Genomic DNA, 564,461 nt, shown 5'->3' on the forward strand with positions numbered 1-564,461 from the left:
CAGGACACATTCGAAACACTTAGTTTTTGATTACATTCATCATTTTTTGAATTCTTGAAAAAAATGCTTTAAAAAGAATAAATAAATAATGTTTAAATTATAACTTATTTATTTAAGCCCAAAAATCAGCCATATCTCCTTCTGCTAAAAGTTTTCACTTTGGCTTCACCACAGGTCAGTGCCACCCCTGGCCTCCCTTGTGCCCCCATCCCAAGATAATGAGGGTCGTCCTGAAGGTGGCGCTACAGCAAACATGTGTCAGAAATAGAATCAGCAGCATCTGATTATCAAGAAGCTTTATTGTCGTTATCAGAGTGAACATTATCTTCAACATCATCATCATCATCAGTCCTGTTTCTATGGGCCTGTGTGCTGATCTGCAGGAGGCTGGTAACATGCAGCAGAGCCGAGCCGACAGACAGGTAGACAGGAAGACAGGTAGGTGAAAAGACAGACAGACAGATCAGAGGTAGGTCAAACAGGTCGGGAGACAGACTGAGATAGGTGAGACAGACAAGTGGGCAGAGAGGTAGACAGGTGGACAAGTAGTGAGGTAGGGGGCAGATAGATGGGTAGAGGGACAGAGAGACAGGTGGGGGGACAGGTAGCTATTGTCTTATTTACATTCAGGTAGGCAGATGCATTAAAAAGCTTATTGGCTGTCTTCCAGAGGCTCCCCCAGCTTTTCTTCTGTCTCGACCAATCCCCTGTGAGGAGGGGCTGGCTCTGCAGGCTGAGGGGAGGAGTGAGACGAGGAAGAGGAGGAGGAAGAGGAGGAGGAGGACAGGGCAAGGGGGAGGTCAGGGGTTTGTTCAGTCTGTAGCCTCGCTCCCCCTTCTGCCTCAGCTCCCATCATTCCTTCCTCTGCGTGCCCTCCACCTCCTCCTCCCCCACGAGAACTGGCAAACTGCAGATGAGGGAGGTGCACCTCCTTCTCCCTCTCTCTCTCCCCCGCTGCCTCCCTTTCACGTCGGTCGCTGTACAACGGAGCATCTAGGCCGAGGTAGGAGGCGCTGAGCTGCCGCAGGTCCAGCTCGAAGGGGCTGCCGCTGGGCTGTACCGCTGCCTCTCCTCCTTGACCTCCTCCTCCGGTTCCTCCTCCTCCTCCCCTCTTGGCTTTACGAGGGTGTGAGGAGCCAGAGGGGGGCAGGCCGTCAGGGAGGAGTGACTGGATCTTTGGGAGCCATCGTTTCCGGACTCTGCGAGCGTTGGTGCACATGTCAGCGGCTATGACATTCATCTCGCTCTCCTTAAAGTTTGGAGCAAAGTTCTGACAGTAGACTGCGGGTGAGGGGGGAGAAAGTCAGATTTTGTGTTCAGGTTGGCCTGTGTTTGAGTTCAGTACCATCATTGTGAGCACAGTTCTGACTCCTCAAATGTCCTTACAACAGTGGTACTGAACTAAAACACACACAATCATATGTACATATATATAAATCCAACACATCCACTGTCTGTAATAGTTCCACATGTGTGTGTGTTTGTCTTACGTTTGACGGTGTTTAACACTCGGTTGTCCAGGGGTTTCCGGCTTGGATCATTGGTGGAGGAGCGGATCCCCGTCCCACAACTATTGGCCAGTGTGTTTCTATGGAAACCATAACAGTCCAATCAGCACATATACAGTGCTTTAGGTTGCCTCACCCCCCCCCCCCCCCCCCCCATCATCTTTCTGAGACAATGTGACAGAGCAGTTATGTAATGCAGCAGCTGGATCCTGCAGGAGGCTGCGGCTAACTGTCAAAATTTTCTGGAACATTTGACAATGTCATGATGTCACACCAAGTCTGATGATGTCACACATTATCAACTGATGATGTCAGAGCATGCAGGCATAGCATATGGTTGACATTATACAGTACGCCTCTTTTTCACTAACTTTGAAATTGTTTTGATTGGAACAACATCTCAACTTCCGATTTCATCTGCAGCTACAGATTTTTTCAGTGTGCTGATTATTGTCTGGATTTGTCTGCGTGAACTCCAGGTGTTACTTAGAATGAAAAACTAATCTGTGCACACAAAGTGCACATGGATTCTTTTCTCTGTGCCCTCGGTTTAATCATTCACGCTCTCCCTTAAGCATGACCTCATGTCATTTGCTTGCCTTGTCTTGGGAGGTTTGTACAGTGTTGCCATGCTAAAGAAAATTTGTGAATTGTCTTATTTTAAAACCTGGAGCAATTAAATAATTTGCACTTTCACTGTAAAATGACATGAACAATGAGTTGATCATAAAACCAGAAATGTATTTGATTCTGATTGAATAGCCGAAAAAATCTATATATTATTGCAGCTTAATGTTGAGTCATTGTCTACACTGTTACAATACACAGTTACATAAATACCTCCAATGCCAAAACAGCATTGTCTGCATCAACTAAATAAATGTATTCATTTTTGCAGCATACAAAAGTGGTCATCCTAATGCAACCCCAAGGGGACACAAGCCAGTGTCTTCTTGGGCCAGTCCAAAGTCTGGATAAATGCAGAGGGTTGTCTCAGGAAGGGTGTAAAACACATGCCAAATTAAAAATGCGAATCATGACTTTCACACCAAAAATGACTTCCATACTGGATCGGTCGGGGCCTGGGTTAGCAACGACCACCACCGGTGCTGGTGACCTAAGGGGTACCAGTGAATATTTGGCTACTGTTGGTCGAAGAAGGACAGGAGGAAGGTGTATTTGTAGGCAGAGAGAACAGAGGAAAGCCAAGCATGTAGGACTGACAGTAGGGACTTTGAATGTTGGGACACTGACAGGGAAGGATAGAGAGTTGGTTGACATGATGCAGAGAAGGAAGGTGGCTATACTGTGTGTCCAGGAGACCAGGGGGAAAGGTAGCAAGGCTAGAAGCTTAGGAGCAGGGTTTAAGTTGTTCTACCATGGGTTAGATAGGAAGAGAAATGGAGTAGGAATTATCCTGAAAGAGGAGTTTAAAAGGAATGTTCTAGAGGTGAAAGAGTATCAGACAGGTTGATGAGTCTGAAGCTGGAAATTGAAGGCGTGATGGTCAATGTTGTTAGTGATTATGAACCACAGGTAGGATGTCAGTTAGAAGAGAAGTAGAAATTCTGGAGTGAGTTAGACGAATTGATGCAGAGCATCCCCAGAGGTGAGAGAGTGGTGATTGGTGCAGATTTCAATGGACATGTAGGTGAAGGGAACAGAGGTGATGAGAATGTGATGGGCAAGTTTGGTCTTCAGGACAGGAACGCAGGAGGACAGATGGTGGAAGACTTTGCAAGCCAGACAACACAGGATGGTGGTGTGTAAAATGATGAGGAAGATGAAGAGGACAAAGGCAGAGCAGTGGACGAAGTGGTGGAAATTGAAAAAGGTGATTCCAGATGACAGGACAACTACAAGTGATGTGATCAGGGAGAAAGGTAGCAGGGCACTCAGTGTGTCATCGGGAAAGAGGAAAGTGGACAAGGAGACTTGGTGGTAGAACGAGGAAGTTCAGGAGTGGATACAGGGAAAGAGGTTAGCTAAGAAGAAGTGGGACACTGAGAGGACTGAAGAGAGTAGACAGGAGTACAGGGAGATGCAGGTGAAGGTAGAGGTGGCAAACGTCAAACAAAGAGCATATGAGGACTTGTATACTAGGTTGGACACTAAAGAGGGAGAGGTGGATTTGTACAGGTTGGCCAGACAAAGAGATAGAGATGGGAAGGATGTGCAGCAGGTTAGTGTGATTAAAGATAAGGATGGAAATGTATTGACAGGTGCAGGGGGCATGATGGGAAGATGGAAGGAGAAGAGGTTACTGGTGTGGAGCAGGAAGTAGCAAAGATTAGTAAGAGTGAAGTGAGGAGGATGTTGAAGAGGATGAAGAGTGGAAAGGCAGTTAGTCCTGATGACAAACCTATGGAGGTATGGAAGTGCCTGGGAGAGGTGTCATTAGAGTTTCCTTATAGTTTGTTTAACAAGATCTTGGAAAGTGAGAAGATGCCCGAGGAATGGAGGAGAAGTGTACTGGTGCCCATTTTTAAGAACAAGGAAGATGTGCAGAGCTGTGGCAACTACAGAGGAATAAAGCTGATGAGTCACACAATGAAGTTGTGGGAAAGAGTAGTGGAAGCTCGGCTAAGGGCAGAGGTGAACATTTGTGAGCAGCAATATGGTTTCATGCCTAGAGAGTCCAACAAATGCAGTTTTTTCTCTGAGGATGCTGATGGAGAAGTACAGAGAAGGTCGGAGAGAGTTGCATTGTGTCTTTGTAGATTTAGAGAAAGCGTAAGACAGGGTGCAGAGAGAGGAGCTGTGGTATTGTATGAAGACGTCTGGAGTAGCAGAGAAGTATGTTAGAGTGGTGCAGGACATGTATGAGAGCTGTAAGACCTTCGTGAGGTGGTGTAGGTGAGACAGATGAGTTCAAGGTGGAGGTGGGTCTGCATCAAGTATCGGCTCTGAGCCCCTTCTTGTTTGCTCTGGTGATGAACAGGCTGACAGATGAGGTTAGACAGGAATCTCCATGGACTATGATGTTTGTGGATGACATTGTGATTTGGAGTGAGAGCAAAGAGCAGGTGGAGGAAAATCTAGAGAGGTGGAGGTCTGCTCTGGAAAACAGAGGAATGAAGCTTAGCCGCAGTAAGACAGAATACATGTGTGTCAATGAGAGGGACCCAGGTGAAACGGTGAGGTTACAGGGAGCAGAGGTGAAGAAGGTGCAGGACTTTAAATACTTAGGGTCAACGGTTCAGAGCAATGAAAAGAGTGTGGAAAAGAGGTGAAGAGGCGAGTGCAGGCAGGTTGGAACGGGTGGAGAAAAGTGTCAGGTGTGTTGTGGGATAAAAGAGTATCAGCTACAATGAAAGGAAAGATGTTCAAGACGGTGGTGAGACCAGAGATGTTGTTCGGCTTAGAGACAGTGGCACTGAAGAAAAGACAGGAGGCAGAGCTGGAGGTAGCAGAGCTTAAGATGTTGAGGTTCTCTTTGGAGTGATGAGGATGGACAGGATCAGGATTGAGGACATCAGAGGGACAGTTCATGTTAGATGTGTTGGAGATAAAGTCAGAGAGGCCAGATTGAGGTGGTTTGGACATGTTCAGCGGAGAAACTGTGAATATATCAGTAGAAGGATGTTGAGGTTGGAGCTGCCAGACAGGAGGTCTAGAGGAAGACCAAAGAGGAGATTTATGGATGTAGTGAGAGAGGACATGAAGTTAGTTGGTGAGAGAGAAGAGGACGCAGAGGACAGGAATAGATGGAGGCACATGATTCACTGTGGTGAAAGGGAACAGCCGAAAGGAAAGAAGAAGATAAAAGTGTACATCCTGTAAATGTGTTTTGGAGGCTCACAAAAAATGCAGTATGCATGTATCAGACCTTTACAAAAACAGATTAGAAAAATTAGCATCTATTTCCATTTCCATGGCTGCACTGTGGTGGAGTGGTTAGCACTGCCACCTCACACATAGAAGGCAACCTAGTAGGTTTGTTTGTTCTCCTTGCGCTTGTGTGGGTGTCCTCCAGTTTCCTCCCAAAGTCCAAACACATGCAGATGTGAATGGGGTTGTCAGTCCGTGTATGTCTCTGTGTTGGCCCTGAGACTGACTAGAGGGTGTCCAGGGTGGACCCCTCCTCTCGCCCAATGACAGCTGGAATATGATTCAACCCCCTGTGACCCTGAATAGGATAAATAATTTCAAATGATGGATGAATATCCATTTCCCAGGCATATATGTTTATTCAAAATTACACAAAAGTTTCCACTTGTTTTGAAATGCCAAAAAAAGAGTAAACAAAACATCTATTACATAAACAATATATTTAATGCACATTCAGCTTGAACAAATGCTCCTTCATTTAAAATGATTAAAGTTAATTTTTAACTAATTTATCAAGGTTGATGCACACTTTTGGACCAGTATATTTTTGTTATGTCACTATAACTTTCTTTTTATACACTCAAGCATTTGTGTTACTTTTGATGATAAAGGAACATTTGTACCAGGCGAATGTGCATTTAATATTATTTTGATGAAAAAAATGTTTTGTTTGCCTTTTCACTTTTTATTTTATATGGAGAACATGGATGAATTTCTTTTTCAAACGTGTTATAAATCAGTTTCAGAAATAATCAATAATAAAATATACAAATTGAAATAAATCATTTTAGGACGTACTAAAATTCCAAAAATTCACATGTATCTGTTTAGTTTATACGGTATATCTATACACTATTTATACATTAAGATGCATACTAAAAATTAGATAAGTGTACATTGGTTGTGGATTTAGGCAAAAATAGATGTATATTGTTTTCATATGTATTTAAAACTGAGTGCACTATATTGGTTTCTGATATTACAGTTTTAGGGCCTCACATAATCATGACTCTTATATCTATTTAACAGAGACCATTACTAAATACAGACTCATGTAAGATAAGTAGAAGGTTATCAAGACTTGCCTCTGATCTTTATGCTAAGCTAGACTAACCACCTCCTGAATGTGTCCGTGTGTAACGACTCACCTGTCGAAGAAGGTCGCCAGCAGTCTCCTGAGGAGCACCTTGTGTTTGACTCCAGCACACAGGTGACAGTTCATCAGCTGACCTCGTGTCATAAACACACCTGAACCTAAACACCAAAACATCAGGACATATTGTGACCTCCCTAACAATCCTTTTGCTGACAGAAAGACAGAAGCTGTGTAATTTCACTCTGCTTTAATTTTTAGTGTAATGTTTAGGTCTTGAGTCCAGAACTGGTTTTCCCGACCTACCTGTAATCAGCTCCACCTTCTCCCCGGGGTCACCCTCAGTGTAGAGTGACGGGTGGCAGCGGTACCCGATCTGACTGATCAGACTGGCAGGTAGTGCCATGTTGTCTCGACCAACCAGAACACAGGGCCGGCGCTCATTAGCCAGTGGGAGGGTCAGCATCTCCATCTTCTCTTGAACTGGACCAATGAGCCATAATGACAAAGATATAAAACAAAGTTTGGTAAACCTGTGTCTTAAATGTCTTAAGCTTCAGTTCCTCTAAAGTCCATAAAAACAGACTAAGGATGTGACTGGGACATCTCAGAAAGAGGACTTGTTTTAAAGGAACACTGATGTTTTAAATTGAAATGGTTAGAGTGGAGGTCTTTGAGGTTCTAAGTTTTGAGGAACAGAGGTCTCATCTAAAACATGGTTGCAATTAAAAAAGTTTTTCTGGGACTATATTCACAGCTATTAAAAATTTTCTTTAATTAATTACTAAGGTCATCCAGGTGAAACAAATTTGAGGCTGAGTCATATCGACTGCGCTTCTTTCTTGTTGGTTTAAAACATTTCAGAACTTGTCCAAGTAGCAATTTTAAAATGTATCCTCTAGGATCGTTGCATTTCTCATTTTATCTCAGAATAGTCCAAGGTTGGAACAAGACTAACTAACCAGACTGAAACCAATGTGTATAATCTTAAACAACTAATTGTTTAAGATCTTAAACAACTAATCTTAAACAACTAATTGTTTAAGATTATACAAACTGGTTTCAGGGGTTTCGCTGGAACATTTTGGATCAAAAATTCTGGACCTGTGAAGACCTCTAGTCCAGAGTACCCTGATCATGGGAACCAATAAACCCAGATGAGGGTATTAGACTTGATGTCCTTTCCCAGGCAGCTTAACAGCAGTTCACGTGTTGACTCATATGACCCTCATGACAACATGATGACCAGGTGGAACTAAAACTAAATGCACCTCAACAAACCTCAGGATGGCAATTAATGATGCTCAGAGGTATTAAGTCCAGGATTACACACAGGTTACTTAAAACTGAAGAAGTCTACGCTTTGCTAAGCGCAGAGATGAGCAGCAATATGGTTTCATGGCTAGAAAGAGTCCAACAGATGCAGTATTTGCTTTGAGGATGCTGAGTACAGAGAAGATCATAGGAAGTTGCTTTGTGTCTTCGTAGATTTAGAGAAAGCGTATGACAGGGTGCAGAGAGAGGAGCTTTGGTATTGTATGAGGACGTCTGGAGTGGCAGAGAAGTATGTTAGAGTGGTGCAGGACATGTATGAGAGCTATAAGACAGTGGTGAGGTGTGCTGTAGGTGTGGCAGAGGGGGAGGTGGGTCTGCATCAAGGATCAGCTCTGAGCCCCTTCTTGTTTGCTCTGGTGATGAACAGGCTGACAGATGAGGTTAGACAGGAATCTCTGTGGACTATGATGTTTGCAGATGACATTGTGATCTGTAGTGAGAGCAGGGAGCAGGTGGAGGAAAATCTAGAGAGGTGGAGGTCTGCTCTGGAAAACAGAGGAATTAAGCTTAGATGCAGTAAGACAGAATACATGCGTGTGAATGAGAGGGACCCAGGTGGAACGGTGAGGTTACAGAGAGCAGAGGTGTGTTGTGGGATAAAAGAGTATCAGCTACAATGAAAGGAAAGGTGTTCAAGACGGTGGTGAGACCAGAGATGTTGTTCGGCTTAGAGACAGTGTCACTGAAGAAAAGACAGGAGACAGAGCTGGAGGTAGCAGAGCTTAAGATGTTGAGGTTCTCTTTGGGAGTGAAAAGGATGGACAGGATCAGGAATGAGGACATCAGAGGGACAGTTCATGTTAGATGTGTTGGAGATAAAGTCAGAGAGGCCAGATTGAGGTGGTTTGGACATGTTCAGAGGAGAAACTGTGAATATATCGGTAGAAGGATGCTGAGGTTGGAGCTGCCGGGCAGGAGGTCTAGAGAAAGAGTAAAGAGGAGATTTATGGATGTAGTGAGAGAGGACATGAAGTTAGTTGGTGTGAGAAAAGAGGCTGCAGAGGACAGGAATAGAAACGGAAAGAAAGAAGTTTGTCTAGTTTGTGCACTACCTGTACACAGTGTTTGCTCATTGGTGTTGCCTTGCACTTTTATGCTAGTGACCGGACACACCGCAAACAAGATGTCCCTGTGGAGGACATGTTGGAGATGTGTGGGGGCACATAGAAGGTGTAAGAAACCTGGAGAAAGACCTGTCACAATAATCATGTAAGTGACTTATTGTATGATATATGGACATGACTTTGAGAGCTTTTTGTGACAAGGAAATTGTTTTTGTGCTGTGTGACAGCACAAGCAGACAGCTAGACAGCTAAGCAGCAAGCTCATCAAACAACTGACCGAATGTTTCTCTGTACAGTAAACTCAGCATGATTTTTGGTATGGAAATGTCCTTTCTTCTTGTTGTAACTGGACTGTAACTGGATCATGTCCCTTTGTGTCTGGGGTTTACGTTAAAGAAACATTAAGCATCTGCTGCTGCCAAAACTGCAGTTTGCAGGTGAGGTGCATACAAAGCATAAGTCATCTGTGTTTTGTCAGAAACCGTTCTTCAGGCAGTTCAAGGACAGTGTATAGAGGAAGATTATGATAAAAATGTTTGCATTTGTGGTAAACAGGACAGTTCTGCATCTCAGCAATTTGTGTTCTAAGATGTCATCTCCATGCAAGTTTTTCTTGAAGCTATGAACAATTTGTGAAATTGAGACACCACCTAAGGCCTAAATTTACTTCCTCTAGGTTCATAGACTAAAAATATCCTTGCCCTGAAAGTAGGATTTTCCTTTTTTATTACTCACCGTTATTAGTGAGTTTAGCAGTAAATGTGAAAACACTATTTATTTCCAAGTTCATTTTCTAAGTTTACTTTATTTGATTTCTTGGTTCCTGGAACTGTTTGTTCAAAAAATAATGCCAAATAAGTATTGGGTTTTATGATGCTTCTTTGTTTGTCTAAAGTGAATGTGGAGCTGCTCAAAGGTCTCTGAACTATCTAGGAGTCTGTGAGACAGTCCAGAATGAAATCTAGTCTTCTTCATTAATGGAATTCCGCACCGGATCGAACATACCATGATGTAACTTACTGTAGGGGTTTCCAGGATGTCCATAGATGTGTTGGTAGAGTCCAGGGTGGACAGCATTGCTGTAGTAATCCTCCTCCAGCTCCTCCTCCGTTGGGGGGTGAGAGGGAGGGGAGTCTGTGGGGGGACTAGATCCTCCTGGACTGGAGCGTCCCCCGCTTGCCAGCAGGTAGGACTGCAGCCCGGGTACCAAACTTCCACCTGCACCCAGGTAACACAGAGCAGTACTCCTGGAGGTCTGAAGGTCAATGTCCACTCTGATGACAGACAGACAACATGCTGTTTTAGAAATGAAAAGATTTATAAGAAGAGAGATAACAGTTGTCTGCTGAAGCATTTTGATTGAATGAACAAAGCTCTAAGATAATGAATGTCTGGAACGAAAACAGTCCTGAGCCTTGACACCAGAGTTTACAGCGCTGAAAAAAGTACCACAGCAGCTATTTGTTACCCTGTGACAATGATGACAAAGTAACAACATTAATACTCCCTTCAAGTTACAAAAGAATCCCCCTTCAATGACAGTCTGCTATGTGCAAACTGTCATTTGACCAGTGACTGCAGCACATTGGCAGATAAAATTTTATGCTTAAAATACAGAACCAGAGCCACAGGTTGACAGGAAACCAGATACAACTGCTTTGTGTCCACTAAGCAGAAACAAACTACTAATTTCATGCACAATCAACGCAGGGTTTTAGACTTGAACTGGAGTCCTGGAGGACTGGACTCCTCAGTGTCAGGTCAGTTTCAAACTGGTCTCTGAAGTTCACTTTTAGACTTTTGGATTGGGTTGAAACTTATTATTACTCAGGGAACCTGTTGAACCGGTGATGCTAACATTACTATGGAAGTGGATGAAAATGGTTTTAAGCAGCAGCAAATGTTAAGTTTGTACCTCTGGCAGAAGTACAAGCAAACAGTACAGCAGCAGTAAAACAACAGGAAATGCAGTAGCCAGTGGTAAATGTAGATGTAAAAATACATCTATGAGTGAAGTAGTACACTAAAGGAATTGTTAAAGTAAATAACAAGTTGACATTTTTTAAGGGGTCCCACAGTGAAAACGTTGGGCTCTGCAGATCTCCTGTCTGTCCTCACCTGGCCTCCTCTCCTGTTCCTGCTGCTCCTCCTCGCTGCTCCTGGGCAGGTGGAGTGTCAGCTCTCTCCTGTTTGATTCTGCTGACAGCTAGCAGTAGCTCCTGGGGACTCAGAGTTGGCTGGTCTGAACTGGCCTCCTGAAGCTGCGGGGGCTGCAGCTGCTGCTGGACCACCTGGGTGTCGAAGCCCCCAAGCTCGTCTGTGGAGGTCGTCTGTAATAAAGATTAAAACAGATGCTAATATAATTAGATACATTTACATAATAATTTGCTCTGATCATGAGCTCTTCTATTGTAAAGTTGAGGCCTTAAAGAATATACACATTTATGAAAGCTGAGGGAAAACGTGTTGAACAAAGTTCAAAGTTGCTAAACTGCAGGTCCTTTAATAGAGATGCTGCTGGAATTTCCATTAAAATCTGACTGCATTTCAGTGAACACGAAAACTTCTTCCACTAGTTCAGCTCAGATTTAAACACTCTACACATTTGCTTTCCAAACCTTAAACTTCTGGTACTTTGAGCATAGATTTGATTTTCATATGAATAAATAAAAAGGGTAAAATTAGCAAATGTGAAAAAAGTGTTGACGTAGCTACAGAAAAGAGTTTAAACAAAAAGTTTACTTTTCCCATTAAGGATTTTTAGGACGTTCTTCCTGAGGGCAGAATTTTGCATTATGTATTGTTAATGCACTTTAAGAAAATTTGGGGGTTTTCGGTTTTAAATACATGCTTAACTTTTGGTTGCACAAAATGTATATATTTGGATCTACCAGGAATATTTTATTCTATAGACTATAGACTCAGTGAGAATACTGCTCCGTGGGTGTGGTTAGACCCACCTGTGAGTCACAGCAGAGAGGCGAGGAAGAGGAGGAGGTCTTCATCATCATCAGCTCCATGCCTCGCTCCACAATGTTTTGAATCTGCAGGTACCCGGCGGTGTACATGAGCACCAGCTGCTCACTGGGGGCCATGCTGAGACGTCCAGTGTAGCAGAACGACAGAATCTGCTGGAAACATGTTGGTGTTACAGATGACGGCAGCTCAAATACCGCCTGGGAGGAGGAGGAGGAGGAAGAAGAGGATGATGATGAGGAGTCACTTGCAGAGCTAAACAGGTCTCTGAAGTATAGGGAGGAAGCAGCTAGGACGGCCCGGTGCGCCTTAAAGGCCTGACCCTGGACCAGGATGGAGACGTCGCAGTAGTGACCCAGCAGCCGCTGTTCGTTCAGGCTGCCCAGCACGCTGCTGCCAAAGTCTGGGATTTCCACCTGCAGCAGCCCATCTGACATGGTGGAGGCTGGAGGTCCAGAGGTGGACAGGACAAAAAGTGACTAAGGATTTGGACTAGCCAGCGGCTAGATTGAGACAGTTCTTATCAGCCAGAGCGAGAGGAGGGGGTTCTGATTGTTTAGGTGTCAGGAATTCTGCAGATATCTCCTCCAAGATGTTTCAAATCCATACTGTTGTTTTGGAGGAAATGGTGTGAAGACAGATCATCTGTTGCTGTGGGGGGTGTTGTAGATCACCAGGAGGAAGTTCAGTTCAGCATGGGGAAACAGCTAGAACAGGGAGAGGGAGGACATGTCACAACTTCTGGTTTACATGGAGAACAAAGTGAGACCACGCCTACAGTATGTACTGGACTGTATTAAGACAAATGTCCACCCCAGGGGCTTCAGCTGGTTTCTGCAGGTACCTCAATCCACATAAATCCCCCAAAGTTATGCTCCTCCTCCTGAGGACAAAAAAATATATGGGTTCATTAATTAATCCGCTTCAGTGTGTATGTAGCCTGAAAAAACACATCTGAGACCCTGACACCTCTCAGTCGGTCTCTCCTATTATCCGTTCATTAATTTTGTTCATTTATTCAAATATATAAATACAACTATATTTTAAGTGAGTAGAGTTTGTTCTACCTGATCTAAGTTACTCTAGATTAGTTCCTCCAAGAATAATTAGATGTTTAAACTTGTAGCTTCATTACAATTACCTCAGTAAACGAGGTACAAAAACACTTTAGTGATTTTTTTTACTGAAGTTATTAGCTTGTGTAGCTGTCACCTTAATATTTCGTTAAACAGTGAAACGTAAAGTTTAATTTCTGTTCAGGACTTTTCAATCTGCACATTGAGGAGTCAGTTTCTATGCAGATGATACCATTCTTAACAAAACAGCTCTATCACAACCCAGTCACATTTTCTCCACAGTAATGACTTTATTTGATGAACTCCTCTTTTACTAGTATTGTGAACTTAATACCAAATATTTATACTTCACAAAGGTACAGAGCTTTGACATATTTACTGTGATGCATGGTGGTAATGGATACAGCACATATTTGGTTCTTATTAGACAGCAGATAGATTTACAAACTCACACTAACCATCTAACTCACAGGACCAAATCAATCTAAAAAAGGAAACGGGATCATTTTGAAATTTATTTTTTCTAGGTTATGTTTTGGCACTAGATAATGCTCTGATTTATTATCATTATTATTATTATTATTATTATCCATATTATTGTACTAGATCACCGTTTGATTCTCTGTCATACACATGTCTTCACTACCCCTCTTCTATGGTCAAGTCTGTGTTAGGATAAAATCAACTCTTTACATTGTTTAATTTCCTTTCTTTAAATGTATTTTTCTTTTCTTCTTTTAATGAAGAAAAGAAGCTAAACAATTTAAACACTATTTAGCTCAGCACAGAGATTAAATGAAAAAACCCTGTTAGAGGTTCTAAACCCTGGACCTCTAATACCCCTACCTGCCCTGCACACACTCACTCACTCCATCAGGTGCTGACCTGACCCACCGGGAGAAACTTGGGGTTCAGTGTCTTACCAAGAGCTACAGCTGCCCCTGTTAGAGGGTAAATTTGATATAGTCTACATATAATGTGACAGCTCAGAAGAAATACCGTTTGTAAGTCTAAGCATGCTTTTGTTGTAAGCTGTTTGAAAATAATTTTCTACATGGTGACTCGCTACCTTTGATATTTGGAGGTTTCACTGCAGTCCAACACACAAAACTGAGTGACTCACTGCTGGCTACAAAGGATCTAAGCGTGTGAGGAATATGTTAAATCTTCATGAGGGATCCCTGAATGACTAGCAGCAAGCCTTACAATGTGGATCATCACAGGAGGCAGCTACCACATGTAATTTTCTCTCTGTGTTGACAGAACATTTTTACCACAGCATTTGAGTAACCATCCAGTCTTACTCTGGTACACCCTGAGGTTCTCACTGTCAGCCCTCTCAGACCTGAACCTGCTTCTGTTTGGACATGTTTCTACCTTGATTCTGCTTCTACCTGAAACAAATTCTTACCTGAAACTGTTTGAACCTACTTAAATCTGGTTCTACCTGGACTTGTGTCTACCCATCAGGCTTATCCAGCTCTTTGAACCAGGAATCACTCCACAACCAGAGAGTTGCAGATTTAAACTCTGTTGAGGGAGGCACTCACAAAGTCCAGCTCCTGACAAATAAACTGCTCATGAACTGATCCGGAAACCAAGGATACACTAAAGAAGAATCCAGCAGTGATGTTCAGTACAGTGGGTTCCAGTGGTGGCCCAGAGTCCACGAGCATCTTATGTAAAGCGTGGTCTGTCAGGGTTCATGGCAGTGGTGTCCAGTCTAGTCAAGTCGAGCAGAGTTTAGTTTAGTACAGTACCACAGAGTTCATTACATTCTAGGAAAGTGCGGTCTGATCTAGTTAGTCCAACTGAGTTCAGCTGAGTCCAATACAAAGCTGCAGATAGAGGTATAGTAGAGCAGAGCTCAGTCCACTATAGTAGTTAAGCACAGATTAGTACAGTCAAGAGTAGAGACTACAGTCTAGTCCAGACTCTGACAACCCACTTTAGTTCAGAAGAGTCCAGTACAGTCCAGCACAGACCAATGTGGTCTTGTAGTAAATCGTTTTTATGATTTAAAAAAACTTTTTAGCCAAACCAAAGAGCAGGCTCAGGTAAACAGAGCACATGGATTACAACATAGCCACCACATCCCCCAACAGTTCACACAGCGTGACGTAACTTCATATACAGTACAGTGTAGTAGAGACCAGTAGAGTCTACTACCGTTCAATGTAGACAACTGTTGTCATACAGCATCCAGTTCAACACAGTAGAGTCCAGTACTGTCAGTCCAGCAAAGTAAGGAGGACTCCAGAGTCTATAGTCTAGTCCACTAGGATACAGTCTAGTCTAATTCAGTCCAGCAGAGTCTAGTGATGTCAAGTCTAGTCTCTCGACAGTCTACCTGGGTTCAGTGGAGGCCAGTAGAGACAAAAAGAACCCAGTCCCACACAGCCTAGCACAGATATCAGAAGAGTCCAGTCCAATGCAGCAATAAATCTGTTACAATAAATTAGAGATGGTCTGCTACAATCCAGTCCAGTAGAGTCCAGTAGAGTCCAGGTGAGTTCAGTGTGTTTCAGAGTTCAGTGCAGTTCAGTGTGATTGTTGTTTAGAGTGCAGCTGCAGTGAGAGAGCCAGACAGAGACAGACAGACAGGTAGACAGACAGGTTAAAAGAGACAGACAGAAACAAAACAGTTTCAGAGTAGAGAGAGAGACAGAGAGACAGACATAAAGACAGACAGGCAGCTCCTCACCTCCTCTCTGCTCCTCTTCCTCCTCTGCTTCTCCATGCAGCAGGCAGGACGGCTGGCTGGGAGAGGTTTTCTTCTTCTCCTCCGCTCAGTCAACGCATCGTCTGGTGTGTCACAGGAGGGGGGGCAGATGAGGAGGGGGGATGGGGGAGGAGAGGTGAGTGAGGAGGGGGGGTGGAGACACAGCAGACAGCCGAGAAGGAGGAGGAGGAAGGGAAGGGGGAGGAGGAGGGGGAGTCATCTAAGGACAGTGAGGGAGCTAATGCGGCTAACTGCCCTGCAGAGGATGAGAGAGAGAGGGCGAGTGAGCATGCAGCTATAAAGAAGAACACACTGCAAGGTTGAATAATAAAGAGGAAAATATACATGTATACATGCTTAATATATATATGTGTAAAATGACAACAATGCACACACACACAGTGTATGTGTGTGTGTGTGTGTGTATGTCTGTGTGTGTGTGTGGCATGACTTGGGAAAATGCACAGCGCTGCATTGCAGTGCTGAGGCTGAGTTGGCATGCTGAGTACATAACGTGCATACTGCGACTGCCAGGCTGACACACACACGAAGCTCTTTCTATAGCTGTGAGGACACTCACTCACATAAGCCCCCCCCCCACCCTGTCCTCTATCATCACCACTGCATGTCGGACCCTAACCCTAAACCTGACCTAAACTGGACTCCAACCTGGCCCCTAAAACCAGGTCTAAACACTCAAAGAGACAGCTGGTGGAGTGAGGAATTGACAGTGTGTCCTCACAGTGATGGTAACACAGTAAAATGTGTCCTCCCCACCACGAGCCGCAGCTTTCTGCAGCCTCAGCTTCATGTATACTTTTAACATGTCCGCCTGACTCTGTGTCTAGAAAGACAGACAAACAGTTTAAACTTCTCCATACAGTATTAAAGAGGAGAGTTGGTGGGTGGATGCTGGATGGGTGAGGGAGAGGGGAGGAGGGTGCTGAGGCTAAATAAGGACATGTACAGTATGTGAGCAGCCAGCTGTGAGTGTGTGTGTTCGTGTCTTACTGTGGTTGTGTGGACAAATTTTAATGCAATCATATCACAGTGAAGACATGTTCCCTGTCCATCTCTCCATGTGTGAGGGTCCAGACAGGATCAGGTTTAGATTAGGTTCAGGGTGGGGGCTTTGTTTTTCTTTGACTTTTTTGCCCCCAATTGTCAAGCAGCTCAAATCATTAATAAAGCAGGAAGGACACAATATTCACTTTCACAATTAAAGCAGTTGTGAAAAGTGCACGTGACCCCTTCCCAACTTTTTGGAAACATGTTGCTTTAAATTCAAACTGATCAAATATTTAAAAAAATCTAATTTCTCAGTTTAAACAATGTGTTTGTTCTATATACAAATAGGTCTAAATTTGATTCTGCATTCTCTCTTAGGTGAAAGAAGCTGCAGTCAGGTCAGTTTAATACCTGAACTCTTTTACTACTGAGCCACGCTGTTTTAAAACCCGCAGAATGTGGTTTGACATCGTGTTGCTGAAACAAACAAGACGTCGTCTGGATGGCAGCAGATGTGTGTAGGATTCATTGAGCATTAAAGGAGCCTACAGAGATGTGTAAGTTGTCCAAGTTTTGAGCATTAAAGTTCCCCTCCCACCGCATCGCAGATGCTTTTAAACTGTGCACTGGGAACAAGTCAGATGGTCCCTCTACACTTTAATATGGAGGACACAGCCTCCAGTTCAGTTTTTGACTTGTCAGACCACAGGACAGTTTTCCGAATGAGCTTGGGCTAACAAAAGGATATTGATCATATAAATTTCTCAAGTTGGTGAACACAGGTTTTTTTCACAGGGATGAACCTCGACCCATCCTGACTTCTGACAGACTCAGTTTCTCTAGGACCTTTTTATTCTATCAGAGAAAACCCTTTTCTCAGCGCCACAACATTTTTGTAACAGGGTTGTACAACATACCTTTGCAGTGGTGCTATTTTTTTAGTAAAAATAAATGTGATCATTTTCATTTTCATGTTCTCAGATTTAATTCAACAAATACTTGTTTAAAATGTAAAACTTTACAATTATACCACATTTACATTTATTAAAAGCACAAACAGACAGCAGTCAGCACAAAGACACTTGAATGCTGATCACATCTGATCAATAACATGATCGATCAATCAGTGTGTTTGTGAGTAGAGATCAGGTCCACGATTCACAGAAAAGACAGTTACAGGTTTTTTCGTCTTTGTGCCAACGTAGGCTCCACCCAGCAGAACCAGTCTGATCCAGGTCAATGCCAGTGAGCTACAGGTCTCTCATAGTGTCCCTGACAATTAAACTTGAGAGGGTCCTGTCCACTTCAGTCTAGTCCAGGTGTGACACAAAGATCTGAACACACACGTAGTCCCAGGATCCAGTATGTGTTTTAAATGTAAAAATAAATTAATAAGGACCTGAGGCTTTCAATAAAACATATAAAGATCAGACCAGGTGCCACATATGAGCCACTAAAATCCACAACTAGTTCATTACAGTCTGGTTTAAGGCTGGGTACCAGTGGCAGAATTCCATGGTACTTTAGTTCCAGAGGCTTTTATCACAACCTGCTGCAGAATCTGATGCCAAAACACAAAACCTGCACAAAATAATTAAACTTACATTTAAATCAGGAAATACTAAGGGTACAGTCAGACCAGAATCTGCCTATTTCCCCTCAACAATCTGCTTTCCCAGTCTCCTTTATAGTGTTTCTGCAGAGTTTGACTCTACAGGAAAAGTTTTCATTCCATGACTTGAAGATGTGCATGGACAAGACGACTCGAGACTTTGAAATCACTGGGGCTGAACTATAAAAAGGTTAAGGACCAGTGTCTTAGAGTTTAAAGTACATAAAATGTCTCGTTTGTTTGTTTCTACACAAGGTATAGTTGATCACAATCAGAACTGTCATTTGGATGGTAGAAATACTGCATAATTACCAAATATTCCAATTGCCAAGTTCGTAAACATTGGTACTTGAAACGATGTTTGGTTTTTAAACTTTTCGGTAACTGAAAGAAAATAATTTACTTGGCCAAAAAATCATATAACCAAAAACATCGGATAACTTTTTATGGATAACTGGATAACTTTTTAATGTTACGTTGTCAAAGCCAACGTAACATTAAAAAGAAATACAGTGCCTTGCGAAAGTATTCAGCCCCCTTGAACTTTGCGACCTTTTGCCACATTTCAGGCTTCAAACATAAAGATATGAAACTGTAATTTTTTGTGAAGAATTAACAACAAGTGGGACACAATCATGAAGTGGAATGGAATTTATTGGATATTTCAAACTTTTTTAACAAATACAAAACTGAAAAATTGGGCGTGCAAAATTATTCAGCCCCTTTACTTTCAGTGCAGCAAACTCTCTCCAGAAGTTCAGTTAGGATCTCTGAATGATCCAATGTTGACCTAAATGACTAATGATGATAAATAGAATCCACCTGTGTGTAATCAAGTCTCCGTATAAATGCACCTGCACTGTGATAGTCTCAGAGGTCCGTTTAAAGCGCAGAGAGCATCATGAAGAACAAGGAACACATCAGGCCGAGATACTGTTGTGGAGAAGTTTAAAGCCGGATTTGGATACAAAAAGATTTCCCAAGCTTTAAACATCCAAAGGAGCACTGTGCAAGCGATAATATTGAAATGGAAGGAGTATCAGACCACTGCAAATCTACCAACACCTGGCCGTCCCTCTAAACTTTCAACTAAAACAAGGAGAAGACTGATCAGATATGCAGCCTAGAGGCCCATGATTACTCTGGATGAACTGCAGAGATCTACAGCTGAGCTGTCCATAGGACAACAATCAGTTGTATACTGCACAAATCTGGCCTTTATGGAAGAGTGACAAGACGAAAGCCATTTCTTAAAGATATCCATAAAAAGTGTCTGTTAAAGTTTCCCACAAGCCACCTGGGAGACACACCAAACATGTGGAAGAAGGTGCTCTGGTCAGATGGAACCAAAATCGAACTTTTTGGCAACAATGCAAAACGTTATGTTTGGCGTAAAAGCAACACAGCTCATCACCCTGAACACACCATCCCCACTGTCAGACATGGTGGTGGCAGCATCATGGTTTGGGCCTGCTGGTGGTTAAAATGATGGGAAGATGGATGGAGCCAAACACAGGACCATTCTGGAAGAAAACCTGATGGAGTCTGCAAAAGACCTGAGACTGGGATGGAGATTTGTCTTCCAACAATGGAATGGTTCTAACATATCCAGGTGTTAGAATGGCCAAGTCAAAGTCCAGACCTGAATCCAATCAAGAATCTGTGGAAAGAACCGAAAATTGCTGTTCACAAATGCTCTCCATTCAACCTCACTGAGCTCAAGCTGTTTTGCCAGGAGGAATGGGCAAAAATTTCGGTCTCTCGATGTGCAAAACTGATAGAGATATACCCCAAGCGACTGTAATCGCAGCAAAAGGTGGCGCTACAAAGTATTGTAGTATAGTATGTAGTATTGCCTTAAGGGGGCTGAATAATTTTGCATGCCCAAGTTTTCAGTTTTTTATTTGTTAAAAAAAGTTTGAAATATCCAATAAATTTCGTTCCACTACATGATTGTGTCCCACTTGTTGTTGATTCTTCACAAAAAATTACAGTTTTATATCCATGTTTGAAGCCTGAAATTAGGCAAAAGGTCGCAAAGTTCAAGGGGGCCGAATACTTTCGCAAGGCACTGTATGTTCCTGAAATCAACTGAATTTGATGAAACCACAGGTGGACCCAAAATTAACAGGAAATCAATTGTCAAAATAAGTTACACTGGCACTTTTTTGCTTCCATACTCAGCCCTGACCCTGTCCTGACTCAAAGCAGTTCAGATCCAGGTCAGACGTGGAGGCGGGAGTGTCGCAATTTCCACCTCCTGGATCTGACTTTGAAAAAGAAGAAGAGGAGCATGAGGAAGAGGCAGGAGCAGACGTACAGGACCACACACAGACTCATGTCCACACTGTTAAAACCCAAACCCAGGATCCACACACTTCCTGCTGCACCTTCTCCCCTCCCATGCCCCGGCACCTCCCCTCTCTCCTTCCCCCTGTGAGCCTGGTGTCCAATCTGAGGGGCTGGATGCTCCTCAGCTTTCTTCTCCGGCTCCTTCCTCTCTCCCCCTCCTCGGTTCTCGTCCTGAGGCTGGCTGGTCTGTACAGCACCAGGATTGGGGTCTGGAGGAGGTGCAGGGAGATGTGGAGGAGTCAGAGCGTATTGGGGGGACAAATTGGAGGCTCCATAGTGATGCCGCAGGAAGCTAAGGATACTGTCTTGGTTCCAGACATGAATGCCATTTTCTTCCTCGTGGCAGGAGGCACAGAGGGATGGACTGGGCCACGGAGCTTTAGGGAAGAGGTGGTCATCACTCAGAGAGCCTGGGGAAGGAGGAGAACGGGAGAAAGACAGAGAGAGAGGAGGATGATTCATCTTTTAAATGTTATGACATCACTGTGTGACATCATTTGACAGCAGCCTGTGTCAGCCAAACAAATACATTCACACTCACACAGGTGATGTCAGTTAAGTGATGTATGGAGGCCCAAAGGTGACATAGGAAATAAAAAAAATAAGTTACTTTAAACAAATATAATTTCACTGAAAAACAAACAAACTGAAAATTGAATATTACAGCATGTGAAGGGAGGTGGCTGTGGCTGGTAAAGGCAGTCGTCTACGGACCACAGGGTCAGTGGTTCGATCCCTGAACCACTATATGTTATGGCTATATGTCAAAGAGTCCCTGGGCAAGACACTGAACCCCCAACAGCCCATTCCCAGCTGAGCAGTACCAGCCCAAGCCTGGTAGAAACCGGGGAGGGTTGTGGTAGGAAGGGCATCCGGCATAAAAACTGTGCCAAATAAACATGCAGACAATGATCCACTGTGGCGGCCCTGAACTCATGGGATAACCCAAAACAACAACAACAAAAAAAACCGATATAAAAACAAATTAATAATAATATTATTATAGCCTGTGAGACTGTGCTGGACTCTTTCATGTTTCTGCTGGTTTTTGTGATTCAGACGTTGAGGTTTCATCTGATATAGCTCTTTACCACAGCTGAGCAGTGTTACTGTGCTGTTTGTCTTAGGGGGAGTAAAGGTGTTTGTGTTTCCAGTTATATTTCCACACTTTGTGTCAACTTCATTTTGAACAAGCAACTGCTAAAGCTTTTAACTCCTTCAGGAGTTCAGGAGGGTTTACTGAGAACAACCATATATTCTTCATACTCATTCATTGTTATTGTCAAATGTTCTTGTCTCCATCCTCTGGTTTTCGATAAGCTTTTCACAGAGTTCAGTGGAGTGTTTTTCTCTTCATGGTGTAGATTTTGTCCAGGATACTGATTCCAGATACAGGTGCATTTATACTATTATAGTGAAGTTATTTTCACTTCTTAAAAAGCTGCTTCAGAGATTTTGAGTCTCATGCTACCACTAGTTTAAGTTGTTTTTTTATTTACATAAATAAATGCAGAAAAAATGTGGGAATGAGACAATTATTGATTTATTAAATAAATGTATTTATTAATTCAATTAATTTTAATTCATTCATTCCTGTATCACTTCTAGGCCCCGATTTTGTTAACACTGTTCTGTTTCTGATAAGAAAAGAACAATATAAAGGTAAGTATGAGTTTCTGTTAGAACTGCATGATACTGGAAAAAATGTAGATAAATAAAGACAACTAAAAATGTGTGTCTACCAGCCAGTCTGTTGTTGACCATGTTGTGCTGGTTCCACAGCCATAGTATCTGCTGCTCCCGGTTCTGGACTCGGTCCATACTGGCTGCTGCTGCCTGTTCAAAGTGTCGGCCGCACTCTTCACAGCCAAAGAACGTCCTGATGTAGCGACGCATCACCTGGAGGACCGGAGCTGCCTCACCATCCAAACCTGTGGCATATAACACCCCTTTGTCCATGTTGAAGGAAACAGCTGAGCCCAGCTTGCTGCAGTTTACAGCAGTAAGCATAAAATGATAATGATCCTTACACTGAACTGAACCGCAGTGTTTTGATCTGTGTCTCTAATTGTCTTCACAAATACAAAAAGACACAGGGTTGTGTTACCTGTGTTTTCCAGTGCGGTGGGCATAGCATCGTGTCGGACCGTCAAGACATGAAACAGAGTCCAGAGCGAACATGGGTAACCTCGCAGCCCCGGCCTGCTACCCTGACAACCAACCCAGCGAATCTCTGCCCCCAGGAACACACCTGAGATCTGAACAGTAAAACAGAAAGTCACCTACGTGTACGTGTGTGTGTGTGTGTGTGTGTGTGTGTGTGTGTGTGTGTGTGTATATGTTTTCACTTAGTATCTCACCCTCATCTTGTTGTCCACCAGGTCCAGGATGGCCTGGTAGGGGATTTGCTGCAGTGGGAGACTGAGCAGCCAATCAGAGAGCGTCTCCATTAGCTTCACCACTGAACCTCCAACTGGATACAGCTGCACAAGTGGAGAGAGTTCAGAGAGGGTTCACCTGTGCTCTGAGCAATAACTACATTAAAGTACCTAATCTCAATAACCAGGTAACTAACTTCAGATAACAGTAACTAATCTGACAGTTAAGTTTAGAAAAGGCGAGAAGCCTTATTTAAATAGAAAGGTCCCAATCAGACACACAGACACACATTAAATTGAGGTCCTGACCCCTATTAAAAAACCACTAGTTAGCCAAACATCTTTGAACATTTTTCCAGTTATTTATCATCTCTCTAAACATCAGTACAGTGGACTGGTGGAGATAACTGTTCTGGCTCTGGTTAAGAGTGAGAGGCTGCTCTCAACTAGGCTGGACACAGAAACTGATCCATGTGGGTACATGACACAGAAAAAGGGACAGACCACAGTGTGTAGGCCAGCTTGTCCAGGAGACTGGCCTGGGTCATGGCCGCTTTATGGCTTACTGACCGCTTGGTAATCTGTTGTCAATCATTGGGCCTCTCAATTCATCTGATCGGACAATAAAAAAAACAAAGTTCTGGGCACTGATTTAAAAATGTGTTTTTTTTAACTACTGGCACTCAAATGCTTTACACTGCTTCTCATTCCCCCCCACACACGCATGCATGCATGCATGCGTGCACGCACGGGGGAGCTGCTGTGTAGCTGGACAGCAATTACAGGGACCAACTAAGTTGGGATTCAGTGTCTTGCTCAAGGACACTTCGACATGTGACCAGAACCAATCGAACCAATAACTACAGGATCAGTGGACGACCGCTCTACCTTCCTGCAAGTCGCACTTAACTGTTATTTAAAACAATCAGAGGAAAGTTGCCCAGGCTGGTACCATCTGATTGATTGCTTCACTAACCTCAGTAATCTGGTAACAGTCGACTATAACCAGAAGTTAGGGAGTAAACAATTTAATGTTCGTCCCACACTATGATAACAGCCTGTAACTCTACGCCAGTTCTCACAGTTTTAAACCAGGTGGTTTTGGTGAACACTGAACTAGGGCTGCATGAAACTGGAAAGGTTTGCATAACATTGTAGAACATATATAGAACATACAGGAATTTAACAAACTAACAATGAAATAACAATGAAGGAGTATGAAACTAACACAGCTTAATTTGAATAAACTGATCTTTCTAGAATGACTGAGGGTATGTCTGTAGTTTACACACAACTGACCTACACTCAGCACCGTCCCTTTAAGGAAGTAGGATGAGGGGAGCTGTCCCTGAAAGAGGGCAAAGGGACACACACCGAGTATACACTGCTCTCGTTCATCGTGTGTGTTAACGACACATTTTCACTAGTTGCAAACAGAGACGTTCAGTTGATCGCTCACTGAAAAAGATGTGTTTCCATGTGAAACACTAGAGCACCAAACACATAAGCAGGTGAGTGCTGTCACTGCTCTTCTGAAGGGAGAATTAAAGCAGTTTTATACTTAGTTAACTCACCGTAACAATACGTCATCCTTTGTGATTCAGAAATAATTACATGTAGCTTCATTGATTTTGCCCCACCTGATCTCACATGTCCTGCAATGTGAATATTACACAATGACAATACTGGGACATTTTGTTTGTTTACCTGCACTTATTAACCTAAAACCTGTATCATGAGGGCAGGTTAGCGACTTATGCCTTCATCTCTATCTATGGTTCAGGGTTTCAGGCATCGCTAACCTGGACATCTCTTAACTGGGGAAGATCATCACTGAAACTGATTATGCTCCAGAGCAGGTAACTTCAGAGGATAAGATCAGCCCAAACATGGACCAATCAGATCACTGAATATCAGCGTCATCCGATTCTGACTGGGACAAAAGTAATAATGTGCTAAATAATGAACAGCAATGGATCCTCAATGTTGTTTAGCTGTTTCAGGCTTCAGGGGTCATTCTGTGTTTCAAACAAATTTATTTCTGACACTTTTTCTGCTATTACACTCTGCATCTTATTTCATCACTTCAGCTCAGATGAGCAGACTCTGTGATAACGGGTCTTTTATTAGAAAAACCATCCATACTGTTATGTGCAGGCTTTTTCCTGAGCTTCTAAATTAACACAGGAGGACCTGTGACTGTAGGAGTAACTGCTCTGGCAGCACAAACAATCAGATATTTTTGTGCATCACATTTTCAGAATACTTTCTTAATTATCAAACCTTTGATTTCATCAACCACTACCTCTGTCTTCAGACTTTTGTCCTGATGATTTAACAAGCTGATTATAATCCTGGTTACATGTAAGCACGCCAGAGAAATCCGTGACTATTTTATGGAAACTTCTCCACAGCTTTAAGACGAGTTGAGTTTCTGTGAGAGGCCGCGAAAGACTTAGGTTTGAAACAATAGTTTTCAGCCGATGCTGTTCTCACCTTTGCCACCAAAGTGACCAGGTCTTTGAAGACCCTGAGTTCGTCTCCCTCCAGTGAAGCGTGTGCAGCCAGTTCAACTCTCAGCAGGTAGTGGAGAGCAGATTCCAGATCAGCTGTGTACACCTTCGACCTGCAGACACACAAACAGGTTTACAGTCCGTCCATGGAGTCTGAACCACTCTGAGCTGAGCTGGATCTCTAACCTGTCAAAGTTTCTCCATGGGTCTGAACTCTGCCCATGTGGCAGCGCCCCCTTCTGACCCACATTGGAACTGTTGCTGTCTGACTTGGGTCTGCGCTGAACTCCAGGCAACATCCTCAACAGGGATGAAAAGAAGAAACGCAGACGCTTCTCACTGCAACACAACACAGGTACACGAGGTAAATTCACACACACATGCTATAATTTATTGATGTGATGAGCGTTTCCCGTGAAGCCGATTGTGATCACATTAAATCCTAAAATGTGATTAATAGAAACTACATAAAGTTTGGTCCTCGCTCCTCCCATGTCTGAGTCTTAAAGGATCCGATTAGGATTTTGATGCATCCATATTTATGTGACAACCGACCCATAACACAAACAGTTCTACTCATCTAAAGCTTTTTGACTGTAAAAGACATGGTGGACAACATGGACAGTCATCAATTCTCCAATTGATTTCAAACTGAACTCTCAGCTTTAGAAACTGTGTTTGTTACCATGGTGACCGTTGTAAGACACAACCTAGTCGAGTAAGGACATTTCAGGTAAATAAAGACAGACACATCACATCAGAAAAGCCACTCTGCTCAAATATGATCCAAATAAGGAGTCAGAAGAAGCTTTAACAAGTTCTGTTGCTGAATCCCAAACAGAAAAAATCCTCCAGATATGGAATTACAAATTCACTTCCATCTGATCTCCAGTCCCCTTGAGAAATACAAGCCTGTAAACAAAGCCTTACAACATCTATTTCAACAAGAAGAAGGAAATGTGTCTGAAATACACTGGAACAATGGACCTGACTGAGACAGCAGTATTTTAGCATTAAATTGTCCTTTTCTTTAAGGTGAATTTCTTATCAACACTGAATTCTACAAATCCAGTAAAACACGGTTTCTGGAGTCTCTGTCCTTCAGCATCAGTTCGAACTAATGTAAATGTTACGTAAATATTACATTATTACATGTCAAACACTATTAACAACAACTCTGAGTCTGAATCTTGTCATAAATTCTGTTTCCCCTTCAGTTTGTGGGGACTGATGTGGAACAGTTGTGCTAGCAGCAAAGAGAGAGTGTGTGTGTGTCTGTGTTTCCACTCACACGTGCAGGTGTGTGTGTGTCCCGTTGGGGTGCAGCAGGTAGACAGAGGGGAACGTGGTGATCTTCAGAGTGTCCAGCAGGTGGCGGTCTGAGCTCAGAGCTCGCTTCACCGCCACACCTGAGAACTGCAGCAGATCCAGGATCACCTGAGAGAGAGAGAGAGAGAGAGAGAGAGAGAGAGAGAGAGAGAGAGAGAGAGTCAGAGAGAGAGAGAGTCAGAGAGAGAGTGAGTGAGTGAGTGAGTGAGAAAGACACACACAGTCACACAAACAGAGAACAGGAGGATAAATGACCTTCTCAGTGATCTCTGAACAACGGAAAGCAAAGAATAAAACAGACTCATGTAATTAAAACTGAGTACAATACTGAACTAAGGCCAGGATTCAGTTCTGGGTTGGACAGGATCTGTACACAGTGTCTCACCTCTCGTCCTACGTAGGACTCGGGTTCCTCGACGATGATGGCCGTGTAGTGATCTGACCTCTGACCCAGCAAAGGCAGCAGCTCCACTGAGCTACAAAGAGACATGGAGAGACAGGTCAAATGTACCTTTTCATCTGTCTGTGTCCAACCTGAAGCATGAGCATTCAGACCAAGGGGTCTGAAGGAGGTTCACTTTGAGAATCTACTGCAGGCCACTGAGCTCCACTCTATGAGGTTCTGGTACCTGACCGGTTCTAACGAGGGACAGTGATCAGGGCGGTCCACCTGGGTGTGGTTCTGAAGGATATCCACCATCAGCTGTCTCATGAACTGGATTGTTCTGTCTCCACCTGTGCATGCGCGCACACACACATGCACACACACGCACACATTCACTATCAGCCTGTTGCTGAAGGAAGTACTCATACAACAAAGGGCAAATACTTTTTGTGCTCTGACTCTTTCACTGTGAAATTGAACAGTGCAGTAAAGTCTCAGTGTGGTGACATTCCATTTGTGTAGGAACAAAGGTAAGTGGATACTGCCTGCGTGTTTCTTGTTTCAATACTGAGTTCATAACCGAGCTTGTGGCTCGGAGGCTGAGCAACAATCAGTCAGACAGGGGTGAGGTGGTGGGATACTTGTAGAATCGGAAGGGTAAACACCGGGAAACTAAGGAGTCTGAGGACCAACAAACCCTAACCAGTAACCAGTTATATTTTTTTTGTAAAACATCAGTGATGTGTCCCATTACGTGTGACAAATGTGCAGCAATTTCATTGTTTATTTCTGATGTCTCTGTGAAATGTGAATGTGTCTTACCTCTGCAGGTTGTCCCTTTGTCTGTTGATAGACTATGAGCCCGAAAATACTGCAAACAAAACCATCAAAGCTGTTACTAATCATTGTAACTGTGTTACATACTACTGATACTGTAAACTACTAATACTTCACAATACTACTCAGATTTACATACTTTGAATGTTGGGTAGAACTTAATTCCATAATCTTTACACGCGTCAAAGTTTTCCTCCTGGGCACAGTCCAACACGGAGACAACGATGGCCTGCTGCCAGTCTGATAGAGACAGGGAGACAGAGACAGAGAAAGACAGTTTATAAGATTAAACTTCAGGTTTGAGTGTCATAAAAAATGTCTCAGAAGTCTGACATCTTTCTAAAACTGTGAGGACATTTCTCGTGTTTGGTTTGAGTACCATGTCACTGAGGGTCCTCACAGCTATAGTAAGACCAACACGTGTGTGTTCTGCCACCCAGCTGCCCTTCTGTCTCAGGGTTTGGGGGGGTAGTGGTGAGGTCTTTGTCTCAGATGTCCTCTGACCCCAGCAGCAGGTCCACATAAAGAAAGACACTGTGTGTTGATGGCAGCTGGTCTCTGGTTGTTTTTCCTCAGAGACACACGCTTGGACAGATGGAAACTAAAGAAAGGAGACATTCCCACAGAGGTTTGGACACAGAAACGTCGTAAATGAAAGTCCAGGTCAGTGGAGTTTTATCAGTAAATTATTTGTTTTCTATGGGAAAAGAGGAAATGTTGCAGCTGCTTCACAAACTGCTGCTGTTCAGTTTCCACCAGAGAGAAGACTCCTGTCTGACAGAATAAAACAAGACTTTTTTTCACTTTAATGCTTTAAAAGAGCCATTAAAAATGAATAACTTAATTTTAATGATGCCCCTATTTAGAAACAGCAGTGGTCTGTGTCCTTGTTGATAGATAGCACCTTGTTACATATGAGCAGCTTCAACATGAAGTAGGTTTTAATTGCTAACCACTGCTGTTTTCGTCTCTCTGAGACACTGATGCTCATTTAGACTGTTTACTGAACATTATATACCTCGATGCAGTAAAATTAAATATTTGTGGAGGTGAATAAAGGCAAAGTCAGTGTTACTATGGAAACTTTGTGGGGAACAAAAACAGCCACAAGTAAAGGTGGAGCAGATTTTAACCACTTAACAGAAACGTCATGTATAATAATTTATTACTATTTACTTACTTTTCACCACTGATTACATGACATTTACCTCAAGTAAACCTATAGCTCGAGGGGACATTTATGTGTATGTGAAACACACTGATAACTAAACTAACTGGCCCCGCTGAATCTATTATTTGATGTGTAAACTGTTCCAGTCTCCTTCAGTTTTGACTGCCCGGACAGGTGTTCTGAAAGGTCACCTGTCTGCTCACCTGTATGCTGCCTGGAAACGAGCTCATGCTCTCAGTGAGCAGAAACTCGACCTGTTAGCCATCAAGCTAACTGGTGCTAAAATGTTAAAACCAACCATTCACACATTATGTGCATTTTATTTTAATTCAGATAATTATCAGATAATTAAACAAAACGGTTTCTTCATTAAGACACTGTTAACTGCTTTAACCTCTGAACCATACTTAAAAGGAAGCACCTCCTCACTCAGAACATCAATAAAACATTTCCTACTTTTTAGCTGCTTCACACACCGGCGATTGTGAGTCACAAGATGCAGAGTTAAGTGCTTACTATAATAAACTCTTTAATCTGTGTTCTATTAACGCCGAACTAAAGCGGGATATAATAGAAAGAGAAAACACACCTAAAGATGTTTAAAGACTTGGCAAAGTTTTCCCGATTTACAGGGCAGTTAATAAATATGGATATTTTGAAAGGAGTCTGGTGTTAAGATCACAAAAGGGAACAGCACCGACTAGAGCGGACGGGGAGCAAAACCTAGGGCGCTAGCCGCTGTACCTTTGACGTCCTGGGCCATGGTCTTCCATGTGCTGGAGTACTGGATGCAGTGTCCGCACCAGGAGGAGTAAAACTGAACCAGCCAGGCCGAAGATGAGTTAGTTACGGTGGGCGTCAGGCTGCTGCTGCTCAGTATCACCAGCGGGTCCTCCTCTGTGTACAGGCGGGCCGCGGGGCCCAGGCACTCGTGGACAAGCCAGAGCACGACCGCCGCTTTGAACCAGAACCGGAGCATCTCTGCAGACCGCGGGGAGACAAAGCCAGGGGCAAGTCGTCAGAGAGCTGGAGAGTTTTTGACGACAACAAACAGAGAAAACCGAGGAGACATGAGAGCGGAGGCTCGCTAACGGGGACCTGTGTTTACAGAGCAGCAGGAACAACAGACGTCTCACTCCGAACGGCTTCTGTTAAAACAGACAACCAAAACGGCTTGAACACAACAGCGTGAAAAACGAAGTAACACATGTAAAGTATGATATAAGCACAGTGGGTGACCGCTGTTTATACAACATACACAAAAGAATCGAATCGCGAGAAAATGTCATTTGTTCGGCATAGACTATGGCTATAGCTGTGATAGCGGCTCAACACCGGTGCTCCTGTTGAACGGGCTTTATGGTTTTCCAGTTGAGTGGATCGTGTTTTCAATTGACAATCTTTGTAGAACTGCGGGTACCGTAAGGACTGACGTAAAGGCCGTGGTGCATTCACGTTCCTTAGATGTTCCTTAAAACGTATGTTCGAGTTAACACGTAGTCACATGACATTTCAGGACAGACAAAGAAGAAGAAAGAGAGAAGTGGGTTTATAAGGCAACTAGTAATAAAAATGAGAGAGGCTACAACTAAAGTAACTAAAGTATAAAATCACATGAAATATCTTTCTCTATTTCCCACATCCTAAATGCCTTCTGATTTCAAATGCCTTACAAATAAAAGGATATATAAAGAGAAAATATATTATACACACCACATTTAATCGACTAATACAAGTTTCACTTTATTAAAGCTTACTTTAAACATTTTGAAAATCTTGCTTGATTATTGTAGTTTTCCAAATTTTCCTCACAGTCACTGAATGGAGCGGTGCTCGCCACCTCCATCTGCAGGTAAACAAACGTCATCACACGCCTCCAAAGACACGTTAGGTTGTTCCGTTTTGACAAAGGACACTGCAATAAATTATGTTTGAGAAATAATCAATAATAAAATGATTTCTACAACTAGTAAAACTTGATTGCTTACACTGGATAATGTCCATGAAGAAGGACTAGAGAAGGATTTAGAGCTTTTACAGGAAACATTCTGGATGATGTTGAACAGTTTATTACTGAGCAAAGGATTCATCTGCAGGACGAAGAAATTCTCCTTTGTTTAGAAAACTGTGCAGTGAGCAAAGATTTATATATCTGGTTCTAACAATGGGACGATTTCTCATAAATATTGAATGAGATAAGACAGAAGGTGACTGTGTCAAATGAGGTTCAATGCAGGAACCGAGGACCACTGTAAGTTTGTGGGTTTGAGGAGTTTCTTCCTCCGGTTGTTGTGTTGGGTTGCAGCCACGCCCATTATGACGACGTCACTAAGGTATAAATGGATGTTGACTGACAGGTGATGTTGTGGATTTAGATTTTAGAATAAATAACGTTTCTCATTTCCCATTCAAAAGACAAAATCTGTTCTCCTGTCATGTGAAGGAAGTGACGTACTTCGTTTCATTTCCTGTTTTAGTTTAGCGTCTGGTTTCTATAGCAACGGAGAAGCTCAGGACGGGAGGACAAAGGAAACTCACGCAGGAGAACGTATATGGTAAATTACTAAGGAAGCTACGTGTTTACAAGCTGTAATGTAAGTACTACAGGAAGTATAAGCACTATTACTGCAGCAGGGCTGAAAGATATCTGTAGTACAAGTTTTTATCAATTGCTTTTGGCTTGTCCCTTCAGGGGAAGCCACAGCAGAGTGTGTTCGGCATGAAAAAAATGGGAGGTTGCGACAGGAAGGGCATCCGTTAAAAAAACCTTATGGACAATCAACATGAGGAACATGTTCCACTGTGGTGACCCCTGAACTGACAAGCTGAAAGCCGTTGATCACTTTTGAAGTATCTGTCATAACATACAGTGTTCAAATAAGCTCCACCTTTAACTATCTTTGTCCTTTAAAACCAGTTACTTTAAAGAAAGTAATTTATCAGAAAATTTATTATATATTTTCTTTTTGAGTTGTCACAAATCACAATATTTTTTCTCCAATATCAGAAAATATTGGACAAAACTGAGCTAAAAAAATTCAAAATATTATTAAACCATGTTATCTGCAGTAAGGAGAATAGCTTAAGCTTAAACATTTTTTTTTTGTAAAGACAGAGTTAAAGTGGACCAAGCACAGGACCCTGGGGTACTCCGTTAACAACAAAAAGCCAGCCTGTTTAGCCAAAGCTATTTCTAAATAATCTTTCTCAACTTCCCAAGTTTAATAAACATTCAGTACTCAGTGGTTTTAAATTACAAAAGAAAGTACATCCTTCACCTCTGACAGCAGCAACTGAAAATTAATGATGGCTCTATTAACCACAGAAAACTGTGTTAGGAATATTTACTTGGCTCTGCATCATCAGCCTTCATCATCATCATCAGAGAGAAAACATGTCATCGCAGAGGCTGGGCGTGATCAGGGACTCCATGCTGACCAATCCACTGCACATCAAGGTGAAGCTCATCATCAACACACAGATTCAGATTTTTGTTTAGACTGATTTAGGGGGTCTTTTAGTGTGAAGTTGATGAAAGGCTTTTGTTTAGAAAGTTCTTAAGCCCATTTATTGAGACAGGGCTGGAGAGCATTTGTGAAGAAAGCGGCGTGCTTTTATTGTAAAGGAGCACGAGGGCTTTTAGTGATAAAGGGCCAAGAACATTTACTGTAAAAAGATGTGGACGGCTTTTACCGTGAAGAGGCTAAACTGTCTGAAGGTTCTCAGTCCTCCAGGGATGGGTATCTAAAGGTGTAGTCGTGGACTTCTTTCTTCTTGGAGAAGAGGTTAAACTGTTTTTTTTTATTTTGTTGTAAAGTAACTCAGTAGCTTTTATTCTGAACGATCTTTTGATGAAGCTGGAGTACTTTAAATGTGAAGAAACTATGGGGTTTTTCAAAAGCTTAGTGTCAGTTAATCAGAAAGGGATTTTATTCAGTGAATTTAAATTTATTATAATTACGTTTTTTTAAAAGCTGGAAATGAATAAATTAACAAACATGTCTCGTTACTATAACCAAACACTGATCAGGATGAACTATAAATAGTTATCGGGGAATAAAAGCTGGTGATGGCCAGTGGAGGGCAGCACTGACTCAGACCTGTCAACCCTACATCTGATATGAGTTACATTACTTTGACAAATCCTTACAGTTTACAAGTTTGTTAAAAAGTTTTTATTTCTATTAACTCTTGAAGTCTCCAGGTGTAATTCACATGAGAATTGAGCAGCAATGTAGTAATGTATCATCAGTTTTTAGACTGAATTTAGGAAGTTTCTGCAGAGACATGATCCATGTTGTTGGTGCAGCGAGACGTTTGTCCAAACGCTCAGAAACAAGAGAAGCTCAGGACTTTTAGTTCTCAGCAGTGATGAGGGTTTGAAAATGTCTCGGTCACAGCTGGGTTCTTGGACTGAGGCAAAAGGAGAGACAAGAGTGTTTTTACTTAGAAGCTACTTATCTCCAACCAATCATCAAAAAAAAAAAAAATCACTATCATCAGTGATGTAGTCGGGGAGGCGTCACACCTGGCCCAGGTGAGTCTCAATGAGGAAAGTAAAAACAGGAAACAAAGAGAAGGAACATCTCTGCAGTCAATGTTCATGGACCGGATAAAAACTGATGTCCAAGAAATTAACCAGTGAATAATTAACGATGTTGAAGAAAATGTCGAAGATATTGTCGTCCTATGTGCAGGCGCCTCTGGGTCAGACCCGGTCCAGAGGTCTGTCAGTTCCTGGTCCAGATTTTACCTACGGGATCAGCAACAGCTCGCTCAGAGACGGAGGCGTGGCAGAAGGTAAAGCACCCCTCCTTCCCTTTACCTGGATATGCTAATGTGTTTAGCATGATGCCAACACTATGTATTTTTACTTTCGTTCTTTAAGTAAAAGGGAGACGATCTTCTTAGTACTTTTACTGGAAAAAAGATTGGAAATGTAGGGCAATACTTTTGCCTGAGCTTGTGTACTTGTACTGCTTTAGTACAGTGTACCACATGTTGCTGTGTAGCTGTAGACTGATCTTGGTGGACATGGTGACCCGGATCCTCCATCACTGTATCAACACCATCAGTCTCAATGTTGTGGTTGAAGAACACAGTAAAAAGAAATACATTTACTGCAACAATGTTTGTTTTTCTTCCTTGATAGAAAAAGTACATTATTATTGTAGCATCTGGAACCCAACTCCCGAACACTAAATCATTTACAAAACCAGATTTACAATCAGCATGTTTATTTTTATTTTAAATACAAAGCAATTGAAAACCTAATCTGTGTTCCATGCAGTTTATCATATATTCCCCAATAACCCTCCGGTCTGCCGACAAAATACACACGAGTGATGATTTAGACAAACCACTACACACCAAAGTCACGCACAACACTTCAATCCACTCGTGAATACAACAAATTACCCGGAACGGGCAAATAACAAGACGATCAATTCACAAAAAGCAAAAGGAAACTTTTAGTCCGTCACAGGACGCGCTCCCAGATGTATTCGTCTATCGGCCAAACAAGGCCGGACGGACTAACTTTACCAAAACTCAACACAGCAGGAAACAGTGATGCGACCCCTCCGCACAATCACTACTACATCCACAGATACCCCCCTATAGACAGTAGACCGCATAAAATGCTGTGTGGCCACACGAAAACTGACGTCTCACTCGACACAGCGAGCTGGCGTTACCTCCGGCCTCCAACCAAAAAAGAATCGACTCCCCGCCAACGCACCTGGCTCCTTTATCTGCTCCCCTCCTAATCAATGGGAGGACAGCAGGGGGATCAGCAGGTGAAACCGATTACATTATGAATCTTTAGATTTTTTCACAGACATTTTACTCCTGTGCAGCAAAGCCCGTTGGGAGTCGTAGTTTCTGAGCGTGTCCCTCTCTCAGTTCTGTCCAGTTGGAGGGTTCAGTCCAGACGTGCAGACTCTGCTCCTCATCAGCTGTTCACTCCGGACTTTGTGTCTCTGAACCGGGATGCGGTGAAGTCCGGTCTAGTGACTTCCAAAGAGTTGAGCCAGTACCGTGTCCAGAGGGCCAAGGCCCAGAGTCGAGCCCCCAGGCGGCAGGAGCCTTCACGTCAACCGGCGGTGCCTGACATCACATTTGGAGTCACTAGCAGGTCAGCAAATCAAAGAGTCAGTATTGGTGAGTATTGATTATTGATCATTGATCCTGACTGATGGGCTGTCTGTCAGGGCGCCGTCTCCACTGAAGGACCTCCTCTCTCATCAGTACGCCCAGCGCTGGTTTGAAGACCAGCGCAGCCGCGGTCAGACCGGCACCAACAGGCAGCTGCAGCGGGTTGGTTTCTACACAGTCTGCGACAGTCGGACCCGTTCTTTGTCTGCGTCTGATTCAAATGCGTGTGTGTGTATGTGCAGATAAGACCCGGTTGTATTCCTGACACCAGGACCAGTCTGCTGAGGAGGAGCAGACCGCTGCCCGTCACACAGACTCTGTTCAAACTGCCCCGGTTCTCACAGGTAACACGGAGTCTCCTGTAGCGTCGAACATTGATGATTTTTCACAGTAACTGGTCAGAAATCAGGTTTGTGTAAATCTTTACGTGAATTAAACTTAAGTCCCGAACGTTTCAGATTTCATTTATGAGGCACCAGTGTAACAAAGCTGGACTTGGACATGCTATGTTATCTAACTGGCTATATTACTGCAGTACTGATACTGTTTTTAGTACTTCAACACGAGTCAGGAATTTAAAGTGGTGCTAGTTCTTGTAATACATATGGAGTTTCTGGAGTTTCTGTCCTCAGCTCGTTGTCCTCAGTGTCCTCCTCCTTCTCTTCAGGTTCCTGCTGCTCTCGACACCTTCAGGGGCCAGGAATCCAGGTTCCGAGCGTTAAGGGCCCATCAGGCAGATTTAGTGTCCAGGAGAGGACTTCAGGGTCTGGGCGCACACAGTCTGGACTGAACCTGTCTCACAACATCCGAACACGAATGCAAATAAAATTAAAACTTATCCTAAAACCGTGTCATTGTCTGGGTCAGTCTGAACACACAATGACTGGATCAGAGGGAGAAGGAGTCCCCCAGGACCAGGACAGGTTCCTGAGCTACAGTCAGAGCCTCTGTTCGAAGAGTTCTGAATGTCTGAAAGTTTAAACTTTACACAGAAATAACTGAATTATTTTTAATTATTGGTGAAAATGTTGTTGAATAAATCGCAGTTTGTGTAAATGATGTGAGGATGTTTCTGACACATTACAAAAGTAACTGCTGCTGATAATTAACACTGGTGCTGATCCAGGTCACAGTGGAGGCACAGGACGTCCTGCTGGACCCAAACTAAGAGCACTATAGAGTCATTTGGGGCCAATATAAGAGTGTGAGACGTCCCCACACAGCCTTTGAACAGTGGGGGATAGTTCGTTTTTAAAGATAGTAACTAGTTACTTTTTCATTACTCTTCCGCATTTACTAAAATTTTGAGCATTACTACATTAAAGCGACTGTTACCTGCATTAATTTACAGATTACAAACACCATCACAGGTTTGTCTCAGAGGCTTTAAATGTCTACACGCATGCAAGCCGGGACCTCCTGAGGGACGAGGATCCCGGGATGTGGACATGACAAAAGCACAGTCGATCTGGAGGAGGAGCAGAGCTTCAGGTATCTTTACATCAGATTACCTCACATGAACACCCCCCCCCACCCCCCCTTCGTGGTGGAGGATCCAGCTGCTGATCATTGATTCAGTTTTATCTGGATCAATAATAAGTATCCAGCTGTTTTACAGCACGAGGACAAACTTTCACTAAAACTCCCGCTTCTGCTCCGATGTCTACACTCCGCAAACTCACCTGAGTCCGAATGGATCTTTCTGTCTCTGGCTGCTCCACGTTCCGCATAGACTCCCTGCTCTCCGTTAGCCCGCCCGGCGCGCTCCTGTCCCGCCCGGACCCTCCGGAGCTCACCTCGGGAGGCAGCCGCGGCTGCTCGGCGCCTTCGTCCCCGCGGACAGAGCCCGTTCCCCGGCCGGAGTCTCCGCTGCAGCCCCGCTCCTTCCTGATCCGGGACATCTTAGCGGACTCTCGGTCCTGCGCTGATCCAAGACAATCTGAACTGGAAGCCGAGCCGCTCCACCCCGAACCACATGAAGACTGTCAGACTAAAAGTCCCCGCAGCTCCTGTTTCGACAGAGGTAGGAGACAAAGACACAATGAGCACAAAATCCAGGTTTGTTTTAATCAAAAAAACACCTTTAAAACGTTTATATTAAAGGAGTCCCGCAAATTTCAAAGCACTAATTAATTTATAATTAGCACAAATTAGAGTTCAGGATTTATTTCATTTAATATCTGTCAATTCACAACATTTGTGAAAAATCACGTTTTTATTGGGAGTTTTCTGATAAATAAAATATTTCTGGTAAAGTTTCTGGTAAAATGATCATAATAAATAAAATCAGTAGAATTTGTTCAAACACATTTATTGAAAATGTTTGTTAGTAAAGAAGCTGCTCATTAATTATTAATGAGAAAATATTTTTGCACTGTTGTCTGTTTTGTAAAGGCTGATTGTCACAAATTAATTCATGATGAAGTTTTTCTTCAAGTGATGAGTTAATGTTTTACTGCTGGTTTGAGGCTGAGCTGAACTCAGCAGCAGTTCGGATGAAATAAAATGTTCGGTGTCTGCATCAAAGCGACCTTTTTGCTCCACACTCATCCTTGAATCATTATGGAGCAAGTTTCTCGTTTTCCGATGTTTATTTTCTCACAGAGAAACAAAGAAAAACGTTTCAGGTTAAATGTGAATGTGTGAGTTTGAACACCAGTTTAATTTAACTCATCTAAATCCACCAACATGTGATTTCTGTACATTCTGTGCTTCCCGTCTCACCTGGTAACCTCAGGTGGCGGGTTCATCTCAGTCTGACGAGAGCAGTTGGTTCCTCAATCCTGAAACGATAAACTTTAAACATTAGTGTTTTTTTAATTTTTTTTTTCCTGTTTGAGGCTTTGACAGAAACTTTTTCAGACGCTGAATTAAGAAACAAATGGATTTTGCAGGACCAGATAATTAACTCCAGGCTGATGAAGTAATTGTTCACTGGCCAATCAGCTGACGGGACTTATGTGATGTCATATGTACCTGTCAGGTCAGGGCGGGAGCTTGGACCCTGCGGCTGCCCGGCTGAAGAAGCCTCGTAAAGCCCGGACGGCGTTCAGCGACCAGCAGCTGTCCAGGCTAGAGAGAAGCTTCCAGAAGCAGAAGTACCTGAGTGTCCAGGACCGCATGGAGCTGGCAGCGTCCCTGGAGCTCAGCGACACCCAGGTCAAAACCTGGTACCAGAACCGGAGGTAAAACACTCAACAAGTATCTTTGAACTAATGAGAGGACGGGTTGGATGCCAACAGCCCTAGTTATATTGTTTATGTGTCTTTAGTGTCTCTGTGAGGTGTCCCTGCTTCAGTCAAGTATAGAAATATAAGAAACAGAAATACAGGTGAAGAGTTACTGTAAAAACGGGCGAAATACAGATCTTTCCTGTTCTAACATTATTTCAGTGTCACTGCAGAGACATTTACTGATCAATAATAAACACTGCGATCAATTATTCAGTGTGTCTGTAATTAATAATCAATAATTAATGCAGAAACAAATCTGGAGCTTTTAACAGTCAGGCAGCAGAAAGAGGCTCTGATTTTTTATTTAGTGACTTATTTTTACTGTTACACCACCACAGAGGATCCTGAGCTGTGATTGGTCGAAATCATCCATTGGAAACAAAAAGGTTTTTAATGTATCTTTATATTTTTGTAAATTAAGTTTTAACTGCACATCAGTTAATAAAAAAAGAAAGAAATTAATTAGTGGCGTCGGGATGAACAGACACAAAACAACCACGTGTTCTAATGAATGCAAATAAATTAATGTGTGCGCAAAACAAACTTGTAGACACAATACAATAAGGTGTAAAAATATTTTTACTGACATGAAAACAATTTAATCTTGTGCAAACACAAACTACAGCCCAGTTTTTATTTGACTGTAAATGAAAATCTGTCTCCTCCTCAGGACCAAGTGGAAGCGTCAGTCCGCTGTCGGCATGGAGCTCCTGGCCGAAGCCGGCAGGATGTTCCTGCCCACACACTACCTGCTCCCACCTGCCCTGCCCACACTGGACTTGTACTGGCATCGAGACCACGCCCACCACAACCAGCTGGCCCCGCCCCCGTTGTCCCGCATCCTCACCAACACTGAACCCCCGCCCCACTGGTTTCTACATGACAACAGATAGAACCAAACAGCAGCTAGTTAATGTTGCAACATCAAACTTTTCAATAGCAAAAGAAGAAAAATTAGTTTCCTCTGCCCCTTTTCCACTACAGGAACTTAGTGAAACAGTTTCCACTGGTTCTGGTTCACAGTTCTGTGCCTGAATGAATATGGTGCAGTTACTTTTACTGTTGATGACTGGGGGGTTCTTCAGGAAAGAGGTGTAACAGAGCCAACATATTCAGAGACACTGATCAGAGTCAGTTCAGTTCAGGGTTTGTTTTAAATCACTGTTTTGTATCTGTCCTTCAAGCTGCCTCTTGGTCATTAATGTAAATAAGAATTGATTCTCAATTAACTCACTGAATAAACACATACATTTAAAAAATAAATAAAAAGCTTCATTGACGGAGCTTAGAAACTACGATTCACCACGGCAACAGTAAACACAGAGCTGGTCCATCTTACTGTAAATACTGGGACATAAGTGCAAATTTGTGTTTACAGAAGCAACAGAGGTGAAAAGTAAAGAAGAGAGGAAATGAGCACTTTCCTGTTTCTTCAGTGTTTAAATCAAAGCTCTAATTACTCGCCTTTAAACTGACGGGGAAAATAAAATCATTCAGGTAATCAATCATTCAGCCTTTACAGAGCTGTGACGTTTCAGTCTGAGACACTAAATATGTGAACATGGTGGCACAGTCTTCATGAAAATGTATCTGTTAAATATATTTATTGAATACAGTTCGATGCAAAGGCCAGCAAGTGCTTTAAAATGAGTTCAGACTATCTCCAGCATTTCATAAAAAATAAAGTCCAATTTAGTTTTTCTAGTCTCTGCAGCTGTAAAGGATAACCTGTTACTACGACAACGAACTGTCAGTGGTGTTAAATACAACAGCAGAAATTAGTCTTCAGGTATCCGTATGGAATGTCTCTACAGTTGGACAAGGAATGTTTCAGGTCAACCTGACAGGGTCACAGATTTATAAAGACAGTGGACAGTTTTCCTGTGAGACATTGTCTCCTACTGATGGACAGATCAGAGAAGTGGGAACAGACACATCCACAGTAACAAACATAAAATCCTGAAAGCAAATGCACTACGATCGGAGCTTTGAATGAGAAAATGAAATTGTCTTCTCCCTTCTGAGGGTCTGAAGACACGAGACAAACTCTGGGTTAGTTGAAGAAAACCTGCAGCAGCAGTTTGTGTTACCACGGAAACAGGTATCGAGATGAAGGTCTCTGTTTCTGAAACTGAAAACCCAGTTTCCTTAAAACCAGGGTGAAAAAAATGTGAGTTTTCTCTGAGCCCATTATCTGAATCTTCACCGACAGCAAAGGTGATGTTAAAGGACAAAGTGGACAGAAACTGCAAGAAGAGATTCAGCAAACAGAAACCAGAAAGTGGACCAGGAGTTTTCTCAGCAAGACAAAAAACAGCTGCAAAACAAAGGTTTATCCATCACTTCTGTGAGTGTCCTCAGAGAAGGGGTCATTTCGGCAGTCAGTCAGACCTCTAGGTGGACCTGAGGTGCCTGAAGCATTGACCCCTCTGAACATGTCTGTCAATTTTGTAAATTTTCAATAAACATATAAATATGTTTCATGTTTTTTCTTGTGTCCTGCAGGAAATGGTCACTTAAACCAAGTGTATTAATTAGTGGATCTTGAACTGGTCCTTGTTTACTAGTGTGCAGGTCACATATGGTGCTGGAGAGCCAGAGTCTGGACTCAAAAAGGTTTTATGGACTCGAGGGTTTATAGGTGAACTGACTCGCTCTGTAGGTATGTGGACTCATCGTGGTCTTGCCAGTGTTGGAAGACCATGACTTTTGACAGACTTGTACCGGACTCTGTGGTTTGTTCTTGTCTCAGTGCTGTGGGAGTGTTTGCTTGGATCGGGACTGCTCTCGGTCTCTGGTCCTCTCAGTTCACCAGTTTACAAAGATGTAAAATGGAGAAAGGCATAAAACAGGGTAGGGATCGGAGGTTTTCAGTTCTCGTCCTCAGTTGTTTGTCCCACAGAGGACCCAGCAGACTGAAATGAAACAATGCAACTACAGAAAACGTGTGAGAGGGACATTAGGAGTCCGATCACTGGAGGACAGGAGGGGACTAGTCCTGATGAATCGGATATTTCCAGAGCGATGATGTGATGAAATATTAAGCAGAGGGTGAAATATTGATGCAGTTAAGAGGCTGTGGTGCCACTTCAGGACCAAAGAACTGAAGACCTGCTGAGTGCTGCAGCCACTTTAATAGACACACTGAAGAGAGGCTTTTACTTCTGCTCAGTCTGGTGAGTGGACAACCTCACAGGGACTTTACCGTCCTCACCTGGAACTGAGCAGACTGGACTCAAATCTACCCCAGTCAGAGGAAACAGACAAAATACCTAAAGCACTGGGACACAAGTGAAAGTCCTGTACACTTACTGCTGTACTGTTACTTAAGTAAAAGTACAAGACTAAGTAAATATAGCAGCAGGTCATGTTAAATAGACAATGTGAAGAAGTATGCAGTCAGTGCCTCCTGTCCAGTCAGTCCACCAGGACACTCATACTCATCTTCACTTCGTCCAATGTTTGTTCATTGTCTCACGTTTGCGTCCCTGTTACTGATTGGAGTCAAACCTTTTCATTTAGATTCAGACTAAGCAGAGATTAAAACCAAATCCATCCTTTAAAAACACACTTTATTATCGGATTTTTGTTTTTGTAACAAATGTGACAGAAACATTGTTTAAATAAAGTTTAAAGAACTCTGTAACTTTGTGAAGCAGTTTCATAAAAACCTGAATTCTTTTTGTCTGACAGTCCCTTTTCCAGGACTTCTCCAGGACTTTTTTTAGGCAAGTGTTCTTAGAGTTCAGACAATGAACACTTCACATTTACTGTGGAAACCAAACTTCTGATGAGTGGTCGATGGCTGTGGGCAGGCGGTCAATCCAGCTGCTGCATCTCCTCCTCCCGTCCTGACAACGTCTTCTTTTTCTTCTTCTTGGCTCCTGCACCCTCCAAGCCACTGGAGAACTCTGAGCAAAACAGCCTGACCTCCCTCTGACCAGGACCAAAGCTGAGGAGGAGAAACCAAAGGAGACAGAGTGAAATCACCTTGACATCAGTAAATTACTCTGGACTCAGTGTGTAGTGTCATCACTCTGTCTTAAAACCAAAAATGAGACGATGCTGGAAACAGAAACGTTTTAATGAGAAACCTTCACGTTAAATGTGTTTTTTGTCATTGAACTGTCTCAGGTGTCCCTAATAAAGCGACAACTCAGTGTAGCTTCATGGCACCCAAATCTATCAGTACAACTGTGGGAAATAGAGGGACACACACCTGTAATTATGTCTCAGCTGACCACTCTGTGTGTGTGTGTGTGTGTGTGTGTGTGTGTGTTCATGTCCAGACAGGCCCGCTGTGAGGAGCAGCTGTTAACAACAACAACACACAAACACACTGAGCTGTGACTGCAGGGAGCTCTGCTTTAATGATGTGTGTCAGTCGTTCAGCAGGTTGTGTGTTAACGAGACAGACGTGTCAGTCAGACACACAAATACACACAGTGAGTCAAGTGTAAAATTGACCTAAAACGTGGACATTTTACTCTTGTGACATTTCATTTTTTAGTGAAGCTGAATTTTGATCCGTGGTCTATGTGAGCGGAAACAAGATGTAATACTGTAAAGGATACATACAAAGAATGCAAACTATAAAGGTGCAAAATACTCTAGAACTACAAGTCCTCCATCCAAAATCCTATTGAAGTAAAATTACAGAAACTGAGACAATGTCCACAACAGACAGTCTTCATATTGTCTAAAAATCAAGCAAATGATTCCATCACAAGCTTCCATCAATTATCGACAGTGGTGAGGGGGTGGACATGTCATTAGACTGTGGACAGAGAAGAAAGGACCCAGGAGCCACTCGGGAAGAGAACTGTTTTTCTGCATCTCCACTCGGCCGCTTCATATTTAAACCGGTCTAATCACAGAGTTAAAAACTATTTTTAATATCGGGTTTTATTGATTAGTTCTGAACCACAGAACCAAATCTGAGCGGCTCAGTGCTGACGCAGCTGATTCTGTCAGATCTCACCTCTTCCCTCCTGCAGTCTTGCTGGTCAGCTTCTTCTTCTGCTCCTTGACTGGACTCCTGATCCGGCTCCGGTTCTTGTTGTGGGCTCCGATGGCTGTGCTCAGGCCCTGCGGGGCATCTCTGAGGCCGAAGCTCTTGGCTGTGTGGCCCAGGTGGAGGGAGCGAATGTGGAAGATGTGCTTGAGTTGAGTGGGGTAGGCGGTGTACGCCCGCAGGAAGGACTGCAGTGCTGATGACATCACAGGGACATTATAGGTCAACAAACAGACATCAATTAGCGTAAAGACGACACAATCAACTGTACTCAATTCCCTCAAATCATTGTGGACCAAAACGAAGGTTGACATCACCGATTCAAACCAGTCAAATGTCATGCAAACAATGGCCACATCCAGCAAATTAAGCTGCAGATTCTCATGTCCAGTATACTGAACATTTACCCAAATGTAAAAATTTTGTTTTTTCCTGTTTAACTAATAAATGACAAGAACTTCCAGCAAAGAACCTTTGATTTCCCACCTTTTGTCCATTTCTTTCTGTGGTTTAACATGTTCTCATCCTCACATTTTCCCCAACATACACTATATTGCCAAAAGGATTTGCTCACCCATCCACATAAATGAATTCAGGTGCACAAAGCAAGGTCCATAAAGTCATGGGTGAGTGAGTTTGGTGTGGAAGAACTTGAATGGCCTGCACAGAGTGCTGACCTCAACCTGATTGGAATGATAGAAACCTTTGGGATGAATTAGAGTGAAGACTGCGAGCACTGTGTATTATGTATTTCATAAACACACTCCTAAACTTCGTGGAAAGACTTCCCAGAAGAGTTGAAGCTGTTATAGCTGCAAAAGGTGGGCCGACGTCATATTAAACCCTATGGATTAAGAATGGGATTTCACTAAAGTTCATATGGATCTAAAGGCAGGTGAGCGAATACTTTTGGCAATCTAGTGTACGTTGCTGTGATGACCCTCAGACTGACCTACAAACAAACAGGCACCGTACCTTTCTTGGCGTTCTGCACCGACTGAGCATCTAAGTGAACAACATTCTCAAACTCGGTCTGAAGAACCGTCGATCGCTCTCTGATCTCCTGCTCCAGAGCTTTGGATGAACTCTAACACAGACAGACAAGGAGGTCCATTCGTTAACAGATTAAACACCTAAACTGAATCAAGTCTACAGACAGAACCTGATCATTACTGGGTCACACTTTTCACAGTGTTCAAGTGGAACAGACAAACCAGAGACAGCAGTTCTTATAGTCAAAGACACCAACTTCAGGACTAAACCACCAGGTCTGTACCTGCTGCAGGGCCTGAGCCGTTCACAGTGTTTTGTTCTCTGCTGCAGTCTGGACTCGACTGACAGTTCACACTCATGGAGTCCAGGTTTATGACGACTGCCCCGGCTCACGGAGCCCTGAAGTGGATACACTCAGAGACCCACAGAACCCCAGTCTATCCCACTCTATCAAAACCCTTTGAAAGACATGTGAAGGACACCTGCAGCTCTGAATCCAGATCTGGAGCTGGTCCGAGAAGTGGGTGTGAGTATGAGGGTTTCTTACCTTACTGTGGTATTTGCCACGTCCCTTATAGGTGTCGTCTATCATCAGACTGGACAGGATGTCCAGCAACTTCATCTCTGATAAACTGAAACACATGTCCCACCCCCACATACTACACTCAATTTACTGCAGTCCAGGAGTAATACTGTTGTTTTTACTGTCAGTCAACATACCTAATGTTGTGATTGGCCAGCTCGCTGATGAAGGCGGTCTCAGCAGGAGTGAGGAAGAGAAGGCTGCTTCCTGTTCCTCCGATACGAGCCGTCCGACCGACACGGTGAACGTACTCTGCTGCTGCGCTCGGTGGAGTGTACTGCAGACACACAGGAGGGGTTATTACTAAGTATAAGTAGAGTGAGAATAGTAGGTCAACAGACTGTTTAGTTCACATTTACCTGAACAATCCAGGTGACCTGAGGAAGGTCCAGACCTCTGGCTGCTACATCCTGAAACACACACACAACTCGTCTTTACAACACAAACATCAGAAACACAGAGTACATGAAACTGATGTACTGACCGTACAGAGCAGGACTCCAGAGCGAGATGATGAAAACTGCTGAAAGACCTCAGAGCGCTCCTGGTGGACAAAACAAACACACCCTCTGATACACTCTGGACACTGAAGAGACCGCTGGCCACTGAAGGGCATGTGGACACCTTACCTCCTGCTTCATGTTGCCATGGAGACGCAGAAACTCGAGCGGAGGCTTGTGATTGGCCGAGAGGACGGAGGTGAACAGAGAGTGAAGGAACTCGACGGCCTCGCAACTTGAGACAAACACGATGAGTTTGTTGTTCTGAGAAAACTATAGAAAAAACAGTTTGGCAGATTTGTACAATAATAAGAATATGTTTGGACTATTAAAAGGCAGCAGTACGACCAGAGTAAATGTTCCCAATAAAGAGGTCCATGTTTCTACGGTTACCTGACATTTGTCCAGTATGAAAGCAGCCAGACAGACCAGTCTGATCTTACTGGGAACCACCACCACAAACTGCTTCAAAGCCTCAGGTACAGCGAAGCTCTGTGATTGGCTGACTGAACCGGGTTCACAGGTCACAGCAGGCGTTGTGGTGGGGGGGTCAGACACTCTGATGCTGACGGGCTCCTTTAAACACACGTCTGCTAACCGGGTCACACCTGAAACACAGTGGTTGATGGTTAGTGTAAAACAGAACACAACAGATAACAGGACATTGACAGAGACATGTCCTTTTTGTCCAGTAATACACTCTAAGCATTAGAGAAAGAGTTTCACAGTAAAATGCATTTTTATAACATATTCACTGAATGAACAGCAGGTTCATGTGTTACTGAACAAACTGCTCATTGCAGCTCTGAACCTCATTTCCTGTTTAATAAAAATCACTCTGACAAACCAGGAGATCGTGACGCACAGGTCGGCTCTGTTACTGCTCCTAAGACAGACATGAAACATGTGGAAACCAACTCTACCTGAGGACGTCAACATCTCCAGAATTAACCACTGCACGTCTAATGGGGTTTTAACAACAATAACAGTCAGGAGTTTAGGAGGCCTCAGAACCAGAGGTTTGTAAATTGTGGAACAAGGTCACAGAGAGAAAGAAATAAAAAGAGTGAGCGCAAGTTTTTACCATGCGTCAGTGTAGCAGAGAGTAGGACGTTCTGTCTGCCCGGTCCCGTAGAGTTCAGACTGTTTAATATGATGGTCAAATCCTTTTCAAAGCCCAGGTCCAACGTCCTGAACACACACAAAACAAATCAATTGTCACGATGGAATCAATAGACGATAAATACAAATAAAGTATAAAGTCCCAGATTAAAGTTTCCCTGCATCAAAGCAGACAACACGGAGTTCCTCAGGGCCCATTTCTTGGTCCTATGCAGTTCATTCCAACAAAATGTCTTTCCACATTTATACACGCCACGAGGGGGTGGACAAGAGACAGAGGCAAAGAAAGGATGTGGGAAAAGAAAAACAGCGAAGGAGAAAGGAAGGATGGAGAAAGGAAAAAGCAAGAAAATAGAAGCGTTATGATGTAGGAAAGGATTTATTTGTCACTGAGCACATATACATGTAACAAATACATGTTACAATGAACTTCTTTCTCTGCAATTAACCCATTCCCCTGGGGGAGCAGGGGGCAATGGTCAGGAGGGAGGGTGAAGGTGAAGGACACAGGGAAGGAAAAAAATGGGATTCTGAAAGAGATAAAGAGACTATAAACGAGGGGGAGGAGATATGAAAGGACGAGTGGAAGGAAAACAGGAAGTAAGAGAAAGAGGAAGTGGGGTAAAAAGAGAAAAGAAAAACAGGAGGCGCAGACGTGTGAGACGGAACGTGTTACGTATCAGGAAGTTACCGATCAGCCTCGTCCAGGACCAGCCAGCGGACGGCGCTGAAGGCGATGCTCAGGGTGTGTTTGATATGATCCACCAGACGTCCAGGAGTTGAAATCAAGATGTTGATTCCTTTACGGAGCCTGAAGAGAGAGAAAGCAATGTTTACATCCTCCTCAAGGACTGCTGGGGCCTGTTTGGGAACCACTAGAACTTATCAGGGGACCTACAGACAGTCTGAAGTGCAAATAGTGGAGGACTGGACATTCCTTGATGAATAATTATTAGCTTTATTCTGACTAAAATATCAAGCTGGAGGCAGCAGCCTGGGGGGGTGAAGAGTATTCTGCCCATTAACAGAAGGATATAAATTCAATCAAATTCATGTTTGACATGTTGTTCGAGTCTTAAGTCCTTAGAACTGCACTGGATGGAGGCTGGAAACTCTGTTAGTGCACTTCTCTCCTGGATGTGGAGGCTTCTTTATTGATTACACTCGAGGTGTAATCAACTCGAGTAATTGTCGAATTTTGCCACGACAGTACCTGGCCTTCTCTGATTTCCTCTTCTCTCCTCCCATCAAAACACCTGGGACGATCCAGGTAAACGGCTGCACAGAGAGAGAGAGAGAGAGAGAGAGAGAGAGAGAGAGAGAGAGAGAGAGAGAGAGAGAGAGAGAGAGAGAGAGAGAGAGAGAGAGAGAGAGAGAGAGAGAGAGAGAGAGAGAGAGAGAGAGAGAGAGAGAGAGAGAGAGAGAGAGAGAGAGAGAGATGACACTTCCTGCAGCTGCTTCACAATATAAGTCTTGGGCTCATTTCTACATTTAATGTTTCTTCTACTGATCATCAGTCACTGTAAACTAAGGGTCGTACATAGGTGAAGCTGATATGTTAGTGTTACCTTGAGAAGTTTCTGGAAGGTCTGGAAGGTCTGCAGGGCAAGCTGGTGGACAGATAGACAATGCATCAGTTAACAAACAGCTGCTGACAAAGACATCAGGACTGATGCTCCTCTTTAATCTGTCTCCAAATCTAAAACATTATTTAAATACAGACAAATATCAATGTAAAGTGTCAAACTAGTGATTTACAAACCATGAGCGAACTCAAGCTTCAGAAACAATGATCTAATAAAATGCTTTAATATTTGTTATTTCTGATCTTAATTTAACATTTTCTGGTCGCAATGGACTAAGTTACCTGTGAGAAAATGGGGCCCCGGGCACAAACCAGTAAAGGCCCCCATCTGTGCGAGAGTATATACACCAGGAACCCCCCCCCCCCCCGACTGTTTTGACTCTCTTTGTCCTTTTTTGGAACTCGTGTCTTAAATTTTTAAAATCTCTGTTTTGCATCTTCTTGTATTTGTTGTGTCTCTTTATATCATTTTATGTCCCGTCTCTGAGCTGTAAACTAAAACAGTCATGTCAAACAGAGGTCAGAGGCCAGAGGTCAGAGGCCAGAGGTCATCTGCGCCTGTTCAGATATTGGCAAGTGATTGTAAACCCTGTCAGTCCAGTTAACTTCAACATGTCTACAGTACTGTGTGTCTCTCATTTTCGTCACAACAGATCTCTGCGGGTCTCTTCAGGTCTCCAGCACTGACTAGCAGGCTAACTTCACACTCTTCCTGTGTCTGTCTTCAATAACATAATTTGACTAGAAAAAAGCTGTAAATACTGAACTAAGCACAAACCTCTCTGGTGGGGACGATGACAACAGCTAGAGGACCGTCTGACCGGCTGACCTTTGGCTGCACCGACTGAAGACTCTGGACCAGTGGGACAGCGTAGGACAGAGTCTTACCTGCAGACAGGCATCCAACCATCACTGACTGGTTTTATTACATCAACATACACCGTGTTACCGAACATCATCTTACTCAAAGTCTCACCTGATCCAGTCTGAGATCGAACTACAGCGTCTCGTCCGGACAGAAGGGCCGGGATCGTTAGTTTCTGAACGCTGAACACAAATACACAACGTGATCAGAAGAGGAGTCATAAACAAACTGTCACAATGACTGAAAGATCACACGTTCTAGACCCAAAGGGAAACAGAGCAGCAGGCAGAAACTGTAGCTGCTATTAACTGACCTGGTCAGCGTGGAAACATTCAGGACTTTGTTCAGTGTCGCCACCTGGTGGGAAAAAACTGTCAATAACAACCAATTAAAGTCTCAGAGGCTTGGTCCAGTTCACAGAGTTCACCTTAGTTTCAGAACCAGATTCACATTAGTAACAGTACTCGTTCGGTTCCGTCTCCATATTTAGTTCATTAAGAAGCTCTGTATCAGTGTGTGGGTGTAGGTGTGTTACCAGGTGAGGGTGAAGGTGAAGATCTGAGAACGAATCCGAGGTGAAGATCTTCTCCTTCACCTGAGAAACAAGTGGTCTAAAGGACAGAGGGAGGAAACAAAGGGAAAGGAATGAAAAGAAGGAATATGAGGTGAGAAGGGGGAGAAATAAAAGGAAGGAGTGAAGACAACGACGAATTAAGGAAGTGGAGACAGAAAGACAATATTGAATAAAGGGAGGAATGAAGGAAAAGGAAGCAATAAATGAATCAAGTGACAAGATAAAAACCAATAAAAGAATGGAGGGGGATTAAAAGAGGGCAGAAGGAACAGATGAATGAAAAAATAAAGGAAATATTGAAGAAAACGGTATTAAGGAAATTAAAAAAGATGGAAAGTAGGAAATGAAGAAAATAAAGAAGGAAGGAACAAGAACATGAAAGAAATAACAAAAGGAAGAATGGGCAAAGGCGGGTGAGAAAGAAAGAGTGAAGAATGCGGAAACAAACGAATAAAGGAAGAAGGGGACAGAAGGAGGATCCACCAATAACCAATGGAGCTGACAATAAACAGTGACATCAGCAGCATCAATCAATGACAGGAGGAGCTGCGTACCTGTGGATATCAGGTATGTCTGGGTTGTGTTTAAACAGAGAGGACGTCTTAATGCTGCTCCTCCCGGTTTCCTTCACGCCGTCCTTCTCCTTCTTCTTTTTCTCTGGTTTCCCGTTGGTTTCGTCAGCAGGTGGAGCCTGAAGCAGACACAGCTGATCATTATTGGAACAAGTAATTGAGTCACAATCTGATGCTGCTTTCACTTTATGTCGTTTAAAATGACACTGATGAACTGCTAAATGAAAGACACAACCTCCCACCACCTTCCTGTCCTCTACATCACACTGTGAAGGACAGTTTGATGTATGTATTTATGCATTTATGCTGATGACACTCAGCTCTTCCCGTCTAATGTTATCCACCAATGAAAGCTCAGGTGTTTTTTACCTGTGGATTGACGACAGCAGGAGGAGGAGCTGCAGTCTGTCCCTGCACTTCCTCCTCCTTAGCTACGTCATGGTGCTGCAGCCTCCTCTGTTTGAACACATGTCTCCTGTCCTCCTCTGAGGAGCTGAACCTCCTCTTCTCTGCTGTCTGCTTCTTCTGGAAATTACACAAACTTATTGTTAAAATCCTGTTTAATGAATTGAACCAGGGTTAGAGTCCTCCAAATGTCCTCAGAGGAAATCTTTCCTGTTCAGAATTTGGATCTCACTAAGGTTGTCACAGCAGTCACACTTATTACAAACTCACTTTGACCCATTTCTGCTGAGTGGTCTGACGTTTCCACCTAGACGATGCAGAGGATGATGATGATGACAAAGTGTTGCAGATGTTCAGACACAGCTGGTCCTCTGCTGATGACATCATCAACGCACCTGGTCCACACACACACAAATGCTGTCACAGCAGGTCTTTAAATAATGGCACGACTGTCTCAGGCCAAAAAGTGATTATCAAAGGTAGAGACAGTACTTTGCGTGGGATTCAGAATTCAGGGTCAGGCTGAGATTATGAGCTGCGCGTCTGTGTGTTAATATATCACACGAACACTAATATACCAACGACAGAAACGACGTACATGATGATGAAGAATTTAAAAAACCAAAGCTGTTTAGTGTGTTTTATTTTATCCGAATTGAAGATCGACTCCTGCTGACGAATTAAAGTGAAATAGTTTTTTACCCATTTTACTGGGCATAGTGAGAAAGAAATAAACCATAAACAGACATGTTTGTAAACGCAGTCCGGCCTAAAGCGCAAGAGGTTAAGTCTGTTTGTAGCTCGGCAGCTAACGTCAACCTCATGCTAACACGCACAGATCAGCTATTTTCGGTCAACGTGCGTTTGTTCGTTGATGGTAATAAGAAAAACAGAAGAATAAAAACTCACCGTGAGACGAGGTGAACGTATCGACACCACGCGTGAGGAAACACTTCCTTCTACGTCACCGAAGTCCCGCCTTACGGACAGCTGATTTTGTGGACATGCGCAGTAGCCTCACTTCATTTGTTTTGTATAATATTTAAGATGAAGAGAAAGGTATGAAGAATAATATCAGGTCTTCTGCCAGAGAAGACCTGGAGAGAGGACAGACTACACAAACACATAACACGTGGGCAGGGAACACACACAGGAGGAGAGAGAGGAAGAGGCTGAGACTCCTGTAGGATGAAGATCAGACCCAAAACATCTGGAGGAAGCCAGGAAAGAGAGAGGGATCCCAGCAGGGATGGTGGTCCTGCACAAAGAGACAGAGAGGAAGTAGAGAATTGTTTATTCATTGCACGCAGCCGCCTGTTGTGGTGCCCTGCAGTTTGGACCAACAGAGCTCTGTCTGCAGAACCTCCTGAGGGAAGGAGCTGGATGAGTTTGAGTCCTGGTTGTGAAAGGTGAGCAGAGCAGTTCTGATCGTCCCCTATGGTCTCTTTATGTCCTGTTTATGGACTGTGATGAGTCCTAGGACAGATGAGCACTGACAGCGGAGACCAACTGGATCTTTATGAGACAGGTGCTGTTACTTTATGAATTAAGACAAAATATGAAACCGAGCTGAGAGGGGAACACATTGTACTCAGGACTGTCTCACAACAGAAAAGTGCTTCGGCTGTGAGCTGAGATCCAAAAAAAGACAAATATAAAAATGGAGTTGTGTTAAAGATGGTCCCACTGGAAAACTGTATGGAGCAGGACTGGATGAGGGACATATGATACTAAAAAGTATATTAAGAAGTACGTTTACAACCTCACGGTTGTTACTTGCATGACTGTCCAGACTCACATATTTTCATTAAAAACATAGTTCAGTAAAAGATTTTAAGTGTATTTTGTGAATGATTGCAATAAATATTTATTGTCATTAAAATCAGCTGATGAAGTAGTTGTAGATTCATATATTAGTTCAAATCATCTACTATCATGTACATGTAGTATTTCCGTCTTTTTTCTTTAAACCACAGTGATGTCCCTCTTTTCTGAGAAAATGATACAGTACAAACAACCAGCCAAAGCAGTAAAACACTGCTCACACCCTGATTATACAGAGATACTTTTACTAAGGTAACATTTGAGCGCACTCTGTCACTGGTAATCCAGTAGATCCACAGTAAAGTATTAGTACCTTTACTTCAGTAAAGGATGAGAGAGCCTCAGGAGCAGGTTAAAGCAGAGAGTCGCTGCCTTGCTCAGAGTCAGTGGACAAAATGTCCATCATCACATGTCATTTCCTTCCCGCTCCGCTTCCTGTTGTCGACAAGAAAACTTAAAATAGAAGCTGTCAATCAAACCCAGGGCCTGGCGCCACTGGGACTCAAACCGGCGCTTGGGAGGATTAATTATAGTCATTTACCAAAATCGTGACTTTGAAAGGTGGTGTGATTGAACGAGCTGTGGAAGTGAGGGAGTTTTGAAGTAAAGGAGATATTTTAACTTGAAGGTTTGAAGTAAAACTGTGATAACTGCTTTTAGATCAGAAGAGGAAGCTGACAGAGAAACATCAGCTGCTGTCACTCAGAACACACACATACGCACAACTCATTAATAATCATCATATTATTATTAATAAATAGCAGTAAAACACTCGTCCTCTGCTTGTGTGTGGATTTGGACGATACAGAAGCAGGAGCCCTCACCGTCTATATGAGCCTGGATCCACAGAAAGAGTTCACACATCATTCAGTAAATAAATAAAAAAGAAATAAAATAAACATCTTAAGTTGCACTTCCTGTTGCTTTATGTGTAAGTGATGTGTTCAGCCCTTTTCCCTGTTGCTGTGAAACATGTCAAAGTGTCTCATGGTCGGACGTTAAAACCCAGACATGTTCAGACTGAAACTGACGTCTGTCACAAACGTTTCTGGATCATTTCTGAAAGAAATTTTCAGGTGAGAAAAGGCTGAAAGCAGCTGAACTCTGAGACATTAACAGGTTTAATAGATGATGTTTGCCTGAGGCGACAGACGGGCACACACACACACACACACACACACACACACACACATGCTCTGATTCAAAGATGTCTTTAAAGTGTTTGAGGGTCAGAGGTCACATTTAGGGAAAACAAAGGAGATAAACACAGACACTGGGAAAACAACACACACACACATACACACTGCTGCAAAAAGTGAACAGCACCAAGGTTCTGGTCTTGCTGATCCTGGACCTGATATTTGATGACACATCTTCAAAAAATCACAGCAGTGTCTCCATGTCCTGCATCGACACTCTCTGCATCGTCCTGAAAAGAGGTGGTGCTAGAGGTGAAGGTGGAGGATGGGATTCATCTTCTTCAGTCGATTCAGGACGTGGAGAGAATCCTGTGTCTTTTCTAAAGACATGTCGTGTCAGGTCCAGGAGGTCTTCTGTGAACTAAAGGAGGGTTTACTGCAGGACCGTTGGATTACACTGACTCAGTGGACTTAATAAATAAACGTCAGTGTGTATAAAATACATCCTGATCTATCCTCATCCAAAAGTATTGGGACAGCAAAGGCAATTCAACAGTTGTTGCCGTTTACAGATATATGGGTTTCAGATCAAAAGATGGATATGAAGTTCAGCTTTTCTCTGATGGTATTTCTACCTCAGTATTTTAAAGAAAAAACACAGCACATTTTGTATCAGATTACATTATTATTGGAGCAGTTTTTGTCCAATACTACCAATCTCACTTTAAGTAAGTAAAACTTATTAAAACTTGTTGTAGAGCCTGGATTCCTTCTCTACACTTCTCATCTGTCCATAAAACGCTGTTCCTTAACTTTTGTGGATTGTCTCTGGACTTCTTTGCCTTCCTGATTCTTCCATCTTGTGGTTCGGCCTCTGTATTTCTGCTTGTGAATACTGTGATCCCTTCTGCTCTGCTCTGTGGAGGTTGTTGTTCTTATGATTCTGTTAATGTTCTGTGGTTCTGCTCAGTTCACCATTGGTTTCCTTTCTGTTTCAGGACATTCACAGTTTGTTCTACTGGCTATGACCAATGTTTGTACAATGCCTGAGATTATTTTCCCTATTCTCTCAGATTCAAAACAGCTGGTTGTCTAGTTTTCATGTTTATTTATTCTGTTTTAACAATCTTAGAGAATCATAAAATCCAAGGCTAAAACCAGGACGAGTCATTTGGAGCAATTTATTGTTACCCAGGACACTTGTCAGTCACATGTTCCAATCCTTTTGTTTACCTACAATTTCCTCCTTTGATCTTAAACCTAATTGTCTTGTGTAGAGTAAAATCTAGTGAATTGTCCTCATCACAAAACTTTTGGAGGGATGATGGTGGATAAGTAGGAGGGTTTTAACACAGAAGAATGTGTGCGTTAAGGAAGATGATTTTTGACTGTGTTATCGCAGTAAGATGATATGTGTGTTTAGACATATTTAAGGAGATGAAGAGTAAAACAAAAAAACAACAACAGTGGTTCTCAATCCTTGTCCTCATGGACCCCTCCTCTCGTTGTCTAACTAACACAATATCAAACAGTGGTGACACCCACTGCACACAGTCTGCCTGCTTCCATGTTCGTAGCATCAACTGTCTCCGACCTTCAGTCACTGCCCACAATGCAGCCACTCTAATCCATGATTTAGTTACATCCTGTTTATTCTAATTCTCTTATTTGGTTTATTACAAAATCCCTCCATAAAGTCGTATTCTTTTAGCCCATCTTCAGATAAATTTAATGGATCCTGGTGAATCTCCACATTAAGATTTTACTCCTCATATCCAAAGCCCTCCATGGGGGGCCTGGTGGGTTAATGGTAGAGCCTTGGGTTGGGATACAGAAGGTCGCGGGTTCGAATCTCACCACACCGGGTGTGGCCCTGTCCAGCCACCAAGGGCAACCCTGGTGTCGGTCCTGAGCTGGGATAAAATGGGTGGGTTGCGGCCAGAAAGGCATCTGGTGTAAAAACTCACCTTTTCCGTCTTATCTATTCCACCTAAAATAAATAATCAAAAACATCTTCTGTTTTCAAACTGTTTATTTTATGGCTTTTGTTGTTGTTTCTATAATGTGACCTTTAGTGTTGTGAAAGGCACGTATTAATAACATTTATTATTATTATTATTATTATTGTTACTGCTGATTGCCAGGTGAGTTCAGTCACTGGGAGGCTGGAAGACACCATCTTAGTTGAAGCAGTGGGCTGTGCAGGGTTAGTTGGAAAACAAGCAGAGCAGGGGTCCTTGAGAACCAGGACTGAGAACCCCTGATTTAGAGGATATGTAGAGGAGTCTTTGCTTTCTCTCTGTCTCCACAGCGTGAGTCTTGTCATTCTGTAGATAACCTGCTCTCTATAGCCTCAAACACAGAATGAGGATCTTGATCAGCATTGACGTGAAAAGCATCTGGATACACAGACTGTAAAAACACAGGGGACATGGATGTTATCCAGGGACACAGTATATACATTATATAATATTTTTATATTGTAAACGTTTGTGAGTTTCTACTTTGAACCACAAGTATTAGAGGGTGTCCTGTCTGTCCTGACAGTGGACAAGTTAATAAACTGACAAACACGTGCTCTACGTTCGGGACATGTGACATGTAGCAGGTGACTGGATTAGAATCAGGGTTTAATAGAACTGTAACATTTTTATCCAAAGTGACTCACAAGTGAGTGACACACAAAAGTTTGTACTTCTCTCCTTGTTAGGACTTCCACAGACATAATGCATTCTCTTGTCCCTAACCCAAACCAGTTCTTACCTTCAAACCAGATCTTAGCTCTCAAACAGGCCTTCACACTTGTTAGGACTAGTTCTCATTTCACTAGGTACCAAATACAAATAGACACAAGCAACTTGCAGATCAGTGTCTCGCTCAAGGACACTTCAGCATGTGAAGCTGGGGGAGGTGTGGTTCCCCCCTGAGCCACATCAGCCCCATAACTGCGCACCTGGATGGCAGCAGATTGCATCCTGTACTGGTTCAGAGCATGTGTTACAGCATCTGTGCTGTCCTCTGGTCGGGTCTTCAGTCTGTTTTGGACCTGAGAGCTTGGAGCTGGTCGAGTCACAGCATGGAACCTGCAGAAAGACACCAGGCTGTTTAGTCAAAGGAAATAAAACTCACTGGCCACTTCATTAGGTACACCTGTACAATGTAATGCTAGAAATCCTCATTCTTTTTAAATAGGATGTCCAAACCATTAGAACCACCACTCTAGTAGCATTCCACAACTCCATATTGCCAAAATAATACCTTCCTGACAGTTTCAACTTAAAAACTGGGAAATTATAACATTGAAAAAGTAGAATTTGTGACTGAGATGCTGTAATAGACTGTACAGGTGAACCTGGTGAAGAAGCCACTGATTGTATAATGAAAAATATTTGTTGATCTATTTTTTTACAAAGAGAATGAAATGAAAAATATAAATGAACATTTAAAAACCAGAATGTTCTGTTTTTATGGAGTTTACTGGTTGAAATGGTAGAGCTGACCTCTCTCCACTGACTGGATCAGTAGCTCTTAGAGTGATTCTCTCCAGACAAACATCATCTGTCAGCTCCAGGAGAAAAACTCTTTCAGGAGGAAAAACAGAGCAAATCTGAGAAGGACATCAATTTACATGTTGATGCAATGAGCCTCTCCCCTCCCCCTGTATAACATTAACTTTCTGTCTCCTTTCTCCCATAGTTGTCTGTCTCCCTCTCTGTGTCCTTCTCTGTCTCCCTCTCCGTCCCTTTCTGCAGGTGTCCCCGGCTTTGGAGATGAGTGTTTTCCAGTGTGCAGCTACTGGTCCTACCAACCTGCCCGATGTCTTGTTGTTGCTTTTGTTGGTTTTTTCTTTTCTCTCTTCACTTTCCACTCACCTCAACCGGTCAAGGCAGATGGTCGTCCACCCTGAGCCTGGTTCTGCTGGAGGTTTCTTCCATTAAATAAAGATTTTCTTTCCACCATCGCCTAGTACTGCTTAACGGGCATTTGTTGGGTTTTCTCTATATATCTGAAAAGTCTTGACTTGACTTTATTATGATCGGGTGCTATATAAATATAACTAAAATAAAAAAAAAAACTGAAAATGTTGAACAGTTTCACACACTCAGCATCCTAAATATGTTCATATTTGCATTTAAAGCGGGAGCAGAGCATTAACTATTCATCAGCACCCCAAGCACTGCAGCACCACCCTCTACGTCTGTGGTGAGGGCTGGTAACATAACAGCCAAGCTGGAAGAATAAACTTTAATATGCTCAGACATCAGTGATGTCAGTGATGTGTCATCCTGTTCAACTGTATTCATAGTTATCGACAGGCTGCAGCAGCTGCAGAAAAACCACATGAAGAGACAGTTTGTCAAAATAACACAAAACCTCACATTCAGTGATGAGACCATACTGATGTAGCTTCACACTCTCCTCTCCACCTGCGTAATCTGAATCTGGATCAAACCTTTGTTAATGCAGAGGTTAACTACAGACTGACCACAACATGTCAGATGATCAGTGATCAGAGCACAAAACATCTCAAAAGGCATAAAGGACTTAGTATGTAGCGTGAGCACATTTTAAAGAAACTATCCAACACGTTCTTGTTCAGGGTACAAGAGTTTATGCTACAACATGCGCACTGACCAAAGACCAGTCATAGACCTCAACAAAGCAGCTGTGGTTCCACCATCACTACTTAGAGGACAATCAGACGTTCTTGTCCTGAGAGATCAGAGTCGAGATTAACTCAAACTGATGTCCACAGCCGCATTGATTGATCATGTTGACTGGGTCCTGAACCTGCTCAGTAAACCTGAAACATCTTTCTAAGAACTAAAACATCAGGTTCCTTGTGAGTGATCTGCTGGAGCAGTGTCCACTGTCCAGCTCTTACAGGAGGGGCTTTACACCCCAGTCCTCAGACTCTGTCTTAGGATGTCAAGTATTTTTACCAAGACTGACCAAAAATATCGAAAATCCACATCATCTCTTATCTCTCATGTCGACCAGAGCTTTCTAACGAGGCAACAATTCCCAAATTAATCTGCCTTTCAACATGGTGTGTCTTCAGAACACTCCAAACTGTCTTACTGTCTTCATCGTATGTGTTTTAGAGACGTACGTCTATAGATCTGACGTTATAAAAAACGTCTTTATTTTGAAGGTGTTCTCTTCACTTCTGTACAATAGAAATCTAATGACTGAACATCAAAGTCCATGCTCCTCATGAGCAATGCAGTCCAGTGGGAGAGCTCCTCAGACAGTCTCCAGACCAGACTGGGTCCAGCAGTCACCAGGGACTCAGTTGTAACCCTGACATAGATGTGGTCCCTCTTCAACAAAAATCAAAGCTTTTCCCGGCCTAGTCCGTCACCTGGGATCAGTTTAGCTCAAGGGTCTAAAGCAGGAGATACTGCTCCTGATAAGAAAGTTCACAGGGGAACAACCCTCTGGGCCCAGTCTGTTAAAGCTGAGTTGTCATTGAAACACAATCACACCTGGACTCATGGGTTCATGGCAAAGCTGTAGCAGTAATAGAGTCTCGTACCTGTTGGGCTGGTGCTGGGACTCTTGCAGGCTCTTGGCTTGCAGCAGGTCACAGGGGAAGCCGTGCAGGATCCAGCCTCTGCAAACACAGTCCATTTGGCTCAGACGTTGCTCCAGAACTTGCAGCACCAGGGTGTCTGGAACTGGACCGACAAGTTAACCAATAACCATTAATCAGCAGCTTCTGTTGAGTCACTTAAACTATGCAGTTACAAACCCGAAGGAAATAGTTGTGAGGGCCTGACAGCCTCTGCAGAGTGGACTGTAACTTTTACCGATTGTTTATTTGCACTTAAACATGAAGATTTGTTATGACATTCTGTTTGTGGAACCTGATTCCCAACACTTTAAAACTAAATTTACAGGCTGACTTGAGTCTGTTCGATCTCAGTTGTGTAAATACGAGAATGAGAAAGTTTAGCCTGAAATAGTTTTTAAAGGACATAGACAGGGCAGCATTGTGGTGGAATGGTTAGGTCCCCAGTTCAAATCCCCCCTCTGCTTGTGTGGGTTTCCCCCAGGTTCCTCCCACAGTCCAGAAACATGCATGTTAGGTTTATTGGTGACTCTAAATTGTCTGTAGGTGTGAATGTGAGTGTGAATGGTTGTCTGTCTGTATATGTGTCTCTGTGTTGGCCCTGAGACAGACTGGAGACCTGTCCAGGGTGGACACCACCTCTCGCCCATTGACAGCTAGGATAGGCTTCAGCCCCCCACGACCCTGAATGAGATAAGCAGTTACAGATAATGGATGGGCAGATGGAAATATGTAATGGTTTTGGATGCATTTTTGAATAAAAGAAGTTGAAGTTAATCTTTTGTCTTTTGAATTCATTATATCAGAGATGGACAGAATTTTAATACAAATATTTTGTAATATGAATATTGACTAGACAGCAACATTACAGTGGGACAAATGCTGATAAATTAGAGCATAATACAGATCTATGGACACTAGGAGTTTTAGAAAATTTCATATGAATCTTGAGAGACTTATTATTATTTTCACATTTTCCAAATGTGAAAATAATCCCTACATACTAATTTGTCATTTTTAGAGGGGCTGAAGGATTGCTGCTGATTATTCAACGTAGCTGCTGTGATCAGTTATCATTTTCATTTGTCACATGATTTGGTGGAAATATTTGCACAACAAAAAGACAGAGGAGAAATGTGTGTGTTTTCAGTGTATGAATGTAAAACTCCCAGGGCTGCTAGGACACAGACAGGAATCAAACAGTCATATTAAAATAATACGTCTGCTGCTCTGGATCTACACACATAATAAATGTGTGTAGGCGTGTGTGTGCATGTGTTGTTACCTGGTCGTCCTTCTTCTAGGTACAACTGAATCTTTTGTCCCAGAACAGAACCGTCGGCAGCTACAGATCTCAAGAGCTGACCACAACACACTGACAGACACAAACAGGAGAAGATGTTCTGTAAATGTACATGACCAGTGCCTTTGGCCTCTTCACTTTTTACACACAGGTTGTGAGCATACATGGTTTAAAAATGTAATTCTTTACATACACCTTGAGTGAGCTGCTATGGCATTGATGGAGCTCGTTTACTTCCACTATTTAATCTGAGTTAGTGTTTAAACACACTGAAGACAGTGACAGTGTTACAGAGCCCCTGTACCTACCATCCACCAGCTTGTATTTCTCTGATAGCAGTCTGGCCTGGTGGCTCTTCCCTGATCCTGATGGACCCAACAGGAGAATTCTGGGAGTTCTGGAACGACGACGGGTCTGGACATATGCCAGCACTGAGATGGACACACATTTTTTGTGACATTTTAAATACACAGAATTCATCGAAGTGAATAAACATCAGTGTAACACGTGTAAAGAAAAACATTTCCTGCCTCACACAGTCAGAAAAACCAAGCCAAAACAGTCCTACAGCAAATCCTCTTTCATGACAGTGATGATTTGTAGCACAATGTAATTTTCTTTTTGTTAAAATGGATTTTATGAAATTTGCCAAAAAAAACCCTATTGTTCAGTAGCCGGTATTGGTACTGATATTAAAATGTTGTAACCCTACCCAGCCCTATGTTTTACAGGAAATCCCCCACAACATATGATAGTGAAGTCTCAAAATTATATGAGACAATGTCACTGAATTCTCCAGATTTTACATTATTATTGAACGTTAACTAAATTTGATATATATAGATTGGTGAAACATCTGCATTTTGGAGGACATCTCCAAACTTGTGGCCCCTATGGAAAGCTGAGAAAACCAGTGTACATTACTAATTTAAACTGTTTCTGAGAGCCTGTACCTTGTTGATAGATGTCTTCATGTGGCTGGTCACTGTTGATGGTCTTCAGAATGTGCTGATAGGCTAAACCCAGACCTGTGGACTCACAGCGGAACTGTTTCAGATTAGCCAATAGCTGCTCCTCTGACAGGCCTCGTCCCTTCTCCAGACGCTCAGCAATGCAGTTATCACTTGGCCAGATGAAGGTCTGATGGTACACATCTGCAGACCAAAGATTTCATAAGTCATCACTGTAGTCCTCACTCAAGGCATTGTATAGCACTAAATGTTCTAAAGCTTCAGTCTCTGCTCTTTGTGGTATTGTTCTTCTATCTGTTTTCTGTCTTATTATTTTCTCCCCTTTCACCACTGTAAGTTGCCACTTACCTGTCAACCATGCACCTGATTTCACTCTGTCCAGTGAGCCTGGTCTTTCTTAGCCCTCTCAGCTGTTTGTAGTTTACTAATAACCAACACTATTGTATATACTGTCACTAGATTTTCTGCTGATCCTATACAACATTGTTCCAGTTAAACAGTGGGAGCTGCATTTTTTCTAATCTTCTATTGTCCAACATAGACAAATCAGAACCAGGGGGACTTGCCTCCAGTTAGGGGATCAATCAGTTTTCCCCGTCTCCTTTCCAACAACACATCATCAGGAGCCTCCAACATCACTGATAACATACACAAGCACATGACATGTCTGACTTCACAAATGCAGTATAAGCAACACCAAACATAACCTGGGAGTGGATCATATCGCTTTGCTCTCACCAACATGTTCAGGGAGGACTCCGGCCTGCTGTAGACTCAGAGCCTGCAGACGAGTTTGAGGGATTCCCTCCAGCACCCAGCCCTATACACAGAAAAGTCCGTAGATATTTCAGCTTTGAGCAGCTCTCCATGTTTTTCAATGCACACAGAACTCTACCAAGAACCTTTAAAGAGGGATCACCAACTCTGAACCAAATGTAGGCTGTGATCAGAAAAAAAGAGAAGAAGACCTGGTGTAGATCTCAGCATTTAGGGCCCGAACATGTTTGCTGTAAAGGATCACAGGTTAGGTCCTCAGTGGGTAAGTGCACACTGTCCACAGCACGAGCTTATACCTTGTTTGTGAATTATTTTTACCTTTATTTATTTAGGGTAGAGCGAGAGACATTATTTTACAACTCAAAGCACTGTAATGCAAACTTGTATGCTCTCGTCAAGATCAGCTCAAGACGTCTCTTTTTCCTACTGTACTGTATTTTTGTGTTAACTACTGGCTGTGTGAGCCTGACACTTCTGATCATTAAACTCCATCTTGTCTGTTATTCAGCTCATTATAACATCTGTGTCGGCTGACAGCGGGTGTATTCTGTCTGACAGTCACAGAAAATCTAAATAAAATCAGTCTGTTTAATGCAGCAGCCTGAAGAGAGCTGCACCACCTCAGTCCGTCTCCCAACTGAGTGTGACTCCCTCAGTGCTGCCTGCCAGGCCAAATAAAGACGACTGACAGCAGCACTGATACTCTCATACATATGACAGGTCTCTTGTTTGTGTGTTTTATATTGTGTTTAGCCTCAGTGGCTGTTGAGATTCCTCTGACATTAGGGTAGTAATATACTGTATATTGTAAATTTCTTACATACAGTTTTTTTCTGCATTTAAAATACCATTTAACCCCAGATAGAATACAATTTAATACATTTTTCCACATTCACACATGTCAAAGAATGACAGAAAACCAAGGCTTAAGATTTTGTACTAAGTGCATAAATATACTGACCAACCTGTATGTAACAATAATTCATAGTAATACGATAAACTGAGGCCCAAATTATGTGGAAGAAAAAATGAGCTCCAAACTACTGTTGTTCATAATAGTAATAATAATAATAATAATAATAATGTAAAGACAATTAAAAGTCGACTAAAAAACAAGGCAACCTAAAATTGACCACTGCAGAATCTCACCTTTACATTATAAATGTATAACCTGGCAGCCACAAACACAAATTCATAGGAGAGAGACTTTGAAACCCTAAAAGTGAACTGAATATAAAGGCATAGATATCCTATAAACAGGAGGGATACAGGACTTAGGTAAATATACATATATCATCATGTTCTTCACATGTTCACTAGAACAGTTTATGGCCTCACAACAGTCTGACTGCAAAAAAGTTTGTTTGTTAGACAGAAAGACAGACAGACAGGAGAGGGTGTGAGACAGGTGAGATAATTAATATGACAAGAGAAGGGGGGGGGGTCCTGATGGGAGGTGTCAATCATCCACCCCTCCCCCATTCACTCTGACACACAGAAGATAAAGAGACACACACAGCGAGTCCCTGGAGTGTGTGTGATGAGTTTAGCCTGCGGCCAAAAACAGCCATTATCAGATGAAAGGAGCTGCTAATCACACACACACTAAACACTGAAGCTAAATGCTAAACACTGAAGCTAAATGCTGAAGGCTGGAGGCTGAAAGAAGCAGCTGTTTGTAGAGTTTAGAGGAAGAGACGAAATCTGAACACTGATTTATTGCTGATCACTGAGAGACTGCTCCCTTCGCTACACACACACACACACACACACACACACACACACACACACACACACACACACACACACACACACACACACACACAAACAGAGAACCTGCACTCGCTAAATGAAGATGCATTACTAAAAAAAGAAAGAAGAGAAAGAGATTACATAAATTTTTTCTTGCTGAAACCAACTAAACTTTCCCACAGGTTAGACTGGTATAAATCTCTGGGCAGGCAGACTGTCAGGCTGCTCACCTCCACAATCGGACGTACTGTCGTCTTTAGCCCCGAACCATGTCGTAAGCATCGTAAAGGCCCTATGTAACTTTATCACAGACTTCCTTCCCAACCCTTTACACTCCCAAATGACCTCGACAACATCTTCAATGATTACCATAAATTATTAAACAAATTTAAAAACAACATAAGGGAAAATAAATCTTAAAGGGACCATAAGAAACACATGGAGAACCTGAAACCTTCTCAGTAACCACAGAAATAACTTAAAGGACATCTAGACCCTCCTCAGTAATGAAAAAGAAAAAACCTAAAAACCACTAAAAATGTGTAAAGAAGCTCTAGAGCCACCTAAAAGACATCAACAACCTGTTTAACCCTAAGGAGTCGACGCCCGCACCGGTGCGGGTTAGGGTTAGGATTAAGTTAGGGTTAACCCTAACCCTCAGACCACTAAGGGTTAAGGAACACTATACGACTCCAAGAAAGTCCCCAAAAGAACCTGCTGAACTGAAGGTCCACGCAATCTTCAATAGTAAAACCTCATAAAGAAGCTCTAAAATCTTAAAGGATCCACAAAACCACCTACATTAGCCTTAGATCCACCTAACGAAGCCGTACAGCCTCTCTGATGAACACTGAAACCGATTGTTTCCACGATGTACAGATGTGTTTTCCAGGTTTTACCTTTAGTTATTATGCATTTTATTGTCTAACAGACTGCACTCAGTGAGTGTGAATAAGTGTGAACACAGGGCAGACATTCAATCACTTGGATAAGTGCAGTTTGCATTGTTGTTGCTGTGTGAGTGTTTGTGACAGCAGCTTCTTCTGCTTTCATTTTCTTAAACTGATCAGAAAGCAGCTCCCAGTGTCCTGATGAACGCTGACAGGAAACAGGACGTGATGCTAATGAGGAGCAGCACTGAGGACGAGCCCGAGTGAAAATAACACGCGTGATGTGACAGCAGCTCCTCTGTTTGATCAGCTGGTCTCTGGGGAAAAGCGGCGACACGCTGCTCGGCCTGCTGGGAATCGTAGTACGACATAGCAGCGACCAGAGCGCTAATTATTATCATCACAGCAGCACATCAGAGAAGGACAGTGCCAGACAGGCTGGCAGACAGATGACTGGGTAATGATTCTTTTAAAGAGAAAACAGCCCCATCGAGTCTGAGTTACACACTTTTTAAAGCAGACACATTACACAGACAATTGGGGATTGTGTTCCAGTAGCACCACCCCATGGATCTTTGTGTCAGATCCACAGCGGTGGGGTGGTGCTACTTAGCAGCCTCAGATATGGTCTGCTAACCTTCCTTTTTTGCTGTCTTTGTTTTGTGCACCGTTGTGTATGTGCTGTTGAAAGTGTCCAGAAAAGCCTCTGCCTTCAACTCTGTGGATTCACAGCACTGCTCCTACTTTACACATCTGAGGTGTGTGGATGGGGAAAAGCAAACAAAAAGGTCATGGCTGCAGCAACAATTGCATTATGTCGAATAACATTAATGTTACACCAAGCAGCATCTTGGTTTGTGGCTTTGATACATTAAGCTCTGTGTCCTTTCATAGCGAACACTGGTCTGGTCTGACATGTCAGGGGTTCCCAAACTTTTTTTATGCCCACAGTGCCACACAGTGGCCAGGGCAGCTTTTTATGACATGCTTTAAAAACTAATAGACAATAGGTAAACGGTAACTGGTCTACACTCATACAGAGCTTTTCTACCTCAGGTTCAGACAAAGGTAAACAGTCACAGTTATGTGACACCTAATTAGAAAGTTGGGCACGGCAAATATGTTTTTAATGTCATATATGTTATTTGAAATTACATTTAATAATAAAAATATTAATTACATTAGATTTTTTTATTTATTGGAGAGTTGTTCCCCATATTTCTCCGTGTCTGAGGCCCCCAAGGCGTTTGCAGCCAACACTGTGGGTTCTAAGAACAGACTCACCCTATTGAAGCAGTCAATCTCATTCAGCCTCTTCTTTACCAGTCTGACCAGCAGGTCTACGGGAAACTCCTAAACACACACACACACACTTTTCACTAATCCAGAAACACTGGTGTCAATCACCTGTTCCAATAAACATCATATAGCTTGTATTTAATCAGATAACCTTAATGAATGCAGCAGAGACACAGAACACACAGCGTAAGGAACTAACACCCATCTCTGATGAACATTCATAGTGTGTGTGTGTGTGTGTGTGTGTTTACCTGCCCTGTGAGTGTGTACTGTCGTGCCTGCATGCCCAGCTCTGACTGGTCGTGCAGTAAGCTGTCTCTGCTAACATTAACAACTCTCAGCTCAGCACTCAGCTTTTTGGCCTGAGAACAAGCATTGGAGAAAAACTGATGAAACAAACTGTGTTCAGTTCCTGTTCATTGTCTGAGCACTTTACATTGAGTAATAAACTCAGAATTCAGACATGACTCTTACACATCTGTACCATGTGGGATCACAACTCAGACACCCACCCAACCTTAAAATTAAAATAGGAAAAGACTGCGAAGCTGTGGATTGCGGAAATTAATAATACCATATGGCCATAGCAATTACAAACATGACAGGCTCTTACTGATTGTAAGACTGTTCCTATATTTGACTGTCTATGTGTAAATCTGTATTTATTATACTGTTGATCATGTTACAACAGAAGTTATTTTATTTTCAATCTTGTGCTGTTCATTTCCTCTCACTTCGTTTTTCAAATTTGTTGTTCCTAACAGCGTTACATGGAAAAACTGTAAAAATATCTTTAAGTGAATGTCTTTTAGAACTTACCACAGTGTGTTTCCCAACAGAAGGAGGACCAAGCAGCATGACTCTGGGAACTGACAAAGAGTGATTTCGTGGTCAGTATTGAAAAAATGGGTCAGGATAAAATTAGAACCATGGATGATGTTTGACACAGAACATGAATGAAATGTATTAACTGTAACATGTTTCAGGAGCAGCAGCAGTATTCAGGCTGCTCTTTGAGCTGTGGAGGCACAGCTCCATCTAGTGGTCAAACCGAAACGGACTTTTAGCATTTGAAGGGACATTTCATGCTGTTCCATATCTATTTGGACAGTGATGCAGTTCTTATCACAACTTCTCCACTGGAATAGAAGGAAGGGAAATCAGCTGCAGTAAAAGTCCTGAAAGAGCAGCAGCATGGAAGAAACCAGCATCTGTCTCCAGACTTCAGGCAAGAGTTATAGTGTTAAAATTAGCAATTTAATTTATTATGATACTGGTATTTTTGAGCCCCTAAAAGTGGGAGTGTATGTATAAAAATGGTTCTTATTCCCACACAGTTATGTTTAAACAAACCTGAAGCTGGCAGTTGGCATTTAAAACACATCTCAGTGGTTTGATAATCAGATCCAATGTGGAACCACAGAGCCGCAATGGTAAAAACTGTGTCACACTTTAAATATTATTGGATCAATTTCTATATTTGATTTTCCATTTTTCTTTGTCATCTGGGTGAAAGTGAACAGATTTAAAAATGGATTTGGACTTATCAAGTTGGTTCCGATTTGGTAAAATGCTACTGAACCAGATCCCTACCTGAAACAAATTGTGTGTAAAACCTTTAAAACCAGATTCATGGGGTGGGTTCCCTTACTGTCCATGCTGCTCCTCTGCAGCAAACTGATCAGGTAGGAGATAGGATCGTCAGGTTGAGCAATAATCAAATGGGTCACCATGCTCTGAAACACACACAGCTTCAATGTCATACATTGTATGTTGTACACTGTGACTTGTATAGAGAATATCAAGTTATGTCAAACATTATTATTTGTTAGGGGATGAGGGCGCCATCTTGCTGGTCATGCACTCAGTCTTGCCTGCAATGGTGGATACAAGGGGGCACCTGCATGTAAGTCATTTAAAAGCTTTAGATTTGGGCCAAAGGTCAGCACTAAGGTGTGGGGGTCCTTACAACAGGGTATGAAATTAACTCCACTTCCTGTCTAAACAGGTCCAAGCTGCAGATTTCTCCTTTACCTGCACCAGGTGGAAGATGTTGTGATTGTCGGCATAACACGGTATTTGAGGAGGAATCCTCAGAGGTTTCACTGTTTCATCCATCAGGAGAAGGAGGAGGGAGATAAAGTCTCACACACACAGGAGATTTTAATCTGAGGACCAAGAACACATGGTAGAAAAACACCGGATGTTGACTTCAATTTCTCCAATGAAAGAAACCTGAAAATCAACACTGGATTGAACTTAAAAAAAAAACCTACATTACATGAGATGCTCTCTGTTGTCATAGTTGAATTTTAAAAAGCAAAATAAAAAACACAACAGAAACACAGACAAATAACATTACACATAATACATTTTTAGGGTTCTTGTACTTTTATATGAGTATTTCCATTTTAGTTAGTTTCCTGCACTAACTAATGAAACTACTGAACGCTGCTAACATTAGCTAACGTTAGCAAACATTAGCCTCAGCTAGCAGCTACTTCACTCTCGTTGATTTTCTGTTGGTTTTGTCCGAGAGGAAACACAAATGAACGCAAACGTTTCGGACCAATATTTTACAGAAACACGTGTCAAGCAAACCTCCGAAACTGTTTTAAATGAGACTGAAACCTGCTCACCGGCGGGGCAATACGCGGTTGCTAGGAAGCCTGGCCTTGTTGTTAGGGAAGGACATCATCAGCACGAGCGTGGGGCGGAACCTTGAACGTCGCCTAGCAACGAGAAAGTCTGGGTCGTAAAATACACAAAGCCAAATTTAGGCAAATTCATTGATTTAGAAATGTGGATGCTTATTTATCACCGGTAGGTTCTGGGGCAGCTCGGGTCACTTTGGTGAAGCTGTAATTAAAACCCTGGAACAGACTTTTATACATGAGTCACGATGAAAATAATAAAAAATAAAACATAGTTGTTTGTCTTTTACCATCACGTCCTTAGATTAACACGGATCTAACGGGGAATCTGGGGCGTCCAATCAGCGACAGATCTCCTGCAGCGTGACGTTCAGGTAACACACCTGGATACATCTGCGCTCACTCGCTCATGTCTCACTGAATTGTCTCACTAAACTGAAACATCTTGTCTGATTAAAAATTTATTAAGATGATTTTTTTATTTAGTGTATGTCCACGTCAGACTGTGTGTGGACGCAGAGAGTTTCTGTGCAGCAGATGATCCATTTTCTGCACAGAGGGATTCAGGTTAATAGTCCAAGTCCACCACAGAGCTCCAATTTCCACATGCGTGAAATACCCAGCGCTCACTTTGGAGACAAACATGGATCCTCCTGCGTGAGGACCCCAGATACAGTCAAAGAACAGCAGCTACAGTCCACTGAACATTAGTTTGGACAGGGGGACACAGCGATAACATTAGTTTCCAGTACTTTTACATCGATACCTAAAGATAGAAAGATCACATGATCAGACAGTCTTCATTAATAACTTTTCTCCAAAGGCAATATGAAGTATGAATAAGACTCATTAATATAAATACCTGACAGAAATGCTTATAAAATGAAGATAAAATAGATCAATGAGTAAATTAATTACAAATAAGATGAAAATTAATCCTTTTAAAATTCTAATGAAATAAGTAGACCACAATTTACTACAAAACTGCTTCTTAAATTGAAAGCTCAACATAGTGCTTAAGAACCGGATTTAAACCAGTAAAACATAACAGCATCATCATCACCAACAAAATGTCAGTCTGAGCAGGGGAGGACTGAGGCAGTGCTTGACTGCGGTGGCGCAGTGAGCCATCGGCTCAACATCACAAAGTTCTTGGTGTCCCCCTGTATGGAGCGGTTTGTGTGGGTTTCCTCCCAGTTTATGTTCTCAATTTGGAAAAAGATTGAAAAATAAAAAAGTAGTAAAGAATCAAAAGCTGCTGTGTAGCAACAGTGTTAGTGAGGAGACATTTTATGTGGATGTCCAACAGTTTCCTGTGGCAATCCTCTGCTTCTCCTCTGTCCCGTCCTTAATAAGCTTTGATACAGAGACAATGGTGTCCAGGAGGACTGCAGAATGAACCAACATTTGTTAATAACTTTTCCTGGAACGTATTTTCCCCTGTAATTATCTCACACACATTAAAGTCTGAATGAACAGAATGAACCAATTATTGGCACAAAAACAAAGATCAAACATTTTTTCAATAAAATGTAACACACAGTCTTTCATCCCTCATTAACCCTTTTATGATCCTGTTTGTCTTTTCTCCAAACTAGCAAACAAAACAAGTCATTTTCCTGCTGTAATAGTCGAGCTGTTGTTTACAGCTTTAATTTGATTTTTTAGTAAAAGGTTTAAATTCTCCTTTAAACCAGTTTGTTTTCCAGTCACACTTTGACACAGCATGTTAAAGATTTATTACAGACAAAATCATGTTACATAAATTTCCCTTCTGTGCACAAGCTCTGACACAAAGGCCTTTAGGCCCAGACAGTGACACACAAGAGAGACACAAAACGTCCACAGATTAGACTGTCCTTTCATGTCATTTTGCTTTGTCAACTGTTAATTAACATACAGCCATTTTAACGTATGCAGAGTTGCCATGGTTACGAGATTAGATTAAGTCCAGCCTGAGAGAAAAAGTTAACATCTGTAAAAAAGTGCTGTCTCTCAGTAGCCTGTAGTGGTCAGGAATCAGGGTTCTGAATTATGTCCCCAAAATTCTTTCTCCTTCATACAGTACAGTACAAGTACATTGATTACATATCTGCACATCACTTAAGTAAATGTAACTTTGTCTTTTACTACATTTGTAATAAAAGCTGTGTTACACATTTCATAATTTACCACTTTTTCACTAGTGAGACAGGAATCTGAGACCTGGAACAGAGCTGGTCTCTGCTGTTTCACACATTCATGTGACTGATGGACTGAGGACATGTTTCGTCCTTTCCTTCTGAAGGAAGCAGCCACATGTACTAATGACCACCCACTGTTTACTTGGCTTAAATCAGGTGCAGAGAGCTTCACACTCATGTTTCCTCCTTGATAAGGGATTTATTTCTGTGGCTTTTTAATTTTGTGCGTCTTCACCTTTTGTCCAGCTCTGTGGACATTTTCGCAGTGGTTGTATCAGTATTTTATTGTTAAAATGACAGAGCTGTTAGTGAGATTGTTACTGTCACTTTGTGATGGTTGTGGGGCTTATTGAAGAGGTCACAGAGGACAAGAAGTCACAGGGCGTGTCGTGTTTAGAGGACTGCTGAAGATCACAGGAGGCACTTTGTTGTTACAAGGCCCAAAGCAATGTAGTAGATAGTGGGTCCTGGGGTCACAAGATCTACGAGAAGGTGCAATAAAAGGGTTTTATTGCTTCTTAACCGACATCTTCAGATAACCTAGAAAGGGACAAGAATGATGACTGTCAACTGCGTGCAACTGGTTTCTTCATTCATGTTTTGTGATGTTGGTTCCTTTCTTGGGTTTGAGTATAAATAGAAGGGGTTTGAGACATACAAGTCAGAAGAAACCAACGTCCATGTGTTCTTCTCCATGCCAGCATGTATTAAACTGAAATGGTTCATCACGCTGAGTTCTGTCAACAATTCTTCCAAGAAGGAAAATTTCTATCACATGGTCCAACATGACGAGTTTAGAAAGAAAAGTGAAAAGGCTTCAGAACATAAAACAGCTTCAACCATCATTTATGTCCATTACCATTCATTAGTTAATGCCCCCCCAAAAATAAACGAGCAACGGTCCAGAGACAAGGGGAGGACTTGATCTTTGTTTGTGTATTTGTACTTTTACTCAAGTACATCTTTTGAGTTCTTTATCCATCACTGCCAATAACTTAGTCAATTCTTAATAGAGTGAGCAGTTTGTTTGAGTGCAGCTCAATGAAAAAACGGTTTTTGATCCCCCCCTTCCCCTAACTCAGTCCTAACAGTCAAATCTGAACACACACACACACAGACACAAGTATGTTTTAAAAAATGTGCTTAGGCCTCAAAATAGCTGCTAAGTTACTGCTGGTTGATGGATTCCCCACATGTTGGTCCAGTTTCCTCTGAACACAGACAGACGCACAGAGATGGACGGTTTTCATTGCTTCCTGTGGTCTAAATCTGGTCCAGTCAGGAGGGTTTTTTGAAAGTCCAGCTCTCTGAGCCGCTCAGGCTTCGTCTTGGCTCTGGACCAGCAAAGATTTAATGCTACTGTGGAACCAGATTTCTTCTTTTGCTGGCTCTGAACCAGCCCTGGAAATTGCCCTATGTCTTACAGGTCCAAAATCATTTTACATCACACCTGATGCAGAATGTGCTGTGGTGTGTGTGCTGACTCTGGATTGTTTGATCTAAACTCCAGTTTGGTTTCAGTGAGTCTTAATCTTAATCTTATAGACTTGCTGGTTCTGGACTTTTGGACCTCTGACTTTGAATATGTTGGGCTTCACTCACTTGTTGATCTTAATTTGATATATGAAACAGAGCAGGAGATCTTTCTCAATAAGAGTGAAAATATCAAAACATATGTAACTTTGTTTAGGGCTTTTAAAAGATAAATCTATTTTCTTGCCAAAATGATGTAGCAGCAGAGACAAAGTTAATTTTTATTAATAATATAAAGTTTTTGTTTCACATTGACAGAGCAGACAGGGAACTTAGGCTCAAACCTGCAACATGTTCAACACACTGATCCCCTACGTCACAAACTCTGCGTGATGGTCAGAGGAATGCTAGGATACAGAGAATTACACCATCCATATTGTACTATTTATTAGTATTATATTTAGTGAAGGAGATGCGACCTCTCTCCCCCTGTTCAGTCCATCCCCTCAGAGCGATGCTGATGCTGCGTTCACTGCCTTTGCAGCGATGGCAGCTGCACAGGTGGCCTGACGTAACACCTCACGTGCATCAGTAGAAGTCCAGGTCGTAGTCTGTGCTGTGCGTCAGCTGATCTGTCTCAGACACTCTGTTGGCCAAGTAGGATGACAGCTCCTCTGTAAGACACAACAAAACACTGCGTGTTCCTCACAAACGTTTCCCTCTGATGCATGAAAAAAACTAATCTCTGTGTGGTTTATTTTGAAGGGGGCACAAATCCCTGCAATGAAATAACTGAAGCCAGTCAGTGGACGTGGGCTGTCCCTCTCAGATGGGGACCAAAATGTACCCGATAAACGTATGTAACGACCAAGAAAAGATAAAAGTGAGTAGATACACAAGTTGTAAATGTTTTAACACAAATTGAGGTTCAATCACCTCCCCGACACAAACTAGTTTCTTTTGGACTGGACTGAGAACACATCCAATGGAGATGTGGAACCTAGTGAAGGGTTTAGTCCGAATCGGTGTATAACAACAAATGTACGTTTTGTGCTTAGACTGTGGAAAAGTTAGTGAGAGTTTCCAGGTGCCCGACCTGATAACAAAACAAGGCTTTAGGCCCCTGGTCACCATGTTAGTTTCCTACTTTCTAAACTTTCTGAACAGTTGGACTTAACTTCTGTCTAATAACCCAACTGTTTTCAGTGTTTTCATGAAGCAAAGTGGAGCAGCAGGTGAGAGTCAGAACAAGATGGCGGCAATAAAATTAGCTGTGGAAAAGGACTCTCGATAATTATTTTAATTATCACGTGTGTGAGCGAGACCAAGATGCTTCGGCACAGGAAACAGCTGTGTAGCTTTAGGAGGGATTAGCTGAAACAGGTGTGATCAGTCTCCGACAGCTGAATTGTTTGCTACTCACCTGTTCTCAGTACTCCCAGCACAGCAGAGGCAGAGACAGATCCCAGGTTGTTCCGAGCTATGCAGCGATAGGTCCCCGAGTCCTCAGGCCCAGCTCCCTCAATCTGCAGCCAGCTGGACAGCTCGAATTTCAGAGGCCCACCCCGGGACTGAGAGACGGGAGACAGAGAGGAAATCATGACAGACATGCAGCTAAGAGGATAACAGTTGCCCCCTGGCTCCAGTCTGGGCGCTTTACCTGAACAGAGATGTGGGGGTCGTCCCCGGGAAGGATCACGTCTCGTCCCTCCTTCCTCCACTCCACCAGAGCCATTGGAAAAGCAAAGACCTCACAGAGAAAGACCAGACTGCTGCCCGTCCCATTCACTTGGCTGTGAGGAGGAACCTTAATAATGGGGACTGACAGATGGGGGACACGTTAAGATGCAGGGATGTCCACTTGAAGTTTTTACCACAGGACACATCTGCATCACAGCCCTTTCAGCTCAGCTCTGATGTTTTTCTGTTGATTTCTGGCTCCATGTTGATGAGAAATTTCAGATTAAAACTACAGAGAATTTATTATTTCAGCCGTTAATAATCTGATCACACTGAAGGACATTCACCGTGTTCCTGTTTCGTGGCTCTGCCTTTGAACTGTGAAACCTGACTCAAACACATGGGGGAAACCTTTCACAAGCTTCATTACTGAAACCGAGACATGTCTGTGCAGAAACCAACTTTTTCACTCCAGCCACTTGTTTCCTACTGAATTTACGCCTCATTTTGCACCAAAATATATTCATACATTCACCTCTAGGAGTCAGGACACATTTCGGTCTGGTCCTGAGGTCTTGAAGATGAATGTTTTCATCTTCAAGTTTTCTGACTGACTTTTTAATTTTTTTTTTTAAAGGTCTTAAGTGAACCTGTATGTAAACAGGAGAACATGTTTTGGAAATGACGGAATGTTTGAATGAATCAAAACCTCAGTCTAGACAATAGAGAACCAGATTTATCCTGAGTTACAGAGTCAGTGTGAACAGGAAAAGTGGAGCAAAATGGGCGAGAGACACTATAATCATATGGGGGAGAGAGAGAAGGAACGAGGGCGGAGAGAGGGTATAAACCACAGTACATGCTGGAGAGAGAGGGTGGAGGTTTGAGTTAAATTACAGAGTAAAGCTGTCTCGGCTCTGCCCTCAGTTTATTTCTCCGTCAAACCTGAGGAATGTGCAGGAAGGAGTTTTACATTTAAAGATTATGTGGCTCTAAATGCCCTCGGTGTATCATATTATCTGAGTAATTACCAAGAAATAAGACGCCTCAACTCACACAGAGAAAAACAGTCCGGAGGCTGTGATGGAAAAGTGAAGGAGTCAAGAAAAATACTTCTGACAAGAAGTATTTTAAATCTAAAAACAAAGCTGTGATCCTGTGGAAACAGACAGTTTCTAGATTAACTGCAGTGCAGCAGCTTCTAAAAAAAACCTGAAAAACATGTTTTTTCCTCCAAGCGTCCATCTTCTCTCTGATTCGCTCTCGCTTTTTTTTTTTTTTTTTTTTTTTTTAAACATCCAATCAGGATCCTGACCCACTGACAATTAACCTCATTAGCGGGCAAATGCACCAGCTGCTTCATTTCTTTTGTTGCCTCTGTCCCAACTTTTTGGAAAATGTTGCCAACATCAAAAACAAAATGGAAATACACCTAAAAAAAAAAAAATTACCTTAGTTTCAACATATGATTAGTGTCTTTGTTCCATTTAGAATCAAAAATTAGTTTTAGATTCCAACTTCTCTTGAAACTGGAGCCATGGCAGCTACGTTGATGATGATCACATTGGATTTTGTTTGTAAAAATGCGAAGAACAAGAAAACTGGTGAAAGCAACGAACCACCTTCAATCTGTCGCTTGTCCACTTCAGGACGAATCTGTTCATAGGACGCTGTTTGCATGAGGGTCTGTGTTTTAAGACAAAACTGCCAGAACCTACAGACGCTTCCAGCTGCAAACCTGACAATAATAACTCTGTCCGAGTGATTGTGATGACTCCGATCACTGTTCCATGACATGATAAAAATGCTGCATTGTTTCAATTATGTGCACGTGGGTGTGAGATTTAACAGAAAAATTGCTTTAATCAAATAACATGAAAAAAAACAACCTTCACTCTTAATCATTGACATTTCACATGCGAAAGCTCCAACCACGGAGGCCCTGAGAGCTCAGCTGTGGACACGTGGTTTTTAGACCCTTAACTTGTGAAAACACAACTTTCACATGTGCTTTTTTTTCCCTGTCACATGTGTGTTCAACAGGTTTCCCTTTGCAACTCGCCCTGCTGAGCTTCCTGCAGACAGATGAATTTGAATTAGACCCAGACAGCAGAGGGGATGTGTGCTCAGAGGAAGAAAGAGGCATTTCCTTGGCAGCAGCAGAGAATAGGAATGTTTGTTACAGCTGGCGGGAAAAGCGGCAGAGAAACTACATTTCTGCCATCTGTCATCTGTTTGTCTGTTTCTCCACAGACAATTGTTTCCTGAAGCTCAGTCTTCAAACGTCTCTGATCTGTTTTCCCTTAAAATGGATCATATATTTCCTCGGTACTTAAAAAGGTTGTCTGTGTTTTTTGTAATGTTTTGAAGGATTTAAAGGTTTTTACTACCTGCTGCTACTGTGGGCTGTAGGAAATGAGTTACAAAGACAATGACCAGTGATCATATCAAGTTTTCCACCTACAGTCGGATTCAGTTTGTAACACACACACACACACACACACACACACACACACACACACGTCTTTTCAGTCAAGGGAAACTTTAAGGATTGTTTTCTTTAACTCAAAACACATTAACCTCTGCAGGAAAAACACCAACATTTTAATAAATTGTTATCTAGTTAATTGAAGTTAACTGGTGACTCCCCTCCCCATCACAGCTGAGGAGGTCACACACAGTTTTACAGGTGTGCTCAGGTGAATTCAGGCGTGCCCTACCTGTCTTGCAGGGCCCCCTCCCCCGGGTCTTGAGTTGGGGTTTGGAGAAAGCGGCTTCTCGGAACTGACACATGTTCATGTAGGTCGTTCCATCGCTGCCACACACCGGCTCCTGGTCCTCACACACACACACCTCCTCTTCTTCTTCTTCTTCTTCTTCTTCTTCCTCGTCTACTCCTCCTCCTCCTGCGGGCCGCGGGTCCGCCCGGCAACGCATCCCGGTCCCGCAAAGCCCGTAGTAAACACTCCGGTCCCCCGGGTCGCAGGCTTGGCCCTCCAGGTTCGCACACTCCATGCAGCAGCCGCAGGCGTCCATCACCAGACCGGCCCGGCAGCCACGGGTCTCCGGGCACAGCTCCGGCTCACACGGCCAGCACCCCACCGCTCCGTGGGTCCCGTTCCCGCTGCGTCCGGCGCCGCCCCCCATCTCCTCATCCAGCCGGTCGTATTCCAGCAGCGGGTCGGTGAGAGAGGGGGAAGCGGGACGCTCGGTGCTGAGGTCGGGCAGCAGGTTGGGGAAGCTCCGGCACATATGGATGTTCAGACAGAGACCGAGCAGAACCAGTCCGCCCACGCCCAGCATCTTCAGCAAACAGCGTCACCGGACCGGACAGGTGAGCCGGGTTGGGCCAGTTCTCTGTCACAGACACAGAAGAGCCCAGAAGCAAAGCCGAGAATCAGCCTCAGTCCACCAGCCCCGCTCACATTCCGCCGCAAGCAAAACACGGAGAAATCACGTGAAAACGGAGGCAAAGTCAACCAAACATTAAAACGCCGTTTTTCGTTCTCTGACACAGAACCGGAAAACGGGAAAAAACGGAAAAATGAAAAGTTCGAACAGCTGAGACGCAAGCGCTGCTTCGCTGAACAGGCACGAGACCTCAATCAAGTCTGCCAAAATAAATCAGGCAACATCCGGTCCAAGCCTTGAAAATAAAACCAGGGGACAGTTCGAGCGGTTCTCAGGGTTTGTTAGCTGGTTTTCAAGAGATTCCACAGCAAACAGTTACATAACAGTAACGTTACACAGAATAACAGACACATAACAGAAGTTACTACAATAAAGAAAAAATTAAAAACACAAATGCACAGGTAAAAATGCCACAGGCAATGAGAACATTATTGGTCTTAGATAAAAGACTACATCACGGTAAAACGTTAAATAACAGAACATATTTAAGTAAAAATCCAATTGTCCTCTAATCATAAAATCCTTTGGAATCCTAAATGTGCCACATAGCTGCAGTATCCTGAGTTTAAGTCTTTGCTGCACAGCTTTTCCATGTATCTCATGCCTCCAGTTTCTCCCTCAGTGTACTTGTATATCGTGACAATAATAATATATCAGTAAATTCACATCACTATTGAAGTACAGTAAATGCAGGCTTCTTGTAGGTTGAGAAAATGTTTGACATCTACGTAATTTTAGCTTTTAGTTCGAAGGCGCAACGCTATTGTTTCCGGTGTGGTCGAGTCTCACCTGACAGAGCAGGTAGAGGCTCTCGGCTGTATGATTGAAGGCTCCCACTTCCCTCCCCCCAACACCTGGCAGCTGTTAAACTCATCATCAGACGGAAACGGGGTTCCAAGTGTAGAAAGGCTCCCAGGGCCCTCCAGGAGGTTCCAGGACTCCTACAGGGAGTCTGCTATGTGGGTTTCTGAAGAGTATTTTAAGACTGGAGGGTCAACAAGGCTCCCCAAATCGAGTGCTTTTACACGGGGAATGTGGAATACCTTTAAGGCTGTTCCACAGGCGGTTCTTAGGGTCTGTGTTAGGGTCTTCAAGGGGATCTCCTTAAAGGGGGATCAATTAGAATGAACACTTTAATGAGCTCTTTGTGGAATCTTTGCGGTCCAAAGGTCCTGTTGTGGTCTAGGGGATTTTTCCAAGGGTCCAGGAGAGCATTAAGTGCACTTTAAGTGGCTAACTGGTTTCTCTTACACTTCGTGGAAGCATTAGAGGTTGATGATGGTTCTCCAGACATCTGTCCAAGGTCCCTGTGATGATTAAAATCATATTATGATGCTTTAGGATCATTTTCCAGTGCTCCTTGGAGGCTTTGTTGGAGTTTCCAAAAATGGGTTTTCATGGGTTTTCATTAAAGAGTCTGAGGTTCCTTAAAATGTTCTTTTTCTCCATAAAGGTTTTCGATATCCTTGCATTTTTAAAGTATTTAAGATCAGTTTAGTGTTCTTCGAAGAAGAGCTGAATATTTTTGACCAGGTTCTCGGAAACTAGTTATCACAATTTTTAAAGGGTACAAGGATTTTTTCTGTCAAAGGGTTCTTGAAGTGATTCATTCAAGATCTTGAGAATGACTGAGTTTAAGGAAGCAGTTCTTGGCGCCTCCTGGTCCTTGAAATGATATCTCTAGGTTCTGTTAGAAAGGTCTGGGGTTCTCTAAGTGACTCCCTCACTTCCTGCCCAGACTCTGAATTTTAAACAGTCTCTGCTTGGTCCATTTATAGCTTCACAGTCAGAGTGAGAATAAACTGAAGGAGGCCGAGCTTCAGTCAGACAGAAATAGAGCCGTAATGGAGGGTTTGTGCTGCTCTCAGACCTCTTTTCCCTGACTGCTCTAACAACAGTCTGCTGAGAGACACAGTTATTGCTGAGTTTTTCTGAGGAGTCTCAACCTGGTCTTTACCTATGGAGGTTAACAGAAGCTCTTTATTACCGCCTGAGCCCCACAGCAGGTGTTTATCTGCATATTCTGCAGGACTTTCACAGGACACAAGCTCAGATAAAGGTACGTGTTAAGTACTTCACTACAAGTAGAGGGATCAGCTGAACAGGTAAATGTGCAGAGAACCTGATGAGGAATGAGCTGGTAGGTGAGGCGGGGGTGGGGGGTGTTGATTGGAAATTGGTAGCACTGCAGTTCACAGCATTTTTTTCACACAAAGTTCACAGTATTTCACTGTTGTTGTCACAGGTGGTAGAAGTACACAAAGTAAATACTCAAGTTATGGTGTGCAAGTCTCCTTGTTTTGCTTTCGGCTTTTCCCTTTCAGGGGTCACCACAGCGAATCTTCTGCCTCCATCTAACCCTGTCAAGTAACTGCCTAAAAAACAACCCAACTAAAAGTAGAAATAATAATTACTTGCTCCATACTGATAAAAACAAAATATTTTAAACACAAACTTGCAGGAAGGATGGTGGTGAAGTGGTTAGAGCTGCTGAATCCACCTGCTGTACTCTGGTTAAGGTGATACAGATGATGGATGGACTTGATGCTGCTGATAACATGAATGTACTCGTCTGGTCCAGATTTCACAGAGATCTGGACCAAACGTTTCCACATGTCCCTCAGAAATAAAGTTTTTGCAGAAATTTAAAATGTTTGGGTCTTAAGTTTAATTCAACTTCACAAGGCCGATTTTTGATTATTTACTGTGAAAAATTTCTTCTGTTCATTAACAGACTTCAGTTTGTAACAATAAAAAAATAAAGTTGGAGAAAACACAGCAGAGAATGAATCTTTTAGAAGGAAAAAATCCCTTCACAAACATTTGTGAAGTTAATAAAAACAGCTGAATCTTCACCATCAGATGCCCCTGACACATGAAATGGAAATACTTAAAATATCTAAAACTTTTGTAAATGTACTCACAAATGTACTTTCATGACTTTTTCAGATTTCAGAAGTTTTTTTTTTATTCTGATGTAAAATCTTTTAAAATCTAAATGAACTCAGTCAGAACCAGTTCCACCAGTTTCACGTGGTTTTGAGGTGAGGGTCACCAACTCCACCTGGGGGCGACGTCATCCTCCTCCCCCTCCTCCTGCGGGGGAGAGCAGGAGCGGGAGATGAACAGACAGTGGTAGTTCCACAGCAGCAGCAGCAGCATCAGCAGCAACAGACTGCAGACCAGCAGGGCCACCAGGAGGGGGCGACGACGAGGCTCTGGGGGAGAGGGGGGGGTGTCACGGCTGACCGGGAGAGGGAGGAGAGTGCGAGGGGGAGGGGGAGAGGGGCACTGATGGAGCCACCAACACAAATGTTTGAGTGCAGATGGTTTGAGGTCAGACATGGTCCTGGAAACACCTGGAGGTCCAAGGGTCCTTCAGCTGTACCCTGGAAAAAGAGAAAGGCACTGAAATTCAGACCAGAGCCTCTAAAGTCACTGCTTATTGTCCCTGTGTTATAAAACACAAAATGAGCACAAAGAAACGCACAACGGGTAAAGGATCTGTGACCTGAAAAACAGAAGCGCAGAAAAATGGAGGGAGAGCCATGATCCATCCACGCTCAAAGAGTATCAGTACACTGTGATACTGCTGTTTTTGTGTACTGCATGTACAGTTTAACACTGGTTAAACTCTGGTTAAACAGGCGTTTTCCAAACCAAACTCTGTGTCTGATTTTTACTGGAGAAATGTAATGTGGGGTATTAACAGAAATCCACCCAGAATGAGCCACGTTATGCAGCTTCTTGTCAGCAGGTGTCACTGGTTGTCTGCTGGAAAACAGGGCCTGAGTTAGTCACCGGGGTTGAGTTGGGTTGGGGGTGTGCTAAGTTGTTCCGGCTGTTCCGGGGGTGGAGGGGTGTGCTAAGTTGTTCCGGCTTTAAACAGACCAGTCCTCACTTCTGTGAACCTGTTCTGTGTTTTAATGCCACAGACCAGTTTGAAAGGTCTCTGTGAACCTGGACCCAGATGGGGTTGTTGGGGGGGGTGGACTGGAAATTGATAGTACTGCAGGGCAGGATGGAAGCTGGGACTGGCTGCAGTACAATCAGTTGCTGAAAAGTACAATATGTAGTATCACTCATAAAGTTCAAAGTATTTTACTGTTGGAGCCACAGGTGGTAGAAGTACACAAAGCAAATACTCAAGTTAAAGTGTAAAAGTACCTGCCTAAAAGCAACCTGGTTAAACTACTGTTCACATCTTGTTCAGTTCATTTTAGTGGTGTGGACCAGAACCAGCAGCAGGTGAAGATGGACCTGTTTTAAACCACTTCATGTTTTGGTACTTCATCATCATCATTTTTCTGTAAAGTTACTAAAGCTTCTGATACATGCAGCGGAGGAAAAATGTTCAAGCAAAGTACAAGTACTTTGTTACTTAGCCTCCATGCAAGTTCACCAGCTTCTCAAAGGACAGGAGTCTATAAGTCCTGAAACAGGTTTTTCTTGGAGTAATTCTTTCCTTAGTTCACACTGACATGTGAAACATTCCTGAAGTACTTTGTGAGCACACCTTGGGGGACAGAGTAACAGAGACACTGTAAAGTCTGGTCCTTCACGCCCCCAGGTCCAGCCTCTGCAGCTCAGCGCTGAAACACAGAAAATCACTGCAGAGGCTTCGTACTGACTCAGAGACACTTTAAAGACACAGTCATGCATCTGCATTTCACTCAAACTGAGCGACACTTTGTTGACTAGAAAGTAAATCAGAGGCTGTGGACTGAGCTCAGGATTCTCAAGAGTCTTCCCTGTGCACTGGGACAACCCTTCAAGACCCCAATACCATCATCACAGTGGTCTGAGGTCACATTTCCTGGTACTAAAAACTGATTTCCTTATGGACAGATCTGTCTCTAAATGGCCTTCGTCCTCCTGTTCAGTTTGTCCTTCAGGAAGAAGCTGAAGCTTCGTGAACTCTGAAGTGAAGAGAAACATCCCAGTGTGAACATTAACATGGAAACGGCTGCTGCAGCTCAACATGTTTAAACTGTCGCCACCAACCGATTAATGATGAACTGCTGAGACAACAGGAGAGACAACAGCAGCTCAATGCTTCCTCACTCTTCACAGCTTCATCAGCAGCTAAAAAATACAGTGTGGTTACCACAGCAACAGAATGAGGGGCTTCAGCGTTACTGTGACAAGCCTCAAGAGCAGGAAACTGCAGCAGGTCTGTTGCTGTCATTATCTGTAGAACTGTTTAGTAACAGTACTGCAGTAAAACACACAGTACTTCTCTGCTAAATTTTAAAAAACACAGAAGGGTTTCAGATGTTTTCATGATGAAACTTTCTGTGCATTTCTCTGTTTTCATAAGAATAAATTCTGGGAGTCATTCGCTCTTTAACGTGAGAAAATTACCAGTGTCTTTTGGCATTTTAGGTGAAACTGATAACTTATAGAAGAGAAAAGTTTGTCCAAACTGTCTCTGTTATTAGTCAACAAGAAGATGAGGTATTTTAGGACACAATAAGCTGCATGTTTCAGTGTCTGACTCACCTCTCTGATGTTCTCTGCTGCTTCGTCTCCCCTCTCCTCTTCTTCTATGGTGGACGACAAACACCTGTCACCTCAGCCAATCACAGCAGCTGATCATCAAAATGATAATCAGCAATGAATCAGTGAGCAGCTCCTTAGTGTCTTCTCCACACTCCACTGGTCCCACAAATGAGAGACAGAAGCTCAGACTGGTCTGACTGGTTTATTTTGGTCAGCTGGTTAATGATGTGTTGAGCAGCACTGCAGGCGTCCTGTGTTCTGTCAGGTGAGGGAAGCGTTTGGGTGAGAGGGGGGAGGAGGTGGAGCTGCAGTGACCTTCAGACTGAGAGTCAACATCAGGGTTCGGATACTGAAACACAGTGAAATGTACAGAAAGTAAACTAAAATGTAGCCGAAATACTTCAAAATACACTAAAACTCACATGCTGTGGGGGGCCCACAACCTCCACAAATATCTCCGTACTCCCTCTCAAAGGTCTCCTAATAACCCAAGAAGCTCCCTACACTACGCCCCCCCCCCCCCCCCCCCCCAAACCCAGCCCTACAACAAAGTCTCTAAATGTTGTAGTGTGTCCAAATGTCTCTAAAAGTATAAGCAGGTTTGTCTCAGAATACGTCCAACACAGCGTAACCAGTTACAGGAATCTGTTGAGCGAATTCCTGGAAAATTACAGAGCTTCAAAATAAAGACTTACCTGAGTTCATTGTTGGCCACTCTCCTGATGGACTAAAGTACCCAGAATCCACTGCTGTGGCTCCAGTGCAGAGAAAGGGTTAAGATGGAGCCAAAACCTGAATCCAGACTTTAGCCCTCAGGATTGTGAAATAATAAATCCAACAGAGGCAACCTTCAAAAACCTGCTTTATCACAGGCCAGTGTAGTACACATGAGTACTTGTGTTACCGAGTCATAAAAGTGATGGTGGAAAAAACAGCAGTTAAAAATACAGAAATATTATCAGCTTCAGTTTGGACCTAAAACCGGGTCAGAAGACAATGGAAACATCTAAACAGATGAAAAAGTGAAATCATAATAATTTGAACAGATCAGTTTAAAGTTGTTAAATATACCTTTATTACTGGAAACGTGATTCTCTTTACATGTTGATTTTCATAATGCTGTACACAAAAAGGTGGTTACACTAAACATTTATTGGATTTGATTAATTGCTTTGATTGAGCATCGATTCATCATGATAAACCAGAATAAACCAGATTTACAAGAACTGCACGGCGACATCTCAGTTCATCTCGAGGAAATGATGTGACCTGGAAAATGAGGTGTTCGTGCTTTGTATGAAATAATGGTGATAAGATCAAAACCAAAGCTATTGTCTGTGTGTCTGAGTCGAGCGGCTACACGAGAGAAAAACCCTCAGACCTTCAAACACAAACTGAAGGATTCTCACAGAGGTCAGAGGTCAAAGGTGGGGGGCTCTACAGTTTCAGTGTTTACAAGTGGAAATAAAAAAGAACGTTCACAGTTTAAAAATATGACGTCACGTGTTGACCTCAGATCAGTTTCAATACAAACATCATCATCTGTACAGCAGGAAGAAAACTCAGTGCTCTACATCAACATCAAACCAGAGAAATCATCAGAAAACAGAAAATACTAAGAGCTGCATCCAGCAGGATTCACTGTCTTACTGCTACTGATTTCACAAAAAAACATTAAAATGGTTGAAAATCCTTTGGAAACTTCAGAATCTCATTACAATCACTTCATGTAAAAACCCCAGAAATGAATTAAAATGACTCCATCACTGCCACATTTATCTTTTTATACAGACACTGTTCATAAACTTCCTTTGTCTCCTTCACTGAATGTGTCTAAAGTGCAATGTGTGAACAAAAACACAAACTGAATAAAAGCCCTAAAATACATGTGAACTCCTTCACACTAAATGTTAAACAGAAAAACCGACCCAGCCAATGCTGGGACGGTTTTACGCCTGTACTATATGAAATGATCGCACTACTGCTGATGGAAAACACAGAAGAGTGAGTTTAAATCGTTGGTGTCAACTGGTACCTGCTCAAGTCCCAGGTGTTGTTCCAGTGTTTACATGTCGGACCTGTCAGGAGCAGTTCAGCTGTATATAACCCTGAGACATGGCGTTGTGGATCAGTGGTTTCTGTTCTGCTAATGTGCAGCACACACTCAGGTGTCTGTTTATGAGGTTCAGTGAGCCCAAACTAAACCATCAGTCCTGCAGTAAATCCTCTGTTATGAAGGCGGTGAACTGGACATGGAGGATTTACTGCAGGACTGAAGGTCAGACTCAGTGTCAGGCCAATGTACCTAATAAACTGACAACTGAGCTTGTGTTTAAAAGTAAAAACACCAGAACACCAACCCTGGGACCTGATTTGAAATCTGAAGTATCACCATCATGGCATCTGTGTCAGAGTAACGCCAAACGGTAAAAAGAAGAAAAAGTGAATCCAGGCTGATGCAGCATCAGAACCAACATTGTGTCTGAAAACGCTCAAGTGACACTGAGAAAACCAAAAGGAAAAACTACACAGTACCACCTTGTACTTTTATCTGACAGACTTAGATACTTCGTCAAGTTGATTTAACACGACACCTCAGTACAAATTAAACTCAACAATGTTCAGTTTAACATCTGATCAATAAACTTATGAGCAAAACGTGAAGCTACTTTTCTTCAGTGAAGTATTCATGACAAAATCACATTTTTGACAAACCAGTGGATGAATCCAGGAAATAATCAGGAGATTAATCAACAATGTAAATAATGATGAAATACACGTGACCTACTACTCAATACTACATTAGTTCATCAGTAATGGTCACACAGCAGAACTCTGCATGGAGTACTTTTTCTTCAGTACTTTAAGTACACGTTCCTGATTATACTGACACACAGTGCTGAAGGTATACAGATCATTCAGTTCTTCAAAGTACTAATACCACACCGAAAATACTCCATTATGAGTTAATATGGTGCGTTTGAAATTGTACTTAAGCAGAGTTAAGTATGTTTCTGGAAAAGTAACTGAAGCTGTCAGATAAAGGTAATGGAGTAGAAATATAAAGTGGCATAACAGTAAACACTCTACCAAAGTACAGATACGTCAGTAAGTACAGTACTTGAGTAAATGTACTTAGTTACATTCCACTTCTGCATACAACAATTACAGTGCAGGACTTTTATGTGTATTTTTACAGTGGTGTAAAAGTCCTCGTTAAATAACACGTTGAACCACAGAAAGTGATATTTGTTTTTCAGCGGGACGTCAGCTCACTTCAGTTCACACACACATAACGGAGCTGTACACTGCGAATAAATGTGGATCCAGTGAGAATCAGCCTGCACTAATGTGATGATGTTGAACAAACAGAAAACACAACTGGTCTCTGGAGACTTGATCTTATCTTAGCAGCAGTTACACAATCAGAGTCGGATTCATAGGAGTCACCTGATTAAATCAAAGAAAGTAAACAAAATCTCTTTGAGTCATTCATCACTTCAAAATAAAAGTCGTCTGGATTTGGCTCATTTCCCCCAGCATCAAGTGTATAAGTTCTTTTACTGTATAATTAACTTCTACTGTACTAATGAAACACAACATCCACCAAACGTTTCTACGTCGTTATATTTCTGCTGTGAATGATGTACGGAGGCTAAACTGTGCCAATTCAAATATTACTGGAACTGGGCAAACTTTTTATAATTACTGTAATTGTATTTGTATATGTGTGTAACATTCTTTGGGATCATTTTCTATTGTTTCTTTTAAGGTGAAAACATAACAGTCTGGGTTAAAAGCCTGTTTTTACTATGGCAGTAATAACGAAATAAAAAAAGAAAACTCCCAGTATTGTCTGTATGTTGTGTATTTTAAAGGCTTCAGAAACCAACACTGTTAAATAATCTCGTGCTACAGATTGTATTAGTTCATGCTACTGTATTTTACTGTCAAAGAAAATAAAATACAATTGGACAAAACAAGTAACAGAAACTGTATGATGGAGTGTCTGCAGGCTGATTTTCATAGGAATCATCTCAAACCAATAAATGTATATGTAATGACAAAAATGTAAGATTAAAATTGTTGTGATTGTTTTTTAATTTTAATGTCTGTGTTGTGATGAAACTTGTGAGGATCTCAGAAAAAGCAGTTACTACCTTGGTACTGGCAAAAAAAAAAGCATTCCTGTGGTTCTTCACAATCAGATTTAGTGTTTTTGGGGTCTGAAGTTTTCTTGTTCTTTGTGAGGTTCTCTGATGTTTGTGTCTTTCACAGAACATGTATTACTGTGTACTGTGAACATGGATACTTGTACTGGCAGAGTACATGAGCTTCAGAAACGGCAGCTACATTGCTTTGCTTATGGAGAGAGCACGAAAAGCTCCAGAGTCCAGCAGCTCTACAGGGACTCAGGAGCTTTTCCCAGGACATCATTGTCTGTTATTGGCAGGTTGCAGTTTTTGTGGCGTTAGACAGAGACTGACATCATCAGCAGAGACACAGTGGAGGTGGATCAGGGACTACGGCTCCCAGCAGACCGTGGGACAGTCCGGGGGTGGGGGCTGGAGCCTCTGAGTCTGATTCGGAATAATAATCTTTACATGTTCTTAGGCCCAACAGTTCAGCCAGGGATTACCAGCCCCGTCCTCAGAGACCTCTGTCCTGCTTGTTCTCCAACTAACACTGCACTACCCACTGCATATTACCTGGACCAGGAGCTGGAAGACACCATCATTGATTAGGGTGGGGGGACACAAAGCAAACTTTTAGCTTCCAACTTCTGATTAATTGAACTCACCTGATCAAGGTAATACACAGTGGGTGGGGCACCAGCTGGTCAAGGGGTCCCTGAGTCCAGCTAAAAGTAAAATGAAATATTTTTTCCATATTTCTATTCAAAAAAGACATCACTTAGAGAAAATGTAAATTAGCACCGGAATTAATAAGAATAATGTGAGCATTGATCTAATCCACAGACAAACTCCTTTGGCCTCAGTTTTTATAAACATTTGCTGCCCCCCGGTGGACAAATCTCCAAACATAATTCATATCATAAAAGAATTCTTCCTGCTCCTGCCTAAACAAATGCCCCTGCAGACATTTAAACCAAAAAATTAAATACAATAAAGAAATATTTGTTTTCCTTTATCTCCAATATTTAAAGAATGATTTGTGAGATCATTTATTTTAAATTGCTAATGATGAATATTATTAACAATTAGGCTTTGGACCGTAATGAACACACCTCGTAATGATGCCAACAACATTTTCACTACTTTCATATCAACATAGTTGGTCAGATTTTTCCACACAGTTTTTAACACAAAATGTGCATTTTAATTTGTAACCATAAAGTTGTATGTGTAGAAGCCTTTCTTTAAATAATAATCTTTTTTCAGGACCCTGTAAATCTTTAAGTCTTTAACAACACGTTTGAATAAATACAACATTACTTTTTAAAATTATTTTAAACTTTTCTTTTCTTGAACAAAGCTTAAAACACAACATTGTCTAAGATGTAAAAGGACGGTTATACACATAATATAGAATTTTTGTTTTTCTTGTACTTATTTTACTGCTGCTGTGTTTATTAAATCTGTAAATTCTGAAATAGCTCTGGCCTCCAATACTACTGCAAAGGAACCTTAGAGTTGTTTTGATCAGGATTTGTCCTTTAACTCACATATAAAACAAATCTCTAGAACAGCCTTCTTCCACCTACGGAACATTGCCAAAATTAGGAGCATCCTGTCTCAAAGTGATGCCGAAAAACTGGTCCATGCATTTGTTACCTCTAGGTTGGACTACTGTAATTCCCTACTTTCAGGATGCCCCAGTAACTAAAGAGCCTGCAATTAATCCAAAACTAGCAAGAGAGATCATGTTTCACCTTCACTAGCTTCTCTCCATTGGCTTCCCATTAAATGTAGAATAGAATTTAAAACCCTGCTTCTTACATATAAAGCTCTGAACGGTCTGACTCCTGCCAACCTGGCATGTTGCTCTTTTTCTTTTCTCTCTTCACTTTCCACTCACCCCAACTGGTCAAGGCAGATGGTCGTCCACCCTGAGCCTGGTTCTGCTGGAGGTTGCTTCGGTTAAAGGGAGTTTTTCTTCTCCACTGTTGTCTAGGGCTTGTTCAAGGAGGATTTGTTGGGTTCTCTCTATACATCTTTATAGTGTTTACTTTATTCTGTAAAGTGCCTTGAGATGACTTTGTTGTGAATTGGCGCTATATAAATAAAGTTGAATTGGATTGAATTGAATTATTCAAATATGTAAAAAGATCTTTTTAAATATAAAAATTCTAAATGGGGGGGAGAGGGTTGAACAAGTTAAACGAAACCCACATTTCTGTGATTTTGTAGAATGGCTCTAAAAATTACATAACCCATGAGCATCAGGGCTGGAAACCCATGACAAAGCCTCACAGTCTGGCTCACTGATCCCGAAAAACTGTGGTTCTGACTTTAAGAACAACTTCTTGTCTCAGAGGCTCAGCCCACCAACCACGCTCACGTCAGTGATCGGCTCCTGATCAACAGGTCTCAGCTGACCAGTTGACAGGATCCACGTCAATGGGCTCCTGATTGACAGGGTTCCATTTGATGGGTTCCTAACGGGGAGGTCCTGATCTAAACACATGTTCCTTATAAACACGTTTCTGCTTGGAGGAACCATCTGTGTTGGTTTGGTTTCAGTCCAAAACGAAGCCGTTTCTGGCAGATGAAACAGTTGTGAGACTGTTCAGGACTTTTGACGTGATGGTGTGACAGGCAGGAAACAGATCCAAGTGTGTGAGATCACAGACATCTACCAAAATAAAACCAACCTGAAACAGTCCTTTCAAAATAAAAGACCTTCTGGGTGGAGAATGCTAACAGCTAAAAGCGGAGCAAGGCCAGTGTGTGTTTGTGTGTTTGCAGTGGGTGGAGGGGTTTGGAATGACAGATGGTGTGTGCGTGTGTATGCGTTGGCACAGTGTGATGCCATCATTTCTCCTTCCTGTTTCAGGGGAAGCTCAGCCTGTCCATCTGTGTGTTTACATAATGTGTGTGTGCGCATGTTTGTGTGTGCAATGTGCGATGGTGTGTGTGTTGCAGTGTGTGGCTCAGCAGCAGCAGTGAAGCTCGTTCTCTCACACTCAGACCACGGTGCTGACAGAGGGATCTGATAGGTTGAGCTGTCCGGTGATGTCAGTCGGGTACGGCTACAAGCAGAGGCACAAGAGGAGAAAAAGAGCAGAAGAAACACATTAATTCAGAACACAAACACCTGTTTCACCTCGACACGCACAGAGTGAAACCGCCTTAGAGCCAAGATGGTGGATTCTGCCTGATCTTACACTATACACTGTCGTTCTATGAGTTCTGACTTTTATTGTTATGTTGACGCTATTCTGACTCATTCTGCTGCATCATTATCTACTTGAATAACCAGTACAGCAGTGGAAGCAACAGAAAAACAGTCCAAATTATTTTTGTATTAGAGCTGGGACTGAAAATAATAAATGCTCCAGGACATCACAAAGAGCAATGGGCTCGATCTGGATAAGGTGCTACCGTGTGTTACACACTTTAACACATTAATCAGGTTTTGTGTGTTCTATCTTTTCCTCCAGCCACCAGATGTCCCCACTGTCTTTCTTTCTCATCACTAGCATCACTTTTCCCTAGAAACCCAATTTAACTGCCACCTTCTCCCAGTCAGCGATCAGATAATTTAACCTGATTTTGCTTGACTCTGTCTGACCTCTTGTAATGTACAGGGCTTCAAACCTTGTCTGAGCTTTCGATGTTTGTCTCCCTGATTTCCTTTACTTGGAAACAGAATATTTTGTTTTGATGTTTATTTGTGTAGATACCCTTTTACAGTTTATCCAGTGTTTGATGAATTCACCACTGTCCGTGTTGTCTGTAACAATCTGAACTATCATTTTGTACAAGGATAAAATACTTGCAGCCACTTTGTCTGAAGGTAAGCTAATAAATGTTTTATTGGACAGATTAACACCACTGGGCTTCTTGCATTTCCCCTTGTTTCATATACATTTGAGTTTGGAAAACAAGTTCAATACTCTCTTATATCTTAACTGCTCATCACTTATCCCGTTCAGGGTCATGGGGGTGGAGTCGGTCCCAGCTGTCATTGGGTGAGAGGAGGGTTCTACTCTGGACAGGTCTCCAGTCTGTCTCAGGGCCAACACAGAGAGACATACACAGACAGACAACCATTCCCACTCACATCTACAGGCATTTTAGAGTCACCACTGAACCTAATATGCCTGATTTTGGAGTGTGGGAGGAAACCGGAGTAGCCAAAGGAAACCGTCTCCACCCTGCTGGAGATGTTAGATCTCCATACGGACCTGTTCTGAACTGACAGGTCCTGATGGATGACACCCAAAATAACAGGTTTCATAATTTAACTATCATGATTAGCTGCTTTCTCATTAGGGATTGTTGATAAAGACAAGCATCTCTGTAATGTTGGCTTTGTGTTCCATAGCACTTCGCCTATGTTTGTTTGCGTTTTAGTGTTTGTCGTATTGAATGTGGAGTGTGATTCTCTTAATTTTGTGCTTCCGCTGTTTTATTTTATCCTTAGAAGATCTGTGTAGGAATCTACTATGTCTCCTGTACATTAATGAAGAGGGTTTGAAGAAACAGTTACTGTTATACTCTGATATCGCAGACTAAATACAGGTTTTAAGTATGGCTTCACATGATCATAGGTGCAAACACAAACTATTTAGATATTAACAAATATCAAACCTTAGTTTAATATTGTAATGTGTGTAACGTCTATGCTGCTAGAACTGTAGACATTACAAAGTATGTCTACAGCAGTAAAGCTAACAACATATTTGTTTCCAAACACACAGATGCTAAAGATTCTGACTGCACATCTATGATGTTTTTTTTTTTTTTGGTCTTCAACTAAAATTCTTTACTTGATCAGTGGTGTAATGTGAATCTGGTTGTTACCTGTTTGTAGTGTTTTTGTTCATCAGCCTCTCTGTGAAGGTTTCAGTCTGCTGCTGCTGAATTAAACATGCTCTTCTATCATGTAATCTGAGCTCAGATCAGTCCTGCCAGAGGGAGCATTAAACTTTCATCTGTCAGCAGCAGCAGAGCAAGGCACCAGCACCACCACAACGAGGCTATCGCTCATAGTCTGACATGTTTGTGCAAACCATCAGCTGAGGTAGTTTAAATATCATTTTCTAAATGTGTGTTTACTGCAGTTACTGAGGTGTTCCGACGATACCCTGTCGGTTGCCGCGTTTTGTGAATGCACCCATTCTCTGGTGAGCTGGTTACCATAGAAACAGATGTGGTAATAATGTGGCTGTGCATTGTGTTTGAGCCTGTGGAAACCACGCATGGTTTAAGAATTTGTGCTACAGAGATTTTGTGTCTGCCGGCAGTCTGGGGTTTTCTTTCACCATCCTGAGCCTGAGTTTGTGTCCGCTCTGATTTCTGTTCCCAAACCTGGACACATCCTGTCCCGTTAGGCGCAGGACTCTGGTCCAGATTCACCTCTGATGTTCTAACCACAGACTGCACAGGAAAGTTCAGGAATTTCTGGGAATAACTGGCTTTTACCTTCTTAGAAGAGTTTTGATCACAGAGACCATTTTACATGTTTTCATCTCCTGATGAAATGTCTTTAGAATGTCTGACTTCTCACGGGTTTTAAAAGAGACTGTAACACATTACTGGGGATGTTTAACGTTCTTTATGGCCTCTGTCCCTGTTATGTCATGAATGACTGTTTTATAGCTTTAGAGAAATGTAACACTCACTTCTCGCACGTTTATTAAACTTTTAATAAAACTGCCATCTTTGTCTAACTTTCAAGTGATCCAAGTGTTTGAGTTGTCTAAAACACAGACTAGACTCTGGGGACAAACAACTCCCTTACAACTCCCTCTGTTTAAAAATCCAAAGAAACTCAGAAATAAGATGCATTAGAACAGAATCCATTCAGTTTCTTACAAAAAGATAACTGCATTTCTAGTGTAGTTGCATTAGGACCCAGAGAAGCCTAGATGAGTATCCTGAATCACAGCACATGAGAAAACTCTGTTGATTTCGTTTGTATTTTTCTGGAGACATTTTGTGAGATTTTCCTAGTGAATCAAAGAGTTTGGGGGATTTCACTTGTTGTTCTAACTGGTTTAGGTTTGTATCGTTTTTCAGATGATTTGAGACCAACTGTCGATGTGAATATCAGTGGAGCTGTGAGTTATTGGGTTGGTTTAATTGAATATAGACATTATATTAGGTCTAAACCTGAATATTTGTTTTTTCCTTTCAGCTTATCCTGTGAATTCAGTGTCACCACAGTGGATCATTGTCCGCATGTTGATTTGACACAGTTTTTACGCCGGATGCCCTTCCTGACGCAACCCTCCCCAATTTCTACCGGGCTTAGATCGGCACTGCACAGCTGGGGAGGGAAAGTGCTGTTGGGGGTTCAGAGTCTTGCCCATGGACACTTGGACTGGGGTCTCAATCTGAATATATCTACTGTAAATAAAAAAAAAAAAACATGTCCCAGGTGTTTTCATCAGACAACACAACCTGATTCTATTTTATTCTGGTCATTTATTCACTACATTCATTATTATATATTACATACTATTCATTTAATAATTAGACTTTCAATAATTATAGTATTAAAAAAACATAATTTGACTTTAAAAGTAAGATTATACTGGTAGTTTGTTTTCAACGGTCATATTAGTACTGGTTGTGCTCTTTAACAATGGCTGTACTTAGAACAACTCACTAATACTAAGACGAAAGGAATTAAAAATGTTATTACCGAGTAACTATTGATTAACACTGTCTGTACTCACTGACACAAATTAATTCTAATCGCTGACACTCTAATACTCACCAATGGCATTAAGTCTCCCTAATATTAACTAACTAATAGTCATTGACACATTTTGATATTCAGCTGTACTCAAATATTAAGCTATACTCAGTAATACTGATAGTTGGATTTAATTACTAATATTTGCTGTGATAACAAATATTAATTCATAGTCAATAATACTCACCTATACTCGTTGATAACTTTACGCACTAATGCTCATTCATACTTCAATAACAACAGCTGTGTTCACCAATACTAGGCTGTAGTCATGAGTACTTAGTTATAGTACTTATCTGCAGACAGTCACCATTTTTAAAATGCACACAGTCTATTAGACCTTTTTATATAACTTTATACTTCACAGACTGATTAAAACATGAAAACCAGTAGAAACTATTTGACCTACAAATATTTGTGACTCCACATTATTCTCAGTACTCTGCAGCAGTAAATAACAATGACTCTTTTTTGTGACCTCTTTAAAGTGATCTGGACAAGGAGCAGAAAATGGACGGATAGATAAATTACCCAGGTCAAAAGAATGAATGCATTTAAGAAGAGCAGCAGACCCTGTGTTACTGTCTAATGCAGGGGAAAAAAACACCTCAGGTCATTTAGGTGGACATGAATTCAGTGCTTGTTGGGACTTTTGAGACCCACAGACTCGTTTCTCTGCATCCTGAAGCCAAACAATGTGAACCTGAAGTGGTGGTGATCCTGAGTGTTGCTGTGTTTTTTGTCTACATGTCAGTCGTGCTTGCAGAGGAGGACAGAGGCAGTGTGTGTGTATTACAGCATGTGGAGTCTGGACACCATTCAAATCCACTGAGAAAGAGAACACACTCATATAGAAAATAAAGAGAGATGATCACAAAGAGAAATGACTTAGAATTGATCTTCATCTTTTAGAAATCTGACCTTGATCAGTCACTGCTCCTTCTGCCTGTGACTGGGCATTTAAACATCTTTAAGGGGATTTCTCATTAAAGTGTCAAGTAACAGACAGTGTGAAAGATCCCTGAGAGTCTTTGGGGGTTTTGCAACATTTTGACTCCCTTTATACTGAATGCACAGGATACATGACGGGAGAAGGGATGCAAAATACCAAACTATGGACAAAGAAGCATAAAACTTCTTTACAGGAGACATGGCACAATTCAGATCTCCAGAAGAGGAGGAGAGCATCTTCTTCAATGCTGCAGCAGACTTTAAAAAACATTAAAACAAGACTTCACTGTGGGGAAAACAAATGCTTTCCGATGTTTGATGTTGTAGGAAACAGCTCAAAACTCATGCATTTCTTCTAAATTGCAGCTGAAACGGACATAGAGAATAAGGTGGCGACACAGACTGGTCAAGCATAAAGCATCAAAAATGATGAAAGAAATAATCAAAAATTATAGTTTTAATGCAGTCGAGTCCTGTGGGAGGAACAGAGCTGTAATAACAGTCATTTATTAGCTGAGGGTGAATCATTTAGGCCATGAAACATCATCATGTCTGACAGCTCCTAAACTGAGACGCTAGAAATTTAAATTGTTAGAAGAGACAAACATCTGTGGCAGTCGACCTGCAAAACAAAACATCAGAACAAAAGACAACTAAAAGCTAAAAAGATACGTGGCACATTACCAGTGAGATGAAAGGACAGAGATGACAGGAGAGGACAGGGAGGAGGAAGAAAAAAACAGAGACAGACAGGACGAGGACAAACAACAGGACACAAACAGAGAGGACGGATGAGAGGACAAAAAGTCCACAGGAGAAAAGAGACCACACAGTCTGACCCTCTTCCCTTCTCCTTTGCAAGAGGACAACGTTAACAGTGTGAAAGATAAAAGCTCCCCCCCAAAACCCTCAGTGTGTCTGCAACAACACCTGACTGGACGGACTGAACCAGTTCCTGTCTTCAGTCTGTTTCCTTTCGCCTGTCTGACTGTCTGTCTTTAGTGGGACTGATGAGCTAATGGAGGCAGGAAGATGGCTGACTGACAGACGGGTGGCCGTGATGAGTCAGCAAGGAGATGATCCAGCTGGGGATGAGATAAGGAGAGGAGAGGACGAATGACGAATGGAAAAACTGGTATGGATGGAAGAAAACAATGTGTGGCCAAGATGGATTAGGCTGAGAAAGAGAGGAGAGGAGGAAGGAACAAAAAATACAGCTAAAACATGGGGAGTGAAGATAGAAATAGAATGTATAAAAAAGGTGGAGCAGAAGGAGGACAGGAGGAGGAGGAGAAGGGTGTTCTTCATCTCCTTACCGTGGCGTCCCCGGAGGCCCTACGGCGTTTGAGGTCGGAGGTCGAAGTGATGGACCTAAAAGAGGTTTTCAGTTTGGGCTCGGGCTCTGCTCTACCACTTTTCCTATCCTAAAATAAATCATACGATAGGTGCACACACACATTAACACCAGCAGACACGGAAACTCACAGACACTCACCGATACTCACTGATACTTACTGATACTCACCGATACTTACTAATACTCACTGATACTCACTGATACTTCCTGATACTCACCGATACTTACTGATACTCACTGATACTCACTGATACTTACTGATACTCACTGATACTCACTGATACTCACTGATACTTAGTGATACTCACTGAAAATCACTGATACTCACTGATACTCACTGATACTTAGTGATACTCACTGAAACTCACTGATACTTACTGATACTCACTGATATTGATGCTTGCTAAAACTCACTAATACTTAGCTGTGTTCCCTGATAGTCTCGGATTCTGACTGACACTTACTTATATTCACTAATATTCAGCTGTACTCACTGATACTTGGCTGTGCTCACTTATATTTACTCACTGATACTACCACAGTGATACCTATGTCTACTCACTTACAAATACTCATTAATACTCAGTTGTACGCCGTAATAATCCCTAATACTCACCAGTGCTCATTAAACTTTAGCTCAACTGACCAAAACGTGACAGTACTTACTAATACTCAGTTGTGCACACACATCCTCTGCTGTATTCATAAGCACTACAGCTAATACTACATTCATACAGCTAATTGTTGCTATAGATACACCTCCATGTGTATAATGTAGTATAATGCAATGTACTGTACTTTGTGTTCAGTTCATGAAAACTACATACAGTTAAGCTTTTCTACTATAGACTTACATAACAGTGCAGCAGAGTAAAGTGTGGCAGAGTCTAATTTAAATGTAGTCTGGTATAATGTAGTATAGTAAAGTAACAGTATGATATATAAAATAGTGTAGTGTTGTATACTAATAGCGGGATATAAAGCACATATACTATAGTAAAGCATTTTACAATATAGCATAATATAGTAATGGTATATTAAAGTAATACAAATAAATTACATTGTATATTAGGATTGTATAGTAATATTATACAATACAATAGTGTGATAATCATGGTATAGTTTAGAATTATTTTAGAATAGTGCAGTAGAGAATTGTATAGTAATTTAATAGTACAGTGACAGTATAACCCTAGTATAGCAGTAGTATATTATACACAGTAAGATAATGTAACAATACATAATAATGTTATATTATCTAGTTAGTTCAACAGAAAACAGTACAGTGTAAACCATACTGCAGCTTCTCATTGTGGGGAAGACAGTTACATAAATTAGTATGGCACCATAGAGTATAATGTAGTACACTTGACTATAGTAATACTAGAGCATAGTACAGTTGTCCCCTCGCGTTTGTGTTTGTGTTACTGTCAACTCTGCCATCTGCTCCATACAGCAGCAGATTATATAATAACTTTCTGCTCCAGTGATCACACAGCAACAGGCTGAGTGTGTGCAATGTGTTGATGTGTGAGTCGATATGATGTGTTGATGTGTGTTAATACAATGTGTTGATGTTTGACTCGTGTCCTGTTTTAGATGACGTGATGTTTCAGTAAAACAGCTTCAGTCCGTTTTACTGCCCACAGCCACAAACACACAGCAGCAGCAGGTTAATCCACTACACACAAACACAGCACAAAATTAATTAAACTCAGCAAAATAAATAAAATATATCCTGGGGGAGTAAAGGGGAGGGAGGGGGAGGAGGGGTAACAAAGATGGCGGATGAGGCTTGAGTGATGATGATCAACATGAACGCATCGGATCATTATACCAACACTCTGCTGCTATAATGTCCACTGTCCTGTGTCTGTGTCTGTGTGGGAGGGGCAGCAGCACATGGATGATGGTCACACGGCGTTTGACCTCTAACATAATTTAAAGACATCATCAGTTTGACCTTTGACCCATCACATTGAACAGAATAGAGCTGGGTATCAGAGCTGCAACAGGTTTTCAGATGCAGTTGTTGAACATTCCAGTTTTGCATCAGTGTTAATTTTCATACTTCGCCACAAATCCCACGTGCAGATTTAAAGCAAGCAGGCTACATGTATGTTACAGCAGCCACACGAACATCTCCCATTTGTGTAAAATCCAGCTGGTCTGTGGACCTGGTGCATGCCATTTCTAACATAAACCCTATTCAAAATGAATGAGGTGGCCAAAACAGGTGTACCTAATAAAGTGGCCAGTGAGCGTATATAACAAGAGCAGAAAAGCTCATAGATGTACTCTGGGGTTATGAGCCTTGACTCACAGGGAGATTGTTGCTGGACCTTCTTTCATGTACATACTTTTTTGTAGTCTTTGTTACTCACTTTGTTACTTATATTATTGTACAGTGGTTCATAGCACATTTTATCCTAATTTTCTCAAGAAGTCATCCAACCTAAATGCCCCTATAAATATTTGTCCCTATCGTCTCATACAACCAAGACAAGCTTCTTTTGAAAGAGTGCTCCTATGCCAGCAGGTGTCTGGTTAATTGAAATTCCAAAATGGCGTCATGGTCCCTTACAGCGGCACCAACAGTGAGTGCAATGCTCTATTTTTCTTCCTAAATGCACAGAAATGCTGGATGACAACTCTGCAAACTGAATCTTCAAAACTCTGCTGTTGTTTGTTCAATCACCATTTTTTGTCCTGTTGACTTCAGCATCTTCTGAATAAAAAAAACAAACAAACAAACCAAAAAACACCCATAGCCACATGTTTAGCGTTTAGCGACTCTTTTCATTCATAATGTGCCTTTCCCTGCATGTCATGGTGACAGTGACATCGCTGATGGCTTAATACTATATAATACTTCATTTGCAGTGGAGGATGAAGCAAAGCAAGTAGAGTAAAGTCGAGTTGAGCTGGTACTTCACTGAAAGAGTGCAAACTGGGAGGTGAGTATGTAGAGGTGTGTGTGTAGCCCGTAACATGTCTGGCATAGATACTGGAATAATATATCAGGCTTTGGATACACATGCAGTACTTAATTAATTTGGTTTGAGTCTGCATATGGGATTTGATGGCGAGAGATAAACTGGAGCATAAGCAGAGTTGAAACTGTCCAGCATTACCCAGCTCTATTTTGAATTCTCGAAAACTGTCAACACATTCATTTTGAAATGAAAAACAAACTCAGTAAAACACATTGGTCATGAATTAAGAGCATACACCGATCAGCCACAACATTAATACCACCTGGTGGTTTTAATATAAAAATATGATGAACTAATGAATGCTGATGTATTATTATATTTTAACCACCTGTCAGCACATTAAATGGTTAAATTCAGTTCCACCCTGGCCAACACTGACCTTTGACGCTTAGTTTGTATTAATTACTGTATATGTTTACCATAGTTACCATTATTGTTATTGTTTAAATACATTGTTTTCTTAGTGGAGCACTTTTACTTTGGTACTGTGAGCACCATGTAGATAATCTGCTTAGTATTTGTACTTCTGTAAATGATTTGAAGTGGTACATGTAGGAATTTTTTAGGTCAATACTTGAACTTTTACTGAGTTTGCCATGCTGACTCTGGTCCTCCACAGCAGAATTAAGACCCCTGGTATTAATGTTGTGGCTGATCAGTGTAGCTTCAGCCTGAGATTCACACTGGGCCTCAGACTGATAAAACTGGGTCCCAGATGGTAAAAGGGTCCACAAACCTACTTTAGGGTCCACCTGGGTTCCTTGTTGTTCTGTTTCAAGCATTTCTATTTCATTCAAACATCAGCAGTGAGAGTTGAGTGGAAGACTTTGATCAGAACATCAGTCAGTAACAGTATAACATGGAAAAAACAAACAAACTTCAGCATCACTGGCCTGCAGCACCAGACACGCGACAAAGAAAAACTCATCCTGTTCTTCTCTGAACCTCAAACCAACACTAATAATCAGAATAAAGAACAGATCTAGAGCCGATTAGCATCACTTCACTGCTGTTTAACTGCTATTTAAAGCTGTTGAGTTTCAATAAATTGTGGATTTCCTCTACTCTACTCAATTCTGTTGCAGCAGCACTTACTGCTAACTGCTAATAAGCCATTATTGATGGGATTAGCTTGTTAAGGTAACAGTGTAACAAATTTTAGATGATGTACATTTTGTTCTGGTGATTTCCATTCAGTTTTCATTCTGACCTTTCACTAAAAAAACCTGTCAGGGTTTGTTTGTCCAATGTGGTGCAGCAGAAGGCTGCAGAAAGACAGGTCGTGAATGTGACGGATCAGACCCCACTGACTCGGTCTAATCCATTTTGGGTCGCTCAGTGCTTAAAGTCCTCAGATAAAACAGAAACAATACAGGCTTCCTGACAGTGTAGTTGTCCATTTGGTGGTTGCTCTCTTCTATTTTCCATGCTGCTCTTTTATCCATCCCCAGAAAGTTCAAGACCACTGCACACATCCACCAGAAAGGTCACAAGGGTGATGGGGGACTGACTGAGTCGTAATTGTTAGACCCCAACAACTCATCCCCTCTCTCTCCCTTTTTATTATCCACCTAACACCTATTCGGGTTACTGATAAACAAAGAAGGATAAATCCACAATGAAGGATAAATCTAGGGCCTGTGGCCAACCTCCCTTAGACTGAAGAAGCTACTTAGATCAATATTGAAATGTTCAAGCTAACAAAAAGAAGCCAAGTTAAACTTGCAACGCTTTAATAAAGTGGACCACAAATTGACATTGTTTCTGGAATCATTGCTCAGTTTCTGTGTCAACTGGACACTTTCACAAGAAATTTTCCTGACGAGATCTCAATTGTGTTATCTTTGTCTGCATCTGTTGATCTGCAAAGTGTGATTTAGTTTAAAAATACTTTGGTTTCAGCTCATTTTCTCACAGTTCTCCGAGCGTTGGTAGTGTTTTACATGCTAATCCCGTGCCACTAACCCCTCGCCTGAAGACACAGCTTTTTGATGTGCTAATCATGCTCTGCAAGCTGCTAGCCCGTTAGCGGCTAGTGTTTGAAGTGCTAATCCAGGCAGAGAAGTGATGGTTATTAATGTGAATCCAGCTGCTGATGATGGGAAAACATCATCAACAAAGACTTCACACCAAAAAGGAGCTTTTATTTCATAGAAGCTTTGTGTGTCTGTGTGAACTCTAGGTTTATGTTGTTTTAGATCATAATCTGTCTGATACGATGCAGGATAAACTCCAATGGTCCCTCTATGGATCAGCTATGAAAATATTTTAAAGTTCCTCATTTCATTTGTGATTTGTTTGAAAACCACCCCACCTATGCATATAACAGCTGGGTTACATAAATACCCAGATGTATGAGTTGATTTTATTAAAGCTCCTCCATTTCTCTTTCTGAATAATAAGATCAGTGTCTTGTTATGAGAAAAAAAGGTGATGATCATTGTCTAAGGAGAAGGAGCCACAAGCATACAACACGATTTAATTTCACTTTAAATTTTGTCTGAATATTATTAATATAATTTTAAATTATTAATAATAAAAAAAATCTCTTTCTTTCAGATGTGATTTAAAGATTTGCTTTGAGAGTTTCATAATGACTTCTCTCCTTCACAGAAACAGTGTTTCTGTGGTCTGTCTGCTGTGTCAAGGCTGTTCACGCTGATTTTTTATTTAAAACAATCACAACTGTCACAGGGGCAGTTTACTATTGGGAAACATTTACACTTGGGTTGAACTGATATGTTCACAAAAGAGAGGAGAAGGAGAGAACGCTGACACGTGTTCGTTGCTACTTCTCCCTCCAATAAACTCTGTTGAGCTCTGCCATTCTTGCTGCCCTTTTGCCGGGTTCTACTGGTTTCCTGGTGCTGCCTGGGTTCTCCATTTTTTTTCAGCCTGGACATTGCCTCTTGGTCACCAGCTAGTCTGCCTCAGTTAGAAGCACCTAGAATCTGGCATTAGCTTCTATGGTCATACAGCTCTCCTGACTGATTCTTTCCGCCATCCGTACCTTACCAGGATTCAACACTATCCAACAATCCTCGCAACCTGCTTCTCCTGGTGTCTACATGCTGTGGACTCTGGTTGGACTTGTGGGTCTGCAGCTCTATGTCTCCAGCCTGCAGCTGACAGTTAGCTCCAGCCTAACACTGTCCACGACTGGGATGATGTTAACTTACTCCGCTTAGCAACTGCTAAAATACAACAACTTCTGCACTGTAGGCTGCGCCTCAACCATAAAACCACTGGGAATCCTGTGGATGAATTGATTTCATGTGCCCCACTGAATCCTGGCCACAGCTAGAGGTTTACTCTGCTATAAATGAAGCCTTTCCTCCTAGTTATAGCTACCTGCAGAAAGTACGCAGTACTGGTCGTGGTGGTAATACACCGTAATGCAAATGAAACCTCCTTTGCTTCTACCTGAACACTCCTCAGTTGAATACCTGGCCAAATGCAAACCTCCATTTCCAATGACAACATTACTCGTCTACCCCCCACTAAACCAAACTCATTCTTCATTTCAGAGATGCATGATCTATTCTCAACACTTTGTTCTACATCTGCCAACAATATTATACTTAATACTTAGATTTAAACATCCATACTGACACACCTCTTCCCACTGAATTCTTGCGACTACTGCACTGTCTAAACCTCACACAGCATGTTGATCTCCCCACACACACCAGACTCCACACAGATCTTGTCATCACTGACTCTGCCCCCATCAGCAACCTGCTGGTATATGACCTTGGTTTCTCTGATCATAAGGTAATTTCCCTAAAACTGCCATCTTCGTCTCTCCATTCTAAGCTAAAATGACAAATTCAGTTTCAGAATCCCAAACCCAGACAACTTGGCCTCATATCTCCAACTTCTCACCTCTGTAAACCTCTCATCAGTCAGTGAATCAGTGCATTATTACAACAGATCTCACCACAGCCTTCTATGGTCGCCCCCCCAATAAAATTAGAACAGTGACATTCTCCCGCTCAGCCCCTTGGTACACATGTGAGATGTGGCAAATGAAGGCAGCTGGCTGTGCCCTTGAGCAGAGTTTTAAAACATCTATGCTCTCTGACTTGCTTACCAGAAGCACCAAAAAGCCTACGAAAATTTACTCAACGATACACGATCACAATACTATTCTAAAATCATCAACAGCTCTGAAAACTCAATCGTCTCCTTAAACACAGAAAACAGTGGACAGTGCAACAGTTTTCTTTACTTTTTCAAAGGCAAGATTGACACCGTCCACTCCCCTTTCTCTGGCTCTCCGGCTCCACCTGCCCTGTTTGCCAGCCCGTGGCCTGGGCTCTCTCACAGTGTGAAGCTAAGGCCATCATTAAAACCATGAAATCATCTACCTGTGCCCTGGATCCTTTCCCCACAACCCTGATTAAATCAAACCTTGCTGCCTTGAACCCCCTTATCACAAAAATATTAAACCTTTAGTCTGGCTTTGTTCCATACAAACTTAAAACTACTGTGGTCAAGCGGCTTCTGAAAAAAAAACTCCCTGGACCCAGACATCCTTGCCAACTATAGACCCATCTGTAACATCCCCTTTCTTTCTAAAGTGCTGGAAAAAGCTGTCGCCATTCAGCTTCAGGACCATCTGTAACTACACAATCTGCGAAAAATTTCAGTCAGGCTACAGCATAGTAACAACTCTGGTCAGGGTCAGTGGATGCTGGCTAACGCTCTCTACTCAGTCTTGTTGACCTATCTTCACCTTTTAAAATAGAGGATCACCACATCCTCCTCAGTCGACTCCACTATGACATTGGACTGCCTAGTACTGCCTTGGACTGGTTCATCTCCTATCTTTCTCTGAGGACAAAATATGTCATCCTGGGTAATGCTAAGTCCCGGATGATTCCTGTCACCTATGGTGTCCCTCAAGGGTCTGTTCTCAGACGGATTCTTTTTATTCTATATATGCTGCCCCTCAGTCATCAGCCGGCGTGGAATCTCTTTCTATTGCTATTCTGTTGACACAAAGTTTAACATCAAGACTGACTCAACCCCCTCTGGTGCCCCGCCATCTTCATCATCACCGCTGACCACCCTGATCACTTGCCTGGAGGAGATAAAGGCATGGATGTGCCAAAACTTCCTCCAATTAAACTGTTCAAAAACTGAAGCTATACTGGTCGGCACCCCGAAACTATTCCAGTCATCTTTTATAAACAGCTTTATCTTTTTCGAACAGGACATCCACCCGGCCAAACTCCGTCCAAGTCTCACCATATCTGATGCAGAAAAGCTCGTCCATGGCTTTGTATCCTCCAGGCTTAAATACTGCAACACACTCCTCATGGGGATCCCTGGCAAGAGTCTTCAAAAGCTCCAGCATATACAAAACAGCGCTGCCAGTTTCTTGATGTGAGTGTATATACATGAGCATGTCCTATCCCCAGGTCCCTTCACTGGCTCCCGGTCTACTCCAGAATTCAATATGAAATTGTGTTACTAACATATCAGTGCACCCATGACAACACCCCAGCCTACCTCAAGGAGCTTACCACTCAGCGAATTTCATCCCTCAATCTAGCTGCTATTAAAAAGGACCTGAAGACTTACGTCTTTAAGAAAGCTTTTAAATAACTGCTCCTTGTTTGTTTAGTATTAATGTTTATATGTTTTATGGTCCCTTTTCTTGTAGCACTTTGAGATTTGTTTTTAAATGAAAAGTGCATTCTAAATTATATGTATTATTATTATTACACCTCTCCTGATAAAATAAGATTCAAATTTACATTTTTGATGGATGAATATTTGCTCTTTGTACTTTAGGACTCTGTACTTCCCCCTTTCCTGTGCATAGCTTACATTTCGTCTTCTTTTCCTTTGGGCTGTTCCCATTCAGGGGTCTCCAAAGCGAATCATGTGCCTCCATCTAACCCTGTCCTCTGCACCCTCTTCTCTCAAACCAACTAACGTCATGTCCTCTCTCACTACATCCATAAATCTCCTCTTTGGTCTTCCTCTAGACCTCCTGCCTGACAACTCCAACCTCAGCATCCTTCTACTGATATATTCACAGTTTCTCCTCTGACATGCCAAACAATTACATGTCCAAACCACCTCAAACTGGCCTCTCTGACTTTATCTCCAACACATCTAACATGAGCTGTCCCTCTGATGTCCTCATTCCTGATCCTGTCCATCCTCGTCACTCCCAAAGAGAACCTCAACATCTTAACCTCTGCTACCTCCAGCTCTGCCTCCTGTCTTTTCTTCAGTGCCACTGTCTCTAAGACAAACAACATCTCTGGTCTCACCACCGCGTTGAACATCTTTCCTTTCATTGTCGCTGATTCTCTTTTATCACACAACACACCTGACACTTATCTCCACCCGTTCCAACCTGCCTGCACTCGCCTCTTCACCTCTTTTCCACACTCTTTTCATTGCTCTGAACCGTTGACCCTAAGTATTTAAAGTCCTGCACCTTCTTCACCTCTGCTCCCTGTAACCTCACCGTTTCACCTGGGTCCCTCTCATTGACACAGATGTATTCTGTCTTACTGCGGCTAAGCTTCATTCCTCTGTTTTCCAGAGCAGACCTCCACCTCTCTAGATTTTCCTCCACCTGCTCTTTGCTCTCACTCCAAATCACAATGTCATCCACAAACATCATAGTCCATGGAGATTCCTGTCTAACCTCATCTGTCAGCCTGTTCATCACCAGAGCAAACAAGAAGGGGCTCAGAGCTGATCCTTGATGCAGACCCGCCTCCACCTTGAACTCCTCTGTCACACCTACAGCACCTCACTAAGGTCTTACAGCTCTCATACATGTCCTGCACCACTCTAACATACTTCTCTCTTTCCAGACGTCCTCATACAATACCACAGCTCCTCTCTCTGCACCCTGTCTTACGCTTTCTCTAAATCTACAGACACAATGCAATTCTCTATGACTTTCTCTGAACTTCTCCATCACCATCTTCAAAGCAAATAATGCATCTGTTGGACTCTTTCTAGGCATGAAACCATATTGCTGCTCACAAATGCTAACCTCTCTCTCTCTCTCTCTATATATATATATATATATATATATATATATATACACTTTTTCTGTTTTGCTGCATTATTTTATAGTAATTTATGCTTTTAAAAAGTAATTTTGTACTTAATGTAAAGAACATCTAGTTTCCTTAAAGACATGCCAAACAATTAAAAAATGCCTCATGTTGTTTATAACACTTGCAAATAACATTTAGGCTGTGTCATTCTTTTTGCATGCTGATTTTATTTTATTTTATCTTGTGACTTTTGTCTCTTTTCACCATGAAACTCTATAAAAAGTGATTTTTAATGAAGTCCAATTTGCAAAGACAGTCTAAGATTTACACCTGCCAACGTTTCTTCATCTCATTTTATAAATTTGAAATAAATCCTTGTAAATACATAAAATTCCAAGGCTTGTTTTGTCCCCTGCCTTTGTTGTGTTTCCATGAGGCTGAAATAAGAAGCCTCCCGCTGAAGGAAAAATAAGGTTAAATGGGTTAATGGCTAGAATAACCCCAGTAATGACACTAAGATGTGAAAGGAGCAGCCTCTCATCAGTAAACTGATTAATTACAGATTATCCATAAACCTCTCCGAGCCCTTTATATTAAATGTGCCAGGTCAGAAGCTCCTTGGCCTCATTAGTGAAACCAGCTGACTGAACTGGGTGAGCAGGGGGTTTGTAGAGGAGACGACAGACAGAGAAACCCCCATGGACACCAACAGTCCTCTAACTCTGCAGAAAAGACCAGCGGGCTGGAAAAACGCCTCATGTTCGTTTACCCATCATGCTTCAGTAAGCCATTCTGTTTTGTACACTGAGGGATCTGGATCGTCCTGACATCTCTGGACCACTGTCCACATTAAAACTTGTACTCAACAGGAAACAGCATTAATATTTCTGTGTCTGAGGTTCTGTAAAAAACAAACAGATCTGAGAAACCCATCACTACTCAGACAATAAAAAAAGAACTGAGGCAACAGAAGAGTATTCTGCACCAATTATATGTGTTTGGAAATTTGTTTCCATAAGTATTGTTTTTAAAAGTGGTCACTGTTGAGCTGAAAGTGTTAAGAATGGTATAAATATATTATATTGTCTGTTATAAATACCGATGACTTCAATGTAACGTAATCAATATAACGGCGGACGTGTTTAGAGAGGCATTCATTGGTTGGAAGTAGAATCAATGGTCTGTTCCTCAGACTCACATGTCAGTCCAATGGGCTACACACACTCCAGACAGATCAACAGATTGACTTATGAAAGAGCCGTTGTTATTTTCAGCTATTTTCTTTTTCCTGCTAAGATTTTCTGTGTTCTACTCAATAACAACAAAGACTCACTTTCTTTGTCTTTTTTAGTTGGGCCTTGTTGACAAAAATATGATTAAAAGCACTGAACAAAAATCTCATCCATAAAGCTAAATTTAAACAGCATAAACTCCCTCAGTGCACAATTAATTTACCTAAGTCCTTAAACTCAACAAGAGCAGCAGCAGTGTTAAGTATGAGCAGCAATGAAACAATGTTCACTCCCTGAAAAGTAAACTAAGAAAATCAAACAACATTCATGTAGACCCTTCCTCCAGTGATACAAAGCAAATAATTTTAAATGCGTAATTAAAACATTTGTCCTAGAAAATAATATAAAATTGAGCAGAACATAATTTTCAAATAGCAGCACGTAACAAAAGCAAAAAGAATAGCAGAGGAGGTTATAATCATTATACACACAAGATTACAGCAGAATAAAGTGACGTACCTGCAGGTTCTTCCTCCACACATTCACAGCAGCGAAGGCAAGCTGCATCTGTTTCCTTCGAGCATCCTTGTGACGTTTGTAAGCAATCTCGATAAATATGAGAAAGATCCCAGCAACGATGCCACCAGCAACCAGCATGAACACGCCTGAGGAGGAATGATGATGTCAGACCTCACCACCATCATCAGCCATACTGAATTCCAAACCAGTTTGTTTCCTACCAGCCATGTTCTCGAAGGTGAGGGTAGCAGGGGCGTTACTTCTGGAGTCACACTCCTGGTATCGAACCCATGTCTTGTCCAGATCCTCCATGAAGCCATTCTCATGTGAACTGAGGAGACACAAAATTACTCGTCAGAGATTAAATGGGAAGCAGTGAGCTCCGATCATGAGTCCAACAGGAGCAAGAAGTCAGCAAGGCATCAGTAGGGTAACAAAATATCCACGGGGTATCAGCTGGGTATCACTCTGTAGGGGTATGGGAAAGGGAATGTGTCACGGCGTATGAGAAGCTCGTAGCCACAGGGAATGTGACTGAGTTTATAATAGCAAAAGTTGGGTTAAATACAAAGAAGTGCCAATGATCCAGATATGGATTCAAGAAGCAGGATCTGAACAGGGTACCAGTACAATATCAACTGTGCAAGTGTAATGAGGGAAACAGTGAGGTAGGAGGTTATCAGTATGGTGTTTAAATGGCAAATAATTAGACCCAGTATGGATGGATCAGCAACGTATGAGCTTTTAAAAAGAAGCTGTATCACACAAGAAAAAGTGGGACATCAGTAGATGATTAAAAGGGTGCAGCTGGGGAAAGAGAAAGTTATTAGTAGATTGTCAAAAAAGTCTCAGTAACTGGTCAGGTATTAGACACATATCCATAAAGCTTCAGAGGTCTGTTAGCATGGTATCGTGAGGGTAGCAGGTGGATGAGTATCACCAGCAAAGCATTGTTAAGGTTCCTGTAGGTCAGCATTAGGGGTTTTACCTGAGAATAGCCAGTGAAACGTTCTGTTTCCAGGGACTGTCTTTTCTCATTCCAATCCCGAAACCAGAGCGGAAGAAAAGCTCTCCTGTCGTCACCAGATCGCACTTCTGTGATGCTTCGAACTCCAACACAGCGCTGTCCCAGATGAAGGCATGAAGCTTACTATGGGCGTGAGGCAGAAATATCAGGTATGTATGAGGGGCCAGTGGAAAAAGGTAGACTAGAAGAAATAAGAATCAGTCCATTATCAAGTAACATTTGTGGGGTAGGTACACTGAGCCTACTTGTCTCGAACAGCTTGGATGGCCTCAGCAGCGCTCTCGTAGTTGTGTTTCTCCATGTGCCTGTACATGGTACTCAGCTCCACCTGCCGTCTGAAGTAAATATCCACCGAGCTCTGCTTCACTGTGGCGTAGATGAATTTATCTGATGGGTTACGCAGCTAAAACAACAAGAAACAACCAAAGAGGAATGGCCCATGTTTTAGCATTTCTCATATTATATTTTTAGGAAAATATTCATTGCAGCAAATGCATAGTAATACCGTTGGCCACTATCATTTGTCTATCAAACCTAACATTCAGGTCATTTGGTCAAAACAACAACAGCAACAAAAATGATTAGCTGGTATAATTTAGTTCTTGGCCGTTTTGGTCTCACCCTGGGGTCATTGATGCCAGTGATGCGCTCCTCAGGCCGGTCCAGCACCAGGAAGGCTGCCAGGTTGGCAGTATATGATGCTACGATGATCATAGCGAATCCTGCCCACACCATACCCAGAATTCTCGCTGAGAAACTCCTGGGAGCTCCTGCACAGAGTCGGCCACAGAGAGATATTGTTGATATTTTGATTACAGCATTACAGTAGAAGCGAGTTTATTATTTCACACAGGCACCTTCTCCTATCCCAGAGTTCAGCAGTACTCCCCATGAAAACCACATAGCAGAGGAGAGGGTGAGGGCATCTTCTTCTTCTTCTTCACTGTTCACTTTAAACCTTCCAAACGGGCTGCAAATAATCATACAGGTACATTACATAAAAGAACCTGTATCCTGTATTATTTTATGTGTTGTGTTTTGTGTTGAGGTTATTATATTGCATGATGTTGTATTTTATTGAGCTCTATAAGTATTGTTTCAGATAGCATTGTGTCGTTGAATAGAGTTTTCCTATTTTCTGTACTGTGCTGTATTTTGCTTTGTGTTGTATCATACTGGTTTTCTGATATGTTGTCATTATACTGTATTGTAACCTTTAATGTTTTGTTCTGTTCGACAGGTTTCCAACAGAATGTCCTCACTGAGATAAGAAACACAAAGATGGCCAAAAAGGTTTCAGCACTTGTGACAACATGCAAAGTAAAGTTTTGTTTGCCTGAATTGGCCCAACTTAATCGAGTGGTTATTGAGTGTTATCTCACTGAGCTGGAGTTTCTGACACTGCCAGAGTAAGGTCAGAGAGATCACACTGTAGGTTTAAAGCTGTTTATTGAACATTTTTGTTTAACTGTGCGCAGTATTTTAGTGTGGGAGTCAGTGAAAACTGATAGAGAAGCAGACTGTAAACTTTTTTTGTGTGTCAGATCAATAAACTGATTAAATCCTGCATTGACACAGCTTGTGTTTATGTTTCAATGCACCATTGTTCTGCCGGTGAAACCGCACATCAGGCAGATAGAAATATAAAAACCAATAGCAACAAGATGAGCTTTTTATGCTAATGATGCGAGAGGACAATGTTAGCCGATTGTTTCTATACATACAGATTTTTTCTAACATGTTGTGCATTGCTGTGTTGGATGCTGACTGAGGAGGTGTTATGTCATTTAAAACGTACACTATTTACACACACTTTACCATTAAACACTGAAGCAGCTGCTTTGTTTCTACAAATTATAAATGTCCAAATAAAATATCACGAGATTATAGGGACACATTTACTGACAAAAAACATCGGCAGTGAACTGGAAACTCCTGAATTCTATTATTTTTTCTCTTATCATATAGTATTGTAGTGCATTGAATTAATGACACTTTAATATGTTACTACAGTATTATAATACTGTAGTAAGATGTAATACTTTAATGTGATATGTAGAATTGACCTGTATTGTTTTGTAATTTGCTATCTTCCATTGTCCTGTTCAAATAGGTAAATCGTCTGTATTGCACTGCATGGTGATGTATTGTCATGTTGTATTGTACTATATTATATCATAATGTGTGGTTACCTGAACCGGTCTAATAGGTAAAGCATCACTGCCACCACATGGACCGACAGACCGACTAACAGCCACAGTGTGCTCTGGAATGGCTGCATGAATGAATCCAGAGTGCTGCGAGGGATTTCCTGAACACACAAACACCACAGTGTTACCACAAACAGTAACAATTCATTTACACTTATCAACTGGTTCTGGCCCAGTAAGTAGTTTACTATAAAAGCATTACATGCAATCTGTTAAACGGACTTCAAACCACAAAGTGATGTTCACCTCCCCACCTCCCCAAGTTTCATACACCTTCTCCTTAGGTTACAGTCCATTTAAAATAATGTTAAAATATCAAGATCCTGCTGCAGTTTCCCATGAGCAAGGCACTGGGGCAGTGCTGGACTCAGAATCTGAACACTGGCTGATATAGTCCTCTCATGTTTGACCCAGAATATTTGTAGCCCTATAAAAAACAGCATGAAACCCTGATCAGGGGAGGCTCCAGAGTCTGGATCTGATGTGTTGGTGCTGCTTGAGGTGGAAACTGTCGACCTGGTTCCTGCCACTGTGGAGCCAATTATTGGCTGTAAACTGGGTCAGTCTGACCTAAAATATCCCAAAATATTCTTCAGATCAGCCCGAACACTGCCACATCAGGTCCGTCACTCTGAGAACATTGGACCCATACTGGGCAGTGTACAAAGTTAACCTGAAATTAGGATCTGCATTTTTTACAAATCTCAGTGTTTCAGACATACAGCACAGCACTGTGCAAATGCAATTAACACCGACATCTGATTGTTGTGAGTTCATTCTGGAGTCCACCAAAAAGCTAAAACACACTGCCAGAGTCCTTCTGTACAAAGGGTTTACCAAAAACAAATCATTACCTACAAATCTCTTCATCATTTCACGACGTCTTGTGTTTCTAAATTTCGAAACTTTCTGATTATTGCACTCTATTGACTGTAGAGTGCATACCCTCCCTTCTACTAGGTTTCAGTAATACTGCACCTTCTTGACGAGGATGGTGAGCCCCTGGTATTTGAAGGGTTTGGAGAACTCGATGTACTGAGCGCGCTCATTGTTGATGGTGAGGGGGGCAACAATCATATCAGCCAGACCTCCCAACAGCTCCCCCATCATCCCATTCCACTCCTTCTTATTACTGTTGTTCACCTGGAGTGGGCGGAAGCAAAGGTCACTGTCTCTAATACAGTCTTTAGTGTTGTTAATGTTGGAAAACGTAACAAAACAGCTCTTCTGGAGCATTCAGCAGTATCACATGATCTTCCTGACAGGGGGAAAATCTGAAATTCTAACATGGTTGAGACAATCTAAAAACAGAAATTACAATATGTGCAATAACACAGGAAATGCCTGTTTTTGGTTAATCCGGCAAATAAAATGCCTAAAAAAGCACCTAGTCGCAGTAAAACATTACCATTAGTCTCATAAATTAACATAAACAATGGTTCTCACACTTGTTGACATAGTTTATTCTGTAAAATACTCTGTTCTCAACAAGTCCAATTAATTTTATAATATTAACTGTCGACCGTTCAAGCTACACATGTGTTTTCTTACTGTAACGTGCCTTGAGATGACTTTTATTGTGAAATGGCGCTACTGTAAATAAAGTTGCATTGAATTGAATTGGCTGTACTGTGTAACTGTGTACAATGTGTAATCCTGCTCTCTTGGCCAGGTGCCTGTTCAAAAACACCTTACGACCTCAGTAGGATCTATCTGGTTAAATAAAGGTAAAATACATCTGGAAATAAAATTAGTCCTGCTTTATTACCCTGGTGTCACTGTAAGGATAGGGAGATGATCTTCAGTGGAGGATCCAGATTTAAAACATTTATGTGACACAAAAGGAGGTTTATTTATTCAGAGTGTAGAGAGAAGAAAGGAGTGATGTAAGAGAGAAAAAGGACCAAGATGAGGAGGGAGGGCAGACATACTAGGGAGATTAATAAAAGAGGAGGTGAGAGGAGATGGTGATGTCATTTAGAGCAGATAACAGAGAGGGGGAGAGAGATGTCTCTCAGCCACAACAAGGTCAGAATCAGGGACAGAGCTGTGGTCTCCATGGCAACAAGCCTCAGTGATGTACTGAAGCTGAATCAGTAAACAGGTCAGAGACAGAGTTAGAATGAAATCACAAAGATTTTATGCTAAATGTTGATGCTTCCATCAATCAGACACTGAATGGTGTATAAAGATGGACACAGCAAGGACTGGAGCCAGCGTCAAACCGTGAGTCAGCGCCATCTTTGGATGGACTACTGAACGGGCCTACCAGGCACAGAACCTGAAGCCTGAGAGATTGGTGAACCTGAGCCTAGAAAAGTGACATCAGTCCTGATTTACAGTGACACAGAAAAATACGTACTCGCTCCTGTGTGCCAAATTTCCCATCAGCCACCAGGTGAACCTCGTAGGTGAAGTTCATGCTCATCGCCAGCTTGATGAGCAGGTCGATGCAGAAACCATAGCAACACTGAGGGACAATAGGCTGACCTAGAAATACACAAACAAACCATTCGGAGCACATGTGCACTGGGGCATGTGTGGGGGTTTCAGTTGTAAACCATCATGCATAACGATGATAATGATTCCTGCATTGTGCTGTGTCTGTACCTGGTATTGTCCCATTGGGTCCAGTACAAATCACCTTCTTAATTAAAACTCCGTTAACAGTGTACTCTTCTTTACAGGTCCCATCGCTTTTTGTTGGCTTGACGTACACAAACGGTTCCTGATGGATCGTCACAATCTGAAGACACACACAGTTTAAACAGGACAAGTAGCAGTACAGACGTGGTTTTAATGGGACAAGCACTAGCAGCTGTAGTTATTTTATTGGTAGCAGCAGGCTCAATAATTGCGTAGTAACAATAATAGGTCAAGAAGTAGCAGCACTAATAGTAGCAGAGTAACTATGATATTTTTATTATTAACAGCAGTAGTAACAGTTCTAGTTTCAATAATAACAGTGGCCCTAATTCTAGCAGAAGTAGCATTAGTAGTAGCAAATGTAGAAGTAGTTTTAGTAGTGGAGTAGCAGTAGTAGTTTAAATACGGGTAGTAGTAGTTTTAGTAGTAACAACTGTAGTTACAGTACTAGCAGTATTAGTAAATGTTTCAGTAGCTGTAAAAGTAGTCATTTTAGCAGTAGCAGTTGTTTTAGTGATGAGAGTAATTGTTTTGGTAGTAGAAGTAAGTAATAACCATACTACTTTAAGAAGTAGTAGTGACCATAGTAGTTTTAAAAGAAGCAAAGGTAGAAGTAATTTTAATAGTAGTAGCAATAGTACAAGCAGTAGTAAATTAGTAAAAGCAGTAGTACCTTTAGTTTAGTAGACATCTGGTATCCCACTGGTTTTTCAGTCTCTCCTCCAGGCCAGATGATCTTCCTCTGAGGATTCATCACAACCTGAAGCACACACCCCCCCACACACACAGAACGGTTTACGTTTTGTCCCAGACAGGTCTCACTGTGACAGGATGACTAAATGACAGCATCAATACTTCATTAGTACATACATATTCAAACAGGCAGGAGACCAACACACACACAAGATATGTTCTGCTGCTACTCTGTGTGACACTGAGTGGAGATACTGAGTACACGCACTACTTCTCTCTATACTTCAGCAGTAGTCAAACTCCAATGTCTGCTATCACTGTGTAACAGTAATCTTTACAAAGTGATGCATTAGTACCTGCAAACAGCTCAATTTTTCCCAGAACATTTTATTCTACAAGGACATGCCAATGTTTAGATGTGTTTTAAGGTGGTATTTTCTTTACATGGTTTATGGTTTGTGGGTTTAATGGGCAAACTGATGTAAGATTTAAAATTCAAAAGAATAAAAATAAATGCACATAAAGCCATGTGTATAACCAGATTTGTAGGTGACGAACCAGGTGAAGATCCAGGTGTTACAGGTACACTGTACCTGTGATCCATTGAAGACTCCGACCTGGATGAGGCGACCTGGTTTTTGCTGGTAGTTCAGGATACTGTAGGTGGCAAAGCGTCGGTCGCCGTCATCATTAAACTCGATCCGTCCCGTCAAACCATCAGGGTACTTTGATGACATCAGCACCCTGGGGATCCAATCAGAGAATAGTCAGGATGTGCTCAGTGGCGAGGTGAATTTTTGGTGTTTGGTTCTTCTTCGTGATATCAGGAAGTTTAATTTTTAATTTTAAACACAGGTAAATGACTTTGAGGTCAGGTAGAGCTGCTGCTGTGTTACTGCAGAGACACTGTGACTGCGTGATACTGGACAACATAACATTTATTTAACTTGACTTGATGGTCTATATAGGTCACACAGAGATGAGAAGCAGGGGTGCCAGAGAGGTTTATTATCCCATTTGTGTCACTCTGACTTGAAGCTGAATCCAGATCAGATCAGTGAAGCATCTCAGATTCTCAGTGTTTATCTCCAGCTGACTGTAAACTGACTCCACTCTGAGGATTAGAAATGGTCTCAGAATCTCAAACCCGGATAAACTTTTGAATGCACAGCAGGCAATGTTCAGATCTTCAGAACTACTTCTCTCTCTCCTCCTCCCATGTCCAACCATGTGCCCCTGGATTCTACTGTCATACTGTCAAATCTGAGTCAGGATTGTATTTAAAGGGAGCTGCATTGAAATATTACCCCTGTACATATTTAGAGTACTGACCCAGTGAGACCTGTAGGGTGTGCGTGTTTGGACTGACCGTTTAAAGAGTGGTCCGGTTCTCCAGATGTTGGTGTTTCCCACGCAGCCCCGTGGAGGCTCTGTTATGTTCTCTTTCTCAAACAGCTCCTGCAAAGACTGAGCTACCACTGCCACAGCGTCTGCGATGTGAGCCGACTCATTCTTACCGTTAATTAGCTGGAGGCCCAGTAGGCCTGCACCACACACACACACACACACACACACACACACACACACACACACACACACACACACACACACGCACACACAGCAGGGAGTTAAACAGGCTGCAGAATGAGACCTGCCCTCATTCATATAGACACATTAATTAAAAACTCTCACTCTAACACACATACACACACTTTAATTTGACAGATGTAACTAAAACTGTTTAAACACACATTCACACACACTCAGGGCTTCAGGCATCAGACATTGTTCAGTACTACCAACTGCATGCTGGGTTGTCAGAGAATTACAGCTGTTTGTCTCTGGACAGACAAAGCCTAACTGAGATGTTATGAACTGTATCTGGTGAAACTCGTCACACTGCAAAGAAAAGCATCTACATCTGTCTTCCAGCTGACTGACAGCCGCCAGCTAACACCGTTAGCATGCTGCACTGAAACTACTGCACCAAGCTCGCTAAAACTGTTAGCATTTCACAATGAAACTCCTGGAAATAGCTGGCTAACAGTTAATCACCATTTTCAAGGACATTGTTAACCACTAAAATTGCTAAGCTCACCAACACCAAAGCTCTAAACCTTGAGTAAAGCACCACTAATTATCAATCTCCAGGAGTTTTTCATTCGATGGACCTTACATCTTAGCAACATGTCACCATGGTGCACCAAGCTAACATTTCTCTAACTTTCCTCCCTGAAAGCTACTGCTGAGCCTGCACCTTTTAGCCAAAACAAATGAGCTCGCACTTTCCCGATTTAAATAGTGACATAGGCTTAATCACAACAATTATCAAACCTTCCAAAATGAAACTAATGGGCAGAGCCTGATGGTTATGGCCCAGCAACTTTCCTAATTAAATGAATCCACTGGAGCAGAGCTTAATATTTCCACTGAGGGGTGCTAACAGTGCTAGAAGACTGCTGCTTAGTGAGCTGAAGCACCAAATGCAGAAACTTTTTCCCTGCAATGTGACAAGAGTCTGGTGAAAAAACAACAACATGAAAATTCAGAATGTCACAGTACGGCTTCATAGGTTTCTTTTTGGAGAACTGTTTCAGAAACCACCTTTACACAGTCAGACAGCGCAGATACAGAGGTTGGACACAATAACAAGTCATGGTTCCAATACAATGCTGTTGAAGGACCAACAGCCTCTTTTCAGTTTCCAGCAACACAAACTGGGGTGACTGTGTGTTGTCACACTTTACTTGATGATGATGATTGGACACATGGTCATTGTGTTTACAGGAAAACACACACCCTGTTCCAGTCCTTCACCTTTCTTTGTTGGTCTTTGTCATCAGTCATGAATGTTCTACAGATTTATTTAAAAGCCTGCTTGGTTTGGTACAAATGTCACACACATGTGGACGTGTGGGACACAAAAACAACTCAAGGTCAACCTCTTCAGTTTCTCAAGGGATGTTCAGTCATGTCTTATAACCCTAACCTGCCTTTTACAGGGTTTGGCTGAAAGTGCCATAAGAAAAGAAGTAAGTGGACAGTTAAAAATCAATTGACACAGGATTTCCAAAATCCACAATATATCTTTCTTATTCAACCTTATCCGTACTAGTAATACTTATTTATCCACAAGCTTAAATAAGTTTGTTGGTGCTAGAGAAAGGACCATGTAAATCTGATGGGTTCATCCTCTGAAGTGCAATAAGAAAATCAGGATTTTTACAGAAAAATATAAAATATTGCCCCATTTCAGAAATTCTTTTATGGCACTGCAAAACTGAACCATTATCTCCCCTCTGTCTGACACCATGTCTCCAATTAGGAGATAAAGAACAAATATTTATGAATGTTGAGACCTTGTGGGTAAATGTCACATTAAAAGGTTTCAATCTGAAAAAGTTCTCTGAAAAAGAGACCTCTCACCTCCCCAGCAGAGACAAACCAGCTGAGGATTATGTCAGAGTGCGGTCTTGCTACACCTTTAAGAAAATGGGTCATTTCTGAACAAATCTGGAGTTGTGTGGAGACGGGGATGTGTTCAGAAATAACAGTTCATGTTAAAGAGGTGTAGAGGTGAGGACGTTTTCTGAATAAAGACGCCCCAGCAACACAGCACGAAGCTGATTACCCAGCAGCCAGAGATAATTTAACTGGAATCTTGAATCTGTTGAATCTTGAATCTCAGCTTTACTGAGATCTGTGGGCAGACTCAGATCACAGTGGAGAGATTATATATGTCACCTGGCCTGAGAAAACTGCTGAATTCCACACAAAGACCTGGAAAACATTAGGAATACCAAGGAGGAGTACTCTGATTAACCTGCTGTCACTGTAACCTAACTCTGGATGAGTGGCAAAAAATGTTTGAATTGTTTTGGAAAATTGTTGCTTGGAAAATGGTATAATTATAATATTGTTATTTACTGTTTGAACACCTCTTTGAAAACAAGATGATGTATCTCACGTAGTTCATCCTGTAATTAGCTGGGGTGTCCACACACTGTTGGTCATGTAGTAAACTTTTCTTATCATTATGTTATCACCTGGCTGGCTGGGTATTCAGATGAGACTCTATGTTGCAGTGGGTGGGGCCTCTATTAACCAATAGCAAAAGGCATCAAGCAGGTAACAGGAAGCAGCGGCGGCATCTTACCAGTGTTCGTTCAGACACAAGTCACAGTAACTGCAGCAACACTAGCTGTTTATCAGCCCCCTACCAACCCCACTGATTCTGAACGCAGCTCACCAACCCCCCCACCATTAAGCAGCACATGTTATTGGCTTGTCTACTGTGAGAACGGGTAGACGGGCAGGCGGACGACACACACTATAGAAAATGAAACAAACAAAAGATGTTAGAGACATTTAAAGCCACACAGTTAGCCAGAGGAAGAAAAGAGTGGTTAGGAACCTTTAAACATGTGTTTTTTATGTTTAAACGTTCAACCAGCAGTCAGAAGAAGAAACCAGAGAGAGAAAAACACCGGGATGCTGTGATGAGGATTAGCTTCCTTCATCAGAAACCTACAGCACTGACAGAGAGATAAAGAGAGAGAACGGAAGAGAGAGAGAGCAGCTGTGTTTCCATCTAGGGGTTCCAAAGCTCATGATTAGGATAAACTGTCAACACCCCAGTGGTGATCTATAAAAAAGCTACAACCAGCCTAAAGCTGCTTGTCACTGACATGTGCCAGCTATGTGTAAACACTAGTGAAACATGACCCACATGTAAACAACAACACGTTAGTGTCACAGTTAGATCAGACTCCTCAGAAGCTGCTGGGTTGTGATGCATTCCAGTTTGTCCTGAACAGAAGCCTCTCTACAAATGAATAAATAAATAATAAAATCCCTGCATTGAACCCATTTTTGTCACAGTCTGCTAGTGAATGATGGTGAGAGCCCATTAGTGCAGACAAGTGACCAAAAGAAAATCTGAGTCGGGTTATTTCAGCTGGAATGTGAAAACAGGCAAAAGCCACATAACTGTTCGCAAACAACAAAAACGCAAAATTCTCTGATCAGCTCCTGTTTGCAGCGTATCCATAGATGAAGAGACAACTATCACTGGATTACTGTGATACTGAGGGAACTTTTTTAAAAAAATGACGGTTCTCAGGCATGTTCAGCACGTACAAGGGAAAACTTTCTCTGCTGAAGCCAAATGAAAATCAAACTGAAATGATAAGCTTAAACAGGAGCCTCCCTAACTTCAACGCCCCAAACACCAAACCAACAACTTAGTAAGAAAATATCACAGCAACTACATAATAAAATGTAGTGTGTTGCCCCAGGACATCACTGAGCTACTGCCGCTCTTTTCTAGCTGCAAAGGGACATTGTTTACTGTGAAATACTTACTACAAGTCTAAACCTAATTTGGAATGTGCAATAGAAATTATATTAAACTGATGCTTGACTGGAGTACAGAGTGAAAATATCAAACGTGTCAGTACAAACAGAAACAAAGAAAATAGGGGTTCGAGTGCCTACTGACTCTGAACTATTTTTCTCTGCAGAGAAAATGTTTGTGGTTCAGTGTCCATCTTCATGTGTTTTACTGTGTTTCTACACAAGCTTAAAAAAAGTAATTATTTTTGTTATATTGTAGTTTTTTAATTTGTAGTTTGAGATTTGGATGGAAGCAGAGCTGCCAGACAAAGACAGAAAGAAAACTGTAAGGAAGAACAGTGAGGAAGATTAGTGAGGAAGCTAGGAAAAGGAAAAGGAGGCAGGGCTGAACATACCGTCAGGAGCTTCACTCAGAGCTTTGCCGGTCATCTCCCTCTCTCCAACCAACCAAACATAACCAGAGCCGGTCATGTTGAGTTGACGAGCTGCTTTATAAACGGCTGCAGCTTCATCCTCACTGCAAACACACACACAGAAGATCATCAAGCTTCTACAGATGTTTACATTTATCACGTCATCAGTCTGTAGAGTTCTGGTAGGTGGTGTCACAAGATAAAAACCTGCCATTTTGGTGAGAACAGAATGATAATGACATGTCACTTGTGCTGTAAACTGCAACTAAAGGAAGGTAGATGATAGTTGTGGATGTCTGACCACTGATATAGCAGCTTGGATTAGCTACTGTATATTTATACCTGACACTGCTAACACTAAATACAATCAAAAAGATGTATCTGGAAGTTGAAACGTTGGCAACTGGACTTCTTTCATGTTAGTTTAAAAATTTTCACTGCTCATCCAAATAGCTCCTTGGTTGTAAGGAAAGTTTGTTTGGGCTGTGACACACCAAGCCAATGTCCAAGAACTAGCACAAACAAAGACCAATTCTTGCATTAGCTCACACCAGCTTCCTCTGGGCCAACGAGTGTAAAGACGGAAGCCAACGAGGATGTAGCGCTGCATATTCACTGACAGGGGTCCAACTAGCACAAACAGTGGGGAAAGCTGGCGAGGGCGACGGATGATCCATGATAGCCTCATGGTGACCGATAGCTGTCTGCTGGATTGGTGTCTCATAGCCCTTAGGGACCCAGATTTATACTCACACTAGGGGTAATAATATCTGCATGTTTTGTAGGATTCTGTCGATCATAATAAGTAGGTGATACTGGCATATCATGACTTTAAGGATTTAGATTTGCACTGTAATTAATGATTTTATGTCATCTAGCACGAGAGTGACAAACAGGTATAAAACACTCTCCAAAAGCCTGGAAACCACTTAGTAAGCAAACCTGGCAGAGAGGATGATGACTCGAGCCTCCAGGTCTTTGGCCTCTAGCAGCAGAGCCGTCAGGTTGGTGTCCTGGCTGAACAGAAGCACCTTCTCTGCCTGGAGGACCCGGGCACAGGGTGACAGGTGCCATCGTAGGACATTGAGAAACACAGCAGAACAAAACACCACAGGACACATCATAGGACAGGCATCATTAGCTCTGAACCGGCAGGTTCCCCTCCCAACCCCACCCAAGAATCAGCCATGCTCCCTCTCACCCACGCTGCCACAGGAGGAGGGCGCAGAGCCGAAAAAATGGAGACAAAAAGTGTTGAAGATCTGCTGAACTGAAAAAAAACTGAAAGTCAAAGCTTGAATACAAAGGAGGGGCAAAAAATTGTGTGTGGCGTGTGGCACATGCAAACTGAGGCGCTGTCAAGACTTCAACCAACCAACCAATTAGGAACGTGCATGTTAGAGAGCACTGATGCAACCGCAAATTAAAGATAAGATTCGAGTGAAGAGAAAGAAGAGGGGGAGGAGGGAGGCGGGGGGACAGGAGCAGCAGGAGGAAGAGGTCGGGAGGAGAAAGAGGTTCATTTCCCAAAAGAAAAACAAAAGGTTTGATGTTGCAGAAGAGTGAGAGGATCCTAGGGGGCGGTGTTCCTCAGATCTGCAGATGGAGCCAAGCTTCAGCCTGGCTGCATGCAACCCTTCACATGGGGAAAAGAGGGGGAGAAGGAGAGGGGGTGTGGAAGAGGAAGGGCGTCTCTCCTGCGAGTGTGAACCCATTCCTGGTGCAGGACTCATGAAAAATCAAAAGAAAGAAAAGAGATGGTGGAGAAAAGACGTGCCACCAGGATAAGAGTCTATCTCTGGAGCTGGGTTGGATTCTGGGCGGGTGGGGGTGGGGTGGCTGACTGGTGTTTGGCTACTACCGGGCGAGCTCAGAGATTGGTTGGGCGGCGTGCATCATTTGACCATGCAAAGTTTATACCTTGGGTGTTCTCCTGAAGTCAAAGTTCTGTTGGTCGAGGTTGTCATAGTTCCTGTTTTTAGTCTGATGGTAATGTGCACAGAGAAAATACGCAGACACAGAAGAAGGTTATAGACAGTCAGAGCATCCAACACATGATTTCTGCTGCAAACCAGGGGATGAGGGAGGAAGGAGCACACAGACACATCTCTCCACCTGTCTGACTGTCCACCTGTCTCCTGTGTTATGTGAGGTTATCACAAAACCTTTGCTTTGAAAACTCCACTATTTTTACACTGTGCTGTTGTTTTAATCCCAAGTTCTGTTGTTAACTTTCATCTAAACTAATTATTTGAAAAGTTAAAATCCTTAAACTACAAAGTGGGGAGTTTATTTTAATTTGGATCCCTTTATCTAATTTTAGGACTTGTAACTAAGGGACCATTTTTAGATCATACATTCATGCAGAGAAAACAAAAGGGTTCACAAACTTTTAAACACCACCTTAATATGCGGACATAAGCTAAGAGAAATTACTTTAGGATCTATAAGAAAATGTAATTAGGTTATCAAAGATGAGCCTATAATCCACTACAACTCATTGTCCTCAGTTATATTTAGTTTTAGACCTTTGTGCTGCTGTGAACAGAGCTGGGTTTTATATTTAGAGCAACAGGGAACAAAGGAAACTCTGATTGTTCTCACAGCTTCACATCTGCATTGTCAATGACAGAGCTGCAATCAGCTCACAGTTATTTTAGATCAAACTCATATGAACCTGACAGTCTGGGGTTTTAAAGCCATCTAAGTAGATGTGTGGCAGCTGGTGTTTTTAGTTTAAACCCAAAAAGGGAGTGAAGTGTAAGAAATGGAATAACAGTGCATTTATCTATTTAAAGTCTAAGCTGCTAATGTTAGCATGTCACTGCTAACAGAAGAGATTTGTTAATGTTAAACTGCCAAGAATTAGCATTAGCATTAGATATCGGCATTTAGCATTTAGACCCTAGTTTAAGACCTTTACGCAAACTAATCCACGTTTTTACATTTTCAGAGTTAGCAGCCACAAAAAAAAGAGCTTCATGTAATAGGTCAAACTGCATGTTTATCTGTGCTAATTTAAGCTGCTAATGTTAGTATGTTCGAATAACTAGTTAATGACTTACAGGAGTGACCTGTGGCTGAATAATGTTATTTTCAACAGACCAAACATTTGCTTAGCATTATCTTACAAGTTACATCCAATATGACACTCAGTCAGTCCGACTCAATCCTCAAAGACTAAAATAACAATGTACAATGTTTTATTTCTTTTTCAAAGTCTTATGTTACTTTAAAACAAAAACAAAATGTCAGAGAGATTTTTTGTAAAAATGTCCAGATACGTAGCTCACTAGACAAAGAAAAGCATATTTACAGAATCAGCATTTAGGGTAATGTCCGCTTATGTTTACCTAAAAAATGTTTTAAAGGTTCCTCATCCTCCAAGTTTTCTTTTGTAAAACAAATCTCCTGTCTGTGTAGTTTTCTGGACTCAGTAGGCTGAGTTTGAAACAAAATATTGGGTCGTTTGGGGCCGAAATCTTGATCTCTCATACATCCTTGACGTTTTTGTCCAGGTAACCTGTCTGTCACTGTCCCACGGTCACAAACTTGCCTGAGCTACAGTAAAGTCAGAACAGAGGGTGAACTCAGCTCTGATTCTCCTCTAGAAACTTCCTCTGATGTTAAGCTGGTGTGGCGGCCAAGCGTCCCATTAGTCCTCGACTCAATCCGCTCCAAATGTTAATCTCATTAAATTTACATCCAGCATCCTTAAACAGACACACACACACACACACACACACACACACACACACACACACACACACACAGAAACATCTCCTTGTCTGTCTAAGTCGTAAAAAGATCTTTATACATTTATGCAGTGACAGCGTAAATGTTAAGTTTGTTAAAAAGGACAAGATAACATCTGTCTTTTTGTCTCTTAGTCACAAGACGAAATTAACATTGATTTTTGTAAAGAGGAAGCTGTGCTGCTGTCATATACTTTGTATTTAAACCTTCTTTCTTCCTGTCAAGTACAAAGACCTAAAATCAACCTACAGTAAAAATGCTGTAGCTGTGCTGTATTTTATGAAAACCAAATTGTGGACCAGACTTGATAAGAAAACAAAAGTTGTCCTGTTGACTTGTTAAACATGTAGCGACATGCGGTGTCAGCATCAACACTTCTCTTCACTATTGTCACTGAAAACACAGCTTCAGTCTGTGCATGTGTGTGTGCTGTAGTCTATGACAAACAGAGAAAACTGTCCACCCCTTGGACACAGTGTCAGACAGAGTCAGGAGTTGGTGAGACAGTAGCAGTAGCAGGAAATGTGTTTTCCAAATTTGTCTGGGACCAACAGCAGAACCGATGATGTCAGGACTCATCGATCCTATGGGCTTTAATAACGAGCCCCAGGCATTGTTAAATACCCCTGTGCAAAACCATGTTGAACTTATTTTAGGGCACATTCTTGTGAGGATCCCCTGCTTTTCTGATGGTGACTTGTAGCATGTGTTGGGACTTTGTCACAGTTAGTCATGAGCTACTAGGACCTTTGCCTTGACAACATATTAGATGTTGAAGCTGAGAAATTCTAAACATTTCATGGAAAATATTAGCTCGTTTTGATGGCGGCAACACGTCTCAAAAAAGTTGGAAGAGGGTGAGGTTAAGCATTGTGTAGCATCCCCTCTTTTTTTAACAGGTGTCTGTAAATATTTGGGAAGTGAGGAGACAAGTTTCTGGAGTTTTAGCAGAGGAATGTTGTCCCTTTCTTGTCTGATGCAGGATTCTAGCAGATGTTTCATTTTATGATGAGCGAAAAGGTTTTCTGGTGGTGTTCTGTTGTGATGGCTGCAGTATGTGGTTTAGCATTGTCTTGCTGAAATGTGCAAAACCTTCCGATTTGCCCAATTTTCATGTTTTCTCAAATTTTGGAATCATGAACCCATGGTACAAACCTGACTCAAACCTGAACCCGAGTTCTACATTTGTGTCTGAACCCAGCCCAAACCCTCAGATACTGATGGGTCTCAGGTACTCAGGCCTCTATCAATGTCAGCAAAGTGCAGTGTTTCGGTTCTCACTAATCATCAAACTCTAGTCACAAACAGTTCACAGTTTCAGGTTCTAAAATTAGATCTCACAATGTTTAAAGTCTCAGCCACAGAGTTTCAGCTGCCAGGACAAAGCTGCTGCTTAACACACAGTAGCCAACTATCACCTGTACTTCGTTTCTTAGTGAGTTAATTAGATATTTTTAAAGACTTGCTGTAAAGAAAAAAGGTTCAGTATCAGAGAGAAGCCTGTATTTAAACACTCAGCTGAGAAACTGAACAGGAGTCATGTTGGACTCAAAGTGGGTTTTCTGTGTTTTTTGTACCAAGCATTTATTTATTTTATGGGAGAGTTTATGATGCAACCTTCACAGTTAGTTAGCCACTGCTCTCTGCTGCTTTTCATCATTATCATTACATTTGGAACCAGATGTTTAATTCAGCTCTGTTCACCTTCTTTAACTCCTCTGCTGTAAAATTCATGTCTGCTCGCTCTTTAAAAAGTCTCTCCTCTAATATTCATGAAGCTCTTTGACTCAAACTGTGAGACACAAAGTCACTAAACAGGAACTTGTTAATTTTCCTCCAGTACTTTATTATAAAATCCTGCATGCTGTGGTTCTTCAGGACATTTTTACACTCTTCTCTAGAGACTTTACTTGGATATTTAGCTCATTTCATGTCGATGCCCTAAACCTCACCACTTTTTTAAACTCAAAGAGAAAAATGTTAGGATACATTTTTACTGCTTTCTTTCATTTCTATCCTGCCTTCTTTTGTTTCCTTTCTTCCCTTTTATTCTTTTTTTTTCTTACCCCCTTCTGTCTTTTAGCTTTGCTTCAGCTAGTTTTTCCCCTTTTACTTTTTTACATCCTTTTTGTTTTATCCCCTGTTTGTTTCATGCTTTATTTTACTTTTGCTTCCTTCCTTCATTGTTCCCCTGATATCTTTTTGTTATAACATTCCTTATTTTCTGCATCCTTTTTTTGTTTCACTTTGTTTCATTTCATATCTTCCTTCCGCCTTTCTTTCCCTTTATCTATCCTTCCCTCTTTCTCAATTTCCTTTATCCTTTTGTATTTCCTTCTTTGGTTTGTTTATTACCTTTCCTCTTCCTCATTTCTGTCCTCTCTTTCATCCTTATTGCTAATTTTTGGTTTTCTCCATCCCTCTGTGGTTACTTCCTTCATTCCTTCCCTTCTTCTTTATTTTCTTGTTCTTCTAATATTTGTCTTCCCTCCTGTCTTTCAATTTTATCCTGTTGCTTGTTTTGCTCCACTTGGACACTTTTTAGTTGATGTTACCTTTACTATGGAAAATGTTTGTGTTCATCATGACTCGTTAGTTTCTTCATTGATTAAAATGTTTTTGTTTTCATCATTGAACCTGTTCTTCCTTCAGCCTTATTTAGTTTTCTTTTCACTCTGAAGCTCGCTTCAAAGTGAGATGAAAGCTTATGTGTGTCTGCTGATGTGTGGACAGTCAGGCAGACGGCTGGTTTCACACTGAGACAGGCCGACAGCTGTGACAGAAGCAGCCGAGATGTGTTTGCATGACTCCGACTCTCCATCAGTGTCGAGGTGATGAGAAACCAGACAACAGACTCAGGTGAAGAACTGAAAAATGATATGGACGGACAGAGTGAGACAGTACTGAAGAGAGAAAGCAGAGAGGGCTATAGGAACAATGCTGGTTTTGAACAAAGGAAAGCAAACTGAAAAATAACTTAAAAGAGCCTAATAAAAAGCAAAGAAGAACGTAAAAAGCTCAAACCTCCACCAAGACTAAAAATCACTGTGAAAATAAGAACAGTTAGAAACATGTGATCTGTCAAAATACAGTAATGGAAAATCATGGGACACATGACAGAGTCTTTCCTTCTGAGCGTTGACATGATCTGCCTCTTGCATCGCTGTCTGCAGGCATCGACTGGTCTTTAATATACATCAGGAGATGTTAAAAGTCTGCTGTAAACAGTAACATGACGTCTCATGTTTGTGTGTGTGGCAGCAGCTCAGCAGACTAACTGTGGGATACTTCACAGTTACCCGAACAGGTGAGGATCAACTGGTTAGGTCGGTTACCGTAGTGTTTAATCTCTTTGACATGTTTGCACTAGAAGTGGTCACTCTACAGAGTGGTGGACTCAACAGCATCTTCCTAGCTGAACTCCCTCATCCAGGTCCACAATCCCTCCCTGAGCTTCAAACTCTGCACACTCAGCAGCCTCATGGCCAATATTTAAAAACCAGATTTTTCATCTGTTTTTTTAAATATTGACCATCAGGCTGCTGAGCGTGAAAAAAAAAATACTATTGCACAACTTCTTCTGGACTTAATAATAAAGCAAAACACAACAATTCTCTGTTCTCTCCTATCTGGCACATACTGTAGGTCTGAAGTATTTGTTTTTACGGCTCTTTGCTTCAGTGTCGTCTGTCTGGCTGATTTGTTGCCATTTTGTACCTCACTGAAATTCACTTTGTATAAAAGCAAATGTCTAAATGTGAATTTTTGTTGAAAGTGCAGGGCATATGGGTCATTACAGAGGGACAAGGATCTGTACGGGCCTTTGTACAGTGTATATTTGTATGAAGTTGCAAGACAGACCTGAGGTGAAACTTACTGGGACAGTAGTACATCAGTGTCACGTGGATTAATTAATAAACAGCCACTGTTTGATATTTGCACACAAGCAGCAACAAACACTAAGACCAGCCAACATCTAATAAAAGCTTGTGTTCTCACAAATAATCAATATGAAACAACTTACAAATGATGTTTTCATCCAGCAGCAGTTTGATCGCAGGAAGAAAAACCTATGTCCAAAATCCAAAATGTTTAATGTCAAACTGGATACACCCCAAACTTTGTTTTACTGGATGTAGCACCACCTTCCTCTCCTTCATCCTCATCAGCCTTTCAACCACCTTGTTCCTATGATTGTAAGGTGAGATTTGAGAGTGTGGCTTCCTTCTGTTGGCAGAAGTTTAATTAACATCATGTGGCTGAAACTTCACTCCACATTTCCACAAAATATGGATGTTGGGAAATTCCCTTTGCATATGGTTGCAAATAACAAATGGCAGAACATGGCTATGCTGAGAAGAAGCTTGTGTGTCTTCCTCTGCTCTTACTGCTTTGGATTGCCTGACATGAAGCTACATTCCCAGATTTTAGCCAACACAGACAGAACAGCTGGTTTACACAGTAAAAGTCAAAGAGACAACAAACATCCAGCTGCACTTTAAATTCAGAGCTCACGATACATCAAATGATGCACGTTATGCGCGAATACAAAGCGAGAGAGATTGACGGTGAGTCACCTCTGCATTATAATGGACTTTGTTTTAAGGTTTATTAAAACGCGAGAGAAACAGATTTACAGCAGACAGCAGTTAAAGTACCAGCAGCCAGAGGGGTCTGAGCATCAGCACTGTATTCAGGGGAAATCAGCAACAGTACGAACAGGACAGAGCCCTTCATCACTGCTGTTTGCTGCATAAAGAGAAGAGCTCGGCAGCAGTCGACACTCAGCTCTATCTCAATCACGTTTATTGGAAACATCCAACTAAACAAGAAAAAATGCACAAAGTCAGACAGACTGGGCCTGGAGTGGGTCTGGGTTTCAGTGTGTAACCATTAATGTGGAGCTGATTTAGAGGTTTTTCATCCTTAGGCCTGACCAATGGACAAAACAAGCTCCATCAGGTACAACCAGATGTGACAGACTGAAAGGCAAAGCTGCACTGAAATAAGATGCAGAATAGAATAGAATAGAATAAAAGGTTAAAAAAATGGCAGGTTTTTTGGGGGGGTAATAATGACTTTAAAACTACACAGGATCGAAATATTCTTGGTGGAGATTAACAACTTAAAGAGAAAGAAAAAAGAAAAAAAAGAAAAATCAGCGACGAAAGAGAAGCTGAAGCTGATGGCAGGAAGAACACCAACGGCAGGAGGATGGTGGAGGAGGTCACAGAAACACACATACTGACTGTGCGTGTGGTGTGTGTTTGTTTGTGTCGGAGCTGACCTTGGTCTCTCTCTCCTCCAACAGGGTCTCTAGCCTCTTCTGGGCGGCTCGGCCCTCATGGTCATCGCTCACGATCAGGATGATGTGGTTCCACCTGAACTCTCTCATCAGGTCAAACCAAACGTGAGCCTGATGGGAGTACGGAGGCACCGTCCTCAGGAACGACAGGTGGATGCTCTGAGGACGACAGCGTTAGTCTAAACTGGGGCAGGACACTACGGTGAAATTGTTTGCTACTTGTCTGTGTTTCCATATTAAAAACCTGCTGCACACCGTATCATCCAACAGCTGCCTGCTTCAGATAGGCTGCTGAAGGTCCTGATCGACAGCCCAACACATGCACAGTAATGACAGTGTTGGTGATGTTGAAGCCCACTTTAACCACTATATGCTTACTATATGCTACATGTTTAGGTGGTTAACACATGATGAAACATGAGCACTCGTTAGTAAGGCTGGGTGTTACCGGTACCTATGCTTCGACTTTGATACCAGTTCGGTTATTCTGTATAAAATCCATTTTAAGAAAAAGAAAATTTCATTAGGTTACAAGTCATCATTTTATTTTTTAGAATTTTTCCACTAAAAGAAGTATTCCAGTGCCTGCACGAGGAGTTGAGATGAATATTTAGAAAGGTGGTATCTGAAGATACTATGTTGATGCTGATGTTTTATATTGAAGTTCTATACTGAAACTTCTGTCTTGGAGAGTTTGAGTTGAAGAGCTCTTTCTCTCACCCAAACATCTCTGATTGGATCAATTAGAGAGAGAGGCAGAAATACATGATGTGTGTCACCTGCATAGCAGGGATAGGAAAAGCCATGTCAGTGGGTGATACAACCCAGGGATTTACTATAGATGGAAAAAAGAAGAAGACCAAGAACTGAGCCCTGTGGCACTGGTAGAGAGGCTGTGGGAACTGGAAACATGTCAAGTAAGACCAAAGCCAGGCTAGAGCTGATCCAAAGATGCCCAAGAGAGTGTGGAGGAGAATCTGATGGTTCACATTGTTAAAGGCTGCAGATAAATCAAGTAGGTTTAGGAAAGACTGAGCTAAAGCTTTTGAAGCATTCAAGGGTTCCACAGCTGTCAGGAGTGCTGTGTCTATGGACTGTCCACTATTAAAGCCAGAGTGGTTGATATCAGTGAGGTTGTTCTGAGAAGAAAAATCTGAGAGTTGATGGCTAAGAGTTGGGCATTAAAATGTTCAACTCATCCCCCTTCTGTAAAAAGCAGGGATCAATAAAGTTGTTTGAATCTTGAACCTTGAAGAGTGCTCGTTCAAGATCAGAAATGGAAGAAGAAATGTCTGTGATTCTCAACAAGAGAAGGCTTCTTAAGCAGAGTGGTAATTTGGTCCTGCTGAAATGGGGTGGAAAAGGTTTGGTCTGTTGAGCGAGATCTGTTGTTGTTGTGTAGCTGCATGAAGGAAGTGGAGGGTATGGGATCCAGAGAACAGGTGCTGGTCCCCTGTACAATGTAATGTAATGAATCAAAAGAAACCTTTCAGAGGAGAGGTGCAATGTTTAGTCCACTTGCCACCCAGTAGCCCGACACACAACCACAGCATCCCGGGTTTAGTTCAGCTTGGGACCTTTGCTGCATGTTATACCACAGGGTCAGTGGGTTGACTCCCGTTCCTCCTGACTACATGTCAAAGTGCCCCTGGGCAAGACACTGAACCCCAAAAGTTGTCCCTAGTGTCCACTACTTACTTGTAAGTCACTTTGGACAAAGATGTCTGATAAATTACAAAGTATAATTTTGATTACTATCAGTGAAAACAAGCAACTGTAATTTTCAAGTAAGCACAACTGGATGTCACGTTCACCAGTGGAGGAAGAGTCTACTCTGACATTCATGATGTTCAGAGGAAATATTAAAATAAGGACCCAAGGTGTAGCCTTGAGGAACACCACCACCATGTTATTCATGTTACCTTGTCAGAGTAGATGGACATTCGGGTTGTCAGCCCAACCACAGGGATTCTGTAGAAACCAGCAGTGTAGGAAACAGGTGTGGGAGTCAGGTGGTCATTGGACTGAGGAGGGTGACTGACCAGGATCGCATAAACCTACAGAACAAGAGAAAATCATGGATTTACTAAACTCTACAGACTGGCGCCTTCATTATGACACTGATGCTACAGTACAGTCAGATCACATGTACTCAGTTGAGTTTTCTGCATTTATTCATACTTTTATTTCTAATTAGTATTCCTGCATTCACCTATTTTGAGTTTTTCTGTGTGCTGTATTACATTTGTTGATGTTATATATATAAATGTAATTACCTTTGTCTTCTGTATATGTTGCATTTCGAATATTTGCTTTTTTTTTCTGCATTTATCAGTATTTTACGTAATTGTTGGTATTTTAGTTTTTGTCTATGTTTCCACATCTATTCATTTTGTCCTTAACCGGCTGTTTGTTGGATGTTCTGGGAACTCTGTGTGTCGAACTCTCTAACTGTTTTATACGTTTGCTTGTGTTTGTTGTTTGCATGTTTTTTTACTCGGCAGTGTGCTGATCTCTCAGGGCCACCGTAGCTGTGCCCTGTGCCCTGAAGGTTTTTCCTCTTATTTCAACAAAATATAACAAAGACAACATCAACATACCAGCAGCAGCAGCAGCACAGAGACCCGCAATTAAACAGTTTATGGTGGTGAGAAATCAGCTCTACAGCAAACACATCATATATGTCTGTGTGTGTGTGTGTGTGTGTGTGTGTGTGTGTTACTGTGTGTTTAATCCCTCCATCGCTCTACAGGGAGGATGGACAGATTATAGCACTGTTTCTGCAGAGGATGTTAATCTGACGTCCATCTCTCTCTAACACAAAGCATCAGTCGAACACGTTGATGCCATGTTGGCCTCATTTCCTGCACAACGGAAACGTGTTACTGAGCAATGCTCGGTGTGAAAATGTCTCCTTGTCTCTGCTCCTCTTTGCTGCTCATTTAGACGACATAAATATTTCAACTGTAACATCCTCAGTTTGTCCTGAACACTTATTGATTAATGTGACAACAAACTGAAGCGGCTGGAAGTAGAACAACTGTGTATGCTCTGTTTGACTTCAGACTCCTGGTGCCACTGATTGATTCACAATTGGTTTTCACTTGAAAACAATTAAACATATGAACACTACAGTTTGTCTCCTACTAAGCTGTTATCTGTGACAAAGCGTTTCCTCCTGAACTCATGTCTTACGAGCTCCAAACGAATCATCACTAACTGTTTCAATTTTCTGATCATTGACAAACTGAACAGAAGCAGAAAAATGTGAATGTGCAGCTTTTCAACGTCCTTCAAAATTGTCAGAAGCCAAATCTGAGGGGTCATCACAAATAGAATAAAAATGTATGATTTACAAAAAAAAAAAAACAACAACTACTAGAATGTCGATCATTCTAGTTGTTTTTATTTTGGTTGTACTTAAAATGAAAGACTGCTTCAGCAAGAGATTTGTCTTTTGTCAACTGTAAAAATGACAATTAACACACACACAATATTTCCCATCTGCTTGTTCACTGTGCTGATCGTGTACTCTTCACATCTTTTTACTACCCAGAGGGGTCCTCTACACACATTAATCTATTTCTAGTTTTTGAGCGTGTTGCTATTGAAATACTAAAATGGAACTAAAGAGAAGACATAAAAAGACTCGAGCAGACATTGCATTTTGTAAAGGCTTCTTTACTCTGTTGTTTAAGCTTCCCATCTAACTCACTGCTGTTGACTCTGTACACGAGCCAGACAAGGCAGCTGGGCAGCGGTGGACTGTTAATCCATTGTGCTTTGTATGCGTAGTTCAGATCTTGTTCTCACTGTTCTTTATGCTTCTGTAATCTAGCATTTAAACTGGGTGGAAGACCTCAATATAACAAAGGGTCACTCGATCTAAAAGTTCCAATCCTCACAGGTAGCAGCCTCTGCTAGGTCCATCACAATCTGTATTGCACTGAAACTGTGATCCCCAGCTCTATATGCAGATGTGTCTTTGCACATCTATTTTCAGACAACATCAAAAGCTGTGTTACCTGAGACAATGAATAAAACTGTGGTTTATTGTGCAGTGGACAACGAGGAAACACTGTCTGGAAGTGGCTTCGAGGGCACAGTGATACATGAGAACGTGGCTCCATTCTGTCTGACGCCATGGATGTGGATCAGAGTCGAGTTTCGTCTTAATTAAACAAACTTCACCTGGTTGACACTGAGATCTCATTCACTGTCACTGTCCCACTGAGTATACAGATCAGTTCTCATTATTTTCTTACAATTCATAATTAAACGTCAACCAGTCTCCTTTGATATGTGCTTTTCTCTCCTTCCTCTTTTTTCTGTCTCCATTCACTCACTCAGCTTTACGTGAATGATGATGGTGGTACAAAGGCGTTTACCAAAACAAAAAAAAACCTAAACATTCTGAGCATAAATTTGTAGAATAATATTAAGTGTAGAAGACCAGATGGAAAAAAACTGAATTCAGCAAAGAACAGATCAGGGGCGCGGCTGTAGCTCAGCTGGTAAGGCAGACGTCCAGGGAAAGCATCACTGATCCAAAAAGCATGCAACACTGTTCTGTTTTACTTTAATATTCTTTAATATAAGGTTCCCCCTTCAAATCCTATGTGGATTCTCCTCCTCCACAGTTTTTGCTCATTGTTTTTTTTTCAATTGTTCTGTTCCTGGTCTCTTTGATACTTAGCAGGCTCATGATTTTGAGGCTGTGGACTGTTATGTGTTAATTATTATAGATTGTTATTGTAAAAACAGTCCCATCTTTAGTTCCTGTTCCTGACTGCTCTTTTTTGCTATATCACAATTTGTCCTTAAGGCAGGTGACAGCGTCAAAGACAAATTATTTTCCTACACACTGATTCTCAGAGGGTGGTAACCAAAAAGTTCTGATCCTGGATGTCTGGATGAGTCCGAGCGCCCTCACCTGGTTTGAGATGAGGTCCTCACAGACAGACAGGGCCATCTGGATGGCGTTTGGTTTGTGTGTGACAGAAATGGCGTTCATCTTGAACTTGTCTTTGCCGTACAGAGTGTTGGCCTGGGTCACTGCCTCCTTAAACACCTGCTCGTAGCGTTTCTGACTAAGCACGGCTCCGATGTTCACCAGCCGAGGTTCACAACCACCACGAGCCACTGAGCAGCATTGCAGCACGGTGAGGAGAAGCACTCCACGGAGCTCCACTGTGGAGGAGAAGCACAAAGAGGAGGTTAGAGAGAAGCGAGGAGCTTAAAGTGCATTGAAGAGGAGATTAGAGAACAGACAGAAGGAGGATAATGAGTGGGGAGAAGGTTAGAAAGCAGGGACGTGGAGGTCAGAAAGTTTTAGGGTAACTTCAGGACAAAACAATCTCAGTGGACCCCACCTCTCGCCCTATGACAGCTGGGATAGACTCCAGCCCCTCTGCAACCCTACACAGGATAAAAGTTACAGATGATAGATGGATGAATATTTCTCAAGAATAATTAAAAATGTTTAATATTTGTGACTGACATAAGCAACAACAAGGGTTATATACAGTAACTAGAACATTACCTGAAGTTCTCTTCGTTTTCCCAACATATTTTACCTTCATATTTTTTGCCGTGGAGACTCTACACTCCATGTTGGCCATGCTTCTCCTTCCAGGATCTCAGCCTAAATCTGTGCTTTGTTCGTCTTTTTCTTTTATTTACATGGCCAAATGGATCAAATTCTGATAATAACAAGTCAGTTTGGTAGGTGGCTGTGATGCCCAAACATTTATCACTTTAACTGTTGCTCCTTTTGCTATAATCCTCAATGGACCCAGCTCTTTGGGCCGTTGTTTGATGACCACAGATGTTGGTTTCTGTTCCCTCCCCCATCTTGCCACTGAGATTGGACTAAAAAAGCTGGGAATTGTAAAAATTCACTTCTTCGTGTTTGTGTGTGTTACTCCATGATCTGCTCTGCTTCCAGACAACTGATTTCAACCACTAAGGGTTTGAAGCAGCTGGCAAACATTTTGTGAGTGACAGCAGCAGCGTCCAGTAAGTGGTTTCAATCCAGTGGTGGGCGGGACAAAGTTTACAGTAAAGGTTGTAATTCAGATTTAAAAGATACTGTTATCACCCACTGCTGCTGTACACATGCACACACACACACACACACACACACACACACACACACTGCTTAGTAGAGGAGGACAGCCTCTGGGTTGTGTCCTTTACACCCTGTTAACACCGAATAATACTGTGAAAAAACAACATCACAACACTAATTTAAAAAAATGTGATTTTGATGTAGGATAAAGCATTATGTGAACAAAAGTCTGAAAAATGGGAAAACCTTATGATAATGTTCATCACAGGAGCATGATGTTTGTTGTTTTCTTATCTAAGGAAACGCTGGATGAAATCTACCCGTTTGGTCAATACAGGTTAGTCCAAATTTCAACTGAATGTTATTACAAAACTTTTATTTTTTTGTAAATAAAATAATAAAAGGTGACGAAGAAGAGGTGGAAAGGAGGAAGAGGAATTTTTGACTTGTAAGTGTCTGACAAAAAAAATCCAAGTGATGAAGAGGAATTTTATTTTTGCTTATTTTTGTTTGTTTATTTTTACGAAATAATAAAAAAATAACCACTATTAAACCTGTGTGCTTAGTTTGAAGGGAAGCTTCAAATTTTGGGGATTTAAGATCTTTGACTCCATTTAAACATTCAGAATCCAGCCATGAAATATTATTATTATTATTATTATTATTATTATTATTATGAATCGCATTATTTTTAATAATGTACTTTGTCACTGTTGTCAGAATAAATGAGCAAGCCCCAAACCATGATGCTGTGAGGGAGGGGCAGACCTTAACCCCCCACATACAATTATTTCAGACAAACAGATCAAACGTTAGTGGATAAGAAAATGTGACTTACTGTTTCCAGCTGCGGCAGATTTTCAAATTAATCCGTCTCGGCTCTGAATTCCGTCACGTCGTCGGTCTCCTGTTGATTTCACCGTCTGGGATTTTTCTAAATCACGGTGCAGCCTTCAAGTGTCCCCAACGTGCCGCTCCTGCTCCGATTAGAGGCCGTGTCTTCATAGAGCTTCGGGGACGTGACGTCTTGTTGATTCCCGCTTCTTTCGGTGGACGCTCGTGATGCCCGCGGACTTCCAGATGACCTGATGCTCGCGAGCCCGCGGTCTGTCCTTGGCTCCTGCGCGCTCACCGACGGAGGAGAGGAGGCGCGCGCGCACTGAATTACCGGCGCGTTCCCGCTTCACATGTATTTGACGATTGAGTCATAAACAGCTCCGATTGATTTCCTGTTTGTGTTTGGAACATGGGGGGGGGGACATGGGGGGACAAGTCTTAACAACATTAAGACCACCTGCTTCCTCTTGTGTAGCTTTGTTAGAGACAGAACTAAATGACACAAACTGATGAAGAAGGGCCATAACATTAGAACCAAGAGACACACAACTGTAGAAGCTAAAGTTCTAACGGGAGGAACGCATGAGCACCGTGGTTCTGGTCCACAGTCGGACCAGTGAGTAGGAGCCATTTTCAATTGTTTCTCTCTTTGTGTTGTTTTGTAGTGAAGCAGCAGTTTTCTTTCATTGTTATTGTTCTAATACGCTAAAAATATTAATATAGTTATTTAGGCAAATCCCTCTGTTTCCACTCAACAAAGTAAACCCCAGTCCTCCAACCATAATGAACCTCTCACTTCCTGTTTGACAGTATGGACAGGTGACCTGTTGGTGAAATGGACACAGTGGAGCACACACAAACATCTGGTAGGATCCGAAGTGTAACATATTGGATCTGGATTAAGGTGCAACAGTTGTGTAAATATGTCAAAAAGTGTAAATGATTGTACTGAGTTCTAATATTCAGCTTGCATACTGAAATACAGCGTTAGTTAGCTTAGCATGCTAAAACCCACATGCTCCATAGTCCAGACATGCTAATACAACTTAGCCACAAAGCTAATGGAAGTTGGAACAGTAACAGATTAACCTTCATCCTCCTCCTCCCTACAGGACACGGGCCTCTGATTCCAGCCTCTTGTCGGAGCCTTCCGTGGTGAACTGGGCGTAGCATGGCAACTCTGACTGGACTACCCTTCACTCCTCTCCTGCATCACTGAAAATTGGGTGCCCATTATCCTTGGACCACTGATGGTAGGTACTGACCACTGCAGACCAGGAACACCCCACAGTTCTGATCCAGTCATGTGACTATTACAGTCAAAGTCACCCACGCTGCCCATTTTTCACCCTTTGCTACCAGGTACCAAAATGGAACCTGCCATTTCTGACAATGGCCCCAAAATGGCAGTTGGCACAGCACAGTTTTCTGTCCTATGCACTGGATTCTAACTGGACTCTGTTTGGTTTAGCGACAGACACAACAGTTAAGTGTGAGCACAAATCATTCATGGTTAGGTTTAGTAGCATGTAATGGTGTAACTTTGTGCATATGAACATCTCATATGTAATGTCCTCCTCCAACCTAAGTAGTTTAACACTGGAATCAAACTTCATCTGTCTGCTTTATATACAGGACACATGACATATAGTCAGATGATGGGTGGTGCGTGTATATGTATGTGGAAACAATAGGCAGCTCCTCACATGTTGGAGCGTTAGGATCTGGTTTATGGATCACTTTAGACTCAGTTACATGTCGAGCGGCTGAAGTGATAAAAATAAATGCGAGTGTGAAAGAGCAACAGAAGAAGAAACCAACCATTCACACTTGGCTTGTCTTCTTCTGTGGTTGTTTCTTTTTTAAGGCACCACCTCTGCCAGCATGCATGGTAACTACGGCAATGGGGATGCAGCTCCAGATCCTTTTTGCAGTTACCACGGAAACAAGCATCTCCTACCCCCAATCCCATGTCCCCCCCCAAGCCCCCAATTCTGCTCTGCTTATTCAGATGTAACATGTAATTAACACACAGTCGTGTCTGTTTCAACATGCAGAGCTTAACCCAAAACATGTGTGTTTACATCAGTCCAGGATCCAGATATGATCAGGTCTGATTATATTTGTCCTTTTACTGCCACAGTCATTTTCTTCTACCTGGATTTTCATTATTCATCTCACCTTTACTTCAGTAATATGTCTATGATAGGTTTTTAGAAGAGCAGATAGCTCCTCATCCCTGGACCTACAAGTCCTGCAACTAGATTAAGATAACCTTATTAAACAATATTTTTTTGTTTAAAAACATCCAATTTTGTGAATGAGAGACCTTCTTATACCGATGATACCTACTGTAGAGTTTACTTGTACAGCTCATTTTTACTTATTCTTCAATTTCCCCATTACCCTGGGGTTTCTGTGCCCTCTTGGACTCTTGCTGTGATCTCAGTGGGTCAAGCTATTCAGAAATATTCATTGTTGGAGCCATCTACAAACCTGTGTCATCAAGATCAGACTGTAATACTGAAGACCCACATTTGTCCTCTTTGAGGCAGGAACCTCCCAGACTTACAGCTGACTCCTTCAGGTAAACTGATAATCCTAGAGTTTCATAAACGTTTGCCAGACACAAATGTAGTTTTAGGGGATAGAGTTATGCATAAGTAGAGACAATTCTAAAGGGGTCCCCAAATGGGTTCAAGCTCTACTGTAATTAACAGACGGAGGAGGAACATGTTGCTGAGCTCCTGTCTCTTAGCACGTCTCCCAAAAAGTGTCATGGGTGTGTTGATTTCAGTCGAACTGAGCTCAGCTGTGAACAGGAAGTAGGACACTGTGACCTCACTGCTTCATTTCTCTGGTGTTCAGGATCATGAGGAGATGCTTTCCTTCAGCTTCCAGGCCACTGAGTCCACACACACACACACACACACACACACAGTCTTATTGTACCTGTGAGGACATCTTTCTTTTTTCCCATTCTAACCAAATCAGCATTTCTACCCTAAACCAGAAACCACATCTAAACCCTCAGACAGACCAGTGAAGCAGTGAGGACAGACAAATGTCCTCACAATGATGGCATCAGGCTTAAATTGGCCACACAATGACACACATAAACATTGATGTTGTGAGTGTGTTGTGAGAGAGATGCATGCCGGGACGCCTTTGTAGCCCGCTGTGTCCCCGGGTGGTGGTGGGGCTCAGTGTGTGGGTGTGTGTGTGTGTGTGTGTAGCTGGTTGTACAGTCAGTGGTGTCAGACAGTATCAGTCATGCAGCAGCCTGCAGCAGAGCAGCCATGGTCACATGTTCACACACACAATTTCTATATTTACACTGTTTGAATTTAACACTTGTCTCTTTGTCAGACGTGGATTTCGCTAAGAAAGACGTCTGCTCTGTTCCAGCCACTTCTCCAGCTTTTCTCAAGCTGCTACACATACCTCAGTGGTAAAACTGATGGCAAAATGACTTGACAGGCGGTGCCTCACAGTGTCCAAGCTGACTCTTGTCCTCCACTAAACCACGTCCAGTCGCTGCGGGAGAATTAGAACTGGACCATGGGCCAGTGGAAGAAGGTGGCCACATCTGATGGGTTTTCTCTTGTGCCACTTCTGCTAGCCAGCAGCCAAAATGCTACTGTGCCACCAAAGCTTTTCATAATAACATACACAATCCACCAGCACACAGTCTCATGATAAGCCCAGCACTTGTCTTAGACCCACTCTGGTCTCTTATACCAAACAAGCTCCACTGGGTAGACCGCTGCATTTAGCTCGCAGGCCAGCTGCTGATTCTGATCACATCACAACATGTGCTGTGCTTCAGTTTTACCTATCTTCCAATCACCTCAGAGCTGGTTTCCCTAGTCTCTCCCAGGCTCCAGCTCCCTCCACTTCCCTCCAGCTAGGTTCCTTCTTTTCTGCACCGGCTCTGCTGGGGTCTTGGACATCTAACAGCCTCCTCTTGCCTCTGGGCCCTTATCCAGATAGCGGCTGTGGCTTTGTGGCTCCTAGTTTGCCTTGATGGACTCAGACCTCTCTTTGAATTTCAATTAAATATAGAAAAAAGTACCAAAAGACACACAAACAGCCACAAAGACACGGGAAATGACAGAAAAGGCTACAAAACGATCCAAGGGAGAAAGCAACTAAACATAAAGACAGAAAAGGCTCGGAGAGCCTGTTTTAACAAGGCCCATGTCCCCCTGTTGTTTCTGTCACAGTAATTACTAATGATGATGTGGGGGGGTGAACAAACACTGTTGAGGCTTTAGATCAATTTCATCTGTGCACAGTCAGTCAGAGGATGGATCATCACACAATAAATGATTTTGACTCGGTCAACGAGCTCAGACCTGCTGTTCGTGTTTTATTGGTTTCAAGTATGTTAGTTGGTGTCTTTTGATTAGTCGATTCATGATGTCTCCTGCATCAATAATGAACCCTGCAGCATCTCTGAAATATGACACATACACACAGAGCTGTTTAATTATGTCAGTGTGTGGTGTTATCAAGTTCAGCAGGAAGCAAACAACACTCCGCTGGTTGACATGTTTCTTTATTCTGAAGCACTTGGTATATAGATATTGTTAAGTAATGTTTTACGAAGTAGGCCAGGGATCTGCACATCTTCATGATCTAGTGAAATTATGGAGTTTCAGAGCATCTGGAGAAATCATTTTAAAAATGGTCAGGGAATAGAGACAATTCACTGTCGGTTTTGATTTAGGAAACTAATTTTTGAATAGTTTTCTGACATGTTTATTAATTTTTAGCCAAAAAACACCATCTTTCTCTAAAACTTGAGTTTCCTAAACTTAACCCCACACAAACTTCGTGAGGTGACAGGTCTCCTCATAACTCACTGTCCATTAGTTAATATTAGTTTATTCATTCATTCAAAACAAAAGTTGCATCAGAACAAAATTATCCACTGATTACCAATACATATTCATGTTTTCACAGGAAGACAGCGTTGGACAATACATGTCTGTTTCTGATCATGTTCATTCTGTTAAACTTTTACACAGACTGAACCAGATTACATTCAGTTCTAGTTCCATTCACGTAACACACTTCCTTCAGTGCTCTGTCCATGGAGATTCTCTGATCAGCAGGTAACGTTTATTAACTCTACACCATCTTTACCATCACGTTGTTGTATGGTGAATCCCGACGCTGCTGCTGCTCCACCTGCTGCTCCTGCAGTTCCTGCTGCTCACCATCATTATTGTCATCATCATCATCATCATCATTACCTTCTCCTTCAGTGGTGATCTGTTGGACAGGAAACGCTCTCTGGGGCCTTTTGGGCACAGCGTAGTCATCCACTCTAGGGTTGTATGGATACTCGTGACCTTTAGGGTCTGCAGCTGTACCCATGATCCTCCAGGCTTCTACTCTCATCTCGTCGGGGTCGTCGTACAGTGAGAGGGAAGCTTTCTGTGCGGGGGGGATGGCGCATCCTTCTGGTTCGTCATATATGTGTTCCACCTTTCCATCTGACTGCCTGAAGCTGTCGACTTTGCATGGGAAGACATTTCTGATCTTCAGCTCGTCGATGCTGTCGTAAACTGGGTCAGCAGTGGATTCTGAGACACGACCCCGACGCGAGTTGCGAACGTTTGACATGGGGTTCTTGGCAATGGTGTCGAAGGGCAGGGAGTACTCTGGGTCGGGGGTGATTACAGGGGGGGTGCAGGGGGAAGCAACGCTGCCTCCCCTGTCCCCTCTTTTCTCCCTCTTGGTGCCTCGCTCGATAGCGACCGGCATCGTGATCTGGGAGTACATGTCCCCCGGGGTTGGAGTGGAGCTCAGGTTAGGGCTGAGGCGGGCGTTGGGGGTAGCGATGGAGACGGGGCCGGTGGCTGGGTTTGGGCCGGCCTCTGCATTGGGCAGCGGACAGCTGGAGATCATCTTTACCTGGTTCTTACGGGGGACAGGGAGGCCCCGAGTATCCAGAGTCAGACTCTTCACCCCGGTCAGCACTTTGTCCACTGGAGGCTCCAGACGGGACTGAAATCAAGAGGAGACAGTGGACAGAACTTTCATATCAATCAGGTTTATTTGAGTTGTTTTATACTGTCCCAGTTTTAATCAGTAATTGTACCTGAACCTGTCCAGCAGGTGGAGCAGTTTAACACCTAAACACTCCACGTTTATTTAAGTTACCATGAATAATCCAGGGCCTCATTCTTAATAGTTGTTCTCCAAACCATAATGTTGATGAGCTGACATCAGTCTGGGTTTAAATGGTTTTTTTTTTAAGCTAGTTTAAAATGAAACTGGAGCTGTTGTCATTGCAATGAGGCTCTAAACCCAGATGCTACTCAGTGGCAACTGGTCTTCATAGTAAAAAATAAAACAAAAGATTCCTACTTCATCCTAACTGATGCGGCCAGTTCTGAAGGCAAAATAACAGTCCAAACTAATACTAACAAGATGTCTCAAATAAAGTGGCAGGGAAGTGTTTATTGTGTCTCTGAGTCATAGTAAAGCTCTTTGTATATTTTGCAGAAAGTCTCCTACCAGCTGGGGGCGCTGTTGCTGCTGCTGTTGTGAAGAGGTGGAACTCTCTTCCATTGGAACTTTTGGAGGCTCAGTCACCATGCTGTACACCTCGTCAGCTGCCTGCAGACAGAAAACATTCACACATTTGGTAACCTACAAGACAAAACAGTCATTTATTAATACATTTTAAAATGCTAAAACATTTTTAGGACTTTATTTTAAAAAAGTATTTTCTAAGTCGTGATTTTATTCTGAAATTTTTAACTAAACCTGTAACTCCTGACTGTAGAGCTCTGGGAGATGATGTCACACAATCCCAGAATTCATCAGTCAAATGACAACACCGCAATGTTGGTAATGACACTTAATCTGTAATACAAAATGTTATGACACTGCTGTGATACCTTCAACCAAAGGAAGGTGGATCCTGGTTAAAGGCATCGTTTCCTGTATGAGGTGGTGCCTTTTAAAAGTAATTTCTACAGGGCTCCCACATCTAAATCATAATCAAATAAGTTTTATCCTTACTGTAGTTATATACAGCTGGTTAGTGCACCAGTTACATACACTCCCTGTTCCTCACGCTCATATTAATGAAAGGCTTTCGTGCCGTTGTTGAGCACATATAGATGTTGCACATATTGTTTCTCTGCATTTGACCCACCCCCTTGGGAGCAGCAGTTGACAGCCACAGGTGGTGTTTGTGCTGGGATTTAAACCTGTAGACTTCGGCATCACTGCCTGATATTCTACCCAATAAAACACCAGGTCGCTGCAGTTGACTAATATGTCATATGACTAAATGACATTTGACATAAATGTCTGGAAACGGCAGGTCCATAGCCCCAGTTTGTGCCTCTCATGTTACTGAAACTCCTCTAGTTTTTAAAGTTTTTCCTTAGGCAGTGACACCTCTGACATCGTCTGGTTTGTTTAAAAAAGTCATCAGTTCACAGTTGAAGGCTGTTGGTAAAGCCTATGTGAAATTTCAGCATCTGTTTTGAAGGAAAAATTAACGTGATGTTAACATTAGCTGCTTAGCTTTGGGTCTGTGTCCGTTTAAATCCAGGTGATCTAACTCAACTTGTGACTTTTTCTTTAAAATTCAGATTTTAATCTTGAATTTATTCAGAAAATATAAAACGAAGCAATGAATTTATTTATTTTATTCTGAAAGTGTTAACTTTATTTTGAAAACACTACAATCCTGACTTCACTGAGGAACATGCTGACTTAATTGACATATCATATGAATTTATTTATTTATTTACTATGCAAGATCTATTTTTGCTTCCATCCTCAAAGACCCCTTCCACCCCCAGCACGGACTGTTCACACTTCTACCCTCAAGACGGAGGTACAGAAGTGTGAAATGCAGGACTCCGGACTGAAGAACTCTTTCTTCCCCTCTGCCATCAGACTCCTAAACAGCTGACAGGAGTTTCCAATCATGGACATAACTGTTCACATTGCTTTACATTTTTGCTTTTGCACATTCATTACTTATCAGAACTGCACTACCTCCCTTTTTATTGCCTTTATTACTCTTATTTATTTATTTATTTATTTTATTTTACTTTACTATACGGCATTTATTTTTGACGGCAAAGTAAGAATTTCATTGTGCAGGGAAACATGGTTTCTGTCTGTGCATATGACAATAAACACTTTAAATCCTTTGAATCCTTTTGTTTGTATTTTTTGCAAATTCTGACTTTAAGAATTTCTTCATTCTGACTTGTTTATAAAATCCTGAGATTATTCTTAAAATCCTCACATTAGTCTGAAAATACTGGACTTAATTTGACTTCTTTTAACATTACTTTTAAAAAAATCTGACTTAATTTGTGAATTTATTCTGAAGACCCTGGTTGTGTTGTTTTTATTTTGAAACCACATTCAGATGAGCTGTAATATTATCTGACCTGGGGAGCAGGAGCTTGTGCGATGTGGCTGCGGGGCTGTGGTGGTGGTGGTGTCCTGCTCTGCCCTGGTTGGGTGTTGTGAGGTGTGGTGGGCAGGGTGAGGTTCTGAGGGGTCTCTACACTCCCCTGGCCCCCGGCAGAGACCTGTCTGTGAGGGAGGGAGATCCTCTGCATGTTGATAGCTGCCTCTACAACCTGAAACAGGACGTTTCCTTGTTTTGTGTCGAACTCGAAACCCCCCTCCCCCGATTCACACCTCCGCCCAGCCTCAAAGGAGAAGGTGGTCTGAGGAGAGAAAACAATGTCAGAGTCAAAGGTGCATTAATACTGACTTTAGAACAAGCTGCGGACGTGATGGTCTCAGGAGGTGGACACTTCCACATCAGGAGGACATGTTGTCTGGGCCTTAAAGATTTTAGTTTTAGGGCTCAGACCTTTAAAGTTCAGCTTCAAGCTGGATTTGTGTGTGTGTGTGTGTGTGTGTCACCTTGTCTCGCCCGAAGCGGCGCAGGTATCTGTACGGCCAGGTGTAGACCACGTCTCCTGTCTTATCCAGCAGGTGAAGAGCATCCACATCTGCTCGCAGGATGCCGTCTCCTTTCAGTCTACAGCGATCAGATGCGTCTGTCCTCCGTATACACACTCTGAAGTCTCGCACTGAAACTGCAAAATGCATAAACACACACACTCACAGTGTTAGTATGTGATGTTGTTGATAAGTACACATCTGGTCTAGATTTGTCCCACATTTGCCTCATTAATAAGTTTTCTTAAAAAAGCTGAAATGTTCAGGACTTGAGTTTAATTCATGGACAGATTCATGGAAAAAACTCTCCGCAAACCTGATTTCTGACCAATTACTGTTAAAAAACATTCATTACTATTCACCAATCCTTTAGTTAGTGGTTGCATTTAGTTGCATTTTAACATCGTAATTCTTCACCTCTAAGTCAGTAAATCTGCACAGGTATAAATGATGGGAGACACTGAGTCTACCCACAGATCACTGCTGCCCTCTAGCAGCGAGACACAGCCTGTTCTCCCATCGCTTCCTGCAGGAGCTGATGATAAATTATGAGGAACTGTTGAGTTGTGTCTGCAGCAGTTCACCATGATATAGGAAACCACATACACACATGGAGAGTCACTCACACAGGTGTGTGTGCTGCAGGTGTCTGAGGATGTGGGGAAACAGTAGCAGCATCAACAGCGGCATGACCTCAATTATGTTTCTTTTGTTGTACTGCAAGGCCGTCTGTAGTACTATATATAGTACCACTGTATATAAAACAACTACCTGCTTTTATTTCTTCTCTATTTTCCACATTTTACTCATTTCCTCAGCCTGTTTTTACTTTTAACATTCTTGTTTTATCTAAAGCACTTACACCATATGTACTGTGCTCTGTGTATGTAAAGTATAAAGGCCCATTTCTGTGAGATACTTGTTTCATTGACGGGTTTTAATTGTAACTGCGGGTCCCTAAATGCCTCACACACAGAAAGAATGGGTAGAGCTGTTCATCAGATAAGTAAACCAGATAAAAAACGCAGTTCTCCAGTCCGTCTGTTTTCCTGCATTTTATTTTACGCTTTTGTTTGCCATGATTTCTGCTCCTCAGGCACCAGATGCTACATTTCCTTCAGCATAACAGAACCACCACATGCTTCACTAAAACGTCACTATGGCTTCTTTCTAAACCCTGTTGCATGCTGCAGGACCTGTGCACACAGGTATTTATTACAACTTTATTTAGCTTCTTACATTGAAATCTACACTTTCATTGACAGCACATTTAACCGGTTAATTTTGAATCACAAATTGGGCACAAATCTGTGATAGTGACGCTACAGACGGATGCAGCCGTTTGTAACATTCATTTGTCATGGAATCTCCCAGACACATCACAGTCAGTAAATCTTCCTCAATCTTCTTCCTTATATGTAACATTCTGCAAACTGGCGTTCAAGCTGTTTATATTATCATTCATGGTGAAGTGTGGCAGTGGAAATAAGGTTCATTAACATGACAACAGTATTAGAAAAAAGAAGCAGGAAGATGTTTGTCTTTATTAGTCTGCAAAAAGATGATGTACAGTAAAAATCTATTTCTGTCTGAGGATACACAGTTTTAGTCATGAGTCTACGGTTTCACAGACCTCAGTTCGACTTCAGCGTTTGGTGTTTGTGGTTAGGCTAAGAAAGCACTTTGGTCAGAATTAGGGTAAGATGCTGTCTTTGTTTCAAAGTGACGGAACATGTTGTTTTTTTTAGCTGCAGATCTTTCAACAACCCAAACCAGCTGCTGTGAGGGTCTCAACTGGATGTTGTACTGCAGGATCAGATACTGTGGTGTACAAAAAGAGATGGCAGCTGAAATTTGTTCTGTGTCCACAGGAAACTGGTTAAACACGTGTGTTAGGTGGAGATCATTTCCCTTAACTTAAAAAAGAGAGGGTCTGAAGCATTTTTGGTTTGATGGATAATCTGCATCTCATCAATAAAAATCAGCTCCCAGTGCATTTTGACATTTTTAGGGTTAGACTGACTTTTAGACTGAAGAGCTGCTTTTAGCACTATACTGTCGTGTGAATCACTCCAACCAAAAATTGACACTGTTTTTTCAGGCCACTTCAAAGCTACTTTTACCCTTGTGGTGTCATGAGACTGGACTGAGACGAGGACCAAGACAGGAACAAAACATTCTTGACTCTGATCAGATGTTTGTTTAGATTTGCTGTTTTGTTTCTGTAAATTGATGTGTGAAATTTCCACTCACACACACTCCAGTCTGTACAGGCACTGAAATGACAGTGACTAATTCTAATTATTGAAAGTTACAGTGACTCAATGAGTTTCCTTTTTGGTAGAAATATGCTCAATAACCTCAATAACTGAACCTTCAGTTCAGATTATGTCATCTCATCGCTTACAGTATGGAGTTTGTAACCGTAGTCAATCTGCTTTTCCAGAGCTCCTCCAGATGTCATCATCTGAACTGCTAATGAAGAAAAACTCCTCTGGGTGAGGTCATCTGGAGGATTTTATTTTTTCAGCTATATGCTGCTCAAATTTGCAACAGACTATAAATTCCTATCCCTGGTGTTGCAGCCATTCCACAGGATCCCACAGACGTTAGGTTTGTCCTGCACATATTGTACTACATTCTGCTGGTGCAGTATTGTGCAGGTGTTGCATTGCATTCTGTGAGTGTAGCAGGGCAACAATCAGGGGACCGTCTGATAACTTTCAGAGAGATTAGATCAGACATGTCGTGAAGTGATTTACACTCAGTGATGATCTGATTTATTGTTACCAAGATTACGATCCAAAGGGAAGCTTCACAAAACTTCAAAAAATGCCAGAAATCAATTTAAAAAGGACCAAAATATTCTGCATCTTCCTTGAGCTCAGCTAAATGCAATATTTCTTATAGACTGATTACTTGTAATGAAGTACTTTTTACATAGTTGGATGAGTCTTTGACTTGTGTACAGGATGTGATACTTGTGCAGCCTTCTGTTGAGAAACAGGAAGTGTGTCCTGTGAAGATAAAAGCTGAGGTCGTCCTGCTGCCACTGGCCACTGCCGCACTGCAACACCCAGCGACAGGCTGCACCAAAGCGCATGCACGCAACCGCAGCCGGATCTCTCACACACACACACAAGTTTCCACTAACAAGTACAAATACACATGTTTGATAGCAGTAATGCTATCAGAGTGGTACATCATCTTTACACATTGCAGTTTTTCAAACTTATTGTCCCATTTTTTTTTTTTTTGAGTTCCTGAAAAGACTAACCACAAACTAAAAGAACTTTGTGTCTTTTAGACCCATTGGAAACTGCAAACAGACTTGATGCAGTAAAAAAGTTGATGTTTGCAGCTTCTTGGTTTCTGCAGAGCTTTAGCAAATTTCAGTTGAAAAGGGGAAACCTTCGAAAACCCACTGCAGCAACCTGCCTCTGCTGCAGTTTCCTCTCTGCACTAGGAGTTTTGGGATCCAGTTCTGGCTGGGTTCCTGAACGGGCCTCATCACAAAAAGTCAGACACCAAACCACAGCAAAGCGCTCTTTGGCTTTCAAACAGGAAACATTAACAATCACCTTTGGACAATGTCATTAACTTATCCAAAACGCCACATGTGTAAGATGAGGAGTTTTCACTGAGATGATCTGAACAAAGCCTAAAGGGAGAGAACACCACACAAACCTGAGGAGCCCTGACACTTCAGAGACTCTAATGAAACAGGTCAAAAACTGGTTCCAATCAGACCGAGTGTCACTAACTCCCAGGTGGAGATGAGCTTTGCTTAAATACACTACAACGATGAACGCAGTGATTGTTCAAGAGCCTGTTACTTCATCTGCATTTCTACAGCTGTTTGACGTCCAAAACAAAGAGTGTGTCAACATTTCACCAGCTCAACCAGCTACAGACTGATTGGTTACTACACAGCTTGAATTCTCCGTACGTGTGACATTCTATACCGAGTGCGGAGACGGCTGTTTCCCTGTGTGTTAGCTAGTTTAACTTGTATTTGTGGAAACACATCTCTGACCTATACAATCAAATACCAGTCACTAGAGATGTTGTTAACATCCTGGATTCCTCCTGGAGGCCTTCATTAAGCACTGACACAGTCACACATCCTGTTTTCAGCTGTCTGTATAGTTTTGGTCACTGTAAACTAACTGTAAATAACCAGGACCCAAAAGAATACTACGAATACTTAAACTCACACATAAACTGTGTGAGTCTGTGTTGCAGCAGAAGAAGCTGTTCTTTTGGCCACAGGCTGCTAAATTTAGCAGTGATGGGAAAAGTGCGACTCAGGAAGGAAGTGAGGTTTAGTTCAAGGTGTGACAGAGGAAGTTCTGACTGAATCTGCTGCACAACTACACGGCCTGAGGCAAAAAGGTTTTTCCATGTTCACAAACGCACATTGAACTGTGTGTATATAATCTTTTTGTCACATCGCCGTGACTGGACGTAGAAACACCTTAAACACACATGTGCCCAGTCCAGCTCGAAAAGGAAGACGTACTGATTGTGGGGCATCTGAAACATTTTATGACCATTACCAGTGATGTGTCACATGTCCCAGTGAACCAGCACCATTTAGATCTTGCTTAACCTGCTATAGTGAAAGTCTGAAATATAATTATTGATTATGTGCGAGTGTTTCGAGACTTTACAAAGTGTGCACTTCGCAGTTTACATCAATTTGATAAGAATGTGATGTAAAGTAGAAAACTGGAGAAAAAGGAGCCTGGGAAAGCAGCAGGACAACAGGTTGACACGCTTTCGGAATAACTGGTCGGACTGTTTCGCTCTTGGTGGAGGTCAGAGAAGAACGTCGCTCTGGTTTGAGACGGACTTACTTAGTTTACTGCACTTGGATGAAAAATCATCACCTTCCTCAGTTTTAACTGTTTATTTTATGAATGTGTTCAACAACACAGAGACAACTGTCAGTAACTGGTACCACACTGGGACAACATGTGGACTCTGAAGACAGTCCGTGATAATAACACTGGCAGTGTGGTTTCCTGTGAACACGAAGCAGCTTGTGTTTGTCACCACAAAGGGAGCTTTTCCTTCAGCTGTGGTTTCTCAGAAAAGAAGCTGAGCATCTAAAACTAACACTTCTGCCTGATTGGACTCCTTTGACAGAAGGTTTGCTGAAGGTTTTTGAGTTTGCCTTTGACCTGTGAGATTCATCCTGTCGGAACGAGATCGACGTGCAAAGAGATGGTCAAAACTGGGCGTGGGTGATGCTGACAGGATGTGTGACGTCAAACACTGAAGTCACTTTCTAACTAACCTACCAGAGGTTGGACAGGTGAAAACATGTACCTGTCTCTCTGCCGCTGTACAGCGAGTTGTCCTCCATCCCAGCGTCTTCTTCCACCCTGTTTCCTCTGTGCAGACTGCCTCGCTTCACGCTGTGCTCCATCCAGCTCATCTGCACACAGCAACGCAAACTGTTAGAGCTGCATCTTTTACACTGAAATGTCCACAACAGGGACTACGTTTGTCCAAAACCTGCTGGCTTTACTGGGACACTGTGTGAAAAGAGATTCTTTAAGAGCAGCTGATTGATTTCATGTAGGTTCTTGTCGAAATGTACAGTTGATGTGTTTATTTTCCAACAGATTAAACCCTCACTCAGCACTGAATGAGTGAGATTAGATTGCAGTAAATCTAAAGAGGACGAAGCAAAAGTAAAAACCAGAAATGATTCAGCACATGTTAATTATGCTGAAATAGCTGAAGTGTGAACTTATGATGCTGCTTCTGCTTTGAATCAAACATTTTTATACATTTTGCATTCAAATTCTGACAAAAACAAAACTCCTGGAACATCTTCGAGAACCCGGAACCAGGAAGGCCATTTTCTGATTTCTGAGCTAAAACGTTCACTGGCGTGTCTGAACTTTTCTTTATAAGAGTAACAGTATAACAGTATAAAACCTGTGCAAGCTGCAGGTTTTATGTTAGATTTGCATCTGACCCATCCCAAGCAGACGGCATGTTTTACATTACCTTAATAGACACGTTGGAATTAGACATCATCAATCTATGTTTAGAAAAAGGCTATGAACCACAGGCCTATAAGGCAGCTGTAATTAAAGCACTACTGAAAAAAACAGGTGTTTAACACAATTACAGACCAACCTCTGCTTGATTTCTAAAATGCTTGAAAAAGTAGATGCAAAGCAATTATGTGACCACCTGTACAGGAAGCTCTTAATGGTTGCGCTCCATCATATATAACAGACCTCATAGTACCATATCCTCCCAGTAGACCACTTCAGTGCAGGCCTATATGCTGTTCCTAGACTTTCCAAAAGTAGAATGAAAGGACTTTGGATGTTGGATCTTTGCAAACATTTGAACATTTTTAACATATAGCCTGAGTTTGCAAGCATCAGTGAATCTTCATAATACAAATGTGTGGTGTTTAACCTGGCACCTTGGTGGAAAGTTTGTGATTGGGGTCAGAGTTAGTACCAGACTACATATCTGATATGGCAGCAAAGACAACGTGTTTATTTCCTGTCACAGAGAGAGAAGAGGAAGGACTTAGCTGTCTGTCATTATCGTGCTATTTATACCCCAGAGGAAGCCATGTGATGTGCCTGCTCAGTCCTGTGAGCCTGTTTGTGCTTTTATTTTGGAGGTGCTGTGTGAAGTCAGACGTGCACAGTTGATGACCAACAGTATTTAACCTAGAAACAGACAGTTTGTTTCCTAAAACTTCTAGTAAGACATGTTTCTGTCTTGATTAAATTTTCACACTTTGCTTCCTCAAAGCAGAACTTAGTTTACACTGTTTAGTTGCTGTTGACACATTTAACATTTGCTAACTCACGTTCCTCAAACAGCCGCCTTCGCCACAGATGTTGGCCCGGCAGCAAATATCGGAGACATGTTTCCACGTCACAGACACAACACGACTAAGTCTGACATATGCGCCCGTATAAAACACTTGCGGCAGGTGAGGAGGGGCTGGCACGCAGCACGCCGTCATCACCGCTTGGTGTGTGATTTTCCGTCTGATGCTGGCGTGTTTCACATTACAGCTCAACTTCTGCTCTGTCACATGTGTCACTTCACACAGACTTGTTCCTTTGGAAAGTTGACTGAGGTGTAATCTGCACACACAGCTGCTACCATCACACACACGCACACACACCTCCTGTTATTTAACCCTGGTCCACTATTTTCTAATTTAAGTGTTTTACCTCAACACAACAGCAGAGTCTTTAATAAAGTTTGAACCGACTGGAATCGATACAGCTGCAGCATTTAGGTGACAGATTCATGAATTCATCAGTAATTATAATCGAATAATTCCATATTTCCCTGACCCCCGGCCTCTTGTGTAACCCCCACATCTGCTCACATCTGCACAGTGTTGTCAGGAACGGCTCATATCTGCAGCTCAACTTCACCCGCTGTACTGCAGTGACTTGAACCTTTCTGTGGAACAGTAACAGCAAAAACCTCAGTATTTAAAACCAGGAGAAACACTTGTTTTCAGCTTCTCGAACATTTGTTTAGTCAAGTTTCATTCTGAACTGGGTTCAAGCATGCGTGTCAGTGCAAAAGTTAGTGTTCGCTGACTGTCCACATCTCAACTGAAAAACCTGTTGGATACGATTTAACAAATTTTGCACAAAGTAGAAAGTGACTATGGATGCAGCTAAAATCCTTTGCTACAGGTGGAGAGTTTAGTTTAGTTTAGTTAGTTCAGCTTGGCTCTGAGAAAATGTCCCGTAGAGACTTTTTGGACCCTTTTCTTCTCTGCCTTGGACAGTTGGACAGTACAACTGAGGGGGAAAGATCCAGATGACATGAAGACATGCATTTCTAACCAGAGACTGGGACAAAGGGCCTGTGGATGAAAATGAGCTTTATGCTAACAGTTATGTTTACTGTTACACATGGACCCTCACAAATAGAATGCAGCTAAAAGCAGCTTTTAAATAAACGGAAATGAGAAAGGACCAAATAACCCAGAAGAGCCATAAATAAGAGCAGATTAACCGTTTCTGAAAAAAAAGTGAAGATCAGTAAAAAAGAAGAAGCTGTCAAACAGCTACAGTTCATAGTTGGTGGAACACAACAAGACATTAAGACATTAGCTGGACAACCTCTATTCCACTGTTGACAAAGGACAAAGTAGGATAAAAGCAGAACCATAAATAAGCTCCTTTACAGTTTCTCCAATTTCTGTTTCAGCCTGAACGTTCAGACAAAGTCAGTTTCATACAGTAACTGGACAAACCTGTTCTCATGACTCATGTTTGAATAAACTTTATCAGCATTGAAAAGTCTTTGGACGACAAACATACTTTCACCTGCTGTGAGACAAGTTTAATCGTCAACGAAACAACAGACTCCCACCACAGTCTTAACACAACGATCGGGTTTGAAATGGAATGAAAACAAATTTCACATGTGCAACTACAGAAGATTCACACAAGCTTTGACTGTCACATTCACAGTGTTCACCAGACGGCACAGAAAACACACGTCTGAACCAGCATCACCTGGTGATAGAAGTCAAAGCTGAAGCGTCCACCATCGAAAAAGTTTATGTTCCTCAAAGACAGAGAATGTGCTCACAGGTGGGAAAACATCCGCCTCCAACAAAGTTAGGGAATTTAAACCAGTTTAAACTGGACACCAGGAGCAGAGAGCCACTCATCTCCACAAATCTGTATCACAACCATCATCATCCACCTCCGATAATATCATTCACAAACTGTTACTATAGTCATTCCAATTTTTTATACTTATACTGCAAATATTACAATCATAAAACCCCAAACTATTATTAATATTATTATTCATATTACGAATAGAAGCACCACCACACCTCATTTTAATCCCCCTGTAATTGTCTTGATACTTCAGACTGTGCACCTGTGGCCCAGCTGCTGTCACCTGACGGATTTCAGTTCGTGTGTGTACCTACAGGGAAGGCGATCTCACACAGTTTGTGAGTCCAGTCATCCAGCTGGTTCCTGTCTGCAGCAAACACGTAGATCTTCTCCGTCGTCTCCACATGGAAGGGTCCCGTGTCTCTGGGACACCCGTCCATCTCCACCTCTGACACCCGGATACAGTCTGCCAGACGGATCACCTAGGAGACACACACAAGCTGTTACCACCTAGATAACGATGTTCATTATCACTATAGCAACAGGACTGATGACAGACTGATGAGTTGTGTATAATACAGAAGAAAATAACAGGAAAGTAGAACAAAGTACTCAGAGTACAGTTAGGGACCACACAATGCAGTACTATTCAGTACAGACCAGACAATGTGCAGTCGCAGTGTGAGCTGTACCTTCTTGTTGTCCTGCTGTTTGCGCAGATTCTTGTCGCTTTTCTCTGTGGTTCCTCCATCTTTACAATCAAAGAACTCTAGTCTGGAGATGGAACAGGAGCTTTCTCTGTACAGGACGCACCACACACGCTTCCACTTCTGCAGTGGGACACACACACACACAGGTAACCATCTGTCAGTCAGCAACAAAGAGCAACAGGTGGAGTGTTTCACAGCCACAGACAGACACATCGCAGACCATTGACCACGTCCTTCAGAGGACGCGGCCCCCAAACTGTGACCCAGGTACAGTAACCATAGTTGCTGCGCTCCCTCACCGAATTGCAGTTAACCTCAATCAATTGTGAATCTCTCTTTCACACTGTGGACAAGTTTCAGAGCCATTGAACTACTGTATGTAGCTGCAGAAACCTCTGTAAAATTAGTTTAATAGTCTGTGATAATTACTCTCAACTCACAACCTGAAACCCACTTCTAGAAATGAGGCAGTTACTAAGAGCTCGGGAAGTAGTTGGAAGTGACTTTAGAGAACCCTTAAGATCTCTGCAGGAAACCAGAGGACACATCAGGTTTCTTTCATCTGTTCCTCTAAAGATGGACGTGCAGTTGATCATCTAGTTAATTTCTGCTTTGATGTAATTTCACTAAAGTGACTGAATGGAAACTAAATAGCACCATTATTTGTCTAGGAAGTGAAATTATCCAAACAACTGTAAACTTTGCAGGAATCTGTAGATGCACCTGTTGCAGGGCAAATGTTGTAAGGCAAATTTAAAATTCCTGGTCTGTTGCTTTTGCATTGTACTGCTCACATTAGGGAAGATTCTTTACAACATGTCCGTAAAAGGTCTCACAGGTTGAAACAGCTGTTGCGTGTGGCGGCAATGGTGCTCAGATGGTGACGAATCAGAGCAGTGGAAATAAAGACCGGCAGGCTGATAAAACACCAGCGTGGTAACACTACCTTTAACTCTTACCTTTCCAAACCTCTGCTGCTGGAGGTAGAGCATCCCCTGTTTCCTGATGTCCTCCTCCATGGCGATGCTGTGGGTCGTCCTCCTGTCCTCCTCCTCCTCACCTCAGTTTTCTGCTGACACTTCGCTCCACTTTTCTTAGTGTTTCTGTCTCCTTGGACGTCTCTTTGCTTCCCTCACCTTGTTCTCTGACTTTCTGTTTGCTCTCGTTTGTCCACCACAGCTCGTCCTCTTTCCTCCTCTTCCTCTTTGTCCTCTCTCCTTGTGATGGCTTCACTCCTCTTCCTCTTTTTTATCTTTGAGTCTTCGTTGCACTTTTTTGATCTACTTAAAGGACTTCGTTCCTTACGCTCAGCCTCTCCCCCTTTCTCCCCTCCTGTCTCTTCTCTTCAGTATTTTAATGGACTGTTTCCAGAGACGGCGTCCTCTGTGTCTTGCATGCTTTGTCTTACTTCCCTCCCTCCGTCTGTGGTATCAGTGTGATGCAGAGAGACGTTGAGTGTGTCGTCGCTGTTTCCTGCTTCACACTCTGTTGCAACTTCTAATGCAGAACTAAGTGCTCGTGTGAAACTCCCCTCAGTGACACTTTGTCTTCCTCCATGTCCAACTCAAACTATGCAGTCTTTTTCTGCACCAACTTTGTTTATCACATGCATGGGATGCATGTGATTTAGTCCATGCACCACATCTCACATCATATCTACCCAAAGATATTGTGTTCTGTTAACCAGCCCCTGACCTCAGGGCCTGTGGGGGGACTCTGACCATGGTTTGGGAACCACCTCCTGTTGTTACCAGAATCACTTTGTATCAGTGGAGAAATAAAAAGCACAGAGAGCAGGTTTCAGCTTGGTTTATTACACAGAGAGTTTCATCTACTGTGGATTAAACAGCTTTGTTTCTCATTTTAAACCCCACTCTGCTTTATTTCTGCTGTGGCTTTGTGATTTTTTAAATGTAACATTATTTTCAGTAATTATAAGACAGTCATTGACAAAGTCAAACTCTGCTGTTTGACAGCTGGATCACTTTTCTTCTTCACTGCTCTTTATCGACGGCAGCCTGCTGTAGGTTGTGCTCCAGTAGGTGACATACTCTGATCTCAGGTCGTAGCTGCAGAGACGAGACCACAGGAAAAGATTAAAGACCTCAGAGTGATGTCATCTACTACATTTACCTAAATCTATTGTGCTGCTCTGTAATGTACAAAACAATAGACGTGTTACAACACAGGAGGTAACACGTCATTACAGTATATATGCCATGGAAACTCAGCAAAACTCGTTGCAGTACCTGACAGAATATTTGTTGATCTTATGGTTGATGGTCAAATAGGGTCGGTGGTTTTTGGTGAACTTGGGCCAGCGAACTGGGACTTTATTCTCGCCTGTACTGGGATCACTGGACAAAAGAAGGGGAGATATAAAAGTGGCACCTGGTTGAAACCAGTGTTAAAGACTGGTTTACACCATTTCAGACCTGTTTACATTAGTCCTCATACAGTTTGGCTATAGCCATTCAAACCAGTTCAAACCATTTAACGTCAGTTCAGCTCACTTTAAAGCAGTTCACACGTTCAGACCATTTAAGATCCAGTGTAACTGTGTACCTGAAAATCATATAAAATGTTATCATGTGCCTATTTAACAGTGTTTTATTGCATATAACTAACGAATACTGCCAAAATGTGATTTGACTTTTTTACTGTTTATCTGTTCAGTAGAACTACAAGTAAGACTTTATGATCGTCTTTGACTTCAACCTCAGCTTTGACATCCACACTGTCAAACCCTTTGTAATCTGATTGTGACTCATTTAAATTCTTTGCAAATTACATCAGTTTCAGTCAGTTGATCTGAGGTTTAAGACAGCACACGCTTGGACAGAAATGTGGGGTTAGAATGTCAAAATAAAAATGCATTGTAAAAATTATATCTAAACAAATTTAAAGTTTTTGATCTTTGACATTAGATTGCTGATTATTTGACTGATCGTTGAGATCCATGGATCGTTACACCCCTACCTCAAAACAGTTCAGAGCCATGTCACTCCAGAATACTTCAGACCATTTCAGGCTTCCTAAATGTTCTTCCTTGTTGCTTTCTGCTTTCTGCTTGCGTAGCACTTTGAGATTTGCCCACAAATGTAAAGTGCTTTATAAATAAAAAGTAATTATAATTGTTGTTATTATTAGTAAAAGATTGACCCGTATGTGGAGTGCATGTTTACCCGGTCCTGGCAAAGTTAGTCCAGTACGCAATCATGTACTTGGACAAGTCTCTGTGCCGGGGGAAGTAGAGAAGCGACATGGAGAAGGGTTCACCAAACAGGTACTGCAGATCTTCGAAGTGCTCTGCCTCCACCCAGTGAGGGAGTAGAGGGATGCGAGTCTTCATGTTGAAAAGGTAGGAGTAGGTGTTACTTCCACTGAGGAAGGAACCACATGATATGTAAATTCTGGAGACTTCAAATCTTAAATGAAGAAACAACATAAACAATATTTGTGGGCTACAACCTGTGCCCTGTTTTTCCCATATCTGTTTTCTAACTCTTAAGTAAAACCCTTTAGGAGTATTCAGCTTCTGTTTGGAGTGTATCATGGATGTACAGACAACTAGGACAAACCTGGACCTTGGACCAGTCTCACCTGGAGTTGCTGGCATGGAGTTGGAGAGCAGTCTGAGTTGGGACCAAGAACAGGAAGTCTGTCTCAATGTCAGCAACCGTCTTCTTCACAATATCCTGCTCTGGAGCCTGACCCCAATGGGACGTGTAAACGCTGTAGGCAGACTCGATGGCAGCGTTCCCCTTCTCTTTAGTCAGACCAGCCACCAGACCTTTCACCTGCTTTCTGAGGAGCACACAGGAGGACAAACACTGATTAACCATCATTTATGACAAGTTCATTGTATCTCAGTCTTGAGAAAAATCTGAATCGGATCCTTTTTTGGCTGAACTCTGACATCTTCTGTCTCAACCTGCAGGTGATGCAGCTGCTCTGCATCACAGCAGGACTCTACAGAGCAGCTTTTTGCTGCAGAGCAGAGGGAACAATGTGTCAATGTAAAAAATGTTTTGGACACACCAGGACGCTGCATTCACGTGGGCATCGACATCTATATAAAATTGTAAGTCATCTGCATAGCGATGAAATTTATTGTTGTGTGTGCGACTCCCATAGATGTTACACTTTGAATAAGCTGGTGCAGAGCCTCGTACGATGCCAAATCTGTTTGTTTACATTTGAAATTTGAAGATTGCATGGGTTTCCTCTGGGTACTCTGGTCTCCTGCCAGTCCAAAGACATCATCCATGTTAGGTTAATTGGTGACTCTAAATTGCCTATAGATGGTCAATGGGAGTATGAATTGTCTCTCTGTGTTGGCCCTGAGACATACTGGAGACCTGTCTAGGGTGGACCCTGCTTCTCGCCCTATAGGATAGGTTCCAGCTGCCCACTACCCTACAAAGCATAATAATGAATGGATTCTCTATTTGTTAGTCTTTCATGCAGTGAAATTGAACATCTCAGTTAAAATTTGGACGTCCACCATCTCCTCATTATCTACGTTTCTGAATGTTGTAAATATTTAACAGTGAGGTTGTGGTCGTGTGGTATTTGAACACTCACACAGTGGTAGTATTTTTCATGTTAATATTAGGAACATCGACTCCAGCAAAGATGTGTCCGTCCATGCTGTTCACTCCAGCCATGTAATCAAACTGAGCAGCGTTGTGGAACAGTTTACTGGGATGAGCAGGAATAAAATCGCCATCAATTACAGGAGCCAGTTCAAGCAGATCCATGACCACACCTGCAGGTAAGACAAGCAGAAACAGAGTGTGACTCAGGCCCAAACTGTTCATTTGTACACCTGATTTTGATTTAATTTTAGTGTTTTGATGTTAATCTTTGCTAATTTACTAAAATTGTGGAAATATAGTCAGAAAAATTAGGAATTTTGCATGTTATTTGTAACTGAACATTATCTGTGATGGCTCACTTCAATCATAGTTTTTACTGAGTCCAGTGTCTGCTCGTTCAGACTCTGGCTGACAAGTATAAATGGATCGAGGACAAGCCCAGTGTAATCACAATCTAAGAGAGCCACGTCATAAACTATAAACTGTAGAGTTTCTTATTCCACTCTGTAGCTTCCACGAGTCAAAAACAGCAGTGAATATCAGACTGACATTGACAGATGAATATCCTGGATGCAGAAGAAACAGCAGAAAGGTTTTGGGTACCAGAAGGTGATTTTGCATCTAGATTCTGCCTTTACTGGTCAGAATCTGGTTAAGAGCACTGTCATTAGAACAATGACAGTGGAAACAAGTTGTATTTCAGCTGTTCTAACCTTTTCCGAGAATAAGCAGCACATCGATTTTTCCAGCCATGGTGAGTCCAACTGGGTCACTCAACTTCAGACACGTCACCATCTCGTCCACATTGGTCCTAGAACAGCCGACCTTACGAGCAATCTGCAGAATTAAAAGGCTTCACTACTACAATGTTAAATATTCTATATAAGTACAAGTCAAGCTTCAAGCTTTTCTTATATAAAAGTATTATAAGCATCACATTTACATCCTGTCCTGTGGTAACTATGTACCAGGATATTAATCATTGTTGGTAATTTAATCTGTGATGCAGAAGTGCAGCCAAGTGTCTGTGGACCTTCTTGGTGAGAGCCATGGGGTTCTTCTGCAGGGCCCAGGGACTGAGGGCCACACCCCCCTGAGTGATGGCTCTGCGAAACAACCCTTTACTGTAGGGAGACAGCATCTGTGGAGACAGGCAAATGAAAAGACAGTCCGTTGTGTTCTAGTCTGCGGAGAATACAAAGCACCTTAAAGATCGTAATGGGGATATTTTTATTATCTCTCATATTACATAACATTTTTTCACATTAAGTTTTACGTTTTATCCTACTGACTTTCACAGGCAATTGCACATTAACTTTCATCAGGTTTAGGTTCCTTCACATTACCTTTGAATATCTTATCTTTCTTTACAGATTTATTAGAAGTCACACCAGCACAAATAATGTGTCATTAATGTGAACATATGTTACCCTCTGACCTGGAAGCTAACGCTGGCAGCTCCAGCTGATTGGCCGAAGATGGTGATGTTATAGGGGTTTCCTCCAAAGGCCTCAATGTTCCTGCGGATCCATGAGATGGCAGCATGCTGATCCCACAGACCGTAGTTACCTGACAGGTGAAAGAAGTGACTTGGTCAGAGCTTTCTCTCACAGACTGAGGCGAAATTGCCATCACGTTCACAAAGTGTTGATTGCCTGCAGCAGTCAGACTGACAGACTCTCCTGGAATTTAATTATTCACTCAGACACTCTGATGCTTTTGTTTTTACAACAAGAGAGTTTAGGATCAAACATTTTGCTGTTCTTCATACCTTCTGTTTCAGATGAATGTTCCACAAGCTCTGATATGTCCTGCTTCTCACAGGTAGACAGGTAAGCCTGAACCACCTCCTACCTGATACCGAGCACCGCCCGCCCAAAAGAGCCCCACATCCAAAGAGACGTCTGCGGTTTCTTTGTGTCGTTTAACTTTAGCTTCCCAAAAGGAAAAGTTACTAACAGAGGATCCCGAGGGCCCCAAGGCACTGAACCGTCCCTACTGATGGCTTAGCTACACCTGTTCTCCTGACTCTGTCAAACATTACTCAGTGTAGATGCTGAAACAGACTCACACAACCCGAGGGGCCATCAGCAGCTGAGCTAACACACTGATAAGGCCACACTCACACACACACATACACACACACACACACACACACAAACACAGGAGGTCACACACATGCTGAGAATTCACCAGCAGCCACCAGTTCAGTCCACGTCTGACCATCAAATACTGGAGGCTGGATCCATATTAACCCAAACCATGTTGCAGTTTTTAAAAAATTATTTGCTGCACTAGATGTTGAAACTTTTGTTTCGATACGTCTGTCCTGGATCAGTAAATCAATCAAATATGATTTGTAAATAATAAAGTGCTAGACAGTAGAAATGATTAGTGTTGGTGTCTCAGACCTGGCAGTCGAGCATCTCCGGTGCTGAGGAAACCCATGGTACCGACTCTGTAGTTCACCGTGACGACGATGACGTTGCCTCTTTCGGCCAGCTGCTTCCCGTCATACAGAGTGTTTCCTAAGAGCTCCACGCCATTAGATGCCCCCAACAGGAAGGAACCGCCAAACAGGTAAACCATCACCGGGAGGTTTGTTGACACTGAGAGACAGAAGCAGTTCTTTATAAACCACCACAGAGTGGAAATGGTGGCTGGGAAATCTTTGGGTGCTAGAGGACTGGACTGAACTTTACAGGAGCGGGTTTGTCTTTGTCTGGTAGTAAAAACAAATGTTCATTCTATACACATGATGATGAACAGTTCCAGTGTATTCGTAAATAAGTCTCCAGCTTACACCTCAAAAGTAGAACCACATTAGGAGAAAAATATGAGAAGATAGTTGTTTGCTCTGAAAAATTCAGAATGATAGAGGTGTAACTTATGGAAGGCTAACAGGTGTGTGTTACCTACATTTGTTTCCCTGTGGAACAAAGACATTCAGGTAGAGACAGTCTTCACTGCCCTGGGTTTTTGTCTGCAGCAGCGTCACCTGTAGGCAGCGGTCCCTGTAAGTATTGGCCTGGAGGATTCCTGTAAACAACAAACACATGATGTTAGTTATCATTTAAACAATACTTTATTAATACTATTGGGTAAATGTGGAAGACACACACACACTGATGGTGCGGCCTTCAATCCGTGTGAATCAGCAAGAAGATTGTGTTAATGTACAAATAGGTTACAAAGAACGTGTGATGTAGTGAGACTTAGTGAGAGCTGGGTGTGGCTCACCGAGTTGGTTAATTAGGTCATGTGAATTCACATGTTCATGAGACTTAATGAGTTAGAGTTAGTTAGTAGGAGTTAGTTTGGGTTAATGAGTCAGTGAAAGTTACTGAGTTGGTGAGTTTGAATTTTTTGCAAGTTAACAAGTTAGTAAGCGTTAGTGAAAGTTAATGAGTTACTGGAAGTTATTAAGTTAGTTTGAACTACTGAGTTGGTGTAAGTTAATGAGTTAGTGAGTTAATGAATTTGTGCGAGTTTATGAATGAGTGAAAGTTGATGTGAGTTAAAATGTTAATGAGAGTTAATGGGTTAGTGAGAGTGGATGGGTCATGATGGTGTGAGCTAATGTTGGTCATGTATTAGTTGAGTTACCACTCCATCCAGGATGAGGTTTGGGTTTCTCCCACTTTCCAGGGACGTCAGCAAAGGGGATTCCTTTAAACACGTCAACAGACCTGAAGAGTCCCATCTTGTGGTTCTTCCCCTCCACCTTCCCCCCCTCTGTTTGCACCACACCCAGCTACACACATATATGAACACAGTACACACACACACACACACACACACACACACACACACACACACACAAACTGTGTGTAATATCACAACAGGTATCACTTTTCATTCATCATATTCATCATATATTATTTGTTTCTTTAAAGTACAAAGTATACATATTGTTTTACTCAAATTAAATCTAAAAGCAGTAGTTTTTGTAGCTGAGTGCTTTTGTGATCCTGGTTTCTTTCATCTAGTAAAGAATCTTACAGATATAAGTAAGGCCAAGTTCCTGACCTGTTGGATTCAGCGTGAAAATTACTATTTATTTCTCAACATCAGGTCAACACAGACGGCTCCCATGAACAGTCTTTTGACTTTTTTTTTTTGTCCTTTCCACTTATCCTGTGAGTTCAGGGTCGCCACAGCGGATCATTGTCCACAAGTTGATGTGGCACAGTTTTTAAGCCGGATGCCCTTCCTGACGCAACCCTCCCCTATTTCTACCGGGCTTGGACCAGAACTGCACAGCTGGGGATGGAAATGGGCTTTTAGGGGTTCAGTGTCTTGCCCAGAGACACTTTGACATATGGCTGGGACCGAAGATTGAAACACTGACCCTGTGGTCTGTAGACGACTGCCTTACCAACTGAGCTACGAACAGTCTTTTGACTAATAGGATAATAAATGGCTTCTCTTATGCTGTCAGCACGAATATTAAATATCATACTTCTCATTTCAATCCACAAGATTTTATCAGACCTGAGGAAATCTGGAACAGATGTCACTGGGCTCATGTTTAAGGAGCAGAACTGATGTGAACTAGTTCCATACAGATGCAGCTCAGTCTGCTCTGTGAAAGCAGAATCTCTTAAGCTTTAAAGGATTGTATATAAGAACAATCTTTAAAATCCCTCTAAAGCCTCACAGAGAACCCTGAGAATTTTTTAACAGGAACCATGAATATTGACTCTAGTCCTTTTTTTGCCTGGAGCTTTGTACATGTGCATCCTCCAGTTGTACTGAAGCAGCCATAACTTAGTTTTGTTAACAGAAATGTCACTATTGAGTTTAATGATGTTTTTACTCACCTTTGCGGCTGATGCTGAGCTCAGCCACACACCAAACAGAACCACCGGCAGCAGCATCATCACCTCTTCACTTGTTCACCTGTCTGGGTCTGACACACAACACCTGCTGCTGTTTATACTTGGTTGGAAACTTCTTATCTCCACAGATAAGCTGTTAGCTACTTTCAGAGCTGGATTCATTTGTTACAGTGAAACAGTTTTCGTTGGTCGACATACACTCAGATCCTTCAGTACATGTACTAATACCACACCCTAAATGATTTCATTGCATATGAAAGTGCTGCATTGAAAATGTTGCTCCGGTGTTGGTGCCAGTAAACATAATCAGGAAAATATACTTAAAGCTTTAAAAATAAAAGTACTTAAAGCAGAAAAAATGTCCCTTTGACTGTTGTACTACATGTATAATACTGCATATCGTGACTGTACTATTAATTCTGCAGAACTGGAGCATTTTTATAAAATGCCTGTTTGGACAGAGCTCAATTTAACTGTTTCATATAAGTCTGGACCAAATTTTTATCAATTAATTTAAAATTTTGATTCATCTGATGATTAGTTTTTAAGAATCTGAAACTTTCCAATATTCAGCATTTTTGTTCATGAAACAAAAAATGTAAATTGTGACTCTTGAGTTACAGTAGTATTATACTCTTTATGCTCCATTAGGTTTTATGTGGAAAACTTTGTGATGAATTTGTGATCTGTATCTGTCATAGAAACACAGAACTGAAACACAGTAGAGTTAAAAATAATCTAGCATGAATGGAAATACTGCAGTACCTAATATTAGTAAGTAGTTGAGGAACTGTATTCCCCTACTGATTCGCTTTATTTTCAAAAAGAGGTGCTGAGCTCATGAGGATTATCCGCTGATGCACAGAGGAAGGCTGTCCCTGCTGGACAACTCAGTAATAACACCAACGAAGAAAACGTCTGCAGCTCTGTTGTTTGTTTTTTTCTGCCTCTATTTGCTCTGTCATTCTCTATTTGCTGTTCAGGTCATGTTCCCTGCAGCACACAAGCTTTTCTTCAGTAACATAAGATGTGCAGATGATGTGATAGTCTGTCTGGGCATTAAACTGAACTGCTGCTTTGTTCTAGGCCAATTTAATTCTGTCTTGAATTAAAGTGAGTTCATCTTGACGGGGAAAGTTGCTGCAGAGTTTTTATCATCAGCAGAACTTGAGAAAACCAGCAGCTGCTGCTCATACCTTGACTCTTCTTCCTCCACCACGATCATGACTTAAATCTTCAATAGATTGAATATACCAGCATTTTGTTGTTTTTGGTTTTTGTCCCGTCGGCTTATCACCTGAGTTCAGGGTCACCACAGCGGATCATTGTCCGCATGTTGATTTGGCACAGTATTTACACCGGATGCCCTTCCTGACGCAACCCTCCCCAATTTCTACCGGGCTTCGACTCACCAAATAACTGCTGGTTTAGATTCAGTGTAAAAGATCAGAAACAGATCATAAATTATTACTGCTAATCACCAGTTTTTTAAATGATTATTGTAAAAATCCCTGACCCTTTAAGTGTCAGTGATCAAATCTCCAGGTCCTTCTATTAAAGTGTCCTTGAGATATGGAATCCCAATTTTGTCCTCTTGGGTCAGGCCAGAGTCTTCCATGGTGTGTGAATGAATGAATGAGAGGAAGAATTCTAAACCCCTTTAGAAGAAGAGAGCATGGTGAGTGTAGTAAAGGAAAAAGATTATTGGGTCTGACTAAAATTCAGGCTTTAAAACATTTATGTGTCATTTACTGCCTTTGTGCTTATACACGAATATTTGTAGTAAAAGTTGTGAATAACTAAAATATTTGAAGTGTTTTTTAGAGAGACGTTTAAAGACTGTGTGTGTTTATGTTGCATTGAGGGTCTGTGAGACCGTACTCACTTGGTGGTAAAGTCCATGTCGAGTTGCAAGTCACTTATGATTTTATTAAATCTAAAGTCATCTAATTAATGAGTCTGACTTAGTCACGTGACCTCGCTCAAACGACCTATATAACGAATAGATTAATCGAAACTTTAAACAAAAGTTACAATAGTCAACAAGAGTCACAGTGATTCTCACCACTTTATGGGACGTTAAATAACCAAACTCGGTCGACGGTCGTTTTTCCAATTGTCCCTGAACGCCCCTTGACTGTGATTGACAGCTGAAGGTGTCTGGTTACAGCGGTGGGCGGGACTCTTATTCAACATGGCTGCGCCCTGCTCGGATCAACAGTTCTGAGGTAACACAGCGTTCGTCAAGTTCACCGTTTTCTGTCAGCGTGGTTTGTCTTCGTCACCGAGCCGAGTCCGCCGGTTTCCGAGCCCAGTTAGTGACGTAGCAGCCGCAGGACAGGAAGTTCCCGCTGTCAGCTCCGTTAACTCCTCTGCTAAACTGCGGAGCACACTGACAGCTGTTAGCATGTTAGCTTAGCATTATGTTAGCGGTGAGCTAGCTGCTTTAAAGAATGAGCAGACAGCTGTGACGTGGTAATATAACTAACTACGGGCTTCAAACTCTACGGTCAGTTTCTTTGAAATGGTGACTCTGACGTCATTGGGAGATTACGTAAGACACAGGACTCCGTAGCTGTACTGGATCTCATGAAGTATTGCTTTTTATTTACGTTAAATCCCCCCTCCCCCCCAGGAAAAACTAAAGTTAAAAGTAATCGTCTTAGAGTAAATTACCAACTGTTTTATCGCATGTTTGTTAGGTTATGTTTCTGTTGGAAACAGCTGTAGTTGTTTGACAGCACTAAAATACAGAAAACAAGTGAAAGAGTTCAGTGTCATTCAAAGACAGTAAGAAGAGAAAACAGCTAAAGAGCCCACTGCCAAACGGTCGGTTTGAATATGAAATCAGAATAAATCTCTGAGTGGTCATGGTCATAATCTGACACACTAATCTGCCTCAACAGCTCAGACTCAGAGTTTGACCTAAAACATGACCAGGTTTTTACACAGATTCCAGATAGTCCTAACTAGAAAGAGAACCCAATTTAAATAGAGAGGCAATAAACTAATTTATTTATTGTGGGAAATTATCCAGTCTTTGTGTGTGGACATCAGCATTAACTTCAACTAAACATGACCAGAACGTGTGAATCAGGCCTGCAAATCAGTTTTCTTTCCTCACCACTGAAACACTGGAGCTCAGGGATGTTGGGTAGTTTTCTGCAGGAACTTTACAGCTTTTGTGTGAGATTCAGGTCAAAGCTTGAACTGTTTCTTCTGCCTTAACTGTTTTTGGAAGAACTAATTGTGTTTAAGGTTGTTGTCTTGGTGCTTCTTGGTGCATGGTCCACTTTGTGGTGACACTTTGTCTTTTTCCTTGTTGGGACACAGGTATTCAATTTTTGGTCATTTTCCCCAATTGTAATGCTTTAGTTTCATATGTTTAATCTCTTTTTTTTTCGGTTTATCCCGTGAGTCTCACCACAGCGAATCATTGTCTGCATGTTGATTTGGCACAGTTTTTACGCTGGATGCCCTTCCTGACACAACCCTCCCCAATTTCTACCGGGCTTGGACCGGGACTGCACAGCTGGGGAGGGAAATGGGCTGTTAGGGGTTCAGTGTCTTGCCCAGAGACACTTTGACATATAGCCGGGACCGGGGATCGACCACTGACCCTGTGGTCCATGCGTTCCCTTTATCTAGTTTTAGAGTTTGTGTGAAAGTCTGATCAAGTTACATTCTGTGAATTAGTCTGAAGAAACTGGGTGAAGAACTGTCATGAGAGTTTATCAGGTGTTTGAGGACACAGGTCTCTTAGGGACATGGTCTGGAGTGGTTCCTGAGAGACAAACATTTACCTGAGAACAAGGTGCTGAATAACCGTAATGTGTGTATGTGCAGGTGTTCGTCATGTCCAGGGAGCAGGTGAGTCTCAGTGAGCTCCTTCTCTCATTGGACAGTTCGGAGCTGCAGGAGGCGGAGCAAGTCAGAGCAGCAGTGAATCAGCAGCTCAGCACAGGTGAGTCCACCTGAAGGGAGATCAAGTAGAGTGTCCCCCTGTCTCCATCTCTCTCTGCTAGAGCTGCACGATATTGTAAATACTTAGACATGCATGGGATGTTTTTCTTTCTTTGATATATATTGTAATACAAAAGATTTTTCACTAAACTTCAACAACTTAATTTGAACTGACTGATCTAGAATGAATAGGCAGATATTTGTAGTTGAAACACAAATGAACTACACTCGGCACAGTCATTAAAGGCCCCACTAAGGAAATAGCATGAGGGAGAGCTGGTGGCTGACTAGAGAGTGTAGACACACATCACCTAATCCAAGCTCATGTTCACCGTGTGGGGAAATGCACAAACAGTGCTTGTTTTGGAGTTGTGTTTGCGTTTAACGACACTGTGTGTGTGTGTGTGTGTGTGTGTGTCTCAGCTGTTCTGTAACCTGCACCATAAACATCACAAAGTTAACATCTGTTAATTTGACTCTGAGAATCAGTCAGTTTTCTTACTCAGTCACTCGTGCTGTCGAGCACTGAACAGGTGAGGAAACAAGTTGTTATCACAGAACTTGTTTAACCAACAGTAGTAGTGACGAAGAAGGAATTTGCAGCAATGCATTGTTAAACGTGGACAGCCCTAGTCTCCACCTGTCTCTAGCTGTCAGTGTGACATGCAGTTTTTCTTGCAGACAGAGGAGGTGCTGTCCTCTCCTCTCTGGTGGAGTATTACCTGGACACCTGGTCCTCTCAGGCGGTGGTCGTGCTGTCCTCCATCAGAGAGCCTCATCACAAGGTCAGCGCCATGTCTGTTTTACTCTCCTACTGGTTATTGCAGTATTTCTCACCGTAAACGTGTCTGAACCTTTGTCAGCTGCTGTTGGAGAAGCTGAATGAGTCTCTGAACAGACCTGAGACCCGACTGGCAGGTCTCAGCCTGTTGGGTCACTTGATCCGCAAACAGCCTCCCTGGATCCATCACGTCAGCCACTCTGCCCTGCTGCCCTCCCTGCTGCGCTGCCTCAAGGTACTGAGACTGGGTAGTACTAATACACATTCAATACACACTCAGTAAATACGAATACACACATAAATACACACAACTTACAGTGAGTGTGTTTCCTCAGACCGACACAGATGTGATAGTCCTGATCACCGGAGTCCTGGTCCTCATCACTCTGCTCCCCATGATCCCACAGGCTGGGAAACAACGCATCTACGAATTCTTTGATGTGTTTGGACGCCTCGCATCATGGAGCTACAAAAACCCTGGTAAAACACAGCGTTTTTGAGTATATACAGTACTCGTTAATAGTTTGCAGTATTCAAATTTCTGGGGAAGTTTAAGAGTCCACTATAACCTTTATAGGTGAACTTAGTTTTAGCTCTAAACCTTTGAATGTACGTGTCTGACTGTTCAATGTTTCAGTATTTATTGCATAACGTGTTGTTCTCCAACAAGATGATTAACTTCAACAATCACAGAAATGGTCCATGAATCAGCCCCTAAATGTTCTGGTTCAATGACAGTTTGTATTAAAACCGTCCTCTTCTTTATGCTGTTCACATTTTGACATCATGAGACCAAGAGGACACGAACAACAATTGACAAGTTATTGAGACGTTCATTGTTTTTGTTGTGGTAACTACCACAGTTAGTTTTTGACTTAATAAATAGTTTGAGATGAAGAAATTGCAGGTTTTTTACTTAAATGCTCTACTTTCATGATATAATATGTGTATTGTTATGTGTATTGATTGAGCTGGTGACCTTTGGTGTTGGACATGCTCTGTGCTGACACTTGGAATAAACGTTCTGTCAGGTCTCACTTTGTAAAGTGACCTTGATGAGATTTGTTAATAGAGATAAAATGCTGTTGGAAACATTAACACATCTGCTGTGTTTTCTCCTGCAGGTCATGTACCTGTGGTTTACCTGGTCCACCTCCATGCAGTTGTGTACTCTCTGTTTCACCGTCTGTACGGGATGTTCCCCTGTAACTTCGTCTCCTACCTGAGGCTGCACTACAGCATGAAGGAGAACCTGGACACCTTTCACGAGGTCGTAAAGGTCAGCGCAGCTCATTATTATCAACCTCAAATGTAATCTGAGTGTCGGGGGTATTTTTCTCTAAAATGTAAACCTAAAAGTTTGCCCGGTGGCCACATGGTTCTGGCCAACCACAGCCTCCGAGGTTTGAAGTCCAGCTGGGGGGTTCCCCCCTCCTCTTCTGAACCCCTTTTTGCATAGAAACTGTGGAACTTTGCTTTGTAAATGTCAGAGAATCAGGTCAATGCACAGCGAGAGGTTGTCTCAGTCGGAAGTGTCCTCACATGGAAACATTGTCAACACACCCGTTCGGTTGCTTCAAATCTTCCTGTTCAGGGCTGAGCAGCGTCCTCTATCCACAGGCAGGCTCACTCACATTAGCCTGCCAGCCCCCTAGGACGAAGTCCGGGTAAAGTCCGGGTAATGTCTGGGCCTTCTCACTTGGACACTTGAATTCTCACATGCTGCTCCTCCAGAGAAGTTCAGGTTCCAGCATGTGTGAAAGCGGCTAAAGTTTCCTGTCCACTCTTCACTGAAAACTATCAAATAATTAAGGAAAACAGCATAAAAATACGGTAGTTGTATTTGTCAAGTGTGACTTTAATGACGTGTGGGGACTGTAGCAGCTGCTGTACTGGATTCTCTTACACACAAATAGCTGCTGTAAATATCAGCTGCTGCTGTTCTCAGATAACAGATTCAGAATGTCACCTGTCCATTTATCAGGCTCTCTACAAACTCTGCTCTGTGTCTTTGTCCCTCAGCCCATGCTGGAACATGTCAGGGTTCATCCTGAGTTGGTCACAGGGACTCAGGACTATGAACTGGACCCATCCAGGTCAGTACTCAGTAAAACACTCAGATTTGATTCAGTGCAGGTGGAACCAAGTTTTTGATGTTTTCTAATGCAAGAAAAAAACTATCAGGGTCTTTAAATGAAATCTGTAAATGGTTACACGTCACATGTTCTGATCATCATGAGAAGAAACAGGTTGCTTCTCAACCACAGAGACAGTCAGCCTGATGCAAACAGCAGTCAAATAGATTTGTGGCTCCACATGAGAGGATAAGAGAATTTACAACGGCAGTTTCTGGAAAAGTTGGGACACAGTGTAAATGTAAATAGCAAACACTGACACAGAGAAATGTGATTGCGTTTTGAAAAACATTTGCTCAATTTTAATTGGATGTCAGCAATGTGTTTCAAAAAAGTTGCGACAGAAAACTGACATGTTGTGTGAGGCTAAAAAGAAGCTGCTAGAACATCTCATGTGGACCATTTCATAATTGGGCATAAAAAAATCATCCTGGTGCAGCTAAGTCTCATCACTCAGTGTTTGTGGATTTCATAAATCTACACTTACAAATATTAAAAGATGCGGAGAATCCACAGACGTCTCTTTAAGAAGGAACATGACCAAAAGCCCAAAACTGAAAGGTCACGAAAACTAAAAGAGTTGGTTCACAAACAGAGTCCTGTAAAGAAGACATGATGCAACACAGTGGGAAACATGTCCCAGTCAAGACAGGGTTTTCTTCTACTATGTGGTATTAGTACTCTTACCGCAGTAAAGTTGTTGAGTAGCTGCAGAACCCAGTGATGTGGTATGTGTGTCTCTGTCTCAGGTGGAGGTGTTATGAAGTCCATGACATTGTGATCGAGTGTTCCAGATTCTCTCTGGACCCTCTGGAGTCTTCCTGTGAGGACGACATTTACTCCTCCACCTCATCCTCACCTAGACCTCCCACACTGTCCTCCCCCCTCCCTCACCTGGACCTCAGTCCCAGTCCTTACGCAGACAGTGTCAGCAGCTCAGATGCAGGTCAGCACTCTGTTTGTCTCTCAAACACATGTCCAACTTCAGCAAGATGCTGCAGCTTTTGTTACAGACTGTACAGAGTTGAATTAATAATTTATGGAGTGTTTAATTATGTGTGTTCAGGAAGTTCAGTGTGTCCCTCAGGGTCTGGACGTCCTCTGACGCTCCACAGCTCCTACATACAGGTAACACTGCCTGTGTCTTTGTTAATAACCTCAACAGTCTGCTGCTGCTCAGTGAACAGTTCACATTCTGAGACTGATCAGAACCGCGTCCACACTTAACGTCTGAACTGTGACGGTCACTGAGCCTTGTGCAGGAAGCAGCAACACATCATTGACATTTCACACCACCTGTGGTATTTGCCTCTAATTATGAGGTGTGAACAAAGTGTACAGGTTGGATCAACAACATGACGTGTTGCAGACATGTTAGTGTTTATTCCCTGGATGGTTCATTAATCAGTGATCAGCTGGTGGATGTGGATCCACAGTAAACACTGACCGTTTGTGTGTGTTCAGACTGGTGATCTCACCTGGAGCCACTCCTCTCACTGCGGTTTGTCCACACCCCCACCTGAACCTGCTGCTATAGGCCCTGCCCATCAACTGAGCAGAACCCCCTCCATCTCAGGTCACACACACACACACGCTCGATTAAACATACAGTGCCTTGCGAAAGTATTCATACCCCATTACATTTTCCAAGCTTTGCCACATTACACACATAAATGTAATTTAATGGGGTTTTATGTGATAACCAACACAAATTGGTACATAATTGTGAAATGAAAGGAAAATGATGAATAGTTTTCAAAAGTTTTTACAAATAAATATGTGAAATGTGTGGGTTGCATTTGTGTTCAGCCACACACACACACAGAGTCAATACTTTTTAAAACCACCTTATATGCATCTAGAGAATGAAACTTTTGCACATTCTTCTTTGCAAAATAACTCAAGCTCAGTCAGGTTGGATGGAGAGCGTCCGTGAACAGCAGTTAAAGTCTTGCCACAGATTCTTAAATGGCTTTAGGTCTGGACTTTGACTGGGTCATACTAACACGTGAACATGCTTTGATCTAAACCATTCCACTGTTTAGGGTCATTGCTGGAAGGTGAAAATCTGCCCCAGTCTCAACCGGTTTTCCTGTTGCCCTGTATTTGGTTCCATGCATCTTCCCATCAACTCTGACCAGCTTCAATGTCCCTGCTGAAGAAAATCATCCCCACAACATGATGCTGCCACCACCATGTTTCACAGTGGGGATGGTGTGTTCAGGGTGATGTGCAATGTTAGGTTTCCACCACACAGCGTTTTGCATTTAGGCCAAAAATTTTAATCTGATGTGACCAGAGGACCTTCTTCCACATGTTTGCTGTGTCCCCCACACGGCTTGTGGGGACTCTCTGCAGCTCCTCCAGAGTTACCATGGGCCTCTTGGCTGCTTCTCTGATTAACGCTCTCTTTGCCCGGCCTGTCAGTGTAGGTGGACGGCCATGTCTTGGTAGGTTTGCAGTTGTGCCACACTCTGTTTTAAGATGATAGATTGTTCAGTGCCCTGTGAGATTTAAGAGCTTGGGATGTTTTTTATAGCCTAACCCTACTTTAAACTACTCCACAACTTTATCCCTGGTCTGTTCTTTGGACTTCATGAGGCTTTTTGTTCACTAATGTTCTCTAACAAACCTCTGAGGGTTTTGCAGAACAGCTGTAATTATGCTGAGATTGAACTACACACAGCTGGACTCTACATACTAATTAGGCGACTTCTGAAGACAATTGGTTTCACTGGATTTTAGTAAGTGGTATCAGAGTAAAGGGGCCGAATACAAATGCATGTTACACTTTTCAGATATTTGTTTTTAAAACATTTTCCTTTCACTTCACAATTATGTGCCACTCTTTATTGATCTGTCACATAAAATCCCAATAAATACAGTTATGTTTGTGGTTGTAACGTGACAAAATGTGGGAAAGTTCAAGGGATGATAATACTTTTGCAAGGCACTGCAGTTGCTTGCTTTGTTTGTTTTTACTCTGATTCCAACTAAAGACAAACTTCTGTACTTCTGTCGTGTCTCCAGGGACAAAATGTGTCTCAGCAGCCTCTGTACCTGTCACACCGCAGACTGAGGATAACCCAGGTGTCGTCGCTCCACCTCCTGATGACCACAACCAGGTGAGATCAGAACCACGGACAGATGTTAAGATCTGTTCTCCTCAGCGGGAGGCTTTTATTTTGAAGGACACTGTCTTCACAGGTGAAGTTGCAGCCCACTACAGAGCGTGAGAGGACATCTTTTCATCTAATCACAGAGGACGAGGAGAGAGACCAGAGTGACTTCATCAACAGCGGCAGTGAAGGTGAGCTAATCACCTGATCGACCTCTGCAGACACCTGGATGTTTTGTTTCACACGTGTCGCTCTTTGTGTTAAAGGGAACATGAACCTGAACCTCTTTTTCTGTCCCCAGAGATCATTTCAGGTGACCCCCACCTGCCTGTCGTCCTCACCTCCACCCCCAGCCGTGATTGTCCATCATCAGCTTCATCTGTCCCACCTCCTCCCTCCTCCCTCTGCTTCACCCCCCCTCACCCATCCTCCACCTCCTCTCACAGATTAGAGGACCAACGACCCGCCCCCCCATATGAACCCCTGTTTGAGCTCGCTCTGCCCCAAGCTGCCACGCTCTTCATCAGGAGGAAGACTCAGGTAAAATCAACTAGACTGAACTGGATCAGGAACGAAAGAAGCATGAAAGGAGAGGATAGGGAGAAAGGAAGGATGAGAGAATAGAAGGATGAAGTGGAAAAGAAAAGGATGAAAGGATTGAAAATTAAAAACACTCATTAAAGTAAAATAAAAGTTAAAGTAATTTTGATTGATGCGTCTTGTTCCTGTTTTGTCCTGTAGGAGGCACTGGAGAAAGCAGCAGGGCAGCAGGAGAAGAGAGGAGAGGGGGAGGAAAGGGACACGGATCACACCTCTGTCTCTCCTCTGGAGGCTTTGGACCAGATGATTGTCCACGGACACGACGCCCACGAACGCCTCAGCATGAGGTGACACTGTTGGCACCAAACAGTTTCCCATTAAATCCCTCGGTGTGATTATGTTTTCCTAACCAATCATAGTTTGAGGCTTCAGTTCAGGAATTCTTCCAGAAAAGAAAGCAAAGTCAGTCGACCTAATCAGTCAGTTAAACCTAATCAGCTTTTCTGAGCTCTGACGCAGCTCTGAACCCAAAGACTAATGCACATCACTACAATCTCGAATGTAAAATAATAAAAAAACTGAGCTGGTTTTAGGTTTGGGTTAGTGACACCTTGTAGTCTAGGTCAGGGTAGGGTGGTGGGGGGGTCCTCACAGCTGTGGAGGGATCATTGTGCGTTTGTGTTGCAGGTTGTCGGCAGTGAATAAGCCGCTGGATCGGAGCCATTTTGGAGGTAAACAGCAGAGCATTAAAAGCAAAGGTACCTGAAGCTAACACGAACAACACTCGCACTCACCTCATTAATACGTCATTAACCTGATGGTGTCTGGGAGTGAACCTCATCTGCGAGGTGAAAACACCCCCACACATTCAGACAAAGTCACTGGCAGGACATGGACACTGGTCGCTTTCAGTTTCCAACCCAGTTAATGTTCTGGTTCAGTCGATTTGACCCGAAGTGCTGCTTCTGATGCAGCTGAAACAGTCACGACTGAAGTGACAAACCGTGCTCTGAAGGTACAGATCAAAAGCTGCGGTTCCCCTTTGGTGCAGCACATTGAGGCAGAAAGAAACAGACATAATCAGTGATTTAAAAATATTCCGAATTTTAGCATGTGATTTTTTTATACTCTTATTGAAATAAAACACAAACTGACCTGTGTAGTTCTAACAGAAGGCTGGAGTTTGGACCCATGTGCACATCTAGTTTGTACATTTCTGTTTTAAATCACTCCTTCCTGTGCGAGTTATGTATTAAAACTAACGTGAATAATGGTGTAACTGACTAACTGACCACTAACTCCTCACTAACTGGACTGACCAAAGTCCTCTGACCTGCTTCTTTTGAAGAAACTCTGGACACGAACAGAACCATTAGCAATTGTCACAGTCTCTATAGGAAACTTGCTGCTCTCAGTGACATTCGTCTTTAACTTTTTAATGTTTCTTTTTTGACCGTTAGTTGTCGTCTGCACATGCTGTGATAGTAGTTCCTAGTTAGTTTCTGCACCTTTTTCCGTGTTAACCATTCAGCGTGTAGTTTGGACATAATGTCAATATTTCATTTTTTTACATCACCGTTCTCATCAACGTGGATATTCACACACAAACCTTCAGCCAATAAAAAAGTCTCGCCAATCTTTCATTGGACGCCTTTATCTTAGCTTACAGCACACATTTACTTCAGTGAGCTTATGCAACGTCGGAACATTTTCATCCAGAGGCGCATTAATTATTATCCAAGATCATGAACTGATTAAGAGTGAAATTTCTCCAGCACATCCCAGAGATTCTCAGTGGGGTTAAGGTAGAAGATCCATGTGTAAAATAATGTCTCATTCCCTCTGAACGCTCTTATAATTTGAGCCTGATGAATCCCGGCTTTGTCATCTTGAAATATGCCTCTGATATGAGAGAAGAAAAACCTGGTCAGTATGTACAGGTCAGCTGACCTCATCTTTTTAGCGCACAACACTGCTAAACACAAACCCGACCAACTGCAGGTTTGTACATGTACATAAGTTCATCAGCCTCTCTTCTTACCCTTCAAACCTGTACCCATCAGCCCAGCACAGTCCAGCAGGATGACACCTTTTCCCCCGTTAGCCCCACTGTTCTCTGCGGTCACACTGCACCTGAAACTCTGAAGTCTTCCTGCAGGGCTTTAAACGCACCACTTTCAGACTGGAATGGGAACAAACAGATACATTTCCACACGTGATGCTGACACATCTTTCTGTCCGTTGTCTTTCTGTCGTCTTGGTGCCTCAGGTCCGGCCCCGGCCGACGAGCTTCAGTTTCTGAGGAGTCAGCTTTTGCTGGTCCACGGTCAGCTTCAGTACGAACGCTTCAAACGGCAGCAGCACGCCATCAGAAACCGCCGTCTGCTGCGGAGAGTCATCAATACCACAGCGCTGGAGGAGCAAAGTGTTGCCATGGTAACACATGAATTAACAGTGTTTCAGTCCAGTGTTTTAAAGATGCTGTTTGTGCAGGTATTTCATGGTTCTAACCTGCTTAAACGTTTACTTTTAGTTTCCTTTTAGTTTTGTTCTTAGTTTCAGTTTTCAGTCTTCTTCCTTCTCTCCATCTTCTTTGCTGTTTTTGTTTTTGTTCTTCAGATCCTTCTTTCTTTAGTTTCTCCTTAAGTCTTCCGTCATTGTTGAGTTCTTCCAATATTTATTCATCTGAAAATCAGATGTGTGATGTTGTGTGAGGTCATGTGATTAGAAAAATCTCAGCACACAAACAATCCATCTTTAATACAGAGACAAACAGCTCAGTCCGGGTGATCTCTGACCTTTCTTCAGATGACAGACTTTAAGTTTAACTGTAATCACGCATGTTGCAGTGACCCTGTTTTACCAGCTTCCTGTTTGTGTGTTGTGTGCTGCAGAAGGCCCAGCTGGCCGTTCAGGACGAGGAGATCCGGTCTCTGAAGCGGAGTCTGGAGGAAGAACATAGACGATACATACAGCTGCAGCAGGACACACACAAACACACCAAGCAGCTGCAGACACACATCCAACAGCTGCTGCTGCGACAACAAGAGGAGCAGAGAGAAAACCAGAGACTGCAGGTAAACATACCTGTACAACTGAACACAATTCAGCATCATCAGAGAGCTTCCTAATAATCCGAGCCCTCGTATGTGTAAATATCTGAATATGAGGTCGTCCAGCACGACTCCAAGATCTCAATAATGAACTCAGAAATTGAGAAATACTGATTGTATCTGTACCATCTGTGCTGTGATTGACTGTTTCAGAGTGAGCTTCAGGAGTGTCAGAGCAGGCTGAGGGACCTGGAGGCGGAGCTTCAGAGAGCCAATAACAAAGCCTATAATGCAGAACACCAGCTGACCCAGCTGTCACTCAAGGTGAGGAGATGACCCGTTGGCTTGTCGCATTCTAAGGTTTCAACTCTCAGCATCTGTTGAAGAGAAACTACACAGTCAATGATTTGTTTGTGCTGTTCACATCATCAGGTGATTTGTGCGTCTAGTTTCTGTTGGTTTGGACACAAACCCTGATTCTTTCGCTTGATTCTAGCGGCCGACTTCCTCTGTGTAACAGCCCACATTCCCAAACCCACCCTGCCCAGCAGAGGGTCACATGGCACTCAAAGATTTATTTCTATATTATTCAAACTGTCTGGGTTATCTTAATGTGGATATATTTAACATGAAACCATTTGAGTTGGTCACTGAACTGTGTTGCAGAGATGATTCTACACTCTTATCAGACGTTGTACAAATATATTTTTGAAATATACATCGATTCTAATGTGGTTCTGAATTCAAATCATTGCAATTTTGTTTTCAGTTTTAATCAAATGTTAAGTTAGCAAATTTGTTACTAAATTTTATTATGCATTGAAAGTTGACCACAGGCCTCCCTGCTATTGGTTCCTTGCACAGTAACTTGATATTGAACACAAATGTGAAAGTTCTGCTGCAGTGTGACTGATTATTGGACATATACTACAAAACCGATATGTGCTGTGTGTGTCTCTGCAGCTGTGCAGCAGTGAGCAGCTGCAGCAGCAGATCTTCCTGCTGAACCAGCAGCTTGTCCTGCTCAGAGAAACCAACCGAGCTCTGACAGAACGACTAGAGGCCGGAGACACCGACCGCTGCACGGTAACAGCGACTCCTGACAACACGGAAAAACACAGCACTGCTCTCTGTTCCCTTTTTAATACTGCTGACAAGCTGCTTTTAGATTTTACTGGAAACTTGGAGAAAAATATTGGGACCCTTTGCTGCAGTTGAGCTGTTTTCTGTAGCCCGTAGCTTCCAGTTCCACCAGTGCAGATCTGTAGCGTTGCACGTGACGCTGTTTTGGTCTGTTCTGTTCTCTGCATCAGGAGCTTTTCAGAACCCGAGCTTCTTCTTGTGGTGCCGACCTTTCCTTGTTTTTTTCCCCCACAGCTTTCAATTGTGTTCATGTTCCAACCTTCATAGTGCTGTAGCTGATGGAAAAAGTCATACAGATATGAACAATATGGATCTGATTTGTATTTCTAAACATTTATTAATCATCATAATGATTCCACACAGTGTTATTACTGGCAGAAGGATAAAAGGATTAAAGTGCTACCTGATGTGTGGGTTAAGCTGTTTTCAGTGTGTTTGAGAAGCAGCTTCTGTCATAAATAGACAAAGGGCAGAGAGGATTCTGAGATGAGCCCTGGTGCAACTGGTGGAACCACGAGCACCGACTAGACTTGACCATCACATGGAATTGCAGGGTTAATGACACTTGTTCATTTCTCTACTCTTCTGGAACTGAACCCTTTCAGTCATGTCTCTGTTGCAGGAGGCCTCCATGCTGCAGTGCAGTGTGGGTAAGGAGTACCAGCGTCTGAAGGAAAGCGAGGTCCTGCACAGGCAGAAACTAGAAGCGGCCAATCACAGGATCACTGAGCTGGAGAATTTGCTGGCCAAGAAAGACCAGCTGATTCTGGATCAGAAGAAACTCCTGGAGGACACCAAGACCCAGAGCAGGTCAGACACTGCTGAGGTTTTAAGTGTCAGCGTTTAAATAATGTGGGAACTTGTGTTTAAAGCTAAAAACAAACAAAAAAATCCATAAAATGTTATTTTTGGATTTCTATCAACGCATCACGACACCAATCTGCAGAAACAGCTTTTACTAACCTGCAGTTAGTTTTAGTTATTGTTCAGTGTCTCGATCCAGAAGAAACTGCTTCAGTTACCATTGTGAAAACCTGAGTTTACACCTGTAATGACAGCTGCTGTGTGTCTCTGTCAGAGCGGAGCTGTCGGCCTGCGACAGTCGCTGTGTCGCCCTGAGGAGGGTCACCCAGACGCTGCAGACGGAGATGCTTCACCTGTACAGTCAGGTGCAGCTGGATGTCAGCAGCAGGTAAAGAGTCATTTACCTTTAATGAACATGTGATTTATAAGGAACAAACATTTCCCTTCCACTATCGTATCTACAGAAGAAGTGAAAATATCATCTGTTTAACACTGTGGGTACATGGCTGGTTGGTTGAGCACTGACAGCTGAAAAAAAAACTGGTTAGTTTAGACTGTTAAATCTGAAATTAAAAAGAATATGAATTCAGCAATCAGTTGTTGGTACATGTGAGGTCATGTGATGTCATCTCTCCGTCAGGCCAAACAGCAGCGTCGTGTTTCCCGCCGCTCAGAGCAGCCACGACTTCTGTCTCCAATCTTCTTCTGTTGTAATAAATGGAGGTGTTGAAGCCCTCTCCACCTCCCCGCTGCACCTCCCATCCTGCTCCTCCTCCCCCACATCCCTCTCCCCCATCGACTCCCCCCTGGTCATCGGCTCCTACCTAGAACAGCAAGCACGGCAGCTGTTCAGACCGACCACTCACGGCCAAGAGGAGGAGGAAGAAGGGGAGGTGCAGGAAGACAACAAGGAGCCTGTGGAGGCCCAGCCAGAGAGCCCTCCGCTGGGTCAGGAGGTGGAGGAGGCCACAATCCTGGCAGCCATCCCTGAGACGGAGCCTCTGAGCCAGGCTGCAGCTCCCAGGCTCCCTGGTTCTGACCCCCCAGCCCCCCGTGCAGACCTGAGCCTCGCTGTCCGACAGACGAGATATGAACTGAGCATCATGGACTACGACGAGACTCTGCCGGAGTACTGACGGAGGGCCGGAGACCATCTGTGGAGACAGGGAGGTTAGATGGAGGTGGATAAGGAGAGAGAGATGTTTAGTGTGTAGATGTCTAATGTTTGTTGTGTGTCATTCTTATTTTTACATCATCTGAGTGTGAACGTCATGATGAGGAGACTGGGACCTCGTCCTCTGAGAATCAGTTCCACTGTTTATTTCCATCCAGTCAGATCATAGACACAATAGAAGCAAACCAGACGTCCCTCATTTGGTTAAAATGTTATCTACCCAACTTCTCTTCATTGTTTCAGGCCCATAATCACAAATTATAAACTATGTATTTATATTCTGCAGGGTTTTTTAAAAACAAAGCACAGAATATTTATAAGATTATAAGTGATTTACAAAGACACACAGTATTGTTCAAAATAATAGCAGTACAATGTGACTAAGCAGAATAATTCGGGTTTTTAGTATATTTTTTATTGCTACGTGTCAAACAAGTTACCAGCAGGTGCAGTAGATTCTCAGAAAACAAACAAGACCCAACATTCATGATATTCACACTCTTAAGACTGTGCAACTGGGCAATTAGTTAAAAGGGGTGTGTTCAAAAAAATAGCAGTTTGGTATTCAACCACTGAGGTCATCAATTTAGTGAAAAAACAGGTGTGAATCAGGTGGCTCCTATTTGAGGATGAAGCCAGCACTTGTTGAACATGCATTTGAAATCCTGAGGAAAATGTTCTGATGAGCAGAATACTTTGATTAAAAAGTTGATTGGAGAGGGGAAAACCTATAAAGAGGTGCAAAAATTATAGGCTGTTCAGCTAAAATGATCTCCAATGCCTTAAAATGGAGCAAACCCAGAGAGACGTGGAAGAAAACGGAGGACAACCATCAAAATGGATGGAAGAATAAGCAGAATGGCAAAGGCTCAGCTGGAGTTACCTGTAAGTACTGTGACAGTTAGAAGGTGTCTGTGTGAAGCTAATCTATTTTCAACAATCCCCCACAAAGACCCTCTGTTAAAAAAAGCCATGTGCAGAAGAGGTTACAATCTGCCAAAGAACACATCAACTGGCCTAAAGAGAAATGGAGGAACATTTTGTGGACTGATGAGTAAAATGGTTCTTTATGGGTCCAAGGGCCACAAACAGTTTGTGAGATGACCCAAAAACTCTGAATTCAAGCCACAGTACACAGTGAAGACAGTGAAACCTGGTGGTGGAGGCATGTGGGTGTGTTTCTCCTATTTATCACATACCAGGGATCATGGATCAGTTTGCATATGTCAAAATACTTGAAGAAGTCATGTTGCCTTATGCTGAAGAGGACATGTCCTTGAAATGGTTGTTTCAACAAGACAGTGACCCCAAACACACTGGTAAACGAGCAAAGTCTTGGTTCTAAACCAACAAAATGAATGTTATGGAGTGACCAGCACAATGCCTGGACCTTAATCCAATCGAGAACTTGTGGGCTGATATCAAAAATGCTGTTTCTGAAGCAAAACCAAGAAATGTACATGAATTGTGGAATGTTGTTAAAGAATCATGGGGTGAAATAACAGCTGAGAGGTTGACTCCATGCCACACGGATGTGAAGCAGTTTTAAAAAACTGTGGTCATACAACTAAATATTCACAGGATGCTAAATCCTAGAAACAACAACGTTTGTACTAAATAGTTGTAGTAGATTTTGTACAGTCAACAGCAGACACTGCTATTTATTTGAACACAGCCCTTTTAACTAACTGCCCAGTTGCACAGCTTTAAGAGCTGCATATCATGAATGCTGGGTCTTGTTTGTTTTATGAGAATCTACTGCACCTGCTGGGAACCTGTTTCCCACATAGCAATAAAAAAATATAGTAAAAACCTGGATTATTCTGCTTAGTCCTGTTGTACTGCTGTTATTTGGAACAATACTGCTCTCAACTCAGGCAAAGCTCACTTACTAAAAACTGAGAAGTGTCCCAGTGTTACCTTGCAGAGGCCAACAACTTATTAAAGCCAAAAATATGGAACGTCATCAGGAAATCATTATGATTTTGAAACAATCCAAAAGCAGCTGTACTAATGTGCTGTGAAACGTCCCTGTTGTTTCATGTACTGAAATTAGACCCTTCTTTGTCTTGAAACTTATCACATGGTGCTGCAGCAGTGTAGAAACACTAAACTCAAACAGTATCTATGCACCTGCCCTGAGTGATTGTTATTAAAGCTGCACTATATTCAGGTTCTGGGGGACACAGCAGTCTGTGGTTTCCTATTTCCTAACAGCAGCAGAGTTTGTGGGGTTCCACAGGGTTCTAGACGTGCTCCTAGAGTTTGCTATAAGAACAACCTTTATTGTCATTGAGCACATATACATGTTACAATGGAATTCTTTCTCTGCATTTAACCCCTCCCCCTGGGGGGAGCAGTGGGGCACCCTCAGGGGGGCACCGGAGGAGCTAGCGCCGACTGTCTCGCTAAGGGACACACCTGGTGGGTAGCCTGGGATTTTGATCCTGCTGATTTACCCATTGAGCTAACAGGCAGCTAAACCATCAGACAGTTTCTCCCCAGTGTGTCTACAGGTTTTTCTGGAGTATAAACCCCACATACAACCCCTCACCCATGAGTAAGTGAGCATCAGTGACCACAGACATCAGTCAGAACCCCCTCATCTGAACACAGACATCAGACTGACGCTCAGCTAAGTGTTGCTCTTTTAAGTATCCAAACCCTGATAAGCTCCAGTACAACTGCACTTTACTGACAGACAAACCAAAGACCTCCTCCAGTCCTCTGTAGAACTGAGTCCACTTTAAACCCGAATTGTCTTACTCGTCAGGAGTGTGTTCACCTCAGAAACATGTAAATCTGTGCTTTTTGCTTTTGTGTTTCACCAGCTTAATGAGAACAAATCAACTGTGAACACTACAAATAAAGGTTTAAACAATCTGGGCTTTGCTCCTTTATTAGTCCTGGTTTAGGGAAGAGATTCATGTCCCACTAGTGATAAAGCGCTTGATTATGAAATGTTTAAAGTAACATGATTATAACTTGTAACACAGCTGTGATTAGAAATGGAGTAAAAAGTACAGATATTTGCTCTAAGATGTTGTGGAGTAAAAGTTAAATCTACTTAAGTAAAGTACAGATGTGTGAACAATGTACGTACTTACAGTAAGGAAGTACTTTTACTTCCATTGCTGAGGACAATGACTGATGAGGGGATACTACCCTGCTGGAAACTCTATGAAGGTTTTACCTGGTCAGTCAGTTGATCTGAACCTCATCGAGCTTGTTTGGGCAGAATTTGTAAACACTGCCCAACCAGCACAGCAGGTTTTACAGAGGAAATTGCAGCTGAATATCTGCAAAAAATGATCAGATGCATCAGGTTTATTTTATGTAACAATTGGGACCTTTTGGGAATTAAGTAACAATTATAAAGAAAATCTGCTTTGACAATTATTCTGTCATTTTTCATTTTGTGTTTTTGATCCATTTATAACTATTTGATTAAATAAAATCAACAGGGTAAAATACATAATCATGTAAGTGTTTTATCTGCTAGTCTGTGTATATACTGTATTAAATTGTACTAAACTGTTTTACACCTAAATTGGATGTTGTTTGAAAACTCACGGTATTATGAAGAGCTCCACAAAGAATCCGGTTTGACACTGTGGCTTTAGACCAGAATAACCTGGGTGGGTATGGAGACAGGTTAGACAGTAATGGAGGCCACAGCCCCGAGGTCACGGTCGGAATCCTCACAGGTCAAGGTGCTGCTTTAAAACCCAGTATGGCTCCTGATGCTGCTTTTACGGAGCACAGCAAACAAGACTCACCTGCACAGGTAAGGGGGCAGTTTGACAGTTTTTAACTTATATTTTAGGTTTTTAACTGATATTTAGCTGAAATATCTCAAGGCTAAACTGCTACAGTGATGAGACTAATTCACTAAAGCATCTGATGACGGTTTTGTGGACAAAATGTTTGTACTTTTTCCTGATTGGTTTGCTTTAAAATTCTCTAGGAGCAAGCAGTTTTCACCTGGGATACGTTTGGCTGTAAAACAATTCCCTGCTCTTTAAGATGAACAACAATGATTTGTCATCTACAAACATGTTCACCTGTAGAAAGTTTAGTTTTATGCAGATTTGTTGTCTACATAACATTTTTTATAAGAACTAGCTAAAGCTGCTGCCATCACTCTTTAAAATAAAGCCTGAAAGAGTCAATTTCTACTGATGACAGAAGAAAATCTGCATCCAACTTCAGCAGACATTAAATTTTTTCCCTTATCAATTACATGAAATAAAGTTTATTAAAATTAATTTAGACTATAGTTGAAACTAAAGAACCTTTAGGTTTTCTTCCGTTGGTATGTTTTGTATGGTAATAACTGAGTGTCAGCTGATTAGAAATGTCCAGAGAGGAAAGGTCTGCCATTTTTTCCCCCCGTACTTTACTTTAAATTAACTTTTGAAAAATGTCTGAAGCTTTGAGACTTGGAAAGGTCACAAGATTCAGATGAGGGACAGTTGACCTGGTTGGACGACTGCAACTGTCACAGCCATCAAACAACTGTCAGTCCTTCAAAAATGAGCATAGAAGAATAAAAGTAGTAAAACCAGTTTCTATGTCGTCTCACGGGGAAACCCATGCTGCAACATTCCACACATTACACTACGACTAAATTACATGATCACGTCATGTTATTTCAAATGACTTTAGAAAAATGACACCATCATTTAAGGGGGTTTCAACAGAAAACAATGAAAATAATACGAAAAAAAAGTTTCCTTTCAGACATGGACGTCCAAGTCTCCATTCTTGTTATTGACAACGGCTCCAGCATTAGCAAAGCTGGTTTTGCTGGAGACGAAGGCCCCCGTGCTGTCTTCCTATCCATTGTTGGACATAACCAGGTACAACATGGAGACGATGGGCGTATCAGGAGCTACAAATGCAGAATAAGCCTATAAAAACAGTTTTCTGACTGAAGCTGCCTTTGTGCCACATTGTATCACATTGTAATTTGAACAATTACAATGTAAGAAGTGATCAGGAAATGTGCAAACATAAGGATGTTAACAGGAAGCAAAACCCCCAGTTGCAGAAAAGTTGGGACTTTTTAAAAATCTGTTAAGCACTAAAATTTGTTTCTGAGAGTTTGTTCATTCGCCTTCACCTCTGCCAAAAGTTAGAAAGACAACATTTATGTTTCTGTTTTTTTTTTTTCATGAAACAACTTTTGCAGTTGCTCAGTTTAATTTTGAAAATATGAAAATATTTGTTTTACACTCAAAAACAGTGTTCTGGAGCATTTTAAAATGAGCAGGTTAAGAGGGGAGGAGATCATGACTGGGTATAAGTGAAGCATTCACCAAACGTTCTGCCTCTGCAAACAAACAGGTTGTGGTTTGTGGGAGAATCTTCCGTCATTTCAGCAGCTCTCATCTTCACTGTCAAACCAACATCCTGTCCTGCAGATCTGGCACCACCAACCAATGGTTTAGATGACTAACTTTGGAGCAGGAGATGATGCTCCCACCACGTCTAAGTTAGCCTTGTTTTCTGTGCTCAGAATATTTGTGCAACACCAACATTAAAACTCTGAACTCCAGCTGATCACAAGATCATGGGTGACATCAAGGAGAAGCTCTGCTTCGTGGGTCTGCACTTTGAGCCAGAGATGCACAAAGCAGCTTCCTCCTCAGCCCTGGAGAAGAGCTACAAGCTTCCTGATTTACAGGTCATCACCATTGGCAACGAGAGGTTCCGCTCCCCCGAGGTGCTCGTCCAGCCCTCATTTCTTGGTTTGTTAGCTGCATCAACACTGACTGAATCACTAAAGTAAAACTAACACGATGCAGAGAAAACCTCACCACAAATCTTTTAATTGTTAAATGCTTTATGGCCTTTAAGAAGCCAGTGTGGATGTGGCTGGTTCAGGTCTTCATCTCTCACGTTTTCTCCAATTCTTTGGTTAACAGTGTAGCTTTTCGAAACGGGGCTGGTTTGTGTCCAGACATCCGCCATAAAAACGGTGCCAAATCAACATGCAGACAAATGATCCACTGTTGCGACGCTGAAATTACAGGATAAGCAAAAGCAAAAAATAAGTGACTAAAGAAAATTCTGAAGCTTCTAAAAATCCATGATGTGACAGTTTCTTTAGCAGTTCTTCCTAAAGTTGGTTAAGTTTTAATTGTACTGGAATCTTTTAGATAATGTTGTAAATATTATGTGAGGACTGGAGTCGGCTGGTGTCGACAGTATTCTGAAGTGTGATGCGAGCGTAATGAGCTGTACGCCAACATCCAGCTGGGGGCGGGGGGACACCTTGTTCCATGGCTCAGAAGGAGTTGGTGGCCTTGGCCCCAACATCAAAGAAAGTCATGCAGTTAGAGGACGACTGCATTAATTTGGCTACAACAGACCTGTGGAAAACACCATTTGATTTAACCAATGTGGTTCTGCTGCCTCAAAGTAAAATCGCATGTTTAACTTCTCAAAAACTTTAAACGATAAGTTTCTTCATTCAATCAGGTATTAAATGAACCTGTTGTCTCTCTTTAGCTGCAGATCATCATTCTCCCAGATGGGAAAAACAGGCTCCATCATGGCCTCATTGGCTTCTTTCCAGGAGATGTGGAAGTTTTTTTAGGGGCTATTTCCTTGATTACAAGTTGATTTCTACCAGGTTTCTGTAAATGGTCCAAGAACCTTTTGTACCACCGATCTAACCACAACAATAAGGCAACATTATCAATCAGCGGACGACAATCTTTAGTTGTAGCCTCAGCTAGATGATACCATCAGGTTCATTTCTGCCAAACAATAACACAAAATGAGGGAGGGGATGGATATCACACACACACACACAAATAAAGGAGGGTTATGGATAAGTCATCTTTTACCTTTGGATTCTGCAGATTCTGTTGATCTTTAAACAAAACAGACGTTTGATGATGTAAGTATAAAGGTCTTAGTTTTATTCATCAGTTCCCAAACATTTAACTCTTTGACTTCTTATTGTCTAATATTACACGTTTTGGTTCATCAGTTTGGTTTTAATTTGACATGTATTGAATTGTTTCTTCTCTAACAGAATATAAACAATTGTTACAGAAAAAAGAAGAAAAAAAAAACTTCTTACTTAATTCCAAATCAATCCAAAGGTAGAACAAGCTAAACCTCAAATAAGAGACTGTAACCATGGATACAGAAAGTTCCATGTCCTGAACCTGGTTTCTATTAAAACAAGTCATAAAAATTAAAAGAAAGAAATAATCCATATAGACATATGTTTCAGTTGAGCTGCTTGTCGTCCATGAAGCTCTCAGAAATGTTTCGATGCAAACATCAAAGTGAGTTCTTAGGACTTGTGCCGACAGGAATTTAGTGAAAACAAGGAATAAGGGAATCATCTGTCCACTGTGCAGATATTAAACAAATGCTAAAATGACGAATGGTCACTCTAAAAAAAAAAAAAAAAAAAAAAACAACAGGTGGTGGAAAAATACTGGTGGGTTTTCTTTTGGGGGGGTGGGGGCAGGGTGAAATGCAGGGTGGAGTTCTTTTTTTTCCCCCCTTCCCCTCTCAAGGTATAAAATCTGGGTTGATCACCCTCATTTTTAACCTTATTCAGAGTCACTCACAGTGTTTCCAAACACAAAAAACAAAACCAATGTCTCTCTGTGGATTCTCCTCCATTTTCTATCATCACCATCATCATCATCATCATCAGGTTGTAGGTTCAGAGTCCGGTCCAGTTCTGGATCACAAGTTCAGTGTCAAGTTAATGAGGACTTTACACCAGACGACCTCAGTTCAGCTCCACTAACTCTGCTAAAGAGCAGATCAGCTCTGACCTCTGACCTTTCAGTACCATGTTTCTCCACAGACAGAAGAGCGGGGACATTAAACTGGAGCTTGTGAGTCAAATTCACACGGGACACAACAGCCCTGAAGCCTCACGTTTCAAACGTGCACATGAAGCCAAGCTGTAGAACTAGGTTTAATCAATGTTGCAGAAAACCTCAGACGTTCAGGGGATAAAGTAACAGGCCATTCACAAATTACACACATCACTTTTCACAAGTCAAAAGCAGAGAATTACTGGGTTTTCTGCAGTAAATTAGAAACGTCTGCTCTAATGAGCACTAGGCCACAGCAACTGAAAAATGTTAAAGTTAATCATTAATGTCTGAGCTTACGGATGTCTTCATCTGAATGGAACGTTTCTCTGTTGTCACGTAACAGGCAAAGCTTGTATTTAATGTATCTAATAACTGCTGAAAGGATGCAGGACTGATACTGCAAAGCTCAATAACTCAGATGGTGACGGAGAAGTTTCTCCCATCTCTGAAAATCTGCACGTTCGGTTGTAGTGAAGCTTAAAAGCAGCAAACAAACAAAAAGCTGAACTTTCCCATGTGATCGTGACCTGGAGTGGCAAGTCCATCTCTGATGACAGTATAGTGCAGCACAGGTGACAGGTGAGCAGCATCCCTACCTGTGCGACTGCAGGGACTTAGTTTTGCTTTTTTCAGTTTTGATTCTCAAAGGAAGTTAAAGTATTTGAGCCAGGGTCGCAGTCTATGTAGCATGGAACCAAACCTGAATCATTAAAAGTGGAAGGTAAACTGTGCAGCACTGCATATGAAGCAATTTGGGCAGAAGATTGATTATTAATATCATCGGTCAAGTCACGACACTTTAGCTGCATCATTCTACACGGAGCTGAACCACAAACTTAGCTGCCATGAAAGTTGCAGCTAAACATTTGTGAATTGAGTTAAATACCACAGATGCTAAACAACCTCCTGCTGTTGCTCAGCGTTCGGCTGACAGCACTGTCTGCAGCTCAGTGGAACTTCTGATTCATGACGCGATTGTATAATAAAACTTCAGATGTTTTTCACATGACAGTCAAAACACGGGTCCTGCAGGTAAAACACGGCTCGTGTCGGCTGCTCTGCAAAGAAGTGAATCGTTTACTCCTCTGTTGATGTGTAGAAGTGTACTGAGGAAAAAAGCACTAATAATGTTGAGTGTTTATGAAAATGAAACATATAGTATGAACCAGTGATCACTGAACCCAAAAAAAATAATGATGCATCAGTCCGACGAGTCGACCTGGAGGTGACGTGTTGTGTTCATAATGAACAGAAATGATAAAAACGTTCCATTCACCCAGTTTTTGATCCACTGATCTGCACCAAGATCTTTGCTGCAGTTCAACAGATGTGACTTCTCACCTTCTGCTCCGTCTGTTAAAATGACTGCACAGAACTTTGATTGTGAGGTGTGACGACTGCTCTACTTCTGGTTTGGTGATCCGGTGGCCACGTGTGTGCAAACTATAACAGTGCGTGTATCGGGAGGAAGCCAGCGGGTCACCGTCTCTGTTGGCTGTAGACAGGGAAGGCCAGCGTAACATTGAGCGAGTCATTGTGTTGGACCAGCGAGGTGTGCTGGTAGTGCAGCACCAGCTCCTTCAGGGAGCCGTACAGGTTGTAGGGTTCCGCAAAACCATAACCGGTGCTCGTCTTGTTGATGACGCAGTGTTTCACCTCCCCGTCCACACTGAGAGAGGAAGAGAGGGAGACAGAGACACGAAGATGAAATTACACAGACAGGAAAGGAGTGAACAGGAATGAAAATGGACAGAAAAATATAAAAATGCAGATTCTCTTCTGCAGCCTCACTCACAACATTCCAATAAAACCTGGTGAAGATCTGATTAAGATCAAAGAAACAACCTGCCAACATCAATAAACCTTTCGAGCTCCTGAGATGAAACTGTGCGAATATGTCCTCAGAGTCAGGGGAAGCTCAAAAACAGCACGAGCTGTTGAGACGCCCGGCTGGACAGGTAACAGACAACACGTGAAGACTTACACCACAGAGCAGGCGTAGCAACCTGGTTTGCTGCTGTCTCGGACCAGGAAGGTGCCGTCTCTCTTCCCTCTGAGCAGAGCCTCGGCCTGACTGCGGTTGATGTTTCCCAGACGCCACAGGCGCTCGTCATGGTGAGGAAGGTCCTCCTCATCCTCGACCATGCTGTATTCGCTGTGGCAAAAACCAAACACACACACAGAGCACGTGTTAGAGAGTGACACACTGTAGGGATGTCAGCAATATTCTATACATCAGACTTACTCCTCTGTGGTTTCGTTCTTCAGACCGAGCCACTCGTTCAGTTTCCTCTGACGTACTCCTTTCTGGGTCAACCACCTGAAACACACACAAACCCCAAGTGTCAGTATAACATGTTGGACCACACAGCTTTGATTTGGTCTGTGTGTGTGTCTCAATGGGGCGTACAAGAGATACTGGTCCCTGGTCTTGCGGAGTTGGATCAGGTCTGGTTTGATGCTGTTCATCTTCTTGTCAATCTCTCTGTAGTCAGCAGCCTGCTTCTTCAGATCCACCTCCAGGTGAAGCTTGCTGTCCACAATCTCGCTAATCCGAGACTTCAGCTTGTCATAGTTGTCCATGATTCTGAGACACAGATGGTTTTAGAAACACTTAAATTTCGTGACCCAACTCAAGTTCACAAGCTCCAAATTTAGATGTGCCAGAACCCAGAAAACATTTTTTTCGCTAAACTTTCTGCTTCTAACCAAATTTTCCAGCAAGCGGTTCTTTCCTGCGTGCTCTGTTGCTGTAGCAACAAGGCCACCCTTATGTGTGTGTGCGTGCACTTTAAAGATTTAATCACAGTTGCCGTGGCAACACCCTACCTCTGAATCTCCTTTTCGTTGCCCTCTCGACGAAACTTCTCGATGTACTCTTTGCTGAAGCGCTCCTGAGTCTGACACTGCTCCTCAAAGATCTTTATGGTCTCATTAAAGGCCTCGATGGCCGTCCGTTTCATCTGGATCTCCTGAGGGACGAAAGAAAAGAGGACAGAGGAGTTAGAGACACATGTTGGTAACTCCTCAGAGTAGCAGAGTACTGTACTCCGGTGTACCTGTGATGTTCTGGTGTACTCCTCGTACAGCCTGTCATATTCTCTGTTCTTCTCCTGGTACTGCAGGTGATACTCATGCAGCTTCTTCCCCACAGCTTCGATACTGTCCTCCTTCACCACCTGGTCCTAAACACCACCACAACATCAGACAACCAGTCTTCTGTACTGAAAAGCTAAATCAGCTGATCATCAGCCTGTGTCACAGACCTGCTGGTGTTTGGAGACTGGGTAGAGCAGCTTCACATCCAGTTTGGGGTTGTACTGGGCCAGAGACTCATGGCGGTAATGGTTAATAAGCTCCACCACTGAACTGAAGGTCAAAGGGTCAGAGAAGCCATATTTTCCCTCCCGGTGGAAAATCTTTATCAGCTTGTTGTTGCCTCCTTTCCTGCAGGTGAATATTCACAGATTAAACCAAAGCAGTGACCAACATCAATGTTAATCTGATCTAAACTGGTTTCCAGCAATCTGCACTTTTATCTAAAAGGGACGAGGAGTCTGCAGATTAAATCAGCACTGTACTACAACCATCTCTGAAAATGCTTCACCTTGCAGATAAAACTGTGGTTTGATGACCAGCAAATTCTTTTACTTTCTTCTACCAAGATGATAGAGGTGATAAAACACAGGCTGTAAGGGTAAAGTGTTTGACCTCTTCTGTTAAATGTGCTCAGAGTGTTGAATAACCCGGAGCTACCAAGCACTTTGCCTGATGCCATAAAGACTGGGAGTGCAGTAGTCAAGTTTCATGTACAGTCAGATGCAGCAGGAAAAAAAAGCATTGGGAGGGTCAGTTATGATGCAAAACAGTCATTTTGGTGATGGAGATTTGTGTAGGAGTCAAAGAGAAGTCACTGTCGAAAATACCAAAGAGGTTTTAAATGTGCGGCGAGAAGGAGAAAGACTTTTGTGTTGCTTTAATGAGGGAGCATTCAGAATGTAATCTCAATAATGCAGGGGGGGTGAAGCTGGAGGGAACTGTTGATTTAATGTCGATGTACAGCTGAATGTCGTCATGGTGATCATTTAATGAATTAGGCTCCTCTTATTTTAAAAAACATAAGTAACCTGAAGAAAGCAGCGTTTGACAGCAGCGGAACAAATGATGATTAGCTGATTATAGGATCCTACTGAGTGATTGCTGAAACTGAATTAGACATTAAATAAGCATTTTATTTCACTATAATCAGAGACCATTGCAGTCTTCAGATTTACTTGACCTTTTGGTTCATCCTGCTCTCGCAGATTCAGTGTTTTTTGAATCAACTTGACTATAATCACCTGCCCTTTTTTACTGCACATGTGTAATTATGTGTAATTTGTGTGTGATTAATGTGTTTGAGTCAGGTCACCTCAGAGTCAGAGTGTAATCTCCGTGCATCTTGGTGGAGGCGTCTCGGACCAGAAACGTACCATCAGCTGTGTCTCTCAGCTTCTCGTTCACCTCCTCCCTACAAACACATACACAGACCAAAATTAATACATCACTCTCTGAATACCATTCATCTCATTTAGCATCTGTAGCCATTTTGTGGAGCCTCGTTACCTGGAAGGTGTGAAACTAAACTGTTTTTTTCTTTGTTCTTTGTATTGAAAGCTAATCCTGTTCATAAAATGCTGGTCTCTGCTATATTTGTTTTGGCAGACACGTAAGTGTCTGTTGTAAAATAATTTGTGGGTTTGTCTACCTCACAACTCCAGTCGTCAGGTGTTTGCTTCTTCTAGACTGTCAGAAACTACAAATCTGTGACAATTGGTGGAAACAGCTTTAAAGTGTAAACTGTCCAGTTTTTTAAATTCTTAGTCTCTGCGTGTGTCCCCACAACTATTTTGACCAGCAGTGTCTGCCAGCGTCCACTTCACTCACTGTTTTACATGTAGGAAGAGAACCAGCCACTCAATACATACAGACATTGACAACTTGAGCAGTATGATTTGTATGTTGCTGTCCTCAAACACACCATTCAATTACGCCCTCCGGCCCTGCTCAGTGAGGAGGAGAGCAGCAGTGAATGAAGAGAGGAAGCTGCGTCACCGTGGAGAAATGAGTAACCCGGGATTAAAATGTCATTTTCTGATTGGTTCACAGTGTTTACATTCTAAAACACAGTCACACAAGCCTGCAAGGTGTGAGTGTCTGTGTGGCCTGTGGTCAGAGACACACAAGACAAGAAACTACATGCACGTTTACAATGCAGAGCAGTGACATTAGCTCTGGCAATACAAGTAATTTTGTGTCCACATTCAATGCATTTTATTAGAAATGTAGGTTTGCTGCTGAAAATCCCATTCACATAGAAAAAATGCACATTAAGAAAGCTTTGGGGTGGATGTGTGGGTCTTTGGGGGTTACCTGGAAATATCTCCCCAGTACCACTCGGCATCCTGCAGAGCTATGCTGTTGTTGAAGCTACTGGAAGCTGCAGGAGTTGAGGACCTCACCGGTTTAGGGGGTAAAGCTGAAATAAAGAGAGAGGAAAGGAAATTTAAAATGTGATTCAGGCTAATGAGCACTAGGCCACAGCAACTGAAAAATGTTAGTGTTAAAGTTAATCATTAATGTCTGAGCTTACGGATGTCTTCATCTGAATGGAACGTTTCTCTGTTCTCACGTAACAGGCAAAGCTTGTATTTAATGTATCTAATAACTGCCAATGCCAATTTTTAGGTTTGATCATGTTTTGATGACCTCCACCTTGCTAAGCCACAGTAATAAGATTTATCCCTCATCTTAATAATTGCCTAAAGACAAAATGCTGACAGTACACTGTCCACTGTGAAGATGGAGATTCCAACTTGATACAAGGGACTCAGACTGCAGAGGCCTTGTCTCATCCCTAGCTTGCTCTTTCAGTGCAGGCATGTTAGGAAAGGATCCCCTCCGTCTGTATGAACAGGTGGACTGAAAACACTGAGTGTACACATGGTTAAACGTATTACAAGCTCTGCTTCTTTTCTAAGTTGAAATTAGATAATTCAGATAAGTGTTTTTTTTATCTAAAGTTCACAATACAGCAACTAACCATTGTTTCCATTCTTATTGTCAAACTAATATTTAAGTGTGTCAAACATCATAATGTTGTGAACAGTTTTCAGAGCTGAAAATGTGGATAAATTCTTATTTTATCTAAAGCAACAATACAAAACCAATAAATATTTCAAATCCTTAGATTTGAAAAATTGACTTCATAAGAAAGAAAGAAAATTATTCTCAGTTTGTAACATTGATTTCCTCTACACTGTGTGTGCTGGAAATTGAAGTGATGGCTGTTGATGGCTGATGCTATGACTGTTTATTGGCGCAGATTGTTGCACATCACTGTCTGAATATTGGCTCAACTGTTCAAACTGGAATTTTTATTTGACAAACGATCCAGACTAAATATATTTGTCAACAATTAAGAGACACCAAAGTGTGTTTTCTGAATCACTGGGGTCTTACGGCGTCAATCTCTACATTAGTAAAACACATTTTGATTTACATGACAGAAAGACATAACGGGCAGCGATTTTCAGTCTGAAAAATGAATGTAGGTCAATTCTGATGCTTAAAGGATTCACACCAAAATTTCAGAAAAAAAATATATCTTGAGTGAGCTAAACGACCCAACTGGTTTGTGTGACGCATATGTTTGGTTTGGGGAGGAGTGAGCGTTGGTCTTTTGGTTATAACGTGATTCTCTGTGTAGTTTCGTAAAGACATTCACAAGCCTCTTGGACAAGCACAAGTCCAGCTTAAGGCACATTAATTTACACATATGTGAAGGTTTAATAAAATGTCTATTAACTGTACAAAACCATGACAGAATATAGAGCTGATCAAAACATCATTTTACACACAACAGCTCAGTGTCTCAGGACAACAAGCATCTTTTCAGTACTGAGCAAACTGCCTCCAGGTGTTGCTCTCCTAACAGGATCAGGTCTGAGCTCCTACCTGGGCTCTGCATGTTAATGTAGCAGAGAATCTTCTCCCGTCCTCTCACCATATCTACCTCGGCCCTGCCTCCCTCCTCTCGCTCCATGTCAGCGTCTAAGCCTTCACACACATCCAGAGAGCTTCAGAGGTGAAATAGAACAAGGATCCATTTTTTTCCTGGATCCCATCATCACCTGCCCTCAGCAAAGTGATCCAATCCGGCCTCGAAAAAATTGACGTCATCTCAAAAAGCAAACAAGTCTGTGCTACGTTCCCATCTGGGCTCTAATGTTGGGTCTTGGACTATCCCCTCATTTCTAATATTAACTTGTCTGCACTGAAGTGAAAGCTGCAGAATTTTCTATTTTACATTTTTCTCTTTGAACCTGCAGGCAGCTCTCTCACATTTTCACCTCTGCTGATACTCCTCCACATAGAGGGAAAAAAAAAAAAGTCCCTTTGCATTAATCCGATATCTGCATTGTCTTCATGTTCTGCACATTTTAAACAACGCAACTTCATCTCTGCCCGTCTCCCCTCGGTCTTTCAGCCTCAGTTCAAAGCTCAGGAGAGCAGCTTGGAGATGTGTGACATCACCGCTGCCCCCAGCCAATCCCGTGATGGCAGCGATATCACCGAGGCAACACACCCCTCTCCTCCTCCCTCTCTTCCTCTGCTGCATTCTTTACTCTGTGGATGGATGATGTCATCTTTTTAGCTGCTGCACAGCCTGACGGATCAATACACAACCTGATCGACACACAGACTCTTTAACAGACCAACTAACTCGTCAATCCATTTACTGATATACACCGTAACTAACCAGCTGACAGATCAACATGTTGACCTACCGACTGACAGTGACTGAACACACCAAACAACTGACTGATCAATACACTGACTGACCAAACTACAATATTAAGTTAGGGATATTTGACTTTTGGGAGAAATTTATGGAAAACAAAGTAGGTTTTCATTCTACAGTGATATTATATCGTGAAAATAGGGCATTTAATTAGAAGCATGCAATGATAATTTCTTTATCTCAAACTATTTATTAAAACACAAGCTAACAACAGTGGTTGTTATTACACAACAAAAAATGTCAATGCCTCAATAACTTGTCAAATGTTAGGAGTCGTCTTGGTCATGATGTCAAAATGTGAACAGCATGAAGAAGAGGACTGTTTCCTTCGACTATTGCTCTTAAAAGTTTAGAGAAGGTCAAATTAAGTTCACCTGTAAAGGTTATAATGCATCCTCAAATTTTAGCAGAAGGCTGAATATCCCTAACGTTTTTGTGTGTAATGTACAACTGACAAAGTGAGTGACTGATCATCACAGTGACCAATACACCAACTGAAAGACTGAGCAATACACTGACCACAGGAGTCTGTATTGGTTAAGTTATATGTACATCTTGGTGGTGTGGGTACAGCTTCCTAGGCAGTAGGAGTTTTATTGAAAAGCAGAGCAGCTCATGTTTTCTTCAATAATTGAAGCTTTTTCACCACTTTAATAAAGATAAACCACAGTACTTAACCACCTTTCCTAATATAAAGCAGCCATGGCTTGAAGATCTGTGACTGCCAGGATTCAACACCTTTTAGACAGATGTCTGAAGAAATCCAAAATGTGTTAATCCATATTTCCACATCTGTCTGTAGCACAAACAGCACAGGGTAATACATATGTGAGTAAGGGAGGTAAGGACATGCATGACCTAAAATCATAAGCTCACAAGCCTGTGAGAAATCAACATGGGGACTAATGATCCGCTGTGGCGACCCCACGCTGAACTTACGCGATGGCCAACAGGACAAAACAAACAACATTACTTCATAAATAAGTAAATTCCTGCAGCTATGAAAGCAAACAGAACAGACACATACCGAGTCAACTGATGTGGCTTGTCTGTATGGTGAAAGCAGACAAATCTATGCCAACAATTTAAAACAGTTGGGGATATTTGAACCAAACCTTTCCCCTTCTGGCATTTTTTCTAATATTCTGAAGTGTGATTCAACAGAGTTGCGAGATTTTAACTTTGCATATTTGTGATACATACACATGGGAAACTTCAGAATGTCAGGACAAATGGTGATGAATCCAAAGACTGATCAGTTGACAGTGACACAGATGTGTTTGCTTGACAGACAGGTGAAATCTACACTGGTGATATTTGGCTGTATTTGATTGGCATGTACACAACTTTCTGAAACAATCCCACAATCCAATGCTCCCTAATGCTGCATGTTGTGTGACAAACAGTGCTGAAGCAACGTGACAATGGTCAGCAATTGTCCAAAATGTCAACTGACTGCTCACTAGTGTACTTTATTCTGTAAAGTGCCTTGAGATTACTGCAGTTAATTGGCGCAATATAAATAAAGTTAAATTGAATTATTGAGTGAACATTATATATGGAGTAGGGAAATGAGCTAACAGGGTGTGATTTGATTCTTAATACATGCAGTGAAAAGACACAGACAGAACACTTATGAGAGACACTCTCATCCCGATCTGCCTTTCCCAGCTCCAATAATAATAAACTAAATAATAAACCCCAACATGTTGTGCTCAGTCTGACAGTCATAGTTATCCAATTAAAATAAATGAGAAGCTTAACTTGAAACAGATATCGTTGCTCTTCCCTGACTGCTCACTAGGAGCCTCACTGGAAAAACATGTTTGCTGTCTGTTCTCCAGATTCAGATGTGTTGGAGAACATTTCTATTTAGAAAAAAAAAATGTGGAAAAATGTTGTACAATTAATTCCACAACTACATGACCACTAACATCATTTGAACACTAAAACCGGGTACTATTTGTATATCAACAACAATACTGTGTGTACTGGACATATGTACTAGACATGTTGATCTATTAAACTTCTCAAAACCACCTATCTTAATGTACAGTCTAAAAACGGACAGTTGAGCAGTGTTAAATAAATCAAAAACTATACGGCTAAAAAAATTAACTACATTATCAATCGGGGCAGGCGATATTGAAATACAAATACATTTCATTTTTGTATTTATATATATTTTCTGTTTTGTTCTTGTCTCTCTCCATAAACTCATCTTAGGAAAGATGTGACGAACATCTGACATTTCATCACACTCAGCAACAGCTGGGACATGTGACAGTGACATACATACTGCGTGATGCTGCTGTGATGCTATTAGAGGAAGTGAAACCCATCATTGAGGAGTAGCTGTAGATGAAGTCACATCCAGCTGATCAACACACAACCTGCTGTCTTATGAAAAGTCTCAAGCTTTCTTTCAATCTTGTTCTTTTTAATAAAATAGTGCTATAAACTAACACATTCAGATGAAACTGCCTGTTAAAGCAGGTGAATCTGTCTTCACCACCATGTGGAGAGTCATAAGTGTGTGTTACCTGGTGCAGCCTGGTTCATGTTGAGCTCACTGCTTATCAAAACCTCCAGGACCTGAACCAGAGGATCCAGACTGCAGTCAGACCTGCACAGAAATGGAGCCCTATTCATCAACATTACACATACACAGACATTAAAGGGCAATGACAACTATTCCTCACACAGGGACCTGGTTATTCTGTCAGTTTTGTTTTCAGTGTCTTAGAAAAATGTATGAAGTCACTGACTGAAAATAAATCACCCTAGAAAAACATTCATCAGACCAAAAACTATTCGAGGCTTGAAGAATCTGCAGAATGCAAAAAGGTTTGTACAAGAAAATGGTCAAAAGCTACAATTTTAGTTTTTTTGTTTCCATCCTGCTTAAAACTTTGACCATATGTACATTAAGAATAATCTACCAGGGACATTTAAACAGAACCTTATTTTGCATTTCAAAAAAATAAATAATAAATTGTTTTCTAATGGGAACCACTTTGCTCTCAAGCTCTACAGTTCCACACTTATTTCACAAGCACAAATTCTGACGTAGTTTGAGTCTTTTATTTTGTGATTTAAAGGTTTCTTGCACATTTCAGCTATATGAAGAATAAGATAAGCCATCTTTACCATTTAGGCCAAAATGAGTGAGAGAAGACTTTGTTTCTCTGTGGCCAATAAATATCATTGTGAATTGTTTGACCTCATGTTCACCTGTTTCAATGAGGGTCTTTGCAATTGTATGATGTTGCTCTTGGATTACGTGTTCAGAAAAATAAAACCCGATTACACAAAATAAGGAGATCATTTCAGATTTGACCAAACAAAGTAAACGTTGTACAGTGCATCCAGAAATATTCACACATTTTGTTATGTTACAGCCTTATTTCAAAATGAATTCACTTAATTTTCCTCGAAGTTCTACAAACAATCCCCTATGATGACAACATGAAAGAAGTTTTTTGGAAATCTTTGCAAATTTATTGAAAAAATAAATATAAATTAAAAAAAAAAATCACACGTACATAAGTATTCACCTCCTTTGTTTAATACTTTGTTGAAGCACCTTTAGCACCAATTACAGCCTCAAGTCTTTTGGAGTATGATGCTACAAGCTTGGAACAATGATTGATGGGTAGTTTCTTCCATTCTTCTTTGCAGTACCTCTCCAAGCTCCATCAGGTTTGATGGGGAGCATCGATGCACAGCCATTTTCAGATCTCTCCATAGATGTTCAATCGGGTTCCAGTCTTGGCACTGGGCCACTCAAAGACATTCACAGAGATGTCCCGTAGCCACTCCTTTGTTATCTGGGCTGTGTGCTTAGGGTCGTTATCCTGTTGAAAGATGGCCAGTTCCTGCCACTGAAAAACATCCCCACAGCATGATGCTGCCACAACCGTGCTTTACTGTAGGGATGGTATTGGCCAGGTGGGGAGCAGCGCCTGGTTTCCTCCACACATGACACTTGGCATTCAGGTCAAAGAGTTCAATCTCTGTTTCATAAGACCAGAGAATTTTGTTTGTCATGGTCTGAAAGTCTTTAAGGTGGGCTGTCATGTGCCTTTTTACTGAGGAGTGGTTTCCGTATGCCCACTCTACTATAAAGGACTGACTGGTGGATTGCTGCAGAGATAGTTCTTCTGGAAAGTTCTTCTCTCTCCACAGAAATGCAGGAGCTCTTTCAGAGTGACCTTCTCTCTTGATCGCTCATTTTGGCCCCTTTAGGAAGAGTCCTTCTGGTTCCAAACTTCTTCCATTTACAAATGATGGAGGCCACTGTGCTTATTGGGACCTTCAATGCTGGTACAGAAAAGTTTCTGCACCGCACTTGTTTCTGAGGTCTACAGACAATTCCTTGGACTTCATCTCTTGGTTTGTGCTTGACATGCACTGTTAACTGTGGGATCTTATACAGACAGGTGTATGCTTTTTCAAATTATGTTCAATCAACCGAATTTCCCACTGACGGGCTACAGTCAAGTTGTAGAAACAAAGGATGATCAGTGGATACAGGATGCACCAGAGCTCAATTTCGAATGACAAAGGCTGTGAATACTTAGGTACATGAGAATATTTCATTTCTACTTTCATATTGTCATCACAGGGTATTGTTTTTAGAATTGTGAGGAATCTCAGAATTTTAATTTGATCCATTTTGGAATAAGGCTGTAACATCAAATGTAGAAAATGTTAAGCCGTAATTTCTGGATGCACTCTATGTCTTTCTACTGATGTGTCTTTTACTGCACAAAGGTGAAATTGTCACCATTTTACAGAAAAGCCACAGAAATGGGTTTGTTTCTAACAATTCATCATTAGCTCCAAGAAGAGAGAGTTACATTATATCACCTTATATGGTTCAGCATAACAGCTGCTGCCATTAGCTGTATGTGTATGTTAGCTACTGACCCTGCAGTCTGTCTGAACAGCAATGGACTGAAGCTCTCAGCCAAGTTTCGGGGGTTCAGATAGTTCCTGGGGCAGTGCAGACAGAGCCGGGCCAAGTGTCGGACCACGCTGAGCAGGGTAAGGCCATACTGGGCAGGGCAGGCCGTTGAGCTCGCCACTCCCCGCAGCACCTGGGCACATTCCTCCAGGTCTCGAACCTCTACAGATAGAAATAGGAGGACAGAACTGTGAGCAAACATTAAGTTGACTATGAAAAAATCTAAATTATTTTAGAAACATTGGGAAAAGATGAGTCTTGGGGTCTAGTTTCTGCTGACCTTGCACTGCGTGGATCATGTCACCCTGCAGCACAGTGGGGAGGACAGGACCGGGGAGATCCTGGAGGAAGCGGACCACCCCATCACACAGGGTTAAAACATCCAGTTGCTCAAGGTCTGAAAACAAACATTTCAGCTTATTATGGGTTCATCACTTATATTCACTGTTGCTCTCTAAAAACCTACATGGACTGTTCTGCTACAGTCCATCTTGTGTTTAGTGATCTACAAACAATATGAGTCCAACATGTCTGACATTAGAGGGCAACTCCTCACCCGCATCGGCCACCTGCCGGGTGTCCAAACCTCCTCCACTCATACTGCGATACACACTGGGGCTTTCCATACCTGCAAACCAGACACGAGTAACACATGCACATAAACAAATGCCAACACTGCCAGAAAATAATAGAAGCTGTGTATTTAATCACATTCTACAGTTCAGGCGTTAAGTGTTTTAATACCCATTTAGTTGCACAGAATCTAAGAATCAAAGTTGAAAGAAGGTTGAAACTGTTGCCGTATGGGCTGGTCGAAGGTCTTTGCAGAGGAAAGATTCACCTGTAGCTTTTTTGACTTGTGTTTTTGTCATTTAGGTGTGATACTGCAAGTTTGTACCATTTGTGAATTAATTACTAAAGAACGTAGCAAGAAGGTTCAATTAAAAAACATTTCTGAAAACTTGTGAAATGTACAGTAAGTCCATCCATCTTAGTAAAATCAGAACAGTATCTTGAATTAAATCATCTGAAAATAAAGATATAGAAAAACAGGACTATTACTGTGACCAAGCATCAAATTTCAACTTTCATCAGAGAGTGTCTGCTGTTGTGCTACTGAAGAAGTAGTTCAGAAGATCTAACACTAGAAGTGCTTGAAATATTAACGCGTGAACAAAAGCAGGTACACTGCATAGGATTGTAAATGATTAAAAGCTGGTCATTGAGCTTATTTACACAGATTTTCAACCAGCTGATGTGTTTAACTAACCAGATGAAAGGTGTCCACGGGAAAGACTGAACTGCCCAGGAGACAAGTTCCACTTTTTGTGTTCCTCTCACACAGTTCAGGAAAAGCAGAACCTGCCACACATCATCATGTATGTACTGTTTATGTTTAGATCTTTGGTACCTTTGGTTTCTATGGCTTCCATCAGTCTACTCAGAAGGGGAGGGGCCGTGTCTGGGGGTCCAAACTGCTCTGGCAGGTCTGGCAACAAAAAGCCTAAACACAACAACAAAAATAAGACCATCTAAAAAAAAATCTTTTGAAGCTCCACATGTGCAGAGGATGAATAAAGAAGAGGGAAAAACAAAACCGGAAACCTTGTTATAAATAGTTCACCACAATGTTTTAGCATCTTGACTGCAGTGTGAGCATGCACAGTATTTTACACTGCCTGACCTGTAAACAGGAGGCAAGTTTTGCCCCCCTCATTGATTTTAAACAGGGTGGACCAAACATTAGAACCACCACTTAAAATAATGCACTGCAGTACTAACTGTCATTTCTCAGTTTTTAACATTGCAATAGTTGGCAGGGCTCCTGTGTTGGACTACATTAGATTGTACAGGTGTAACTCAAAGTGGCCAGTGAGTGGATATTTCTTCTGGACTGGACAATTTTTGAGAATGAGAAAAAGATCACACATTGGTCTAAACTGAAATTGCACAAAACAAAAACAACCATCAGAATGTGCAACAGAGAGTGACGTTACAACTGCCATCAGAACAACATGGACATGAAAAGGGGTTTATGTAAGACAGAACTCATTAGAATAAAACAAAATGTTTACATTTTTACACAAAAAGTTTACAGCAAGTAAAACAGGTTCAGGAAGCAACAGCCTCACCAGCTGCTCCGCTTGGTAAAAGCAGCAGGAAGGAGCAGCTCAGTAAAACAGAAAGGTAACAAAGACAACAACAACCAGGGCACCAGCTTTTTCAACACAGTGTAAATCACACACACATCCTGTGTTGGTAGCAGCTGAGTTCTGTTTAGTCAGCAACCACAGCCTGATTAAACAGCAGCTCCGTATGTGTGTGTGTGTGTGTGTGTGTGTGTGTGTGTGTGTGTGTGTGTGTGTGTGTGTGTGTGTTCCCCAAGCTTTAAACATACACAGTCTGAGCTTTTCTAAAATGTGTTTTCCATCCTCATGGTTCAAGTTCAGAGTGTCCATAAAGGACGTGTGTCTGATGTGGTTGCATGTGTTTTTGTACAGAAAGCTTCTGGTGAGGAAGCAGCTAAAGGAAACCGAACAGCGTGAGTCAGAGTGACACATTTTCAGGCTGAAAACAGAGACTAAGCGAAAGAAAAAATATGGACACAATGAATCGCAACAACTTAGAAAAACTAGAAATGTGTAGTAGCTGTGAGAGGCTGTAGAGAGACACCATCTCTCACACACACACACACACACACACACACACACTAGGTTTAAATCAATGTTGATTAAATGAGTTTGTGGCTTGTGGGCTCAGCTGATGATAGATGTAAAATTAATCTGAGTTACTGTATTGACCACAGTAACGGTTTTATTTACTCTGTGATATGAGCTACTTTGGAAAGGTTCCCCTTGTTTTATTACTGAAAATTCTGGTCAGCTGCTTTGTTTACGTGGTTTTATTCATTGTTAGAGAAGGTAATGTTGTTTGCTGCGTGATGTGCCTTATTGAAAATGACACCAAAGAACAAGTGCATTTTTTTAGTTGCTACAACTCGAGCTGTACAGTTTGAGGGGAGTTTCCAGATGTTTCAACAGTTACAGTCCCCTAAAATATTTAAAAACTAAAAAAAACTGTAGATCAAAGTATATGAAAATAAAAATTACAAGATTGTATTTACACTTTTTGAAGACAAAAATTAACCAGGACAACCAAGTTTTCAAACCTAGAAATATTCAATTTATCATTTTAAAATTATGTCAATCAATGTCTTCCGGTTCAGCCCTTCAGGGTTCTGCACGTTGATTTGCCATAAGTCTTTATGCCGGATACCTTTCCTGCTGCCACCCTGCCATTTCTATTTTTATTTATTTATTTATTTTTGGCACCCACTATTTTAAAATTATATAATATGAATTAACAGTAGACAAAAACTAAGTATGCAAAATAATAATAATAATGAAAGCAATTAACCTGCACTTTCAATCAATTGAATCTTTAATTCCAGGTCACGTTTGATGGAATTCAGAATAATAGCTTTAAATTTCTTATACTGGGTGCAGTGCACAGACCTTCCTAACAAATTTGTAAGAAAAAAATGAATCTCAGATTTCAACCTATAAAATGTGATTAAACCAAGTAAAATTAACACTTGTTAAAACACGGGGTGAGTGGTTAGTTGCATGTTCTGCCCGTGTTTGCGTAGGTGTCCTCCGGGTGCTCCGGTTTCCCCAGCCATTACACAAAAACATTTGTCAGGGAAAAGTTCTGGTTGACCCAAAGTGGTGGCAGTTGCAGTGGCTCAGGACTAACCCTTCATCTGAAGCAATTTCAATGTACATCTTGTATGTGTAATGATAAAATAAAGCACTTTACTTTACAAATGAAAATGAATATGATGCAAGCCCATCAGTAAACAGTGGTGGCCTCAGGCTGTCTGAGGGGTTTAAAAAAATTTAAGGGCATTAGCAGAGACCAATGGCACATGACCAGTTAAATCTTACATCATTTTAGCGTATTTGCTCTACTGTAGAGGCACATAAAGAGATTTTTACTGCAGTGGAGCTGGGTACTCACCCTCTGACTCTGAGTCGGCCCTTGCAGATGCTGCAGATGGAGGTCTGGGTGGGCGAGGCTTTGGTGTAGGGGGGGACATCCTCTTTCTGCCAACAAACTCTACGTACGTCCCCGGAAAGTCACCTTTCTCCTGTTGGCCACAGAGGGAAAAGTTCAGACTTCTTGCTGCTTTTTGGTAGCTTAGCTCAACAGGTTAGGTTTCATAATGTTCTCATGGTCTCAACCTTACCTAATCCTAACCAGTTACCTCTGTCTACTCAGTGACTGAAAATTAGAGTGTGCTGTGTAAAATTATACCCATCTGCAACCATAATCACTTCAAGTCTTAACTCAAAAACCTTTGAAATAGCTTATGGAGTTCCCCATGGATCAATCCTAGGACCACTACTTTATACCTCTAGGTGGTGTTGCCTGAAGGGAGATTCCACATCTCCTTAGTTATGCTCACACTCAGTTTTATGTGCCTGTTTCTCCTGATGACACTGGACCATCTGCTGCCCTTTTAAAATGTACTTTAGACCTTGGTGCCTGGGTGTCATAGAAGTTCATGCAACTCAGCCACAACAAACCAGAGATTTTAGTTATTGGATCAAAGGCTCAGTGAGAGAAATTGGCAACAAAATTTACTTCTTAGACCATCCACAAGCCAAGAAAACTTGGTGTCAATTCAGAACGGAACTTTACAAACTCATGTGGGCTCTGTCATCAAATCTGCTTTTTAATACCTTCAAGAATATTGCTAAAGTACAGTTGTTTTAATTTCTGAGTGACACAGAGACTGGACTATTTTAATGCTCTTCTCTCGTCGACCCAAATCCTTAATACTCCAGTTACAGTTGTTTCAGAACTTTGCTGCCTGAGTTCTGACAAGAACCAGAAGGAGAGAACACATTAAACTGTATTGATTTTAAAGTTCTTTTACTTTTTTAAAGCACCCTTATGGTTCTTGCACCAGTCTACTTGTCTGACATGCTTCCAGTGTATGAACCAGTCCGTGCTCTCACATCCTCTGATACACAAACAAAAATCTTTGGTGAGTTTAGTGTTTATTCAGAGCAGTTTGAACAGCCTCAGGATCTCACTACAACAGAAATTGTTGAGGTTTTTAAACACAAACTTTTAGCTCATCTTTTTAGCCTGACTTTTTATATTTTAAATGCAATACTCATTTATTAAAGACAGTGAGTGAACTGAAAATACAAAACTGAAAATACTGATCTAAACTGTCAATCATCCTGCCAACTGGACTTGCCAAGCAGCATTTCAAATAAAGAATACACAGGGTGAAGCAGAAAGCAGAATGTGCATGTGTGGCAAACTGTGGAGGACTTTATTCTTTGCCGGTTAAGAGAAGAGTGTCAAAGATGATATCAGTTCCCATGTGTAATATTTTTAGTGCACAACTGAAGGAACTTGTGAAATGATAAGATCAGTGCTGAGAGTCAACACAAACTGCCTTAGATACAGCCATAATATAAAACCTTCAGAATCATTTTGAGAGAAGGGTGCGGGCTCAGTTGTTCCACTGACCAAACAGGTGAATTTCCTGCATTATGCACATTCCAGCCAGTTATTCTGTCAAAAACAATTATGGCATCAACTGCGGAGGGATGTTGAAAAGAAGAAAAATAAATTAAGAAAAACATGGACAAAGCACAGATTTATGGTGAGAAATGTGGACAGCATGTCTACACAGGAATACGAAGGTAAAATAAGTTTAGAAAACAAAAGAACTTTAGGTAACGTTCTAGTTAATAAATATAACCCTCGTAGGTCAGTGACAAATATTAAACGTGGTAAAAATATTCTTCAGAAGCATTAGTTTGACTGATTAAAACTTTAGCACAGCAGCATATAGACTGTTTAAATTCCCACTAAGACACAAAGAGAGCACATAGCTCTTCATTGAGGTAACTTCTTTATTTTGCTCTAAATGTGCACCTGACATGCATTTAACTTCATATGTAAAGAATTACATCAATTACCCCACCCACCCCCACACCCACACAGTTTGTTCAACTTCTAACACTTCACATCTGGAAGGCAGAGATAAAATTTCAACAAACATAAAAAGAGCTCGGGGCCCATATTTACTACTAATACTCGTAACTGCACAAACATTCTCAGAATGATGCAATTTTGGACTTATTTTTATTTTTTTTGGAGTAAGAGCAATTTATAAACATTCTTAACTTTGGAAAACATTCCCATCTCCACCTCAACTCAGGGGAGCTCCAGAGCCTTAGTAACCAGTGAGACAGACGTGCAGATTCTCTAGGAGAGATGTTGGTAATATTCAATAACATGAAGCTCATTAAAAAAGGTATTGTTTGGACTATTTATTGACACCTCTTCTAGGAAGTGCACTTGCTCTGTAAAAAAAAAAAAAAGAACATGTACACGTTCTTTTTGTTTGTTTGAACAATGCTGTGAACACTCTGTACCACAGAAACAGTTGTAAAAGGGATGATGTAGCTGATTTGTGTATGTCACAACAGACACCGTCTGCCATAGAAGTGAATGTGCTCCCATAGCTGCACACAAAATGAGCAGATTGATTGTCTTCTCCACTACGCATTAACCTAATACATATTAAAAAGAAAAACAAGACCCTTAACTGCCATTGTTGGGGTCACTGACTACAATGCCTATTAATATATACAACAAGCGCCAAAGAGAAAATTATGTATTATGTAATTATGATATATCTTTATATATCTTTATAATCTTGACTTTATTCTGTAAAGTGCCCTGAGATGACTTTGTTGTGAATTGGCGCTATATAAATAAAGTTGAATTGAATTGAATTGAATTGAATTGACAGCTTTTCATGGGACTTCGGAGGCAAACTACACAATTCAGATGCAATCACACTATGTGGATCATAGTGAGAGTGAACTTCATAGATAACTTATGTACTAACATGAGTTACAGATTAACTTTCAGCACAATTCCCAGGGGTGATCCTGAGAGTTTTTATTAAATATTTGCCCAGATCAGCATGTAAACAAAATAACAGTTTACACATCGCAAACAACTTATAAGTAAACACTGCATTTAAGAAACATTTGGAAAACAAAGCTATTAATGCAAAGATCAATATGAAAAACAAAACAATATTGACTCTCTAATATTGACTCTATTTTTGCAGTATTTTTACATAACTTGTGATAACTGTCTCAATGTTATGCACTTTTACAGTAAATAAATCTAAACACTAAACTTAAAATAAACAGTGTGGCCTCCTACCTGTGTGGTCTCATTGAAGCCCGGCAGCCAACCGATCTCTGACGGTCGCTCTTCGGCTCCATTGGCACAACCAAGAGCCAGCAATGCTCCTTTACTGACAAGCAGAATATCTCCAACGTGCAGATCGATATCCTCCTCCCGCTCCTTCTTGTAGTCGTACAGCGCTCGGTACTGAAAACCCTCTGAGCTCATCCTGACGTGTGCTGCTGTCAGCTGAGTATGGCTTTACAATAACTAACAAAAACAGCTCTGAAGAATATATATTTTTTTTAAAAAATGTATAAAAATAAGATTTACTTATTTCCTGAGAAGGATCTGATGTGGAGACTCTATGTAAATATGGCGTTTTCATCTGCCTCCCCCGTCTCCATCTCTACTAATGTCCTGTCATCCCTCCAGGCCGAGCCAAAGCCGCTCACTCAAAGCATCCTCGCCGTTCATGAACAGGAGTCTCAGCAAAGGTGGAGGCCACATCTGGGGAGTCAACAGATCAACCTTGGGGATGAGAGGAGGTTAAAGTTTAATGCCAAGAAGCAGGAGGAAATGGGTTTCTGCAGCAGCAGCAGCAGCCTAAACGTTTTCAATTTTAGACTTGAACCTTTGACCAAGATACAAACAAGTATTAAACATCAGCCATGAAGATGTTAGAAAATGAGGCCTAAAGAACAAAACTGAATATCTACATGAAATAAATAAATCCATTTAGAAAACAGGACAATTTAAAATCAATATTTTCTGATTAACTGTTAAATGGACCATCATGTAATTTACTAGAGATATTCAATGTTCCAAGAGCATAAAATCATGCTGAAGCTGACGATCCTACAGTTCTATCGAACTTCATGTCAGCCACACAACTGAACAGCATGAATTCTTATGCTTTCTTATAATTGCCTTTGCAAAATCCAATATTCAATTTACTCAGAGTCATGAGTGTGAACGGATTAACAAATCACTAACAAAGATGTATAAATTTAAGTTGAGCAACAAAAATTGGTTGTTTTACAAATTCATGTTTATTAAAAAAATTATGTTATGCTAATATCTAATAACTACTGTTATCCTTCTCCTTTAAAAACACAAGAATCTGTCTTATTAAATAAAGTAATTTTTTTTATAGTCCATCACACTAGTATGATTTTCTTTTACTTGGTGAATTTAGTATGCAGTAACAGAAAATTAATTTAAATCAAACCATTTTTGAAATTTGTCTTAGTAAATCTGCAAATCTGGTTTAAATAATAAATCAGTAATGTTGATCTGACCCAACATTTGATGTCCTCTTTTATGATACGATCACGTTCAGTGTGGTACAGCAGACACTGAGCCATAGATAAATGCTAAAAACAGAGGTTTCCTGTCTCTTAACAGTTAGGTTCATGTCAAAAACACTGGGTTTCCCCCAGGAAGTTGTTCAGATGGTACACAGTGAAAATCATGGGGTCGAATGCATCTGATGTGACATTTAGTTTGTAGATTAGACTTAAATTTTGTTTTGATTTCAAGTTTTAAACGTTTCTTCATGTCTAACATTAGCAGCGAGCTGTGTTCCTTTCTGCTGAATCAGCCTTTCTTTGATCAAACCAGCAAGAAAACATTGTCTTATTTGAAACACAAGATCTACAACTAAACACCGTTTCCTAGAAGTGGACAATTGATTAAATATTGTAATTTGAAGGTCTTTGGAGCTAATCTGCATCTCACTGTTGTGGTTTTGCATGTCATCGACGTGGATTTGCGTCTATCCGCAGTAGTTTTGAGTCCCTTTTGCGGCTTTTCATCGCTTCACACTCGTGAGTGTGTGTGGAATATCTTTATGGCAGACATATGCTAATAAATCAGCCCAGATCACATTAATCGATGAGTAATATTACTGGTAGTTACCGTATACAGTGGAAATCACTGACATTTGAACGTTTTTCCTCTACCAGTTAACAAAAGCAGCATGACTGAAAATCTGCCGAATTACTTGATGTGCTAAAATATAATAAACATTGAAAGAAGATTATTTACTGTTACACTCGATGAACACAAAAGTTAATCACAGAACGACGGCGTGTATTAACAGATGTTACTAACCTGATCAAGATTCCAGCTCACAGCCTCAAACTACACTGACATATGTTAGTCCCAGTCTACAACTGCTAAAGTGTATATTTAATCTTATATCTAATCTTATATTTAATCTATATTTAAGCACACAAACACACACAATGTACAGAACGATATCACAAAAGGAAGAGACATGAAGCAGACGGAATCGCTCCAGGAAACGACAATGAACATCGTTACCAGCTTAGCTAGCTAGCATGTCTCAGTCGCCCCTAGCGCTCACCTTTTGATTTTCACCAACAAAATCCGTCGGCAGAGCAAACAGCGAGCGCCATGATGGACCAGTGAACACACACGACGCGCAGATATTGTACTAAACCGAAATAACCCGTTAATGTATCAATTAGTTCCAAGATAAGGGCAGTCGTGGTTGATCCGTCTGAATTTTAGCAATGAGTCTAGCGTCAAGTTCCCGTTGATCCAACAAAGTTCCGGTATGGGCTGTCAAAATAAAGGACTTTTTTCGCATAAAAAATTCATTACAATTAATAAATGAACAATTCTGATCAAAATTAAACGCAACTCGCTAGTTAAGATAAGTATACAACTTGTACTAGTTATGTAATTCAAAGGCAGTTAAAATTTGAAGTGCATTATCAGTATCAAGACATCTGATTGACAAGTTCCGATTAATGTCAAAATAAAAGAACTAGCGAACATGTATTGAGAATTGAATGCGTTTTTTTCACCACCATTTATTAAGTTTTGTTATTAAAATTGATATTAAACTCATACTTTTCTACAATTTGTTGTTCATTCCGTGTATTCTCAGCGCCGATTGGCCCCCAAAAGATTCCAGCTGGGAAAGCAGGCATGGCAGTGATGTCATATCCGGCTTCCTAGATTTTAATGCGGTGTGCAGTTGTGTCAAAACATGGGAACCTGGCACCAAAAGGAGATAAGATGGACGTCGTGACTGTTACTGTTATCCTTATTTATTCGGGTCTCATAGAAGCATCACAGTGTTTATCACAGTGTGACACACCAGAGTAACTGCATCATATGACTGCTGTTCTGGAACAATCTGTACATGCACAACTTGAAATCCATCCATCACTATAGACACTTCAAATAAAAGTAACAGCAAGTATTTATTGACAGAGAACAATTTCACAATCAGTATAAAAATATAATAAAAAAATATTTTTTCACAGGAAAATATATATATATATATATATATATATATATATATACATATATATATATATATATATATATATATATATACACACACACACACACACACACACACACACCAGTCTGGATTTCATTGAGTTCATTAATAAAGTAAATTCTTATAAATATATTAATGGAGTTCTGCACTTAAATTGTTAAGAGGAAAAGCTAAATGCAAATAGTATTAGTCATTTAGAACGTAGTTTTGTATGTTTTTAAGAAACTGAATAAATACAGTGTGTTCGTCCGATTGCTAATATGTTTTTAAAACATTATTTTTTTTTAAATCTTCACAAGCCAAGTTCCACACTTAATGTTTGTACTAGCACACACGTATCCTGGCTATAAGGAGTATCCGGAGGGGGGATATGAACACTCAAAGACCAAAAGAAAGGAAGGCTGGGTCTACAGCCCCAGCTCCTTCCCCCTTTGCATTAGCATTCTTTTGGGTCATAGAACTAATCCTTTGTCTCTCACAAAGTTTGTTACATGTCTGAAATGACTAAAATCCCAAGATACTAATGTGCAAGTTTACACATTTATTTTCATCCTTACGTTTGAGTCTTAAAAGAAGACTGGATGCTGTGGGAAAGTATAAGTATTAACCTGTAATTGTGTTTATACACCTACAAGCTGAGAATGTTTCCCAGTCTGTGAATAGACAGGCTGATTCTCCCTGAGAGATGCAGCTCATCCTTCAGAAAACGCCCCACTTGCTCAGAGTAAAGAACATCGCAGAACACCCAGATCTCCGCCCGCTCTCTCTGGATGTTGGCATTGCATGTCGGCAGCCTGGTTCTCTGAACAGATCGGCTGAGAGTCTGCCACACCTGCAGGGAGGAAGACGAAGACAGATAGGTGACGTGGGGAAGATGATGAAAAAGAACAGTGTGTCCTTATATGTAAAAGTAAATAGAACATTTTGGACAAAAAAAATCTATGTGGAGACTTGGCACTAAGACAATCTTTACAGATCAGTTTTGGGTAAATAACTGTTCAGACAGAACCGCCAAGATTGTCATCCAATAGGCCATCGGTAACAGAGACCAATCAGTGCTTAAGAGGAGACAACAGTATTTACCACACCATTACAACTTCTTCTATTGTTGTGACATATCCTCAATTAAAAGTTATAAACTGTGATGAGCTAGAGTGGCTTGAAAAGAGTAAGATAACCTTGCTTTTTTCCAAGTTGCATATCCATAGTCCCTTATCTTCCTCTTTCTCTTGCTCTAACACAAGCACAAAACGTGCAGCACTACATGCTCATTGGCTCAGGTCTTTGCATTGTGTTTTAGTGCCACGTGTTGACCTAAACGACGCGACATGACCAGTTGCAGCAGTTTGTCTTTGTCAAAGTTAGTTTTTTTGACCTTGGTTTGGTGTGTCCTGGCCCTAAAGGTTAGGTAGCATACCAGTGAGTCATACCTTTGTTGCACATTATACCTGTATCCTCCTGTGTCCACTGTCTCTCTACTGCGTGTCAAATAAAGGACAACTACCAGGTGCCAATATTATTATTATTATTATTATTATTATTATTATTGGCTCAAATAATTTAGCTCCAAACACATCAGAGATGTTTGGATAACTGTAGGCTCTTTATGAATTCATGAACTGACCTGTTCAATGTCCCTGGCTCCCTCACAGTTGTCCTCACTTATCACCCACTTGGCCCTTTGGCGGAGGTGGAGCCTGTGGGTAAACACCATGTGGCGGAACTGTTTGGACAGTGACTGGGAGTTCTGCAGCAAAACTCCTCTATGTGTAAAGATGCTCCAGGATCGTTTGATTGGACAGTCTTTTTGTTGCTGTTTGCCACAGGACAGCCCAGTGACCCTTCTCTCTGGTTTGTTACGGGGTGATGCTGGGAGGAGATGGTTTGAGGTTTCTGAAATGCAGACAGCATCTTTGCTTTTTTGTCTTTTTTCAGGTGAAGTTCTGGTGTCTGAACCAGGATTATCGTGATGCTTGTAAGTAACATTGGCACCCACTTTAGGTTCCTGCCATTTATTAGTCTCTGTTGCAGTTCTAGGAGTTTGCGGCCTGTTGTCGGAGAAGAATAAGTCACCCGAGTAGGTAACGACAGGGGCTGGTTTGGCAGGTCTGATGGGCAGCCGACAGTCTATAGTGGTGGTGGGGAACCAGGGGGTGAAGACCGGAGGAGTCCGATAGGGAAAAGGCTCCAGCAGCTTCTCCGTCCTCTCTATCAGAGAACTAAGCCCAGCAGCAGATCCAGGCTGATAGTGCAGAACCACATCCTCCATACAGACAGATGGCGATCATAAGACAGACTACACCACTCTCCTCATTTTCATCTTACTCCTCATGGAATCAATTTCGTCTTGAGAAGGGGAAGCTGCAAAGTTCACAGTCTATGACTCAAGAGGAAAAAAGATTTATGTAACTGTATATTTATTATCTAACAGTTACAGCATGGTTACTTTAGTGTAGCTCTGGATTCTGCCTCCCAGGTATTTCCATTACCTATTCAGTGACAGAACTGGATCTGAAACCAATTGCATCAGTTTGTCTTGGAGCTTCCAAGCCACTCTACTTATACTTAAACCACTTCTTCCATACAATTTACAGTTTGTGTTTTAGACTTCTGAGCAGACAATATAGAGCAAAGCATTTTGATTGTTCCACCGTATTTACGGAGATTGTAAAACTGCACATGTAATTTATGATGAGAAAATCTAAATGAACAGTATGAAACCTGTATAAAAATGCTTGAGTGCTGCCACCGTGAGCCAAAGGCGAAGAAGTACTTTTTAAGAAGCACATACGTTTGAAAAGTGAGGTACCATTAATATGCAAGTATTTATAGCAAAAAACGAAATAAACAAGGTATTTCAGGTCCCATTTTACCTTAAACCGGTCACGTTAGCTAATGTTTTGTTGTTACCGCCGTTAGTTAGCGAACGACGGATAGCTGTCATTAACTAGCTAAATGCTAATAGCAGTTCAACGTGAAGCTAAAACAGTATAATGAGGCAAAAATAAATATTAAAATAAAGTACCAACCTCTAACCCAGCTGACTGGAGTTCTACTAAAACACTCATCAAGTCCACTTCCTTAGCAGCTAGCAAAACGACAACTGTGCGATTCGCTGAAACTCTCGCGATAGTTGAAGTTAAAGCTGAACCTGAGACCATCCAGGGTTTTTGTCATCTTTTATCTCTTTAAAAAAGATTTTACTACTATCAAAATCATTTTAGACAAAACATTTCCGGTGACCAAGGGGGGTGTTATTATGTAGGCATATAAAGCATTTGGATTTTATGGACTGCACATGCAAACCATTATTTTCGCTATGGATTCAACAAATTATTTACTTGACACATGGCTTACACTTTTAAAAGTTCTGATAAGAAATTCTGTTAGTTACTCAGACCCTAAAGGAAAAACCTACCTTCATAATGTTTGTCTTCTTATCTTCTGTCTTATTAAACTCATCACACAAGATGGAGTCAAGGAGTTTTGAAACGAAAATTACATCAATCTGATGACTAATTATTTCAGCATCTGTATTTAAACAGAAATCAGTAGAAAATAAAGCCATGCAAATAAAGTCAACTGCATATCTCTCTAAAAACCAGTGGAGTATAATATTGCACAAAATAGTACAAAACTAGAATCTACTCTCCTTTCGGCTTATCCCGTGAGTTCAGGGTCGCCACAGCGGATCATTGTCCGCATTTACTAAATTGTTTATTAGTTTACATATAACAAATAAAATTTGAATAATTTCTTCAATGTGGCCATCAGATGGTCGTACTACTGGCATAAGTCATTTTGTTACATTTATAAACTCTAGCTTAGTTATATCCCTTTTTTGATGTGGCTACTTTCAGCTTTATAAAGCATAATTTTCTAAAGCCAAACCATGTGTGCCTCCGTTTATTCAACCCCCCCCCCCCCACAATGTAACAGGTGAACTAAGGAAGCCAGCTAAAGAAATGACACCAAAGAAAGCCACTAGTTTGTCAATACGACATTTTATTTCATAGGTCTGTTGTCTTTATTCAAATTACAGTAATATACTTGCTGAGATGACCACCGGCTGCAGCTTAGACAGCTAAAACTGACAGCTGTACTACTTGAAGCAAACTTTTTCCTTTTTTTTTGGAATTTTCTTTTTAAATAACTTTGCAACAGAAAAAGAGCACATACTGTATGCCATGAGATGTTTGTGGTGGTGGTGACATCATGGAGGTCTGGTTATGGTGCTGGTCTAAACAAAACAAAAACAAACAACCCAAAGAAAAACCTTGCGCGTTGTACATGTTGTAAAAGGATCAGAATATGGCACATTTGGTCCACATTGGTAGTTTTATTCTCATTTTTAAACATGTAGTAAACAAAAAACAAAAACAAAACCAAAAAAAAAAAAGAAAAAAAAAAAAGGGTCATCATAAATGTATGTGTTTTTCCCCAGAAGCACAGCATTAATGACAGCATATTGAAAACACAACTGTAGAGGGGGCTGCTCTTAAAGTTTCTCTTTTAGTTAAAATCTTATTTCATCAGCCAATTGTTTCTATTCTCCCTGGTACAGTAGCTTCATTATCGTCATTATCATCTTTATTATTAACATCTTTCCATCCACAATGAGAGGGTGGGGGTGAGGGGGGGTGCCTGGCAGGTGGATCTTCATGGATGACTGCCGGGGGATGGTATCGACATTCACAGGAAATAGTCAGGAGTGCGTCTGGTCACATGAGGCTCACCACGGCGAGGAGCAGGGTCAAACTGAAGGCTGAAGACACAAACTTTGTTAGCCATCGTGCTGTTAAGCTCTACAGCTTAAATATTAAATTCTGTTCCTCTTTTCAGTTACATTGAAAAGAGAAACAAAAAGGGAATTCTGCACTATAAAAGCTGCCAATTTGTAAGGTCTCCACTTTTTGTGAATAATTTGGAAGATTAAAGTCTCATCTTCAGTTAACTTTGCAGAGCTGAAGTATGTGGACATTGTTCCACATCACTGACAAATAAAGGAATCCTAAGTGACCTCTTGAAAACCTGTATTAAACTGATTGAGAGCTCAACTGGGTACCTGACTTATCCTTTAAGTTCTTCAGGGGAGACTAAGAAAAATAGTTAAATGTTTGGTACATACAAAATGAAAACAGGAACTTTTGTGAAGCCTTTTAATGTTGGCATCTCGACTGAGTTGCTCCAGCTATTTCAAATAAAGTTTCTGTAATAAATCTTTCTAAATAATTTTAGTAGATACCCTAAACTGTAAATAAATACCAGGTGGAGCCAGAATAAAGAATTGATTGTGTTGACTTTGCCCACCTACCTTGGATTGAACAATAGCTCTTTAAAAACACAGACTACACTTTCTTCCTGCATCCTAGAGATGTACAAAATGGTTTGTTACAAGCTCTCAAACGATTTCATCTCTTTACTAAATGTTAAGACATAAAGTTGTATGCTGTATGTTAAATTTTAACTTTGTCTGATTGACAAACACTAAAGATATCACATGTGCATGTGACACAAAATTAATTGTGCAGCTAGCAGGTGAGCTGTACAATGCGGAGGTGGAACTAATGACCAAGGTATCACAATCAACAATTAACCTACACAGTGATTGAAAGACAATGCTAAGGGTCTTATCAGTGCTACTCCTTAACCACAGACCGTAGGACTGAGAGGTCTAATACATAAACAGAAGCAGTGAAGATTAATGTGGCTGGGTTACTGTAAACCACCACCCAAAAACAAAGCTGGAAGACCGTTGGAACCAGGTCACTTATTTTGTTTAGACAGAAAACAGATAATTCTGTGACTTTGAGGACAGACAAGTTCCTAACTTCAGCCCTGTGATTTTAGTTGCCTAACTTATCCAATAAAAGCCTTAGAGGTTTCAGAGCTTTAGAGTTCTGAACTAACCTGCTCTATGGTGACCTTTAAACCAGTTCACACAACACACCAAGACAGGCGGTTACAGACGTGCTTTCAAGATTCCCAATTTTACCGTGTTACTGCAAAAGAACAGAATCAAACCAAACCAAGGTATAATCTAAATGAACCTGGCTCCAGAAAACATGGACAATTTATCTTTGCAGGATAAAACATATGCGGCTGCAACACTGAGCTTTGACTTCAGGCTGCTGGCAAACTGCTGATAACCATTCAAAACCCACTTCAGACCTGCATGTGCATTCAGAAAGCACAGAATACCACCCCACACTGTGGTGGTCATTGTTAAGCAGATTAAAAAGTAAAAAGCAGCTTATCCCACACAAGTATTGAGAGCCTTCAAATAGGCATTTGGTACTTAGAAAAGCAGAAGCTATTTCCCAGCTGACTGGTGGAAACAGAGTGAAAAAAGTAGAATTCGAACACTTAACTCCCGTGGCTTCACCTTTTGTAAACTCTTGTGGGTGTAGCAACTATTAAACTCACAGTTTAAAGCAAATTTATGATTAAAGACAGCAGATGCAGCCAGATCTTTCTGCTGCTTGACATTTACACAATTAAACACAAATACCCTAATTAGGTAAATACATTTAGTGCCTCTAAATGTGAGCTCTAAATGAAACTGAACTGGGTACCTGACTTATCCTTTCATTCTACTTACAAAGAGTATTTCAGAGTGTCGTCCAGTTCCATGATGGCTGCCTGGTTTCCACAGCGGTAGCAGTAGTTTGGAGCACTAAAGATGGTCACCACGTTCTTGTCATGGCCCCAGTTGTAGCCCTGAACAACACATCACATTGATTTACAAATAAGATGATAATGGGGTCATTTCTCGGGCATTTGTTGTTATTTAATGGCTAGGAAATGAAAAAAATAATTAAGAGGCTCTGGCTGCCCCATCGTAGCTGATCAGGGTTTGCCCTCGGTCCTTTCAAATCTCACTGGATTTTTTTTATGTTAACAGAACAATATTTAGATCTGGAAAAAAGATACATGTATAGCTCCTCTTTTCTTCTTACAGCTGTGGCCTGAATCCCATTTGAATACCAATTGTGTGACACTCAAACTGAAGTACAGTGGGAGTGAAACTGGTGCAGCAACGCAGATGTAGAATCCCTGCGCACTTTAACGTCAGTGTAGCATGTTGCCATGGAAATTTGGGGATCTTTCAATCCACCTGTCTGAGAGTTGACAGAATGTAGAACCAAAGCTTCAAATCTTAGCTAGTGGGTTTCCAACTAACTTATTAGTCAATAAACATTTTGGTTGTTTTATACACTTTAAAATAAACGCTCATATCAACTATGTGATGCTGAGTTTAAAGACAGTTATTGAGTTTATCTGCATACTGCAAAATATCGACAAGTCAGAGCATCAGAAAATACTTGAAAATAACTTTTGCAACTTTTCATGAATGAGAGCATCTTTACATGTTTCCATTCATGTGCAATCCTGCAGGTGTTATTCTTAATGTGGTTCATAGCTTATAGTAACACTGCGAGACCAGCGAGAGTGAGTGAGTGTGTGATACCTCCATGACCAGCTGATGGGCGCGGGAAACCAGGGTGAGGCCATTGGCGTGGTTAAAGGTTTCAGAGATATCCTGTCCAAAGGTGTAGCCGGCACCTCGAGGAGAGATACCCCACCCACCACGATCATCGGGGTCTGACCACAGGAGGTCACACATTGGGCCCTGTTTCACAGTGCAGGACATTTATTTTGTCATTTTGCAAAGAACATGTTTTATTTAGAGCCTCAAAACATCTGTAAATTATGTTTTAATGTGTGTATGTGTTAATATTTGCACCTCATGTGGAACTTCCTGCAGACGGTCCAGAGCTCGTATGTGATCCAGAGTGTCTATGGAGGGAGACAAACCTCCGTGGAGACAGAAGATCTAAAACAAAACAACAAGAAACCCAGAGTTATTCTTCAAGATGCATCAAAATATAAACATCAAAGACACCTTCAACCCAAGTTATTAATTATTCAATTTAAAAATAAAAAAACTGACTAAATAGGTCTGTTATTTATGGGCAAAGTTTAATGTTTAAAACATTTCGAATTCACAATGGGCAAACATTTCAGTTACTAAATAATGTTATGTTACTGAAATTAAACTTTTCTGTTTAAAAAGTTTCCCCAACTGTTGGTAGCTGATAAATTTTAAAAAGAGTATAGAAAAAAATTCATTATTCATTGAACGGGATGACAAAACGTCAAGGGAAACACAAGGCTGTTTCCGTGGCGGCTCATACCTGTCCATCAACCAGTGCAGTGAGCGGCAGGTAGTCAAACAGGTCTGTAAAGTACTTCCAGACATTGGCATTGCCGTACTTCCTCAGGCACTCGTCGTAGAATCCGTAGACCTGTGTGATCTGCCGCGACTCGTGGTTCCCTCGCAGGATGGTGATTCTCTCCGGGAAACGAACCTGAAACAAGGATCAAAAATGAGAAAATAGAAGATGCAGTAGCTGTTGTAGTAGTTCTATTGGTTAATTATATTATATTTATACCATATAATTATATGGTTAGTTACTCAGATGAACAGTTTACTGTCAAATTCAAAATCTTTAGACTTTTTCTTTGTCACTTGAACATCTGGCAACATCACCGTGGACTATTTTCTGACATGCAAAACCCATCACTGTCAATTAATCTGGCCATTATTCCCTTGTTTAATGTTGACAGTTCCTCAACTGTTCTGTCTGAATATATATGAGAAATGATGTAGAGAACAACACAGCCCAATAAGACATCCAAACACTTATTTTGCTTAAACTCACCTACAGTCCAAAAAGCTTTACTGTCATAAGATGAAGAGTTCTATTATCATTTAACGGTAAGCATGTAATTATCAAAGTAAAATTTCTGTCCAACTAATCAATTAGGTCAACTAATTTTGGCTGCCTTTGTTTTCACAAAATGTAGAATTTGACAATTTTAGCCACTGTAAAATCTGAATTGATTTGTATTTAACCTACAATTCAATTCAACTCAGTTAAATACTTTTACTTTTTCTGTTTTAAAACCTGGAATGTTATTGGTGAATATAAGAGGAATTTTTCTCTTTTTCTTAAAAAAAGTTTCAGATTTAGGCAGGAAATCAAACTCAAACAAGTTACCGTACACAATTCCTTGCTCAGCTAGTAAAAAATAAATATTCAAATAATATTAAGAATTAAAAATAGAACTACACATATAAAGATGAAGGGACATTTATTTCCAACTACTTATACTATGGAACCTATTACTAGTGTCAAAATATCACGCACTTATTTCAGTTGCTTTTGCACCTTATCAAGTCACTGCATGCAACCACACACATAGATTGTTAGAAACCTGCTTTTAAACAAGAGAACTCTGATCACATGTCAATTACATTCCAGTCCCGCTTCATGGTAATAGCAGTTTGAGAGACGTGGGGGTGATGTTTTTAAAGCCTGTTGAAGTTAACAAACATGGTTCCTTTCCCCATAAAGTGTTAAGTCTCAAGACGTACGCAACCCTGTCCAGGCACAAAGCATGACTGTCCACTAAAAATAATTTTCTGCTCTAATTGTATCAACAATTTGTACATTTGCCCGTCAGCTAAAACATCTCTGCAACATGTTTTTATTAACACATTCATGATGCATTAAAACTCAAGACACAACTTCCCAATTTTGAAATCACACTATTTGCAAGAGAAACCTCACAGTCTGAAGCTGATGTTCCCTTTTGATTGGGCTCAATAATATTACAAGAACTTACTATAGCAAGTGAAGAAACAGGTTGAGTCTCCTCCTTACCAGCTTTGTCAAAACAAACTAAATGTCACCAAGTAAACCTTTAGGCCCAGAAGCCCAGAGTTAATTCACTGAGAGACGTGGTTTGATCAAGACATGACCCAACTAAGCACAACTGAAACTGGATGCTCTTCTTCCCTAGTCAACTCTTCTATAAACCTTATTCAAAAGATATTTAACATGTGCAACTGTGTTCTCATTCTCTGACAATCACTTTTAAGTCACAGCAGTAGCTGAGTTAGTAGCAAGTGTGTGTGTGTGTGGATAAACGTGAAGCAATATTCAAAAGCGCTATGTAAGCTGACAATTTGCCATTAGGTAATGTTCACGTTTTTTGTGTAGCTGAGAGCAGGAGCATCAGACTTGTGAGCATGATTCATTCTGAAAGAACTACAGCACCATTACAGCCTCAATTATTTAAAATATAAAACCTTCACCAAAACTACCCAAAACTGTAAAAATGTACATGAAAATGTAGTTGGGCCACAAGCTACAGCTGTTAAACAACACACAGCTCAGGTGTAAGCACACAGTGGCTAATCAATATGTTCCAACACGTTACCTCAGCCAGTCACATTTCACATGTTCTGAGATGTTCTTTGGAGAACATCACTGCTGCATTTTTTTGCAGCTTGTCTATACAGGAAATGTTTTAGCAACAGTTTCATCAGTCTCACTCAAACATTTAAATCATCGTACATGTTTCAGAAATAATTACCTATAGTTTAATTCATTTGCCTGGCACTTCCTGTCATATGAATATTGCCCATTTACACATAGCAATGTCAATGCTCAAACAACTGCCCTGGATCCTGAGTGCTTACAAAACACAAATGACCTACACTAAACACTATCCATGAACACATCTCTTGTGACACACAGGAAATTGAAGCAGCAGCTTTGTTAGCATTTACCACTGTGGGGTGACAAAATGCAGAAATTATTTTCCACCAGTCAGTTGTTTGGTATTAAATTACTTAGTGAGATTTGGAGTGAATGGTTTGTCATTAGCTGAGCTTTCTACTGTCTCACTAGTTGATGTGGAAAAAGTAAATTTCCATGTGATGAACAGCAGCAACTCATAGGGAGAAAAACTTTCCTTTTATCTTTTGCTCATCTCTTCAGGGGGTCGACACACCAGAACGTGTTTGGCATGTGTTTTTATGCCGGATGCCCTTCCTGTCGCAACCCTCCCATTTTTATCCAGCCCTTGGTGGCTGGACGGGGGGAAAGAAGGATATATAAAGGACACACACACACACGTGTGTGTATAGAGCTAGGTCTCTCTCTCTCTCTCTCTACGAAGCTGCAACAGCAGTTCCTGTAAAATATCTTTGACTGGTATTTTATATATTGGTTGTGATGTTTGAATCTTACATAAATACCTATGTAGGTCAAGGCTGCAAGGCAAACATATTTTTTCAATCAAATCAGGCTTTACAGTTGCAATTGCCATTAATCTAACAGTACCCATTAGTTAAGGAACCCCGAGGCTAAATATGCTTGGTCTCACATTAGGACAGTTGTATGCATATGAAAAGATGATACGTGGCAATGAATGGATTACATACATTGGGAACCATTTCAGTACCTGCAGATACCCTAAAACACTTTCAGCTGGATGGCATGTGCCACAAAGGAAGAGACAGGCACCAATGACTTTTACCTTTAATGTGACGAGCAGCGTGACCGTCTCCACCGAGTAGTAGCCTCTGTCGACATAGTCTCCCATGAACAAGTAGTTTGTGTCGGGAGACTTGCCTCCAATCTTAAACAGTTCCATGAGATCATGGAACTGGCCGTGGACGTCACCACACACTGTAACCGGGCATCGCACCTGAGGGGAAAGTTAATAGTGTGTCACAGGGTCATCTCACCAAAACTGACTTAACCTGCTGCTTGATTGCAAGATTACACTGATTTTTTTAAATTTGGGACAGAACAGCTTGTCCCCACCCACAGACTCACACAAAATCCTGACTCTGTGCTTTTTCCATCACATCTGAACAACTTCTTTAGCAAAACAAAATGTATGGAGATGAGCACAATAGCAGGCAAAGGTAAACAGACCACAAAGATCACAATGTGGCACCTGCTTCACACCTCCAACCTCCAGTAAATAAACAGTGATCATGCTCAAAAGTATAAAACTGATGCTTGACTCTAAAAAATTTTGTTTTATTATTTTAGAAGATTATAGGATTTTACAAGTCAGTTGGAGTTTGGAAACGGCTTCAGAAAGACTGACATTTATATAAACTGTGAGTCTGCAGTTTAGCAGAGACAGTTTGCAGTGTAAATAAGGTGTGATAGTGTTAAAAATGTGGAGGCTGTGTCATGTTCGGTTCCAAACACAACTGAGACAACTAATCCGAAAACCACATAACATCAAATTTAAAAAAAAAAATAAGTAAGTAAACATAATACTATATTATAGATAGATGTGTTTAGTTTCAGCTGTAGCATTCATTGGTTTATCAGATGTGAATCTCATTGAGGAAAAACTGGTTATTTGTGCTCAAGGTAATTTGGTTAATTACTTCTACATTTTAAAGATATTGCATATATTTTAATTTAATTTCCTTTTTGATATTGTGTGAAAAACAACTAGCAGCTGATCTTTCACCGTTAAAACCTGAAGAGTCAGTTCTACTCTGACTGCTTGTTTTCTTGATTATGAGCGGATAAAACTCACTTAATCATTACCTGCATAATGCCTAAATAATGTCCTTATATTCAGACAGTTTGTGTCTTTTCACTATTAAACTAACCCTAACCAGCCAAACAAATAAAATAATAAGTCTATATATGCAGGTTTTCTGTAACGGTGTCACTAAAATTAACACTGGATGTTATTCATTTTTAATAAAAGTGTGATATCTGAATTACAATGTGTCATTAAACAGACTTGTCATATACGTCTTTGACCTATGTGGGAAACCACACAGAAAATACCAACATATATTGTGTATTGCCATTGAGCCTAAAAATTCAAAGATATAAATCTGTCGATATCGCCTAGCCCCACTTATGTGTCAAACAATCTGCATTTCAGCCAACTGTTCCAGCAAACACCAAATCTGTTGTTATGTAGGGTCCCTATTCCCCCCGTCTAGCTCCTTCAAATGGCAGTTTAAAGTGCTATAATGGGAAGTCTGTCCACCCTGAGGCCTACATAGACCCTACAGCCATGTTTTACTGAAAATCAATTGATGCGTTAGATTTTTCTGTGATGACGTTTTTAGAACAGGCTCAAACATTGTGAGTATCTCTCACCTCCTGAACGTTGGACTCCTTGGTTAGAATCTCCTTGGCCTGGAGGAGAGGACACAAATACAGATGTTAGACAGTCACCTTTTTAAATGTCCTGTCATAAACCACATCTCAGACACTTAAGTGTCCATTTCATATATGTAAATATACATAAACAACTACATCTTACACATCTACATTTAGCATCCATATAAGACCAGTGGGTTTTTTGAGAAGTTGGCCTGTATGTGTTGGAAAGCATGGTGAAAACTAATTTGCCTAAATTGGGCAATTTTTCCTGCCTTTATTAGATAGAGGCATGTGAAATGAGCAGACAATGACATGCAGCAAGTTCCCCCTCAGACTCAAACCTGGGACGTTGTGGTTGTTTTGGTGTCAAGATACTTTTGGTTAGTGTATTTTTCAAAGATCCTCAGTTCATAAGTCTCAATTCTGACTGTTCTGTGAGCTCTGAAATGTTTTGATCAATTTTTTTATAATAACTTTCGAAGGATTCTAAGAAATAACATCCCATTACAGAATAAAGCAAAAATAAAAACATTAAATGAAATAAATTTGACAGTTTAATATTAGCATGTAAACATTAAGTTAAACAAGAATTATTCTGTAACATTCTCAAGCTAACATTTAATGTCAACTATTACAACGTGACAATTATTGATACTCCGGGATAGACACATTTTGGCCAGGATTAAAAATCCCAAAATACTAAGGTCTTGTTACGACACAATCTTGCTCAAAGGCAGAAAAATAAAAGGAAGCCTTGTCCTTGTCATATTTTTATTCTCCAAACTTTTTAACACAAGAAAGATCATTTGTTGCTCAGCTGCAGAACAGCCATATTTTCTCTTAAACATTTCAACAACTAGGATTTGATTTGGGACTTTAAGACTGAAATAATTACTTAATACAGCACCTAGGTCTACGTCCACATCATCATAGCAGTTTAAAGTTAATATTTTGTGCTTTTGTTTCAAACAGGGATTGTTATCAACTACTGGACATGGTATTAGTTAATTAAAGCTGAAACAATCTTATGTAAAAAAAAAAAAAAGTATCAATTTAAAAACAAGTTTTACAACGAGTTTTAGCACAAGTCAAAAATTAAAATTAAATAATCACAACTTTTCACATTTGAACTTGAAAAATTTTCAAATTTTCAAAGACATATCAAGCAATCTGATGACTTTAGATGTTGCCAATAAATAGATCAAAGGTTTTAATCCAGAAAACGTGCATCAAATGAAAAAAAGAAATAAGCACAAGATACAGCTAATGTCAATTTGTAAGGTCTTCTACATTGAAAACTGTTCTTTTCAGATCTGTAAAGCACAATCTGCTTCTATGAAATGAACATTTCCCCTCCAACATTATTATTAGATATTTAATATTTCAGGGTTTCCTCAACAAACCAAGGATCCGAGGCACTTATTTCATTCGCTGCACTCAGGATTCTTTACATTTCAAAGCCTACAGCTTCTCACTAACATGGTTAAAGCCAGCTGCTTTTAAAAGTGAAAGAAATTTAAGCTTGATAACGCACAAAATGTTCTCATCGAGTTAAATGGTGCAACACACCTGAGGTGACGTCTGAATACTGTAAGAGGGTTGGCAGGTTCATACCAACACAAAATGATCGATAAAAATAGGGCGCGGTGGCAGCATTAACTCTCCAAAATACGATGAAAATGAAAAGTATACCGTTGTAGAATTTAACATTAGCACAGTTGTGGTCCGTGGGGAAAATACAGCCGTTCATAAACTGGCAGTAAAACGGGCTCCGTCTACGTGCTGGTAAAGTCGTAAAAGCTGAGAATTGTCGGCCTTTCAGTCGTAAGACTATAGTTGCTCTACACAGACATCGGCAACAACTCGATTTGGAAGAGTTTACCAAAATATACATTTCAAACTGTTAGAAGCAATTGATTTGGCGGCTGCAATGCTGTGGAACATTGGCAATCTCATGATGACTGGTCGAAATTGAGAAGGAAATAATCGAATTGTTCGTACTTCGGCTCAGGAATTAGACGGAACCGCTTTCGCAATGAAGGCCACACAGAAAGGGAGGCCAACTCAGTTAGAAACAAAAGATACTTGTAAACCACTTACCTTCTCACAGAGTGTCCTGACTTGGTTTTCTGTAAGCTGCTTACACTCGTTTAGCTGTTCGATCCATTGGTCTAATTCTTTAGTGAAAGATTTGTCTTCCATGACAGCCGCGGTAGCTTGCTAAGCTAAGTTAGCTACCAGAAAAAAACAAACTAGCCTGTGTCGCTGCGCTAGCTGCTTAGCCTTTAGCTCGTCGTATTGTTAACCCGATCTAGTCCCGCCAAACCGGTTGGAAAATCAATCATTAAACCTAAAGCTAACGAGCTGTTCAGTCAAGTTATATCATTATAAATTACCAATGTTAAGTTACCGATGTTAAAAATGAGTTTACATGAACCAGGGGAGTCAAAAATGTCGAAATTCCCCAATGCGGCAGTTGTCTGCGGCGTCGCAGCGGCTAGCCGATTTGCTAAAAGAGCTAGCTTCAATAACATCCGGGCATTTCAGCAGTGCGCAGACTCAGCGCGCCAGCGACACCAAGTGGACAGAGCCTGACATACTTTAAATTGTACTATTACACAGAATAATTACACAAGCATTTCGGAAGTACATGTTGTATTTTTACTCCCTTAATGATCTTACAGCTAGTCATTGGTTACTTTAAAGTACAATTATAGAATACGTTTTTATGTACATTTTATATTATTTTATTTTATGGCTGTATCTTCTTTCTTCCTCTTTTTTTTCAGGGGTCCCCTCAGCGAATCATGTGCCTCCATCTAAACCTTGTCCCGTGCATCCTCTTCTCTCACTACATCCAGAAATCTCCTCTTTGGTCTCTAGTATACACTCCCCAAGCAAATGATAATATTATTAAATGAGAAATCTCAAATTAAAATGCCTGTTCCTCAAACCTCATTTGAAGATTAGCTTAAGGAGTAGCATAATCTTGCTGTTTAAAACATAAGTACACGCCGCATATGTAAAACACGTCTTTGATTAGTTTGATGTTACATTCCGTTCGCCCCAATTGGGCGGCGCTCCAGTTTCTGTCAATAAATACAAATAAGGTGCTTCGCCTTCGCGTCCTCCCCCGCTCGGTGACTTAATCGAGTGCTCCATCTGGTCGACAACAGTCCACGAAGTCGGCCGTATGGCTCCGTGGTTTACACACAGATTCTTTAAAAAAAGCTTTACATAATTTCAGTGCACAAATCAAATTTTGTCGTTAGTCTCTGTATCCAGTTCACATTTAGCCCCAACAATGGCTCATTTAACGACAAACCCCGCTGACAAGGAGAGGTGAGTTAATCTAGAAGCTAGCATGTTAGCCTAGCCTAGCTAAAAGTACTTAGCCCTTAGCTGAAGCTTTGTAAAACTCCTTTCCAAAATACATTGAATTTGAGGATAACTTAGGAATCTGGAAGCGTATCTTTATCATAAATTCATCATCTAGTCAACGTGTCGTTTCTTTGAAAGCCCACTATTCAATGTCATCATATATTTCATTTGTTTTGTTTTAGTTTTTTCAGTTGATTAAAATTCAGGATTCTAACTTGTGCTTCACGACAATCATCGATGGTGTAGAGCTCGTAGCGTCAGACTAACGTTATCTGTTATTGTCAGGCAAAGGAGACGTTGTGGGAGTAGCTACTGTCGAGTAAACCTTGGCAGTTTTATTACACCTTAGAATCACTTTTCATGCATACATTGAATCAAAGCCACGTTTGTTCCTCCAGAAATCATGGGGAATCTAAAAAGGGCTCCGTTTTTGTATGAGGTTTGGCCTGGCGGTCGGAGGGTCACCGTGGCCCTTTAGCATGACGTGTAAAAGAGCCGCAGATGTGATTACTGGCCAAGTTAATTGTATTTCATGGAAAGACACGATGGGAGACGAGCTGTGTATGAAGTAAGTTCGTTAGAGGGGACTTACTGTGAGATGGACGAACGTTTTCACTTATGAAGTTACCAAGAACATCTTCTTGCATACATGGTTAATTAGTCATTCAAGTAGTCATTTTCCAACGTGTGACCCCAGTTTAGAGCGAAATACCGGATGTTTTGTCAGCTAACGCGCTGCTTTACATCACAGGTTTGGGCCAAAAAGTGTAAAAAGGTTTAACAAGTGAACGGTGACAGTGTCTGAATAAACCTGTACACAGCTGCTCACACACAGCTGAGTGTAAAATACAGCCTGAAACTGATGATAATTATTCAATACTAATTGATGATTTTTGCGCTGATTTGTCAGCTACTTTTAAACTATAAAATGCTTGTGATCATTTCCTGTAGCCCAGCGTTAAACCAAATTATGTCACATTGCTGGTTTTGTTTGACCAGCACCTCAGAACCCAAAGGTTGCTAATTTATCACCTGGGACATACTTTATAAACTAAACACTTCATTGATTAATCAGGAAAGTCATTGGTTTAACTTCCAATTTAAAAATATCTGCAAATAACAGCCAATGAATCCATTAGGCAGTTGACAGAAATGTCACCTGTGGGTAATCGTCTGTTTCTGTCAAACGTTTTCTCAGCTTCTCAGATATAATTATTTGCTGCATTTTCCCATTGATTGCAAATTAAGTATTTTTGGGGGTTGTGCACTGTTGGTCACAACAGTTTAAAGGACAACTTTACCTATTTACAACACTTTTTTTTTTCTGTGGCTTTTAGGGTGGAAATGTATATTAGTGCTTTTAAAGTGCTTTCCCTCTGAATTTCCTATATCAAAATATTTCTCCTATTCTATAGAGATTCAGATGACATCACCCACGATTTTCATTCATTTTCAGCAAATTGAAAATTGTTAAAGTGGACCTTTTTTTTTAAATATTTTTATTTTTTTGGTTGACCATCTTTATAAACCTATACAATTACACATAGTGTGAACAACAAGATAACATAATCTGAAATGAAGGTTTCTCCAAATGATGTTATATGGAGGCATTTTTCTTCTAAACGTTGAGAGATTTTAAAATGGGGAATTCAATGGGAAGTGTAATGGCAGGTAAAAAGCTTTCTGTAGCAGCATGTGTGTTGTTGTTGGGTTGTTCTTCCTGTTGATATTTTTCGTAGGTTTTTTGTTTTTGGTTTCCAGCTGCAAACTGAGTCTGTGTTCATCGTATGTTTCAGATTCATCTGTGTTTACCCAGTTTACATCAACAGTAAAAAGACGCTGGCAGAAGGACGAAGGATCCCCGCAGAGAAGGTTTCTAATTTCTACTGAATACTATTTAAACTTGTTCAATCCAACAATGTTTTATTCTATCTATGTTTACTAAATGTTTTAACATCTTGACTATCATGACTTTCAATGGAGCTGGATAAAAATCTGAATCATTAAAGTGGTTATAATTCACCTTGAGGAGAATGTGATTGTAGAGTCAGATTGTAGAGTCCAGTCAAACAAAAGTTGAACAAATAGTGACTGATTTTTCTTACCGATGTAGAGAAATGGCTCTAAGTGTTTCAGTGTGTATGGAGCAGCTGATGATGTTCTCTCTGCAGGCTGTGGAGAATCCATCCTGTGCTGAGATCAGAGACGTGCTGACGGCTGCTGGGGTGAACGTCTACGTGGAGGTAAATCTGAAAACACACACTTTATCTGTTAAAACACGTCATATGATGACATGGTTCTGTGTAGGGGTGGGAATCACTGTGTGTGTGTTTCTGTTTGTGTTAGAACAAAATGCACCCAAGGGAGTGGAACCGGGACGTCCAGTTCAGAGGTCGTGTCAGAGTTCAGCTAAAGCTTGAAGATGGCAGCCTCTGTCAGGAGAAGTTTACATCTCGTAAGTCCTGCACACACTCTGGTCTCTGTACCTAAAGCTCTCTAAGGTGTATACAGTATCAGTATAGTACAGTACAGTATCAGAAGAGGAGACATCACAAAGTGAAGCCCCAGGTCTGAACTGGTCTCTGCAGAACAACAAGCAGCTAAAGAGCAGAGGTCACCACAGACTCATCATACTATATTAAACACACAGGGGAAATGTCTTATGGGTGTCTGTGGTCATAGAGAAGGTTGGTAAAATCATCAGAAGTCCTCCACTAGCCATAAACCCAGACATTGAGAAGTCTCACATGTCAACTAAATGTGTATTCTACTTCCTCAGGTAAAGACGTGATGTTTTACGTAGCAGAGATGATCCCTAAACTAAAAACTCGGACCCAAAAGAGTGGAGGAGGAGACGCCAACTCTCAGCAGGGGGAGGGAGGGAAGAAGAGCAAGAAGAAGAAGAAATAGGCACACAGACATTTTTAAGCCTTTTTTTTTTTTTTTTTTACATTTGAGTTCATTGATTACTCATCGGCATCAGGTGGCATTAAACCCTGGACGTTCAGGATAGTCTCCACCACTAAAACCCGTCTGTGACCTTAGACAAGTTCATTGCAGCTCAAACAGAAACATTATAAAGTAGAAAGATGTGAGGCCCCTCCCTCCACACTTTGTTTATCCCGTTCATTTAAGTCCAGGTGAATAAATAGTTCATTTTGTCACCTTTTGTTGGTTTTTCTTCCTCTTGATAACTGAGGACAACATGTTGGGTTTTTTGACAATAAATTCTACTTTTATTTTGTTGTAAAAAAATCAACTTGGTGTTTTAGCCCCTTCAAACTTGTCAGGGCTGTTGCTCTGTCACATATCTGATCAGATTATCATTTATTACCTAACAGATGTTTGATGCAGTCATTCAGTTGTCAGTTTATTAGGAACACCAAGCTAAACTAAGTCAGTCTGATCCCACAGTTTGGCAGTAAACTGTCCAGCGTGAAGGTGATGATTCTACTGTTATTTGAGCTGCTGATGAGCTGCGTCACACGAAGCAGCTGTGGTTTGAGAGGCAGAGCAGCTTCTTTGATCTTTTTCATATGTCCAAATGTCCTGGGGCCCCATTACCTTTTAAATGTCAGCTACACACTCATTTAACATTGGTCAACAGTGGTGGACATGGCAGAGCTGCTTCTGTCCACAAAGAACACTGCTGTCTGTCTATTGTTTGTTCAAGACCACGTGGATAAAACAAGATGTTTGGAAGAACATTCTGCGGACAGTCGAAACTATAGTAGAACTTTGTGTCTTGGTTGAGAAGTGTTTGCAAGGCTCTGAATTCATTGACTCATACAAGCTGCCGTTTCATCAGTTTCCTCATTCCTCATTTATGCAGTGAACTGTGCAGTAGGTTCAGTAAATGAGACATTGTCCAGTGCAGCCTCAGCCATTATCCTCCTAAAATCTACAAATGCTTCAGTCTTCCTGGTTCAACCTGGGATGAGGCTCTTGTGAAATTAGCTTTAGCCAGAGCTCAGCAATTAGAAGAATGTGATGTTATTTCTGTAGCGTAGTGGCTTCAGGATTCAGATGGAGAGTTTCAGACCTTTTTCTATTTAGTTTGTGCACAAGTTTGCATTTAGTCATTTTGCAGATGCTTTTATCCAAAGTGATTTACGAATGATTATCAAATCAGCAAAGCCTCGGTCAGGGACAAAACAGTGCCATGAGACATAAGACAGAGATTCAGAGTGCTTTTAATCTACAACACAATCACTAGTGATTTAGTTCTTGATTTTATTAATTATGGTAACACATGTTCAGTGATGGTGGAAGTATTCAGATGCTTAATAAACAGTGAAAATACTACAACACAAGTAAAAGTCCTGCATCTAAAATCTCACCTGTAAGTGTGAAAATATAATCGGGAAAAAATGTATCAAGTAAAAATTAATTTTTTTACTGTTGAATTTTTAAATGTGGCTTTTTCATAGTCGTGCATTAATGTGAAGGTGTTGGTGGAAGACTTTCTGAATTCATTTGATGGTGATGAAATAGAATCAGTTTGAAACAAACATGTCGTTTATAATTGATTCTATCTAAAGAAAAAACGTGACCTGACATGTCCCAGAAATCAGGCTGCAGCACAGAAAATCAAACATCTGAGTCATTGTAAATGTCATTTTGATAGCTTCTTTATCTTTCCTTTACAACAAACAGTGATCATGTGGCGTAGAAGTCACGCTGGATAAAGCAGAAGACCGTTTGGCAATGAGGCTAGACGTGGTTGAGGGGACAGTCTTTGGTGTGAGTCTGCTGTTCACTTCTCAGCACAACTCCTCCATCACACAACAGGTTTACGAAGATTTGCATGTAAATGTAACTGTTGTCTCCTATTTGTACTTTCAGCCAAGACAGAGGGAACCACTTTCTGAATGCTTTCATTGCAGGTCTTTTGTTTTAAACTCGTGTTATAATTAATAATGAATTACCTTATCCCAGCTCCCAACTGGCTCCTGTACATAAAAGCAAAGTTCTCTCCCGTCCTACTCTGTAAACTACATTCAGGGAGATTCAGACTGAGACAGAGGTTGTGGGAGTTGAAGATAAACTGAAGCTGACGTGGTCATAATACTCCTGGAATTTGTCTGTGGCCTCCTCCAGTGCTGACCATCCTCCACACACAGTGTCCATCTTTACAGACAGACGACAAGTCTTAGATGTTCAGTTGAGGTGATGACCAGCCTTATTTATACTGAAGAAAGTGGATCAAACGCTCGACACTTCTTTTGGAGCCACATCCTTCACATTGTTGGTGTTTATCTGATGAATCACTGCACAGATTCTCTGACTAAATTTTTTGTTTTAGATTCTGATTGTTGTTTTAAAGTCATCAATACTTTAATATTAACAATAATACACATGCCAAACTCGCATAAAGTAATTGTTTGTGTGACATTCTTTTGGATTTCACACAAAACTGTGTCTTTCATTTCCATGAACACACAGACACCATCCAATTCAATTCAATTCAACTTTATTTATATAGCGCCAATTTACAACAAAGTCATCTCAAGGCACTTTACAGAATAAAGTCCAGACTACACAAGTATGTAGAAGTAACCCAACAAATCCCCCTTGAGCAAGCCCTAGGCAACAGTGGAGAGGAAAAACTCCCTTTAATGGGAGAAACCTCCAGCAGAACCAGGCTCAGGGTGGGTGGCCATCTGCCTTGACCGGTTGGGGTGAGTGGAAAGTGGAGAAAGAAAAGAAAAGAAAAGAGCAACAACAAAACAACAACAAAAAGCAACAAAAAAGCATTGTAAAGGTTGTAGGACACAGAATTAATGGCATACAGTGGTGACAAATAAATGTATAGAGAAAAGCTAGTTAGGGTTGAGTGAGGATTATTAACTATAAGCTTTATCAAAAAGGAAAGTTTTAAGCCTAGTCTTAAAAGTAGAGAGGGTGTCTGCTCCCCGAATTTGGATTGGAAGCTGGTTCCACAGGAGAGGAGCTTGATAGCTAAAGCCTCTGCCTCCCATTCTACTTTTGCAAACTCTGGGAACCACAAGTAGGCCAGTATTTTGGGATCGAAGTGGTCTAATCGGGCGATACAGGACTATGAGATCTTTTAAATATGATGGAGCTTGACCATTAAGAGCTTTGTATGTAAGAAGCAGGGTTTTGAACTCTATTCTAAATTTTATGGGAAGCCACTGAAGAGAAGCTAGTGAAGGTGAAATATGATCTCTCTTTCCTAATCCAGTCAGCACTCCTGCTGCAGCATTTTGGATTAATCGAAGGCTTTTTAGGGAGTTATTAGGACACCCCAGAAGTAGGGAATTACAGTAGTCCAACCTAGAAGTAACAAACGCATGGACCAGTTTTTCGGCATCACTTTGAGACAGGATGCTTCTAATTTTAGCAATGTTCCGTAGGTGGAAGAAGGCTGTTCTAGAGATTTGTCTTACATGTGACGTAAACGCCAAATCTTGGTCAAAGATAACTCCAAGGTTCCTCACCGTAGTACTAGAGGCCAAAGTTATGTCATCTAAAGTAACTATATTGTTAGACAGCATATTTCTCATGTTTTTAGGCCCAAAGAGGATGATTTCAGTTTTGTCTGAATTTAGAAGTAGGAAATTGTAGGACATCCAGGTCTTTATGTCTTTTAGACTTGCTTCAAGTTTGACTAATTGGTTAGTATCTTCTGGTTTCACAGATAAATAGAGCTGGGTATCATCTGCATAGCAGTGGAAGTTTGTGGAATGTTTCCTAATAATTTTGCCTAAAGGTGACATGTACAGATTAAAAAGTATTGGTCCTAACACAGAGCCCTGTGGAACTCCATAGCTGACTTTGGTGCATAAAGAAGAGTCATCATTAACATGAACAAGTTGGAATCTGTCTGAGAGATAAGATTTAAACCAATGTAATGTGGTTCCTTTAATCCCAAATCCATGTTCTAGTCTCTGTAATAAAATGTTGTGGTCAATGGTGTCAAATGCGGCACTAAGGTCTAGTAAGACGAGTACAGACACAAGTCCATTATCTGAAGCCAGGAGAAGATCATTGGAGACTTTTACCAGTGCTGTTTCTGTACTGTGATGAGCTCTATATCCTGACTGAAAGTCTTCATACAAATTATTCCTGTAAAGGTGATCACATAATTGTTTTGCAACTACTTTTTCAAGGATTTTAGAAATAAACGGGAGATTTGATATTGGTCTATAGTTGGCTAAATCACCTGGATCAAGACAAGGTTTTTTAAGTAATGGTTTGATTACAGCAACTTTATAGGCCTTTGGTACATAGCCAGTTTCTAAAGATAGGTTAATCAAATCTAATATGAAAGTGTCTATTAAAGGTAGAACATCTTTAAGCAATTTGGTTGGAACAGGGTCTAAAAGACATGTTGTTAGTTTTTAGGAGGCGATAGTTGAACTTAGCTCAGTGAGATCTATGAGTGTAAAGCAGTTTAAGATGGATTGGGTCTTATTGAGGATTCTATAGATGTTGTACATGAAGATTTAGCCGTAATATTTGTAGGGAGGATCTGGTGAATCTTTTCCCTAATGGCTACAATTTTACTAGTAAAGAAAGTCATAAAGTCATTGCTGCTCAGAGTTAAGGGAATACTAGGCTCAGCAGAACTATGGCTCTTAGTCATCCTGGCTACAGTGCTGAACAGAAACCGGGGGTTGTTCTTGTTTTCCTCTATTAATGCGGAATAATATGCTGTTCTGGCATCACGGAGAGCTTTTTTGTATGTTTTTAAACTGTTTTTCCAGGCTAACCGGGATTCTTCTAAATTAGTGGAACGCCACTTCCTCTCTAACTTTCGTGTTGCCTGTTTTAAGCTGTGCATTTGTGAATTGTACCATGGAGGTCGGCTCCTCTGATTCACTGCCTTCTTTTTTAGAGGGGCAACTGTATCTAGTATCCTACGCAGTGAGGCGGCGGAATCGTCAACTAAATAATCAATTTGCACAGGAGTAAGATGGCTACTCACCATAGTATTGACACATGGTGGTGAAAAAGATGAAGAAATAATTTCTTTAAATGTATTCACAGCATTTTCAGATAAACATCTGCTGTTGTGGAATTTTTTCCTAACTGCTGTATAGTCGGTTATTGTAAATTCAAATGTTATTAGAAAATGGTCAGACAGAAGAGAATTATGAGGAAATACTATTAAACACTGGTAAATCCACTGGTTTAAAGATAAGCCGTAGGCTGCTGGGAGATGTGGTTTGCCTTCAAAGACATTCAAATTATTGCCAAAAAACATTACTTGGAAAAAATACATTTGGAGTGTGTTTTGATACCTAGTCTTTTAGAAATATCAGGAAAAAAGTCATTGACAGTATTTTATGAACTTTTCAGACAGTTATAGTAACTGTACTGCTGGACCCTCTACAGGGACCATAAGGTTTAAAGTTAAACATCTATAGTTTTAATATGGAACAGTCTGTTTAGGAGCAGGGCTGCAGGTTCCACTTTTGTCCTTAGTGTCCTACAGTCAATGTGTCAGGTCTTTGTTAATATTTCTTCCTCTTATTATTTTTCCTTCTTCAACCACATGTGAGCTTTTACTACTGTGTTTATGTACAGCAGAACTCTGGTGCTTTGGGACAGTCCACATTTTCTGTCTCTCTTTTTTATAATGTCCACTAGGTGGAGGTTAGGACCCTCTGTCCTCATGCAGTGACTTCCAGTGAACACCTGAATCCTGTTTGTCAACACTTCACTGTCCTCCCTCACGTCATCTCCAACCGACTGAAGCATCTTTAACACATGCTTCAGCCCATTTGTTTCTGGAGACAAGAAGGCACCAGACTTTCTAAAGCTCTCGTCCCTTTGTTGACTGTCTTTAATAAAGGTATCAGAAAGAGGCATTTAGGGAGGTTCACACCTTGCCCCCATTTTGTTCAAATCATTATGGCATTATCATTATTAGATGTTAGTTTTAGGCTTTTTCTCAGCTTAGTTGAGCAAAATGAAAACTGTCTTATAAGAAATCAGAGAAACACATGTTCAGGTTTGTGACAACAAATTCACATTTTCTTTTGGAATTTTCAAAGATCAAAAATCCCATAATAGAGGTGTTTCCATCCCTGATGCAGCTACTGTTTGCTCTGTTAACACTGTCCTTGTGGCAACTCCAGCTTTAGAAAATTACTGGATGGACTGAGTTAAATGCAATTTGTTTGTTTTTAGAGATGAGACTTTATTCACTGGATCGTTATTAGAAGTCCCCCCTATTCTTCTTCTTTCTTCTTTTCCTTTCGGCTGCTCCCTTTCAGGGGTCGCCACAGCGAATCATGTGCCTCCATCTAACTCTATCCTCTGCATCCTCTTCACTCACACCAACTAACTTCATGTCCTCCCTCACTACATCCATAAATCTCCTCTTTGTTCTTCCTCTAGACCTCCTGCCTGGCAGCTCCAACCTCAGCATCCTTCTACCGATATATTCACAGTTTCTCCTCTGAACATGTCCAAACCACCTCAATCTGGCCTCTCTGACTTTATCTCCAAAACATCTAACATGATCTGTCCCTCTGATGTCCTCATTCCTGATCCTGTCCATCCTCGTCACTCCCAAAGAGAACCTCAACATCTTAAGCTCTGCTACCACCAGCTCTGCCTCCTGTCTTTTCTTCAGTGCCACTGTCTCTAAGCCGAACAACATTGCTGGTCTCACCACCGTCTTGAACACCTTTCCTTTCATTCTCGCTGATACTCTTTTATCACACAACACACCTGAGACTTTTCTCCACCCGTTCCAACCTGCCTGCACTCGCCTCTTCACCTCTTTTCCACACTCACCGTTGCTCTGAACCGTTGACCCTAAGTACTTAAAGTCCTGCACCTTCTTCACCTCTGCTCCCTGTAACCTCACCATTCCACCTGGGTCCCTCTCATTGACACACATGTATTCTGTCTTGCTGCGGCTAAGCTTCATTCCTCTTTTTTCCAGAGCAGACCTCCACCTCTCTAGATTTTCCTCCACCTGCTCCCTGCTCTCACTACAAATAACAATGTCATCTGCAAACATCATAGTCCATGGAGATTCCTGTCTAACCTCATCTGTCAGTCTGTCCATCACCAGAAGGGGCTCAAAGCCGATCCTTGATGCAGACCCACCTCCAAGAAGTCCCCCCTATTGCCTCCCACAAACACCAAAAACCCCCTTGAGTTCTGTCTGTTGCTTGTGTGTTTCTGTAATCTCAGAGTCTCTCAGAGTCAAGTCTTGTGAAAGTACATAAAAGTACATCGAGGCTAAAAAGAAATAGAGAAATACAGTATCTTTTAAGTCATTTCATGACAGTGAACATCACAGAAAAGCCACCTGTCCTACAGGCGATGAACGCAGCGCTGTTGCCCGGGTGCTAATGTTTACAGGCGGTTACTAAGCAACAGCTGCTAATTGAGCAGCGAGCCCGTTAGCTCCTGACTACGCAGGTCTTAAAGCAGCTAGAATCATTCGCTCCGTCCCCCATGGCCCGTCCTGTGATGGACCCGAGCCGGGCCCCGGTGGCCTTCGGGCAGCGGGCGGTTCCGCAGCTGTTCGAGCAGCTGCAGCAGCCGCAGAGCGACACGAGGCAGCGGGTTCTGACTTCGCTCTGCGACCTGATACACGAGCCGGAGCGGCTCTATCAGACCGTGAACGGGGGTGAGTCCAGCCAGACCACACGGTGGGAGACTGACTGTCCTGTGCTGGAGTAAGAGCTGGGACCAGTTTGTCCTCATCCCACTTCCAGTACTATGCTACAAGCCCGACTACTAAAGTACTGCATGGACGTGTGGTCTGTTGTTATTATCATAAATACCTTATTTATATCCGAAATGTGGAGGTAAACAAGTATATGTAGTATGAAAAGACGGAAGTACTGACTGGATGCCGACATACTCTGGTCTTGTACTTGAGTAAATGTTACATATGGCAGTTTGTAACTGTTGCTCAAGCTACAACTGGTGGAAAGAAACATTTAACAAATTCTGTAGAACATTTGTACTTGTACTCTACTGGAGTTTTTCTCTTGTCTACTTCTACTGCACCACAATAACAGTCAGTCAACCACAACCGCATTTGCTGATACACAAACTACTACACAAAGCTGAGAGTACTTGTGTACTTACATAACGTACTTCCATTACTTGACATACTTTTGTTTGCAGGTTTTCTGGGGCAGTTGAAGGATTTGTTAATGGATGAAGATCCATCTGTCCGAGCAAAAACCTGTGAGCTGCTGCACCTGCTCACCGCCCACAGCACCGGCAGGTGAACGTTTACTTACTAATGTTTTATGACGTCACACGACATTTCCTCCCATAACCTGCTCAGGTGTTACAGATATTTTAAATCGATTTTTTAAATTTTAATTCCCAAACAAAACAGAGAAGAGATAAAAAGGACAAAATAAGTCAAAGAACAGATTTACTTTAAAATAACAAGACAGAAACAATATTTGTGGATTTAAAATCTACATTTCTGTAATATTTTACAATGTTAAAAAGGGGCCACAAAAAAGTCAAGAAACAAACAGATACATTTTAGAGTCGTTCTCATCAGTGAACTGTGGATGTTGCAAAGCGAACGGGCTCGTTTGAGTTTTTTTTACCATGTCTGCAGATTAATTTAGGAGAAAGAGGTCTGATTAACCTAGAGTGTGTGTTCATGGACCGATATAGAACAGGAATCAGTCCAGATCAAAGATGATACATGAGGACAGATGTAAAATGATCTGAAAAGATGCAAATGTCACCACTGGGTGGCGCGCTAACACAATATCACAGCCAGGTGAACCTGCTGTCACCTCTGCAGGTGAGTAGTGCAGGAATCCTCGTTCACATTGGCCCAAAACTTGCGTTTGAGTCCTGCAGTTAGGTTCCTGATCTCAGATTTAAGCCAGTGTGAAACAGAAGTCCATGTTCGTGCAGATGTGCTCGAATAATAATTCAGGTTTGTGACGGCTGAGTCAAAAACTAATGTGCTGATCCAAAATTGTGACGCAGTCCACAGCTGTGTGTAAGTGGACTGAACTGGTTTCTGTGCATTCACTAATGAGTCAGGTTTGATTTTGTCCAGCATGAAATCAATCAACGGAAAACGAGAAAACACTATCTCTGTGTTGTGTCCTCCTGCAGACAGGCTCTGCTCTCCTCCTCCCTGCTGCCTCCTCTGTCTCAGCTGCTGGACGACTCCTCGATTTCCTGCAGGAGAAACGTCCACCGAGTGCTGAACCGCCTCTCGCTGCTCCCTGCAGGTACAGTCAGTGTGGTCTGATTCATTTCTCTGCTTCAAGTCAGACATGAAAATGTTTCTCACTTGGTAGAATTTTGTTTGGAACCATATGATTTATGAAATAAATGCGCAATAATTTGAAACAATCTTTATTCTAATAACAGAAGACTCACAGACGGCACGAACAGGTTTGAAACATCAGTAAAAATCACACAGTGTCTGATATTTCACTACATACAAACTAAGTTTTGACTAAAACATAAACTATACATTTTGACTAAGTTATCTGTTTTAGGACAATTTAAGATCATCTCCCAGTTTCATATGTCTGATTTCTAAAATCTGAAATGAAAGATTTAAAGAAGACAAGATTTATTAATTTAAAAAAAAGGTTACAAAAAACACCAGTAAAAAAATGTACTTCAACCTGCTCAAAACCAAAAACATTATAACAAAATGAAACAAACAAATAAAGAAGAGATTTTTTTTGTAGATTAAAAAATGATTTGTGACATTTGCCTGGTTCCTGTAATTCACTCACAGGAAGAGTTGAGTTTGTAGTAACAGACAATTACAGCAGGAATTACCATCTCTACTAGATGATCTGCAGTAACAGTTTAAAAATGTCAGTCGTATCTTAAAGATTATTTCTGAAGCTAAGAAAAGACAGAAATCATCTCTTTTACGAGTTAAATCAGCACGTATTCATGAATGCATCCCCACAATGGATCGTTCCACTGAACAAAGTTATATTTAGGATCTGTGAAGAAGAAGAAAACACGAACAGTCAGAACATCAAAGTGTTGCTGTAATTCTGCAGGTGCAGAGGCTCTCCTCACCCTTGTTCCTAAACTTTTGCTGAAGCTCAGTGAAGAGGAGGAGGATGACGAGGAGGTGCAGGTGCTGCTCCTCTCCACCCTAAGCCGGTGCTCCAGGCTGGACACGCTCCCCGCTCTGGCCTCCGATGGAGTCTCCCTGCTGGGGCAAAAACTGTCCCACCGCTCCCCGAACATCCGCAGAGAGGCGGCTGCAGTGTTGATGGCGCTCAGGTAAAACGCCACCGTCTGATTTGTACTGTAGGGAAACCTGCAGGCTTTCTGTGTCTGTGCTGTGACTGCTCTCTGCTCGTCCCAGTGTTCCTGAGGAGGGGAAGCTGCAGGTGTGTGACGAGGCCCTGCTTCCTGTCCTGATTGGTCTCCTGCAGGACAAAGACGTCGAGGTTCAGGCCAACGCTGCAGGAGTCATCATGTACACTGTGATCATCACTAGAGGTACAGACGCAGCCCAAAGTAAACACTGCAATACCCATAATCCTCGGCTGCTGTTGCTATGGAGAAGAAGCCAAGGGAAAAAAAAAATAAATCACGTTTCTACAAACTAAACCCTGTAGCTGCAACAACAGACTGAAGCTCTGTGATTGGCTGGCTGAAATGAACCCTGGGAGTTTGAGTCTTTATTATCTTCTGTCCACAGGTTTATTATAATTCAGTTATTTTAAGTCTCTTTTCAGTATATTTTAAATTTTTGACATCCACATTCAGTTGTTTTCTGTCTCTTGTGGTAGTTTTGTATCATTTTTCTAAATGTGGTTGTTCATTCTTGTTTTGGATCTATTTTAATTGATTTTATTGTATTGGTCTTTAGTCAATGTGTCTCTTTTGCTCACTTCGTGTCCAAATCTAGTCTTTTTGTGTCTCCACGTGAATTATTCTTGCTCTTGTTTAGCATGTGAGATTGTTGGACAGGTCTTTGTCGTCACTGTGTGTGCATTCGTACTGCGATTGTGTTTCTTTGTTGTTGATCTGGAGCTGTAGGGGTTTGGTTGACTTGGTGATAGGAAGCATTAGCACTCTATAGAGAGACACTGGTCTCCATGACCAGTGTCCACTTCTGACCTCCCCCTACCCTTCAGGAGACGCTGAAAGTTACCTGTGAATCTCCACCTGCAGGGAAGCAGCAGTGTCTGGACCTGGACGTCATCCCCATCCTCCTTCACATGGTGACTAAGAATGAAGAGGAGGAAGATGCCAAGGAGAGGAAGGCTCTCATCATGTACTCTCTGCAGGCTCTGACGTCCCTGGCTGAAGTTCCAAAAGGCCGCTCCCTCCTTCTGCCACGGCTCCCCCTGCTGACAAGGAGGAGCGAGGCAGCAGAGGAGGACGGGGACATCCGGAAAGCAGCTCAGACTGCGGTCAGGGTCATCACCTGGACCCCCTGAGACGTTGAGGACCTCCAGAACAAACCTGATGTTTTGGTCTCAGTTGATAAGATAATAAATAAAACAATAGGAATTATGAATTATTTTTATTATTATTGTTAACCTGTTATACAGTAAATTGTTGTAATATTTGAAGTATATTGAACATATATTAACCCATAAATATTGTACTTGAGTTATTCCGGTCATAGTCAATGACGTCCTCAGATCCTTTAAAAGTACTCAGAGCAGGATTAGGATCCTGGTTTGTTTGAAGTGATCACACTGAAACACACTCACATTAGTCCAATGACATCAGACTTTACATCTAGTCTGTTAGTGAAACTCTCTAGTTACCTGGATCCCGTTTGTTGACGCCACCTGTGTAAAGCAACAAATGTGATGATGTCATCATGTGGGACAGTTGTGGTGGTGGCTTTGTGCAGTATTTGTCATGATTCCGGTCCTGGACTTGATCTCTAAACAGTTTACACACATGCACACTCGTTCCCCAGCTGCAGTATTCAGTGACATCGTGCAGGGCCCCGCTTCGCATATTTGTATTCCAAATTCTGAATAATTCGTTTTGTTATATTACCTAATTTTTTTACACATCTTGACCATTTTTGTTACTTATGATGAAGCTGAATAGACTTCAAACTTAATTTAAAAAAATTTAATTATTTCAAAATAAAAGGCTGCAAACTTCTGCACACAACATCTGAAGTAAACGGAGCAAATACTAATAAGAGAGGAAATAACGCAGTTTTTATTCTAATAGAATATTCTATTCTATTTATTCTAGTATTTTTACTCTGTGCTACTGTAATAAGTTACCTCTCACCTTCACTACGTGCACTGCAGTTTAACCCCGCCCACTGCTGCAAATGGACTGGTCCAGAGAGAGAGAGTGACACACACGCACGCACACTCGTGCACGCAGTCTGACTGCACGCGGAGCTGTGCGCACTGTGGATCAGTTGGTGTCGGAGCTGCTGGATGTTTGGGACAAACACGGGGACAGCGAACAGGTAGGACCCTGCTGAATTCACCGTGTGTCTCCGTGTGTGCACCCACATGTCCCCGGGATGTCCCCTGGGACAGACACAGGCTGCATCGCCACATAAAACTGCGATTTCAGTCCTTAGAAATATTACAGGAATATTCTAGAAATGCAGTTCCAGGTCGTGTTAATCTTCAATCTGTAAACTGAACTTAAACCAGCAGAAGTCCCGCTAAAACCGATGATGAGTCAAATATGCGAACCGCTCTTCCTCCACCTGGTCCTGAGGGCTGCGGAGCTCCGCAGCGGGACACACAAGCTCCTACGCCCCCCCCCCCCTTTCCCCCGCTTCGCAGGTGTCCGTCACTTCATCCGCGATTCCTCTAAAATATAAACCGCACAGTTCCAGTGATCCTGATCCAGAGGTTTGTATGGTTGAGGTTCGGTTTGATGGGTTTGTGTGGAAATTATGTAAGAGAGGAAGAAGGATTAATGAGGAGAGGATGGGTTTATGTAACGCCCTCAAACCTCCCCCATCCTCATCCAGCATCACAACATCTGCCCATCGGTCTGTGAAATCCTTCTCCCCGTGATGGTCACGTCTCTGCAGTGGACAGTGATCTGACTATATCTAATCATCACTGAGCTGCACAGACACTTGCTGTTGGACTCTGGTCCCTGGTCCAGTTACAGCTTCTCATCTGCAGTCACTCATGGAAGCTGAAATCCCAAGTTCCACAGATGTTGGTGACAGCTGGTGACCAGCTGCGGGACTGTGGTTGTTTTAGGCTGGAAGCAGACGAACTGTGATCAAATGTGGTTCAGGACGGCTTCACCATACAGTGAGCAGTGTGGTCCAGACCAGCTGTTAGAATCTGTAAATGCTCGATGTTAAATGTAACCTGACTGTTTGCTTTGGAAACAGATCTAAGATCCTCGGCTTCGACCTCTGAAAGTCTGTCATGTTTCCTATAAATCATATTTATATCCAGCTACTTAGTGACAGATTGTTCACAGACAACATCTCAATGCCCAACATCCACATGTAGCGACTTAAATAAGTCCCTCACCTGAGTATTAACTATTGACCTGAGGAGTATAAATCATTGTTTTACTGTACTTCATTTATTCCTTCTTTAGGTGCTTTCTTAATATCCAAAGATCAGATTAATCCATTTAAACACAGACATTGATGCAATGTTTATCCATTAAACCACCCACTTGTGCACATGTGTGTAGCTCAACAAAACAATTAATATAATTATAATAATAATAATAACAATAATATTTATTGCTATATAACGACGGGGGAATTTTCTGCAAACATTATTTGTTAAGTTCTAAACTTTATGTTTTCCCAGTTGGTAAATGGATGTGCAGTAGTTGTACCTAAAGTCTGGAGGATCAGATTGTTTAACCTACTGAGCAGCAGTGAGCAGCTGCTGTTGCAGACAGACGATCTGGATGTGGTACTTTATTTATTGATTTGATTTGATCACAGACGAACTGTGATCAAATGTGGTTCAGGACGGCTTCACCATACAGTGAGCAGTGTGGTCCAGACCAGCTGTTAGAATCTGTAAATGCACATGATCATGCTGGTCAGCCACGGTGAAGGGAAACAGAGGAGCTCAGCTGTTGTCTCACAGCTCACTCATTAACATTTGTGTTGAAATTTATTTCCTATTCTATATAGATCCTATTTGACTATCAAATGTTGGGTAATGTCTTGCTCAGTTCCTAAACATGTTTGTCTTTCACTAAATTAACTGAAGGCAGGTCACGAATAGGGGCCTAAGGCTAAGTTTTGCCCTCAGGTGGTCTTAGTGGGTCCTGGCTTTTTGCAAATTGATTTCGGGGCCCAGCAGGATGTAATGTATTAATATTTCTTGGTCAGCTGACTGATACTGCAGGCAGAAACTTCAGTCTTTTAGGACTGTGAAGCTGCAACTATGGCCCTGGGCCTGTTTTCTCATTACTGTCCATTGCTGCAGCTTGGTCTGTCTGATGTTACAGGAAATACAGTACTATCATTTATATTTCTTATTACAAAGAATCATTCAGTCACAAAAAGCAGGAAACATGAACAAAGGATTGAATTGTTTTTTTAATTTATCATAGCTTTTTAAAAGAAATGTTCCTGTTTTTACTGAACGTCTAACAACAGCCGTAACTGATTTGTACTTCAGTTAACGTCTGGATGATTGGACCTTTATGGGACCAGATGTGGATGAATGCTGGTAAAAAAAAAATACTCTGAGACTCAAATCACAGTTCTTATCTGGTGATGGATGAAGTGACAGTGAGTGGTTCAGTAAAACCTGATTCTGGTTTCACGACATGCAGAGTTCTTTGTTTGTGATTTCCTGTACTCGTGCGGTCCCCAAATGTCTCAGCACGCTGCATGGACGCTCTCCTCTATTTCTGGACACATGAGTCATCTTCCCTCATGTTATACAATAAAAACTTTGGTCCACTGAGACTATTGCAGCAGAAATAGAAAACAGGAATAGATCTGCAGGCACATGTATAATTATCCGTGTTATTTTCAGGTTGATAGTGTACATTTATCAGTGTTTCAGCTGGAGCAAGTTAACATAGGACTGGACCCCCCTCCTGATGGTCTTTGACAGGCATTAAGATTCAAGAAGAAAAAGAGTTTAGAGTTGATTGTTTTTTTAATCAAAGTTAATGTCATACAGTGGTGACAATTGCGGGTGAGAGGAGAGGAGAGAGGGTCAAGAGGAGGAAAGGAGCTCAGGGCATTGGGGGGTGTGTCCCCCAGCAGTCTAAGCCTATAGCAGCATGACTATAACTAACTATAAGCTTTATCAAAGAGGAAGGTTTTAAGCCTAGACTTAAAAGTAGAGAGGGTGTCTGCTTCCTGAATCTGAACTGGGAGCTGGTTCCATAGGAGAGGAGCTTGACAGCTAAAGGCTCTACCTCCCATTCTACCATTGGAAATTCTGGGAACCATAAGTAGGCCTGTATTCTGAGATCGAAGTAGCCTAATTGGATTGAAACAGGACTACAAGGTTTTCCATTCCTGTCCTCTGCAACACTTTAATCTCCAGGCTCTAAAAAAGCCGAATGTTCCTTTAATGATGTTGTGGGTTGGATACAGCAGCAGACGGAGGCCTCAGTCCTTATCTCTGGCTACAGAAGGGGTCGGGGGGGCCTGAGGGGGGGTTGTTGATGCTGCAGGAATGAGGCCATGCTGGTGGGGCACGAGCTGGTGGGGCACGTGGTGATGGTGGGGGGGTGGGGGGGGGGGGGGGGGGGGGTTGCAGGTTCCCCATCAGCTCCATCACTGCAGGAATTTTAAGTTGAGCAGCTCAGTGTTCATGCTGATACGGCAGATGGACAAGCTTTACTCAGGACAACACGTCCTCTCTGAGCTGAGATGTGTCCCCACAGTCAGCTCTGCTTATAGTAAAAGACTGGGAGGAAAAGGACAAAGGAAGGGACCAAAGGAGATGTGGAACAATGTATTTCTAATAAAAGAAAAGGATGAAGGGGAAAGCTTAGAAAGGAAGCAAGGAGGAAAGGACAAAGGCAAGGAAAGAAGGGAGTAAGAAGATAATGTTGGGAAGATTTCTGAAATTAGGGAAAAAGTTATAAATAGACAAGGAAAAAGACAAGGAAAGGAGGAAGTAGGAAAAATGAAGTTAGGAAGAAGGAAGGAGAGCAGGAATAATAAGGAAAAAACGAGTCATACAAGCAAATAAAGTAAGAAAATCAGAAGGCGAAGAAGTGAGGACAAGGAGAGGACGTGCTAGGGAAATGCAAAAGGGAAGGAGACACAAGGAAGGAAAGAAGGTGTTAAGGAACAAAATAAGGGAGCATTAAAGTGCTTTATTTGTCATACATACAAGGCGCACAATGAAATTACATCAGATGGAGATGGAGAAGAAGGGGAAACCTACAAAAGCATGGGGAGAAAAATCCCCAAACCTGTCTGGTCTGGGGATTGAACCCAGGTCCTTCTTGCTGTGAGACAAGAGGGCTATTCCCTCTTCCACTGTGCTGCCGAACAAGGTAAACAAATCACAACTTCACCACAAACAAGTTAAAGCGGCTGTGATGTCGTCTGCATCAGCCAATGGGAGCAGTCGTTACCTCAGCAGGTCAGACTGGGTGTGGTCATGTCTGTGTGAGCCCAGATAAGAAGCTGCCAGCACACACACAGCTGCGAGTGTTGCACCTTGTGATTTCCTGTCAGACTGAAACTCAGTGGCTTCGTTCATGTTTACTGTCTGCAATACTGCAGGAAGTACTTCAGAGCTGTACGCAGCTTAAAGTACCACAGTACTTTGAAGGTTCTCAGCAGGCTGGTTATTAGTGTCTCAGTGTCTCTTCATATGATCCAGTCTGACTCCATGATGCTGAGGTCTCAGCTCTGTGGGGGCCACGCTGTCTGCTGCAGGACTCCCTGTCCCTCCGTGCAGACAGCTGACATCATTGTGGACGTACGTTTGGGCTCGTTGTCCAGCTGCAGATTGACTTTGGGCCTGATAAGAACACTCTAGATTCTAGTGCGTCTAAAACCTGCATTTACATCTAATCATTAATATGAATAACTGCAGACTAGGTGGGTTATTGTGAGCCTGTTTATTAACATGGACATGTGGCTTTATGACATATGGAGAAACCATATGGATTATTGAGACCCTTCTATTATCCTTTTATTCTCATTCCTATTGCCTTTTGGAATAGTCCCCATGTCTTAAAGGATCTTAATGAAGGGACAGAGACCTAAATGTCTCTGCCTTTTCCCCACTGATGCAGTTTGTTAATCACCTCATCATGGTCTCTGTGGACTCAAACGGTAAATGAAGAAGGAGACTGTGGTATAAGAAGCTGCAGAGCAAGCTGAGTGGTGAAAAAGCAGTTTTCTGTTTCTGACCCCGTTACAGCTTCAGGCATCAGTTTTACATTTTACTGCATCACGACTCCGAACCCTGAGACAGACGAAGACAGCAGCATGATGTGTGTGTTATGTAACATCCTGACACATAGACACACAAACTTTGTGTAGTTTATGTGAAACAATGACCCACAAACTGCTCTGTTGTCTAAGTTTTAGTGAATTCAGCGACTGTTGACACAGTCAGTCATAAATCTGGGTGAACTGTAAGGTCTGCACGTTCTCAGGACCTTGACTTGTGGTTCCTGCTTTATAAAGATGCAGTGACCGGCACTAACAACCTCCTCTGTGACATTAATGAGATCGTTTACTGTTCCTCCTCATCCAGACACACAAAAACAGACAGAGAGACAGGTGGACACCCACTGGAAAGTCTGTGAACTCATCTCCCTCTCCACTGCATCTCAAGTCCAGTTTCAATCCACATTTTTTTAACCCAACTTCCAGAAAACAGTCCAAAGAAAAAGAGGTGGAGCCTTGTGTTTGACTCAGTGACCAAACAGTGAGCGTGGTCCAGTCCAGCTGTTAGATATCAGCACGTTAGCCTTCAGCTCAAACTCCACTGTGTGGCATGTGAGTCCTAGTCCCCAAACATGGTTGGGGAGTAAGTTGTGACTGTGTGACCATAAGCTGATTGGTTGATGGAGACTGGCAGCGGGTGGAGACAATTGTCCCTTCACTGCAGGAGCAGAAATGAGCTCCATGCTCATGTGTTTATGTAAGGAAATCTCTCACCTCTTTCATAGAGTGTCTGTCAGTGTCTTGGAGACTGACTGTCTTTGGTCTATTTTATGTTGTTTGTTTCGGAGCGTTTGCATCTATTCTGGGTAATTTTGTGTCTCTTTTGACCATTTGGTGTATGTTTGGTTGTTGTCTGTCTCTTTTGGTTCACATGCTTCAGTCTTTAACCATCTTGTGACTGTTATACATCATTCAGTTCTCTTTTTTGGAAGACCCAGTTACCAGGCCCCTCTTATCCCTCAGACCCTGAGCCTGGCAGCCCAACACACATTTGTTAGTTTGTTCTACATTTTCTCTGGACATCCTCTTTATGTCCACATGTCATGATCCATCCTGAGCCTTCTTTGGTGTTAACAGGGTAAACAGGTACAGACCAAACCTGAACCAAAGCTCCCAGGATTTTAGAACCGTCCTGTCCACAATGACTGTGCCTGTTTAAATCTTTTCTGAGCTTTTATTCTGAAAAAAACAGTCACTTCCTGGTTCTTGATTTCTGGCTCCATTTTGTTAAAACCCAATCAAACGGCTTCTCACTCTCCTACACACAAACTCAGCAGCTGAAAGCAACCGGACGCCTTCAATCTGGCTCGTTGAAATCAATCATGGTAAATGTAGGAAGTAGCTGAGTGCAGGTGAAGGCTGGACATTAAACATGTCCTCACTAAAGTCAGAGTGCAGTAACTACAGAAACAGTTACGTGATGGAAAGTAGCTTGTATTCTCCTCAACTATAATTTGAAGTACTGTATTTAAGTATTTTTAGTCTTTATACTACTACTGCACTGCAATTAAGAGGGAAATACTGGAGTTTTCCCACCCCACCACCAATCACGTTCACATTCTGCTCTTAAGTATTTGGATGTGTGGCTGTAGTAACTGAATAGGAGGTTAAGTTTCACTCTCATGCTGGCACCTGGGTGTATGTGTGTGTGTGTGTGTGTGTGTGTGTGTGTGTGTCTCAGGGTGGTAAGATGGTGAGAGGTCTGTTTCAGTGCAGCATCTTCCTCATTTGTCTCTGCCACATTTCTGCCAGCTGATTGGACGGCTGGGTGTGGTAACCTAGCAACCTTCAGATATATCCCAGCTTTCCTCTGAGTTATCTGCTGTCCCTGCAGAAATGCCAAAATTCTGCCAATGTTTCTGCAACAGTATGTTGACAGAAAGTGAAAGGTTGACAACCTGTTGGCAAATGAGATGTTAAAGGACGGTGTCTCTGTCCTAAATCAAGGACTTGTTCTCTGCCAATACGTATTAAAATATATGTCAGTTAATATGAGGCAGTGTGATTCCAAACTATATAAACTTTATAGTTCAAATTGTTTTTCCCAGTTTAGTTACAGTGAAAGAAAATGGACAAAAGATGTGCTGCACTAAAAGAGACCAAACGTTGGGATATGTCCTCTTAATGTGGAAACATTTAAAAGCTAAAGCCATAACAATTTCCAGATGAACTTGAAGTACACGTCTGCAGATGGGGTTTCATGCTCCATCACGTGGATTCATGTTATCAAAGAACCTGTGAAACCTGTTTTAGAATTCACAGCAGCACCAAATTGTTTCTTCCCACTCTCACTAAAACCTCTGATTATTTGAGACTCTCCATACTCGGTTAAGGACAGGTGGTGGTTTGGCTCCATAGAGAAAAACAGTATGAGGACTTAATGATCCTCATTGGTTCTAGAAAAAGTCCAGCCAATAATTCAACATCTTCTGCACAGGACCTCAGGTTTTAGGGGACATGAAGGGAGGATGCACAGGCCAGAGGCTGTTGACTGCTTCCTGTTCTCAGTTATCAGTGGATGTTATCTGACAACAAATGAAGGTGCTTTTTATTATTTGGGAAATAATTGTCACTTGGTGTCTCATTCTGTAAACCTGACAACAGTTTCTTCGTGTTGGTCCAACAGAATGTCTCTCATACTCACATTGCGTTTTCAGTCATTTATGAGCTGATTTTATTTTCAGATGAATCTCCTGCAGTCTGTTTCCTGCCAACACCATTGCTTAGCAACAGCATCAACTAACTGGGAATAAAAGCTGCATCTGAAAATAGATACAGAGCTTCAGTGTGGGATGTCAAACACAGAGAAAACAGGACAACTCCATCTGTGTCCAACAGTCCATTTAGAAGCCATTGAATCTAACTTATCAGGAATCAGGAAATATCAGGTCTGCATGACTCTCTGCCATCAGCTCTGCTTCTATTTTCAGCTCAGCTCATCCTCTGTACAGCAGCTTCACCTGCACTGAGATCAGCTCACCTGTGGGTTTTATACATAAACCTGAGGAGAGGAGCCTCTTTGTTTTCCATTGTCTCACAGCTTCTCTGTATGGGGCCAAAAGTCACAAAAGCAGCAACACAAATATTATGTAATATAATCATTAGAATTTTTGCCACATAACTTTATAATTTCCACATTTTTCCTCATCCCACAGTTATGTGTGACTATAATCATTTGTACATAAATGTAACAATATGTTTTATTTTATCCACCCAAATTGTATATGAATAATAAAAGCAGAAAGTGCAATAAGTGTGGAGAAAAATACCTTTTAAAATATGGCCAGTTTAAACATTTCTACATTTATTTAATGTTGCATAAATAAATACATTTTATTATTTACATTTATTTATTTACATAAATCAATTCGTAAAGACATTATATTTACTTTCGGGCCCCCATATGTTTCTTCACCTCCCTGTCAGAAATAGGAAAATGAACCCAAATCTGTCTGATCTGATTTCTCCTTTTCTTCTCTATTAAATTTAGACTGAGAGCAGAATAATCTGAAAACAAACCGACCGTGAACATGTAAGTCGACAGCTCTGCACTCACCACCTTTTCTAAAGCAGTTTTCACGTTTTCTATAAAAAATTAAATGCAGAATCTTTATCCATGACTTTCCTCTCTGCTCAGTCTGTTATTATGGGCTGCTGATACCTGAGTCCTGCAACTTATTGATCACCTGGTCATCATCAGATTGTAACTGATCTCCCTCCAGAGACTGACAGGGACCTCGATATAGTGATGATTTTCCCAGAATTCACCCAAACACATTTTGCATTTCTGCTGGAATTAACTGTAAATTGTGTTCAGCAGATGTTTGTGCTGCACAGTGATGGAAGAAAACTTTTACTTTACTTTAATAAATAGAAAACTACAATTGCTACTACTCCTGCTTTAAATCGTGCTTTTCTAAAAGCATATAAAGTACTTATATGTACAGACATTATTAGATTGCATCAGTTTTGTAGCTGCTCACAGTGGAGCTCATATTAACTCGTCTCTCTACAGTTAACTGGAGTAGTCCAGTGTTTCCCAAGCCAGAACACAGGTCCTCCACATGGGTTTCAAGTTTTACTGTGAACAGTGGTACTGATGTGAGCACTGTTTGACTAAAAGTGAGAGCACCTCAACAAAGGTGGGATTCAAACTAACCAGCGCAGAGCACAATAATTGTACATCACCTTTACCACTCATCCACCATGTCTGTTTTTAGGAGAGTTTTACAGCGAAATGTGGACAGACAAAGCTGCAGGACGTCCAGGTCAGCTGGCAGGTTTTTTAAGTAGGTCTGGGAGATCTGTCCTGCACACACACGTACACAGGGGAACTGGGGAATTGGTAAAGTGCTCAGTTAGCATGTAAGAGGACGCGGGATCGATGTCCACATTCTCCACAGGACTTGAGTTTCGTCTGTCCCTGTGACATCATCACAGATGGGGACATCAGAAATTCCCAGTCTGTCTCCTCCTGGGGGCCACACATGAACAGGGGAATTATTCAGAGACATCAGACACCAGCAGAGATCAATACAGGTTGGAGGCTGGAGCCACACAGGGCTCTGGGACATGTCCATGTTTGGACTGTGGTGCTGGTCTACAAGGAAGTCAGGGACTCGCTGGGTCAGAGACTATGTGTTAAAATGCCAACACAAAATGAACCCAAAGAACAAAAAAGACCAAACGAGAAGATTTTGCAGAATATGCAATATAAATATATGCTATATAATAAAGTTGAATTGAATTTACCCAAAAAAGAAAAGAAATTACCAAAAAAGAAAGCACAAAATGGCCACAAACAGGTAAATAATGACCAAAAAAGAGACATGAGACATTACCCATAATGTTAACAGAAAGACAAAGAAGAACTAAAATGAGAAAATCACAACCACCAACTGAACAGAAACCAGAAGGAGGCTAAAAAGCTGTTACTAGTTCAGTTTGTTTAGTTTCTTTGTTTCTTTGGGTAAATGCGTAGTTTTTTTAGTGGACAACAACCTGATCACAACCTGAAACTTGATGCTTTGTTTTCAGGTGTGTGTCTTTGTGTGTTTTCAGGTACTAATCAGGCTGCAGAGCCTCAGAAACAAACAGACACAGACATGATCCCTTATTCTCGCTGAGGTAACACACACACACACACATACACACACACACACACACACACACACACACACAGAGGCTGTATTTTCGGGTCTTTTCCCGTCACTGACTGCATATAACCCACAGCTCCATGTGTGTCTCTGTTTGCTGGACAAAGCTGTGGACTCTGGAAGAGTCTCTTTGTGTCTATCACTCACATCAAACAGAAGCTGAGCTGCAGCAGAGCCTCACGTGTTGGGAGTTGTGTTTACTGCCTCTCGTTTATCTGACACAGTTGTCCTGCTGTCTGTCTCCTTTGAGTCAATTACAGATAAAATATGTATAAACATATAAAGCAGCTGGAGACAATCAGCACAACCATCATTATTTAGACTAAACCTGGATTTCTTCATCTTTAATCCAACACGTTCTCATCCCACAGAGAGTCACATTATGATGCTTCCTAAGGCGGCAAATTGTGTTGCATTTTTACGTCCTTTACTGTCATATTGATGCCAGAGGTACCGTCACTACTGGACGCTCCAGTAGCGCCACTATTTGACACCATGGAAAAGGCTACAGTATATACAGTGCTGCATTAGTTTTAGGCACAAAAACTTAAAGTTTAGTAGATAAATTAGTAGATTAGTAGATAAACATTGACAACATCACACATACTTTAACCACGTGTCAAACCCTGGTCTCTTATGGAAAGGTCGTGTGTCTTTATGTACCCTCCACCACCGCCTTATGAGAATTATTCTCTTCATATTTCTCTCATATCTTCATTTCTACGTCATTGCTTTAGGTGTCAGTGTTTCCATTGAACTGCATTTAAATCTCAGAGTATCGATGATACAAACAGGTGATTATTCCGCCTCTTATGACACAAAGTTGACTTCAGGTCAGCCGGTGTAACTGTGGCTGCAGCTGACTGAACCCTGGTGTATATACGGCTCTGGTTCCTGTCAAAGAAAGCCTCTGCAGCAGATTTCTGTTCATCAGCTGACTCACACACACACACTGTTACTGAGTCAGCTGATGTCTGACTCACGTTCTGTCCCCACTCAGCAGAGACTGTCACATATATCTAACATAACACCATGTTGGCTCTGTGTCTCCCCCAGGAAGTCACCAATCAGCAGCCAGGATGATGCCTAAGGTAAACATCCTATTTATTTCACTGTGTGTCCTGTTCTCCTCTTCTCTCTGTTGTCAGTTGCTCAGCTTTCGGTCAGAAGATATTAACGGCCAGCAGAGGCTCAGGCCCACTGACCCTCTGACCAGAGTTCGGCCCATTTAGAACCAGTCTATGTGTTTTATACCATGTGTTAATCCACTGATGATATGAACATGATGAGAGCAGGTTCATATCAGTATGTGGTTGACCTCTGACCTCTGTGTGTGTGTGTGTGTGTGTGTGTGTGTGTGTGTGTGTGTGAGAGCAGCAGCTGGCCCAGACGTCACCAGGGAGCGTGTTGTCACTGAGAGGCTCCAGCGTCCCAGGATCCCCTGCTGCCGCCATCGTGGTGAGACACACACAGATCAAGTTCTGTTATCCTTCAGATTAATCTTGAGGCATTAATCTGTAATCTCTGGCTACCCCCCCCCACCTCAGGTCCGATTGGAGGATGGAGTTATCGGCTATAAGGACTTGGCGGCGTTACCCAGAGACAAAGCTATCCTGGACATAGAGAGACCAGACCTGATGATCTACGAGCCGCACTACAGCTACAGCCCCCTGGAGGTGATTGTTAAACTGTGGTGTTTTCCTTCATGTTAACAAACCATATGTTTTGTGAGTGAATCCAAAACCTCAAACAACTCAGTCCTCAGGTTTTCACACCCAGCTCCACATAGGTCCTGGGGTCCAACAAGGGGGGGCAATGGACCAAAGACAGTTTGAAATGTAAACAGAGCAAAGCGTTTAGAAGGAGACAAAAAAGAGACACTAAAGGATAAAGAGTGACTGGGTTTAACCTCAAAGGACTGAATTTAGGAACAAATGATGCAAAAGATGCAAAAAATAAAACTGACAGAAAACCGTGAATTTGATACAACAAAATTAAAAAATGTGGACAGAAACACCTAGAAGCCAAAAATAATTGAAACACGTTTTCCCCTGAGCTCGACTTTTTTCAGGCAGCTGCAGCTTCTGTCAAACGCTGTTTCTGCTTTGTTCTGATTCTGTTTGTATGTTTGAATCTATTTTTGTTTCTTTCCTGCAGAGGTCTTTGTCTCCTCGCTCCATCTCTCCTCCTCCCTCCCCAGAGGTAAGACCCCCCCCCTGTCTGTTTCTACTACCATGTTAGTAATGTGACCAAAGCTGCAGGTTAAAGCTGCAGTCTCACTCCTGCTTTCTGTGTTTGCAGAACATGTCCAAGGAGTGGCTGGAGACCCGTTCTCCAGGAGGATCCTCTCCTGGTTCCACCATCCAGACCAGCAGCAGAACACACAGCACACACACGCCATCAACACCACACACACCGAATGCCCCGAACACACCCAGCACACAGGTCTCTGGGTCCAGGAGCAGCATGCAGCACTTCCACAGGCCTGGTAGGAACTTCTCCCCAGTTCCTTTGTCCTCGTCTCTTTTCTCCTCCTCTGTGGAAGTCAGTAACATTTCACCATGAAAATAAACAAGTATTCAGGTGTTGCACTGAAGAAAACATATTCAGAGCCCCAGTCCTGCATCAGAAAAGTACAACAGTATTATTATCTAACTTACTCTAAGGTTAAATTACTTTTAGAATGATCTATTTGATATTATTGGGTTAGAACTACTGATGGATCACACAGTTTGATGTTGCAGCTGGTAATAAAAGGTAAATACAGAGATAAACAATATTTGAGTAAATGTACTTAGTTACTTTCCACCATTAGTTTGTTTAGATTTTAGACTCCAATGTAACGAATTCAGACCAGGAAATATAAAGAAGTGGATATGTTAATAAATAAATAAAATAACTACTCAGAGTTTTTACCTTAAGTTTAGTCCTGACATCATGTTGTAAAACATGTTGGGGTCAGACGTTCTTACTTCCTGTTCTGATTTCTTTCTTCTAGAAAATGGCAGCAACATCTATAAGAAGCGTCCCATCTACAAACAAGGTGCAGACTGTTTAGTTCTCTCGCTTTTTTTCTCAGACGCTCCATAAATACAACTGTTGTTGTTCCTAATAAACTGGCTGCCGAGACTAAATCCAGCACAGAAAATATGTCAGATTATTTTGGTTGTTGTACCGCATTTAGTCACTGTTGACGTGTGTGTGTGCACGTGCGTGTGCGCGTGCGTACAGATGTGTCGTCCTCTTCGGTCCCTCAGGACAAACACATCGAGGATCTGATCATCGAGTCGTCCAAGTTTCCAGCAGCTCGGCCTCCGGACCCCAATCAGCCCTCCATGATAGAGACTGAGTACTGGCCCTGCCCCCCCTCTCGTGCTGTGATTGGTAAGAGCCACACGCAAACACCCACACACACATCCATCATGCTGCGTCATAAAAAATGGGATTTTCAACCTTCTTCTACTCTTTTCCTTCATCTTCTCGTTTCCTTTTCTCTCTCATTTTGTTTCCTTTCCTCTCCTCTGTCCTTCCTTATTTGCTCTCCTATGTTAACTCCTTCCTAACACCTTTTTTTCCTCTTTCTCCTTTTTTCTTCTTGATTTCACCTCCTCACACTTTGTCTTTTTCTTTCATTTCTCTCCTCTCGTCTCCTCCCTCGCTTTCTGTCCTTGCTTTCTGCCTCCTCTCCTCTCTTTAGAGAAGGAGTGGAGGAGGAAAGGACAGAAGGATACAGATGAGGAGGAGGACGGGGAGCTGGATGATGAAGTGTGGGGACTCAGAGCTCTTCAGAAACAAGAACTCAACAAGGTGATACACTCGGACTGAGTAGAACAGTACTACAGTACGTGTTTTAGATGATGTTTGTACTGCACTGTATGTTGGTGAGTGCTGACTGAGCTGGTGTCCTGTGGTTCTCTGTCTTCAGATTCAGTCTAATCTGGGGAAAATAATCCTGCAGGAGGAGCTGGGGAAATCTGCACCTCCTCTGAGGAGGAAAACCCGCTCTCTACCAGACCGCAGCCACAGCTCTGGTAAAACCACACAAACAACCCTGTGCTGCATTAACATGAGATGTCAGGGTTGGAGCGTCTCGGTCCTGTGAGCAGTAGCAGACAAACACACTGGTCAAATACTCAGACACAAACATCTGGACTCATTTGCCCAACATGTCCTGTGTTAATCAGTCCTATACTGAGTGTCACAACATTCCAACCTCAGAGCTTTAGAGACATCATCCACCACACTGACATGTCATAGCTGAGATGCAGGACAAGGTGTGTGCTGGTGGATGGGGGGGAGGGGGAAGGACTCTAAGGACATCTTGTGGCTGGTAGAGGAATGTCAGGAGACAGGAAAACAGGCTAAATGAAACTCATGATGAATGAGACCATGATTCATGATGTTATCTGGGGGAAGAAACTGTGGACCTCTCGTGTTCACACTCACACTATTTGTTCTCCTCACTCCAGGGTCCACACCCTCCACGTCTGTGTGTTTCCCAACGTCCTCTAAGACGGGCCTGTCCAGGGTGAGTACAGTCGAACACACATTTCCTGTAGCAGTTCAGTGATGACGGCGGTGAACATGACAAACGTGTTTGTTTCTGTTTTCAGCTGCAGTCGGCAGAGTTCAGCTCTTCTGGGAAAACTCCTGCAGGTACAGTCACTCTGCTCCTTCTTCTCCTTTTCGGTCACACAGTGCTTGTTCTTCAGTCTACATGTGGATTTAGGTTTTATTTGCATTGAACCAACAGTCTATGTGGACTGTTGGTGTGATGGACATGCTGATGAAACTTTTCCTGCATTCCTACATTATTATTTTTATATTGTCTTGTTCCAGTTCATGTTGATAAATAACTAAAATGGAGTTTTCTTTTCTTTCTGTGTCTGCAGGTCTTCAGGTAAAGTATGACAGTTTTCAAACTCTGCACAGATGAAGCAAACATTAATGAGTGTCCCTGTTACTGAACGTGTGTGTGTGTGTGTGTGTTAGAACGGAGACTCCAGGATGGACCGAGGAAACTCTCTGCCCACCATGTTGGAACATAAGGTGACAGCTGTGTGTTTGCTTCACTGAAATTTACCTGAGTTGCCTGTGCTGGAGACACATTTAGTTTGACATGTCCACGTTTTGACAACACATGTGGAATAATCCTCACTCCTGTCTGCAGATTTACCCGTATGAGATGCTGGTGCTGTCTCACAGAGGACAGAGCAAACTGCCTCCTGGTGTGGACAGAACCAAGCTGGAGGTAAAAGCTCCAGACTTTGCTCAGTATTAGATGTGATGTTGTTCATCACCCTGACCCCTCTGTCTCTGTCTCTGTGTGTGTCTCTCGCCCTGCAGAGACACCTGTCTCAGGAGGAGTTCTTCAGCATTTTCAGGATGTCCATCGAGGAGTTCGACCGCCTCTCTCTCTGGAAGAAGAACAACCTGAAGAAGAAGGTGTGCCTCTTCTGACTCCCCCCACCCCGAGCTCATACTGGATCCTGAGACTACAGACTCTGAACAAGCATCATAATCAGCAGCAGGAACTCTACCATTACCACCACCATCACAGCAGCGGCTCACTGAGAGGAAACACAGCTTGGATTTAGATTCGTGCTGCATGTGACAACAAGTTTCACTCTCACCAAAGTCTATTAAGACACTGAGTGAGCACAAATCAAAAGCTGGAGACACTGGGGACAGGAGTTAAGACAGAGATCGATGTTTGGATCCACCACAGAAGAAGAGGCGCAGGTTTTTTAATCCTGACCATCAGTCTGCAGCTGCACCTCAGAGTTTGTCTGCTCCTTGTTGTTGTAGTGGTGTATTCTGGGAAATGAATTTATTCACATGGTTAAACATCTGCTTTCAGTTTTCCACAGAGCAGAAAAACCTGGTGCAGGCTCAGATGTGCTGACACAGTATTTATGATGAGGTGTTTCACACAAATATATTTTCAGATTTTACGAAGTGAATATTTTACTATGGAGCTGCAGCATCGAAGCTACATTCCTGCAGAATCTGAGTCAGGGAATAAACCTAGTAATAATCTAATAAAGGGACTGTTCCCATTGGCTTAGCCGCCTATGATGTCACAGGAAAACAAGGAGACCGTTTGATCACAGTCACATCCAGCGAATGGTCCTCGGTTGTGTTTACGATGCTGATGTTTTCAGGGATAGTTTTACAGCTCTACATTTTAACACAGCCCCATTTTTCACTAGAATGACTTTGTCATCAAAAAGCTTGGAAAACATTTATTCTGGTCTGATGGTTCTTCTTTTCCTTTGGGCTGTTCCCTTTCAGGGGTCTCCACAGCGAATCATGTGCCTCCATCTAACTCTGTCCTCTGCATCCTCTTCTCTCACACCAACTAACTTCATGTCCTCTCTCACTACATCCATAAATCTCCTCTTTGCTCTTCCTCTAGACCTCCTGCCCGGCAGCTCCAACCTCAGCATCCTTCTACCGATATATTCACAATGTCTTCTCTGAACATGTCCAAACCACCTCAATCTGGCCTCTCTGACTTTATCTCCAGAACATCTAACATGAACTGTCCCTCTGATGTCCTCATTCCTGATCCTGTCCATCCTTGTCACTCCCAAAGAGAACCTCAACATCTTGAGCTCTGCTACCTCCAGCTCTGACTCCTGTCTTTTCTTCAGTGCCACTGTCTCTAAGGCAAACAACATCTCTGGTCTCACCACCGTCTTGAACACCTTTCGTTTTATTCTCGCTGACTCTTTTCTCCACCTGTTCCAACCTGCCTGCACTCGCCTCTTCACCTCTTTTCCACACTCTCCGTTGCTCTGAACCGTTGACCCTAAGTACGTAAAGTCCTGCACCTTCTTCACCTCTGCTCCCTGTAACCTCACCGTTCCATCTGGGTCCCTCTCATTGACACACATTTATTCTGTCTTACTGCGGCTAAGCTTCAATGAAGTTTTCTGTTCTAAATCTGTTCTGATGGCAAACAATATTTTTTCTTTTCATTTGAATGTGGAGGTTTTTGTGTATATTAAGTAAAGATCAAATTGAAGCTTTTTAGCTGACACAATTAGCAGATAAAAAGGACCACAAAATAAATTTAATTAAATTGAAGTTTGGATCAAGACAGAATGAATAATTGTGGCTCAGCTCTGCCTCATAGATACAGGTGCAGAGTGTGGACGTTCAGAGACAGTTTGGACACAACGGCTGTTCTTTTACATTTAATTCAATTTAATCCAATTCAACTTTATTTATTTGGCGCCAATTCACAACAAAGTCATAAAGGCACTTTACAGAATAAATTCAAGACTATAAAGATGTATAGAGAGAACAACAATTCCCCCTGGAGCAAGCCCTGAGCCACAGTGGAGGAAAAAAATCCCTTTAATGGAACAAACCTCAAGCAGAACCATTCTTAGGGTGGGTGACCACCTTCTTCTATATATGATGGAGTCTGACTGATTAGAGCTTTATATGTAAGAAGCAGGGTTTTAAATTCTATTCTAGATTTAATGGGAAGCCAATGGAGAGAAGCTAGTGAAGGAGAAATATGATCTCTCTTGCTAGTTCCAGTCAGCACTCTTGCTGCAGCATTTTGGATTAATTACAGGCTCTTTAGTTACTGGGGCATCCTGAAAGTAGGGAATTACAGTAGTCCAACCTAGAGGTAACAAATGCATGGACCAGTTTTTCGGCATCACTTTGAGACAGGATGCTCCTAATTTTGGCAATGTTCTGTAGGTGGAAGAAGGCTGTTCTAGAGATTTGTCTTATATGTGAGGTAAAGGACAAATCCTGGTCAAAAATAACTCCAAGGTTCCTTGCAGTAGTACTGGAGGCCAGACTTATGCCATCTAGGGTAACAATATGGTTGGATATCACATTTCTGAGATTTCTAATAGGAACGTATCTATTAAGGGTAAAGCTTCCTGGAGCAGCTTAGTTGGAATAGGGTCTAGCAGACAGGTTGTTGTCAAAACGAGTCATCGTCACCTGCTGTCAGTGGTTTCCCAAGCAATTCCTGGCATCAGTACTGTGACCTGACTCTGCATAAGCAGCAGAAGAATGGATGGAGCTTCTCACAGCAAATAATAATTTAAGATAAGCTTAGAGAAAGAGGAAAGGGGAACACTCAGCTCCACTGACTGTGATCAAACGATCTGCTCCTTGTTTGTTCTTGCTTGTTTAGCAGAATCCACTGCCCTGTTCTATCTATTGCACACACACACACACACACACACACACACACACACACAGTCTTGAGAGATTAGTGCAGTGTAGAACAACAATAATAACCTTAACTCAGCCTGCTGTTTAGCCTCAGCTGGTGTTGCCTAGTGACCAAATGATGTGCAGCTATTTTTTAACCTACGTAGAGAAGTGGCATGTTTGTTACTAACATGTGAAAGTGAATTATATCAACACATGAATGTGGACAAAAGACGGGTGGAGAAGGACACAAAAGTTTCTGAACCAAAAGATGACACAGGAATGATGGGAACTCACCTGAGTTTAATCAGTGAGCTGAACTGATGAACGTCTTCATCACATACTCATCCTCAGCTCCCAGTGTTATTTCACGCCTTATCTGATCCCCACACACGGACGGGTTCAACCTAAATCTGCAATAAAACGCCTTAGAATAACATTTAGGGGAGTTTAATGACTGTAAACCAGTGAGATGAGTGTTGGCCTGTGTCTCACACTTCAGACAACAAATCATCGAGTTTTAATTCCACCATGTGCATTCTACACTATGGACTTCTGATACTTTAAGGTTCACTTCACTTTTTGCACTGCTAACATCATCACACACAGTCCCTGTGTGCACAGCACTGTCAGCTGCAGAGTCCAGTCTGAGGATTTAGCAACATCATCACCTGGTTGATGGTAGAGGATGGTTGGGGTTTGTTTTTTTTTCTGTTCATTTTTCTGTTTATCAAACCATAATCTCTGTCTAACCATGACTGAGTGCTGAGTGCAGTTCTGCATTAATGCAGATTCCTGAAAAACATTTTTGCTTTTGTACTGTTGGCTGAAGAAATCGGAATCCGATGTGGAAACGTAATATTCAGGAGACGAGCTGCAGGTGAGAAAACCTGATAAAAGCTTATAAATAATGTTGAAAACACACCTGTGATAAAGAGCCAGCTGCCACACAGGTCCACATGGTGACACACACTCACACAAATGTTGTTCAGGTGATGCTCAAAGCTCTGGCTCTGAGGGGTTTCTCTTCATGGGACCTGATGGTTCGTTGGGTGAAGTGGATTTTAGAGGCCAACATTTCTTGCTCGTGTTTGCAGTCATCATTTTTGTATGAATGATTTATGTGGGGGTGGATCAGCAGCTCAAAGCTGTGTGAGGCGTAAACACAGCTCTGTAGAGACATTAATTCACAGCGTCACATCCTGCATCGCACGCTTCCTGTCTCTGTGCAACAATTAAAACAAAAAAACACTGGATGAAGAGCGAGCGTTGGTCACTTTACATTGAGAGGACTTCGCTTTTTCTTAGTTTTTCACCTGGTGAGGAAGGATTGTGTTTGGTGATGCTGAGCTTCTGATTGGTCGGTTTGCTGTGACTAACACATGACGACACAAAGATTGTTTCATCTTTAACGTTTTCTTTCTGTACATTTTGAAGTGTTTTATTTTGATTTTATTATTATAACACGCGGGGCGACTTGGTGGAGGAGTGTTGCTGTCAACACATCTGGTAGGCTGATGTAAATACTGCCTGCATGATGTCATAATCCTGATGATGTCATCGTTTTATTTAAACTTTATTTAAATTGGTAAACATACAGGAGCAACACTGGCACTTACAAATTCCTGGCTTTAGATGAAAGACAGGTGTTACTCTGGTTGCTGGGGGTCAAAGCTCAAACTAGAGTTCCGACTAAGGTCAAAGGTCAGATTGACTGAGGATGACTCCCCTGTGAAGCCGCCCTGCTGCTGTACATACTGAACCACTGAATGATGACACAATGATTTATCTTGTAGTTGTTTTCTGGATGCAGGTGATGTAACAGATGAATGGTGACGTGAATGATTAACCAGGAGTTACAATAAAGAGCATTTCTAGGCTGCTACACTGTTTCATAGGAGATGATTTTCTGTGTGAGTTCGCATGTTCTCCCCGCAGGTTTCCCCCAGGTTCCTCCCACAGTCCACAGACACGCATGTTAGGTTAATTGGTGAATCTAAATCAACTGTGGGTTTCAATGTGAATGCTTGTCTGTCTGTGTATGTCTCTGTTGCCATGAGACTGTGGGAGGAAACCCACAGATCCACGAGGAGAACATGCAAATGACATCTTTTAGTAAAAACAAAAGTCACATGATAAAGTTGTTGTTTGTACTGTTGGGTTTTTTGGTCCATACAGACTTGCTCTGTGTCAGCAGGCAACTGCTGGGGCCCCAGGAGAGTCAGGGGACCCTGAGAGTCTAACTGATGGAAGTTAAACTCTGTACAGCACCGGAAGTCGCAGAGCTCACTAAGAGGAGGCCGACTCAGTGATTCAGGGAAAACAAACAGGCCTAAAGAAACAATGAAAATAAAGAGGAGAAAAAAAGAGAAGAAACAAGCTGAGGAGAGAAAAGTAAGATAGTGGGAAGTGGAGCGGTGGAGGTATTACCGATTAAATATAATAAACTAAACAGCGATAGCTAAATGCTGCTAGTGCAGCTGTAATTGAGGTGAAGATACAGTGAACAGATCTTCCACTAGTGTCACATAGTTTCTTTTGTTTAATTTGACATTTAACATGAGCTAACTTAGCTAACTAAGTTAGCAGAGCAGCCTTTGCTTGAGTCCACTTGTTAGCTTAGCTAGCAGGCTGCTAATAATCAGCTAACTCAAACAATACTTTTTCTGTTGTAAACTGATGAACGCTGTGTCTGACTAAGCTTCAGATGAGTAGAAATTTGGACATGATTAACAAAAAGGTTATCTTTTTATTAAAGCGGATGTGAGTGGTTTCCTGTAAAAACTGTTTACAGCTGGTGCTGTCAGCTGGACCTGCTTCTGCATCCTACACACTGTAAAAATACACAGTAAGGACGATGACACCTCAGACCTGGTGAGCAAATAGACACCACGTCACCTGTGATGTGTGTTTACTGAAGAAGTGCTGCTGTGAGGTGAGTCACTGTACAGAGGATGTGGTGAGTATTGTTATACTGAGGAAAACAAATTAGGATTTTTTTCAATAATATTTTCTATGGTATAAGTGTATTTGTGGTGTAGTGATGTGAGACCAAAAACACGTTTTTTGTCAGGTCAAATTTGGCTGAGGTGGGACTGAGAAGAACATGCTTTTGTAGAAATTCCTTCAGTGGTTGAAGAGAAGTACAGTCACAGTATGTGATTTAGTTGAATCACCACAACTGACAACAAACATGTAAAACTGTTTTAATATCATTTTACAGATCACTGTTTAGTCAAAGTGTGGAAAAATATTCTCAGGTGCACAAACTCCAGTAAATATAATAGTGATCAGGAAATACTGTGCCGATAGGAACATGGTGAAAGGAGATAGAAAACAATAAATTCAGTTCCACACAGACACGTGTGGGATTCCACAAAAATCCAACAAATTTTACCATTGTAAATAACATTTTACGCTCCGCGATCAGTGCTCACTGTCTGTTTGGTGGGAGATTCAGTGAAGTTTGTGTGTTATCAGAATGATTTTGTCCTTTAAAGACACACAGACATGTATCTGCAGACAGGAGCTGCTCCATCACATCATAATCACATAATCGGTCATGTGGTTCAGTTGTGATCACGTTTTTTTTATCTTGAACTTTAAACACAACTAAAGTCCGACTGGGGGATCTTTCATGTTGTGTTGGTTTTTCTGTTGCAGGCATTTCATAGCGCAGCATTTTTACTGCTGTTTGTCGTCGTCTGAATAAATGTGTTTGTGTGTCCAGTCGTCTTCGATCACTAGAGTCAAATGCATATGAACAATCACCTGTGTCTGTTACTGGCTGCTCTGCAGTTTATAGCTACTGTTAGATCCCGAGGCTCTGGAGTAGAGGGGTGCGAAGTGCTTCTCCTCACCCCTGATCTGAACCAGCATTAACCAGTTACCTCTGACTGCTCCTGCTCTAAAGTTTCTAAAATTAGAACACAAGAGGACCATGAAATGTGCAGCTGACATTTCACAAAGACGTGAAAAGTGAGCAGCATCACAGTAAATGATTTCTGTGAACTGTTTACAGTAAAAACCAACACTCAAACTTTTTACGAGACTCAGAAATACAAAGTACTCTCTGAAGAGACGGGTAGGTTAGATGAAGTTTGACAGAGCGACATTTCAGATGGTATCTGTGGATTTTGTGGGTTTTTGATGCTGCGTTCCTACACATTGGATGGACTGAATGAATCCCATAATATTCACTTTGGTCCAGTTACACACTGTCAGAAACACTTCACAGATGATGCAGTGCAGCTTCTGAGAGGTCCTACATGACGCAGTACAGCTACAATGTGTCTGAGTATTGTGACTGACAGCTGCTTGGATTAACAACAAAACAGCCAGTGTGATGTTAATCTCCATCAGTCGGTTTCAGGCTGCAGCTTTGGTTTCCCATTCCTGTGAAAACAGTAGTTTAAGGTCAGAAACTAAACAACACACATCAGATAAAATGTTCCACCAAGCTTAAAGAAAAACATTCTTTCATGTGGGAAATGATCCAGTCTTAAAAATTTTCTTGGCTAAAATTGATGTCCACCTGTATTTCCTGTTTCCAGCTTTTATTTTGTGCTCCCTCAGTCTCACTTCCTGTTCCATAGTCATTTCTGTCAACTTACCACACTCCATCAGCCCTGATCACCTTCACTTGTGCCTCCCTCACTTCATGTTGATTCCCTCCATGTTTGTCCTATAGAGACTCTCCAGCCTGTCCTGATGATATGGACCCTGTCCTGTCTGTTGTCCCCTGTCTTCGCTGTCTGAGCCCCTGGTCCTGTGAGTTTAACCCTCACAGCAGAATCATCTGATTCTCTGAAACCTGGACTATATTAGAAACACTGGACTCTGTATTACTCTGGTATGATTGAAAATGTATTTTGACTCTGTGTGACTAACATACTTGGACTGTTATTCTGGCCTCTCTCTGCGTTATGGGGTTGGACTTGACCTTGTAAAATACTTTGGTTTCTGACTCGTTCTGTGGGACTGCGTTTGTGAAACTACTGACAAAAGGACTTTTTCCCCCCCATCAGAGACAAAGCCCTGAAACCTCTGTTTTTTTTATGACTATCTCAGTCTCCCCCTGCTGTCATTGGCTGCCCATCAGTCAGACACCTGACCTTTTTGGGACTGGATCAGTTCTCACAGTAAAGAACTGTAACGAGTGTGTGTGTCCCACCTTCCTCCTCTGGAAAACCTTTCCGTGTTCGATGAACAGGGCTGAAGGAGCTCGTCTCAGAGAGTTTTTGGCTGAGGCCGTGCGTCGCAGCAGAGGGTTCAGGAAACTGGCCTGGAGGTTACAAGTATTCAACAGTACACGGTGTAAAAGTATGAGGTGACTGTGAGACCGTTAACAGCTCAAATCAAGTACTAATCATTCAGCTGTCCCACCTGAGCTCGCTCACTGCAGACGGCCAGAGACTGTCTAAAAGAGGAGCGTTTGTTTTGCTTCCCAGCAGACGCCAGGTTGATCTCTGAGCCTGCTCTCAGCTGCACAGTCTTCTTCCCGGTCAGCTCCAGCTTCTGGATGCCACGCTCCACTTCACCCACCTTCCTGTCTGAAAAAAACAAAGTTTTCCTGAACGTCCGCACAGAGGAAGAAAATCACATTATTCAGAGGTTTACTCTCACATCACATTGACAGCCACATGTGCAGATCCTTACAGGTGGAGCCTTTTTATTGGACCATTTGAGGAAGGTGCTGCTTTGTGCTGAAATCCACTTTTACAGATGTTAAGTGTTGTGAATTGTTCAAAAACTATATTTACCTCTGTTTGACAAGACAGAAAATCTCTGTCTTGTCAGAAAACACTGCCCTCTTGTGGACAAGTGTGTGCACTGTGCAAGTGGGAAGAAACGTGTACATGCACAACGCAGATGTAATCTTCCTACTCTGATGACTCACTGTGGCTGGCGAACACCGTGTTGCTGTAGGTCACAGAGTCTTTGGACGACACCGAGCTGCTGTGGAACTGGTCCTCAGAGCTGTGGAGCTGAAACCAAGCAGGACACAGACACAGGTCACATGTTTATCACCGGGGACCTTCTCTGCCCTCTCATGTATTTCAGGCTGCTAAGAGGCCACTGGCTCCATCTTAACCCTGATCTCCTGATTCAGCCTCAGACCAACTTCACCAGAGCTAGAAATTCCCACTGTGCATCACAGATGGCATCAACTGTCTAATTGGCTGCAACAGGTCAGGTGCTGTAACCCAACAAACATTCTCTGACAGCCCCCCTCCCCAGCTCGGGTCGTACCATGTGCTCCAGTACAGAGGTGTTGGAGTAGATGGTCTTGTCTCGGTCTGTTCCGCACACATGGAAGGGGTCGTCCATGTAGGTGTTGGACGTAGGGAACCTCTGAGTCTTCAGCCCGCTGAGGACAGAAATATCACCGTGAAGCTTTTGTGGAGGCTGAACTCTTCTTATACAGACCTTGTCCTTACCTGAGAGCTCCACCCGTGTGCTCCTCTGTGTTGTCGCCATGGGGACAGTGATTGGCAGCTCCCTCACGCAGCAGCTTCAACCATCGCTCCTTCTCCTCTGAGCTGCTGACCTGAAGGAGGAGATGGGAAGTGAGGATGTGACTGTTTGAGTCAAACCTAAGGAGCTATTGTTTACTCCCACCTCCACCCACCTCCAGCACAGCCACCTGGTCACCGAGCATGCTCAGTGTGATCCTGAAGGAGCGCTCGGTGTCAGGTCCGGCTCTGACCTCACACCCCCTGAGCTGGACGGTGTACTGAGGACATCGCTCCTTCCTCCCCTCCCCTCCCTCCTCCTCCTCTTCCTCCTCCTCTGCGAACATGTTGAGGACGCCGGCCTCCACCCGACACCGTAAACTCTGCCACTGACAGTTCATCAGCACATTCAGGAAACCTGTGAATCACACCCCACAGGTAAAATCTGATTTATTTAGGTGGTGTTTGAGAACAAACTGTGGACCAAAGTACTTGACATACACAAAGACAGGGCTGGTCCAGTGGTGCAGTGGTTAGGAACAAGTGAGCTTGACAACACTGACACTTCTAATGGTAAGACATGACCTAAACCAACTGAGAGCATTGGCTTAAATCTCCTTTCACTGCTACACACGAGACAGAGGACAAGGCTTTGTTATATATGATACTGACCCAATAAAATGAGCCTGGTGTCCACTCTGTCCACAAGGACCGGGGCATGTGACTAATGTACACTGAGTCATTAGGCAGAAACTTTTTTACAGTAGCTTAGCAGTGAGGCAGGAAGCAGGAACAAAGAGTTGTGAGAAGACATTAAAGCAAAGAGCCAGAGACACACCTGTCTCTGGCTTTTTGCTGGCTCTAAATCCTTTGAGGATCATCAAGCAGAAAGTCAACTCTCACTTTGTCACCTTCTCTTTCCGTTCAGCTGCATCATCACACACAGAGACACGTAGCAGGAGGACAAACCTGATGTGTGGACAGACTCTGTACCTTTGTCCTTGTTGCTGCAGCCACCTGGAGGTTTCTCATCTTCAGAGTCAGTCTGGACTGTACTGGACTGAAGACAGAGAAAACTGATCAGACTTTCTGTGAAATAACTGTTGGAGGTGCCATCTTGTGAGGATCCTGCTGTTTAGCTGTTAAGGTCTGTCTTCTGTCATCGTTTCTGTGTCTCCACAGTAGGTCAGAAGTCCTATCCTACCTCAGCAGACTTTAAACTGAGCCACTGAAAAACTCCAAGTAAGGTCCCTTTTTCTTCCTCTTCATCTCTTCCAATCTCCATTAAACTTAAAAGATTTAAACCAGTTTTTAGCCAAAGGATGTGCAGATAACCCACATCACATAACTCACAAGATGGTGTTTAAGTTTGAAAGCAGCAGTGTTTCCAGCTCAGCTCCTCTAACAGGCTGTGTGAGTGCTGGGACCTGGTTTGAGGGTCTGGTTAGAATCTGGTTTGGATTATAGAGTTAGAAAAGCATTAGATCAGTGAGTTTCCCATAGAAGTCCTCACCCTGCAGGACAGCAGCTGGTCTGAGACGATCATGTCACCTCCAACACTCAGCTCCTCTATCACCTGCACACAGATCACACACTTTACAAAGGCCCAGTCAATTTTCACTGATGTATTAACACTGTCTTAATACTGCAGAACGTTTGCTCAATCAAACACCATCAAAACATTACATTGGAAAATTCTGCCCTAAAAAGTTAAAGTACTCAGCTACTGACAGCATAATGAAGCCAAAGGATCAACATGTTTAGATAAATTAAAGATGGTTTAAAAAAATCCTCTTCGTGTCTAACTTTATACACAGTCTGTTATTTAAAGGAAATAGTCACAGAAGTGAAATATAAGATTTTCAGACCAATAATTTAAACTATTTTAACATTTATTCTATATAAAAAGGAAAAGAATCACATTTAAAAGCTGAAACCAGAATAAATGTAATAATTCATTATGATGGTATGTTCATAATTTGATTGTGGGCTACTGAAATAGTTTTAAAGCATCAACAGTTCTGATTTTTTTAAATCAGAACTGTTGATCCTGTTGACCAGACATGGTGATTAAATTTTTAATGCTCTCCATCCTGTGTGACAGCAGAGCCATTTGTTCAGCATCTGTTCTGTGGGTTGATATAACTGTATCATCACACACACACACACGTAAATCATGTTTCTGAATATGAAATCAAAGTAAGTGTAACTAACAGATAAATGTTTCGCCCTCTTAAATGAGAATCACATGTATAGAATATAATAAAATGTAGGAAAAAGGTGTTTTCAGTATTATTTGTGGTAAGTAGTGTATTTCCAATACTAATACAACGTGTGTCTGACCTTCCTCCACTCGTCAGCCTGCTGGAAGCTGCTGTATCCCAGCACCAGTGTCTCAGAGCCCAGCAGCACCAGTTTGAGCTGGTGCTGGATCTTCCTGTTGCTCTTGGACTTGTATCTGAGCTGACAGCCGTGCAGGTTCATCTCCAACTGAGGCAGCAGGTCCTGAGCACATTTATAACACTGACACACAAACACAAAAATGGTTAAGCTACAGATAGTAGAAGTGATCGGTCACTTTTGTCCATCTGAAGATTCAGGACAGATTTTGTCTCTGAATGTGTCACCTGGATGCAATGAGCCCCCCCAACCCCCCTAACCCCCACCGCTCCATTCATCTCCTGAACTGTTTGGTGTCCGCTCTTACCAGCAGCACGTTGTTCCTGATGATGAACAGCTGCTTGCTCCACTGTCCGAGCCACTTCCTCCTCCACAGGTAGCCACAGAGCCGGGACTCGGGGACGGGTCTCAGGCACGGCTGGGAGGAACTCCACTGGATGTAGTGAGCTCTGTCCTTCACCAGCTCCTCGCCCTCATCATCTTCCTCACCGTACGACTCATAGTGGCTGCTGTCTGAGTCGGCCTTCTCTGGAAAAGAAGATAATTTGATGATTTTCCTTACTGTGTGTGTGTGTGTGTGTGTGTGTGTGTGTGTGTAATTACCGGTGTTGGACATGGTCGTGTCAGCGGGTACGTAAGGTTCTGCCTCCTCATAAGTATCTTCATCATCATCTCCTCCTAGACCCCCTGGAGGGTGGGGTGGTACAGCAGGGTTCTGTGAAGGAGGTGGATTCGTTCACTTAAACACTGTCCACAGATCAGCTGCTTGTGTGTCACATGGTGTTTGAAGTTTGAGCATCACATTCAACAGTGTGGAATTGGACTCAGTTTTTAACATAAGACCTTTATGTGCTGGTGGAAAGTAACAGAGCACAAGTACTTTGTATTAGTATTGTTCGAGTATCAGTACTTTACTTAAGTAGATTTACTTTTGGCTGCTTTGACATCTCTACTTTTTACATCACTACATTTGTAATCAAAGTTGTGTTACATTTCATAATTTACGACTTTTTTTTTATTGGCAGTACTCAAAGTGAGCAGGTATGCAGTACTTTTACTCTACTTGGCATGTTAATGCTCATTTTTGGCCTTTCTACAGAGATCTTCTGAATTCATGCCCAAAACATAAGATTTGTCAATTATGTTTACTGTAATACTTTAAGTAAAATATAAAAGATGTACTTTCACTTAAGTAGAAATGTCAGTGGGTACTTTTACTAAAGTACATTTTTGTATTTGTACTTTAACTTGAGTACTTCATCCATCACTGGGTTCATGTGTCTGAACTCCTGCTGGGCTCAGAAGTTAAAATCTGTGAAGGAGAAATGTGATACACACACCAACTTCAGAAGAGATGATTTTAGAACGAGGTCTCTGAGGCCAGTGTGAACAGGAAGGACGGATTCCAGCTGTGTGTGTGTGTGTGTGTGTGTGTGTGTGTGTGTGTGTTATCTAGTGTGGAGCAAAAGTTTTTTCCTAACTCAGGACCTTTAGCTTAAATGAGGACATTTTGCTGGTGCTAACAGGGTTGAAGGCCTGTTAAAACTTGGTTTGAGAGTAAGAATTGAGTTCAGCTCAGGGTTAGAGTGAAGGGACCTCAATTATGCCTTTGATAACAACGAAAACACAAAGCTGTGTGTGTGTGTACACTTATTCCTCAGTCACAATCTGTGGACTCAACGTCCCTTTGGGGACAAAAACTAGTCCCCCTCCAACATAACTGATGACTTGTTGGTGTGACGATGATGTTTAAGGTCAGGATGACGTCAGGTCAGGGTCAGCTTCAGAATGTGTAAAGTCCTCTGAAGAGAAAACACCAATCCCTCTGTGTGTTTTTTTTTCTGTCATCCATCACGTAGACCTGATGCTAATCAGCTGCCATTAGTGACCACTTCCTGCCTGTGCACAGCTCTCAGCCAATAGGATGGCAGATAGTATGGAGATGGCCTCCTATGTAAACAGTGAACATCCTGTCCCTCCCTCACGCACACACACTTGCTAACCCTGCCGTCTCCTCCCTAACCTCAGGAGGACCCAGTCTGTCATTACTGACCCACATCACAGACCTGCTCTCTCCCTGCTTCTACTTCTGGATCCAGAAAACCTTTTTTTCTTCCCCAAACCACTTCTCTTTGACCTCAAGAAGAAAAAACACGAAGTGAAGAAGAAGGTTCAGAAACACAGCAGCGGCTGAATCATGTGTTATTGCTGCAGAGTTTCCCAGCCGTGTGTGTGTGTGTGTGTGTGTGTGTGTGTGTGTGTGTGAGAGACTCACCACATTCCTCAGCCACACAGATGAGTCCTGCCTTGAGACCAGCTCAGGGGTCCTAACACTTTCTGCACAAATAAACAGACACTTGATGCCAAAGTGTTCTTCACAAAGTGAAAGTTTCTGCAGGTTCACTGAGTCCTTTTCACCACCACAGGATGAAATCTAAGATGTGGTTGTTTTTTTTCTCAGAAACCTCTTTTATTCTCAAAATAATCCGCTGTGGAGACGAGGGTTAAAGGCAGAAGACAACATGGTGCTGATGAGAACAAGTGCTAATTTTCATCAGCTGGAACAGGCTTGTCAGCTCGTCTCGGTGACCAAGCACAAACTGGATTGACTGGTGTCCAATGTCTCGTCGCAGTAAATGCAACATGACCGATTCCTTGGACCCTACAGCTTGTGCACATCGAGCCACCAACACGTCCTAGTCATTGGTTCTGCTATACTCTGAGCTCCAGTTTGTTTTCTGACCAGAAGAAACCTTCAAACATACAAAGTTTTTCTTCTTCTTCGGTTATTTCTCAGTTTAACAGGACAATGGTTTATTTTATTTTAAAGGTAGAAGTAGCTAATATATATTTACAAGTCTTAAGGATATAACTGATTTAATAAATGCAGCTTAAAGTGCCGCAGTCACATGTCACGTTAAAGAAAAGCGTCAGAAGCCTTTAGACATTCTGCTCACAGCACTGGAAAAATGTTGTAGGACTCTGAACTGGGTCCATACCTGTCCCAGGTGTGTCTATGAGCTCGTTGCTAGGAGACACTGATGGACAGCTCATGATCATGTACTCAGCATCTTCCACTGAAAAGACAACACAGTTAACACACTGCAGCATAGATGGGTTATGGTATCTCCTACCTGGAGAAAACTGTCAGGTGTGTTGTGTGATAAAAGAGAATCAGCGAGTATGAAAGGAAAGATGTTCAAGACGGTGGTGAGACCAGAGATGTTGTTCGGCTTAGAGACAGTGGCACTGAAGAAAAGACAGGAGGCAGAGCTGGAGGTAGCAGAGCTTAAGATGTTGAGGTTCTCTTTGGGAGGGACGAGGATGGACAGGATCAGGAATGAGGACATCAGAGGGACAGCTCATGTTAGATGTGTGTGAGATAAAGTCAGAGAAGCATAAAGTCAAGGAAGACCAAAGAGGAGATTTATGGATGTAGTGAGAGAGGACATGAAGTTAGTTTATGTGAGAGCAGAGGATGCAGAGGACAGAGTTAGATGGAGGCAGATGATTCCCCTAAAGAAAAATGCCAGAGGAAAAGAAGAAGGTCCATAGTAGTGGTAGTAGTAAGAGGAGTTTAGGCACATTTTGTTTCCAAATGCAGGAAAACGTAAATGAAATCTGCACGATCACAAAAGTCTTAAAAGTTAGACATGGAGACAGAGACGGGGACAAGATGCTTCACGGGTATTTCATGTATTACATTTAGCAGAATTCTTACCTGGGGCGTCGTGTGTCTGCAGCTTGGACAGCAGCTCAGAGATGGATTTCTTTTGAGCCTGTGCGATGTAACTCAGGTTCTCTGAGTCCAGAACAGACAGGAAGGACTGCAGATCCCAGATCAGCTTGGCCAGCCCTGAGGACAGACGGACAGGGATGATTCACAGGGTTGTCTGCGGTAAAATTCAAGAAGTCCTCAGTGTGAAGGTCAAATCGTGTCAGTTCAATGTTAGACACATGATTAGTGTGTAAGTATTATCAGGAAAAGGATCCCAAGTAAAAGTACACACAAACACCTCATGTGTCTGAAGTAAACTGTGACACTATGTATAACCAACAGTGGGGACTGTTACTCAACAACTGTACTCAAGTGCAACTTTACTCCTAGTACTTGGATTTTTCTATTATGTTACGTTTATTTTTACTGCACTAACAGAGTTTTTAGCTACTTTGCAGATGCAAAATGTCTCTGTACTTCATTGATATTCAGTGTTGGACAGTACGTCCAGGTCTACAAATGCTAAACAACTAAAAGTGGATTTTACTGTCTGTAACTTTGTCATTGTGAACCGAGTTCTGAGTAATTTGAGTAATATTAATCCAACATCCAACTTAGTAATAATAGAATGTTGTAGTGTTTATTTTACTCATGTAAATTACTTGTTTACTGTAAATACACAAAACTAAGTCATTTGAAGACGTGCGTCCAAACAAAAGACAGATTTGTCAGGACAAAACCGCAACAGATTAATTCATGATGAAAACATTTTACAGTGAAAACACAGTTTGTATTGTACTGTGTGTGTGTGTGTGTGTGTGTGTGTGTGTGTGTGACATTATCAGTATTAGTACTTGTGCATTAATGCTGAAGTTTTGCTTTGAGCAAAATCGGCTGCATTCTCAGTGATGCTGAGGATCCAGTCATAGCTTGTTTTGTGAAATGTAAAATAATTGTGTTCAGAGCGACGTCAGCTCCCACTTTAGCTCAAACGCTCTCAGCAAATTATCCCAGTAAAAAATCACAAGCTGTAAATTGTAGCTTATTTAACAAGTGATGATTGTTCAGACTCTATCACAGTGTAATGTTTCCTGGGGGGGAGCAGACTGTTTGTGAATGTAACAGTGAGTCCTCCTGTATCTGTGGACAGTGGATCAGAGCCATGACTCATGTTTCATTACTTCAGCCTGATTCTGTCTCTGTGAGACAAACTGTCTTTTCCTGAGTGTTTTAAGTGTTTAACTGATTTTAGTGTGTTGCGGTTACTTATTTACTGCAGTACATGAAGTATCCAGGTCCTTTACTATGGTCAGAGACTAATTACAAGTACAAGTCTAATCAGAACAAACAGGTATAAGTACCACAGCATACAAGTAAAATGTTAACTAAACAAATAAAAGTAGAAAAGTATTAGTGCTCACATTTTACATGAGTGAAATTATTACTTTAATGTTGCAGCTGTGTCAGTGGAGCTGATTTTATGACCTTATATACGGTTTTAAATTGAATAATGATAATGTGAATTACTTTACATACTGCTGGGACTGATGATTAAACAGAATTTAGTTTTATTTATCTGATTCTAAAAAATTACCTAGTTGTCAAATAAAGGAGCAAAAGCAGAAAGTTTTCCTCTGAGACGACAAACCATCAGAACTGTACTTAGTATGTTTTCAGTTACTCTTTATTTGCTGAACTCTGTCACTTTCTGACATCAGTTTGACTTGAAGACTTGTGTAACGGTAGTGTCTCATCAGACGACCACACAGTTGATCCTTTACAAGCAGCATGAAGTGAACGGCTGTTTCTGTGGAGGTGACAGGTCGATCAAACATGAGAAGTGATATGAAGTTGGTGTGTTTTGCTGCAATGAATGAAGCTGTTGTGTCTCTGTGAATGAAGAAAGGCAGCGTTCATCACTCAGCTTAGACACAGACGGAGCTCATCAGCTTCCTTTCTGCGTCTGATGATGATGAACGCGAAGGCAGCACAGAGGAGTTTCCTGCTCCGAACCCTTTTTACCTTCAGGTAACGAGTGAACAAAGTGAACGAGTGGACACTGAGCCGACAGCACCTGCTCAGGTGACATCACACACGCTCTCAGGTGTTCTGGCCTTCAGTAGTTAACACGTGACAAGATAAACGCTGATAAGATGCTGGATGCTGCTAACGTTTAACTCAGAATAAAGATGGTTCTGCTGTTACATCACCTGAAAACCTTGTGCAAACGATGAGGACACCAGTTGTTTGTTCATTCTTTCGTTTTCCTTATCAGCTGTTTCTTATCAGAACCTCCTCACTGAGCGCTGCCATGAGCTGAAGAACATTTAGGATTTCCTCAGTTATCAGTGCTTCTAAAGAACAACTATGACACCATCAGTTCCAGTATCACTAGTACTGTCTGTAGAAGCCTCGAACGTCCATGACTCCAAAAGGCAAATGAAACAACGTAAATACTGTTAGAACCTCTGTACAATAGAACACTGTGATCAGCCACAACAGGGTGGTCTTGGTGAGCTGGTGGTCCACATAATGTGATGGAGGACCAGGCTCAACATGTCCACTGTGATCAGTCCACAGCTACACATAAACATGTGATACACTGTGTACACAGGTGGTACAAGTACACAAACTTAGACATTTTACTCACTCAATGTATTTAAACATTACCGATTGTGGTAATTATGGTCGTGTAAAGTAAATAAAGGTCAAAGGTCCCTGTTAGTGACGAACTTTTTATTAGTTCATCATATTTTTATGTTAAAACCACCCGGTGGTATTAATGTTGTGGCTGATTGTTGTCTGTAAGCACTACAACCACCTAAAGAACCTGTGTGTGCTAATATACCACTCATTCCTAAAAGACTACTACAGACCCTTTGAGGACCTGTACAAGTCCTCAGAACTGCTTGAAGGACCCCAGGACCCTCCTCAACCTTAGAGATGAGGGCAACCACTTCAAGGACCTGAACTTCCTAAAATCCTGAACCTTCCACTGAACACCTGATAATTATTTACACATTTAATGTCGAGTTTGATATGAACTTCTAACCAAATGTCAGCTGTGTTCTGCAAGTAAACCAGTCTACGTTTGACTGAGCTGGTCTCAAAACATCCTGAATTATCATCAGAGGGAGGGAAAATGTGAAACACGTGAGGAAAAACTCCTCCAAACAGGCAGTGACTGTGTGAGAGTCCATTCACACTGGACTCTGTGTGGGAGATGAAGGTTAAATGTTGCTGATTAACTCCTCTGTGCTGATTTGAAGGGTCCTACGGTTTCTGCTTATCAGCCTGCTGCCGTTTTAAACAAGGAGACGAACATACCTCACACACCCACAACACATGAGCCACAACATGCCAACTGTGTACCACTGAGGAAACCCTGCTGCTGGAGCGTGTGTTGGTGAACGCAGCTTATCTGAGCATCAACGTTACTTCCTGTCTCCGCCTTTGATGCTGCAGAAAACACACATGCACACAAATGGTTCAGTGTCTGTGTGAATTGCAGACAGATGAAGGTCATTGTGGGGAGAAATACAGAACTACAGCAACACAACTGTAATTATCAAAGCAGCAATAAACACTGACTGCAAACTCCTTGTTCTTGTTTGCAGACTGGTTTTAGCACCACAGCTCTACTTTGAACTGATGTTTTATGTTTTTTACGTGTTTTTGCTGCTTTTTATTTTGACACAGAACCAATGCTACTGCTAAGGACAATACTCAAGCTGATTAACATTGAAGTTATTGATGAGAACAAACCAGCACTATTTTTTACACATATTTAAAGATTACTACCTAAACCAAGGGTTAACTCAAACACCTAAACTGTGGTTAATAAATAATTACTATAAAGACAATGATCATCATAAGCAATAGAAAGAAAACAATGCAAATTAAAAGTGACAACTGCCTTTTGGTGAAAATATTTCATGTTTTCTTTTGAGATTTAATTTCTTGTAGACCCTGAGTCTTTAGTCAGTTCTCTTCACACCTGAAGCTCGTTGAGAAGAGTTCAGTGAGAGAACATTTGTCCTTCAGGCCATTTGCCAAAAAGGAAAACGGTCCCTGCTTCCACTTATGTTAAGCGTGTGAGTGTATTCTGGTGATTGAAGCTGCTTTACCATGAAAACCAAAGCCTGAAATTAGCTAAAAGATGGGATTCCTCCCTCTGTGTGTGTGTGTGTGTGTGTTGCAGGGTGTGGAGCAGCTTTCTTTTTCATCCTCTGCTCAGTAAATAGAGACAGTTTTAGAGACATTTACATTACTGAGCTGCTGTTTGCTCCGAATTACTAAACTACAATCATTGCACCTCTAACAAGTCACTAGCCGTTAACCAGCCACTAACCAGCCACTAACGAGCCACTAACCAGCCATTAACCAGCCACTAATGAGCCACTAACCAGCCACTAACCAGCCCATTAACCAGCCGCTAACCAGCCACTAACGAGCCACTAACCAACCATTAACCAGCCGCTAACCAGCCACTAACCAGCCACTAACCAACCGTTAACCAGCAGCTAACCAGCCACTAACCAGCCACTAGCCAGCCCTTAACCAGCCGCTAACCAGCCACTAACCAGCCGTTAACCAGCCACTAATCGGCCGCTAACCAGCTGCTAACCAGCCACTAACCAGCCGTTAACCAGCCGCTAACTGTCTTGATAAGTGAACTTACTGTATTATCTGTCGTTTTTGCATTTGCTCAGCAGATCTGTACTGTGGACAGTTTAAAGGACTTTTCCACTTCATTAACCTGTGATTGTCAAACTTCAAATAAACAAATGTTTTTATACCGAAGAAAAGAAGACAAATACTTGTTCAGGTCTGGCTATGTCCAGTGAAGCTCACTTTCAAAGGACTTTCAGGTGGATTTAAATGGATTTAACAGACTTGTCAGGCTGCAGCTCACAAAGTCCCCGTGGACACAGCATCATGTTGTTTTCGTCTCCTTTGACCTCAGTCACAAAGCTGTTAGAGACACAGCAAAGAGGCAGAAAACTAAAAAAGTACATTTTTTTAAAAAATTTAAGGTTTTTAATTCCTGGGCTGATGATAAATGAAACTAAACTGTAGAAAATGTTAGGAATTATATAAAGTGCTCTGTCTGATGCTGTAATGCGAAAAAAATGCTGAAACTGTCCGAATGTAAACAGTCAATTAGCTCCGTCTCCTGAGAGCAGCAGAAGGAAGGAGGAGGACAGACGTCTGTTTCCGATGCTTGTGATCAGCGATACCATCACCGAGATAACGAGTCAACACACAGATCCCTGAGATTCACAGCTGCTCCCACATCATGAGTGAAGGAAGTCAACACTTCACATCAGCAGACAGGTTGACGGGATGAGGGTCAGGTGGATGTGGACTCCACCACACAAACTGTATCTGACAGCTTTACTTCAAAAATTACGTTTTTTGCAGATATGTTATATGAAGATTAATTAATTGTCAACTATTGTGATATTTTGAAGTACATTTTTATGCTAAGACAAGAAATATTAGTTGGTTCAAGCTTCTCACATCTGAATATTAGCTGAGACAAATCAAATATAGTGAAGGTTTCACTCTGGACTTTTACAAACTTATCGGGCAAATGAGTCATTAAGATCATTAAATAATCACTAAATGTATCCTCATAAAAAACATGATAGAAAACACTTTCAAGCAGCTCCAGTTCAACCAACTGCAGCAGTAAAATGCTGCTTGGACAATAATGCATCAATAACAATGAGACGTGTTTATCATTCGTTCCACCACTAATACTGGGACATTCCTCTTTGTGGGGGTTATTGTAGTATTTCTGTAGTAAGATTAACTCAGCACAGTACCTTTCTGTTTGTCCATGTCCGTCTGTTGTCTCAGCAGCTGCTGATGTTCACTCTCATTTCTCTGCTGAAGACCACAAACCATCAAGCAACAGTTTTCTCCTCAGTGAACTGTGTGTGCGAAGTAGTTTGGGTTCTAATGGTCAAGTCCTGCCTCTGTGTGACATCAGAAGACGAGGGAGGAGGAAGAGGACGGAGGAGTGGGCTCATTATGTATGAAGAGCAAGAGTCAGAAACAACATCCAAACAGAAACAGGCTTCTTTTGAACCAGCTTAGTGAGGACAAAGGCAGATATGTCTGAGAATGTCCTCAGTAAAGACTGGGGACATCTTCTCAGTATGACACATGGAAAGTGTCACATCCAGCATAACAAACATGCAGAGGTGGTAGAAGTACACAAACTCAGTACTCAAGTAAACGTGCCGAAAGATTTCTCCAATACAAGTTTACCACTTTACATTTTGTCAAGTAAAAGTATTGTCTACATTTTACTTCAAGTGCAAAGCAAAAGTATTTCACTAAGAAAACCATGTATTTTAAATATTCAGTGTCTGATTTTACACTTCCATAATCGTCCTCTCGGGGGCGGTAGAAACCTGTAAATCTTGCGAAGTTACACGTTTTTTTGGCCAGTGAAGAAAAATCACGGAAGAGGGGAAAGCGATCCTGACGGCCCTACGGCTTCAAGCAGGCTAACCAGTTAACAAAGATAACTACCCACCTAACTAGCAGTTTAATCCTTCGAACAGGTTACACAGACACACGGACCGAAGGTAAAGCCACCGGATATATAACAGGGATTGAATGTGTAGTTAATGTTCTGATGCGTTTTGTGAGTCTTGACAAAAGTGGCCTCCTGCTGTTAGCTGTTAGCTGTTAGCAAGGCGTTGACAGGGCTGCTACTGTTAGCCGCTTAGCCAACCTAAGCTAACAGAAGGAATTTAGTGGTTTTCTCTCAGAGGGAAGTCAGCTGATGGGGCTTGATACTAATGCTACAGATGCCTGCTCTTATGAAGCATGACTGTCACGGTGTTTAGCGCCACAGGCTGAAGCTGAGCTCGATCTTTGGGCTTTAGCTCTATTAGCCTAGCCGGCTTCTTCCTTTTGTTTTTGTTAGTGCATTAAACGGAGTGTAATCGTGTTGTTTAACCACAGAGAGGATTAAAGTGAGACCGAGTCAGCTCAGGGCGTGGATCACACTTTTAATTTAAATCACAACATGTCCGTCTTTTCTTTTTGTCTCGTGACAGCATCAAGATGACAGCCGCACCTTACAACTACTCCTACATCTTTAAATACATCATCATCGGTGAGTAACACGGCCTGGATTATTACACCTGCTTTATCGGAGTAAAATCAGAGGTGACACGAGTTTACAAGCTCAGTGCTCAAGTAAAAAGCCTTGACTAAAAAATGTCGTAACACAATTTAAGGACCAAGTCCGTGCTGTAGAACTGGACGTTCCTTTCAGAAGTAGCAGTACAGAGGTAACATTAGTTTGGACTGATATTTAAACATTGTTTAACAAACTGATTCTGCAAACACCAACGTACAACTCTAACACAGATTGGTTCCACATGTGCCTCATAAATAAAGAATTCTCTAATGTTCAGGTCTTTTTCAGTTTATATTCATCTAATATTTTTCACCAAACATTCAAATTAAAGCTGTCAGTCAACACTTCAAAACACATTTTCATTGTTTTGTGTCAGATCCGCTGTCTACGTGTGAACCTAAGTGAACTTCTGAAGCTTCTTCTCGACGCCTCTCTCACCCAGTAGATGTGAAGTGCTTCTGATTTGTTCTCAACAGTTGAAGCTGATCTTATGTTTTACTGTGATTATTTTTTCTTTCTCTCTATCCAGGTGATATGGGAGTAGGAAAGTCTTGCTTGCTGCATCAGTTCACAGAGAAGAAATGTGAGTTCTTTTGTCCTTCTCTGTTTGGCTTGAGACAGCAGTGTTTTAGAAACCTCCAGTCTTGTGTGATAAGACTCAATTAGGAATCCAACCTTTATTCTGCACATATCAGTCCAATACCAGCTTTAAAGCTGCGGCAACTACTCCATAAATCAATTAGTCAATCAACTGGAAATTAAAGGAAAATGTCAGAGTTTAATAAATCCAGAGCTTATTTTGTATCCAATCATAAAATATCCAGATGGAACGGATGAAATAGACAAGCAGAGACTGAAAATGAGTATGACAAACACAAAATAAGAATGAAAAAATGCAAAATGACTGCAGAGAGTTTCTTTTAGTCTGGGGGTCTGAATTCTTTGGAGGAGGAGTAGAAACGTTTGTCTCATAACTCATGAATGGAGCCAGCTACTCCTAAATTGCTGTATTTTTTTCCCCCCCCCCCGGTGTTTTCAGTGCTAATGTTTACATTACTGATACTGTGTGTGTGTGTGTGTGTGTGTGTGTGTGTGTGTGTGTGTGTGTGTTAGTCATGGCGGACTGTCCTCACACTATTGGGGTGGAGTTTGGTACGCGGATCATGGAGGTCCACGGTCAGAAGGTGAAGCTGCAGATCTGGGACACAGCTGGTCAGGAAAGGTTCAGGGCTGTCACCAGGTCCTACTACAGAGGGGCTGCAGGGGCCCTCATGGTCTACGACATCACCAGGTACTGATGTGGGTGGTGGGTGGGTGTCTGAATAGAGTCTCAGGTTTATATAACACAGCAGGTGTTATATAAACCTGAGATGACACGTTCAGAAGTCATAGTTCTGACTTTCGTATTACTATTTTAAAGCATAATTTTTGTCTTTGTGTCATTCGCTGTGTGTGTGTGAGAGAAGCACTTAAACACAAGACACAAAGCGAATAAAGAGAGAAATGAAATTTAACATCCACTGTTTGTTTGGGTTTCTGAATTTGATAATTGTTTCTTCCTCTTCAGGAGAAGTACTTATAATCACCTGAGCAGCTGGCTGACAGATGCCAGAAATCTGACCAACCCAAACACGGTGAGTGTTTCTGACTCGTCTTTAACCAAATATTTCTTACTGGTTCAACTGGTGGAATCAGAGACTAGACGCTCTGCTGAGGCATCTCACCGGCAAACATCCACAATAATTCTGCTTGTTATTATAGAGCTTTTACCAGGCTTTATTTTTTCTAGATGATTGTGCAACATGTACAAACATGTGATCAGACGGCTGGTGAAACACTATTAATCTCAGTGTTTACGTTCTGTATATAACATTAAATCACAAAGGTTATAAAGTGTCTTTCACAATGATCATTTATTGTGAAAGTGAAAACTACACAAACACTTTGACTTTGGTCAGACTGCTTTAATACCGCTGTGTTTCAGGTGATCATTCTGATCGGCAACAAGGCCGACCTGGAGGCTCAGAGAGATGTGACGTACGAAGAGGCCAAACAGTTTGCTGAGGAGAATGGTGAGGAGCCTGTGTGAGCAGAGACACATTCACATGGATTCTAAGATAAAATCCTGACATTAGTCTGACTGGTTCTCATCTCTGTTATTGATCAGGTCTGCTGTTTCTAGAAGCCAGTGCTAAAACGTAAGTACACACACAAAAGTGGTTAGTAACCATTCATCACACCCAGTGTTCCTGTCAGTAATGGGTGGTGTCCTTGTAAAAACACGGGTTCTAAACCAATCATGCTGTAGAACTTTCCTGTTGGTATCAACCTGTTCTCCTGTGTTTCTCCTCCAGAGGGGAAAATGTGGAGGAGGCCTTCCTGGAGGCGGCTAAGAGGATCTACCAAAACATCCAAGATGGCAGTCTGGACCTTAATGCTGCTGAGTCTGGAGTCCAGCACAAACCGTCAGCGCCACAGGGAGGCCGCCTTAATGCCGACAGCCAACCGGCCAAAGAGGGCTGCAGCTGCTAACCACAGACAGAAACTACACACCCATCAAACACAGGACGGACAGAGACAGACAGATGCGTCCACAGAGATCTCCTGTACTTCAGGCACTAACATGCATCTTCCATCCCCAGTGCATCAACCAGTATTTAGCTGGATTATGTTTAACAAAGAGCAACACAGTCCAACCACCTGTTGTCAAAGCCAGACCTCAGGTTAGTACCCAAAACGGGATTCAGCCACCCAATCAGACAAATACCAGCGTTGGTTAAACTATGCAGCATTTCAAATTTGCATTAATGTTGAACAGGCCAGACCTAAAGTGGAATATGGTGTCAACACAATTAATCCCACTATTTGTCGCTCTGGCTCCTTCACTGTGCTAGTTCGTACTGAGGTACATCAAACATAGGTTTTTACAAAGTGACGCAGTTAAATCTGATTTATCTTCATACAGAATGCAAAACAGCCTCTTCTCCAAATACCAAGAAAGAATCTTTCTTTTGTTTCAAATAAAAAAAATGTTGAGCTCAAACTGGACTGCACCCAGTCCAAATTAAAACTTCCCTTAACCCAAACTTCAGCCAGTGTTGGTTCCTTCTGACCTGGGAGGAGGACAGTGCTAAACCATCACAAGACAGCCATGTGATTCTAGACTAAAGCTTGGCTGCTCCTAAATGTAGGCCAAGCTGGACTATTCTAAACCCAGAATAGGACAGTGCTTAGTCCAGCACCAGGAAACCCTTTCCCAACACTCACCTAATGTGATCTGCTGTAAAGTGTTTGTGATCCACTATCATTTAGTGCACAGTTGGAGTTGCCAGCACATGTAAACTTTATTCCTCACAGGAAACATTTGTTCCTCTGCTGGAATTCATGCCTCCTCTTACTTCATCACACGTGAGTTTCCACGACGCAGTGCCTGATGCTGCCCTTTGAGCTTCCTGACAGATTGTTTGGTTTTGTTATTCCATCAGTTGTTCTATGTGGACTGCTGATTCATTCCACGTAGACCAACGTTTGTAATGTTGATTGAAAGGTCTCCATTGGCCTATGTTGCTCTTTATTATCTCTTGCAAATTCCCCGACCTCATTTATGTGCAATACAAGAAGCTTTACGATGCTTCTAACTAGTGCGTGAGGCAAGTCCTACCAAATCACTGGAGAACTGCTTTAATCCCAACCGGAAAAGATCAGAACGTAGCATCACACGTACCAGGATCTCTGTAGGTAGAGGTCCACACATGCACACAGATATATGCAAAGCATTAGGGGTTGTCATGGTGTCAAACTGTTCCAGAACTAACCCCTGATAATCCAACATACAAAACCATTTTCAAAAGAAGGACATGCCTGAGGACAGTAAGACTGTCCTACAAAGTAAGATTACTAACATAAACAAGAATGTTGTTTGGACCCAGACCTACTTAGGCCCAGGTCTCTAAGAACCTAGAGGACCCTGGAAAGACTTTTGACTGACAGGAACTCTGACTACATCCAGTAACTAAACCCACCATCACTGCAGTGCTGCACTTTGCCTTTTTCTGAAAAGATCTAAAATATTTACCCAGCAGTCAGTGGTACTTTAATCCATAGCTCAGACTGATGACTGTGGGAGATTCAGCAACTAATTAATGAAGGTAAAACGGAGACTTACCTGAACCAGAATGTCAGTGAATCACGTTCTGGGTAGATTTTTATCCCGGTTTTCTTCTTTTCCCCAAAGCGACACACACACAGTATAATCACATTCCACCAGGTGACAGTTGCTTGCATCCCTCTGTCTTGAGCTGATTTTTAGGGCAGAAATGATGTAGATCTTTGTAATTCCTGCTCGTTCTGTTGGTTTGGTTTTCTTTGTAACGGGAGGCTGGGATTATACTTTATTCTTGTTTCTGGTTGATTACAGCATCACATGTAGCTCATTATAATAGTGCAGATTGTAAACTAAGTATTAGCTCTGTCAAAGTGAGACAACATTTGGAAGATCTGCTAAATAGGTACATTTAGGTGCATTTATTGGAACTCAACAATGATGCCTTCCAAAAAAAACTTCTTACTTCCAGGGCAAATCAAAATACCCAAGCTTTAATATCCTGATGTACTTAAGTTTCCCCCAGTTTCACCAACACAATGATTAAACGTTAAAGAAACAAACTGTGTTTAGTGGATAATTCTGGCTCTGCATGAACCAGCTCCATCAGTAAATTTTGTTCCACACATTCCAGCTTTAACTATCTTCAACAATAGAACAACATCCTCAATGTAGCTCAGATAGTTTTAGTTCTTTATTTTAAAGCTGCGGTATTTGTTTTTGTGGCCTGTAGGTTAAAAAAAAAACCAACAAGGTGACTGATGCATAGTTTAATTCCAATTTTCTGATAGATTAAAGATGGATTTACTCTAAATCAGCTCTGAGGCTTTGTTATTCATTAAAACAACGAAAATCTTAAATCAAAGTTATGAAAAGTTGGTTAATTTTGACATTCCAAGTTGAAGATTTTACCTAAAACAGTTAATCTTTTTTATAAGTAAAACTTTACATATACATTGTGGAAAAAATGTAATGGTAAAAATGATTTGGTCGCTTCTGGGACTCTGGACGTTTAAATAACATTTATTTGGATTTTAAACAACTACTGTTGCATTTCATGGGGAAAGGAATTGTCCTGCCCCGCTTGCTTTTCATCTCCTTGTCCTCTGGGACAATTTGGGTTCTGGTCTGGAGTCTCAGTGAGATCCTGTTATTTTAAAGCCAGTATAACCTGTTGTTGGACGTCTTTAATGAAACTATTTGTGGTTGATGCATTTTTAAAGTTTAACACGTTTTCAAAGAGCAAACGTGTCTCATATGTCAAGCAGGAGACACTGAATTCAGAAAGTAGAATGAAGTTCAGGATGTTTGTGTCGATCGTCAGGTGAACGTTCACTTTTGCCGTAATTGTCCTTCATGTAATCGATGACCACTGCTCTTTAAATGTTGGTGACAAAATTCAGTCCTTGTTTTGTGTAAAATTACATTCCAGAGTTTAACTGAAGTTCATGACACGTCTGAGTTAGAGTCAGCGTGTTCCCCTCTTTTAGTTCCTTTCCTCCCACTGCAGCTCTGCAGAGAAGCACTGAGGGAACTCAGTATTAAAAAGACTTTGGAAGCCTTAAGTTCAAACATGAAAACATTTTTGCACAAAACCACGACTCTGGATTTTATCTCCCATCACTTCCATTAAAAGCTGTATTAACAGCAGCTGAACACTTGAAAAATGACGTAAATATTCTTAAAAGTTTAGTCTTGACCGCTGCCTTAAGGTTCCTTCGCCAAAGGAAAACAAAAACCATTCAAAAGAGCCGTCTGTCCGCACAGTGTTACCACACATCATCTGCTTTTATTAAATCCTGGTTCTGCTCTGAAACTCACAATTTTGAGGCATTAACAATAATCAGGTGGAACACAACACAAAACAGTTCATAGATACACACAACATCTACATTTCTTTCTAAAACAAATTCTTGTGTATCCAAACCCTTTCAGCTACTGGGTGTATTTGTAACAAAAACTACATTTTAAATTGTTAAACTAATCAGCCAGATGGAGGTAATGAATAAATATGAATAAGTGGTGAAATATGTGGTTTGATCCTCGTTCAATGGCTGTAACAGGCTCTGTACATTTGAGCTTTTCTGTAACGTCTGTTGATTTTGTTTGCTAACAAACATGCTTCGTATGACTCTTGACTATTTATATTCTAAATCTGTCAATTTTCTTCAGCTGTATCTTGCATTGTACGACCATGGGGATTCACTTATTTGTAAATAAAGTATAAATATATACTGTAAATGTGCTGGTGACTATGCTGAGAAATGATTTTAGTGCCGGCAACATGTTACTGTGGTTCTTTAAAATGAACCCATATTCTAGGACTGAATCTATGGAACCTTATGTCACAATTTCTTGATACTATTGATACTTTAGAAAATTCAGAGTGACCAGTTTTACCAACAAGATAAACTGGAAGTTTCTTTACTTTGTTACTTTGGACATCAAATCTCAATTTTTGTCAGTGCAGAGCTTTTGTACAAACCTTTACAAATAAAGTCAAGATATTCTGAAAATATAAGAAACAACAAAATTTTTTTTAAATTTGAACAGGATTAGTCAGAATATTATAAGAATTGTATAATTCAATGTGAAAATGCAGTACGGAACAGTTGGATGTTCTTTTAATCATAACTAAAGGCAATATTTCATTAACCCATTCAGCGGGATGCAAACCTTTGCACTAATTAGATTTTTTTTGAATGATTTATTGTTATGGATTTAACTTCGACCCCCTTCAGGTTTCTGTCAGAGTAAGGGGATTCAGACTGAACCCTGAACGTGGCATCATAACGCACATCCAGCTAGAACAAATGATATTTCATGATTAGAAGTAACAAAAGGGGTCAAAGAGTGTATAAGAATTCTGAGGCGGTAAAATAAAAATTGATGCAAAAGTTTGCATCTCCCTTTCTAATGAAACAACATTTGCACAACAGAATGTGCACTGAATGTTATGTTGACAAAAAATAAAATAAAATAAGCAGATGCAAACTTTTGCACCCAACTGTACTAAAAATATATTCAGGATGAGGGGGAAAAAAATCCTACGATTAAAGTCCATATTCTGAGTAATAAAAACATTATTCTTACAATACTTTACACATCAGGACATTTTTAGAATAATCTTGATAATAATCTTAATCTTGATTTTTATTGCCATTAGAATATTAGGTGAATTATTATTTCAACTTGATTCTTGTAATATTCTGAGAAGTTGAAATGATCTAATATAACATTTTAGAATATCCCAACTTTATTTTCAGTTTCTTTGGTTTATTGTTTTTGTAAAACTGCACATTTAACAGGAACGTGTGAAGCAAGTTGAAGTTGGGATTTCAGGAGCTGATTTATTGAGGTTTGATATTTAACAAAACAGAACAGAGCAGTTTTACATAACTGTTGAGCAGAAAAAGTCACTTTAGTTGGATGATTGAAGGATCCACTCCAGTTCAGATGTGTCCTGTTTCCACTCATATAAAGATGAGTCTCTTTAAAGTGTCAGTGAGGAAAAACCCTGACAACAAAGCCGACAGCAGCACGTCGATTCAGCTGAGGGGGTTTTTCCCTGAGAAGCTGCAACTACTACTTCATTTTCTGTTCCAGTGACTGGTTAAATATGCAAATATATTCACGTTATTTTAGGGTTTTAGGTTTTCAGAGTTTTACTGGCTGCAATGATTCCTTCTGTTCATACTGGCTGCTTAAGGGCTTTTCATAGAAGGGCTGAGGACCAGGAGCCACAGTCCATTTTCTTTGCAGCGCTGAGTTTAATTATTCATGTAGACGTCTCCTAAAATTTGGTCTTTATTCAGAGTCTAGTTCTGTTTCTGCTTTGAGCGACAGTGTATAGGAACAAAAAGAGGTATTTCTGTATAAAGAAAAGGCTGAAGCTCTGGAAGAGTTAGACCCAACGTGACTGAAGCCTCTTACTGTCTGCACATAAACTTCAGAAGACGACTCTGGGTTTGGCCCCCATCACAAGAACGAACATGAGGAATGGTTATAGCAGTAAAACCTGATCTGCGTTTCATATGGACACCAGACTGTTTAAAAATTGTGAACCTGTCCTTTAAAGCCTCCACAAGGAGGAGACCAGGTCATGTCCAGGGGGTCCAGACTATTACCAAGGCAGCAGACTGACACAGGATGATTGTCCCCAGGACCTGCTGCATGGATGCTAATAGTCTGGCTCTTCTCTACACAACATTCAGAGAGCAGTGCAGGAAGCAGCTGTCTCAGAGACCTGTCCTACCACCCAAACCCGAGACTGATGTGAAAAACCTGAAACGTGAACAGAAACACCCAGTGTTGCAGCTTCAGAGATAAAAACCACCTCCTGTGAGGACCCAGGGTCACCGGGCTGAAGTCATCCTCAGTGTGTGTCCTCCTCTCACGGTGCTGATTGACAGCTGAGGGTCTGTGACATCACTACGTGGTTCTGCTCTTAGGGGCGGGCTCTGTCTCATGCTCGTACTCGATCGCCACGTACGCCCGCTTCTTCCTCGCCACCGAGCCATTGGCTGGAGATTTGCCTTTAGACCTGAAGGCCTTCGTCGTCTGCTCCTCCTCTTCACTCGACTCCTCCTCCTCGTCGCTGCTCGTCTTCAGTTTGTTCATGTCCTGAGAGGAGAAACAAATCAACATTCAGATGAAAACATGTCCGATTGCACACGTGGGCTAAAACGTCATCATGAATTAACCTGCTGAGCATTTTATTCATTGACTGGTTGTTAAAGCAGCACCAAGTTTTGTCTGATCAACGCTCTGAACTGCTAAAGGTTAAACAGCAAAATAAACTTCTGAACAAGAGAACCAAGCTTTTCCTCAACAAAACAAGCACACGATAATGACGTGTTGGAGTTAAACAAGCTTCAATCTCTCTTCAGAGATTTACCTCAAAGTCGCTCAGGTCGCTCTCTTCCACTTCATCTTCTGCCACAAACTCTCGCTTCCCAACGTCCTGCAAACGCAACCATCAAGGTTTCAAATGCAGAACTGTAGTAGTGTCACTTCTTCTACTCAGATAAAGAACACTGAACATAATGAGACAATCCCTCATCACCTCATCCTCCTCCTCCTCCTCCTCCTCTTCTTCCTCAGAATCTGACTCGCTCTCCACATCCTGCTGCTCCAGAGCTTTGTCGAAAGCGTGGATGGGGAAGTTGTAGATGTCTCCGTACTGAAAAGACATGACACAACTTTTCATTATCCGACAATCAGTTGAACTCAATACAGTTTGTTTAAAAAAGAAAAGAAAAACACAGTAGGAAGTTGCAGTTTCTGTGACCTGCAGCAGAGTAAGAACCAGTTCACCTTCAGTAATGTTAGGAGCTTCACAGAAGGAAAAGGTAGAATAAAGATTTATTTTCACCTGGTGAGGAGCAGAATGAGTGAGGGGCTCAGCACTATGTCTATGGTTTAGTTGGATATGTCATTACTACAGTTTGGTGACTGGTTCTTAAGCCATAACTAATATTATTTAACCTTTATTAGCATAATAACTGTAGTAAAATAAAAACTTAACCATATGCACAGAATCAAAAAGGGATGTGAAAAATCAGATGTGATCAAATGCTGCACTCTGATATGATAAAGCCCGTCGTACCGTTCCCTGTTTGAGTCTCTCCAGCAGCTCCTTCTCGATGGCGTTGTCCAGCTGAGCGGCGATCAGAGCTTTCTCCTACAAACAGGAGACACAGACGGTCAGTAATCACGTTGACATCGTGCTTCTCCCTGCGTGGACTTTAACTCACCTCCTTCCTCTTCTCTCTCTGTTCCACCTTCCTGCTGAGAGGAACAAGCTTCCTCCTACAAACAGAAATCAAACATCAATCTTGTGTCCAGTGTTTCCTCAATTACAGACATTTCCATGTGAATGTGACTTTTACACCATGTGCATAATCCAACCTTTAACTGACCTAAATGCCAAATTAGCCAAGAAAAAAAAACAGAACCAAAACTAAATCATTAAAAAAAACAAAGTTGATACATCAGTGTCATTCTGCTGATTTCAGGATAAGATTAAAGTCTGGTTCCTTTTTTCAGGTTCTTTGCAAAAGCAACTTTCACTTCTTAGCTTCTGTTTTGTTGTTCCACACGTCCCTAAACACCCGTGTAGCAAAGTGAAGGATTCATGGTGGAAGGACTATTTTCTGTCCCTGTCTTATTTAAGGACACATGCATACAGAATATGTCAAAACCGTCTCAGTGCTTCTTGTGTCATCTGTCTGTTATATACAATATTTCTAATTTTTAAAAGTAATATTGAGCAGATTTTAGACTCCAGGTGTTTGTGGAAACAGCATCAGTAATAATATTTAATATACTTATTATATAATATTTGCCCCGTGCTTTTACTTGATGCAGTATGTTGTAATACTTGACCACAGTACTCACTGTCTCTTGAGCACCAGCTTGCGCATGCGGATCAGGTACTGCGTGATTTTGGTGAATCTCTGTTTACACTTGTGTCTGATGAATCGAGGCCAGTAGATCAAATTCTCATCAATCTGTTCCAGAGCTTTCTCATAGTTTTTACTGAGTTTCACCTGTAAATAAAAAAAACTTTGATGTTAACAAGCAGTAACGTTTAACATTCAACAACAAGAACAGGTACTGCATTTCTTAAACGTGGCCGATTTATTTTACATTATACAAATCTAAATGAAAACACCAACTGCTTAAAAGTAAAAACTGAAATGTTTGAAGCTCTAAGGCAGTTTTTTTACAGCATGTTGTAGCTAAAAGTGAAGCCCTGATTCTACATGTGAATTAAACAAGGACAAAGAGATGCTGACCTTCTCCCACATCTTTGCAGGAAAAGCTGCTCGTTCAATCACCTTCATGTAGAGAAAACACTGACCTGAGGAAAAAAGACAATTGTTAAATCGCTGTATTAGTCATTGCTTCACATTTGCCTGTACTTTATCACAAATGGGGTGGAGCGACATGTCAACATAATCAATTATGAAAATACAGCAATTTACATATCGTGCGTCCTCGCTTCTTGAACAGGGCCTAAATTAATGTCTCATTGTCCTGAGGAAACTAAAATTGCACCTGGGACACAAAGATTTGAGCTCACAGAGCGTGTATTCAGTTGTTAAAGGTTAACTAGAGCACGAAGAAATAAATGTTTGTGTTCTGACATCACTGGATATGAATTCTTCAAGACATCAGTCAATAAGAAAGTCTGACTGATGATGGAGCTCAGGCAAATGTCCCTGTCTGAGAGTCAAAGAGTCAAAGTTACATCAGTGTTTGTTCGGGTACCCGAGTAAAAACATTCCGTAAATTAACGATCTATAGGAGGAAATGATCCAAACGCTCGTTAAACAATCACGTGCAGAAAAGTGATCATTTCAGCTGTGACCACAGTTTCAAATCCACCGTCATGTGTTCACCACAACAAACATGTTGGTTAATTGCTAAGAAAACAGTTTACAAGTTGTTCAACTCAACTTTTAACGTGTCACGTGAAAAAATAAGTCTGATTAAATAATTACTTTTTATATAGTTATAATAGCAACTTGTACTCAGTGTACTTTTAAAATGTTGTTCAGACTTTGTCTCATATCCATGTTTTGTCTTATAGTGTTTGCAGAACTGCTCCAAGGTCAGTTATTGTCTAACAGCAGATCATCCCACACTGTAGTGACCCAGAGTCACTTCATGCTCACAGCTGCTTATCAAATGCTGAAGCTTCTTTACTGATCACACTTGAGTGTCTGAGACCAGATATTGTCATTTTTGCCATGACAGAATGTAGCTGACAGAATCAGAATGATTTCATTTTTCACAATTATTCTGCACAAAACATAGGAGTACTGGTCTGTCCAACCTGTGGGTGGGACAATACAATCATAGGAAATCGTGCATAAATTAAAAAAAAACCTTGACTGCAATAATCTATGGTATATGGGAGGATTTGAAGCAGAGAACAAACAACATGGGGATCTGCCAGCTCTGCTAATTGAGTTATTTTGTTGTTGAATTGCTAAATGTAGATTGCATCACTTTCCTTGAACTTCCATGGAACTAGTCAGTAAAACACAGATCAGCAGTAAAGACTCGACTAGTTTTTGTTTGGCAAATAAAGTCCTGCAGTGCAGATTGTGTCATATCTGTTTGTTTAAAGAGAAGATGATTTAATAAAATATTGAAAAATTAATGACTGAATTTAAATTTTTTGTAAAATTAAATGCCATATAGTTATATTCATTGAAAAAAAAAAAGAGCTTAATGAGGAAATAATAGATTAATTGAAAAATGAATGGTTAGGTGCAGCCCCAACTACAAATAATTTACAGTTAGTGGACTGAAAGACTTCACCTTTCTCCTCTCTGATGGTGGCGTACTGGCTGTTGGCCAGAGGACAGGACGAGCGGTTACACAGTCCTGTGATGTTGTATTCATTACGACAGAAGTTCTGACTCTTCGTCCTGAAGGGAAGGATGAGAGAGAAAAACAAGACAGAATAAAACCTCCGGCTCATTTTCTTTGCTCTCAGAGCGGAAACGTTGGGTTTGTTTAATGCAGCTGTGCCGTACAGAGACTCAACACCATCAAACATTAGTCCTGAGGTCCATCCATTCAGATTCTGCCACTTATCAAAGGTCGAGTCACAGTGAGGTCGTCCAGATACCCCAGCCCCTCCTGGGAGAACCCAATACTTTACAAAAGTCTCTCCAGCTCAGTCTACGTCTGCTAACATTGGACATGTGTTGTACATTCGAACATATCCCAGAGCCCCCTACTACAAAATTTGGAATATGTTCGAAATAGCCCATGTGTGAGTAGATCAAGTCACTGTCCTGAGGACTTGCAGTGAGACAATTGTTGGGCGTTGACAATGTTTCTATCAGGACACTGGTGTTGCTTCTGGGGCCGTAAACAACACACTGATCTCCCCATACATTGTGTCATGTTGTGTCTACTGCACACTCTCTGACCACACACACATCCCACTTGGAGAATCGTGCTGTGTACTAGTTCTTCACACAGCAGTGCAAACAAGCTCTAATCACAACAGAAAGAGTTGTGGGAGACAGAAACATTAGTGTGTAATTGCAAAGAAAATCCAGGGAACAGTGGACCTCATCTTAGTATTGTAATCAGTGTGACACTTACTTCACTTTGTAGGAGCAGAACTGCTTGTTTCCAATAACGTCCCAGATCACCTGCAGGAAGCAGATGTAACATGTAACATCCACTCAGTTAAGACCAGAAGCCAAAAAGCACAATACTCTTATATTAATGCACTGTACCTTTGAAAATATTCCCTTTACCTAAATAAAATACAACACACATCAAAAAGCCTTTGCTGTTAAGTAGCAGACGGATGAGATTTAGGTGCTAAATATAACAACCAGCTTCATTCTTCCCACTGGAAAAAGCTGCGGCAACATTCTCCAGTACAGCATTAATAATACAGTAATAACAATACTAATAACATTACCATTCAATTCCACAAGATAAAGAAGCAAACTTAACAGTTTTAAGCAGAAATCCACATTTTATACTAATCGGTGATTCGTCTCAAGCTGTGACAGTTACAGCTGAGAACTACACAAAACTAACTTTAAAAGTCGTTTTTTTCCACCAAAGGTTGGTTTGATGTTTGACAGTAAAACTGGATCTAATGAGCTCAGGCTGAAGCGGTTCAAACACTGATTTAACTTTACATCTCTGTCGGCGTGTTATTAGTACAAAATAACCGCTGTATATTCAAATTAAGACCATTTACAATTTACACAATTTCAATGGTTAGCGCTGAGCTAACGTTAGCATCACTTACTGGAGTAACGTTACATTTAAAGCTTGGTTTTAAGTCGATTTGAACACTTACATCATCGTGCTGCATTTTCAGTCCGTCACAGAGCTGCTCGCCGCCTTTACTCGCTACTCACAATAAATCGGAGCTACACAAATATAAAGAAGTTTGTCTGTCTTCAAAGCCACATGGACAGTCAGAGAGCCACCATTTCTGTTTGCATGGACCAGACTCACGAAATCACGAAGTGAGGAAACATCGCGATATTTGAAAACTTTATTAACAACTAGACGAATGAACAACTAGAGAGGCAGTTCGCGGCAGCCCGGAGGAAGGCCGGATCGGGCGGTCCGACCCGGTTCTACAAGGGAAATATGATAAGATAACACTTTATTGATATCACAATGGGAAATTCCACCATTCCAGCATCGGAATTACATTACATGTACCCTACATGACATTTCCTATATGACCTATATTAGTAGAAACGCATTGACACCAAAATTCACAACAGATCTTGAACGTAGCATGAATACTCAACGCACGTTCAACTCAGCCTTTTCGCGAGGCGCAGCCTGAGCTCATCAAAGTAAAAGTCTCGAATGTGAGCAGTTGGTGAACCTGACCGAGTGTGGGGCAAAATATTAGAAACTATTTCAAAGTCTAAACACACACACAGAAACAAAGACCCATTTCCTTTCATTTTTAAAAAATATTTATTTTGTTCTCTGCATTTTTTTCATTTTTGTTAATCTTACCTAATCCAACAATCAGTGTGCAAATTCCCCATGTGTATTTCTTTATCTATTATGAGTAATTTCTACATATTTATACATTTATTTGGTTTCATTATTACAAAGAAATTCTACTTAGAAGTGGAAATAAATAAATGTAGACAAAAATACGTTAGAAAGTAAAAAGGCAAACAAAATTGACAAATCAAGTTTGTTTAATTTTATAATTACTTATTTATTTATAAATAATTTTCAGTCATTTCATAATATACTTATTAATATTGCTATTGTTTGCCTTGTACTTCACTTGTAAGTCGCTTTGGATAAAAGCATCTGCTAAATGACTAAATGTAAATGTATATACTTTCTTCCATTTTTGCTCTTAAACATCTATAATTAGTGATAATGCAGAATGTGCTGAACCATCGTCTCCCATCATATCTGTCTCAACGTTTACCTGTGTTGCACCTGAAAGTGTTTCCGCTCTGAGCTCGACCCTTTTACTTATTACACAGTTTAGGGAATCAAGCTGTTGACTGATTAACATATTTTGAGTCAGTGATTGTCCGGTTCAGGATCAGAAAGGCTGAGGCGCATGACGTAACAAGGTTGTGAGGCTGCACCTGTCACGGAGGAACCCGTGAACGTACCAATCATCACTTGCTTGAACCGAAAGGATCGAACAATCATGGTGGCGGAGAATGTTTCTGTTCCGCCTGTCCAGCTCTCTGACTGACGGTGTTACACCACACAACTCGTCAGTTCATGGATTATATTTTATTCGTCATCACGTCACAAATTATCACAAATATCTGACGTCATCAAATCATGTCCATGCTTTATTTTTACGACAATAAAACAGAAGACCGTACTCTCCTTGGCAGAGATGCATTGTGGGAGTAAACGCTATTAAAAAGACAGGAACAGCGACAACCGGTGCTGCGGAGTAAAACATCACCGGCGAGCAGGAGCCACACACACACACACACACACACACACACGCACAAACAAACACGCACACACACACACACGCACGCACGCACACACATTGCTAATAAAGCTGCTTGTCTTGTATTGAGGCTGCACAGATGATGTGTTTAGGGTCAAACCCTGATAACACTCACTTTCAGCCTAGATGAAAGTAGACAGCTGTGGTGTAAAGCAGTCATCACACAGTTAGCTGGTAGAAATGAGCGGAGACCTAATTTTATGTGAAATTACACATGTGCATTAATAATTAACAAATACAACCCATTGTTGTTTATACAGAATCTGAGATCTGAGCGTCTTTGAGATTCCTAATTGAAAAAACAAAGAAAGGCTGGTTTCTATTTACCTGGTTGCAGAGCTGTGCAGCACCGCTCTCACACCTGTTATCTTCGCTCTTTTGTTCCGCCCTAGTTATTCGATCTACTTCACAATGCTTTGTTGTAAAAACTTCATTCAACTTCCTAAACGTATGTTTTAGAAGATGTGTACTATTACTTTTCTCTTTAGTCTCTTTTATAATTTTTATTTTATTTAACTTTATTATCCCCATGTAAGTCAATGACACTTGAAACTTCCCTTCCACTTGCCTCTTTTGATCAGCTTCCTGTATCGTCATAGACACTTTCAAATCTTTGTCTGTTGATCAGCTTCTTTGTATCTTTTATTCTTCTTGAATAAACGCAGTTTTAGTTTGAGGCACGTTTAGGTGATTTTGCCTTCTCTCCATTAGTGTGTATTGCGGGATGTTGGAGCAGCTAGAGTGGGTGACATCACACGCACCAACTTCTCAGCCTAAATTTTAAACAACCTTTTTATTCAGGCAACTTTTGTCTTTCATAAATGAATGTAAAATTTATACATTCAAACGTAGGTATTTTTGTATTCTTTCAGGAAATGTGACAGGACTTACGGTTCTAAGTGTCCAGAAGCAGAGATAGCGCCGTCTGAAACTCCCATTGAAGCCCATTGTAAGCGAGGTCCTGAAATTCTCCTCAAATCAGAAACGGGCTTTTTTAAAATCGCCACCACGCCTTCATTTTCTGGAGTCTCTTCAAATAAAGTACATCACCTTGTTTGGTGAAGCCTACAGACGCTCACAGTTTTCAAAATGTTTTTAATAGGACCAATACTTTTTCATATTTTGTACATTTTGCGAGGCAAAGTCTGCGGCGTTCACATCCTGTCTTCTGCATATGTGAGTGATTGAGAACGTTGAAAGCAGTTGTTGTCATGGTAACGGACACAGCCGAATCAGGTCATGTGATCAGCCTCAGCGCTGTGTCCAAACACTTTACCCTGACAGTTTTTCTCCCTCAACATACACAGTGGACACACACACACACTCAGAAAGTACACTAATACAAAGAAACACACTCACTCACACAACATTAAAAAGCAATGTGGGTTTTTCTGACGGACCGATTAACTGTGTTGGTTATAGTGACTCCTGTTCCATGGAGGCTGTTTGTCAGCTCGGTCATTTTGTCTCCTCCTGACAGAACAGGTCAACATTTGTAGATACAAGTCTACAGTCACTGAGAGGAAGTTGATGCAACACTCTGCTGTACATAGTGGTTATGATAGAAAAGGTTTATGTTGTAGCCTGACTTGACAATACTGACCTCCAGAAAACAGACTTTCAAAATAAAAGCAGTTTTGTTACTTTTTTCCAATTTTGTTTGCATTTAAATACTAAAATGAGTTTGTGGTGAAGTCTACTTATAGTAATAGGTCCAGATTCTAACATAAGCAAAGACTTTTCTTTCTAATTTTAATCAACTTTTGTTAGTTCAACTTTTCCTGTAAGTGGTTTCTCCCAGTCTTGTTTCTTTCTCCTTTTGTCCGTATTTATGTCTCATCATCTTCTGCATCTGTTCAATGTTTTCCTGTTTTGCAGCTTTAAATCATGCAAACTTGTCCACTCTCAGCAGCTTCATTTATCATAGTAATATTATTTGGAAGAGCATGTATCATTAATAAGCTTATACATGATTTTCTAACTTCATTAGTGATTTATTAGTGAATTATCTTTCAGGAAGAGACCAAACATTTCTAGAAAACTGTGGTTGTATGGCTGTATGCCTCCACCATCTCTGTCCAGTATCAGATTCTTTGACTCCAAGTTGACATTTGTGCCAGTTTTGAAGAAATTTCCTTTAAGATGTTTCTGAGACATCATGTTTACAAGAAAGGGCATGAGACGACCAAAAGGGACTAATGTGGTCCACCACTGCTCCCAGAAATGCCTCTGGCTCACAGGAAGTAGACAAATTAAAGTTTGTCAGCATTTGTGTTGGTTTGAGATACCGTCTGTTAGGGTGTATGATTGTTTGCAAGTGAAGCACAAAAGAGTGACAGTGAGTCAGTGAAAAAACAGAGAAATGGTTTATTTTAGTAAACAGTGGGAGCTTTTTTACTGCTGTACAACACTGGCATCCTTAGTTGGCACTCTTTAAAAGGACAATCCACCCAAAAACAGAACTTACACCTGTCGTCAAAACTTAAGAAACAAACCAAAAAAACAAACCAAAAAAACAGTTTGTCTGTCTCTTCTTTTCTCCTGATTATAACTACAATTAGTTCTGTTTGCGGGGGTATTTTAATCTTTTTATGCTTTGTAATTCTAAACCCCTTCCTCTGGGTCACAGTGCAAAAAAGGGGGGAAAGAAAATGAAAAGGCACCCAAAGCCACAACAGACAGAACCAGCCGGACAACTCAAAACTACACGAACATGCAACTGACATCGATTGACACTGAGCTATAGAGGCATGCAAAAACATCACTGCTCTGAACAGGGGCTGATCCACAGCACACACGCGCTACAGACCAACGGTTTTTATCATGGAGGCTAAAAAGCTAAAGATCAACCCAGACACTGGTTTTGTTCCCCCCCAACACCACCACCACCACAGGAGCCTCACTACGATCTAAACATCCCATGGTCCATCAGCCTGGAGACAGGTGCATCGTGGTTAACGGCCCCACAACACCCAGGTGAACTGTAACAGTTAGTAACGAATGTCTGCTCACCAAACAAGCTGAACGGGGCTGAGATAGAAACAAATGCACAACTTCTCCATGTTTCACTGCTGACGAGAGTCTGAGTGTGAATACACAAACGAGAGAACCAGCAACAGGCCAACAAAGTCTCTAACCGAACAAACCAGGTGACTCAACACTTCTACTTAGCAATAATGTGCACTGGGGCCAAACTGCACTACCCTTCACTGGCTCTTAATCTGCTAATTGCTTTATTTTAATTAATTTACTCAACACAAAGTTGAAAAACTCTGAAATATAGTCATTGCAATTTCCTAGAGGCCAGACTGGTGCCATGAAATATGTTTGCGTCCAACCAGCAGTCCCAACATGTCAGAATATACAATTTGCTATAATGCAAGACAAGGCAGCAAACTCTCACATTTGAGAAGCTGAAAATTGAAATTTTCTTTAGATCCACTGAGTGATTGTTGTTTCAGCTTTGAAACTTATCACAATCTAAAAGAACAGCTGTTAACACTAAGATCCATGAAACACTAAACACAATGACTGGAATCTGTAGAAAACAACTTTATGCAGAGATCACAGTTGGATAATCTTACATAGTAATACAACAAGAAAAAAAGCAAATAAATCAAGGGTCACCAAGGCTTCAATTGCAATATATTCAGAAAATGACCTAAATAAGACATGAAACAACCACAAACTGATGCAACCTGAACTATGCAAAACCAGGACAAAGAAATGTCAAATGCAGTCAAGACCACCACCAACGTAGCTGCATAAGTTTGTGGTTGTTTGTGGTCTCTTTCAGTGTGGGGGTCTTGTTCACATAAGAGGTATGAGGGGCCCATAGTTTGACACAGTTCTCCACCCACTAGTGTACAGCTGCTCCTAACTGAAGTCTGTGTGAGTGTACGATCGGGACAAATGAACCAACTGACACCATGGACTCGGAAACGTTCGGGTTTAAATCGGGCTGGATCCAGAATGAAAATCCACTGGTTTGGCAACATTTAGCTTCTTCAAGAAGTCTGAGCCGTTCGAGTTCCTTCAGGCACATGAGATGTAGATCAGGCAATGCGGCTGCTGATGCTCCACTTATTTGGTGTCAAAAACAAAAGAAAGCAAGAGACAAGCTTGGAGTTTTAAACCAGCAAAAAAGCCACAAGCTTCCTACCGCGAACTGGGTGATATACGGGTTATACGGGGCAGAGCAAGGAGGGAAAATACGACAGGTAACAAAGAAACATCAGCATCAAACATAAAGATGATACAGCTCGTCCACGTCAAACAGAAACACTGAAGAACTACAACGGGGTCTTTCTTTATATATTATAGAACAACTTCTAGCTGATGGTTTAACTGAATCCAGCGAGTTTGGTCCACTAGGAACCACAGATCAGACCTTCGCCAAGAGGCGTGTGGAGCCAGCCAATCAGAAGACAGCGATTAGGGTATCCTTCAGGTTTACTCATGTTTGAGCCTAATGATTTTTGTTGTTATTAAACTCCAGGACATATTGTTTCAGAGGCCATTGCTCGTGGGGGGGCAATAAAGGGGCATTCAGACATAGAGAAATCTTTTTTTCACTTTACCTAAGCTTTGACGATAATGTGGATGTCTATCAGTCTCTTTTTCTATCCAGTCTTTGTGCTATGACAAACCAAACAGAACATTTTAGTAGAACATCTATAAGCAGCGTATAAACACATTTTAAATGGCTTTTTACTCACTGTAATGCAGCTGGGAGCAGATGTTAGAGAGTTTTAGGTCTGTTAATCTGCTTTACGTCTCTTGTTGTAGAGGAGGCTGCTGTATAAACCAAAAAAAAGTGGAAATATAGTAAAACACAGCTGCAATGAAACAAAATAGAATTGCTGACAACTACTAAAACGCTTCAAACGAGTACAACTACCTCATTGCATGTTAAAAAAGTTAGCAGCCATCATGGAAACTTCTTTGGAAGTTTATGGAATTTTATTTTGAGTTTCTTTTATTCAATTAAAAATGCAAATGTATGTGAAACACTTTGCAGCCGTCCTTTGTGTGTACTGGCTCACTCACTAAATGTTTATGTACTGCTTATAAATGATTAAAGCCTGGTTAGAATAGAGTGTTACTCTGAAATCATCCAATACCCATCACTTATCTCATCAAAGTAAAGGATTTCTCCAAATATCGACTCTGTACTTCGACTTGGACCAAACTCCACAGCAAAAACCTCAGATTTATGGGATTATTAATTTAAGTCCTGGTTGTTTAACACTTTAAAAAAAAAATGTAGGCACAAAAGCTATAATGTTTAACGTGGATGCCCAAACATGAGCTGCAGTATCAACCTTTAATCCTTTTTATTACCTTCATCAATCAAACCTTTATGTTAAAATTTGGGAAATGAGGCAGCAAGAGCTAAAACCACAAAACATTTTTCACAAAAACAGGGAAGTTTTGCTTTTAATTCGGCTTAAAACAGCCTGTTAACACCTGAAAACTGAATGTGGACAACGAGCTGTTAACCGTTCTTCTGAGGACAGCTAACGATGTGGTCCAGCTGTTTTCTGGTCAAACGATGTAGCGATGAGAACTGAGCATTTACAGTGAAAATCATTATGGTTAATCTAGGAATCGACAAGAAAAGACAAATATTTATATGATAGAAAATGAAACAAGTCCTTCAGAGTTCTCCCATCAGCATCTTTGTTCATCTACAGGTGACCTGTGGGAGTAGGGGCAGGTAAATGTGATGAGACACTTTCCTTCTGTCCACCGACACCTTCAACAAATCCAGATGGATACCAACGGCAGAGACCAGGTGATGGTTCAGATACTTTGGGTCAGTCCTGGTCGATGTTTCCACACTCCTGAAGTCCCGTCCCTTCATTAACCCCTGAAGGCTCGAACATGTCGACAACCCCCTCAGAAAACGGTGATCTCATTTAGTCTGAAAGGGAGGGTGAGACAGGAGGTCTTGGATCATTTCAAAACCCGAAAACCTTTTGATTTCAGTCTGCAGGGGTTTCCGGATCGACTCCTGGCAGAGATCTCGACAACTCAAACCAAATCCCCTTTCTTTTTAGCCACGTGTTTCTGGGTTATCATCACACATCATCTAAAATCAACATTAATTCAAATGTCACTTTTGTTTTGGGGGCTTTAGAACCAGTTCTGAAGTATTTGTCCTAAAGAAACAAGACAAAAATGATGAATAGTAATGATTTGTTACACCTATGTGAAGGTTTGTAGCTGCTGTTTATGTCTTAGTGAGGGGCTTCTGTTTATGTTTTCTCCTCAGTTTAAGGCGTTTTTGTCTCAGGCATCTCCATAGATCATGGTGCGTCTCAAGATGTTTAAAATCGTAGTTGTGGTTTTTCTTCTATAGGAGGTTTTGTTGGGGTGTTTAGCAGATCTAAATAGGTCTCAGCAAGTCTTTTCGGGGGGTCCTGGACTGTTTTTTGTGTTCTTAAGAGGTCTTGACCAGGTCGTAGACGTAGATATGAAAGTCGTCGTCGAACTTGATGAAGTAGACCGACGGTTTGGCCTCCACCTGGTGGATGACCATGCCTGACCGCTTCCCGCCATCCTCTTTGGCGTACTCCACTTGTTTGCCCACCAAACTGTCGACCACCTCGCCGGGTTCCCGCTCCGCCGTCACGTTGTCGTCTGCACAGAGGAAAAGTCTTTAGTGTGGCTGATAAATAGGTCAAAGACCGCTAAAAGTACTACCAGGTCAAAACAACAAGTCAAAATAAAATACAGTCGGGTCCTATAAATGTTCCTTCATCATCAGAAGTAACAAAAATAATCATGGACGGTATAAAAAACAAAGTTATAGTAAAATAATGACAATTATTTGTTCCCCTTTATGTTCTCTAATGTGTCTCTAATGGCCTTTGTAATCTCCAAAAGCTTCGGGCTCCTTCTAAACAGCGTTTGTGTCCTTTCAGGGCTAATTTTATCCTCTTTTTCATATCATAAATGTTCTAGCAGATTCTACCTTTTCCACTATACCAGTTTTAGGGCTGGTTCAGATCCAGTGCCCATTACAGAACTAGTGCTTCATGAATGTTTGGCCAGAAGAAGTAGTTCCAGAGCAGCACCAACTCTTTGCTGGTCTAGAACCAAGAAGCATTTAAGTTAACGGTCCTATAAATAAGGGTTCTGTAGAATTTCCTATTTTTTGACACTCTAGAGGATCCTGTCATGATTTGTATGATTCAACTAGTATCAATGTATGTATGTATGTATGTATGATTCTTTCATTCATATCATATCAACAGTTTAATAAACTGATAAACTTGACATTTTTCAACCAGGATCTCCAGGATTTGGAATATAAAATATATTTATATGCAATTAAAAGAAATAAAATTCAGAAACTATTTGTATCACATTTTTGTAAAAACAACAACCAAATGTTGAGACAAACTCTGGTGACCACTGGACTTATAGAACCAGTTTGGGTCACTCACTGGAGTCAGGCATGATGCGGAGGTCGCCCTCCTTATAGTCATCCAGCAGCTGATACATGTAGAGAACCGGGTCTTTCTCATAGGTGATGTAGAACCAGGAGGTCATGATGGGAGCTCGAGCCAACACCATCCCCCTCCACTCTTCCTTCGGCCCATCCTCAGTCTCAAACATGTGCTCCACCGCTTTACCGATCATCATGTCAGCCAGCAGGGAGTCACTCACACGGGCTGGAGCTGAGAGAGAGACGCAGGTTCTTGGATACAGACAACACCAGAGGACGCATCCGCCAGATGCAAATGCAAATGTATACATTTCCATTTTGTAACACACAATAACCTATGATTACAAAGTTAATATAAAAAATGATTATATAAATTATAAGTTCTGATGGTAATTCATTTTTCTTTATATTTTGTCAATCTTGACATATTTGAGTTTAAAAAGAAAAACATCAAATGGCAGAATGTAGTCACTCATTTTACCCATGTTCTATTTTCCAATGTCAATTTTACTCTGGAAGGTCTTAATAACAAAAAACAATGACAACATCTGTACTGCTGTTGCATTTTACCACAAGTTCGAAGTGCGTCACCTTTGTAATGATGTAAATCTGATTATGTGAAAACCTGCAGCAATTTTATTGGTACGCTACAAAACTTAAAGTCAGAGCTGACATGTTTCGCTGCAGGTCCACTACATGCTGCTATGAGGTACTGAACTGAGTCAGAAAACGACTGACTCCATTACTACAGTTTGTACCCGACAGGATCAGGTAACGGACACACAGACAGGTTGCTCCTCTCAGCATAGTTCTTCCTCACCCACTCTGTCGGGCAGCACCTCCAGACCCACCACTCGCTCATCATTGTACAGCTCCAAGCCGTAGATGCAGTCGAAGCCGTCGTACTTGATCAGGTAGAGCGAGGGATTAACAGGGACCTGGTCCAGGACGGTACCTTTCCATTGCGACGACTTACCTGATAGGTAGCAGACACACACACACACACAGATTTAGATATATATACGCCTCCAACAAGCACTGTGACCCTGGGGACATGTGTTCATGCAACACTCATTAATAAGCCTCAAACATACAGAAAGTGTGAATCACCTTTGAAACGTTTGTGATTTGTGCAATTTCAGGCAAACAAACAAACAAAGACAAAAGCTCCACTACACTCTGCATTGTCCTTCGGCTATCAGTCATTATCAAATTACAATAAATAAGAAGCTGCAGAACTTACTAATCAAGGTGAAATCATTGAAATTCCTTCATTGATTAGAGGGAAAAGCCCCACTCAGAAACTGCTGTGAATCTGACTTCATGGGAGGCGTCAACAGCACCTCTCCACCAGAACACTGCAACATATTTCTACTAAAAAATATTTTTTTTAAAGTTACTTACTGTTGCTTAAATTCATTTCCACATTTTTTTATTTCTATATTAATGGATTTCCACAATTTTTCAATAAATAAATGTCGGAATAACATGGAGAAATGCTGAAGTGGGAAAAAAATCTGGTAAACATCCTACATGTACTAATTTCCACACGTATTTAATAAATATCAAAACGCATAAATGCCTAAAAAGTCATTTTGAAACTCTACAATTATTGTGAATTGGCAATAGGATGCATTTATTGATAACATTTCTTTCTTTCCACTGTTTGAATGTAGTTGCACTTGTAAAACTGCTACAAACACAAGAAAAAAGTTCATTTAGACTGTTTATCTGCATTGAACACGAGGTTGGAACGAGGACTAACCACTTAGAAAGAATCTGTCAACATCGCGGCCACGTGAAAAAAATCTAACTCCGTGCAGCAGTTAATAAATAGTGACTTCCTCCTGCTCATATACCAAGTTTTGGGCTTTGCTGTGTTGGCCTTGACAGCTTTCAGATATGTGGGACTTTGTTTCTTTATTTCTGTCAAATAAACTAATAATCTCTGAAATCCCACTTACTGCCCTCCTTCCAGATGTGCTGGATCCTGCAGCCAACAATGTTTCTTCTGGGCTGAGCCAAAGTCTTACTGGGACCAACACTGGTCCTCTGTTTCCTGCAGACAGTAGAAAAACCAAGAGTGAAAATAAAACAGAAACATGAGGGAAAAGAAGGTGAGTAGAGCAGGAAGTCAAAGCAAGGCAGAACAGGAGAGACAAAAGAAGGTCAAATTAAAACAAACATGACCCCAGTCTGAATTTTTTTTTTTTATCTTACAAAACAAGCAGAAAAGTGAACAGACGGTCATGAAACGTACTTGTGGGAGTTCTTTTTCTTTATCATGTTTGCAGAGACGCCCGAATGGCCTGGAACACACAAACACACACATTTAGAATCTCCAGCAGGTGGTGCGTTTAAGGACCCACTAGCTTCCTATGAACAAATTAAAAGCACTAATGAAGAACTGTGGCACGTTCAGTGGGGTTCACATACAGTTGTAAAAAATGATTTCATTTTCACAGAATCAGGAACAGAAATCTGTCTAAGAAATTTGAGCCATTATGTTAGGTTTAGACTCCACAGCTTGCATTTCTTCCGATGTGTAACTCACCCCCATCTGCTCGGGGCCGTGGGGCTGCTGGGCTCTTGAAAGGGGTCTTCATTCATCCACCTGTAGGGGGCCAGCCGGCCAGGCCGCTGGTCGGGGCTAAATGCCTGGAGTCTGGATGTGCAACACCAGCCGACGCAGGGGGGACTGAGGATGGATGGAGGGTGGGGGCAGGGGAGGGAGGAGGGTAGGGAAAGGAGGGAGGAGGAGGTGGAGGGAGAAGAAGGAGCACCAGGAATTAAGCCAGGCCTTGGACAGGCTGCATTCAGGCCGGGAACAGACTAACACCTGGCGACTTGACAAGGAAACAGTGTGTTGAGCCTGAGGAGACAAAAAAAGATCCTCTGATCAGCTGCATGGAACTGTTGACATCTGTCAGAAAAGTGTCATCATATCAACATGGGATCATCACGTGTTTGAGACAGAGACACAATTAGTGCTGCACCATAAAACACACTAAACACACACAGTGCATTGAGGGGGATCTGAAGACTCACACCTCTTTTATACATATTGTGGCAACATTAACACGAATGCAACACAGAAAAAATCATCAGTGAGTGGATTTTCTTCAGGTTCCCTTCTGCTTCCAACATAGTTCCTGCGGCACTCATTTAGTTCATTGTGAGCCTTCTGAAATGACAGCAAACAGTCCTGCAGCTATTTAGGAAATACATGAATTTATAAACACGTGTCACATTATGATCCCCTCCCTCGATATAGCAATATATTATTTATGTAGTATCAACTAACGTGACCTGGACTCATGGATGGATTACTGGACAGGACTACAGTGAACAGGTCAAGGGGTCCAAAAGACCACAAAGAGATGCAACACCACCACAAACAGCCACATCTACTGCAAAGAGACCACTTAAAAACTGCTAATCATGGAAATAACAGCTGGTGGCAGCTCAATTTTCATTTTTGACTTGTCTCACCAACTATGATAAAATATCCATCCCTACTACTTCAAGTTAAAATAATTAAAACTATTTTGTTTTAAAGTAGAAAAGACACTGTTGCCATATTTGCCTAGAAATTGGTTCTAAATCATCACCAGTTTCTTAATGACTTAACATGGCAACAAGCACAAACTCCAGAAAAAATCAGTGCCGTTATCTGCCCTGGTGTCATGAACAACCTCATCAAATGACTTCACTTCCCCTTTTTACAGCTCCATAAAATCTCTAAGTGAATGTTTCCTCATTACAAGAGTCCCCATCAGGTGGGAAGCAGAGCCTGTGAATATTAACTCACACAGACATGGATTAAAAACCAGGAGAAACTTTATTCCCACAAGCAGCAGACAGAAATTCCTGTTAACTACAGAGATATTGTGTGTTACAGGATACAGATAACACAGCCGACACTGCCGCAGAAGGTGGAAAACCCGGATCTGCATTCTCCTCTGAAACAAACAAATATACTCCAGATGCTGACAGCTGTTTTACGATAAAGTGAGAGATAAGGTGAAGCTGCACGCTGCATGACAAGAACCACAGCTGCAACACAAACCACACACCTCCTGCTGCTGCTGCATGATCAGACAGCACTGCAGCAACACATCACTACAGCACAACCAGGACCAGGACCAGGACCAGGACTTGGATCAACAGGCCTGACCAATAATGGATGAGATAATAGGTGAAGTAAATGAGGGTGAATATTTGTGCTGTGTCATGTGGAGTAAAAAGGTGTCCAAGCAGGGAGCAGGAGAAACTTTGTGCCTGACTGAAATATTCACTTGTCATAGGAAATATTTTCCAGGGGTCCTGCTGTTATTCTGAACAACTCTGTAAAAGGGGAAGGAACAACTACAGACTTTTACCATTTTTGTTTGTAATATTATGAAAAACCATTAATCAACTATTCAAATAGCTGCAGAATCAGCAAACCATTTCAGCTATAAATGGAAATAATCTGTAGTTTTAGCCATCGTGAAACTGTTCAACAGTACTGCAAAGTACATTAGCCAATAACTGTACTAATGAACTAGTATTTGAAGTATTTGCATTTTCATGCTGTGCTAAATATTTCAATTTTCAAACATCACCAGCAGCTCTGTGATGGATGTGATGAATTAGGAAATAAAAGAGAGTGAAATAGGAAATATAAACCTAACTGTACTGCACTTGTTGTTCCACTGCTCCAACTTCTTCACAGTCACCTCATCTGCCACACAATCCCCAACACATCAATTTATGAGCTGAAAAACCACCACAAACAGACTAAGATAAAGACGAAGTTCAGGTTTTGTTTGCCGGAGGAACTCAGTTTACTAAAGTGAAACCGACTGGAAATAGTTTGAAATTCAGGACAAAATAATGCAAAACATCTCAAGAAATGAGGAAAATTTCCCCCTGATAAAACCCGGACAGGATTAATCGATTAATCCAGGAAATAGTCTGCGGATTCCTCAGCAATAAAAACAGCCATCAGCTGCCACTTTCTTTCCAAAGATCCACAACTGTTATTAACGTGGAGAGAAATGTCAAAGTTAAAAGTGAGAATATAATGAAAAAACTAACAGCAGTTCAAAGATAATTGATTTTCAAATGATTAATCATTTAGATGTCAGAACAGTGCTGATTCTTTTGATCAAGAATCTGAAACAAGCAAATGTTGAATTCCTTCTCCTAATAAAGTACTTAACTAATTAATGAATAACTTAATAAAAGACTGAAATAAATGGTTTCCCAATGTTTCTATTGCCACTATTTATGCTGATGAATCTCCAGAGTAGACTGCTGTTATTTGGTCTATAAAATGTGGGAAAATGAAAACAGAATCTGTCTCCAGCCGACTGTGAGAGGAAACAAAACGCTTACACTGTAACCAGAGGAAGGTCGTAGCTTTGCACTAAATGCAACACCGGACAAGGAGCAGAAAACAAAGAGATTAACTCATTTATTTTAAATGTATCCGACATCAAGACGTCAGCAAAATAATAATGACTTACTAACACGTTTTTAGGTAACATTTGTACGGCTTCTTTGTAGAGCTCTGCTCTGAAATACCATGTTTAGAATCTGCACAATTTCAAAAGATTTAACAATGATAGCAATATGAATAATTTTTACATAGTGCTCATTTGAATGTGAATGTATTTTAGATTGTAATTATCAAATGTCTGTTACAATCATCCCTTCAGCGATTAGACTCTTGAACAGGTAGCCTGAGGACACAGACTGGCCTCATCCATCCCATAGAGCAGCTGGACTGAATGCTTCATCTCAATTTGCACATTTGTTAATGTTGCTGCTGCTATTATTATTATCGTCATGTGGTTTCTTTTTTTACACACTTGTTATTTTTGTTTTTCTGCCACTAACACGTGGTCTCATTTAATTTGCACACGTTTTTAAATTGCATTATACTTACTACTTGAAGATTCAGGTGTGTTGCACATAAGTCATTATTGCACAGTCCATATTCCTATTACTATTATTACTAGTATTATCTAGTTTATACTTTATCTTTTAACTGCTTGTATTTGACATTCACAGTGGACAGTGGAAACATGGTTTCCTCACTGTGCACAAGACAATAAATGCTTTGATTTGATCATTATTATTATTATTATTGTTGTTGTTATTATTATCTCTCCATTTTCATGTGTTCTAATGTATTTTTCAATGTACAGCTAAAAGTAATAATAAAACCCTAACTGTGAATTTACAATTACTGTCAATAAAATGGCTGTTAAATAGCTGATGAGACATTTTATTTCACAACCTCTGGCTTCCAACATACAAATAACCTGATTTCACACATAAGAAGATTCAAAATGTCCAGAAAACACAAGCACCAACTGTACAATAATCAAGCTGACACACCATGTCCAGTCTGACCTTATCATGTTATTAACATCCAGATTCCAGTGAACTGTACGGTAACTTTAACTAAGTAGAGGCACACAAACTAAATACTCAAGTAAATGTGCAATTATTTGTACAAAGTACTCTACTACAAGTACTAAGTACATACTCTAATATGCACTTGTCAAATGTATCAGTATTGCAGTAACCACCATTGAACTTGATGCTGTTGATTCATGAATGTACAAGTCCAGTCCAGATTTGTTCTGCATGTGCCTCATAAACCAGTTGTCTACAGAAATAAGAGATGTTACGGCCTTAAGTTTCATTTATGGACAGACTCAAGGAGAGAACCCGTTGAAAAACCGGATTTCTGACTAGTTACCGTGAAAACTCATTAGCATTTCTTCTATTCTCTAATTGACCCAGTAGTTAGTGGCAATGACCATTAGGTTCTACACAGCAGAGAAATTAAAGCTTTTAAATGGAAAAAATATTCATTGTGAACTCACTTGAAATTTGTGCTTTGCTTGAATGAGGCCCTGGGTTCAACTCCCAGCATGTCCACATGCTTTAAATACTGATTCTTTGACAGCATCCAGAGAAATAGTTACTGTCTATGGGACCCAAAAAAAAAACCTGTTATGGAAGAGCAGTTGTCCTGTAGTTTGATTCCTGGTCCTACTGGCCACATGTCAAAGTGTCCCTGGGCAAGACACTGAACCCCAGAAATTGTCCCTAGAGTCGACTACTTACTTCCAATTCACTGTGAATAGATGCACCCGCTAAATGACAAACGCACTTTCACAGGAGACAAATTTAAAATGTGTAGTGATGACTGACTCCTAAGGACAAACATTTGTGTTACAAAAGAGACCTGGGGACAGAACCTCCGGCAGGTAAAGGTGGAGCTATTTTTACCACTTTATATACCGACAGCTGCTTCGTCCTTGATACTACAGTGTTTTACAGTGTTTATAGGTTCGTTAGGTTCTGGCTGAGCAGTTTGACTCTGTTACTAAGTTACAGAAGAAAAAGTACAACTGTGGTGGAGTATAGGTAACAAAGTGGAAATACCCAGATGCTGTACCCGCAAATTGTAGCGTACTTGAGTGAAAGTACTTAGTTACTTACCACCTCTGCCCCTGATGTACCTGACAGTGGATAGTTTGAAACTAACACCATCCTCTTGTCAGCTCACTGGTTTTCTGCATTTTCTCCACCACACTGTTGCAGACCAGCGACCCCAACCTCTCCACAAAGACACCCACGGTCCAGTTAAATGCGTGTCACTTCACAGTGGACATCGTGTAGGTCACATCTCAAGAAGCACATGACCGTGTTACTGTTGTTTGGGTTGATGAAGATGACAAGCCAGAGGTCACGGTTAAGCCTCCTCACCTCCTCGCTAACTGACCACCGAACAACCTGCCCCGACACCCACACCCCACTGTATGAAAATATGTGCACAGGTAATGTGTTCACACACGGCGGCCATATTGCGCCACTATTTACAAAACCCGCAGCGGTGCAAAAAAGGCGCAAGCGAACAAAGGGAGAGGGGAGGTCTGTTAGGAAAAAACACGGGCGCTAAGCTAGCGGCTTTGCGGGAAAGCATTCAAGCGGGCAAGCGGATCGTTTAACGGCTCGATCGGCGGTGCCAGAGGCCGCAGTTTCTTACCGATACAGCAATCAGTGACGCCGCATAATCCCGATCAACGTCCGTGGCTCCAAATTGATCCGCTCTGCCTCCGTTTGGTTTCTCCGCTGCATCAAGTCAACAGCGCCAAGATGAAGGCGGGCGGAAGTGAGGCGTCGTGGCCATCAAAATAAAAGGGCTAAAACCACACATGTGCACTTCTATAGTACCCAAATCTACTCAGGACAGCATTCAGGTACGTGAACTTTAAGGAAGTATTGCCATTTATATTATGTTTATTGTTAGTAACTTCAAACAGTTCAGTACAAAAAATTGTAATTTCACTCTGCATGTATTTGAAATTGTAATAACTTTACAGATGTACAGACGGAATCTAATAGACTACTGGCGAAGTATCTGTCAGTACATAAAGCAGTTTAAGTCAGATCCACCTTTACAAGCTGCTGGTTCTGTTCCACTCCACTTCTCTCTCTATGTCTCCTTGGACTTCATTCCTTAGACTACTATGTTTCTTTGGCGTATTTTCACTTTAATAGAGATTAAGTGAATGCTATAGGAAAAGTGATTCCATAAATCTATGTATGAATTAAATGTAACATGTCCTGAAGGTTTAGACGTCTCTGGAAACTTTATGAAGCAAAGTTTTAGAAATACCTTTATTTTACAGGACGGCCTCCGACTTGTATCTTCGTAAAAGCATCAAGTACTTTTGTACTTTAAGTGACGTTTTGAACATGTAGTACTTTAGGTGAAGGATTTGATGAGGTCCTTTTAGTACATTATAATAAAGTACTTTCTTAGTCAGGTACTTGATTGATGTTGTTTGTTTATTGTTAGTATTAATCTAACATCGGTGTTATTGCAAATTTTGAGACTAAACGTGAAACTTGAAAAGATCAGGTTCGTGTTTTAGCAGGCTTTTACTTTTAAAAACCGTCACCGGGGTAGTATGTATCACGCGGGTTACCTTGACGATGGTTGTTGTGCAGGTTTGCATTGACGCCAAGAATTCTTCCACCGCTGAGTCCCGCCTGTCTTACTCTTGCTCAATAGTGATCCCCAGCATTTTGGCAGCGCGGTTTACAGCTGGCTCTTCCTGCCAAATACTGAGAATCTCTGTTGACCTGTTTTCTCACATACGGCGCGGTAACAGGAGAACAATTACAACACGAATAGCATTTGCTCGTATTTGTGCGTTGTTGTTTTTTTAATAACCTCACCACATTAAATAACAAGGCCGCGTTAACCAAAAACACTCACTGCACTGTAGTGTGAACGAAGCTCAGCAGGCGGCGCGCTCGGTACTCCGTAGATAAGAAGATAAGGAGTGACGGTTCCTGTATGGGCTGGCCCAAAGTCAGATGTATCAGTGATGAATTGTGTAAAGGTGATTCGAACTGTAACAAGAACTGATCTGGGAACGGCGAAGGCAAGAGCATCCGGGGAATTGTTCGATTTTATTTCAGAGACGTCTCACTAGGGCGGCGTTTATTTGCTTCTAACGACAATTATCCAGCGTAAGACAACAGCGCCGCTCACCAGGAGCCTCAGATGAGAAACCCAATTTGACATACTGTTAAATTATAATCAGAGCGGAGGAATTTACTAAAAAAAAAACGTGTCCGAGCTTCCCGTCCGTCAGCGAGTCGATTTTAACCAAAGTCTATGGTAGCTCAGCACAAACGTAGTTATATTCTACATAGCGAGACACACTGGAAAAGACGGAGAAACCCCAGGAGGATGCTGTTGAACGCGGGGTTGATGTGAAATTCTTTACGGCAAGATGTGAGATAAACCGGGAGAAAACCGCGACCGAGGCCAACGGCACCATGTTGGTCCGGAATCCGGTAAGTGGTGGCAGCTAGCTGCTTGGTTAGCTCTGTCAGCTAATGCTACTGTATGAGATATGAGATGGCTATAAACAGCGGGACAGTTGCCGCACTGTGGGGAACACGTTGTTGGAAACAGTAGAGCTGTTCATCTGTTTAGCTTTGCTGGAGACGAAAACAACGCCAGCAGCTAATTCGGAGGCTTAACGCTAACGCTACCAGCTCCAGCTAGCTGTTACCAGAATTCAGGTCATTTACTGTAAGTAATGTACCGCTGTGTAAAAGTCCTTCATTCAGGTTAATACCTTTAGTAACAGCAAAGTATTCGCTCTATTAAGTAAAGTATTCCTAAAGTAGTCACTTAAAAACTTCTAAAAGTACCAAAAGTACTTTTTATGCAAAATGTCTCCTTTCCCATCAGTGAATGCGGTATTATTAGTACATTACAAAGCAGCTGGTGACGATGGAGCGGATGTTACCGATCTTTTACATTGTTTTAATAATTATATTTAAAATATTTACAATGTCAAATACTGAATTAGCCACCAAGGATCCAAAAATTCACATGATAGTGTTTTGTTTCTTTTTAATTGATCTGATTCAAATAAGTAACTATCTATAGTTGCTTATCTGAATCAGATCAAGTATGACGTAACAGACAATGTTAAAAATGTATTTAAATAGTCTTTGTGTGTTTCCACCGCTTTCTGTTCCATTTTCAGAACAAATTAAATCCTCAGATGTAGTATAAAGACCTAACATAACATAAGATCAGCTTTTTAATGTTGCTGTTGATTGTGGTGGAGCTGTTAACAACTTGATCTGCAAATAATTATTTCCTAAGGTATTTGACTGATGGGTTTGTAAGAATTAAATATAGAGTGAGAAATTCCATCTGAATTTCATCAATGTAGAAATACTCTACTAAAGTACAAAATGAGCACTGACCATTGAAAACTATGATCAGGAAAATTCATGAAAACTTCTGGATTTCTTTTTCTTTTTCTTTTTTTTTTTGGAAGAGACTAAGGATTCTTTTTTAATGGATGGTCATCTGTTGATTATTTTCAGAACTGATCATCATATTTTATAAGCTCTTCCTGTGTGTTGTCTGCAAAAAAGAATCATTGTAGCTAACTAGCTAGTTAACTCTTGTTCGCTTTAGGTAACCATTAATAATTTACACTGTTTTTTCATGGTTGCAAACAATATCTGCCACTCTTTTCTGTTCAGAAAATGCAAAATGAGATATCAGATGTCACCTGAACACAATTTGTCTTCAGCCTCATCTTAACTAAGGCAAATACCACAGGTTGAGCAAAAATTAAATTTAAATGTCATCCAGTTTTCATTGGAGAGACGTTAGTATTTTGTTTTTTCCACTGAGTGTAATAAAAAACAGAACAGTGCAGTGCCTTGTCCTGAATGTGATTTTTACTGCAATAAAGCTTGTAGAGTTTTTGCTATTGGTTATTTGTCTTTCAGTGAAGGCATCTTGCTAATCATGGTAAGCTTTATATCGCCCTTTGGTTAAGTCCATTAAAACATTAGTTGGGAAACGCATTCATCTTCACTTGCAAATAGTGGTTGGTTAAAGTTACAGTTGCGCCGTTGTTTTCTTTTAATCATGATATGCTCCAACACTTAATGTAGAGAGGTGTGGTGAACGCCTCTGGTGATTCAGAATTACTGAACAGCAGTGCATTTCTATTTTATATTTCCATTTCTAAATTAGTTTTGTGTGAGGCTCACCCTACTGACCAATCAGAGAAGCAATCGTTTAATAATTATTATTTATTTATTTTTGGTTATTTGATAAGAACTTCTACCTGAAGGGCCGTGTAGAGCATGGTGGACCATAAAGAATGAAGCAAAGCTATTTTAGAGCAGGAGAAGGAGGACTGGGCAGAGCAGAGTGGACTCATTCAGTCACAAGTTAGCTCTAGCTTAAGGTGAACGCTGTAGCTGTAATTGAGTCAAAGTTCGCATGTTTAAACATCTTTTTTGTCAGATCAATAATCTAAAATCCAAAAGATTTTCAGTGCCAAATAAAAGCAACACATCTTAGTATTTGAGATGGTGTGTTTACGTGATAAATGTCAGCGGCAGAAGCTGATGAGTAGGTCGTCACAAAATGAACGACGTTACAAAATGAAAGGTTTAAGAGACTTTGTAGTTTAGATCTGGCAGCAGCATCTTCACATGTTAATTTTACCTACTTTGATCTTCAGTTTCCTGTTGTGCCGAATTTGGTGAAGCTGCTTAACTCTATTTATATCAGCTCATTCACACTGTTAAAGATGTTAAAGCTGCTTCAACATGATTCATTCATCCTCTGCTTCCTGTGTAACTCTGCAGTTGTAGAAGGCTGAAAACTGAGATTAAGCCTCATTAGTTTGTATTGTAAATCAGATGTATTGTCATTATTGGCAAAAAAAAGTGTGTGCAGCAGATTTTTGCTTTTCCATATGATGTCATGACGTTTCAGGTGAACCAAAGACTGTCATTTTATTTAAATTTATGCAGTCCTACCCCTATTTACAAGTTTAACCATAACTTCATGAAGCATTAATAATAGGAATCCTTTATCCTAATTTAATAGTCACATGAACACACCTTACATCAGCTTTCTAAAGGAAGTGTCAGTTGTTGAAGGAAGTGTCGTTCAACAACTGTTACAGACATAACCTGCAGCAAGAATAAAAAATATTCATCAAGTAGCTTTACATTTTGCTGATTGATGCTGTTATTAAAACACAGCCTATGAAGTAGGCTATTTATTATGAATAACCATCCAAAATAAAGGAGCCACCTGCTGGTATTTTTGCATCTGTTGATGTGTCAAGTAACGGACTGTTTGCCATTTACTAAAATATCCACCAAAAAATCTAAATAATTTTAGCAAATTATTTTAAGATGTATTTTCAACTTTTTTCTTCTTTCTACCTGATAAAATTCTCTCTGTTATTTAAAGCCCACTTTCCCTCCTCTACATTTACACTTATTCAGTTTGCAGATGGTTTTATCCAAAGCAACTTACAAGTGAGGTACAATGCAGCAAAAATTCAAATTTAAGGAGAAAATATTTAAGCGAAGGAATATGAGACTTTATTGATCCCACGATGAGGAAGTTCCTGTGTTCCAGCAGCGAGAAGACAAGCACCAGATATTGCACCACACAATAAATCTAAGATATCACCCCTCACAACAAATATTGCACAAGAGCACTAAAAAGTTACCTAACGGACACAAATGTTTCTCCCGTAATAACCAAACATAAAAAGTTGCTCCCATTTGTATCTCACTGTATTGGTGTGTTGTACGTTCTGACAGCTGCGGGGAGGAAAAGCCTGCGTTAGCGCTTCTTCATGCACTGGGGGTGTAACAGTCTTTTGCTGATAGAGCTGCTCACACCTTCCACAGTGTGTGGTGAAGGGGGTGGGAGGTATTAAAATATAATATTTACAATGTGAAATACTTGAAATCTAAAATTAGACGTGCTGCTGCACATTGATGTCGTCAATGTTTAAAGTTGCTGAAAATAATATTTCTGAATCGGGCCCTTTAGTATTCTGATCAATCAGCTTGTTAAGTGTAAGGGGTAAAGTCAGCCTGCATCTCATTGTCTGGTTTTATCCTGACTTCTGATCTGTATTTATGCTTCACTGTAACACTGTAGTATTTCTGCCTTCTCATTGAATTTGTTGCTCATTTTTAACTTTTAATACAACAGCTCACTACTGAAGTCAAATTCAAGAAAAGCGTCTTAGCTGCTTGCAGTAGTAGTTGAAAAAAGTCAGACTCTGCTTCTGAAACTCCACTTTCACAGTGCCATAACATTAATGTTCCTTTCTCCTTTTGGTATTGAACTTCCGTTTTTTTGTTTTGTTTTTTTAATTGATCTTAACTTTTTAATTTAATAAGCTGTTATAATACCTACTTTTAATCTTTTGTCTTTAAGAAATCTTCTATTTTGAGATATGTTTATAACATTTGATCAGGGACGACTCTGTTACACCGTATAAATATTTGCAGATGTATATGTGTTTAGAAAAACATGAGTGTCGTTTCTCCTTGTACTAAATCTCTAATATACCACATTTGTAAAAAATAAGGAAAACAACGGAATTCCACATCACCAAAATGAGAAGAAGCTGTTGAGAACATCCACATTTGTAATGTTCTAATGTAACTGTGCACTCGTCGGGCATAAACAAGCAGCCAGTAGAAGATGGAATGATCAACACTGAATAGTTAATGTCTGTGTGTCTTGATGCAGCACGGCCGGAGCCGAGCCCGAGTGACTCATGCAGTGGTTGTGATCTTTCTGGAGTTTTTCGCCTGGGGGCTGCTGACCACACCCATGCTGACTGTGAGTAAATACACACTCGACATCCTCGGAACACACACTGCTGCAGAAAGTGAACCGTGCGATCTGTTAGATGAATATTTTTAGCCCTGTCACCTGGCTTTTACTGACTCTCCTGCATTTGTTTTTTAAGTGCAATCAGTAATGACACAATAATCGTGTACTGATTATTGGTGGCTTCAGTTGTTCCTATTGTCATATCGATAATGATATCAGCTTTTAAAGTTAAGGAAACTCTGATGACATTAAACACAGCTACAAGATTGTTTATGCCAAAAAACATTTGCAGCAGCTTCTTGACTTTTTTTTTTTTTGTATATTCATCAGGAAGTTAGAATATTTGAACGTTAAAGCAGTCAGCGAGAACTTCAGCGAAGGTTTGGAGTAATGTCTTTGTGTGGTCACAAAGCTCTGTGTCTTCCTCCGCACCACAACATCAAAGCTAGTGTTTTTAGATTTACACCCTCAGGAAGATATAGTTTATGCTGGAGCTCAGGTTTTAAGGGAGAACAACACTGTTAGCCTGAGCACAGTAAAAGCGGTGGTTGTAATTAGGCAGGAGCGGGCAGACCTGGCCTTAAACCTCTTTCAGTCATGCACTGCTTTAGATTATTGTCACAGCATCAAACACCCTAATCAGTTTCATGATTCGTGCAGATACAGGTGGATTGTGTTTTGATAAGAAATATGAGAGGATGCTGAACTGAATACACATTTATTCACATTGTAATGCTAGAATGAACCAGGACTAAGACTTATCTAACATCTGAGGACAGTTTATGTTGGAATTCCCCTACTTCCAGCTTCTGTGCTGAGATGGAAAAAAACTCCTAGGTACTGAGAAGAAACTAATAATCATCTGAAACATCTAGACAGAAAACAGACAGTGGTGTGTTTTGACACATCACAATGTTGACCCTGCATGTGCCAACTGTGGGGATGGTAAAATTGCTGCATCCACCCAACTGCTCTCTGTAAAAAAGAAGAGGCAGCTTCGAAGTGAAGCACAGATGTATTGGGGAGACCTGGATGAAGTTGCTCAGTGGAAAGTTTTAAAAAAAAAAAAAAATTCAGCCAGAAAAATGACCCTGATGTTCCACATGCTTCTACTGTATCGGGCTCATAAAGCACAAACACTCCTGTCCAGTCCATTGGTTCCCTGTGCACATGCATGGGAATGAAATAGAATGTTACTATATGGATCTGGTAGATTTTACAAATTATATTATTATTATATTTTGTGTTTGTCACATGATAAACACAGAAGTTGTTGCAATGCAGTTTGACGCTGTTTTCAGGTTCCTTCGCTACTGGGGGATTTAAACTTTTTAACCAACAGCAGTCAGAAGGTTATTCCACATCATTATCATGTCTGAAACATGTCAGAAATGTAGAAGATGAGCCAGAGCTTAGCCACTCGTGTGTCATTGTTTTAAAAGAATGCTGGTATGTTTGACATTTCTCAAATGTGCTGTATGTCATGCTCTGCGTCATGTTAAGACGTCACGCCTCTACTACTGAAATTCAGGCAGGTGTGTAAAGAGTTCAGCCATCTTTGGTTGGTTTAGGTTTCATAAAGAAAGCTTCATATGAACTCAACAGACTAGTGGAATTAGCTGACAAACTCTGCACATTCAGCAGCCTCATGCCCAAATATCAAAGCACAGTTGGAAACAGAACTCTTCTGTTCCCAGTCTCCCCCCCACAAAAAATGTCCTACCTGTCCTATGTTGCACTTGCATCTCATGAAACGGAAAAACTTCTTCTCAGAGCACTTTGCTTTAAAGTTTTCTCTGTGACTTAGGGTTTTTGGCTTACTTTGTGTCTCATTTGTCACTTTGGATAAAAGCATCTACCAAAAGTCTAAATGTGTTGGCAGGTGCAACAAACTTTTTGGCCCTGATGACCAGATTTCTGGCATTGTGACATCCCAACACTGTAGATAATAAGATCTTCTGATGTCATTTCAGGTTCTCCATGAGACATTTCCTCAGCACACGTTCCTGATGAATGGCCTGGTTCAGGGAGTGAAGGTAAAACCTACAGCAACACACTTTTACTATGAAGCTCTTTGTTTTCACAGCAGTAATAAATAGTTTACAGGAAATACAGAAATCAGCTCAACAGTCTATATTAATAAGGAACAAGCTCTGAAAGCTAGAACAAAATAATGTGATAATAGAAACTGTTGAGCAATAGAAAAAGGTAAAGACACTGTAGAATAGTGACAACTTTATTTTGACACATTTTTTGATCACAGATGTGAAAAACAGAAGAAACTTTCCACAGTTGGCAATAAATACTGAAATCGCACTAAAATAAAAGCCTTTTAAGTCAGTGTTTAGGCTTTTTGTGTGTTCAGTGTTTAAGCACCTTCCATATAAACATGAGGGGGAAAAGCAGTAAAATTTGACTTGTCTGGTTTGACTGGTTTAAAAACTTCTGCATGGACCACAGCTCACATGTTTGGAATTTGTTCTTAAACCCAGGTCACAAATATTTAATGAATTATAATCAAACAATAATCGCTATTAACTGTAAACCTTTGCACCAATATCATTTTTTTTCTTTAAATTTAAATGGACTTTAATTGAAAACCCGTACAGGGCTTCCTGTCATTCCTCTCGGCTCCTCTGATTGGTGCTCTGTCGGACATCTGGGGCAGGAAGTCCTTCCTGCTCATGACGGTCTTCTTCACCTGTGCTCCTATCCCCTTCATGAGAATCAGCCCCTGGTGAGTTGAGTAAACATCTGTGCATGTGGTTGTCAACCTTTGATGAACAGCTTTTACTTCCACATTTAAAATCAAAGAATTTTCACTGCTTCCTTAAATTGTATGAGGTGGGCAACAACAGGAAATGGTTGGATGTCAGATGTGTATGCAAATGCATTTTAGATTAATAATGCACACTAAAAATCAACTAGTACATATTTATGATGTACAACGTTGTTGGAGTTTTCCACATCTGGAGCTAGTGAACAGCTTAGGAAAGTTGGAGCTGAAAATCCTGCTTTATCACGAGTTACTGTTGTTTGAAGTGTTGTCTGGGTCCTGTGTAACTGTAACTGACCAGACCACAGGCTCAGGTTTCTTTTTTCGCAGTTCTGCTGAAGTCACTTTGTTCCTGGAAATCATTTAAAGTGATCCACTGACGTCAGGTCAGATCACGTTGCAGTTTTGTTACAGCTTTGTTGTTTATGCAGTATCCCCAACGCACAAAATCCTAAAACACAAAACAAGACAGAACCTACATGTACAATGTATAAAGTGCATAACAATAGATGAACCCATGGTACAACACATTGACCTGTAATATACTGTTGATTTTATTTTTATTTTTATCTTTTATTATCATTGAAAACTAAAGAATCCTGCAAATCTTATTTCCATGTGGTTTAATACTGAGTTGCTTAATTTTTTTAACAGCTGATTTTTGCAGCCCTAGTCTGATGTGAGAGTGAATAGAGTAAGTGGAGGTTCTGCTGCAGCTTGCTGCAGTGTGAGCAGTCACATGTTGTTCATGTGAGGACCAGCCTGCACCGAACATGTTAACCAGAAACCAGCTGGAGCAGTCAAACACTTTCCTGTTCTGAAATTCTCAAAATGATCAGCTCAGCTGCCCTTGTTTTGCCTAATGTGTGTGAAGCAGATGCATCGTGTATCGCTGAGAAATCCTTATGAAACATGAGCAGACGTTCAGTCTCTTGTTTCCATGTAAAGGCTCTGGGTTACACACAGACAGTTTTTCAGAGCAAGGTCAGCTTTTCTTAATGCCTCTCTGTGTTACAAGATAGGGTCTATGTCCAGAGTCCACACCAAACTCTGATGTTTAATAATGTCTTGGTGTGGTTGAAGCTTCACACTTCAGGTTGTAGACTGTGCCACAGCAGGGTGAGATCAGCTGATATCAGCTCACTTCATGATGCTGAGAGAAGTCACATGGTTTATGCATCCTGTTGTTCCAGCCCTCTGGTCAAAATCCTTTGTCTGATAAAGACAGTTGTCTAGGAACTACAGAAGCTTCTGAAGCACAGACTGCATAACATTACTGTGAATCAGCTGCAGAAATGTATTTTCGTTTCTTACTTGCGTATCAATAGTTCTCTTCATGGTATAATGCATTAATTTTAAATAGTAGATACTAAACTTCTCTGGGGGTGTTTTTCCCTCTAAAAATCCCAATTCTGGACGTGAACGCACTAATTGTAAACAGTTCTGGGCAATGATCAGTAAATTTTTGTTTTTTATGTTTTTACTTTATTACTGTCCAAATCAATTTGAAATTCCATATAGTTTAATTTGTTGTCTGTTGTCAGCTATTGAATAGTGGGGCCAAGAATTAATAATGACAGAACTATGTTAAAGTAGTCAAGCTGATACATCACTGAAAATTGTGTACAGACAGACACCAAATGAAACTTGTATTTACACATTGAGATTTAGCTGGCGACAGCTGATCTCACTTGCTGCTATCAGTTTGTAAAGGCGACAATCAACACCCCACCTCCTACCCTAACGTCACGTGCAAATGAGGTGCAAATCAACAAAACGCCTGCAAAAAATGAAAGATGCTGCCACACGTAATAGCTTACACCCAGCTTTGCTAACAGAAGAAGCAGAAGTGTCCAAACACTGTCACACACACTGAAATCTGTAAACGCTTTCAAAGAGGACGGTCGAAGCACCAGCTGGGACAAAACAGACATAATGTAACACTTGCGTATTACACAGGTGAATGTGATCTACATCACCACTGACACTTGGATGAGAAGTAGATGTCAGTTAGAAAATGCTGTTTTCCATGAAGACACCCACCAGAGTTTGGTTGAGAGCTGCAGGCACCACAAAATTGTATATATTCAGATATTATGTGATGTGTTTTCTGTCTGTGTGTGCAGGTGGTATTTTGCACTGATTTCAGTCTCAGGGATCTTCGCTGTGACCTTTTCAGTGATCTTCGCCTATGTCGCAGACATTACAGAGGAGCATGAGAGGAGCACAGCCTATGGACTGGTGAGCAGACCTGCATGCTGCAGCTGAAATCCCTGTTTAGTCAGTTTTATTAAGGCCATTTCAGCTTCTTGCAGACATGGAGAATGTTCTATCACTTGCTTCAGGACGGGTGATGAAACTTATGTTGAGATGACTCTCAGGTGGATTTGATCAACTCATCAAAGGCTTTTCTTTCAGTAAATCAATTTGCAGCTATTGCTCACCTTCACAAACATGGCTTTGCCTCAGGTTTTCAGCAGAACATTGCAGATTAAGCCATATTGTGATAGTGGGAAGCATGCTATCAGAAGTCAAAGTGGCTTTCCACATCATGGCTGGCAGTGCATGGCTAGAACACACATTGTGGAAATCTGATTTTTTATTTTTTAATTTATCCAAAATCACAATCCGTGACCACATCATCAGAGGATCAGTCCATCAGACTTTGTTCACTGAGTGCGTTTATATGGACTTAAGTAACCAGGTTACAGTCAGCTTTCTCTGAAAAGTTGGTTTCCGAAATCGGGGTGGGGTATTAGGGAAACCTGGTTTCCCCAGGGAGATTTCTGTCGCGGATTTCCATGTATACGCGTAACAGGTTTTCTAACTGCTTACCTAAGTCACTTTCCCCAATGGATTTTTAAATTCAGACTGTTGTGGATCAGCTGCATGTTTCTTTCCTTTGTCTTTGCCTGCACTGTCACTCTGCTGTGACACAGGCACAGAGAGAGAGAGAGAGAAGTTTAAAAGCAGCATTTTTCATCATTATACAGTGAAAATCTGTGTGTCACACTTCTAAAATGAATCCAAGAGGAGGAGAAATCCGGTAACTTGTGCTGCATGTACACGTGTAAACACTGTTCCCCAATGACCTGAGAAAGGTGATTTCTCTGAGTCCACCGGTTACTCAAATTCATGAGTTTACTGAATAAAGATTCAGAAGTTCTGTCAGAAAAAAACTGCAGTACTCCTCTCAGGACAAGGACACCTCTCTAAAAGCTCAGCTAAATATTAAAAATGCAAATGCTGGGTGCTTATTCAGAGATGACATGTTATGTTTTATTACAAATCATGAATCCTCACAGAGCAACAGACTTCAGAGATAAAAAAATTGAGCTTTTAGAGATGAAGCCAGAGCTGGTGTATAGATTCTCCTCACAGCACAGCACTTTGTAGCTCTACAGACCATGTATTACTGTAATAGCAAACTGTGTTATTATGGAGGTGCTTCCCTGTTCTCACACAACTGTTCCATGGTGTTTCATGGTGTTTCCTGCCATTATGGTGATCTAGAGTAAAGAGTAGCCACAGGCAGGGCAGGAAACTTGACTGCCTAACTATTTGATTTGTGTTTCTGTATAGAACAATGGAGGTCATGTGAACAGGACTTTAAGTAATGAGGGAAAAAAGATTTTACTCTTCTGCTACTGTTAAATGCTGGTTTAAAAAGTGGCTCTAGAAAGAACTGTTTCCTTTTTGACTTATTAGCAGGTGAATTGGTCACAGTGAGGACCCATATTAATTAGATTCTTCACTGGTCCCTTGGATTCATTTTGTAAAAATATAATGAATACATGTATTATAAGACACATAAATATATTATCTAGAAGAAATTACAATGGAGCCTGTCACAAAACCACCTACAGAAGAGGGAGCTGCCTTCACACTACTTCTTGATAATAGAACGTTCTGTCTTCTTACAGTCCAAAACCCAAAGAGATTCACTTTTAAGCAAATGTCTGATGTTTAAGCAAAAGTCATATAAAGTTAAAGGGAGTAAAGTGGGTCATGATGGAAGAAGTATTCTTTACCACCGTACGCATGGCAGCATAAACATGTATGCTGACACGGTGAAAGTATTACAAATGCAGGAAAGAAAAAACAGATGATGTCAGCGGTGGTGGAAGAAGCAGTCACATGTTTTTTTGTAGAGATGCAATTATATATATAAGTTCTGGATTTCCAATGATATTTAGGTAAAAGTAGCAACAGCAAAGACTAAAACTAAATTGATATCAGAAGATAAAGTATAATCTGGATTCAATTCTAGCATTTGAAGTTCTGGATTTGTCTTATCAGGTCTCAGCGACATTCGCGGCCAGTTTGGTGACCAGCCCAGCCATCGGGGCCTTCCTTTCCGCCCAGTACGGAGACAGCCTGGTGGTCCTGGTTGCCACGGTGATCGCAGTGTCCGACATCGCCTTCGTGTTCTTCGTGGTCCCCGAGTCGCTGCCAGACAAGATGAGGCTGACGTCCTGGGGCTTCCCAATCTCCTGGGAGCAGGCCGACCCCTTTGCCGTGAGCTCACAGAATTAGGCAGCACACAATGAGCTGGTTTCTACCTGGTTTTCATCAACCAGCTGCTTGAAGAAGACGACAAAATGTCATATGGCAGTTAGTTCATCAGGACTGTCACCTATCTAGACATCCAGTTCTGATTCAGCCAAAGCAACACACAATTCTTTTCTGCAACAAAACAAAGTAAACAGGTGCCAAAATGCACACTGCATTTGGTCAGGAGAGGGTCTGATTAGTATTTACTGTGTCAGACTATTAGGCACTGCCAGACAAAAATAAAGTGAGCAGTTGATGCCAATATTCAGAACGTCTGGCAGGCATCCTCTGCAAAGCTACAGATGAGGAGGAGGCAAAGAAAACATTTAAGAATGAAGCGGCACTTGATGCCATGATTACTATCTACAAAGTACACACAGACAAATGAGGCCCAAGGGAGAGCAGCAGCAGATCCATTCCACCAGGTTTATTTACATGCAGCTCTAAAGCTACTTCCTGACCAGGGTTGAACACTGAATTACACAAAGTTATATTCAACAGCTTTAAGTACATCTGGCAGGACAGTTTTTACAGTTGTGTTTCAAACGGAGGCAGAAGCTGATCAAGGTGGAGTGTAGCATGAACGGGGAGCCATGATGTCTAAGGTGCTCGTGTCAGCTGATTGATTGTACTGACAGCTGATGTTTTTGTGTGTTCAGTCTCTGCGACGAGTGGGAAAAGACACGACGGTGCTGCTAATCTGTGTCACTGTGTTCCTGTCTTACCTGCCTGAGGCTGGACAGTACTCCAGCTTCTTCCTCTACCTGAGACAGGTGAGATGTCCACACACAGCCCTCAGCCCCTAACCTCCATCTTTACTTCCACATTGCCTAGTCTGTGCGAAAACACTAGACAGACATATAATTGTGAAATTATATGTTTAGTCCTTAGAGACATTTTAGGTAATAAGATTTTTGAGAACTGTCATATATGATGTTTTGGATTTATAAGTTCCACTTTTTGCCTTCACATACTGTTTTCCGACCATCACTTTTACCTCAAACATCCAGTTTCTCTGTAGCTTTTAGTTTGCAGAAATAAGCAACTAGTAACTGAGTTTAACATCTTAACTTCAAAGTTGATGCTATATGTTGTATCTTCCCAAAGCAATGTGTCAGAATGATACAGTTGTTATTACATTTACATTCACATTTACATTTACATTTAATCATTTAGCAGACGCTTTTATCCAAAGCGACTTACAAGTGAGGTACAAGGCAGGAAAAATCTAAGTCAAGGAGAAAACATCAAAGCAAAGTCCTATCAGAAAAGTGTTCACAGTTCACGAGATACAAGTGCAAGAGAGCAGAAAGGGTTTTTTTTTTTGTTTTTTTGCATAGGAAGATGCGGAAGAATTCAGTTTTCAGCAGTTTTTTTGAATATTGGGAGAGATTCAGCTGAGCGTGCAGCGTTTGGTAGCTCGTTCCACCATCGTGGGATCATTGCGCTTATTAACCCACGCTGTTTAAAAAAGCTGCATTATCAGTTATGTCAATAACATATCTATTAGTGTGGAGTTTGTGTGTTCTGTCAAGATTTAAATGTTTTGAGTTAATTTGTTCTGTGTGAGGTTTTGTCTTAACAACAGTTTCTCATGCTATTTGTCGTTTTGTCTTTCAGGTGATTGAGTTTTCTCCCGCAGCCATCACTGCCTTCATCGCCATGGTGGGAATCCTCTCTATAGTCGCTCAGGTACATAACCAGCCAGCTTTTTCATTTTCTTAACCTGGCGGCTGTGGGTGTTAAAATATGTTGCATAATATACATGATAATACATAAAGTGTAGCACATACAGTGGACATGAACAGTGCTTAAAAGCTGTTTCTCTGTGATTCTACTCGTCACTTAAAGACACTGAAGAAGTTCATCTACAGTTCTTTGGGTCAGATTTGTTGCTTTTAATGTGTGTTTCAGACTAAGATCCCATATCATATTTTATGCATTATTTTTATTCTCTGTTTCTATTCTGTGTGTCTCTCTCCGTCAGACTCTGTTCCTCAGTGTCTTAATGAGGACCATTGGTAACAAGAACACAGTTCTTCTGGGTCTGGGCTTTCAGCTGTTCCAGCTGGCCTGGTATGGCTTCGGCTCCGAGCCGTGGTGAGTTAAGAAATTGAAATTGAAACACTTGCAGTATAGATATTATCTCTCTTGTTGCTTATATAAAAGCATAGGAGTCAATAAACACTAACTGAAGCGTTAACAGAACGATGGCAGAAAAATCCATATTTCAGACTTGTGTGTCTTTCTTGGGTTTTAATTGAGTTGAATTCACATGTGTTTCAGGATGATGTGGGCAGCAGGAACCATAGCAGCCATGTCCTCCATCACCTTCCCAGCAGTTTCTGCTCTGGTGTCCCACAGTGCATCACCTGATCAGCAAGGTGAGTGCACCTGTCTGTCTGTCTGCTTGTTACACAGCAGTAAGGGCAGTGGACAGCAGGCAGCAGCTACTAGCTCATAACAACAATCCGTCTCCATAGAGTCACGTCCCTGTAACTCTGTTTAGTATAAACACAAAGTGTGTGGCCCTGCCTGGACCCATTGTTCTCTTTGTATAAAAAATGATTATCTCCGCCACTTTTTGGGAGTATTCAGAAGTACTATGTACTGTAGACTGTATTCCAAGACAACACACTTATTTAAATTGAGCCAATTCATGTGATATTTCCTGCAACTTTGAAGGTCATTGTTGTAGTTACTTATACAATAATCTGATCATCTAAACTCTACAAACTGATATTTGAAAATTGATTTTTTTGAACAGCTGTTACACACGACTTTCTACTTTGTTCACATAGTGTTCTATCGTGGTATTTTTAAACATGCTGCTCCAAGGGCCAAAAAAGCTTGATAGTTAACTGCACTGGGTTGATGAACTGCACCAGTTTGCTTTAATCCCCTTAGTACTTTCCTACAAGTTCTTCTGACAGACTGAAGCCTTTTTGTAAATTGCTTCTTCCTACTGGTCAAGTAGTGTCATTGCCTCATTTGTTGCTACTGTACTTGATAGTTTTAAGTTGGCTTCACTCAAACAATAGTACATGGGTTTGTTAACCCTGTAATTAACATGATGAAAACTAGTTAGAAGTGAAATTGTTGGCAGCTGAGTAAAGTTAACTAACTAATGTAAGTTAGGACACCTATTTCTGCACCAGCAGCACTGTGGTGTTTTGAAGTTCTCCCATCCATCTTCCATCATGTTTTGCTGTGTGTCTGTGTGTCCAGGTGTTGTTCAGGGGATAATCACTGGTATCAGAGGTCTGTGTAACGGTTTGGGTCCAGCTCTCTACGGCTTCATCTTCTTCCTCTTCAACGTGGAGCTGAACGACATGGAGCCGGTGGCAGGAAGAAACACACCGAACACAGAGGTACAAATATCCTGCTCTCACGTGTCCCAACTCCCTCTTCATCTCAAACTGTCAAAGGCAAAAAAGTTAAAAATAAAATCAAGTAAAACAAAAAACTCAAGCCAGCAGAATTTTTGGCTCAGGTTGTATTGGGTTATATCTGTATTTTCTTCGTGTTCACTTTTAATGTCCCTGTTTTTGCTGTAGTTGTTTTGTGTGTGTCTTCCTGGACATTGTTCAGGAGTGTGCTCTGTGAAAACTGACTCCAACATACTGATTCTGTTTCTCTTTCTCTCTGTGTCTGTAGAAGTCGGCCATCCCTGGTCCTCCGTTCCTGTTCGGCGCGTGTGCCGTCGTATGTGCACTTCTTGTTGCCGTCTTTATCCCCGAGCACCACACACTGACTGAGATCAAGACCTGCACCGCACTCAAGTCCAGCAGCTCCTCCACTGCACATGCTCCGAACGCCGGCTCTCTGACTACGCCAACCAGTGATGCAGAGGACATTGAGCCGCTGTTACAGGACAGCAGCATATGACTGATGGACAGAGCGACTAATCACAGTGCAGAGCTCCCAGCTCCTTCAGAATAAACACTTTTCAGCTTTTAATTCGTTTTTGTCTCCAACTCCCAACTGAAGACGGGTGAAGATTCAGGTAACGTTAGGCAGCAGTCACACTGACACGCGCATCCTTCTCATTTGTGACGGCTGATATTTGCAGTTTAAATTGCAGCGCGTTGTTCCCGGCTTGATATCTCGGAGCAGCAGGTAGTTTCTGGTATTCTTAACACAAACCTGTCAGTCTGATCACTGCCTAACACTGACCAACTTCACCCACCAGGTCTGCAGAGTTCAGGAGATGAAGCGCTCCTCACTGTACAGGACCAGTGATGACGTGGAGCTGAATTCACTGCTCAGACTGTTTTAAAAATTTCTGCAAGGGCATATCAGAGCTGCTGGGGTAGGGGTCATTGCCACTGAGGGGTAGTTCGGTTTTAGTTGTCATTGTTGTATTTGTATAACTTCAACCGCTATACGCTAGATTTCTGTTTCTGTTCTGAGTCACAGTGAGCATGTCCAAGCTACAGCTGGTTGAGATTATCATCCCATTTTTCATTATGATACTGAGGAGAAATCAGAGCATTTAGTCAGACATAACTGTGTCATTAGGAAGGTTCAGCGCTCATGAGGTGTCACGGACCAGGAAAAACAGCCGCGTTCTCGATTTACGGTTTTGTGCTCTCAGCATAAAGATTCTTGCTCTGGATGTTATTCAGGTTCCAGATCTTAGTAATTTGGCCTCAACGTTTTGTGTTTTCCAGTTCTAGATAAAGATTTCTAACATTTACTTTTTCCTTCTCTAACTTTTGTAATCCCTGTTCTGCATTTAGTCATTCATTTTGGTTCCAGATTTAAAAACCTCTAAATTTGCTCATTAACGTGATGTAGATGTAGTCAATTATCCTCTGGGTTTAGTAAACCAGGCTCACAGAATTTTCATGAGCTGAAATATTTCATGTTTTTGACATTTGACAGTTTCACCAGACATGTATCATATAGACTGTTAAAATGTTAAAGGTCCAAGATTAAAATCCCAAAATGCACCGTGGCTGTGTAAACGAGACTGATGCCATGAAGCGGATCTGTTTTGGTCTCAACTGAAGATGAGTTTTTCCTCTCCGTGAATCCTCTCAGGCTCTTTACTTTTATGTATTATTTTCATCATCAGATTTATTCAGGTCTCCTCATCTCTCGTGTTGTGTTCTTGAGGTGCGTTGACACTGTTACTTTCAGGTTGTTTGACCTTGTTTGACCCTGCTCCTCCTTCCACTCCAGATCAGAAAAATCAAACACTCCAAATTAGCCATGTGCTTTCTGAAAATGTGATTCCAGTCCAGGCTGCATGGCCTGATCTGGATCTGTACAATGAACCTCTTTGTTCTCGTCATTAGTTTGACTTTATACCACAGAACCAGAGAAGAGGAAAACTTCCAGAATCAGAAGGTTGTTGAACCAAATCGTGCCATTTTTTTTTTTCTTTTCTTTTGCTTTAGTTTACAAACCACCACATTCCTAACTGGACAGGACATGAAGTGTGTTGTTACTGATAGTAGTTGATACTGTGCTCATTCAGAAAAATCTCCTTGGCATGTTACAATAAGCAGATATGTGATATTCTTTTATTTATAGCTCCAAACATGCTTCACGCAAGTACACGAGCAGAACCATAACAAACCCTCATTCAGCACAAACGTGATGAACATACTCAACATGCATCCTGATGCTCAGGCAGAGACAAACCAACACGGTTACAGTTATGTCTTCTTCAGTTCCTTTACACTGAAACTTCTGTCCTGAAAACGGCTTCTGCAAAATGTCCTTTGCAGTATGAACATCTGATAATGCTGGATTGATGTTGCAGTGTGTGCTCTGACCAAATCAGTGGCAGTTCAGCTTCAGACAAAAAGCCACTTTAGCATTTTCAGCAAGACTGTTCTGCTTCTGCTGTAATGAGGAGAAGAAATGGAAACGTTCTGCTCAGTAAACATTGAGCAGTATAAATAAAAAATGTTACCATTTGTTTTTAGCTTGAGCTTTTTAGCTCAGGCCTGTTTTGTTGAGAATCACCTGTTTGCGTGTGTTAATGAGTTGGACGAGCTGTTGAAGGTTCTGTGATGCAGACTTATTGGCATTTTATGTTTATTAAGAAACAACTCAGTACGAGACACATTAATCATTAGGTTACACACAGTTAATGCGCTGAGTTTGTCTGAGCTGGGTTGTCAACTCCTCGCCTTCATTACGACATGGTTCCTGAATTATTTGCTCATTTCAGTTGGACCCACATTTCCTGTTTTTATTCAGTGTGACACGTTTAAATCATTCATAGAGGCAGAATTTCTGTCTGAATGAAGAAGTATCACAAACCTGAAAGTGGACAGCTTTGTCTTGTCCCACGAGCTGCAACTCTCAAACTGCAGCTCACACTTACTTCACATTGGGACTTTTTAACGACATACTCAGGAACACATGAAATCAATCTTGTGTAGCTCAGTGTCTGTCCAATTGTACTTGGTGAAGCATGTTACAGATCTTGGCTCCTCCTCACGGGTCCACACTGTTGTAAATGTAAATGCTGTATGTGTTGCCTTCACAGTATATGTAATGTGTGGTATATCTCGTGTCTGCCTCCTGGTGGCAGTTACAGGTCGCTGTAAACAAAACGTTACAGCGTCCATGTTGGATCATGTTAATTTATAACTTAACTCTGTTTGACAGAAACTTTGACCTTTTTTCTGTTACTCAGCCTCACAGCTACAGAAACATCTAGTCCTCAATTGTGCTACAACCACCTTTACCATAGCGGGTACAGTCAGTCATGACGACCATCTCTGAAATTAAGACCTAATGTTTAGATTTCTAAAACTTCCCAATCTTAAAGAAAGATGGACCCACAGTATATTTTTCTACAGTCTGAAGCTCTGAGGACGTGTTACTGAATGTCCCTGAATCCACCACAGTGTCATTAACCTTTTATCCTTTTTAGCTTCATCAACCTCCTTTAACTTTATCTCTGGTCATTATGTAGCTGCAAGATTCACGTGTTATAAAGTGTATTGAACTCATCCTGATCATTTTTACCAAGTATTTATTTGAGGTGGATATTTTTATATATGTTGCAGTAATACGTGAACACTGAAGCACCAACATGTTGGCCAGAGAAAAGTGCAGTAACTGAGCTGATGGTGATGTGTTATTGAAGCTTTTACAAACTCCTTTTGTAGACCACTAAATCTGGATTTGCTGAAACTGATCATTACTATAACAGAGGGACTCAGCCAAACATTTCCTCCACACGTACATGAACGTTTGCTAATTGCTGCACTTTAATTTCTCTCATGTGCCTCTTATCATTCTTCATCTTCATATCTGTTTTATATATAAACAACGCTGAAGGACGTCAATGTGTTGTGCATCTGCAGTTACTTTCTTTTATCTTAAGAATATAATTTTCAAAATCTATGATAATAATAATAAAGAGAAAGCTATCAAATTTTAAATGCGTATGTGGATTTTGTAAATGGAGAAAATTATGTTTTGAAATAAACAGACTAATACTCAGAGCTGTAGCACATGACTTTAGCTCCTGTGCAGTGTCAGAGGCCCATTTATTAATTTATTGACAAATATTTATTTTGGGTTTTTTGTTTATTGAGTTACAAAAAATAGCTACGTTATTTAAATCTTACATTTTGTAGTAAGACTGAAAACGACTTTGAAGTTTTTTCAAAACCATTTAATACATTTTTAAATAAAATTTCAGAATAACAACCACACAATTGCAGCCATGTGTCAAACTAGTAAAAGTCTTGAGTATTTAAAAAAAACAACAATAAATTTTTGTAACTTTTGCAAAAATGAATTACAAGTTGTAATTCAAATCCAATCGACATTTGTAGTTTCAAATCCAGCTACAGTTCACAAACAAATCCGCTAAATAAAACACTTTAAATCATCAACTCAGCACTTTCATTAAATTTATCAAACCTGTTAATCAACACATTCCTTTAAAAAAAAACTTTCAGCTTTTTCCTTTTTTTTCGGTTTGGTCGCAGCTTTCACACTTTCAACTGATGAATCCAGTTTATGTTAATTTATAGAAAAGGAAAACCATCCCATTTAACTAAAGCATTGAAATGTAATCCTCACTGCAGAGAAATCAGAATGATATTCAAAGATCAGTATTTATAAAACAGAGCTTTTACCTATGGAGTGAATTTCAGTTTCCATGTTTGTCTGAATGTTGTAAATCAGATTTGGAATGAAAAGTCATTTTTTAATGGAAAATTATTCCACAACAACCAAATAAATTGAATAGATTTTGGAGCTTTGTTTAATTATCTATTTCATTTTGGAAGCAAACCCCCAAAATATTAAAAGGTGGTTCTGTTTTTGCGCCCTCACTTATTGTAAATAGAATGGCCAAAACATTAGAACCAACTCTTCTTATAATGCACTGCAGTACGACTCCACCACCCACTGTGACCTCAGTAATAAACAGAGAGTAGAATTATCACATTTCTGAAAGTTTCAACTGAAAACCTGAGAAATTATCACCTTGTGAAAGTAGAATTTATGGCCTAGCTGCTGAATTGGACTGGTGCAGGTGTACCTAACAAAGTGGCCAGTGAGTGTCTCTTCAGCTCATTCTTCCTCTTCTTCATAGCAGACAGGAAATGGAGACCTTAGTGGTGGAGTAGGGGATGGTGTCTGGTGGGGGACAAACAAAATATAAGAAGAATAGAAGTGTGTTTCAGTAAAGATGAAATGTATGTTGTGTTTTCTCAGTTGTAATGTGGAAACAACAGTGAATCCCAAATGCAGTGAAATGTACTAAATGTTGCCACGTTTAAGGTTAAAAATACTTGTGACAAGTGAAAGTCTAATAGTGTTTTAAGGATGATTCTACTTCTAATATGAATGTAGAACAAATCCTACTGTTCATCTGCAACAACCTTCATTTGTAAAGAACCTAAAGTGTTCAGATGAATGTGGAGAAATCCTGGTCTGACCTCTGTCCTTTAGACTGCTGATGTAGGCCGCGATGAACTCTTTCTCTCTGCTGTCCTTCTTCACCTCCTCCTCTCTGCGCTCACTCCACCTCCTCCTCACGTTACTCTCCTTCTTCTTCTTCTCTGTCTTAGTGTTGTCATACAGTCGAATAAACCTGCAGGAGCAGTAAAAGTGACATTAACGCTCCAGACTTCAAGCTTTAGGAGACACTTCTTCAGATTTGAGCTTGTCACAGCTCTTCACACATTGTCTCCTGATTTGCTGCAGTGTGGACAAATGAGCTTTTTCATTGACTGAACCTCAAACACCACAGGACAACACTCCTGCTATAAGCCATTCTTCTGTTTGTCCTCTGATGGACAGGGCTTTACTCCACAACGTTCAGTGTGGGAACTGTGAGATGGAGCCTAAGTGCATAAGCTGAGCACACTGAGAGCTGCAAACAACAGATTTTCTGTCTGCACCATCTACAGCAGGAAGACGTGTGTGTGTGTGTGTGTCTGTGTGCTTTGTGTACTTGATTTCGGGGCTGCTGCAAAGTTTGGTGGGAATGCAGGTGAGATCGTCGCCGCTGACGACGATCATTTTGAGCGTAGAGATGTTACTGAGACAGTGAGGGAGGTAAGACAGGTTGTTCTTGTGGACAAAGAGGGTTTCCAGCTGTTCCAACCTGCAGACATACACACAGTTTTCCTTACATGTACTTACAGTAGCTCAGAGACACTGTTGATAAGTTTATTCTCATGTTAAAAATGAACTCAGTAATTAGATGACAGGTGGTGGTGACATCATCAGTTACCTGTCCATGTCCTGCGGCAGGTCGCTAAGACTGTTGTTGCTTAGGTCCAACAGCTTCAGGCTGCTCATCCTCAGAGCACAGATGGGGATCGACACAAACCTGTTCTCCGCGATGTCCAGGTGAACCAGCTGCTTCAGGCTGCTCAGCTGCACACACAGGTTACAGGGCGACTGTGTTAGAGCTCCAACAATTTCAGCTCGTCAGCGAGCATCAATTTTCCTAAAATCTATCCAAACAGATGCCAGTGGACACCTTATTTCACTTTCATCGTCCCCAATAACCTGCGTCTCACCTCAAATGGCAGCTCGCCAAGGTTGGAGTTTCCAGTGAGTTCAAGTCTCGTCAGGTTCTCACAGTTTCCGAGCTCTGGGGGAACTTTGGACAGACGGTTGTAGCTGACGTTTAATTCCTTCAGTTCGGTCAGTTTACCTGTGGAGACAGGTGGTTATTGTTTGATCCCATCGTTCTTCACCAGCACCAAACCCACGAGTCAAGTTTCTGCCCGACTAAAACCAGCAGTTCTGTCGGCCTCACCGATCTCTGGCGGCAGCTCCCCGATGACATTTTTGGGTAAATCCAGCACGGTGAGCTGAGAGAACAGACCCAGGTAGTCGGGCAGCCGACAGATCCGTGTCCCCCTGACGTGCCACTCCTGCATGTAAGTCATCCACTGCAGGTCTTTGGGGAAGTCCTGGAAGATTTAGCATAATACTGTGTAGACAAACATTTACAAAGGTCAAACTCCCACAAGCTCCAACTTACCATCCAACGGTCTCCATCCAGCTGGAGAACCAGCTTGTTCTGCTCTGGATCCTTCTGATCCTGCTCGACTTCATCATCCTGGTGCTCGTCTTTTTCTGTTCGGATATACAAAGAACAAATACACAAAGAAACACAACATATCATCAGCCAATGCAGTACAAATACACAACAAAACATTGTTAGCAAATAGTGGCATACGAGAACGGATCTAAATCACTTTGTCCATGAACACATAATACATTGCAAAATAAATTGAGATTTAAATGACAAATTAAAAACAAAAAAAACTGTACACCTGTGTTAACCTGCACAAGAAAGGCAACAATTCTAACAGCATTCGCCTGCATCCAGCTGTTTTTACCTGTGTACAGCTGTGTATCAATCCGCGTAGACCTCTCCAGATACTGATGCAGCAGGTTCTGTTCACTCGAGTTCAGTTTCTTGCAGTAGATGCGGTACTGCCACTCCTGGTCAATCCTACACACACACACACACACACAATTATCTGCAGCATCATACTGAGTTCAGGTCAGATTTCAGCAGAATGGCTGCTTCAAACTCGTGACCTTTCTGCTCTTTGCAGGCCAGTCTCTGACCTGCCATCCCTGAGGTGGGATATTAATAGCAGTTTGTGTTCATGTTGCTAAAATCAGTGTTGACCATCATAGTTCATGACTAACAACAGTCAGCTGTGAGTGAGTCTGTGTGAGACTTAGAGGTTAAATAGTTTGATTCACTGCTGACTGGGGCAGTAAAGTTTGAAACAACACTAGCAGGTTTAGACTCAACACAGCAGCATATAGACTGGGTTTATTAATATAAATAATAAAAGTATGAGCTGAATATAAACCACATGACTGAACACATCCAGCAGAGCTGCGTTGTCAGTCATTTGGAGCTTTAGCTCTGTGTTTGGTCTCCACCACCTCATGAGGACAAGATCTGCTCTCACGGTGTCTGTGGTGGTGGACGATGGCTTTGTACAGACTGAACCACACAGGAAATGGGCCACACAACCCAAATTAGGAGGTAAACTGGCAATAAAATGAAGAAGGGCTACAGACTGAGCTGGAGACGAATGAACATTTACAGTTTTTACGGACTTTGTGCCATTAGACGGGTAGTTTGTCTTCAGAGAAGTCGTCGTTGCTTTGTGGTCTGTTGTTGTCACCAGTGATGCAAAGTAACTAATATTCATTCTGTACTGCACTTTCCAGGTACTTATATTTCACTTGCAAATTTTCATGTTATACTTACTCAGTATACATTTATACTCCCCAGTTCAGAGGTACATGTTGTACTTTTACAGCTGTACTTACAGCTCTACTTTGTGGATTCAGTTCATAAACACTAAATTTAAGTAATTAATAAGTAACAACTACTGCAGTGTATAAATGATACTGACTGTAAAGTAATCAGTTACCACCTGTGCATTAAAGGACACCTTCCCTGATTTTGAACTTGTTTCTTATGGTTCTACCTTGAGTACTACATGTAAATGAATTCCCTATATTAAATATCGCTCTACTCCTAGCTGAAAAACTCCTCCAGATGACATCACTTGGAGGAACCTTCAGTTCAGATTATGTCTTCTTCTTGCTCATAGAATGGAGTTTGTAATCACGGTCAACCAGCTTTTCCAGAGCGCCCCCAGATGACATCATCTGAACTCCTAATGATAAAAAAACTCCTCCAGCTGCTGTCATCTGGAGTTTTTTCAAGCAGGGAAATATTTTAATGAAGGGAAGTCAGAGGAAGTTTGAAAGCATTAATGTACTTTTACACCCTAAACTCATAGAGAGCAAGTCCTTTAAGGTGAGTAATTAGAATCCAGTCTTGCTGTAAACTATCAACTCACTCATTCTGTGTGATTAGTACTTCTACTACTTTAAATATGACTTTTGTAAGTACCTTAATACTTTTACTTATTGATTGCAGGACTTTTTCTTTTAACAGACTATTTGACACTGTAATTCAGTAAATGATCTTCTCAGGGTGGTTCTTCAGCTTTCGGCTAAAAACGTTTTTGAAAGAAGTTCAGCCTCAGGTTCAGCCTCAGGTTCAGCTTCAGGATCAGCTGATGAATGTTTCTAAGCTACAGAATCGGGTTTAATGTGGAAATAACTGGCCCAGTTTCTGTCAAACCTCTAATAAAACTAAAACTAAAAATGTGTCCAGGTGCTTCTCTGCAAAAATCTTCAGGTTCATCACCTCTGATGAAATATTGAATAGTCCAGTTTCAGGTTCCTGTCTTCTATTTAAGTAAAAGTACTTATACCTCAGTGGATGAACACGAAAGACCCTGCATTCAAATTATTGCTAAGTAAAAGTACAAATACTACCAGGAGAACATACTGTACATAGTGCCATAATAGTAATGAATGGTAATTAATGATGTGTTTATGGCAGCTGGTAAATGTGAAACTTGTTTTGATCACATAGTTCTGTTACTTCCTGTTTGTGTCTTTCCTGAAGAGAAGCTAAAGACAAACAGAGATTTAACTGACTGTAGTTCAGTTCAACCAGAGGAGTTTTTATTGACTCTCAGATAAAAATGTTTGATTAAATCACGTTGACCTTTAAAGACATTTTAACCTTTTACTCCCCATTTCTGAGGAATGGAGGTTTTGTTTCATGGACCTGATTCCCAGTTTGCTTGTTCAGCTCCCAGTTAAAGTCTGTGTTGTTTGCTAAGAACAGCAAGTTCTCTTTAATTAGCAGCAACAGATTTGGTTGTTATGGGAACCTGAGATTCTTCACAGCAGTGAAAGTGTCACCTTTTCAGTTTGTAAACTTCCTGTCTCGTGATACCTGCACAGAGGTGGTTCTACCTGGCGAGGGCGCTCTTCTCGATCCTCTCCTGCTCCTTCTTTTGTTTCTGTCTGTACTTCTTCACCCGGACTTCCCACATCCCTCGGATCAGAGACAGGTCATAGACCGGGGCGTCGAGCTTCCTCCCCAGACCCATCTGTGCTGCTGCTGGACACGAAAGGGACAGACAGGAGGAGGAAGGAAGAGATGAGGGAGACAGATTCAGAGGGGTTTGGTCCAGGCTGAAGTGTCTCAACCAGCACATCTGCACTTGGACCTGGTTTAGCTCTAAAGCAGCTTCTCAGGCCATTTGAGAGCTTTGGTAGAAGCTGTGGTTCAGACATTCATTCTCCCCAGGGGACGAACGGTGTCTCTGTCTTTTCCACCTACAAACATGTCACCCACGCATTAAAAACTCACCACATGGATCAGCATGAAGTGGTCCAGATTCAAACAAACCAGCAATAACCGGATGGATTATCAGGAAATTCAGGTCAGACAGTCAAGTTCCTCTCAGGGTGGACTGTCCTGTCTTTGAGGACATTTTAACTTTTTTTCTGTCCTCCATCATCAGGCCATGTCTGCATTACTACAAGGACTTTCAGTCGGTTTCAGCTGCTCAGCAGATGTTAGCATGCTAACAGGCTAAACCAGAGGCAAACATCACACCTGGTAAACATCAGCAGGTTAGTACAGTCTAACAAGGGGGGAGGGGGAGGGGTGTTCCTCCAAAAGAGCCTTAAACCCCCAGCAGTGTTCTTACCTGTGAACGTCTCGGGTCACTTTGTCCAGCTTGTTTACTGAGACTGAGACACACACAGAGGTGTGTGTGTGTGTGTGTGTGTGTTACTCAGTGTGCTATTTTTATCAGGTGAAGTGTGACTGTGTGTGTCACATGACCCCCCCCCCCCCCCCCCCCCACATTCTCACATTTATAAAAGACACTGAACACACACATGTACACACAGGAGGAATTCACAGTGTTTTTCATTACTGTGGAAGAAAACAATAATAATAATAATAATAATAACAAAGATATTCTGCTCCTGGTTATGAGGAGAACAGCTGACTTTGTTACATCACTGATGTTTTCTAAAAGAAGCTGTGATCAGTAAACACAGCACGAGGTGGAACTAACACCGATACTGAACATTTCACATGCAGTTTATTTATGATCTTATCGTTCACGTGATTCCTCTGATCAAAATATCAACATGACAAAACGTCATCAACTCCCTCTGATTCCTGTAGTGACACATTTTACAATTCAGGGTAAATAAGAAAAAGCAGAAAGTGTCTGTTTGAATCTCGGCTCACAGGAACATTTAGTTAATGATCTGAAGAAATTAAAACATTTTAGAGTCAAGTTAAGACACCTATCAATGAATTCTTATATGTCACTGTAAAAATAGCAAGAAATGGATGAAAAGCAACCACAGTAGTGATCTCTGTTCCAGATGTGGACATTCTGAATTCCTGAACTGATCTTGTTCATGGATCTGATCAGTTTTTCTACATGAAGGAGTTTGTCTGATGGATTCAGTGTCACTCTCACTCACTTACTCACTCAGTGTCAGGACTGACGGGTGGGGACGTATTTTTTGAATAGCGTCTGCAGGACGTCCAGGAGGCTGAGCTGAATGTGAAGCACAGGATTTCAAAGTGGGAGACAGCCGTTCACGCACTGCCTCGAACTCAAAGCAGATGTTTGTCTTTCAGTATTTCACGTTTTTTCCCTGAACCTGCCCCGAGGATTTGTGGCCCAAACCCTATGTTTTCATTCCGCACAGCACAGGAACATACAGAACCTACTAGGAAGGAGAGGCCCTGCTGAAAACTGATTCTGATTCCAGATCAGCTGCCGGTGGCCTGCGGAATGTTAACAAGACAAAAGTTAGTTTCTTTGGACTAGTTCAGGATATTTTTGCCTCGACCGGTGTCTTTTCCTGAGTTCACCATCTTTGTCGGTAGTTGTTTGCATGGACAAAGTTGGACTGTTTGCTGTAATAGACCCACCTGTCTGGTTGTCCCTGTCCTGTCTGTGACTGTGTCCCCTTCCCGCCTTACATCCAGCAGGAGGTTTTTTTGTTAGAGCTGCTGTGCAGATGGTAAAGCCACTGAGGTGATATCAGACTGAATAAAATATTTTTCTATAAGTGATTGGAGGCTGTAGCTGCTCCTGCTCTGGTTTACAGGTCAAAGGTCACCGACAGGCTGCTGTTGTTCTGCTGCTCGTCCACATGAGGTCACTGCTCTACAGACAGTCACTGACTCAGTTTGACTGATGACACGGGGACCAAACACTGACTGGCTCTCAGTCTGGGGCCCTACTGCATCCAGGGGGGGACAATGTGTCCACTAAAACACCTGTGTACCTGCTCATCCGTGCAGTGCTCCAGTCCTTTTTGTCTGGACAGGTAGAGACCCTGGCTCATTAGCTCATTGAGGAGCAGTTTCTGGACCTTTGGCATCAAACAGCTTCTCTGCTCTCTGGGTCTTTGTGGTTCTGCAGACACTGTGTCAAGGACAAACCCCTAACTGTAACGTTCTGGTTCAATGGCTCAGGGAGAGAAATTGACCACAAATTAAAATTATCTTGGACGAACCTCAGAGTCATCTGTGGCTCACAATTAGAGCCTTGTGTGGGGTCTGTCAAAAATACTGCTGAAGTTAGTGTCCCTGTCTTTCTTATTGTAAATCTAATATAACCTTTATGTTTATTTTTGCATTAGTCTTATTGTCTCATAATTTTGTCTTATTGTTCTCATTTAATGAGCCTTGATATCAGCTTCTCTCTTTTCATACTGCGTCTGTTCACAACACTGTCACTGTTAAAGTGACAGTGACAAACATAAATAAACTTTGATGACTTTATTGTTCAGTGTGTTTGTGACAGCATCTGCTGTTTAAACAGTTTATGATACAGTAAAAGTCATTTATGTATTTGAATGATTTCAGCTCGTTCACATGGACACACAAAGATCACCGGTACCTCATCCAGGACTTCACAGCTCACACAACACAACACACACAGTCATAGTTACAATAAAAACCAGAGACAGAAACTTTATATTTTTAGTGTGGAACAAAAACAACTGCTGGTAAAATGGAGGAAATAAAGACGGAGCCGATGAAATGAGACACATACAGAAATATATAATGTTTGTGTGGTGCAGTGGGTCGAGTTTCTGCACTGACTGACAGTCGGGTTTCAGAGCCACAGCAGCACGTTGGAAATTATAACAGACTGTTTATATCAGTGTGTGTGTGACAGCATCACATCACGGCCCCCAGAGGGTTGAAATGTCAAACAAGTGTTGTCACCCAACTGTCTGTGACACGCACACATTTTAACTTCTATGTTTGTGAGGACCCTCACTGCCCCCTATTGGTTTACAGTAGACTCACACATAAAAGGCAGTCGTGGTTCAGGCTCAAGGCTCAGTGGTTCGATACCCGGTCCCGACTACTTGTCCTTGGGTAAGACACTGAACCCCGAGTTGCTCCCGGTGGGTCAGGTGAGCACTTTGCATTGCAGCCACTGCCATCAGCACTTTGGATAACAACACTTTATAAGTGTGTGTCCCACACACTGTTACACACACTGAGGGTTTGGTGGGTCCCTGTGAAAACTATTAACTAACAATTCTAAGACGTGGTTCCACTTTTTCTGCAGTGGTCCGACACAGGCTCCACGAAGAGGACGTGAACTTTCTGCTGTTGCTGCCTCATCATCAAACATCAAACAGCTGCCGCTTTGAAAACTGTCTAGAGTCCTCCAGTCCACCGGGGTCTCAGCATCTTCATCTTCCGTTCGTGCACAAATCCCCCAGCGGCTCCGCCTGCAGAGACATTTCCTGTTCGTGATATCACACTGCATCAATCTGACATAGCCCGACACACTTCCTGTCTCAGATAAAGGAAAAATTAACTGTGTTGTTTCCTGCAGAGTGAAAATCTGAGTGAACGTGGCCTCAGCATTACCCTGAGACCAGGTCTTATTTTGTGTGATTATTTCTGAGCTGATATCTGCTTCTGTGTCCTCTGACATCTCTGTTATTTTTACAAATACCGCATGACATCACCTCAAACCAGGGTCTAATGCCCCAACCGGTCCTCACAAAGACCGACTGTCCACACACAGTCGTAAATGTGTTAGTGAAACTGATGACATCACAGTGAAAGCAGCACACACACACACACACACTGTCCATGACATCACTTTTACTCCGATCATTTTCTGGGCTCAGTTTTCCTGCTGTGTGTTGAGTAAATCTTCCAACGAACCAAAGCCGCGTGTTATGTGTCTGAAATGTCTCGGGATGTGACAGCTGTCAGGGAGTGGCCCGAGTGATGACAGCGTGTGTGGACGTGTCTTTCTGTGGCTGTGAGGACACAGTCCAGCCATAACATTAAAACCACCTGCCTCTTTTTTGCAGGTCCCTGCTTTGCCAAAACGCCGCAGAGCTTTGAAGGCGTCCTCTGACCTCTGATCAGACTCCCATAATGCATCCTGATGCCTCTTCCCCACGGAAACAATGCACCTGCACGTCCATGAAAAGTACATGTCTCATCAGAACCAGGTCACCTTCTTCCATCAGACCAGTTCTTATGCCAAATGTAGGAGCTGTTTGTTGGTGTACTTGTGTCAACGTGGACACACTCCACAGCCCCACGGAGGACAAGCTAGGATGCTCTGTGTCCCCTGTGGACCAGGGTCAGTGCTAAAAGTTTCAGGAATCTATGCAACAGTTGTTTTTCTGTGGGTCCGGTCCAGACCCTCAGCTCACACTTGTCCTCCCATGTGCATCAGCTTGTCTCCTGGTAAACAAATCGTCCTGCTGCCTGTTTTTCCTGCTCCCAGCACATGGACCAGTTACCTGCTGATAGACGTGTCCCACTGGTCGTCAGAGGCTTTATTGTTGTGGCCCATTGGGGAATTTACCTGCATGTTTCCGAAGTTCTCTCCTCACCTGTTAGGACCCTTCTGCTAGGACACCTCTGGTCCCAGGGTCTCCGTCCCTACTGTCCTGTCCTGTGACCCCCCTGGACATGGAGTTTCCTGGGCTAAAGAACCTTTTAAATGTTTCATTAAACTGGTTAAAAAAGTACTGCTCAAAGCTGAAGCTGGCAATAAAAAGTTAATCTATAAATAAGTGATTTCACACCTCTGCACTCTCCCTCCATCAGCCCTCCACCCTCTGTGTCCCTCTGTTTGTCCATGTCTCGCTCTCGCTCTCTCTCTGCTGAGGCGAAGACATGAGCACATTCACTGACGGGACTTCACATGTAAAACACTGATTTCTGGAGAAGAGGGAGGAGATAGCACACATTCGTAGTCTCATCACCTGGACGCTCACCTGCTGCTATCAGCAAAGGTTTGTGATTTTTTTTATTTAATTCTGATTTTCTTATTATCCAACAGTCTGTTACATTTACAACTGTTCTTTATGAGAATCAGAGCCAGGAAGGAACAAGGTTTCATTCAGTTTGGTGTAGTTACTGGTTTGCTTCACTTTAAAAACAAACATTTTAGGAAATAACTTCACTAAAATTAGTTTTTATACATTAAAGTAAAAAAGTTCCTTCACTTCATATCACTTAATACCAGTTAAGGTCCTGAGTTTAAAACGGTACAATCAGGGAAAGGTTTTTAAAGTACAAAAGTTCTCAGTCGGCTGAGGTTAAGCTGCATTTAACTGTTGATAAATAATTTATTTAAACTAAAGGTTAATTAGCTGCTTGTTTCCTCCATGACTCGTCCTTCACTGTATTTGATTTGTCCAAACTTCAAAAGTATTAAAACGTTTAAAGGGTTGGTGATTTAACATGAAATGACTTTTCTTTACAGACGAATATGCTGACCCATCACTGAGCACACCTGAGCTCTTCGTCTGTAAAGTAACTAACTTTCAAGTAAACTACAAATGATGGCTAACTAAGCACAGTACTGCAGTAAATGTACTAGCAGTAGCTACACTCTGGTACCAGACCATAGACTGACAGATTAGTTGTTATGAGAGGTCACATGAAATGGGTTCTTTCAGTCATGGACTCACAACAAACACAAAAGACAACATGAAGTATTGTTACAGAAGATGAGTAATCTATTACTTGGTTGTGTTGCTGTAGATGAACCTGGCTCTGATCCACGACAGGCTGCAGATCAAGACGTTCTGGGAGAAGAAGATCGATGCTGAGTGTCAGCACGTTGAGACCGAGGAGCAGAGGAGGAAGAGGAGCGCGCTGAAAAAGTAAAAAGAAGTATTCAGATTAGACCAGGGTAGAAATACTCAGGAACTTTCACAGTGACAGGAGTCAGATGACTCCTGTCAGTAAATGACATCCAGAATGACCCGTTTTTAAGTAAATACTTGTTGAGGCTCTTGATCAGAGTTCGTACTTGGAAGCCGTTTGTTCCACGTTTGCTGAAGGTGATAAACTGTGTATAATGCAGCATTAGACATAAATTCAATAACACACACACACACACACACAAGGTCGGTTGTTGTCTGTGCTGAACTGCAGCCACAGAATCAACCAGACTGACTCGAAGCGTTGTGGTTGGACAGATTCGATCACGGGGACTTGCTTGTTGTGTCCTGTCTCTCCTGGTTCTGGCTGATGTGGACTTTGAAGAGAAACTTTCTGCTGCACTTTGTTTCGGTTACAAAACTTTTGTAAGTGGAACATGTAACTTAAATACTTTAATCACATTGAGATTATCTGATACAGTCAGCACCAAATGTATTGGACAAGTGAGTCCAGTTTCAGGGTCTCATAACAAAGATGGAACATCGAAGTCCAACATTTGAACTTTGCTTTAATGTTTTTTCACCTGCATGTACTAAACAATCTGGGAATCGAGGCACAAACACTGGTCACAGCGGAGTCAACAGCATCAAATAAAAGCTTCGGAGAAGTGCCCAGTAAATTTCTGGATGAGACTGTCCACCTGGTGCGTTTCTGACACTGACAGTCCAATGTTTCAGCAGCAGCAATGTGTCCTGCACTGCTATGGCCCGAAAAAGTGTCACAGACAAATCTGAACCCTGAAAGTCTCCGAACACTCAGAGGTCCTGTTCGCACAGAGGACAAAATCCCCGGGACAGTCTGAGATCAAACTGAGAATGAACGCGGTCTCCGTAGCAGACATGAGACCACCTGGCAACATGCGCATCTATAAACAGATGGTCTCATTATGAAGGGCCTCGTCTCTCAGCGAGCTGCAGGACATACCGGGACAAACGTTCGACCCTCGCTCCCAGTCTGCTCGTTAAAGGTCTCAGTAATGATGATCACTAACAAGCGGAAACAGCAGCTGGACTGTAACCTGAACCTCATCCTGTCCCCCACAGAAAACACACAGCTATGGTCAACATGAAGAAGCAGGAACCCAGAGGACGGTTTGACAAATTGAGAGCATCTTAGCAACCAGGTGGCAACAGGTAACCCAGAGACCCACCAATCCAAAAAGGGCAAAGATACGGCGGCAAAGACCAGATCTGAGATCAGACCAAGTAGAAACAACAGCAGGGGAGCAACAGTCAATATGGTGGGGAGGACAGGGACAAAGGGTGATATAGTGGGGCTGGGACACATGGGAGCAGGAGGACAGGAGGTGCAGGTGCTGCAGGACTCCACTGTGGGAGTGGAAGAGGCTCAAACCACATTTTCTGTCTCTCTCTATTCCAGTCTCTTTAGGATCTTTAATCTGCAGCTTAAAGATTTTCTCTGGTTTTCTGTCGATGAATCAACGAACGCTCAGATCATATAAAGCCTGGTTGATTAAACAGGTTGATTAAACAGGAAATGGATCAAACAAATCGTTGCTCAATCGCCTCGAGGCCCAAATCGTTTCAGCAGCTTTTCCTTCCTGATCTGCTCCTTCATCCCTTTACCAATTATTTTCATACTAAACGTTCACCTCTAACACCAGTTATTAGCCCCATCCCATCTAACTCTAGTCGCCTCCTCCTCTATCCCCCCAAACCTCACACCACCACCTCAGCCCATCACAGCTAATCCCCCTCCTATCCATTACCCTGTACCCCTCTAATCCCCCACCTATTCCTACCATGTATCTCCTAATACCCCGGCTATCTGTTACCATGTCCACCCCCAGCTTCACAGCCATACCCCCACCCCCCCACCGCCCCCCGGTTGCCTCTAACTCCGGCTCTAGTCTGCGCTAATTGTGTACGTTATGTGTGACCTGGCCAGAGGCTGGAACAACGTGTTGGAGGGAGTCAGGGCGATAATCGCTGAGTGATGAGTGACGGAGGCCGGCTGACATAGACACAGGCTGAAATCACAAGATATTCTGATCCCAACATGACCCCTCCTCCATGTGCACTGTAAAAAACACAGTAAGATTCAGGGTTTGGTGATTTCAATTTGAAGTATTTCCTTCAGTTTACTGATTAGAAGTTAGAGTAATGTGAAATGTGTTTTATTTTTGTTTTTTAATCGTGATTTAAGTCTAAGTCAAGGAGAAAACTTAGATTTAAGTGCATAGGAAGTTGTGGAAGCGTTTTGTTTTCAGCAGATTTTTGATCATGATAAACTTTTGCCATCATGACCATCAATGACCCCAGAGACTTCAAATGGCAACGCCTGTCACCCACCCCCCCATCCCCCGCCCCCCGGCACAAAGGTGTGTATCCAGTAAACAAACATGGCATTAGTGAAGGAATGTGGACTGCTGTATGTGGACACATTTGCTGAGTTTGCAGTTCTTCTGAGCAGAAATTGACACAAATAGCAGCTCACACTTGTGTTGTTTCCTCAGCATGAAGAACTTAACATTTTCTTTTTTTTCTGTCTTTTTCTGTCTCTTTTTGTTGGTTTAATATGTCTTTCTGACCATTTGTGGCTCTGTGGCTGTCCAGTGTCTCTCTCTGTGGTCCATGACCACCTCAACTACAGAACAGATGGTCAAACAGAGGTAATAAGGTGGTAACTGCCCCCCTCCCTCTCCCCGTTACCCTACTGATATAAGTTCAGCTCCAGTTCCTCTTCTCCTCGGCTGATTGTTTGGACCTGACTTTCTCTTTTCTGGACTGGTCACCTTTGGATGTGTTTACATGTTTTGTCCTCCACCCTGACCTCCTCCCTACATCACATAACCCACTGTCCTAATGTATTTACTATATGTATTTACTCACTAAAGATTTCAAAACTAGTAACAAACTCTCCTGTGATTTATTCCAAACTTTGAGGCTTATTTAATCCCATGGAGCCTGTCAGGACAGTCGGTCTGGATTCAGCGGCCTGTAAAGTACAAACCTGTGGTACTAAGACCACTGTGGTCTCCCACACACGCCTCGACTCCTTTGGCACATTAATCTAGAATTACGTTGATGTTCTCAGCTGTTTGTCTCCTCACTAGCTGCAGGGTTTTTGTAGCAGAGATCAAAGTGTTTTCATGTTTTCAGGTGTTTAACCGTGGACAGATGTCTGTACATGACATGTACAGAGGGTTATAAAATTAGTCAGCTTAGTGTGGACGTGGTCTGGGTCTACCTGCATGTCTGCGTATCTTTGTGTCTGTCTCTGCTGAGGTCAGGAGGATTATCAGCAAATGGAAGAACAAATGGAATAATCCAGAAAAGTCGACAGGAAGGTGGTGAAGAGACAGTGAGGACAGCTGACGGCGAGGGTTCAGTTACATACACACACACTGTCTTTGTCTTACACACTTGCTCTTTCCATCTCTCACACTCAGTCATGTTTGTATATATTTGATGTGAAGGGAAATGCTGATGTGACAGTGATAACATCCCAGCTGTCAGCACGACACCAGATCCGCCTTGGACTCAAGTCTGCACATTAAACACTAAATATTACATTACTGCTGCAGACACACAGTTCTACAGATGAAGCCCAATCGTCTTCAGGCAAATCAAGATGCTGGAAACATCAGTAAGTCTCTAAAGCCCAGAGAACCTAGACGGGAAACTTTATACGATGACCAGAGTTTATTTGGATTAAATGAATCACTGGTTACAAATGCAGATCTACAGGGGTCAGCTCTGAAGTGGGGCTGTGGATGGAGAACTGACATCTCAAGTGGAAAGAGAGAAAGACGCCGTTTAGCCCTCGTTCTTTAAGACTGACCGGAGGTCTCACCTGGTATCACTTCACCTGCAGCTGCATCTAGAAAACCATCGGAACACATCAGATTCACAACAGGCTTCCAGCACATTCTGTGTTTACTCCAATTTGTGTGGAAAAGTTGTGGGCGTTGTCTTTGTCATCAATGTTTCCTGTAAAACACAAACTTTCTTTTATTTTTCTGTACTTGTGAACGGTCTGAACACATTTCTAGTCACTTTGTTATTATGAGACATGGAGAGAGAATGGACTAAAGGACACAGATGTTGGCTTTAACAGTTGCTAACTTAGACACAAAGTGTACAAAAACCAAAGGCATCTGAGTCATCAAACTCTGGGCCTCGAGGGGCCACAGCTTTGCTTGTTTTATAACTATTCCTGCACAACCCTTATCTTTCAGCTTCGGATTGATTGAAAATGTCTGGTCCAAGTAATCAGCAGTGGGTAGTGCAGGGGTAGCCAGAAGACAGGCAGGTCTGCAGCCCTCGAGGCCCAGAGTTCGACACCACCAAACTACAGGAAATGGTTAAATACCTATTTCAGAACATAAGAAAAGACAGATATAAAGTTATGCATCATCTGCATATTGATATAATCAATATGTTCATACTAGGCTTTTCAGACCAAGTGCAACTAATAAAAATCTTCACGTTTGTGTTTGTAGGCTGAGAGGGGAGTGGCTGGTCCGTCTGGAGAACCGTAACAAACACCTGAAGAACCTCAATGAAAACTTAATCCAGAAGGTGAAGGAGGCAAACCAGACCTGAAGATAAAACCATGAAGCTGTGCAAAAACAAAGTGTCCTTAATGTTTGAATAAAGCAAATATTTTTTGACATCAGTTTCATCTTTTGTATTCATGTATCTACTGATGGAGTTCAGAGCTTTTTCTCAGTAGTTTTGGTACATTTCTCAGATCACAACTGAAATTCTCAGAACGACTTGTTCAACCTCCACATCATGTAGTTCTCACGTGCTCGTCATATGAGCAAGTTCTCATTTATGTTTCTAGTTGCTCGTGTCATATTGATCAAAGTGAAAAATACCTTAATCCACAAAGGCCTGTGTGACAATGGCTTTCTGCATTGATGGAAGCAGCACTAAGGTTTTCAGTAAATTGACTTTAATCGTTTAAATCCATAATACAACAGCCTGGAATATTTCATTACATTTTGTATTAATCCGAATAATCTGAATCTGCAAAACAACTAAAGATGACTGATGTATCACTCATCAGCAGTGGAGTAAAAACATTAAAGTTACATAAAATGAAAATAAATGTAAAGTGCTAAAGTATTAACACAAAGTGCGTTTCTGTGACAGAATCATAAATATTAACATGTTATTGCTCTTAATTAAAACACTGAAATTCTCTCTATAATCCAACTGATAAATATTTTTTTTCTTTCACAATAAAAGCTTCTGTCTCTAAAGTAACAGTTCCTTTCACATAAAAGTTCCCTTGTTAAATCCCAGAGTTGCATTCATGGTTTCCATCTTTGTGGACAGACATGTGTTTGCACTATGAAACATGATGCATAACTCGGACAGGATGAAGAGAAGGAGACAAAGAAGCAGCAGCTCCTTGTGTTCGTTACTAAATAAGTGCATGTGCAGTGGGTCTACAGGCAGTGCACAACCAAATTCTGGTACCTGGATGATGGGGGACAAAATTTACATCATGCTAACACTTTGTAAGCGTGAACTGACCCGTACAATCAGTGTATTAACATGTTCTTCAGTATCTTGCTTCAGTCACCTTCATCCATTGTGGCCTTTCTGACAAATGATTTAAAACATTTTAAACAAATGTTTAAACGTGATATTTTTTTCACTTTGGATTAAATTTTTATATTAACATAAAATCAATATTATTGATGAGTCCCTGCTCTGATTACTGATCTGCTGCCTGAACACACAGGTTAGCTGTAGTCAGGCTACTACAGTGCATGTAAACACACTGACTGACAGATGTTTCTGTTATTTTGTCCACCAACATTATGACTATCTACAGCCTCTAAACCATTTTCTCTGAAACGGTTGGAACATCATCATAATTGAGGAATTGCTGCAGGACTTAATCTGAGCTTGGTGTTCCTAATAATCTGACTGCTGCTCGTCTCGTCAGTACAGGCTGTGGATGGGCAAGATTGAAGTGTTTTTGGTGAATTCCAGCAGAGTCTCTCTCAGAGTTTGTTTCTGGACTTCATACCACACGTATCGAGGGTTTTCGACTGGTGGAGGTCGTCCCGTCACCACCTCCTCCACCTTCTCTCCATCCTCATTACGTTGGATGTGGTCAGGCACCAGCGCCACTAGCGTGTTGAAGCACACGCCGTCCGTCTTCCCGTGCTGCCGGCCATTGTGCTGCAGGCTGAAGACGCCGAGCGTGTTGACGTTGTGGTCGTAGTATGACGACGGCATGGCGTCCTGCACCACCATGTTGGCCGCCCAGGTCACTGTGTGGGTCTTCACTGCCGCCGCCGTGGGGAGGTGGAGCATCGGGTCTGCAGCCAAGAAACAAGTTTGCACATTTGTAGTTCCACAGTCAGAGATGAACCTTGAACTTAATTAGAAGAATCGGAGCAGTTTGATACCTCTGATGAGGAGGATCCAGACCTGCTCCTCACTGCTGGTGAAGACCAGGACGACTCTCTGCAGCACGTGTCGGCAGCTCAGATCTACAGGTAATGTGACAGGATGACGGGGATTCTGACGGTACCTGAAAGCAGCATACGAAGAAACTCAGACCATTTAGATGAAAGCAGTGTGAGGTTTTTGCCCATTAAATTAACTTGATGAAACAAAAACCCTGATCCCTGATTATAGCAACAACAAAACTTTTAGAAAGTAGATATTTGTATCATTATCACAAAGACCACAAGCTGCACTTTTGGTAGCACTGGATATAAAACCTGTGTGTGGGAGTGTGATAAACAGCAGAGCAGGAACACAAAGGTCATTGTGTTATAGATGTTGGTGTTACAGAACTCTTTATAAACCAGTGTCAACCAGTAAGAGTAAGAGGAAATATATTGAAGCTGCTGACAAGCACAAACACTATGTGTGTAGAGTAAAAAACGTATGGAGACGGAGATGTGAGCCATTAGTTTGTAGGAGAAGTTGAAATTGAGTTGCATTATCTTTTGCTCCGGGAGCCAGGACCTTCCATGGTTTAGGAGTCTGGGAACCTAAGGGCATAAAACACTAAAACGTGCACCAGACACACAATCAGCTGAAAACCAGTTAACTGAGGGACCAAACCCTATAGATGTCCTGCATCTATAATAACATTTACATAATCATAATCAAGTAACATGGAAGTTAAGGAATGTGTGAGGGCAACTTTAAGGATTATAAGAATTCTGCCAGACGAGACACAGACGAGACTCTGGAACAAAGCTGGAGTCGTGAGCTTTGTTTGATCACCATTTATTCCAGTCACTTTCCTACAAAATGTTTTTGCTAATGCAGTGTTCTACTCCTTGCAGTCTCTCATCACTCATCTCACTCATCACCAATCTCTCATCACTTTCTGGGGGCCCTTAATTAAGAGACGGAGACCATAATGTGTCCTTGGGAACCATTATTGACGTCTAAAAAAACCTAGAACTTGCTATTTATTTATTTATGAAGATCAGGAAGATCACATTGTGAGTTTTGTAGCATGACATCAGAACAGAGGTGGATCCAGGACATGTTCAGACTACTATAACTTAGAACAGACACTGATTTCATACTTGAGCCCACAATCAATGAGGCGGAGGATGTCCCACCCTCTCAGAGGGAGGGAAGACTGTCTGTCCCACCAGGAGGCCTGAAGAGACTCCTGATCTGCTGCTGACAGATCCTTTATACTTCCACCTGACACACAGAGAGACACAGAGATGACTTTGGGCCTGTTAATAAAGAGTTGCTTTCTAACCACACTGAGACCAAAACTAATGCCAAAACTCAGGTGCTTCTAGTGAAATCTAGAACCTTAAGATCTGTCCTCAGTGCTAAATGCTGCTTTTCAGCCTGCTACACACAGTCAGGTCCTTAAGTATTTGGACAGAAAAATAATTGCCACGGCAATGGATTTAAAATGAAAGAATTAAGATGTGTTTAAAGTATAGAATGTCAGATTTAATGTGACAGCTTAATTTACAGACCTGGATAAACTGTGTAGGATTCACACCATTTTTGTAGGCAGATCCTTAATAGTATTTGGACAAATGGCTGCTCAACTGTAGCATGGCCGTCATTATTCATTCAAAAGGTTTAGAATTGATCTCATTTGAATACAGTCTGATGATGGTAAACATTAATATGCATGTTTCTGTAGAGGCCAATCATGTGACACCTCTGACTGCAGTTAACCTCTGAGTTCTCCTGTTGGTTATGAGCTGAATGACTCAGTTATGGTGTGTGACAGCCTGAACTACATAACAGGAAGGAGCCTCTTTGATTTCTCTCTTCATATTTGACCTCTGACCTGTGACACTGGCCAGGAAGATGAAGCGGATCCACTTTGGTCCCTGTTCTTGAATTAGCAGCATGGTGATTGGCTCACAGTCAAACCCTGCCTCCTCCTTCACCTGCAGACAAACACCTTTAACTCAGGTAAACAGGTCAGGTCATGTGTGTTTTCAGTTTTAACCTATTACTGTGAGGACATTTTGCCTTGTTCTCAGGGCTTTGAAGGATGGTTTAGTGTCCTGGCCTCATTCCTCACAAGTGGATAGCTGAGTTCTGCAGATTAGAGATTTGGGGACTTGATATAAGTCTGGAGTTTTTGGCTCTTTGAAGCCCTTTGAAATTTACCTCCAGCTATGCAAATAAAGCTAATGTGCTGTAGACTTTGAATCTAACTTCTTGCCCTTAATAGGTTTATGCCAGAACATGACACAGGCCTTACATTGTATTTATAATGATCTATAGATAGGTTTAAAAATCTCCGATAAAACTTGTGGAAATCTGCACAAACCCTGATGTGGATGTAAGCTGCAGTTCCACAGGTTTGGGTCTAAGAACTTGCCAAGATACATTTTAAACCAGATTTAAAAACTACACAAATTCAGATTCATGTCCAGTCCTCACCAATCTGTTCAGGTTAGAAAAAGGTTTAGGTTAAAGGTTAGTCCAGAGTGTGTGTCTCACCTCCCTCTTCAGCGCCTCCTCCAGGCTCTCCCCCACCTCCACCCTCCCTGCAGGAAGGTACCACTGCTTATAACAATCCTGCTTGGCCTCCTGCACCATCAGCACCTCTTCCTGACAGTGCACGCGCACACACAAAAACACACACACATTGTATAAACCAAAAGGACAATTTTCTGTTTATGTGGTAGCAGCTCAGGTGAGAATCTGGCACCTTGTCATTAAAGATGACTGCACAGACGATGTAGGTGACGTTCTTCCTCAGAGTTGCTGGTTTGCTCTGCTCCAGGCCCAGGTCACACCCTGTGACCTCTGACCCTTCACCCCTCAAAAGCCTTTCCACCTGCTTCTCCACAAGCCAGTGATCTTCCTCTGTCATCTCCATCTCTTCAGAGACACAAACCGACAAACTAACAGAAAATACAGGATACAACAAAGCACCTTTGGTCAATAAAGTGCTATAACAGTGGTTTAATCAGGCTATAGTTAGAAGGCTGTAATCTAGAGCTAAAGTGAAAGGAGTCTTGATTTTTTACAGTATATAGTTACAAATATTGTTATTGAAGTTGTTTACTACTTGTATCTGCCCAAGAATTAAACTTAAAAAGACCAAACCAAATTAGATTATTGCAGAAGCTTTATTTATTAGATACACAAGGAACAGATCTGGACTAGATTTGTACATTCATGTTAACAACAGCATCAAGTTCTAGACTGATTAAATACTTTGTTTTTATTGTTTTCATTTTTACTTATTACACTCATATGTATATATTACTTACTGAGTTACTATATCAGTAACTCAGAGACATCATTTTCTTACTGTAGTGCTGCAGTTTTTTGTGATACTTGTAGAGTACTTTTTAAGGTAATAGGTTTTCCTTGAGTACAGGGTTTGTGTCGTACTTTCTGCGTAGAAACTTCTGGAAATGCATAAATTGCCTTATCAGATGTGGACCAGTTATTTTTTTCAACATGACCTCACTTTGTGAGGTACCAGCTAACGGTGATTAGCCAGGTTAAAGCCGTGGTTCTCACTTACGACAGCTGCTAACGTTAGCTGCTGTTAGCCGAAAGCTAAGTTAGGGAACGTTTTCCTCTCTCTTCTGACCTAAGTATCAAACACGGACAAATGCACATTGGCCGAACAAATTACGAACCTTTTCGTAATGATGAGCAGTGTTAGCTTCCCATTTAGTGACTCTGCTGCTTTGTTTTGATATTTGACAAGGTGACGTTAAACAGGAAGTATGGAAACTTTTCCGGTTCGGTGTTTTCAAAACACTGCATAACCGTAAATATATACAGGGCACAAGTAATTAATACATCGCTTTGTTTTAAAAAAAATAAATTGCAGTTGTAGTTATTCAAACACAAATAATAAGAAACTAATACATGTACTAATCAAGCAGAAATGTTTAGATGTGGGATGTTTTAGATGTGGGACTTTTGCTTGTAGTGGAGAATTCTTACAGTGTGGAATTAGTATTTTTACTTAAGTAAAATAAGTGAATACTGCTTCCAGCACTTATCTCATAGCTTCAGTTTATTTCAGTGACACTTGAAAGCGAACGTTTTACTATGAAATCTTGTTCCGGACATCACGTGTTTTGTAGTCCGTTAGCTTCACCCTCCTGTTGTAGCATGTAGCAAGGTCACACAGACAATCTGTAGCTAACGACGTTCTTTATAGTTATGTTACGTTACATGTAACTTTTATGGTTAATTATCTCATGTTTTATTAGCACAAAGCGTTCAAACAGCGGAACAGTTCTGGCGTCAGTCAGCAACATAACAGTAGCCAGGTCTGGATTTATTATTGTTCTGACGTAAGTTTATTCACATGTGACGTTCTTATTATGTTTAACTCATTATACAGCTGTTTTCTAATTGATTTGAAAAATGTATTTGTACTTCCATAGTTATTTGAAACGAAGCTGATGATATACTACATGTGTACTTTTAGTGTAAGACTTTACGTTTTTACACACATTGTGCCGCAGCCCTATGAAGGATAAGTAGGGAAGGAGAATGAATGAATGTTATTCTTTGGTACTTAATACTAATACTAATAACTATAAGCGCTTCAGAGACTTTTGTGCAATTTTACCGCTGATAATTTAACTACACAAACTGATACTTATTATATTATAAAATATATATATATACTTATTGTATTTTTGTAGTGGGTACTACTACAGCTACAACCATATCTATCTAATAGATGATAATTCCATGTACTACAGTTACTTAAATAAATGTACTTGTAATCACCACGTGTAATTTCCCACAGTAAAATCACAGTAGACCATTTAAACGTGGCTCAAATTGTATTCCCATGTCCAGAAACCTAAGCATTTTGTTTCATGCTGCTTTAAAAGAATTTCCTCGTGGGAGAGTAAAGCTTCGAACCGTAATGTTGATCTCTAAACCTGTGTAAAACAACACCTCTACCCTCAGCAGTGTTATTTCACACAGTGTGTGAAATATTTTGTCCATCATCTGCCACCTGTTTACAAATCCTACGGTCTTATTGTTCTGCTGTTTTTGTTGCATCATCTGATCTCTGTCTCTTCTGCTCTTGCAGTCAAACATCAGATCCTCTGCATCAGCTCATCATCTGCGACCCCCAGATGACTCCTCAGCCAATCAGAGCTGCTCCTATTCCTTAAGCTTCAAGGTTGTTTGAACGATCACAGCCTGGAAAGCAAACAGTAAAGAGACTGAGCTGAGCATTGTGGTGTGTTCAGGGCCCTCTGTTCAACCTGTATTTCAAGGTGTCCTCTCATGGTTGATTGTTCAACATCACCCACCATCTATAGATCAATGGCTGTAATCCTTAACCCCCCCTCACACTGGTCTGCTGAAAACTAAACTCATAAAAACAGAGGTTTTCGTAATGACATTTGCACATTCAACTGAACATATTTCCAATACTGGTGTCGGTATTCAAAGATTTCAAAGTAGAAGAGTTGATTTTGTCAGATGTCACGGCATAGTAAGCTCCAGAAGCAAGTTCTGGCTTTGTACCGGCAGTTCCTGCGAGCTGGTCAGGACAAACCGGGCTTTATCCCCAGAATCCGAGACGAGTTCAGGGAGAATGCTCGGATCAAGAAAACAGACGTGATGCACATCGAGTATCTTTACCGACGAGGACAGAGGCAGCTGGAGCAGCTGAAGGACGTCAACACCAAACAGCTGGGCTCCTTCTCCAAAACCAGAGGCCAGAGCTGATCCCTGACCTCCATCCTGTGACCCTGAATAACATGTCAAACAGTTAGTTAGGATTCTAATATCATTCTGAGATGCTGCATACAGGTCCACTGGGGAAACAAATGCTCAGTACAGAGCCAACAGACTCTGGTAGCTGGACGAATAAAAAAAACACAGTGACACCATATCTGCTCCTCAAAAATATCCTGCAGAGCTCTCTGGCCATCACAGCTTTTTGCTGAAGGTTAAATAGTTGGTTAAACAATGATGATGTCACTTTTTTCGTTAACTAAGAAATGTGTTTTGGATTCATACTTTTTAAGAACAAATATCACTGGCTTAATCCATTTTTCTTGAATCTGTGACTGCAGAAATTGGGAAAATGGAAGATTTGTATATTGAGTTCTTCTGGTATAGAGAAAAGGTAAAGTGAGAGCCATGAAATACATTTTTTTAAACATTGCTACAGTAATACAATCTAAAATACATCAAATATCTAAGTGAAACCTGTCATATAAACTAAAAATCATAGACCTTTATTTGAGAACCACTTGTAATGCATTTTGCTGATAATGCCCATGTCTGTACATTACAGAATTATTTAAATGTTAATGTTAATTTCAGTTATTGAAATAAAGGATTTTTCATACCATACGCTTGCTTTCTACCTTTTCTGTCACTGATACCTCAACACCAAATATTCCACAATAAATCAAATTCAATTTCCAAAGCACACATTTCCCAGAAGGGGCTTTACAACCTGTACGACAGTGACATTCTCTGGCTTTACATCACTGAATCTCATAAGTAAAAACATCCCACCAAAAACATTTGGGAAAAAGTGGAAGTGCAAAAATCCTCAGAAAAGGCAACAGAGAATAATAAATAAGTGTAATGATGTCTTTAATTAGCTTCAATTCATCAAATTTTAGGTATTTTGTGTGTGACTATGCAGATACTATGCAGATCATATTTATGCAGAAATAGCGAAAAATGCCAAGGGTTCATAAATTTCAACCCATTATACGATCTTGCTTATATGTTTGTGTATTTCTGCATTTTCTGATAAAGGCCACAAAGATAAAAGAATAATACAAAAGAAAATATAAAAAGTTTAACAGCAAACAGCACATGAGTCATTGTTTGCAGTCTTAGGTAGGATACATCCGAGGTTCATGCTCTTACCTGTAGGCGGCAGCAGCAGGCAGATAACCGAGAAAAACACCACCGAAGAAGACAATTGTAAACAGGAAGGGAGAAATTTTACGCCTAAAGTTCACAGAGCTTTTATGTTTTCGACAATTTATCTATCGAAGCTTTATTCTATCTATCTACACTCTAAAATCTTTTTGACCTTAACTGCAACTATCGGTTGCAGAGAAAGTGTTAAGGTTTTGTTTTAGTGCTGACTGTCGGTAGTTTTGTGCTTTTGTCGTTAATTTGTCTGTTTTTCAGTCATGTCAGGGGGAGAAATGACAAACGCTCAGTTGCTACAGCAGGTAAGAGAAAACCCCGAAACGGATTATACAACATTAGTGTTTAAAGAAATGCACTTAGAAGCTCACTTAAAATACAAAAGGATAGTGTTGCTTTTCTTTCTTCTTCGTTTCCTTTGAGCTGTTCGCTTTCCACCTCAAACTGGCCTCTCTGACTTTATCTCCAACACATCTAACATGAGCTGTCCCTCTGATGTCCTCATTCCTGATCCTGTCCATCCTCGTCCCTCCCAAAGAGAACCTCAACATCTTAAGCTCTGCTACCTCCAGCTCTGCCTCCTGTCTTTTCTTCAGTGCCACTGTCTCTAAGCCGAACAACATCTCTGGTCTCACCACCGTCTTGAACATCTTTCCTTTCATTCTTGCTGATACACTTTTATCACACAACACACCTGACACTTTTCTCCACCCGTTCCAACCTGTTTGCACTCACCTCTTCACCTCTTTTCCACATTCTCCGTTGTTCTGAACCATTGACCCTAAGTACTTAAAGTCCTGCACCTTCTTCACCTCTGCTCCCTGTAACCTCACTGTTCCACCTGGGTCCCTCTCATTCACACACATGTTTTCTGTCTTACTGTGGCTAAGCTTCATTCCTCTGTTTTCCAGAGCAATCTAGCCCACCTGTCTATATTTTCCTTGATGAAAATTTCCTTGGTCTGATGGTGTCCAAAACAAGTTACATAGTATAATACAGAAACTGGTTTAGGGGCTGACTGACTTGTTGAGCTCCTGGGCCTGTGCCCAGGTTCATCCAGTAAACCCATCTGTGACACAAGCTGATTCAGACTGAAACCATGTGTGTTTTTTCTCGTAAAATTGTCTCGTTGTCAAATGAGGTCAGACCCCTTCAGAGAACAAATCTTTATCTTCCAAGGAAGCAAATCAGTCCTTAAAAGTCTTAGTTTATAGTTTGTAAAATTCTGTCAAGATTAAATGAGTCGTAATTAAAATATGCAAACTCACTATAATGATCTTTTTTTACAATGTGTTCCTTGTTTCAGATGGCGTTCCTACGCTGGTTGACCTCTGAAACCGAGGAGAACCGGAGGGTCTTAGCAGCGGTGACAGGGATACAGGTCGGCAGAGAGCTGCTGAACAGGATCACAGGTCAGGACAAAGTGGACGCTTACAAGGTACTGAAATGATCAGCACAACAGTAATTCATGGAAATACATTTCTGTCACTGTTTTTTAATTGTTGATAGTAATATCTATTTCCTTTTTCCAGAAACCATTTTAGAAATACCATGAAAAACATCCTTATTCTATAAAATAGGAGTAATTAGCAAATAATTACAACATCTCATAAATATTATATTCAAGTTAGTAACCCCAACAAAAGTATCGAAATATCAAATCCCCAAAATATAAGAATCTAACAAAATGTGGTAAAATATCTAAAGAAGTCAAATAGAAGTCAAAAATATCTGAAATATATATATAACAAAACTTCTTAAAATATCAAAAAGTAAATATTTAACAAAAATAACAAAACAAATATTATTTTATTAGTATTTCAGAAAGTAATTCATTATACCTTTTAACAATTATAAATAAAATATATTTATTGTTGATTGTACTTTTAACCAGGTTGATTTTGTGTTTCCTCAGAGAGAGTGTATCCAGAGCATCGCAGAGTTTGTCCGTCAGAACCCACGAGCCTCACAGGTCCAGATCAATGCTGAGGTGGAGAAGAGAGTTCTGGTTTTTGCCGCTCAAGTCTATGCGCTGGAGAAGGCGCCATTACTCTGAATTTATCCATCTTTTTTCTAATTTTTTATCTTTTAACTACAAACCACTAAAATTGCATGCAATAATTATGCTCTTGAACCATTCCTTAAAGCCTCATGAAGCTCTAAAGGTTTCACTCTAGCTGTGCTGAAAATTGATCTGAAGATTTAAAACAATGAATGTTTAGCCACCAGCGACATCTGGTGGCTTCTAAAAGTGAAAGCAGCCCTTAAAGCTTGAAACTGAAACGTCACCTCCCTGAGTTAATTTTTTCTCCTGTGTGATAACAACAGTAGTAAAAGTCCTAGAGGCTCTGTGTTTTCATTACATTTGTAATAATTTACTTTCGTGGTTGATATGTGTATTAGAAAATTCTTATTGGAGAATGATATTTATCAAATTATACTTTTATAAAAAGTATTACTTAATTGTGTCAAGTAATAATATTAGTATATAAATATTAAACAATACAACTTGGTAATATTCTCATATTTATGCTTTCTTACTATATTGAATCTGTCAGAATTTTTTTTCTTCAATTTGATCCAGCTCCTGCACACTCAGACATGCACAGATTTCTCCGGAAAGCTGATTTGATTAGATTTTCTTTCTGGCAAAAAACACTAACCTCTGCTTAAAATCAAACAAAACAACTATAAAATTAATATAATAAATGTACAGCTTTTTTACGCCTGTAAGGAATGTTGTTGGGTTGGGTTGCATTAGAACTGAAATTTTATTTATTTATTTATGTATTGTTACAGCCCTGCGTAAACTTAATATTATTTCCATATTATAGTTTGGAGATACCCAGTAATATTTCTAATATAACAAATATTTTGTTAGTTCGAGCTTTTACCAACGGTCAATGTCTGGTGGATGAAATTGTCTATTATTCCCATTTGGTATATTAAAATGTATGTTCTCAGGAAACCTTGGGAATTTCTGGAAAATTAAAGAACTTTCCAAACAAAGCTGAAACTTAGGGACATTCCCAGGAGGAAAACGTCCAACGTTTATGTGTAATGTAAACATTTAATTCAAAGACCGTCTTCCGCCTTCGTTCCCCGCTCAACGCTTCCCATTGGTTGGACCGTGTTGGAAGTTCCGCTCACATTACGCTATTGATTTTCTTATTGGAGCGTCTTGTCGTTTTTACTGAAGCGTGCTCTCTGATAGGCTCGACAAAAATTGGCGGGGGGGAAGCTGCCGGATGAACTTCTCATGAAGTACAATCACACAGCCGCTTGATCAAAAATAAGGTCCTCACCGGGCTTTGTTTCCTCGTTCGTGTCGGTAAAAACTTGACTTTATCGAAATGGACGTTTCTCACCGTAATGGCGAAGTTGCTGGGATTTCTGAGAAATTGGAGAAGTAAGTAAATGTAACGCTAATGCCCGTGTTGACCATCAGGTTCACAGGGAGGAACATGAAGCTACGTTCCTGCTAACGGCGATGTGCTGTTGATTCGTGTCTGGAAATAGTTTTCGAGACAAAGACACCGCCGTAAATGTGTTAGTGTTCTGTCTTCGTGATCACGGATGTGAAAACTTTAAGTTATTGGTGTTTAACTTGAGTATTTGATGTATGTGCATATGCTACATTTCAAAGTGAAACTATATTTCACTCCGTTTAACGTTATGTGACCTCTGTAGTTAAAAGATGGTAAAATGTACTTTAAGCCTAAAAGCAGCAGTACTGACTGATCTGTCATCACAGGAATGTTCTAGTCTGGTCCACAGTTGTTACACATTTGCCTCCTAACAGTTTTCTGCAGAAACCTGAAATGGGAGAAAACCACTTCACAAAGCTGATTTCTGACCAGTAAAAAACCATCAACATTCGTTTCATCTCTTCTAGTCACTAACTGACCTGTTAGTTAGTAACAATAAAAAGTGCAAATGTCGGAAGCTGCATATAAAAGACATGAGACCTTTTAGCAAGAGAAAACATTGTCAACTGATTTTATATTTGTGCTGTAAACTGCAAAGTGTCAAAGGTGAAACATATGACAAATGTTGTTCTAGTGATGAATAAGAAACTAAAGCTGAAAATCAGTGATGCTATAGAACAAATGTGACGTGGAACAAAACCAGCAGCTTGTAAAGGTGGAACTGATTTTAACCACTTTATGTGCTGACACTTAGTTACTATACACCACTGGCTGTGGTAAGAAATTAGCTGTCATATCAAGTATTACAGCATTAATTATGGTGAGATTATAAACCGCTAGTTACCAAGTCTTGTCTGTGCTTGTAAAACACAGTGTTTGTCTCAACAGGTCTTTGTCCATGGATACAGACGACAAAATGGAAACCTACCACAGGTAACTGTAAGAGATTAAAGACACTGTTGTTGTGTTCTCTGGTTTCACAAGCTGAGATTAAATAACCTTCCACTCTGACTTAGTTTGACAAAGCTCAGAATGAAAGAAAAGTAGCATCTGGGACCCAAAAGTCAATTTTGTCAGAAAGAAAAGTGCCATGATAAAGATTTCTAACATTTATTCATTGTGGACATGAGTTTTTCTTGTTCAGCTCATGGATCACATTTAAAATAAATACAATCAGCATGTAGTCCAATGCTGGAGGGTCTGGAGTTTTGCTTTAGGTTGGAGAAATTGTTGTTGTTAAACAGCTCCACATAGATGGACCAGACACTGAAGCCCCTATAGTGTCACCTATAGGGGCTTCAGTGTCTGGTCCAGGAAGGAAAAGAGAATCAAACTACTGACCCTGTAGTCGGTGTGTTCTGTCAATTTCAAATTGGAGATGGTGCAAACATCTAATTCTGCACAGAAATGACAACATAAAATCAGTGACATGTGCTTAAACACAAGTCTGAAGCCAAGCAAACCCAGAAGACAGCAGCAGTAATCAAATAGTTACCAGTGATTTCAAGCAAATTAATGCTACTTTTTTCTACTATATTTATATTGTAGAATGACGGAAAAGGGGAACTTTGTTACAATAGCTGTTAAGTAGAGATGGAAGAATCGATGCCTTCTGACTCTTTGAACCAGTTGAAGCTATTGATTCAGAAAATGGTTCAGTGTTTTGAAAAATGGGAATCACCCCTGTAGGCATTATTTATATTTGATTGCATGACATTCTTATTTATATGCACATGCTATACTCTGAGTGGACATCAAATATATAAAGTAGCCTTTGGTACAATTGTTAGAACATCGAAGTCATTAAATTGTAATAAATAGAAATGTGTAACATTTCATTAAACACTAGTTGTGGGCAGATGAATCCTTTTAGTCCTTAAAACTAAAAACATACAGTGACATTTGTGGAACTTGGAACCACTCAAAAATACTTGGTCTGAATTACTACAATGTTATGTGATTTTCTTACAAACTTTTAAAAAATGCACACAGGTACATGTAGGTCACGAAGCAAATTCGATTAATAGACTCAGTTCAACTCTTCTCTAATGTACTATAGTACATTTGACAAGCACCATTAGCTTTCTTGGTTTTATCAAGGTGACATCTTGGGGTCATTGGCAGTTTATACAATCACAGAATCAACATTCAAGCTTCTGGTATGTGAAGAGTTGATGGTTTTCTTTGTCATGATTGTAAGTAAACTCACTGGTTTATTTTGTTAGTTTGAATAAATCAAGCAATTGAAAATTAACCACTAGCAATAGTTTACAGTTGCATTGTCTTGTTTATTCAGCCCTTTGATATTTTGTCTTTTGTTTATTTCAGATTCATTCAAGATGGTAAAGATGTTGCCAGAAAAGGTGACATGCACAAAGCACTGGACTTATTCAAACTGGCTTACAAAATTCACCGGAGTCAAAAACTTGAAAGCAGGATAAAAAAACTTGAAGAACTTCTCGCTGAGAATGACTCTGAAGAGGAAGATGAAGAGTTTGTCAACGTCAACAACAGCGGCTTAATGCTTTTCAAGGAATTACATGACAAGCTTTATGACTACCAGAGAGACGGAGTGGCCTTTCTGTACAGTCTCTACAGAGACGGTCGTAAAGGTGGGATCTTGGCAGATGACATGGGCCTTGGTAAAACCATCCAGGTGATCTCCTTCCTGTCTGGGATGTATGATAATGAGCAGGTTAAACACACACTGCTTGTCTTGCCAACTTCTCTCATCACAAACTGGACCAAGGAGTTTGCCAAGTGGACTCCCGGCATGAGGGTCAAGGAGTTTCACGGTACCAGCAAATCAGAGAGGGCTAGGAATTTGGAGAAAGTTCAGAGGAGGAATGGTGTCATCATCACGACGTACACTATGCTTATAAACAACTGGCAGCAATTGGCATCATATCATGGCAAAGAGTTCACCTGGGATTACATGATCCTGGATGAGGCACACAAGATAAAAAGTGCATCTACCAAAACAGCCAAAAGTGCCTATGCTATACCTTCAAAAAACAGAGTTCTTCTCACAGGAACTCCAGTCCAGAATAACCTGAGAGAAATGTGGGCCCTATTTGACTTTGCCTGCCAGGGCACCCTCCTCGGCACAGCTAAAACCTTCAAAACGGAGTATGAGAACCCCATCACTCGTGCCAGAGAAAAGGATGCCACTCCAGGGGAAAAGGCTTTGGGTTGTCGCATGTCTGAGAACCTAATGACCATAATAAAACCCTATTTCCTCCGCAGGACCAAGTCAGAAGTGCAGAAAAGCAAAATGAAAGAGGAGCAGTCTAACAACAAGGAAATTCCAAATCACCAAAAGAACTCGGGAGCAACCATGCCCACACTGACGAGGAAGAACGACCTGATTGTCTGGACTTACCTGAGCGCCATCCAGGAGGATATTTATAGACAGTTCATTTCACTGGACCACGTCAAGGAGCTCCTCATGACAACCCGATCACCGCTGGCGGAATTGACCATTCTGAAAAAGCTTTGCGACCACCCGAGGCTGCTCTCTGCTGGAGCCATGGCCAAGTTAGGTTTGGATGAGACTACAGCTGAGAACCAGCAGAATGACGATGTGTGTATTGACAATAACAGCATTGCTAACACCCCTGATGAGACCCTCATATCTGAGTCTGGGAAGCTTGTTTTTCTTGTTGCACTTCTTGAAAGGCTCAGGCAAGAAGGCCACCGCACGCTTGTCTTTGCTCATTACAGGAAGGTGCTTGACATTATTGAACGCATCCTGGGCAACAGAGGCTTCAAAGTATTGAGACTGGATGGCACAGTAACACAGCTTGCAGAGAGGGAGCGGCTCATCACTTTGTTCCAGAAAGATGAACGTTACTCTGTCTTCCTCCTGACCACACAGGTTGGTGGAGTTGGCCTCACCCTGACGGCAGCAAACAGAGTAGTCATCTACGATCCAAGCTGGAACCCAGCAACAGACGCTCAGGCTGTGGACAGGGCGTACCGCATCGGCCAGACTGAAAACGTCATCATTTACAGGCTGATCACCTGCGGCACCGTGGAGGAGAAGATCTATAGACGGCAGGTTTTTAAAGACTCCCTCATCAGACAGAATACTGGGGACAAGAAGAACCCATTTCGGTACTTCAGCAAGCAGGAGCTGAAGGAGCTCTTCATTCTGGAGGAAACCCGGTCCTCTTCCACACAGCTGCAGCTCCAGGCCTTACACTCCAGGTACAGGCGATCAGACCCTGAACTGGACGAACATATTGCTCACCTGCACACGATGGAGATGTTTGGAATCTCTGACCATGACCTCATGTTCTCCCTGAATGTTAATCATGACGAGGATCCAGAGGACCAGGAGGAGCACCAGTACATTGAAGGCAGGGTCCAAAAGGCTCAGGAGTTGATGAAGGCAGAGTCAGAGTTGCAATTGCAGCTGGCAGAAAGCCTGGCTCTGAGCACTGAACCAGCCTGGCTCAGACCACCAGTAGACTGCAACAGAGAACTGTCTCAGGAGAAAAACCTCAGAAATGCAAAACCAAGCCCTTCATATCCACAACATGACAGCAATTTAAATGGTTCACCTGTTTTGGTAGAGATGGACAACTCGAGCTTTGGCAAGGATAACAGCCAACAGTATTCAAGTAACCAAGTTATTGATCTAATTGCAGATGACTGTATGAGAGAGGATCAACCTGTAGAAGTGAAGCAGGATAAGCCTGAAAGGCCAAACCTGATCCTGGATTCCCCCAAACCCCAACTGATCAAGCAGGAAAGGAGCTATTTAGAAGCAGAAGATACTTCTTTACAGGAGATGATTGAAGAGTCAGTAGTTGTGTCAGAGGCTGGAGATGCTGCAGAAACCTCCATTCAGCAACAAACAGAGCAGTCCATGATCACTGAGGTTGCACATTCTGCAGATCTTTCTGTTCAGGAACTAGTGGGCCAGTCAGTGATGTCAGAGACTGATGTTGCTTCAGCAGGTGAGGGCAGCCCCATATACATTACATCGGTTGATGACAATAAACAACAACTAAACACACACTCAGAATACAAAGAGTCTAAAATGGACTTAAGCCATCCCCTTATTACACCACTGCAAAACAAAAGACTGTCTCTGTTGCAAGCATCTAATTTAAGCTTGAAAATGGACAGTGGTTCGGTTGAATCATTAGAAGGTAACTTCAATCTCCAGCTGGAGGACAGTGACATGTTCTCAGACCATGATGTTCAGGATGGCCAAGAGACCGAAGCTGAGCAGAGGCAGTTGCTTTCACAACTACAGATGGAGGGGAGTTTTGACGTGAATAAATCTCTTTCTAAAATGCACCTTAAAGAAGAATTCAGGCAAAGCCTAAGCAATGGTGATGCCTCTGAAATGGACACATCACAAGATTCCATTGTAGTTGCCAAGAGGAAAAGAGCTGCAGTGATTTATGACAGTGAAGAAGAAGGAGATGACTGTGTTGATGAGAGGCAGCAGTTGATGAAGAGTCAACTTGATGATGCCTTCCAGCAGCTTGTAGCCTCCACACCTAAATCAGTACCCAGTGTTTCAACCCCACTCAGGTCAAGCGAGAGGTTCAGAGGAAACAGCTCTGTGGCCTCACGCCGTTCACTACTCCAGTCCCTCATCGAAGACCTTAACACCAATAACCAGGACATGGCTGATGATGATGATGAAAGCAGTAATGATAGTGACTTTTCAGAGAAACATGCTGAAGAGGGGGAGGAGGATGAAGCTGCTGAGGATGGGGATGAAGCTGCTGACGAGGAAGATGAAGCTGCTGAGGAGGAGGATGAAGCTGCTGAGGAAGAGGAGATTGTTGGAGAGACATTAAACACAGAGGGAGAGGAGGAGATTATTGGTTCAACTGATGATGAGCTTCAGCTGGAGGAGATGGCCAGAGAGACAAACACGGAGGAGGAGGACGAGGAGGAGGAGGAGGAGGAGAGGGCTGGAGAGACATCAAACACAGAGGGGAAGCAGGAGGTAGAAGAGAAGAACATTTTTGGTTCAACTGATGAAGAGCTGCAGCAGGAGGAGATCACTGGAGAGACAAACACAGAGGAGGAGGAGGAGGTAGAAGAGGACAAGGTTGAGGAGGAGAATGAGTCTGGCGAGGAAATGAGCAGGAACCTTGAGTTATCAACCAATAAACCTGAACGGGTGACATCTGAGAGGATGGACCAGAGCCCTGTGGACTCTGCACCTGAGAGCTACGAGTTGCTGGTCAGCAGAGGGAGAGAGTGTTATGACAAAGGAAGTTTGGACGATGCCTTGAGTTTCTTTCTGAGGGCTATCGACATCAAACCTGGGGATCCTGCAATTCAGCTCATGATCATCCAGCTGTACAGGCAGCTGAGCCAGAGAAGGTAAAGCAGCCCTGCAACGGAAAATAAAACGTGTAATTGCTGAAATCAGCGGACAAGTGATATTAATAATAGAACATAAATGACTGCAATGCATGTCTGCAAGAGAAAATGTTTTAGCTTTGTTTCCATTTGACCCAGGTGACTGTGTTATCTGTTATCTGGCTAATGTTTATAGTTGTACCTCATGTTACTGTAGGAGCTTTAGCTATTGTCAAATGGGGCCTGAGGTTTTTTTTTACCAGGGAAAAAAATCTAAAAATCTTAAAAGGAATATTTGGGTTTTGACTGTCAGAAAAACGAGACGTGGGTGAATTATAAGCATAACGATATGTGATGTCATATTCTAGTCTTTCATTCATTTTTTTTAAATAAAAATATTCAATGTACAGTAATATAACAAAGTTAGATAAAAATCTATATTGTTGCCCATCTCCCTACACTGAAGCTTGTCAGTACGTCTCCGATCAGCTGGCAGCTCTGTGGAATTGTTGCTCCTGACAGTGTGTTTGTGTTGAGCATGTATTAAGTTCACATATTCACCACAGTTTTGTGGGAAATGAAGAATAAAACAATTGTTGACATGTTGATGTCAGTGCATAAAATTACACCTGCAAATTACGTTTTCATTCTCTGCTTCTCATTCCTTGATTGGTTGTAGTCTATGAAACACCAGAAAGAACTGAAACTATTTTCTAAAGCTCGAAGTTATGCCACCATGTGGACTGTTTTGGTTTGTTGTTGTCTGGTTTTGTTTTTACCAGAATGATCCCGAAAAAATCCCCAGATTCTCAAATTTACAAAATGCAGAATGTAAAAAAAAAAAAACCTAGAAATGTCACTTAGAAAATGATCAAACTAATCTCTGCTGCTGTTTTTGGAATTTCATGACGAGCCACCTAACACTTGAAGTTTGAGCTTGTGCTTGAGATTTGTTGAAAAATACAAATTATGACAGAATTAATATTTTATTTCTACAGTCAAATCCCCTAGTGAAATTTTAAAAAGTATCTAATTATCAATTAATTATCAATTGATTTTTCACTTATTTTACTGTTATCATCAAACCCTGTAAAGAACAGTGCTGCAGTGCTCAGTAACAGTGTAACCCTCACAACACAAAGATTTTCAGAATATGGCGTTTTTGATTTGTGTAATGCTGATTTTAAAAGCCTGTGTCATGTTTTTGTGTTTAAAAAAATGTAATAAATGCTATGTTTAGTTGTTAAATGCTCAGTTTGTTCTTTGTGAAAAACGAATGAAAATGTGCATAGTTTCCTTCAATAATCACAGTAACATGTTTCTGGAGATTAAAGTGATACTTAACAGAAAAAACAAATCATCTCAATAAAGAAACGGTGACCACGTTATGTTTTTCAGAAAAAGCAAGACATGGATTCTGGGTTGTTACTAGGATTTCTGACATGAGGTTCACTATAAAAGTCTAACGAGTCAATGATGGGATGTAATCAATGGTGAGCAGAGTAATTAAAGTTATCAGAAATGCAAATACTGTATTAGTGCATTTACTCAAGTACTGTGCTCATGTTCAGGGTTGTGATACTGTACTTTTCATGCCACGTCGTACTTCTACTTCATTAAAACTTCATTAATTACTTTTCAAATTAGGATTTTTTTACATAACATGTAATTCTAAACAATATGAGGCTGTAATGTTGTACGTTATAAAACCTCAGCTTTATAACCTGATGTCATAGGTCATAAATTACACTGGTCAACAGTAAATACATACAGGACAGAACTAGTAGATTCATCTATAACAAAAATGAAATGGCATTTTCACAACTAATGAGGGTGAATGTAATTCATGTTCCAGCTTCTCAAATGTGCTGCTTTTCTTATTATTTTCTTATATTTTTAAGGTTTCTACGTAAGAAACATGGTGAATGTGTCAGTATTCATTTAGTATAGTAGCATAATGGCCACAATGATATTTTTCTGCACCGAGTACTTTTGCTATTTCACGTAGGATGCATTACATGGTAAAATACGTCAAATCAGAAACGAGTAAATGTACTAATTCAGAAGACTTTTATCAGGGAACCACTTACAATGCTCATGTCTGTACATCACATATTATTTGAGTGCAATTTAAGTTACTTAGATAAAGGATGTTTATACCACTGATACTCCAAACTCAAATATTCCACAATAAATCAAATACATTTGTTTTGTAAAGTTGAATTTCCAAAACACAACTTTCCCAGAAAGGGCTTTACAACCTGTATGACAATGACAATCTCTGTCTTTACACTATTGAATCTGATAAGAAAAGAAGTAAAGACTGTAACTGCAACTAGCGGCTGTAGATGAAGTGTTAAGGTTTTGTCGTTGGTTTGACACAGCAGGTAAGAAAAAGAAGAAACCTTTGTATCAGACTCCAACATTCACACACAGAGTGTCCGGGTGACAACGAGCATCCTCACTTCAAAATCATCCAAAATCATTTTACACATCTTTTGTCTTCTTTTAATGATACTACAGCACTTAGTTTAGAAAGATGTGCTTTTTTTCACTCTTTTGTGTTGTGGATTCTAATAACATTTTTCTTTTCAGAAAATCTTTGTAAAAATCATAAATAGCTGAAAAACATGTAAAATATCCTCATCCTATAAAAACGGGTAATATATTCAGCAAAATTTTTTATATCTGACAAAAATCCAACAAAACTGGTAAAATACATAAATCATCACATAAATCTATCACATAAATTCTATCGAAAAAGTAAATATCCAACAAAGATGAATATAAAAAATATTACAATATTTCAAATATTACAAGTTCATTATACATTTTAAAAATGGTATCTTAATGTCTTTATTGTTGATTGTATTTCTTTAACCAGGTTTGTGTGACAGAGTGTGACCAGAGCATCACAGAGTTTGACCATCAGAACCCACGGCCCACAGGCCCAGATCAGTACTGAGGCAGAGATGAGACTTCTGGTTTTGTTTTTAATGTTCACATCTTTTATGAAAATGTCAGTGGTGTAATACTGTATTCACAAGTGATGTTCTTATATGAGATATCTGGGTCAACACTTTCCATTCAGGGGTAAAACATTGAGATAAAACTCTGGATTATATTTTGGAGCCTGAAACAATTACTGGTGCAATGGTGTTTGACATTGATCCACTACAGATAAATGGTGACTGCAACAGTCTCCTCTTTCAAGTTTCTCAGGATTCATATTGCTGGTGACCTAACATGGACCATCAACACGTCGGCAGTGATGAAGAAGGTTAAACAGAGACTTAATTTCCTCAGATTGCTGCAGAAAAACCACCTGGAGGTCAAACTACTGCTGACTTTCTATGACTCCACAATAGAAAGCGTATTAGATGCATTACAGTGTTGTGGGCAGGAAAGTCCTGCAGACAGGGATAAAAACATCACACAGAACATCATCGGCTGCTCTCTGCCTTCCCTGGAAGACATCGCCAACCTCCACTGCATCACCTGGGCAAGGAACATAGTGTCAGACCCATCACACCCCACCTGGTCTCTTCAACCTTCTGTCCTCAGGCAGGAGGTACAGGAGCGTCAGGAGACGGATAAACCCAATAAAAAACAGTTTCTATCCATCAGCTATTAGACACTTAAACTTCAAAGAGCAATTTTAAATCTGTAACACTAATGGCAAAGTGCAATAAGTGTGTGTGACTATTGAGTTTCTCTCTTTTCTTCTATTTTTACTATTTTTACTTACTTCACTTAAAATGTGATATTTACTATTATATAACTAGGTGCATTGATTAGAGCTGCATCACTAATTTCATTGTACAACTGTGTGTGAGCAATGACAATAAAGGTTATAGAGGTTATGTTTGTACTGGAGATCTTCCCATGCCAACTGTTTTCCACTGTTCTTGTCCACCAAAGCGCTAAATGTGTGTTAGTCTTAGTGCTGGAGCCATGAAGCCTTATGAAGCTTTGAGGCTTTCACTGTTCTTTGTGCTGAAATTAGATTTGAAGCTTTAAAACAAAGAAAGCACGGCAACATCTAAAGCCTGCGATTTCAGCATTACAGCATCTCCCTGTCTTTTCTTAATGTAATAATAAAAGTCCTAGAGCCTCTGTGCTACATTTGTAATAACTTAGTTTAAAAGTCGCATTCTGATTGGAGGATAATATATGTATTATTGTTACAACTTGGAAATGTTCTTATATTTATGCTTTCTTGCTATATCTCCATATTTTATTTTGCATTGTTATGTCACTGATGTCCCTAATTTAGCTGCAAAGCATAAAAACACTCTGAAGCTCAGGTGATCAGCAGGCTAACACACAGTTCTGCCCCATTCAGTCACTGAACACATCATATAGACAAATCCATACACCATAATTACTGCTGTTATTACTCTTTGCACAACTCTAAGGTGTGATTTAAAATTTTTTTTATTTAATATTGTAGTATATGTTAGTGCACTGTCGTTTTTGAGAAGAGCACCCACAGTTTCGTTGGACTTTTTATGTGCAATGATAATAAAGCATATTCTATTCTATCTGCTGCTTCAGATGTTATTAGTGTGATTGCTTTCAGCAATCACACTATTGTTGTTTCCAGTATTTAATTTTATTATTTTTATTATTATTCCGTATTCTTCCGCCCGTTTTTCGGCGTGCTGTAAGTCCTAAATGGTAAAAGCTGCAAACATGGTTCCAACTGTAATATGTTAAGCATGGTTGGGAGAGGTGTGCTATTATCCTGTGTGCTGATAGCTAATGTACTGTAATTATTATGAATATTAATATGAATTTTTTTTTGAATGGAAAGTCTATGGAAGTGATGTTTAAACTGCAATATCTCAAAAACTACACATGGTAGCATGATGCTGCTTTGTCTAGTACTGTCCCATCATGAAGTGCTTCACATGTTTCATCGTGGGCACTCTAGCGCCACCGTGTGGTCAGTTACCAGCATGTTTATGTTAGTTGTTTTGACATGCTACTACTCCTACACGCTTACAGCTAGAAACATGCTTCCAACTGTAATATGTTAAGTACAGTTAGGAGAGTTGACGCATTACTCTGTGGGCTGACAGCTGATGTACAATAATTATTATGAATATTTGTATGATTTGTTTTTTGCCGTCTATTAGAGCAATCATCACATGGCTGTATCTCGGAAACTACACGTGATATTGTTATGAAACTTTCAGGAAAGCTGCCCCATGATGAAATACTTCACATGTTACAGTGTGGGCTCTCTAGCGCCACCATGTGGTCAGTTATTTAACTCGTTTTTTAACTACAAAAATTAAATTTTTTTTTTCTGATTTCACTTCTATGTTGTACAGGGCCTTTAGTACTACCACATGGCCGTTCGTGGTACTGCGACTGTTTCAATCTTTTTTTTTAAGCTAATGCAATGACTGACTTGAATGAAATTTTACACGTACGTGCAGGATACTGCCCTGAACACGCGTGTTAAACGTTTCTCCACTGGGAGGCGCTATTGTGGGTGTTTTTTTTTTTTGGTATTTTATCCTTAGAACTTCATTAGTGTTGAGAGGGCAAGATGGCAACAGTTGATTTCTTTGGACAGGCTGCCATCTGCTGGAGAGTTGGTGAATAGCAATCGAAAACTTCTTCATTGTTTCATGTGCTTTCACTAGTTGTTCAATATTTTAAAAAACTACACATGCTACAGTGTTGCCTGTCGCTTCTACAACGTTCAGAGCTGCAGATTCGGCGATGGCTGCAGCGGCTGCGGCAGCTGGCTTTCAGCAATCACACGCATTTTCTGCAGGAAATGCCCATTCTAGTTAGTGGGAGAGCTGTAAGCACAGCTCTCACACTATTGAGATCCTTTTCTTTATTATTATTATTATTATTATTAGTGTGATTGCTGAAAGCAATGGTTGGGAGAGGTGTGCTCACTACATTGTGTGCTGTCAGCTAATGTACTGTAATTATTATGAATATTAATATGAATTTTTTTTTGAATGGAAAGTCTATGGGAGTGATGTTTAAACTGCAATATCTCAAAAACTACACATGGTAGCATGATGCAGCTTTGTGGGATGCTGTCCCATGATGAAGTGCTTCACATGTTACAGCGTGGGCTCTATAGCGCCACCGTGTGGTCAGATATCAACATGTTTATGTGCGTTTTTTGACATGCAACTAGTCCTACACACTTACAGCTAGAAACATGGTTCCAACTGTAATATGTCAAGTACAGTTAGGAGAGTTGATGTATTACTCTGTGGGCTGACAGCTGATGTACAATAATTGTTATGAATATTTGTATGATTTTTACTTTGCATTGCCGTCTATGGGAGCAATCTTCACATAGCTATATCTCCTAAACTACACGTGATATCGTTATGAAACCTTGATTACTACTGTCCCATGATGAAGTGCTTCATATGTTTCATCGTGGGCTCTCTAGCGCCACCGTGTGGTCAGTTACCAGCATGTTTATGTTAGTTGTTTTGACATGCAACTAGTCCTACACGCTTACAGATAGAAACATGGTTCCAACTGTAATATGTTAAGTACAGTTAGGAGAGTTGATGTATTACTCTGTGGGCTGACAGCTGATGTACAATAATTATTATGAATATTTGTATGATTTGTTTTTTGCCGTCTATGAGAGCAATCTTCACATGGCTGTATCTCGGAAACTACAGGTGATATTGTTATGAAACTTTGACCCATGCTGCCCCATGATGAAATGCTTCACATGTTACAGTGTGGGCTCTCTAGCGCCACCGTGTGGTCAGTTATTTAACTCGTTTTTTAACTCAAAAAAATTTTTTTTTTCTTTCTGATTTCACTTCTATATTGTACAGGGCCTTTAGTACTACCACGTGCGCCACCTGGCGGCCGTTCGCGGTACTGCAACTGTTTTGATCTTTTTTTTTTAAGCTAATGCAATGACTGACTTGAATGAAACTTTACAAATATGTGCAGGACACTGCCCTAAACATGCGTGTTAAACGTTTCTCCACTGTGGGGTGCTATTGTGGGTGTTTTTTTTTTTTTTTGGTATTTTATCCTCAGAACTTCATTAGTGTTGAGAGGGCAAGATGGCAACAGTTGATTTCTTTGGACAGGCTGCCATCTGCTGGACAGTTGGTGAATAGCAATTGAAAACTTCTTCATTGTTTCATGTGCTTTCACTAGTTGTTCAATATTCTAAAAAACTACACATGTTACAGTGTTGCCTGTCGCTTCTACAACGTTCAGAGCTGCAGATTCGGCGATGGCTGCAGCAGGTGCAGCGGCTGGCTTTCAGCAATCACACGCATTTTCTGCAGGAAATGCCCATTCTAGTTATTATTATTATTATTATAGCTCGTTTTTCGGTTGCTATCTAGTCCTAGACGGTTTGTCGTAGAAACTTCGTTCCACTTCCTAAACGTAGGTCCCTTTTAGGACAGGGGTGGTATTACTTTTCTCATTAATAACTTTTATACTTTTTATTATATTTCACTTTTTATGAACTTTTTTTCCCATAGAAAATGAATGGAAGGCACTTAAAATTTCCCTTCAACTTGCCACTTTTCATCTGCCTCTTGTGTCGTCATACTTTGGAGTAGAAACTTCATTTAAAGTTTATACGGGTCTAGTCCCTTTCAACTTTTTCTGGGTGGATCAGCTTCTTTCTATCTTTTATACTTTTTGAATAATCGCAGTTTTAGTTTTAGGCAACTTTTGGAGCTTTTTCAACTTTTCCATTAGTGTGTATTGCGGAATGTTGGAGCAGCTAGAGTGGGTGACATCACACGCACTCTAACTTTTCAGCTTCCACTTTTAGCAACTTTTTTCCTTCTTTTCCTTCTTTCCTTCAGTCAACTTTAATCTTACATAAACAAACTATACATCAGAAGGTAGGTATTTTTGTCTTCTTTCAGTAAATGTAACTCTCATAGTGACAGGACTGACGGTTCTTTCTCCAAGTGTCCAGAAGCAGAGAGAGTGCCGGCTGAAACTCCCATTGGAGCCCATTATAACAGAGGTTCTTAAATTCAAATCAAATCACAAACGGGGGGCTGTTTTAAAATCACCACCACGCCTTCATTTTATGGAGTATCTTCAAATAAAGTACATCAGTGTGTTCATTGAAGCCTTTTGTCACTCACAGTTTTTGAATTGTTTCGATAGGACTAATACTTTTTCATATTTTGAGCATTTTGCGAGGCATAGTCTCAGCACTTTTCCAGCCTGCCTTTGCATTTGGCTCACATGACTCAGCAGGCAGGCAGCAGTCATTGTCATGGTAACGGACACAGCTGCATGACGTCATGTAATCAGCCTCAGAGCTGTGTCCACACACTTTACCTGAGTTTTTCTCCCTCAACAGACACAGTGGAGACACACACAGACACACACCCTCACAGACAGGAAATACCCTTTCAAAATAAAAGCCTTTCATAATATTTTATCCACTTTTTAGCATTTAAATGCTAAAATGAGTTTGTTTTGAAGTCTCCCTACAGTGGACACACAAACTACCACACAGAAACAGACAGGAAACACACTTTCAAATTAAAAGCTCTTTTCAACAGTTTTTCAGCATTAAAATGGTTCCTTCATTTCTAAGTAGTTACTTCTAGCTTTTTTATTTACACTTTAATAGCAACTTTTTTACTTTGCTTCTTTCTTTGTTTCTTTTACCTTTGGGAATATTTACCTTTTCCTTTGTTTCTTACTACTTCTTTCCACTTTTGTTAATCAAGTTGTTGCTTTTTCACTTCTTACTTTTTTCTTTACACTTTCAATAGCAACTTTTTACTTTGCTTCTTTTTCTGTTTCTTTACACTTTAAATATCAACTTTTTACTTATTTACTTCCTCCATTGTTACTTTCTACTTTTTTTCTTTTCTGAATTCAACTTTTCCTGGGATTTTGGATTTTTTCCTTTTCTTGTCATCTTCTTCTTTCTCTTTTTGTTTGTATTCATCTCTCTTCAGCGTTTGCGGCTTTGAACGTACAAACGCCTCTGCTCTCAGCAGCTTCTGAGCGGTCGGCCTGTACCGGGCGACTTAACAGCTCTCCCACGTAATTTCCTTGGAAATTGCCTTTTCTAGTTAACTATGTGGTTGTTTTTCATTTCATGTTGTCACTGTGAGTTGCAGTTGTACTGGAATCTCAAGCACGGGCCTAATATGATTTCCATAATCTGGTTTGGAAATACCCAGTAATATTTTTACTATAACATATATTTTGTTAATTTGTGCTTTTATTAATAGTCAAATTCTGGATTTTAATTTATGAAATTGTCTTTTATTCATATTGTGTGTGTATTTTTTACCCTTTCTAAAAAAATAAACAACTTTCCAAGCTGAAACTTAGGGACATTCCCAGGAGACAAACGTCAAACATCGATGTTATGTGAAGAACAGCTCGTTTTTCCTGCCTGACTCAACGCTTCCCATTGGTTGGACCATGTTAGAAGTCCTGCCCACTCTACTCTATTGTTTTTCTTATTGGACAACCACGTGGCGTCACCAAAGCGTACTCTCTGATAGGCTAGAAAAAAATAGGTGGGGGGGGAAGCGGCGGGTTCAAAAGCAATTATGTATTTCACCACATATCAGCTTGATCAGAATCACGTTCATAACCGGGATTAGAACATTTGTCAAGATGGATTTCTGGAGTTGCGGAAATTTCTGAGAAACTGGAAAAGTAAGTTAACATTTTTTTTATAACTTTATTGAAAAGTTTATAATTTAACAATTAAGCCCCCAAAACGAGTTAAAGTCCACAATCAAGCTGAGCAGTAAAGACAAAGGGTGAACATTTGAAATAAAAGTATAACTCATATGAGTCATTTAGTGAGAACAACGTTCTCAATGCTTCTGACTTGTGCTTCAATTTAAGGTTTTTACATTCGTGTATCAAGTGTTCATCATTATTTCCCTATTTTAACTGTAAGAAATGGTGTAAAAATCCTTTTCGTTTGTCAGCTTTGCACATGTCTCCAGAAGACACCATTCATGATGTACATTAATGCAGAGGCGTCATTTGACACTTGTTCAGAGCAGCCCACTCCCCTGTAAAACAACAATGCCAAACCAGCTGTGAGTTGACTTGCAAAGAATACATCTGAACCTTTTGGCCGAATTGCTCAGCTCAGTTCAGAAGCTTAGACCTGAGATCCTTCACCCTTGAATTTTCATGGCAAATGCCTACATCACTCTTTCTAACCTTGATCTGCACAAATGTGTTTGTGCTGATAGCAGGAGGTGAAAAACCCTTTGAATTTTGGCTTCAGGAAAGTCCCTCACTTCTCGAGAGTTTCTGATGTGGTTTCTTCTACCAACAGCAGCAGGAAATTCTACAGCAGCTAAAACAAAAACAAGTGGTTTGCATTAGCTGATGATGTTTTATCAACATCTTTAAATGTTTGAAAAAGTTCTCTCATCACCATGAACATAGTCGGAGATACTATGAACTCACCAGACTCCTTTCATGTCATGGAATCTTGGGAACACTTTAAGTCCTGTGCAACTCTTCTCAGAATCATGAGTGAACCTTTGTCTGTGTGCGAATGTTTGCTTCATTTTCATGAAGATCTGCTCTTTATCTGTGCTGTGCTTCAGTAGGGACATAGCCGCCCTACACTGGTCCCCCCTCCAACTGGTTGTCTTCAGTCACCTCCTGTTCAAACCCAGGACCTCTGCTACTTGACGGAGGTTTATCAGAGCTGCTCCTCTGGCTGCTACTGCATGTTTTTTAGTTTCCAAGCATTGTAGCCCTCATTACTTTTAGCCTGGACAATAGAATGTTTCCTTTTTTCCCCAACAGTCGACCTTAAAAAAATTTTTTAACCTCTAACCATGTCAATAGGTGATATGCACCAAAACATCTCCTTTTTCTACTTGCATAAAAATAATTTGACAGTTGATTACTCACATATTCTCTCTGAGCATAGGAGTCTTTAAGACAGGGGACGAGGGACACAGTCCCTAAAGAATACAGTGTCCTGGCATCCATAGGTGGAGCACTCCTGACAAGCTTTATTATTTAGAATGTACATTTTATCTTAAGGCCAACTTTAGCAAAGCATCTTGGTAAAGACAAAAGCATGTTTCTCAATCATTGCTGCTACAACAATGTTTTCACCGTAACTGGTCTTTTACCTCCCCGGTCTCCATATATTCTCTGAGTGTTGTCTTTAGTTGTTTTGTTTTGTTGTATGTTATATTTCTATTAAAATACAGTTCTCAAGAGTCTGTGCAGGTCTGACAGAAGAATAAATAATTTATGTCTGACAGGCCACAGGTCACTCACATGAGTAGACATCCTCTGCAAACGTCTGAGGATTCAAGTCCCTGAGTTAACACTATTAATATTCTATATATGGAGTTAAAGAAAATTTAGGAGTTAATTGGTTATTTAAAATGAGATGTGATCTGTTTGGCTTGTGAGGAAATGGAATCAGGAAAGAGATGATGATGATGATTGGGTTTTCTTTCTGGTGTTATGAACATTGATGGATAGAATATCTTCATACTTCTCAGCCAGCACAACCAAGATGATATTGATATCTTGGTTGTGATATTATAATGTTTTCAGTATAAAGGGATGCTCAACAAAGTTAAATCCTTTATAAAAATCTAAAAATAAAATGGAACCAAAAATGTCCTTCCTCCTTTGGTTCCTGGAAACAATTTTTTTGAGAAGTGTTGCATCTTCGTGTTCACAATTGTGAAAACTAACTTATATAATGTAGTATAAATACAGCTTGTAGTTACTGGTGTTTAACTTGAGTATTAGATGTATGTGCATATGCTACATTTCAAAGTGAAACTATATTTCACTCCGTTTAACGTTATGTGACCTCTGTAGTTAAAAGATGGTAAAATGTACTTTAAGCCTAAAAGCAGCAGTACTGACTGATCTGTCATCACAGGAATGTTCTAGTCTGGTCCACAGTTGTTACACATTTGCCTCCTAACAGTTTTCTGCAGAAACCTGAAATGGGAGAAAACCACTTCACAAAGCTGATTTCTGACCAGTAAAAAACCGTCAACATTTGTTTCATCTCTTCTAGTCACTAACTGACCTGTTAGTTAGTAACAATAAAAAGTGCAAATGTTGGAAGCTGCACATAAAAGACATGAGACCTTTTAGCAAGAGAAAACATTGTCAACTGATTTTATATTTGTGCTGTAAACTGCAAAGTGTCAAAGGTGAAACATATGACAAATGTTGTTCTAGTGATGAATAAGAAACTAAAGCTGAAAATCAGTGATGCTATAGAACAAATGTGACGTGGAACAAAACCAGCAGCTTGTAAAGGTGGAACTGATTTTAACCACTTTATGTGCTGACACTTAGTTACTATACACCACTGGCTGTGGTAAGAAATTAGCTGTCATATCAAGTATTACAGCATTAATTATGGTGAGATTATAAACCGCTAGTTACCAAGTCTTGTCTGTGCTTGTAAAACACAGTGTTTGTCTCAACAGGTCTTTGTCCATGGATACAGACGACAAAATGGAAACCTACCACAGGTAACTGTAAGAGATTAAAGACACTGTTGTTGTGTTCTCTGGTTTCACAAGCTGAGATTAAATAACCTTCCACTCTGACTTAGTTTGACAAAGCTCAGAATGAAAGAAAAGTAGCATCTGGGACCCAAAAGTCAATTTTGTCAGAAAGAAAAGTGCCATGATAAAGATTTCTAACATTTATTCATTGTGGACATGAGTTTTTCTTGTTCAGCTCATGGATCACATTTAAAATAAATACAACATGATGTAGTCCAATGCTGGATTTGCGGTTTTAGTTGAGAAACTCTGAAGAAAACAGAGATGAGGAGAAGCAGAGCAGCAGGTAAATTTCAGGACTGAATTTTGAAAACCAGAATCTAAATAGTAAAAGTTAGTCAAGAAATTAGTTGGATTACATGGTGAAATTAAGCTTTAGCAATTGTTTACAGTTGCATTGTCTTGTTTATTCAGCCCTTTGATATTTTGTCTTTTGTTTATTTCAGATTCATTCAAGATGGTAAAGATGTTGCCAGAAAAGGTGACATGCACAAAGCACTGGACTTATTCAAACTGGCTTACAAAATTCACCGGAGTCAAAAACTTGAAAGCAGGATAAAAAAACTCGAAGACCTTGCTGAGAATGACTCTGAAGAGGAAGATAAAGAGTTTGTCAATGTCAACAACAGCGGCTTAATGCTTTTCAAGGAATTACATGACAAGCTTTATGACTACCAGAGAGACGGAGTGGCCTTTCTGTACAGTCTCTACAGAGACGGTCGTAAAGGTGGGATCTTGGCAGATGACATGGGCCTTGGTAAAACCATCCAGGTGATCTCCTTCCTGTCTGGGATGTATGATAATGAGCAGGCTAAACACACACTGCTTATCTTGCCAAATGTTCTCATCACAAACTGGACCAAGGAGTTTGCCAAGTGGACTCCTGAGATGAGGGTCAAGAAGTTTTACGGTACCAGCAAATCAGAGAGGGCTAAGAATTTGGAGAAAGTTCAGAGAAGGAATGGTGTCATCATCACGACGTACACTATGCTTATAAACAACTGGCAGCAATTGGCATCATATCATGGCAAAGAGTTCACCTGGGATTACATGATCCTGGATGAGGCACACAAGATAAAAAGTGCATCTACCAAAACAGCCAAAAGTGCCTATGCTATACCTTCAAAAAACAGAGTTCTTCTCACAGGAACTCCAGTCCAGAATAACCTGAGAGAAATGTGGGCCCTATTTGACTTTGCCTGCCAGGGCACCCTCCTCGGCACAGCTAAAACCTTCAAAACGGAGTATGAGAACCCCATCACTCGTGCCAGAGAAAAGGATGCCACTCCAGGGGAAAAGGCTTTGGGTTGTCGCATGTCTGAGAACCTAATGACCATAATAAAACCCTATTTCCTCCGCAGGACCAAGTCAGAAGTGCAGAAAAGCAAAATGAAAGAGGAGCAGTCTAACAACAAGGAAATTCCAAACCACCAAAAGAACTCGGGAGCAACCATGCCCACACTGACGAGGAAGAACGACCTGATTGTCTGGACTTACCTGAGCGCCATCCAGGAGGATATTTATAGACAGTTCATTTCACTGGACCACGTCAAGGAGCTCCTCATGACAACCCGGACACCGCTGGCGGAATTGACCATCCTGAAAAAGCTTTGCGACCACCCGAGGCTGCTCTCTGCTGGAGCCATGGCCAAGTTAGGTTTGGATGAGACTACAGCTGAGAACCAGCAGAATGACGATGTGTGTATTGACAATAACAGCATTGCTAACACCCCTGATGAGACCCTCATATCTGAGTCTGGGAAGCTTGTTTTTCTTGTTGCACTTCTTGAAAGGCTCAGGCAAGAAGGCCACCGCACGCTTGTCTTTGCTCATTACAGGAAGGTGCTTGACATTATTGAACGCATCCTGGGCAACAGAGGCTTCAAAGTATTGAGACTGGATGGCACAGTAACACAGCTTGCAGAGAGGGAGCGGCTCATCACTTTGTTCCAGAAAGATGAACGTTACTCTGTCTTCCTCCTGACCACACAGGTTGGTGGAGTTGGCCTCACCCTGACGGCAGCAAACAGAGTAGTCATCTACGATCCAAGCTGGAACCCAGCAACAGACGCTCAGGCTGTGGACAGGGCGTACCGCATCGGCCAGACTGAAAACGTCATCATTTACAGGCTGATCACCTGCGGCACCGTGGAGGAGAAGATCTATAGACGGCAGGTTTTTAAAGACTCCCTCATCAGACAGAATACTGGGGACAAGAAGAACCCATTTCGGTACTTCAGCAAGCAGGAGCTGAAGGAGCTCTTCATTCTGGAGGAAACCCGGTCCTCTTCCACACAGCTGCAGCTCCAGGCCTTACACTCCAGGTACAGGCGATCAGACCCTGAACTGGACGAACATATTGCTCACCTGCACACGATGGAGATGTTTGGAATCTCTGACCATGACCTCATGTTCTCCCTGAATGTTAATCATGACGAGGATCCAGAGGACCAGGAGGAGCACCAGTACATTGAAGGCAGGGTCCAAAAGGCTCAGGAGTTGATGAAGGCAGAGTCAGAGTTGCAATTGCAGCTGGCAGAAAGCCTGGCTCTGAGCACTGAACCAGCCTTGGACAGACCACCAGTAGACTGCAACAGAGAACTGTCTCAGGAGAAAAACCTCAGAAATCCAAAACCAAGCCCTTCATATCCACAACATGACAGCAATTTAAATGGTTCACCTGTTTTGGTAGAGATGGACAACTCGAGCTTTGGCAAGGATAACAGCCAACAGTATTCAAGTAACCAAGTTATTGATCTAATTGCAGATGACTGTATGAGAGAGGATCAACCTGTAGAAGTGAAGCAGGATAAGCCTGAAAGGCCAAACCTGATCCTGGATTCCCCCAAACCCCAACTGATCAAGCAGGAAAGGAGCTATTTAGAAGCAGAAGATAACTTTGCACAGGAGATTATTAAGGAGTCAGTAGTTGTGTCAGAGGCTGAAGATGCTGCAGAAACCTCCATTCAGCAACAAACACAGCAGTCCATGATCACTGAGGTTGCACATTCTGCAGATCTTTCTGTTCAGGAACAAGTGGGCCAGTCAGTGATGTCAGAGACTAATGTTGCTTCAGCAGGTGAGGGCAGCCCCATATACATTACATCGGTTGATGACAATAAACAACAACTAAACACACACTCAGAATACAAAGAGTCTAAAATGGACTTAAGCCATCCCCTTATTACACCACTGCAAAACAAAAGACTGTCTCTGTTGCAAGCATCTAATTTAAGCTTGAAAATGGACAGTGGTTCGGTTGAATCATTAGAAGGTAACTTCAATCTCCAGCTGGAGGACAGTGACATGTTCTCAGACCATGATGTTCAGGATGGCCAAGAGACCGAAGCTGAGCAGAAGCAGTTGCTTTCACAACTACAGATGGAGGGGAGTTTTGATGTGAATAAATCTCTTTCTAAAATGCACCTTAAAGAAGAATTCAGGCAAAGCCTAAGCAATGGTGATGCCTCTGAAATGGACACATCACAAGATTCCATTGTAGTTGCCAAGAGGAAAAGAGCTGCAGTGATTTATGACAGTGAAGAAGAAGGAGATGACTGTGTTGATGAGAGGCAGCAGTTGATGAAGAGTCAACTTGATGATGCCTTCCAGCAGCTTGTAGCCTCCACACCTAAATCAGTACCCAGTGTTTCAACCCCACTCAGGTCAAGCGAGAGGTTCAGAGGAAACAGCTCTGTGGCCTCACGCCGTTCACTACTCCAGTCCCTCATCGAAGACCTTAACACCAATAACCAGGACATGGCTGATGATGATGATGAAAGCAGTAATGATAGTGACTTTTCAGAGAAACATGCTGAAGAGGGGGAGGAGGATGAAGCTGCTGAGGATGGGGATGAAGCTGCTGAGGAGGAGGATGAAGCTGCTGAGGAGGAGGATGAAGCTGCTGAGGAGGAGGAGATAGTTGGAGAGACATTAAACACAGAGGTTGAGAAGGAGGTAGAAGAGGAGGAGATTATTGGTTCAACTGATGATGAGCTTCAGCAGGAGGAGATGGCCGGAGAGACAAACACAGAGGAGGAGGAGGAGGAGGAGGAGAGGGCTGGAGAGACATCAAACACAGAGGGAGAGGAGGTGGTAGAAGAGAATTACATTTTTGGTTCAACTAACGAGGAGCATCAGCAGGAGGAGATGATCAAGCAGCAGCTTGTAGCCTCCACACCTAAATCAGTACCCAGTGTTTCAACCCCACTCAGGTCAAGCGAGAGGTTCAGAGGAAACAGCTCTGTGGCCTCACGCCGTTCACTACTCCAGTCCCTCATCGAAGACCTTAACACCAATAACCAGGACATGGCTGATGATGATGATGAAAGCAGTAATGATAGTGACTTTTCAGAGAAACATGCTGAAGAGGGGGAGGAGGATGAAGCTGCTGAGGATGGGGATGAAGCTGCTGAGGAGGAGGATGAAGCTGCTGAGGAGGAGGATGAAGCTGCTGAGGAGGAGGAGATAGTTGGAGAGACATTAAACACAGAGGTTGAGAAGGAGGTAGAAGAGGAGGAGATTATTGGTTCAACTGATGATGAGCTTCAGCAGGAGGAGATGGCCGGAGAGACAAACACAGAGGAGGAGGAGGAGGAGGAGGAGAGGGCTGGAGAGACATCAAACACAGAGGGAGAGGAGGTGGTAGAAGAGAATTACATTTTTGGTTCAACTAACGAGGAGCATCAGCAGGAGGAGATGATCAAGCAGCAGCTTGTAGCCTCCACACCTAAATCAGTACCCAGTGTTTCAACCCCACTCAGGTCAAGCGAGAGGTTCAGAGGAAACAGCTCTGTGGCCTCACGCCGTTCACTACTCCAGTCCCTCATCGAAGACCTTAACACCAATAACCAGGACATGGCTGATGATGATGATGAAAGCAGTAATGATAGTGACTTTTCAGAGAAACATGCTGAAGAGGGGGAGGAGGATGAAGCTGCTGAGGATGGGGATGAAGCTGCTGAGGAGGAGGATGAAGCTGCTGAGGAGGAGGATGAAGCTGCTGAGGAGGAGGAGATAGTTGGAGAGACATTAAACACAGAGGTTGAGAAGGAGGTAGAAGAGGAGGAGATTATTGGTTCAACTGATGATGAGCTTCAGCAGGAGGAGATGGCCGGAGAGACAAACACAGAGGAGGAGGAGGAGGAGGAGGAGGAGGAGGAGAGGGCTGGAGAGACATCAAACACAGAGGGAGAGGAGGTGGTAGAAGAGAATTACATTTTTGGTTCAACTAACGAGGAGCATCAGCAGGAGGAGATGATCAAGCAGCAGCTTGTAGCCTCCACACCTAAATCAGTACCCAGTGTTTCAACCCCACTCAGGTCAAGCGAGAGGTTCAGAGGAAACAGCTCTGTGGCCTCACGCCGTTCACTACTCCAGTCCCTCATCGAAGACCTTGACATTAATAACCAGGACATGGCTGATGATGATGAAAGCAGTAATTATGTTGCGTTTTCAGACAGACATGGTGATGAAGCTGAGAGATGGCTGGAGAGACAAACACTGAGGAGGAGGAGGAGGAGGAAGAGAAGGAGGAGATAATTAGTTCAACTCACGATGACCTTCAGCTGGAGGAGAAAGGCAGGAAAGACATTAAACACAGAGGGAGAGGAGGAGGTGGAAGATGACTATGAGAAAGAGAATGAGGCAGGAGAGGAAATGAGCAGTAACCTTGGGTTATCAACCACTAAACCTGAGCTTGATACATCAGAGAGGATCTCACTATAAAAATTAATAAATAAACAATTTCATTTAATTCATTCAGTTTATAGTATCAAATTTAGTTAAAAAAGATTTTTTTTGCCATTAGAATTAAAATACCAATGTATTGGCCCATCTTCCAACACTTTGAGTTTATTGGCCGTTTACCTCAGCTCAGTTGTTCCTGTTTTTTTCTAGACACATACATCTTTCAAATATTATAAAAACTAAAACATTTCTTTAATGAGAGTCAGGAAAAGTGCTGGCAGCTCTGTGGGACTGTGCTTAGTCTCAGCAATTAAACAACGAGTTGGTGTTGAGCATGTATTAAGTTTGACATGTTCACCACAGTTTGCAGGAATCGTTATAAATCAAGAATAATACTCAAAAATGGTACAATTGTTGACCTGGTTATGGCACTAGATCATCATTACACACATTATAAATTGAATGATAAATGCTCTGCTAGTTAGGGGGTGAGAGTGGATTATCTCATCTTCTCTGCTTTTCATTTTTTGATTAGTTGTAGTCTATGAAACACCAGAAGGAACAAAAACAAGTCAGTTACCACTTTTTTGAGCTTAAAGTTATCTCACCATATGTTCTGTTTTCCTTTCCCTCAAATAAGCCAACAAAACCCAGATTTTTAAGTGATCAAATATAGGATGTAACAAAGCAGCAAACTGCATATAATGTGATGCTGGAAGCTTGAAATGGTCGACATGTTGCTAGAAATTCCTTTTAAAAGATGATCAAAATAGATGTTAATTGACTTACTTTTGATGGATAGTTAATAATCCTATCAGATCTTTTTGAAATTTCATGGCAAGCCATCCAATATTTCTTTAGATATTTACTCTGGCCCACAGTGGTGGATTAACAGAACCAAATTATCTTCTATGGCTGCAAACATGACTCATTTAAAACAAATTCGCCACAGATGAGGAATAGGACAATCAAGCTTTTATACACACTAATGTTTGAGCTTGTGTTGGAGATTTGTTGACAGGAAAAATGCAGAGTAAAATTGAATGCATATTTAACTTTTCAGTGAAAACCCCTGGTCAAATACTTGACAACATTTATTTTCAGAATTGAATTCCCTTATTTTACTGTAGCCCTAAAAGCTTGTATGAAACTGTTTAAAAACCTCAAACCAGTGTTTTAGGTTTGTGTAATGTTCATAAAAAGGCCTATGTCAAGTTTTTGTGTCATAATAAAAATGAACGCTGAGTTGAGTTGTTAAATGGTCAGTTTGTTCTTTGGGAAAAACACATGAAATACAGTAAAAAATGTCTGGAGATACTCAGTTTACAGTCACATCAAACAGAAAAGCACAAATCATCACAATGATCATCAAAAGGAACAGTAACCTTGTTTGTCAGGTTTTATCAGAAAGTTAAAATGACTGGTCTGTCAGAAAAAAAAAGGCAATGGTGGAGTTTGGAATAGGATTCTAAAATTGGGGACACAAAATATTTATGTACTTATAACCAATCAGTAGGGGGATAGTGATGTAATCAATAGTTGTAGCTGTAATCAAAGTTAAAATTGTTTAAAACTACCGCAACAAAAGTGCTGATTACTTGCTCTAAAATGTACTTGCTAAGTCCAAAAGTAACAGTACTACAGTAAGAATGTGGCCATCAAAATGACTGAATTACTGATAAAAAAAACATTGTGTAACTTGATGCTGTTGATAACATGACTGTGCAAGTCCAGGTATGTGGCACATGTAAAGGTTTCAAGATATAATTAAAATACCAACAGTGAACGTATCTATGCAGAATGAATTTACCGTATAGTATTGGATTGTACTCTTTAATGGATCACTTTTCAAATATCACTAAGGGGAAGGTCGAACTTTTCTTTCTTCTTCCCGATTAAAACATAATAAAGTTATGTGATAAGGGACGTTTGCTGTCATGGCGCGCATGCGCGTCCAAAGGTTTCTCCAGCCTGTATTAGTTTGTCACGTGGTCTGAACAAACCGTGACGGTCCGGTTAAAGGGTTGTAGTTTCAAAATAAAGTACCGAAAATCATTTTGACGAGGCCAAAGATGTTGTTATATTCTATAACTTTACATATTCCTTTTAGAGTAAGTGTGCTGTATGAGCTGTTTCTGTGCCACGCCTCTCTATAGTCACATCGTACCTATTTTTTAGCCACTACTTATTTTAGCGTTAATATCTTGAAGTTCTCTACAGGAAGCAGTGAGTCATTCCACTACTTTGACTCTAGTTGAGCTTCACCGAGTTTCAGGGAGAAAAGCGTCCTCTGTACCCGGAGAGGACACTTTACACACACAGAGAAAACACTCACACCTCGTGTGTTATTGGACACATTTGGCGAGTGGAACATCTGAGGGAGATCTTTCAGACCCTGACGGCTACGACAAACCGTTAAACCGCTGTGACCTGGGAGCAGCAGCGCGAATGGCTCGTCCGAGCTCAGGAGGAAAACCGCCGATGGGTGTTTAGTATGAAGCTCTGCGCGGGGAGAACACGGCTGGAAGACACGAAAAACAATAAAACCCGCAGAAATAAGAAGCAGGAGGAAGAGAGGAGGAGGAGGAGGAGGAGGGTGTGTGTGAGAGCTGCCCGGTGACATTTGTTTTCTCTAGCAGAAGAACAAGATGAAGATGGGAGGAAGAGTGGAGCTGCTGGTGGTTTGCTGCCTGATACTGCTGATGAGCGGACACGGGCTCTGCAGAGGTGAGGAGGGGGCGGTTAGGAGGAAATCACTGGGAGTAAGCATGGCAAAGGGGGGAGGAAGAGTACACGAAGGGACCGAGAGGGACAATCAGGAAGCCAGGTTAAAGAGCAGAGTGAGGATGACGAGGGGTACAGTGAGGGGAAGGGGCTGAGGAAGACCACACTGCTGGGGAGGACTGGTGCAGTAACGGGGAGAATGATGACAACTCAGGACACAGTGAACACTGACAGTGAGGAAGAGTATGCTAAGGTAAGGAGGAACACTGAGGATGAGGAAAATGACAGCAAGGCTGAAGAGTAGACCGAGGGCGAGTAAGAGTTCAGCTTCTGTTTATGAATCCATAGTGAAATCATACTTCATGCATTTTAGTCAAGGGATGTTCTTTAGAAATGATGTTAAAACAGCATGAAAAAGCACCAAAATAATCAAGTTGTCAAGAGTTGATTTATATATATATATATATATATATATATAAATCTCTCTCTCTTTCTGAAAGAGTGAGTACACAATAGTAATCACACATCTTCCTGGATGTATTTCCTTAATGTTTACACTTACTCATTCATTTTCCCTTTAAACAGTATGTCAAAATCAACCTGACACACATAGCTCATATAGTCCGTCCATTCTGGCTCTTCGGTTGTAGGATGGGCCTGTCATCGTTCTTTTTCTTCCTTAGTTGTCTTTTCTTCTAGGCTGCTTTTGGTTTAATTTCTCTTTTGTCAAGGTAGCTTCTCTTAGCCATACTTCTGTTGTGAGACCTAAAAGGTTTGCTCAGGTTTCCATCGATCTGTCCGAATAATTCTTTTTCCCATTCCCAGTACAAGCACCTGCTGATACTGGTAAAGTCCTCATGAACTGCAACTGCACAGTTAAGTTGAGACACTGTCAGACACTGCTGGTCCATATAGCAGTGGGGACACACCTGAAAACTAAGATTTTTAAATACTAGACAGTTCACACTTAAACGTTTTCATAAAACAACCCAAAATGTTGACCTAACCTGAACATCATTATGGTAAGATTACTCATTCAACCCACTATGTTTCAGTGTGTAGTGTAGGGTTAAGATGAAGGCTCAGCTCAGATACTTAGTCGGGGGAGAGGTGGTGTATTATGTGAGTGTCCCCACAACTAAAGTAAGACCAGCATGTTGGCAGGGAAAGTAGCTGCTGCTACTTCCTGTAAAAGTCTCACTGACACTGATTTCATAGTTTCAGTCCGTGGATCCTCAGCTCACAGTCAGCACACACAGACACACACTCTCCGTCAGACTTGATGGTTTTACTTCCTGTTGAAGCTGAAGGACTCGGCTAAACAACTACGCTAAGCAGCTTAAACTGCCTGAAATGCACACAGACACACACACACACACACACACACACACACACAGCCTGCAAACAAACATATACTGTAAGATCCGAAAACACATACACGGTGGCTGCACTGTGGATTATGGAGACGTTTTCCCGTCACACCGTTCAACATGAGGCTGTGTTTGTAATAAAATGCAGCTCAGCCCATTTATTTGAGAGGGTGAGTGTGTTTACTGGGGTCTCTGTTAAAGAGTCAGAGAAAAAGGTGAATGCGGTTTGACTTTTTGTGCAACGTGACATCATCTGGGGAGACGATGTGTTTGTCATGTACGTACCAGCTCAGACTTCTGGTGAATTATGTTGTATCTAGAACATTGTATTTTAAGGTACGTGTATGTCTGGAGGATTCAAAATGGCTGCCACTAGGGGGCAGACTCTGGCCCAGGCATCCACGACCAACAACAGAAGTTTCCCTCATAAACTTCCGCTTTTCCACAACTAAACAAAATGCACGGCAGAGGAAGTGGCAGCAAAGTACCTAACCTTGTTTTTATTAGCATCGGCAACTCAATACAATCCCCAGGAACCATTTATTTATTTATTTATTTATTTATTTAAGCATGTTCCAAAGGATTTCTTTCCATAATCCAAATCAAATCACCAACCACTGCAACACAAGCCGTTAGCAGACTAAACCTTTGTGATTTTTATGAAGCTCATCAATGACTTTTTCTTGGCATCTGTAAACTACAGCTCCTGTTAGCCCGAATTAAAGTCACGGCACATTGGGTGCTTAAGTCATCATTACATGGAGTCATTCACGTCCATAAAACTCATTCTAGAACATTTCAGTGTGGTAGTGTGGTACATTTCAGAGGCTCATGGGAAATGGTGTTCTTTAAATGCTGCTCCCAAACTAACCTAATGAACTAATGAAGTTAACCAGAGACTGTTTTGAAACTTCAGCAGTAAATTACAACTTGTCATGTTGCAATTCCCGTCCCCCACCTCAACATTTACTATCACAACTTTCACCTCAAACCATAACCCGAACAGAGTCCATGTGTAAGAGCCGGACAAAATGACTTCACAGCGATGGTATTTAATTTATCTCCACAACCACAGTCAGACATGTCCACCCACACAGACACACACTCACACACACACACACACACACACACACACACTCAGCTAGAGCAAAGGTCCCTGTTTCCCTGAAACATGACTCATAGTTTTCCTGTGAGTCTGGAGATGTTATACTTGAATTTAATAAGCAGTAAATCCCATTGAATATTGAATAACATTGAATATCCGTTTTACATCTACGTAGGTTTTCTTAGAAAATGAAAACTTTTTAAAACGCTTTCTTTGAACTAACAGCAGCATTAGTCTGAAAAAAAGAGATGAATCTTTCTTCTGTATTTTTGTCATATTACAGTCACACACGCTGCAAACTTAGTTTAACATATGATACTTTTGTTTTCTAGACCTAAGCTGAGGAAATGTGTGGTTGTTTCTGTGAGCTTTGACAACCAACACTGATGTGATGGATGTCATGTGTGGTTTCAGTTGGTTTCTGGTTGGCTGGTTATTTAGTGAGGACTGTTAAAAAAGTCAGGTGTGGTTCAGTAGGTCAGGTTTCTGTGGTTCAGAACAACTTAACCCAGTTGGCTGATCCACATCCAGACCTGGCACGGAGCTCACTGAGAGGTTTACATCAGGTTCATCTAGAGAGGGAAAAACCCATGGTTGAACTTTTCTTAGTTTTCATTATAAATCATGTAACTTAACGATGTTACTTCAAGTAAAAATCTCTGTTCTTCTGTAAAATGTTCTCTATGTTAACAGGACAGTTTGTGATTTGTTGCTAAATGTTGTTTAAACTAAAGCTTCACCAAGGTTTTATATTAAATTTCTGTAGCTTTGCTTTGAGCAACTTATTTTTATTTATTTATTTATTTATTTTTTTACAGGAAAACTGTAGATTTATTATCTTTTTAGGAATTCCATGCAAATCTAGTATCGTTCTGGATTTTCTTTAGGAATTTAATGTGGGCGAAGCTATTTACAAAAACATAATTTCAGGGACCTCTAAAAGAAGAACTGAAAGCTGAGCAGAGGAAAATCAGGAAATGGGATTTTTAGAAAGGATGTGGTTTCTTAGAAAGCAGGGAAGAGTCACAAAACTAAACAAGAACAAAGGACTCTGTTTCCCTGAAGCAAGACTCTGAACCGAACATGAACAAACTTCAGCTCTAAAAGTCTGAATCTGCTTTCTCCCACAAATCATTTGAAAGGATTTGACTGTTTTACATTTGCTTCATGACATTTTCTTTTCTTTTCTTTCTTAACTGTAAAACCTTTTTACAATGTTATTTTAGGGAAAATCAATAATCTGACGAGTCGACGGTCTGCACTAGAGGAAAAGTCAAAAAATGACACTTAAAATGTAGAAGTAGTTTGTTTTTTATGAGGAAGTTATTCACCAGACAGGATTAAATTTCCAAAGTTTTCCTCTAAATTGGCCTCTGACGTAATATTTTGTGATGAGGACAGAATTATAAATCGTCATCAAAGATACCCCAGAAGTTTAGGGGTGGGAGACAGACTTTTACAGTTATATCAAACCGTTTATTGGTCTGAAGACAAAGCAAACAGTCTGAGGTTGGTTCATCAAACTCACTTCCTGTTTTTTAAATATCAGTGTAGAAAACATTTAGGTGCAGTTTCTCACTTTACCAGAACTGATGCTGCATTTACTGCTTCAAATAATGAACGTGGTTTCAGCTTCACTATTGAAGATGAATTCTACGAATTTAACTTCCTGGTTAAAGCGTTGTTATGTATCATCTCATTTATTGTAACTTGATAATGACGTGGAGAAGGAGAGCAGATTGGACTAGTCTGGATTGATTTTGGCTGTAATTCTTGTGCTGTTTGCTATGTGTACGATACAGCTTTTATTTTATCATTCAGATTTCATCAGCAGTCACTGAAGGGAAATACAAAAATCAGTTTGGACACTGTATGTGCAGGTATTGGGATCCACGCCTTAAACTGAACTAAACTAATGAAGTAGCTAAAAAATATAAAAGAAATCTTTTTTAACAGCAGTCACTCCTTGTCCTCTGGTCAACAATTTAAAATGGTAGTCATACAACACAGTGAGGGACAGACCGACAACAACCAGCAGCCAAATTTCGCACTCAGTCAGAAATTAGGAGCAAATTCTGTTCCAACACAAACCAATCAGAACATGATGTGAAAGATTTCCTTAAATACTGGCCAAAGTGGTTGGTGCCAGGTTGAGGTTCAGGAAAAGAGACCTGGGTCCATGCTGTCATTCTCCTCCTCCTCTTGTAATGAAGTTGTTGAATTCTAACAAAATAGCTGATGATGTGTGTCTGCTCCCAGAGTCAGTTCAGGTATCAGGGCTGCTGTTGTGTACTTGTACTCATACTCAGGAAAGATATGCGAATACAAACGCGCTGATAGAGACGTGTTCATTATGATGCTCACAAACACACAACAGAGCAGGGAAGAGCTTCTGTTTTACTTGAGACAACAATGCTTGACGCGCTCAACAATGTCCACCAGTGATTCCGGAGGCAGGCAGGGGTCTTGTGGTCGACTTGCTAAGCACCACTGAGCTAAACCAGCTGAAAATCCACACATGGCATGATGGCATTTTGATGTTTTTTGGGTACGTCTTTTTTTCAAAGCTGAAGGCTGGTCGTTAAAAAAAATGAAGCTGAAATGAAGCTGACTCTGAAAAACTGTCTGGTTTGTAACCAGCTCAGCTCTCATTTCAGGTCAGATTAGTTTCCTCTGCTCCCTTCTCTGACGGACTGCTTCCTTTTGCAGACTCCCAGCAGACTCAGCATCTCTCCTCCTATCAGCTGACTGTCCCTCGACTACTAGGAAGCCGGCTGAGGCGGGACGTGGACGGAAGACCACCTGATAAGGTGAGGCAGATTTGATCCCTGTTGTTGCTCTGGATTGTTTTATTGTGTGGTAGCTGTTTGTCCTCTGACCTCAGTAGGACTGCACCTAACAATTGTTCTTTATCTGTTGATTAATCTATACGCTTTTTTTTGAGTTCATACTCAGCGAGATGGTAAATCTTAATTTTATGATGTTTGCAGGAGCACAGAGTTCTTGAATCATTAACTAGTTTAGACCATTATCTCTGTATGAATCCAAAGAGTAAAATGGTACCAAGCTTTAAAAACCACGTTATCCAGCGGTAAAAGCCTTCAAACCACCGTCCAGTCATTGCTAACAATTTTTACTTTTCTTTGTTTCCCCGGTTGTTTTGGCCGCATACGAAACGTAAACACTGCGACGACCACCATTTTGAAACTGGCTAGAATTCTGGATAAAAACAACACGTCCACTTCTAAGCATCTGCGACATGGATTGTACCTTCAGTGAGCCTGTAAACCAATCAAAGCCCCCGACAGTAACGCATAACTTGGTTGAACACTTCTCAGCTGTAACAGCCAACTGATGGTTTGCTTTTCTTGTGATGACCCAACAACGTTGTAGCCAATGAGATAATGCTTTCTGAGATGAGTACTTTGCAGGCACTTTGTAAATGGGAGTTGTGCCTATGTCATGGCGTATATGGGGCAGCACACAGACCAGGTACACACAACACTCCAGATACAGCCGTCTTACTTACTATTCACGAAGCGCCAATGCACGTTATGTTAGTTGATGTATTTACATGATCGATTAAATCGAAACGTCGCCCCACCCCCAGACCTCAGGCCTTACAGACCCAGCAACTGAATTCCTGTCAGGGTCATGTGTGTTCCCCCTCGCTGTGTCAGCAGATTGTCTTACTTCACTTTGTCCAAACTCAGTGTGCAGATCATAGTAGACTGGTGCATATGTTTATGTGCAGTCCCCTCCAAAAGTTTTGGAATAGCAGGGTGTGTTTGCTGTACACTGAGGACATTTGAGTCAAAAAATGAATATGGGACAAAAGTTTTAGCTTTTATTTCATGGTGTCTGCTTGAAAGAACACACAACATGGCACCTTTAGCATCAGCAGTCGTGGACCTGATGACTCTCATCCCAACCACTTCACACTTGGCTGTGAATCGCCCCAGTGTCTCCTGAAGGTCACAGTCTCAAGTCCTTAAACCATGCATTCTCCTCGCCTCCTCCTCTGTCCATCTTGTTAACATCTTTACTAATCAGTCTACCAATCATCAGTCCTGGAGCATGTTGTCCTCCCATACTTGTCTCCAAAACACAAGCCAGAGAGGAGCTTGACTCTCCACAAACACTGCATAGAAAATGTTGTGTGAACTGATGAAAACACCATATGTAGTTTCATCAGTTCAGTATATGAACAGGACAGCAGTCATTTGACCCTTTGTGATAAAACACGGAGAGTCTTCTCTAAACCGGAATGAATTCCAATAGAAACAATAACAGACTAGTATCTCAAATCTCAGACTCACAATGATTAATTTCCCACATCTGCAGCTAGAAACCATTCCCAGTAGAACACAGAATCATTCCAATCTGTGTAATAAATGTTGTGATTCAGCTAATAAGGTGGATCTGATCCTCCTGTGCTGAACAGCTCTGAATGATATCAGCTCCTGCAGCAGAGCCGCCTTAAAACAGAAAAACAGAGACTGTGTGTGTTTTCAGAGGAGGGTTTAATCTGGAAGCTGCTGACAGACTGAGTCCATGCATTTCCTGTGCTGTCATCTTCTTTCCCACCCTGCATGCTGAACATGTACAACACACACACACACTCTACTGCACGTTCACACAGTCATGCACAATCCGTCAGCACCGTGGTAAAACACACACACACACACACACACACACACACACACACACACACACACACACACATTTGGACCTACTGATGCAAAGCATTCTTTTACCCTTTAGGCCGTATTCACATACAGAGACTGTTCTTGTAAAACCTCCTGCACTAAAACAGTCATGTGGGGCTTTGGCCAGCGACATGATGAAACACAAGTTCAGTTGGAGAGACAGAGCATGTGTACAATGAGACTGAATAATGGGAAATTAACATTTTTGAGGGAGCAGCTCTATACTACGGCGGCACATTGCATTCACCAAAGGAAAAATTACGAGTAACTGTAATTATGATTTTCCAGAGCTCTTATTTAGAAGATATGGATTTCCTAATTATGACTTAGGGATCTCATAAAAATATGAGAACGCTTCAGATCCTGCCTATAATAATGAGGTTTTTAAGATGTCTTCAGTGTCACAGTACTTCAGTGACAGTTTGCAATAGTCCAAAACTCTATAGAAAAACAGAACTCTGGTTACATGACGTGGTGGCTTTTCACAATGGTAACAAATAGGCTATAAAGTGAGGTTAAATGTGCAGCGCTCAGTGTGACTCTTATATATCCTTCCGTATCCATGGCAACACAGTACATCCTGTTTCCTGTAGTTGTCACACGACTAAAGTCTTGTGACAATGTTTGTGACATTTTCCAAAATACTATACAGAAACATTCTGTAAGATTGTTTTTCGTTTTTGCCGATCTGCATAAACTGTCTTCTGATCAGCTTGTTACTTGCTGGTCCTCCACTCGTTTCACATGAAGCCCTTGGGAAGAGGTTTTCATGCCTCTCTGCTTTTGAATATGGAGCATTTTAAAACAAAGGCTAAATTGTTTTGTGTTTAACTGTTAAAGTAATTTTAGAAGTTGTTAACTATTCTGTCCTGGTTTAAAACCTAAAATACTCTTAGCAGAAGATCACACACCAGCTCCACAGAATCAGTGTGTTATTGTGTGGAAGGGTCAGTTCAGAGTTTTTAGTTGCTCTTTCTTGTGCTCACATCACAGTTGGGGATATGTCTACACAAAAATTCCATACATGCTCAGTATAAAACATTATGGCTACTTTGGACCGTAGCAAAAGGAAGAAAAATGGAGATGGTTAAGATGAAGGAGAAGTCATGATTTTGAGCTTCCACTTCTAATGATGTGGGAATCTGTGTCGTGTGTTTTTGCATGAACATGCAAACTCCACAGAGAGGCTACAGGTGGCTGGTGGTAGCAGGGAGCAGCACTAACCACTCCACAGTTAATTAAACTACTACTAAATGGTTAAAACACACGTTAATGTAGATATAACTGCTTGCAGAACATTTAAAAAAAAAATCTATTTTCTATTTATTTTTATGTGAAACTGTAAAGGCACAAAGAATTAAAACAGCATAAAACAAAAATCAAAACTACATAGAACGTTACATAAAAAGCAGAGTTTTCATTCTGAATTGAAATATTTTGTCTCAGGGTTCAAGTTTTCACTCTCTCTACGTGCTCCTCTCCTGACCTTTGACCCCTGCTGTGTTAGAGGACAGAGGAGCTGCTGTTGGCAGCTGGGTGATGTCCAGCCCTGACTCACACACCACCTGTCTGTGTGTTCTCCTCTGCTGTAATCACACACCTGCTGCTAGCTGCAAAACACAAACACACAAACACACACACACACACACACACACACACACACACACGCACGCGCACGATGTCTGCCAGGTGAGTCGAAGCCTCATGACCTTGGAGTTTGTAGAGTTTTGCAGGTGGCATCTCTCTGAAGATTCCTGTTCACACCTGGAGAAAAAAATAACAACACATTTCATTGGATCACAAAATTCACCTTGGAAGTCTTGTGTGCAGTAGTTAAGTGTAACATAGAGCATGTCAGAGAGGTGGAAAATGAGACTGGACAGGGGACATGAATGAAAGGTTCAATAAAGGAAAAGAACAAAACCAGGGACCAGATGAAACGATGCACAACGTCTTCCTAACATATAACTGGTGTAAATGCAGGAAGATGGTGACACACATGCACACTGCACTTCACACCATACATTCAGGTCACTGGTGAGGAACACAACACACCTATGCTGCTTTCCATCAGTGTATTACTGTCCACTCTGAATAGTTAAACCACTTAATCTACAAAGAATGCAAATATTTAACGTTTTAAATGTTTTTGTAAATTTAATATGATTTGAGGAGAACATTGTGACCCACCAATATCCCATTTCTGTCAGTGTTCATTTGTTGATAACGCCACAGAAGACGATTCATTCAGCTTTTTTCCTCTGCCCTCTCTAGGTGTCTTACACCATAAGTGTGGATGGAAACGATCATGTTGTTCATTTGCAGAGAAACCAGTAAGTTCTGATCGTACAGTGATGATAAGATTGGCTTATAGTGTGTCAGCAACATCTGTGTTATCTGTCTGCTGTGTCACACTGAGGCTACACACAAGCCCTGTGCTGTTTATAGTGACATGTTCCACTTTATTGGGCTTTCAGCCATGTGCTCTACGGTAAAACGTGTTCAAACGTACCATTGTAGCACAGTACAGAAATGTAATATTTCATTGAATATTTCTTAATTTTACTCTGTGTATGATAGTAAGCCTATGTATTTATTCATCTGAATACAAATACTACTGCTACTGTATGCATGTTAAAATTATGAGTACTACTATAAATATATTGGGGCAGCATGGTTGGGGTGTGGTTAGTGCTACCCCCTCACAGCTTGAAGGTCCCTGATTTGAATCCCAGCTGAGACAGCCTGGAGACCTGTCCTCTCACTATGACAGCTGGGACAGGGTCCAGCGCTTCACAACCCTTAACAGGATAAGTGGTTACACATGATGGTAACATGTCAAATGTTATGAGGTTAGAATATCTGAAGGTGTTATCTTAAACTAACACTGTGCAGTTGCAAAATGCTACAGTTTTGCTGTATCTTCCAAGCAAGATGCATTCAGGGACAGTACAAAGTGAAGGTCCACTGTGCTTTGTTGGAAAAAGGCCCTGTCACGGTGGTCAGGCGGTCAACACAATAAAGTAAGTGACAGCTGCACTCACACAATAACAATTAAAACCACCATGTTGCTGTTTTCAGGCTGCTGCTGCCTGCAGACTTCACTGTGTTCACCTACGGTCACAACGGATCACTGGTCACATCCAGTCCACCTGTACAGGTAACACACCTTTCAGTATCTTACAGTCAATGTTTTTTTTAAAAATTAGAAACAGTGAATAATCATCACCTCCATTTTTGTCTTTGTTGTATTTGTTTGATTTTATATGTGGAAATGTATAAATCCAATTATAAATGATCTATTATATAATTGTGACGATCGGTTTGAAGTATGAAAATATTTTAATAGAATTCAGTTATTGCCTGTGTGTCGCCCATTTTCCATTTGTCATATTAACATTTGACCTGCACCTAAATTCACCTCTTTTGGGCATTTCAAATCTGTCATCATTATCTGTCAAAACGTTTCTTTCGTTATTTAGTCTGACTCCTGTTGGGATGCGTTTATTCCTCATTCTTTGTACACTTCATTATTTGGCTGATTTAGAATTGTGGTAAACTCTGGTCAAGTGCACAAAATCCGCATGTCTTTGAGTCTCTGGATTGAAACCTGCGTCCTTGTCCCAAACCACTGTTGCATCTTGCTCTGTGTGACATCACTTCAGCTCTTCAGTTTATTGAAACAAGAGTTTTCCCAGCGACTGAAGCATGATGGGAGTTCCCTCTGAGTCTGTGCACTGAGATTTCCTGTCAGCTGACCCCAAACTGTCCCCTGTGTCTCTGTTTATTTACAGTGAGTGGTAATATTTGCTGAATTTTTAATGATCAACCCTGCGTTACACAGCTGCACAATGACTGAGGCTCACATTGAAATCCTGTCCCAAAATGCATCTGTGCTGTTTGAGCGACTTCATCCTAGGAATTGGAAGCCTCTTCAGCGTTTAGCAGCTAAAGAGACATATTTTGTTCAGGAGTTGATGGAGCCTTCAGCTGAGCACATGCTGAAAGTCAACCAATAGTCATGCAGTAAAGCTGGGAAATGATTCAGAGACTTTATGGTGTTTCTAGTAAAGCCTCCTCCTCGTTCTCGCTCCACAAATGTCTCTTGAGCTGTAAAATGTCTTAATGGAAAGTTAGAATGAATATTTAATGTAGTTTGGCAAAGCTGTGAAAATAGTGAGGAATAACAGAGAGCAGCAGATTAACATCTATAAGTGCTGCTGTCTGGATGTCTTACGTGTCCCTTATGTCTGAGATGAAGGACATGAATGTGCTGTATAACTGCAGGACATTTCTTTTGCTTCTCTTAAGATATTTCAGACACTTGATGAAGCTTAGTGTGCGTTTAACAGAGACCATTGAGGTGTGAGAGCTTGGTGTTTGCTTTCTTCCCTTTTATCTGATTTAACACCTGTGTTTGCAGCTTCCTGTTCTGACTTCATCTGTCTGTAGGTCGATTTTAGCTGTAAAATACATTCATCTTTAGTGGTGGAGCCTTTACTTCATTAAAAATACCAGTGTTTTTACAATACTCCATTAGAAAGTGCTGCATTCAGAATCCTGCCCTCTGCCTGACACAGGATTTTCACAACTTTATTAGATTCATTTATTATTATAGCTGCTGGAGGTGAAGCTAGTTTAAACTAGTTTTAAGTATTTTTTGTTGATACTGCTAGTTCAGCAGTATAAATCTGAGGGATCATCTGTGGAACAGAAGAAAGTAAGTGGAGTTTGTAGAGGAAGTTCCTCTTTAGTGAGTCCAGACATGTGAGTTGTGTTAAACTAAGAGCCTAATCAGAAAAAACCTTCTAGCTAAAACTGTCAGATGGACATAGAGAAATATAAGTTTGACTGTTGCTCAGTCGCTAAGGCAGTCGTCCATGCAGCACAGGGGTGGTGGCTTGACTCCCAGCCGCTCCCTTCCTGTCCTTGGTTAAGACACTAAACCCCAAGTTGCTCCTGGTGGGTCAAATGAGCACCTTCATGGCAGCCACCATCATCGGTGTGTGTGACTGGGTGAAGGAAAGGCAAAGTTTTAAAGTGCTTAAAAGTGATAAAAGTTCTATATATGTGGGCCACTTTAAAAACCACCACAGTTTAGTGGAGTAGAACTGTGATACTGAAATATTTGTTCCTCGAAAGAGATTTTAGATTTAGTACGTCATGTTCAACAACAGCACAGAAGTGCATCAGTGCAGAACTACAGGCTGTGACTCAGCAAGTGAATCTGATGTGTAACTTTGTGTGTGTCCTTCAGTGTGAGATAAAGGTACAACTGACAGTTTTTATGTACAGGGGAGCAGATCTGCTTCCTTGAGTGCTGCAGTGGACACAGTGAGGACAGACCCAGTCAGCAGTAACAGGGGTTGCATGATATACAGACAGTATCATCTCCACAAAGTCTTAATTCCTTATAGTTTCACTTTTTAAAAATGAAGTAGCAGCTGCAAACATGTGGAGCACTGTGAATCCGATCCTTGTGTTCCGTATAGCGTGTTTGAAGCAAACCCCAGCTTCGAAATGGGTCATTTTCACTGCAGGAACTTGTAACTGAAGTGGAGCGAAAACTCAGCAGCTCTTCGAAGGTCGTAGTAAATGAAACAAGCCCTGAGTGAAGGTTTACCGTCAACCAAACGTTACATGTGTGCAGGTTTCTGCTCTGACTGTTCAACCTCTGCTGGTGGATTTTGTTGCATAAATTGTTAATGAACACTGCAGTGATAGATGTGATGTGTTGGATACAAATGGGGCCAAAGATGGAAGAAGCTCTGATAGTGCAACAAAGGAAAGATTCTGTCCTTCATTTCCTCCATGATGGACACAGAATCCTAACAATGTTCATAAAAAACGCTTTAAACTCACAGTAGCAGGGTTTATTCCTGCAAGTTTCTTTCTTCACATAACCAGCATCTTTCTCTCAGTCTCTAGTAGTTTGTGTCATTTTAGCTGTTTTTTTTCAGCACGTCATTGCTCGGGAACTCGTCTGTTAACCACACGTGAAGTAGAAGAAATAAAAAAGCAAGAGTGAGGACACGTTCTAACCCAACTGCATGTTTTCCAGGACCACTGTCACTATCAGGGCTTTGTTCAGGACATGGAGGGTTCTTCTGTTGCCATGAGCATCTGCAACGGCCTCAGGTAACACACACACACACACACACACACACACACACACACACACACACACACACACACACACACACACACACACACACACACACACACACACACAAACACAAACACAAACACAAACACACACACACACACAGCAGATCTGTTTCTCTTGCACATGTCTGCAGAGTGTGTGGTACATGGTAAAATGTGTTACTGCTCTCTGAGATGGTTTACAGAATCTTTGTTCAGGCTGTTAAATGTAATGACGAGGTTTGGGGGGAAAAAGAAGGACCCAGACCTGCTGATGACCAGTCTGCTCCTGGACACGATGATGCAGACTGAGCTCTCACTGTCTCTGGTCCTTTGTCTGCACACGCTGTTAAATTTCTGTTAAACGTTCATCAGTTCAGCAGATCTAAAGGAAGTTGCCACTGTTTTTAAAGAGAACTTACATTCAGATTCCGTTCAGCTTTACCTTTAGGGTGAAAAGTACAAACTGTTCACACTTTGTACACACTGTACACACTCTCCTCTCTCAAGGACGGAGTCATTTTCCTATTTATATTCTGCTCACAGATGGTTCAGTGTGGTTCCACCCTGCTGCTTCAGTCAGTGTGATTCCTCAGTAATTACTTTGTTGGACTTCACACACACACACACTCCTGCAGGCTTAATAATACTTTGACTTTTAGTATGACTTGTTATTAAACACACACACTCATTAATGCCACACTGGACATCTCAGGCCACAGACCAACAGTCAACGGGATGTGTTTTCTGTCTCCCCTACTGCAGAGGAGTGTTACATCTCACCGACGACAGCTACGGTATTGAGCCGCTGGCGTCCGCCCCTGACCAACACCTGGTGTACCGTCTGCAGGATGTGACATCCCAGCCCAGGGGGTGTGGAACATCACACGAAGAGCACGACCACACCAATGCCACAGGGCACGCTCAGTATGAACCAGAGCAAATCCACCACAGACTGCATAACAGGGTGAGTTCGCTCTCACTGTGTGGATTGAATCCACTTTATTCTTTCCTACAATCACGAGGTGACTTTATGTTACAGATGAAACGAGCTATTCTCCATAAGACTCACTATGTGGAGCTGTTCCTGGTGGTCGACAACGAGAGGGTGAGACACAAACACACACTCAGCTGCCAGCTGGTTTGGTGCACCCAGCTAGTTTTTCACTTCAGATCTCAGCTGCCTGTATATGTGGCAGGGATGTCCCAGCACCAAATATTAGACATAAAGTCCAGTCCAGTAAAGGACATCCGTCACATTTCAGCTGTTTCCACCTGAATCCACCTACTTTTCTGGAGGCTCTTGTTCAAAAAAGTTCATCAGCTTCAGGTCATGATCTGATCAGAATGAAAAAGTAAACTTGACTCTGACATGACAGGATCTTCTATAGTGAAGACATATCACTCTGTGGATTTTCTGGAACCACAGAAACACTCACTCGGCGTTTCAGGGTTGAGCCTCTTTTTTATTTTTATCTGAACCCCTAAATTCACACTGACAATCAACACTTCAAACTCCTGTTAAAATGTTCCAATTCCAAATCCAATGTTTTCAAGGAGCTATATAAACAGTTATTTTAATATTTAGTTATTACAGTTTTAACCATAATCCCAACAATATATACTGGTCTGCAGCTTTTCTGTCTTTCTCTCTCCTCAGTATATTTACAACAAAAGAAATGAAACAGCAGTGAGGGAGGAGATGGTTCAGCTGGCCAACTTCATAGACAGCGTGAGTAAACACACACACACAGCTGGGTGTGTTCACTAGATCTCCAATGATGGAATGTTCCACTAGGTTATGGACAAATATCCCTGCTGATAAATGTAAAGTCAGACTTTTAAGGTTCAATATAAACAGTTTTAGCTGTGTGTGTTTTTACATTAGAAAATAATACATACAAACATTTACGTAAAAATGTAAAACTGTGTGTGTGTTCAGATCTATGTGCAGTTAAACATCCGGGTGGTCCTGGTGGGTTTGGAAATCTGGACTCACCAGAACCTGATCAACATAGAGGGAGGAGCAGGAGACGTGCTGAGTCGTTTCACTCAGTGGAGGGAGAAGCAGCTGATCCCGCGGCGCCGCCACGACTCAGCACAGCTGATACTGTGAGTGAACGCACACACTGTAACACACTAACCTCCTCGAGCCTCCAGCTCATCGTGTAAGTGACCAATTCAGCAGCTGCTGTGTCTGGTGGCCAGTAAATGCTGGATCCAGCTTCCCTCTACAAATACTAGTTCCCAGGATGCATTGTCTCTGAATTCAGAAGCATAATTTTAGTGCTGATTGACAGGTGGCTGTCTGCTGCTGCACTCACTCTGAGTCACATTGTCAGAGCTAAAGTTTCTATAATAAACTCGAGCCACTGTTCAGAAATACTGCAAGTCATGTGTCACCTTCACTTTCCTCCTGAGCTGTGTTAGTTTGGAGGTAGCACACACATCTCCACATTTTGGGCTCCTGCCAAAACACACATACACATACATGTGCAGTGATGATAATGATGGTGTTTCCTGCAGGAAGAAGAATTTTGGAGCAACAGCAGGAATGGCTTACATCTCCACTGTGTGCTCCAGATCTCATGGAGGTGGCATCAACGCGGTAAGTTTGGATAAGGATGGATTAAAAATGTATGTCCAACAGTTTCACCAAAAACTAAAACATGATGAGCTCAGTTAAGATAGAACTCATGAGAACTGTCGTATTGGGTCCGTTACCATGGACACGTTGGTCAGTTTCATGCTTGTTCTGCTTCAGTTCGTCAACAACAACATTCCCTCGTTCGCCTCCATCGTGGCTCATGAGCTTGGTCACAACCTGGGGATGAACCATGATGACGGTCGCTCCTGCACCTGCCCCATGCCTGCCTGCATCATGCACTCTGGAGCCACGTAAGACACACACACACACACACAAACACACACGTGCCCTGCGTATGCACACACACACGCACCTCTTCCTCTTCCTGTCTGCAGAGGATCCAGAAACTTCAGCAGCTGTAGTGCGGAGGATTTTGAGAAGATGATTTTGTTGACGGGGGGAACGTGTCTCCTGAACGTCCCCCGCCCTGATGAGGCTTACAGCGCCCCCTACTGTGGGAACAGACTGGTGGACGTAGGAGAGGAATGCGACTGTGGATCACAGAAGGTCGGTGCACACGTTTTCTTTTTCAGTTTTAAAAGAAGCATGAATAAAGGCCTAACATCAGAGTCTCTCCCCTCAGGCAGCTCCTATGCACAAAAACTATGATGTTACATATTTGTTTAGATTTTGGCTAATTTGGCTAAAAGTAAATTATGAAGTAAAGTGTAATCAGGTTGAGTTAACAGTCTGACTGCCCAAAAAAATAACATGTTCCAAATATACCTGAATAATATTAATGAAGATATGTGACTCTAGCTCCATTGGTAAAGTCTCCTGGTTTCTTCTGGCTACATGTGTCTTTGAACAGGACCATAAACTCTATGTTGCCTCTAGTGTGAGCTACTTACTAATCAGGATAAAAGCGTCTGCTAAATGACGAATTGTAATTTAATAAACGTTAAAAAAAATATCTTAAGATGTCAGAACAATATTACTTGAAAAGTATAAATGAAATGTCACATAAAAATGTAAAAATAAAATGTAAAAATCTCTGATAAATATCTAAAAAAGTGCCTGGCAGCAAATCACCAGAAAAATGTATATGAATAATTTTCATCTTTAAATTTGCTGAAATATCTGATAGTTTATTTCAAGGATTGGAGGGGGTTTAGGAACACAGTAAACAGCTGTATGAACATCTGTGTGTGTGTGTGTGTTGTACAGGAGTGTGAGGAGGACCCCTGCTGTGAATATCAGACCTGTAAACTTAAGTCTGGAGCTCAGTGTGCGTATGGAGAGTGCTGTGCCAAGTGTCAGGTAAACCCAGCTTCACTTCTCAGATTTATAAAGGACTGAACATCAGGAAAAGAAGACCTGCTGAGTCCCACACTTTTCATTTTAGACTGGCATCAAGTAGCAAGATGCTTTATGTCTGGTTCAGTTCATCAGGTGATGGACTGATTATGCTGGTATAAAAACTGTTTTACCAGTCTGCTGCATCCTCTTCACAAACCAAAGTTTAAAGAAAGAAAGGACACTTGTCTGTGATTGTCTTTAGTGTCTCACACCCACAAACTGCGACAGTACTACTCCAGCTACTAATTCTGAAAAGTAGAGATTTGGTATGTGTTAACAACATAAAACCTCCACTCGACGTCCTCCATCACAGCTGGACAAGCACCTACTGTCAGGGGGGGACGAGAGGAAGTTCTCTGAAATCTTTTCCTGTGCATGTTCAGAACAGACGAGGACCTTTTGGTTCTCTACTCATGGGCACAAAATACTGTTCTTAAAAACAATTTCACAGCTCTGCGTGTGTGTGTGTGTGTGTGTGTGTCTGTGTGTGTGTGTGGTTATTTAGTACCTCCCTGGAGGAACGGTGTGTCGCTCCAGCAGAGATGAGTGTGACCTACCAGAGTACTGCAATGGCTCCTCGTCCCTCTGTCAGAGCGACGTCTTTGTCCAGGTGAAATATGTTTACGCTTTAGTTACATAAAAAAATGTTTTCTGATAAGTGTTAGTGGGTGTTGGTGTGTTTTCTACAAATTAGATGAGTCAGCATCTGAAAGTCAGAACCTCATTTACTTGTGTGTTTCAGAACGGGCACCCGTGCAGGAACCAGCAGGCCTACTGTTACAACGGGAAGTGTCAGCACTACGATGGACAGTGTCAGGCCATATTTGGATCCAGTACGTACATTTCTGTTTGCAAGCAGCAGAACCTGTGCAGTAAGAGCGTGAGAGGCACAACACCACTGGCTGCAGCTCTTTCTGTGCTGTTTCTGACTTAGGTTAAACTCCAGCATTTGTAGGAAAACACTGACAACATGTTGTTGTTAAAATGTTTTAGATCAAATCCATTCGGCTGCTTGTTTCCTGTTTGACTTTTAGGTCTTCAATCCTCTGTCAGTGTCACTTACCTTAATAAAAACACGGTTCTTAATCGTCCCTCTTCTCTTCCTCAGAGGCGAAGGCAGCTCCTGACATCTGTTTTACAGATGTCAACAATAAAGGAGATCGCTTCGGTAATTGTGGCTTCCAGAACTTTGGCTACAAGAAGTGTGAGCACAGGTAACACACAACCTTCACTTAAACCTCCTTAGATTTCACTTACGACAAGTTTACAGAAATTACACAAATTTGTTCATTCTCAAAAAGTCCCAGAGGAAACTGAGAGTATCTACAGTTTACAATTATTCTAAATTCTAATATTAATGAATATATATATTTTCTATTGTATGTTTGAGTAGAAGTTGGTCTTAACTCAACAACTTGCAAACCACCAAAACAACAATGTGCTTGTGGCAAATTGAATAACTGTTACTAACCTGTGTCTCATTGCTGGGTTAATAACACATGTTGTATTGTGTTCACAGTTTTGAGAACTTCAAACAGACCAAAATGTCTGAGTTTAGTTTAACAACCTGCATCAGGACCATAGCTTTTATAATTTTTTTATGTATTTATTAAATGTATTTTTTAACGCCCCCTGTCTGCTGGTTGCCCTTTAATCCATCACACAAGGTTACGCTGCACTAGATGTCCATACATAAGGTCCTTATCAAAGATCTTTCGAGGGGGACGTTCAGAGACGATTCTGTTTTGCAGTTATTTGGGTTTGGGCTGATAATCAGTGGGTAACATTCCATATCCCCACTGGCCCTCACATTGTGCTTCTTTTCTGAATGTCTCCATAGAAACGCCTTGTGTGGAAAGCTACAGTGCTCCAACGTTCCGTTGGTTACGATTTTTGGCATCGAACCATCAATCATCACAACAACGATCGCTGGAGGGAAATGTTTCGGAGTCGACTTCATGCTGGGATCAGATGTTCCCGATCCAGGAATGGTGAACGAGGGAACCAAGTGTGGAGACAACAAGGTAAGGAGACGAGGAAGGAGGACGTTGAAAGGTGAAGAGGAGTCAATGAGGAGTGAGAGCAAAATGAAATATGAAGGAGACGAGATATTGAATGTGCTTTCTTCTTCTGTGGTGTCCAGGTGTGCATGAACTTTGAGTGTCAGAGCAGTGCTGTCCTGAACTACGACTGTGACGTGGAGCAGAAATGTCACGGACACGGGGTGAGACACACCCGCTTGTCTGCCTGTCGTCTGTCAGAGCCTCTCAAAGCTCTGTCCTCAGTATTAACCTGTCCTGAGTTCTGGGGGGGTGTTGCACTCAATAGCTCCACCACAGCTACAATGCTAATGGTGCTAACAGACTCGGGCTGTGCTCTTTGTCATGTTTCACTTAAGTCTGAGCTTGTATGGAGGGTTAGGAGCTGGACCCACTGACAAAACTGTGTCTGTGTCTCAGGTGTGTAACAGCAACAGGAACTGTCACTGTGATGACAGCTGGGCTCCACCTTTCTGTGAGGTCAGAGGTTATGGAGGCAGCGTGGACAGCGGTCCCACCTGGAACGGTACTGGCACCTTCAAATAGGGTTTGAATGTAACGGAGCACATGTCATGATTGTTGGTACTTAATCTAATATGTAATATAATATGTTAGTATACTCTTCAATGCCTTACAATATACAATACCTTGTATAGTTGTATTGTATAGTTATATTTTAGATTTTTATATTTATATGTGATCTAGATCTTAGGCTCCACTGTTAGTATTATCTGTACGCACCATGGATCCGAGAGAAACAAATTTGTATTTGTATTTACTGTTTGTATTTACTGTTCATGTGGAAGGACTGACAATAAAGCTTGACTCGACTAAAGGTTTCTTCATTTTCTGCTCTGCTGTATTTCAGAGGGAAATTTACTTTTTACACAACGACATGTAACTTTAGCAATTTTTAATGTTTTTTGATAAAGTGAAGGTTTAAATGATCAGTTATGTGATGAGAAAAATCATATTTCTTCAGCTACATAAACATTTGAAGGTTGAAGCTACTGTTGAAAGATCTTTAAATACAAGTCTTACAGTTCTCATCCATCCACGTGAGTCTATGATGATTGTAAATATAAACTGTGTTTTTCTGTCCTCAGATAAAGACACGTCTCTCAGAGACGGACTGTTGGTCTTCATCTTCCTTGTTCTTCCTCTTCTCGCCCTGGGTGCATTTGTTTTTCTGCGTAGAAACGAGCTGCTGCGACGGCTTGGGCTGAGCCGCAGGAGGAGATCGCAGGGATACCAGTGAGTCCCACATTACAAATGAAGTTGCCCTGCTCTAGATTTAGTCTCCTCTTATCTTAGTGTTTGGCTCCTGAGGTAAATCACTAAAGTTACAATCTGTAAAGTCAGCAGTGCTTTGATTTGGATTTGTGAGGAGGGGGAGCCCATGTTCTAATAGAAATTCTACTAAAGAAAAAAGTATTTTTTAATTTGGGCTCTGCTCACTCACAGGGCTGATGGTGCAGTTTCAGCCAATCCCAGCAGAGCACAGCCTCCCAGAGCGCAGCCTCCATCTGTTGCCCGCGGCTACGGCAAGAACATTGTTAAAGATGGGGTGAGTTTCAGGCCTCCAGATGAACAGCATGTAATGTACAAGGCTGAGTATGAAGATTTGTAGTTTGCGTCTAACTGAGAACAAACCACAGACACATTCATTATCATCATTAAGTCCACGTCCTGGAGCAGGAAGTGATAATGTTTTCTGATGTTAGACTCTAAAGAAGTGTAGAGAAAGTTGTTGCCCCTGAGAGGAACTGTTCTAATGTCCCGAATATAAAGTAAGATGAAGTGCGGAGGTGCAGCTGCATGTGCCAGTCTGAACCTCACCACCTCCTCTCTGAGGACTGAGGAGATCTGTCTGTGACGCTGCAGCTTTTTCAGCTTCACATGACGAGCAGTTAGACACCATGTAGACCTATGGAATGACCACTGCTTCAGATGAGGCACCACATTATGGACATGGACGGTTTTCCTTGGGTTTTATTATAGTCAGAACTGTGAGAGAGTGGAGGGAGACAGAGTGGTTGGCAGTTTGCTGAATCTGCAGCTCTGGGTTGTGTTGTGTTGTTTTTCATACGAGAAGGAATTAATCAATATCACAAGTTGTTATTTCTTTACTTGATATGTTCCACTTTCGCTTAAGATTCTCTCAGCATTGATCACATAATCAGCTACAACAACTTACTAAAATCTTACATTTTCTCATAACCCACACAGCTTGGTCCAGGCGACAGTCTGATATAGGTGGTGGTGGTAGATGTCAACGCTTTGTTGTGGAGAAATAAGTTTGTAGTGTTTTTAGTTTCCATCACCTTTTGTGTGGCTTCACTTTTGTCTGGATTGGCCGTCTCTACTTGAGCTGTTTGCTTGGGTTTGTTGTTGTGCTGCAGAATAAATTTGGGATCAGTCAGACTCCTCCCTGATGGAGCAGGATCCAAAACCTCTTCAGGTGGAGACACTTGCAATCCGTGCTCTGAGGATCTGCCGTGGTTGTTCTGTTTATGTGACTAAAATACATTGATAATCAGCGTGATGTTAAATATCTAAAACCTGTGACCTTGCTGATTAGGGGGTTGGTGGTGAGGATGAGGATGAGGATACACTCCTGGTAAGCTTCAGGTTAACTTTAGTTTAGGTTGTGGTAGAGTTAGTGACTAGTTGCCACTGTTTGTTAGGAAGAGCTCAGGATTACCAACAACAGAATGTGTGTTCTAGTTAGTGTAACCATGTGATTATTGATTAATCAGTGTGGATGTTTACTTAATACATAAAGTAGCTGGTTAATATATTCACCAATCACTAACCGATTCTGTTAGAATCATTATTCAACAGATAAATGACCAAATTTAAAAAGCTGTTCACTTAATTTAGGCTTTAATTGGCTGATTGATTTGATTGGTGATTATTAACACATAATTCATTTAATTAACGTGTGTGTGTGTGTGTGTGTGTGTGTGTGTGTGTGTGTAGACCTACGTGAATGCGTTCTAACATCCTCTGCTCTTTCTCCATATAAAGCACCACGCTCAGCTACTGCCCCCACAGGAGGTAAAATACTCACATGTAAATACTATAACTATAACGTATGTGTGCTGCTCCTGCTGTCTCATGCTGCATTTTAGTCTTTTCTGTGTTGTGTATGAGCTTATTTCCTGCTGCTTGTCTGTGTTTCACTGTTGCTCTTGGGGCAAAGGATTTTTTTTTTTTTTTACTTGTTAAAGTCAAACCTTCTCATCTCCTTCCATGATGACTCCCTGACCTCACTCTGACGTGTTTCCTCTGTGTGTCATCTGATCAGGTGGTGGAGACCAGCAGGACAGCTCCGTCCTACGCCGTGAGGCCTCCTCCTCCTCTGTGAGAACAGTAACTGTTCACCTCCACAAGAACATTTTCCACGTGCTTTTTACTGTGTCTACATATGTGCACCTCATAGCTGTTGATACATTTAGTTTGACTTAAATAGTTTCAAATATTGAGCATTTTTTAAAATCCGAATTATTTCAAATCTCTTAACAAATCTCAGCATATTTCAGCAACAAAGGATAAAAACCAAAGTATGTTAAAGACTCAGACTAATCAACAAAGCTGTAGAAAGGTGTAGAAACAGAAATGTGAAAATCTGTTTACTATAAGTTTGGGCTTTTTTTCTTCTTCTGATTCTCTCAGAAAACCGAAACCTGCTGCTGCATCACAGTCTCTGGTGCCTCAAAGACCAGCTCCTGCTCCGCCCGTTTAATCAATCAGGAGCCACCACCTACTACACCTGGATGGCTCTTCTCCTCAACCTCATCCTCTTCATCTTCAGTCCCCCGGTGACCTGGAAACAATGCTGCAGCCAAGATGTCTGCCAAAGGCTGGACTAAGTACTGGACCACTAGGAAACTGGACCCAGTCAGGCTGGACTGGGCTTATAGCAGAACAAACAGGAACAAAGTGGGACGGAACTGAAGCAGTTACTGTTCTCTACAGTCTGTCTTTACTTTGTCTCTTTAAAGTCCAGTGTGGAGTTTAAAGCTCAGCTCCATCGCGCGACGCATCTTCTTCTCTGTCGTTAAACCAGCCAATCATATTTCAGCTCACATCAACAAGCCAAGTACCAGCTAAATTGATTGTTAGCGGCCAGAAATCTACTCTTCACAATAGCATTTTGTATTCCTGTAAAACCCTTTTTAAAAGGTGCTTCCCCACCCTCTCTTAATTCTGACTGACAGCAGAGGAAGTAAAAATCTGAATTTTTAGGTGGTGGCAGTTTTCACATTGTCCAAAAACAAAAATCAGTGAAGTTAATTTGATCTATCTCAGTCCTAATGTGTACGAGCATCATTTCTGTAGCTGCAGTTTCTTGCAACTTTAGCATGTTGGCTACTGTAGGTAACAAACAACATCAGATATATTTGGCAAATCAATAACTTCTCCATGAGTCATTTCACATTTCTCCCACTTGTTGCCTGCAGCAGCAATATGCTCTGACCAGGTCGTTGCAACACAGCAGAGGAACATTCAGCAATGTTTTGGGTAAAGCTGCAATGCAGACTGTTCACCTTCTGCCTTTAGTCTGATTGTTTCACTCAAGTTGCTGCAGTGTAGTTGGATCAAAAGGCCACTCGTGCATCTGTGAGAGAGATTAGAGTAGATTTTAGAAGTGATGACACATTCTTCCCTTCTTCTTAGTACGGGATGAATCACCAGCTCATCATGTCTTTATGTGAAATCCATTTTTCAAGGGCAGTTTTTTAGAACACTCATATTCAATGTCAGCACTCATGGTGTGTTTAAGTTACCCCTGAATTTTGTGCTTTTTCTCATTTATTCACAACTTTTTGATTGTGTGAAGGAAGAAGAAGAATGAAATGGTTACAAACAAATTCAGTTTTAGTCTCCAAATGTTATTTTACTGCTGGTTATACAAAACATCCACTGTAATGTGAGTCGGCCGGTTTTTTTAACAGATTTTTGACTCTAGTGACTCCAGTTCATGAGCTAACGCTGTTTGCATTAGCAGTTACACTGCTGAGCCAGACGTCACACTTTGTCACTATTTAAATCGTGTGGTCACCCACTCATCTCTCAGATATTTAATGTCTTTTTTGGGACTTTTTTTGTACAAAAAGCTTTTTCTGAATTTACTGTGTTGCCTGACTGACTGACTGTTTACCGGCTGCCAGCTCAGCTACAACCAGCCACCGTGCTCGCAAACGTTTGCAAGCTTGGAGCAAACTTGAAGAACATGACTGTAGTTAGTTACACATTTCATTCTGCAAACTACATACGTAAACAGTACGAGTATAATAAAGACTGGAGCCATGTTTGTTCATTTCCACGTTTTTTAATTGTCTCGGTTGACAAAAAACAACCATTGTGTCCCAACCCGATAATTATAATTAATTTAGTCTGTAGGTCCCTAAATGTTCAGACACATCGATTTAGCTAAACTCTGACCTACAGTAACTAAAATTAAAACTGTAACAAGGTTTAAATCTTCATGATTTGTTACTGTATTTTATACATTTGTGAGAAATGCTTCTCTCTGATTGGCTGCTTTGAAGACAGAGATCATCACTGCAGGTGGTGCTTACACCTGAAAATATTTCCTTCCTTGCTTCCTTCCTTCCTTGCTTCCTTTCTGTGAATGAAAGCACTGGTGCTGTCTCACTGGCGCCTCCCTTCTGCTCTGCACTGTCATAGGAATGTAACGCACCACTGTTGCTGCTGCTGCTGTGGTCTCCACTGCTCGGCTCAGCCCGACGCTCTCTCCAGAATTGTAAAATCACAGTATGCAACGGTATCTGACAGCAGAACTCCTGTGGGTTTCAGTTCCTCTCCTCGATCTGGATCTGTGCGGTACGTCGATGTTTGTGACTGTGTGAGCCGGTGTTTCTGCAGGGAACTCATCCTCACCTTATTTAGATTTCACGCAAAGGAAGTTTCACCTAAAACACTTCAGCACTGTTAAATCTGATATGTGGGATGTTCTATAGATGTCCTTTTCATCCGTTAATCATTCAGTATCTCGTGGTAAACTGGAAGAAGTCTATTCCATGTTTTTGTCTTTTTTTATTGTTTTCCGATTGTTTGATGGCAGATATACTCTACAGGTCAGCAGCTGATTCGCTGGTGAGGCAGGTGCTTCTCCTGCATTTCCTGTTTTCATCTTTACGTGTCCCATTTGCATCGCCGCTCATCACACACTGGAAATGCAAAAACACAAGGTGGACGGAAACGTTCCTTTGCATGAGCGTTTGGTGTAAATGCACCTCGTATCAACAGTGTAGACCTGGTTTGACAATCTGATATTTTGGCCTACGTCTTCGCTGGTTCACCACTGACCGTTGTTAGTCCATACTGACCCCTGCAGACCAGGAACAATACACAAAACCTGCTTCTTTTTTCCCTGTAAAGTGCTGAGTAAAAGGAACCATGTTGGCTTTTGAATAGAACATGACCTTTGACCTTAGAGACAGTAACTGTTTTCATTGTTTTATGCAACAAAGCTGAAACTGATCCATCTTCCACATTACATGTAGATTCACATGTAAACATACACTTTCACACTTGGTGCCTCATTAACAATAATCTGGCCTCTTTTCTGAATGGAAAATGCTTAGTTTATCTCTAAAGAACTTTGTTTCCAGAAAAGTTGGGACGCTGTGTAAAATGTAAATACTAAGAGAATGCAATGATTTGCAAATCATTTTAAAACTATTTTTTATGATTTGATTTTGAAATGCTGAAACGGACTGTTTGAAACCTGAATTTTGAATTTGCTGTCAGCAGCGTGTTTTAAAGGAGCTGGGACAGGGACAACAAAAGAGTAAAAAACACCTGGTGGTAATTCGGTGTTGTGATTGGTATAAAAACAAGCTGAAGCTGTCGGGAGTAAGGCTGAGTTCATCACTCTGTCTAATGTGGGTTTTCAATGAGTTGCCAACCGTTGCATTTTCTTTCATTCTGTTCAGTTCACTCACTTCCCATCTTTTTTGGAAACGGTTATTTTTCCTGGCTGCTACAGTTGGAACAGAACACACATTTAGATGGAAATGAGCACAGCAGCTCTGCAGTGAGGTGACTGGATCAGTGGGTGGTAACACCCAGAAAAATGACTCCAGCACAAACCTAAACACAACCTTTATTATCAGACAGTAAGAATCTATTAGTGATTCAAAGGCTCATTTTACTTTCTTAAAACCTTTCTGTTTCTAGGATTCTTTGATATCAGTTTTCACAGAATTCTACTGTTAATCACAACTAAACACTGAGATTTATGTAATATAACTGCATCTTTTCTTTCTGAATACTATTTTTTCTTTGTAAAGATGTGAAATTGACAACACTGAGAATTGATCTGGACCTGGTGCTTTTAATTGAAATGTCAATCTACAGAACATCCTATATTGAAGATGTGGAACAGTGTCAAAGGAATCTGTTAAACTTCTTCTAAAGGAGGATTTTTAAATCCCCTCTGAGAAACCAAATGTTTGTGTTTCAGGTAGCTGCAGTTACTGAACCTGGATGCAGTGTGTTGGGGGAGGAGAACATTATGTTTCACCTGCTTTATTATATTTTAAGTTGTGGTGTTTAGTGTTTTTGCACAGAAATCATTGATGTGAACTTGAGGACTCGAGTGACGATTCAGCTAATAACTTATAGGGCTAATTTTGTGCCAAATAATTAGGAACAATCAATGTTCACAGAATTTTGTTCCCGAGAAAACACTTGCTCAGAAGTTATTTAGAGACACCAGAACAGCTGAAGAGCATCAGATTACAGACGTGAACTGTTTCGGCTGCAGATGCTGCTGAATTTAAAAGTTAAACAAGTTTGGTCTTGTTCTTTAAATCACCAAATCCCATGCACAGACTCAAACCAGCACTGAGAATCTGCCACTAACAAGTAATTTGTGTGTTTGTATGTTCATCCTGTGTTTTTTCTTTCTTTGTTTTTTTTTTTTTGGGGTCTGAAAATAACACAAAAATAAAAAATAAACCATACAGTTTCACAGGATTCCTTCATCACCATGAGCAGTTTATTTTGACACATTCACTGTCCTGCTGCCACAGATAATCTCTACAGACCAAATGTGGATTAATCCGCTGCTAAAAATAATCCCCAATAAATGCCGTATTTCCTTCTTTTTAGAATAAACTGATGTGTTAATATAATAAAAATAAAGCCTCTGAGTGTTCTTTTAGTTGCAGATAATTATTTTCATCATCACTTGATTCACAGATTACTTTTCGTCACTCAATAAAAAGAGATCATGGTTTTAAATTAAATGAAAAAACATAAATAAAACCAGAATTCCTGTTCAGGTTTTGTGAAAATATATAGGAAGTCCTAAAAAGGTGCTATGTATAATGTAAAAACAGATGTTTAACTCAAACATTTTTATTCTACAACATAAATGGAAATGCTGTAATGATCATGGGATCACTTTGTACTTGTATTTAGTAACAATGGGCCTTGTCAACAAATGGCCTTATAGAAGAAGAATGTGCAAACAGGACAACATAAAAGTGTAATGCAGCACTAATATCTTATCCAAAGTCTCTGATAGCTTTCATTGAAATTGTACATGTCTCGCCTTCTTTGCAGCAAAGGCATCTATAGTATCAAGTGGCACCTGAAGGAGGTGCCACTTGATACCTGGAGGCTGCAGACTCTCCACTGCCTGAGCGGGTGACAGCTATTGTCAGTCCATCCACAGGTATTGTCACCTTGGTAAACATCCTCCTCTCACCCACCTCCTCCACAGAGTCCAGTGGGCAGTGTGTTAGAAGTTTTTCCCACTTTTCTAGTCAAGTGATACTAGATGGTAAATAGTAAATAGTCACTTATGTAGTACTTTTATCCATTCACACACACACTCACACACCGTGGCAGTGGCTGCCACCTGACCCACCGGGAGCAACTTGGGGTTCAGTGTCTTGCCCAAGGACACTTTGACATGTAGCCAGGAGCAGGGATCGAACCACTGACCCTGTGGTCCGTGGTCAACTGCCTTACCAACTGAGCAAAAGCTCTAGGTCTTGGAAGATCTTGGAAGAATTGTAGAGCGAACTCAGCGTGATGAACCATCTCAGTTTAATACATGTCAGCATGGAGAAGAACACATGGATGTTGGTGTCTTCTGACTTGTATCTCTTGTTCTATTTATACTCAAACCCAAGAAAGGAACTAACATCACAAAACATGAATGAAAGAAACCAGGTGCACGCAGTTGTGAAGCAAGAAAATCCTTTTATTGCCCCTTCTTGTAGATCTTGTGACCCCAGGAGCCAGTATCTGCTACATTCTTCTGGGCCTTGTAACAACAAAGTGCCTCCTGTGATCTTCAGCAGTCCTCTAAACACGACACGCCCCGTGACTTCTTGTCCTTTTTGTGACCTTTTGTGACCTCTACGCCCGTCTTGTTTGCCTGTTTGCTAATTATCTAACATACGACTAAATTAACTCTATTCCCCCACAGCAGGCGTGGACAGAGCTGGTCCTCCTACCCGGCCTCTTCAGTCTCTTCCTGTCCCGATCACGGCCCTACACTTTTTTTAAACTTCTACTTGTTTTTTTTTTCTTCGTGAACCACTCCCATCGCCATGTACGCGATGACGTCAGCGCTACGTGATTTTCACGCAGGCCTCGCTTCCATGCTCCGCGCTCCGAGCTGTCATCATTTTTACCGGGAGACGAGAAGGGCATCCGGGATACCGGCCGAGAGAGGATCCGCTGAAACGTGTTTCTCGAGGTCAGTAACCGGATGTACAGATTTTTGTCCCGTCTGTGTGTTCAGAGAGAAATGATTTGACCTGCTGTTTCACACAATGACAGAAACCGGTTATAATTTTCGAAGAATATAAAATCCGTCTTCGGGAATTTGAGAAACCTCTTAGCATGTTAGCAGCGTGCCAGCAGCCCGTTTTAAGTAACCGTGAAGGGCTAACGTTAGGTCATCTTTCAAAACACTCGCTTTGAATGTTGGCTTTTGCTAAAAACTGTGGCTCCCTCAACAATAGAGAAATTATTTGCTTGACAGCACAATTGGCTTCATAATGCAAGTTATCTCAATTAGCACCCGTTTAGCTGCTAGCCAAACGTGCTAATGGCAATTAATGTAGACAGCAGAAGCATTTCGGTGTAGCTAGCCAGCTAATTATATAACCTCACAAGCAATCATGTTGCCAGTTAGCGCAAAGCAGCTACCAGTAATCTTTAGTTTCCAGTCTGCATGTTCGGTCTCTTAAACGTAAAAACATTCAAGGAGATCATTTTACAATGTTGTGAGTAAGTAGGTAATAATTTTCGGGAAGTCATGACTCGTGAAAGGGCAAAGTGACTGACAGTTGACAGGGCAAATCAAAAGCTGCACTGTCTTCTTTCTGGGCGGGATTTCTTGAGCTCAGCCAATCAGGAGGCCGAGAAGACGGGAGGGCGGGCTGTGAGCGGGCTGAGCGAAGGAAAGTTGAGGCAGGGAGTGGAAACCCAACAAGGTCAAAACACAGACGGGGAAACTGCAGCTGAAGGAAGCTTCTCACGTCTGTCACACTAGAAACAACTCGATTTAGAATTTAGGTGTTAGAGTAAAGTCTTGTGAAGGTTTTCCCGAACGTTACCAGGCTCTGATGGCTTTTACCGTGTAACTGGTGTTTAGGTTCTTACTGTAAGAACATTAAAATTTTTTAGAAAAAAGAAAAAACACAGTGCATGTTTGCCTCATTACAGGTGTTTTAACCTTTCACACTTAAATTATAAGAAACCCAGAGTTAGGTTTTACTTGTAGGGATGAACATCACAAGTCACCAAATCATCAGCTAATCACCTGTTAGTTTTAACACCGCACAAGTCTGAACAGCATGTAGATCTGCTCCTGGGTAATTATCATATAATAAAACTGTGGTGCAGATAACACTGATCCCCAACTTAGTTGCTCCCGGTGAGTGTTGGCCAGCTGCATAGCAGCTCCCCCATCAGTGTGTGTGTGACTGTGACTGTGAGTACAAATGGGTGAATGAGAAGCAGTGTAAAGCGCTTTAAGTGCCAATAGGTAGAAAAGTGCTGTATAAGTGCAGATCTCTAGTGTCCAACAGCTTTACAGCTTTAGTTACTTAACTGATAGTTAAAACAGAATCTTATTAACTAATAAAAGCCAATGTGTTATTGATGTGGAAGAAGCATCTGTAGGTACTTGGGTGTAAGTGGTTAAAATCAATGATTTTTACATATAATACATTAATTATAATTTAATAAAATTAGTTCTACAATAAGGAGTAACAGGGTACGTTTACTAGTGGCTTCATTTATTGATACAGAAGCTACTATCATAATTTAAGTATTTCTACACTGTGGTACTCGTAATATCCTTCATGATTTAGTGTTAGTGTAATGAAGAGACTTTCATAGTTTCAATTACTCTGTAGACTTTGGAGCCCCAGTGTTTAATACAGTGGTCTACAACACGTTTTTCCTTGCAGTGATTTGTTAAATTATTTTTTAGGGAACTTGCTTCTTAGAAATGCAGTAGAAATCCCCACAGGCTGTGAGACACACACACACACACACACACAAACAAACTATCTTTCATTGCTCGTTTCTGACTCTAACACTGTCTCTTCATGTCTCAGTGGACAGACGGACATTTCCTTCAGCCCTCTCTGTTCGGACCTCTGTGGACTTTTATTTCCTATCGTCATTGTGAGGACATCCGGCCTGTTGGACTGACCACCTCCGTGTGTGCGATACTTTAAGGACTGCTCATGCATCGTTTAAGGACTTGTGCGGCGCGGTTGCGTCCGCTCACCGCCTCACAGGCGGCTCAGACTGTCGGCCAGCCGCGGCCAATCACAGCCTCCTCCACAGGTGGCACAAGGACGTTTCAGCCAATCAGGTGCTATTCAGCACCGGTGGCCTCTGAGCCGTTCTTGAACGGGACGAGCTCAAACTATGTGGAGGAAATGTACTATGCCTGGCTGGAGAACCCCAAGAGTGTTCATAAGGTAAGAAGGGGCTGCAGGCAACATCATGGTGGTTTAATAAGTACATCTGGAATACTTTTTCATGTGAATTTGCAGTTGTAAAAATTAATTAATTTAATGATCAGTTAATGATTTGTCAGTTTATTAGGTTCACCAAGGTCTCATCAGTACCATGTGCCTTTTCCTGTGTCAATGAGGCAACATAAAAAATGTCCTTTTAAATTCTGGTCAGATATAATTGCAATTAAATATTAAAAATACAATAAAACAATTTAACCTTAACCAAGGTTGAAGCAGCTGTCAGTACATGAAGTGGATACAATCAGCTCCACCGTTATCTTCTGCTGTTTTTGTTTCACACAAAGTCTCTATAGTAACACAGACCTTTGTTCTTAATTTATTTTATCCCTACAAATATTCCTTAGGCGAAGTTACTACCACAGTTTACAGAACAAATGTGAAACGAGTTCACATGTAATATTTTGAGTTTCTTTGATGTGTAGGAGTAAAAGGAAGTAAAAGAAGAAAAACCCAAACCACAGAGGATCCCAAATACATGCACTGATCACTGGTTTTCATCTGGAATCTTGGGTTCTATGTTTAAAGTCTTCGCTCTTTAGTGGAAACATGTAAATCCTGCAGCGCGGTGTGTTCAGGTCACTGAGACGTGTTGCGTTACATGTCACACGTCTGTTATGTAACAGTGAGAGTGTGTGACCTTGCTGTTATTAGCTGCACAGCAGGACTGAACATTTACCCAACACCCTCTGACCGCCATAGTAGCAATAATGTTTTATTGCAGTGGGAAGATGCTGATATGAAAATGTCAAAGTGAGATTGTTCTTTTAAATCAGATTCCAAACCGTGATGTATTCAGGTAGAACGTCTCAGAGCTATTTCATCCAAAAAGAACAGAATTCTCATCACTGAAGCCTTTTCTCATTAAAGAAGAACCTAAAATGTGATTCAGGTTACATCCACATTACAGTGTCTTGTCTGAGTAGCAGTGCAAATACAAATCTGCCATGAAAGTTACGGTCATGATGTTTTCTGTACTTGAGATATGGTGATTGAGATTAGATTAAATTAACCACATGGCATTGCCTCTTTAACAGACTCTGCTGGCAGAGGAGTCGGTCAAATTCCCTCGCTTTTTGGTGTCGAGCAGATTTTTGTATAAATGCATCATTGCACTTGTTTTCTTCTCATACACAACATGTCACTGCAGTCAATGTAACGGCGCCGTGTGGGTTTAGTGGGTGAGGAGGGCACCAGGCCAGTTGCTTTGTTCTCTTGACACTTTGAAACTCGTCCCGTTAAGTCCTTTTCCTGAGATCCCATTAAACCAGTGAGAAGGAGAAAGACCCATCTCTGAAGTATTTTCCATAATGAAACACGAGATACAGTAAAAGGTGTTTTACTGTACTACAATCCAATGTTTGTAGGGAAGTGACTCATTATTACATTAAAGCTAATGTAAAAGCAGCAGGTAAAGGTGCAGCTGATTTAAATGGCTTTCTGAACTGACCACTGCCTCATTAATAAAATACATCTGTGTTTATTAGTTCATTAGATTCTTAAGTTACTAAAGCTGTCAGAGACATGAAGTGGAAGTAAAGCAATGTAAAATGAGGGACAAGTACTTCAAATTTGTACTTCAGTACAGCAATTGAGTAAATAGATTTGCTGCTGGAGGTAGAGAGTAACTGCATCATCAGAATCTGGCTGTAAATAGTGATTTAGCTGGAACTTCCAGCTAAAACAAAAGACAGACAACAGACAGCAGAGAGAGAGTAAGCGGTGGGCTGTGTTTGAAAATGTTCACGGTGGGAGCAACGTGTTTATGAACGGAGTCTGACTCATGATTCCAGAATGAATCAGTGTGGAAATGTGATGCTGAAACAGGCAAATTTTGTTCCCTCCTCTGTGTGCAGGGATGACTACTTCCTGTTAACGCAAATATTAACAGCTGTCTGCCTTTACAAAACTAAAACCCACATTTTCTTTTAGTCACTCTGTCAAACCTGTGTCTACGTGCAGTAACAGACTTGTTACACTGTGGGTGTGTGAGCATTCGGGGCTTCTGCAGTGGTGTCAGCATAAATAATGTCAGCTTATTCGCAAACAGTCTCATTCACACTCATGGCCAAGATTGGGCTGAATTGTCTCCACCAGTACTTTACTGATCTCACAAGATTCAGGGTCTTAGTCGTATTATTACAGTATCTCTGCAGAGTTGCCAGGTTTGCATGTTCTCTGCCAAATGTTGGTTATTATGACATCAAACATCTTAAGAAGAAGCTAAGCCAGATTCTGATTCTGTTAATAAGTTGTTTTGTAGGAACTTATTGAGCACATGTGAAGATGTTTCCCAGGGCAATTTATTAGACCTCAGCTTATTTATAACGAAGAGTCAAACATTTATCTCGGGGTTAATGGGATAAATGTTGCCATCCTGTCTTTGCCTACATATGGGTCATGGAGACATGATCATTAAAGGTAAATTACCACTATGTGTTCGTCCATTTTGCTTAATGTTTTTTTAGGCATAATTTTATCATGGAAATCCTGTCAGCAGCAGCCTGACGAACACATACAGGTGAGCTACAGGCTCTCAGGTGAACCATGATATCATGAAATATCCGAGAAGTGTCAAAGCTAAAAATGATGCAGTAACAAAGGTGACCAAAGTATTGCTAAAATGGAAGTGATGTGATGAAATGTGTGATTACAAGTGACAAAATAATCGTTAGATCGGGAATTTTTAAATTAGCAGAAGTTAAAATTACACATTTAAAGGGCAAGAAACTGAACCCCCAACAGCCCATCTCCCAATCCTCAGCCGTGTAGTGCTGGTTCCAACCCTGGTAGAAAGTGGGGAGGGTTGCATCAGGAAGCGCATCCAGTGTAAAAAATGAGCCAAATCAACATGCGGACAATGATCCGCTGTGGCGACACTGAACATATGTGATAAGCTGAAAGGACCAAAAAAAAAAAAAACATTACAGGGTCCAAACCGCTAAATATAATTTCTTGCCTTTATGATGGTAATTAATTTGGACTTTGAAAAGGAAATCTGCCAAGATGAAATACCCTCAGTATTGGAAGGCTGCCAAATTCCCTACAGGTCTTGAACGTAGCATGGATGTGGGCGAGGCTGAATTGTTCCACCCTGTGTTCTCGCAACCCACGGCAATTGCGACATGTTGAAAATGCAGCTGCAAGCAGCAAGTTTAATGTTATCATTAGTGATACACTAATGGATGCAGTATTGTTACTGTGTTTCCAATTTTACCTTCTACCTTCACAGCACATTAGCTGATACCTTCACCAGGAGCTGAAGCAATAAGACAATGTTATATCATACACATGCATCTGTTTTTAAAATGCACTATTTATGATGTTGGCCTACTTCAAAACTGTAGTTAAATGTAGTGAAGTACACTTGTCCTTAGTTCCACCATGTCAAAACACACTGTGGGTAGTTTGAAGAGAAACTAAATAAGATTTTGAAATCGGCTAAATCAAAACAAATGGCCTCAGGCCTGAATCATGTTGTGGCCCATGTATGAAGATACATATCCAATCAGTTGTATGCTTGATAGATTTGGCACTATAACGTTTTTTCCATTTTGAGTACAGCACTAGACTTTTGCTGAGTAGACTTTTGTTTTTTTTAGTTATTAAAGATTTTATTCATCTTGTCTCTATTTCCTTATCTTACATTTCTCTTATTCTCTCCTGCTCCTTGCTCTTCCTCTGGTCCAGTCATGGGATGTGTTTTTCCGGAACGCTAATGCTGGTGCTCCTCCCGGGGCTGCTTACCAGTCTCCACTGTCTGCTGCTTCGACTATCATCACTCCTCAGCTCTCCTCTCTGGTCGGAGCTCAGCCCAATGTGGAGAAGCTGGTGGAGGATCACCTGGCTGTCCAGTCACTCATCAGGGCCTACCAGGTACACAGCTGGCTTAGACCTTGAACTTAAAGCTAGACTTGTACCACATCCAAGACTAATACTAATCGATTAAAACTGGGTGCTGAACAATTAGTCATTTACAGTGTCACAGTTTAACAGAAAGCAACTTTCAAATTGCAATGCTGCAATTTAATCTACAATAATAAAAGTCTTCTGCAGGCTTCACATGCAGATGTGCAGAAGCGACCACACTAGTATCAAAGCCAAACAGTAATGTCACAGTGGTTGTTGGATAAAGTGTATGTGGAGCCGTGTTCCAGTTCAAATCTGGACATGTGGATGAGCCATAACAGGGAGTTGTCTAATTATTTAAACTTTGTGTCTCAAATGTTTGTTCTTGCTTTTTAAGTTTTGTTGCTTTTGTTATTGTTTAGTTTTCTTTTTATGTCTCTTTAAATCTGTAATTTAATCATTTGATTTATGTAATTTTTTAAACTGTTCTAATGTGTGTGTATGTGTGTGTATGTTTGTAAAATACTGTTGAAAAAATGTCATTTTTATGGTTTAGCGTTTCTCAACCATGGAATAAGTAACTCTACATGGGGTCGTGTGTTTAGGCCTAATTAAGATGGGTTATTTATATTTAATTAAAAATTATGCTCTTCAATATGAGAAAATATGCTTATTTACATGAATTCTAGAATTTTTATTTTTTGTAAAGAGAATCTGAAAAACTGATGACTGATGTGACCAGGTGAGTTTAGAAACCTTTTTTTTCACAGGAAACTTCTAAAATGGCAGCTGTTACAAGAAGAAACAGATAATCAGACCAATGTGAATATTTGGGAAATGAGCCAAGGAAATTGTGCCATAGCAAAGGATGTTAAGAAAGTAAAAGAACAGATAAGAAAAGGGTAATGCAAGAAAAGAATGCAATTAAGAGAAACATAGAAAGAACTATTGGAAGGAAACATAAGAAATAATTGAAAATAAGTTATGGAAATGAAATAATTGAAAAGGAAAGAAGCCGATGAAAAATGGTGGAGGTATAGAGTGGAATGGAAATCTTAGGTGTTTGTCATTGTTCAGAGTAAGATTTCAGTTGATATCTGCAGTGTTAATCCTGATGGGCTCAACTTTCTGAGCCTCAGTGTGACCTGTGACGACGTCCAGGATGTGGTACTGATGCTGCATCCATGTCATGTCAGGATAGTGTGAACTATTGAAAAGATTAAGGTCGTAGTCCAAGATGGTGCTGCTTATTGTCGATGGTACCAATGATCTCATAGCCGGTCTTATGGACAGAGACACAACAACTTCATCCAAAAACTGAAAAATAAAAATAAAGTTATCATAGAAGATATCATAATGATCAGAATCTCAAGCAATCTCTGATGAGCTGTTCCTTGGAATACCACCTTAATACCATGACACGAATGCAGCCCACCCATCAGCACTCTTGTGTGGCGGTAACGTGTGTGTGTGTGTGTGTGTGTGTGTGTGTGTGTGTGTGTGTGTGTTCGTTCAGGTGATGGGGCATCACAATGCCCATTTGGATCCTTTGGGAATCAGCTGTGTGAATTTTGATGATTCTCCGGTCAAAACCGGCTTCCAGGATGTTGGTGAGAATTTTAGAACTAAACAAACTGCTTCCAGTCTGTGGTGTTAATGTTGTTTTTCCCTCCCACCCTCCCTCTTTTCTCCTCTCCTTCCCCCAACTCTCTTTTACTTTGGTCTTGTTTTATACTTTTCCTTTCTCATTCTGAATCTTTCACTCCATCTTGCTTCTCACCCTTCTCCTGCCTCTGTCTTCTTGATATCCCGTTTCACCTCATTTCCCCTTGCACCTTGTCCCCACACTCCATCCTCCTCTTCCTCCTCCGGTCCTGGGTGGACTGTTGTCACTCCTTGTAGATCCGAGGGCATCATGTGGCCCAGTTGGACCCCCTTGGCATCATGGACGCTGATCTGGATTCATGTGTCCCCACTGACATTATCACCTCCTCTGACAAGCTGGGTGAGGCGTAAAGTAAACCCCTTAGAAAACTCCCCCCACACAGACACACACAAGCACATTCAATCTGTTTCTAAAACTGACCAACAGTCAAAAACATTTTAATTTTAACTTCTGAAAGGTTGAAAAGTTTTGATGGTACTAAATGTCTGGATCTTTGGATTGTATAAAATAAGAGTTTCCAAAAGACTAACCTGACAAACCTTTTACGAATCGGAACATTTAAACGTAGTGTTTTTAGTGTATGTAGCTTGAAATAATAGGAAAAATAGGGCCTGCGTTCTGGATTTTTTTAGACTGAAAAAGGGTTGTTTTGATCCTGCCAGGTGTTCATCAGACAAATGACCACTGTGGAAAGGAGCAAAGTATAACCTAGACACCGAACAGTTTATAATGCAATAGTGTTATACATACAAATCATGATAAGACTTGTTTCATAACTAAACAAACGTTTAGTTTCCAGTGCTTGAAAACAGTGAGGTGAATACACCTCAATAAACCCCAGTGATTCAGAGGATGACATGCTAACACATCATACACGTCAAATGAAAACGTTTTTTCTGACCTCCAGTGGTTTCACATGGCAACAGTGATGTACAGGTGTACTTCATTGATGTCACAGGTGTCCTTCAGCACGCTGTCACATCACTGGCCATTGTGACTGAAACTATCTGAAATGACAATATGCAAGTTTTAGGAATCAAGCTTCCACTGGACTCTGAATCAATCTTCTTCACCCAGTACCTCAGCTGTTAGTCATAAACAGCATGCAGTTCTGTGCTTTGGTCAATATGTCAAAATTAGGGACCAAAGTGTAGCCAAAGTACTGTTTCAACATAGAACTGAAAGATCCAACACACAAATGCAGTACAGGGAGTTTTAAGTCCAAAGCTAACAAATGTAAATATAACTTTACCAGTTATGTTGGTCTGTTGCCTGGTGAGGACCTGGTTAGGGTCAAAACATTGCCTTCATTTATTCTAATATAGAGTTTTGATATGATCCAGTGTTCCTTCCTCGTATCTGCACTCGGTCTCATATAGGACTGGATGTTCCCACATTTACTTCTGTGTAGTTCCTAGATCAGGGGTCTCCAACACATTGCTGCTGGTAGCGCTTTCCGGAGCTCGACATAAATGTGAAAACTTGACTTGTCAAGTTTTAGCGGTCACTCAGCAAACAAACTGTCCTGCCTGTCGCCTTCTTACACAAAAAGATTATTTGACTAATGGTTGTGAAATGCTGCGCTGCTGTCAACCTGTATGAGCAAGTTGTGATCATTGTTGCCAACTTAGCGACTTTGTCACTACATTAAGTGTGAATTCAGACCCTCTAAAGCCTCTTTTTCAAAATACCGACAAATCTAGCAACTTTTTCTGGTGTAGTTGGAGACTTTTGCCGACGCTGATGTGAAAGCACGTATCATTCTCGCTCTTCTCAATGAGCAGCGGGTGCTGCCGTGAACCCATCCCATGTCCCAAAGCACTAACACCGTCCTCATGGAGCAGCCCCTCCCAGCTGCGTGCAGGCTGCAAACCAAATGAATCAAGCATGCACAAAGTGAATAAAATAGAAAGAAATGCATAGAGATGCTCTTAATGCAAAAATACATAGAAAAATATTTGTTGATGTTTAAATGCAAAAACGTGAGTTGTGGACACTTCAGTTTATTTGGGTTAAAATAAGCTAGAAGTATAAATGTTACAAAACATGAGTAACTCTCAGCCAGTTTCGTTTTGTAAAAGTAGCTCTTAGGGGAAAAAAGGTTGGAGACCCCTGCACTAGATACTGGAAATGTCCCTGAACATTTCATGTAAACAACAAATGCACCCAGAAATCAAACAGTGTTAATTACTATCCAACTATGTTTCAAGTTTTCTTTTTTTTTTTTTTTACAAAAACTTCATAAATAAATGAACAAACAGTATTTGTCAGCATGACATAGTTGCTCCTAAATGACTCGATCATGACATCCTCACAGCCTGGGTCACGTTGTTCCTTGAGTTTGTCGAGAAAGATCCTAAGAGGATTCACAAGGACAGACAGGAATAGATTTAGTCCTCAGGTGATTTATCCTTTTAAATGGAACCCTGATGAGATGTGGGTCGAAATAAAATCTTTAGCTGTTCTGTGGGGCAGACAAATATGATAGAAACACATTATGAAAATCCAAGTTTCGTTTTTCTATTTTGTCAAATGAAACTCACTTTAAGATCAATTTATCAGCTGTTTTGGAGCTTTCGATCATATTACAGTCTAATAAGTTGCAGAGACTGCCCTGCACATCTAATCCATGTTTGCTTTAAAAGTTGAAGTTGACCGTTCATACTCAGTCTAAACAATAAAACAAAAATATTTTAAGGATAATTTATTGCTAGAGCTTCTTGAGCTTTTGGAAATGGACCCTGCAGTGAGATTACAGCTTCTGTTGGCTAAAAAAAGCAAGAAAATTAAATAAAGATGTTCATATTTGAGCATTTTACAACTGGGGTAAATCTGCAGAGGAAGATCACATCACATGTCAAAAAAGCTCCACAACAGCTTCTAAATGGACCTTTGTCTTTGTGTAGTCACTGAGAAATTAAGGAAGAACTTGTGTTTGTAGAAGAAAATCAGGCATCTGTGTTCTGCATTGGTAGCTACTGTAGCTGCTCTGGAACCTGTTGGCAGAAGCCTGCTGCTCTAGACTTGTTTTCAGCAGCGAATTTGCTTTTGTTTTTGCTTTGCGTTGTTCGGCTTCTACTCTGATGCGTCGGCTTTGAGATGTGGCTTCAGTAGTTTGTCTTGCGGCAAGTTCACACACACTGACACAAAGAGTTATTTTTAACTGCAGGAACTTCTCAACCTGTAACCCACAGCTTCCTATTACCTGAAGTTGTGGGACAGAAGTGTTCTGTTTGAGTTTTCCTTTCCACAGTTTTTATTCTGTTTGCGGTTTACACCCCTGAGTATGTATTTATTAGCTTTTCAAACTTCTCTGTTACACTAATAATTGAGATGACTTATAAGCAAGTGACACCCCACAAGTAACCATCACCAGCCTAATCAAGATTCTGGAACTAGCGAGTTTTTGTCATTGACATCCATAAGTTTTGGTTAAAACTCTGAAAAGTGTTCAACAAATCAGACTGACTGAATTAAATAGTAGTTACTAATTTTTCTAAACAGTAAAGTGACATAAGGAAAACCTTTGTGTCGCTTTGTGTTACATAATCTACAGTGGCAAGAGAACGTGAATCTTTTGGAAGGAGCTGTGTTTTTACCGTAATAATAATATCAGGGTAATAAAATGTGTTATGATCTTCATCTAATTCACAAGTAAAAACAAATGCAATGCGCTTAAGTCAACAACACATAATTGTGATTCTTACTGTCGACCATATCCAGTGTTTGTGGAAAACCAAAAGTGGTTGAACTTCTTTTGGTAGCATTAACCTCAGACCAGCTTCTGTAGTTGTGAATCAGACCTGCACAATGTTCACGGCAAATGTGTGACCTGCACATGGTCTGAGAATATTTGGTGTAAAGGTCTTTCTGAGCTGATTCTACAGCTTCTCCGCTGGTTTAAAATTTGGCCTCTGTCTCCTAAAAGGGATTTTCTTTCCTTTTAATCCAGTGTGTAGTGGATTTACTTCCATTCCATTTAGAGTCATTGTCCTGCTTTAATAGTAACTTCTACTGAGCTTCAGCTGGTGGACTCAGATCAGCAACTCTTGATCACAGGCGGATTTTTCTGTGGTATAGTTAGTTCACATCACCAGATGGATCTTGTGAATAGCCAATAAAAAAGATTTGTTTTTATGAACTAAAGTAGCTCTAACCTACACCTCCAATGTTGTTTCACTGTTTAATAACCTTTTTTTGGAGATGAAAGATCATTGTTTGCAGGTTCTTATCTGAAGCGCATTGTGTTTGTGTTTGTACTTTTTAGATCGCATTTATTAAAAATTTAAATGTTGATATCCATGAGGAAATTGACATTTAAAAAATTTGAAGTTTGTTGTCTCTGACACGTGGCCTGGAGGAACCAGGAATTGAATGAGTGACAACACAGTTCATAGACAACTGCCTAACCAGCTGAGTCTCAGCTGCCTCTTTTTCTGCCAAGTTCATTCTTAAAACCAAGTAATTCCAAAGGCTTGATGGACTTTCTCTTGCCACTGTGTACCTGGAGCAGTACGTTCGTTTTTAGGTGCATTCAGTCTTTCCACTAACAAATGTCGAATTATCTGGACCAAGTTTGTCTCCACAGTCTTTAATTGGAGGCTCAGTTTAGTTCTTGCTGGGAGATGGGACAGTTGCCATCATTTATTTTACAGAGACAGGCAGTGAAGGCTATTTTTGATGCCAGTCACCCTGCTGAATGTGCAGTTTGTAGTGAAATGAATGCAGATCCATTTTTTAGTTCTGCATTGCTGCAGTTCAGGAATTAGTCCCGTCCCTGCTGTAGATAAGTTGACCTGTGCAGAATGGCTTCCAGTTTTGGGAAGAACCCTCAGTGTGGGTTGGTTGTGGTGTGGCTTCTGTATCGAGGACTCTTTATCCTCAGCATGGTGTTGAGTGCATCCCTCTTTCTCCACCACTTGTGTCTAAAACCTTTTCTAAGCCAAACCTCTGGACTTTTCCTCCGAAATTGTCAACAGACTAAACAGTGGTGGAGACACTGAGATGCTGGGGCTGATGTTTTGCTCAGTTCTAGCTGTAGCTGTTGCACAATGACCATGGGTGTCGGGTTTAAGTGGATTGTAGGTCATTAACAGTGTCCGGGTGTCTCTCCTTTTGCTGTCCCTTCCTGTGGTGACCCCTCCAGACGTGGCTGTGTTCAAGGAGAGACTGAGAATCCTAACTGTTGGAGGTATGAGAAACGGCAGTGATGCTGGCTGTCAGTGCACAGTGCTGTGAAGCCACTAGTTCATCTTTAGTAAATAGTTTTTACTGCAGAGCTCAATCTATGATTTAAAAACATTAAACAACACAAATTGTTTGTGTAGGGGTTAATGAATGATTAACCACCAATATCATCAGCTTTGACACTAAGCACCACTGCTTAAAAGGGTTTTCAAAAAAATAAAAAGATGGACAAAAATATGAACAATGTAAGAAAGTGAACACCCAATAATTGTTAGACCTGTCACTAGGTTTAATTATGCATCATGTAAGTCAAGTCGTGTTCAGTCGTAAACATCATATTCAAAATCAGATCTACTTTAACTACAAAACACCTAAAAACATAATCACCGTACTGGACTTGATTCAGTTAAAAACTAGTATCTGCTCTATTTTTTTCCCCTTTTTGCCCCTTTTCCCCCTAATGTTCAATTCTTACCATCCTCTTGGTTGCTGCACATAGATGATGTCCAAGGACACTTAAAATTGTGGAAAGGAGGGACAGGGAACTGAACCACCAACCTTGGGATTTATGAGTTGATGCCCCGTCATCAGCCACATCCATCCAGAATAAGAGCATAACTTTTTTTTGTTAGAAACTAGAATTTTCCCTGTGTTTTCTGTGTGGTGGGGACAGCTAATATTTGGATGCTGACTATTACTTATTCCTGGAGAACTGTATCCTATTTATACTATTACGTTTGCACTTTTCATTCTCATTGACTCTTATTATTAATTATGTTAATTATAGCTAAATGCTAAGATCCGTTTGACAACACAGACACAGCATTTTTTAAAATGCTTTACAGTCAGACAAGCTCAGTAAATTAAAAAGAAACATTGAACACTAAAAATTAAACAGTATAACACAAAACATCAGTAAACACAGAGCCTGTAGATAAATAAAACAAAAGTAAAACCCAAAGATAAAACTGAGCTGAACTGCTGCCTCAGACCTGCTTTTAAGCTTCACTGAATGTCTCCTGTGTTCTGGTCTGTGTAGTTGTGGCTGTGTTATAGCTTCTAGCGGCTGCTAGCATCCTGCTAAAATGTAGAAGAGATTGTAGAGAGATTATTTCACTGAAAACATACATGTACTTGCATCCTACTATATATATAACAAAAGATATTTTAACTGTGGTCAAAGGTTGAGTTCAATTCAACTGCAGGTATTGTCCAGAAATATCTATTTGTCCATCGGCGGGGGTCCTGGGAGCTTGAGGGTCCTGCGCAGTATCTTAGCTATTCCTGGACGCAGATCTCAGATGTTGTTCCTGGAATGTGCTGGAGCCACTCTCCCATGTTGGGGGTCACAGCCCCCATTGCAGGCACCACTTGTACATTCACCTTCCACATCTTTTGTAGCTCTTCTTTCTCGAGCTTCACATGTTCTTTCTACCTGATGTTGCTACATCTATCATTAAAACCTTGTTCTTCCACAACAACCTTGTTGTGTTTGTCCACAACTACTGTCCAGTTGGTTGGTCATTACCAGTTTGTCAGTCAGTATCTGGACGTCCCACAGGATCTTAGCTCTGTCCGTCTCAACCCCCTTTGGAGGTGTGTCCCATTTTAACTCCGGTTAAAACTCAAATGTAGGTTTGACTTCACAGCCTCTGTGTTTGACCACCATTATTTCAGGTTAACAGTGTATGTGGTGTAAAAATCAAAGGGACAGCGAGACAAATCGAGATGTTGTTATGAATAATAGGAAGTGACTGTCTTGATGAAAATGAGCAGGTTTCCTTGAAACTTTCTAAGAAGTTAAGGATGCACTTGGTCTAAGATTTAAAACCCCGGAGGCTGTTATCTAAGTTGTTACATTAAAAATGCAGGTCCGATTATTAGGCAGTTATAAAATGTTTAAATTATATTTGCATTAAAAGCAGTTATGCTATCTTTTACAGTATTAACACTACTGTAGCTGTAACATACAGCAGTCAGTCTAACAACTGAGCTGAAAACATGTTTCAGCCTTGCAGTTTGTGTCCCGCAGAGCAACCTGTGTGTGCTCATTACCTGATACACTTTTCTGTGTTATATGAAGAACACTTGCTAAAAACAAACTTGTTGGCCGGAAATCACAGCCCAGGATTCCACCGGAGCTGCTGGTGTAATGGCTTTTGACGACATCATGGCTGCCTTGCATTCCTCAGAACACTGTTTGTGCACGTCCACAGACATTGACTCAACAAGATGCATTTCATCATGTGACAGGATAAGGCAGAAACAGAGGTCATCAGCACGTCTGCATCAGCACAGCAATAAAACAGAAACTGAATAGTGAAGTGAAGTTTAGAGTAAAGAATTTTAGTCCTCAATCAGGGATAATTGCGTCCAAATCTGCCCGTCAAAATGCCTCTTAGTTCAAAAAGAAAAACCAAATTTGTCTCAGTGGTCATCTTCAGTCCTTCAGAAACACATTTCAAATGGTTTCGATTCCGGTAAAGGCACATTAACATTTTCTCTATTAATAATTCTGAACATTTGAATCTGTATATTCTGTTAATTTGAAGTCATACCACTGATTCCACTTCACGCTGTCACAGCTGGAAGTTATAATCCTGCAGATCATACTTTTAAGTTTATTATCAGACTGGTATTAGCTTCCACAAGTATTTTCTATAGCTGTATTAAGAATGAATATTAAGTCATTTATATAAGGAGAGCAAGAAGGTCCAATGAACAACATGGAGCTGAGGTTTTCTGGTAGATTTTGTTAGGTCTCCTGGGAAATTCTCTTCTATATCAAATCAAGTCTATATGACAGTTTGATAATAATCCAATAATAATATGTTACTTATTACTTATAACAGATCTTTTGATACCACCAACTGCTGACAACTTGAATAGCTGACTATAGTTTGCGACCTGCCAGAAACCCAACGAATGTCCAACAAAAAGATCGTACATTAATCAGGTGATTAGTCGGTGACTGATTCAGGGCTAAAATTGGGTGATGTCAAAACCTGCTGTAGCCAAGTATGTGTACGTGAGCAGCTGTGAGTCTGCCTTTGATTTTTCCACGTGTGAAAATGCATTAAATGTGTGTGTTTCAGAGTCAGACTGCCACTCGCACTCTAGTGTCGGCTGCAGAACGAGCGGTAATGATCAGAAATGTGTTTGTGCCTGCAGAGCAGTTGGCTGGTTGTTTTTTGTTTTTTAGCAGAGAAGAAAAGTGTCGTCCTGTTGCAATGTTCCCCCCCTCTCTTACCACCTCCGCCCTTTTCTGAGGAATAATAGTCAAGGAGAGAAGGGAGGCGGAGCAATAATCAGGGCCTGCTGTTCTTAAAGAAACTCTGCTTCCTGATTGGCCAGCTTGGCTGTCAGTTGTGTGGTTGCTTTGTAACTCTGGTTTTGCTGTTGCAGCGTCTCTGCAGCTTTTTATTTTTTATTTTTTTAAGTTGTGTCAACTCTCTGATTGGCTGAATCAGCTGTCCGTCTGCCAGCTCAACACTGATTTAAGGTCATTGTGTTGTTGAGACTGAAGTCTTTATACTGTCAGAGATGAATATTCCCCTAAAACTCATTCTTCTGTCTTTCTCATTGTTTACTCTCCTTCTTGACTCCTCCTCTCCCAACTGAGACTAGTAAATGTCTGCACTTATATAGCGATTTTCTACCTGCTTGCTAATCACACACTGATCTACACTCACCCGGTTCAGTGTCTTGCTCACACTTCGACATATGACTGAAGGAGCCGGGGATCAAACCCACAACCCTGGGATTGGTGGAAAACTGCTCTGCCTCCTGAGCCCCAGTTGTCCTTACTGTCCTGTAATCAGTTTAAAGCTGCATTAACATTAAATTCCCATTAACCCAACATATCCCTCTCACATGTCTCTAAACACATAACCGCTTTTCATTTATTAAAAAAAAAGCTCTCTGCTCGTCTTCACTTCACCTGTAGGACAGGACTTTGGTGATGTGAATATCCAGCATATAGTAAGTAGACTGGTCAACCAATCATCAGATGGCTGGTTATTGCACAGGACACTGGGGGTCATCAATACAGGAAACAGGAAGCTACAGTAGAGGCAGAGGGTATTTAAGGCCAACGTGCTGAATGTCCTCAGTGGAGGCAGTGATAAGAAAAAGCTCTAGCTTTAAAGTAACAATACCAACTTTTAGGGGAAACTTGTCTTGACACCTTTTACTGTTTCTTTGGGTCAGTCAGGCTGTAGTTGGTTTTCCTGCTTAGTGCTGGTGTCATGAGCTGGTCTGAACACAGCCATGGTACTTGGGTTTGGACCAGAACAACCTTTCACTGGATACGGTTTTATGTTTTCACATTTAGCAGTTTACAGTATTAGTAAATGCCAACAAACTAAACGCTGAGCAATGGTTGAAGGATCAGTCTCATTAAAATCTATTTTGTTCTTGTTAACAAATCCAATGTGCAGACACTAAAGCAGCTTTACTGAGACAGAGATAAAGAGATAAATGTTTCAGGCTGCAGGAAGTTGGACACTAAACATCTTTTTTGTAAAGCACAGTGCACCATGACTGCTATGTAAAGAGATGAGGGGGAAAACAATCACTGAGATGTTAGAGAATATTCCAGATGTTTTTAGATGAAGCCGCTCTAATTCTTCATAGTTGTGTGTGTGTGTGTGAAGAAAGTTAGTAAATCTGTTCAGGACTCGAACGTCATGTCTGACCTGGTAGCTGTGGTAGTGTTTTAGTTTGTACCTGAAAGAAAATTAGTATGAGAACTCTGCATATTGTCTTGTTCCATGTCATCTGTTGATGTTTCATTCACATTTTAGATTTGTGTCATTGACAATTACTACATCTCTTTTTACTTTATTGTTTAAGATTTCTTTCCAACCCCACAATTGATCCTCACCTTGTCCTGCTGCTTCTACAAACGCTGCCTCCCTCACTACTAACTGTTACTGCTTCTGTTACTTCTTCTTCTTTTTTCCCTTCTTCTGTTGATCTGGTCTTGTCTGCATGTTGATTGTCTGTCTGTCCATTGTTTGGAGAAAATCTATTTATAATCTCCACATTGTGTTTCTGATGCCTTGTCATTCATTACTAACATTGGTTTATCCATTGTTGTGTGTGTGTGGGTTTTTTTTGTTGGTTTGTTTTTTGGGTCCTTCACCTTTAAATTGATCCCAACCTCCCTTTGCTTTTTTTTAAAATTTCTCTAACCCCCCACCCCCACCCTTCTCTGCTCGCCCATCTCTTTTATCCTGGCCTGTGGTGCATCATGGGACCTGCAGGCTTCTACGGTCTGAATGAGTCTGACTTGGACAAGGTGTTCCGCCTTCCCACCACCACCTTCATTGGAGGCTCTGAGAGCGCTCTGCCACTCAAGGAGATCATACGGCGACTGGAGGTAAATACAGATATCCTGTATTACAGTGTGTGCCTGAGTGATGATGCTGAAGTATATCATCTGTATGTTTGATTGCTACAAAGCATAATTTTAGATAAACAAAATTAAAACTGTGCATAATTTGCAAGGTTGTTGTGGTAATTTTAATTTAGGGGGACGGGTTTTATCAGCTACACATTATTCTAGAACGTTGGACACTTAAAGGTGAGCTTTTGTTTGCTGTCCCAGTCAGTTAGTTCAGTCAGTTACCTCTGCTGCTCCAGAGCTGCACGTCGTAGTGGTAAGACTCTTCCTGTTTCTGTTCCACATACACGCACAAAATGTTTAAATCAAATTTGCATATTAAACTTTACTGTTCGGACTAACAGCCTGACAGATCTGTGGCATTCTACTGATCATTGTGTCCAGAAATGTAAGTTTGGATGTTCTGAAATTGATCATGTGTGTCTCTGCTTAAATAATGTATTGGCCAGTAAACCAATGTTATGAGTTTTTTTATTTACCTTTCCCTTTATAATTCGAGTAAACTGTGTGTTTTTTTTATTTATTTATTTATTTTTTCAGTGTAAATTCAAACTAAAAATGGCCAAATAAAAACAGGTTTCCTTAGAAACTTGTCTGCACTTGTATTGATACAGGAAGGTTATTCTCTGTGAGATAAAGGTGTACTACATAGTCTCCAGAGACATACTGCAATGGGATACAAATGGGACAGAAAACACAGTAGAGGACAAAGTGCACATTAGAATTGTAGAATAATATTAATTAACCATTGAGCAAATATACATTTTTCACATACATGCTACATTGAAATACAGTCTCTGCATTTTCCCCACAGTAGAGCAGTGGGCTACCACAGGTGATGGTAACTCTGAGTTTCTCGCTCAAGAACTCACCTGTTGGGTGGGCTGTGATATGAATTGGTGGTGCAAAGAAACTTGGTGGGAGACTCAGGATAGCTGGTCTCATGGACAAAACTCCTAAGAAGAAACGATTCCAGTTGGCCAACATGCACAAACAGTGGACTTCACATGACTCGAATAAAGTCTTGTGCAGTGATGAGTCAAAGTTTGAGGCGTTTGAATCCAAGTCAAAAACATATGTCCGATGCAGAGCTCATAAAATTACACAATCAGTGAAGCCTGGAGGTGTAAGTGAGATGATCTGAGGATGCTTTGACAATAAGGAAGTGAGCAATCTATATGTTTTTCAAGGCCTCCTGTGAGGCCACTGTGACCCCACTTTAAATACGCTGAAGATAATGGATGGATGAAAAGCATGATTCAGATTCAGTGAAAGTAGTAAAACGTGCAATAACGTGTTTGGAAAGACCTACGAACATTTGTATTTCTATTATCTTGTGTTGGGTTTATTAAATCAGGTTCAGTAAATTTGTCTGGAGGTCAGATTTAGTTGACAAATGTTGCCAAACAAGTTTGAAAATGTAAAGCTAATATGACTCTGATCTTTGCCTTGGTGCTAACACTGCCCTCGGTTGTGCGCTGTTTTTGTAGATGGCGTACTGTCAGCACATTGGTGTGGAGTTCATGTTCATCAATGACCTGGAACAGTGTCAGTGGATCAGGCAGAAGTTTGAGACTCCAGGAGTGATGCAGTTCACTCTGGAGGAGAAGAGGAGACTACTGGCCCGAATGGTTCGCTCCACCAGGTAAATACTCCACCACAACGCACAACCATTTAATCACTGGAGGGGATGAGGAAGACTGTGTAGGATTAATCTGTGCATCGCCAGGTTTGAGGAGTTCCTGCAGAAGAAGTGGTCTGCAGAGAAACGTTTTGGTCTGGAGGGATGTGAGTCTCTGATCCCAGCTCTCAAGACAATCATCGACAAATCGTCTGAGAGTGGAGTGGATTATGTCATTATGGGCATGCCTCACAGGTAACACTCACAATATTAGGAACAACTGTGTGTTCGTCATGCGATCAGCCAATTATGTGGCCACAGTGCAATTTGTATCCTGCAAATTTTAGAATTTATCCTACTTGGGAGATCCGTTCCATGAAGAAGAGGGACTTGTTTGAGTGTGAAGAAAGCTCTTCACAAATATGTGCCTCTAATAAATTGCTCACTAAGTGTATTTCTACACTAGAGTTTCATCCCCACCCTAACTAACTTTCTTGCAGGGGTCGTCTGAATGTTTTGGCCAATGTGATCCGTAAAGAGCTGGAACAGATTTTCTGTCAGTTTGACTCCAAACTGGAGGCTGCTGATGAGGTAATTTACTACAACTGCTCACACATGAGTGGATGATGAGGCCTAAGACACCGTGCATGTGATTTTGTATTGTGTAAGTCATTTTTTGGTAGCCAAGCACCAATGGGACACTGAGTCAGACCAACCAAATAACAAGATAACAATGTCTTAGTGTGATTTACCCCACTACATTTCTGGGGTATAAAGAATAAACAAAGACGGAATACATACAAAAGTACCTCACAATTATTACTGTACATTATTTCAGTACAGCATTAAATGTGCCAAAAAATGACGAGTGTGTGGTTTTATAGTATAGTCTATTAAAGAAAATGTTCTTCTAATATCAGTAAAAAGAAAACTTTAAGCACTTTGAATATTAGTTAGATCCTGTACCATCTGAACACAATGCAGTTTTAGGAACGTAAGGACTTCACAGTTTTTGTTTTTTAATTAATTTTCCATTCTCAGGGCTCTGGAGACGTGAAGTATCATTTAGGCATGTACCATCGTCGGATCAATCGTGTGACCGACAGGAACATCACCTTGTCTCTGGTGGCCAACCCATCTCACCTGGAGGCCGTTGACCCAGTGGTGCAGGGCAAGACAAAGGCTGAACAGTTCTACTGTGGAGACAACAACGGAAAAAGGGTGAGCCGCCCTAATACATGGGGGACTCAGCCCTACTTGTACATCATATTTTAATTTAAACTACCTTTACTCTTTGTTTAACTTCATAAGCATTTATATATATACAGTTCCTTTTCATTTGGAAAATCACCAGTTTGTTCTGAATGAGTTCTAAAGCAACACTGACAAACTACACCTTACAATTCAAAAAGCCAAAACCAATTTTAGATACTTGTGTGACATGAAATCATCTCTCTCTGGTGCATGTTCAGGTGATGTCCATCCTGCTCCATGGAGATGCAGCGTTTGCAGGTCAGGGTATCGTCTATGAAACCTTCCATCTGTCTGACCTGCCGTCCCACACCACACACGGCACTGTGCATGTTGTCGTGAACAACCAGGTAACAAAGGTGCACAGACAAAACCGAACATAAAGCAGGGAAATGATAAATGTGTGTGAGCTGTAGCTTCTTTCTTCCAGATCGGTTTCACCACTGATCCTCGCATGGCTCGATCGTCTCCGTATCCAACTGACGTGGCTCGAGTCGTCAACGCTCCAATCTTCCACGTCAATGCCGATGACCCAGAGGCCGTCATGTACGTCTGCAAGGTGGCTGCTGAGTGGAGAGCAACGTTCCACAAGGACGTAGTGGTCGACCTGGTCAGTGCATCCTCAGTTTCATCAACATTGTTTCAGCAAATCTTGTACCTGTATACAGTGGAATAAGACGCGTGTTTACTCACTGTATCTGTCAGTGTAGGTGTGTTACCGTCGGATGGGTCATAACGAGATGGACGAGCCAATGTTCACTCAACCCCTGATGTACAAACAGATCAAGAAGCAGAAACCAGTTCTGCAGAAATACGCTGAGAAGCTGATCGCAGAGGGAGCTGTTAGCAGGCAGGAGTACGAGGTAAAACGCATGAAAACACTTTGCAGAGGAGCCTCTTTCACATATGAACTCTGAACAACGTCAGCAGACAAAATTCACAAATACTATGTTTTGCAGCTCAAAATACTGCCATGACATCAGTAAGACAATAAGTATAATGTTATTCCAAACTTTTGTTGCACAAATTAAATTATGCTTTGGAGAGCTGCAAAATCGTGAGTCTTGATTGGTCATATTTAAAATTATTTTATTGTAGTAAACTGTTTTTTATTGATAGAGAGAATAGACTTGTTCAATACTCGTTACATTAAACACGGCACATCTGTACTGCTGTGTTGTTAAATGTAAAATACTTAACAATATTTAAGTTCATTCAGCTTCTTCCACTGCAGCAGAGGGGAGAAGTTTAAAGATTTGTTTTTGTCGACGCACCTTTCTGCTTTGACGTAACAGGGTGAACACTTTGTTATGTGGATCGACAGTATTAATGCTTCATTAAGTTTATGGTAAAGTTCCAAAATGGGGTAGGACAACATCAAATGAAACATAAAATGGCCTGGTCTCTGGTTCACCTGAAACCTGAACGATAAAAATCCATGTTTGAAAAACACTGCTGAGCGTCATATGCATGACACTGCATGACACATTGTATTTGCCTGATCATAGAGATTATTTGCCCAGTGCAAGTGGGAAAGGATTAATATTAAGTCCTGGGTTACCGTTAAGACCTTCTGTATGTAACGAGGAGGGTTTTAATTCTATTCTGGATTTTATATGGAGCCAATGGAGAGAAGCTAAACATACATAATGTGATCTTTGTTCTGTCTCTAGGAGGAGATTGCTAAGTACGATAAGATCTGTGAGGAGGCATACGCTCGCTCTAAAGATGAGAAGATCCTCCACATCAAGCACTGGCTGGACTCCCCATGGCCTGGTGAGAGAGGAGGACTTTGTTTTGGCCATCTGAAAGCTGTCAGAATCTTTTTTTCTTAACTGTTGATCTGTTGTTATCTCCAGGTTTTTTCACCCTGGATGGACAGCCAAAGTCTATGAGCTGCCCCTCTACCGGCTTGAGTGAGGAAAACCTGAACCACATCGGGCAGGTGGCCTCATCTGTTCCTGTGGAGGACTTCACCATCCATGGAGGTCTGACACAGATTAAAAGCTTTATGGGAACAGGAGCCAATGATTTTTAGAGGTTTAATGAAAGGTTTTGATCAGCATGGACAGCATTTCCTGCATCATCGCTATATTCTGGTACTTGACCATGTTTGTTGTGTCAGGTCTGAGCCGTATTCTGAAAGGACGAGCAGAGATGGTCCGTAACCGGACAGTGGACTGGGCTCTGGGAGAGTACATGGCCTTTGCATCACTGCTGAAGGAGGGAATCCACATCAGACTGTCGGGACAGGATGTAGAGCGAGGAACATTCAGGTAAACTGCCCTGATCCTCTGGTGTTTGGGAAGCACGGGAATTTTATTTTTATTTTTTGAGAAATGTGTTGCATCCTGCGCTTTGCTCTGTGCAGTGGGGTTTGCAATTTAGGATTAAAACTGTATCATAACTTACCATTTATAAATGATAACAATATAAACAACAATATATACAATGTATTTACAACCGCAATTCCAACGAAGTTGGATGTGCAAACGTAAATAAAAACAGAGTGCAATCATTTGCATATTTCATCAAACTATAATTTATTAATTTATAGAACATAAACAATATATCAGATGTTGAAACTAAGACATTTTATCATTTCATGGAAAATATTAGCTCATTTTGAATTTGATGGTGGCGACACATCTCAACAAAGTTGGAAGAGGAGCAACAAAAGATAAATAAGCGAAGTCACAGCTTTCCCCCTTTGGGGGTCATCACAGCAAAACGTGGTCTGCACGTTGATTTGGCGTGAGTTTTTACGCCCGATGCCATCAATGCTGCATCCCTCCCATTTTATCCAGGCTCGTGACCAGTACCAAGGTGGCCCTTGATGGATGGGTGGGGCCACACCTGGTGGAGTGGGATTCGAACCCACTGCCTTTAACTATCAAGCTCTAGCAACAGTTTCTTCAATTAAAGGGAGTTTTTGCTCTCCACTGTGGCCTAGGGCTTACTCAAGGGGGGGTTTGTTGGTTTTCTCTATACATCTTTATAGTCTTGACTTTATTCTGTTAAGTGCATTGAGATGACTTTGTTGTGAAATGGTGCTATATAAATAAAGTGGAACCAGAAAATTGTCTGGTCCAAGTCAAAAGCAAACAAAGGAGCATTTGACAACTAATGAGGTTAATTGGCAACAGGTCAGTAACATTAGTCGGTATAAAAGGAGCATTTCAGAGAGGCAGAGCCTCTCAAATGTAAAGATGCACAGAGGTTCACCAATCTGTGACAAACTGTCTAAAAATCGTGGAACAATTACAGAAAAAGGTTCCTCAACGTACAATTACGAAGATGTTGAAGATCCCACCATCTACAGTTTATAATATCATCAAAAGATTCAGAGATTCAGGAGGAATCTCTGGGCACATTGGACAAGACTGAAGGTCAAAACTGAATGCACGTGATCTTCTGGCCCTAAAGTAGCAATGCATTAAAAACAGACATGATTCTCTACTGGGCATCACTGCATGTGCTCAGAAACACTGTCTGTGAACACAGTTCACTGTGAAATCCTCAAATGTAAGTTAAAGCCGTATCATGTAGAGAAGAAGCCATAAGTAAACACAATCCACAAATGATGCCATGTTCTCTGGGCCACATGGTCTCAGGCAAAAATGGAAAACTGTTCTGTGGTCAGATGAATTTGAATTTGAAATTCTTTTTGGAAACCATGGACACTGTTTCCTGTAGACTAAAGAGGAGAGGGACCATCCAGCTTGTCATCAGTGGAAACTTCAAACACCTGCTTCTCTGATAGTGTGGTGGGGCATTTAGTGCCTATGCTGTGGGCAGGACTTAAATGTTTCAGCAAGACGATGCTAAACCACATACTGCATCCATCACAACAGCACGGCTTTGTAGGAGAAGAGTCCAGGTGCTGAACTGACCTGTCTGCAGTTCAGACCTTTCACCAATCAAAAACATTTGGCGCATCATAAAACGAAAAATCCAGCAACTAAGGCCCAGAACTGTTGAGCAGCTAGAATCCTGCACCACACAAGAATGGGACAACATTCCTCTGTAAAACTCCACGAACTGGTCTCCTCACTTCCTAGATGTTTACAGACATTTGGTAAAAGAAGACGGGATTCTACACAATGTTAAACATCACCCTGTTCCAACTTTTGTGAGATGTGTTGCTCACATCAAATTTAAAATGAGCTAATATTTTTTCCATCTGATATATTGTTTGTGTTCTATTGTGAATAAAATATGGGTTGATGAGATTTGGAAATCATTGTAGTCTGTTTTTATTTACATTTTAAACATCGTCCCAACTTTTTGGGAATGTAATTACTGCATGGATTTTGATATAAATGCTCTTGTTTTGGTGTTTGGAAACAATTGTGGCCGTCCAAACACTGACTGTGATGTCAAAGTACAGCTGAGTAAGAGTTGTGGACAGTTGTCCTGCAGACTGATGGTGTTTTGTTTCCTAACAGCCACCGTCATCACGTCCTTCATGACCAGAACGTGGATAAAAGGATCTGTATTCCCATGAACCATCTGTCTCCTGACCAGGCACCATACACCGTGTGCAACAGCTCGCTGTCTGAGTACGGAGTCCTTGGTCAGTCCAAACACAGACGCTGCTGCCATTTCAGACACACATAGTTTGTTGGATCAGAATTTCTGTGTTTCTGCTGTCTCTCAGCTGGTTTCTTTTGGATTTTAGGTTTCGAGCTGGGTTTTGCAATGGCTAGTCCCAATGCCCTGATCCTATGGGAGGCTCAGTTTGGAGACTTCCACAACACAGCCCAGTGCATCATCGACCAGTTCATCTGTCCTGGTCAAGCCAAGTGGGTCAGACAGAATGGCATTGTGCTGCTTCTGCCACACGGCATGGAGGGCATGGTGAGACATGGACAGAAATAAATCTCTACAAGTGATCCTCCCGTTAGACATGTTCGTCTAGACAAATTGCGATAGTCGTCTTCCTCATTCCAACACTAACACATGGAAAAAGTCACCAGCTCATCACCAGTGTTGGGAAAGTTACTTTTCAAGATGTCATATTACTGTCCATTTAAAATAATTAGCTATATGGTAACTCATTACTGTCAGAGGCAGTAACTAAATACTTTACAGCAAACACTAAGAGATTTTTGGTAACTGGCTTAAAAAATGTTACTGTATATCAGCTCAATCTAAGAGATTCTTAAGCTTTTCATGGCTCATGCTCTCATGTGCATGCGTCCTCCTCACAAACCCTGAAGCTAAACCAGCGTAATGTCCAAAAAGTAATTTTCCATTTCTAAAATGGGGGAAAAATAATGAGCCCTATCACCAAGACGCACTGAATATTGGGAATTTAAGACCAATTCAAAACAACAGGAATAACATAAGATGATGACGCCCATTGTCCCCTGCATTTCCTGCCTCTTATAACTGTTTTAAGGTGCAGTTAGGCTTCTTCATGCTGCTGGTATGGGAAGGTATGCAGTTTACATTCTGGGACATATGTGCTGTCCACATGTTATTTAGCAAACCACAGTTATATAATATACAATATATCTGAAAACATAAATTTGCATTACCTCTGTTTCAGCAAACCAGTTCGAACATCGGCCCCCTCGTCACTTTCTTCTACTTTTGCTTTTGCTTTGATCACTGTGAATGAAGATTTGCTCACCGTGTTGCAGCATTATTCAGATTCCCGTTAGCAAGTCTAAAAGACTTGGTGACATCAAGCTGAGAGTGGATCTAATAATAGTAAATGCTCTAGACTTTTGTTACTCTAAGCACTTTACACTTCATCTCAATTACCCATTCACATTCTCACACACACACACACACACACACACACACACACACTCATACACTGATGGGGGAGCTGCTATGCAGCTGGCCAACTCTCACCAAGAGCAAGTAAGCTGTGGTTTAGTGTCTTGCTCATTGACACTTTAACATGTAACCAGAGGAGCCGGGGATTGATCCAACAACTGCAGAATTGGTGGACGACCGCTCCACCTTCCTGCGCCACATTTTCCCCCAACCTCTGTTCAAGCCTTGATGCAGAAATGAACAGAATTCTGTGTTTGCAGGGTCCAGAGCATTCGTCAGCTCGTCCAGAGAGATTCCTCCAGATGTGCAACGACGACCCCGATGTCATGCCAGTAAGACTCTGTCTGATTTTATCAGTGGGTTTATTCACATGTTCAGCCTGTCATTCATTTGATTCTCTCTTTCTAAGAACATCACCGAGGACTTTGCCGTGCGTCAGCTGTACGACTGTAACTGGATCGTGGTGAACTGTTCCTGTCCTGCAAACTACTTCCATGTTCTGAGGCGACAGATCCTCCTGCCGTTCAGGAAGCCTGTAAGACACAGATGTTTGCACTTTGTTCTTTGTGATGAATCACCTAAAGTGTATGTTTCCAGACAGACGCAAAGCTGTGGTCAGTATCTGGCTACTCGTTAATCTGTAGTTTTGAGCCAAAGTGTACTTTGTTCAAATTTATATAAAAGGAACAGGATTAAGAGTTATTATCAGTTGAGGAATAAAAGAGAACCTGGAAAACATTCTCAAGTTTCAAAAAACCTTTTTCAGTTTCTTGTATGTTCTCATTAGTTTCCCTGTTTGAAGCTCTTGTATGTGATTGAAGAACAGAACTAGAAACACTTTAAAAGAGAAACAATAAGACTTATTTATTGACTAAAATCCTTTTTGTCTTTCCAGCTGATTGTTTTCACTCCCAAATCTCTGCTGCGTCACCCTGAGGCTCGTTCCAGCTTTGACGAGATGCTGCCTGGTAACATTATTTATGCTTTTATGTTGAATATTAATGTTTGCTGTAAATTCAGCCCAGTCTGAGTTTGTCATCTTCTTCTGCTCCTTGGCAGGAACCCACTTCCAGAGGCTGATCCCAGAAGCAGGTCCAGCACTGGAGCGTCCCGAGGAGGTGAAGAGATTGATCTTCTGCACAGGGAAGGTTTACTACGAGCTGACCAAAGAAAGGAAGACCAGAGACATGGAGGGTACAGTGGCCATCGCACGCATGGAGCAGGTAAACAGACATAAACCCCTGTAGATTAAAACAGGAACATCAGCTCCTCAGATCAGGTTTGCTTCTTACTTTAGGATTTAGACAATGAAAAATAAAATCTTTCTCTCCCACTGGGCTTAAAACCTATGGATTAGACTTTTCTGAGGTTCTTTAAGCTGTTCACCTTTTGTGTGATGGACTTGTGTAGAAGTAAAGAACTTCAAGCAAGTCCCGTCGCCACATGATGGCTCCTCCAGGGAAAGGAGGACATTAAATAAGCCAAAGAGCCACTTGTTTGGACATGTGAACTCTGTTCTGTTTTATGGAATCACTTAGTGTCATCTGTCACAGTTTGTTGTTGATCCAACACCTGGTATATAAAGACTCGGTAAGACATTTCATTTAGCATGAGGTTGACCTTCGAGCTGGACATTTTAAAAAGATGGTCAGCTGACAGCTGCTGAAACTCCAAATATTGAACTATTACCATTGACCACTCATCCTCTTATGGATGTGACTCAGAAAGCAAGCGAACATTTCCTTATAAATGTCACCCAAACAAAATAAGAAGCAAGGGAACATAAATATATTATTAGTATTTCATATTTATTTATTCAAAATATAATAGTCAATTCAAATGTTATTTGCTGCCACAGTATTTGCTGCTTTGGAGAGTTTTACTCCTTTAACTCAATTTGAAGCCAGTTTCTGCTGTACTGCACATAAGATGGATAGAACTGAACCCGGTGTCTCTGTCTCCCTGCAGCTGTCTCCGTTCCCGTTCGACCAGGTAAAGACTGAGATTGAGCGTTTTTCCAATGCTGATTTGGTCTGGTGTCAAGAGGAGCACAAGAACCAGGGTTACTATGACTACGTAAAGCCTCGCATGAGGACCACCATCCAGAGAGCCAAGCCCGTCTGGTAACAGCCTTCATCATAATCATCGTGTGTTTGTGACAGTTCAGGGTACACGAGCGGGTGTTGACCTGTGTGTGTTTGTCTCAGGTATGCTGGCAGAGACCCAGCAGCAGCTCCAGCTACAGGAAACAAAAACACTCACCTGATGGAGCTGCGACGTTTCCTGGACATCGCCTTCGACCTGGACGCGTTCAAAGATCAGCAGTAAACCAACAACCCCTGGAATAAACCCTCACCTGTCTCACATTAGACACCCGAGCCTCCTGGAATCAGTTTGCTTTGACTGCAGCATACATACACGCACACGCATACATATATACAGTAACACACAGTACTACTGCATACTGTAGATACTCTGTACTACTGAGGAAACAATACAGGTTGTAAACATTGTGTGGCACGAAGTAAATAGTTTACAAATCTCGCAAAACAGAGTTTATCATAACAATAGCACAAATCACAAGTTTACAGTTCGTATGTAAAATGACTCCAGTTCAGTTCCAATCTGCACCTTTTAGACCGAAAGTGTTTTTTTCACACAATTCTAAAAAACAAATGAAGGGTAAATGTTTGACATGCCTAGTTCTCTGTTTTATACAATGATATGCAGTTTACTGTGTATTTACTACTGTAGTATTAGTACACAGTGTATTTGGGCTGTCGCTTTATATTTTAAAAGCTAACTGCTGTTAATGTGACAAAATATAGTTCAAACAAAATGTCACCCGTGTAGGTAAAGAACTTTTAATCATCTTTTAAATGGACTTTTTTCCTTAGTGTGTTTATTGTTTGGTCTGTGAGCTGTTAGAAAATAGGATTGTAGATCTTCAGATGTTTAGTACAGCCAACAGTTAGAAACCCAAGGAAAATAATACTATACTAAAATAGAAGCAGGGTGGTTTCTCTCAGTAAATGACTTAAACTTAATACTGTTACTTTCCTGCAGAAACCATCACTAATCTGTTTGTTCCCATCAAATGGGGGGATTTGAAGCCAGGACAGACTCCATGTTTGATTTATTTGTGAAGAATGACAAAAAGCCTGAAACGAGCTTCACCAGAGTAGAAAAACTAGAATTGGCTTCACAGGATGTTGGCTTTCAGAGTTCATCACCTCAAAAAGCACAATGTCACTTTAACTCACCCTGTCCTAAAGAGATGAAGTTATTTAAGCATCTTCTTTCTTTACATAGTGATGTTTTGTCCGTCACCTGTCCTTGCAAAGAAATTCCTCTGCAATGAGAATTACACAAAAAAATGTTACTGTCAGTCAGACATCTGCTGTGGAGCTGTCAAAAGGAAATTCGAGGCTTAAAGTCTGCAGTCGACCATTACGATTCTCCTCTCAAACTAAAGCCAGTGAACAAGATTTGAGTCCAAAAATCAGTCAAAGGAACAGAAGTCAAAAAGAATTCAACTTAAACGGATCAACCTTTTCATCAAAAAAATAAAATCTGATGTTTGTTTAGTACTGTGGGTTAAAGTGAGTATGTCATGTTTGTACTATGTAAATTAGTGTAAGACGGGAAACGACATGCAGCAGAGTGTACATGTTGCATGTGTCAGGTGCTGAAACCTCTTGGCCACCAGGGGGCAAGTTCACAAACTTTCATGTTTCAGTTCTTATTCTGATGTGTTAATTGTTCTCATACTTATGGCCACGCAGTGTAGTTTAGGACAAGTTGATTCAAGCTAATAAAACATGTTATTTCTCACGTGTTCACACTAATTTCATGAAATGGTGACAGCCTTGCAGTGTGTACTTTTTCAGTATGTAGTAAACATGCAGTAAAAGCATACTTTATGTACTTATGTTAGTAGTGCATAATGTAAGAAACTGTAAGCAGAGGTACACAGCAACAGCAGTACAGGCATCAGTGTGTGGTATCAGTACTGCGTGTGTACTCTGTTCTGTACTACAGTGGCTTCAGGTTCAATTACACCACAGGCAACAAGTTGCCTCAACATGTTGGTGCAGGATGAAGAGAACTGGTTCGAGGCTGTTGCTGCTGTCAAAAGCTCGTCACAGCATTAAACTATCAACTAAAGCCTGAGTAAAAGTTGACTTGGGAAGCAATAATAACAGTTCTTAAGGTTTGAAAGATGAGCTGATCTTTGTCTTGAATTCAGTAAAATACACAAACGGTGACATGACTAGAAGTTGACTAGATTGATGTGCAGGGTTGTGAATGTTTGGGTTTTCGTTTCGAGAGTTGAGAAAAGACAGAAAAAAGGTCGTAGGCACTTTGAAGTCAAGTCTAAAATTGGTACATTTCCAAATGAAGTCTGGTGGAGTCAGATCAGATATTGGCAGCTTTTAAAACATTTTACATTAAACATTTTTGTCAGTATCCAGAAAGTGTTTGGGTTTGATACTTGGCTCCCTCATCAGTTGCTATAAAGGATGCAGTTGCTATATCTGAGCAACCTGCAGAGCAGCGAATCGGGCAGCATGAAGGTAATTCCAGATGTTTCTGTTAAGCCAGCTCCTCGGGCAGCGTTGCCGGTCAAACAATGTGGTGAAGTGAAGCCTAAACCTTCATGACCTATGATCTGTCAACACACGAACACACTCCTTTGTCCGTCCACACACGCACACACACACACACATTATTATTATTATTATTATTATTGCAGATTATTATTAGGTTATTCCAGAGCAGGTATTTAAAGGAACAAGCAAAGTGAGTCCTCTGGATTTGCTTTCCCATTTTATTCCATCATCTTCATCCTCATCATCACTGCTTCCTGCCATCTCAAACACACACAAATACAAACTGGTTCTCTTGTCCTCACTCCCAGAATTGACTTCTTCCCCTAAAACGTTGCAGGAAACGTTTTACTTTTTCTTTTTAATAAATGGCTCATTAGCATAGTAAGCGCTCCCGTTTGCAAACCAATGGGACTGCGGCTAGCTGAGAATTGGTGAGAGTGTAATGTTTGGGGATCACTGCTGCAGCAGGTGTGTTTGCTCGTTAAGCACCGTCTCTAATTATCACCACAGCAACGCTTGAATCGCAGTGATGGGGTTTTACTTTGTCTTTTAATTTGAAGGCATATTCGGGGAATAAAATGGCCTGTGCCGTTTGGTGTCCCTACATGAACTAAACTAAAAAGCACTGCAGATTATAATTCAGCCCCTCGACTTCATGTCTCTCTCTTCTGTGGCGAGCATTTATCTCGTGCCAAAGCAGATCCAGTCACGTTTTTATTCTTTTGGGGTATTTTGTGTTTATTGAGCAGCTGAATGAACACAGCAGAAGATGAAATTGGCTGCAGCTAGTGTTCTGGGCTTCTGTGAGACAAAGAGAATGATGTATTTATTTTCATAATAGGGGATAAATTTCTCTTCATTATTTTGCTTCATTCAATAAAGAATACAGTATGTACTGAAGAGATGCTGGAGAGTGATTTATGTATCAGTGTGGTTTGTTTTTTTTGTCAAGTACTAGTCAAATGCAAAATGTTTACAATTTAAATTATTCTCAACTTGAAAAGTGCCGACCTGAAACAGAGAAACCACTGGTGAACTGAGCAGCATCCACAGAACAGGTCAGCGAGGAAAGACGGCTCAGGACAAAATCATTGTGAGAAAAAGATGAAACCAGCAACCTCCACAGAGCTGAAGCCATCGCAGTCAACCATTTAGAGAAAACTACATGAGCAGGAATACAGCAGCCAAACCACAGGATGAAAACTCCTTAACAGCAGAAGGAATCAAAGTCAGAAAAGTCCAGAGATGATCCACAAAAGTGAAGGAACTGACCTTTATGGACAGATGAGACCAAGGTGTAGAGGAGTCCATCTAGACTCACCTGTGAAGCACAGCTTGGGCTGCATGGCTGCTTCTGCAACAGACCCACTGATCTTTGTTGATGATATAAGTCATGGTGGAAGCAGCAGGATGAAATGCTATCTGTCCTTTGTAGACCATGATCTACAAAGGTCTTTTATCAGAAGGAACATTGGAAGGTTTTGGACTGACTGAGAATGTCCCTCTCTTTCATATGTACTTCCTAACCATCTCTCCCAAGTCTCTTCATTCTTTCTACCTTCTGCCCTTTCTCAGTCCCTTTATACTTGTTCTACCTTCTCTCTTCCATTGTTCTTTTCTTTATTCTCTCCCTCCACCTCTTCCTTTCTGATATGTTCTTTCCTTCTTCCTCCTGATTCTTATTTATCTGGTGAATTTTTTTTTTACTCGTCTACATTTTGATTTCACACCTTCACGTGATGTCAAATCAAAGAACTGGCGGAGGTGGGTGTGTTTGTGCAGCATCTGTTGTCATGGCAACTCCCAACACTTTATACAGGTGACGAGACAAACGCAAAGCTCTGTTTGTAAATCTGAGTGTGTGTAAAACTAAATCTTCATCAGGCCTGAAAAAAACCAGGCTGATGATGTCATCGTTGTTGTCACTGTGACATCACGCCGTTGTCACCGGGACAGCTCAGTCCCTCTCTGCCTCTTGTCTCCCCCTGCCTGTCTCTCTCGGTAACTGTCCAACCTGCTGGCTTTCTACCACCGGCAGCAGCAATGCAGAGGAGAAACACTGAAGCCTTAACGTTCACCTCCGATCATCAATCACTCGTCAGAAATTAATGGTAGTTTCAGTTTATGTCCTCATCGACTTTCCTGGAGCTTCGGGCGAGTGTGTCGCCTCCTGAAACCGGATAATCAGACGCAGAGGCCGGCGGTGGCAGTAACCGGGGGTTGCTGGCTGGCTAGTTGGCTCGCTGGCTCAAAGTAACCAACGCTAGGGCAGCTGGTTGGATCTCGGCTTTCGCAGAGGACTTTATCGGGACTTTTTTGGAGCCGCCTTTGAACAAGTTCTGGCTGTGGTGTTTGACTTTAGTTGTGCTTGGTCCTGGATGCGACGGAGCCCCGGAGCAGGGCTCAGACACCGGGGAAGTAGTAGAGGTAGGTCGCCTCTGGGAACATTCTAGCAGCTGTATCTGTAGCGTTCTTTGACATCCACGACTGTATGTCTTAATTAATCGGAAGGTGACTATAATTAAATTATTCTTAAAATTGTTGTGCGGATCCACATTTAATGGGTGTTTTAGTGCTGAAGGTAGAAGCTAGCTGGTTGCTAGCCGTTAACCCCATAGCATTCTATTGTCGTTCTAATGGTCTGGCTAAGCTAACATGCTAACTAGGTATCAGCGCTGAAAATGTAAAATACTTTGTTTGGACGCCTTACGTGTACCAATATCTGACGCTTGATTTGTCACTTTTTGTCCTTTTAAATAACAGCGTTTGGTGAGTTAGCTGAGACCGTTCGGGCGCAGGGTGCTGTGGCCGTCTCGTTAGCAAGCCAACGCTAGCAGCGGTGCTAAACACAGCAAGAAGCCTCATTTTCCGGCCGCCGTGAGCACTGGGAGCTGCCTGTTAACATGTTAGCATTAGCTTTAGCTTCTCCCTGGTTGCAACACACGGAATCTCAAAATGTCTCCTGTGACACTTTCATTTTGCCCGAGGTTTTCATGTCAGTGCGACTTAAGAGGACAGATACCCGGGAAATCACGGCCCGGCCTGTCATGGGTTTTTTTTTATTATTCTGTAGAACTGTATTATATTTGTACAATTGTTATTGTTGTACGCGTGTGCGTGTGCAGCGTGCACACAGCACAGAGTGGGAGGGGTTGGACCCTGAAGGGCGCACAGAAGAGGAACGGGTTCAGTCATTTACATAAGTAAAAGTACACATAGCTACTCCACTCCACCAAAAGCATTTGTAATTTTATGTGGACGTTACTTCAAGTTCGTCACACGATTTACCTGCAAAGTCATCTTTAAGTAACTGAAGCAGTGAGATACAGTAAGTAGACTATTAAATCCAATATTTCCCTCTTCGTTGTTATGGAGAAGACGTATAGAGTGACAGAAAAAGTATAATACAAGTATCTTGAATTTGTGGAGTATTTGATTAAATGTGCTTAGTTGCCGTTCACCATTGTAATTTGTAAAATCTGGATATTTCCAAGAAAATGCTATGAGGTACAATTTGTAAGCAAGACTGAAAAATAATGTGATTATTTTTTTCTTCTTGTAATATTTATTACGGTCTCTGCAGTTATGTACAACTCTGGCTGAAAGATGTGTTTGAGGACATGTTAACACATCATGTTTAGTATCCTCACCAGGCCTTGAACCGAGCTTCGATTACTGGGTTTAGGGCCAGAGTCTCGTCCCCAATCGTCCGTCGATTGATGCTTCTATTTCATGATGGTCACGACTGCCTGTGATACAACTTCAGTTTTTGTTATTTTCCTTGTCTACGTTTAAGTCCTCAGCAGGTTTCACATGAAGCCAGTGGGACTGGTTACAACTTTCTCTAGATTCTTCGTTTAGAATCTTGCTTAAAAATAAATAATTTTATAAAACAACTGCAGCTGACAGCTCAGCTTTGCAGTTTCTATTCTAATCTGCTAAACTGCAAGAGTTTAACCCTGAATCTAAGTAAAAAGGAGGAAATTGCTGCAGTTATTAAAGAGTGACTTAACAGGTTTTTCATCTTGCATCCTGTAAAAAGGTATCAAACTTCCCTCTATCTCTTTCTGCTTCACACTCAAAAACTCTTAAATGACATCAAGAGGAGTTTGAATGATCATATATGGTATCTCTGGTTATAGTCTTGGTTGACCTGCTCCCCCATAACTCTTCCAGATGACATGACCTGAGCTATAAAATCATTTGGAAAAGTTTTTTAAACTAGAAGCAGAATCTGTACAGTGACTTTGCCGATTTTCAGCTTGCTTTCGTTGGAAACGTTGTAATATCAACCTTTTAACTTTCACGTTTTTCAAGAACCAGGAAAACATGTTAAAGGTGGAAAAAAACTGAATAAACAGTCATCAGAGTATCAAAGAGGTCAGTGGAGCGGTGAGATAATTTCACATTTCTGGGACAAGCAAAAGACGGAACATATTGTGACCCAGCACTGATGTTTTTTTTAGTTCACACGCAGCTCACATTTCAGTGCAATCTGTGATGTGTGGCAGTTTACACTGGAGCAAACATGTCAGTGACAAACTTGAACCATCAAGAAAAGGAGTTCAGACCTGAGGAAACCATCTGAATTAGGCAGAAAGGCCTGTGATGTAAACATACCTTTGGAAAGTAAAACCTATACTAATGTACAGCTGAGAGAGTCTGTGCTGAGGGAGCAGCTGGATGGTCCGGAAGATATCAGCTGCTTGAGGTTGGTTAGTTGTCTTACCTGTTTGGCTAAACTCATTTTTAGCTGATTGCATAGTTGGCAGTGTAATATAAAAGAAAAGAGAGTGTTTGGACAGTGAAAGCATAATTTCCACAGTGGACTTGGAATTAAAAAGCGAAGATGTGATTTAAGTGCAGACTTTCAGCTTTTATTTAAGGGTTTGGTTGAAAGCATTAGATAAACTGTAAAGTTATTACAACCAGTTTTATCCATAGACCTCCCATTTTAGAGGCTCAGACATTTTTGGACAAAGTAACATGATCATAAATTAGTCTGTTTTAGTACGTGGTTGTAAATCCTTTGGAGTCAGTGACTGAAGTCTGGAACCTGAAATTATCAGCAGATGTTGATTTCTTCCCTGCAGATCTTCTGTCAGGTCTTTAGTGCAGGTGTCTTCACCTCCTGGATGTTTGGGGGTTTTTTACCTTCAGCTTTCCTGCTGCAAGTGAATTCAGGGCAGGTGACAAGGTTGCAATTGCTGAACTGTCCACTTTTCTGCCTTTAAAATAATCAAGGGGAGGCTTTCACAGCATCTTCACATCATTTCCTATCAGCACCTTTAAGCTTTGAAGCATTTGTCTTAAAGTGAAATCAAGGCAGCTGCAGTTTTGAATCCAGCTGCCACAGTGAGGTTTTATATAAACATTTTTTTTAATCAGTGAGAAATATTGAGACTTTATTAGTCAGTTTTCACTATGACGATATTACAGTGTTAACATATTGCAGTAAACACAGTTTTTTTTTTAATCAATTTCATGGGAAATATGAGTCATAGAGAGATGGAACAACAGATCATCTTTGTAGCTTTTGACTCTGTCAGATCAAACAGATAAGGTATTGAGGGCATAATCTTTAATGATTATATGGTAAAATCTAAAATGAATAGAACCTCATAGAATGTGAATATTTGTGACTTCCTGTACAGGTGATGATATTACTAATGAAAAGTTTGGAAATTGTTACGTCTTGTCACCCTTATCTCTTAACCAGAAAAATAATTCTCCTATTATCCACTGAAGTTATTCTGTCAATGTTCCTGAACTCGCCAGTTTGTTGTTGGTTTTTAAGGATGACGTTTGGCTCCCTGGTGCATTACTTTTGGTTTCTAAGCGTGTTGATGGTTGGGGAGATGTATACACTTCATAGTGATAGTTAACAACCACAGAGTAAACGTCACGCTTCAGAAATGAACTCTAGCCCTTTTATGAATTAACTGCTGGAACAACACCACACCTGGTCATGTAACATTTATTTAGGAAGTTGTTCCGGAGGGTGAGTTTGGCTTCTTGGTCAGTTTTCAGACTCCGCTGACGTAAAGCGATGTCCTACACAGAGACAAACAGTATTAACACCGTATAGTCAGTGGCTGGTGTTTCAGCAGTGAAACTGCCAGTGAAAACATTCTCTGACATATTACATCTTTTCTGTTGATTACATGTTGTGGTTTGTAATCTGCTTATTTGCATTTACCACTTTATCGTGAATATCTTATTACACTCACTGGCCACTTTATTATGTACCCTGTTCAACTGCTTCTTAACCAAATGTCTAATTGGCCAATCATATATGTGGCACCATCTAAATGCATTTAGGTGTGAAGACATGGTCAAGATGATCAGAATCAAGGGGAGCAAAAGGTGATTTTAAGTAACTTTTAAGTGGTTGCTTTACACATAACCATCTCTAGGGTTTCTACAGAACAGTCTGAAAATATCCAGTAAGCATCAGGTTTCTGGGTGAAAAGACTTTATTGATGTCAGAGGAGAACAGAGAGTAAGTCAACAGTAACTCACAGGTTGCAACCAAGGAATGAAGAAAGGCATATTTATAAACCCAACATGTCAAACCTTGAAGCAGATGGGCTGCAGCAGCACAAGACCACTTCAGGGGCCCCTCCTGTCAGCTAAGAACAGGAAACTGCAGCTACAGTTCATAAGGACTCACCAAAGTTTGCAAAGCCTGCCTGTCTGATGAGTTAGTACCAATCAGGTGGAGTCAGAATGTGGTGTAAAAGTATTCATCCATCCTGTCTTGTATCAGTGGTTCAGTCTGATAGTGTGATTGGTTTTATTGGATATTTCTTGATTTAATTTTTGGTTGTTTGGTTCTTGTTCTGTTTTCTGCTGTGGTGTCTGCGGACAGATCACCTTTCAAGGTGTTTTGGGTATTATAGTCTTTATAATAAGTATACTGGAATTTTTAAAGGCATCATTTTAAATCTCAACATTTTTCAATTAAGTTTGGCAGAAGTCAAAGAGAATTTGAAAAGATTACATTTTTATCACTCCAGAAGACAAAGAGCGTGATAGGAAATATAGTTTGAAATTGAATCATATCAGCTGATTACACATACATGAATTCTGTGTATGTGTTTCTTTGTCCAGGAGTCTCTGTCTCTGTCTGTGTGATTGGACCCCGGTGAGCCCCGTCCACCACCATGAACCCCCTGAACCAGATGAAGGCTGGACTGGCCAACAACCCCCACAGGTGCATATAACCACACACTGAAGCAGGGTCTGGAGCGTTTCATGATCTGATGTATGCGAATCGAATTAAGCGATCAGTCCCCATGTCTGCTGTGCTCTTAGTGTCACAAGAAAGACTTGTAGAGATTAAAAGTAAAATCTCTCACACTCACCATAATCTCTCTGTTCGGTTTGTTTGCAGTGAGGGTTCATACTCCTACGACCCCTCCAGCTGGCAGCAGCCCCCCAATCAGCCCACAGGATCCCTCTCCGTGGTGACCACAGTCTGGGGAGTAACCAACCCCTCAGCCAGCCAGGTGTGCCACCACAGAACCAGCACTATTTTAAAAACCGCTTTCCTAACATGATCATTTTGTTTGACATAAAAATGTTCCTAAACAAAAAGCATTTATACAGATGGGGATCACAAAAGCTTAAAAGAAGGTTTTGAAACTTTTTAAGTCATTAATATTTTTATTTCTTTGTATTTTGTACCATTTATTTTAATACACAATACAATTAAACATGGCTGATCAGAGATGATTCAGTTGATATTTTAGTCATATGAGTGTCAAAAAACTCCCCCAACAAAACTCTTAAAAGGATCATTACAGCCATTTTCTGAAAATGAATTTATTCTAATCAGAGTTGTTGCACAGTTGTTGCACAGTAAGACCTCAGCCAGACACTCTGCTTCACATTTGTCTTCATTTCAAAACTTGTGGTAGAATTGTTTTTTGATAGGTGTTTCCCAAAGTTATCTAAATTGGCTGTGATTGCACCACAGCTGGTGCACATGTGCACTGGTTTACCTCAGCCTGCCATGACTCAGGGCATTCAGCAGAATATCTGTTTTGAGTACAAGTTTCAGAATGAAGAAACATGGAGCTTCCGTTTATCTGACTGAAGTTTTTCTTTGGTGTCTGTAGGAATTGTTGAAAGTACAGTTAATTTAGAAAATGGCCAAAGTTATCTTTTCTCTCTCCCAGACAAACAGCCTGTGTACACAGTTTGTTCTGAAGACTACGGCCACGTAAACACAAAATGAAACCACATACTCCAGCTGATGGAAAGCATTTATTTCTCTGTGTGTTAGGGACTAGGTGGAGGGGTGATGGGACCCGGAGCTAATCCAGGTGGGGGACCTATGATGCAAGGCCCAGGAGGCCCGGGCATGGCTGGCGGGCCAGGAGGGTACATGGGCCAGCAGGGCTACGGAGAGCCCAGTAAAGGCTATATGAACCAGAGCATGTACGGCCGGACGACAGGGGGCTATGCTGGAGGCCCAGGGGGCTACACAGGGAGGTGGGTGTCATTTGTCAGTTTTGCAGATGAAGCTGCTGACAGTTTTGTCACATTTTCACTAAAAAGCAGTATCAGAAATGTCAATCAGCTCCACTTCTTAAGACACGCCTTGTGTGTGAATAATTGCCTAGAAACAGACTGGTATGCAGCGTGATTAGGTGCAAAATGTTGGGAGTGTCACACACACCCAGTTTTAGAAGCCTTAATTTTAGTCACTGTATGTACAAAAGCAAAATGTGTTTTTCCACTCTAGTTGAAACGGAGTTAAACATACAGTTCAACTTTAAATAATACAATTCTATTCCTCTTAAACAGGGCTGAGTGAGGCTCACAGAGCCCTACACAGCTGTTTGCTGTGTTTAAATTAAACCAAAGTGCTACTAATAAACTGAATTCAAAAAACTTAAATAAACCCCTGTTCTGCTTCGTCTGTGGGAAAGTTTCATTATGAGTAAAAAGCAGAATATAACACCGCAAAGCTTTAAGTGTCAGAAATCCCTAAACAGCCCCAACAGTGATCAGATGTTACCATGTGTCAGTGAGTTCAGGCTGCAGGAAGTTACTCAATGACACAAGGAAGGAGACAATAATTCCTGAGATAATAAAGAATTATACAGCTACAGTAGGTGATGTTCCACTGCCACCTGTTGGAAACATCTGAACAAAGACCCTGAGAAAAGTTTCCAGGTTCCTTCAGAATAAAATGCTGACGTTAAGAAGCTGCTCAGACTGATTTGGTAAAATATGCCATTTCGAATGGGAACTAAAAAATACAACCTTCGTGTGTCTCTCTGTCTCCAGTTACACGTCTAACCCCGGTGGATCCAGAGGCTCGGCCGACTTTACTCAGGCAGCCGCTGCCGCCGCGGTCGCTGCTGCTGCTGCAACAGCAACGGCCGCTGCCACGGCAACCGTTGCTGCCATCCAGGAAAAACAAAACCAGGAGATGAACTACGGACAGGTGAGGCGATGAGAGCGGTCTCAAGTTTGATAATCACTTAGTGGGTAATTAGAGGTGTAACTGTCCAGGTTTCTTTAGTTTCATGTGGGCAGAGCCTTTTAACTAAAGACCCTCAAGGGAAACAGTAATGATCTAATAAATAAACACACCCTGGGAAGGAAGTGTCAGCGTGAGTTTTATTTTAAATGTCAGCAGTTTTTAATGAGGAATTAGATTGAATGACTAAGAGAGAAAATAACTGTTTTCCAGATGGGGGGACCATCTTACAACAACCAGTTCATGGCTCACTCTGGCCCCCATGGTGCTCCTGGCATGGCTCCTGGAGGTATGGGCCCTGGTCCAGGCCCCACCAGGGGTCCTCCCTCAATGGGCCCCATGTATGGACCAGGAGGTGGTCCCCAGAGGGTCCATCAGCACCCAAACTATGGTCCTGGACCACAGCAAGGCCACCTGAGGCCCCAGCAAGGCCTCAAACGGCCATACAACTCAGAGGTGAGTGTCAGCAGGTTTGGTTTAGCTCATCAATTCAGAATTTTATTCAACCCCATGTCTAGAAACGTTTGGATGCGCTGTAAAGAATTATATGTTGATATAAACAGAATGCCGTGATTTAAATATTTAAACCTACATTTAATTAAGAGTTGTGCAAAAAACTAATCCTGAAACAGGTCAGTTTGGTCAGTTAATGGTAAAACCTGTTTCCTGACAGAAAATAAATACCTTCTGTGTTTTGTTTTGTTTGTCCCCTCACTATATGTCAGTCTTTCCCGGGAATGTCTCAGCAGTACGGGCTACCTGTTGGGTCCAGTATGACCATGATGTCAGCTCCGGGTGCTGGCGGTGGTTCGATGCCAGGTTCAGGTGGAGGTGGTCACGCTGGGCCCAGCCCGTACTCTGTACCCAGCATGCAGTACCATCCAGGTGAGATGTCTGCAGTCATGCTGTCGCTCTTTCTGTCATTCAGTGTGTGTAGTTCTATTGCTAATCTTCAGTTCTGTCATTCTGTTGTTGTTTTTTTATACTGTTCTATTGATCTATCATTTTATTATTATCATTAGTAATACTTTCTATACTTTCTGTCATTGTGTTCATTATTTTATCATCATCATTTCTACCATTGTGTCATTCTGTTGTCGAGCACTGAGCTTGAAAATTGTCCAACTTGGAACCGTATCCAAAATGCAACCCACTCTCAGACCCTCTGCCTGTTCTGGACATGTTTAGATCAGCACAAAGTGTTTTTTTAGCTTATTTTCCATTGGTTGCATCAGTGTTTCTGTTTTCCTGCAGGTCCTGGTGGTCCGGGCCCAAACCCCCAGCGCTCCGGCTCCTCTCCCTCTTATCCGAGCCATAAAATGTCCCTCTCCCAATACCCTCCCTCTGGAGCTCCCAACTCACAGTACTACAAGGTGAGAGTCATTGTGTCTATTGGTTTATTGTAACATGTGGCAAAAAAGAATAATAACAAAAGTAAAACTGTTGTTTGTGAAGCAGGACCAGTTTAATGGTCAGGGTGGAGGTTTAAACACAATGACAACAGCTGGTGCCGGAGGCATCTACAGCTCCTTCAACCAACCGTCTGGGGTAAAAGAATCTCTTTAACAGTGGTGGGAGAAAACCGAGTATAACATTATATATAACGTCATATTACGCCAAACTCTACATTTCTAAACTATTCAAATGCCCCGTGTCTCTCTCTCTCTCTCTCAGCCTGGACGGGGGTTGCCAGGTTACCCCTCCTCCCCTGTACCTGGTAACCCAACACCTCCTATCACCCCTAGCAGCTCTATGGCCCCACCCTACATGTCACCTGGAAACAGTGATGTCAAACCGACACCCCCTACCTTTCTGCCCGACATCAAGCCCAACATTGCCAACATGGCCCCCCATCCACCTACAGGTACACATATTATTAGTAACACAACAGGCCTTTTGTCAACCCACAATTTGTTTCATTATCACAGAATAGTCATTATTTTATTGAAGCCACAGGTATATCAGTCAAGACAATCACATTATGCCCAGTCAAATATTATTCAGTATAGATAATAATAATAATAATTCATTTTATTTATAAAGCACTTTACATTTTCTAACAAATCTCAAAGTGCTACACAAGCAGATTAAGACCAAGAATAAAACATAATAAACATGTAAAGCCTAAAAACATATAAAACATAGAATAACACAGCATTAAAGTAAAAAGTAATGATCACTTTAAAATGTTTTTCTAAACAAAAAAGTCTTTAACTGTTTATATTGAATTATATTTTTGTCTATGAAGTAATGAAATTAGACAGTATTATTTAAGTTAGTTATTGTTCAGGAAATAAAAACCTCAAATAACCTGCTTATTGACTGAAATAATCTGGCTAATCGTGGTGACCCAATCTGGTTATTGTAAATGAAACAATCTTTAAATAATGTGGTTTTTGCCTGTGAAATGCTTTGGGCTATAACTTTGAAATAAACTGGTCATTTTCACTAAATAACTTTAAGGTTGTGTTGATGTCACATGAATTGTGCAGGTGTCTGACTGTGCTGACCTAATGTAAACAGGTAACCCCAGTGACGACCTGCGACTGACCTTCCCGGTGCGGGACGGTGTGGTCCTAGAGCCTTTCAGATTAGAGCACAACCTGGCTGTCAGCAACCACGTCTTCCAACTACGGGACTCGGTCTACAAAACGCTTATAATGAGGTAACTAACAGAATCAAACTGAAACACACAGTGGCATTTATATGAAAGATCAGAATGTTTTATATTAGATGTGTATGTCCACACTGAGAAGATGGGGTGAAAAGTCATAGAGGGACCAGTGATGTCCTTAAAGTACAGGTTTACCTGTGCACATTTTGTGAGCGTCCGTGCTGAGACATTCATTGGTGTTTTTCAGACCGGACCTGGAGCTCCAGTTTAAATGTTACCACCATGAGGATCGACAGATGAACACCAACTGGCCCGCATCCGTCCAGGTCTGACCTCCACCCTTTGTTTGTAATGTGTCTCATCACTGAGGTGTTTTGGCCATGTTGTTATTCACCTACTGCTCCTGTGCCCAGGTGAGCGTGAACGCGACTCCTCTCACCATCAAGCGAGGTGACAACAAAACCTCCCATAAGCCTTTGTACCTGAAGCGCGTCTGCCAGCCGGGAAGGAACACCATCCAGATCACCGTCACCGCCTGCTGCTGTGTAAGAGCACACGCAGAGACGCACTGCGTCCACGCTCATATTTTTACAGGGATAAACGTGGAACTTCTTTAGATCAGATTCTGTGTCTGTAGGTAAAGGTTTCTATGTATTGTAAATGTTTTTTTGGAAATAACAGTTTATGTCTGTCCCCATCCTTGCAGTCTCACCTGTTTGTCCTCCAGTTGGTTCATCGTCCATCAGTTCACTCGGTGCTGCAGGGACTAATGAAGAAGAGGCTGCTGCCTGCAGAGCACTGTGTCACAAAGAGTAAGTCATTCCACTGACGAATACCAAAGAAATGAATCGGAAATTTAGTGTTTTGTTTCTGTTTCCTAATTTAAAAGTGTGATTTTAAGATTTAAACATTCAAATTTATTATTCACATCTCCAGTGGTTCAGAACTGACCTGGTGACAGAAACAGAACCAAATCATACACACATTTTTATGGGCCTTAAAGTTGTTTCCCTATGTCACCGTCTGGTTCCAGGACCTCACACTCTTTATTTGTGTGACGATATTTGTCATTATCTGCATCTCTTTTAGTAAAGAGGAACTTTAGCAGTGGTTCGATCCCGGGGACTCCTGGCTTAAATGGAGAGGACGGAGTTGAGCAGACAGCCATCAGAGTCTCATTAAAATGTCCCATTACTTTCCGCCGCATCCAGCTTCCTGCCAGAGGTCACGACTGCAGACACATACAGGTGAGAGCCGCAATGTAATGTGCACAGGATATTGGAACTGTTCTGAAATGTGTACAATACCTACCTGAACATAAGTACTTGATATCATTTTGTACTTATTCCACATAATTACTTTTTATTTGTTGATTATATAATGTGAAATGTGACAACCCCATATCAATGCTTCAACTTTGTCTTCAGTGCATCGCAGAACTGTTTTTCACTTTTTTTGTGTGTGTGTGTGTCTGTCTGCAGTGTTTTGACTTGGAGTCGTACCTGCAGCTCAACTGTGAGAGAGGAACGTGGAGATGTCCTGTGTGCAAGTATGTACAACCACTACATTGACACTCAGCTCTCACATGTTGCACGTCTCCTCTTTAACCTGCTTGTGTTTGTGTCTGCAGTAAAACTGCTCTGTTAGAGGGTCTGGAGGTGGATCAGTACATGCTGGGAATCCTCATCTACGTTCAAAAGTAAGGAAGGTTACTTATGCTGTTGCTCCACGCTGTGACATCTAGTTGATTTTTGGATTAAAAAGATTGAAGTTATGCTTTTTATATTTCATAGTGTTTTTACCATTAAAGTCCTTTGTTTTGCTTTGTTTTATTTGTCTTGATGTTCAGAAAGTCTTTCAAATACAAAGAGATGGTAGTTATTGTAAAACTATTATGTGCACACACAACAATAAATACATACATCATTACATTCACCTCTGTACCGAAGAAAACACCAGGTTCTGGTTCAGTTCAGTTCCTCATTTGGAAAAACCCTGATCAACATCACTGCTGCAAATATCTCAGATCCATTGTTGGCTATTGTTTCACTCTCGTCTTCCTCCTCTCGTCAGCTCAGAGTATGAGGAGATCACCATTGACCCGGTCTGTAGCTGGAAGCCAGTTCCTGTGAAGCCAGACCTGCATGTGAAGGAGGAGTCGGACGGTCCAGTGTTGAAGCGCTGCAGGACGCTCAGCCCCAGTCACATGGTCGTCCCCAGTGTGATGGAGATGATCGCGTCACTCGGCCCCACCCCTTCTTCTTCTACCTCTGTTGCAGCCTCCTCTTCCTCCCCAATGCCCTACACCTCTGTACCTGCAGGCGGCAATAACAGCAGCAGCACACCTGACTACCCTGGGACAGGTATGGAGGACAGGTTGGCCTGGTTATGATAAAAAAAGAAGGTGCATTCAAAATAAAACTGATTTAGTCTTAGAGTCAAAGAAAAGAGCTTGTAACATGCTTCTCAGTTAGAACATATACAAATACAATTGTGGGTCTTCTAAGCCCCCAAAATCTATGGGTTCCCTGAAATAAGACCTGTGGTTCACATAGTCAAGAGATTTTTTTACGATTTATTCTAAGACTCATCTACTCACTAAACCACCTTTAAAGCCTCAGTGAGTTTAGAAAAGACTATATCCTATAGAAAAAGGCCTTTTGAAGAAGAGGTTGTTGCTTCTTATTCCAGACTGGAAGTTTAGTGGTGTAGTCTCCACCAGGTGGAGCTGCATGGAGCACGTTTCCCTCATGGAAGGTGACATTCATTTACATTTACATTTACATTTAGTCATTTAGCAGACGCTTTTATCCAAAGCGACTTACAAGTGATGTACAAGGCAGGAAAAATCTAAGTCAAGGAGAAAACATCAAATCAAAGTCCTATAAGAAAAATGTTCACAGTTCATGAGATACCAGTGCAAGAGAGCAGAAAGTTTTTTTATTTATTTATTTTTTTTTTATTAAAGATTTAAGTGCATAGGAAGATGCGGAAGAGTTCAGTTTTCAGCAGTTTTTTTGAATATTGGGAGAGAATCAGCTGAGCGTGCAGCGTTGGGTAGCTCGTTCCACCATCGTGGGATCATTGCGCTGAACAGTTTTGCTTGCGTCTCTGTCTCCACCAGCTCCATCCTATCCCAGTCAGTCCAGTAGTTTCTCAGACTTCAGTGGACCTGGGACTCCAGGGGCCGGAGGGGACTTCTCCTCCCCAGGTCCTCCCCCTCTGTCCTACCAGTCTGAACTGTCCAGTGCCCTCCTCACCCCGGACAAGCCTCCTCCACACCAGCTGGCTGGACAGGTAGAGTAATCATCATCATCACCAGTTTTTTATTTCACCACTTAAATTCACTAATTATCTTAATCATCACCTCTTCCTTCTATACTTCCTCTCCTCCTCCTCCTCCTCCTTTGCTGTACTTGTTCTTCTCTCACCCTTCCTCATTTTCCATTCTTTTTCCAAATATATTTCTCCTCTTTCTTCTTTTACCTTCTTCCTTCATTCCTCCCTTGTCTTCTTCACTTCTCCGCTTCTCCGTTCTCCTCTCTCCCCCTTTTCTTACTCTCCCCTCTTCCTTCCCTCTCTCCTCTCAGGTGTCAGTCTCAGGCCGTCTGGACTCCACTTCCCATGGGGCTCCTCTCTCCCAACAGCAGTCTCAGGGTCTCCATGGCAACTCCCAACTGGCAGGCAGCAACCAGATGATGCAGCGTAGCAACCAGAATCCCCGTCTCCAAGGCGACAGCTCCTTCGGGCTTGGGGGGTCTGCGGAGGTTCCAGAACCTTCTCTGGACGTGAGTAGAAACCAGACTCCACTTTAAAAACTAAAGATGCTACTGAGTTTTATTCAAAAGGTTAATAATCATAATAATTTTAAAAGTTTTGTTACTGCATGCTCAGTATATTATTGTTATTATTGGTAAGTAACCAGATTAAAATTATTGTTTTTGGTTTGATTCATTTTATCACAGAGCATCAAAGCAGCATAATTACTTTTTATGACTTTTTAAGGTGATTTCAATGAAAAATTTTTAATGAACAATTTTCATCTTTGTTTTAATCTTTTCTGCAGTTGCTTCCAGAGTTGACCAACCCAGACGAGTTGCTGTCTTACCTCGGACCTCCGGACCTGCCGAACAACAACAACGATGAGCTGCTCTCATTGTTCGAGAACAACTGAACACCCTTGCACACCTCCAGAAGTTAAACAAGACTTTATTGTAAAATACAAACTCACTGTCTGCACAGGATGGAGCGGACGAGAGGAAGGAAACAAAAAAAAATCTACTTTTAAATATGAAAACTATTTGATGTGTGACTATGAACTTGATGGTAACTTTGTGTTTTTTTATTTTCTTAAACTGTATTTTGATGCTTCATCCATCATTCCCTGTTGGTGCTGCCAGCCTCGCTGTTCACAGCTCATATAAACTATTTAAAGTGACCACACTGCTGCTTTCACCTGTTTTACCTACAGATCACATTCACCATCACTGCTGCTACAGATTATCGCCAGTTTTTAGATTTCATTCCTTCCAGGCGGTTAGTGTCTATTTCTGTGAAAATTCTGAGACAATTAATCCCAGTTCGTTTGGTTTTGTTCTGACTTAGTTTCAACAGTCGGCAGTGATGAGGAGTAAACATGTCTTATAGCTAATGAGCAGAATTAGTGGACACGCTCCTTTAAAACCACAATATTTCTGATCCCAACGGGTTTTAATATAACAGTATAACAGCTTGTAGATGATCTTTAAAGGTGCAGTCCTCCTCTGTTGTATTTCTTTTTAACAGAGATGCTTAAAGACACTGAACATCAACAACGTTGGTCGAGAAAATGCTCCAAGAAGCTCAACTGATCCAGCCTTTACACTTAGACACATGCTCTTCCCTTTTAAAATGATGGCTTCTCTGAAATCCAGCATATTTTTTCAGAATTTCTTAAACCATTTTATGTTGCGTTTTATACATTGATAAATAGAAAATTAATTTTATTGTAGTTGTGTATATGTGTGTGGATTGTGTGGTGATGTCACTAATCTACAGCTGGAGAAAACAGTAAGAACCAAACTTTTCATTTTATCCCATTTTTAAATCAGATCTTTATTTTTAATACATCTGAAAATGTCTGCAAGAAAAATCCAACATTCAGCTCATTTGGATCATTGTTGGTTCTGTAAGTGGAGCTGAAATAAAGAGGCAAGTTGTCGAGTGACAGAAATCTCTTGTTAATTGGTTCAACCTTTATTCTGCAAAAGCCTGCATGTTTCCCCAGAGCTAAATCTGGTGCCTTCAGTCCAAAACCCAAAGAAATGTATTTGTATGTGTTATTAAACAATCTGAGACATGGGAGAAGCAGGAATCATGAGCAGTGAATTGCTTCCTACTGTGCATAACAAACTTTGGTGTCTTCCCTGCTTCTTCTGTCTGCTGAGTTGGTGAAGTCGACTATCTCGTCCCCTGCTCATGTCCCCTTAAAGGACGAACCCTGAAACGGGTTTTTTCTTGCTCTAATGACTCATCTTATTGATACTGACGTAAACTACTTTACACATTTAATGCACCTTTTAATAGAAGTGAAGGGCAGATTACAGTACCTGACTTGTGCAAACATGTTTTCAAATGGTTCTCTGAAGCTGAAACAAGGCCTCATCTATTTTAAAGAAATCAAGTTGATATCGTCCAAATAATGTTTGTTGATGTGTAAGTTGTGTTTTTACTGCAGAATGTGAAGTTCTGCAGCTGCAGTAGAAAGGAGGATTACAAAACGTCAGAGTACGTCTATTTATCCAGGGCTTAACAGGACAAAGAATTAAGGCAAGAAAACCCTGTTTCAGTTAACCCAGAAGCAGGACGGGACGTTCCCGAAGCTGCTCTGGTCACTGCGCTTTGAGTTTTACTTCCATCTCTCACCATCAGTACGTGTGGCCAAGTGTAAATGGTAAAATCACATCTGGATTTTATCAGATGGGAGAAATGAAAAGTGCAAATGGAGCCAAAATGTGTTGATTCACTGAGAATGTTCTTGTCCTCCTCGAGCTTGTTTAGCAGGGATTTTATTTTTTATCAACTCACTCTCACCCTGAGGACGGTGAGGGACAACTTGTGCAACCAAAGTTGGCTGCAACAAAAACACGAGAAGATAAAGATGAAAAGACAACAAAAAAACAAATGTTGGAGCAGCAGCTTGTATATGTGATAATATTCAACCAGGATTCATTCTCATCCTGTATGTTGTAAAGTGACTAGAGTCCAGACAGTTGTGGTGTCTCCATGTCTCCATGTCCAGTGACTTATGGAAAAAATAACCCTGTACATGGCCACTGGGTATGATTCAGTAATGATGCTAATAATAATAATAATATGATGGTGATGATAACCTTTGTAATTTAATAAACACACACTGAAAAGACACAGAGGAGTGAATGTGGTGCTTGTGATTGAAGTCTGATGTAAACAGTTAATGATGGATGACATTGTGGTGCAAAAGTGGAAACAGAATCAGTGTAAATCAAAGTGTATTCATATGCAGGTGCTGATCAGGCCAAATTTAATATTTTACAGATGCAGAGTTAAAGCAGTTAAGTAAAAAGTACTGTTTTTCAAAATTTAAGTACAATTACCTGATAATAGAAATATGTGAAGAATCTAAAGTACTCATGCAGCAGCAGGTCACATTACTATAGAATGTGTTACTGGATTGTATGACAGATGTGTTTGTTACCTGATGGAGGTGAAGCTACCGTTAACTGTTTTTACTGCAGACAGCGAAACTTAGTTCACCACTTGGAAAAACAGAGAGTAATAAAAGATTCTGCCGCACTTCATAACATCACTGCTGCAGGTTGTCTGTTTGCTTTCAGTCAAATTTAGAAATGACCACCTCCCTCTCTGAGGATTATCCAGGGGGTATCAAAAGTCATTAAAGGTCACTGATCGATAGCAAACCCCCACCTGCTGCGACCTGCAGACTGCTCTGCACTTTGAACAGGTTCTCAGGTAGAGCGTGGGCAGGGTTCAGAGGTCAAGTGGTGAATGCTCTGCACCTGTACAGTACTTTACAGCCGTTCACACTCAGTGATGGAGGACCTGCGTTGTAGTGGCCTGGCCCACCACTGGTTTGTTTCTTAAAAAAGAAAAACCCCACCCAACTTCAAATACCATTTCAATTTTATACTCAAGTTCTACCAAAGTACTATGCACAGACGTAGCAGTACTGCAGTACTGAGTTCCTGATAAAACCAAAGTATTTAATATCTCCTGAACTTGATGCTGCTAATAACAGGTCAGGTGTTATAAGTAAAAGTAAGTAAATAAAAAATACTAAACTAAAAGCATTATGATAAATGTTAAACTGTATAATTAGAACCATTCAAGCATTAGACATGTAAATCAGCTGCTACTATTGTACTGACACAGTACATAAAGTATTTACTAGTAAAATAAAACTATTAACTACTATATGTACTCATTTGTACATAATAATCTGTACATTATTAATCTGTATCTGCAGATAACCGGGGGTGTCACATGTACAATAGAGTAAAAGTAAAATACAACTTCCTGAAAACTGCGCAGTACTTGAGTCAACGTGCTTAGTTAATTTCCACCTCTGCTCGTGTTGTGCTGTTTCCCGTCTCACCCAGTGAAGGGGACAAAAACAAACTTTAGGAACTTTCTTTCTTCCTGTGCAGAACCGGACGAACCGCGCCCTGTCCGTGTGACCGAGCCCCCACATGCCTCCCCCTCCCCCCTACAACGAGAACGCCCTGCGACTCTGGCACGTATTGGACACGCGAGGTGCCAATCAATCAGTGGCGCGCGCTGTTGAGACACGGGTGAGTTTTACCGGGACATTTCAGCGGGGCGGTGCTGAGGGAGACAAACCTTTTGAAAACGTCTAATCCAACCGAGCGGGCCACCGCTGTGTTCGACTAAAACGCACCGTGAAATGCGTCTGTCCATTTATAGGTCAATAAAACGGGAGCGTCAGCAATTCCGGCCGCTGATTTGCTGAAAGCAATGTCAATCGAATAGTTCAATGTTACCGATTGGCTGGCCGGGCCTTCACGCCGCCCACCGTCGCCTTATATAAAATTAATCAACGTGCCTCCATCTTTTTCGGTTCCTTGTAGCGCCCTGTGTCTTCTCGCCGGGAAACTCTTCTGTCTACCGTCTTGGTTCATCCTGCTAAAATGTCCAAACCCAAAGTCTTCTTCGATATCACCGTTGACGGCAAACCCATTGGCCGCGTTGTGATGGAGGTAAACACGTCTCTGTGCTGCAGCGTAGCCGGTGTTAGAATCAGCCAGTGGTCTGTTTCGCTGCGGACCGTCTCTGACTTGTCTTAAGGGCTTTAAGTCGCAGCAGAATGTTTAAACCCTGATTTCAGCTGCTCCCCGCGTGCTTTAGCCTCCGGGCTCCTAACGCCAATCGAGCTGTCATGACCGTCCGCACGGGACCACGTGCACGTGTTTGTGGCGTCTGGCCAGCGCCGCTCGGTGCTAACATTAGCTAGGGTTCGCTAACGGGACCTGGCCGCGGAAGTTCAGCCGCACTAATGGAGACTGTTCTCATTAAATTGTCCTCGACATGTCGGCGTAACCTGCATAAACTCGGCAGAATTCAGCTGCTCCGTTTGCGCGTTCAGCCGCGATTGGGGCCGTTTCTATGCAGGTCTTAAATCAGACACTTTAAAATTTGCTTTTTACACCCTCCGGTAAGGTCTCAGCTCACTCACGCTTGGGCCGGCGGTGGTAGCTGGAGTCGTTCGCCTCTAGCTAACGGGCCCAGCTGGTGCTATCGAAACGCGCAGTCCCCGCCGTTCTTTGTTGCAGCCTGTCGGGGCCTTCATTTGCTGGAACGCGGAAACAGCAGCAGCTCGCAGTAAGAGCCAGTTACCGCAGCACCGGGCCGCCGGCTCTGATTTTCAGTGTAAATTATGTGCGGGTGTAAGGATTTTGTCCTCGGCTCGGTTTGGACGGCGAAGCAAACCGCTCCGGTACCTGTGTTCGCGGCCGGGGAGCGGTTCTGGAAAGTTCCGCTGACTGGCGCGATCGTGGAGGGGGAGGGGAGAGCTGCCCGTACAGTTTTTAAAAATGCGGATGGAGGAAAATGGCTGGAGCACCGGGACACAAGAGTCTGTTGCGGCTACAATGAAGACGCGTGTTCCAAGACGTCTAGCGACAGCAGCGGTTATAATGGCGCCATTGTCACGAAGCTCCGTTTAATGGCAGCTAAGAGCTCGACAGGCCGCTAGCAGCCATTTTGTAGCAGCTGGGCGTTCCCGGGTTTTGGCACCAGTTCTCGTCTAAATATGAACCCGCAGAGTCTCTCGTTACACGGCGAACGTCCCCAGAGCTGTCGGAGCGATTCACGGCCCCGTTGGTGATATTACGGTAATTAGAGCTCCGTAGTATCTGGAGCAGGCGGCTCCTAAATCACGAAGATCGGATTTAGTTTCACACAAACGCTTATTTGACATTGTGCAATGTTTCTCTTCACCCGCATGAAACTACATTTTCATACAAGTTCTAATAATTTAATTCTCAAAGCTGCAGCTAACTGTTCTCTCACTGATCAGTTTGTAATTTAGAACGTTTAAAATCGGGCTTCTGTGCATTATATCTGCTGAGTTAGTGTAGATGGAAGTTATCAAATGTTGCTGCTTTTCAGAGGCCACATGGACTCAGCAGTTGTACACTTGACTGATTAAGTGATACACAGATACTTTTAAAGAGGCGTAACATGTCCACACTCACTTGACTGAGCTGTAGCATTGGAGAAAATCTGAGAACAATTACAAGAAAATCTGTGCTTTTTATCTTTTGTCCTGTAATAAATTAATGAGCAGTTATCAGAATATTCCTGGTGAGCAGCAGAAACTGCACAGCTGCTCTGCTGCAGTCCCCACCCTGGACTTGCACGTAGTCCAGTTAGGTGATGTGCTGCAGTCCTGTCTTACTGTCACGTGACAGTTTAATGTCTAGTTGGCTTTTGATGCACCCCCATGATTCATGAGAGGGGGGTGAACTTTGTTATTGCTTAAAGCTGCAGTTGGCATAGTTTTGCACATTCAGTAATGGGCTGATAAATTGGAGTGTGATTATTTCTAGGAGCCTTTATGGCTCTCAAGATTGTTTTCTTATTGTGCAGTTATAATCTGCTGCTGCACAAAAAAAAGTGCAGTCTGAACTGGTTTTGGCTCAGCGGGGTTGGCAGCACTGGTTACTAATTACAAAATATTCAGCATCTCAGAAATTTGTCTTGAGTAAATGAGCAAGATGTGATGCTGTTTCTTTAGGAGTTGTCTGACTTTGCATGTGTAACATTGTTTCTGCAGCTCCGTGACGATGTGGTGCCCAAGACTGCTGAAAACTTCCGTGCCCTCTGCACAGGCGAGAAGGGTTTCGGCTACAAGGGCTCCTGCTTCCACCGTGTCATCACCCAATTTATGTGCCAGGTGAGGCTGCAGGAAAACCACAGCAGCTTCTCAGATGAAGATTTGTTGCAACTTTGACAGAAACAAAATAATAGTTTCATTTAACTCCTTGTGTGAATAAATCTCCATAAGCACTTTAATATTATAAATGTAACTGTTGAGGGGACTGTTGGATTCATATATTATTGTTGCAGCCCTAATGTAGCTTGATTTCCAAATATAATTTTCAATTAAATCTCACTGAGATTCTCTTCCAAACCAGCAAATTGACTCTCAATTAATACGCAATACGCAGGTGTTATTTAGGTAGGAAATATAAAATTGGTTTATTTCTAACACTGAAATCAACTTGTAGTAAAATTAGCAGTTGAAATGCAAGATGGGTGTGTTTGTGCTGTCACACTATAGTTTTTCAACTAAATTGCTTTACTGAAGACATTTAGAAGCATGCGAGTATGTTAATAAATGCAGTGTTAATTATAATAAATGCGGTGTTAATTTTAAAGCCAACTAACATGTCAGACTCAGCCAAAAGATTATAGGCAGGTTGATGTATCAAGACCTTTAGCTGCACGTACAGGGGTTGAAGATATGACTGAAAACTGGGGCAAATGTGACAAATCAGAGCAGTTGTGAGTTGGAGCCAAAATAAAACTTGAAACACTAAAAAGGGCAATTTTATCAAATCATGTTAATGCATGTTTCTGCAGTAACCAATATTTCTTAAACCCCCTCACAAGAGTCTAGATCAGCATGTGTCCCAGTCATGTGAACTTATCCAGCTAAAATTACAGTAAGATTTAACTGTTTAAACCACAAACATCTTTCAAGGAAAGTTTCACTTTGATTTATTGGTTATATAAATGATGGATGCTGTCAGCACCCGCTGTGTTCATAGGATTTCTAATGGTCCGACAGGGGTAAGTCTATCTATTTTAGTAAATCTTATTTGTATTCCACGCACAGGGTGGCGACTTCACTAACCACAACGGAACCGGTGGAAAGTCCATCTACGGCAACAAGTTTGCTGATGAGAACTTCAAACTGACCCACACTGGTCCTGGCATTCTGTCTATGGCCAATGCCGGGCCGAACACCAACGGGTCCCAATTCTTCATCTGCACAGCCAAAACATCATGGTGAGAGCAACACGCATACTGCATGTAATTGTCGTCTTGAGCAGGACTGTCGAGTAACATTCTGGCACAGTCTCACCAAAACTACCATGTCTTCCCTTGATGACCCACTTCCCTTTGTTTTTTTTAAACATGTCCACCTTTTAATTTGAGATGCATCCTGAAACTTAATAGGGGTTCAAAGGCTTTTCCCATTAAAGTATGTTGACAAGAGTATTACCACCTGGAAAGCAGTTAATATGAGTTGCAGTAAATTCTAGAACACTTTGTCAATTTGTCTAGTTGGGAAATAAAATGGGCCTAGTTTTCCTGATATGTGCTGATGCTACGTCTGCTGCATGTTGGAGGTTCAAAGTAGGGGCCTACATTTGATCTGGTCTTTACATTTTTAATAATCAGATCAGCCAATGTCTGAGCTCACACTGACATCTGCAGCCACATTTTAGCTTACTCTGCTTTCCATTTGCAAGTGTGACTGAAATTTAGAGCATGTGGATGTGTAAAATAATCTCAGCATACATGTTAACAAATAACCTCAGAATATGCTTCTCCCACTCACTGTTATGTTGATCACTGAGCTTCTGGGCTAATTGTTAGTTAGTGAACATGCTGATGTGAAAGCAGTCTGTACTTGGGCAACTGTACACAAACAACTTGGCCCAGTCTACTACAAATTTTAATGCTGAGCAGTTTAGTGATGTTCTCACAGCAGCCTGCACTAACTCACTCCAGGTGTAGGCTACCTGTACATGTACACAGGAGAATAGAAGGTCAGGGATGGCGACATCTAGTGATCATTGTCAGAACTTATTTTATGTGGAGCGTATTTGATTTAAGGGCCTGACATTTCAGTTTATTGGACGCCTACATGAAATTCTGACTTTATGTAGGTGATGTTTCTGACAGTAACCTGGATCATCCCACAACCTCAAAGTTTGAGCAGTTTGCAGCAGGTCAGAGCTTCGGTGTGAAAACGTGTTTGCATACACAGTGAAAAGCTCACTGGACCAGTACGAGTTCCAGGTTACATCTCAGTTCCCTGCAGCCGAACGTGTGAGACCCTGTTGGGGCAGATTTCATGTCAAAGTAAAACTTGTTGACAGCAGCAATAAGCTCTGTATGATTCTGTGCTGCTCTATGTGCCACAGGTTGGATGGGAAACACGTGGTCTTCGGGTCTGTGGTGGACGGGATGGACGTGGTGAAGAAAATGGAATCGTACGGTTCCCAGAGCGGAAAAACCAGTGGAAAAATAGTCATCGCTGACTGCGGGCAGCTCTGAGCTCCAGCACTTAACCCTTTCTGCTGACCATATAGCCCCCCACCCTCTGCCATTCAACATTCCTATTGATGGAGGTTCACCTGGTTTTCCCCACCCTACACATTTTATTCAGTTATTGTTGAAATCATGTTACTGCATTTGTGACTTTGCCTTTGGAAGTTTCTTTTGCATAAACATTTGTTTCAAGACTCCTGACTTTTTTTTTAATTTTTTTTTTTGTTAAGTCAAGGAAAGAATAAAAATAAAATGCGTTGACGTTTGAAATGTGTGTAACTGCATATTAATATAATTAAATGAGTCAGTTTGGTAGAAACCTCTTCCTTTCACCTCCACATACAAACTGACCTCGTAGAAAACGCTCGTCTCTCTGGGAACAGACTGAAACGGAGCTGCCAGTTTAGTTTTCAGTTAGTTCACTGCTCAGTTACGATCTTAGTTTGTTTTAACGTGTTGCTTTCACTTGTACAGTAACATGGCCGGTTGTTACCTTCGCTGCTTAGAACCGAATCCCGGACTCTGTCGCCGGTAATGGTTCAGTGCACCTGTGTTAGTAGGAAGAGGAAATGAGCGCAGGTTACAGCTGCAGAACACACGCGTCACCAGTCAGGTTCTTTATTTTTATGACCACACACTTTAATCGAATGAAAAAAAAGTTCCTGAAGACGCCGCTGAGGCCTGGACTCGTCTTCTGTGGCTCCACATGGAGACAATTGATCTACATCTATCTACAAAGTGAAACAAGCTTAAATAAAATGTCTACTGGCGCTAAGTGTCAGCAGCTGCTCTCCGCCGTCCTCCTCTTCTTCCCAGGATTCGTCGTTTTCTTCTGACAGGCGCCCTGCCCCTTGTTTTTGGCGGACTCTCCCACACTAATAGCGGCGCAGATCAGCCCCTCCCCGCAGTCGCAGCGTCCCAGGTTCCTGCGCCGCTTGGTGGGGCTCCGCAGCAGACAGGCCTCGCCCTCCTCCGGGATCCTCTGGCACCGCTTCCCAGTCAGATACCGGGCGCAGCACAGACCAGCGGCACAGTCTTTGGAGCGAACGCAGGTCGACATCTCCGTAGCTGAAACACAGGTACACACGGTTAAAACCATAACTTCCGACACCCATGAAGACACATCGGTCTCCTACAAGCCCCCTTCATGCTTCTGCTGGTTGTGTGTCCCGTGATACTTTTTGTGAGTCTCTACGAACATTCAAACTCTGTGATGGCAAATCGCACTACATCATAAAGTCGAGACCACAGATTTGTAGAGAAACTCCAATAAATCCACTTTGACCAAACACGCAAATACCTAATGTGTGAGAACAGTGTGGAATTCCAGTCACTCACCGTTGGTCTTGTTGAAGCTGTCTGTGTCTCCCTGTGTCTCTGTTTCTCTGTCCACCTGTCTTTCCTGAGAGGACTCTCTCCGCTGAGCTCTGTTGCTGCAGCGTCCCGTCTGATAAACACACAGGAAGAGAGAGTCAAAATTCACGATGCAGCTAATAGTTTCACTTGGTTTTCATGTCCACAATAACTGAGCAAATATAAAAGTGCAGAAAAATCTCTCATGAAGAACATTCTGTCCCAGTTATCTCCTTAGAAAGGAAGCACATACATCACACACACTCAGCAGGTGGACGGACACAATTGTCTTCAGCCTGAGTTTAGTGTAACCTCTGACCCATAGAGCTGTATCCTGATATTCATGTATAATATGAACTGAACAGGCCTGGGACATGTCCGTCCGTAAAGACATGAACCACATGACGGCCTGTGCTTGGTCCTGTTGGCTGAGCTGTGGAAGGAAGCTACTCACTGACAGCTTTAATTGCAAACCAGAGAAGACAGTCTGCTGCACATGAGCTAGGTCTTAACATTTGCTAAGAATGTTTCTACAGTTGTGTGACGTGATGTTATGTCCATGTGATGGTTTTATAGATGATGCTGGGATATGAGCAGTGTGGCCTGGACACATTTCTATTTGTCGGCCACATTAACGTGTGTCTGCAGATTCTGTTGGTAACGTTACTTCGAGGGCCACTGACCGGAGGACTGAAGCAGTCAGGTGTGGTACATGAAGGTGCTGCTTGCCGATTGGAATTTGTCTCCGTTCGTCGTCGTCCAGCTGGTTCCACCTGGTCACCGTGGGAGCCACCCTGGAGCACAGGTGAGAGTGATGTCACAGTTAGGATCTCAGATATTGGGAGCATCATTGTACTTGATTCATTATGAACAGTAATATAATAGTTTACAAGATGAAGTACAAATCCACTGTTAAACAGGTTCTGTAGTTTGTCAGTGAGACTAACTTCCGGAAACGTTAGGTTTTAATTGATTTGGTAATAAACATTTTTGGTTGGAACTGAAACAAACGCATATTGAATGTTGAGCCTAAAATCTAATATTTGAATGTAGAATGAAGCCTCTGAAAGATTTTGTGGAGTTAATCATCTGTGGTTCAAAAGCCGCAAAACATCTGAAAAGCAAAGTCAGTGAACAGTTTGTCTGCATCCACAAATTAAAATTCCACTTCGCAAAGAAACAACTAAATATGATCAGAATCCTTTTCTCTTTCAAAGTAAAAGCAGAGGGTCTCCTCAGTTCCCACTGTGTTGTTAAAAGAAGAGGTGATGCTTTGCAGTGGGAAACCTTCACCTTGGCCTTGGATATATTTGAGCTGTGATGTTTGGGTCCAGTGTCTTTCCAAAGGACACTTTAACATATGGACAAGACCAAGCGGGAGTCAAACCTCTGACCTAGTGGTTTGTGGAGCACTGTTGTAGTCTAATAACTCAGCTGCAGCCAGAGTGAGAAGAAGCTGTTTTGTGTTCAAACTTTTGAAAGACCCAGAATAAAATGGGAGAAACTGTCCTTGAACTTAATCACACCAGCAGCTTTGAGACTTTACCACCAGACAGAACCTTTGTTTTCTCGGTTTCCTGTCTGCTACCAAACAGCACAGTGAGGACTTTTCTCTGTTTCTTATCACCGCTTCAGAGGAGAATCAGTCACTTTGCTCTGATCGGTTTTGATCTTTGACAATAAGCAGGGATTCAGCTCTTTTCACAGCTTCTGTTGTAGGAACTTGGGAGCTGTGGTGAATTTCCACATTTATAAACTGGTTCAGTTTATGATGAAAAACTAAAAACTTTCCCCTTTTCTACAATCTACAAAAGGCTCAGTAAGCTCTGTCTTCAGATACAAGTACAAGGAAATGGTAAAGCACAAATGAAGTATTTTGTGTCTTACCAGCTGCTCAGAGCTGTGCTGCATCTCTTTGGAGGATCTGATGGTGTTGGAGTCCAGAGCCAGACCCCAGACCACAGACACACACAGTAAGCTTCTCCACACCCACATCATCTGATGGATCGGTCAGTCGCTCCTCGGTCAGCTGTCAGTCTCAGGATCCTCCTCAGTTCCCTCTGATGTGAGGAAAATTTGAGATCAGCCTTTGAAAAGTCCGAGTTTTCAGAGACTGATTTGGTCAAATTGAGCACAGTTTACTGTTTTTCCCAATTGATTCCCCTTCACAGCTCAGCGGTAGCAGGATGCACTGCTGTCAGTCTGAGAATGAATGTGGTTGTTAGAAGAATGGGTTTAAATCCTTCAGGAATCTTCATTAACCTCCTTACAGACTGTAGATTTCTGTAGGAACAATGAAAGTGTCAATGATCAGCTGCACTGTGGGTCTTAGTCATTGGAGAAAACGTGTTTGTTCTGTATAAACTCCTCAGCGTCGCTCTGTTCCTGCCTCTCTGCGATGTGCTGCTGCTTTCAGGTGCGTTTGTTTTTTATACCCCTTCCCTCGCCTCTGATCCGTCCTCTTTCAGCCGTCTGTCTCTCTGAAGACATGAAGGTGCCTTTGAAGCTCAACCGCATCAGTCAGTGGAGACAGCGCCGCCTTCGCTTCCTTCCTGGAAGCCCCCCGGCCTTAGGTGAAGCGGGATGTTTGATACGTGACACCGCAGAGACCACAGAGAGATTAAAACACACCTGGAGACATGAGACAGGTAGAGCCAGTCTGAGGGGCTGCAGTGTGTGAAGGTGTGTGTGTGGTTTTACTTTATGTGGTTTGAAATGTCACAATAAAGACTCATTAGAGCCGAAGCTGTGTGTGTCAGGTGGTGGATGTGTGAGTGTTTACAGGTGATTAAAGCTGATTAACACACACAAGGGAATCACAGAGGAATAACGACACCAAACACATCTGAGCTCCTCACAGAATCCAACACAATCTCACTTCCAATAAAGTGACATTAGACAGAGAAGCTCGGTGCCGGTCAAAGGTTTTCATTTTGATGTATCAGTGTTGACACATGTGAATTAACATCTAGTGATGTTAATGTGACAGATTGTTTTATCTGCAGGTGGATGTTAAACACAGATGCATCTTAGAGGATTTAACTGGAGGAAATAGACAATTTGATGTGGTAAACAATTGAGAATGTACCACTTAGTGTCAGATCAGCCACATTTTTGATGAGTGAAGAATTGGGAAATATCCTGAGTCCTGTTTCTACTCTAACATGAAGGTCTAATGAATGTGACTCTGACCACGACTCTGCTCTGCTGCAGAGAGTCTGTTGATCAGTTACCAGAAATCAGCAGGTCTCATCTTCTGCTGTTCAGAGGAGAAGTCATAGCTCCAGCCTCTGCTACAGAGAAGAAGAGACTCACAGGTCGTGGACGTTAGACCAGAGGAAGGGTGATGGAGTTGTGCTTGATGCTGAATGGATTCATGGAGGTGTGATGATGTGAGCGAGTGTCTTCGATTCTGAAATCCGGGCACATCCAGCGAATCTCTGCAGTAGCTGAACAACAAGCTCCACGTTGTGCCTGCGGCAAATCTAATTAAACCAGGAAACATTTCCATCCAGCAAATCTATGAGCTGCAGTGTGCATGGTGTTGCTGTTTGGATTCTCTCCTGGTTATGTGTCGGGGCCCCTCTCTGGGTCCTCAGGCCTCTCTGACATTATCTCTGCTCCAGATGGAATGACCTGAAAGCTGCAGCTGCCTGGAAGGAAGAGAGAAAGACTATAACAGCTGATGGATGATTTGGAAAATGATCATCAGTGACACGAAGGCAGCAGGTTGGTTCCACAACAGCAGAAACAGCCGACTGACTCACACACAGATGTCTGATGTGAGCGTCACGTCACTGAAACTGGAGAAAAGGAAAAACGAGTTCCAAAATCAAATCTGATATATTTGTTTAAACCTAAAGGATTTTATCATGTTCTGCATAAACTATGACCCACACTAGTCCTAAAACCAGATAAAGGGCAGAAAATCATGCTGTTTAACTATTTGTGTGCCAAACGTGAACCTGTGCCTTCAGTAAGTGTTGTGACGTCTTTTAGCAGCAACAACTTCAACTAAACGTTAAAAGTCTCAGTCCATCAGCTTGGAGGGATGAACAGTTAACAACCACCAAGGTAGTTGGTTCCTGCATAAACTGCCTGCTTCTGGTTCCTCCAGTGTTTCTGTAGGAGGAAAGTCAGGCCTCTGATCTGGCCGTTCTGAAACATCACATTTCTTATGCTCAACTCGTATTTGGATGAACCTGGTCAAGAGGCAGCAAAGCAGTTCCAGATCCTGATCCTGCCACCACCAAGCTTCATAGATGGGATCAGGTTCTTATGCTGGAAGGTAGAGCCAAACATAACACTTCCCATTAGGCAAACAAATCTACTTTGTTGTCATCTGTTCTCAGAACTTTCCTCCAACGGTCTTGAGGTTTATCCACATGGTCTGGAAGCAGCTTCGTCCTGCAGCTTTGCCGTGGTCTTCATAGTGGTTCACTGTTCAGGTTGTGGACTCACGAACATTGATATCAGTCACTGCAGGAGAAGCCTTTAGTGTCCTGGATGTTAGTCTGGGGTGGCTGAGACGTCCTGGGCTCGACACTCCTGGGGGGGGTAACAGTGGTGAGGAATGTTCTCCACTTGAACACAATCTGCCTGACAGAGGAGTCTGAACTCTTCTGTAACCCTTTCCAGCCCGGTGAGCATCAACAACTCTTCTTCCGAGCTCTTCAGAAATCTGACCCAGATTTGGCTTCTTTCAATGACCTCCCAGCTAATTGGTAGAGGTTCACATAGTTTTACTACACACAGATTTTTAAGATTTTAACATTTTTACTTCATTTATAAATGAATAAGTGCAATGTTTGGTTTGGATGTTTGATGTGGCTCCTTTTATCTCTAGATTTAGGATGTGAGTTAAAATCATGTTTTAGTTCATAGTTGTGTCGTAATAGAGAAAAGGGTTCACAAACTTTCAGATCTTAAGTCTTCAATGTTTTTGTATATATTATAACACAATCTACATGTTGTGAATGTGATTCACACACAGAAGCCATTAGCCGCTGATGCTGCTCAGGCACCACTGAACCATTAAAGACCAGCATCAGATAAGAGAGCGTGCACCTTGATTCAAGCAGCTGCAGCTCACTGACAGTCGTCTCATAACGTGAGCAACACAGGGTCTATTTCTGTTTGACTCAATCCTGTGTTTGTTTTTTGGGTTATTATTTGTGATCGTGTGCAGCGTGCGACTGAATGTATGAGCAGACAAACAGGAGGGTAAACAGACCTGTGTGTGTGATAAGGTCTGCAGCCTGCAGGTTGTTCCAGGGCTCCAATAAAAGGACAGCAGATGCTCACAATTACACAGGTCAGAGGGTGGTTGGTGTGTGTGTGTGTGTGTGTGTGTGTGTGCGAGTCTCCATATTGTCTGGTTTTATCAGAATAAAAGAGAGGAAACATCAGCCTCTTCCTCTCCTCTGTCCTTTGCCTCTCTCCTCCCCTCAGGCCACAGATATAGCCGCAGTCGTCAGCAGCTGAAAGAAGAAGAGGAGCATCTCTCGTCCAGGTAGGACCCACCTGTTCATTTAACCAGCTGTCAATCACATCACTGCAGAAGTGAGTTGCGTTTAGTTTTTTTCATTTAGACTTTGTTTAACATATCAGAAAGTTAACTTGACTCCAGTGTTTTTACATCCCTCTTAGTTGGAATTTAGATTTTAAATATTGGCACAGTATTCTGCTAAGTGACTGCTTTTAAGTTTTATTTCGAGCTGCATTTTGCATTTTAATTTCTAAAATGTTCTGTTTCAGTTTATTTTGTGCTGCAGTGTATATGCATGTAATTCACATGTAATAAATGTATTTATGTTTAATTTCATTTTGGGCTACTTTGCTTATTAGAGGCAAAGATAATGTAAGGTTACATTTCTTATTTGTAATGTGCATTTTAAAACTATATTTAAATATATAGTCTTAATTAACATTTTTGTTAATTTATTTAAAATTTAAACAAAGTAATTCTTCTTTATTTTTTTAGCAATTCTGTTTTTTTTTAAACAAATTCTTCTTGTGGATAGTTAAGTGGGTTTTTATTATAGATGATGTGAGCAGGTTGATGCGTCTGCTCATGTATATGTAACTATTGGAGTTGTATGTAGTTATTTTTTAAATATCAGACACAGACTGAATGAAACATTTATGATTGACTTTATTTTATATTGTATTAAAATAATTCAGATTCTAAATTCTAAAACACATTCTGTAGATGTTGCGTGTGTTTCGCAGCTGAGACAAAATTACATTTCACATCAATTTTCCATCGAACACAAGAGAAAAAGAAAGAGAGGTGGGGGTGAGGCCAATGAGATGGACAGAGATAAGAGAATAAAAGGAGTGTGTGTGTGTGTGTGTGTGTGTGTGTGATAACTGTGTTTGTGTGGAAGGATGGAGCCTCTAAACCAATCAGCAGCAAGAGCAGACGAGCAGTAAACAGGTCACATTCACACTAATGAGGAAAAATCTGAAAACGCATTTATAGTTTTTATTATTAACATCAGAGGTACTTATACTTCAGTTTGTACTTTCGCTTCACTGAAGTGGGACATTTAGATGGAACTTCAGATATTTGGTGATAAATTATTATGATATAGATGCATTAACGTATACACATCAGATAAAGGTGGAGCTGGTTTTACCCCGTTAATAATAATAATATTAAAAATAATATCTCTATTTCTACAGCACCTTTCGCTCACCAGCGTCTCATAGTACTGTACAGCCAAAGAACTTAAGAATAAAGTCTGAATAAAAATGAACCATAATAATAAAATGTACATAATAAAATTTTGTACCTACAGATGCTTCATTCACATTAAAACATCAGTGTTTCCTAGTTTATTAGATCCTATTGAACAATCTGACTCTGAACATGTACTGAGGCTTCAGATACATAGAAGCACAGGATAATTACAGGTAACATTAAATAAAAGAAGTCAAGAAAAGTTCAAATGGCTCAAATTTGTGTTTACAGTAAATACTGTGTTCTTACAGTATCTGACCAGCATCTGTTGTACAATCAAAGTACTTTCCCTGTCAAAACGGTGCAGCCAGGTGTGTGTGTGTGTGTGTGTTAAATGTAGGCAGCTTGAGTCTGGAGGCTCAAAACAATATCTGCAGTCTGAGGAGCTGTTGTTTTATTAAAGATCTTCAGTGATATAATGATTGTGCAGTGTTTGTTTACGCTCAGTGGCCTTTTCAGGTTTGCAGTGTTATGTGAAGCATGTTACAGGTGTGACAGTCCAAACAAAAATGGTGGAAGAAAGGAAGCTTCTGAGTGTTATCACAGCCACATCTATGGTTCAGTGGGCCACCTACTACCTACCTGTTAACTAGAAGGTGCATTTCATCAGCACGTAACTTAAAAATATTTACTGTGACCACGACAACCTTCAGGTGCAGCATAGCTCATATTAACAACCTACGGAACACACTAGAAATTCACCCACTGGACCCTTTTTTAGGCCAACAAAAGTCTGGTCTATGCTACTGCAACATAACAAGCCACTGAGCAGGTGGAGCAGGGACCAGTGACTTACACTGAGTCACAGAGCGGAGCGGAGATGGAAAAGTACAGGATGGCAGCTCAGTGCTGTTCCAGTGACGTAGACTAAGAACTTGCCTTTTAAAGCGAAGCTTTTTCGTGACTCACCAGAAGCAAAAGTCACGACAGTGTCACAGAGATGCAGGAAGAATGATCACATTGGTTTAATGTTTTAATATGACATGTTATAATATTCAGAAGTTGTTTTAAATGATATGTTTTCACCACATTTTCACAGTCATCATGATGAGTTGTGATAGATCTTTGTCAGTTTCTGCTGAAGCCCAGCTGAGGCTGTGATGTGAGGGTCAAATGAAATCTCCATGGGCCACGTCAGACTGGTTTCACGTATCATTTACCTTTTAACTGGGATGATTTGCAAATTTGTCACGAACTGTTTTATCTGATGTGTGTGATGAGTGTTGTTTTCGCTGAATGTGTGTTTAGTTATGGATCTTTTTTGTTCTCACATGTTTCCTGAAGACGTGATCTTAAACCTGCTTCAACACATTTTCATTCTAAACTGTATCTGTATGTGCAGACATGCTGTGGCTCCATGAGAGTCGAGGGTCCCCCAGACTTGTCCTGGTGGTGGTGTGTGTCGCTCTGCTGCTCGACAACATGCTGCTCACTGTGGTCGGTGAGTTCACACGTGCAGAAACTCAAGTCCGGCTCGAAATGTATGACCATCCCTCTGTTCCCACCAACTCAAATCCAAATGCTGCCTGGGAAACACTGGCTGTTAATTGGAATTAACCAACGAAAGCAAACAGGCAGAGCTGTCAGTCAAAGAGCTGCTGTGAAACAAAACTGTAAAAAGCCTAAATGTTTTATAAGGGAAGAAAATGAGTGAATGATAATGTGTAATGTTCCTCTTCAGTATATTTATTGAATGAATACAGTGAGAAGGTCCATCCACATGTTCCAATCATAGAAAACACGTTCATGATTATGGTGGAATATTACATTCAGCTGTGATTCAGGAACAGATTCATCATCCAGTGTGATGGAGTCTGAGCTGCTGGAATCTGTGCCGACTTTGGCGCAGGAGGTGGAGCGGTCGTCCACCAATCTCACAGTTGTTTGTTTGATCCCCGGCTTCTCCAGTCACGTGTCAAAGTGCCCTTGAGCAAGACACTGAACCCCGACTTAGTTGGTCCCAGTGAGCGTTGGCCATCGGTGTGTAAACAGTGTAAAGTGCTTTGGGAGCCAGTAGGTAGAACAGTGCAGAACATCTACCAATCACCACCTGTGACGCAGTAACCTGGAGGTTAAAGCCGTCGTCAGATGTTAGGCTCACAGCTGAAGTAAAGGCTGTAGAGCACATACACACACACACACACACACACACACACACACACACACACACACACACACACACACACTCTTCTTCACCTCCTGACCTTGAACTTTAAAGTCTGCTGTCTCAGGTCAGAGTTGTCTCCTTCAGTCGTTTCTCAGATTACGTCCTCTCTCCTGTTTCTCCTCAGAATGGCTGTGGATGCTGTGTAAAGTCTTTAATATGATGTTTTTACAGGTCTTGTTTTTCACTTCTGCTGCAGAAGTATCTAGAAGCTTGATGCCTCAGAACACTGCTACAGTAGATGCTGGCTCCAGAAGGCTTTTGTCCATTTGAGAAGCATCTGCTTCTCTTTAGAAACAAACAGCCAGTGGACATTATTGTCCTAGTCTCTTAATTGTCTTCCTTTAATAAATGCTCTGCAGTTATACAGCACTTTTCTACCTATTGGCACTCAAAGCACTTTACACTGCTTCTTATTCACCCATTCACAAACACACACACACACACACACACACACACACACACACACACACACACACACACACACACACACTGATGGGGGAGCTGCTATGCAGCTGGCCAACACTCACTGTGAGCAACTAAGTTGGGGTTCAGTGTCTTGCTCAAGGACACTTCGACATGTGACTGGAGGAGGTGAGATTGAACCAACAACTGTGAGACTGGTGGACAACCACTCTACCTCCTGTGCCACAGTTGCCTCTATAATAAGTAACGTGGATGTAATTTGTACTTCATTAATAAGATTTTAGGTCTTAGTCCCACTAAGTCCCACGTACTAAAAACAGACACTATCACTGATACCAAGCGGTTCAACAAGCTAATTTATGTTACATATGAATTATCCAGCTGTAAATTAGGCTCCACTCTGTATAAAAACACCTTCATCTTCAGTTTCCCCCTTATTTGACAGTCAGCATTAAAAGTGGAATATTAAACAATTCATAAAGATGTAATTGCAGTTGAGTTTTTCAAGCTTGCAACCAACGTACGAATCAGTCTCCACCTCTTCCCACAGTGCCGATCATCCCAACATTCCTCTATGCCCTGGACCATCCCAGTCCTGACCTCCAGACCACCCAGCCCCCGCTGCTCCCTCTGCCCAGCCACAGCATACAACTCATGGGCACAGGACCGTCACGGACACCCTTCCATGGGTCAAACCTTCAGGCCTCCAGAAGGACCCCCCAGCCCCCACAGCTCCCTCTTACAAGTCATGGTGCACTGGTCCTGGGGCCACAGTCTCAGCAGAGCCCCCGGTCGTCTCCGCCACCCTCCTTTCTTCTGTTGTCTCTGTTCGACAACATGTCCTTCAGTCTCCAGACTGAGATCCAGACTGAACCGACTCCCAAGGCCGAGGCCACAGACCAGACCAGTCTGACCACAGAGCTGCCCATCAATGACACTACTGAGGTGGAAGAAGATTTCTACACAAACATTAGTTGTTTCACATCAATTTGATCCATCTGTCCTTTTGTCTTTCATCCACTTCCTCCTCTCGTGTCATGTTCTTATCTCCTGTCTTCCTGCAGGGTTCCTCCTGTCTTCAGGATAGCGTGTTTCTGGAGCAGGAAAATGTTCGTGTCGGTTTGCTGTTTGCCTCTAAAGCTCTCGTTCAGCTGCTCGTCAACCCGTTTGTTGGTCCACTCACCAACAGGTAAGTCAGAGGCCTCTGGCACCAGGGACACAAGAAAGAGACACAGGGTGACCACAAAAGACACAAAATGCCTCAACAGAGAAATGACCACAAAAAAGACACAAAACAGTCATGAAATGACAAAAATGTCACACTCAGTCTGGGGTCCTGACAAGGTGGGAGGTGTTTTCTCCATCTCTAACTCCATCCATGTTTTTAATGTTTTAGCTTTATATTCTTTTGTTTCCGTGCAGGATTTTCATGTACATCCAACTTTATTTTTGCAAATGAGCCACAGTGTGTTTAAAGATGAGTGTCTTTGTGTCTGAGCAGGATCGGATATCACATCCCCATGTTTGCTGGATTCATCATCATGTTTGTGTCGACCATCAGTAAGTGCTGTCACACAAACACATGAACGGTTGTAAAACCATGAGCTCTACAGAGAGACAACTGATCGAGTGTGTGTGTGTGTGTGTGTGTGTCAGTGTTTGCCTTCTCAGGGACCTACGCTCTGCTGTTCTTCGCTCGCTCTCTGCAGGGAATCGGCTCGTCCTTCTCCTCTGTGGCAGGTCTGAAATCAGCCTGTAAACACCTGGTGTGACGAGTCTGCATGTGACCTTGTGTGTATTTATTGTGTGTGTGTGTGTGTGTTTAGGTCTGGGAATGCTGGCAAGCGTGTACACAGATGACGAGGAGCGAGGCATCGCCATGGGCATCGCACTGGGAGGACTGGCCATGGGCGTCCTGAGTGAGACCCACTCACCCAAACACACACAGCACTTTGTTTCATCATCGCTAACTTATCCAAACTAGTCTGCTAACTAACTAACTAACTAACCAACAACCTTAACTCATCTGGCATAATAACTAGTAGCATTAACTAAGTTTTAGAAGTAACTAACACTTTAACTTTTCCTGTGTTGTGACGTAGATTGTTGTCCTGCAATTGTTTCTTGTGCTTTTTGTACAGAACCTAACTGCCAACAAAACACGTTTCCCATTATTATATTTGGGCTAGTTGAGCATTAACATAGACGCTGCATTGGTTGTTGCACATACGTTCATACTGAATATACAATCACAGTAAAATGGGATTTTCTTCTTCAGAACAGCGTCCAGTTAATTTAGTGGAAGAATTCTCGGTTAAGTCAGAAATGCTGAGTTATGTTCTGGTTTAATAAAGACAATTTTACCCTCCTCTGAAACCAAACCACAATCTTTTTCTTGCTTTAACCAAAATGGTTTTCTTGCATAAACCACACACAGGATTCCATAGGTTTGTGGAAGCTCAGCATCCAGACGCTATCTCCTTATGTTTCTCTTAATAAATGCAGCGCTACATTCATTCATTGGAACTTAATCCATCCTGTGGTTCATTTTCCTATGAAACAGGATCTAATTTGCATCGCAGCAACGTCCCTTTAGAAGACTCGCTCCTATTTGTTCTTGTTAACGTTTGGAAGCCTTATAGAAATGAAACGATTAACACATTTGAATATGTCACCCAGACATAAATACCAGTCCTGCTAGGAATAATTTAACTAAATCTTCCCAATGTCCAAAAGAGTTTGCACTTCATAAAAACTCATCCTTACAACTCAAATACCAAAAACGAGCAAATGATTCTAAGTATGTATCAATGTTCTGTCTGTAGTTGTTATCCTTGTATATATTTCTTACGTTTCAGTCGGAGCTCCGTTCGGCAGCGTAATGTACGAATTCGTAGGAAAGAGCGCCCCCTTCCTGATCCTGGCCTTTCTGGCCGTGTTCGATGGAGGTAAAGTCACAAGCACATACAGCAGAACTGTAGCTGGAGATCAGCACTTTCCGCACCATCTGCTGTGATCACATGCATTAGCATCTAATCACTGCTCGTCTTTATGTCACATCCTGTTTCTACTAATGTTTGATGCTTTTGTGAATGAAACTTTCCCACAAACGAAGCAAAGCAGCTGGTTTTCTTCAGTGTGGAACAAGAGATGAAGGATGAGTTTGCAGCTTGATGTGATTGAGTTTGCGTGTACTGATTGTTGTGTGTGTTGCAGCATTACAGCTGTGCATCTTGCAGCCTTCAAAGATCTCTCCTGGGGTGAGTCCACTCTTTGTAAATCTGGAATTTTACTTTAGTATCTGTACGATACGTCGCAGATATTTAAAATAACATTTTAAATATTCATGATTCAATTTCATTTGGACTATTAAGAATGGATGTTTAAGAAAAGTTCAAAGATGTTTCAAATAACTTCAATTCCTGTTTGCAATTCCACAATTACTTCCAAATTCACAGCCATTATTTTGTTGTTCATTAGCCTGAGTTTACAGAAATGTGCAGTGCAGTCGTTACCAGTACAGCTGTAAATCTGGATAATCTGCGGTTCCATTTTGACTGGATAGAACTGCTCACTGAAATAAATGGGAAGATTAAGATGTGACGTCTAAATGAACAAATACCAAATCTAAATGGACAATTTCAATTAACAGCCTCTTTACTTTGTCTCATCTAAGTGACTGTCTCACTTTCATACTCTGCTATAATTTGTTCAAACTAACACACAAATTTAAAGTGATCAAACTACGGGAGAACACTTAAATCTGAGTCCCAACTAGTCATACTTCATTGCAGAAATCTTTACTCTTCATCTTATTAAACGTTTATCCTAAAAGGTCACATTACAAGGCATTTGATTCTGCTGATCACAGCATTTTGTTGAACAAGCTGCTTCCTGTAGTTTTTGATATTTCTGTAACTGGTTTAAATCATATCTCTGTTGGAATTCAAACATTTGTTAAAATAAAAGTTGAAAGTTTTAAAAGTTTTCCCCAAGGATCAGTACAGGGCTCACTGCATTTTACTGTGGAAAATGGTAAATGTTGAATGATCTGCAGTTATACAGCACTTTTCTACCTATTTGCACTCAAAGCGCTTTACACTGCTTCTTATTCACCCATTCACATTCACACTCACACACTCACACACTCACACACCGATGGGGGAGCTGCTATGCAGCTGGCAAACACTCACGGGAGCAACTAAGTTGGGGTTCAGTGTCTTGCTCAAGGACACTTCAACATGTGACTAGAGGAGCTGGGGATTGAACCAACAACTGTGAGATTGGTGGTCGACCGCTCTACCTTCCTGCACCACAGTCGAAAACAATCATATTTTTCTAATCACCACTTTAATCTACATATTTACGCCGAAGACACCATCTTGTTTGTTTCTGGTGCCACTGTAAACTAGGCCTGCTCCGGATAACAGGCTGCTTTCACTGACCTGCAGACTGACCTGTTTAATTTAATGCATGTTTCAAACTCTAAAAAGACTAAATGTGAATATTTAATGAAATTTCATCTTGTCTGGTTTGTGGTTAGTTGACAATCTGCTCTACTACCTGCGTCACAGCCACTCTGTAGTTTTGCTGGACCAGTGATCTGGACCAATCTGACCCATGTTCATCCATTCTGATCCAGTTATATTCTGTCTGATCTGATCTAGTTTTGAACAGTCAGCTTCAGTTTATGCTTGGTGTGTTTCAGAGCGTGGAGGGGACTCCATTACTGACCCTGTTAAAAGATCCTTACATCCTCATAAGTGCAGGTAAGAAGACGTCTGCTGCCACTCACCTGTATGACCATAACAGCCATGTCCATGCATCTGTATCCAATAAACTGTATGAAGCATCAGAATCAACAATTTGAAGATGTTGTCGTCGGTGGAGAGATTTGCCACTGTCACTATGTGAAGGAAAATGAAGATGCAAAGATTCCTGTGTTTACTGCTTCGATTACTGAATCCTGAAGATAGTTCTATGATTACAGATTTGTGTCGGGCTTAGAACTGCTGTGTATTAAATTCATGTTTGTTCAGGGATGAGGAGCCTCTGTATTATTAGTAAGTCAGACCTACCTGAGCTTTCACAATGCTGGTTGCCATTTCCAAAGGGGTGGTGCTGCTCAGAGGTTCTTCAGAGTGTGAGCTCACAGAAACTCCCTTTTCGTCTGTTTGCTGCAGGTTCCCTGTGTTTTGCCAACATGGGCGTCGCAATCCTGGAGCCAACGCTGCCCATATGGATGATGCAGACGATGTGTTCTCCTAAATGGCAACTTGGTACGATCCAGCGTCTGTCTGCAAAAGCGTGTATCTGCTTATTTTGAAATGGCAAAAAGCAAAAACACATAAAAGTTTGTTCAGGAACTGCAAATTAGGTTTTTGCTATAAACCCTTCATACATGACATTGGTTGCTTAGTTATAGCAAGTTTAGCCCACTCATGAAAAAAATAATGCACATTCAGTTAGTTTCAATGTCCCTTTATCAGAAGTTAATCAAAGGTCATTTTTAATTTATGACCTTTAATTAAGGGGAAAGAAAGAGTTTGTACCATTTTTGTTCTTTTTGTCCAACTCTAATTATAAATGTAAATGGGGCTCAGTCAGTGGAGCCTACTGACCCCAACATCCCCATCCCCAGCTGTGCAGCACCAGTCCCAAGCCCGGTGGAAATTGGGGAGGGTTGTGTCAGGAAGGTGCATGCGGACAATGATCCGCTGTGACCCTAAAGTCACAGGAAAAGCCGAAAGGACAAAAAAAACCTTCTAATTATAAATAAATATTTGTTCCAGCTGAATGTAGATTATTAGACCCCTTAGATGCCAGTTTAATGTGAGGGGAAAAGAGTGGGAGGCACGAGGGGCAGCTGAATGTATGAAGGTGATTTGAGAACTGGTGAAAACTGTACAATGTAGCAGCTCTTTAAGTTCCTCAGCATATAGTGTATCAGGTATCACTGTGTCCTACACAAAGCAAATACATATCAGTGTCTATCAGCCTGAAAAACAGAGCTAAGTGTAAAGCAGAGCAGATGATAGAAGAAGGGAGCAGGGTGATGGAGGCTGCAGCTTCACGTCAGGACACAACATTATTAGAAAGGTGTTGTTAAGCAGCAGTGTTTCCTTTCTCTCTAACAGCTGTGTGTTGTGTTGCAGGCATTGCCTTCCTCCCTGCCAGTGTCTCATACCTGATAGGAACAAACCTGTTCGGTGTCCTGGCCAATAAGATGGGACGGTCAGTTTCTGTGTGTGTGTCTGTGTGTGTGTTTGAGGACAGTTCTCTTTCAGTTGATAGTAAAAACATCATAGTCCTTTGGTTCATACCAGCGTCACACAGGAAGAAGAAGGCAACAAGAGGACAGATTAACAGATTCACTTTGCTGGTAACTCAGTCTTGTTCAGACCTGATCCTGAACGGTGTCTGATGACTGTCTTTGTCTCCAGGTGGCTCTGCTCCATGCTGGGGATGTTCATCGTTGGCATCAGTCTGCTGTGTGTAAGTACCACATCCTCTCGCTCTTTTACTCGTTTGTCCGTCTGTGCTCTGTGTGTTTGCTCGTGCTCTGTTTTCACCAGCATCAAACAAAGCTCATGTTAAAAATGATCAGTCTAACCAGTATGTGACCAGAATGACTTTAAATCTTCAGTGGTCTCAAACATGGTGCAGGTCTTTATGAATCCTGTTTGTAATCTAATGTCTCAGAACTCACAGTTCCAAAGACGGATTTCAGTAGGTCTGAGTTCTGGTTTGCTTCCCCAGTTGCCTTTTGACTAAATCTTAATTAATGTACTCAGTAACTCAAACTGAATAAATAAGAGACGTCAGTAGGATCCTGGTTAAACAAAAGAAACTAAAACTGAAGTTGCAACTATTGTGTGTTTGATTCAAGACCAAAGGTTTGAGGGCAGCATGGTGGTGGAGCTGAAGTGTGCACGGGTTCCCTCCCACCGTGCAAACACACGCATGCTGGTTAATTGGTGACTGTGAGTGTGATTGGTTGTGTGTGTGTGTGTGCACTGACAGCAAACGTGCTTACTGAGTTTATACATTCATACAGTTACTAACATTATGTTCACTATGTGTGTTTGTCAGGTTCCTTTCGCCACCAGTATCTACGGGCTCATCGGACCAAACGGAGGTCTGGGTTTTGCTATAGGTGACTCGCACACTCATTCGCACCGAAACTCAAATTTGGCCGTTTTTTTGTTGCTAAACAGAAACAGATTTTACACGTTTCTTGTATTAACATTGATACTTGAAGGTTGAGGTGAATGACTTGTGTCTTCAGGTATGGTGGACTCGTCCATGATGGCCATCATGGGTTACCTGGTCGACATCCGTCATGCCTCCGTCTATGGCAGCGTCTACGCCATCGCTGACGTGGCTCTGTGTATGGGCTTCGCTATCGGTAACACACGTGTTCTTCACACGCATTATAGTAATAGTGGAATTAAATGAAGTACATTTTACTCTGGGATATTTTATGTGTTCACATTTTTTGGTACCTTGTGTTTTATCTCTACTGCATTTCTACGGGAAATTGCTCCATTTAATTGATGCTGCAGTTTGACGTTTTCTGATGATTCAGAAAACACTGCTGATCTGTGGTATTTATCTGAACATCTCAGTATCTTCAGCTTTGGCAGGAGAAGAAATGACAGGCATGATGGGAAATATAGTCGTCATTTCAAAAGAACTAATGACTCTGGTGTTTTTCATTAAGAGGAGCATATCACTCTGATTATTCTTTCTAATTATCTCCCTGCTGTTCCAGGACCATCCACAGGCGGCGCTCTGGTCCAGGCTGTGGGTTTTCCCACTCTCATGGTTTTTATTGGGGTGATTAACATCCTGTACGCTCCCCTCTGCTTCCTGTTACGTAACCCTGCTGTCCGAGAGGAGAAGATGGTGAGTGTCAGGATTCATCACTTCATTCAGTTGAGGGTAATTAAAGAGGGGAAATGTTACAAACAGGACTATAACCCCCCCCCCCCCCGGTTAGGAGACATCCCCCAGTCTAACTGTGTGTGAACCTGCCCTGTTCTCCGGTTCTCATATTAAAATCAATCTGCTGCCCACTGGTCCATGGTCCAACACAACAATGGAGTCAGTAACTGTGGGTATAAAGGGGCTGGAATCATATGGGAAGTCAGAAAACCCCTTAACATCCTCTAGCAGAAGGCTGCCATCAAGCAATTCTGCTCTGTAGTAAGATTGATGATGCGTAACTCACTCTGCACCACCTCCTCTCAACAGTGTTTGGATCAATACCAACACTAAAAGCTGAGGTGCTGTGGATTTAATAACCCAGCTGTGGAGGCTGCACAAGCCAGTGCTCCCTTAGTTCCGTTCCAAAGCCTGGATAAACGGGAAGGGTTAAATAAGGAAGGGCATCCGGCTTAAAACCTGTGCCAGTTCAAATATGTGGATCATAAACCAGATTTCCATATTGGATCAGCGAATGTCTGGTTTACCAACGACTGCCAAATGTACTGTTACCCAGCAGGGTACCAGTGGAAACTAGGCTACTGCTGGGTGAAGGAGGGGAGAGAGAGGAGGCAGCAGCAGTGTGGAGGTGAGAGTAGGAGCATGAATGTTGGCTCTGTGAGGGTGAAGGGAGAGAACTGGCTGATATGATGGAGCAGAAAGGTACTTTACACTCTGTGTGTACAAGAAACCACGTGGAAGGGCAGCAACAGCAGAAGCATTTGTTCTAACATGATGGATAGGGTGTAGGAATAATCTTGATAGAGTGTTCTGGAAGTAAAGAGAGCGTGTGATAGAGCAATGAGTGGAAATTGAAGCGGAATGATTATTGTCATCAGCTTATGCTATGTGCTCGATGGGACATCAGAAAGAACAGACAGAGAAAGAATGAGGAAGCTCAGGACAACATAAGAGTAAAGAGTCAGGCGAAAAACACTTGAAGAAAGTAGACAGTTATGCAGAGAGATGTGAAGCGAAGTGAAGAGAAAGCTGGTGAAGGCTGAGGAAAAGGCTTCTGAAAGGATGAATGAGAAGCTGAACAAACAGTATGGTTTCATGTTCTGAGAGTTTTGATGGAGAAGGTCAGAAGGAGCTAAACTGTGTGTTTGTGGATTTAAAGAACGAGCGAGGAGTTGTGGTTCTGCATGAGGTCAGGACTGACTGAGAAGTTTTTGAGAGTGGTACAGGACACGAATAAGAAGAGTGTGACAGCACTGAGGTGCGAGGTAGGAATGACAGACTGGTTCAAGGTGGAGGTGGGTCTGCATCCAGGATCACCTGTTTGCAATGGTGCTGGACAGGTGGACAGATGAGGTGGGACAGGAGTCCTCATGGACTGTGATGTTGATGACTTTGTGATCTGTAGTGTAAATGAGACAGAGGGTGGAGGAATGATGCAGTTACATAGGACAGAGGTGGTGAAGGTGGAGGTGTTTAAATCCTGAGGGTCAACTTTTCAAAGTGATGGGGAACGTGGCAGAGAAGTGAAGAAGCCACGATGGAGTGGACAGAAGGATCTGTGTTAGAATGAAAGGGAAGGTTTACAGGTCGATAGTGAGACCAGCCATGTTGGACGGCCTGGAGACTGTGGCTCTGACAAAAAGACAGGAGCTGGAGCTGAGTGACGAGGACGGAACGGGTTAGGAATGAGTTCATTAGAGGGACAGCTTGGAGACAAAGTGAGAGAAGCAAGACTACATGGTTTAGACATGTGCAGAGGACGAATGCAGGGCAGTTTGGCAGAGGAAAGCTGAGGACAAGAGGAGGGACGATGGACACTGTGAACGAGGACATGTGAGAAGTGGATGTGACAGGAAGTGTCAGAGGACAGAGTGAAATGGAAACGAATGATATGCTGTGATGGAAGTGGAAGAAGAAGATGATGATGTTCTGTGGCTTTAATACCTCATAGGATAAGAACCCGTCTCAAATGTGACTTGAGACGGGTTTGGGACGAGTCGTGCAGAAACATCACGGTGTAAGATTCTACTGTCAACACCCAGTTTCTCCATCTGTGTTATGTCACAGCAGCTCGTCTGCACCGGGAACCAGCTACCAAAACTCTGTCAGCAACAAACTCTCTGTTTCGATCTGATCTCTTTCATGAGGAGAATTACACTGGTGATTAAAATGAGCACACACACAGTGCAGCAGCAGGTCCTGACACATCGGCAGGAAGTGTGTGTGTCTGTGATGTAGAAGCCAAAGTGTTTGTGTGAAGTCATTACACACCGATTAGACTAATCACAGATCAGACGCTGCTGCCTTCAAAGCCACAGAGGAAACATTTCTACGTAATAAACTTCCAATTACACAAAGATTACAGAGATGTACAGGGAGGTTTACTGACCGATTCCGTGTGTGTGTGTGTGTGTGTGTGTGTGTGTGTGTGTGTCGCAGGCCATCATCGACCAGGAGTGTGCTATGCACAGGAAAAGCTATAACACACAGAAGGACAGTCGTGAGTTTCCTCTGAGTGACTATAGTGAAGAAGAGGAGACGGAGCAGTGACACACACCTGTACCTGTTGTTGTTGAACGTGTTTTACCTTCATCTTCAGACTTCCTGTCATCACACAGTCAGAGCAGAGCAGATCCGTGACACCCCCACAGGAACCCCCCCCCCCCCCCAACACGTCTTTAATTTCTACGCTTAAATAGCGCTGTGAAGTCGGAGGCACTTTCCCGGCGCTGCTGGTTCCTGCTGTAAAAGTCAGTTCATTTTTCCCGTAGACAACATTCTGTCATGAAGCTTGGATCCACATGAAACTCCCAAAGGTACAAACACGGCCAGACTGCTGAAATTATAAAGTCGTGCCCTGAGACACACACATGCCAACTACACAAAAACAGGCAAGAAAAACAGACTGCAAAGCTGCAAAGAGACAAAAACAGCACTTGTGTTATTTGAGGCATTAATCAAAGTTAAAATCCCACTGAAAACACATTTTCTGCCATCGGTTCATTTTTAATAACTTACATGTTATCGACAACTGTAACAACAAAGCGTTGCGAACGTGTTGCCGCTCTGCTTCCCGGCCACACTGGGTTCTCCACTAATTAGTGCTGTAGTCACCTTTAAAAATGTACGTAAAAGCTGCGAACAGCACATTTATCATGACCAAAGCAAATGTATAACTTTCTGTTTAATGTGAAGTAGTTTGTGTGATGTTAGTTTCATATCGCTGTGGGGAAAATGTCATGAACAATGATATTTAACTTAGCAGCACAATAAAGCAAATGACTGTTAAAAACAAACTCACTGACTAAACTATTACTGTCAAATGCTGCCGTGTTCAGCGTGAGACGCAGTAAGTGGAGAGTTGGGACACAAACCTTCACACTGTCCCACATGCTGAGCAGCACTTTCACCTACAGCTTCTGATCAAGTTAAAGACCCAAACGTCAGGATTTGGTATTTGTGGTGTGATGTGTCTCGTGCTGCCAGCGCTGAGTCGGCTCACTGTTACACAACTGTCCTTAAGCAGCAAGAAGAAGCCAAGTGATGATGTGGGTTAACGTTTTCTAGTGAGATTACAGGATTTTAGAGAGGTTTGGTTTAATTTAGTGCCACAGTGAAGATGTGACATTATCCCATGTTTCTGTAGCAGGTTTGTACGACGTAATGTGCCGACAAAAAAAAACAAAACCTTCATTCATACTCCGATAACATAAAGGTACAGCACTGGATCTGGTGCTGCACCATGCTCAGGAACCCACGAGCAGATTATCAAGCTTTACACTACGTTACACTCCGTAGCGGAGCAGCAGGATCTGCTGCAAGTCAGTGCATCATCGAAAAACTGTTTGTTTGTTTTGATGTAAAATGTTAAGAAGGACGCGGCTGCAAGATGCCGTCTGTCAACCTCCAGCGGACGTTGTTCACTTGCTCCAGACGTTTTGTACAAACGTGAGACATATTAGTGGAGGTTTCACATTCTTTTGTTTTTTTGTTCCTTTTCCTTCGCTCTCCCCATATTCTTGTCTTTCCTTCACCATCAATTTTTACAATTTCTGAACCTTTGAGTGAAAGAAGATGTATGCAGGTATTTACCATCTCAGACAAACAGACAACACAGTTCACAGCTCACAACACTGAAGGCCACAGAGTCAGATTTACTTTTGCACTAGATGCAGTTGGTGGAAGGTTGTATGACGGGTTCAGTACATATTTTCTGACAGAGCTTGGTGGATAAGACACAGAATAATAATCATACCAATCTGAAAACTCATGTTCAGGGTTAAATGTTTGATGTTGTTTTAAAATCACAGGTAAAATGTTACTGACCCTGAGTGAACTTTGGAAAAACTACTAGGATTTTCTGAGTCCTACACCTTAAATGTGTTGCACCCATCCGGGTGGGAGAGTTTCCCACTCTGGGCCTGTAACACAAGCAGTGGCAACGAAAAATAATCTACAACAAATATTAATTCCAGGGTTCACGTCCAGTTTGACTGTGTGTTGCTGTAGTTTTTGCAACAGTTACGTGCAACCAGTACTGTCCTAACGTTGTTAGGGACGTGCTGATGTGTTGCTCACAGAGTCCTGACCCCAAGCTCATCTGTGTGCTGGCCATGCAGAGGATGTAGAGATTCAGCCTTGGAAAATGTGAATGCTGGTCTTTCATGTGGATTTGAAATTTGATGGAATTCATGGAAAATAGGACTTCACTTTGAATGTAAGGGCAGCAACACGTCTAAAAAAAGTTGGATCAGCGTGATGTTCGCCATTGTGCAGCATCCCCACTTCTTTTAACAGCTGTCTGTAAACATCTGGGAAGTGAGGAGACCAGCTGCTGGAGTTTGATACATACCATAACACAAGCATCGTACCCACGGTACCTAACCTGGTACTTTAAAGTCCTATGGTACCTACCATGGTTACACGTTACCATGGTAATATTATGGTATGCGATGATATCATAGCATAGCATCAAACATTTCTTATGGGTTTGTCTGTATTTTATGATGCAGTGAAGATTAGGGTTGTTTAAGGAAAATCTAAAAATATGACCTTTATTATTTTACAAAAATCATGTTCATGTGAATAATAGTTTAGGCCATTTATTTCAATAATTCTTCAATCAGAAGCCAAAGTGTTGACATGTGAAACTGTATCTGACCTCTGACCTTTGTCACCATTAAAACCTGCTGTGACCTGCTGGAATACAACTGTGTGCATGTGTGTGTTTGCACCTGTCCACAAACTGAAAGGTGTCAGACTCACAGAAACATCCGGATGGAAATCAGCTTGTGTGTGTTCACATGCTTCTTATCTTCTCTTTAATTTCCTGCAGCGTTTCTTCTTTAGAGAAGCCACAGCAGGACAAACGGAAGCTCTGTCAGGTGGAAAAGTAAACAGGAAGTGAATGGTTCTTTCATCAAGAACACTGATGTTATTAGTGTTATCTCTGAGAGAAAATGAAACCTTAGCTCTGTTGGTCAAACAGGATGAGAGTGACCTTAGTTCAGAGGTTATTCATTTGCTCACCTGAAAAGCCAGTGACCACGCGCCTTCAGATTCTTATCCTGGACCTTCAACAAACCTCAACTCTTCACAAATTGAGGGGCTCAGTTGGTAGGGAGTTGACCATGGACCACAGGGTCAGTGGTTCGATCCCCGCTACCGGCTACATGTTGAAGTGTCCTTGGGCAAGACACTGAACCCCAAGTTGCTCCCGGTGGGTCAGGTGAGCACTTTGCATGGCAGCCTTCACTGTCGGTGTGTGAGTGTGTGTGTGTGAATGGGAATCAACACTGTAAAGTGCTATAAAAGCAACTATTTACCATTTACAAATCACATATTCTCAAAAACTCAGAAACTGCTGATAGCTCGTCTTTCTAAGCCTGTAAAACAGCCCGAAGCAGTTTGATGGTTACAGGTTAACAGGTGAGGAGACCAAGAGACCAGCACCATCTGTGGTACTTTAGTTTTAATTACCTCAGTTATCAGTTATTTGAAGCTTCAGCAGCTAAAAACCCCTTAAACTACAAAGTGTTAGACAACATATATCCCCACGTTAATAACAATTAATCTTACATTAACCTAATCACCTAATATGAACCTTGAGCTATAACACCGAGTTAATCTAATCTAGTTAACCCAACAATTAACTCCTCGGATCCTGAGCTAAACTCAGTCTAAATTCAGCTCACACTTAGTCTAAATCATTATGCTAAACTTGATTGGGACATTGTGGTTAAGACCTTAACCTCGATAAACCATTTATTACCACTTAAACTAAGCCCCAATCAAACCTAAAGCCTGAGCTAAACTAATTTCATGGCTAACAACAAAATTCAACAGACAGGTTAAAATAAAAATAACCCATTGTTTGAGCATTGTGTGTGTGTGTGTGTGTGTGTGTGTGTGTGTGTGGTAATTACATCCTCTGACAGCAGATCACAGCAGCTTCGGCCCACACACACCAGCAGCATCAAAACGTTTGCTCCTGCTTTGAAATCTGAACACACACTCAGAGTGGGTCCCTCACTAATCTGACGCTGTGTACTCATCAAAGGTGTTTAACCCTTCGTGTTTCCGCTCTGAGGCGCTCAGGTCTGTGTGAACAGGCAGGAAACAGTCGCAGCTTTAGCTCCGAATCTCTGAGGCTGATTCTTGGTAAACACCAGAGGCAGAGATCACTTTCAAACATGTTTATTGGCTTTTAATCTGCCACTAATATCACCACAAATACCACAACCGCTCTGTTGTTTGTTCACGTGCACCTTGTGCTATCAGACGCCTTCTCTTCTCTGTCCCACGTGAGAGCGGGGTGACCTCACCATGGTTGTCTGTTTGACACAAATCTATCTTCACACATTTCTATACAGTAAACATATGCACAGGGGATCGACCGTGACAACGCCAACATTTAAGTATGCAAACACGTTTTTTATATTATATACTCAAATGTTTTACATTTACCTGAAGCTGTGTGTTCCTGTCTTTAGTAATTGTAAGTCATTAAATATAAGCATTGAGAGATTAGGATAAATACGATAAATGTGAAAACAAAACCAAGTGATGTGTGGAGGAGGGCAGTTATCATTTGTATACTCAGTCAACATTATTACGTCATCAGTCTTGGTTATGATGTGTGAAGGTTTGCAACGTTTGATCTTAAAAGGAACCTTTGGGACGGTAGGAACCCTTCAGTAGGAGCTTGTACCCACTCGGACGTTCCCCGCGAGCACACGGTCCCTTGCCGTCAGACGTCCGCAGGCTCCAGTCGGCGTGCAGAGAATATGAAGCGAGTTTGATTTAAAATATAAAAACATCCGTTGGTTTCGTAGCTTCGATGAATGAGGACGAAGAGAAGTGACGAGCGTCTGACTTCCGGTCAGTTTGAACATAAATGTCGGACAAACGCTTATTAGCTTCGTTCATAACTTCGTTCACAAGCGGTAACGGTTTTTTCTAAATGTTTCATTTACAGTTGGTGCAAATGTTTTCATGACAAAAACAGTAAAACAAAGATTTTTTTCCCATCATAATATTTGATACACAATCAGTTGGTACAAATGTGTCTTCATCAGAAATACTGTTCAGTAAACGTTTGCACCAATGTAAATTTCGAGGCTACATAACTGGATGAGTTGGGAAACTTTCCGGTGTGAAACAAGCGGACATACGTTCCCCTACGCTCTGGGTCAGGTTCTCTGGTTTTATTGTTGGTACTTGATGCAAATGACGAAGTTCTGCAGTGACTCAACAGGACCATCAGACTTTGTTAAATGTTGTACACAGCTGGTGTGTTAAATGGTGCCTGAAGATAAAGAAAAATAATGTGACGCATTCTAGAAAAAGGGGGAGTATCAGAAAGTGGAACAGTTCCATCAGTTCACACTCAGACAGTTTTAAGTATTGAAACAGGAGGAGAATCCTGCTGGACTTAGTAAAGATGTGGGTTCTAACTTCTACACACAACAGTTTAATTCCTGTGTCCGTGCTGCAGGGAAAACGGGGCAATGCACCATTTCTATGAGGACATCAAATGGCCCATAAACTGTGGGCGGTGACATGCTTCAATTATGGAAAAAGTTTATTAATATGCCAGACAATAGACTTAATCAATTTAGTATTGGGATTTGTCTGATAACGATCTATGGCCAAGAGAACGTGCAGAATTAAGTTGCTCTGTAGTGAAAATGATTTAAATTGAAAACACTTCCGAGACAAATGTTCAGAAGAAAAAACTTTACTGACAACGTACAGTGTTGGTAAGAAAAATGTTTTAACCCGAGCAACAGGTCACTGCTGACCTGAGCCAGCTGGTCTGTCAGTGCACACTTCATGTTTTGGCTGTTTGGCCTTCAGTCGTGGAAACTGGATGTTTTCATTTAGTCCCAGAAGACAGAAAATGTTTGTTGTGTGATTTGAATGAAGTTGAGAATAAAGCACATTTTGTCCTTTTTATCATGAGCTTCAAGTTAAACATTTTCAAAACAGAAAAGACAGAAAAATCACAGTTTGTTTAATATGAGAGATGAATGTTGCCTCAGTCCTCGTTCACATATACGTTTGACAGAACTCGCATCAGTTTTCAGAGACACTGTATGTTTGAGTTCTTGTGTAACGGTCTGGGTGTAACGGGTGCGACTGGGCCTTAAAATTAATGTTATTTTCCTTTGTCTCTGAAGGTTCCATAACCAGTGGCCTGGGCACCTTTATGTGTGGGACACGGAAATTAATTCATTAGATGAAGATGAAAAGATCTCTTCGAAAATAATTGACAGAATTCTACAAAAATTGCTGCAGCGTGTGAAGACAGTGTTTGACAGCACCTGATTTGTTCAGGTAAACCTGGAAATTGGAGGATTTAGAAACACTAAGGTGTGACGTGTAAAGTGAAGCAGAAATCTTTCAGGTTCGGAACTATTTCTACATCAGAAATCAAAGCTGATCTGTGTCAGTGCCCATGTTCACGCTAGCATTTTATGTATTTGATCGACTCATCAGAGGCTTGTTCCAACGAATCGACCTGCTGCTGTCTAGTCAAGTCAGACGTTTCTAAGAGTAAACTTGGATCAGTTGTCTCAAGCACCGAGAAGCCACAGAGAACAGAGCATCGAGAGAGAAGAGCTGCTTCATCACAGAACTGACTGAATGAAGAAGCCACAGTTAGAAGAAGTTGTAGAGGCTTCGTCTTTAAACAAACATAGGAACTTACACGTTTTCTGTTATTAGTTTTAATCTTATTCTAATTTATTTTAATTTCATTTTCACTTACTTTTATTATCTTTATTTCCTGTTATACTTTATTGGTCTCAAAAAATTTAATTCTCATGTTGAAATGAGTTTTGTTTTTATTGAAAGATGAGATCAAGTTTGAAAAAGCACAAATCGACCCTCTGAATTTTTTTCTTCCTTCTCTGTCCAGGTCAGGATGGAGCTCTCATCCTTACTTCATGATCTTCATCTCTCCTCCTCCTCCTCAGATAAGCTCCTCCCCAATCTCCCTCCAATCACAGAGCTCCTCTCTCAGCTCCAGGAGAAACTGATTGCTGCTTCGTCACAGTCTGAAACAAGCTCCCTGATTGGTCATGTGAGGCAGCTCTTCCAGACCGCAGATGCTGATTGGCTGTTCTCCCCGGACTCGGCCGAGCTCCAGGCCTCGTACCGCTCTCTGATCAGCGCCCTGATTGGCTGTGCAGCTCTGCCGCTCTGCCAGGACGACTGCGGCTCTTTGCCAGCCGCAGCCTATCAGAAGATCCCGAGCCGAGCCGTCACAGCAGGCTCAGCCCTCAGAGCGCTGCTGGAAGCTCTGGGGAACTGGGAGAGAGGAAAGGGGCCAAGACGGGGTCGGACTCTGCTTCTCACTGTGGCTCCTCCTGTGTGCGTGTTCGCTGTGACGCATTTCCAGGTGAGTGTGGGCATCACCATCATCAGCCGAGGTGGTAGATTCACACAAAGTACCACTTTTTTACATATATGTTCCAAAATGCACTTTAAGACCAAAAGTAGAAGTAGTGTAGTACCACTTAAATATATATTTACTCAAGTTGAAGTTTTACTTATATGTTCCAAAATGCTGTGTTGTGTGTTTTCTTTAATTACTGAAAATTTCAGGATCAGGCCTGGACCAGTTCCTCCTCTAGAACAGCAGCACGGAACCTGCAGGAGGAGCTGCTGCGGGCAGGAGGCTGGAGAGACACCGCTCACCTTCTGATGGGGGATGTGGGTGGTGATGACGAAGCAGGGGGGCGGGAGGAAGAAGAGAAGTACAGAGGAATTCTGGGAGGAGTCCTGGACGTCCTGCAGCCTCAACTCACAAAGTGAGAATCTGTGGTGGAAAGAACATTTTGATTTAAACAGACATGAAAGGAGAAGAAAATACTAAAGTGTGTGTGTGCGTGTGTGTGTGTCTGCGCGCGCAGGGACTCGTGGCAGCGTTGTGAGGCAGTGAAGCTGGTGTTTGCCTGGACTCTCCTGCAGGTCAGTTTGATGGGGGAAACTCTCCCTGTGCTTGTTAATGTGTCTTTGTAGTTTTTATTTATTCTAACGAAAGTGAATGTGACAGTGTCCCATGCTCCTGTCTGATGTTTCTGTCAGTACTAAAGAGAACTCAGTGTTTTATTTTAAACCTGGATGAATGAAATAAATCACATAAATGAATGTTTGCTATGAACTATAAATGGAGGTTAACATGTTAATGCTACTTTGACAGCACTTTAACATCAGGCCTCCTTCACTCACTTGTGGAAAATGTCTGTTCATGTTTTGTGCAGGTGACTCGACCATCTCTCTCCCCTCATCTGTCTCGCCTCCTCCCCCCCTCCCTCCTCTTCACTGATCACTACAGACCAGAGAACTGCATGCTGGGAGTTCGCTGCCTGCATCACATTGTGCTCAACACGGTAAAAACACGAACAGTTCACACAGACTCAGACATGAACACAAACACTGTGAGCTCAGCTCCTCTGCAGCTGCACATGTCCTTCACTCAGCTGCTCTGTGGAGCTCCACAACACGGACACGTGTATGTTGGACTGAACTGTGTGTGTGTGTGTGTGTGTGTGTGTGTGTGTAGCCAGCTGCAGATCTCCGTCAGTTCAACAGAGCAGATGTTCTCTACCAGGCTTTATTCAAACACCTGTACACCACAGAGGCTGCTGTCATACAGGTAAAACACTCAGACACACACACACACTTCCCTCCAAACGTATAGGAACAGTGAAGCCAATTCCTTTATTTGTGCTGCAGACTGAAAACATTTGGTTTGACATAAAAAGATGGATATGAGACAAGAGATCAACATTTCAGCTTTTATTTCCAGGTTTTTTCAACAGGATCTGAACCCAGACATTTTTTAAGTGAGCAAAAGTATGTGATGACAGGTGTGTCCCATGACACTGAGTATTCCAACAATAAACAGCACTGAATGTCTACACTCAGTTTCAGATTTGGGTTTTGCATGTTCAGACTGCGTTTATAGTAAAGAGGTGCAACCAGCATGAAAAGCAGAGAGCTGTCTATGGGTGAGGAACAAGCTGTTGTGAAGATGGGAAACCATTGTGAGAGCTGTAAAGAAAGTCTGAAGGTATCACAAGTCTTTGCAGAAGACTTCATGAAGGAAAGTACAGAGGCTGCTCCAGAAGATGCAAACCACTCAATACCCAGAATAGTACGGCCGAAGGCCAGAGACCAGGCTCAAACGTTCTGGGACAAGTTTTATAGACTAATGAGACAAAGATGCACCTCTTACTGTGAAACACGTCACAGCTTCTTCTGGGACGGGCTCATTAATCTTCACATGATGGCAGCAGAGAAAATGAACATTTTGCCTTGGACTTAAACCCTATAGAACATTTTAGCTGCTAGAGTGGAGACTGAAGGGAGTAACCCCCTTAAAAACAACTGAAAGAGATTCCAAAAGTCTAGTGATGTCACTGGATCACAGGCTAATTATTAGGTCTTACTCACTTTAATCTATTTAAGTCTGACTTACTTTGAAACCCTGGCTCACAGATTTTAACTGCACAGGGACAGAAAATGCTGCTATGATTTTTTTTTTTGTCTTGGTTCTGTTTATACGTGAGAGAGTGATCAGCTTCTCCGACAGAAATCGATGTGGGAAAAACAGTTTCCTATAATCCCCTCCCCTGATTTTAGAAAGCAGCTGTCCTGTTTACATGGCAGGTGACTGTAACCTGGTTACTTAAGGACATACCAGTGAAGAACACATGAATCCCTGTGAAGCTTCAAACATCTGGTGTTTACAGCAGCTGTCACAGAGTCACATCATCTCATTTGGTCACATGTTGTAGTAATACATATGTACATAAAATAGACATGGATCAGCCATAACATTATGAACATAGCATTGATAAAGGTCCCTTTGGGCACCAAAGCAGCTCTGACCCATTGAAGTGTGGATCCTGTTAGACCTCTCTGCTGTGGTGTCTGGCACCAAGCTGTCAGCAGCGAACCTTGAAGTCCCGTAGGTTGTGAGGTGGGGTCTCTATGGACCGGACTTGTTTCTCCGGCACATCCCACAGATGTTTAATGGATTGAGTGGGGAGAATTTTGAGGCCAAGTTTTTCCATGAAGGGGTTTAAATAGTCAGCAACAATGTTTATGTGAGTCAGTAACATCTAGTGTCCCAGCAGAACAAAGCGTCACACTGCCTCTGCAGACCTGCCTGGACACCTGACCGGTCTGCAGCTGTGTGTTCTCACACCTTTCTATTAGAACCAACTTAGCTTTTCAGCAGTTTGAGGTACAGTAGGTCATCAAAGGTCCTGACCACTGCAGACTGTTGTCTCTCTCCACCTGCTCTCAGGTGCCATAGTAACGAGATACGCAGTGTTATTCACTTCACCTGTGAGTGGTCATAAAGTTACGGCTGATCTGTGTACAACATGTATTTGAGTCTCATTAAAAAAACCTATAATGTTGTTTTAGTTTATTCTGATGTGCTTCTCTCCAAAGGACTTGGACTGATTAGTCTGTTTGTGTCTCTGGCTCTGCAGCTGGTTCTGTCTTGTCTCTTGGACCTGTTGTTGGTTTTGGAAAAGCCCCCGTCCTTACCGACCCCATCCTCCACTCGAAGGAAGTCCTGTCGCCATGACGATGTGCTTCATCTGGTCCTGACCCACATGGAAGCAGAGCACAAGCTGCCCCTGCGACGCGCCTACACCTCCGCTCTGCCTCTTTACATCGACAGGTGGGCTGGATTTTTACTCCTGGTGCAGGTCGGGTGATGGGTGTCAATGTGGAAACAGTTGGTGTCAATACTGTGAGAATCAAAGACACAGTCTGACCATTCAGGAGACAAATATCATCAGACTTCACCTGCAGATCAGCTTTAATAATATAATAATGAGCTGAGCAGTGGAAGAGGAAAGTATTAAACAAAGTCAACATGAAGGTAAAATCTCAGTGTCTTCAGATAAATTATGAATTACTAGAAAAAACTTGGAGACTCTTAGGAAACAGTTCATAAAGCCTCAGTTAACAGCTCAGAACGTCTGCAGCTCTCAAACAGGCTTTACCAGATATTAAAAGTCACATTTCATGTACAAAAGCTTTAAATATTTTAGTTTATTTCCTCTCAAATATTAACAGATGCAGAAATGTTCACGATTTTCTGCTAAAACCAACAAACATTTGCCACGTTTCTCAAATGGACTGAAGGACTTTTTTCGATTACTTTTAAAGGACTAATCAACTTCTTATTCAATAATTCTTTTTCATTCGTTAGTCCATCCATCTGTTATGCTGCTTATGCAGGTGCAGCTCTCATGACTTTACATGATCAGGAATATTATATTATATTAATATAATATAATATTATTATTCAGCTGGCAGCACTAAATACTGTTGTATAACAAGTTAAATATATTAAGTGATGTGGTTTATATGACGTGAACCTGGATTAGAACAAACATTCTGATATAAAACAGCTACTTGTGGTGTTTTAGGGTGCGTTTGTTTTGTGTGTGTTTGGTGCAGGATGGGCGTGGCTGTGTGCAGACACCTGCGGCGGGTAGAGCGGGTGGTGCTGGGATACCTGGAGGTCGGAGATCCACCTGAAGAGACGACCCGGCTGAAGATCCTGGAGGTGCTGCAGAAAACCTGCAGAGCTGCATGGCCAAGGTCTGAACTCGATTCAGGATTCAACACCAAATATATTTTCTGGTTCCAACTTAAATCTGAGGATTTGCTGCTATTCAAAATAACTTTATTAACAAAATAACACTAACAGTTTTTCTAACATTGTAGAAAAGCAAAAGTCACAGGTTTGTCAGCAGACGTTGACATTTGGACCATGTCAGACACACTGAAGGGTTTTAAACACACTTGTTCATACGAATGCAGTGTTACAGCTGATGCTCTGAACTGTGCGTCTGCAGGATGCAGTGTCGCCTCCACGTGTTGCTACGCTGCCTGTTGAAGCTGTTGGTCGACGTCTCTTCAGACTCTCAGCTCAGTGACTGTGTCAGACAGAAGCTGATGAAAGAAACTTCACTCTGCATCAAGCTGCTGGACGCTGCCTCGCATGGACAAATCCAGGTGTGTTAAGTGTACTGATGTCAGAGGCTGCAAAGCTGGACTGCACCATGTTGTTACGGTAACTGGGCTGTAACCACAGTCTGAGCCGCCCGGTCACTTTGGATAAACGCTAAATGTTAAAAACAGGTTGGAAGTTAAACAGCTCGTTACCTTTTCTTCAAACAAGCAGTAATTGTCTGAGATTTAGTTAAGTTGCCTTTAGTCAACTTCAAACAATGTTTGTCACTCAGATGCAAAAGTAACAGACACACTGATGCCACTTTTTAAGCAAATTTTATCCCAGAAAATTTCAAATGATCTGGAAACTTTAAAGTTCCTGCTGGTGATTGGGAGGAGGCTCCTGACTCTGACCATCAGTAACACACTAACGAGCATCGACTCTGTTTGATGGCCTGTGTGGATCGTCTCACATCACAGCAGCTTTAGTCCCATATGTTGTATATTGTAGCACAGATCTAGAATGTTTACTCTTTACATATGACCTGTTTTGAGCTTCAGCTAGTGGACATCTGTCCAGATGTTTTATTCACATCTCCTCATAACCACAGTCAGTCTCTGCTTGTCCACATATTGTCTATGAAGACACTCAACTGTCCATCTGTCTCTCAGCCTCTCCTCCAGCAGGCTGACAGCAGCTGTTGCAGCTCTGAGGTGCTTGGTTGCCTAGCGACTGTAACGGTGGCGGCACACAGGTGAAGCGGCAGCACATTTGAAACAGCTGGATGTGGGACTCGCTGATCCCTGAACAAAGGTCATGTGAGTGGACGAGTGGCAAAAAGGAAACGTCCCTTTGTCGGGGACTATTTTCAGCAGCGGCTGGATCCACACGCAGTATTTGTGGCAGCAGGTCAGTGAACGTGTGGAAGCGTCTTCATGTTATTAGGAAACAGGCAGCGCTTGTTTGAGTCTGTGCAGAAGATGAAATGACACATCCAGGACTTTAACTGTTTATTTCAAAGTTAAATACGATCAAACTCCATCTGCATGTATCCAAAATAACGGTGTTTGATATATATTTTTATAAAAGTGCTCCAAACGAAACATTCCCCTCTGACCTTTATCCTGTAGCACCAGTGTACAAAGTGGCAACACTTGGTTTCTAACAGACTCTACAATAATCAACCACATTCAACAGCTGGAAAAAATATAAAATGTCTTTACAAAGTTGGAATTTGTGATAAATATTGCTTGTAAGATATAAAAGCAAATTGCAGGACTTTGTTGTGCATCATCAGTGTGTGAGCAGCGAGTCCAGCTGGTCCAGCCTGACTTTCAGTTCCAGTAAACTCTCCTCAGTTTCCAGTCGTCTCACCTTCAGATTCTCCTGCTGGTTCCACAAAGTGCAGCGCAGACGAGCCTCAACACAAAACAGGATAAAGTCCTGGTAATGTCGGCAGCATCTCACTCAAAAGTTTGCGTTCACACATACAACCTATAAAATGTCAGAATTCTAGTGCATGTCTGCGAAGGGTCTGGATGAACGAGAACTTTCAAACAAATACAAAATCTAACTTTTAAATTTAAAGCACATTGGTATCTGGATGAGATGGCAAGAAAATCATGTTTCATCATTTCACTAGGTATCGTAAAGTAAAATTAGGACTGGATTTCATCAGGTCACAGCTGGAGAAGCTGTTTTACTAAAACCAGCGATATCTAACGAGTTGGCACAATCAACAATTGTGTGTTTGTAAAAACTCCTGACTTATGTATTTCAGTATAAACTATTTCCATAGCTCCAACACTCAGCTTCCTGGTAAATGCAGGTGTACTGGATTTAGATGTGTCAATATTGTTGCTCTTGTGCAGTTTTTCATAATGTAAATTATTAAAATATTTACCTTCAATCGATCCTCTTGTTGTCTCAGTTCTTCTCTCTGCAGCTCAACCTTCCACCTGTCGTCCTAAAAACACACATTCTACTCCATGAATAACTGCTGAAAACGTGCTGCAATTAAAAACAGACCCACAGCAATCGTACCAGACCGTCCACATATGGATGATATTTGATGCTTAAATAATATCGTGGCTAAGTTCCCTCTAGTTCTGTTTCAGATTTTGAAGTCACTTTTTTTTCTCCAGTTACATCGTAAAGCCCTAATTGCCTCTTAACAGACTCCATTTGTTGGTTCTAGCCTAAATTCCAATTCCTAATTCCTTATTCTTACTACGCGTCTGTGGAAACTTAAGAGACGTCTTAATCACCTTAAATACTTTAGACAAAATTGTGTTAAAAAAAAGTCAGTAACATTTGGTGGTCGTGTGTTTCTGTCAGGACTCACGCCAGTACTGAAGGTTGTTCTCGCACCAGCTGTGGACAGATAGAAAGACTCGTCCTCCTCTGACACATCCTGCACACACATTAAAGTTACTGAAGCTACACTAGATTCACAGCACGTTACCTGCTCTGCTCCTTATTTCTGATGCCACTACCTTCTTCCGAAGTTCCTCTTCTTTCTTTTGGTGTTTGTCCAGTTTGATGTAAAGTTCCTCACATTTCTTTTGAAGCCTCTCCTCTATTTGAATGAGACTCTCCTCCTTCATAAGTAGCTCCTCCCTCTGCTGTTTTAACGCCTCCTCCTTGTGCAGCAGCTCCTCACCTGTTCAGGCAGAACAAATTAAACAGGAGCCAGTTACGTTAATTAACTAAGTTTCATTATTCTAATATTATGACCAGTGTAAAGAACTGAACCTAGGAACAAACAGATGAATGATGATCATAGTGCCCAGAGTTGACTGACCTAGCTGCTTCAGGCGATGCCCCTTGTGCTCCAACTGACATGCTGCAGCTTTAACATCATCCAAACCAAGACACGCCACCTGAAAGACAAAGATAAATGGAAATGGGGCTGAGAATTAATTCAAGTACATTTTAGAAGGAAAAATAACAGTATGCTGGTTAACAGCTTTTAGTCTGTTTATTTTATCGTGTTAGTTTTTATGCTCGTCATTTGTCAGCTGTCACAAATGAATGAAGTTAATTTAAATGTTTTAATGTTTGCTAATAATTCAGTGTGTCAGTGGGGAGTTCATCTGTGTTCTACCTGTTTCTCTTGTATTTGTCTGTCCAGCTCCTTCAGCTGTTCTTCTCTCTGCTGCTGCTGCTGAGCCGACGTACTCAGATCCTACAGATTCATACTTATCAGATAAAAGACGACACAAACCAGACAGAGAACAGGCTGTGTGCATGTCTGCTGTACCTGATCCAGAGCCTGCAGTTGTTTCTTTCTCTCCTCCACCCGTTCAGCCAGCAAAGACAGAAGCTCAGAGCTCTCTACAAGGACACAAGATACTGATGAATCTCCTTCACATTTTAAAGTCAGTGTAAACACAGTTAATTCACATGCTATATTTTCACTATTAGTCTTCGTGTTATTTGCGAGTTAAAGTAAAATCCATGTTATAGTCAGTCATACTATATCTTTCCACCTGTGGAAGTTGAAGCCCTCCTCCTTACACACAAAGCTCTTAATGGTCAAGCTCCATGATGTCTTAAAACCCCTCACTGTACCACACTACCACAAGAGACCACCTTGATCTCAGAATGCAGGTCTACTTGTGGTTCCCAGAGTTTCCATAACTACAATGGGAGGCAGAGCCTTTAGCTCTTAAGCTCCTCTTTTGTGGAGCCAGCTCCCAGTTCAGATTTAGGGGGCACACACCCTCTCTACTTTTAAGACTGGGCTTAAAACCTCCCTTTTTGATAAAGCTTATAGTTACAGCTTACCCTAACCCTCCATTCTGCTCATGCATTTAATTCAGTATTGCACAACATTAACTTTGTGTTTGGCTTTTTTCTGTAGTTGCCTTGAAATGATTATGCTTTGAATTGGCACTAAATGAAGGTGAATTCCACTGAAATTTTAATCGAGTCATTGCAAAGTCTTTGCCTTTAGGTCTGTGATTCAAAATGTCTTTATCAGGGATGAAAGAAACCAAATTACTCTTGTTATTGTTTTAATTTGTTAATGCATCTGAAATCTGAAAAAATAAAATAAATTCAAAAACTGATTCTTGAAATGGAAACTTATTACTTGGGCTCTTGAGGACAGTAGCCAAATGACAATTACTCAAAATAAGTTTCAACTATTTACTTTTCAAAAGATTTTGAAAATAAAATTGTTTTATTGATGAACAATTTTACCAAAACAAAATCTGATCTTTCTACTATAGTCTGTAGTATGGCCGTCTAAAGTCTTACCATGTAGCTGCTCCTGATTGGCTGCTGTATCTCTGACCATTTCCTGTTTGAGGAGCTGGGTGTGGCTGTGCTCCTCCTTCTGCTTGGCGAGCTCCACCTCCACTGCTGACAGACACCTGACACACACGTTTAAAAAAAACCAACAGAGCAACATCCTTTAATGGAAAATGCATTTGTCCTTAACAGTGCAAATCAAAAATGTTTTGTTTCTCAGTGGTCACAAATAATACACCTACTTAAAATTGTGGTGTATTTTTTTGTCTGTATTTTAAATAGTGACACTGTTTCATAGAGTTGATGTGTGTATGAACCTGTCAGCGTGTCTCCGTCTGGCCTCCAGGTGTTTACACTGCTCCTGAATGCTGGTCCTCTCCTCCCTCCTACTGCTCAGCTCCTCCTGCAACATCTGGAAAAATTTAATTAAAATCAGCTCCTCCTCAGCCATTTTCTACTTTCTCTAGGAAAAGCAGTAACGTAAGCAGTAACACTACACACATGTATCTACTGTACTTATACAGTACATACACTTCAGGTACGGTCAAAGTCACAAACGGGGACTGTCAACAACAACTTCAGCTTCAACAGTTCTTATGTTATTGTTGATAACCTGAGAAGATCGAGTGCTTGGCCTCAGGCTACCACGGATGTTACACTGATACATTGTTATGGTGGAGATAAGGTCGTGTAGCTCTAGTCTCCATTTTATTTTTAACAAACTACCTAATGACTCCTTCCCTCTCTTCAGCTAAATTCTGTGGGTTACTCAAGTTTTGCATTTGGTTTGAAATGGAAGTATGCAAAATAGTTCTGTCATCACTCAGCTGTGATTAGTATTAGTAAGTTTCTACGAAATTATTTGGAAATGAGAACTGGATTCTGAACTTATGATTGGCCTCTGCAGGAACAAAATTTAGACATTACACCTATTAAATGACTTCATCCCAAAAAACTGAGGTATTGAAGTGGTTACAAAATATCCCCATTTTGTTTGCAGCTGTTGTGCAGATACGATAATAATAAAATGTTAAATATTCTGTTGTAAATCTTTTTATCTACCTGCAGCTCCGATCTCTGCTGGTTGATGTTTTTTAGACATGATTCAGACTCTTTTCTGTGGGACTCAGCTTCCTGTTGTAGCACAGTCAGTTCTTTCCTCTTCCTGTTGACTTCGTCCTGCATTTTTTCCAGCTCCTCCATCTTGCGGTCCACCTCCCGCTGCTTTTTGTCCAGCTCATCCTTCTTCTTGTCCACCTCGTCCTGTATCCCATCCACCTCCTCCTGCTTCCTGTCCAGTTTGTCCTGGTTGCTCTCCAGCTCATCCATCATCCTGTCCAACTCGTCTTTCATCCTGTGCAGTTCACCCTTCTTCTTGTGGAGCCGCTGGAGAGTCTGGGTGAATTTTGGTTTTATATCCTCTAAGGCCTGCTGCTCCACAAGCAGTTCCCGAAGAACCTGTTTCAGCTCTGGGCACAAACACAAAGTAACAACATAGTTTTAAACTTTAAACTTTGGCAAATCTAACAAAAGAACAGTGTAATGCAAAAAAAAAAAAAAAAAAAGGGGGGGGGGGGGGGGGGTCGTAAAATAACTTTGTAAAACAAAGAGAACTTCAGGTAACGTTCCAGTGACTACATATAACCCTTATTGCTGCAGATGTCAGTCATTAAATATTTTTAAATATTCTTGGGAAACATGACTTTGACTGTTACTAACTAGATCCTAAACTTTTAGCACAGCAGAGTTTGTATTCAGCTTTACTTTTGTCCTCATTAATTATGGTCTTTTATCCACCTGTCAACCTACGGAAGCTAACGAGTTATCGGGCACAGTATCAGAGAACTTTTACAAGTACAAGTACACAAAGGCAGGATCAGGCCTGATGCTGGTATTGGCATTGAGACATTTCTACCCATTCCAAATCTCCACTGTTCTTCGTGTGTGTGTGTGTGTGTGTGTGTGTGTGTGTGTGTGTGTGTGTGTGTGTGTGTGTGTGTGTGTGTGTGTGTGTGTGTGTGTGTGTGTGTGTGTGTGTGTGTGTGTGTGTGTGTGAGTGAGAGTGTGTTTGCTGTTACCTGCTCTGTGTGTGTTGAGCTCAGACTGCACAGTGAGGAGTTTCTGCTCTTCCTCTCTCACCGCTGAGACTGTTGACCTCCTCTGTTGCAGCAGCTCCTCCTGCTGCTCCATGAGCTCCTACACACAAACATTGCAGGAACATGTGGCCTGTTTAACCTTTTTTACCCACCATCCATGTTTTCATGCTGTGCTTGTTCTGTTAATGCCTCAGCAGAGACAACTTTTCACACACAGCACCTCAAACATCTGCAACCTCAGGACCTCAGTCTGAATCATCTTTAGCACTACGGTTTTTAATGCAACACCAGTCTGCCTTCTATTTCTGAACTCCACACAGCTACTACTGTGATACTCTGAGCTGTGTGAAAACAGAATTTGCTCAGTTTAAACCTGGAGGAAACAAGCATGGGGAGAACTTGCAAAACTCCACACAGAAAGGCCACAGTCGATCTGGGATTCGAAGCAACGCACATTTACCTGTGAGGTGGCAGAGCTAACCACTGTGCTGCCCTAAATATCATCCAACATCTTTGTGAAAGGCTTGTTCCTCTGTTGCTCTTCAAACAGAGGCTGGCTGCTCATTCCTACTAAGACCAAAACATGATGATGATGATGATGATGATATTAAACCAAAAGCAATAGCTCTTAGATCTAGTTTAATACAAAATATAGGGTTTCTCACATCTAATGCAACCGCAAGGGGGCACAAGCCAGTGTCTTCTTGTGCCAGTCCCAAGTCTGGATAAATGCAGAGGGTTGTGGCAGGAAGGGCATCCGACGTAAAACACATGCCAAATCAAACATGCGAATCGTGACAAAGGCTTCCATACCGGATCGGTCGGGGCCCGGGTTAACAACGACCGCCACCGGTGCTGTTGACCTACAGGGTACCGGTGGAAATTGGACTACTGTTGGTCGAAGACGAAGAAGAAGAGGAGGAAGGTGTGTTCGTAGGCAGAGAGAGAAGAGGAAAGCTAAGAATGTAGGACTGACAGTAGGGACTTTGAATGTTGGTACTATGACAGGGAAGGCTAGGGAGTTGATCGACATGATGCAGAGAAGGAAGGTGGACATACTGTGTGTCCAGGAGACCAGGTGGAAAGGTAGCAAGGCTAGAAGCTTAGGAGCAGGGTTCAAGTTGTTCTACCATGGGTCAGATAGGAAGAGAAATGGAGTAGGAGTTATATTGAAAGAGGATTTTGTGAGGAATGTTCTAGAGGTGAAAAGAGTATCAGACAGGTTTCAATGGGCATGTAGGTGAAGGGAACAGAGGTGATGAGACTGTTATGGGCAGGTTTGGTGTTCAGGACAGGAACGCAGAAGGTCAGATGGTGGTTGACTTTGCAAAGAGAATGGAAATGGCTGTAGTAAACACTTTCTTTCAGAAGAGGCAGGAACATAGGGTGACGTACAAGAGCGGAGGGAGAAGCACTCAGGTAGACTACATCTTATGTAGACGTTGTAATCTGAAAGAGATCAGTGACTGTAAAGCATTGGTAGGGGAGAGTGTAGCCAGACAACACAGGATGGTGGTGTGCAAAATGATGCTGGTGGTGAGGAAGATAAGGAGGACTAAGGCAGAGCAGAGGACGAAGTGGTGGAAGTTGAAAAAGGAAGAATGTCGTTTAGTTTTCAGGGAGGAGCTGAGACAGACTCTGGGTGGTTTGGAGGTGCTTCCAGATGACTGGACTACTACAGCTAATTTGATCAGGGAGACAGGTAGGAGGGTACTCGGTGTGTCATCTGGAAAGAGGAAAGCGGACAAGGAGACTTGGTGGTGGAACGAGGAAGTTCAGGACTGTATACAGAGAAAGAGGTTAGCTAAGAAGAAGTGGGACACTGAGAGGACTGAAGAGAGTAGACAGGAGTACAGGGAGATACAGCGTAAGGTGAAGATAGAGGTGGCAAAGGCCAAACAAAGAGCATATGAGGACTTGTATGCTAGGTTGGACACTAAAGAGGGAGAGGTGGATTTGTACAGGTTGGCCAGACAAAGAGATAGAGATGGAAAGGATGTGCAGCAGGTTAGGGTGATTAAAGATAAGGATGGAAATGTATTGACAGGTGCCAGTAGTGTGATGGGAAGATGGAAGGAGTACTTTGAAGAGTTGATGAACGAGGAAAATGAAAGGGAACGAAGAGTAGAAGAGGTGACTGTTGTGAAGCAGGAAGTAGCAAAGATTAGTAAGAGTGAAGTGAGGAGGACATTGAAGAGGATGAAGAGTGGAAAGGCAGTTGGTCCTGATGACATACCTGTGGAGGTATGGAAGTGTCTAGGAGAGGTGGCAGTAGAGTTTTTGACTAGTTTGTTTAACAAGATCTTGGAGAGTGAGAGGATGCCAGAGGACTGGAGGAAAAGTGTACTGGTACCAATTTTTAAGAACAAGGGAGATGTGCAGAGCTGTGGCAACTACAGAGGAATAAAGCTGATGAGTGACACAATGAAGTTGTGGGAAAGAGTAGTGGAAGCTCGGCTAAGGGCAGAGGTGAACATTTGTGAGCAGCAATATGGTTTCATGCCTAGAAAGAGTACAACAGATGCAGTATTTGCTTTGAGGACGCTGATGGAGAAGTACAGAGAGGGTCATAGGGAGTTGCATTGTGTCTTCGTAGATTTAGAAAAAGCGTATGACAGGGTGCCGAGAGAGGAGCTGTGGTATTGTATGAGGACGTCTGGAGTGGCAGAGAAGTATGTTAGAGTGGTGCAGGACATGTATGAGAGCTGTAAGACAGTGGTGAGGTGCTGTAGGTGTGACAGAGGAGTTCAAGGTGCAGGTGGGTCTGCATCAAGGATCGGCTTTGAGCCCCTTCTTGTTTGCTCTGGTGATGGACAGACTGACAGATGAGGTTAGACAGGAATCTCCCTGGACTATGATGTTTGCAGATGACATTGTTATTTGTAGTGAGAGCAGGGAGCAGGTGGAGGAAAATCTAGAGAAGTGGAGGTCTGCTCTGGAAAACAGAGGAATGAAGCTTAGCCGCAGCAAGACAGAATACATGTGTGTGAATGAGAGGGACCCAGGTGGAACGGTGAGGTTACAGGGAGCAGAGGTGAAGAAGGTGCAGGACTTTAAGTATTTAGGGTCAACGGTTCAGAGCAACGGTGAGTGTGGAAAAGAGGTGAAGAGGCGAGTGCAGGCAGGTTGGAACGGGTGGAGAAAAGTGTCAGGTGTGTTGTGTGATAAAAGAGTATCAGCGAGAATGAAAGGAAAGGTGTTCAAGACGGTGGTGAGACCAGCAATGTTGTTCGGCTTAGAGACTGTTGCACTGAAGAAAAGACAGGAGGCAGAGCTGGAGGTTGCAGAGCTTAAGATGTTGAGGTTCTCTTTGGGAGTGACGAGGATGGACAGGATCAGGAATGAGGACATCAGAGGGACAGCTCATGTTAGATGTTTTGGAGATAAAGTCAGAGAGGCCAGATTGAGGTGGTTTGGACATGTTCAGAGGAGAAACTGTGAATATATCGGTAGAAGGATGCTGAGGTTGGAGCTGCCAGGCAGGAGGTCTAGAGGAAGACCAAAGAGGAGATTTATGGATGTAGTGAGGGAGGACATGAAGTTAGTTGGTGTGAGTGAAGAGGATGCAGAGGACAGAGTTAGATGGAGGCACATGATTCGCTGTGGCGACCCCTGAAAGGGAGCAGCCGAAAGGAAAAGAAGAAGATAGGGTTTCTCACATCTATGTACATATGCAGCCAATTTCTTGCTAAACAACAGTTACAATAAAATTATATTGTAAATGTATATTTTACATAGACATTGCATTATCTGCTTTCAAAAGCAGCTTGGGCCCCTGGCCAGAGAACCTGTCAGAGAACCTTTAGTCGTGTATACAGTACAGACAAACATGCTAAACCGGGTTCTAGATTCACAAACATTACAGTGAGTCTGAATTTTAGTTCCTGCAGGGGAACATCCAAGTTCCCTGATTGATCAAAAAGCAGACGTCATTTCTAATGACCGAGCTTAGGTGAGGATGTCTCATATCGCCAACACATACTCCTCACTCCCTAAAGCAACTAAGACATAAGAGAAATGTGTATGCAGTAAAAGAAAATGGAATGCACCTTCCTCTCGTCCTCCTCACCTTCACCCTGTTGTGCAGACGCTGCTCCTCAATCCTGAGCTCCTCCACTTTGTTCAGAGCTTCTCGCTGCTCCTCGCTCCTCTGAATTAGCCTCTGCTCCTGCTGCTCCACCTGCAGGGACCACAAGTGGTTTAACTACAGTTTGTTAATGTCTGACATCCTCAGAGAAACACTGAACAGAGATACTACAACAAACGCATTCAGTAGCACCTCCTCTTGCTCAGGTGAGTCTCTGCTGCTTACTCAGTAGGTTAAAGCACACCTGTAAGCTATCATCTGATTACAGCTCAAACTGAACTACAGCTGTGGTTTAATCTCACGCTGACAGACTCATAATCATAAAAACATTACCTCACAGTTCGTGTTCACAGGTAAAATATATTTTGGAATATTACACAGCAATTATTTGACACTTTGCACAAAGAATAAGTAAAGTTTTTTTGTTTGACAGTCTGTAGATGCAGATATGAGGCAATACCTGAATGTTGACAGCATCCAGACGTCTCTGAGCCTCCTGACAGTCTGACAATATTTCAGACAGTCTGCACGATAGGAGAAAACATTGGTACAAGAACTGAAACATGGACCAATACAGATAAAACCAACCACCATCTTATGAAAAACAGGCTAATTCAAGTTACAGTAATGAATATGAATATTCTCATATCTTCCCGTTCTTCAGTGTGTGTCAGCACCTGTCTGTAGCTGAGTGTATTTTTGTGCCGAGCTGTTGAAACTCCTGATCTCTGTTCCTCAGCACCTCCTGAACCTCCCTTAGAGTCTGCTCCTCCTGCTGCCTTCTCTTCCTCAAATCCTCCACATCCTCCTGCAGCGCGCTGAGAGATCAGGTCATACATGATAAAAATGAATAAATGCGTCTCAATCAAACCTGATGCTGATAACTGACCATTTACCTGAGGTGCTGTGTGTCCTCCTCCACACAGGTGGTGTTGTCCTGAGCTCTGCGCTGCAACATGTCAGCTGTCCACTGAGCAGAAGTGGCCTAGAGGAGACACAGAGGTTAGACCTGCACGCAGAAGAATCAGACCTGTAGAACCTGCTGCAGCTCTGAGTCACTGCTTTAATATCTGCCACTTAATCTTTAAATTCCTTTGACCTTTATTAACTGTATAAATGAATAGAGGTTTATACTGGATTAATACTGTGAACCTGCAGATGAATAGTGGTTTATTCAGAGTAACACAGTACCAGCAGCAATCCTCAGAAACTCACTGCACTACTGACACACACTGGCAAACACTAATACTAAACCAGTTTCTCTCTTTGGGGGGCTACTGAGGATACTCTAAAAAAACCTTCTTATGTTGAAAGCTACTTGCCCCGGAGCCAGTTTCACATGTCAGGAGGCAGGACACAACTCAAAACAACCCCAACCACAATGTTAGGGCAGATCAGACAGAAGGACTGAGAGGAAATACAAAGTTTAAGAGATTTTTGGGAAACATTTTGGGCACAGAAGACTGCACTCTGTCAACAAATGATCTGACATCTGGGGGTCCCACCCCCACACAGTAAAAGATCAGCTCTTAGGCTCAGTGGTCCCACAATGATGTAATGAGATGCCAAGCTCAGCAGGAGAATACACATTGATTTACGATTGGCAAAGTCAGGTGGGTTGGATGGAAATGAATGTTTTTATGTTTTTAAACTACCTTTCTGATAAATTGCAGAGTGCGATAGCAGATGGCTTAAAAAAGTAACCATGGGTAAGTTTAAAGAGATGTGACATACTACAGAATTTATCCTAAAAATTTGGTTGTATTGCATTAAATTGTACTGGTGCTGACTGGTGTATGAGTATGTTACTGAGTGTGTCCTGTACCTTGTCTCGAGTGGTGTGGATGCAGCTCTGAGCCTCCAGCAGGAGTCTGTCAGCGTGACGAAGCTCAGCTCGTCTCTTCAGAAGAGTCTTCTCTACACAATCAACCTCATCACACACTTGCATTGCACTCCTGCAAACACACACACATGCATTTCAGAATATATCACACAGTGTTTATATGCACTGTAGTAACCTAACTAAACGTCCAGCAGGTCAGGTCTATTGCAGTTGTGCGTCCTGAAAGATTATTTATTTTACGTATTCCTGTTAAAGTTAAAAACATTTTTCTTTCCTTATTTGATTGAAGGATTTAAGGACAGAGGAAGCTGGATGTTGTACATAATGTATAAATCCATGAGATTCATTTTGTAATATAGAGATAAAACTGGAAATAAAACCTAATTAAAACTTGTTGATTTCTGTCAGTTTCAGCTTATGTTAAAAATGTTCTGTCTGGAACCTCTGTCAAACAGAACCACAGAAAAGAAATGAACATCCTCTGAGAGAAACGTAAGCTTTTCTAACTTCTCTGTGAACATGTTACCTGTGTCGTCTCAGTGAGCGTCGAAGCTGTTTGGTTTCCAATCGTAGTTTCTTCTTCTCTTCCTCTAATTTCTCTGCTTCTTTGTGCTCACACACACACTTCTCTCTCTGCTCACACACACACACAAATACAAATACACATCTTTCCATTACCTCATCATTTAATGTGCAATAATATCTGGAGTCCTGCCCCAATTCTAACCAGTCCCTAAATAAGCCTAACCTTAATCCATGTCATCAGTCTAAATTCTCTTCCAGTATGAGCTGCACAAATGGTTTGAATTAAGTTCTAATCAGACTGATACAAACATGATGTGAATAACCAGGTTACTCGTGTTTAACATAATATCTCATCGGATCAAACCAGGATGTGTGTATAAACACAAAACACAGGTAACACTGTGAACATCTCGATTTCTAGTTGAGATACTTGTTCCTGTGCAGCCTTTGTTACTCTATGAGACCATGAAACACCCAGACTGAGGCTGCAGACTGACCGTGTCTCTGTGTTCGGGGACGTTACAGTGAAGAAAACCACCCTCTGCTGGAGGACTGTAGACGATAGCTGCAGGGGAACCACAGAGCAGCCAGGCGGGTCTGACAGAGACATCTGCGGCTGGGTCAGGAGGAGGAAGGGGAGTTCCTCCTGTGGAGCTCCTGTCAGCATCACTGCCTCCTCCACTGTCCCTCCACCCTGTTGCTGCTGATGTTGATGAAGATGAAGAGGAATTACACAAGAGCCAGAACAGCTCAGCACAAAAACACAGTCAGCTCTGAACATGTTCTCACCTTTGTCAGAGTTGGTTTGTGTTGGAGGGATGTAAACCCAGTACCCCCCCTCTACAGGAGGCCTCTGCTGCTGTTGCCCCCTGTCAGGAGAATTGAGGTAGTGGAGGCCCAAACCAGAGTCCTGGGTTCCCTGAGAACCTAGACTGTGGGACTACAAGAGGGAGGAAAACAACAGTTTTATCATAAACATTTCTGAATATTTTAATCCTTTGTCCTTGTTGCATGACAAATGTCATGCATCATTATTTCATGTGAAAACTACCACTATCACTGTTCACTATTCTCTCACTACTTCTGCCCTTCCACAGTTTATATCTGTGATCTTATTTTAGCGTTTACATCTAAGTCAGAAACACACAGTAAAGTGAAAATCCACATTAAACAGATCTTTGTGTCAACATGAAAAGCAGTAGTTGTCTCATTTACAGATTAGACATAAAAAACTCAAATGTCTCACACTGTGTCCAGGAGGCACAAAGCACCACTGCCCTCCATCTCTGGTACTGATTCCACTCCTGGTCCCGGTCCCGATCTCGTTCCTGGTCCTGACCTTATCCAGCTGCTGTCTCAGTCTGTGTGCTTGTCTCTGAGCTTCAGCCAGCTGTGTCCTCAGCTCTTCCACTGTGTCCCGGTCCTGCAGGATGTGTGTATGTTCAGCTGGTTGAGAGCTGGGGTCATCCACAGATTTCTGATAAACACACACATTAACAGCAGAAATGTCATAAACAAACATGCAAGTTGTTTAAAAAAATAATTGAATTCCCACCTGCCTGACATTGAAGAGAAACTATATAACTGGAAGCTGCATTTTCATTTAACACTGGGTTTGTTTTCTTCTGCACCTCTTAGTGAAGTTTTATCTTCACAGACACATTTCTGTAAACTTTCTCTATTAATATTAACAAGCTTCACTGTGAACTTTCTTTTCCACATCATGACCATGATATCCTAATATGGAGCGCAACCAAAACAACGATGTAAGTGGAGGAATGTCACAATTTCTTTGCACAAGTCAATCAGTCATTTATTATCAGAAACAATCTGTGTGGAATAACTAAAACTTCCAGTTTCCAGGGATCTAAAATATCTTTCACGGTCTCTTAAACTTCTCTTCCTAGTGGTGAGACAAAGCCGCAGCAGAAAACTCAAAGGCAGAACAAAACCTGTGTTTACCTGTGTGGCCAGCAGCTCCACAGTGCGGTTCAGAGCTCTCAGCTGTTCCACGGTGGATTTCAGCTGTTCTGCTGTCAGCTGGTCACAGTCACACATGAACTTGCTGAGTTGCCGTAGCTTCCTGTTCAGACGGCTGAGGTTCCTCTCGTGTCCGTCAGTTTGTGAACGCAGCTGGACCACAGGAAAAGACAGTCAGTCACAGCTCATCTGCTGCAAAATATAACTGTTATGTTTTAGCCCTTTGATTATGACCTCATATACCTCACGGTGTCATTTTACTGGTTTTCTGTCTCTGTATAACCTGTATGTACTGCAGTCATTTTCTTAGGCAGTAGCCATTTTGTTATCAAAGCAACTCTGCACTGCACCAACTGCTGCTATGGAAACATGGAAACGTCCCATTGCTCCAAACCTTTTTACCTTTAATGCAAAAAGCCATGTGTAGCTCAGTAGTTGTCTATGAACCACAAAATGAATTATTTCACATACTGTTGCTTTTATCCAAAGGGACTTACAGGTGAGGTACAAGCCAGCAAAAATCTAAGTCAAGGAGAAAACATCAAAGCAAAGTCCTATCAGAAAAGTGTGTAGTGGTTTACTGATCCAAGACAAAATACTTTAAGGGTGAAGACTAAGTTGTTGGTTTTGTAAGGGTGAGTTTGGTTTGTTCTGGTTGGTTGTTGGTTTCCGTGGGGCACGTGCAAGACTGTCCCCAAAGCAGTGAGGACACAGTCCCATAGGGACTTTTGGGGAATAAATGTATTTGTGAGTTCAATTTGCCTTGGTGTGTCATATGTTAGCAGGGCTCACTGGGTAAACTGACATGGATCATCGAGTGTGGGTGAAGTCCTCTTCAAACAGGGTGTGTGTGTGTATTACATGTCTCTGGTGCCACTGTGTTTTATTCGACGTTTAGATTACGAAGCGTTTAGGTCTTAAAGTTATTATCTTGTGTAAATGTATTCTATGCATGTTTTTTTTAGGGAAACTAGGGAGCACAGGCCCAGAGGCCAACTAACCTCTCAGGGGGCTTTAGGTCTGTGGAAAGTGAGCAGCAGGATAACAGAAAAAAAAAGAAGATTTGATACATTTTAAATTGATGTAGCCCAGTGCTATGCGGGTTTAATCTCAGTCTCAGGTGAACTTTAAATTGTATTTTTGTGAAGAACAAGGGCTGTAATAAAGCAGTGGCCCTAATTTCTTACAGTGTAGCCACATTGTGGTAGGAAACATTCACGGATACTGACAAGTAGGAAAAGTTTAGTGACCAAGATCCTCAGTCGGATGCATAAATATTTCTTCAGATTCTACTAAGACTATCTTGAAAAATCCCATAGTGCTTCTTTAAAGTTGTGTTTTTACAGGATATATAGAAAAAAGTAAACCACATACAGTTTTTAGCCCTGACCCCATACCTGTTGGAGCAGTTTGTCTCTCTCCTGCTGGACGTCCTGAAGCTGCAGATGACTCTGCTCCAATTGTGATTGCTAAAGGAGAAATAGATCAATTATAAATACATGACAATTAATGATAAGTGAGGTCAGAGGATGCCAAACCAGTGTGGGCAGCTTATACTGACCAGGTTCTGTTGGATGTGTCCGTTTCTGCTCTCAGTTCTCTGCAGTTTCCCTCTGAGTCTCTCCAGTTCCTCCTTCAGCCTACACTCCGAATCCTGATCCTGGTCCATACTACGGGTCTCTTTGTTTTGAGCTAGCTGAACTTTTAACTGGGCTATGTGGTCTTGGTCCTGAGCCAGTTGGGTCTGGAGTTTGGCTATTTGTTCCTGGCTGTGGTTGTGGTCCAGTTGGAGCTGCTCTCTGCTGGTTCTGGTCTGCTGGATGGTTCTGTAGAGTTGCTCCACACTTCTGGACAACAAGATGTCAGGACTGATGGGACTGTAGGGGGACAGGTCTAAGTCACAACCTGAACCTTATAGATATCACGGAGTATGGATCAGTAGTGGAACATTTTGGTGTGAGCACAATCATCACCAGCTCAACATCGGTAAAACACAGGAACTAGTAGTGGACTTCAGGAAGTCTGGGACTCATGTCAATCCCCTCTCCATATGGGGAGAGGGGGTGGAAGTAGTTCCAGAGTACAAATACCTCAGTGTCCACCTGGACAATAAACTGGACTGGCCAGTTAATGCAGCATCAACATGCAGGAAAACGCAGAACAGGCTGTATTTTCTAAGGGGACAAAGGTCCTTCAACATCTGCAGCACCATGCTGTGGATGTTTTATGAGACTGTGGTAGCCAGCTCCATCTTCTGTGCTGTGGTTTGCTGGGGCAGCAATATGAAGACGGCAGACAGTGAAAGACCGGACAAACTAGTAAGGAGGCCTGGTTCTGTTCTGGGGGAGAAGCTGGACCCTATGCATGTTGTGGCTGAGAGGAGAATGTTGTCCAAACTCCTCTCAGTCCTGGACAATCCCTCCCACCCACTCCACTGTGTGCTGGCTGCACAGAGCAGCACTTTCAGCCAGAGACTGATGTCAGTCAAGTTCTCCACAGAATAACACAGGACACAGGAGATCCTTTCTCCCAGTGGACATTAAACTGTTCAACTGTTCCCCTCACCCCCTTCTGTAAAAAGGAGGGGGACTAAATGGTCAAATAGCATTATTTTTATTTAATTAATGTTTACTCTATTAGCTGGGTTTTTTCTTACTTATTGATCAGTAGTTTGTACTTGTACTTGTCTGTTGTCTTGGTCCTTTCCTTTCTTTTCTACTTTTTACGAGGACAGCAGCTGTAACAAGCCAAAACAATTTCCCAATGGGATCAAAATAGGAATTTAAAAAAAAAAAAAAAAAAAAAACAGGAACATATTCAATATTTAAACATACATGCACATATTATACTATACTATATATATTTTGTCACATCTTATTGTTTTTTAAGATATTTTCAGTGAACTGCTCCTGTAACTAACAGGGGAATTAGCTCAAATGGTAGAGCGCTCGCTTAGCATGCGAGAGGTAGCGGGATCGATGCCCGCATTCTCCAAAGGGGTCATTTTCCCTCCCTCACAAACCTCAGGCTCTCTCTGGCCCATTCCTGATTTATAATATATATATACCATACACATAGATGTGCACAGGCAAGGTTTAGGGTCGGGGTGGGAGACTTGGGATTGGGCCTAAATGTGAGTGAATTGAAAGTCAGAAGCCTGCTGTCTGTTGGGGGTCGGCTGTCTTTTTAGTCTAAATTTAGACTTAAACTCTCATGGCCCCTGACACACTTGAGTCACTGCAGGGTTTACAGCGATAATAATCCTTCTACTTTCTCAACATTTTTACCTGCATATTTTCCTGTGTACTACAGAAAAAAGAAACCCAGTGGAAGCAGGTTAACACCCAAACACACCATACACGGAATAAGCTTAGTTAGCATGCACAACCACAGTCAGCTCAGTGGTGTATTCAAGATTCAAGATTCAAATAACTTTACTGATCCCATAGGGAAATTGAGTTGCATTATCACAGCTGCTCTCCCAAGACAACAGACAAGTACAAGTACAAACTACTGATCAATACGTAAGAAACAAACCCAGCTAACAGAGTAAACGTAAATCTAATAAAAACAATCCTATTTGTCCATTTGGACCATTCTGTCCCCCTCCTTTTTACAGAAGGTGGATGAGTTCACTGGGAGAAAGCATCTCCTGTGCTGTTCTGTGGAGAACTTGACTGTGATCAGTCTCTGGCTGAAAGTGCTGCTCTGTGCAGCCAACACGCAGTGGTGCAAACTGCATCCGGGTGTTGATTGTAACGTTTAATCAAATAAAACAAGTCTCAAAACAATAATTACGTATTGCAGACCAACAATGGACAATGACCGCTAATGTGTTTTCTTCCTGTTTTCAACAGTTGCCGTAACTACGAGCAACCACCGACGCGTCACGGATAAATTTGAAACACCGGCTGCAGCTCTACAGCTGTTACACGCGGGTCAGCTTGGAATTCAGAGCTCGAAGCAGAAAAAGTTGCGCGCTGATAAAAAACTCCCTCCAATCAGAGAAGGTTGCACAGCAAACCGGACACTTTACTGGGCGTTTAAGACAGAAGCAGAGTTACGTTAAAGGTCTGAGGTTGAGCGTTTCCGAACACTGTTAGAAGCGGGAGAAGGGGAATTAGCTCAAATGGTAGAGCGCTCGCTTAGCATGCGAGAGGTAGCGGGATCGATGCCCGCATTCTCCAATGGGTTTTTTTCCTCCCATCAAACACGTCAGGCTCTATTAAAACCCAATGGGAAGTTATGTTTTGGACACCTGTACACTACACATGGATGTAAAGTGGGGAGGATTAGGGTTTATTGGGAGTCAATTCAAAGTGAGCATCGCTGCTGTGTGTGTGTGTGATGGGTGGGGACGGTATTCTCAGTGTACATTTAGACTTAAGGCAGAGTTGTACTTGTCCATCGATATATGAAACATTAATGTGGACCAATGCTCGGATACATTCCCACTGAAACACTGCAGGGTTTACAGAGATAATCTGCTTCGTCATCACTTCAGATGAAAACTATCCTGTGTTCTACAGAAACATGGAAGAAGAAGAAAGCCAGCAGCTCCACATCGAGTTAGAGTACGTAACAGTATCTTATAATAATATACATTTTTATTGTTCATAAAGCTGAAATGCAGTAAAAGCTATGAATAAAATTCCCTGTTGATTTGTTTCGTTGTGTAAATTTTTCCACCAGTGATCTATTTAATATTAAACCCTCAGATTTTTGTTTTCAGTTTTTTCAGAGCTAAGCTAACAGTTGAATTCAAACATTCAGGCAGAGAATGATAACTCAAGCACCATCTGTCTGACATTGGGCTCACTGTACTGTAAAGTACTGCTTTACTGGTACCTGTACTGGTCCTCATCCAGCTCCTCTGGTCCACTCAGAACCTCTTGAAGATTCAACAAGTCTGCAGTGAACTGGTCCAGCTGAATTCTGGTCTGGTCTAAGTGGGTTCTAGTTTCTTTATACTGGGTTCTGGTTTGGTGTAACTGGGCTTTGGTCTGATCCAGTTGGGTCTGGAGTCTCTGAGCGATCTCTTGGAGAGACAACTTCTCATCCTATAGACAGATACAAACAAATCCAACAAATTCATTTTGGATTTAAGCAGAATGGACAATTTTACTTTGTGGTGTAGACCTGGAGACATTTGTGTAGTCCTCCTTCTACCAGCTTTGTGGTTGCAGCCTCATGATCAGAGTGAATAGGTTTGAAGACGGTAGAATAAATAATTATGGTTCAATGTACTATTTATGAGTTGTGAGACTCTGACCAGGTTTTCCATCAGGGTTTGTGTGTGTGGTGCTGCTTTTCAACAGGTCTGGTTCTTGGAGGAAAAAGCGTGTTGCTGAACTAAAATCACGGTTAATGTTGGTGTGATTTTATTTTAAGATGGAGAGTGTTAAAAGCAGCCAGAAGAGTGAAATTTGGCGCCGATGCAGCGTTCTGTGAGCATCATAATCAATTCAATTCCGATCAACTTTATTTAGAAAGCATTAATATACAACAAAGTAATCTCAAGGCACATTACATAATTAAGTCAAGAGCATACAGATATGCAAAGAGACCATGACCATGAATTAACTAGGATTTATTAGAAATGCTTGTAAAGTTTGGGATTATTATTCTATTATTTGCAGCTACCAGAGTAACTGAAAAACCAAGAGAGAGAAAAGTACTCAACTCCACACAAAAGAGAACTTTTATGTATAACTTTAAATAGTTCTTACTATACACATTAATACAATTATTTATAAAAATATAAATCCTGAAAGCCTTGAAAGTTTCTATGACTAAGTTCTTTTGTACTTTGACAGGAATAAAACTAAACATTTGGAGTTTAATCACAGGAAGAAACTTGAAAAGCCCGTCACATGGATATACAGTACAGCATACACGTTTATGTACTGACCTGCAGTGTGTCGATGGTAGACTGGAGTTGAGACTCTCTGATCTCTCTGATCTGTTTCTCTTTGTCTACAGCAGCCTGCAGAGCATCACACTCCAACTACACACAGATACATACACATGGTATTTAAAATAAGACATTGAGCGGAATTTAAGAAAATGTGTTAATATTTCTCGAATAGTCAAATCTATTGTTTGAGGTAGAATCTTCTGGTCATGCTGTGAAAAACACAGTTTTTCCTGACAAAACTGAAAATACCTACAAATTACCTGCCCTACTGTGACCTGCCGGGTTAGCTCTGCCCTGAGCTGATGGAGCTCTGCCTCCAGCTCCACCTGGTGTTTTTTACCCTCCACTTGTCTGTCTCTCAGAGCCTCTGCCTCCATTTGCAGCACAGACAGCTCCTCCTGCTGGGTGGACATGTTCTAAAGACAGACGGAGATAATTAGGGAAAAGCTATGATGTTATTTATGAAGAGTTTTACCTGGAGACACTGGCAATAAACTCCATTCATGACATGATTCAGACTCAAAGCAGATTTAATTATGGTCACAGATTCCGCAAGTAAGTCATCTACCCGGAACTAGCCAAACGATGATTCCATGAAGAAGTTGGTTACAAAAAGAAACAAAGGTAGTAATATAGCTGTGTTGTAGTCTCATTGCATGGGCCACAGAGAAACACACAAGATTTAAACAGATTTTAGTTTATTTCTAAATATCATCCAGAAATACAAAGGTGCCTAGATACATTTCCTAGGAATGGGAAACAAATGTGCCAAAATATTCAGAATAAAATACTGAAAATCAATGCATCAGTACTTTTCTGGGAAAGGGCAGTGAGATTTGTGGAAACTGGACATTTTACCATTTTACCATTGTAGCTGGACCCTGTTATACGGCTCAGATTTGGATTTGAACAGGGGAGGAAAACCCTTTCCCATACACATGTACATTGCAGTTCACATAAACTAAATTTTGTCCTGTGTCTCCCAGAATTTCAACATTTTTCAACGCCATCAACAACCTGGATATTTGTATGTCGGGACACACAGACATGCAACATTTCTGAAAATTCCTAGGCAGCAGTGACAAGAAACACCAACTTTGGAAGTGGGGAGGTCCTACGTTGTGTGAAGTTTTGACTAATAGGATCAATTTTGGAGACTCTTGCCACATTCTCTGCAAGCTCAGACCAAACAGAACTTGACTGTGAGGACTCTTTACTTCAGCATCTGCAAGCGAAAACATTTTTCTCTAGTCGTCACATCCAACAATTTGTTTGAGATTAGTAACTATGCCACAATGGGCTTGTAAGCCTTTCACTCTGTCAGTTACAGATTGTATTGATCTCACTAAAGCACTTAAAAACTCCTACAGAATATTTAGAAATGCAGAAAATTACTTTGATTACATCACGAGACTGACTGATGATCTGATGGAGAAAACAAGAACTTCAGAGGTGAAATGTCAATGGGTCTTATAAGAGGCTGCCAGTCAGACATGGGTTAAACGTCTGACCTGAAACTATGAACACGCTAACCTGTCTGTGTGTTGTGGTGATGTCCTCGAGGTGTCTGCAGTGTCTTTGGGTGTCCTCCAGGTGAAGTTGCAGACTCTGGTTCTCAGCTTGCAGCTTGTCAACCTGCTGCTGAGCACAATGAGCCTGAAACACAACAACTCAACTGTTTAAACAGAGGCCTTTCTTTTCTTTCTCCTAAAGAAAGGAAAAGATCCACACCCCACTATATTCTAGCGGGTGAAGTGTAAAAAAATATATAATCCTGTTATATAATATATACATGCCAGGATTTGTCCTTTACCTCACATATAAGACAAATCTCTAGAACAGCCTTCTTCCACCTACAGAACATTGCCAAAATTAGGAGCATCCTGTCTCAAAGTGATGCCGAAAAACTGGTCCATGCTTTTGTTACCTCTAGGTTCCTACTTTCAGGATGCCCCAGTAACTAAAGAGCCTGCAATTAATCCAAAATGCTGCAGCAAGAGCGCTGACATTAGCTTTTCTCCATTGACTTCCCATAAAATCTAGAATAGAATTCAAAACCCTCCTCATTACATACAAAGTTCTTAATGGTTGAGCTCATCATATCTAAAAGTCCTCATAGCACCATAAACTAAATAAAGTTGAATTAAATTAAAAACGCAATTGTTATGAAATGATGAAAGGTTTACAAAAGTAAATAAGTCTAGGAATTACTCTGCTCTTTGAATTTGTTTTTTTTTTTGTATAAATTTATTTGGTTTGACTTCTCCACCAAATGCTTTATTTAAGGTTTAACTGATACATGTAAATGTGGTTCATGAGGACAGTGTCTTTACCTGATCTCTGAGTCCTCTCAGATACTCTTGCAGGCCAGAGATGATTTCCTCCAAATCTCTCTGAAGAGCTTCATTCACCAAAATCTGCCCTGAAGATAGAGAAGAAAGGAAGTGGAGGAAAGTGAGGAGACAAAGGCAGAGAAGAGACGAGAGACAGAGAGTAGTTTACCAAGCTCTGCCAACTAGTCAGAGGGCTCTACGAGGTGCTCTGTGATTGGCCAATGGTCTAATTACCATCAGTCAACTGTTGCTCCAACTCTTTTATCTCCTGTGTCTCTATGGCAATGCGTGACAGCATGTCATCAAGGCGACCCTCCAGTTCAATCTGCTTCCTGCTCATCCTGTCCAACAGCTGTCTGCAGCTGGACAACTGCGTGGTCACATGGGCCTGACAGGGAGACAAGAGCCAGTCAGGGAGGGCACAAAAACAGTTTTCCTGTTGGTGAACTAGTTCAATATAACACAAGAATCAAACTTATTAAGGGGTCAGGTAAAGATTTTCTCAATCTAAATCAGTCTACAGGTCCTGTCAGGCCTCGTCTACAGCAGTGGAAGCAGAATAATAAATTCATGTGAGTGGTCACCAATTAAGGCTTAAAGAGAAAAATGAGTTCATCAGCTGGAGAGACAACAACAAAGTCTTCCTCCGTTGGGACATTTTTAACTCATTGGAATGTGGAGCTCTGAAGCATTACCTGATACCACATCACACATGTTCTCAGACCCCTGTACTAATTCACAGTTTAATCTTTGTCTATTACCCCGTCTTGTCACATAGCACCTGCAAATCCACACGATCTTCTGGTAAAGGCTCTACTCTACACTAGCTTTTGGTTGCAGTCCCTGCAACTATTTGCCACATTATGTGCTCAACATAAGCAGCATTTACAGGAGACTAAACACTTTTCTGTTAGTCCGGTGTATTTTCTGCACATGTACATGCTACATTACACGTTTATATATTGTGCTGCAAATTAAGAATCCTAAGGTTGTTTAATAGAATGGAACATTTATGCTTTGTCTTAGTTTCACTTTTGACTGAGTGGAACAAAAACATTTTTAACCACAAACAATCTGGAACACACATATTTTATACATTATAATTCAGTTATAAACAAGTTGTGTTGTGTATGAACAAATATATAATAAATTATTTTTACAGTATTAGATTATATACAGTATATAGTATGTATTGATCCAGATTAATCATTAAAGGTTAGTAATGATCAGTTTATTTTTTACTGAGTTCTTTCAATTCTGTCCAAAAGTTGCCATAAGCATGTTATTGTTGCTGTATCATTTCACTTATGAGGGAACACTTCCCAAGGCATTTAGAACTCACCGTAGAAAGAAAATTTGATTTGTTGGACTCACAGCAGTCTGGGGTATCTAAGAGTCTGTTTCTGTTTTTCAGTCCTCGTCCCTAGAGACCACAGGGGGCTGCTGGGTAACATCCTGCATGTCTTCTTGCCTCTTCTTCCTCTCTTCTATCAGTTTACAGTAAACAACAACATCTCACCTCCTCCTCTCAACTCTAAAAAACATTCATCCGCCTCTCACCTACAGTCTCAGTTTTCCTGTCTTGTCTTGTGTCTCCGTTACAAACTTCCCTTCCTCTCCTCCTCTCTCCTCCTTTCTTTGAATTCACACAGGAAACCCTTCTCCCAGCCAACCAGAGCTGCCAGCTGCAAAGTGACAGTCTGCACTCTGTCCAATGGGAGAGGATTACAGCTGGGAAAAGCCCACCCCACAACGGGTAAGGTTGGGGGGGATTTAAAGCAACAACAACCTGTTGATGTTATGTCTATTTGCATGTGGACTAGAAAAAAAAATTCAAGTATTAAAAATATTCTATTTAAAAGTACTGAAATCTTATCTAGTAACAGGAAATACACTTTCAACAGTGTAGTCTGGTCAAGCATGAAATATAAAGTAGCAGGAAATAATTGTACTAGTATGCTCATTGGTCAACGCTAACACTTTTAGGGAAGTGCTGTTTTAACTCACGGGGGAATTAGCTCAAATGGTAGAGCGCTCGCTTAGCATGCGAGAGGTAGCGGGATCGATGCCCGCATTCTCCAGTGTAAACTTTAGTCCTGACTTTTCTTCACTGTCTTCTGCTTTGGTGCAATAGAACTGAGATAAACTGCAAAAACTATTTCAAAGTAGAACATTCAACGTCCTGCATTAAACCTGTTAAGGAAGTTAAGTTGCTTTGGATGAACTTGTCTGACAAACTACAAAAAAATTCCTCCTTGTAATGAGGATCTCAGCAAAACAAACCTAACATCCTACTTTAATCTATTAGACTTACAGGCTTTTTCTTCTCCAACTGTATGTATTACATCAATAATTACATCCAGTTTTCTATTCCATGTTTTGGACTTTATTACTTTAATAATATTATTAAAACACACACAAAAAAGAAAAGAATATCAGAACACAATGACTTGTGTTAGTAGATGTGAGTACGTAATTTAACTGTGCTTTAATAAACAAAGATTTACAATAACAGCAGTGTCAACTGTTGCGTGTCAGAGCCTAATCAGAGAGGACATGCTTGGTCCACACCTCTGTTTTCCGTTCTGAGTTGAAACTTTTTCAACTGGATGTTTTCAGGGCACTGTTGCAAAAAACATGGAGGTGCACTGCAACATAAAAGCAGCTCGCAAAACACTTCTCATTGACAACATTTACCCAAAAGCTGCCTCAGGCTGCTAAAATGCATTCTGTCTAATCAGGCCCTCAATATCTGAAAACTCACATGTTCTTGGTCAGTGGCATCTTCTCTCAGTAGCTGTGTCTCAAGCTCTTCTGTCTCTCTCTTTATCTTCCTGCTCTCCTCCTTCTGTCCATCCATCTGTCTCCGTGCCTCATCAGCTTCGTCCTTTAGTTCCCCCAACACAGACAGCTTACTGAAGAGCTGACACTGCACCTCCTGACCGACACACAAAAAGTTATAAATTACACTATGTATACTTAGAGTTTGTTTTTGGTTTGCCAACAGCATTTCTCAGGTCAGTCTTCTGGAAATTTAAATTAATAAATTGATATTCTAGGAAAAAGGTGCTAGAACTCAACATCAGTTAAAAATAAGACAGTGAAGAATAGAACTGTAAGTAGTAAAGAACAAAGGAGAAAATATAACGATAACAACAAATGTTTGTAGTTTTTGTAAAAAGGGTGCTGTTACAGAAAAGGTATAAACCAAATAGATTTGTTATCAATAAAACAACGTTTTAATTAATGTTTGCTAATGGAACATTGCTTCCTTCAAGCTCTCACACTTCACATTGTTCCTCTCTAGGATAAGGCTGGTGTTTTTTCTCCTGATCTATGTGTAGTTGTCACGCTTGCTTCGCCCCAGTTTAGAAACCTACATCCACCTTATCAGATACTGTGTCTATTGAGCCGATCAATCACTGGATGCTGTTCATTAAACGTGAATATAATACCCTGTCTTCATATGGGTTTATTGACAATATGTCACATTGATGGAATCTAACTACCATTTAAATTCTCTGTGGTTTACCTCAACAAATCTTGGTTATTCAGTTTCATTTGATCTTGATTTTGTAACCGCCACTTCTGAAACCAAAGCCCTGCTCACAGCGATGTGTTTCTATATGTGTTACCTGTCTACTTCTTTTGGTTTCCTCAGGATTGGGAGGTTCTACTTCTAGCTGCTGCTCTGATTGATGTGTCAACTGCAGGAGTTCAGCATCACCTACAAACAAATGCACAGCATATGTCCATAAAAACAACAGCCAGTACATTGGAAACAACACATATTTAATTGTTTAGTTTAATTATTCTACATGATAATATAAAGATATACCACACATTTCATTTGTTGGATGCTTTTATTTGCTTTTGCCAAATAAAGTTATGTTGTGTCATTCATTCATCCCACAGTGTTGTTCACATCGTCAATGGCAACATGTGACAGACTTAGACAAATGGTCTGTTTTAACATTCGCATTCATCTCTGAGATATAATCAATGTGGTGAATCCAGCAGAACTGTCCCTCACATTTCTGACAGAGAAACTGATCTGTTCCTTCTCTATTTTTATGAGGCCAGTTACCCAATTGACATGGTAAAACTACCTTCAGCAGGATTTAAACCCATGCATACATTGTTATTACAGAGCCTTAATGTTGAGTGCTAATTTCACTTGTTCTGCAAAAGCATTTTTCCTCACAGCTGATCACTGATGGCATCATGCAAAGCAGAACTCTCTGTTCATACCTGTGCTCTGTGGTGCTCTGTACACTTCCACCAGGGAACACTGCAATGACTCCATGTCAGTGTGAATGTCTGCAGCCTCCTGGATCTGCAGCGAGGAGCGAGGGGAGGAAGACGAGCAGTTTCGAGGAGTGGAGGTGATGATATTCCTTATGTGTCGAGCCTTACCAATGTATGGACTCTCAGCTGGAGAGTCCCCAGCATCAACAACCTAATGAGACAGATGTGCATAAACCCTTAAAAAGAATCAGATTCAGATTCTAAAATTTGTAATTGTGGCAGTTGTATAGTATCACTATCTGGAGTTAGAAATGGTTGCCAATTGATTTTATGTCACAGTACATAAGGCTGCTCATTCTGTATTTCTTTCTGATCACTTTAAAACACTAAAACACAATAAAGACCGTTTATCTGTTGTATTTCTAACCAAATTTACAACAACAGACGTTGTCTACAATATCAAAAGAAATAACACACACACTTATAATACACACATATGCCCATGAGTAAATTCATATGTGCTAAAATCCTGGCTCTGATGTGCTGTAAACTAAATAGTGTTTCCTGGAGCCTATTTTTTTTACCATGATGTGCTTTCTGTAAACACTGACCCCTCACTGTAATTGAGCAGAGCTTCTCCCGCTGTGTGTTACATGTTTAAAAAGACATCTCCAAGCAACGTCCACTGTCTGTGAAAGAGGCTATGGAGACCAAACTTTTTATTTAATTTTTTTTGTTAACACTCTATATACGTTAGTGGGACAGGATAAAGCAAGAAAGACTTAAAAGCAATTTGCCACCATTGATGGTGTTTAGCTGTGGCTGATAAATTTTTTATTTTTTTTTTTAAATTGGCATGTGTTTTTATGTTGGATGCCTTTCGTGACACAACCCTCTGCATTTATCCAGACTTGAGACTGGCACAAGAGGACACTGGCTTGTGTCCCCTTGCGGTTGCATTTGTCCCCTTGTGGTTGATAAAAAATTAAGGGATTATTATCAAAAAGTCGTAGATTTATGTTAAACATTATCTGGCCCATTTCTGAGTCTGTATCAGTCTCAAAAATCCTGTCAGTGTGGTTGTTGGACTTCATAGACATATTACACAGTATATACTGTGTCCGTATTAGTGTTTGATAGGTACCTGTATGCTGCAGGGTGGCAAAGGGCTGAGTTTAGTGTCTATCTTATGGAAAGTCAACTCCTGCTCCAGCTCATACAGTTTTTGAAAGGCTCTGGTCAGCTCAGCTGTCGTTTTGTCCAGCTAAGGTAAAACATAGCAAAAGCTTTTAATGAGCCAGACATGGCCAGAAATGAGTACCAGCAAAACATCACAGCAAACAGAAAATTATGCTAGATTAGCATTCAGAGGCACAGTATGAGATTAATTTTAAAGACATATAAAACAAAAACATCTGTAATACTCTTCTGCCATATTCAATACGTGAGAATGTTATTCGCTTCAACAGTGGAAATATTTTCTGTATTGATGATTTACTGGAATTACAGACATGCTGAAAACCACAACACACACACACTATAGACAGCTGACAGTCTCACAGTCTGAAGCTACCTGGGATCATAAAGCAGCGGTCTGAGGGAGCTAGGGATAATGGGAAATTGAGTTTTAGTCAGAGTACCTGAAAGACAATGCCCAGCAGAAAGACAGGAGGGCAGGGCTAGATAATAAAGTGTACAGACAGAGAAACATAGATGATGCAGAGAAGAACAAGTAGCTGCAACGACAGAGGTGCAGCAATAAATCTTTCTGATGTTTCACCAAAAGGCAGTTGGAACATTTTTTTATATCTAATGCTTGACTAAAAAAGAAATCCACTATCTACCACTTTGAATTTTTTTGTTAGTATTGCAGGTTTGGTCTAAGCTGGCAAAGCTAAGGTGTTTCTTATATATATGTGACTGTACCTTCAGCAGAGAGGAAATTACTGAAGGAGAAGAAGTATAAAGCAAAAGAGCTTTAGAGAACAGCTGCAGAAAAAGAAATACAGAGACAAAAGGACATTAAAGCTGAAGAAGAAGGTCAGTATGTCCAATAACTGGTTAAAAGATGTATATGAGAAGAATACAGTTATGTGAGCGTCCTACCAGCTGACTCTTGGTGTGTAGTTCTTGCTCCAGCAGTCTGTATGTGTGCTGCTGCATTTGGCTTTGAGCCATCAGCGCTCGGTTTGTCTCCTCCTGCTGGTCGAGTCGAGTTACTGCGGCGTGGTGCTCCCCCTGCAGCCTGCTTAGCTCTGATTGGTTGCTGTCTATCTCGTGCTGCATACGCTCCAGTTCCTCTGATCAATTAAGACAGATTGCGTCACATTGACTCCAGCGTGTCTCTAAATCAATCAGCTTAACTTGATTAGAAATGAAATACCAGTGCTGAAGCGCTGGTAGGCGTGTCCTTTCTCCTCCTGCGTGATTGGCAGGTCGTCCAGCCTGTCCAAAGTCCTGAGGTGGAAGAGCAAGAAGAGGCGGGAGTGTGGCAACGAGGAGGCGGGGTTTCCTGACACAGACAGCTCTGATAGGCTGCTCAGAGCACGAAGTCTGGACATCTCATACAGCTGTAGTGTGCGAACATAAAATACATATTTATTAATTCAAGAATAAAAAGAACGTGTAATGGGGTAAGCTTCCCAAGTATAACATATACAATTAACAATAAAACATAGAAAAAATATTAATCAGAATATAACTGAAACAGCAGAAGTTGTACTCAACAGGTGATTACGCCTCAGAATAAATATACACGTGCTTTGTGACTATTAAGAAAGAAAACATAAAGGAGCATATAAGGAGCCCCAAACTCCACAAAGCAGCTGTTTTTAACTTTATAAATATTAAGACCAACTTTAGCATCTCACGAACTGAATAAAAGTTCCACGAAGAAAGACATAAGTTATCAGAAAGAGCTGCTGAGGTAAGTTGTCTATGGGATGGTGGACACTGAAAGCTCAGTCACAGGACTTTTAGCTGCTGAGGTCAGTTCTTCCATCTTAAAAACGTCAGTGCAAATTTCCAGACAGGTATCATTTCATTAACTGACCACTGTCACCTGAAAACCATTTAATACCATACAAGTCTAATTTTCAGACTGGTCTTCACAGAGACAGCGATACAGAAAAAAAGCTAAACATCTGTGAGACCGCTTGTACTCACAGATGTGATATGATTGTGCTGCAGGTGGAGTGTGTGCAGCGAGTGCAGTTTCTTCCCCATCCACACAGGAACGTGTTCAATCCTGTTATAGGACAAGTTCAAATGCTGCAGGCTGGACAAGAGCTCCAGTCCTTCAATCCTCCTACAAACAAACACATACCACTTTTTTCTTCAACTCCACGATGCACAAACCTCAAAAGTTTTCTCCCTCTGATTTCTGTAAATGTATTTTATACAGCCAGGACATGCTGACTTGTAAATCTAAGATCTGGTGACAATGACAAGGTTATTCATCTCATCTATCGTAGTCAATACAGAAACCTGCAGTGCAGGTTCTGCAGTGCAACTCCTGACCCCTAGTTTGGAAATCACCACTGTGCTGCACACAAACTCCAGTTGACAGTGTGTGTGTCTTACTGGATGTTGTTGTGGGCCAGATGTAGCTCTCTCAGCTGAGTCAGAGTGCTCAGTTTCTCTATCCGCTCGATCATGTTATAGTTCAGGTTCAAAACCTGGAGATGCTGACAGTTGTGCAGGTTCTCTATGAACTGAAACACATACATAGACTTATTAAACCCGTGTTCTAAGAGAAGTGACTGCAGCACAACACGTTTCTAAAATCCACATGGTTTCTGATGCTCTTTTAACAGGTTGAGTGAATTAGTAGAAGTAACAGTAGCTACATTAGTACTACTAGAAGTGATAACAGTTCACAGTGACAGGTAGACTGTTCCAACCTTGATGTGTTTGTCTCCAGTTGAAGACGACAAATTCAGAGAGTGAATCAGAGCCAGAGAGCGACAACCGCTCAGCTTCAGCAAGAGCTCTTCTGTTATATACCTGACACCTGAGAGGAGGAGAGGAGAGGTTAAACAAAGTCATGATAGGGGTTTTGTCAGCATAGGTCTCCTTTTGTACCTCTCGTCTTCCCCTGGGAGTCTGCATCTCCTCCTGCCTCACTCTGCTCCTCCATCTCTGGACCAGACATTGGGACAGTTTAAGATTATTTTCCACATCACGTCATCTTCATCGATGCATCCTTTTTAGACCCAATGCTAATTACACTTTTAGTTTATTACATTTAGTGGAGCTGACTGTAACCACAATAATAAACTATTAGTTCATTAGATTCTGGTTCAACAAGCTGCATCTGTGGAACAACCGGCGCTTCAGTTACCTGGCGTGGAGCAAGTTAGTTACCTCTGAACTGTAGTTAAGTAAAATTACTTAACATATAAGTACTAGAGCACAGCACTCAAGTAAAATACTCCTTAGCACCTCTGCTTTAACCCGAGTACTTTCACCCCCTCTCGTAACCAGTAGTACCGGGCAGTGGAAGTACTGACTGAACTTTGCATTAAGTAGCAGCTCAGTCAGCTTTAGCCTGGTTAGCTGTTTAGTGGGACACCGAAGTCTACTTTAACTAGCGGTACCTTCAATGTAAACTCTGCGACTAACGTTAGCAAGCAGCTCCTGGAAGTAACGGACACGGGTCGAACTGGGTTTCTGACCGCCGTCTTGGAAAGGTGACAACCGGTCACCGGTACTTTACCTTTGCTAACGTTAGCAAGCGTTGGTTCATTAGGGTTAAGCCCCCGTCTCCATGGAAACCCGCTGATACAAAGCGGGTTAACCAACGATAACCGTGTCGTGGGCTTCGATAAAAAGCAAAGAAACATTTGTTTCAGCTAGAACACGGCGGTCAACCGGTACAAACCACCGGTAAACAGAAATAACAGTTTCCAGAAAAATCCACAACACCGACTGTTTTCACTGTTTTTACTGTGCTGGAGCTGCAGGTGGACGGTGCATTCATGGTCCTCACACAAACCCGTATTTTCTACGTTTGTACTCGTCCCTACTTGCAGCTTTTCTACCCAAATGCGCTGGTCTTTTGAATTCAGAGCAGAAACTGAACACGCAGCACTGTGAATATGAGGCTTCCATACGATCTCATCTTTGTTTTGACTGTACCTGAGAAGAGTCGCATTTTTTATAGCGTTCACAGCCTTTTTTAATGTGTCCTAATCTGATTATTCCGGCATCACTGGAAGGCACCATGAGTGTATGATGGGATTCCCATAAACGCATTTTATGATGTCACAGTTTACAATTTTCAATTATAAAGAGCGTGTTTTTGACATGCGAGATTATTATTGTTCACTTCGACATGTTTCCAAGAGCCACCGAGAGTTGAACCACTGACCTAATATATTAAGTATTATGTAAATTGTGCATGCAAATTTTGAAGTATATGTTTTAGATTGAATGTATACAATAAATTTTACATTTGTATAATTCACATGATTTATAGTATTATTACTGATGATATTCCAGTATAAATCCAAGGCTCAATGGTTTTTCTGACTCAGTTTTTGAATTGCTGTGATTCAAAGCTGCTGAGAAGATTCATATACATAAAAGTATTTCCACACACAAATCAACAGCACATGGCTGTTAGCAAAACCTCAGCTTCCTTTTTCTTAATGTTAAGCAGAGGGACAATATGGTTCTACTTTGTGAGAAGTTGGTGTCGCTGCTTCTATACCTCCGCCAATTATTTCTACCCTATCAAAGTATGCTTTAGTACATCCAAGAATAAAGTCATTTAAGGGTGCAGTCCATAACCACATGGTCTTTACAGCTCATACAGTATCAGAGAGAAGATTTATTTGGCAGAAACTGGAGAAATCTGGCTTCATGAACATATTTGCCACAGAGAGTCAGAGTTGTTAGATTGTATGTTTAAGAACACGATCAAACTTTCTGTGACAGGGACCAAGACTTTATGACTCAGCCACGAGTCATAATGAGTATAATATGAGTGAATATGAGTAAAACAAATGTGATAATGTTTCAGCTTTCTCTTTGCAGAAGGACCATAAAGGATAAATGTCTGGTCTGCACGGATGGTATTTATATTTTTGTCCTTTTGGCTTATCCCATTATTCCATGAAACACATGTTTGTGGGGAGAAACTGGGCAGGAACTTTTGAGGCATTTGTTAAAAACTTATTCTGCATTTCTTTGTCCTGCTTGTTTTTCACCTGTATGTGGCCATTTTGTGCTCACTGGCTGTGTCTAAAATTATCCCCTATTAGTTTTAGGACCATCCCTGAACCCCTAACAGCCCATTCCCCCTCCCCAGCGATGCAGTGCCGGTCCAAGCCAGTAGAAATTGGGGAGGGTTGCGTCAGGAAGGGCATCCGGTGTAAAAACTGTGCCAAATCAACATGCGGACAATGATCCGCTGTGGCGACCCCGAACTCACGGGATAAAGCCGAAAGGAGAGTAGTAGTAGTAGTTTTAGGACCATCTTCAAGTAAATGAGTGCTTTTCATTTCATTTCACAGGTAAAGACTGAGTACGTCCATGCAGGAGTTACGCAGCTAAATGAACCCTGTTTTACCAGCTTAGTGTATCAGTTACAAGCAGAAAGCAGTAAATGAATTGAACCTTTATTAACAGATTGTAAAGGTGGAGTTTGGAAAAGGTGACATAACTCATGTACATTCAAACAGTTTCTGTGTAGTTAAACCTGTAACTTTATCTGAGTTCATATTTTTGTTTTCTCTCACTTCAGCAAGAAATTAAACCATGCAGTGAAAATGTTGTGCTGCTGAGTTATGAGTCAGGGCAGCTGAATAACTGCAGGTCGAAAGCAAAGTCCACCAGATGGGCAATGTAGGTCTCACAGTCAGAAGAAGAGCAGTCTGAGGGCCACAGGTCCACCACGGCCTCGGAGTCCAGAGGAAGACGATACCTGCCAACAAAAACAGAGCAGGTCAGAATCAGGGCAAAGAAGAAAAAGAAGAACTACAGGTGGGAGAGAGGTAGAGAGACACTTACCTGAAGCCAGGACCATGTTTGACCTCTGACCCGCTGGCTCCCATCACCAGGTACTGTCTGTTGATCTGGATATCGACGGCACTGCACGTGACCTTTTTGACCAGGTCTATCTCTGCACCTACAGTCACCCCTTCAAAGCCTACGTCAGACAAGACAAGAGGAGCAGATTTTACACGACCGCATTCTGATGTGACACAAAAAGAAGACAGATGACATTCCAGCCAATGAAGAAAAAGGCCAGTGCTCAGTGTAGAGCCAGTAATAAGAGAAACATGAAGGGATGTTACAGCTAAACATCACTGAGTAATGTTCGAGTTCAGCAATCATTCACGAGGGGAACTGCAGCAGCCTCACTGGTTATAATGCAGTGGTTCAGGTTATTCAGGCTCTGTGCTGCACAGACGCTGTGAAAGGAGAAACTGTTTCTATATGAGCTCACAGCCATAACTCTGGTGAGTGTGTGTGTAGTTCCACTGCATCCACAGCTTTTTTATGTGCAGTGTTTTTCTCCAAACCTTTTTCCTTTTTGTGGTGCTTTGGGAAGCTGCAGTGTGTGGACATCACATAGTGTAAACAACATTAAAAGCACAGCTGCAACATGCAGCCGTAATCCGAACGTTCACTCCAACTGTAGCAAGAGTTACCGAGACAGACTTTATGAGTTTGACCTCTTCACCTCAGCTAATGAGCTCAGTGAGTGTCTGCAGCTCAGATCAGAATTTTCCGAACAAAAGTTTAAAAGTCAACGTATTCTTTTCTGCCCATCAGTGAATATGGTTTTATTGGATTATAATTAATGATGCATTGTTGTGTTCATTACTTTAATGATGCAGCTATAATGATGGAGTTGATTGTAATGAACTGTGCATTACTGTCCTACTGGGCATTTGTTCATTTTTTTCTGAAAAGTAACTAAAGTCAATAAATAAATGTAGTGGAGTAAAATTACAATATCTGCCTGTGAAATGTAGGAATGTCAACATATAAGGTAAATACCTCAAAATTCTACTTAAGTAAATGTACTTTCTGTCCACAACTCCTGATGTCCTTTATTTGTGAGTCGTCTTGGTGGGAGACATACAGAGGACATTTTTATATTCAGTAGAGTTAATTCATGACGAGAGGAACAGCTGCTAAGAAGACAGCCACTGCTCAGTCCCTCACCTCGACAAACTGGACTCAGCCGTGTCCAACCTCGTCTCCAGGCCCCTTTTGTCGTCGTTTGCATTGTTCAATTCACTTTGTTCCTCCGACATTTCATTTAATGGAAATTTGAAGAAAATAAACCTGTGTATGAGTCGTACTGAGTCGCAGCATCTCACCTGTATCTGTATTCTTCAGGATTTCAGCTACGGTGGCTGTGTAGATCATAAAGTTTCCTTCTGTGGCTGAAGACTTCACTTTCACCTTATAAGCTGCAGAGACAAAGTGAAGCAGTGGAACAAAAATAATGTTTTATCTTCTGTCTTGGGTTCACTCGGGATCACTCTGCAGCTTGGATCTTAATTACAGTTTTTCTCTGGACACGAGGAACGTAATCATCTAGACTGGGATTTAGAAAGGTCTGTGAATCTTGAATGTATCACACATCTATGCAGGTCAACTAAACACCTTTATCTCCTGCTTACCTCAACTCACTCATTAAAGTCTACAATCCTTCTCGTCCGCTCGTACCAATGAACAATGTCTGGTGGTCCCAGCACCGCACATAAGACACCAAACAAAACTTTTTAGCGCAATGGTCCCACGATGGTGGAACAAGCTACCAAACTCTGCACTCAGCTCAGCTGACTCTCTCCCAATATTCAAAAAACTGCTGAAAACAGAACTCTTCCTCATCTTCCTATGCACTTAAATCTATAAAAAAATAAATAAATAATACCTTTTTCTGCTCTTTCTCGCACTTGCATCTTGTGAAATGTGAACACTTTTCTGATAGGACTTTGCTTTGGTGTTTTCTCCTTGACTTAGTTTGCTTATCTTTGCTGCCTTGTACCTAATTTGTAAGTCGCTTTGGATAAAAACGTCTGCTAAATGACTAAATTGAAAGAAAAATGTTATCAGGAAGTGTCTCAATGAACAGGAAAGGCTGCACCTGGCAACTGGATTCAAACTCAGGACCTTCTGGCTGTGAGGCAGCAGCACTAAAATTGTCAAATCAGAAAATTTTACTGTTCACCTGGTGGTTTGTTTACAACCTGTCAGTTCACAGATTAGTGACAATTGATGAAAAACATCCCAATCTAAATCCAAGTTTGCAGAAGCTAAACGAAGCTTTAGATCCAAATCAACCAACCATCACTTTCACATCCACTAGAAAAACTTTAGTGGCTCCTCACATGTGAAAGTTACTCAGGAAGGGAATGTTCTATTGTAAGCTTGTTTGGTTCTCACCATATTTGATGTGGGGCTGGCAGGTCTCCTCAGTGCGTTTGGCTGCAGTCAGAGTCTGGTCCATGGTTCCTCTGTAGGTAGCACAGGCAGCTACATGTGGCAGTAAAACAAACAACACGCAACATGTTAAACTAATGATGAAAAGAAGCAGCAGCCATGTGACTGACAGCTCAGATCTCAGCCAATCAGAGGCTGACGTAGACGTTACCTGTCATGCACTGACACTCTTCACCCACACAGAGGCGCAACAACTTCTGATCCTGGTAGGAGAACTGTCTGGTGCACATGCTGCCTGCAAAACAAACAGCTCATTTAGCTAAAAGGATATCGTCTCACGTCGTCTCTGTACTGATGAAGCTCAAGCACGCTCTCATCCCACACTCAGGCCATTTGTGGCCTCAAATGAAAGCAAAGCAGGTTAAAAAAAAATACCTGAAATATTTAACCAGCTGCTGCTCATGTTAATGAGGAAGCTAAATCAACTAAAACTTCTACCTCGCGGCTGTTTGACTCCACTGGCAAGTTACAGTTTAGGTGCATGTCTGTCCAGACTCATGTTCTAATCAGGTCATCCATTAGTTTAGTTTGCTTTGTGCAAACTGTGATGAAATTCTCTCCAGGCCTGTCTAAGATATTGCTTTGATGAGAATGGGACGACATAAAAACGTAAGCATTCGACTGTGGCTGGTGGCAACATGGAGACATGAAACCAAGGTGAATGTAACGCTGATATCAACAGTTTGCCAATGAAAAAGTTTTAGCTCACAGCTACACCGGATTAACAAAACTCTGTCTGATCTTTTGTGTCCAGTTTGTATTTGACATATATGTAATTGCATAGAGGTCACTCTAAATGTTTGATCCACATGTGTGAACACAAAGAAAATCTTTGAGGTTAAATGAATTTGATCACTTGACTTTTTATTTTACGCCACATAAAATAAACTTTTAATTATTTAACGTAGAAATAAACAGAACCCAGCAGATGGCATTACTCAACGCCCAGATAAATCCACCTGCATGGCTGAGAACCTTCACTGACATGCACCAAAGACCCAGTGAAGACCACATATCCCAGCAAACAGTGTGGATTTCAACTCTCACCTTTGTCCTGAGGCTCGTAGACGGTGAACAGGGCATTGCTGATTCCGCTTACCCTGAAGCCGGTCCTGATCCGAAAACCAACACACATGAAGGCGTCAGAGGGAACCTGTGAAATAAACACTCATTATTTAAATGGTTTTTCTACTGGATTCACACACCTGAGCCTGTTATCAACAGTTTTTAAAAGGATTTATTTTTTATTTTCGCGATTGCTTTAATTGGGTTTATGAGGTTATAGTTTTGCTTTTGAGTCTCTGTGATCAATAAGATTTTTTTAAGTTCATAAAAAAAACACAAATATGGGAAACTGATGTTCCATTGTATGTATCAGTTGTACACTGTTTGCTTGATAGTTGTGTAAAGACCCAACATGATGGAAACTGTGTCACTGTCCAAATACTTATGGGCCTGGCTGTTTACTGGTTTAACTAATGCAGCATGTCCTGCTCTCATTCATCCAGCAAATGAAGCAGGAGGTTCTGTGGTGTTTTGGAGACTTACTGAGTCCGCCTGGATGACCACGGTGCTTCCCTGCAGCTCATAGTGGGAGATGAGCGGTTCGTCAAGGTCTCTGAACTGCAAAACCACATCAGGACATTTACACTTACGCACGAGGATTCAGATATTCATGCAGGAGGAGGTAAAAAAAAAGGACTCTGTGAAACTGGTTTTTCCACAGCACTAAGTCACTGGTACAGCAACTAAACTGCTTTTACACTCATTAACTTTTCATCTACTTTTTCTCAGTCATTGTTAAATTACTGTCAGAAAACTCTGGCATTTCACAATAAAAGCCTCTGGGAAAGGGAAAACAGACTTTGTCAGCTTGGAGCTCTAGCTACAGTTAAATCCCTCAGAGATGAAGGTTATGAACAATTGCACAATAACAAACTGTGGGACACAGATTCTGTTGTTTGGAGAATTTGAAGCAAACTGCAGGAAAACATAAGACTGAGACTCCATAACTTTAATGAAGATCTCGTTCTGTAATTAACTCTCTTCTTATGTGAGCTGGTCTTTATTAATGGAGACAAAAGTGACAGGAATCAGTGGGTAATAAAAGGTGTTCACTAATGTACTCTTCATTCCTCAAACAATTAGTGAAACACAATCCTGGTGCCTCTATTATTATTAATATCACAACTCTCCACATTTTGTACTGTCAACAGGTGAAGGCACAGTCTCTTCTTTAAAAACACAAACACCTGTCACCTGTCTCAGGTCCTCCAGGTAGGCCTCCACACCTGTCGGCAGCTGGATCTTCATCAGCGTCAGAGTGGACTCTGTGTACACCTCGTTAGGAGGAGGTTTGTACCTGCACACAGATGGTCCATCGTAATGTACATGCATCTTTGCAAAGTGCTAAACCATAAATTCTATTGATTGAGCGGTTGAACGAAATAATAAATTCATATAAAATGTGGAGAAAATAACTAAAGCGTTGCTGACAAGGTGGAGTGTCAGCAACAGATGTTTGTGTTTTGGCTCCAGGCAAAGTGCTGCTGCCTCACAGACATGTGCCGGATGATACTGTCATGCAGGCCAATGTGAACTCTCATCTCCACTGCTGCCTCAGGACCAATCAACATGTGAGGGAGCTACAAAAAAAAACTAAAGCAACTGGCAGCTCCACAGCAACCAACATTGGTGCACATATATATTATATATATATATATATATATATATATATATATATATATATATATATATATATATATATATATATATATATATATATATATATATATATATATATATATATATATATATATATATATATATATATTTTTTTTTTTTTTTTTTTTTTAACATGTGTTTAAAATAACAATGAGTTTGGTTTGTCTTCTTACTTTGCACATGCAACCAGGTGAGGAGAACCCAAACTGTGATCTGAAGAGGAGAAGAAGAGATTTAGTCCAGGAACAAACAGCCATACAGCAGGTAAACACACAGGTGTACAGATGCTCACCTTTGGAGGGGTCAGGGTTCACCACCTCTATAGTGAGGTCAAAGTTACATTTCTCTGTGGATGACGTGGTCTCATAGTAAACTGTCTTCATCTGCAAACACAGGACAGATTTATCGTTAAAAAGCTATACAGAACATTTTAGGGAGCAGAACATCCATAGATGAAATCACACACACCTTCACGTCCGACACGCCCCTCCCATAACCTGTGGACACAGTGATGGCATCATCCTTCATCACCTGAGAGAGAAAGAAACAGGAGGAAGAAAACAGTTTAAAAGGGCATCAACCCCAGCAGAACGTCAGAAACCTTCTCCCTCTTACTGTCTTTGGAACCTGTCTTTGTCTCACCTGGATAGGCGTGGCCACAGGCCGGTTCCTGCTGAGCTGGACACGTCCCAGCGTTTCCTTCCTGTTGTAGCGGATGCTGATGTCCTGACTGAGGACAGCTCGAGGAACGACTCGGTTGTACTCTGCCAATGCCTCCAAGGTCAATACTGTGTCCTGACACAGGTACAGGGGAGAACAAAGACCAGAGGTTAAAGGTCACCACAAATAACACAGGTCAGAGATCACCACAAAGACAAGCGGTTAAAGGTCACCAAAAATAATAATAGACCAGAACAGAGGAAAACATGTGTTGACATGTACCTGTATGGAGTAGAATCCCTCTCCATAGTGCTGATCCTGGGTCAGCCAGGACACAATGGGGTTGGCGTAGGGGATCCTTCCCTGTAACACAATGGTTGGTTGGGTCCTCGTTTTATGACCAGTCTCGGGAACAGATTTAATAGAGTGTGTGGCACAGTTCCAGAATAGCACATGGTAGAGAAACACACCAACCTTATCCAGGTTAGCACAGAGGCCTAAGTCAATATAAAGCTAATTTGCCCCTCAATAACTGCTTTTATCCCAGACAGTACCCAAACCACAAACCACCTCAGCGTCTCTCAAGGAGCAGAGGCACGAATTCTGTTAACATGTCCAATAAGTATTTTGTTTATTAATACACAAAAGTACTTACAAAGCAAACCATGGAGATTGCAGGCCTCTAATAATGATACTATTAGTTATGCATCAAAACATAACTACACCCTAAGCTATTGTTTGTACTGTGCACATGAATCTATTGTGAGAATAAGCAAAGAAATGCAAAGATATGTAGAGTATGAATCTGGATTGGACTGGATTTATCACCTTGAGCAGGATAGTCAACAGGACGTACGCTGTCGTCTCCACTGTCAGACCGCTGGTTTGGTCGGGTTTCAGCCAATCAGTGCTCACACTGGACTCCTGCCAGTACCTGAGGGTGGGGGGGTTACCTGTGCACACACACACACACACACACACTTTTCTTATATACTGTAAAGCACTATGCTTTTGTACTTGTTGTGGTTTGTCCTCTTGTTCCTACTGGCACTTTTTTCTGAAGACCTTTAAGTGCAAGTGATGTGACTATACCCACAGTACAGTGCTGTTCTACAACTGTCCATCAAGGACAGTAACAAAAACAGATTTTCACCTAATCTGAGTGGTTTTGGAGGTCTCACCTCACCTGTCCTCTAATACAGCTGTTTTTACAGGAACAAAACTGTGCATTTCCGCTTCACTTATATAAGACAGTGAGTCTTTAAGGTTTTCCATATTATGCTCACCAATAGTAGTAGTAGTACAAGACAAAGAAGAGAAAAGAAGAAGGAGAAGAAGAAAAAGAAGGGTGAAAAAGAAGGAGAAGAGAAGAAGGACGAGGAAGAAGATACAGAGCACAAATAATTGCACTACGTTTTTCAGAAAAGAAACAAAAAGCACTGACAAAAGTCAAACACCTTTCTCTCGAGCCAGGTTCTCCAGGCTGGTGACCAGCTCCGAGACCATCATGCTGTTGGGGTCATGAAGGGCCAGAGCATAGGTCGCAACTGCACGCACAAAAACACTCTTCACACCTGGGGCATTAATGGAAATGTAGTTTGCTGCAGACTTCATAGCTTCATCATGGAACTGAGAGAGTCATGAGGAGAACAAACAAGATTTACAGGAAATGTATTTTAAACACTTGTAGTTCTGCTGCAGGAGGAGGAAGGTGAAGAAACAATTAAGAGAAAGAGAAAGAAAAGTCTGTTCTCACTCGCAGCTGCAGAATTGGGTCTCTGATGCTTGTAGCTCTGGATAAAGCGATCAGCACGAAGGAAGTCAGATACACTGACTGTTCGACCGCATTGGTCCCTGCAGCCTGCAGCCAAAACACAAACATCTCAGACTGTAGTGCAACTGGGAGGATGAAAATTTCTTCTCCACACAGTAGAAAACGGAGAGTTGCTGACCATGACTTTGTTGGGTCTGAAGGAGGAATTCTCCATGAAGCGTCCGTCCTCCTGCTGAGTGCTGCGGATCAACCAGGACAAAGACTCTGACAGAGACTGATGGTCCACAGAAAGCACGGGATCCACAGCGGACAGAGTCTTCACCACCAGAGCGGTCAGCCTGAGAGACGGAGCAGAGGGAGGTAAGCGTCACAGCCTCACACTTAAATCTGTCATGCATCCTGCTGCGGCACCGTACAATCTAAAAAATAATCGGATTATTGGACAAACGGAACCCAATGAAACCAGTGAGGCAAAAAGCTACATCAGACATTTTTTCCCTTTGTGAGCTAATAAGCTCGCAATATGCAATTTCACAGGCTCAGAGCTGGTTCATGGCTCAAACCTAAAATCAGGTTTAGTTTAAGATGTGTGTTTTCTGACCAGGTGCTGGGTTCTCTTTTGGTCCACATGCTGTAGCTGGCGTCTCCCCCTCTGAATGAGCTGATACTGACCAGACCTAAACACACACACAGTAAATGTTGATCAGAAAACCTGCATCCACCAAGGAAACATCAAATTTGTATATAGTAGATGCTCAGAACAGAGGAGGGATCCGTCTTCCAGGATGGACAAATGTGCAGAACATCATTAAAATCAAACTGCTTAAGTGACCACTAGTGTCTCCTCACCCTGTCTGATCTTCTGTCTCAGATCTGCTGAGCTCTTCTGGATGTCCGCTCCTAGAACGTCCCAGTTCCCCGTTGTCTCCAGGTACTGATACACCTGCGCGAGGGGCAGGAGTCCACCCAGCTCTGCCTCGGCTGACCCAGGCGGCAGGTTGACGAGCTGCTGGAGGCCTTCAGGTCTGAGCACCACTGTCAGGACATCACCCAGAACCTCCCCTGGTGCACAACACACAAAGTGAATCACATGTATGTACATATTCACACGGGTGTGTGTGTGGGGGGGGGGAAGGCTATCTACAAATAAAGTGTCTTTCACCATTGACGGTCAACAGTCTCTCTACTGCTGTTTTTGGAACAATGTTTGCTGGCAGTTTGTTCTTCAGCTCCACAGTTCTCTTCTCTGAACCTACAGCAGTGGGAAAACGCAGAACGCAGTGACGTTAACAAACTGCATAGTGCAGCCGATCGGGGTGATGCAGATGTGACCAACGTACCGTAGACTCCCTGTGGGTCCAGTGTCCCCCCAGAATACTCCTCCCTCCTCACTCCTTCAGGCTGCAAACACATAATTTCACATGAGATGGGAAAAGCAACACTCAGCCCAGGTTGTAGTTCTCCTACAGGTGGGAACAAAAATACATTTCTACCGTGTTTGTGTCTCTGTGACTTTGGCTCTGCTTTCCTTTTTCTCATTCTGACTTTTTGGTGGGAAAGTGTGAAACTAAAGCAGGTTGGACCTTTGCTGAAAAAGTAAAGGTAGATGACATAGCGACAGACGGCTAATTCATGACCTCATTATAGCAAAACGTAACATAACATCAGTTTCTCTAACATCTTTATTTTCTCTGCTGGGAACAACCTGTTGAGTTCTGATATTCAGCCTGATAAAGAAGTACTCTGTGTATTCACAAAATGCATAAACAAGCCACGTTACTGTGTTGCTTTGTGGAGTTTTTAGGTGGTTCCCCTCCTCCATCATGTACGCACCACTACTCTGAGCTTCTTCTCCAGGATGTCTCTGTTTCCACTGCGTGTTTTCAGGGTGAAGGTCAGAGTGTGCTCTCCAGGCTCCAGGCCCAGCACTGTGAAGGTCACTTTGCGCACCCCCCCTGCAGCCAGAGGGGTCCAGCTGCAGGGTGTGGAGTGCAGCCCGCCCCCCCCTGCAGCGGGCTGGGACTGGTGCAGGCAGAGCTGTGGACCTACCGTCAGTGTCACACAGAACTGAGGAGGAGACACTTTGTGATTTACCGAGATAAAAATGACGATTTCCCTCCCATCAGTGAGCCACTAACAGTTTGTCTCACCTCGATGTTGTCGGCCTGTTGGTTGTAAACTGAGCCCCTCAGCTCCACCTGCTCTCCTCGGACCACCTGATAGGGCAGCGGGACGTTGACACTGAGCGGCAGACTGACCGACACCTGAACCGGCTCTGCCACACACATACCTGCAAATGACACAGCACAACTTTAAATAACAGTAAAAGTGGCCACAACCTTAAGTGTAGAAACAATGACCCCCAACATTTCAAACACCTGTAAATAGTGTTTCTGCAGCATCCAACCAATTAAATATATATGTTTATATTATCATATAGAAAAAATGACAGAAAACAAACCTTTATTAGTTTAATTGCTAAGTAAATGAATGTATTGACATTTATTTCTCATGGATCTGTATTTCAAACTAAACCAGACCCAAATCTGCCCATCAAATCTTTCTTTTTCTGGGGATTTTGTTGTCACGTGCTCACAACGGCCACTATTTGGCACAAAGTCCTGAGACTGATCCAAAGTTGTGGGGGACAGCGTGACCCGGACACCTTCCTCTTCCTAATTCTAGACTTAAGTAACAGTGGTCCTAGGGACGGACAAATCCTTTGAAGTTCCTTTGCACCCATCTCCTGACTCCTGCCTTTGCATAGCGTTGTCCCTTTGACATCTTTCCCAAACTGTTTGTTTCAGTTGTACAACCAAGCTTCTTTCTTCTGAACTAATGACCAAGATGATATTTTTCCAAATGAATTTACTCCAGTTTTTTTCCCTTCCATCCACTTCCTGGTGCTGGTGGTGGCGTCTCCCTGTTTCTCCGGTTTTCCCCCTCTAACATGGTATAATGTGGTCATCACCTGCTCATTCAGTGCACCTGTTCTCTACCCAGTGAACCTGCCTCTCTCCATCTTTTGATTTGGAAACCACACTGGAGTTTTGACACTGGACCCTGGTTTGTTATTTCTGGACATTGGACTGACAGCCTGTCTTGCCCCTCCTGAAGTGTTCTCACCAGCACAGGCCTGACCAACCCCCTCATCACAGCCTCACTGAGATCTCTTAACAATACAGATTGAAATTTTTTATTAAGTTTCAGAGCTGTTCCTATTTTTATGTCTGTGTATGTTGTAACCTGCATTGAATAAATCAAGCTGGAAAAAACATGGGTACTGTTAATGAAATCAGAGAAGTAACAAACAGGTGAGAATGAACTTAGGAAGATGTGGAGTCACTGAATAGTAAGGACAGATGAACCCACCGTTCTTGAACATGCCAATGGCCTTGATCTGCCAGGTGGTGAGAGAGTCTGGTAGAGTCCTTCTGATGGACGACTGCCCTGGACTGAGGACACAGGAATTACAAAGCATAAACTGACTCATGCGCTCATAAAATTCTCAATAGTTGAGGATTTAAACAACTGTAAATCACAGGCAAGATCATACAGAGGCACCAGGTTTTAGTGGACATTAGCTTGAGTTGTTTCCTGCCAAACAAATGAGCAAACAGAGACTGTAATGGTGGGTTTGATTTGTGTCACCTGACAGGCTGCACCTCCCACAGCCAGCTCTCTGGAAAGTAGCTCCGCACTAGAGACGGAGCCAGGTCGAAGTCCGCACCCAGATCTGTGCACACAAACACCAGAGTAACGGCAATGTCACAAATGTAGGACACAGCAGGGGTCTGCAGTTAGCTCCATCCACACAGGGGAAACATCACAAAGGGAGGGGTCCCTTCATAAATTAACTCACGGATCTTAATGACATCTGACACGGAGACACAGACATTCAGTCGTCTTCAGTCCTAACTCAGTGTGTGAACAAATCTTGGCTAACAAGAGCACCAAATGATTGCAGGACCTTGTGTGAATAGTGTGCTGACTCCTGATGATGTCGTGATGAAGTCGTCAGTACACTTTTCTGACAGTGTGTGTCTGGATGTGATGTGTCCATACTGACCTTGGCGTGCCAGGATGAGGTCTCTGTCAGGGCCCAAGTTCTGCTGGAAGAACACACAGCAGGCACTGAAGATCTCTTTGCAGCGGGGGAACCCTTTGACAACTTGGTTTGCAAAGTTTTCGCAGGTCAAACTCTTTGGGATGTACTTCATTCCTTTTTCACAGCAGATCTTCAGATTCCCGTAACTCTCCGCTGTTCACAGACAAAAGACAGATCATCAATGTGTGTGTTTAGGGTTCAGGTTAGAGTGGCTCAAGTTTGTACCTTCATATGTAATAGGTATGTAGATAAAGACCAGGAAAACACACTGACATGGATGTTGTAGTGGACCAGGTGCTGCTGATTGGTTTCTGTACATTACTGACTGTTACTCTGTTTAATCAGTTTAATTAGATAAAGTGATGCAGATTTGATGAAGTGATGCAGAGTGTCCCCAGAGGTGAGAGAGTGGTGATTGGTGCAGATTTCAATGGACATGTTGGTGAAGGAAATAGAAGTGATGAGAATGTGATGGGCAGGTTTGGTCTTCAGGACAGGAACACAGAAGGACCGATGGTGGTAGACTTAGCAAAAAGGATGGAAATGGGAGACATGTAAGAGGGAACCTGGTCTGTGATCAGGAATGAGGAAAGTGGACAAGGAGACTTGGTGGTGAAACGAGGAAGTTCAGGAGTGTATACGGAGAAAGAGGTTAGTTAAGAAGAAGTGGGACACTGAGAGGACTGAAGAGAGTAGACAGGAGCACAGGGAGATACAGCGTAAGGTGAAAATAGAGGTGGCAAAGCCCAAACAAAGAGCATATGAGGACTTATTAGCTTGGACACTAAAGAGGGACAGGTGCAGAGCGGTGACAAGTACAGAGGAACAAAGCTGATGAGCCATAGAGTGAAGCTGTAGGACAGAGTACCTGCAGCTGGGCTAAGGGCAGAGGTGAGCAACTCCAAATCTCCTCCAGCTGTGAATAGGTGATATGACATCCTCTGGATACATGTGTGATTCCTTTTGGGTCGTTTTGTGTCTCTCTGTATTTCTTTGGAATGAACTATTGGTAGTTTTGGGTCCTTTAGTTTAGACTCATTTGCAATCGGTCTTTCTAGTGTCTTTGTGGTGGTTTCTTATGCTTTTACAGTGATTTAGAGCAGCTCAGGAATTTCTATGCATTTGTTTTGAGTGGTGTAAACTTGACTTATGGGCTGATGCGACTCTCCAAAACAAGCTGTTCCCATTGTTGCATGTATGCAAGTAATCTAAACAAAGCTGAGATTGAGACCCAACACAAAGCCAGGACACGTAGTTTGAAAGGGGCAGAAAATAATCCCAGCTGATGATAACTAATGATGGCACCGAGATGAGTTTTACCTTTCTTTCTCTTCTCCTCCTCAGTCAGCGCTCGCTTTGGACGCACCACTGCTGTACATGCTTCACCTGCACATAGGTAAGTTAAACTAAAGACATGTCATCCACCATTAGCACTCAGATTGTGGTCATTCTTTGACTGTTTGGATGGACTAACGTACTGGTAGTAGACAGTTGGGCGTTGGCGTTGGTGATGAAAGTGAGACCGGCCAATCGGAAGACGTCTGCGCTGTCTTTGCCTCCACCTCCACCACAGCCCTGGTCGCTCCGCTCGATGTGACGTAGAACCTGCAGGCCAGCGTTACTGTTACTGAGCTGCCCACACTTCACACGTTACAGAGACGAAACACGAGTTCTGTTTGAATCAAACTAAGGACATAAAGATGGGATGGGATGTTACCATGGTGACAGGGTCTCTGTAGTTGGGTCGTAGTGTGAAGAGAGCAGAGTCGACAGCAGACAGAGCCACCAGACCCTCCTGATTGTTCCGGAGCACCAGGTCGAGGCTTTGCTTTGGCTTGTAGTTCAGTTTACGAGATGATAGATCTGTCTGTCACACACACACCAACAACTTTAATGCTGGGTCAGACCACACAATATATATGAAATTGAGAAGAAATGCACAATAATAATAGTTTACAAGCTCATTTTTAGACAGTTTTCTTTAAAAAAAAAAAAAAAAGTACAACATTCATTGTTTACTAAGTCAGTGGTAAATGGTCGACACCTGTACAGTGTTTTCGACCTTAATGGAAGCCAAAGTGCTTCACACACTCACACCCTCATGTCACAGCTGCTCAGTGGTGACTACTCTTCCTTAAAGCTTTTCTCTTATTGCACAGTCAGGTGAGTCAAACTCGCAACAAACAGGGCCAAAACTTTTGTACGTGACATGTTGTCCTGCATGTTTCCTGCATGTTGCACTACAGAGTGAAATAAGTCATATGGCCTGTCGACACAGATGGCGGCATCTTGTTGTACCTGGAGTCCGTTGACACACTTGGCTCTGACGTCCAGCCAGACGGAGTCGGCCACCAGCTCGGACGTCCCCTCTCCATACAGGATGTAGTAGACCACCAGCCTGATGGACGGGGCCATGGAGGGTGTCACCTCAAAGCTCAGAGTCTGCTTGCTGTCAGCACTGGAGGTGAACTTCTGGCTGCCGAAATGCACCACCTTCCCTCGAGAAAGCACCTGAGGGGAGCCACGCAGTGACATCATCAGTAAATACAAAAGCAGGACAAATCCTGAGGACATTTATCATCAGCAGTTTTCTCACCAGGTAGCTGAGGGATCTGATGGCCAGATAGGAGGGCGTGGCTGAGTACACCTTGATGTTGGAGTAGCGTCCCACCTCCAGCCCTTGGCGGGGCAGCGGGGGGTCGATGTAAAGGTAGCGTTGGTTTGGGGAGTGATAGGCCACCGCCTCCAGACTCAGACGGGCCTGACTGGCTGCTGGCAGGGCTGCGTCCGCTGTCTCAAACTGGGTCAACAACAAGTGCACAGAGACGTGTTAGAAATTACATCTAAATCAGCAGTTTGACACATGAACATCATGGATACAGCAACTAAACAACAAACACAAAGGAAAATCTGTGAACTACATTTAAAGAACAAATAAACAACATAACCCCCACCCCTCCTTCCTCTCCTCACCTTCAGCACCGCCCTTATTCCCTCATTTGGCGTGTTGCAGATGAAGACAGCGAGGCCGTCTGATTGGCTGACGGCACTGTCAGGACAGGGCAACTGCTCGCTCTCTTTACCTTGTATGTACAGCTGTCGCTCCACCAGACGAACCTGAATATTGTTCACTGGTTTGTCCAGTTGATCCTTCACCAGCACCTGCACAAAATGAAAGAGACTGTTGTCCTTTCTTTCTTACAGCTGTAATAATTACACTTCTACTGCAAACACAATCTGCTAAGGCAAAATATGTGGTTTCTGTGAGAAAACAGATTAAAAAGAAACAGGTAACAGTAAAAACAACGCTGTGTGAACTCAAACGTGCTCCTACCAAAACGTTCATTATGACTGTTTACTGCTCGTGAGAATATCGACAGCCTACCTGGATGTTGTAGGGGAGTCCAGGTTTGATGAAGGGAGGCGTGGACACCAGACTCAGAATGTACGGAGACTTAACAAACTTCACTGCAGCAAACTCTGCCTCCTGAGTGATACCACCTTACAGACAAAGGGTGGGTTAAGCGAGGATTATCACTGGACACTTGGATGTAAATGTGGACTCAATAGGTTCCCCACAAATTCATTCTTCCATCATAATAATAAAAAGCTAAACATATACTTTACATATAATGTACATGACGTGGTGATAAATGAGGTGTTTTAAATAGTTTGGTCTGTAAAAGATAATCAGGTTTGTTAATTCAATTAGATTGGGATTGTATTACGTCATTGAAGGTAAAGTGCGCCCTCTAGTGTTTTAAAGGAGGTTGTGAGTTTGGCTCAATGCAGCATGAGTCACACTGATTTGGACTGTGCAAGAGATTTGTTTGAATGTGAACTGAACTGTGTGCTTACAAAATGCATTCCTCCTGTAATTGATGATTAATATTCATTCTTCTCTAAGCATTAAAACTACAAACCTACTTTTCAAAAGTGGTGACTTCTTCCAAAATGCAGTAAAACTAAAACTAGATGAAAAGAATCTGATTTCAATTGAACTGACAAGAGTAGAAAGAAAAGATTTTCAGTGTAAACATAATTGTATTTTTTTAATATAACAATATTCAGAGTTTGATGCTGCCTTTCTTCACAGGCTAATATAAGGCTTCCTCCTTACGCAGCAGAGTTTCAGGTCACAGTTTTGGATGCAGCAGTGGACTGTTCTAAGTGACCACAGTTTTCCAAAGTACTTCTTAGTCCATGTGACTATGTTGATCACAGTAATGTGAGAGATACTGAAATGCTGTTTGAGGACCTGAAAATCACACGTTTCCTGATTTCTGTGAGTTTTCCCTGGAATTCCTTCAACTTTTCACAGTATCATGGACTGTCAGGATGGCAAATGACCTACATTCTTTAGCATTTTTTTGAGTGTCAATTCTCTTTTTGCCACAAAGTGATGAGCCACAACCCTTTGTTGAAGGCTCCTTTTATATTCGATCCTGATCTTTCACCTAATTAACAATGAACCTGCTCATTTTGGGATCATGCAGAAGGGTGTTGAGTGAGCTAAAGCGTTGTGCGGTGCCGGGACCACCAGATGTTGTTCACTGGTTCAGCGCAGCAGATAAATGACTCATGAATCAATCAATTCATCTAAAGAAAACTGTGACTTGTGACCCAAAATCAGACATTTTTGCCTTCAAGCTACTCAGACTTGTTTTTTCACATTAGTATGAACAAACCAAACCAGATTTCTTCACATTAGACCTGGTCAACTTTTGTAAGTGGTCTCACATCCTCATTCAGCGTCAAAGGAACATATCAGAGACCAGCAGCAGAGAAAACTAGCAGTCACACAAACTACATGTATACGTGTGTGTACCTGTTTCCTCCTGCAGCAATACAGCTATGTAGAGATACTTCCCCTCCAAACTGTTGAGATCGTTTGGACCGATGTGTTTGGACAGAACTTCCTCCATGTTAACAGTCACATCCACTTCACCTGATGAAGACAGCTGGAGGAGAAACACAGACACTGAAAACACTGAAGCGGAGAAAGAAATACAAATATTTACATGATATTTATTTAAGAGGATACTGCCCAAGATATGTGTTAATATTGGTTAAACTCAAAGTTCATAAATCCTGATCACCATGAACAAATAACACTGCTGTCTGCACTTCAGCGTTGATCATTGCTGTCACTGAAACTTAAAGAAAACTCTTCAGTGAGTTGAAAAAAGACATGAACTCAGACTGTTGGTGTTTGGTCATTTGTGTAACGTGTATCACTACTACTGTATTTTCTACCACGTTTGGAATTTTCTCCGCTACGTCAGTGACTTTGGCTCCGGGAAAGCAAAACGTTTTAGCTGATTTTAAGCGGACTTCTCTAACGATGGAGTCGCCAGTAATCAGCATGGTCGGACCGGGAGGACGGTGCTGTGGAGCAGCATGTGGATTCCTGTCTGCAGGCACAGTGATGGTGGCGGTGGCACGTCTGGTCTGGCGAGGCCCCGGCAGCAGGCTCCGACCGCGTGTGGTATCTCACGGGGCAGGGAGTCACAGGGAACCTAAGTCGGCCTTTCCAGCTCCTCCAGAACAGTGAAACGGTTCTCCACCCTGACCGGGGAAGGTGGTTGACCTGTAGCTGCAGCAGGTGTCGTCCGATGTCTCCTTTCAGCCGGGATCCAGGCCTCCTGTGTCAGGAGGAGCAGGCCCGTGTCGGGACAGGCCATCGGTCGTCCGACAGGGCCAGAAGGCCGCGGGTTGGCACCGTGTTTCCAGCGGAAGCAACAGGGCCAGAACACGGCAGCGTGTCGTCGGGGTCCTGGGTCACTGGACAAACAGCCGCGTGGATAGAAACCGTTTGTTCCATGTAGCTCGTGTTAAAAGCTGCGAGCTGCTTCGCCTGTGCGGTGGCAACGTCGGAAAACCCCAAGATAAGTTAATTTTTTTTGCTTGGATCCTTTTCCAAAAGGTCGATGGTTTATTGCGACTGCGTGAAAACGTGCACACAGTTTGAACAGAGCGACATTTGGAAACTACAGTGAGCTGAAGTGAAACAGGTGAGTTTCATGCTGTGGAAACTTCACCAGGTGTAGATTTGAAAATAAGCAGCACGTAAGTTTAATTATGGTTGGAGACAAGGAAAAAACTAAAAAAGCAATTGGAAACAAGTCTGGTTCATTCTACACATAAGTACGAAGAGAATGGAATCTAACATCCAAAACTATATTTGATCCACACAAATTAAACCTTTTTAGTTTAGGTTTTATTATGTAGAAATTAAGATTTAAGAATAAAAAAATCCTTCATGTCACCTAATGGACTTTATCAGCTGCATTTATTCCAGTCTTTAAGGTTAATGAATGCAGTACACATGCACGGATGGGTCACAGTGTATTTACTCCATGTGCAAATACTGGAACATATGTACATAAATATTTTAAGCCAAATCCAATAATCCAACCAGAACCGCTTGTAATTAACCAGCACATTCACATCAATTTGATTAACAGAAAGCACAGGAGCAGGTTTCTTACTGTTACACGGGTTTTTGTTTCTTACACTCTTTCTGGTAACAGAGTTGGGGATGATAACTGGAGGATTCTTTCCACTAACGTAGCCGTAACGCACAAACATCTCGCCATAGGCCACTGGGGCACCGTGGAGATACCTGGGACAGGTAGACACACGTTTAGTCAAATGACTACTTTTTAGATAACATACAGTATTTAACCAAGTTGATCTGCCTTTACAGTGAAAGGTCGCTCATGCTGAAGTGGGAGGTCATTGAACATCTTACCTGGCAGACACCTTGAACGAGAATTTTTTGAATTGGCCATAGCTGATGTAGTTTGCTTCTGGTTCCACGAGGATGGAGAAACTGGGAAGAACTAACACAGGAAAATGTTTTATTTAATAATTTACAGTATTAATGTCTCTAGTTTGGCTGGTGGGATAATAATGTCTTACATACCATATTCTTTAACTTCAAAGTCTGTTCTTGCTATTGTGGTAAAATCATCTACGTATGAGGCTTCAATAGACCAAATACCCAACCTGGAATCACATACAGGAGGTAACGTCACAAAGTACACAGCCTGAAACCACCTCAGTCAACTTTATGGAATCCTCTTAATAACAATATGAGAAGCCTGGACTGGCAGACAGTTGTAAAGATGGACGGGCTGTGTATTAATAATGCTTTAAACAGATCAACATTAATACCAAAGAGACCAAAGTCACTTTACAGATAATCTGGACAACTTGTCATCACATACAGTATAAACAGGAAGGAAATATCGTTTAAAAAAATAACCAACTAACTGTGTCGCTGACATCACAAACACCCTTAAAACCAATAAACAAGTAACTTGGTTTCTTACTTGGGTTTAATGGGAATCTTGAAGGGGTTTTGCATGGAAGGGATCCCATTATTGACATCAATCATCTCCACAATGTCCACTTTGACCTGATCTGGGTCCTGTGGAGGACGAGACAATGACCAACCTCGACATGAAAGACAACAATTTCAAAAAGGTCCTGAAGGTCAAGGCACTCACCCTGAAGGTCAGGAAGACACTGCGATTGGCCGGCCTCAGCTCTTGGTTTAAGGAGAACGCCCTCACTTTGACTGGTAACACAAACAACACAACGAGTGAGAAGCGTCGCAGATTCAGTGGGCTGATAAATTGGACTGTAATGTCCATCGCCCTATGAATCTATAAGATGACATGGACCATCTGAACAATGACCACAACGTTATAAAATATACATCCCTACATGAACAGAATGAGTGCAACCTGAAGACAACCTCAAAGTGGACAACATGTTGATTGAACAAAGACTACTTGTCTGAAGAGTTAATGAGGACTACCTAAACTGGGACAACTCCCAGTGTGTGCTGCAGGACAGTTTTAAAGTCACTCCAAGCCACCAGCTCATATTTTAATTAGGAAGACTCAACTTTAAGAGTCGGACTCTGAACAAGGACCTGACTTACTGAGCTGAAGAGGACTACCTGAACTAGGACCACTTAAAGAGGTCCACAGATTTGTTACAATTCACTCAAGAAACCAGCTCTGTTTTGTGATGGACACAGATGATAATCTCTCACCACTCTGGTGCGGGGTGTACAGCGGTTTGTCAGTCAAGATGAACAAAAAACCGTTGGAGCGACTGACAGGAATAGATTGGTGCTTGTTAATCTCTGCTGATTGGACGTGGAGGATCACATGATTAACGCTCTTGTCCAGCTGGCTTGGGTACAGCTGGAAAAAGAAACATCATTGATCATCATGTTTAAATTCTTACGTAAGGATAAATCTTGAATAATGACGTCTCATTGCGTGTGGTGTCTGACCCGGACTTTGGCGGCAGACTGATAGTTGTTCTGGGCATTAAGGGTCACAACTTCTTGAGCCAGAACCACATGATTTGGAGCCATGGAGGTCTTCAAGAAAACATAGACTCTCACTTCCTCCGAAAAACCAAACAACTGCAGCAACACTGTCTCCACGGCATCCAACCGCAGTGAGAGAGGAGCTGTTATCATATACCTGAGGGAAACACAGCTTCTTAATTGTAATTTGACGTTAGCGTGTAACATGAATGGATCATTCTGGAAACCAGTGATGGTTAAGGAGATTCCCTGATGTGTTTCTCAATAAAATAAAATGAGACTCATACAGGGTCAAACATTTTGGCCCAACAGTCTTGACTGGACACCAAGTATTGTTGCACTTCCAATGAGCTAAACCCACCTACCACTTCCAAATCCCACCAGTTAGCTGAGCTTTGTCCTATATATTATCCTAAAGTTCAGTTGTTCAGAGAAAAGGTTTTGTCTTTTTACAAGCACTATTTTTAACCTTAGCACTGACTCAATTTGACCCGAATCCCAACCCAAACCCTAATCAAAAGTCCTCTCAGTTGGCTGGGGGCTGGGCTCAGCCTCTAAACTTCAGAGGGGAGTTTGGAGTAAAGGTGCTTTTATTAAAAAAGTAAAGCTATTATTATTATTATTATTTCATTGCATGAAATCATACAGGTGGTCATAAAGTTAGGCCTGATCGGTGAATAATGACGAAAGACATCTGGAAAAAAATTGTTGTAAAAAGTATTGTTGACTGAAATTAAGGGTAAATAGTCCTTTAAAGTTCTAAAAGGGGATGATTAAACCCCCCAAATGCTCTTTGTGTTCTACTAAAGTGCCAGTAGCTTTGCATGAAATGCAAAATGGACATTTCTGCCTGTGAGTTAACAGTTATAACCCTGGATTGGGGCAACTTCAGTAAATCGCACAG

General features: G+C 41.6%; 37 protein-coding genes, 2 long non-coding RNA genes and 4 other non-coding genes across 108 annotated transcripts in view; 22 read left to right on the forward strand and 21 right to left on the reverse strand.

Moving 5' to 3' along the window:
• Window positions 1-281: 281 nt before the first annotated feature.
• LOC137136747 (nucleus accumbens-associated protein 2-like) lies at window positions 282-18,744 on the reverse strand. 3 transcript variants are annotated; one of them, XM_067522416.1, is made up of 8 exons: window positions 15,588-18,744; window positions 11,792-12,514; window positions 10,950-11,161; window positions 9,852-10,105; window positions 6,739-6,915; window positions 6,488-6,593; window positions 1,491-1,588; window positions 282-1,281 (listed from the first exon to the last, which is right to left on the reverse strand). In XM_067522416.1, exons 2-8 carry the CDS (start codon window positions 12,242-12,244, stop codon window positions 653-655), a joined length of 1,929 nt encoding a protein of 642 aa, XP_067378517.1. In that variant the 5' UTR covers window positions 12,245-12,514; window positions 15,588-18,744; the 3' UTR covers window positions 282-652. The 3 variants fall into 3 exon arrangements, with proteins under 3 accessions (XP_067378517.1, XP_067378518.1, XP_067378519.1); XM_067522417.1 differs by lacking the exon at window positions 15,588-18,744 and adding an exon at window positions 14,434-15,207; XM_067522418.1 differs by lacking the exon at window positions 15,588-18,744 and having other exon boundaries at window positions 11,792-12,614.
• A 116-nt stretch (window positions 18,745-18,860) lies between these two features.
• qsox2 (quiescin Q6 sulfhydryl oxidase 2) lies at window positions 18,861-30,542 on the reverse strand. 2 transcript variants are annotated; one of them, XM_067522414.1, is made up of 12 exons: window positions 29,935-30,539; window positions 28,159-28,259; window positions 28,005-28,053; window positions 27,427-27,532; window positions 27,183-27,273; window positions 26,760-26,905; window positions 25,655-25,807; window positions 25,452-25,581; window positions 22,938-23,060; window positions 22,685-22,835; window positions 22,320-22,508; window positions 18,861-20,987 (listed from the first exon to the last, which is right to left on the reverse strand). In XM_067522414.1, the coding sequence occupies exons 1-12, from the start codon at window positions 30,167-30,169 to the stop codon at window positions 20,449-20,451; spliced, it is 2,013 nt and encodes a 670-aa protein (XP_067378515.1). In that variant the 5' UTR covers window positions 30,170-30,539; the 3' UTR covers window positions 18,861-20,448. The 2 variants fall into 2 exon arrangements, with proteins under 2 accessions (XP_067378515.1, XP_067378516.1); XM_067522415.1 differs by lacking the exon at window positions 22,320-22,508 and having other exon boundaries at window positions 29,935-30,542.
• Window positions 28,399-36,343, forward strand: cfap77 (cilia and flagella associated protein 77). Of its 6 annotated transcripts, none has more exons than XM_067522425.1 (8): window positions 28,399-28,682; window positions 31,668-31,745; window positions 32,557-32,647; window positions 33,888-33,990; window positions 35,095-35,326; window positions 35,403-35,508; window positions 35,589-35,690; window positions 36,014-36,343. In XM_067522425.1, the coding sequence occupies exons 3-8, from the start codon at window positions 32,585-32,587 to the stop codon at window positions 36,134-36,136; spliced, it is 729 nt and encodes a 242-aa protein (XP_067378526.1). In that variant the 5' UTR covers window positions 28,399-28,682; window positions 31,668-31,745; window positions 32,557-32,584; the 3' UTR covers window positions 36,137-36,343. The 6 variants fall into 6 exon arrangements, with proteins under 6 accessions (XP_067378526.1, XP_067378523.1, XP_067378525.1 ...); XM_067522422.1 differs by having other exon boundaries at window positions 31,668-31,784; window positions 32,529-32,647; window positions 36,014-36,342; XM_067522424.1 differs by having other exon boundaries at window positions 31,668-31,784; window positions 36,014-36,342.
• A 635-nt stretch (window positions 36,344-36,978) lies between these two features.
• Window positions 36,979-41,981, forward strand: barhl1a (BarH-like homeobox 1a). The gene is made up of 4 exons (XM_067521841.1): window positions 36,979-37,369; window positions 37,953-37,966; window positions 38,335-38,531; window positions 39,250-41,981. The coding sequence occupies exons 1-4, from the start codon at window positions 37,039-37,041 to the stop codon at window positions 39,470-39,472; spliced, it is 765 nt and encodes a 254-aa protein (XP_067377942.1). The 5' UTR covers window positions 36,979-37,038; the 3' UTR covers window positions 39,473-41,981.
• Window positions 41,982-42,132: 151 nt separating this feature from the next.
• Window positions 42,133-51,847, reverse strand: ddx31 (DEAD (Asp-Glu-Ala-Asp) box polypeptide 31). Of its 3 annotated transcripts, XM_067521838.1 has the most exons (21): window positions 51,702-51,846; window positions 51,063-51,187; window positions 50,757-50,912; window positions 50,370-50,506; window positions 49,777-49,852; window positions 49,555-49,598; window positions 49,353-49,423; window positions 49,155-49,264; window positions 48,360-48,401; window positions 48,005-48,069; window positions 47,483-47,602; window positions 46,754-46,860; window positions 46,063-46,277; window positions 45,799-45,942; window positions 45,654-45,713; window positions 45,529-45,579; window positions 45,307-45,446; window positions 45,134-45,218; window positions 44,569-44,680; window positions 43,561-43,789; window positions 42,133-42,531 (listed from the first exon to the last, which is right to left on the reverse strand). In XM_067521838.1, exons 2-21 carry the CDS (start codon window positions 51,177-51,179, stop codon window positions 42,399-42,401), a joined length of 2,214 nt encoding a protein of 737 aa, XP_067377939.1. In that variant the 5' UTR covers window positions 51,180-51,187; window positions 51,702-51,846; the 3' UTR covers window positions 42,133-42,398. The 3 variants fall into 3 exon arrangements, 2 of the variants coding, with proteins under 2 accessions (XP_067377939.1, XP_067377941.1); XM_067521840.1 differs by lacking the exon at window positions 45,654-45,713; XR_010915593.1 differs by lacking the exon at window positions 44,569-44,680 and having other exon boundaries at window positions 42,392-42,531; window positions 51,702-51,847.
• Window positions 51,848-54,890: 3,043 nt separating this feature from the next.
• Window positions 54,891-69,060, reverse strand: ak8 (adenylate kinase 8). Its single transcript, XM_067522532.1, has 15 exons — window positions 68,962-69,060; window positions 68,357-68,490; window positions 67,974-68,058; window positions 67,142-67,191; window positions 66,574-66,684; window positions 66,308-66,376; window positions 62,343-62,424; window positions 62,171-62,242; window positions 61,587-61,787; window positions 60,942-61,064; window positions 60,616-60,705; window positions 59,295-59,436; window positions 57,256-57,336; window positions 56,709-56,838; window positions 54,891-56,167 (listed from the first exon to the last, which is right to left on the reverse strand). The coding sequence occupies exons 2-15, from the start codon at window positions 68,438-68,440 to the stop codon at window positions 56,078-56,080; spliced, it is 1,410 nt and encodes a 469-aa protein (XP_067378633.1). The 5' UTR covers window positions 68,441-68,490; window positions 68,962-69,060; the 3' UTR covers window positions 54,891-56,077.
• Window positions 69,061-72,899: 3,839 nt separating this feature from the next.
• On the reverse strand, window positions 72,900-79,733 carry kazald3 (Kazal-type serine peptidase inhibitor domain 3). Its single transcript, XM_067520441.1, has 4 exons — window positions 77,033-79,733; window positions 74,293-74,453; window positions 74,056-74,203; window positions 72,900-73,306 (listed from the first exon to the last, which is right to left on the reverse strand). Exons 1-4 carry the CDS (start codon window positions 77,613-77,615, stop codon window positions 73,221-73,223), a joined length of 978 nt encoding a protein of 325 aa, XP_067376542.1. The 5' UTR covers window positions 77,616-79,733; the 3' UTR covers window positions 72,900-73,220.
• Window positions 79,734-80,664: 931 nt separating this feature from the next.
• grin1b (glutamate receptor, ionotropic, N-methyl D-aspartate 1b) lies at window positions 80,665-136,789 on the reverse strand. 6 transcript variants are annotated; one of them, XM_067520428.1, is made up of 25 exons: window positions 136,521-136,789; window positions 134,546-134,802; window positions 131,535-131,669; window positions 129,595-129,771; window positions 122,472-122,534; window positions 121,494-121,591; window positions 120,534-120,655; window positions 116,153-116,327; window positions 115,377-115,527; window positions 114,764-114,850; window positions 114,055-114,190; window positions 113,807-113,934; window positions 112,423-112,587; window positions 111,427-111,545; window positions 110,092-110,204; window positions 109,856-110,004; window positions 109,480-109,637; window positions 109,196-109,357; window positions 108,429-108,538; window positions 108,208-108,353; window positions 96,383-96,490; window positions 95,997-96,151; window positions 83,921-90,438; window positions 83,226-83,574; window positions 80,665-81,112 (listed from the first exon to the last, which is right to left on the reverse strand). In XM_067520428.1, coding segments are annotated over exons 1-22 (2,847 nt in total). In that variant the 5' UTR covers window positions 136,522-136,789; the 3' UTR covers window positions 80,665-81,112; window positions 83,226-83,574; window positions 83,921-90,438; window positions 95,997-96,064. The 6 variants fall into 6 exon arrangements, with proteins under 6 accessions (XP_067376529.1, XP_067376531.1, XP_067376532.1 ...); XM_067520430.1 differs by lacking the exon at window positions 122,472-122,534; XM_067520431.1 differs by lacking the exon at window positions 96,383-96,490 and having other exon boundaries at window positions 136,521-136,788.
• Window positions 136,790-136,978: 189 nt separating this feature from the next.
• Window positions 136,979-141,091, forward strand: LOC137135827 (uncharacterized). Its single transcript, XR_010915504.1, has 3 exons — window positions 136,979-137,135; window positions 137,330-137,423; window positions 137,632-141,091. It is a non-coding gene; the product is annotated as an uncharacterized lncRNA (long non-coding RNA).
• Window positions 141,092-141,393: 302 nt separating this feature from the next.
• On the reverse strand, window positions 141,394-156,307 carry dok2 (docking protein 2). The gene is made up of 8 exons (XM_067520439.1): window positions 155,804-156,307; window positions 154,827-154,964; window positions 154,449-154,616; window positions 150,818-150,926; window positions 145,445-145,620; window positions 144,958-145,242; window positions 143,051-143,152; window positions 141,394-142,537 (listed from the first exon to the last, which is right to left on the reverse strand). Exons 1-8 carry the CDS (start codon window positions 155,861-155,863, stop codon window positions 141,656-141,658), a joined length of 1,920 nt encoding a protein of 639 aa, XP_067376540.1. The 5' UTR covers window positions 155,864-156,307; the 3' UTR covers window positions 141,394-141,655.
• Window positions 156,308-156,638: 331 nt separating this feature from the next.
• LOC137135823 (bile salt-activated lipase-like) lies at window positions 156,639-164,357 on the reverse strand. The gene is made up of 12 exons (XM_067520440.1): window positions 164,269-164,357; window positions 163,052-163,199; window positions 162,365-162,484; window positions 161,857-162,054; window positions 160,884-161,014; window positions 160,479-160,586; window positions 160,159-160,282; window positions 159,432-159,615; window positions 158,448-158,651; window positions 158,030-158,227; window positions 157,094-157,201; window positions 156,639-156,913 (listed from the first exon to the last, which is right to left on the reverse strand). The coding sequence occupies exons 1-12, from the start codon at window positions 164,326-164,328 to the stop codon at window positions 156,826-156,828; spliced, it is 1,671 nt and encodes a 556-aa protein (XP_067376541.1). The 5' UTR covers window positions 164,329-164,357; the 3' UTR covers window positions 156,639-156,825.
• Window positions 164,358-166,427: 2,070 nt separating this feature from the next.
• Window positions 166,428-183,881, forward strand: tsc1a (TSC complex subunit 1a). 5 transcript variants are annotated; one of them, XM_067520424.1, is made up of 22 exons: window positions 166,428-166,514; window positions 168,133-168,250; window positions 168,931-169,034; window positions 169,113-169,265; window positions 169,366-169,510; window positions 170,155-170,309; window positions 171,053-171,126; window positions 171,915-172,111; window positions 172,232-172,293; window positions 172,630-172,741; window positions 174,196-174,290; window positions 174,373-174,475; window positions 174,586-174,824; window positions 175,026-175,171; window positions 175,512-175,582; window positions 177,094-177,260; window positions 177,719-177,901; window positions 178,091-178,201; window positions 178,841-178,963; window positions 179,643-179,830; window positions 180,099-180,212; window positions 180,465-183,881. In XM_067520424.1, the coding sequence occupies exons 2-22, from the start codon at window positions 168,142-168,144 to the stop codon at window positions 180,958-180,960; spliced, it is 3,147 nt and encodes a 1,048-aa protein (XP_067376525.1). In that variant the 5' UTR covers window positions 166,428-166,514; window positions 168,133-168,141; the 3' UTR covers window positions 180,961-183,881. The 5 variants fall into 5 exon arrangements, with proteins under 5 accessions (XP_067376525.1, XP_067376528.1, XP_067376526.1 ...); XM_067520425.1 differs by lacking the exon at window positions 166,428-166,514 and adding an exon at window positions 166,576-166,880; XM_067520426.1 differs by lacking the exon at window positions 166,428-166,514 and adding an exon at window positions 166,576-166,795.
• Window positions 183,882-188,665: 4,784 nt separating this feature from the next.
• On the reverse strand, window positions 188,666-211,483 carry LOC137135821 (phosphatidylinositol 3-kinase regulatory subunit alpha-like). Of its 4 annotated transcripts, none has more exons than XM_067520437.1 (17): window positions 211,274-211,483; window positions 209,236-209,433; window positions 205,690-205,819; window positions 203,081-203,173; window positions 202,226-202,297; window positions 201,950-202,066; window positions 201,633-201,831; window positions 199,244-199,326; window positions 194,270-194,375; window positions 193,269-193,367; window positions 192,124-192,304; window positions 191,917-192,042; window positions 191,687-191,829; window positions 191,268-191,444; window positions 191,103-191,177; window positions 190,842-191,012; window positions 188,666-190,526 (listed from the first exon to the last, which is right to left on the reverse strand). In XM_067520437.1, exons 3-17 carry the CDS (start codon window positions 205,766-205,768, stop codon window positions 190,337-190,339), a joined length of 1,911 nt encoding a protein of 636 aa, XP_067376538.1. In that variant the 5' UTR covers window positions 205,769-205,819; window positions 209,236-209,433; window positions 211,274-211,483; the 3' UTR covers window positions 188,666-190,336. The 4 variants fall into 4 exon arrangements, with proteins under 4 accessions (XP_067376538.1, XP_067376536.1, XP_067376537.1 ...); XM_067520435.1 differs by having other exon boundaries at window positions 208,939-209,433; XM_067520436.1 differs by lacking the exon at window positions 211,274-211,483 and adding an exon at window positions 211,018-211,192 and having other exon boundaries at window positions 208,939-209,433.
• Window positions 211,484-211,732: 249 nt separating this feature from the next.
• zgc:101664 (uncharacterized protein LOC450064 homolog) lies at window positions 211,733-215,356 on the reverse strand. 4 transcript variants are annotated; one of them, XM_067520444.1, is made up of 4 exons: window positions 215,254-215,356; window positions 213,849-214,585; window positions 212,857-213,056; window positions 211,733-211,932 (listed from the first exon to the last, which is right to left on the reverse strand). In XM_067520444.1, exons 2-4 carry the CDS (start codon window positions 214,491-214,493, stop codon window positions 211,890-211,892), a joined length of 888 nt encoding a protein of 295 aa, XP_067376545.1. In that variant the 5' UTR covers window positions 214,494-214,585; window positions 215,254-215,356; the 3' UTR covers window positions 211,733-211,889. The 4 variants fall into 4 exon arrangements, with proteins under 4 accessions (XP_067376545.1, XP_067376543.1, XP_067376544.1 ...); XM_067520442.1 differs by having other exon boundaries at window positions 213,849-214,607; window positions 215,254-215,350; XM_067520443.1 differs by having other exon boundaries at window positions 213,849-214,601; window positions 215,254-215,336.
• Window positions 215,357-216,209: 853 nt separating this feature from the next.
• Window positions 216,210-227,750, reverse strand: LOC137135834 (serine/threonine-protein phosphatase 2A catalytic subunit beta isoform). Its single transcript, XM_067520470.1, has 8 exons — window positions 227,335-227,750; window positions 225,229-225,267; window positions 223,619-223,789; window positions 220,423-220,596; window positions 219,972-220,061; window positions 219,696-219,857; window positions 218,826-218,944; window positions 216,210-216,989 (listed from the first exon to the last, which is right to left on the reverse strand). The coding sequence occupies exons 1-8, from the start codon at window positions 227,434-227,436 to the stop codon at window positions 216,917-216,919; spliced, it is 930 nt and encodes a 309-aa protein (XP_067376571.1). The 5' UTR covers window positions 227,437-227,750; the 3' UTR covers window positions 216,210-216,916.
• Window positions 227,751-228,359: 609 nt separating this feature from the next.
• Window positions 228,360-231,779, forward strand: srp19 (signal recognition particle 19). The gene is made up of 5 exons (XM_067520480.1): window positions 228,360-228,576; window positions 230,412-230,487; window positions 230,787-230,858; window positions 230,962-231,070; window positions 231,395-231,779. Exons 1-5 carry the CDS (start codon window positions 228,539-228,541, stop codon window positions 231,523-231,525), a joined length of 426 nt encoding a protein of 141 aa, XP_067376581.1. The 5' UTR covers window positions 228,360-228,538; the 3' UTR covers window positions 231,526-231,779.
• Window positions 231,780-235,593: 3,814 nt separating this feature from the next.
• Window positions 235,594-243,096, forward strand: rsph14 (radial spoke head 14 homolog). 2 transcript variants are annotated; one of them, XM_067520464.1, is made up of 6 exons: window positions 235,594-237,436; window positions 239,740-239,842; window positions 240,709-240,827; window positions 241,626-241,854; window positions 241,940-242,076; window positions 242,755-243,096. In XM_067520464.1, the coding sequence occupies exons 1-6, from the start codon at window positions 237,352-237,354 to the stop codon at window positions 243,021-243,023; spliced, it is 942 nt and encodes a 313-aa protein (XP_067376565.1). In that variant the 5' UTR covers window positions 235,594-237,351; the 3' UTR covers window positions 243,024-243,096. The 2 variants fall into 2 exon arrangements, with proteins under 2 accessions (XP_067376565.1, XP_067376564.1); XM_067520463.1 differs by lacking the exon at window positions 235,594-237,436 and adding an exon at window positions 237,489-239,233.
• On the reverse strand, window positions 240,939-243,987 carry LOC137135840 (uncharacterized). Of its 5 annotated transcripts, XR_010915510.1 has the most exons (6): window positions 243,847-243,984; window positions 243,360-243,383; window positions 243,195-243,287; window positions 242,735-243,061; window positions 241,645-242,132; window positions 240,939-241,565 (listed from the first exon to the last, which is right to left on the reverse strand). It is a non-coding gene; the product is annotated as an uncharacterized lncRNA (long non-coding RNA). The 5 variants fall into 5 exon arrangements; XR_010915507.1 differs by having other exon boundaries at window positions 242,735-243,287; window positions 243,360-243,481; window positions 243,847-243,987; XR_010915509.1 differs by having other exon boundaries at window positions 242,735-243,287.
• On the forward strand, window positions 243,895-264,184 carry LOC137135830 (dematin-like). Of its 5 annotated transcripts, XM_067520454.1 has the most exons (18): window positions 243,895-244,033; window positions 252,444-252,485; window positions 254,015-254,080; window positions 255,166-255,200; window positions 255,487-255,567; window positions 255,657-255,785; window positions 256,267-256,311; window positions 256,411-256,597; window positions 257,108-257,152; window positions 257,341-257,493; window positions 257,807-257,916; window positions 258,035-258,140; window positions 258,579-258,637; window positions 258,723-258,765; window positions 259,002-259,009; window positions 259,102-259,158; window positions 259,280-259,360; window positions 259,456-264,184. In XM_067520454.1, exons 4-18 carry the CDS (start codon window positions 255,189-255,191, stop codon window positions 259,567-259,569), a joined length of 1,230 nt encoding a protein of 409 aa, XP_067376555.1. In that variant the 5' UTR covers window positions 243,895-244,033; window positions 252,444-252,485; window positions 254,015-254,080; window positions 255,166-255,188; the 3' UTR covers window positions 259,570-264,184. The 5 variants fall into 5 exon arrangements, with proteins under 5 accessions (XP_067376555.1, XP_067376558.1, XP_067376559.1 ...); XM_067520457.1 differs by lacking the exon at window positions 254,015-254,080; XM_067520458.1 differs by lacking the exon at window positions 252,444-252,485 and having other exon boundaries at window positions 243,905-244,033; window positions 259,002-259,014.
• Window positions 264,185-265,491: 1,307 nt separating this feature from the next.
• Window positions 265,492-280,854, reverse strand: si:dkey-220o5.5 (actin filament-associated protein 1-like 2). 5 transcript variants are annotated; one of them, XM_067520448.1, is made up of 17 exons: window positions 280,704-280,847; window positions 278,209-278,331; window positions 274,876-275,010; window positions 274,154-274,231; window positions 273,430-273,491; window positions 271,758-271,869; window positions 271,462-271,682; window positions 271,098-271,277; window positions 270,268-270,330; window positions 269,748-269,814; window positions 268,931-269,172; window positions 268,740-268,849; window positions 268,552-268,669; window positions 268,199-268,286; window positions 267,685-267,851; window positions 267,473-267,583; window positions 265,492-266,694 (listed from the first exon to the last, which is right to left on the reverse strand). In XM_067520448.1, the coding sequence occupies exons 1-17, from the start codon at window positions 280,783-280,785 to the stop codon at window positions 266,668-266,670; spliced, it is 1,986 nt and encodes a 661-aa protein (XP_067376549.1). In that variant the 5' UTR covers window positions 280,786-280,847; the 3' UTR covers window positions 265,492-266,667. The 5 variants fall into 5 exon arrangements, with proteins under 5 accessions (XP_067376549.1, XP_067376548.1, XP_067376552.1 ...); XM_067520447.1 differs by having other exon boundaries at window positions 269,724-269,814; XM_067520451.1 differs by lacking the exon at window positions 278,209-278,331 and having other exon boundaries at window positions 280,704-280,854.
• A 464-nt stretch (window positions 280,855-281,318) lies between these two features.
• Window positions 281,319-288,384, forward strand: LOC137135837 (ras-related protein Rab-14-like). Its single transcript, XM_067520479.1, has 8 exons — window positions 281,319-281,474; window positions 281,952-282,010; window positions 282,567-282,620; window positions 283,151-283,328; window positions 283,605-283,671; window positions 284,022-284,109; window positions 284,205-284,235; window positions 284,392-288,384. The coding sequence occupies exons 2-8, from the start codon at window positions 281,959-281,961 to the stop codon at window positions 284,567-284,569; spliced, it is 648 nt and encodes a 215-aa protein (XP_067376580.1). The 5' UTR covers window positions 281,319-281,474; window positions 281,952-281,958; the 3' UTR covers window positions 284,570-288,384.
• Window positions 287,737-296,166, reverse strand: mak16 (MAK16 homolog (S. cerevisiae)). Its single transcript, XM_067520471.1, has 10 exons — window positions 295,990-296,166; window positions 295,272-295,321; window positions 294,474-294,583; window positions 292,940-293,004; window positions 292,539-292,690; window positions 291,896-291,950; window positions 291,748-291,822; window positions 291,205-291,321; window positions 291,037-291,102; window positions 287,737-290,762 (listed from the first exon to the last, which is right to left on the reverse strand). Exons 1-10 carry the CDS (start codon window positions 296,002-296,004, stop codon window positions 290,571-290,573), a joined length of 897 nt encoding a protein of 298 aa, XP_067376572.1. The 5' UTR covers window positions 296,005-296,166; the 3' UTR covers window positions 287,737-290,570.
• A 1,057-nt stretch (window positions 296,167-297,223) lies between these two features.
• LOC137136847 (small nucleolar RNA U13) lies at window positions 297,224-297,327 on the reverse strand. Its single transcript, XR_010915635.1, has one exon. It is a non-coding gene; the product is annotated as a small nucleolar RNA U13 (small nucleolar RNA).
• A 2,673-nt stretch (window positions 297,328-300,000) lies between these two features.
• Window positions 300,001-314,517, reverse strand: spinb (spindlin b). Of its 7 annotated transcripts, none has more exons than XR_010915505.1 (8): window positions 313,167-313,398; window positions 307,668-307,985; window positions 307,374-307,489; window positions 307,078-307,172; window positions 305,934-306,089; window positions 305,112-305,345; window positions 303,127-304,302; window positions 300,001-302,454 (listed from the first exon to the last, which is right to left on the reverse strand). XR_010915505.1 is itself a non-coding variant. In XM_067520477.1 (8 exons), the coding sequence occupies exons 3-8, from the start codon at window positions 307,671-307,673 to the stop codon at window positions 304,103-304,105; spliced, it is 807 nt and encodes a 268-aa protein (XP_067376578.1). In that variant the 5' UTR covers window positions 307,674-307,985; window positions 311,998-312,102; window positions 314,113-314,398; the 3' UTR covers window positions 300,001-304,102. The 7 variants fall into 7 exon arrangements, 6 of the variants coding, with proteins under 6 accessions (XP_067376578.1, XP_067376574.1, XP_067376576.1 ...); XM_067520477.1 differs by lacking the exon at window positions 313,167-313,398 and adding exons at window positions 311,998-312,102; window positions 314,113-314,398 and having other exon boundaries at window positions 300,001-304,302; XM_067520473.1 differs by lacking the exon at window positions 313,167-313,398 and adding an exon at window positions 314,406-314,517 and having other exon boundaries at window positions 300,001-304,302.
• mfsd14bb (major facilitator superfamily domain containing 14Bb) lies at window positions 314,453-334,145 on the forward strand. The gene is made up of 12 exons (XM_067520452.1): window positions 314,453-314,992; window positions 319,254-319,346; window positions 321,314-321,376; window positions 321,950-322,077; window positions 324,243-324,357; window positions 326,416-326,634; window positions 327,330-327,443; window positions 328,291-328,362; window positions 328,658-328,770; window positions 328,957-329,054; window positions 329,899-330,041; window positions 330,328-334,145. The coding sequence occupies exons 1-12, from the start codon at window positions 314,975-314,977 to the stop codon at window positions 330,556-330,558; spliced, it is 1,407 nt and encodes a 468-aa protein (XP_067376553.1). The 5' UTR covers window positions 314,453-314,974; the 3' UTR covers window positions 330,559-334,145.
• A 25-nt stretch (window positions 334,146-334,170) lies between these two features.
• Window positions 334,171-340,840, reverse strand: lrrc2 (leucine rich repeat containing 2). Of its 4 annotated transcripts, none has more exons than XM_067520459.1 (10): window positions 340,731-340,840; window positions 339,988-340,135; window positions 337,518-337,633; window positions 337,157-337,251; window positions 336,929-337,085; window positions 336,687-336,823; window positions 336,395-336,540; window positions 336,113-336,265; window positions 335,595-335,749; window positions 334,171-335,292 (listed from the first exon to the last, which is right to left on the reverse strand). In XM_067520459.1, the coding sequence occupies exons 2-10, from the start codon at window positions 340,122-340,124 to the stop codon at window positions 335,243-335,245; spliced, it is 1,146 nt and encodes a 381-aa protein (XP_067376560.1). In that variant the 5' UTR covers window positions 340,125-340,135; window positions 340,731-340,840; the 3' UTR covers window positions 334,171-335,242. The 4 variants fall into 4 exon arrangements, with proteins under 4 accessions (XP_067376560.1, XP_067376561.1, XP_067376562.1 ...); XM_067520460.1 differs by having other exon boundaries at window positions 339,988-340,132; window positions 340,731-340,830; XM_067520461.1 differs by lacking the exon at window positions 340,731-340,840 and adding an exon at window positions 340,388-340,637 and having other exon boundaries at window positions 339,988-340,132.
• Window positions 340,841-345,038: 4,198 nt separating this feature from the next.
• Window positions 345,039-350,918, forward strand: LOC137135839 (protein FAM240B). Its single transcript, XM_067520481.1, has 3 exons — window positions 345,039-345,345; window positions 346,100-346,221; window positions 350,748-350,918. Exons 2-3 carry the CDS (start codon window positions 346,100-346,102, stop codon window positions 350,848-350,850), a joined length of 225 nt encoding a protein of 74 aa, XP_067376582.1. The 5' UTR covers window positions 345,039-345,345; the 3' UTR covers window positions 350,851-350,918.
• Window positions 350,919-351,183: 265 nt separating this feature from the next.
• On the reverse strand, window positions 351,184-356,478 carry nudt18 (nudix (nucleoside diphosphate linked moiety X)-type motif 18). Of its 4 annotated transcripts, none has more exons than XM_067520467.1 (7): window positions 356,382-356,463; window positions 355,436-355,608; window positions 355,225-355,335; window positions 354,560-354,662; window positions 353,823-353,946; window positions 352,680-352,804; window positions 351,184-352,589 (listed from the first exon to the last, which is right to left on the reverse strand). In XM_067520467.1, the coding sequence occupies exons 2-7, from the start codon at window positions 355,604-355,606 to the stop codon at window positions 352,207-352,209; spliced, it is 1,017 nt and encodes a 338-aa protein (XP_067376568.1). In that variant the 5' UTR covers window positions 355,607-355,608; window positions 356,382-356,463; the 3' UTR covers window positions 351,184-352,206. The 4 variants fall into 4 exon arrangements, with proteins under 4 accessions (XP_067376568.1, XP_067376569.1, XP_067376570.1 ...); XM_067520468.1 differs by lacking the exon at window positions 356,382-356,463 and adding an exon at window positions 356,045-356,372 and having other exon boundaries at window positions 355,436-355,631; XM_067520466.1 differs by having other exon boundaries at window positions 351,185-352,589; window positions 355,436-355,631; window positions 356,382-356,478.
• Window positions 356,479-356,830: 352 nt separating this feature from the next.
• sdhaf1 (succinate dehydrogenase complex assembly factor 1) lies at window positions 356,831-359,087 on the forward strand. 2 transcript variants are annotated; one of them, XM_067522397.1, is made up of 2 exons: window positions 356,831-357,050; window positions 357,809-359,087. In XM_067522397.1, the coding sequence occupies exon 2, from the start codon at window positions 358,207-358,209 to the stop codon at window positions 358,453-358,455; it is 249 nt and encodes an 82-aa protein (XP_067378498.1). In that variant the 5' UTR covers window positions 356,831-357,050; window positions 357,809-358,206; the 3' UTR covers window positions 358,456-359,087. The 2 variants fall into 2 exon arrangements, with proteins under 2 accessions (XP_067378498.1, XP_067378499.1); XM_067522398.1 differs by having other exon boundaries at window positions 356,831-357,026.
• Window positions 359,088-362,754: 3,667 nt separating this feature from the next.
• LOC137136355 (DNA excision repair protein ERCC-6-like) lies at window positions 362,755-370,031 on the forward strand. The gene is made up of 3 exons (XM_067521638.1): window positions 362,755-363,037; window positions 363,945-363,989; window positions 365,385-370,031. The coding sequence occupies exons 1-3, from the start codon at window positions 362,982-362,984 to the stop codon at window positions 369,415-369,417; spliced, it is 4,134 nt and encodes a 1,377-aa protein (XP_067377739.1). The 5' UTR covers window positions 362,755-362,981; the 3' UTR covers window positions 369,418-370,031.
• An 8,939-nt stretch (window positions 370,032-378,970) lies between these two features.
• On the forward strand, window positions 378,971-387,644 carry LOC137136354 (DNA excision repair protein ERCC-6-like). The gene is made up of 3 exons (XM_067521637.1): window positions 378,971-379,070; window positions 381,863-381,907; window positions 382,390-387,644. The coding sequence occupies exons 2-3, from the start codon at window positions 381,873-381,875 to the stop codon at window positions 387,482-387,484; spliced, it is 5,130 nt and encodes a 1,709-aa protein (XP_067377738.1). The 5' UTR covers window positions 378,971-379,070; window positions 381,863-381,872; the 3' UTR covers window positions 387,485-387,644.
• A 2,216-nt stretch (window positions 387,645-389,860) lies between these two features.
• On the forward strand, window positions 389,861-417,681 carry adam9a (ADAM metallopeptidase domain 9a). 3 transcript variants are annotated; one of them, XM_067520135.1, is made up of 24 exons: window positions 389,861-390,358; window positions 395,540-395,640; window positions 399,814-399,872; window positions 400,621-400,699; window positions 403,601-403,677; window positions 404,449-404,650; window positions 404,726-404,791; window positions 405,344-405,415; window positions 405,626-405,795; window positions 406,210-406,291; window positions 406,448-406,581; window positions 406,666-406,837; window positions 407,498-407,590; window positions 408,135-408,239; window positions 408,372-408,462; window positions 408,738-408,843; window positions 409,470-409,653; window positions 409,773-409,853; window positions 410,089-410,194; window positions 410,775-410,922; window positions 411,133-411,235; window positions 412,699-412,728; window positions 412,979-413,034; window positions 413,347-417,681. In XM_067520135.1, exons 1-24 carry the CDS (start codon window positions 390,280-390,282, stop codon window positions 413,414-413,416), a joined length of 2,466 nt encoding a protein of 821 aa, XP_067376236.1. In that variant the 5' UTR covers window positions 389,861-390,279; the 3' UTR covers window positions 413,417-417,681. The 3 variants fall into 3 exon arrangements, with proteins under 3 accessions (XP_067376236.1, XP_067376234.1, XP_067376235.1); XM_067520133.1 differs by having other exon boundaries at window positions 404,449-404,791; XM_067520134.1 differs by lacking the exon at window positions 412,699-412,728 and having other exon boundaries at window positions 404,449-404,791.
• A 1,581-nt stretch (window positions 417,682-419,262) lies between these two features.
• On the forward strand, window positions 419,263-452,005 carry ogdha (oxoglutarate dehydrogenase a). Of its 2 annotated transcripts, none has more exons than XM_067520130.1 (23): window positions 419,263-419,419; window positions 421,293-421,664; window positions 425,412-425,597; window positions 427,087-427,180; window positions 437,691-437,806; window positions 439,321-439,475; window positions 439,560-439,706; window positions 439,952-440,042; window positions 440,493-440,672; window positions 440,924-441,052; window positions 441,133-441,312; window positions 441,413-441,565; window positions 442,376-442,478; window positions 442,562-442,690; window positions 442,828-442,978; window positions 445,151-445,278; window positions 445,384-445,562; window positions 446,753-446,824; window positions 446,902-447,027; window positions 447,388-447,460; window positions 447,552-447,715; window positions 448,461-448,615; window positions 448,700-452,005. In XM_067520130.1, exons 2-23 carry the CDS (start codon window positions 421,425-421,427, stop codon window positions 448,818-448,820), a joined length of 3,072 nt encoding a protein of 1,023 aa, XP_067376231.1. In that variant the 5' UTR covers window positions 419,263-419,419; window positions 421,293-421,424; the 3' UTR covers window positions 448,821-452,005. The 2 variants fall into 2 exon arrangements, with proteins under 2 accessions (XP_067376231.1, XP_067376230.1); XM_067520129.1 differs by lacking the exon at window positions 427,087-427,180 and adding an exon at window positions 427,473-427,575.
• Window positions 452,006-453,086: 1,081 nt separating this feature from the next.
• On the forward strand, window positions 453,087-469,620 carry LOC137135694 (zinc finger MIZ domain-containing protein 2-like). Its single transcript, XM_067520132.1, has 21 exons — window positions 453,087-453,532; window positions 458,219-458,321; window positions 458,502-458,616; window positions 459,396-459,604; window positions 460,406-460,565; window positions 460,815-461,057; window positions 461,327-461,486; window positions 461,856-461,974; window positions 462,057-462,149; window positions 462,276-462,465; window positions 463,125-463,266; window positions 463,463-463,541; window positions 463,629-463,760; window positions 463,922-464,027; window positions 464,305-464,462; window positions 464,697-464,764; window positions 464,846-464,914; window positions 465,289-465,578; window positions 466,340-466,512; window positions 466,806-467,003; window positions 467,282-469,620. Exons 2-21 carry the CDS (start codon window positions 458,272-458,274, stop codon window positions 467,387-467,389), a joined length of 2,862 nt encoding a protein of 953 aa, XP_067376233.1. The 5' UTR covers window positions 453,087-453,532; window positions 458,219-458,271; the 3' UTR covers window positions 467,390-469,620.
• A 1,689-nt stretch (window positions 469,621-471,309) lies between these two features.
• Window positions 471,310-476,252, forward strand: ppiaa (peptidylprolyl isomerase Aa (cyclophilin A)). The gene is made up of 4 exons (XM_067520140.1): window positions 471,310-471,470; window positions 473,549-473,668; window positions 474,614-474,786; window positions 475,932-476,252. The coding sequence occupies exons 1-4, from the start codon at window positions 471,402-471,404 to the stop codon at window positions 476,062-476,064; spliced, it is 495 nt and encodes a 164-aa protein (XP_067376241.1). The 5' UTR covers window positions 471,310-471,401; the 3' UTR covers window positions 476,065-476,252.
• On the reverse strand, window positions 475,967-479,890 carry LOC137135697 (dickkopf-related protein 4-like). The gene is made up of 4 exons (XM_067520139.1): window positions 479,299-479,890; window positions 478,095-478,205; window positions 477,397-477,505; window positions 475,967-477,126 (listed from the first exon to the last, which is right to left on the reverse strand). Exons 1-4 carry the CDS (start codon window positions 479,407-479,409, stop codon window positions 476,837-476,839), a joined length of 621 nt encoding a protein of 206 aa, XP_067376240.1. The 5' UTR covers window positions 479,410-479,890; the 3' UTR covers window positions 475,967-476,836.
• LOC137135696 (chromaffin granule amine transporter) lies at window positions 478,103-499,887 on the forward strand. 2 transcript variants are annotated; one of them, XM_067520137.1, is made up of 18 exons: window positions 478,103-478,216; window positions 482,863-482,923; window positions 485,499-485,597; window positions 487,297-487,691; window positions 487,811-487,935; window positions 488,248-488,306; window positions 488,403-488,486; window positions 488,573-488,665; window positions 489,605-489,694; window positions 489,963-490,006; window positions 491,455-491,515; window positions 491,930-492,025; window positions 492,902-492,980; window positions 493,190-493,241; window positions 493,839-493,902; window positions 494,035-494,154; window positions 494,521-494,654; window positions 497,133-499,887. In XM_067520137.1, the coding sequence occupies exons 3-18, from the start codon at window positions 485,501-485,503 to the stop codon at window positions 497,241-497,243; spliced, it is 1,704 nt and encodes a 567-aa protein (XP_067376238.1). In that variant the 5' UTR covers window positions 478,103-478,216; window positions 482,863-482,923; window positions 485,499-485,500; the 3' UTR covers window positions 497,244-499,887. The 2 variants fall into 2 exon arrangements, with proteins under 2 accessions (XP_067376238.1, XP_067376239.1); XM_067520138.1 differs by lacking the exon at window positions 478,103-478,216 and having other exon boundaries at window positions 482,909-482,973.
• Window positions 499,888-501,916: 2,029 nt separating this feature from the next.
• Window positions 501,917-512,537, forward strand: tti2 (TELO2 interacting protein 2). 6 transcript variants are annotated; one of them, XM_067521537.1, is made up of 11 exons: window positions 501,917-502,073; window positions 503,375-503,601; window positions 504,115-504,597; window positions 504,804-505,009; window positions 505,112-505,169; window positions 505,463-505,591; window positions 505,765-505,857; window positions 507,707-507,900; window positions 508,689-508,832; window positions 509,090-509,249; window positions 509,859-511,100. In XM_067521537.1, exons 3-11 carry the CDS (start codon window positions 504,121-504,123, stop codon window positions 509,943-509,945), a joined length of 1,548 nt encoding a protein of 515 aa, XP_067377638.1. In that variant the 5' UTR covers window positions 501,917-502,073; window positions 503,375-503,601; window positions 504,115-504,120; the 3' UTR covers window positions 509,946-511,100. The 6 variants fall into 6 exon arrangements, 4 of the variants coding, with proteins under 4 accessions (XP_067377638.1, XP_067377637.1, XP_067377636.1 ...); XM_067521536.1 differs by having other exon boundaries at window positions 503,375-503,531; XR_010915572.1 differs by lacking the exon at window positions 503,375-503,601 and adding an exon at window positions 512,321-512,537 and having other exon boundaries at window positions 501,919-502,073; window positions 509,859-510,096.
• Window positions 510,185-541,404, reverse strand: cntrl (centriolin). Of its 4 annotated transcripts, none has more exons than XM_067521532.1 (40): window positions 541,191-541,404; window positions 540,557-540,613; window positions 540,376-540,485; window positions 540,056-540,186; window positions 539,639-539,780; window positions 538,857-539,043; window positions 538,580-538,773; window positions 537,618-537,737; window positions 536,477-536,684; window positions 535,861-535,952; window positions 534,990-535,163; window positions 532,460-532,613; window positions 532,226-532,314; window positions 531,426-531,548; window positions 530,153-530,308; window positions 529,887-529,982; window positions 528,824-529,035; window positions 525,537-525,852; window positions 525,373-525,444; window positions 523,958-524,128; window positions 523,242-523,472; window positions 522,785-522,935; window positions 522,493-522,695; window positions 521,997-522,103; window positions 521,453-521,582; window positions 520,524-520,612; window positions 520,305-520,445; window positions 520,088-520,151; window positions 519,610-519,720; window positions 515,523-515,640; window positions 514,507-514,913; window positions 513,762-513,856; window positions 513,451-513,566; window positions 512,450-512,523; window positions 512,294-512,374; window positions 511,991-512,069; window positions 511,683-511,849; window positions 511,532-511,600; window positions 511,091-511,153; window positions 510,185-510,606 (listed from the first exon to the last, which is right to left on the reverse strand). In XM_067521532.1, the coding sequence occupies exons 1-40, from the start codon at window positions 541,315-541,317 to the stop codon at window positions 510,481-510,483; spliced, it is 5,553 nt and encodes a 1,850-aa protein (XP_067377633.1). In that variant the 5' UTR covers window positions 541,318-541,404; the 3' UTR covers window positions 510,185-510,480. The 4 variants fall into 4 exon arrangements, with proteins under 4 accessions (XP_067377633.1, XP_067377632.1, XP_067377635.1 ...); XM_067521531.1 differs by having other exon boundaries at window positions 522,493-522,698; window positions 541,191-541,403; XM_067521534.1 differs by lacking the exon at window positions 541,191-541,404 and having other exon boundaries at window positions 540,557-540,692.
• trnaa-agc (transfer RNA alanine (anticodon AGC)) lies at window positions 526,897-526,969 on the forward strand. The gene has a single exon. It is a non-coding gene; the product is annotated as a tRNA-Ala (tRNA).
• Window positions 528,090-528,162, forward strand: trnaa-agc (transfer RNA alanine (anticodon AGC)). The gene has a single exon. It is a non-coding gene; the product is annotated as a tRNA-Ala (tRNA).
• Window positions 534,234-534,306, forward strand: trnaa-agc (transfer RNA alanine (anticodon AGC)). Its single transcript has one exon. It is a non-coding gene; the product is annotated as a tRNA-Ala (tRNA).
• A 1,679-nt stretch (window positions 541,405-543,083) lies between the features above and the next one.
• c5 (complement component 5) overlaps window positions 543,084-564,461 on the reverse strand; it is a 21,820-nt gene continuing 442 nt past the window's right edge. The window contains exons 2-42 of one of the 3 annotated variants that reach the window (XM_067521504.1): window positions 563,519-563,714; window positions 563,273-563,426; window positions 562,719-562,789; window positions 562,542-562,639; window positions 562,133-562,215; window positions 561,959-562,049; window positions 561,721-561,829; window positions 560,033-560,165; window positions 558,590-558,705; window positions 558,178-558,366; window positions 557,801-558,004; window positions 557,503-557,715; window positions 556,922-557,071; window positions 556,683-556,809; window positions 556,525-556,590; window positions 555,166-555,357; window positions 554,748-554,832; window positions 554,469-554,551; window positions 553,247-553,386; window positions 552,930-553,163; window positions 552,437-552,497; window positions 552,259-552,348; window positions 551,946-552,158; window positions 551,698-551,773; window positions 551,275-551,434; window positions 551,079-551,183; window positions 550,780-550,951; window positions 550,151-550,275; window positions 549,605-549,685; window positions 549,305-549,457; window positions 549,131-549,193; window positions 548,955-549,045; window positions 548,836-548,875; window positions 548,198-548,300; window positions 547,487-547,561; window positions 546,986-547,091; window positions 546,090-546,173; window positions 545,882-545,971; window positions 544,810-544,902; window positions 543,488-543,626; window positions 543,084-543,401 (exon numbers count right to left, since the gene is read on the reverse strand). In XM_067521504.1, coding sequence (XP_067377605.1) covers window positions 543,263-543,401; window positions 543,488-543,626; window positions 544,810-544,902; window positions 545,882-545,971; window positions 546,090-546,173; window positions 546,986-547,091; window positions 547,487-547,561; window positions 548,198-548,300; window positions 548,836-548,875; window positions 548,955-549,045; window positions 549,131-549,193; window positions 549,305-549,457; window positions 549,605-549,685; window positions 550,151-550,275; window positions 550,780-550,951; window positions 551,079-551,183; window positions 551,275-551,434; window positions 551,698-551,773; window positions 551,946-552,158; window positions 552,259-552,348; window positions 552,437-552,497; window positions 552,930-553,163; window positions 553,247-553,386; window positions 554,469-554,551; window positions 554,748-554,832; window positions 555,166-555,357; window positions 556,525-556,590; window positions 556,683-556,809; window positions 556,922-557,071; window positions 557,503-557,715; window positions 557,801-558,004; window positions 558,178-558,366; window positions 558,590-558,705; window positions 560,033-560,165; window positions 561,721-561,829; window positions 561,959-562,049; window positions 562,133-562,215; window positions 562,542-562,639; window positions 562,719-562,789; window positions 563,273-563,426; window positions 563,519-563,714 — 4,993 coding nt within the window. In that variant the 3' untranslated portion in view covers window positions 543,084-543,262. The other 2 variants (XM_067521505.1, XM_067521506.1) reach the window with 2 other exon arrangements.

The sequence above is a fragment of the Channa argus genome, chromosome 11 (assembly GCF_033026475.1).
Source record: "Channa argus isolate prfri chromosome 11, Channa argus male v1.0, whole genome shotgun sequence".
Lineage (NCBI taxonomy): Eukaryota > Metazoa > Chordata > Actinopteri > Anabantiformes > Channidae > Channa > Channa argus.

Excerpts from the sequence above, each read along its gene's own strand:
- sdhaf1 (XM_067522397.1), top strand. The coding sequence starts at position 358,207 with ATGTCACGGCATAGTAAGCTCCAGAAGCAAGTTCTGGCTTTGTACCGG.
- LOC137135697 (XM_067520139.1), bottom strand. The coding sequence starts at position 479,409 with ATGATGTGGGTGTGGAGAAGCTTACTGTGTGTGTCTGTGGTCTGGGGT. Across the intron at positions 478,206-479,298 it reads AGCACAGCTCTGAGCAGCTG|GGTGGCTCCCACGGTGACCA; the intron begins GTAAGACACAAA and ends CCTGTGCTCCAG. Across the intron at positions 477,506-478,094 it reads CTGACTGCTTCAGTCCTCCG|ACGGGACGCTGCAGCAACAG; the intron begins GTCAGTGGCCCT and ends TGTGTTTATCAG.
- barhl1a (XM_067521841.1), top strand. The coding sequence starts at position 37,039 with ATGGATCTTTCTGTCTCTGGCTGCTCCACGTTCCGCATAGACTCCCTG. Across the intron at positions 38,532-39,249 it reads ACCTGGTACCAGAACCGGAG|GACCAAGTGGAAGCGTCAGT; the intron begins GTAAAACACTCA and ends TCTCCTCCTCAG.
- cntrl (XM_067521531.1), bottom strand. The coding sequence starts at position 541,317 with ATGTTTCTTTGCTTTTTATCGAAGCCCACGACACGGTTATCGTTGGTT. Across the intron at positions 521,583-521,996 it reads CGCTCACTGAGACGACACAG|GAGTGCAATGCAAGTGTGTG; the intron begins GTAACATGTTCA and ends GTGTGTTTGCAG. Across the intron at positions 514,914-515,522 it reads GCTCAACACACACAGAGCAG|AGCTGAAACAGGTTCTTCGG; the intron begins GTAACAGCAAAC and ends GTTTGTGCCCAG.
- lrrc2 (XM_067520459.1), bottom strand. The coding sequence starts at position 340,124 with ATGGGTCTGGGGAGGAAGCTCGACGCCCCGGTCTATGACCTGTCTCTG. Across the intron at positions 335,750-336,112 it reads TGCAGCAGCCCCGAAATCAA|GTTTATTCGACTGTATGACA; the intron begins GTACACAAAGCA and ends CTGCTCCTGCAG. Across the intron at positions 335,293-335,594 it reads CAGCAGTCTAAAGGACAGAG|ACACCATCCCCTACTCCACC; the intron begins GTCAGACCAGGA and ends GTCCCCCACCAG.
- LOC137136355 (XM_067521638.1), top strand. The coding sequence starts at position 362,982 with ATGGACGTTTCTCACCGTAATGGCGAAGTTGCTGGGATTTCTGAGAAA. Across the intron at positions 363,038-363,944 it reads ATTTCTGAGAAATTGGAGAA|GTCTTTGTCCATGGATACAG; the intron begins GTAAGTAAATGT and ends TTGTCTCAACAG. Across the intron at positions 363,990-365,384 it reads AAAATGGAAACCTACCACAG|ATTCATTCAAGATGGTAAAG; the intron begins GTAACTGTAAGA and ends TGTTTATTTCAG.
- LOC137135834 (XM_067520470.1), bottom strand. The coding sequence starts at position 227,436 with ATGGAAGACAAATCTTTCACTAAAGAATTAGACCAATGGATCGAACAG. Across the intron at positions 225,268-227,334 it reads TCAGGACACTCTGTGAGAAG|GCCAAGGAGATTCTAACCAA; the intron begins GTAAGTGGTTTA and ends CCTCTCCTCCAG. Across the intron at positions 223,790-225,228 it reads AGGAGTCCAACGTTCAGGAG|GTGCGATGCCCGGTTACAGT; the intron begins GTGAGAGATACT and ends CTTTCCCCTCAG.
- ddx31 (XM_067521838.1), bottom strand. The coding sequence starts at position 51,179 with ATGATGTCATCAGCAGAGGACCAGCTGTGTCTGAACATCTGCAACACT. Across the intron at positions 45,943-46,062 it reads TCATACTGGACAAATGTCAG|TTTTCTCAGAACAACAAACT; the intron begins GTAACCGTAGAA and ends TTTTTTCTATAG. Across the intron at positions 42,532-43,560 it reads AAGACTGCAGGAGGGAAGAG|CTTTGGTCCTGGTCAGAGGG; the intron begins GTGAGATCTGAC and ends TCTCCTCCTCAG.
- qsox2 (XM_067522414.1), bottom strand. The coding sequence starts at position 30,169 with ATGCTCCGGTTCTGGTTCAAAGCGGCGGTCGTGCTCTGGCTTGTCCAC. Across the intron at positions 25,808-26,759 it reads ACACACACACACCTGCACGT|TGAGAAGCGTCTGCGTTTCT; the intron begins GTGAGTGGAAAC and ends GTTGTGTTGCAG. Across the intron at positions 20,988-22,319 it reads GGTCAACAACAGACTGGCTG|GCTCTCTGAGTGATGACCAC; the intron begins GTAGACACACAT and ends CTCCTTCCCCAG.
- adam9a (XM_067520133.1), top strand. The coding sequence starts at position 390,280 with ATGAAGATGGGAGGAAGAGTGGAGCTGCTGGTGGTTTGCTGCCTGATA. Across the intron at positions 400,700-403,600 it reads CATCCAGTCCACCTGTACAG|GACCACTGTCACTATCAGGG; the intron begins GTAACACACCTT and ends CATGTTTTCCAG. Across the intron at positions 403,678-404,448 it reads AGCATCTGCAACGGCCTCAG|AGGAGTGTTACATCTCACCG; the intron begins GTAACACACACA and ends CCCCTACTGCAG.
- zgc:101664 (XM_067520444.1), bottom strand. The coding sequence starts at position 214,493 with ATGGAGGATGTGGTTCTGCACTATCAGCCTGGATCTGCTGCTGGGCTT. Across the intron at positions 213,057-213,848 it reads GAGCCAGGGACATTGAACAG|GTGTGGCAGACTCTCAGCCG; the intron begins GTCAGTTCATGA and ends TCCTCCCTGCAG. Across the intron at positions 211,933-212,856 it reads CTGGGAAACATTCTCAGCTT|GTTCCCATGTTTTGACACAA; the intron begins GTAGGTGTATAA and ends TTTTGGTGCCAG.
- spinb (XM_067520473.1), bottom strand. Across the intron at positions 306,090-307,077 it reads GCACATCTGGAAGGAGGGCA|GTAAGTCGTCGCAATGGAAA; the intron begins GTAAGTGGGATT and ends GCTACCTATCAG. Across the intron at positions 304,303-305,111 it reads CCGCATCATGCCTGACTCCA|ACGACAACGTGACGGCGGAG; the intron begins GTGAGTGACCCA and ends TCCTCTGTGCAG.
- mak16 (XM_067520471.1), bottom strand. Across the intron at positions 293,005-294,473 it reads CACCATCAGAGAGGAGAAAG|GTCAGTGTTTTCTCTACATG; the intron begins GTGAAGTCTTTC and ends TTTTTTCCTCAG. Across the intron at positions 292,691-292,939 it reads CTGCAAAGATGTGGGAGAAG|GTGAAACTCAGTAAAAACTA; the intron begins GTCAGCATCTCT and ends TTTTATTTACAG.
- LOC137136354 (XM_067521637.1), top strand. The coding sequence starts at position 381,873 with ATGGATACAGACGACAAAATGGAAACCTACCACAG. Across the intron at positions 381,908-382,389 it reads AAAATGGAAACCTACCACAG|ATTCATTCAAGATGGTAAAG; the intron begins GTAACTGTAAGA and ends TGTTTATTTCAG.
- mfsd14bb (XM_067520452.1), top strand. Across the intron at positions 319,347-321,313 it reads TGACCACACCCATGCTGACT|GTTCTCCATGAGACATTTCC; the intron begins GTGAGTAAATAC and ends ATGTCATTTCAG. Across the intron at positions 326,635-327,329 it reads AGCAGGCCGACCCCTTTGCC|TCTCTGCGACGAGTGGGAAA; the intron begins GTGAGCTCACAG and ends TTGTGTGTTCAG.
- dok2 (XM_067520439.1), bottom strand. The coding sequence starts at position 155,863 with ATGGAGGAGGACATCAGGAAACAGGGGATGCTCTACCTCCAGCAGCAG. Across the intron at positions 154,965-155,803 it reads AGCAGCAGAGGTTTGGAAAG|AAGTGGAAGCGTGTGTGGTG; the intron begins GTAAGAGTTAAA and ends GTCCCACTGCAG. Across the intron at positions 143,153-144,957 it reads CACAAGCTCCTGCTCCCCAG|GCAGCTGACGAGGTGTACAG; the intron begins GTCAGATAATAT and ends TTCTGTCTGCAG.
- LOC137135696 (XM_067520137.1), top strand. The coding sequence starts at position 485,501 with ATGCTGTGGCTCCATGAGAGTCGAGGGTCCCCCAGACTTGTCCTGGTG. Across the intron at positions 488,666-489,604 it reads ACTGGCCATGGGCGTCCTGA|TCGGAGCTCCGTTCGGCAGC; the intron begins GTGAGACCCACT and ends CTTACGTTTCAG. Across the intron at positions 494,155-494,520 it reads GTGTATGGGCTTCGCTATCG|GACCATCCACAGGCGGCGCT; the intron begins GTAACACACGTG and ends CTGCTGTTCCAG.
- LOC137135694 (XM_067520132.1), top strand. The coding sequence starts at position 458,272 with ATGAACCCCCTGAACCAGATGAAGGCTGGACTGGCCAACAACCCCCAC. Across the intron at positions 463,761-463,921 it reads CCGTCACCGCCTGCTGCTGT|TCTCACCTGTTTGTCCTCCA; the intron begins GTAAGAGCACAC and ends CCATCCTTGCAG. Across the intron at positions 464,765-464,845 it reads TGGAGATGTCCTGTGTGCAA|TAAAACTGCTCTGTTAGAGG; the intron begins GTATGTACAACC and ends TTGTGTCTGCAG.
- cfap77 (XM_067522419.1), top strand. Across the intron at positions 32,648-33,887 it reads CCAATCCACTGCACATCAAG|GCGCCTCTGGGTCAGACCCG; the intron begins GTGAAGCTCATC and ends TCCTATGTGCAG. Across the intron at positions 35,327-35,402 it reads ACATTTGGAGTCACTAGCAG|GGCGCCGTCTCCACTGAAGG; the intron begins GTCAGCAAATCA and ends GCTGTCTGTCAG.
- srp19 (XM_067520480.1), top strand. The coding sequence starts at position 228,539 with ATGGCTCATTTAACGACAAACCCCGCTGACAAGGAGAG. Across the intron at positions 228,577-230,411 it reads AACCCCGCTGACAAGGAGAG|ATTCATCTGTGTTTACCCAG; the intron begins GTGAGTTAATCT and ends CGTATGTTTCAG. Across the intron at positions 230,488-230,786 it reads GAAGGATCCCCGCAGAGAAG|GCTGTGGAGAATCCATCCTG; the intron begins GTTTCTAATTTC and ends TTCTCTCTGCAG.
- grin1b (XM_067520428.1), bottom strand. Across the intron at positions 114,191-114,763 it reads AGATGTCTACTAAACTAAAG|ATTGTGACGATCCATCAGGA; the intron begins GTACTACTGCTT and ends GTGTGTCTTCAG. Across the intron at positions 109,358-109,479 it reads ATCCAAGCTGTTCGAGACAA|TAAGCTTCATGCCTTCATCT; the intron begins GTAGGCTCAGTG and ends TCACGCCCATAG.
- LOC137135821 (XM_067520435.1), bottom strand. The coding sequence starts at position 209,130 with ATGAGCTCAGAGGGTTTTCAGTACCGAGCGCTGTACGACTACAAGAAG. Across the intron at positions 194,376-199,243 it reads CATGAACCAGGCTGCACCAG|CTTTACCCCCTAAACCGGTG; the intron begins GTAACACACACT and ends TCTTTATTTCAG. Across the intron at positions 191,178-191,267 it reads ACCAGGGACCAGTATCTCTT|GTGGTTGACCCAGAAAGGAG; the intron begins GTACGCCCCATT and ends TGTGTGTTTCAG.
- LOC137135823 (XM_067520440.1), bottom strand. The coding sequence starts at position 164,328 with ATGATGCTGCTGCCGGTGGTTCTGTTTGGTGTGTGGCTGAGCTCAGCA. Across the intron at positions 162,485-163,051 it reads ACCTCATCCTGGATGGAGTG|GAATCCTCCAGGCCAATACT; the intron begins GTAACTCAACTA and ends TGTTGTTTACAG. Across the intron at positions 156,914-157,093 it reads ATCAACAAATATTCTGTCAG|CTACGACCTGAGATCAGAGT; the intron begins GTACTGCAACGA and ends TCGTCTCTGCAG.
- LOC137136747 (XM_067522416.1), bottom strand. The coding sequence starts at position 12,244 with ATGTCAGATGGGCTGCTGCAGGTGGAAATCCCAGACTTTGGCAGCAGC. Across the intron at positions 11,162-11,791 it reads CTCTCTGCTGTGACTCACAG|ACGACCTCCACAGACGAGCT; the intron begins GTGGGTCTAACC and ends TCTTTATTACAG. Across the intron at positions 10,106-10,949 it reads GGAACAGGAGAGGAGGCCAG|AGTGGACATTGACCTTCAGA; the intron begins GTGAGGACAGAC and ends GTCTGTCATCAG.
- ogdha (XM_067520129.1), top strand. The coding sequence starts at position 421,425 with ATGCATCGTTTAAGGACTTGTGCGGCGCGGTTGCGTCCGCTCACCGCC. Across the intron at positions 427,576-437,690 it reads CACCTCCTCTGACAAGCTGG|GCTTCTACGGTCTGAATGAG; the intron begins GTGAGGCGTAAA and ends TGGGACCTGCAG. Across the intron at positions 441,053-441,132 it reads ATGTTGTCGTGAACAACCAG|ATCGGTTTCACCACTGATCC; the intron begins GTAACAAAGGTG and ends TCTTTCTTCCAG.
- ak8 (XM_067522532.1), bottom strand. The coding sequence starts at position 68,440 with ATGGATGAAACAGTGAAACCTCTGAGGATTCCTCCTCAAATACCGTGT. Across the intron at positions 62,243-62,342 it reads AGTCCTCCCTGAACATGTTG|TGATGTTGGAGGCTCCTGAT; the intron begins GTGAGAGCAAAG and ends GTATGTTATCAG. Across the intron at positions 56,839-57,255 it reads GATCCAGTCAGTGGAGAGAG|GTTCCATGCTGTGACTCGAC; the intron begins GTCAGCTCTACC and ends GTCTTTCTGCAG.
- LOC137135837 (XM_067520479.1), top strand. The coding sequence starts at position 281,959 with ATGACAGCCGCACCTTACAACTACTCCTACATCTTTAAATACATCATC. Across the intron at positions 283,672-284,021 it reads ATCTGACCAACCCAAACACG|GTGATCATTCTGATCGGCAA; the intron begins GTGAGTGTTTCT and ends GCTGTGTTTCAG. Across the intron at positions 284,236-284,391 it reads CTAGAAGCCAGTGCTAAAAC|AGGGGAAAATGTGGAGGAGG; the intron begins GTAAGTACACAC and ends TTTCTCCTCCAG.
- rsph14 (XM_067520463.1), top strand. The coding sequence starts at position 239,059 with ATGGCCCGTCCTGTGATGGACCCGAGCCGGGCCCCGGTGGCCTTCGGG. Across the intron at positions 239,234-239,739 it reads CTATCAGACCGTGAACGGGG|GTTTTCTGGGGCAGTTGAAG; the intron begins GTGAGTCCAGCC and ends TTTTGTTTGCAG. Across the intron at positions 240,828-241,625 it reads CCTCTCGCTGCTCCCTGCAG|GTGCAGAGGCTCTCCTCACC; the intron begins GTACAGTCAGTG and ends GTAATTCTGCAG.
- ppiaa (XM_067520140.1), top strand. The coding sequence starts at position 471,402 with ATGTCCAAACCCAAAGTCTTCTTCGATATCACCGTTGACGGCAAACCC. Across the intron at positions 471,471-473,548 it reads TTGGCCGCGTTGTGATGGAG|CTCCGTGACGATGTGGTGCC; the intron begins GTAAACACGTCT and ends TTGTTTCTGCAG. Across the intron at positions 474,787-475,931 it reads TGCACAGCCAAAACATCATG|GTTGGATGGGAAACACGTGG; the intron begins GTGAGAGCAACA and ends TATGTGCCACAG.
- tti2 (XM_067521537.1), top strand. The coding sequence starts at position 504,121 with ATGGAGCTCTCATCCTTACTTCATGATCTTCATCTCTCCTCCTCCTCC. Across the intron at positions 505,010-505,111 it reads CTGCAGCCTCAACTCACAAA|GGACTCGTGGCAGCGTTGTG; the intron begins GTGAGAATCTGT and ends CTGCGCGCGCAG. Across the intron at positions 505,858-507,706 it reads CAGAGGCTGCTGTCATACAG|CTGGTTCTGTCTTGTCTCTT; the intron begins GTAAAACACTCA and ends CTGGCTCTGCAG.
- nudt18 (XM_067520467.1), bottom strand. The coding sequence starts at position 355,606 with ATGGAGATGACAGAGGAAGATCACTGGCTTGTGGAGAAGCAGGTGGAA. Across the intron at positions 353,947-354,559 it reads CTTCCTGGCCAGTGTCACAG|GTGGAAGTATAAAGGATCTG; the intron begins GTCAGAGGTCAA and ends TCTGTGTGTCAG. Across the intron at positions 352,805-353,822 it reads CTCATTGATTGTGGGCTCAA|GTACCGTCAGAATCCCCGTC; the intron begins GTATGAAATCAG and ends TGCTGCTTTCAG.
- si:dkey-220o5.5 (XM_067520447.1), bottom strand. The coding sequence starts at position 280,785 with ATGGTTTGTGGTCTTCAGCAGAGAAATGAGAGTGAACATCAGCAGCTG. Across the intron at positions 269,815-270,267 it reads ACCAGCTGCTGTCCTGCAGG|TCCAGTACAGTCCAGACTGA; the intron begins GTGAGGACTTCT and ends CTCTGTCTTCAG. Across the intron at positions 268,287-268,551 it reads CCTCTGTACTGGAGCACATG|CTCCACAGCTCTGAGGACCA; the intron begins GTACGACCCGAG and ends GCTTGGTTTCAG.
- LOC137135839 (XM_067520481.1), top strand. The coding sequence starts at position 346,100 with ATGAACCTGGCTCTGATCCACGACAGGCTGCAGATCAAGACGTTCTGG. Across the intron at positions 346,222-350,747 it reads AAGAGGAGCGCGCTGAAAAA|GCTGAGAGGGGAGTGGCTGG; the intron begins GTAAAAAGAAGT and ends TTGTGTTTGTAG.
- kazald3 (XM_067520441.1), bottom strand. The coding sequence starts at position 77,615 with ATGCTGGGCGTGGGCGGACTGGTTCTGCTCGGTCTCTGTCTGAACATC. Across the intron at positions 74,454-77,032 it reads GAGGGGGCCCTGCAAGACAG|TCCCCATTATTAAGGTTCCT; the intron begins GTAGGGCACGCC and ends CCCATCTGTCAG. Across the intron at positions 73,307-74,055 it reads GCTGGGAGTACTGAGAACAG|AGGAGCTGTCATCCTACTTG; the intron begins GTGAGTAGCAAA and ends TGTGTCTTACAG.
- tsc1a (XM_067520424.1), top strand. The coding sequence starts at position 168,142 with ATGTCCAGGGAGCAGGTGAGTCTCAGTGAGCTCCTTCTCTCATTGGAC. Across the intron at positions 172,742-174,195 it reads CAGAACCCCCTCCATCTCAG|GGACAAAATGTGTCTCAGCA; the intron begins GTCACACACACA and ends TCGTGTCTCCAG. Across the intron at positions 180,213-180,464 it reads CAGCTGGATGTCAGCAGCAG|GCCAAACAGCAGCGTCGTGT; the intron begins GTAAAGAGTCAT and ends TCTCTCCGTCAG.
- LOC137135830 (XM_067520454.1), top strand. Across the intron at positions 256,312-256,410 it reads CTCCTCCTCCCTCCCCAGAG|AACATGTCCAAGGAGTGGCT; the intron begins GTAAGACCCCCC and ends CTGTGTTTGCAG. Across the intron at positions 257,917-258,034 it reads AGAAACAAGAACTCAACAAG|ATTCAGTCTAATCTGGGGAA; the intron begins GTGATACACTCG and ends CTCTGTCTTCAG.